The sequence below is a fragment of the Ailuropoda melanoleuca genome, chromosome 8 (assembly GCF_002007445.2).
Source record: "Ailuropoda melanoleuca isolate Jingjing chromosome 8, ASM200744v2, whole genome shotgun sequence".
NCBI classification, from domain to species: Eukaryota; Metazoa; Chordata; class Mammalia; order Carnivora; family Ursidae; genus Ailuropoda; species Ailuropoda melanoleuca.
The window spans coordinates 11392908-11802365 of NC_048225.1; the positions used below are offsets into that span (position 1 = coordinate 11392908).

A 409458-nucleotide genomic window follows, 5' to 3' on the forward strand; every position below is an offset into this window, starting at 1 on the left:
ATCAAAGCACCAGGAAAAGTAGGTGTCTCCCTGCCTACCCAGGTGCGGACGCAGGCACAGAGCACCTGCCCTTCTCGAGCTCTGGCTTCAGAGTGGACATTACCACACCACCTGCAGGATCGTAAGTTCATTTATTCGTTTCTGAATTCGTTTTTGTCCTTTACTCAGCGCACAGATCTATCGGGTGCTTTCTACGGGCAGGGGACTCTTCTCAGAAAGGCATCTTCTGATCGAACGGGGGCTCTATCTCCTCTGCCCATCACCCAGAGGAAGAGACTCCGAAGAGCGAGGAGGACGGGGTGCCTACCCTGTAACCTGACCACCCTCAGCCACTGCACTCCAGAAGAGGTACCAGAGTGCGGAAAATTATGGAAGGTAAGACCATATATCATTTCCGCTCCGAGTCCAAAACCTGGTTAGAGTTGGAGAAGGTGGAACAGATGAAGTTTGAGCCTGATTGGGGATTTGAATTTTAAACTTGACTGGACTGTGTCTTTCAAATACCAAAGGTGACCATAAAATTAAAGACTTTGTCTAAGGTGCCAAAGGGCAGAAGAAGAACATAGTTGAAAGCAGACACTAGAAAATAAGAAACTTAAACCTAGTCCATAAACAGGGACAGGATTCTTTGTTGGTCCAATTTTTCCCAAGCCAATGCCCCCACTGTGGTTTCTCCTCTACCAGCTCTCGCCTGGCCCCATGCAAAGGCCTCCTGCCAAGCCCATCTCCACCTGCTCCTGCCCTGATCCCGGCCATTGTCATGGCCAGTCTTGGTTTTGAAAAACCTTGTGATCAAGTTCACCCCCTGCTTAACACCTTCTGTTGCCTTCCCATTGCTCCAAACAAAGGCAGACCACAACAGTGCAGTTTGTGGTTCAAAGGACATCCTTGGGAATCAGATGTGCTGGGTTTAATCCTGGCTTTAATCCTCGCTTTTGGCCAGTAAATGGGTGCTCCCATCTCTGTGCCTCCGTTTTCCTCCGTAAAATGGGGATAATGCTGGAATCATCACCTCACGGCACAGTTGGGAGGATCAAATGAGTAGGTAAGTGTTAAGCCCTTAGCACGGTGCCCGGCTCCCAGCAATCAGTGCACAGCGTCCCATGCCATGCCGTCGTTGTCCTGGGGAGCTGGGGAGCTGGAGCTCAGTTAACAAAGGGTGGAGTGGGCTGCCAGATAAGAGTGGTGCCCGCCTGCTTGCTACCTGGCACGGAGCCTGGCACGTAGGAAATGTTCGATAAATATTAGTTGGATGGATGGAGATAAAGTCCTTCTCCTAAACAAAGGCTTCTGGCCCGAGGCCTCGAGTACGGCTTGCCTAGGACCCTGAACCATCTGTGCATCTCCCCTTCCCCAGCTTGGAGGCCCGTGGAAGGGGCTGCCGTAGCTTAGCAACCAGACCTTCCATAGAGACGAGGCTGCAGACAATAATGAGGGGCCTGGTCCCACCCCACACTTGGAGGCAGAGCCTGTGCCCGCAGGAGCCCACACCCCTGCCGCTCTGGGCCCCATCTGGCCCTGACACCGAGGCCAGGGGCAGGCCTGGCCCAAATTTACCTCGGGCTTCCCAGAAGGAGTAGCTTTTTGAGGCAAGATGGCTCTTTCTGGAAAGGAGGACGTGCTCAGGGAGGTGAATGGACAGGAAGCCCTTTGGGGTGTCCTGCCAGTCCGGGGGACGGTGAGAGAATAGGAGGCCTTTGGTGCCCCATGCTCCACCGGGAATGGCAGGGGGATCATGGCGGCACAGGCCAGCCACCACGTGAGGTCTCGTGCTGGGGGTCAGAAGAGAGTCCCGGATCTTTCACAAGCCACAGTTACACAGAGACGATGATGACTTCAAATGCCACAGCAGGGGAGGCAGGCAGGGACAAGCACATGAAAGCCATGGACTGGAAGATGCAAAGTAGGCCACCGCCCACAGAGGGGATGTCCCTGGACTGGCAGCAAAGGGACCGAGTCCCTAGTGGTCTGCTGAGGATGTGTCACTGCTTGGCTGCAGGCCTCTAGCTTTTCATTATAAAATAAGGGGATGGACTAGATGAGCCCCAAGGTCCCTCCAGAGCTCTTGGCCATGAGTCCATGCCAATCCCCATCCCACCCCATCCTCTGAAAAAAAGGATTTACTCCTTTGTATTCTGTAAAAAAAAATTAAATAAAAATTCCAAGTTCTCTTTTCCAGCCCTACTGTCCTCTGATCAAGTCAATTTTGCAGGTAACTTATTTGGAAGATAGGAGCATCGGCATACCCTGCTCCCCCATCCTAAATGCCTGCTCCCCAAGTGGCAGGCCCCGAAGTTCCGCTCACCAGGGTGTGAAGTGTGTTCACAGTTGCCCAGGGTGAGAACATGAAGCAGGCAGAACGGGGAGGCGTGAAGCTGCCTGGAATCTACGGGACACCAGACAGGCCCTTTGCACCAAGCACCTGCAGCCATGGTGTGTGGGAGGTCAGGGATGGTCCGGTGGGAGGGGACCAGACCTGAGACTCTGGCAGGACCTTCGCCATTGTGACAGGGCAGGAACTGGGAGCTGGGCCGATGCTGAGTGGGAGGGGTCGTTCTGGTGTGACCCACGGGCCCCGCCAACCATGACTGCAAGCAGTGGAGGGGGGCCTTGGAGCAGGGCCGAGAGGTGGCAAGCCGAGGTGGGGCGAGGGGGTACTTGGGGCATGCAATTGCGCATGGCTGCAGCAGCAGGACCCAGCGGGCCTGCCTGTTCCCTTGCCGGCACTGAGAACCCGGTGCTGGGAAGGGACCTTTCCAAGGAAATGCCTGCCAAAAGGTGGTCACCTGTAATGAGGCAATAAACGGGTAATTACCAGGTAATCACTGGCCCTCCGAGTGTCTGGGAACCCGCGGGGGAGAGCTTGGCCAACTCGGACCCTCACGTCTCCCGTGAGCTGGAAGCTCAGCTGAAAATTAGTGTGGATGGGCAAGGGTGGGGCTGTTTTGTGGGCACACACTCCCATCTTTTCTTTCCTCTCTTGCCTTTTCCGCTAGGCTGGCCCAGGTTCAAGGCTGTCAGCAAGTGCGTGAGGCCCGGGCATATGCTGGGAAGCAGGCAGCTGCAGAGTCCCCTGGCCTCTTTGAAGTTGGGAGCGGACCATGCCCCACCTGCTTCGTCCCACCCCACCCACTCCCCGCCCAGAGTGAGCACCTGCTCCCCCCCACCCCCAAGCACACAACCGCCTACAGGAACTCAAGTTCTGGACCACCGCTGAGCAGAGGTTAATTCAACTGTGTGGCTGCAGACTAGTGACTTGGTGCAAAGTACAGCTTCTTTGCAAAAGTCTTCTCTTCCCTTCTCCTCTGAACCCTGGGTCCTAACCCCTTATACCTCCTTCTTTCAAGTCGGACAGGTTGGACTAGTGAACCTGCAAAGCACGGGCGTGATTAAACACGCAACATGCCTGGAGCTGTTGAAGCCAAGGGATAAAATGGGTTCATTTGTTCTGGCTGAGATCAGGATGGAGATGCGGGGCGGGTGAAAATGAACAAGATAATTTTTTTAGTGTCTTTTATAGACCGCACGTCACTTTGTTAGTTTAGGGGCATTAAAAATGTATAACATAGAGCTTGTTCTGCTTATAAAATGATCCTCTTTGGCATATTAAAATTTAACGTATAGTTTATTCAGGCAGTAATTACACTTTTACTAATTGAATTTACCTTTAAATATTTCAAAGTTTTGTAATAAATTGAGCTACAAGATATGGAGCCACAAGGTGTTTGTATTCAACGGTGTTTGAAAAATAGGCAAAACCCTGAGAACAGAAGAAATCACCAGCATTGGAATAAAATGCAAAAAGATTTTGGGCTTTTTTTTTTTTTAATAAGGACAAGAACCCAAATAATATGCGACATGGTCCTTCACTTTATAAGTCTCCTTGACACACATTACTTTGATTTTCACAACAAAAGCAGAAAAAGGTGTTTGCATTTAAAAATAAGGAAAATGTCACACAGGAATGGCAGAGCTCAGGCTCGTCTTCGGACCCCAAATCCCACGCTCACTCACGATCCGAGAGATTCCCTGACCAAATAATGCCCGTCAACGGAAAAATGGATCGACCAAATGTGATACGTACATACAATGGAGTATCACTCCGCCTCCAAAAGGAATCAAATTCTAATATGGGCTACAACGTGGATGCCACTTGAGAACAGTATATGCTAAGCAAAATAAGCCAGACACAAATAGTTAAATATTCCATGACCGCACTCACACTTCAGGTATACAGGTCAGGCAAATGCAGAGGAAAAAGAAAGGAGGTCGTCAGGGGCTGGGGAGTTTCAGTTGGGGATGCTGAGAGGTTACCACAACACTGTGAATTCATGCCCCTGAATCATATATTTAAAAATGGTTAAAATGGTAACCCACAAAAGAAAAGCTTCCTTGAATGTAATTTCTGCTCCTAAGGGAGCAAAATTTTTTATTTGTCCAGCTCCTCCTTTCAGCCCTTCCTGCGTCTTACACATCCTCCGTTTCTTATTCACACACTGAGAACCAAAGCTGGGCCCTGGTTACTGAGAGATTCTGTTACGAACCACCCTAAACCAATTTGATACCTTCTGGAGATAGTTGAGGGCCGTGCTCTCATTCCCAGGGGGGAATGTTACAATAAACACAACTTTCAGGCTGGACTCTCTCGTGCATACAAATATTTATTAGCAAGCTGGCCTCAAGCAAATGGTCTTTCCAATAAACAGTGAAGTCCCAGCCTCTGACCTTGGAGGCACTCAGCATATTGCATGGAGATGTGGCAATATTCTGGTGGTGGGTTAGGAGACAGGCTTTGAAATTCCGATTAGTGGCTATAAATAGAACTGGTTTAAAATCTTAAGAGTGCTATTCCAAAGAATACACGCTACCTTTGGACTTGGTAAATTTATGCCCATGCGGGGCAGGATGGGTTCCTGTAGGACATTCCGGCCAATATAGGATTTCACACCCTACTTGTTTCAAGGAAAACCATTTCGAACATCCATCATGCTAATTAGCGAAGCCTCTGGTGTGGATAAGAGAAAAACAGCTGAAAGTCTTGCTATCCCCGCCCAGAGAGTGTGGTTTCTGCTTGAGAGCTTTCAAATGTCAACTATTCCACCCCTGACGTATGTATTCCCTGTATTCCCCAATCGAGGTTCTTCCCATGGTCACTAATCGCCCCTAGAATTCTGATCAAAAGGATAACCCCCCGTTTGGGTTGGCAGATAAATCACAGAGTATTTGGGACATACTTCTACCAGGAAATATTTGGTATTTGTCTGAGAGTCACATTCAACTCTGTGCTCTGTATTTTCATTTGCTCAATTTGGCAACTCTGCTCACACCCTACACTGAAGTATTTTGAAATAAACTACAGAAAATATAACCTATACCTTTTGTTGGAAAAAGGGATTTTGAAGTTACTGTTTCCCTGCTTTGTGACTATCTCCCAGCCTGACCGCTACAGCAGCCAGGCGGGTCTGAGCAGGTGTACCGATAAGCTACCAGTTTTAAAAATCCACGGAAACGAAGAGGGGTTCCTGGTCTCTCTGCGGCCCTTCACTCACCATCCTTCAGCAGGGAGATCAGAATTCAGCAAGACTCAAAAGCAAAGAAGTCTGGAATCTCTTTTCTGTGTGGGTGTGAAATGGTATGGCCCCCGGATGCAGAAAAGGGTCTTATATTCTTACATGTGATGCCGCATGCCTCTTCTTGGTGGACAGGAATTACAACGGTCTGATATTCTCGGTGGTTTCACATTAAAATCTCCTCCTTGCATAGAGGGATTTAGAATTCACTGGTAGAGGGTGGGTAGGGAGAGGAATAATAAAGACAGGATAATAGCACCTTAGCTGAAAGATTTTAATCATTCTAAAATAAAAGGAATATAATTTTTGCCCCTAAAATGAGTTTTATTTTTCAGAATTTTTCTAATTTTCATTTTTTACTATTTGGGGGTGGGGGTGATACTCAGGGCAAAAATGAAACATTGTCCCCTACCTCGTGCTTTAAGGATTTGAGGAAAAGACAGGAGGGAGACCTCTCATTGCTAGTTGGGGATTAAAGGAGGCTTTCCAAATGCCCCAGAGAAGGTAAATGGTTCCAAAAAAAAAAAGGAAAAAAAAGAAAAAAAAAAAAAAAGGCAGTGCCCCCAGATCAGTGCCCCTGTACTCAAGAGATTCTGAGAAAGGTCACTGAGCAGGTCAGAGGCCCCCCTTACCCCCCGGCAGGGTGCTCGGGGAGGCCCAGCTCCCACCACCTCAGTCCCAGCAGCTGCAGCTTTAATAAAAGGTGTGATTGCCATGGCAACCTCAGTAACACTTTCAAATAGATGGCCAATTATTATTCACTCATTTACTGTTTATTGTAGCGATGGCAATCACAATGAACTCCAGGAGTGTATTAATGGAGATGTGATCTGAGCCTGGGGCCCCCAGGGGAAAGGCATTGTGATGCCTCATTCATTAGCATAGTGTGTTTGAGGTGGGTGGGCACGCGGCCACTCCCTCAGGCCCTCCTACGCATCCTATGTGCGGCCCCAGCGCGTGCTCTGGGGACACTCCCAGGTCCCCCAGAATGGACACATGCAAGAGGTCACTGCAGGACTCCCTCCCCTGCAGAAAGTCCCCAGCGCACACTTGCATCCTAAGACAGGCAGGGGGACAGGGTGCGGGCTCGGCCCCAGCAGGAATTCTATTATTCTCACCTTCTCTCTGGACTCTTTCCCCATTTCAAATTCTATAAACAAATACACGGAGTTGTTAAGCATTGACCAAGCCCTCGGGGTTGCGGGGGGCGGGGGTTGCACCGGACGGTTTCCCCATACAGAGGCCTTCAAAAGTGAGGTTTCGGGACCCTGGGAGGGGAGAATGTAGGCAGCACTCCCCCTCTTGTCCACCTCCTCCAGGGCCTGCTCGGAGGCAGAGGGTACAGGAAGACAACGTCCATCCTGGCTTTCTTGGAGGGATTACACCAGGCCTCCCCAGAGAAGGAAGAGGGAGGGCTCGTGGGAGACATGGGAAGTAGACGATTTCTAAGACTCGTCAGGGGAGAGGATCTCGGAGGAATGGCTTATTGTGTCCACAGAACCTCAGCAAGATAATCTCCTATCCTCTCATCTGTTACGAAAGCAGCACAACCAGCGCCCCCCCCGCCTCCCCCCAGGGTCACGTAGGTCTCATAATGATGAGGTTGATGGGGCCAGTGGGGACCGAAGACCAATGCCTGCTCTGTGTATGACCTTAGCCCAAGAGAAAGGATTGGGAAGGTCTCTGCCACCGTGGTGGGAGGGGATCCCGAGGTCAGATTTCATTTACTTTTAGGAGTAAATAGGGTAGTATGCCCTTGCTCGTACCCGAGAGTCCATGGTAAAACCCAGATTTACTACCCAGACTGGCAGCTTGTTACCAGGGAGACACCCGCCCGCCCGAGGGGGCCTGTTCTGCAGGGGCAGCTCGCGCTTGCCCTGCCCACTCGTTTCGGGGCGGGGTGGGGGGGGGTCCTGAGTTTCCGAGCCCCGCCCTGGTTCCCGCAGCACCTCCCACTCACTGTGCTAGTCAGAACCAGACAGAGGATGGTGGGAAGGCGTGAGATGACTCACTTGCTTTCGCTCGTCTCTGCCTCGGCCTGTGCTCAGGATGTGGGGGCAGAGCTAAAGAAAAAAACTAATCCTGACACTCGTTAGAACGAGGAGGAAGACTTTATTCACAACTATCAAGGTAGTGGAGAGACTCGAGTCTGAATCCAGCAAGGACAAGTGGGGATGTACAGCCAAGGAGCAGAGGAAGGGGCTCAGCAGCCGGTAGAAAATTGCCAAGAGAGACATCACGGTTGGAGGGATGGTTCTTGCTGAAGGGAGGCCTGGATGAGCAGATGGGGGGAGGGAGCTCTCTCTAAGCTGGCGTAGCAGGATCCTGGCTGCAACTGGACTCTGCAAGGACATGCTCAGAAGCCCAAGGTCACGGCCTAGCAGACAAGGACACGCAGAGGAGCCTGACCAAAGTTTGGCCCGGGGAGAGTCTTGGTCCACAGCCGCTAGAAAAGAGCCGGGGATGGGGGGTGGCGGTTGGAAGGGCAGGAGAAGTTGCACAGGGAGGGGCAAATCTTTGGGGACAAAATCAGGCAGCATTCGATGGACAGCCAGCTCAGAACAGTGTGCCTCTAAAGCAAAGCCCAGAAGGTTGGGTGAAACTAGCAGGGAGTACTTCCTTTCCCTCTGCTGGGTTAGGCTCCTGTAGGGGACCCTAGCACCCATCCTGAGGCATTCCACATTGTTCTGCCCTAGGCATTTCCTCAGAGAGGGATGGGAATCCTACCACCACTAGCTTGCTCTCTGGTGACCTCAGACTTGCCCCTTCAGGGAGGAGAGGGTGATAATGTGACCACCCTCGGGGCAGTGAGGGTTCCTCCTAACCGTGTTTACAAAGCCCAGGGAAAGCACTCAGTGAATGTGAGCTCACGGTTCTCACCCCAGCCCTGGAAGGCTCTTCTTCCCATCTGCAGAAAAACCCTGCAGCCCCCCCAGAGGGGGCACAGAGACCTGCTCTCTGGAGGATTCGTCCCTTGTGATTTGCTTCCTACCCTTGCGATGGGGCTTACTTCTCCATCTGCACCTGGCCGGCATTCATCCATCTGGACGGTTCCTACCCCATCCCGCCCCACAGGAATTCCTCAGGAGCCAGGGTACATTCACCAGCTGCTTGAGTGGCGGGGAGGCGCTCCGAGGGATGGGGAGTGGCAGAGCAACAGAGACCCCAAGAGGCCAGAGAGCCACCAAAATCACAGAGTAAGGCGACAGTGGGGCCGAGACCTGAGACAGGACTCCTGGCCCTCCATCAAATGCTCCTGAAAGAATGAGACCCAGAGAGGTGTCGAGAGGCATGCATGGGAATGGGTCTCACAAAGACCAATGCCCAGAAAGCAGAGCCGGGTGGGGAGTGTGTAGGGGGATAGCTCTGATAGCTTTGCTAACTCCACTCAAACCCGTCTAGAAACCCTACGTGCCATGCACTGACGGCAGGAGACCCTGGAAACACAGGAAGCCTCAGCCAGGAATGTAGAAGAAAGAATGACAATACCCCGTAGGACGGGTGATATGGTAGAGGCAGAGGCCCGTGCTGTGGGGACAGTGAGTGGAACTATGGATTCTGCCCCGAGGGGTCAGGAGAGGCCTCACAGAGGAAGGGGGTGTTCGTTTTGCTGTTCAGAAAAGGGACTCCGACTTGCATGTGCAAAGCACAGGGGCTGCTTGGAGAGCTGTGGCTCCAGCTGGGGATTGAGGCAAGCACCAGAAGGCAGGGTCTGAAAGGCATGCGAGAAAAGCATGAGTAGGGCAGGGCAGGGTGGGGATGCTACTGCACCAGTCCTAGCACCAGACAAGACCACTATGGGTGTGACGTCGGGCTCCCCGACTCACTAGCTGTGGAATGCCAGGCAGTCCCTTTAGCCTCACTGATCCCCAGGACCCCTGCTTGCAAAACAGGGATACTTGAGAATCCCTCCTCTGTAGTTGTGAGAACCAAGAGAATAGGAGGAGCCACCCAACAGAGGGGGCCTGGCTTATATAGTAGGCATTCAATAAATGGAGGGTCACCTTCAGGCAAAGTCACAGGAGGGATGTGTTTGAAGCAAAAGATGCAGAGGTGTCTAGTGCATAGTAGGCACTTAAATATCTGGAGAGAGAATAACAAATTGAATCTAGGAGAAGGGTGAGAAAGGAGTCAAAGATGATCTGAAGGTTCTAGAATGATCTTGTGAAGGTAGACAGGAGGGAGTTGATGTGGCTGGCTGCCTTGGGAGCCCTTCCTTCTGCTCCCCTGATGTCCACCACCAATTGTCCCAGTGGCCAAAACCCTGGGAGGGCGCTGCTCCTAGCTGTATTTAGTTCCCTACACATTTTGAAAAGGAAAGATAAGTGCATATAAACACAGGTATGATCCATCAGTTTTCCACAGGTGGGTGACTGTTCTGAGATCTGGTGAGAAATGTAGAAAGCAGAGTCATGTTCAGGAGGGAAGAGAACTCAAATTCATCACCTAGCTTCCAGGTGCCAGGCTCAGGGCCTTATCCTATTAATCCTCACAATAAACTTGTGTTTGGTACTATTATCAGCATCCACATTTCACTCAAGAGGAAAATAGGTCCCAGAGAAGCTAAGGGACCAGCCTAAGATCAAACAGCTAGTTAGTAGGGAAGGCAGACTCCAACTAGATTACCTAGCTTCGAAACCCTTGCTTTTTCCACCAGCCCCTTTTAGAGAGCCAGAGACTGAAAGAAAGAGGAAAAGGAGAGTGTCTCAGTCAGTTCCAGTTGCGCACACGCTCTCTCTCTCTCTCTCTCTCTCACACACACACACACACACGCACACACACACACAGATGGGATGGCTTATAAGCAACAGAAATGTCTTAGGATTCTGGAGGCTGGGAAGTCTAAGGTCAAGATGTCAACCCATTTGTTATCTGGGGATGGTCTACTTCCTGGCTCATAGAGTTCTACTGTTTCCTCACTTGGTGGAAAGGGCAGGTGAGCTTCCCAGAATTCTTCATAGAAGGGCACTAATCCCACCATGAGGGCTCCACCCTCATGACTTAATTACTGAAAGCTCTACTTTCTCACAGCACTGCCTAGAGGGTTGAGATTCAACATGTCTTGAGGGGACAGAAACATTCAGGCCACAGCAGATACTAACACGGATGCTAGAAGAGTAGCAGTCTTCCAAAAGACTGAAGAGGACATAGGGGGTTGTACGTTTAGGACGGGTCCCGTCCTCCAGCCTCGAAGGCGCCAGCATCTCCCCAGCCCACTCACCCTCTCCTTGAAGGGTAGCTGCTGGGCCGAGTCCTGCATTTTCTGCCTGTGTCACTCTGCCTCCCCTATTAAGTTGTCCCAGGGCCCACAGAAGCCTGGCCCTCTTCGGAGAGGCTCCTGCTGCTGTCCAAGTGCCCGTGGTCCTCGGGAGATTGGGCCCACATAGCAGGAACTAATTCCCAGAGGAAAATAGGCAGCACTGCTCAACCCAGACAACCCAATGCAGATCTCCAAACAGCTGAACGAGCTCTTGAGGCCGCTGAGACTCCGACCCAGAGAGACCCAGTTCCAGAGGCCTGAGAGCCTCCCCCTGACTGCATCGCCTGGAATAATTGTCGTTGTGGGCTTACTATGTCCTGGATAGTCTACAAAGCATGTTCTAGAGAGTTCCTAGTTTAATACCCTCAGCAACCCTGGGAGATAGTCTACTGACCCCTATCAGAGAGAGGGTGACGAGGCACAGAGAGGTTAAGCCACCTGCCCCAAAGCCCACAGCTAGTAAGATACAATGAAGGAGACAGATGAACTGCCAGATGAAGAAGTACAGGGGGCAGAGGGGTGTCAGGAAGGGTCCCAGGTGCAGGAGCTTCTGTCCCCGTGGAGTTGGGGTGTGCCACCCTTCCAGTAGGCGGATGTGCTCATCAACCTGGAGCTTTCTGAACTCCGCCCTTCAGGGCTTTGCATGATCCCTGATGAACTCCACAGCCCCTTTCCTCCCCCTGGAGGTGGGGGTGGGGCTGAAAGTTCTGACCCTCAAATCATGCCTTGGTCTTTCAGACACCAGTCGCCATCTTGGGGCACCTGGGTGGCCCAGCCGGTTGAGTGGCCAACTCTTGATTTTGGCTCTGGTCAAGATCTCAGGGTTGTGGGATCAAGCCCCACATCAGGCTTTGTGCTCAGTGGGGAGTTGGCTTGAGGATTCTCTCTCTCCCTCTGCCCCTTCTCCCCCACTCACACACCCTCTCGCTCTAAAATAATCGTCAAAAGAAAAAAAAAAACACAACCAGTTGCCATCCTGAAGCTCTCTGGGGGCTCCCTGACACAAGTACTCTCATTAGCACACAAAGACATTTTTAGGACCCAGGACATTCCAAAGGATTTAGAGTGCTGTCAAGAACCAGCATCAAAGAGCAAATACATTTAGAGCACAGAATTCCAAAACCATCATGAGTGATGAGCTTAATAGGGCAGGAGGACACAGGAGCAGCACCATTGCAAGGGGGGTGACTGGGTCCCTGGAAGGAGGACCGCCTGAATTAGGTCCCTAGAGGCTGCCCATCCCCAAGGTGTAATCCTGAACAAGGCACTTAACTCCCTGAGCCTTATTTTCTTCATTAGAAGAACGGAAATGATAACACTCTGCATAAGTCACAGGGTTTCATGGGGGACTTAATGGGATCACAGACATGAAACACTTTATAAACTGTAAAGTACCACACAAATAGGAGGCTTAACGATAGAGGAGCGCACACAGGCCCACACACGTCCATCCCCGGACACCCATGCGTTCGCACGCTCTCTTGCTCCAAGGAAAAATGAGCATAATGATGCAGCCCCCTGCGAAACCACATGCTGGGACCTCCCTGCACCCTCGATCCTCCCTCCACCATTACCCACTTAGGCTGAGTGGGTTCAGAAGATGGAGGAGGGGCTGACGAGCTTCGAGGAGCAGCAGATGGGGCTGGAGCCCAGACTGCTCAGCCCACACCTGCCCATTCTGCCTGGTGTTCGCTCTTGTTGACATTGCCTTAATACACAGCGCCTGGGAACCGTAGCGACCGCCCAGCCCCTTGGGAGAAAGTGCTTGGCAGAGCAGGGCCAGCCCCGGAGGGGGGTGCCTACTGTTCAGGCACCAGTCCTCCCACGCAACGAGCTTCAGTGATCACCTACTGCATCTGCACAGAACTGCCCTTGACGCCGGGGAGCCAAGGACTAGGCCGTCCTGCCTCGGAGACACTTACAAAGGCAGCTGCACAAGCAACAGCCGTGTGCAAGAGCAAGCACAAGCGGGTGGTGGGCGGCTTCGGGTGATGGACGGCAGACCGACCATGTGCTGCCAGGCAGCTTGGGCGGGGGAGGGGAGATGGCACAGGCGGGGACCCAATCTCTGGAGGCCCTGATGCCACGCTGCGGAGCTTGGACTGTATTCCGTGTGCCACAGGGAGGCACTCAGGGTATGAGAAATGGAGGGACACAGACTAAGCAAATCTTTTTTTTTTTGGATTCCCCACCCCCTCATTTACTGTATTCCTCCGCAAAACTGGAAAGTTATGTAAGTGTGCGAAGACCGGTGAAAGAATGTGAAGTTATAGAAAACCTTCCTAGTTTCTCCCACCCCATTTCTGTTACGCCTCTATACAGGTGGTTCTCAAAGAGGGTTCCCGGGAATAGCAGCATGAGCAACGTCTTGAGTGCTTATTAGAAATCCCATCTGACTTTGATTAATACTGCCGTGTAGATTTGAAAGTTGCTGAGAGAGGTCTCATCACAAGAAAAAAGTTGTAACTATACGTGGTAATGGATAAGATTTACATCTATCGTAAAATGTTCAGCACAGTATCAATTGTTATACACCCGAAACTCAGGTTAGAGGTCGATTGATCAATTTCTTTTTTTTAATGGGAAGAAAAAATGCAATCCGCTACAAACCCTTCAGGGATTCGGATGCTTCCTAAGACTAAGAAACACCTTCGCCATGCAGGAATTTTCTACACCGGTTTCCAAGTTCATCAAGCAACTATGAACACACACACCTCTAGGCCACTCTTGGTACTAATAGTTTTTTTCAAAAATACACCCTACGTTTGACAAAGCGAGCTGTTTCTCTCATGGTGCTACACTTCCTAGTCAATAGATACGCAACTTCCTCATTCTTTAAAATGTGTGTGCAGTTTCCCAGCGTGTGGCTATAGTTTATACAACCATTCACTATAGAATATTTAGGTTACTTACAATTAGGTGGACGCCTAAGATAATGCTACAATTCTTTCTCCTTGTAGCATCATCGGGGGGGGGGGCTATTTCCCCTGGCTAGCCAGAGTAGGAATGCAGAATCAAGGGCTATGGGGTTTACTATTTGGATATTGCTAGCTCACTTTTCCCTAGAACTGTAGGGATATACAGTCCTGTTGGTAACATAGAAGATGCCCGTTTCATCACAGCCTCACCAGCACTTAAGCTTCTTCGAGTCTATTTTTTATTTTTTCAAATCTACGTTTTAGAAAGCTCACTATGGCGATTCCATGGAAAATCAATTTGATCCGAAGGGGGTAGGGGCAGAATTGGGGGCCAAGAATCTAGTTGAATTTCTGGATTAGTCCAGGTAAGAGATCAAGGGCAGAGTTAGGAAAGTGGCCAAGGGGAGGGAGAGAAGGGGTCGGATTATGGTGGGCACTTTTCACGGACTCATTTAAGCTCTGTAACCACCTGCTTTCCAAATGAGGAACCTGGAGAGTTCGTTGAGACGTTGTGACTTGCCTACGTGTCCTGGGATCGCTGAGCACTTCGTAACCCATCGACATCCCATCCTACAACCCATCTTGCCCCCCAAACCCTCATCAGGTAAGTAGCACAAGACTCCACTTGTTAGAAGGTGGAAGAGGGTCAGGAAAGTGTCCTCCAGACTGAGGGGGTACTCTAAGACCAAAAAGCAAAGCAAGCCCCTCCGTACCGTGTACAGAGTTTTATTCAGAGTAACTTGCTGACGGAGGGGCAGATCAAGTGAACAGATGATCTGGGTGGTACTTGGCCATTCTCCGCCCCCATTCCCCACCCCATCTGGACCATAATTCTCAGCTTTTATGGAGTGAGGGCATAGTGGTGAGGTCATAGGGTAATCATCTAAAGTGGGGTCTTCTGTGAACCGGCCACCTCTACTATTTACCTAAAGTGGGGTGGGGCCTTCTGTGTGTCACTTTAGGGACGATGAGAACAAGCCTCTTACATTCAGGTCAGGGCATACATTAACTTCCACAGGGCTCAGAACACGTAGCCCTACGGGCGGTCACTGTGGGGCAAGAACAGAAGGGAAGCCCAAAGCTGGGGGCAGTGTTGTCAGCCCTCCTACACTCCACCCCCAACATCTTGATGGCCCCTACAATCTTTCCGCACCTTTCCTCTGTGATGAGCCTAGAGCCAGATAGTGGGAAGGGACTTGCACCAGGACAGCAGCAAAAGAAACAGCAGTAGACCCCTGGCTTTCCACTGCCCCTCATTCTTGAGGGATAGGGGTGACGACTGCTCTAGCTACTTCTGTGAGAAGGGGCGTAGAGGAGGATTGAGGAATGAAACTGCCTCGCATCCCCTTGCAGATCTGCCCTAATATGAAGTTGAGTTCCCATCCTTTATTTAGTGCCCATCCATTATTTTGGCACTTTCATATATAGTCCTAGCATCTTATTCCACATTTTGTGGGGTCTGGTACACAATGGTAGAGAAAAATCACAGCATCCGTTAAGACCTCACAATAAAGCATGGATAGGGCAGGGAATAGCTTTGAGTTTCCTATAATCTGTTGTCATTGGCCAGGTCCCATTAGATTTCTCCATTGGCCAAACCAGACTATTGAATGGGCTTTGAGGGGGCCCACTCACATCTTTTCTAATTCTCCCATGGTGGCAGAAATCATGCCCCACTCCCTGTGGCTTATATGGTTTTACATTTATTACTCTACGGGAACCAGCAGCTGGTGGACTCCCACTTTGGGTGACCCCCTGATGACGGGTTTCACTACTCCATCATGCAACCTGAATTCACCTTAGATCCAGAGCCTGTAAAACACCTACGCCCAAAATACTCGGGAATGGCGGAAATACGCGCTGGGAAACATGCGGAGGGAGCCTGCAGGCACGTAGGTAGAGACTGGTTTGTCTTGAGTTTCCACCCATAACCATCAACAGCCTTTTAGCCTCCCTGAAATTTCGAGGGCTCTCCGTAGATAAGCGTGCATTCTGTTCCAGTGTCTAGGAGCCAGGGCAGTCGGTTAGTGAGACCTATAAATGGTGAATTCCACACGGGGCTTCCGGTGGCACAAACCGAGGGGTCATATTAACCTAACCCCCCGTCTCTGGGGGTAGTGGTATCCACCCCTGGGATTCCTCCATTAGCAGAGGGGCATTTGGCAACAAACCTGGCTTTTTTGAGCCTTCTTTCAAGTGAGTCACCTACTTTCCCTTAAGCAACACCTTCCATAGGCTTAACGAGACTGAATTGGGTCGTCTAGATTTTCTCTCCGGGTCCCAGATGACAACTCTTTATGAGAGACCTCTATGGGCCCTTTCCCCCCCAGTTTATCATTGGCAGAATCCTTTGTTTTCCCTTTTTCTAACCCATCTCTTTCCCTTATGATGGATTCCTTCGATTCCACTTAAGTCAGCCACTACTGCAGCCACTGTAACAATGGGCCAATTAGCCACTGGGGCAGGACAGATACTCAAGTCCTGAACCAGGCCCCCAGGGCTGGCTCTGAGATTCCGTCTTTCCTACCAGAGGAAAGAACTTCGCCTGGGCCTCTAAGATGCTGGGCAAACATGGCACGTTTCATGCTCAGTTCACACACAATTTCGTGCAGCTCTTGCATAGAAGTCCCTCGTAACAGTGGAGGGGAGGGCACGCCCCCCTCGCTGGACCAGGTTATCTTAATGCTAGTGTTTATCCAATCAATCAAATTAGCTAAGCCCCACGCCTGAGGCACGGAACCTCGGTTGCAAGGCAGGTGGAGTGCACTGAGCCCAACATCGCAAACCCATCCAACACAATCCCATCTCCCCCAAGATCCCCCGGTTGAAACAACCCCCCACCTCCCTCTAAAGCGGCAGGGGAGCTGCCCCAGTTCAGTGGGAGAACGTCCCTCAAGGTCATCCTCTGACCAGTGGGAACATCCCCTCGGTCATCTCCAGGCTCACAAGAAGCCCGAGCCTTAGTTTTCATCAAAGGGTGTGCCTGAATCCTTTCCCCCTTCTGTGATAACGTTCTCCTCATCAGAGGAGTCATTGTCCCAGGGATCCTGTCCCTCAGGGTCCCAGCTCTCCCGAGATAGAGAAGTCCTCACTCTAGTGCATAGTAGCCTGCCCGAGCCTCTTCACCAGGACTTCCAAGTGTACCCCCCGCCATCGTACCCCCCTGGACACAGTGTCTGTACTACAGGAATGTGTGCCCCGCACATCCCTCCCCAAAGCCAACACTTCTCCAGAGTGTTCCAACGCTCTCCTTACTCGGAACTCCCTTTCCGTGGTGTCCGTAGAGCTCAGACCAAGGGCCGAGCTGCCACTGCAGGAGCTCGCTCGCTTCCCTTCCGCATTTCCTCCTCCCCCTGTTCCTGATAGGACTGCTAACAATCCCTGGGGCCTTCTCGGGGTGTCCCTGGAGTCACACACTGGTCCAAAACACTGCAGAGACCCGGCCTGGTCTCCCCACGTCGCAGTGGCGGGCCAGTGTGGGATTCTGCCCCACGACACCCTGTCCCCGTGCTTGCTTCAGTCTCCTGCCTGGCCAGCCCACTGTCAGAGGTGCGGGACAGTCAGTAAAGCATCTCCAGCCTGACGGGGCACTTTAGGAGCGAAAAACAAAGCAAACCACTCCACACTGCGCACGCATTCTAACGCAGGGTCACTTACCGACAGTGAGAGGTCTGGCGGACGACGACCCAGCTGGTACTCGGCCACTTTCCGCAGCCCTCCTTCACCCTGTCCGACCCCAGCCCCCAGCTTTTATGGAACGAGGGGCATGGTGGGGCGGTCACGAGGTAGTTACCTAAAGTGGGGCCTTCTGTGCACCAGCCGCCTCTCCTAGTTACCTAAAGTGGGGCCTTCTGTGTGCCACTTTAGGGAGCATTGCGGTCAGGGTACCCAGTAACCTCCACGGGGCCTGGGACACGAAGCCCCCAGGTGGGGGTCACTGCAGGGCAAGAACTAGATGGAGCTCCAAAGATGGGGTCAGCGTGGTCAGCCCTCCTCCACCACTCTTGCACCTGCAGATAACGGGGTGGGTCTGCGACCTACGAGACACTGATCCATAGGGTGGCTAGTGACCTAAGGCCTGGGTCTTAAAAAGGATCGGATTGTTCCTGGGGTTTGAGCAAAGGCATTCAGAGGAAAGCTGCCGCTGGTGGTAGCGGGTAGGACAGCAGAAAGTTTGTGTAGAGACAAGGCCAGGAGGCAGGGGTGCAACCAGTTGAAATGACAGGTGGGTAGAAAAACGGTGAGTAAGCAGCACGAGCTGACTGGAGAAAAAACAGAGCAGATGCACAGAGAAAAGCCAAAATGCTGAGAGAGAAAAACCCGGCTGCCCGAGAGAGACAGAGACGCAGTTCCCAGGGGCTGCTGTGACCCCAGACTCACCTTCACCTTCACTCCCCACGAAGCCTCCCGCTCTGAGACCCCTCCCCTCCTCTCCACACACGCTTGGGGGTCCTTCTAGGGAATCTCTGCTCTGCACAAACACAGCTCGGGCAAGAACAAGGCCAGAGAGTTCATATTAGAGTTTAGATTTTCCAAATCTGAAGTTCCTTGACTTCAAATGACAGCTATGCCAACCAACAAACCATAAACAGCGTTAGCATGTCATTTCCAAAGTGTTTCTATCTACATCATCTGTTTTGATTTTGTCCCAATGAGGAAATAGCTCAGTGAAAGTGAATAGCCTCTCCAAGTTCACCCCATTAATAGAGGGGGCGGGGGGGGGAATCTTGGAGTCCCAGTCATCTGGTAGCAAAGCTCACCTGTGTCCCATCCACCCTGCTGAGGTGGCACCCAGGCCCCCTGGGACCTGTTGTCCCTTCAAGCTTCACTCCCAGACCGGCGTCCCCTTGGTCACCTGGCTGCGGTTACAACCCCTTGCTCCACGCTTCAGCTGAGGGGTGGGAGCTCCAGTTCAAATGAGGATTGTGGCAAACAGATGCAAATGTCCAACTCGTGATCCACGTCTGGATCCTGTGATGTGCCCTGAGGGGTGAGTTGGAAGATTCCACCACTCAGGATGGTTCTCCCCACGGAGGCGTGACTTGGGGGCTAAAGTCTCCATGCTTCCCTGCTAAGCCCTTTCCTCAATTAGATCTCTGTAAAGACACTTCTATTTTAACAAAGGAGCATGAATAGGTTTAAAAACTAAAAATAACTAACATTTATTGAATGTTTATTATGCTGCAGGCATTGTGCTAAATTCTTTACACAAATTCATTTAAAACTCCCAATAACCGTATGAAGAGAGTATTATTATCCTCATTTGTCAGATAAGGAAACTGAAGCTAAGAGAGGTTAATTAACTTGCCCGGGGAGACAGGGCTAATACGTGCTGGAACCCGGATTTGAACCCAGGCAGTCTGCCTTCGCTAAGCCTGTCGGATTAGCTGGGTCCTCTCCTGCAGTGCAGGCCCTGAGGACACGGATCGTGAGGCAGGGAGGTCTGCCGGGGGGGGGGGGGACAGTCCCTGCTGAGGGACACCCACAGTATCTGGTGCTCCTCGACAGGACAGCCCTGGCACAGCGCCTTAGGGGGTCTTAGCATCTTGGGACAGGCCAAGGGCACTGGCTGACAAGCTTGGAGAGTAGGTATATGATTCCAAGAGAAGGGAGGGAAGAAAGTGGTTTCCCGAGAAGACAGAACCACCCTGCTGCAGACGTTGTTAGCGGGAAGCTGCTCACCGCCCCTCCCAGATTCCCGTCATCCTGTGGCTGCCTCAGGCCTGGTCTAGGGGACAAACAGTACTATGTCCCCGGACAAAGCCCAGGAGCAGAATGACCCATCTGGCCCCCACCAACCATCCCAGCTGCTTGCCAGGCAAGTCCCACTGTAGAATTCCTGGGCTTCACTGAGACGTTGCAGCCATGTCCTCCCAGCACCTGGGCAGGGGTCAGGAGAGCCAGGCCGGGCCCTGAGCCCCCACCCGCGGCTGTGGAGCCCTGGCTAAGACCGCTCTCCTCTCGGGCCTTGAGAGTCCCCTTCCGAGAGAAAAACGAAGGCATTCAGATACTGCCAGTTCCAAGTCTCCCGAAGAGAAAGATCGTCAGCTCTGGATCCAGAAAGAGCCAGGTTCAAGTCCAGCCCTGTCACTTCCAAGTCGTGTTACTCCGGGGGAGTCACAGCCACCCCCGCACCTCATTTCCTTCGCTGTGCAAATGGCAAAGCCTTCTCTGTATGTAGCAGGCTCGCTTGGAGTAAGATCACGCCGATGAAAATGCCTTGAACTTGGTAAAGCCCTTCATTCGTACAAGTGCCAAGTATCAAAATCTGTGATTCGTTCCTTCCTCAATCTCTCCTGGAGCCAATCCGCCAGCTCCACGGGGGACAGGATCCAGAAGGACGGCCTGGAGCCAGCGTCACCCTCTCCCTGGACCAAGCCCCCTCCAGCCCCTCCTCCGGGGTGGGCGGACTCCCAGTGCCAGAGGTGGCTCTCCTTTGCCAAGATTCCCCCGCAGATCTCCTCCACCCTACCCCCTCCCAATGTCACCTCGGGAAGTCAGGTCTGCTCCCCGGACTGTAGTCACCTCCAAGTTGAACTTGGGGCCACGAGGGTGTGTGACAGGAGGCGCCTAGCCCCGTCTGCTCTGGAAAGCAGAAAGAGCTCACCGTACAACCATCTCGCGGTCCATTTGTCAAACTTTGACGTCAATTTGCGGCCTTAGATTGGTTTTTGTTTCTCCGTACTTTGTTTTCTTTTTCGTGATGAATGGTTATTGTCAAGCTGGCTTAGAAGAAACGATAGGCAGGAGGTGGGGGCCGGGCCGGAGATAGCACAGTGGTGGGTTTCTTGCCTGGGTTGTTGTTTACATTTCTTTTTTAGGGGAGAAAATGGAGTGGGAGGTGCCTGAGGTCACAGCTAGGTCGTCAGAGATGCAACCCAGGGTCCTGTGGTAGCGGCCTGCTTCCTTCACCCAGGCCGGGAGACACGGAGACCCCCTGCTTCTCTCTTTTCCCCCAAGTACATGCCTGGTCTGGGGGACAGGCGGCGTGTCACGGCTGCGGCGGCTGATGCTGTCAGCTGCAGATAAATACAACCAAAACAGACCCAGAAAATTATTTCCTCTTAATGGAAAAATTATCAGGCCCTCAGCAGCCTGATCTGAGGGCTTTTAGGAGCTCACGGAGAAATATTCTTGAGTCTACTCTCAGGCTCCTCTCTTTCCCCACCATTCCTCTGGGGAGGGCTCTGCAAAAAAATCCGTCTTCTCCCAGATTCTCTGCTGGGGCTTTGCCTGGTGCGTGCAGAGAGTGTAGGATCACAGGGTTAGGCCTCTTAGAGTCTCCAGTCGTATGACCTTAAAAGGACAGAGACATCACCCTGCCCACCTCTCTCATCCTAGATAATTACACTGATGCCCAGAGACAAGTGACTTGCCAAGTGTTCATGGTCACTTAGCAGCTGGACAAGACACTAAGGTTCTTGACTCCAGTTTCCGCTCCCGTTACCCAAAACAGCCTGGCCAATCCCTCCAGCTCTCAGAAGCCCCTACATCTCTCACTGAAACCAACAGCCCTATTGGCCCAGGGACATCGGATTCTAGGCAGATGGTGCTTGTGGTACGTTACACGGTGGGTCCACGGTCTTTCCCTCTATACTCTGCCATGGCTCGCAGTCTACAGAGGAAACGTCTCCACCGATCGGCTCCGTGCTTGCATCGTGCCTTGATTAATGAAATGTTCGTGGATGTACCATGAGCAGCAGCTTCAGTGCTTATGTGGTCTGGCTTGGCGGTTTGTGCTTCTGCACTCTGCCACGAGGCGGCTGATCCCAGAATTAGAGCCACGTAGGGCGGATTGGAACACAGTCTGCGCCCAAAGTAGAGCTGCCACCGTCGTCAGCAAACATGCCCGTGAGTGACAAACACAATCTCTTGTTGTAAACCTGCAGGTTTGCAGCGGTGCCACGGCAGGAATCTGACCACTAAGGATTGCACCTCTCCCCGTCAAGGCTGGGCCTGCCCCAGGTGCTGCTTCTCCCGGTCGTTGGGGGCCTCCTCAGGGTTACAGAGGAGCAGGGAAGAAGGTCCAAGAGACACGGGTAAGGCTGAGAGGCGGCCTTATCCAGACGGAGCAATCTTCAGGGGCCTTCTTTGGAGGGGCTGAATATGGTTCAACTCTACACGCTTCTTTTTCTTCTAGCTATCCCTAGTCAGGAGAGGCTAACTGCTATCTCGAATGGTCCCTAAGTCTCAGGGGCTTGGATCGTGCATGCTTCTTTCCCAATCACGTCACAATCCAAAATGGCGGCAGAGTTGAGAGGAGATGCTGACTCAGGGACCATTCATTGAATGTCTGTCATTCTCTAAAGCCTTCGAGTTCTGCCCTGGATCTACTTCATCCAGCCCAGTGTTGAACAAAAATGATAGTGTAGGAGACCCCTGAGGAGACCCCTGAGCTGGTCCCTCCTCTCTGGCCATGACAGCTGATTACCCCATGTCCCCTGCGGCTAATCTCTCATGGCCTCATGGAATTTCTCCAGGTTTCACTTGCAATGGGAACTCTGCCTCTCTTCTAGTCTCCTCAGGTCCCGTTGCTTCAGGTCTGAACTCCCCAGCAATGCCCAGACTCTTTGGACTGACTTGTTGTATGGCCTGCCTCACTGTGGTTCGTTTCTCCCCAGAACACTTCTTGGGCCCACCCCCACCTCTTTTCCTCCTCCAGACGCTACAGCCACTCCTAAGTCTGACCAGTCTTCAGAGACACCATATTCTGGCCATGCCAAGAGCAAGAGCTTACCTTTCATCAGAGAAGCGGAAGCTACTTTGAGTTATTAACCAGGGAAGTCACATCCCAATGGAAGTCAGGTTCTAAGAAGAGTTATTAGCTCAATGAATCAGGGTGGGCGGAAAGGGATTGAGGCTGGGGAGAGGGAGAACAGTTAGGATTGTCATAATCCAGGAGAAGGATGGCAAGGGTCTGCACTAGAGCTGAAGCTGTGGGGCGAAGAGACAGGGAGGCACCCAAGAGATGATTGGGAAGGTGGATCGATGTTTGGAGGCCCATTGAGCCTGGGGGATGGTAGGAGGGAGGAGGCAGGGCCACGTCCCAGTTTTCCAGCCTCCACGGTGTCCGGGATTGCCTGAACCTACCTGCTGGCCTCCCTTAACCCAGCCCCACTAAGTTGCAAGGCTGCTCGGCCCTTCCAATCTACTTGGAAGGAATGTGGAGTTACATTTAATTAAAAGTATCTACACAGAAACGAGATTAATTAAGTCTCTTTTACCCAGGAGCCCTCTCTTTGTGTTCACTTAAATGAGGTTTTAAATGTTGTCTCAATGTTATATCTGGGCAAGATTTCTCCAGACAACACTTCGCGTGGTTCCGAGGCTCCTGCGTAGCTGGCTGGAAATTACTTAGTGATGAGAACAATCCAAGGGCAGTCTTCTCCCCGCTCCATCAGCTGAGCTTTAGGCAGGTGGGGACCTTGGGCCACAGAAAGTCGAGTTTTATAATGAAATGGAGGGAAGTTCTCCCAGGCAAGAGCTAACTCCCAAGGCCACCTCTTGATGCAGAACAGGTGGTCCAGAATGGTCTTCTGAGTAATGTTTATGGAGGACTCACCTGATCCAAGTCGTTTGGAATACAAACATGGCCTCCTGTAGCCAAATGGCTGGGGCAGCGCCACCTACAGGCAAGATGTCTCTGCCAACCAGCGTTTGTTAACACAGCTGCTCGTGGAAGCCTGGAGTCCGGCAGGGCCGATGGGAAGGCACCCCACCCACCTTCGCTATCCATCCACAGGCTGCTGACCTCAACCCTGGTATTTTTTCTAAAAAACAATGTTCCTGAAAAGTCCATCAAGTTGGGTCATTTTCGGGAGATAGGAAACAGGAGGTGCGGAGTGCACTCTGGGCATTTACCATCACGTAGATAGAGCCAAGCATCCGAATCCACCACAAAGCCAGAGGTGGGACAGGATGGAGACAGGGCAGGTGCAGCACCATCACTACCTCAGCCTCTCGACAGGTGTCCACTAATGAGCAGCTCTGAGGCTGAGAGAGGCATAGATGGGACCCAGAACCTTGAACTGGTCCTCGAACTTTCATAGCCTGATTAGGAAAGAGGTCTATATGCAGATTGATCATTCCTGCCTCTGGGTTCTGTCACTGACATGCAAACAGGGTTTCCCCCTGTTGGATCAGATGGTGCCTTTTGTAGGGAAAAATTTTGTAGGGCTATTCAGTTTTATCTGTGTTGCCCAGACTTGGATCATTATTCATTTCATTTGGTAAGCATGTACTGAGCACGAAACGGTGGGTGAGGCATTGTGTCGGATGCTAAAGCTAGAAGACCCAGGGAGATAAAACCTCCTTCTTGGTCTCTCACAGTCTCTGGAAAGGACGATGAGCATCCAGCATTAGGGACAAGCAGGACCGGCGCTAGGAAACCCCCCCCATGTCCGCACACCGTGGGAACAGAGAGGGGGACATCACATCTGGCCCACGGGTGGGGGATCTTCGAGAACTTCCCAGGAGAAGTTCTGGTAAGGCGATGAGTGGCGATGATCCAGACAGAGGAGGACATGTTCCAAAGGTCGAAGCCTACTCTGCTCAGCCAAGGCGCCTTGGAGCAGTGCGGCCCACGCAAGAACTCCAATGTGCAGCGCCGCGCGCAACTCGGCTTCAAACGCAGTTCTGACACTTGCAGCTTCCTCATCTGTAAAATGAAGGAAATAATTCAGTAAGGGTTTCAAAGGGTTTTGTAGGCTCAAATGAAGGCTCGCCTATGCCAGGCTCTCCAGAAATCTGAATGTCCCTCCTCACCTCTTGTTCTGCCCCATAAAATGTATTGTTGTAGTCAGAGGTGTTATTTCCAAGCAACAGAACGGATTCTGGCAGATTTAAGCAGAAAATGAATTTATTTAAAAGATGTCCAGTGGCTTCCAGTTATCGGGAAGTTTATCGCAAAACAAGGCTTGGAAAATGGGCAAAGGGAGGATAGACTTTGAGGCCAGGAGTGCCCGCAAAATCAGGTCACAGAAGAGAACTCCGGTCCCTTGGGTGGCACCACCCCCACAGTCTCCCTTAGCGGCCTTCCCTGGACTCATCTGTCCCCACCACCACCACCTGCCTCTTGTGTGCGTCAGCTGAGGGAGGGAGAGCCAGACTGGCCCAGCCTGGGGCATACGCCAGCCCTGCTTGGAAAGCAAGGAGCTGGAATTTTCCATTCCTTCGGAGGAAAGCACACTCTACCTCCCACCAAGACTCAAATGACGGGGAAATCCCCACACTGTTAGCAAAGCGGCTTGGGTGCTGCAGAGCTCCACAAAGGAAAGAAACAACAGAAGTCCACCAGTCCTCCACCTCCCATGTCCTCTTGCCTACGGTCGCCTCCCCGTAGATGGACCGCCAACAGCGGCCCTCGCAGTAGGGACACTCCCCAGGGGGTGGCCGGAGCAGCGACCCCTGGAGGAGCGGGTCTCCAGCTCAGAGATTCTGCAGCCACACCTGCCGCTGTCACTGTCCCCCCTTCTGCAGCTCACTCCAGAGCCCCAGCCCCCATTGATATGGTGAGCAGGAGCCTCCCTTAGCCAAAGATTAATTGGTGGGGGGTTGGGAGATTTCTCTTCCATAACAATGGGCTTTTCTGCTCCTATTAAGACGCCAATTAGGATATTTACATTTCCGGTTCAACCTGAAGTTATGCCCATTTTCTAGGAGATAGACCATAGGGGTGGACTCTCGTAACTGGCTGTCAAGTGAGTGGACACCAGGGTGGCCCTCGCCGGGTGACACTGAGCCCCTCCCTGGGACGCTGGGAGGAAGGCTGTTAGAGGAAAATTCAAATGAAGCCGAGTCCCCCATCCCGTTCTTTCTGTTAGGTTCCAACTCCTTGGAGTGGCTTCAGACAGTGTCTTATTACATATGCCAAATGCTGTTTCAGAAAAGAAAAGGACAGAGAAAAACTCTATTAGACACAAGAAATCAATTCTGTTTTCTTTTCACTCTTCTCTTTTTGCCCCCATCTCCTCCTTCAGACCACACCTAACATCACCCTTCCCATCCCCACCCCTGGATAAAGCTGAGGACAGGGATGCAGGACACCTGACACGTGGTCACTGGTCCTGCCTGGACATGGCCACTTTTGTTCTCACTGCAGGAAACAAGCGCCTGCATTATACAGTGCTTTCACACCAATAGTCTGCTTAACACAAAGGGCTGCAGCGTCCCTGGGGGACCACAGGATTTGCGGGGTGTTCCGTGCTCAGCCTGGACTATCCACAGGGAAGCCAGAGCACTCTCCAGCCTGTGCGAGAAGCTTGACAAACCCAGGAATTAAGAATTAAGGTGCATATTTCACAGGCAGGCACTTCATCAAGCGCCGTCCCGTTCCATTTGCTAATTGCTTCATGCCTGTCGCCCTGCTTCCCCAGCCAGCCGCGCACAGCTTGAGGGCGTGGACCACAGCTTCCAATTCTCCTCTAAGCCCACTGTTCCAGGCATCATACTGAGGGCCCAGTCCATATCCACTGGTTGGCAGAACTCAGCATCATCCCTACCAACCTGGCCCTTCTTCTGAGGGAGGAGCCCTTCCCCAGGATGATGGAGGGTGTGGCGCAGTTTGGGGGGGTCCTGAGTTGGACTCCCCACGGACACAGGCTGGCTTCCCTGACACAGGCTGGCTTCCCTGCCCGTGCTTCACGACCTGGGCCAGTGTGCTGTGGCTGTAACAGATACTGCCAGCTGGGGGGCTTAAATCAAGGGAAAGGTATCCTCTGGCCATTCTGGAGGTCTCAAGTTTGAAATCAACATCATGAGCCTGAAATGGAGTCTGCCTTCCAGCGGGGAAGTCTGCGCCTTGCCTCTTCCAGCCGCCAGGGGCTGCTGGGACTCCTTGGCTTGTAGCCACAGAACTCCAGTCTTCAAGGCCAGCATGCTCCAGTCTCTGCCTGCTCTGCCTTCACATTGCCCTGTGCGTGTGTGTATGTGCACGCGTGCAAGTGTGTGCAATCTCCTGTGATTCTCTCTTATAAGGACACTTCTGATTGCATTTAGGGTCCACCGGAGAAAATCCAGGATAACCTCCCCATCTCAAAATCTTTCCCTTAAGCACATCTGCAAAGACCCTTTTTCCAAATAAGAAAACACTCACAGGCTTCCAAGCGTACGACCTGACCTCCTTGCGGGGACGTATTCGGCTACTGCCCCCCAGCCCTCTGCTAACTCTTCTGCTCTGGAACGAGCCTCCAAGGGTCCTAGAGTGGCTTCTCGGAGCCTCGGTGATCCCTTCTGGGGTAGAGGAATGATTTTTTCCCCATCTGCTGACTTCATAGAGTGGTGGTGAGGACCGAGAGGTAATACAGAGATTGAAAGCATTTTCTGAGCCGTAAAGCCCCACACAAATGCGAGACAATATTATTGCGCTGGGAGAGAGGCAAGTTCAGCACTTGAGAAAACTATCAGATTTTAAAACATGTGAGGGAATAGGAAACCAATGTTATTCAAGAACCTCATTTACAACCCCCACCAAAGCCTCCTGCCCTCCCTACCTCCACTCTCCCCCCGTGCCTGTAGGGGTGTGACAGAGGCTTGTCTTGGGGGTGGCTTTGTGGCCTGAAAACAAATCATTCTTCACAGCTTGCTCCCAAGTCCAATAAGCCAGAAGGAATTGGTAGAGAGATTTAACGATATGTATTTCAAGAAAAAGATGAAAATGTGTCTACTTTTAGGAGATGCAGTAAAAATGCATCAGCCCCACAATAAACTTGGCAGGGAAGATGCATAGAGGGGAAACATATAACACAGTCAGGGCAGTAATGTCTCATTTATAGGGAAATCCTCTGCGAGATCTATTAGAATTTGCCCCCCACCCACGCCCGATCGCACAGCCTCTGCAAACGGAGGGTCTCGCCCCTCCACCTCCCTCCAGCCTCTGCAGGAAGCCCATCGGCTCCAAGCCTGACCCTTGGTCTCCCCCTCTGAAGTCCCTAGAAGACATGCCAGCTGAAATAGTTTGAGAAGCAATGACCCCCGGCGTGGGGGACTGTAGCCCACAGACCAAATCCAGCTGGCCTCTTGTTCTTATCAATAAAGCTTTATTGGCTCACAGCCATGCTCGTTCCACCCACGGCTGCTCTGGAGCCACGGCGGGAGAATTCCAAGGTTGTGACTGAGACTCTGGTTTGCTGACGCCTGAATCACACCCTTAGTTCATCGGTTGTCATAGGCAAAACTAACAACAACATAATAGCTAATGCGTGGGAGCCTGACTCTGTGCCAGGCACATGCCCAGATGGACATCACCCTATTTCCCCCTCCCAAGCAGCTCGAGGTGTACTAGGACTAGTTGTGCAGAGGAGAAAACTGAGGCTCAGGGAAGCTCAGCAACTTTTCTCAAGGTCTCAACAGCTCAAAACCATCAGAACTGGGATTCACGCCCCGTGTCCATGTGACCCTGAGCCCTCGCTCTGGCAGCCGCATCCCTACAGCATCGGGTTTCCAGGGCAATTTCAAAACCATCTTTCAGTCTTCTGCGCCTGCCAGTTGTCTGGGATCTGAGTTTCTCCATCGAATTTCAGCACCGCCTGCAACCCGCGCGAAGGAAGGGAGCATGGAAGCTCTCCTGAGCAAGCGTCCTCCTCCTTTCCTCCCCCCCGGGCCCCACCCAACCCTGCTCCCTGGCCAGGTGCACGCTCAGCTGATTTCCATCCACAGTTCTGCACGACCCCATGTCCCAGCCAGCCTCCCTGCCTGCCCCCCTCCTGGCTGAGTTTCTGCCTCTGTTCTCAAGGCTCCAGTCCGCTCCAAGGGGGCACCAGGAGAGCGGATGGGAAGCAGGGCATTTGCATTCCACTTCCTGGGGCTGTTCAGATCTTACCTGCAATTCTTCTGACAAATCCTTATCAGCGATGCCCATGGCGAAGTCTGTGGTGACTTTGTTCATTCTTATTAGCTCTGCACAGATTAGCTCTTCACAGCGCTTGGCTGGTTCGTACTGATTCCTGATAAATGTTTTGACTGATTTTCCTGACTTGGGAACGGTTGGGGACTGGGGTGGGGTGGAGGTGGAGGACCGTGAGGAGAGGGGTGCTGGCGAGCTGGAAGGAGAGAAAATCGTGGACAGGATTACATCTGGGCTATGAAATATTCATCACATGCCTGCAAGAGCAGGGTCGCATGCTTCCCCGGGACCAGCTTCTCCACCCGGGGGGCGCTTTGAAATGCACCAGCTCCAGCGGGCTGGGAGCACCCCACCACCGGCCCTCGCCCCACCCCCCGCTGCCCCAGAGGCTTCTGAGAGAAGAGGGCAGAGAAAGTTAAAAGTAAGAAGAACAAACCGCTCACTTGGGCTTTGCTGCCTTTCTTGGTCTCTCCTTTCTCACAGGCTCTTCAAGAACAGCTTTTGATGGCAGAATACTGATGTTCCAGGTAGGTCTAGCTGGGTCTCTCTTCTTGCCACTCCCGGAAGCCTGCTGAGAACCACAGCCCACATTTCCTCTCCTTTTTGGGGGCTCCTCCAGCTCCCCTCTTTGGGAGGATTTCAGACAAGTGCTGGTAACAATGTTTCATCACTGCTTTCTGTATTTGTCCAACTAGACTGGATTCTGCTTAGGGACATACACCCACCACCCCCTTCCAAGTTCCCAGTGCCGGACGGGGGCCATGGTGGTTGTGGGGAACCTCTCCACGGAGCTCACCCTGCTCCATTCCCGCGGCGGGGTTGGCCAGCAGATACCATTACCCAACGTAGACATGGCTAAACGACATCTACACTTGCTCTTCCTGAACCTAGAGGAGGCTTTCTGATTTTCCTGACTACGAGCCACCAAGCTACCACTTCCAACCCAATGGAGCTGACTAGGAGATGGACACCTATTTGCAATCCTGGTTCTCTGGTCTCCCTTTATAAATTCCTTTCGAGCAAATACCATCTTTGTATTCTAAGAGCCCCTCTGGCCCCTGTATACAGTAGGTGCTCGATATGTATTTGGAGATGAAATAGATGTCCATTCTCCTAGACATGAGCGTGCATCCCAAATTGCCCCAGGACCCACAGGGGAAAGCTATTCCATAACTTTCCATAGGTGTCTGGTCACTGCTGACTCTCTAACAATTCCTTCACAGGTCTAACCCAAATCCCTCCTGCTGTAGGAGCCCACTCCTGGGCCCTTCCCTCATGGGAGATACCGTATGCTTCGAGAAGTGGAGACCTCCTTCTTCACTGCCCTTTGCCGCTGCCCACAAGGTTAAACTCTGGTGCTTGGCCGCCTCAGTCTGAGTGAACCCAACCCATGCCAAGCAGATGGCCCTCACTCCGGGCCCCACTGGAGGACCCGCTGCCCACCACGAGAAGGCCTGGAAACTCTTGAAGGCCCTCTCTTGCTGAAGCTACAGATTACTCATTAGCCTTTTGCCAGATTTATCTTCTCCCCGGTAGCCCGCAGCGTTCTGATTTGTCCTGCTGTCACCAGGACTAATGTTGATGGCAGCACCCCCTGGGGGCCTCGGGCTCTCCAGCCTCCTGCCAGAGGCCTCAAGGAAAATGGATGAGCAACTGACCTGCAAAATAAATACCAGGCTTCCAGGTTCTGATAAAGATTAAATATTGGAGGAGTCATTTCAAATGAATATATAAAAGCAAATGGAAGAAGCCTTTTAGACACCGACAGAGTGAAGTCAAGCAAACAAAGATGTCTTTGGGGAAGTTCCGTGGCGGGGACGTTGGAGGCTCAAAATGCAATCTGCCCACAAATACCCCAGCTTCAGGAAAAATTCCAGAACAGTCCTCCCTGCCTCCCTCCCCCTGCTTTCCCCCAGACAGTGAAGAAGAGAATGTCCTAAGCTCCAAAGCCACAAGCCAGCGTGATGCTGAGGTCAGCTCTGCTGACGCTGGCCCATCCAACCGAGGGAGAAGGCCCATTACTCAGCACCATCTGCCTTTGGCACGGGACAGCCAAGAGCCAGGATTATTGGCAGGGATGGGGCTCTGAGGCCCTGAAGGAGAGAGGTACTGGGGAAGAGCAAGGTCAGGCATTGCCGAGACGGAACGGGGAGCCAGGAGAGAAGCCAAATGTCAGCAGCTGGAGCCAGTGGTCCTTGAGCCGGGGGTAGAACAGGCTTTCTGATCAGAAACATGTGCTGATTGATTGCACATCTGGAAACCCCAAGCAGCCGGATCTCATGTCTAGACCCAAAGGATGCTCGAGCTGGCAGGGACAGGAGGGGAGACGGTGCTATACTAGGCACTGTCCCTCCGTGCCTCCCTGACCCCCCCTGACAGCCCCATGAGAGGGGTGTTTCCACCCTTGCTTTCTGGGTGAGGCTGAGGCTGTGGGAATGAATGGCCAAGAGGTGGGAGGCAGAGAGAACAGGGGAAGGGTATAGACCCCTCTCACTGTGGCCTGGGCACCGTGCAGATTCTCGATCTAGTTCACAGAGTCCTCACGAGCCTGGCTGTGGGTGCCATTGACCCCGTTTTCTCGGAGTCTGCGTCTGGGGCTCAGTGAGGTTGAGAGTGTGCAGTGTGGATACAGTGGGCCCAGCCGTGTCTGGCTCCAAATCCCATTCTCTCTCTAGCAGGGATGATTAGTAGACAGCCTTAAGGCAATGGGGAGATAGATGAGGTGTCACTGAGTTTTAGGCAGAGCCTCCAATGTGGTTTGAGCCATAGAAAGTGAGCCTTAAGTGGGTTTGTATGGGAAGGCAAATTGGGGGTGTCACTTCCCTTCATCCTCCTCTTCCAACCATGGTGACAGCCCGGGCAGCCTGCTCTGACCTGAGTAGTCTCCAGGGAGGACTGTCCTCACCCTAGTTTCCGTGTCTCTCCTGCTCCACCAGAACCTGGGCTGTAAGCGCATCCAGGCTGCACAACTCCAGGGGGCGCTGTTCACATAGAGCATAATCTGCTATGACCACCGGGGCTGCCAGACACGGCCCAGCCCCCCAACCCCATCTTTCTGGAGGGCACGGCTCTTTGGACAGATACAGTATGGGGGAGAAGGGGCGCCCAGGATGAGGGGTCAAGAGTAATTTTAAGCACATTTCCATCTTTGGGGTTCAGGGTGAGACTGACATGGGCTGGCTGGGAGGGGGCCTGAGGGTAGCCATAATCATCTTCACCCTAATAACTAATTTAGTTCAGACCAACAGATGTCGACTGAGTACCCGCTCAGTGCCCCATCCTGTGCTGGCCGCGGGGCTTTCAGAGACGAACAGGACCATCCTTGCCCTCAAGAAGTCCACTCACTGCCTGGTGGGGGGGACAGACAAAAATGTTCTGCATGGTCGGTGATAAAAATAACCTTGTTGCCTCTGTAAATGGATTTTCGATCCCCAAAGCACCGGCTCACCCATTTTTCATTCTATTCCCACAAAGTAGGTGCTGCTATTCCCCTTTCGGGCCAAGAAATCCAGAGCCCAGCAAGGCTGTGGGGTCTGCCCCAGGCTTTCCGGCAGCCAGTGGCAAGTCTGGGGGCAGCAGCGGGGACAGGTCTCCCTGACCCTCCTCAGTTCCACCCCTGGCACCGGCCATGCCTCTCCCTAAGGCATTCGGCTGCCCGGTGCCTTCGGAGAGCCAAGGGCTCGCTCCTGGGTGTCTGTCGGCCCGGGAGGACTCCCGACAGGCCAGGCCACTGGCCTGACAATCACAGCAGAAGGAGTCTATAGAGTCAGGGAAGAATGAAGTGTCCAGAACGATTCCCATCTCCTGGCCTTTGCTTCTCTCCACATTACTGTGCAGCTGTTTCCCCGGGCACCAGGGCAATTTAGCAAGTGTATTTTGCATCACTCGAGCAATTTCTGACATTAAGTCTCCTTGGGCTTTCTCGGGTCACCTCTCCTGCTCTGATACCCTCTCTCCTGGCTGCAGGAGACAGTGGCAGGCGCCCCCGGGGGCCAGGCAGGCTCGCCTGGGAGAGTGACCCCCTGCAAGCCAAACTCTCAGAGCGAAGTTTCATGGCTCCCACAGCTGGCTGGGACCTTTGATAACACACCAGCATTGCCCTGATGCACTTGTACAGCCGCTATGATCCGGCCCATTTCACAAAAGCAGGGACTGAGTCACGCAAACATTACTTGACCTGCCAAGTAGGGATGCTGCTTACTGATTTCCACATCCCATTTTATTTCCCATTCTTCTTTCCATCTCCCCCAAGAGAAAGAGCAAAGCTACCCCCACTTTTCTCCACGCTTTGGTCCAAGGTGCTATTCACCATACTTAACGTCCTCTAATGCAAGGGTACCTAAGAAGCGGAACAATGCCTAAGAGCCCAGCGTGGCCCTGAAAGCCCCCTGTTCTGCCAGGTGCAAACCCTTTAGTGGGCACCCTTCTGAGGTGGGGGGGGTGGGGTGGGGGCTCTGGGGATGGGCTGGAGCCAGGGGAGGCAGCGGGTCTATCCGTATTTCAATATCTGATCCCCTTGCCCGGTTCTCTGCTGCCCTATCAGCCCAATTTGGCACTCAATTTCCAGCGCTCTCTCCAACCCTCCTCCTCTCTCCCTCCCTCCACTTTTCTCTTTCACCCTTTCTCTGTCTCTCCTTTTCATAGAAAGATGAAAGAAAGGGGCGGTTCCTTCCAATAATTTGAGATCCCTTGCACAGGATGAGGACATGCAGGATTTGCAGGCGAACAAAAGGGAAAGTTCGAAGAGGCTGAAAATTATTGCGTGCCTATTAAAAATCAGCCAGGCTGAAGCCATCCTGACTAGCAGACAGGGCCTGCAGCTCCGGGGAAGTGGTACTTAAGGGAATTTGCAATTAAGAGAAGCTTGGAGCCTTGCCACAGATTGCTTCCCTCCTCTTTTTTTTTTTTTTTTTTTTTAAAGAATCACTAAGCGGGGACCAAAATGGAAAAGGACAATAATGTAAGGTGACAGATGCAGGTTGGGCAGAAAGCACCAGGAAGACCGAGTTCCTTACCTGCAGCATCTCTGCAGCCACCACGTGCTCCACACTCCCCCTCAGTCTGCAAGGCAGAGTCTTGGTGGCTGTCCAGGGACAGCTGTCCAAATTCCTGAGAACCGGGCTTAGCATCCAGGTCCCTCCAGCCCACCCCGGGTAAACATGGGCATCTGCAGGCAGGAGCCCCGGCCCCGGCGGGCAGGCCTGCTCCAGGAACTCCAGCTGTCCTGCGGGGGTGGGAGCCCCCACCACCCACGCCAGCCTTTCCAGGGACTTGGCAGGCCTGTCTGCCAGGAGCCACAGAGATCTTTGAAGATGGCTTGTTTCTGTTTTCAGAAGCAATTGACACAGGGGCCTGGGAGGGATGGTTTGTAGCTCAGGGCTGGGACACTCAGGAGGAAGAGGGGCGGCTCCGGATGGCCGGCTTTGAGAGTGAGCGATCCCTCCGTGAGCAATTCCCAACCTGGTGATTAGAAGAGTAGAGTGCTTGGGGAGATTTATAAAAATCTAGTTTCCTAGGACCCACCTTCAGATGCCACGATTCAGAAGAGCCCATGGATCTGTGCGCTCTTTTCAAAACTCCCCAAATGATTTTGATGTGCAGGCGGGATTGAGAACCAAGAGTCCATCTGGAAGGTTTGGAGGCCTTCTCTCTCCAGGAGCTCCCCAACGACAGCTTCTGCTGGCTAGTGCCTCCCTCGCTGCGGGTAGGAGAGACACAAGGACACCTTAACCAGCCTTCTAGATCCTTTCCACCCTACCATCTAGCTGGAGCTGGTACTGCGGGGGAAGGCAGGTGCACACACGTGTGTTCACGCACGCACAAGTGCTCCGCGGTAGGGGAAGGGGATCGGCCACAAGGGACAGCGCGGGACCTGTTGGCAAGCTTGTCCTCCATCCCTGGGGGGCTCCCTGGCCTCCCTGATGTACTTCATCGTCACTCTATCAGCCACAGCCTGGTCACTATCCATGACACTCTCCCTCTAGAATATTCCCCGTCAGCTCCCCGGGATCGATTTTCACACCGAGTCCTCGCCACAGCACCATCTAGCATTTCATGGTTTACAAAGTTGCGTTCTCACATATCATCTTTGCGGCATCTGCTGTGGCCTGAATGTCTGTGCCCCCACCCCCTACGTGCAATCTGTGTGTTGAAATCCTGACCCCCAAAGTGATGGTATCTGAGGTGGGGCCTTTGGGCAGTGATTAGTTTACGAGGGTGGGGCCCTCGTGAGTGGGATTTGTGCCCTAATAAAAGAGGCCCCATAGAGCTCCCACGTCCCTTCGCCACCGAAGAATACGCCACAAAGACGCATCTATGAACCAGGAAGCAGGCCCTCAACGCACTGCACCTGCCAGCACCTTGATCTTGGACTTGCAGCCTCCAGGACTGTCAGATATAAGTGTCTATTGTTTATAAGCCACTCGGTCAACGGTATTTTGCTACAGTGGCCCAAAGGGACCAAGGCAGCATCTGTGCGGACACTTGCATGCCTCCATTTCACTGGTGAGGAAACAGGTTCAGAAAGGAAAGTAAGTGACCTCCCCCCCGCTGGGCAGCATGTAAGGACGAGGCAGACGGGGATTTAGACTTGATTCCTGACACTAATGCTGAGTCTTTTCCAGAGATGTGTGTAGGTGTTCAGTGAACAGGGCTCAGGGCACCAGTGGTCTGCGGACAAGGGGCCTCGGTTTAGCAGGGTCAGTGGGGGCATCACCCCCAGTAATCAGAGTAAGATCCTACGTCCCCTCCCAAGAGGACAAATGCATCATAGGGGCATTCAGCGCTTGCCTCGCTCAGAGGAGTGGCCTCCTGTTGGGCCCTGTCACTCTTAACAAGGTTCCCGGCTCAGCTGTGCGGGGCCTGGAATGATGGGAGGCATAGGACTGACCTTGGCGGAGTGACGCCTCTCAGCCCGGAGAGGGGACAGGCTCAGGGTGAGGGAGGTGGCTGCCCTGTCCCCTTACCATGGCCGCTTCCTTCAGGAGCCAGGGCCCAACGAGAGGGTCAGAGCACACACACATGTGCAAGCGTGCACGTGCACACACACACTCACACACACAGAGTCAGGCCTCTGGGTCTCCGGCACGAGGGCTCTCCCTTCACCATAGAAGAGCCTCTGCAAAGGCAAAGACTCAGCTCCCCTTGCAGACAGAAGGATGTGCAAGGAGACGCGGGTAGCCGCACTCCGCATCCTAGGAATGGGCTCCCTGTCCCGGATGGGCATCGGAGACCCGCCACAGAGTGAAGCAGCTGGCTCCCCTGGGAGCCGGGGGCCCTGGACTCTAACCCACCTGGGTGTTCTGTGAGCTCTGGGACCTGGCAGTCGCTGCCCAACCTCTTTTGGCTTTAGCTTTCTCCACTAAAACCTGGTTACACTAACCGTTCTTGCAGGGCCGACACAGTGAGTCCACGATCGCGCGGGACGCTCGCTCCTACACGTAACAGCTCGTACTGACTGAGCCAGCTCCACCCGCCAAGTGCCAAGTGTGCTTCATCTCATCTAACGCTCAGAACGAGAAGGAGCTTTTACTAACCCTCCTTAGCACAAAGAAGTTCAGAGAGGTTAAGTCACTCGCGCAACATCGAACAGCGGTCGGGTGGCACAGTGCGGACTCCGGAGGTGCTGGGTCTTCCCTAACCACTGCGCTCTCCTTTTTTTTAGCTGCTTAAGAAAAGTATTTCTTTCTCTTAGAAACAATAGTCCGCTTCACGGAAGTAAAATTAGCTTAGGTGAGCAGCAGGGAACTTGCAACATAATAGATCCAAAGCGACTGTTCAAGGCATAGGTATCGCAGAAATGCACAACCAGGACGAGGTCCCCCAGGGTAACTCGCTATGCTTTCTTCCACAAACTGCCTCTCTGTGTCGATAGCCGATGTCTTTTGCTTCTACTAACCAGCAGCTGCTTGGCCTTCTTGGGGCGGGGGGGGGGGGGGGGAAGAACTCCAGTTTCTCTCTGGGGAATCTCTCGCATCCCTGCTTTGGATGTCCTGACTCCAGGGAGTAGGGGGGAGGGTACGTGTCCTCTAACCTGGGAATGATCGCTCCATCATTGCCCTGGCTGCAGGCATGGTTTGGGAGATGTTCCTGTGACCCAGACAAATCCAATGAGACACAAGACATTTAAAAAAAGTGGTCTAAATGAGTCTGCTGAGAACTCTTTTCTCTGTGACACCGGATTTGGCTCCAGCAGGGTGTGGGCTCTGAGCTGGGAGCTGTCACCTTGCCACTGCTTAAGCTCTTCCTTAAGGAGGTGACATAAAAGAGAACAGGGCTGATACCTAAAAATATCATGCCCCTCCCACCCGAATCCAGCCATTCCCCAAAATCTAGGTCTACCCTCAGAATTGTCGGTTACAGATGCAAACACAACTCTCGCTGGATTTTAAACCTATTTGAGTCCTGTGTTCTGTCGCTTGCAACCACGAGAGTCCTAACTGACGTAAGAGCATTAAAGGAGTCAAGAAGCCCACCTCCCTGGCTTCAGCCCCCATCCTCGTGGAAGGTGAGCCACTTCCAAGGTGAAATCTCCTTTCTAGGAAAGGCTACCACCCTCCTGGCATTTCTGGGGACCCCTGGACCTCTGGATTCAGGGGCTGTCCGGGGTTTCTCTGACCATAGAGGTCAACCTCTGAGACCACTGGAACAACCTGGCTGGACACAAAAGCCTGAGAGCTGGTGGTGAGAAGTCTCCACGTCAGTGTTGCCCTGGGGAAGGCCCGTGCATTTGTAGGAGAGCTGACCTCTCCCACCGAGCCACTGCTCAGAGAGGCCATAGACCAGGGGACTCCGCAGACACGAAGTTTAAATAAACTCATAAATCAATGTAAATTCGCACACAGCATGCCCTCAGTTGTGCCTCCCCTACTCATATATTGAAGTTCTAACCCCCAGTGCCTCAGAATGTGACTGTACTGGAGAGAGGGCCTTGGAAACGAAGTCACACGGGTGAGTCCGCGTCCCGTCTGTGTGCAGAGACAAGGACAGAGGCACGCACAGAGGGAAGACCACGTGAGGACACAGGGAGAAGACAGCCATCCAAAAACTGAGGACAGAGGCCTCAGAAGAAACCAACCCTGGTCGGTCAAAGCATTGATCTCAGTTCAGCTTCTAGAATGGTGAGAAAGTCAACTTCTGTCCTTCAAGCCACCCAGTCTGTGGTCCTTTGTTAAGGCAGCCCTAGCAGCAAACAAATACAGTACGTAAGTGAAATTTTATAAATAGCGTTGGAAGAATATATACTCTTAAATATGTGTGTATGCATCTGTGTGTGTATATACACGTCTGTACGTCTGTATCTCCGTCTCTTTGACTCCATCTGTCTGTGTGCACGCTCTTGCTAGCAACCCCCACTGGCCCTCCAATGTCACAGAACAAGACCCACTTTCCTCCTGGGTCCCCAGCACTCCTGCACTCTGTCCGGATATGGCCTGGGCTTTGCTGTCACCCAGCGCTCACCAGGTCCCAAACAGGCAACCCTTCTCTCAGCGTGTGCACCGAATGAACGGCTGCTCGCCCTGCAAGGCTACAAGCCTCCATCGGCTCAGGAGATGGAGAGGCACTCCTCGCCCTGTGCACACCTCTGCTGAGACATGTATCCCCAGCGCTAATCGTCCATGTGTGGGTTGTCTCCCTCTCCAGCCCGGCAGCTCCTTGTGGTCCTTGCAGTGCGACAGAGTCCGGGTTGGATGAAGAAGGTGCAGAACGGTGGGGGGGGGGGCTCCTTGGCAGCCTGCTTGTTCCTAAGGGCGTGGGTGGTGGGGGTCTCTTGCCCCCCCCCCCCCCCCCNCAGACCAAGGGCACGGGTCCGGTGCGCTCCACCGCAAAGGGAGCCCAGCTGATTGTGCAAACAGAAGCCTCAAGTTCCATGAGGGTAGAGAGAGAATTGCAGGGGCTCTCGACAGCAAATCAGGCATTTAAAGCCAAGCACAGTGGCTTTCCGAGATTAAATGCATTATAGATTCGCTAAACACCAGGCGAGCCAAGGAAAAGGTAGACAGCTCCTGCTCCCCTTCGGACAGCCGGGAGGGCGGTGACGCGGGGCAGGGTGCAATCACGCCGCCTGCACGCCAGGCACACGGGCCTCATTTTTCATTTGCAATCAAGCCCACGTCCCCTCTTCTTCCAGTCCCAGAAACACAGCCCTTCGTTGAGCTCCTTTCACAGGCCCTATTGCCGAGAGAAGGGAAAATTATCTGGAGATAATGGTGCTGATTATGGGACACAGCAGGCGCCTTGCGGATGAGAGTGGGGACGCCTGGCTGGTCTGTCCCTTGGCGCCTTGGCGGGTCCCCATGCTCCTCCCTCACCCTGACTGCCCCCAGGGGTCTCATGTCTCTTCCCTGAATGGGGGCACATTCAGGCTCCTTGGAAAGTCCATTTTTTCCCTCCATTTTATCCTCACTTTTTTACCCCTCCTTAATCCAGGAAAGTAAGCAAGAAAGTTCTAGCATGCAGAGCATTCAGAGAAGGGGGGGGGGTGGCGGTGAGATTCCGGGAGGTGGGACAATGGGAGTTAGATTCAGGGAATCCGAGGATGTGGGAGCTTGTGCCTGCACCTGCCGCTCTGCTTTGCGAGTCTGGGGGAAGGCACGTGCCTCTGGGGACCCCTTCATTGTCTGCACCTCGGGAGTAGAAGTCCAGCCGAGCGACGGCTGCCATTCCATCCTCACAGTCAGGAGGGGCGACGGCTTTAGGCTCCTGAACAAACGTCAGGTGATGGGCGATCCTCAATCTCTTCTGAAAAGGAGACAAAAGAGAATGAACTTGAGTTGCAGCATAAGGGACTCTAGTTAGACCTAAAAAACCAGAAAGAGCACCGAGGGCAGGTGTTGAACTGGGGAACTGGATGCGACAGGAAGTTACAAAATGTCCTTGTCTCTAAACCTTGGAAGACTCAACGGCAATGCACCTGTCCAGGATAGACGACGCAGGTGTCTCCTCCGAGGCGGGGCTGCACGGACCTCACGGGCCTCTGAGCTGCCTGAGCCAACTTCGTTCTATCTCCTAGTTATCAAGTTGCTCCCCAGGCCGGACACACAGCCAGGCATCTGGCAGACAGGGTTTCATTTATTCCCTGCTCAGACAAGCACATGGAAGTTCCATGAGTTTGCCCAAGTCACCCCTGGCTGTACGTGGGCTTGAATCTGAACCCAAGTCTGCTTTCCAAAGCCACACTTTTTCCGAGGCACGCATCCTCTCTTGCTAGGAAGGGGCAGTGGGGAAGGTGGGTGGTGTGGGCTCTCAGAGCATCTCCACACAAACTCAGAAGGGAACCCACGGCTCACCACTCTGCAGAAGGGACCACACTCCTGGTGAAGGAGGGGGGACATCTGAGAGGCCAGTCCTGCATACTCCCTCTGAAGAGGTAGCCGCCGAGTCCTGGGCCAGGGCTGGCGATGGGCAGGAGGGGCCCCCCAGGACACCCAGGACTTCAGAGACTGCAAGCTGACAGCAGCCACCTGTGATCAAATATTCCTTTTGCTCCTTTTTCGGGCTAGAAGAATCGCTGCCACGGGGCCACATGCTTCCTGCCAGCGTGAGGAGCAGGCCGTGGTGTTCTGCGAGAGAGGAGGGACTGCCAGCCCTGGAATGATTGGAAGCATGGCTGGGCCCGCAAGGAGCCCCAGAGCCCCACCTGCAGCCCCGGGAGCTGTGAAAGCCTCAGGGGCTGCAAGGACCGGAGCCCGTGCCCTGCCACGGCCTCTGACACAGGAGAAGCACTCCTAGATACCATGGCTTCCAGAGCAAAGAGCCCAGCCGGCCCTGCTTCCCCGAACCCACTAGTTCCCATGAGAACACAAGGTTCGAATGCCCCTGGATGCTGAATGAGAACCCTAGGCCAAGGGCCCAGAGTCAGGGCTGCAGGTGAGCAGAGAGAGAGGGTGACCAGAGACGCAGGGCCAGTCTCCACCCCCACCCAGGCTGGGGTTTTGCGCCATTGGCACATGGGACCTCTTTTATCCTGTTTCTCCATCAGTAACCAGCGAGGCTGAGGACACCTACGTCGAAGAGCAGTGGGGGGGCTAAGTGAGTGAGTGCAGCAACAGGGTCTGGAAGTGTGCCTGCCGCGGAGTGAGCACCGTGAGAGTGCCAGCTGTCGTGCTTGTCACCACGGTCCCCACGGCTCCTGCTGCAGGAAAACCACCAGGAAGCCGCACAAACGCGGAAGCAGGAGAAGCCAAGACGAGGTCTGGTGTTCCCTCTAATATGATTCCTTCCTCCCCGCTCCCCCCACCCCAAGACCCAGGAGCCTGGCCCCAGGCTCCTCCCCAGATGTCAGACGCAGCCTCACTTGGACAAAAGCCTGGCTCTAAAGCACAGGTTGCAGGGAGACAGACTGGGTGGCCAAGGGCCACCAACTGGCTCAGGTCTTAGCACTGAAAATGTCCTCTGTCCCAGGAACCTCCTTATTCCCAGGCAAACCCGCGTCATCCTTCATCAACTATCCTCTCTGAGAAGACAGCAGTGGGACCACATGTTCAATCATATATGCAGTTGCTTAGTACCCAGCGCACTGGGGGCTGAACACCCCTCCTCCCCTCCCTCCCTTCCTTCCTCCTTCCTTCTCCCCTTTCCTTCATCCTTCCTCCCTTCTTTCCTTCCTTCCTCCCTTCCTTCTTCCCTCCCTTATTTATTTAGCCTGGATTCTCCTCTTCCCTCTCCCCTTACGTGCTCCCAAGGCAGGTGCGGACACACCTGTGAAAAGGCAGAATCCGAGACCAGATAGTAAAGGACGAAGGAAGCCTGTCAATTCCGGGGGTCTGGGGGCTGGGAGGGGGCTCTGCTCAACCTCATTGCTTATTAATACCAAGGTTCTTGTTGGGGAGAGAGGGGAGGCAACATTTGTCTCACCAAGTCCAAATCCCCTCTGGGTGGCCCTGGAGACACAGGTGACCAGAGATCCTGAAGCGGCTGAGAGGTCGGAGAAGGGCCAGGAGCTGGACCCCCACCCCTATGGCCCAGTGTTCCCTTCGCCCCCATGGGCTTACACCACTATTAATTTCACGAAGTTTCTCGCAGCAGGAGGGCCGGGCCGCTTGTTGCTGTCCAGGTGTCTGTGCATGTGCGTTTAGCACCGAGGCAGGAGGCAGCGGGAGAGCAGCAGGGCTCAGAGCTCGGGCAGGAGCGGGCAGGAGCCGACGGGCAGGCCTGATGGACAAGATCTGTGAACAGACCTGGCCCTCGGTTCTGAGGGTCAATGAAGCCAGAGTGGCAGGGCGAACAGGGGCGGGAGGCTGGGGAGGTGTGGGAGAGGGGTCCAAGGGATGGGTCCCAGGGCTGGACCTGTTACCCTCCCCTGCCACCCCTGGGTCAGGGATTGGGGGAGGGGCCTCGCCTCGGAGACCACAAGGCCTCGGAGCCTCGGTCTGGCACAGTGCTGACTGAGGAGGCCGAGCTGCGGTCAGCGGAGCCGCGGGGTGGGGTGGGGGGGAGCACCCCTTCTGGCACACAGTAGGTGCTGACTGAAGTCCCGGGCCCTGATGGAGGAAACTTGGCTGTCCTTTGTGCCCCCCTGCTCAGCCACCCCCCCCCCCCCCCCCNTTGATGCATCGGAAGGCACCGGGGGAGCACAGTGGAGCGTCTCCCCTGCAGACCCACTCTCCATTGCAGACTGGAATCCGGAAAGGGGTTCTGAAAGGGTGTTTCCAAGACTGCAAGCGCTGTCTCTCCGGGGTGTTCTCTGACCTTGACCTCGGCCCTTCGCACCTTTCCGCGGCTGCCCTGGTGAATGGGGGGCAGGGGGCTGTGCACCTCACCTCCGTCAGCCAGGTTCAGAGCTCCGGGCAGGAGGGAGCCCCGTGCGCTGGCTCTCTGCCCCCTGCAGCCCTCTCTCTGGAGCGGAAGCTGGGCACAGCTGCCTCCCACTAGTGCCTAACGGCGGCCCCCAGCAGAATGCAGACCATGCCTCCAGGAGCGCACCTGTGGGGGGTGGCGCTGACCCAGCGCCGGGCCAAGCCCAGGGCCCTTTCCTGGGTCCCCAGGCTGGAAAGTCAGTTGGGTCACTGTGGGATCTGTAGGAAGGGCAAGCCCTTCACCAGTCCTCTGGATGCAGAGAACCTGTCTTTGTCCTAGCCCCTAACAGACTGAATGGTTTTCTTTCTCCATGAAAATGTAAGCGTCATGAGAGAGCATTTATTTTTACTGCTCCCTGCGCCTAGGCAAGTGCTGGGCTCAGTTAAAATAGTCGAACGAAGACATGAATGAGGTGGCATTATCTCACCCCACCCCCACTTCACAGATTATGAAATGCGGTAGAGCTCATTAATCACTCCGAAGGATCCCCCCAGCCTTAGGCTTTTAGGGAAGGCATATTGTCAACAACCAGCACTCCCTGGAACTGGGGGTTCTTCTCCTAGTCTGACTTGCTTCCCTCCTAATACAAGGGCAGCGAAGATCAGCTGAAAACACGTCCCCACGGAGGGGGGAGCCCTCGTCAGGTGAAGGAAACAGTTCCGGGTGAGGCTGCCGTCTTAGAAAGTCTTCAACTCCCACATCCAAGTGGTTGGTGGCATCAAGGGCCGCCTTCACTATGCGCCTGTCTTTTACTGCATAGACGGGGAGGGGGCTTCAAATCGCTTTAGCTATAGATCTCACCATTATTCTCCGTCACTCTAATTTGGATGTTAATGTATTAGCTACAGCTTTGCCTTCTAGGCTAGAAATTGTTTTCCCCCCGCCCTGAAATTATACATCCAGATAGAGCAGTGTTCATTAAAGTAAGATTAGAAGAGGATGCTATGTGAGAGGTATGTAATCTTTTGCAAATGGTTAGTAAATTGGAACTACCCCAATTACCATCTTGTTCATCACACAGGGCTGAATTACTCTGCCTGGGACGGAAGTCGCAGGCACAGCTCTGCTCAGCGCTCATTTCATAAATATTGTATACACATGATACTCTCAACCATCTGCTTCGCTGCTCGCCGAGCACATTTCTGACTTTCTGGTTGACCGCAGAGACAGTGGCAGGAGCAGGGAGGCCATCCTGCCTGCCGGCCTCGAAGCCCAGCTGGGCGGGCCCGCCCTGCCTCCCCAAGGGCTCTGCTGACACCACCTGCCTCAGGCACGAGCTCGTGCAGCCCACTCAGGACCCCGCCTGGCCTGCTGGTGTCCTCCTCCCAGGGAAGACGCCCCCACCGGTGTCTCTGTGTGGCTCCAAGTTCTCACCGAGCAGGCCCCCGTGTGCCGTGGGGCTGTCCTGGCAGAGCTCGTCTCTAGAGGGGGCATGCAGAAGCTGACAGGCCGGCTTAGAGAACGTGCTGTATCCCTGACCCAGGATGGGGTGGGGGCCGGGACGGTGTCCTGGGTCAGCTGTGGGGCTCTGCCTCTGCCTGGTGGGGACCTCCGGTCTGTAACTTGGGGTGCAGCATCCATGGTGCTCAACAGACAGTGCACTCAGCGTCAGAGCTGGGTCTGGCTCTTCTAGCCATCCCTTTGGTGGGGCCAGAGCTGCTCCCGCGGACCCCTTGTTTCCCTAAAATCCCGTTTCTGTCCGAGAGGCAGGAAGGGCCGTGATTTAGAGTGCGGGTCCAGGCATCAGAGCGTCGGGATTTAAAGCCTGCCCTGCTATTGCCCAGTGGTGTGGTCCTGAGCAACAGTTTAACCAGTTGGGTCTGTTTCCCCACCTGTAAAATGGGTATAATTATAATACTAACACCTACCCCTTAAGGTTTTGGTGAGTTAATTCTTAGAACAGTACCTGGCATACAGCAAGTGCTCAATACATGCTATTGATTATTTCACTGCAAGGGTATTTTTGGTCTCTTCCTGACTTTCATATTCCCCACGAGTAGCGTGTCTATCCAAATGCCTGGGCTAGATGTAAACTCTAAAGAAGGCTCCGGAGAGAAGAGGCCAGATCCTTTCAAGGTGCCGTGTTTTACAGCAGTTGTTTCATTTCTTTCTGACGGGTCCTTAACACATATATAATTTTATGTCCGTTGTACAGATGAGGAAGGTGAGGCTCAGAGCATTTTAAGGAGCCGATTTCCTGTTACTGCCTATTTAAAACCTTCAGTGTACTATTTGTCTTATAATAAAATCCCAAATCCCTAACTTGGCCCATGAAATCCTCCCTGATCTGGTTCTAGTGCACGGCCTTGCTCACCCGCTGCTGTTCCAGGCACTCCTGCCTCGTCGGCCTGTTCTTTGTCCACCCCACGCGCCATCCCGCTTGAGGGGGATATGCTTGTTTCTTCTGCCTGGGCTTGACCTCCCCGCCCCTTTTTGCTGAAATCCTTCCTGGGCCTCCCTCCGGTCTCAACTTTCACTTCTCCAGGACCCCCGGAACAACACGTCCCTTTCATGGCATCGCTCACCATCGTAGCTGAACACTCCCCCAAGTGCATGTTGCTTGCCTTACTGGGGGCGAGACTCACGGAGGCAGTCTGTATCAGCAGGAGATGCGGGGCTATGCCACGGAGACATAAGTCCCAAAGGTCATGTTCCTCTCCATGCCGCGTGTCCCGTGGTCACTCGGGCATTGGGAACAGGGAGGCACCGGCACCCTGTGGCTGTGCCCTCAGGAACGCCCGCCCTTCTCAGCAGTTGCGGCAGGGGGAGGAGAGAGACTGGAGACTCACGTGTGGGCACATCCCCTCTGCTCCCTGCCACATACCCTGTCCAGTGGCGAGGAGGTTGGAACCCGGGGGGGGGGAGCGAAAGTGGGGTATCTGATCTGCCACGGAGACCTTATCCAACTTGTTCCCTTGTGTGTTTGAGAGGCCTTGCACACTGCCTGGCACATAGTAGGACTCCCCAAATAGCTGTGGAATGGATGAGGGGGTGAACACAGGTCCGGCAGGGTCCCCTGTGAGCGGTGGAGCTGGGCCTCCGACCGCAATGCCCCTAACTTCAAAACCTTCGGCCTTTGCGCTCTGCCTGGTTGTCTCCCCACTTTTCCGGGATGCTTTTCTCCTCAGTGCACAGAGGACCGCGTAGCATGCGTTTAGACACTTAATAGATTTGTTTTTCCTGATGAAGGTGATGAAAGCTGCATGTCCTCCAATCAGCCCCACAATCAGCCGTGCAGCCACTCACCCGAGACAAGTGGCAATTCAAATTCAGCGAGCGTTTCTTAAGTGCCTACTGTGTGCGGGGCGTGTCATCTCGGCACGTGTGCACCAAAGCCTGGTGAGCTGAGCAGTGTGCTTCCTGCTTTCCAGGTGGAGGTACTGATGCTCAGTGGTGTAGCTGGAGTCAAAGGCTGGCTCGCTCAAAGCCCGGCACCCTCTCCCCGGCAGCTGCCGGGGGCTCCCGAACGAGGGGGCATGCGTCAGAATCAGCTAGAGGACACCTGAACCTGCCGGCCACTAGACCCCCTGCTAGAGCCTCTGATTTAAAGGATAGGGGCGGGGCCTGTGAATCTGCAGTGCTAGTGGGCTCCAGGTGGTGCCCCGGGGGCCCCTGGTTGGAGACGCACCTGCCCTTCAATGTGCTGCCTGGGGGTGAGGGGCAAGGCCACTTCCATCCTAAACATGGCTCAGGGTCCTGGCTGGGGAGGAGCGGATCAGGAACATAACACCCCGGTGGCGGGTATTTGGCACTTCCCTGTGAGGCTGCCTGCAACCAAAGTATATAAAAGGAGAGGGTTGGACTGCAGGAGCTCGGAGGTACTCGGCAGATCTGACATTCTATATTCAATGATTGCATGAACTAAACCAAAGCTACAGAATCCATTTAAGACTCTTCCTAGGTGGGAAGTGCTGCAGACTAAAAACTGTGTAACAGTAAATGCCTGGGGGAGTCGAGGAGGAGTTCTCCGAGCAGCCACGGTGAGCTCACCGTTCCTCGGGGCCCTGGGGAACCCAGGACACGTGTAAGATGCGACCCCGCTGTGCCAGGATCCAACAGCCTGGTGTGGAGAGAAAACACACGCTTGAGACGAGAGGAAAATGTGTCGGGATAGAACCAAGTGCTAATTGGGCGAGTCTGTTTGGGGGCTCCCGGCCCGGTCTGGGAAGCCCCAAGGAGGACGTACGACTCCCAGAGCCTAGAAGTTTGACAAGAACCTACAACCAACATTTGTGAAGCCCCCTAGCATTGTTATCTACCTGGTCCCCACAACCTGGGGTGAGGTGGGTATTTTAAGGATGAAGAAACAGACTCGGAGACTTGCCCAATGTCAACTTTTTATTGTGAAGGAGTTGGGATTTGAACCTAGGTCTGCCGATAACAAACTCGTGCCCTTCAGGAGATTGGGCAGCAGGGACAGGAGGGGTGGCGCACCGTGCCCAGTCCTGAGGGAGATGCAGTGGCAGAAGAGGTTGGCTGGGGTGTGTGCTAACTCAACAGACCCGAGAAGACTCCCCGGGGCCCCTGAGTACGATGGGGAAACTAAAGATCAGGGCTGGCTGCAGGAAGTGTTTCACATGGCTGCCACGGTCATCTGCGGACGATGCGGGGAGCAGCCAGGGCCCAGACAGGGCCGTGCACCAGAGCAGAGCGACTCCGGGGGCTGCGGGGCGCTGGGTTTCTACCGCCTCTCTCCAGGCTACCGATGGGCCACGCGACACGTGCGTGTGAATTGGAGAAGAGGCGCGCTTTCCGAGAAGGTGCAGTTGGGCACCTGCTCACCACGCTTGGCTAGCAGAGGGTGGGCTGGATCCCCGTCCTTGATCTGACACCCTCGTCAAGTGAACAGCCTGTGCAACTGTACAGACTGGTAGACTTGTCTCCCTCACACACACACACACACACACACACACACACTCACACCTGGACCAACATCTTCTCCTTGCCCAGGGCATTCACTTCCTTGGGGGAACTGGAAACCTCGGTAACTTCGGTCCACTCCATCCTTCCTTCCCAAAATGTTTTCCCACCACATTCCTACTAAGAGAAGCTGCTGGCTGGGCTGGAAGCAGCTTTGAGAATAAAATCCACAAGGTCAGGGAGAAGCAGAGCCAGAAGCAGTGATTCTTCACCTGACTTTAAGGATAGAGTAACAAAGGAGAGAGTGCCGAGAGGCACCGTCAAGGACGGACAAGGCTTTTGAGGCACCCCCTCCCCTCATCAAACTGTTAAAATGGAATACAAAGCTCAAGTCTTTATTACAAAAAAAAAAAAAAAAAGTAGCAGCCGCTGAAGAGGGGGAGCCAGTGAGGGGGGAGAGAGGAGCGAGCCACGCTAAAATCAATACCGGCCGGGACAAGCATTATCCCATGTGGAACACCTCAAGCCTCTGCCTAGAAAATTTGATTGGATCTTCAGAAAAACCTATTAGTGTGTTGTCAGGACCTTCTGGTGATAACTGACCAGCGCTCGCCAATCGATGGGCTTCACTTGTGCAGCTCCTGATTTTTTAACAGCATAATTGTTTTTTTAATAACGGGCTGGCTCGCCCACTCCAGCAAGCAGGGAGTCAAAGCCAGACTCCCGACTTAAAATATAGAGACACACGCAGCTCCGGCCACTTCTTCCTAATTGCACAATTACTTTACGGAGCACCGGGGACGGGAGGGCCGTAGTGGGGGTAAGGCTTTTTTGCAGCGAAGCCAAGTTAAGAAAAGTCACAGAGGTAATTACACAAGTCAAAATTATTTACTAAATGAAATCTGTTCTTCACAAAGGAACCTTTATTTATTTTTAAAGAAAAAAAGGGCAAAAATTGCATGATCTCAGCATGGCAAGGATAGCATAAAGCAACAGTGGAATTAGTGGTCAATTATTACAGCTTCTTAATTTTCAACCCGAGAGCTTGCAACGCATTTTATTTGGGTTTTTAAACGCACTGTAACAACAGCAGTATTTCTGCTCTTTACCATGCCTTGGATCTGAGATGTCAAAGTACTTTACAAACAAATAACTCGAAACAATTTGGGATTGAGGCTCTTTATAGATGGAGAGCAGGGCCCGGGGAGGAAGCAATTTGCCCAAGGTCACGGGCTGAATCAGAGGCACAGCTGGAAACACTACTCATGAATGCCGGCTCCTGGAGCCAGAGCTCATCACCACCAGCCTGCCTCCCTCCCACACACGCACCGAAACAAAACCCAAAAGCTGGAAGACAGCAACGGGGCAGAGAAGTCACCTGCCCTCCAAAGCCCAGGGTGTCCACACTGACAATTTGCTGTACAGATCGGAAGCTGGGCGTGCGGGTCAGCTATCTCTGCAGACTGCCATTGCTGAAACCAAGAGAATCGGTCGCTAATGAAAGTTTGCAGTGTTCTCTGCATATTGGGGCCGGCTCAGCTTCCCATCTCAAGCCCCTGGTGTATTTGTCAGATTCTTGCAAAGCATCAGCCTCCCAGGAAGGTCTGGTACTCTGCCCGCCTGGAGGGTCTCGGCTCAGCGTTAGGGTGCAAGATTCAGAAGAGGAGAGGAGAGAGAGCATGACAGGGTGGGATAGAGGGGGCTAGAAGAGAAAGACAGGTGGGCCTGGTTTCCAACCTTTGCAGGCCCTAGGACCTCTTCTTACAGAGCCTCTATCCCGCACTACAGGAAATCCATTACAATCCCTCGAATACAATTTATAGGTGATTATTTACCAGTTCAGTTTGGTTGTAGTTTACTGGTTGACAACATTACAGTTTTGTAGATATTTAATTAAGCATGTAATAATTTTTGATTTTACAGTTTTCTTTTCTGTATTTGGAGCTCTTTCTTTTTTTTCCTTTCCAGGTGTCAAATACTTTCACAGGGTCTGGAAATGTTTATAGGACATAGGCACTACCCATATTGACCTAAATGGGTAAAACAGCCCAGAGGGAGAGAAAAAGGGACAGATGAGACAAAACAAAGTTGACAGGACAGTGAGGAAACAGAATCGAAACTAAATCAAAATAAAACAAAAATTCAGCAAAGCAGACAGAGGGAGTTCCAAAAACTCTGGAATTGCTGGTTAGAAAGAAGAGAGAGAGAAAGCAGGCCTTACCAGGATATTTCCAGGAAAAGAGACAGACAGATGAAAGACCAATCCAAGCAGAGATGAAAAAAAAAAAAAATCTCCCTCTTATTATCCAGTAATTTATGGAGCACACGGCCAGCTCCCGTGCGTGGCTTCAGAGATACAGCGGGGTCAGATACCCACTCTGCACCCGAGGAGTTTGCTGTTTTATTGAGGGAGACAGAAGGTAAGCAAACAGTTCAGATATGTGATAAGGACTCAGATGGAGGGAAGCGAGGGAAGCGGGGAGGCTGGGCAGGTTCAGAGGGGGAACCCAGGGAAGGACGCTCGAAATGTTCAAAGGCACAGAAGTGTGGACAGCAAGGCGCAGGAGCCTGAGGAAGGTCCGGGTAGGGGTGGAGGCGGGGGTGCGGGCGCAGGAAGGCCACCGGGGGAGGCTGAAAAGCCAAACTAAGGTGATTTAGACTGGGAGCATCTGGATGGATTCTGTAGCCAAAGGTCAACCAGGAGTGGTTTCCAAGGCGGGGTGGGGGTGGGGAACAGGTTTACTTCCCTTTGGGACAATGAGAGGCCGGCCCAGGTGTGGAGGGTGGGGGGGGACCAGAGAAGACGTTGTCACCTTCTTATGGTGGGAGGGAAAGGGCCTGTAGGAGGGAGGGGACAGGATGAGGTTGGGTCAAGCCCGAGAAGCAGTTAGGGGGCAGTGGGCAGGAGCTGGGAACGGGTTGGAAGTGGGAGATGAGGAAGTGGGGGGAATCAGGGATGGCCCCCAGGAGCCCAGTTTGAGTGGCTGCTGACGCTGTTATCAGGCAGAGGGAGTGTAAGGAAAGGGGCAGGCGTGGAGGAAAGTTTTCATTTCCCCAGAGCCCAATGATCCTAAGGCAGGTGCTATGCTAGAGGGGATCATGTCCCAGTGAGGCCTCTGAAAAGCAGCTGGAAAACCCCAGAAAAACCCTTTAAGGGGTGAGGACAGCCCCAGTAGACTGGTCACTGGTGGACTGGTAGTGTTTTAGGGGGTACTCTTGGCCAAACCAGAAACAACCCAGAGACCAAACACCAGAAATCTGTTCATTTGTGCTCGGAAGAGAGGGGCTTGATGTCAAGAGGGCCCTACAGGGAACAGGAAAGAAGCCCGGAGACTGTGTTGAATGCAGGACTGGGGCCCCCTTTGTGATTCATGGTTGAAGGGAGTTGACTGGAAGCTAGCAAATGAAAGCTCCCAGCTATACCCCAAAGTCCCTGCGCTCCCTGGCCCCCTGTATAACCTGCGTAACAGCTAGTGCCATGGCGGGGGTTAGAGCGAGACAAAGATCTCCATTGATCATGGCAAATTCATTGGGTTAAATTCCCATCACCCAGAGGTGACCCTTTCCTACCAGAGGAAGTAATGAGCTAGAAATAAGTGCCATCTGACGCTGAGTCTAAGTAAATCTGTGATCATGGACATTTCAAGCCATGGCTTCGGCTTGGGCTTTCAAACAGATGGATGCTCTAACAGGAAATTGCCAAGATGAAGAAGACAGTGCGCGTGGCTGGGGAAACGGCCGGGGCCACGCACGGAACTGGATCCCCAAATCCTGGCCCGGGACTCGCTCAGCATTCACGGGAAGTAAACAGCCCCAGAGCAGAGCACGTTTCTTTCTTGGTCTTTGATGTTGGCAAAGGGAAGACAAACGAGGGCTCTCTGGTTTGGGGACGGCATGAATGAACCACACATGTCCATAAATAAACCAGGAGCCCTCCAAACACGCTGCTCGTTTGTTCACACAAAAGCCAGGCTGGCAGCCCTCTTGCCAGGCCATGTTCACAGTTGGATCCTTACTGCATTGTGAGCGTTCAATCAAACTTTCAGTGGTGAAACTCTGGAAGCAAAAAGCCAGCTAAGCCCAAATGGTCCCTTTGCTTTTCCATCTTTTGTGGCTGCCTGGCTGTGCTCTTATGGGTTTTGTTGTCAACAAACTCCTGGCTTGCCTTTGAGCACTCCAAATTATTGAAAATGACTACAGCTTAAGACTGGCAGGATGATTGTTAAAAACAGCCCTGGCATTAATCATAGCTTAAGAGCTTTTGGAAAATGATTCTAATTCAGAAGGGGTGGCTTACAAAGAGGCTTGTCGAAAGCGAAGCAGACATCAACTTCTGAAAGGCGAAAAGCCTCCTTGGTACCCACACCTGGCTTCTTCTGAAATCCAGCTGGCAGACGTGTGCGGGGGGCACAGCGTACCCCACCAGCTCAGCCCATCGGAGACCACCTTGGGTTTTCCACGGGTCTCACAGCACCCGTCCCCCTCATCTGCCCCCCACCCCAAGATGGGAAAGACTCCTGGGAGTGCCCATGGTTCTACGTCTGACAGTCCTTGGAAGAAGGGCGAGGTGGCTGGGCGCCTCGTATTCTGTTGCCAGTTGGAATGCCTTAGACCGGTACCAAAATAAGCTATGTGCATAGAGGCAGCTGCGTGGGCAAACACACGGTCAGCATTTGCAAGGAGCCAGGCAGGGCAATGAGCGAATACTTCTGCCTTTTGCCTGCCTGGCACAACAAAGGAGAATGATTTTTGCCATCAGCATTCTCCCTATCACGGAATCATTGCACAATTTAGTATGATTAATGGTTTCCATTTAGGAGAAAGCTGAGAATGAAAACAGTGGGGGAGTGGCAGTAACCGGCCGGGGGTGTTTGCGGCCGCCACTCGAGCGGAGGGGCCAAGGGGAGAGGCGGCTGGTGCCTGCTGGCCGTGCCCGCTACCTTTCCTTCTTGGCATGGCTGGGGAGGCACTCTGGGGCAAAGACACACATGGCTTGGACATGCATTTGCAGACACAGTCTGAGAGCTGCAACCTCGCGATGCACTTTCTGCTGTTTCGTCCTCGTGGCCTTCCGGACATCGGTGAGTGAGGAGCTGCTCCCTCTGGGCCTGCCAAAGGGAGCTTCGTTCCCAGAAGTTCCTACCTAAGGGCTGCATGGCTGGAGCTAGCAAACTCACTACACCACTCCTTGGCATTCCCGAGGACCACATGGGGTTGCCGCACAGGGAAGGCCCCCCACCCTGTGCTGGGACGGCGGCAGCGGCCTTCACCAGAGCCACCTCTGTCTCTGGAGCCCCCAGGCCGGACGACCTAGTCTCAGCTCCCAACGGCTGGCTCTCTGGGGAGTCCTTGTCGACTGTGCAGCATTTCGGTCTTTCTACTTCTGAAGGCACTGCTTCTGGTCAGATCTCCCGGCTGCTGGAGGTGGGTGGTGAGACAGTGGCCGCCATAGCCAGAGACTTGTGGGTGCTGATAGAAACCAACCGGGAAAACACAGAAGATTCAAGAAGGCCTGCATCTTTTTTTTTTTTTTTTTTTTTTTTAAACAAANTAAGCTTTTGTAACAGAAGCCAGAAAGGGAGAAAATTGGTGATCTTGGCTGGGTCTAACATGACTCAAGACCCTTCTCGATGCATTGGTGTCTCTGCAAGGAAATCTATTATTTTCCATAAACTGTCTTAAGCATCTCCCGGGCTACATTTCTGGCTGTGTTAAGAATCAAGCCATCAAGAACAGCTGTGAATGTTATAAACTTTCAGCAGCAGCAATGGGCTTTGGCAGGGAAGTAGGAGCAAAAAACCCAAGTAGGACATTTCAGTTGACAGTAATGGCATTTTCCCTTCCTTGTCCAAACGATAAAAGATTCATGCTCCTAATTGCAACACTATAGCTGCCCCCATCACTTTATTCTGGGAGAGGAGGTTAGAGAAAACAGGCCTAGAGAGAGGGAGAGAAAGAGAAAGAGAGAGAGATGGATGGTAATTTCGTCACTAGCTAACAGAGACTGATTAGTGCAGAAGACTTCCTTCCACAGCAATACGTTTTAATCAGGTCTGCTGTGTCTGGGCAAACAGCTTTTGTGGATTAGCTAGACTGGAGCCTGCCAGCATCCGTTGCAAGTTTAAACGATGAAATACACAACTACAGAGAAAACAAACCAAAAAGAGTAATAAAGTCACACATTTCAATATTCAGCAACCATTAAGGGATTTAAATATTTGCTTGCTATTAAAGGCTTGCATTAGGCTCTTCCAACACCAGCTCTGGAAGACTGAAATATCAATTACCGATCAATTTTCCCCCTAAGTCAACACTAATGCAGGATAAACAGTATTAGAAGATGCAATGGTAACATTGCTGACTTCAGGATGGACTTCCTGCTGGTAACAGCAAGTTTGAGCCTGGTGATTAATTAACCTGAGAAGATAGCACTTAAGGAAGATTTAAGGCGGTCATGTGTCTGAAATATGACTGTGAGCCAGGGCATGTTTGGAAGGCAGCCTGAGTCCTGGGCCCGGAGCAAGCGTGGATTTGACCCTCTCTAGGATTCCTCACTTTTCCCAGAATCACCACCCCCACAACTCAACACCTTCGAGGATTAGGAGGGAATGGAATGGGACAGACTGTGGGTGTGCGTTGGAGAGAGAAAGCATAGAATTTAAGTCAGGTTCCTTGTTGGGATGCATCAGGGAGTTGAATACGCAGGGCCTGAGGTGCAATTCCCAGAACTGACCAGCAGGGGCGGTAGACTTCGGAATGAAAACCACCTAAACCAATTTCCTGTATACCGGGAGAGCGGGGGAAACGGAGGTCCAGAAGACTTGCAAAAAAGATTCCTGCTTTCAAGTCTCAGTTTTGGGGTATTCGCATTAATCTTGTGCCTCACGCCCTCTTTGGGATGTGTCATGATGGGGGCGGGAGAACTTGGGGGCATCGAATACTGTGCCTCGTTTCGGAGGCACGTTGGACAAATTTGAGATGAGCACGAATAAGGCAAGGGACGTGGTTTGAATTTTTCCAACATACCCTACCTCATTCTGAAGGCCCCTCACAATACACGGTAGCAAGAGTGAGGCTCTGCTCAGCCATTCCCAAATCCGCCCTTCCCCGTGGGAGAGAACAGATCCTCTGTCCCAGCAGGTCCGTGAGGATGACGGGACCGTTAGCACTGCACTCAGGCTGGCTGGAGTGGGACCAGGACCAGAGGCAAAGCTGCCTGCACTGAAGAAGCCCTTGCAAACGTCAAGGTTTGAGACACAGAATCGGTGACCTTCACACTAAGTCAAAAGTGCGACTCAGCAGCCAGGTGCTCTGCCAGTCTCCCTGGAGTGCCCTACTCTTTGCTGAGTGCCTACTGTGTGCTCACCCCTGTGTGACCCCTGGCCCACGAGGTCTTTGGATGACGGCCAAGAGTCCTCTGTTCCTTCTCCTGGACAGTGGGTTAGGACACCCAACTGCTTCATTTTGGAAATCTTTCCAAAGCATACATGTGCGGCTGCGGACAGACATTCCCCTCCAAAGGCGCGGGGCTGCCAGTTCTTTACGACTAAGGGCCGCGTCCTTGGTAGCCTGACAAAAAAGGTCTGAGGCAACTTTATAGCGAAACAAAATGCTTCCACTCCAGCGGGGTCCTCCTACCTGTATCGTGGTGCCTGCCTGGTTGCTTTAAGGCTCTGGATGACGGACTGAAAAAACATCTCTCCATGGAGTAAGTCCACGCAGAGCAAGAATTCCATTTCAAGTAGACAGAGGACAGTGAAAGATTGCACCAATTAACACCCGCGTGTCACCTCGGGGTTCCAGGTGATGTATTTGGAAAGAGCAAGCAGGCCCAAACATTTGTGAGAACCCTCCGGAGGACACGGGGACCACTTTCACTCCCGTGCCAAGTGAAGGACCGGGCGTCTTATTGAGCTCCTGCTCCCGTGGGCTCTCCTGGCGCCTCATTTCAGGACTCTGAGGGCCCGTGCGCCGCATGTCACCACCCCACGTCTGCCTCACTTCAGTGAACTTCTTGGGTCCCTTCACTGTAGGTCACGGCTGAATCTGGAGCGTCATGCTACAGACCAGGGGACAGGGCTGCTTACACCTTCCAAGGCAAGTTGCACGAGGGCATGAGGTGTCCACGTACAAGAGGGGCCCGAAGAGCTCCCTCCGCGTGAGCGGTACCCACCTCTTGGTAGCCGTGGGGAAACTTCTATCCTTATGCTCCGTCTCCCTCCGTCCTGTGCGGCTGCCTTTGTGTCTGGCACCTTATTTGCTAAGCACTTCCTGCTTCTCTCATGTGTTTTTTCCTGACGACACTTAGGGTGAGCCTTACCTTCCCGAGCAGGAGGCCAAGGCCAGGTAGGGTGGGTCCCTTGCCTGAGGTCTCACAGCTAGGGCTCGCTGGAGCAGGGACTGGAGCCCATCCTCCTAACCTCTGCCCTCCATCGCCCTCTGCGAAAAGCTATGAGGAGTTAGTGCTCCCCAGAGCACACAGGCCTGGACTGGCCCTTGAAATCGTGACTCGTGTGCCTGGGCTTTGAGGACAGCCACAAGACTGACCCCACCGTCCATGTCTCATCTGGCTTGCTTTATTCTCCCCACAGGCGCAGGCTGGCGGGGCTCCCGCTCCCCCAGTGCTAACCCATGCTCTCGGGCCTGGGGGGGGGGCCCAGCTCCCCCGGGAAGCTATCTTGATTCTCCAGCCCGTTTCCCTTCTCCAATAAATTCCCCCAGAACTCTCAGGGGCTCCTTAATCACCTTCAGCACGGCCCCCATGTCGGAGGCCCACATGTTTTCACATGGGCGGGACTGATGCCCAGGCTGGTCTCCAGCCACTATCTTACACCTCTCGGTGTTTATCACAACGCAGAACGCGCAGAGGTGCTGGTAACTGCGTATCTGATCGGCCGATTTGTACAAAGACAGGCAAGAGATCAGGCCAGGATGGCAGGAGGCTGGAACGAGAGACACAGCCTTTGGCTGTTCTGGAGCTTACCTTTTCTTCCACTGCTGAGCTCTCCCCATTACCTGCCCCAGAGAGAAGAGGAAGCTCCACCCCAGCCGGGCGAATGGTGGGGAAAGGGAGCTTGGGGCTGCTCACACCTTATCCAGGCATTTGTGAGATCAGCCACCGGGACGAGTGGTCACGGCTCACTCGGGCCTGCAAGGCAAGGGGGGCAACAACACACCCGTCCTGCTGTGCACGTGCCCTCAGGTCGCCGCAGCCTAAACAGGGAGAGAGAAGCGTCTCCCCCGCAGGCAGCCCAGCCAGTCCTCCGCAGATCACACCGGCCTTTTGTTAAAGGAGAGAGGGCTTGAAATGAAGAAGGCAGAATGAACTGTTAAGACACGAAATCCCGAGGTAAGAGACAGGTGGAGCAGCCAACACGGGGAAGTTGGTGGGGGTGGTGGGTGAAGGGGGTGGGGTGGGAGGGCTGGAGGCGAATCTGCGGGAGGGGCCGTCCCAGCCGGCGGCCCTCCGCTGCATGGCTCGCACCTGCACAAACCGCTGAGTCCGCGCTGCCGGAGCACCTGGCCCACCTGTCCACTGAGGGGGAGAAGAGAGCAAGGGCAGGGAGGGTGAGCGCAGGAGAGAGAAGCAATTCAGAGCCCCAGCCGGCAGCCTCTCCCAGCACCTCCTGCCCGCGCTGGCGGGCGCCGCGTGCGACCCTGGGGAGGAAGCTGGACCAGGGGCCCCCATCTCTTCTCTCGCGCCCCGGCATCCGTAAGAAGTCCATAAAGAGAGTAAAGGATCACTTGGTAACATTAATTTTTTTTATTAAGAAGACAGATATTTTATAGTACTTCTTTTTTTTTCTTTTTTTTTTGTAAAAATGGTATACATGAACCAATACAAAATGCGAATGGGAACATATGGATATGGAATTTCTTACACCATAACACTGTTCATGTACACCTTAAAAACAGAACTGGCCTAAAGGGAAAAATAAGACGTCGGTGTGACTAAAGAACAAGCTTATTTGGCATCAATTATACATCCTTCATTATTTTATATTCCTTTAAAAAACACAAAAAACAAGTTTGTTCTTTCTTCACTCTAAAAAAAGTGATCGACCTGTACAAAGTAATACTCGACAATACATTTCAAACAGCGCACTGTATACTTAAGAAAAAATACATAAACCAATATACAACTAAAACCCATAATTTCCTGTTTTTGCTTTGTTTTATTTACTTTTTTTTTTTTTCTTTTCCAATGTGTGGGGCCTACACTTTGCAATCTACCTGAGACGGAAAACACCAATCGAAACACATGAACCTGAGACATGTCAACATTGTAAGCCATAAAGTTACATCAGGAACACTGCACTACTGTACACTTTTCAAAACAAAGATGGGAGATCCCAAAAATGAGATGCCAATTTTGTGAGCAATGGTAGGCTTTTTTTTTTCCCCCTAAAAAGAACAACTGAAAAGACCTTTCAACAACATGCTAAATGGTTCTCACCCTTTGATGTGGTTATACTATGGTCAGAATGGGTGCTAAGGGCTCGGAACAGAGCTGCACATTATAAAATTCATTGAAAAAGGGATGTTCGTTGTGGCTTTTTGTCTTGGGTAAGTGCCTAGAGATAGGAGGGGGGGAAACAAAATGCTGCTCAATATGGATTTTCTTTTACGTATCAGTCCGTTCCCAAAAGGCCCCCATATTGCAATGGTTCTATCAAAGGTTAAAACAAAGACAAGAAAAATAAACACACTTTCAAATAACAAAGAGTTGATACTTTTTTCCCCTTAAATAAATCAGCGTAAGTTTTCCACATAATGTAACAATAGTAAAAATGCACCTTGCAAAATCCAAAATTACTCACTGAAAATGTTATATAATATATATTTATATATATATATAGATCTCTTTTTTGATGCCATCTTTCCATAGGGACTGTACTCTGGAGTCTGGAGCCTTACCAAAACATACGGTAAGAGTTTAGTTTTCGTCCTTCGGGACTACTTCTAGATTTCCTAGACGTTTCAGTGAAAATCCCCACATTGCTTTAAAAAAATGTAAATGGTAACTTGACTCCTCTACCTTTTCCCAAGGCTCCCCATCTAAGACATGTTCCAGGTAACTTATTTTAGTAGCAATGCACTATGGCTGCCATCATGCGAGGATCAGTCATTTTTTGGCAGATGGTTCTTAAGGCTGAGGAAAGAGGCCAAGGCTAGTGTATGAAAGGTAAAAAGATAAAAACACTCACATTTGAGTTTTGATTAAGTAACTGAAAATCCCTACATGCTGTTTTTCCACCTCTGCTCTGACCTTTCGAGAACTGAGATCGACAGCAGACCAGTGTGAGAACAATACCGGCCCTCCTTTTGTACCTCCTGCCTTTGTCAAGCCAAATCTGAAGGAATGAAAGTTTCACACGGATTCGAGTTGGAAATCCCAGCATGACAAATATCTGTAATATACAGTACACGCAGGCCACATCCTATTGCCTTCCTAACTAAGCACAAAGGAAAAAAAAAACAAAACCAAAAAACCAACCCTGTCCCATCCAGTCATTCACACGCCACGCGGACTTGCTTTTTCCTACAAATTACTGAGAAGTATGGCCGATTGGGAAAGGCGGATGGAATCCTTTGGAACAGAAATAACCAGAGCAGAACTAGCTTCCCCCCCCTCCCTACTTCCCCTCCTGTGGCAACTCAAATTTGTCCACTTATATAAAAGGAACAGACCTCACCTGTCAGGTCTGTTTAGGGCACTGAAAAAGGAGGAGCTCTTTCCGCCCCAAACCTTTCTGGACAGTGTGGGGTATCTATGCTGAGCCGTCTACAGATACAGAATTAAAGACAGATTCAATCTCATTGTGACACACCTCACTTGCAGATAACCCTGTACAGTAATGTAGTTCCACAGCAAACAGAACATTTTCGGAATCACAGTCTAAGTTTCTAGTCTTCACTGCTCTAAGTATTTGCAACATGGGTAGCAGCAAAGAGTCCTCATTGTTTGTTCACCCAAATCTTTACGACAACAGAGAAGAATGCATTATGGACACACTAAATTCTGAACTATGAACTCTAAGCTGTGCTGGTTCTCCTTTTATGAAACTGAATTTTGAACAGAAAGCAGTAACTTCAAAAATAAACAACAACAAAAAAGCAAAAACAACAACAAAATCAGGGGAGAAAAGATTCTAAGGAATCCCAGCAGGCAAATTCCAAAATGGGAGATTTTGGGAAAAAAAAAATCCAAAAATTTTTGGGAAAAACAAATGCACACAAAAGAAAAAAGAAAAAAAAAACAGTAAAAAAAAAAGGAACGCAACGAACAAACAAAAAAACAAGGCACAGAATTTTCTGCAATCTACTCAAACTAAATCCAAGCGTCCAAGTTTGACTTGGTAGGAAGAAATAAAACTTTAAAAAGAAAAAAACCAACCAACAAACAAAAAAAGAGGTGTCAAACAGCAGAGTGTACTTTCAAAGAACATTTTTTTTTTTTACACAGCAAATCCCAAGCCTTCCCAGTCTCGCACCTTTCCACCCATTCATAAAAAAACACACGAATTTCTCTCGCAAGTTCCAACATCACTGTCTCTTTATCATCTAAATAGGGCCAGCTGGACACCTCATTGAAACAAAAAGGCTGATCTAGATGAAGTACTCTTTCTTTTCTTCGGAGTTGTTCTGTCCTCCTTCTGCATTGATTATAGCTGTGTCTGCGTCTGCTGCGTCATCGGCTCCTTTGGCTTCATGAGTGAAGTATGTACCTGAAAGATGAAGGGGTAAAGCACCGTGACTGTCTGATGGCCTCTGTGTAAAGTGGTACAGAGATGGCAACTTGCTTTATGGCCATCATCAGCCGAAGTGGTGTGCAGGCAGCAGAGGGGAAAAAAACAATTGGAAGGAGAGAGCGAGGTGGGTGAGACAAATGGGGATCCGGGGGTTCCAAAGGCACCACTCCAACTGAACCGCTGCGATATAATTCAGCAAATGAGACATTAGAGCAGTGATTATGACCAGAGGGTGTCGGCAGAAGAAGACGTGAGTGGGAGCTAAAAATGCAGAAAGCTGGAGAGCTGCTGACTGACGTGTGAACAGTAAACGCCAGGACCAATGACCAGAGATGTGCGCGCACATGGTTAGAGACCAAAGCAAGGAAGAGCAATTAGCCAATTAATGAATTAGGGCCCTGATGATGTTCTACTGTGGCCTCAACTCGTGTATTTGAAGCCCTCGGCTCCTGTCTTCAGGAGTCATCACTGCCTGTGCGTCCTCGGGGGCTCGCACAGGCATGTCTGACCGTCTTCTGCCTCCCGCTTCAGCGTGGGGTTCCCGATCCAGAAACAACTTGATATAGTAACGGTTGTGATCAGGGCTTGGGGTCTGTCTTAAGGGATGAGCGATTCTCGCTCAAGGTGTGACTCTAGCCTGGACCCGGATTCATGGATTCGCTAATTGGCACAACCACTTGAGAATGACGACACACAGAACGCTCCAAAGTTGGAGACACTCTTATCGGCAGGTCCCAACCATTTATGGGACAGTTTATGGAGAGACACAAGGACTGCACCTCAGTGGGACTTCTAGGTAGCACTTACACTGCCTACCATAACCAAATAGCCCTCCTCCCATTATATACTGTATTCTCGAAGATTCTTTAGGAAAAAAAAAAGGCCGATACACTGGTTGTGTTTTCAGGTTTTCGTACGTGACAAATCTGAGCAGGCAGATGGTCAGATGTCCCCCGCCTAGTCCCTTCTTTCCTCTGGCCCCTCTCCTCCACAGCTGCTGAGCAGACTCAGCCCTGCTCTCTGGCCTCACCTCCCTGGCTCTATCAAGCTCAGCACCAAGAGGCTGAGTGTTGTCGGCCCAACGGGCTGCCTCCTGGGCATGGGCAGAAGGTCCCCCAAATGGTTTATGTGGGAGATGGGCACTGTGGGTCCTAAAGGTGGTTTCAAGTACCTTGGACCTCCATTGCTATGCTCAAGGGACCTTCCCCAAACCCAAATCCTACGATCCAGTGGTATGCAGGCGCCTGAGGTTAATGCTACAGGAAAACCCCACAAGCTCACTGCACCGAGCTTGAGAAAAACAGCGGAGAGAGACAAGGGCCGACAAAGAAAGGGAGAATAAATTACCAAGGGCGGCGGGGTGGGGGGGGGGGCGCGGAGGATCAGAGCAGCATGGGGCACAGAGGAGGAGCGTTGGAAAAGATGATTGCCCATCCAGGCTGCACAGTTGATAAGTGTGATGATTAATGGCAATTTAAATCAATTGCACTGATAATTTTTAAAAAAATACATATTTATGTGGCTTTTAAAGCACATCAAACCAAGGAAGTATTCTAGCCGCTGTGACCAGCTTCCCCGGAGCTAGGGGCCAGACAGCACTGCCTGTCCACCTGCTTCCCTGAAAGCAGCAGGGAATGCGGCATGTTCTTTCCACGGGGATGGCTTTGGGGTTCAGGCCCCACCTCTCACATCCCAGCCCCTATTTTTACAATTACGGATTGCAGAATCACACATCTAGAAAGCTTTTAGAGAAAATCCAAATCAAGAAGCACTCCTCATCACCCCTCGGAGTCCTCATCAGCAGCTGCTAAGATTTCTGTTTTTTTCTCTCCCAGTTTTGGGAAACATCGATAGGCTATGTGGCCACATAATCCAAACTGCCTATCAAGGAAAACCTTGTCAAGTCCCCAGGTGCAGGGGCTGTGGTGACGGGAGGCCGGCCGCCTGCCGGAGCACCTTGCTTACCTTTATGTCTGGCAAAGTAGCGCCCCAGAATGATGAGCAAACATAGCATGGCGAACACGACCACGGCCACGACACCGCCGATCACGGCGTGATCCACCGCCCGGATGGCGCCCTCCTCGCCCGCTCGAGAATCTGTCGGAATCAGAAAAGGAACAGGGCTGTAGAGCTCATTACAAGACACCAGCAGCCCTGGCCACACTGCCTCCAGGTCAGAGGTCACCTTCTTTTATAACGGAGGAGTCAGAGAGACAAGCCAGATGCATCAGGTTACAGCAAGGGAACAGACTGACCTGTCCAGGGCCGGCTTGATCTGTTCTCCCCACAAGGTCAGTTCATGACACGCGGCAGAGGAAGGCTAACGCATGGGGAGCAAGCTTAGGGACCAGGGAGAGAAGAAACGGTCTGTCCGGTCCTGGCCGGTCCTAGCACTCACTCCGTCTGTGTCCAGCTGCAGACCCTAACGAGGAGGCCGACCTAGCTACCTGAGGGTGCTGGGGCGGCACCTTCGGGCTGTGGACGGGGGGCGACGTGGGCCCTCTGTAGCTGCCCAGCGGCTTCTTCGCTGCCAGGCACGTGCACGGGAAAAGGAGCTCACAAGCCACAGCTGCCCCGAGATAAAACAAGGCTTATGAGACTCAAGACAGGTGACATGCTCGCTACACTGAGGATGGATGAGGGAGTAAGCCTCCATCTAAAACCTAAAAACCTATTTCAAAAAAAGACAGCAAGGAATAATTGTCCATTGCCACAGACGGGCTTTATTTTATTTATTTAACACTTCACGAGGCAATTAATTTTCCTTTATAAGCATCACTCCCTCAGGATGTCTTCTTCTGACGGAGGAACGACACGTTTGGCTGGGGAACAACTCCAAAATGAACCCAGAATGAGCTATGGCAATGCAGAATGGATGCGTGGCAGTGTAAACAATTCTAATTTAGGAATGTGGCTACATCACCCCTCGCTGAAGTCCTAATGGCACCCGAGATTTATAATGTAGTAAAAAACAATTATTCTCCCGTTGATTAATACATTAACATTTTGGAGTGGAAGCTAAACCATTGTCTTTTTTTTTATTGAGTCAAGTACGACACCTCCATTAAAATGATTTACTAGCTGTACCTTACAATTTAAGCACAGCAGCAACAGAAACGGTAAAAATCTTTTAACTTTACATGATTTGTGAAGTCATATGTGAAGGATTTACCATTTAAATCTTTCAGTACAAGAAGCACATGGCCTATAAATCTGTCCCCCTTGCAGTTGCTGGACGCCTGAGAGAAACGCCTGAGAGAAATGCATTTCACCAGGAAGAAGGAGAGTGCAAATTCAAGTCAATTTTTAAGAAAGATTTATCTCTGTCTCTCTCCAAAGAACAGAGCAAATCTCTGAAGCCTCCACCTCTAATAATATTTGAAGTTTATCGATCAAGTGTACAGACCCGTGACAGCTAAAGGTAATGGTGCTCTTTTGAGCCGAAACCTGATACAACGCTTTCAGCAGGAGGGCATGATTTACACTTTCTATCGATATTTCCAATTCTGCTCCGAGATTAAGTACTGAAGGAGGTGGGGAAAGAACGCGTGACTGAGGGTTCCACGAAAAGTGCTTTAATTAAAAGAGTTTAAATTAAAAAAAAATGAAGTATTTAAAGTGTTTCATTAAGTTACCTTTCAGAGGACAACAAAAAGCCCAAAAATCCCAACCCAAACAGAAATGCCAAATCGGAGGCAGCCGCAGGTCGCCCAGGACAACAGGATGATGGGAGTTTAATTGGAGAAGGGAGACGGGTTGGAGGCAGAGTGCACTGCAGCCAATTAGCCCACTCCGTGATGTGCGAGCCCCTCCAGCAACCTGTCTAATAAGCTCGACTTGAAACGTGGTGGAGACGAATCGCCCTCCTCGGCCAAGTGTTGCCTACTGTGGAGGAAACAGCCTCCGTGTCTTGAAAGTCATCTCAACAAGGCAGAACTCTGCCGTGGAAACTTTTTCTTTTCTTTTAGAGACAACGGAGCTTGTGGGAGGGTAGTGCTCCCCCTGGGGGGCCCCTCGACACAGGGTATCTGCCCGAGGAGAGCGCTTCACACCCCGGAGACTCTCGCCCAACTGCACAGAGTCAGAATCGCTGATGGGAAGACAAGAGTAACAGAGAAGCCAGGAAGTTGTGTTTTCCTTAGGGAGCTGTCAAAATGGGGGATCTTGTGGGAATGAAAATTAATCTCCAATTGCCATGAGCTTCAGACCTATTGAAAAATAGGAGTCTTTCAACTAACTCCCTGGGTCTTAGGCTTGGGTGGGGAAAACACAGCGATACTAGCCATGAAGGAGAGAAAAGCAAGGGGCAAGAGCTGAAGACAGGCCCCAGCCCCGGGGAGACTAAGAGCAGAGAGAAACTTCGAGAGGCCATCCCACTCCCAGGCATAGACCTAAATAACCGATTCAGGGGAAGGCACTTCCATAGCCACTGTTCAAGGACTGCCTCTTCCATGCCTAGGCACAGGAACATTCTAGAAGCCTAAGAAAGCTGGAGAGATAGAGCAGCTCTGTAATCCACGAAAATACCTCATGGGCTATGTATCTGCGGGATTAATTTCCTTAGCAAAACTGTTCGTTGGGTCTTTGCTCCCCCAGGAACTTGGGCTCAATGTGCTCAGGGCTGCCTCGTTGCCCCTGCACTTCGCCCACATGCACTACCTGGGTTCTAGTCATCTTCCCCGCCCTCAGGGACATACATATTTTACAGATACTTATTTATAAGGGTAATCTCTCCCACTATCTCGTGATACTCAGTTGATAAAAAAAGTTTACTACCACCACTTAATCACCAAGACATTTTTCTTGCCTTCAATTACTGCAGACGGACACAGAAGGTGACTGATATTTAATTTACAGGGAACACTGTGGTTTGTGAGCCCCTCACGGCCTCTTCACACCCCACCCCACCCCGGGTTCACTGTCCTCTGTGAAGAGCAGTGCCCTTTCCTACCTCAGCTCACTCCCCACCTTCTGTTTCCATGTGTGGGGTGGGTGGGAGCGTTTTCGTGTGCTCTCGATTGGCCCCAGGTGGTGGGGGAACAGGGTGAAAGCTGGTTACGGACGACGAGGGCAGAACGGCCTGCACCTGAAGGTTCTCGTTCAGGGCGAGAAGCAGTAGCACGAGACGTTCCACCAGGAGGCAGCGGGCGAGTGGCTGGAGCCGGCAGGAAGGATTGGCCACCAGGAGGAGCATGGCCCAGACAAGTCCAGCAGCGGCCCGCCCTTTCCTGTTTTGCTCACTGAGGGAGAGCTCCGGCCAGTGCTCGAGAAAGTACCTTTCCCCATCATCCAAAGCCCCCGCTCCTCTTGGGATGCAGACCTTTTCACTCTGGTTCCGCCAACTTTCCTGGGGGCATCCAGAAGGCAACCAAAGAGCTGGACTCCACAGCTGCCCCCAGCTTCTACACTGAGAAGTTCTTATAAACACGCCCGGTCCTCAGGCGAGTCAACAGCTCTTGGGTTCAGAAGGTCAAATTTTCTTGTTCGTTTAAGAAATGAAGTAACAGGTGTTCCTACTTCTGGGACTAAGCTCGGCCCCACCACCCTGCAGAGGGAAAGCCATGTTCCTGCTTGGTGTATGCTGCTGGCATCAAGGTTAGTCCAGCCCTGAACCAACCAAGCACGTTTGGTGGAGTGACAAATGTCACCCCAACCCCATCACGTGGGGCATCGAGTACCTTAGGCCTCGTCGTCCCATCGTTCTGGGTTTCAGGGGCTCTCTGGGAGCGCTGGGAGAAGGCCGGGCAGGCTCATGGCTGTGGCACAGTCCTGTCTGCCTGGGCTGTCCCCTCTTGCAACCCTGTCTGTGGCTCTAAGTGTGACATGAGTCTCTTTAAGGACAGATCAATCATGCACTGTTTAGTATTCGTGAGCTGGCTTTTCTTTTGGCAAAAAGCTGGAACAACCTGGCTCCAGGTGAGAAGTGTACAAGCTGCTTGCAGAATGTTAAGTTGGCCACTACGGCTCCGTCAGAGCTTCAGCTACCCTGGGCTCACATTAGCATCTTAGAAACCGCAAGGACAAAAACACTTCAAAGGGACTCCCAAGAGGGATGCCCCCATCCGCTCGGTTCTCTTTACCTTGCCGGGTGACCCGGCTCCCTCCATTCCTCACGGGCAGCATAAAGGGGGAAGTTCTAAAGGCAGTGGTTCCCGAGGGCCTGCCAAGAAAAGTGACTCCTTTCTCTCCACTTGCTTTCCCTCCTCAAACGACTTGCCAGAACCGTCCTCCACGCGGAGCTTGGAGCTCAGCAAGCACACCACCGGTGCTAAAACGGGGCGCTCCAACCCAGCGCCGTTCGCCTGGCTACCACTTCGCCACCTGGCATGGACGCCTCACAGAAACTGCCATGCGAATGCCTTCATCCTGGATCTGTGAGAAGCCTAGAAGGCTTGGCTGCCAAAGGCAGGGATTCATGGCTAGCCGGGGAATGGCCAGTATATCCCAGACAAGCTCCTGGATGATAGGGACTCTGCCCACCGTGCAGCCTGGGCTGGGCTTTTTGCCAAAAGGACACCAAGTTTCCGGCCTCTGAGGAGCTGAAGCATAAGCCAGTTAAAACACACACACAGTTAAAACACACGGCAGAGGGCATGACAACCACCCTGGGCTGGCTTACCTTCCCATTTCAGAACATCCCTGGCTCAGGCTAGCTGGCACATTGAGAACCTTGGAGAGGGGGATACTCCTCTTAAATACATCTGTTTTTTCTTCCCCGAGGTTACGGATGACCTCAGATCTCACCTCAGAAATCATTTAAAACATGGCGGAGGTTCTAATGATCCTGGTCTACTTCTCTGTCTTGGACAATTCCTATGTTCCACCTCCTGCCATTTCCGTACCTAATGAATGACTGGGAAAAAGTTGAGATCCTTGACTTTTTGCAACAGTTCTGTCACTTGGTTTGGTTTGAGCCATTTTCCTGGGCTGAGGGCTTGCTGGACAAGTCAGTTTAATTGAAAACTCTCAGAATCCGTGTTTCTAATGGAAATGCTGCCTCCAGCTTCCTAGGACCGTAGGGATTAGTCTATCTTAGAGACCGTTTAATGACTGTGATGTCATTTGCTACTTGTTGCGAGGAAGAAAGAAAAAGCCTGCTGGTGCGTTTTCCAAATCTGAGGCAAAAACAAAATCTGACCTCAAAGACAAAACAAAACCAACCAACCAACCAAACAAAACGGGGCGCCATCTGAAAACTGTAGCTGCTCACTCCCATCCCCTGCAGTAGCTCCCTTCGTGGTAACACAAATAAGTGTGCATTTTAAAGAGCACAACTTTATTACCGAAGGGGAACACACTGAATGACATGCACTGACAAAATGCCACATTATTTGCTAATCCTAATATGTTATTCTTCCTTAAGATTTGCTTTTCTCAGCACCAATTCAATTACAGATGCTACAAATCCTTCTGACATTTAATTCTCTCTTGTCGGAGAGTAGTAAATGTATACAGTACACGCACAGCTTTCCCATTAAGATGTTAATATATATTGGAGCACACTAGCCTCTATGTAACATAACCTTTCTGTTCTGTCTTCTTAGAAAGGGGAAGGGAAGGAATAAATGCAAGACAAGAACCTCACGAAGATCCCACACAGCGTCCCAGGCAGCTAGTACTACCCTTCAGCTGCGTTTAATTCTAGCCACGTAACAGCAGCTACACGGCCATCTCAAAGGAACTATGTCAAGCTCACTTAAAGGAAAACTGCAGTCAGCACCCTCCTCCTGCCGCCCAGAGCTCGGTGTGCATCCATTTAAATGAGATGTTCTGCACGCAGGCTTTGGGCCGTACATTGTCGCTCTCAGTGATCAGGACTCAGGCCCTCACAGGTTGTCATTGCCTACAGTCTGTCCTCCGGAAACAGGCCCAAACGGGAGACTCAGAAGAGTTAGGACCTCCTCTCCTGCACGGTTCCCTGGAGAGTGGTCGGATCCGGGGTAAAAGCGGGGCTTCGTGACTCCGCTCTGTGACAGGAGGCAGGTGATCAGCCACTCTGTGCCGCTGAGCACAGCCATCTGCCTCACAGGGTCGTTTCTGCGAGGCCAGCGTGTTGAAGGGGAAAGTGCTTCCCTGGGCCAGGGCTTGGCATCTCACAGGTACTCAGTAAGTGTCTGTCACATTGAAGTCTGCCATATTAAAGCCCAAGGAGGGCTTTTTCCTAGTTCTTTAATCTGACGGACTCCAGGCAAATACGTATCAGCTCTCTGGAGGTGAGGGCTGTATGTACACTCAGCACTGCTCTCAGACGCTGAGATAGTCCATAAACACTTGCTGAGTTGAAGTCACCAGGCCCTTTCCATTTCTGCAGAATGGCACCCAGGGTGACTGATGGCCCAGCTGCCCTTTGGGGTCAAGGCTGAAGGCCACCTGGGCCAGGTCTGATTCAGGTGTACCATCTGAGAATGAGGATTGTTAAGTATTTTGTATGTTGACTTTTCTCCCATCTCAAGTAACTTGATTTTGTTATTTTACCCAACAGCAGAAATGCCTTAATGAGCAGGATGGGATACTCCCAAAAGTGTAGTGTCCCCAGAGGCCAGGAGGCACACTCATGAGCCCACTCCACTCATCTCATAGTAAGGACTTCAAAGTGTGAGTGCCTCTTCCATTGCAAGCAACAGGAAGGCAAGGAGGACGGAACCAGAGTTTTCCTTAAAAGAATATACAGCTGATAAAGAGGACAGAGATGTAAAGTACTTCTGAACGTACATTTCCCAGTAGAGTCTCTCTCTGGGGAAAGATGCTTCTGTGGACCTCAGGCATTTGGGGGTGTGAGGAGGATGGATTAATGGATATGGTGAAGTCACCCCAAAGCAGTGTCCAACCTGTAGAACTGGAATTCACATTTTGTGTTATAGCCTTGGCAACTGTCTAGTTTGGAGGAAACGTTCCTATCTGATGGCCTCCTTCCACCCCATGAGGGAAACAGCAGCATGTTGGATTATGGGAAGATCAGCAATACAATGACCTTTAAACTCCCATCATGGGAGTGCCATGGCCAAGAGACGATTTTCTCGGTCTACTGCCTTTCAACACAATTTTGAAATCAGGAACTCTACGTGTTTTAGCCTTTGTGACCCCAAACTTTCCCACGGCCTATAGGACCACCTCAGTGGGAAACTGATCCCATAATTTTGGACAATGGGACAATGGCATCAAAATCATCTGAGGTGAAAGGTTTTCTTTGAAGGAGAAAGAGCTTGATTTAATGCAAGAGATCTTTCCCGGTCAGTCAGCACATGGTTCTAACCGTGATGGGCTCCAGAGAGCCTGACTTTCCCCTCCTCATTCCCTGGACACACAGACTGAATTGAAAGGGGTCCAAGAGGAAAAGGATTCCCAAGAAGACCCCAGAGCAGAGGAATTGTGGAGGTCACAGCAGAAGGATAACTACTCTCAAACATAAGTCTGTTTCCTGCAGAGGCCTGAAGACCCGTATGTTCAAATTCTGACTCTGCCTCTTGAGTAAATCACTCAACCTGGGGAGCCCCAGCTTCCTCACTTGCAAAACGAGACTGCTCAGGAAAAACCTCTCAGGGCTGGTTCACTCTCCCTGTCCCAATGGCTTTTCTGTGGTGAGCTTTTGATCTAAACTGGCCTCCGCCTCTTTCTAGCCCAAGTCACTCCTGTTCACTTTACCCACTTTAATTTTTTCCCACAGCATTTGCCAGCGTCCACCATTATCTCGTGTTGTGAGCCTGGCTGCCCCACAGAAAGGAGCTTTGAGAACAGGGGCCTGCAGCGGGAACTCCACAGCGGCTCCTGGTCGGTCTTGTTCACCGCTGCATGCCTGGTGCCCCGCCCAGAGCCTACCACGTACAGGAGCTCGGACAGTGGTGCTCAATGAAGAGCAAATGAGACCATCTGTGAGTTTCCTAAGCCGAGAAGAACCGCACAAGTACAAGCTAAATAGTACTACACTTGAGATCTATGAGCTAGACCTGGAAATGGCCTACACAGCCCAGCTGGTTTTCCTTTATCGTCACTATTGCTGGTCTACCACAGAAGTAAAGTAGCCTGTTTGCCAAATCTGGGACATGCTTTCGGTGGGGGCGAGGAAGATTCTCTCCCACCCGCAACGTTCTACTGAGTTTCTCCACACACATTTCAAGCAAGTTTAGCTGACTTTGAGGACATTCAAAATGACCAGATGGTCATACGGCCCCTCCCAGAACTGATAATCTGGATCCAAAGGCCTTTGTGTGCTTTCATTGTCTACACTTAGGCTGTACTGTGACCCTGTGTTTCCTTCAGAATTCATTTAGGGGACTCTAGTTGGCTCACCTAGAGTCTTCCATCATGCCTGGCATGGATTATCAGAGCCATTTAGAGTTTGCCCTCCACCCACACTTTTCTTTCAGATTGTGAGGGAGACGTGGGATTTTTCTAGATCACGTACTCATTTGTAGGGCAAGAGTGGAAAACATGTCTTGGGGAAGGATGACAGTTCTGGAATCTCTTGTTGGCGCCTCTGCTTCAAAAGCAGAAGACCGGTGGCTTGCGTTGACAGCGCCGGAGGGCCATTCTTCGGCACACTGGGTATTTACCAATGCACTCTGCTGAACAGTCCCCAAAGGCCCTTCCTTTGCTGAAAGGAGGGAGGCAGTGCAGACATTTTTTAAAAGTTTTAAAATAAAATAGAAGGATAAGTATGCTTAAAGCTATTCTATTCCACAAGGGTGGCAATAACCACCAGCTGTCACCAGGAAACAGCAGATGTAATTGATAAAACAATTCAAAACTCTTCGGGGTCTGTCGTCAATAAAGTTAACACCCAAAAAGTAAATGAAAGGGTTCAAAGTAGGACTGGAGAAGCTCCCCAGGTCTGCCAGTAATGAAGTCACTCAACTACACAAAAGCATAATTTTTTAATGCAGATTAAAGAGGAGGATCAGCCGAGCAACTTGCTTTGCTGGGGAGGACGGAGCACCGTATGTGGCTTATGAAATTGTCATTAGCTGAGGTAGCAGTGGTGAATGGGGGAGGGGGGCGCAAGACAGACCATCCTTATTTCTAAGGAAATGCAGGATCTAGCATCTATCCATAATAAGGAAAGGATGAAATTTCTACCCAGATGGAACAGGGAATGGGTGGTAATATTATTCATTACCACAGTTTAGCATTAAATGTGCAACACCTACTCTAATTTATTGATGGACTGTTTAAGACGGGTGTTAACCTGTTTGTCTTGTATTATAATTGAATTCAGTCTCCAGGCTACAGAAATTTGAGAAGTTCATCCTTTCTCAATCAATATGCTCCCCTTCAGTGACCCATTTCGAGACAGCTTCATAAAAAATAATGTATTTTGTTTTAATAAATTTAAACACTATGACAGCTGCTCAATTTTTATTGGTTGCTTTTTTTTTTTCCCCTTCAGATGTCTCTTTGCTGCTGAGGGAAGCCAAGCTCACAATCAATAGTAATTGATTAATCAGCATCCCCTTTGAACAAAGGTGCTAATCAGTTTTTGATTAGTTCATCAAACCAGATGCAAAGGCAGCCCACGCCCGGCCTGATAGATCATCAGTGTTCTACATGACTTATGGCTCCTGAGCAACACAGGACTGCAGTGCTCCTGGAGGGGGTGGGGGGGGAACAACATGATTATTCATTTAACCGAATTATTAGGAGCACAAACAGTTGTTGGTTTATTGCTCCTGACTCGGGGGTGATGGATAGAACTGCAGCAAGACCACATCTGACTTGGTGCAGAGCTGAGACTGGAGTGCTTCCTTAATTGATGACACTTGGGAAGGGGTGGATGGCTGATGTAGTCCCGTTTTCCTAAAAAGCAGAAAAATTACCTACACTATCTCAGTGATCCTTATCTGACTACTATGCCAAGAGGGCTCAGTGAGGACTCAGTCCTTTCTTAGGGTCCTTGAAAAGTTCCACTTGCCACGGCGTCAAAGCTGTTTCATTTAGGGTCAGAACACGAACTGAGAGCAGACTGCTTACAACCAGCATTACATTCTATGCAAGCAGAAGGACTTCTCTCTTCTTTTAAAAGAAAATCGGGCTAATGTTTTTGCAATTTCTCTAAACACACCACCAGTAAGTGGCAAAAATGAAACACTCCCCTGACGGATGGCTGTCTTTCTAATCTTCTGGTTATTTATCTGAATTCACAGGGATTTGGAACTTATTCATCCAACTAGTATCAATCGAGTGCCTACCACACCACAGGCATACAGCAGTGAACAAATCCAATATGGCCTCTTGGAGCTTCCACTCGGTGGAAAAATCAGAGAGCTAAGCTCAAGCTGGGCCACACTATGTTGAAAAATAAAGGCATCCTCCCTATTTTTTAAGTTTGACAGAAGCACCTAGGTGGCAAAAAATCTGCACCTTTAAAGCCTAGGTGGCTCTCATTTTCTCACTGGGTGAGATCTGGAGTCAAGGACCACCACCTCACAACCAACTCTTCAAGGGTGCTGAAGTGAAATCTCTCCAAGACAGGGCAATATGGAACCCTTGCTTCCAAACGCTGGCGTAAGGCTCCACAGCCCTACGCCTTAGTGCCTCCAACACAGTGATGAAGAAGGGGGCTTTCTCATTGATTTATTACGAATTAACTGATCCAAACGTTTAAGGAGCTGTAGCTGGTTGGCAGTGAAGTCCCACAACATCATGGCAGCTCATATGATTGTTTAGCTCTGACCATTTTGAGTCTCCTCTACCCCCCTCCTTTTTAGGATATGCTTCTTATTCTGGATTAGTAACACCTAAATCCTGGCATCAAGCATGAAACCTACTTTTGCAAGAGCTCAGTGTGCTGTGAAAAAGGTCTGAGGTGGGTAATTAGTTTACATCATGGTGTGTGACAAAACAATTGCTCCCCCTTCCTCCCTGCCCCTCCTCCCCCCGTGCTTCTAAGATAACTATGACGTAGGTCTTCTAGTCTATTTTACAGAAGTAGAGGGTCAATAGTTTTTTGTTTTTTTTTAAATAAGGATCTTCTCATAATCCAACATCCTTAAACTGCTTTGTAATGCAAAAAATTTCTCTTGAACCGTTATACACCCAGAGCATAAAAATTATTTTACGCCACTGAAAACAGTGGCCTTCGTACAACCAAAGATGACCTGACCTCCCTCGCATTGACACCCTCAGTCCCAATCCGAAATATACACGCCACTAGAGCAGGGAAAAGAAGGGGGTGAGGAGGAAGAAAGTGTTAATAAAAATTTTGTTTTCCCTTAATCTCAAAATCCACAATTGCTAATTAATTGCTCAGGAAACCAAATGGCCATTTTGTGGAAGTGGACAGAGCACCCACAGGTTGGACACGGCAGTGCCTTACCTAATGACTAGCCCTTACCTGAGAGGTCCTCACTGTCCAGTTCTTCTGCGGAATTGGGCAACTGAGTAAGGCCTTACAAGTAAAAACAAATCGTTTTTCTTTTCATTCCTCAAGGGACATAAACAAAACACTTAAGAACTGAGGATGAATTTCTTAAAAAAAAAAAAAAACATGAGCCAAATCTCTTGCTATCTCGCTCTTTTTTGGATAGCTTGAATGCATTAATCCATAAGTACATTTCTCCAATCATTTCATTTTGTTATTGATACACAATCAAGGCAGACAGATTCCTCAGTCTCCGCTTTCAAAGCACATGAAACATGAAGGTGAATGTTTAAAATCACTCATTCATAACAGCATGCAAAAAGAAAAAAAAATAAAGCCTGATTGTTAGCTGTCGATGCTCTGACATAGCTCTTAAATACAAATACAGTTAGATGTTACATACTGATGTATGTAAGTTTTATTTCACATTTTACCATAAATTGAAATCCTTTGCCAATACTGACAAATACATTTCATTATCAATTTATGACGATCTTGGATCACTTATTTCAAAATGGTACTGCATCTGCTACCTACAGATTGCAGGTTATGTCTTCATCAGGAAATCTGATTCGCAAAATGACTTTTTAAAAAGGAGAATTAAAAAAAAAATCAGTGGTATTCCTGAAAAATGAAACCCTCAAAGCTGAGAAAGCAGTTAGGTCAGGAGCTAATCTGGTGGAGGCCTGCAGGACCTACACTGAGCCACCAGGCACGCTGGCCAGCTGGGCCAGCTCTCGCTAGCTCTGAGATGCGTTAAAGGAGGGGCAGAGAGTGGGAGATAAACAACGGGACTGGCTTGGCTAGGGGACGGATTCCATTTCCTCATGCTTTACTTGCCGGTTGCTCCTTTCATGAAGATCATTAACCACGACGAAATGGAGACAGTCAAGGAGGCCTCCACTAGTTGTTCCTTGACGTTCTGCTCAAAGTCCTGTCTGATGGCTCTGGGTCCTCTAATCTGCACAATTTGCTAACGCGTCTCTAATGGGATTTGTTATTTTGGAAGAATACTTGTGGGCCTATGAAACCGCAAGGACTTCGGGGAGAGGGGAGGGTCTTTAGTTTTCCTCCCTCCCTTCTCTTATAGCCAAGCACAGAGTATACTCTCTGCAAGCATTTGCTGAATGAATGGTGTGGGAGTAATGCTCAGTGAACTACCAGCCAGAGCAGGAAACAAACGCTCTGGAAACAAGCAATGTCAAAGTGATCGCACTATTTAAAAAAAACCCAAAGTAACAGAAACAATCATGTAGAAATGGTCAGTAAAAGCTTGGATTATAAGTTGTTTTATAAAGAAGCCGAGTGAATATTGATAGCTAGGCTGGTGCCATGAAAGGAAGCCATCGTATCAGCTCTTGAAGAAGAGTTTCCATTACGAACCTTGGGTGCCAACATTCAAGGGAAGGTGCCAATTAGAAATGGGAGGGTTCGAGTCCACGGATGTTCCCAAACTATGCATTTAGGCAACAAAAGGGAAAGCAGTGAGTAATGCAATCAATTATAGAGGCAACTGAGTAGGGATGCTATCCGTTTGTTCTGAAATCTGATTGGCTGAAAGTGTTCCTATTTCTAATTGGCTTTATCCATTGTATAAAGACTGATGAATACAATTATTTGAATAATTGTTATAAATGGGCAACATAAAGTACTTGTCTGTAGTTAATTATGAATTTGCAGTTCTCAGAAGGCTAATCCCTCACTTCTATGTGGCCCAATGAATATCAAAGCATTCTACATACGTGCTTGGCACCCACTGAACCATATTAAACAAGGATGTTTCAAGTAGGCAGCTTTACTGCTGAATGCCTGCTTCCTTGGGGTGGGCATTAGAAAGCTAATTTTAAAAAATAAAGACAAATATGTTCATGAAATACCATTGATATGCAAAGTTTCCCATTAAAAAGCAACAGACAGTTGATACACACCTCACTGAAGATGAAACTGTCATTTCTAATGGCATAAATTTTAAAATATACCAAATCAGCTGGAATCTACCGTTCAGATTACATCTGAAAGTGGGAAGCCATTTAGATTAGTGGCGTTAAATTTGTTTTTGCACTACTCTTGTATTTCATGAATCTACGGTGCTCGGCCATAGGTGGGTAATTTTTGAATAAATATATAATTGGAAGAGTATACTGAAGCACTGGGTGCACAAGTGAGGACAAGCAAAATTTACCTCCTAGAATTGCTCTGACTTAGGTAGTCCTCTTTCATGTTAAAAATTCTACACCTCTTGTTTTCTCAAAAAAACAAAGATGTACTTTATGAGGCAGACAATGTTTTTCAAAAGGAAACTTCACAATTTAACAGGACGTGGGAAATCCCTTCTTGGTTTTATTCTTTAAACTTCCATATCATCTGTTAAAGACCTTTCTTGTTACTTCTAATGAAAATGTATCCAATAAATTTCTTTAAACTTTGTTAAACAGGTGAAAAGTTTAACTATTGGTCTAGGTGGGATTTTTTTTTTTTTTTTAGCAATTAATTCTGAGCATGAAAATTTCATGTATGCACGATAACGGTCTCTTCTACGGAGACGTGTGTTTGCTTGTTCGTGGTCCAGGATGGGCTGCACATACCCCGGGCCTCTCAGTGCCTCTGCTGTTGTTAATCCTCCTTTCCAACAGACATCACCAGCTTCTAAAAGTGGTGGGAGGTGGCAATCTTAAATCAGGTTAAGGAAAACCTCAAAAATTAAAAACAGCAAGAAATCCTAGAGATAGTTAAATAAAGTGAAGGTCAAGGTCAAGCAAAATTTCAATGTTTGTGGGTTCGGTGCATTAGGGTTTCATTTTTTTCAGAAAACGTCCTAAAAGAATGATCAAAGAAAACCTCAAGGAAACAAAAACGTAGCCCCCCTGGCTCCAGTACCATTCCCAGTAGGAAAAAGTAGGCGATGGTCTCTTTCTTACCTAAGCGGCATACATCTGATCACTTGGCCATATTATGGAAACTGTTACTTCCATCACCAGCCATAAGAGTTCAGACGCCCCCGGTAGTTTTAATCTAAAAGCTCAGTCATCCTGTTCTTCCTGCTTTGTCAGCTTTTGTTGAGAGTTTGTCCCTTCTTCCCATTAGCAGAAATTTGGTTCACGCCGTTAAACAGTAGCACATTGTTTCCAAAGGGCATATCAAGGCTGAAACACAATCTTCAGGTCCTGCAGCCATTCGTAACCCTCTTTAGCTTTGCTCTTGAGTAGAACATACAATGTCTGCAGAGTCCCTTGACTGAATGACAGCCTTTGAATGCCACTGTTGTGTACTCATACAGAGAGATGTGCAGAGAGGAACAGACACAGATGGCGGACATAGAGGTTGTAATAATGCGCACTGCTGGCTATTTGTCTTTCGGGTGGGCTTCAGAAGTACCCCGCAATTGAACAGAAAGTTTAGATAAGAATTGCATGTGCTTTTAGGATTCTAGCAAGGCTTGCACTACTTATAAAATTTTCTAAGTCGGGGAAAGGGAGCTTCAGGGGGGTGGTGGCCTAAGGGCAGCAGATTAGGCTGTGTGTATCTAGCACAGGCCAAAGATTTTTGCAACCAAAACTGAAAGTGAAAAATTATTTCAGGGAGGTTCCCAGTTTGAGTCTTACCATAATTGCATAGCGAATTAAAAACTATTGAAAAACTCATTTGGGATATGTAAATTCATGAAATCATCAGCCTCTGATAGATCAAGAGGTGGAAAGCAAAAGGAGAGGTAGACTAGAAAATCATAAAACGGGAGAGGGAGGAGGAGGGAGGAGGAGGAGGAGGAGCGAGGAGGGGGAGGGGCGGGGGGGAGGGGAGAGAGAACCTTCAGCCCAGAGGAAGCCAGCTGACTGCAGTGCAGCAAAAGCACAAGCGCTATTCCAGACCACGGGCATGCGGTCCCCCAAAACCTCACACGGGGAGGTGGGGGGGGGGAGGGAGAGGATACACACAGGGCCGAGAAAGAACAAGGCACGAGACACAGAGATGCGCCCACATTTGAACAAAAACCATCACGCGCACCCACACATCAATGATCATAGTAACGACTACACCATCCGTGCTTTAAGTCACTCATGCATTTCTGCCATCAATTTCAGACCACGTGGTACCAGGATTTGGCAGAGTGTTTTTTGCATTGCTCAACATGCACACATAACACAGGATTCTTCCTGACCAGGCCTTAAGGATGAGCTCCAAAAACACAAGTGCTCAAGATCCTTGTTCAAAGACAATCCCTTTGGTCACCCTAGTCTAAAAATCCCATTCTTACACTCGCTTTTACGTTTACCATCAATTCGATCCTTAAAAACACATTGTGACTGATTGTCGTTTGGTTTCTTTTTGGAGAAAATCCATTTGATCTTGAATCATGCCCATGCACTTCTAACCTTCCAATACATGCTTGTTCCAATCAGATATTGGTAAGAACAAATGATCAACATACATTAACAACTGGTATACTTCATACGTACTCCAGCAACACAAGCTTGAATAAAGTATTTTAATGAGTCTTCAAAGGGAAAGCTTTTTATAAATTATTTTTTTTTGTTTTTAGAAAAGAGAACTACAGAGGAACTCCAGTATGAAAGCTTTTAAGACCAATCAAGTGGCCACGACAGGCTGACCTAATACGTCTTGTCATTTGAGTTGCCAAGTTCTCAGACCACGCCATTCTTCTAGGCCCAGATCTCTCTCGTGAGCATCTTAAGGTTATTCTCAGGTGAATCCAAGTCAAAAGGTTGCTGCACTGATGTAGCTGGGTTTTAGCCGTAATTCACTCAAAGACAAGCGGTTCCAGATCTTCATCTCTCTGGAAATCGGGTCCCCTGCTTTCTAGTTTCCACCATATTCTATCACCTTTCCTGCCCTGACGACTAACCTGAAGACCGTTTCCCCTCCGTCAAGGAAGATTCTAGATACTACTTTAGCTTTCATTAAAGCTTTTTGCTGTGGGCTGGAGAGTATGCTGTTTAAGACATCAGTAGGACCTCTTTGTGAGATGCTATGAGGATACCAGAAGGGTTAGGAGAACGTGTTTATACGTGTATTACATGCAGGGACCGACCTGGGTTATCACTTCTCTCCTCCTGCTGGTAAGGAATAGTGTGTGTGTGAAGGGGGAGGGGAGGATTCTTTTTTTTTGTCCCCAACATCTCTCAGCTCTGGGCCATTTCTCATGTGCTGCCAGCCAGTGGACAACATCTTAGTGGTATATCGCTGGCTAGAAAGCTGTCCTTGAACTAATAAGGCAGTGGTTGCTTCTCTGTTTCCTGCCACAGGAACACTAGAAAGTCTTATTCCAAGTGTCTCTTTGTTACACCACAAAAGAGAGATCACTGTCACTTTCCCTCTTTCCAGGGAGAAAGACCTGATCAAAAACCGTGTCCTAGACCACGACTGGCCCCTAAGTTAACTTCTCATCTTTCAGGTCAGGGAATATATTTCCTACTTGGAATCCCTCACCCGACTCCAAGACCTACATCCATTAGAGTCACATAAGTACATGGATTTTATCGAAGGGACCTAGCAAATAGAACTCTGGAGTCTTAGGAGATAAATGATCAATATTTCTTCAAAGATCTCACAGAATTCAGGAATCTTATGGTTACATTTGACCCTGGAGTCAATTATAGGAAGCTCAGAACTTAAAGCATCTTAAAAAGAATAGAACAAAATCTCTTGAACGACATTAAAATAGCCTTAAAGCTCTGAGACTAATCGATAAAAGTCAGGAAGTGCTCAATTAATGATGAAACCTACAAATAACTAAGCTTAATGGAGTGCAGTGTCTGAGCTGTAGCAAGCACTATGGGGCATTACCTTAGAAACTGGAGATTTTATACCTAATTGACTTCTCATGATTGCCAGTGTATCTGGCCCTTTACCTTTTCTCTCTGTGCCAGTGACAGGAAAGGGCCAGGTGAGGCGGGGGGGGGGGGAAAAAAAAAAAAAAAAAAAAAAAAAAAAAGGGAGGGATATACAACTTCACACCTAAGTTCATTTTGCTTTCTCAGAATTCCTCATCAGAAAGTCCAAATAGGGGGGTGATGTGCCAAGCATCAAGGCCTGACCTTCAGGGACAGCTCACACAGGAAGGGTCTTGCTTCAAGATTCCCAACTGCCAAGTCCTCAAATGTAGGTCTGTTTTAAGGAAGTCAGTCTGCACTAGGAAGAGATGTTTTGCTAAAAGGTGCATGACCTGTAAAGGGTTGGCTGATCACCCCTGGTCACTTAAATGATGGATTCCAACACTGTACAATGTGCAACGTGATTTCAATAGGCCCTTTACCAAAAAATTTCCTCGAACTTAATTATTAAAATTCAGCCCAATTTTTAACTAACATATCTTTCTCTAAGCACAATATCACCAGGGTTAGAGTTAGGGAATAAAGTCATATACAGATGAAACATGATTCTAATTTTCTGATTGGAGAGACATAGAAAAGTTAATAGAGTTATTCCAACCTCATAAGTCGGAGATGAAATTGAGAAAAGATATCCCGATGGCCGTTTTGTTTTTATTTTTTTAATTACCTTTTAGTTACAACCTTAACAAACTTTTTAGTATTTTGCCTACAAGATACCCGCACACAAATGGTTTTTTCAGTCCCACTTAATGCTGTTAAAATTTACGTCTGGTGTCATTCCTGGTTTGGAGGGGTTTCCTGCCCAGTGTGAGCTAGCATAAGCCTGCATGCACACATGGAGATTAAGAGTGAGTGGCCCAGGTCTGAGATGTAGCTACGATCGGGAACATAGTTAAGAGAAGAGTGATAACCTCCCTGACCACCACCTCGTGAATTTCAGCAGGACTACCCTTCTGCCCTTACCTGTCCAGTAGCAGAGGAACTACTAAGTTCCTCTGAGGGGAAGGACCCCTCTTCCAAATGTACCTGGGACTCTAGCCTATAAGTAAAGAAAGCAACTGGGCCTTTAATCCAGAGGCCATGATTTTTAGGCCAATATTCGTTTTTGAAGTCCCTGGTGTTTCGGCGTCCGGTGGTGTTCTATCCGTGAGGGTCACGTACAGCCCATCCCCTGCCTTCAAGCCCAGGAGGCGCTGGCCTCGCCCCGGACAGCAACCACTGGCTCCCGAACTCAGAACAGAAATGACAAGACTCGACATCCTTTCAAGCCTTAAAAATTACAGTATATGTATGAGATCAGTCTACTTGAAACACGATTTCCCTTGAAGACTGCATTTCTCTTTTTCCCAGGCTTGCCTTGCCTCTCAGCAGCGCTGAGAAAGTAGATAAACAGTAATGTGATACCAACCGTGAACTGCTGGCTCTGTCGTCGCTGCCGTGTCTACAGACGGGAACAGAGGATTGGAGGAAGGGAGGAAACAGGAGGAACGGCATGCAAAAAAAGGGAGAATGGAAAAAAATGGAACAGATAATATATGAGCAAGCTTTCAAAGAACATCGCGTGACAAGCAATAATAAATGAAAAGCAAAAAGCATTTGAAGTGAGTTGCACTGTTTTAAGACATGCCTTCAGCTCAAAGCTGCGAGCCAGTGAGGAAAACAGTCAATTCTTTGGTTCTGGGGGTCTTGCCAGGACACATCTACTTGCTAGTCAATAGTCAGGGGAACATGCAAAGTGAGGAGAAACACCAGGGCAGACTCGGTGGCTCTGAACGCATCAAGGCTCAGGACTGGGGCAGAAAAGCTCAGTCGGCAGGCTGGCGAAACAAGGGATTCATACATTCAAACATTGCCTTTGTTTGAAGCCAGCCCACGCGGGAACTCAGGCTTCGTGACTGCCAATTAGGCATCACTGAATCATACTGGATCCTTTTACGGCTTCCGCTCAGATGCCTGTAGACGAACATGTGAGCTCAAGTTTTCCATCCCGTGTTATTATTTTGGCAGTGTTCAGCTGGAAAGTTCCAGGGACTGGGAGGCCATGAGAATGAACCTATTAAAGGTTTCCCCAGAAGTTTCTGTATGCATAACCCCAGCCCCTCCCCATCTCCGGCCACCAGGAATCCATTCTTTGCTTTGCAGTGGTCACTGGGTTACAATCTAAGAGCAGAAGACCCCCATGGACACACCCAAGTCCACATAATTTGCTAAACGCCACTTGCAATCACGTGACATTCCACAAATTACAGTAGCCAGCCAACCCTTTGCTCCCAGGGCAGCCCCATGCTCGCTGTGGTGAGCTGCTGGGAGCCCGGCCTTCACGGCAGCAGCGGGAGACGGCAAGGCCACCTTCGCATTGCCAGATGCCCTTGCTGTGGAAGAAACTGTGGTCTGTCCCTTTCTTCTTCCATTTCCGATGCTGTTCAAGTTTCCTCCTCCTTCTGCCGGGCTTCAAACCAGGCCTGCTGTCCTGGCTCTCATCACAGGAAATTGCTCAAGGGGCTCAAGGAATTTTCTTTTTCTTTTTGGCTAGAGGGAAAGTGGGATAAATATCTAACAAAATGCACGACGACATTCTTTTTCCAGTTGGTTTTTCTTTTTCTTTTTTTTTTTTTACACCACTCCTGTGGCCAACTTCATTCCAAAGTCAACCCATCTGGCCATGCTTTAGTGTTCAGCTCTACACCTCTCCAGTATGTTTCCTTCCACTATCCCCTTCTAGCCAGAAAGGGAGGGTGACACGAGCTCGTCATCTCTAGCTGGGGTGGGGTTCTTAGTTAAAACTGCAAATAGTTCCCTGTCCCCGCCCCTGCCACCCCAAACCCTTAACACAGCTATTTAAGCTGGTAATTATTTTCATGAGTTCTAGAGACTCCAAAAGACTTTTCTGGACTCGACACAGGCAATGTTTAAATGCAATGGAATGCCAATTTTTTTTTTTAGGTCAAATGAGCCTGGTGCTTCTGATTTGCAAATTAAGACACATGAACTCACACTGGTGTTCCCCTTCAGTTGGCATGCTTTCCTCGGGACCCTATAACCATCAAAACAATTGCAGCCCTTCTAAGGAGCCAGAATTAACCAGCAGTCGGAGAAGCCACTGCAGCTTTAATGTAACTTATAGCTGAGTTTCTGAAGAATAGATGAAGGAAAGATAAAACATAAAATACACCGCATAAGAACACAATACTTACTTACAAGTCAAGTCTGTATGCATAAAATAGCAGTAAAAAACAATACCAAAAATTGTACAGTTGAAACATCGCTACACCAGATCGTCATGACATAGTTGACACATGTCCTTACTTGAAACATCCAAGTCAAGTGTTAGTTTGAGGTGCTTTCAACTTAAGGGGTAAGATCAAATGCACATTTGTACAGAAACATTATACGCACGCTAATACATTTTATGGATAGGCAGTGGCTCCTTTCCAAAATTAAAAAAAAAAAAGCAATGAACACTTTGGCTGGTTATCTTAATAGTAGCACTTCTCATAGGCTTTAATTTTAGCAGGTAAATAAGCTGCATAAAATGAAAGAAAGGAGGTGGAGTAAATCCTAGAGGTTAGAGCCCTCAAAAATTGTATCTTAGCATGAACCGATGACTGCTCAATTTACTGTCTTTCTATATCACCACACTGTCCACTTTATCACGAAACTAAACTAAGTGACCCTCGGCGTCAGCTCCTGTGTGGGCACTAGAAAATGAATGAGCCAAGTCCACAGTGCAGCTTGCTTCCCCATTCTGGGGACGGGAAATCCATCAATTGCACCCAAAAGGGGAGGAGAAAGGGATGTGGCGGGGGGACATCTTCTAAACAGTTAAAAGCAAACACATGTTCAAGTCAAACCACACAAGTCACTGCGGCTGGAAATGGCAAAGCCATGATCAGCAATGGAGAGGAGGACGCCGCAGACACACACGTTGGCCACAGAGTTCGACGGGGTTTGGAGGGTGTGTCAGGGAGGTGCTGATTCTATTTCTCTAAGAGCATCTGGTGTGCTATCTGAACACAGGCTATTTCAAGTAAAGAATTAAAAAAAAAAATTCTTTAGAAGTGACTTTGTGCTCCCCGCAGGAGAGCACTGTGACAGAATCTAATTCTCCTTCATAATTGCATTATGACTTCATGCAGAAACCATAGACAGCCTGGCTCTGAAGGGAGTGCCGCTCTGTGAAGTAGGATTTATTAGGGGTGTCTTAATCAGAAGACTGGCGAGATGTGCCAGCCCACCCCTGTGAATCAACTTGTGGGGTCACTCCATTGTTTGATAACATTCGAAGAGTATGGGCAAAATGCAAAGACTAAATTTCCAATATAAGTTAGAAACGCTGTCATTAGCTTGAAAAATGAGAGCGTGTAATTGTCCTAACAAAGACTTGTTTTCAACTGCATTTAAGCTGCTGCCTTTAGAAACTCATCGGAGCTAGGCCTCCGAGAAAAAGAGGTCACAGAGTTGAGTTGGGCTGAAGGCAGCTGTAGGGTTATGGAATTAAAAAGGCCTTGCTGAGCTATTGTCTCTATTTTAATTACAATAAGGGCGAATTTACTGTACACTTACTTTATATGGTCAACAACAACAAAAAACAATCCCACGTTCCTGCAAGCCCAGTAAGTGTGTGCGGCCTTAATAGTCACTCTTGAGCTGTTTTACGAGTATAATCAAACAAGGTATCCACAGGCAGGCCCTGCACTATTTGAAAGATGCACATTTCACTAAATATTGACTTCTCAGTCTCCCAGCCATACAAACAGTTTATGGCATTCTATCTTGAATAAATTAAACATCACCTATATTTCATGTGGCAGTGTAGATGGAAAGGCTCTGACAATGTGTGAGATTAGAGACAGTAGCCATTTAACCAAGTAGCAAAAAAAAAAAAAAAAAAATTGCTGCATGAGAGGCAGCTGGGCAATATTTAGTGGAAACAGTCATGTGTAAGCTCCACTGTGGCACATTCTAATCCTTTCATATGGATTCTCTCCAACTTAGAATTGTTCATTGAGTGTGACAGACTGGGGGTTTAAAAGTAATCCATAAATTAGTCCGTGGTCTCAAACACAACGGGTGCCATAAATGAAAATGAAAATCCTAGAACAAAATTAAATTCACAACCTTAAATACTTTTTCTTCTCCAATTGCTCTGTGGTGTGCCTGCTTTAGAACGCACAGATTCACTGCAAGACTGCATTTTGGGGTGGGTGTGAGTAGGGTGTACATTAAAAAATGCACAGTGTAATAACCCAGAGGAACCCAATCTGCTCAAAGCAGAGCTTAATTGTAAAGAATTTAAATTCTCCCATTTTGATTGTCATAAGCTTAAATGGAGGCGTACTAAGCAGTCCAGACATATTTTAATACACTTTCCCTGAGTTTATTTTCTTAACTAAAGTCAATAAGGAGCCAATGGGTTTTCTTAATTGAATTCCCCTTCAGTTTGTGTTACGGAGCTGCCTTAAATCTAGACACTAGGGCAGGCGAGGAATTCCCCTGACAATTTTATTTTCATAGTTGTGTTCTGCGGCCAATATATATTAAATATAGTTTTTTTTATTCGTTTCTTTATTTCTGACTTATTTGAAATCTATTGAAGGCAAAATACGTGCTGGAAAATTAAACTTTGAAATTTATTTTCTACTGGATTCCCAGTTCATTTTCTTTCCAACTATGTTATGCTTTACTTAAACTCCCATTTCTCAGGGACTGGAGAAAGGAGACAAGAACAGAATAGAAGCTAAAAGGCCCAAACAGGAGAGTCTTGATAAAGCTCTCTTACTCCTTAAAGTCACCCTCCCCTCCCCCGGGGGAAGGGGCAGGGCACCAGGGAACAGCAGGATGGGGGGAGTGGATTGGATTTTTGTTAAGCAATTTCAGGTTTTGTTAAAAGATTCTTCAGACTTGTTCACTAGTGCTGCTGTGTCCCTGAGATCTTTTCATTTGCAAACCAGATGTGCTGAAAATAATAGGAAACCATACAGGGGTTTCATCTCATAAGGCAAATGACTCCTCTATGTCCTCTACCCTGGGGGGGGGTGAAGCCTGGGTGAAAAGAGGGGCAGAGAGGGGAAGGCACAGGTGAGGGGAGGAATGGAAGAGGAGGGTGCAGGTGGAGAGGGATGGGGTTCTAGAAATAGTAGCTTCTAGTCATCTCCAGCTAGGTGCCAGAGGGCTGGGTCCTTCCAAGTCCTACCCTTTCCACCATCAAAACAGCCCCAATGATCACTTTCTAAGCCTGAGAAACCCGTATGTACGATGCTAGTATTTTGCACTGTGGATGAATCTTTAGTTTGTAAACCTGTCAAGTCTTTATTTCTTGGATTCTTTTTAAACAAGGAACATAAAAGTATGGGAATTATGATGGAAGCAATAGAAACAAAAAAAAAATCTGCTTCCATCTCTCATTTCTTTTTTTAAGAAGTCAGAATCAGGTGACCTTCATCACTATAAGGTTCTCACTGCTTCCGTTCCCTCATAAATCAAAATGGGTCAAGATGCTGGTTGGCTATGATGCTATTTGTAATCAGCAAAATAAAAACAGACACACTGGAGATAGTATGAAAAAGGCCATGCAATTTGGGGGCAAAAACTTGAAAAGGGGGCTCACGTGTACTTACTAGCGCCTTAATAATATTCTTGTGACCAGGCCCACTGGCCCGTCAGTAACACTCATAAGTATTCAGTGAAGGATGAGTGACACACAGTCTTAGTGGGGTAGAAGTCAACTCTAGAAAAAGGGAATTTAGTAAACACTCTAGAATGAAAGCTGTGTATGTCCTAGCAACAGCGGCTTAATACATGCCCGGAACATAAATACCCACACACTGAGGACAGATGCTTGCAGTAACGTTGGGCCATCATGCTTAATTTCTAGAATGCCATCCTTTCTTATGCACATCCTATGCGTTCCTTGTTGGCACCAAACTACTTCCCCTGTGATGCTCTCCCCAGTCCTGCTCTGGCCACTAGGTCAGCCCTCACTGCAGAGTGCTTCCTGCTCCTGGGTTCCAGTGTGGAACACCTAGTCCCTCTACCACATTTTAAGGGGCTTCAGGAATTTTCTGTTTCCACAGGCACTAGCATATTGCTGTACGTATTATGGGGGCTTGGTATTTGTTGAATGAATGACTAAAAAGCTGCTAAGCATACAGCCCTTGGCACCACGCAAATACCAACAGCACAGAGGAGGCAACATGCAGCTAAGACCTGGAGAAGAGCGGCTTGAGGTGAAGCCAGGCTCTCTGCTGTTGTGTCGATGGTGCGGTTACAGGCTGCCAGAGCACAAGTGTCCTTCTTTCCTCTGTATTTAAGAAACTGAAAACACGCGCCATGGTGTGGGACTTCCCTCACTTGGCATACTCTGTGAATATCTTTGAAGGAGAAGGGCTGCACTCACGTTCACAGGATTGGATACTTACACACACAATGGCTTAGGATATCAGACTATGAAAGTCAAAATAGCAATGTGGGTCTGGGGGTGGGACTCCCTTTCTCCAAGGTACACCGGGTTTGGAGTGCTTACATACCATGCAGAAGAACAGTGCTGTTTTCTTTTCCAAGAAACACAAAATTCTTAATTGGATACGTACTTTAAAAAAGAGGAAAAACTCATTCAGAAATGACCTATTTCATTCCTGTGGAAGGATTTTTAAATGTGTTCCAGGATTTGGCCCTATAGCTATTCATTTCTTATTCTAAAGTGATTTTAATGTTTTAATTTATGACAGTCACATGGACAGTGACACACAGGTTGAACCCTCCCCTGCCGAATTTCCTACTAAAGCTGCTGAGGGTGTTTATAACCCAGTGCTGTGTTGCTTTCTAAGGTAGACTCCTCGTCACACATCTAACACAGGACACTACCGAGCAGAAACAATACAAAGTCCACATTATCTAGGAAAGGAAACACTGACTATTTTCCTGGGAAGATAGGAAGACGTTGAATCCAACTGTCAGGCAGGGGCTAAGGCTACTGGCTCAGAAACAGGTAATTTTATCTCATCTCATACCTGAAGTCAACCAACTTCAAAGAAAATTCCAAACACAAAACAAAACAAAACAAAACAAAAGAAACCCCCTAGTAGGGCAGTAGGCTTCCCTTTGGTTCTAACTTCGGAGCCAAATCTGCATAAAGGACTCTGAGCCCAGGGGATGGTTTGGCTGGCTCTATATTTTAACAGAGGGCTCCAGTGACAATTTGGATGATGCAATTTGCTCTTCAATCTCACAGCATCTATCTTTGTGAATGAAACCACATGGCCAACTTGATGTGATTTAAAAAAAAGGGGGGGGGCTTGCCAATTGCTCTAACTGTAGAAGTACCTGATCAGAACACCAGCGTGCACGAGAAGGAAGAGGCGCCCAAGAAGCTCATGGCGAATCACAGTGAGGCTCTGGATGGCTCCCATTTCAATTCCGTCCCTCCAATGACTTTTTTTTTTTTTTTTTTAATTTAGAAAGAGATTCTAATGAATTAATGGTCTAATGGTTGCAAAGCTGCAATAAGGTTGATGGGGCAAGTTGACATCAAATACTCCTTTCAGTACTCCAGAGCCTTCCAAAATTCCTCCCCTAGATCACGCTACCATCAGACATGCGTGTGCCCTGACACGAAGGTCAGGAGACCTGTTCCACGCACATGGGACGGGAGACATGGTGGTGGCCTGGCTCCTCCCACCCATCTGGTCTAGGATTCTCAATGGCAACATCACGTCAGACCGGGCTTACAATTTCTCCCCTCCCAGGGTCTCTGGGACGAAGCTTTAACCTGCTTTTGAGGGAGTCAGGTGACTGGGGACTCAATGACGGTCTGCCTCCCTAACAAGGGGAACAATTCAATTACCCTGGTTACGGAAGATAAAAGATAACGCTGGAGCACTTCCTTTCAGAGAAATCAGAAATCAACTATGACCTTTCGAGTCTAAAAAAATATTTCTATTGCATTTGTACATTTCCTTGTAATGAAACTCTGACCTGGAGAATGGGCTTCAGTCACTGCCTCTGAGTGGGAGAAAGAAATGGAGGACGACTACGGGCTGCTTCTTTTTCTTTTCTTTTTTTTCTTTCTTCTTCTTCTTCTTTTTTTTTTTTTTTTTAAAGCTCAGGCTTTATGTTACTGTCACTGGATTTAGCTGTTGCAGCTTTTAAGGCTAATGGTGGCTGTAATCTTGCAAACAGTGCAAGAGAGAAGAGTGGAAATTAATTTAGCTATCCATTTGTCAAGATTCAGTCTGGAAGATTTTTTAGGAACCAATCTAAATCCAGGGATAGCCTGGACCTTTAAAATGGGACACAGGATCATTGAGCTCCAGAACCTTTAATCTGTTTGAAGTAAGGAGCAAATGTTAAAATCCACGTGTACTTTCTAGGCAAGATAAATACATGGAAGACTGCTTGTTAAGACACAGCAAGCCTAGAAGATGATGTCCGTTAAGGCAACGGATCCTACGATGTTGTTTTAGGGGCAATTTTACTTTAACTACTCTTGTGTGCACCAGTGAGAATCTGGGTGCTCATGGCCACAGAGGCCTTCTGTGTGTGGACAGGGTTCAAGAGCTGGCGCTGAAAGGCGACCGTGCACCTGTGAGCTCGTCATGCATCACCTGGAGCCTCGAGGCTGGGAGCAGAGAGACAGAAGCCAAGACAAGCCCCTATTAAAAGGCATCTTCAATATGGACAGAAATACAGCATTGTTTGTTTTGAAAATTTCCTCTTAAACAGAGTCTCTCTGGCTGAAACGGTGATAACAGTAAGTTGTAGCTGTCTGAGGACACAAGAGCAGCTTTTGGTGGGGGGTGAAGGCGGAAAGCTGCGTCGCAGAGACTGAGGGGGGAGGAGTTCAGGTCTTCAAAACAAAACAAAATAAAACAAAACAAAACAAAACAAAACAAAGACCAGCCTGAGCGAGTGAGAGGCCAGCCACAAATGAAAAGTGTTGTTCCATGTTTTGGAGAAATGGGGTGTTTCTACAGTGTGAAAAAGGCCTCCATTACCTTAAAATATAGACCTGGCTAGCCACAGCCACCTAGATGGAAACCTCTAGATAGAATGAGAGGCAGTTAAGGGCTGGCTCATCTCTGGGCCCCTTCTGCAAAGATGAACCGACTACCTGCAAAGGGTAGTGGGGGACAGAGGTGTAATTCACGTGGGCGTCCAAAGGGCCATTCACAGGAAATTTCATGAAAACCTACTATGGAGAGCTCAAGCCTAAATCAGTTTACAACCGGGATAGGCGGCAAGAAATCATGGAAGGTAAAAACCTCGCTCCCAGTGTGGAAAGTAGAGAGCATGGCTGACGTGGAATCAGTTAGGAAGGAGCAGCTTCGCGGTGCTTAGGAATGCGGCGGAAAATAGGAGGGGTCTGCGCACTAGGCTGACAAGCTTTTACTTAAGCAGCAGAAGGACCTGGCAGGACTGACACAAATACCCACAGACGAGGATTTAGGAAGCAGCCTGGATGGGGCGGAGTTTAGAGTGAGACAGAATCACCAATTGATGGATTTTCAGAAGATTTTAAGTGCAGGCACTGATGTTCTCATAAAGAACGGTCAGAAAAATCCTCACTAGTGGCTTTTCTACGGTTCTCTTTGTCCCGGTGTGATGGGTTAGAAAGGTAAAGAAAACAGAGACTAGGGGATCTGCTGTCCTATTTCATAAACCTCCTCTTGCACGGAACACTCTGGACTTTCGTCATGCCTGTGTCACCGACTCCGTGAAAACCAAGAACATCTCCAGGAAGTCAGTGTAAAGGACAGGTGCCCCATCTAGGGTGGTAAAGAGGGTCTATGCATGAAGAATGATGAATTATATATTCAGTGTTTTAAAAGAAGTCCTGTATCCTGCGTGTGGGGCTCAGAGAGATCTTACAATCTCCTGGGATAACAGAATGAAGCGGGAAAGTTATCTTTTAAAGAATTGTTTTTTTCCTCATAGAATGATTACTTTTCCACGTTCTGGGGTCAGAACCTGTGCATAGTGGTGGGGGAAGGCCTTGGCGACCACGGTGCGACCACGGCCTTTCCCACCGTAGCAGGCTGAGGAAGCTCCAAGGCTCCCAAGCAAGCAACATCAAGCAGTATGAGAGCCACTGGGTACCACCAAGGGGATGGGTGGCATGCCTCCTCCCTCAGTGATAGAAATCAGAGACAGTGAAACTCATTTTGAAGAAGAGTTTCAGACAGTCCAAAAAAGATAAAGCCACAGAGGCTGTGGCTGCCTCTTCCACACCTCCAATATTCAACTGAGGGGAGCGGGGCGGTACATGAGTGCCCAGCACGGAGCAGACAGTGACTCTCTCTGATCTCTTGACCCCGGCAACACACACAGGTAGTAACACTGTCAGCGGGTACTCTCCAGGGCAGGAAGAATGGCGATGCATTTACAAACATGGCCCACATGGGCCTGTTAAAGGGTGTGTATTTTCCTTCATATGAATTAAGATGGAATTAAGACAAGAAGATCCAAAGCCACAATACTTACCATTTCATGAACCGTGGCTAAGCCTAAGCTACCGGCATGTTCTCTAATAGCCAGGTGGCCATTTTCCTTAGCATTCTAGTTTGAACAGTGATGCTTGAAAAGAATTCTCTTAAGCGTAAGCTGCAACATATCTGATCTTCTGTTAAGTGCCTGGATGCTAAAAGATTTTCTGAGGTTCTTAAGATTCAACTTAAGAACAAAGTATCTAATGGCTTTGAAGTTCCAAAATAACGGAACAATTAAATTCCAAGGATTTCAAGGGAACTTTTAGGCTTCTTTGCATACATACCAGAAAGACAATATACATTCAGGACATTTTCAGTGGTAATGAAGGTACCATACCTGTGATGATGGTAAGGATGGTGGTGGTGGTGGTGGTGGTGGTGGTGGTGGTGGTTGTTGTGGGAGGAGGGATAGTTGTGGGGGGATCTGGATAAAAAAAAAAAGGAAAATCAAACCCACAATGCTGAACACAACAATGATCAGTAATGACAAAACAAAGGCATGAGGACATTGAGATGTTTGTTTGATGACGTCCCCCTCCAAAACCAAAGCTTCCCCGCCCGCCCACCGAAGATCTGTGTCTTGTAATTGTAACCCAAAACCTTAGTTGGAAAAGCTAAGAAAAGAAGAAAAGAGATTTGTATTAATGAAGCGAAGTAGGGATGAGGAGATGTGAAGGAGAGAAGGGAGGGAAAAATCAAAATAGGACACCCCCACCCCAATCTGATTTCAAAGGTGAGGGTAAAACCAGCTCTATGCCCGAGAGTCATTTCATTTTATGCTTTTGCGGATGGGAGAAAGGAGGAGGAGAGGACGCTGCTCCAGCGAAAGGGCTCCTATCGGCCAAGGATGATGTGCTCTTGCTCCCCTGCTCTCCATGACGGGTAACTTCATTATTCCCCATCAATACATCCCAGCGGGAAGTAAAACTATTTCTATGCTCGTAATAAATACAAAGAAGAGAGAATGTCACCACTAAATATCAAGTTCCAGGCATGTGAGATTTTACTGAGATTTTATTTTTTTTAAAAGTCAATAAATTTTACAACTTATAAATATTAATACGTTAGTTGCCTTTGCTCGCGTTAAAAGCTTGACCTAAGCGGATGGCGGTGATAAGACCAAAAGCCCGCCTTCCATCTTGTAAACAAGAGGATGAAATATAAACGGAGCTTGACCCTCCAAGCCAGGAATCCCAGAGGGAACCCTCCGTCAGATGTTTGATATACTGTATATTCTTCTATCATCTCAGAAATTATTTGGGGGACAAGGGAAGGGCAAATATGAAAGAGAAAAAAGAAAATCTTGAGCCCAAATGATCAAACTGAATGTGTTAAATTGTCAGCAAGACTTTGAACTAAGCAATCATTTTGCTATAATAGAGCATAAGACGATTTGAAGGCTTTTGATTTTAAATTTTATCTAAAGCACGTCAACTTTTTCTCCCTGACACATCTGGTGTCCTTTTATCTCCAAGTGAGCTCTCAGATTGTCTAATTAATACATCAAAACTTTAATTATATACTGCACCTTTATTGGCTTTGGTACAACTTCCTGAAAGTTTATGAAAACACTATTTTGGCTCCTGGTTTTAAGGTCTGCTTGAAATGATTCCTACTATCGATCAATAATCTGAGGTTTTAATTTTCTTAGCCAGCTTCTCTCACACACACACAGTGTATGAATGTGTTGCGGAAGAATCAGCAGCAAGTTGTTCTGTCTTACAGGAGACTGTGCTCGTTGAAGTTGTGGACACAAGCGGTTTAAAGCAGCCTCACACAGTTCAAAAAGGAATTCATCAAAAAACAAAAAAAACCCCAAAAAGCAAACAACCCCCCCCCCAAAACCACACACACACACAAATCTCATTGAACGCCAAGAAGCAGAAATGACTAAATAAGTAATTTCAAACCACCTTTTTAGATGAACAGGCAGTGTGTTTGCTGGCTACTTTCTCATGGAGGCCCCAGGTGAGGAAGCATTCTGGGACCTGGCGGATCAGGTGCTGGCACCCACACCTTGCTGCAGGCACCGGGACAGACACAGAGGAGCGAAGGGCACTGGTCCCCGAGCCGAGCTCTGAAGGCATCCCGTGCCCTCTGCTACCCAACCCAACTGGACCCAGAGACGTGCCTGCTGCCCAGCATGTGGGCGGCTAATGCAGTTTCTCTGTTCTGGTTCAATTACAATATTTATCACTGGAAAGGAACATCTGTGGCCTGGGAGACTTCCCCTGATACACTCTAATGCTATTTCTGGACCTACCTTTCAAAGTATTGGCACAAAATGTGTGATGTTCACAATACAATCAAAGGGGAACTGAAGGTCCATTTTTGAAATATGATTTGAAAATACAATTACGAACAAGGGGTGGACCAGACTAACAAGGGCAGAGACTTCAGAAAAAAGGTCACTGGTCCCTTCCGTTTTGTGAAAATCACACACTTTCAATTATTTTCATCACTACCGGGGTAACTGTTGTCCTTCACATCTGGCTCAAGTGACCTGAATGAATTTGATTCTGTTAATAGGTATAACCTCGTTGCTCAGATCATTTCTAGCAAGAAGAGCAACGTGAGGCCACCATTTAAGAAAATACAGAGTTGGAGCTAATGAGCGGTGCTTGACACATAGAGGCTCAAAGAACAAAACCAACTGGGGCTCAGGCACTAACCAGCTAGATTCTCCAAGTATAGGAGTTATTTTCAGAGAATTAAACATTTTAAAGGCACGTTAACGCTTAGTTCATAAAGTACTTTGAATGTTACTGTAGTAGTACAATAAATCACCTTTGAAAAGAAAATCTACTCGCCATCTTCTCAAATTGCTAGAATATTTTATTAATGGACTAACAACACCTCAGGCTGGCCTTCTAGCCGCCATTCCAGGCAGTGACACTGGCACAGCTTAAGGGAGGCAGGTTAGAATCCTGTGGATCTAACAGATCTCTGGACGAGGGTAAGTGTACCATCCTGGCTCGGAGGGTGTGTGTGTGTGTGTGTGTGTGTGTGTGTGTGTGTGCGTGTCGGAACAGGTAGGTCGCTATCAATAATGCACACTGGCCCAGCAAGTAAAATCCAGAACAGTCGTGTGTTGGAGGGAACTGTTCTACTGGGAGAATTAGAGGCACTACAAAGTAAGACACAAATGTCCCTGTAGACTTGGCAGTCAGAAGCGTCATGGCTTGGAAACAAGCTTGTGAACTTGGGCAAGTTAGGTGACCTTTCTAAACTTCAACTGTCATCTGTAACACGGGATGAGGATAATGCGTACATCCTGGGGTGACTGTGGAGATCTGAGGTGGTCATGCACGTGCAACAGTGGGACACAGTGAGCACCCAACAAACGCCAGCCATAAGCTGGTGTCCCAAATTATTGAAAGGCATCTGTGTCCATCAAATCCACAAAATGTTTGTCTTAAGAGGTGGCAACAGGAGGGACAATAAATCAGAGTTGTTTTTCCAGATAACTTAGTCTTCTGAACCAAGGAAGAATACAATAGACTGGTGGGAATTTGCCGCTCCTATTACCCACCGCAAACCTGGGGGGCAGCAAAGGAAGGGGTTCGCGTGAGGCTCAAACCCTCATGTACAGAAAGGGATTTACCTTCCTGCCCCTGGCATCAGCTGACCGTGAACAGTCTCAGGCACGGGGTGGCTGTGTAATGTCAACTGAAAAGGGGTCCCGGGGCACCCCCTGGCACCTACACAGGACCACCGTTCCCTTCGCTGGGATCTCCTCAACCACTGGGGAGAATTAATGCTCTTAACACGTGTACAGCACAGACAACAAGGGTAGTGTATGCAGAAAACACATCTCGGAAGTTTACAAATCAGGTGAGTAGATATGATCCCGTAATTCTGCATTATGTTAAAAGGGGGGAAAAAACCCAAACCTCAGGATTAGATCGTAAGGATTATATTTGAATATCCATGTAGATATGGTATAAAGCATGCTTCTATGTCCTCACAAAGAAAGACACTGACTCCTCTTTTTTTCAAAAGGAAAGTGGCCATGTTCTGAGACATAACATGGTGTCAATATTCCATAGGTATGGTTATGCGTGTGCAGGTGTACATTCATATATGAGTGTACTTGGACAATTTACAGTGCTAACAGGAAGAAAGAAATGTGCACACGTATCCATATATTTATAAGACACTGAAATTTTTAGGCTTGTGGTTACTCATTCCGTGTCATGTCAGTTCATGACTATGCTTCCTGGTATAAAACCAACCTAGAGACTTCGACTGGACAGAAGAGACTCAATCTGTCATCCTAAGGCTAGAGAGGCAGTGCACTCCTAAACAGAGAATATTCACCAGACGCAAAACTGACATTAAGATATAAACGGGAAAAAGTCTAGGATGACTGACACGTAGTAGATGCTCAATAAATACTTGCTGGTTAGAGAATGCAATTCACGATAATATATGCTTTAATAAGCCTGTGAAAAGATATTAAGAAAACAGACAAATTTAAAAATAAATGCATTCGTGTCTAAAGGAGTAGCTAGTGGTGGTTTACGTAGCTACCAAGGACCCTATATTTTCTCTCTAAGAATTTACCAGCTCGCAACATCTTCGGGAATGTAACAGCTTCATGCTGAAAACAGGATACGTCTGTTCATCAAAGCAGGAGAGAGGCTAGCTGAGGTATCACAGGAAAATACCACTGGGAATAAACTTTCAGAGCTAAATAGCCATTAATTGGTAAGGCTGAATTTTGCAGTCATTATTTCTAACATAATCTCGATTGCTCGTGCCTGAGGACACAGCTTTCCTGCTCAGCATGACCAGGGACTGTGATCTAGTGGGAAATTCCCACGATCAGACGGAGAGAAGAAAAGTCACTGCCCTCCCAGGTGGAGACACTGGGGTCCACCTCAGGATAGGCTTCTTGAAGTTCTTGAAGAAAACAAACTGGCTTTCGGTTTTCAACTTGACCAAAAGCTCTGGGAGGGAATCACAAGCAGCAGTTACACGTAAATGAGTCTAGTAGAAGACCGTTTTAGCTTGCCACGTACCGTAAACATACAGCATATAATCCGAGTGAGCTTTCCCCACTATGTTAGAGGCCTCACAGCGGTATGTTCCATTATCTGTTTTGTTTAGGTTACTGATGAACAGGTTGGGCCCGGACAGGACGGCGTGCTGAGGCATTTCGTCATCCACTCTAACCCAGGTCACCATCACCGGCCTGCAGAGGAAAGAGGAAAAACAGGCTGCTTCATTGTCTCCCACCAAGACGTCTGCATTGGCTTCCCACCTACCCATTAGAGGAGCTACATGCAGGGTGACATGATGAAAGACATGTTTTAAGTTCACAGAATTACAGCCGTGAAGTCCCCCTAAGCCCGTTTGGGATAAACTTTAAAAAAAAAAAACATTGTCAAGTGTTGAAAAACTTTCAACAGACCATAAGCAGGAGTCTCATTATTTCCAATTCAACTTTAACAAATCAGCAAATAAACCAACGTGCCCCATTTTTATGCCCTGCTGTGTGGTTTCACACAAATTCAGACAGGACAGAGCTCACCCACCGTTAATCATCTCATTAATTAGGGGGAAAACAGCAAATTCTCGGCTAGTGAAACATGCACTACTCTGATGGTTACTAAAACACCAAGGCTCTTACTCCGAAGCCACTTATGATATTTCAATGATTTCAAGTTTTGCAAAAAGAAACAGACTTTTACATCTGAATGCTGCTTTCTTTTGACCTCTGCTATTGGAAAAACCACCTCTATTCATTCGGGAAAGATGTAATCACTTCTTTCCCCCTTAAACCCTACCCATAACCTGCCTCTCCCGACCCAGTTGACCTTATCTATGTGTTCCTCGGCAAAATGCCGTAATTTGCTGGCTCTCCGAGTCCCACACGCTGTCACCCTCTCCTTCTCCACGGGCACCTGCAGGCCCTGCGGCTCAAGGGCGGCACTCCCGGGGCAGTCACTGAGGGGAGCATCTTCCCTTGCTCAGAAGCACGTTTGTTTTCAGGATTTAAAGTACCACATTTGTGTCCATCAGGGAAAAGCAAATTTCACGAGATGCTCCAGGGCCAAAACCGCACAGGCACCAAGTCTCTTTCAAACTCATTGAATCTAAAACGCGTATTCTTCAAGGCAGCTCCCTCAACCTCCTGTGACATCGGGGCCACGTGGATGACTGTGCCTGAAACTCCCATGTTAAAGGAAGGGCCGCAGAGACATGGGCACAGAAGTAACTTCCTGTTGGTCCCCACGGCTACCTCCAGGAGTGGCGACAGGACCAAAGACCCACTGTTTAATGATGAGCGAACACCCAAGTTAGCCCTGTCGAGTAGCATTCCAATTTTCAAATGGGATGTGAAGTTACAATTTTTCTTTAATTACACATGGGTTTGTCATCACAACCCAGTAAATTATTTAAAAATTAGTCCTGCATATGGGCTCCTTGCAGGCAATGGCAAATGGGTCTGCCTGGCAATCAGATCTAATATCCTGCTGTTTGACAGCTGAAACAATCAGTGGGGGTAAGTGCTGAGAATATTCACAACATTTAATGGCAAGTTAAATTACCATTTTTATTGTATGCAATTTCTTGAGAAAATAAATAGGTAATATGCTAGAAGGGATGGCAGCAGAGTAACGGTGCTTGCTCACACGACCACACACCCATTCTGATCAGAGAAGAACAAACAAATACCCTCTCTGGCATAAATGTCCTGAAGGAAACATGTAATTTACTGTCCCCGTGGCATATTCAATTGAACACAGTACCTTCTTCAGGGGGAAAAAACCCACAGAAACAAAATATAGGTTAGCAAAGCCATATACTGTAAATGTGGTTAATATGGCTGAATATAGGTATTACAAGTGGCGAGAGGCCTGGGAGAATTTATTTTTCTCCACTGGATTTTTTCTTTTTTTTTAGGCAACTTAAACCAGTAACCAAGGCATAACCCAGTTTATAGAAAGAAAGACCTGCATCTTTTGCCATGTCCGAGGGAGAAAAAGATCACTCCGCCAAAGCTCGAAGTGTAGCAAACCAAGTAACTTGGAAACACCAGAGGAAAAGCCAGACACAGCCAAGACCACCTCCTACTTCCTACAGGTCATCTGTAAAGCTGCATTCGGGGAGGACGGACAGAGGCAGGTTCCAGTCCGTGGAGAGGCAAGCCCGACGCAGGGAGCGCTGATGCGGGAGCGTGCAGACGGCAGCCCCACTCCGTCTGGCTCCCCGGTCTCTTGTCAGAGATCACGCGGTAGCTGTAACGGGGACAGTGCTTTCCAGAGATTTCGGGAAAGCTTCCTGAAGATGTTCAGAGCATGAAAACTCTAATAGTGAAGCTGGTTAATAAAACTCTGAGGGGAAAAAAAAATCATGCTACAGGGACAGCAGAGGGAGCTCAATGCTGTTTTGTTTGTTTTTGCTGGGGACCACCCAAAGTTTGAGGGCTTACAATCTCGACATTGACTTGTTCCATCTTAGGAGTCCGTGGATTGTTTTTTCCATAAGAAACAGTTAAAAATAATCTTCACTCTCCTAGAAAGAGGAGATTCTCTCCTCTCCCCAAACAAAACTGGATGGACATCTAAAGCGGCCCCACTAGGTGGCTTTTTTGTCCTATTAGTGATGATATATGGCAGTTTCCCTAATTCACTTTCATTCTTTCAGCAGGGAAGCAGCTGCCTTGGACTTTTCCATATAATAAGAGCATCAGTAGGGTCTTTCTCTTCCGCAACGGCATGCACACATTCCTTGAGAAAAGCTCTGGGACTATTCCTTACTAACAAAAATACTTCTAGGAGTCACTTTTCTTTGAGGGAAGGAGCAGCAAAATTAAAGGTAGGGCAAATTCATTTTCCAACGGCTGGCCCTAATCACAGCGGCTTAATTTAAGTCTGAAAACCATCTTTCCAGCAGCTCAGACATTAACACAGAAGGTAGCAGATTTATCATTAGATTGTGGGCATACTAAAAATTTATTAGGATTATTTTTTGTGAGAGAAGATAGTTCTGACAATCATGTTGATGATAATAAAATAGAATTAGCTGAGATTTCAATCTTAGCTGGCATTTCATTTTCCTCCCAATCCTGACCATTAAGAGCCAACCACAGGTATTTATTTCCCTTTTCACTGAATATTCCTTATTTCTTGAAAAATCTTCCATCCTTTACAGCAGGAGACAGGTGACAGGCTGGTGACTTGTGAACGCACATCTCCGTGTTGTGACATTTACTGCTCATGACCCTCTTCCAACCTTGGCCTTCAGAACTTACTGGGGCTTCCCGATGGCTTCACATGTCAACTCGAGCGCATCCCCTTCCCGGGTTAGGCCTTGTAGAGGGTAAGTCATCTGAATATGCACTTGAGGCTTATCTGTGTGACAACAACACAAAGCATAATGTTTAGCAAATGGTATCGGGCAAAAATCAGACTTGCATGCTGCCACAAACCCCATATCACCAGCACTCGCTCTCTCCCCATCCTCATGCCTTCGCTAACATCCTTCTAATTAGTTAGTAATCCTGGCATTTGCTCAAATTAAATTGACTAATAACTCCAAGGAGTGAACCGCGAACAGATAAGAGATTCATAAGCCAACGGCGCCACATCAAACATTTCCTGTGAAAGACATTTTGTTACATTGAAGTTTATCTCCAAACTCACTCAAGCTAAAGGAAACTCATTTGCCTTCATGCTGAGGTGAAGCCACAGATATTTGTGGTGCTCAGAATTGATACATTTTATCGTATATCATATATTACTATGCGACAATATGCTGAGACAATGCATGTTAATAAGGTTGCCTCTTCCATGCTCTTGATTTCAAATGGGAAAGGCAAACCTTCTGAATTCCATTCAAATGGCTTTAAGAATAAAGAAATGGGAGGTTCTGGTGGTCCCAACGAAACTCTTTGATGTCTCAATGTATACACAGGAGAAGGAAGGAAGCAAATAGGTACTGAGGGTCTGCTAAGGTAGGCAATGTCATTGGTGGTAGGATAAGCCCAGTTTGAGGGATCAGAACACTGGTACCCAGAGAATGAAGTAGCCAGTCTAAGGTCATGGAGATAACGACAGGCAGCCCTGTGAATGTTGGGCTTTCTAGTTCAAAACTACATTTCCCAGTGGCAATCCATTATTAAAACCAATTATAGCTTCTGAAGGCAGTCAAGTACTTAGCTAAGTGACACAGGTGTTCTCATATCTACTGGCTACTTAAAACCCATGTTGGAGTTTGTGGGGGTTTGGGTCCAAGGGATGAATGACAGGAGGTGTGGGGCTTAGGGAGGGAACCAGAAGGGATTGGGGTTAATTTAGAAACACATACAGATACATTTACAAATAAAAACTGAATGAAATGGGGACACTTCTTTTTTTTCTATGCTGAACTAACAAGCTATTAATCCCTAAATCAGTTTTCTCATTTAATGCTGTGGCTCTGTAAATGTGTATTTTTGGAAACGTACCCAAGAGTAATAAATGTGAGAGGGCAAGACATCACTTGGCTGAAAGGTCAAAACAATTTCCATAACTTTACTTTCTCAGACAATCACACCACCTAAACAACAGCCCCTTGGCCTTTTACAAGCAGTGCTTAGCTCATTAACATTCATCCTATGGACTGAGAGGGAAATCAGAAATATGGCAGGGCTCAACCAATCTCAACACGTACTCGGCTAAAATAAGCGGCACGAGGGAATTCTCTCTGGGGTTGGCTGCTTTCCAGACACGTTGGTACAGTCTCATTCCCATCACAGATCTTTCTGTCTCTGAAAACCACGTGGCATTCAAAACTTTTTAAGAGTGCCTTCTTGTACACCAGTGTGCACTGCACACTGTGAATGGGTAACCCTTTCTAAGAAGCTGAGACACTTGCCAGAGGACAAAAGTTAACAGGCCCGAAAGCCCCAGAGGACCCTTGCAAAGTAACATGGTTCTATTCCTGGACTTGCTGGCAAAGGGAACGTTCGAGAGCAAAATGGCGTGGAGGTATCCAGGTATTGGTAACTGGGTTGGGAACCTGGTCACTAAAGAGAGGCAGAAACAGACAGGATAAACATGATGACCTTGAATGGGGACTGGTTTGCTGGTAGAAGAGCTCTTGGACACCCTCCTTGGAGAGCTCCAGGCTACGGCTTACACTAAATACAACCCCTGGGTGACATAGGTGAGTTTACTCTGCTTGGTGGTGTAACACATAACACAGAGCTGGCTGCTGAAGTTCATTACAAACACAAGATAGAAATAAATACATAAATAAGATAAAATCAAAAAAAAAATAAATTAGTAAGCAAGCAAGCAATGGGAGGTTATGTTACTGAAAACACTGACAGCCAAAGACCCGCTCCCTTGTATTTCACATTCAGAAGCAGCAGCACGTAACGGGGTTCCTGGTCAGGAAACCTCTGTCATTTTTACCTAGGAAGCATTCCGGGCGAGGCTAAATTTAAAGCCGAAAATCTGGGCTGAAATGTAACATTTGCTTATAGGTTAATCTCTGATCCACGGAAGGACTACATTTTCCATGCTCTGCTGACTTCCGCCCATTAATTAAGGAGAAGCAGGATGCCTGCTGGCCTATGTGGAAGGTTTTTTTGTTTTGTTTTGTTTTTTTTTCCCCTTGTGTAATTTACTAGCAAACAGAGAGGGTATATTTTTCAGCACCGTGCACTAAGGGTTTTACATGCTCAACTTCCATTAATAATAAAAAGAGTGTTGAAAATCTAATCCACTCTTGCCTTCAGTATCACAGACTTCTAGTTAAACACTTTTCTATGTTACTAATGGCTGTTTCCCAGATGCCAATTATTCACAGAAATTAGAAGAGCAAGCTAAGGATCTACTGTACCTGGAACTTATATTTAAAAAAAAAAAATCCTACAAAGCCATAGTAAATGCACCTTCAATTTTGATAACGGATTTTCCCAATTTACTCCTCAGGTTCCTGGAGAAACATCTACCATCTCCTTATGGGCACAGCTGCCACAGTTACCTTAATAGCTGGCAGAAAAGGTAAACATTAATCTTGTTTGTATTATACAGAAAAATGTCCTAGTGTGTTGACACAGGCAGCATTTATCCGTGTATGATCTGGCTCTGGGGTGCCCGAACCATCTTCACGCTCAGCCTACGACCCACACAGGCAGCCTGTGTGCCAAGATCCATCCCCTTCCTTTGCCCTGAAAGAGTAACTCAGGTATGCTCAACAGGTGGACCAGACACCCTGGGATTCCACTGGCGCCTCTAGAACTCAGGGAGGTTAAATTTTCCCAGGAAGATCCTGACTACAATGTGAGTTTGTCAAAATCCTGCACAATCCAGATGGCTGACTGAATAGCCCAAAGCTCATCATTTATATTTTAATTATGTTCATAAATCAAACATTATAACCCACCAAAGCTTTTCTGAGACAGACCCAGACTCCAAGATTTATTTTTAAGTAATGAGGTAAGGCCCAGTACATTTTCTGGGTGATCATTTTATGCCTCGGTTGGTGGTGTAAGGCACAAGGCTACAAGCCAGATGACACTTTCTACTCAAGTGCAATAACTACCCAGAAATGTATCGCTCAGAATGGCTTAATGTCATTATAAAATGGAACTGCTATATAAAAATAAGAAAAATAGTTAGGTCTGTGCACTTATGGAACATTACAGTTATAGAGATGGCATCACCAACAGCCAATCAATTAGGTCGAGGGATCTGAGGTTTTCATAATACACTGTCATTTTTTAAAAACCCTATAAAAGACATTTAGCAAGACTCTTACAGCAGACAAAATTCGTTCATTAGTCAAAGTCATGCAGAGGGTTAAATGCCAGGAGGCTTTGGGTCACCCTGCAGGAGCAACCAATTAAAAAAATAATATTAGAAAGACATTCCAATTTGATGAGACTTTCTTTAAATGTACTTTGCTCTCTCTATAAAGGGAAAAAAATATATATATAAAAGGAAACTCTTAAAGAGGTTAGAACAGCTTGCTGGCAGATTACAATTGATTTCATGCCAGTCTGACCTTGCACCACGTTCTATGATCTTTCCGGAAGATGAAGCTCGAGACTCTGTAACCTGTATTCACTTTCCTATGTAAATGAAAAGTCATCGCTTCCTTCTCTCTAGATCACAACACTAACGTAGCAGGTTTTTAAAATTATTAAAAAAAATAAACAAAAGGGTACTTTGCAGTTTCTTTTTGCCTGGGATGTCATCCTTCCCATGTACCCGACAGGAGTAGAGCTGAGGCACGAGGAGGATGCCTGATATCCCAGCACTAGACTTATTACCCCAGGGTCTCCTGAAACCGCCCCCCCGCCAAGAACTTCTAAAATCAGGGAATGTGGGCATCCAATGTCCTTTGATGCACTAACTGCAACCAGGCCCAAGGGCTTGGGTGCAAATTTGCTCCTGCAACTGCATTAGGGACACCGGCTCTTCATGGCCGTTATTTAGATTTCTTCCAATTTCCGAATATCCGTTACAGCAGGACTGGAATCCTGTGGAGCAAAGGCTAATGGTCTCAGGGCCTCTACCAGCGAGAACTCAAGGGCAGCAAGTGCCCAGACGTATCGGAATGGCTGGGAGAAGTATGGGTCAGCGCCTGCGCATTCAGGTGGGGAAGCATCAACTGAAAAGTCTTTGTCAATCACGGAGGATTACCCCAGTTTGGAGGAGCACGACAATGCAAAGATTAACCTAAGATCTGGTGAGTATTAGGGGTTTTTTGGAGCTCGAGGCAAGAATCGGCTCCTACGATACGGCTGCCTGGATTGGCGGGAGAGGCCAGCTTTGCACTGAAGGAAGATAGTGTCCGCTACCAGGAGGTGATTGGGTCTGGCTTGAGAACAGTCACACCGAGCCTTCACAGGAGTTTCATATCTTGCAAAAGGTTTGCTTTCCAATGTCATAAAACATTCATGAATAATTCTCACTGCCATTTATTTTGTTTGTTTGCCAGGTGAAGGACCTCCTGCTGTTACATCTGTTGTATGAATCTGAGCACTGCAATGAGGAGGACGGCGCTATTAGGAGTGGGAGGAGTCAAACATGGTGGGAGATGTGGGACCAACAAGCATGTGCCACATCACTGTGGCAGAATGCAGTTCCTGCCTGTTGCAACTTCCAAATAGTTTTGTGGATACTGAAATTACTGTTTACCCAACAGAATCAAAATTTTATTCTGTGATGTGGCGGCAAAAAGTTGTTTCCAGTGCTTTTGAAACGGGTGGCACACTCATATAGCACTCCTCCCTATCTTTGAGAAATCTTTAAAATTTGAGAATGAATGCTGGACAGGAAAAGCCTTACAGCATGATTTTCTCCATAGGAAAATCAGCTCTGTAAAAAGAAAAGTTTTGGGTCTTTTGTATCCTGGTTCCTAGCACAGGGCCGGCACCCGGCAAATGCAGTAGGCACTCAATACTTGTTTACCGAGTGAATGAATGCATGAGAAACTGGAGAGATACCAGGGCATGGACCCCTACTCCAAGCTCTGCTACTGACAAAAAAAAAAAAAAAAGTCAGATCATGAATATGTCTTAAACTTGTTTTAAGATAAACTGGGCACATTAACATTTTCGAGAGTTTATCTGAGCATCCACTGATTCAAACAGGGCAACACCATACTGAAAATGCTCCAGCCACGGGAGCTAGGGGAAAGGTTTTTACGAGAAGACAGGGAAGCACAGCAAGGGCCATTATTTGATTGGCTGTGGCTGAAGCAGTTGCCTTATTTGGGGAAAGCCTAGTTGGCTGTTCCTGATTGGTGGTGGCTTCAGTTTCATTTTCTCGGGAGCCTGGGGACTTGGGCTAAGGTTTTCGTTTGCTCCCGTAGGCTACCCAAGGCATAAGTTACCTCAGTCTCAGGGCCTCCCTGTTGAATCACTTCAATAGCCCTTAGCACAAAATATAATGGTATTATTCTTCTGGAAGGTCAATCCAGCTCCCAAAATTTGAGGTTCAGCCCAGGTGTTCTGATTTACATGCTTCCCTTTCACTACACATTTATTTAGCATTTCTGGTGTATCTCTAAGGTGGGATCTTAGGGGAAATCATAAAGGATGTTATCTGACCACTCGTTTTCGATTTTCAGATTTTAACTTCACAACCATTTAACCTTCCACAGAACTGAAATGTGACCTTGAGTTAAAAACCATTAGAAGACTAGTTTCACAGTGGAAATGCTCAATGTCCACAGCCACAGAAACACAGCTTCCGCAAATACAATAGGTCAGACAGCGAGAGGTGGACGGAGCATCCTTAGTCAGAGGCCTCCGTCTACAGAGGGTGCCTTCAGAAGGCAGAGGTGGTGGCTTTCTCTTCCTTGACCGGTCACGTCATTCCAGTCTTGCTCACAACAGACTTGGCCCGACACTTACTCTTTGTTTTTTGAATACTGGTCCCTCTATCTCCTGTCCCCTTGGGTGTTACAGAACAGTCCAGAACAAGCCCCCGAGTTAATGATATCGGGACGGTGGGCCCGCCCCTGCTCTGTGATCACACAACAAATGACAGCTTCGACATTCGTTGGAATCAGGGGGTCTCCACGAGGAATAACAAATAACAAAATAACTTCGCCGAAACTCAATTCATTGCTTTAAAAAAATTAAAGGAAGGGAGAGTGGGAAGAAGAATGGATTCTGTTCAAAGACGAGACAGGAGATCAGAGAGAAAGAGGCCAAATCGGGGAACACCAGCTATTGTGCTTTGAGGAATACAATCTGGGAACAGAGATGACGGGGGAAGGATGGATACAGGAGCCGCTCTGGGAAACCATGTGTTATCCTCCACTCCACACAGGGACAGACTTTCCTATTTCCAGGTTTTTATCCCTCCTTCACTGCAGGGCACTGTCGATACCAGAGAAACATTTATTTTGGCACAGAAAGAGAATAGGTTTGATCATCCCCTCAATGCCCAATTTTCCCCCAACTGAGGGAATGAAAGGAGAAATCCAGTCTTCTCCGGACCCTGGATGAACAGGAAAATGGATTTACAAAATATCTGCCTATACGGAGTCAATAAAACTCATTTTGCAAATGATGCCTACGTACACAATTAACCATCAGATGATAATCGGAGGAGGGAAGGTATTCAAACATCCATTTCTAGAGTCTTTGTTTTCATTCTCCCTTTCAAAACTCATCTCAATTTCTCTTTCTCTCTCTCTTTTTAAACAAATAGGCACACACACAAAACCCTCGCAGGATGAGGATTTTTGTAAGCCATTTCAAAGAGCAGGGCTGTGACTGGGGAAAGCGAAAGACACACGGCAGCCATTCAAGAGCTTGGGATTCACCTCAGTCCAGAGTGAGGCTTTTCCCACTTTGCACAGCGATCTGAATTTCACACTGAGGGTCACAGCTCTTCTTTGAATTCCCAGCTTACGTCGCTATGTGTTGCCACCTTGATGCTATTTAAACAGTTTTCTTTTAACGCTCAGACAGTGAACTGTTCTCCTTTAAACAGGCTTTTATTTGACAAGAGTACACTCCTTCAGATCTGAACCTCCACTAACCATGCTACAATTGGACCACGCTCCGTTATCATCAACCGTGTTGTAAATTTGAGCAACGGCCACATACACAGACATGCAGAAGAAAAAAAAATGCACAGAAGGAATTTAGTGTTATATAGCTCAGAACATTAAAAGGCAAAACTGTTCTCTGCCTAACATCTAAGGCAGGAGATCTTTGAATTCCAGCTTTTGCGCATAATTATTTTCTGTTTTAAACATTGAGCTGTGTGCTGCTGCCGCCGTAGCCTTGCGGAGTCTCACAATGAAAGCCAGAAAACTAAGAGCCCTACTGTATGTTCTTCATTCCCAGCAACGTTCCTATGAGAAAACCTTATTAATGAGCTTGCAAACGAGCACCCAACAGGGAAATGTCACAAACAAGAGCGGCTAATGCCCCAGAAAATCAAATAACTGAACACTTGGCTGATTGTGGTGCCTTTCATATTTATAATAAAAAGGGGGGGGCTTTAATTCACTAATTCTGAGGGGTCAACACCTTGCTGAACAAAACAACTCATTTATTTATGTTCAGAAATCTCCAGATGATAAATTACATTGATGTTAATCACTTCCATGCATACTACACAATTAATATCTGTACTCACCACGAACTTAAAGATTATTAAAAGTATGACAGCATACACATCTGGCTGATTTTTCACATAATTGGGCACAACAATTTCTCCTGGTACCACAAATAAGGGTCCTAACAAACAAACACTGCAAAATTCTGTGTTCAATTAATTAGGACTTAAATCCACAAGACAAAAGCAATTCCAAGTGGTAGCTCAAGCCTTGTCTTCCACACGAAATGGTAGCTCTCCGTTCTACCACTCCTCTTTTGCCCGTCATTTTTAAGCTAAGCTGTTTAACGATATACAATGTAGGTCTTTGTTATTTCCTTTTTAAAAGGTATCTTCTTAAAAGAACATAGTTTATACAGAACTCAAATCCATTATCTGTCAGGTAACCCTGTTCATATGCTGGTTAATAGCCATAGATATTAGATGAGGTAGAAAATGGTTTCCAGAAGGCTTCATGTAGCAAAATGGGCCAGGATTGAACCAAGTGAGTATAATGAATACCAATTCCAACAGGTCAGAGTTCCCCCAAGGTAGTCTTATCTACCCAGAGAAGAACTGTTCTTAATCCGAGGTCCATGGGCCAGTTTAGTATTTCTTGGTGATATGACCTAATGCTTATAAATGATACTAAAAAATCTTTTCAGGTAGCAAAGGACATTAAAAATAAAAGTTATGTATTTATTTTGATGTTTATTAAACATAACACGCATAGCAAAATAAAATTCCTAATTTGATATTTTTTCACAGGTCTTTGTTAGGGAAAAGCAATAAAGTGACTTAAAGACAAATTCTAAATGAGGTAAGAGTATAGACCACCTGTGGATACAGGAAAACTGGTCCTCAAATAAATGAAGCTAGGATAACTCTGTAGGACAAACAGACTCCTTAAATTGGAAGCAAAGTGTAGTGGATACGTGATTTTGTTCATCTTCTCCAGGTCTATGGGATTTTTAAAGGAGTTTTTAAGAAGGTTAAGAACTGCTGATGCTAAGGGTTTGGGCCAATTATAAAATGAGGGTCCAGTAGTCCTCACAGAGTATCCAAAATGATTCCACATCCATGCAGACCGGCTGCTGAATCTCATGGATTTAAGTATCTCTTCTCATTGCCATCAAGACGCCGTGCTGCTTGTCTGCAGAGAGAGAGAGGGCCATGAGAGGGATGGAGCTGAACCACTGACAATGGCCAAGGACCAACAAAGCCTTAGCGCCCAGAGACTGAGCGCCTCAGGCATTGGAGGCAGGGGGCTTCTTTGTTATTGCACAGCTGCTGGTGTTCAGGAGAGTAAAGCTGGCAGGAAATGAGGTAGAAGGTTCCAGTCCTGTCTGGGGGAGCTACTGAAGGAATTCCTAGCCCACTCCGCCAAGTCGTTCCTAGTGCTCCAGGAATGGAGGGTAGTGAATCATCATTTTTTTTTTTAACATTTTATTTATTTATTTGAGAGAGAGAGAGATTGAGAGAACGAGTGGGAGGAGTGGGAGGAGGGGCAGAAGGGAGAAGCAAACTTCCTGCTAAGCAGGGAGCCCAATGTGGGACTTGATCCCAGGACCCCAGGATCGTGACCTGAGCCGAGGGCAGACGCTTAACCAACTGCGCCACCCAGGCACTCTGTCAGGGGAACTTTCTTGAGCACTGAGTCTTATTTAAGATACCAAAGACGACTCTCAATTCCCATTCAGATTAAAATAATGGTTGGTGACTCTTAACCTTCTTTTATGTAAAAAGACTTTCTCTTTACATACATTCTGAAAAATGAGGTATTGAGAAGAAAATGCCTGTGTGGCTCACTTTGGATAAAAAACAAAACCAAAAAACAATAACCTCCCATAAAAAGGTGCTGAGTAAGGGACCGGTGAGGGGTAGGCAGGGAGTGACAGGAAGGGGGCTCTGTAACCAGGCTCACAGAAACCCCAGATGTGGAGAAATATCAGACAAGATATTAACCAGAAAGAAGGAAATATAACAAATCTACCTTGTTTGTTCTAAATATAGATGAGATATTTTCCTAATATTTACAAATCCACCTTGTTTGTCCTAAATGTTATAGATGAGATATTTACCAAGTTCCCCCATTAGAGACCCCCCTTCTCACTCTAGAGAGCTTTCCTTTCTGTTCTCATCTTCCCTTAAGAAACTTTCACTTCCTTCACCCTATTGCCCACGAGATTCATTCTTCAACTCTGTGAGACAAAAACCCAGCAACAATGCCATGTTAGAGTAAAAATGATCAATAGGTGTGTCTATGTTTTTGGAAGGCACTGGTTATTTCCCTGTGGTTGACGGCTAGCAGTGCTCTAAGACTGAAGCATCAAATGGATCCAGATATGGAGCTTTATTCCTTGTTCTTAGAAGGACAAATCTCTCTTGAATCTACAGAATATGGAAGACAAGGCTTATAAAGATCATTATCAAGTCTTCCAAGAGGTAGGAGGCGTAGTGCTTTAAATATTTTGCATTTGGGAGTGTGTGTAATTTCATAGGTGGGTGGGGCTATGTTCTATTTGGAATATACTCTGGGGATACTGAAAGAGTTCAGGGGTGGGGACTGGGTGAATGTCTACTCAGGTTTCACAAAGGAGTTAGTGTATTATTAAAGCTAATGGGCCCCTACAAGGAAAGTTAATGGATATTAAGTTTGCTTAAATGAATTACATATTAACAAAGTCACAAGAAATCTACTATCTGCCAATTTAGATAATATCTGATCATTTCTGTTTTCCCATTATAGGGACATTACACCACAATAGTTTTAGTGATATGAAAATTATAAGCATGATGCCCATAATGAAGCTACAGAATGATGGAGATGAAATGAATTAACAAGAAAAACCTGCATCATGTAATGTTAAATTGAGCCAAACTCACAGAGTAAGAAAAGGCTGGAATGGGATTAGTGCCTTAGAAGCAAGTTTTTACCACAAGGTGGAGAAGTGATTAGAAGCCACTTTTTACACCTTTCCCTGGCCCCTGTTTTGCTCAGTCAATGTATACATGTGACAGAGATTGTAGTGGGCTGAACAGTGGCCCTCAAAAGACACGCTCACTTCTTAGCCCCGGAACCTGCGAATATGGCCTTCTTCAGAAAAAGAAGTCTTTGCAGATGTAATCACGTTCAGGATCTTGAGAGGAGACCATTCTGGATTACCTGGGTGGGCACTAACTCCAACAACAAGTGTCCTTATAAGAGACACACAGAGAAGAGGAGAAGGCCGTGTTAAGACAAAGCAAGAGACTAGAAAGACACGGCCACAAACCAAGGAATATCTGGGGTCCCCAGAAGCCAGGAAAGGCAAGGAAAGCTCTTCTCCTAGAGCCTTTTGAGTGAGTGTGGCTCTGCTAACACCTCAATTTTAGTCTTCTGTCCTCCAGAACTATGAGTGAATAAATCTGTTGTGTTAAGACCCGAAGTCTGTGGTAATTCGTTATGGCAACCCCAGGAAATTAACAGAAGAATTAACGGATGGTAATGCTTTGCCTTTATCAGACCCCCGGTGGTTGCCTTTCCAACCAAACTCTTACACCATTCCCACTATGCACACTCAAATATCACCTGCAATCTTTCAGAGGCTTGGTTACAGAAGCTCCGGTAAAAAAGTGACTACTTGGCCACAACTCTGCTACTAGGATGGTTTTGTGCACAAAACATTTTGGCAAGCAGAGGAGTCCATAGAGAAAATAAGGAGAGTGTCTTTAGTTCATTGGGCACAGTGAGGAGACAACCTCACTCCCCACCATCTAGCTGTTACTGATGAAACCATTGAGATTGTGGCACCAATCCCAAAGAGTTCCACTTTTAAACTCATTGCTATACTTTCAGCTAAAAATGGAAGAGAACATGCAATTTAAAACAAAATGCTGATGGAGAATGGGAATAAAAGCCCCTCTATAAAAAATATTCAGCACTTCTGCTGGGGCTAAGAAAGTGGAAGGAACTACCCTTGGTTGTGAAGCTAACATAGAAATGATTATAGTCAACATTCATAAAATGCAATTAATTAAGTCATGTGATAGAACAGATTGGAATCATTTTAAAGTTTTACATTTGGGTTAAATGTAGTATTTTGAAAATCCTCATTGGCACTCTGTAGTATGGCAGTGTTTCAGTAAAATAATCCTTTGATTATTTTACTACTAAGACAACAAGATATAAACTCTATCATATGTATTCAACAAATGGCTTCTGAAGTGTTTTTAAGCAACTGCGACGCCATGCCCTCAGGATAACACGCTCAGGTACTCCTATGATTTGAACGAACGTTTGTGTTCCTTGCTCCCCCAATTCCCATGTTGAAATCCCTATGCCCCCTGGGATGCTATGAGAAGGCGGGGCCTTTGGGAGGTGCTCAGGTTGTGAGGGTGGAGCCCTCAGGAATGGGATTAGTGCCCTTGTGAGAGCAGCTCTGGAGATCTCCAGCTCCTTCCGCCCTGACAGGATACAGTGAGAACGCAGTGGCTACGAACCAGGAAGAGGGAGGGCTTTCTCTAGAACATAACCATGCTGGTGCGCCTTGATCTTGGACTTCCTAGCCTCCAGAATGGCGAGGACTAAATGACTGTTGCTTATGAGCTACTCACTCAGTGCTACTGTGTCAGAGCAGCCCGAACGGACCAACACAGGTACTCACACTGTACTTCAAGGTACCGCTGGGTCTGCAAGTTTCCGGTGACAGCTGGGTGCTCCACCTGACAGATCACTGGCACCCCGTCATCCTCCTTGTGCACCTTCAGCATCAGCTGGCTGGTCACGGTGTACATGTCTGACCACTCCTCCACCTCTGATTTGCCTGGGGGACATGGAATATACCAAGAAATCAGAGTTGTGTGAATTCCTATCACTGTTTCCATAGGCTCCTCTCCCCGCCTCAACATTGCTACTTTAATCAAGATGATGGAAGTAACTCAGGATAAGGGTAAGCTGTGGGTAGATAACGGTTAAAATGATAGTTTTCTACTTTCCAACATAGTTTTCTACTTTCCAACCTTGCAGGAGAGTATGTAAGATGTATTTCTACCCCACATAATAGATACTATTTTGATTTAAATATATTACATATGTTGTCTTCTATCTTAAAACCTCCCACAAAAAGGCAGCTGAAAGTTGAACCACTTTGCCATCTGACTGCTTATGGCGTTCTGGAGGAGGAAAAGAGAAGTGCTTTTCACCCCTACCACCATCTGAACTTGAAACATCTAGTAGGCTGTCATGTGGTTTAAGAATTCCAGGACATCATCCAAATCCCCAAAGTAATTCAATCAGGAAAAGAGATATAAACAACCCCCTCTGCCCACCTCCATCGGCAATAATTAAGAGGGAAAGTAACTAAATGGATTTACGTAATTGAAATTGTAATTGAAATGTTTAAACTCTGAGACTTTTGGAAGAAACCAAAAAAAAAAAAAAAAAAAAAAAGCAGCGGCAGTGAGTAGAGCAAAGTAAGATAGAGGCTTTGGGCCAGATGGGAGACACGTCCAAGAACACCCAGAAAAGAAGGGAGGAGGCTTCCGGATGGGATGAATAGGCCAAGGCGGCCCCTTTCCTGAACTCAGCTCTCCCCGGGCCACGGCGCACCATTAACTTTCTTTTAATGTTTTGTACTTATCGGTACGCATTTGATGGCTCAATTCACTTAGAAAAGCAGAGGGGAAATGAGAAACTCCTTCCTTCCAAAACCATACCTAGGAAATAGGAGATTAAAACAGAGCAAGCTTTTTGAAACTTAAGCTGTTATATATAGATTTATCTGTTTCTAGATATAGATTTTTATATCCCTTTTCTAAAAGGCCTTATTCTTTTCTTCCTGGCACTCTTGATTTATTCAACAAGCACACACCGGGCACTTACCTTGGCCCAGATAGCAGCTGCTTGCTTTACAAACATTCACTCATTTCGTCTGCCTAAGACTTCCATACAATCTGTAATATTAACATCCCCATTTTAGCAGAAATGGCTAAACGCAGCTGGCGTTTCTGGCAAATGACCAGAGCTGTTTGAACCCTGGGTACTACTTGCAAGGCAGCCCTGGGAAGGAAGGGGTAGGAAGGCCGACACACAAGTTTTAACTCAGGATGACTGACATAGGAGGGTCAACCAGGGGATAGGCTGTGGCTGAGGCGCTGGCTAAGGGGGCAGAAATCTGAGAGTACAGGAATCAAACCTGGGGCGGCCTAGGCCGAGGGAGAGAGGATGGGGAACAGCATTAAAGGAGCGGCCTGCACCGCCATCACTAACTGCAAACTTTGCAAAAGAGCAGGCTAGTGACACGTGCACGTGAGTTACAGATTCTAAGAGAAAGGGGGGGGGTGCCCGCAAATCCACAATTAGGATACACTCCTTCCCGCACTTAACACACCTGCCCCTACAGGAATGCACAGAGTCAGCCAGCTGAAAGTGCAGTAATCCGTGTTAGAATGACTCGGAATTCACCATCAAGACTGGTAACTTTTTTTTGTTTTTTTTTAAATGTCTAACATGAGAATTTGGGGTGCTGACCCACTCTAGGTCACAAGGTAAATGAGAACTGAGGGACAACATAGACACCCGGAGTTCAGGGGACACCTCCAACAGTGGTTCTACCTGGTCTAAAGAGTTCTAGCTCTTTCCGGGCACCGGAGTAAAATCTAGCAACACCTATCACCACAAACCCTCAAACCACGGGAGGATATGCCTTAGATTCAATAAAATGCCTTTACGCTCCGGCTTCAGGAGCATTTAGTGATGGATCAGGAGCCCTATCTAAGTGGATATTTTTGTTTTAGGGGCATGTTTGGCATTCATCTTTAATTTCCCCCAAGCTGTGCCCCTGCTGGAGTCAGGGGCCTGCCCACTAATGCCGGACAGGGCAGCCTGCACCTCACCTTTTAGCTCCTTGTTCCCTTTGAACCACCTGATGGTCGTGGCTGGTTTGCTGGCCATGGCGGTGCAGTTGACTTCAATCTCCTCGCCTTCCACAGTGGTGTCTTTCTGGATATCGATCATCAAATTGCGTGGTGGGACTACAAATTAAACACAGAATCCATTTCCGCACGTAGCCTTCTTTTCATTAGAAACTCTCAAGACTGCTACCAAAAGGAGGAGACAACTAATGGACACTCCTGATGGGATTTTAAAACGAACTGCCACAGGAGGGAAAAAGAAGTACAAAGTCATCATCGAAGAGTGTGAATTATGTGGAAATTGTTAATTCAGAATTTCTCTCCTAAAGTTATCTTACAAAATGCCCAGCCTCCCACTCCTAAGTCATCAGTGAACAAGTTATAACAATAGTGGTATTAGTTACCCATCGGTTATTAGAAAACCGACCAGAACACAGATCTACAAGTGAGACGAGTACACACTAATGAATTTATCTTCCTTATTGGGAAGAATCTGGAAGGGCTACCTGTCCTTAAACTTAACCCTTGGATTTCAATCTTCATATGAAAGATTCCAAAGACAACCAGCAAAGATCAAAAACTTCAAGTCTCTCAAAAGAATCGCTCACCATAAACACACACGGAACACATGGACAACTTGTGCTTCAGAACCAGTTCCATTCAGTTAAAATTATCCATAGAGAACCAGGATACAATCAAGATCTCCAATTGATGGCACAGTAATAAAATCTACTGGATGGAAAGATGCAGTAAGATAGGATATGCCAGTTAATTTGCAGCAATTTTCCCATGTCCTGAAATCTAATGCTCCAGATTTTAGAAAGCAAAGATGAAAATGATTATTAAGTGCCTGCAAGACCATTTTATATGTCAGAATTAAAACCACTCTCCTTTAAGCATATTAAGCATATGTAATAAGATGGAATAAAATATTTGGGGGCTAAAGTGAGGAATATCAAATCCAGAGTAGGTAGGGTGTTGGGGATGGTGAGAAAACATGTTATCTTTTAGGACACTCAGTTGACACATCAGGTGCCAGCTTACTGCAAGATGGAGCTTCCTGAAACAAAAATCAGTAAGAATACGGGATTCAGCAGCGTGAATCTCAGACTCTGGGCCCTGACCACCATGAATAAGCAAAGACAGTTCTGAGACTTATGATTAATAAGTTTCTCAACTCAGAAGAGAAACAAGAAATTAAATATGCATAAACATGCCATCCCGATGATCAAGTTGAATAATAAATCTCTGATACTGCTTCAATAAATTACGGGATTAAACCACGTATTTGGGGTTTCCAACTGTTTGAGTCCAGTGTAAAATTCTGTGTACAGGAAGACTTTTACATGGACTTGAAGCACTTGAAAATTCCTACAGAGAGCGATGGAAAAGGAAAAGGAAAAATGGTGGGTTGCATATGTTTCTCAGCAAGACAGCGTGTGCGGTGTGTGTGTGCAGGAGTGACTATTAGAGCAAAAGTGGGCCTCTTCTTTGTTCCCTGTGTAAAAGGAAAAGAACACATTTGTTCAACTGGATGTGTTGTCAAAGTGATATGGCCCAAATGAGTAGTTAAACATGGCAGAGAACTACCCTCGCTTACATTAAAAAAAATAATAATAAGCATAAAGAGAGATAGTCTAACATCCAATTTGGAGTTGCACATCTGCCAGTGTTTTAAGAGACACAGAAAGGCAGTGACAAAAGTAAATGGGACGACTTCAGCTAGCTATTTCCTGAACGTAGATATTCTTGCAAGATGACAATCAGGATGGTTACAGATTTTCATCACACACACCTAGAGAGCTGATAGGGAATACACACAAAGACTAGATGTTTTGGACCAACAAATACTACCAAATTCTGAGTGCAGTAGCATAGGGATATTGAAACAGGATGCTATTGTTAGAGCAAATGTCAGAGGAAAAGATTGCCCAGGCCTGAAGAAAATAAGATCTCGGTGAGCTAGGAGGAACAAAGTAAGAGGCAGGAAGACGAAGCCACCAAAGAGTAAAAGACATAGGAATGCCCTCCCCCTGCCCCCCACACGGAGGAATGGCAGTCAGACAATAGTAATTCCTGTCAAGGTTCAGGCAAAAATAAAAGTAGAATGATGGAGATCATTCCTGATGTTGGCGTACGCCATGATGCCCAACGGGAAATGGGATTGAGTACGGGAACTGAAGAGATTGTACTCAATTTAAGGAAATTCAAACTGAGTAGGGATGACTCAGGAAGAGCAATCCTCTTTGGATAGGACAAAGAGGGCAATGGAGTCCATTGGATTCCAGCCAGCTTGTGTAACTTTGGAGAGAAACCTTGGTGGTGACCTGAGAATCGTGATGGGGAGAGATCCCAGAGTTGTAAAAAGGTTCAGGCAAGCGTCACTGTCAAGTCTCAATGGCACCCAGCCTCCGACACAGACTCTGTCAGGCATCTGTGTCCTGTGTGTTCCTGGGGCTCTTTCCCTCACGCTCGCCCTTCTTGTGCTGGGCCTGAAGACAGCTAAGCTCTCTTCATCACAGGCTTTCCCTAACCGCCCCTAGCTGCTTCCCTTCAGTGGTATTTCTCCCTGTGAGATGGAGGTGGTCACGGAGACGAAAGCATGCTCTTTCCGCATTACCAACCACGTCTGCTGGTTCAAAGGAAGGAGATGGAAAAGCGCATGTATAAATGAGGCTAGAGGAACACCTACCAATGCCTCTTAGATTTTGTTTGGAGGCTCAGAGCCTGACCAACAGCAAAGACACGCTCTCTGTTATGGATCACCTATTGCTTGGCGTTGTACATGCTGCTTCTTCCTCTCCTGCAACAGATACGCCATCAAGTCCCCTAACCCTTTAGGGGGATGCCCGTACCCGTGCTAGGTCCTCGGGTCATCTTCCCGAAGAGCTGACATCATCTACCTTCATGGCTAAAGTAAACGTGCAGACAACTTGCCACATCTTGGAAAACGGGACCAGCGCAGAAAAATAAAGGACTTGTTTATCATTGAGAAGAGCATCCTGAGAAAGAACTGAGTGATTTTATTTCAAGTCCACAGTGTTCTCAAGATTGCGGCCAGGATTTCTGACTTTGCTAAGATGAGAAGAAGAAACAGTCAAGGGTACTGGGAGCTGTGTAGTTTGCAAACCTAAAATCAAATCTGATCATGTGAATCACAATGGCTTATTGACATTAGCTATAAAGTTGACGACTCTGATTTTTTTTTTTTTTAAGAGCAAGAAAGCTTTGGAAAATATAAACAAGGTGATTTAAGTCTTTCTGGAAAAAATGGGGCCGGACAAGAAAAACTTAAAGTTTACTTTGGTCTATTAGTTGTACCCTGTTTTCCCTTCAACTCAACAAAGTTTACTTTAATACAAAAGTGATTAGTAAAGTATAAAAATCCATTTGTGGGAAAAATGAATTAAAACTGCTACTAACCAGAGAATATACTTAAACGTGCTCTACTAAACAGACACATTTAGTAAAAACTGCCTGTGGCCATTAATGGAAATAACCAAAGATGTATGTAAGGAGGTGCATACAGATGAAAACCTGAATGAAAATCACAGGGGGAAGTACTAGAAAATAGCAAAGAAATGTCAAGGTTCTTCTTAGCTAACCTCAAATCTATAAGAGTGCTCATTATAAACATTACGCCTACAACATTAAAAAAAATCAGCAATATCAAGATGAGTCACACGTTAATTACAACAAGAGAGGAGTCTTAAAGCTGATCAGTATGTGAAATCTCGCTCCAAAACCCTTTGAAATAATTAGCTTCTCCTGTTCCTGGAATCTTAAGAGTGAACACTAATCTGAGAAGGACAGGACTGTAATAATATTAGCTGCTATTATCAGTAACTATATTTATCTTAAAGCGGTGTACTCTCTCTCTCTCGTTCCACTGTTTCCACGAATACTGGTATAAAGAAAGTTCTACATTACGATCTGGGGAAAGGAACAAACTCACACAAGTGGAAGGAGTGAATGGATATCCTCAAAGGCACCCAAATGCTGGCAAAATATCATCGGCGAGTTTTCAGTTTTTACACGGATCAGATAATACACGTAATAGTAACTAACAAATAAACCATCTCTCTGTCTTATAATCATGCTGAAATTTTTGTTAAATGCTTCAAACAACTAATAGACACAGGCACGAAAAAGAGCATCTTCAACCCATCAAGAAGTTTGACAGCTGTGTAAGTATATATGGAGTCCTTTTCAGAGAAACACAGATAGAAACGAAGATGCTAATAGATCACTCTTCATTCATTAGAATATCTGAACATTCTAAACCTTAGGATAAAGGTTTGAATATATGAGTATCAGTGGAAATTGTCAGATTTTGGAATGTGAAAGACTCAAACACTGATGACAACAATTTCACTCCGTCAAAGAATCCTAGAGTCAATTCAATGGAAAGAGTATTAAATGAATACATAATATCTGCAGAAAGAGCATCTACTGGTATTACTTTCAAGTATGTTTAAGTTAATGCTTCTATACAATACAAGCAGGAACCTATTACTTCTAGAATAATCAGACCTCCAACAGAATTACAGGCATAAATGCCTCTCAAAAGTCTAGTGCTGTCATGCTGACTCCCAAGCACTGGGTATATTCAGTCAAACTGGCCCAATCCAGTGGGTCTATGAACAAATGTACCAGATTTTGGAAACTGATGGGCATTCATTGCTTGTCTACGGCCAGACATACTCCTGAAAACAAAAGATGTGCACCTTCATGGAAAAGTCTCGAAACAGCAGCATTTAGGACTTCACTGAAAACCACCCACGCTAAAGGACACGAAGGTTGTGAGACAGAACAGTAGGGTCTGTTTTAAAGGCTACGACTCTAGATTTGCACCATGTGCTTTGTAACCCAGGCAAGAGGGCTCATCTCTCTTCTTATCATTTCTTCCTGTGAAAGATAGTCATACTTAAAAGGTATTGTAGAAAAATTCTCTGAAAACTATAATATTCCATTCCATTGCTGATACTCTTGTGGAAAGACCATAACCAATGGCAGGTCAGTGGGCGGATGGTCAGCTTGAAGTCTGCTTATTGGAGTAAGTCACTGGCTGCACGAACCGCGTTTTCAAATACTTCTGAACAACTACAGGGACAGAAAACCTCAAGGCACACATGCAAAATGCCAAAATAAGTCATCCCAATAAACCCTTCCACGCTTTATTATTTCTGCAGGTCTAATAGGGATTGATGCTAAAATTAAAGCAGACACGTACATCTGAAAGTCTTCTATCGTTCAACACAGACCACGTTAGAAATTGCATGGCCTGACGTGAAACAGGACTTCCTAAAATCAGTATTCCTCTTATCAAGAACATGTATGTAAGCACTAGGGACATGTTTTAGTTTAATGAATGAAGAAATATTTTCCCTTTTACAGCTGTGTTTAAACAGAGTAATGAGGCAGCAGCCCTATATGTACATCCATAAATACATATATGTTCACACAACCAAGCAGAAACGTCCTTCATATTTATCTTTCCTCCTTAATCTTCATATCATTACATCGAAAAGCTGCACTCTGCTGCCTCAAATAGACTTTGATTCATCGTCTTTCTGAGGGTGTAAATCAGAGATCTTGCCTCATGCTATAGTGTATGTCCTTGAAAACTCAGTTTCAAAAATCCAAATCAGCTGCTGTTATGTACTGGTGTACACATTTATCTAAAGGTGACTAATTCGGACCACCTTCAACACAGGAATATCTGCTGACTCTATCAAAATCTAAATATAAAAACTTAGCACCTGGGATTTTCCTGAAAATCACAACCTGGTGATCGTAACTGAAGACATTCAACTCACTACAAGTGTCATTAGCAGCCTGTCAGCAGTCCTTGCTTATTATCAGCCTTCTCTCCCTAGAAGCTCTTAATTCTTTTACGTCCAAAGGTTGCAATTTGTGCAAAGTGTGTGTTCATGGGGTATGATTTTTACAGCATCATCTAGAGTATAAGCAATACACAAGGCAGTAAGTAAAGCCAAAGATAAGAAGATCGACAACATTAAATGAGATGTAACTCAGAAGGAAAAATCATTAGGTAGATTTTATAAGCGAGCTCTGCCACGGGGTATAGAGGTGGTAGCCCACCTCCTCCTCTCCTGCACAGAAGGGGAAAAAAAATCCTGGTCGTTTAAAAGCAATGACATTTCATGTGGTGAGTGATTCATCTGAGGGCTCTAAATTCTCTTGATCTTTGCTTCTGAAGCTTGAGAGTTGAAACCTAAGAGCAGGTGGGATCTATAAAGACTGCTGATTGCCATTCCTTAGAGTGTTTGGTAAAATAGGCTATTTTTAAAATTCAGCAAGATGGGCGGTGATTCTTCCTCAAACAGGTTGGAACAGCAAAATTTACCATTAACCTCTTCCTTGCTGCTGGAAGCCATCTGGTAGTAAGGGCCACCCCACTCCGTTTCCCAGAACACAACCCCACACGTTTCGTACCCAGCACTGTGATTGTGGTATAACTTTCCTGTGGGGGGTCAGTGTAGAGCTGGCAAAAGTATCTTCCTTCATCCGAAATTGAGACATTTGTCAGCGACACTTTGAGTTCACTGCTGGAAAAATTCAGCAACTGAAACCTGCTGTCCTTCAGAGCTGTGAACAAAACACAGAGGTGGTGATCAGGAGGAAGACAACAGACAGTCCGTTGTCCTTCCCTAGGGGAGGAGAAAGTTCGGGGACTCGGAGGGCCACTACCGAGAAGAAAAATCGAGTAAGTCTTTGTGCACCTGTTGAGTACTTCTTCATACTTCTTGAATTACTATTTTGGGCTTCTGCAATAACTACGAGTAGACAAATTACCTTGTCCAGAAGGAAACTGACACACACGGAGGCCTATGGGTGTAAGCGTGCATGCAAACACACACACACACACACACACACACACGCATGCACTCCTTGCTGTCAGTTTCCAGCCCTTATTCATAAACTATTTCAGATTTTCTATCAGAGTTCAGTAAAATGAAAACAGAAGGAAAGCGCAGGCTATGGGTCCCCACTGCGGGCACTGAAGGTTCAGGGAGTAGGAACTACAGGTTTTTGAGTCGTCTCTAAAAATCTGAGGCCTTAATAAAAAAGAAGTTGCAAATTATAAAGACAAAAAAAATCACTATTAGTAATTTAAAAAACAAAATGGAAGTCATTAGAAAACAATCTTCATAGCAAAACAATCCAATTTAACTTGGATGCTCCTCTGTACCTGGTACAGTTGCAGGCGGAGCTGCCCAAAGTCCACGACCTAAGGCCTTCCGAAGCCTCAGACCTGGCCCGCAGTTTTCCAACTGCATTCAACTTCACAACAAGAACCGGATGAGGATAAAGTAGGAAATCAGAGTCACCGCAAAAGTCATGTATGTGGGCTTTTTATTAATTTCAAATATTCACTTTTAAAGTCCTTATGTCAATTCTGGCAAAGGCTAGACTCATTTATAATGATAAAAATTCACTCTAAGAATGGCTGGCTCCTCTTCTTTTACCTTCCTTCATCTTCTTAGACGTTCCTTAGTCTTATCAACTCTTTCCCTAGTTCACGAATGTTCTGGGGTGTTGGGGAGAACAGGGGCAAGCGGACGCGAAGGGACATTCCTCGACATCTGCTTTGATTAGGCACCCATGCTCCCAAAGAGCAATTTTTTGAAAGACCCGATTCTTGCCCCGGTTAAAGCTCCGACGTCCATTTGAACCACTTCTGGGAAATACAATTAAGTTTCGATAATTACTTTTTGGGATATTACATTTGGTAAGATTTCAGCACATGGTAACTTCTATCTACCAGAGGCTATGGTGATAGGAGATTTTGGTTTTGTCTTTATAGGCACGCATTGCCTTGGAAACTTCTATCTTCAAACCAAACAGATTACCCTTCAGAATGTTATATTTTCCTTGCTTACCTTATTTGAGTTGTTTGTGTCAGCTAAGTATTTGGGACTCAATTGCAATTCACCTTGAATTACTACAATCAATTCCTATTGCAAAGTAAGTCTGCTTTACTTTTAAAAGGGACCATTCAAGGTTTCTATTAAGTAGAAAGATTATGATTGCATGTCTCTTCTTCCCTCTGAAGAATTGACTAAACTTGAAGCATCTAACATTAAATTCAGAAAAGGAGGCCTTGGCAATCTCTTTACCAAGACAACATGTAGGAAAAAAAAAGTTGCCACCTAACGTTACAGAGATGGAAACTTACGCCTGAAGTCCCTGAAATAAATGGTCTGCCTGTTGGGATTCAGCAGCTGAATCACAGAGTCGTCACTCTTATTGACTTGGCAGCTGATGGTTGCGACTTCTCCCTCGATCACTGTCACGTCTTTCGTAAACAAATTCTGTCCATCGCCTTAAAAAAAAAAGGAGAAAATAATTTCCATCAGTTAAAATTTGGTTAATGGCTCAGTTAGAACGAGAGACAAGACGCGTATTAAAAAATGGGCACCAAGGGCAACACCGGTGTGGCTCCCATCTTCCTCTGCAGTCCACAAAATGAGTCCGTTAAAACCAGAGAGACCCAGGGGCAAAATGCAACTAAGCCTGGGATCACCATGCTCTCAAAAGTCGTGATGCCAACGTCCCAGCCTCCAGTATATTGCACCAGTTGAGCAGTGCGTTGGAAAAGGTAAGGAAAGGTCAGAGACCTGACTTTTCTAAGAAGCTGCAGCTCTCACAAGCGGAGTAGGGGAGAAGCATATACTCAACCTCGGCTCACATGCCCTTGAGCTAAGCTATTCGGTCGCCTCACAGAAAACTCAAGGGGCTACTTAACAGAAGTAGGGAGGAGGGCTCAGTAAATAATCTCATCTCATTAGTGGATGTCGTCATTCCCAAGGTATAGGCAGTTCAGCTGTTTACTGTGTGGCAGTGAGGACCTACCCAACTAGAACTCTCTGGAATCCCAACAAAATCCTAGGGAGGCTTATAGTTTGGTTTGTTACTCTGCCCTCAGAAACTTATGCCTTCTCGACTCACCCACAGCCCCAGGCAGTCCCAAACCATGCCCCTACTGTGGACCACCCCCACCTAGCCATTTAGACATTCTCTTCCAGAACTCGTCAAAAAGTCAAGGCTTTCAGATTCACTGATTGATAGAAGGCTTATCTCCAGATGCGCTTGTTTGCTGCTTCTGTGATTAGTGACAGCAGCCAGGGCCCCTCACAAATGTCCCATATGATCTATAGCACAGGTAGGAGAAGAGGAGAATTCAATTCAAAAGCTAAAGATGAAGTAATTGTTGAATGTCCTACTTGCACCCAGCACAGGAGGGGATATAGAAATACAGGGCACTGTCCTGGAGTTTCAAAAGCTCCCATGTGGGTGAAAACTGATACCTAATCTTCCCTTATGGAATAGAAAGTGTAGAATGGGCAATGGGTATAATGGTCGATCAGGAAGGGGAAGAGGAAGATTGCTTTTTGGCTGTGTGATCTCAAGTAAGGTATTTAAAGTCCCTGAGCCAGTTCCTCATTTGCAAAATGGGGACAGTAATTCAAAGCCCTCTCAGAGAGCTGTCAGAAAGACTGAGGAAGGTAATAAATAAAAAGCATTTAGCACAGTGTCTAGCTTCCTATAAAACTGAATAAATGGTGGTTGCCATCATCATCACCATCCTCTCTCTAGTTGTCAAATCCCAACATTTATTAGGCAACTCCACGTGTTGAGTAGTGTGGATACAAGAAGGAAGGCTCCCAGTCCCACTTCCCAAGCTTTCTAGGTTAATTATAGATCAGGGTGGTTCATTCACTGCCCCCACCAAAACAAACAAACGAAAACAAAAGAGAAGCCCCAAACCCAGCTCTGTCACATTTAGAAACAAAGGTCAAAGATAAATACTATCGCGTGCGTGCGTGCGCGTGAGAGAGAGCGGGCACGAGTGTGTGCATAAATAGAGACACAATTAGAGTAAATGGAGGATTTCCACCTGCTATCCTATTTCTGCTGAAGGATCCTTTTCGGTAGGACGCAATGAGGAAGTGTGACAAGGGTGTCTGAGATGGCTTTAAGCCAAATCCACATAGGAACAGACCAGCCTCTGATAGAGTATTAGAAAGGAGGGAACTAGGGGATAAGGACAAAATTATCGGAGCCACAGACAAACAAAAATTCTTGGTGCTTGAGAAGCCAACTAGAGTGAAACCCAACCTTGAGATCTCTGACACAGGGAATTAACCTAGGTGTGAGAACACAGGCACACAGCGCTTGTAGTGAGTGAAAGGGTAAATTTTCCCTAACTTGATCCAGCAGTGAAGGCTTAGTGGGCTGAACAACGTTGTGGAATATCAACAAAGAGAAAAAGCAATCAAAACAACAACAACAACAACAACAACAACAACAACAAAAACCCCCACAACATACCCATGAAGGAATGCTTATTTTTCCTTCCGTAGATTTCTGTGACAAACACAGAATTCAGAAGCCAGCTGGAGGGAGCAGTGTATTCCCAGATTTGAGAAAAGAACAAGGAAAGGGGAATTCCTGCCAATCAAGCAAGCTTTTCAAGGTGGTTTTGCTGGTCCTGGCAAAAGTATGTACAGAAAGGACAATACCCTTATTTCCTCAGGGTAACCCAATCTAGTAAGAAAAATAAGGAAAAATTAAACCGCACAATTCCATGTTGTATCGGTCTGAAGTCACGGGACTTGCCATGAGGCGATTAGAATACCAAATGGGGTCTACTGGGTTGTAGGCAGAGATTAACTCTATCTAAAGAAGTCTGTTACCAACATAAATAAGAATCTTCCATTTCTGGGGGCGCCTGGGTGGCACAGTGGTTAAGCGTCTGCCTTCGGCTCAGGGAGTGATCCCGGCGTTAAGGGATCGAGCCCCACATCAGGCTCCTCCGCTGAGCCTGCTTCTTCCTCTCCCACTCCCCCTGCTTGTGTTCCCTCTCTCGCTGGCTGTCTCTATCTCTGCCAAATAAATAAATAAAATCTTTAAAAAAAAAAAAAAAGAATCTTCCATTTCTAAAAGGAACCCATGGAAAGGCTACCCAGGGATAGGCCTCAATCCCTTCAACATCAACCATGCCTTACAGATCATGACCACCATCTTGGGGGTACTGGAACTAAATGTCAGTTGCAATTCAACTGGACCCTAATATAAGATACTTTCTGCGGAACTAATGATACCCTTTAGTGTCAGTCCTTCCTTGGAATGCTGGTACATTCTTCCTGAATAGCATCCATATCCACATTAAGGCTATCAAACATTTGCACAGGAGATGGGAACAAAGAGGAGGTGACCGTGATTCTGTGTATTAAAAAATCTACACATTCTTAATTATTACTTATAATGAGGTAACATAAGATCGATCACTTTAGTGTGTTATTATGAAGTCATTCAGGTAAAATTTTTGCCATCTGCACGTTTTTGCCCCCATGTGCTCTGGCACAGAATGTGCTCTGCAAATCCACGGTGGTATCATCATCATTACCATATTATTTTTTGCAATTGCGAAAGCCAATCTCAAATCCGATGTCCCAGGAAATGACGGTTCCCAGCTATGTTAACATGGTTATAATACTAATGCTAAAAAATCACAAGCGATAACGAAGTATTTTGCTGAAAGAGATCAAAGTGCCTTGGCTGATGGTGGTGGCCCAAGAATGTCACTGTAAAAATCACCAATAAATTACACGGGTCAGCTGGACAGCAGTTATATTAAACAGAGCTCCATGCTTCGAGGCGCCATAGGACGGCCGCAATGCAATAATAATGACCTATTTATCTGAGGCGCAGAATGTGAATGACAGTGATGAAAATACGATTTGTATGTCAGTACTCTTAACTGCCTGAAGCCTTTATGTAAAAATAATTTCTGTTCACATCCTCAAATATTTCTTCCAAACAGAAGGGTGCACTGTGACTTGATAAATTTCCCCCTGAAATAGATATCATGACAATTAGGTTGTTACAGAACACAACTTGATGTGTGGCAGAAGGGTACAAACAAGCAACGTGGGTACTTTTCTTAAATAATCCGTTTAAAAAACCTTCCTGATTTTCTAAAACTCAATTAGCAGATATACTGTCAAGGCAGAAATAGCACATGTTCTGGGCAAAAGAAATCAAGTAGGTACAATATACAGCAGCCATTAAATAAGGCTGTTAACAGCAAGGTAATTTATTTTAAGGGCCGAACAATGTCTGACATGTATAGACATTTTTGACTGCTAATTGGTGTATATGGGTGAGGTTTAAGAGACAGAATCAAGCTGGATTTTTATTTATATCAGCAACTGTATTCCCTGGAACTTTCCAATTTGCCCCCTAATTTCTAAAAATACAACTCTGGCGCTGGAGAGGCGAGCAAGTCTCCCGCAGTAAGCTAGAAGTTGCTAGGACATTTATTACAAGAGAGAGAAAGCATATTGTCTAAGAAAAGGAAAAAAAAAATTCTATGATGAGTAAAGACCATTTCAGCTGAGTTGGTTAGGGCTGGAGTGGGGGTGGGGGTGCCACTGGCTCATCAATCCCCTATTTATTCAGTCTTCAACTGGCTTAACTCATGGGTTCTTTCCTGAAACCTCACTTGGTCACAAACTATTTCAGTGGCACTCCACACAACACTAGCGTCTGCTGGCATCTACTACATCCACAATATGGCCGCCCGAAGACGGTGGCGGGGCGGCTTTCGGAGCTAGAAGCTGGAATGAGAAGCAGGGAAGGGAGCAAAGGTTTCTCCAGCGCCAGGCACTGTGCTGGTTGCTTTGTACACGTTTCCCTCTCAAACTCCTGGAGTTTTCAACACCCCCACTTTAAAAGTTAAGAACTGGAGACCCAGAAAAGTTCAAGTAAATTGCCTAATGTAATTCAGCTAAGTGCTGGGGCCGGTGTTTGAACCCAGTTCTGTCAGCTTTCTCTGGCCCATACAGTTTGTACTTTTTAACCAGCCAACCTCAGGATCTGCTGCCAAGGTTCTGTTGGCTCTGCCTTGGAAAACTTACTTGTTTTTAAAGAGGGTTATTTCCCTATGAGCAACTTCTGATTTTTTTTTTCATTTCCATAATTTATCCAGAACACAATTACACACTTCAAGATGAGAGAGAAACTGTCCTGACTGTAAAACACCTTGTTTACTACCGCTTCTTTCTCTCGGCACTCAGCACACTTTGCCCCTAGAGAATGCCTTCATTACCAGTGTATGGCAGCCATTTGCCAGCACAGGGAGCTCGCCCCCGCTGCCTGGCTGTTAATAAAGAAAGCACTTCATTTACACCGGGGGAGTCTCTCCAGTCAAGTCTAGATAAAAGGGCAAGTCATAGTTAGAACAGAATTTGGTTTATACTATGGCAACTATGTAAACTCTTACTGACACCGAGGAACACAGATGACTCTTAACTGGGAAGACAGTTTGCCCAGAGAAAGAGCAAATAGAGTCCCCTCACCTACTCCTTCAGTAGCAAAATCATATAAAGGAAACCTTTTTTTCCCCCCTCCCCTCCCCTCTGCTGTATGGAAGACTGGACCTAACATGAAATCAGCACAGTCAGGTTGTCTAAACAGGCAAAAGTCAAACCAAAAATACAGACTGCAAAAACAAAAGAAAACAAAAACAAAAACAACAAACCCCCCCAAGAATGAACAAACCCTGCCAATAATCAACGTAGCCATTAGCGCCAAAGAGCCACCATAGTTCTTGAAATTTTGCACCAATTAAAGGTTCAGGATTATTAATTCTTCCCCTCCAAGAGATATCTAAGTTTAGACTTTCCAAAGAGTCAAAAACACTTGTTTTTGAAAATCTTATTTCTTTTGGTCTGTGAGCCCTCTGTGTCTTAGAATTTCAAATGGCTTTGCCCCCCTTCTTTCTATGGGATCCCCGTTTTTATAACCACATTAGGTATGTGCCCAACTTGAAAGAACCCCCCCCTTAACCCCCGAGCCGATTAAAACCACCACCAAGAGAGGCCCCACAACTCCTGCTAAGATCTGAGAGCTAGCACTAGAAATGAATATGGTTCAGGAAAAGAAAAAAAAAATTAAGATTCTGTTGAAACCCAGAGGGAAAAATCTTTCTAGCTGCGTATGTTCCCCCAACGTAAACACAGTGTTCACTACAAATCATTAACAAAGCCATTAAGATTTGATTTCTATCTAAGCAATTATTGTCAGCATATTTTGTACATTTCCTTTAAAAGACTCAATCCTATCTTTCAATTCATTAAACTGTTCCTTGCATTTATAGCATTTTATATCAAATCAGAAACCTATTTGAATTAATAAGAATTACAGTAAAAGTAATTTGAAAATAAATTATTTGAAGTTCAAGCCACGAAGGCTTTTGATGAAAGAGTTTAGTCCCACTTAAATATTACAGTAACATTTTCAGTCATCCAAAGTGCAAATGAGAGACAGTGAGAACCAGAGTCCAAAAAGATGAACCCATCAATGTGCATTAAGGTTACGGGCAAGACCACTTCGACATAAATATAATTCCTTATTTCAAAGAGAGGCGATTCTTCAACCTTTTGTGAATACTTGAGTATTTATTTAAGATCAAAAGCATTCAATCTGTCTGCTGTTTACAAAGCTTCCCCTAACCTTTTTGATCCCCATCCATGTTTTGCTATCCCAAACAGTTAAATTGAATGTTCCAAGGACTGTCTACTCAGTGCGAACCCTGTAGCTCATGAAATTTGGAGTTAAAATAAACTAAACAGACTCCACAAATAACTAGGTGGGCAAGATTATGTGACATCAACCAAAACACTTCATTTGTGTCACCTTCTTTTTCACAGAACCCTTATGAAATCAAAGGTCAACAGAACTGAAAGGAATCTCAGGAGCAATGCTCTCATTTCACAAAGATACTAGAGCCCAGGGAGGAGAAACACCCGAAGTCACAGGGCGAGCATAAGGCCCAGCTGAAAGTAGAGGCCACATTTCCCAATAGGCCACCAAGGTATTTCTATTCTTGGCTATTTCTGAATAACACTTATTGATTTGTTTCTAATTACAAAAGCAATATATGCTCAAGGGTTTTTTTGTTTTTGTTTTTTTTAAAGCTTTGCTTTACACGTAGTATTTAGAACACTGTATCCTATGGTATGGAGATGGTCAGGATCTTATTAAGAATCCCCTGTAATATAATTACTGTTGTGTCACTTGAGCTTATGGAAGGAAAAAAAATACTGAATTTAATCTAATCTCCTTTTATAATCAGTAAAAGGTGAGGCAAATTTTTGAACGGCAAGTTAAAGAGTAATCTTCCTCAGTGCTGGTTTCTTCTTCAATTAAAATTGTTGATTTCCCCTGAATACAAAACAAAAAATATCATCTGACACAACATTAAGCTATTCATGAATATTCTGTATACACATTCTTGTTTAGCTGACTAATGGCAAATTAACGTTCTCTATTTTAGCTTAAACACATAGTATAGGTATGTTTGATTAGCATTGAATTCCAAAAGCTGATTACTATGCATGCTTTGATTATGTAATTACATAATAGAGTATAATGGCTCCTTTGGAGTCATTATGATCTATATGGCAAATATGTTTCAGTTTTGCTATAGTTTAAATACACGTTGAGATGACAGCTCATAACAAGGCTCCAGTTTTCAGTCTTATCAGCTAAATGGGCATTTCCCCATTCATCCTAACATCTCCTTGACACCAATTAAGGCCTATTGTGTCAGGCTGCACACGCTCTGAGAAATTCCCTTTGTTTTCTTGGCATTCAAAAAAGGACATTAATTTTAAAAGCTGTATTAAGCAAAAGGCCTGGTTTAAAAAAAAAAAGGCTGACATTCCATCCTTCATCCACCCTTTGAAAGGTCTTCAGGGAATCACATCTAGTTCATCAATCACTGTGCAGACAACCACAAGGGGGTTAAAGATGGAATTTCACCTTTAACTCCAAAATGTACATGAAGGGGGACCAGCCAAGAATACTGATGCTTATGGCGGTGGTTGGCCACAACGCGTTCAGCTCAGGGTCTAACTGAACATCAACCACACCAAGTTATACAAAGGTCCATTCTGCAAATCTCAGATCTTGCAAATCCTTTATATTGTGAAGCTCCTTTTGGAAGGGGTAGTATAGAACAGCACTGCCAGATTTTACCTTCCACAGCTCCGAGCCTAGTTTTTGATGGATCTAAGGCCAACAAAATTTACCTAGTGAATAGATTTTTGATAATTCTGCCATCAACTTGGAAACTGGAAAGCAGTCAGGTTTTAAAACAGGACAAACGTTATTGTAAAGAATTATGTAAAGTTTCTCTCGTCCCCATGAAATCCTTTAATCTTGCACCTTCATTTGCAAGAAGAGCTGTTTCCGCTTTTCTCTTCTAAGAGAATGATCCTTTATACCATGCCAAACCAAAGGTGACCGGAGTCTTAACTTGAAATACTAATAACCGTCAAGTTGTTTTTACCTTTGTGTCTACTGGTTTTCAACATCAGGGCTGAAGAACCGAGGTCAAGCACAGTCCAACTGGTATTTACATATAGGATGAGAATCTCTTTTGTGAAAGGAAACATTGATTAGAAGTCTGAAAAGTCTTTGCAAGGAAGACGGGGACAAAAGAAAGTAGTTACAGTGCCTGTGCTATTTCAATTGTAGCCGTCACACGAGCTGCTTTGCTTTTAGAGGTCTGAGCTCAACAGGACTTTTTAATCAGAGCCCTCGGCACTAAAGAGGCCAAGCCATTAGGATGCTTAAGGTCCAAGCTGCCAGATCCCATAAAATGTAGAGGTACAGTCCCCTTCATGAGAATGTTTATTGGGAGTGATACCCATCCATTAAAGACGAACAGGCTTTTCCACTGAATATCACTTAACAAGAAAGAAAAGGGCAGTAAAAGAAACGAATATGCAAATAAACTATACGAGATCATAATAATCACTGAATCATTCGGCTCTTCACACGGAAAGGTGAAAATCCTAGATTTTTTCCTCCATTAACTCCTTTCCATAGCTGGACAGGTTTTGTGGCTTTCTCTTGATCAAAAAGAGGGTGTCTTTTTTTGGAGGGAGGAGAGTCTAACCCTGAAGAAAAACTCCCTCAGGTGGACAGGTTTTGTGAGAATTAAAAAAGGAGCCCCCAAAGTAGAAAAGTCACCTTTATTTGCTGGTAGGATGGCATTCAAATCACCTTGCCGAAGAGTCCTACTAAGCCTACTAAATCTGCTTAGAGGCTCTTGGGAGAAAGGGGGGCTCTTAAAAATATATTCATTAAAAAACAAAACAAAACCCACCGCCGGCCAATTTGGACTTTGGAGAAGAACAATCTGAAGACAGAGGCTCCTTAGAAAACTAATTGTGTTAGCAAAGCAAGTAGAATCTTCTCAATGGATCTGATTCTGTGATGTTCGTTTAAGCAAAAGAAGAATAAAAGAACAGTTTTAGACTGAGCTGCTCCAGCAGCACTTCAAGGCCGGTGGTGTTCCAGCATTTCAAAATAGATTGTTTCTCTTACACAAAATGTGCCGAAGGCCAACTGTTGACATTGTGCATCAACCGCTTTGCTAATGAACTGATAATATGAGATTATATTCCCGGGGATATATCAAATGATGCCTTTGTACAGTGAGAACCAGCCGTGGAAAATTTCCCTATCTGTGCACGTGGGGTACTGGGGAAGGAAGTCTCATTCTAAGAGGGAGGAATCCCACAGACAGAAGCTGGAAGCTGACAAACCGCGGGCTCGCTCACCCTTCAACAAACACAGCGCTCCTGGGTCCCCAAGTCAGCTCAGGCCTGGGGTAACGGGATCGACAATTATAATCACAAGTAGAGCTACCCACTCCCCCCAAAGCACATGCTATTCATAACTCAAGGTTTACATGGTTACAACTCAAAATGCACATTGATGTATTTGGAAACCGCAAAGGAAGATACAAGTATTAGGTTCTATTATTCCTAAAAAGACTTAAGGCAACTTGGACTTCTCTCTCACCCCAGAAGACCTATCAGCAGCCAAACCATTTATAATATTATACATCGCACGGGCCTCTGGTGAGCTATCACCCTGTAAGAAAATATAATGTTGCCTTTTCTTCCTAACCAAATGAAAAATCTAGGATTTCAAGGCTATGGGGATGTGGCTGCTTTTCTGTAAGTGACACTTGTCAATGCCCCTAAGTCGTAAGCTGATTAGAGATGCAGACTATTTACAATAGTTGCTGTTACTAACTGCTCCTCTATAAAGTTCTTTAAATTGACTTTCCTCAGAACCCCAATCTCAAGTCTCAATGGGAAGGGCCTGTGTGTTCCCTTATTTGTCATACTTGGATTTTAAGCACCTAATTTAATATCATTTTCCCTTTGATAAGAGGTACCATGATTAAACGGGGGTCACTTTTCGCTTGAACTCACTAAAAGCTGATTCTTCTCCTCTTTTTCTTCACATTTGCCTCCAGGATGTCAAAAGACTAACAATAAGTGTAAGATATTTAAAATCACAAGGCTATAACGTGTAACAATAATCGCTACACACAGGGAAGAGGAGGAAGGGACTGCTTTTCTCCCAGTCCCGAGGCAAGAGAAACAAATTATTTCTTCTCCAAAGTGTTCATTATTATTTAAAAAAAAATTTTTTTTTTAATATCCAGAAAACTCCCACTATTGCTGGAGGGGGTATTATTTTAATCATCAGCATGATAACAACAGCTAATATATTTTAAAAATGTTTTCTATGTGCCAGGCGCTAGCTTTTTTACATTATCTCACTTAACCCTCAACAATCCTAGGGAGGGTTCATCATTTTAGTATCACCCCCATTATACAGATTTAGGGAAGCTAATTAAGTGGCTGGAACCAATACCTGAACCTATGCCTATTTAACTCTAGATAACGGCACTATTAACAATTACATGATATTAATGAGGCTTTATGATGCCAAAGCACAGAGGGGAAGTGCTGGAAGAATCTACCGTATCTCACTGATATGATTTAGGAATAAAACTAAAGTCATCCTCTTAGTACATAAGGGAACGTGAAGCCTACCAGCAATCCGTGTGTTCCAATGTCGTGATCTTGGACAAATGGGCTCCATAACCAGAGTCTAAACACTGGCCCTTCAGTATTTAGAGGGAAGATGTCTATCCTGCTGAATGATCCGAACTCAAAGACTGCCCCACTGCAAGTTCAGGCATTTACAGTATCTGCTGCAAGAGCGTTCATTAGTATTGACAACCTACGTGACTGAAATTTGGCTGTAATAGCAAGTCTCTTTCTACATCTCATTGTTCATTTTTCCTGCCAACAAGAGCCATTGAAAACCTTCCAAATTTAAAGCTTAGAGCCGACAGGACAAGCAAGTGAGGATATCAGTTGGAACACATCAGATATGGACTCAGAGAGAATGTCAGCTTCAACTGACATTACTGCAGAAACAGAAAACGAGGGAACGGGAGGGATCGAGGTTTCAGACTCTCATTCTAGAGAGAACTCCGAGTGTGTGTAATATGGTTTGTGCAAGAAACAGCTGTAAATCCATGATAATCATCATGCCGAATAATGCTGCAACATACAACTTACATCTCCTACCAGGAAGCCAAGTAGCTTTGGACTATCATATGAAATGACAATTTCTTAGCTGGAAAATCAGGGTCCGTGACTAAGGCCCTTATTGGTGAGTTATTCCCTCTATCATTTGTCAGTCATAAAGCAAGTGGTGGGGCTTTCGTTTTGTTTTGTTTTGTTTGACCTCTGGGCTCTTGAGCTGCTGGTCCCAGCTGAGTCTGAAAGAGGCATATGAGTAAGAAAGCTCCTTACTGGTCAGAGTTTAACAAAGGGATTGCATATGGAGAGCGGCCAAAAGAATTCCAGATTCTATTTTTCATGACTCTCGAGTCCCCCATTCTAAGCCTGTGTGAGTCAGATATGCACTCTATCTAAATTGGCGCCATTATAAAAAAAAATAACTTGATTAGTATCATCTGAGTGTGGGCTGCTGATTAATGATTGAAATTAGAGGCAAGTGATAAGGACATGTGCCTTGTCCTTCCCTCTTAAGGGGAAATCTGAGGAGAAATGAGACCACTGGACTTGGAGAGCAGGAGTTCTGAGCTTACTGGTGGTGTAATTGGGCAAACTCTGAGTCTATTTTTATATTTTAAAAAGGGTAAACAGTAGCTTTCTCTGGGGTTATTACGAGAATCAAGTGAAGAAATGCGTATTCACAGTGTTTTTTTTTTAAGCTCCGAAAATGTTAAACAAACAATATAATCTCCTCCTCCGCCAATTTCTTCATTAGCATCATGGCTATCTCCATGTAGCCTCTGTCTAGACAACCAGGATCTTCTGATCGCCCATAATCTGCTGGAATTTTTTCCATTTCAGAGCTTTAGCTACTATTCTTTTCATTTTAAGGCTAACTTTTAGGGGCACCTGGGTGGCTCAGTCGTTAAGTGTCTGCCTTCGGGCTCAGGGCATGATCCCAGAGTCCTGGGATCAAGCCCCATATCGGGCTCCTCTGCTGGGAGCCTGCTTCTTCTTCTCCCACTCCCCCTGCTTGTGTTCCCTCTCTCGCTGGCTGTCTCTATCTCTGTCAAATAAATAAATAAAATTTAAAAAAAAAAGGCTAACTTTTTAAAAAGCACAGAGTGAATTCAAACATCTTCATCATGTATGTTAAACTGCAAACAAAAACCATCACAAGTAAGAATAGCAGAAAGTGAACTGCAGGGGTAAGAGGCAGAGGACTGGACATCTGAAATCAGGTTCAGTTTACAGAGTAAAAAATGTGCCTTGTATTCGGGTTTTCCCCATTTAACTAGACCGCCATACCTAGTTCCGAGAACAATCTCTGCATCCACAGGATGGGAAGGGTCACCGGTGACACACCATCCTCAGTGGAAAACCTCAACGGTCAATACCTCAGATCCCTGGCTAGCATCCCGAGGGAATGGAACATTCCACAAAAGTGAGCTTTCCATGTAACTGGATCTCTACATGCCAAAACTAAAACGAAATGAAAGAAAAGCAGCCTCCACAGGGCTTGTTGACTTCCCTGTTTCCTTTGCCCTGTGCGTCTATACGGAGAAGGTCACGTGAATTCACGGGATACATACGAATATCAGGCATTTCTCTTAAAAAATCTGGGCCGGTGAGGCTTGTGTGCATGGCCTCTGTTGCTTCCCTTCAATGCTGGCTGTCACTTCTTGCAGATAATTCTTTCCTTTATTATTAAGTGCAAGAGCTTTGCGAAAGCTACTGGTGTTGAGACCTTTCCTGCTTATTAATGAGTTCCCGGGTGTGTCCAGGATGTTTGAGGGTCTCTGGAAACCTAACCTTCAACTAAGTGGTGTGCTACTGTGCACTAGGGGGTGGGATTTTCTCCCCCTTCATGTGACACCAGAGGAAAGAAAAGTGCATAGACAAAATAATATTTGGTTTAGTTCAACAATTACACTTTGACACTAATAGACGTTCTTAGGTAAAAACAGACCTTTGAATGTGGGAAATGAATCAATAAAAAACTCGGTGACTGACACTAGTTATTGACATTAATTTCTTATATTGTTATTATTTGATCAAAACTACCCATTACTAATCTATTTATAAAAGTAGGGAAACTGCCCATGGAGGAATCCTTACTTGTCCCATAGGATCCAGCTCCAGTCATTAGCTTTCTCTGTAAAACCCTGATGCCTCCATGCCCAGCCTTCAAGGCTTCTGGCTCATGGTGCCCTGCCTGGTCTCGGCACCTGTTACACAGATAGTTCTATGATCGTTTGTTTATAGGGTGGTTTCCTACCTTTGACTGCGATCTGGGTTCAAGTGCTAGCACTGCTTATTAGCTGGACCCTGGAAAAGTTCCTTTAGCTCTCTAAATCTTAGGTTTCCCACATGTAAAATGGGCATAAAAATGCCTCTCTCACTAGGCTGAGAACCAGATGGGACAATTGGAATATTCATGCTGCGTGAGACTTGGCACACTGGTTGTGTGGCCCCCAACCCGTGCTCCTTCTTCACTGTTGTATCCCCAAAGCATAACCCAGTGTCCACTTACAGAGCAAGGGTCCAGTGAAAGCTCTTAAACAAAGGGACCAAGGAAGGGCTGTTTTAAGACCTACATAGGCCCTCAGCACTATCATCAAAATATATTAAGTTGTACTCATGTCCCACATTAAATATAATTTTGTATTAAACATTTCAAGTGTTTTCTATATTTTTGTTTTTGAAATGATAATTCCAACTGTACCTTTCATTCTGAAACCAACAATTCTCTTTTCTGTGGTTCAGGCATTTTCACAAGATTCTTGGAAAGAAACAGGCCCTAGTATTGTATCTACAGTGCTCAATGGAGAAAAGAGCCCAGTTTCCAGAAGTTCCTGATGTTGGGGGAAGACAGACACATGTACACAGAGTGACCACACAATGTGGCAAGGCACAAGAATTCTAACGTGCTGTGGGAACCTGGAGGAGGGAGGAACTACTCCTTCCGGATGGGGGTAGGGGTCCTAGAGCAGGGAAGAGGAGCAATTTAAAGAAGGATCATGGCACATGTTTAGAACAAAGGGAAGGGTACAGTGTGCTCTGAAAAGTGAGAGGAAGGGATGCTTTCTGGAAAGGTCATTGGGTCCAGATATTGAAGGACATGGTATGCCAGGCTAGAGAATTTGCACTTTATCTTGTAATTAATAGGGAGCTATTAAGTGATTTTAATCCAGGAGGTGATATGATCACATCTGTGTTCTGAAAGATAACGTCTATGTGGAGAGGGAGGTTGGAGTGGAGGCAGGGCAAGGGCTGGAGCCAAGATCAGTTAAGAGACTTCTGCCAGAGTACTCACGGCTGATAAGAGCCAGGAAGGGAGTATAGAGAGGACAGCAGGGCCCAGGCTGGAGGAATGAGTGAGAATGAGTGAGGAGTCAAGAGTATTCGAGGTTAGGCACATGGGCTTTGGCATCAGTAGGTTTTCAATTCTGCAAGGGTGGCTGAGTGTTCCTTTGTCGCCTCAACTAAACTCCAGTTAACATTCACTGGTCTAAGGAAAGACCAGCACAGAGCAACCTTTATAAAGGAGTTAGAAGACAAAGTGTACACACATCCTCCTTATCACTTCTGCTGTTCACCACTGAGATGGGTTTCCGTAGCACTCACTGGCGCCAAAAGATATGAGGAAACCTGCGCATCCCCCACTACCAACCCCACTAGCGCCTTGCTATTCAGCTTGGAACACCGGCAGTTTTGAAAATCCCTGGGATGCTATTAAAAATGTAGAATTCTCAAAGTCCTACCAGACTTACTGAGTGAGAATTTGCATTTTAACAAGAGACTCCCATCATTCATTGGTACAGTCTGAGGAGCTCTGGCCTGGAGTCCAGCAATTCTAATTGCTCCCTCATATCACGTACACCAACACGAGACTGTTGGGTTTACCCAAGAAGATCTTACAACAGGGTGTGCTCCTAGACAACTTGTTTCAAGGAAACCGCTGCATCCCTGAGTCATGGGATAAAGAAGGTCATGAATCACACCAAGTGAGGTCAGTCTCCAGGGAGACACATGGCTTCACCAATTTCTCATTTAAAAATGGATTTTAAAAAATTCAAGTCTGCATGAAGATAAAGTGACGTAGCTCATTCTCCAAGTCAACAAGAACTAGAATGTAGCATTCCTCCTCAAGTTTCATAGAGCAGCTAGTAGGCAAATGAAAAATCCTCTCCCACAGCAGCTAGCTGACTGCAACCACAGCCAATAGATTACTCTGCATTCCACTGCAAAAACTACTCTAGCCGGCATGTGCCCACCTAGCGGGTTTGTCAGTTCCCACGCAGGACCTGCTGAGTTTTTGCTTCTCTGGTTTTACTGGTTACCATAATGTTCTGTGAGCCGGTGGAGACAAAAACAACAAATAGGGAAATAAAGCAAGTGGTCCAAAATGAAAACTCCAAAGAGGCTGCAGAGGTTTGCCACGTTAAGTGATGAAATTCAACTACAGGATGTGAAGGGAGGAAAAAATAAATAAAAGCTCTACTCCCCATTACGGCAGGCGTTTTCACTCTGCGCCCAGTAGATACAATTTGCTGCAAAATACAGGTAAATGACACAGGCAGAAGTTTAAGAGACATAATAAGAGCCTGAAGCTAGAGGTAGAAAGAAGCAGGCAGAAGAAAGAGCCTTGCACAGAGTGCTCAGGGGGAGGGGAGGTAAACAACAGTTTCATTCCTCTGTGGGCTCTTCATGGTCCATGCATCAGCCGGGACCAGGGACCCATGTGAATGTGCCCTGCCACCCGGACCGGGCTAACCGCATCTTTAGCAGCTGCTCCCAGGAGCACAGCAGGACAGGGTCCACCTAAGAGTAAGAACCTCAGCTTGGGGGAGCTGTTTCCCATCACTCTGAAACTTTACACGCGCAGAATTTCACCAGTGTGTCAGTTTCCTAGCAAATCTTTATATATAAATATAAATATTGATTGATTGGTTGGGAGGGGGGAGGGTGGCGTGGCGCAACAGTCCCTGCCATGTCCTAGCTTCTATTCTTCCGATTCCTTACCATATGGCAATTGCAATTGGTTTGTACTTCATTCCTCTAACAAATTTGTTCTTGTATGAAAGCTTTCAGCATTTTCCCCACTGGCGCGCCCAGATGCCTTTACTGCAACGGAAGCAGATCTCTGAACGGTTCTGCTGGGTTACTAAAGTGCAGTTTCAGAGAGAATAATGTTCTGAATTTTGGGCTCTTAAAAAAGTCGTTAGGTTTATGGGCAGTCATGCTTGTCACATTTAGAGTGTGAATTACGTACTTCATGGAAACACAGTTAAACCCCCACAGTTGTGCACAGCCATAATTTCTGCAGAGAAAAGACCAACAATCGGGCAACTTTATTACGACTACTTTTCATGTATAAGATGCCAAAATCAACCCTCTCCATGTTATAAGGTAGTTTTTCTTTTTTAAAAAGTTTTTTTAAATAAAGAGAAAAAAAAAGAAAACCCCTAATGGGCTACTTGCTGTTCTATTCACTTTTTAGATTTGTCAATTTTTGAGTGACTGCCAGCACCAGGGACTCTTTGTAGCACCTTGTACTTGGGATATAATAAAAACATGAAATGATTAAAAATACTGTGAGTGTAACTGCAGAAGGGACTATATATTCTGGGCCCCAAGGAAGGCCGTTTCTTTGCAGAATCAGACAGACTCCATTTATGTTATTAAATTGTAGCGCTATTCACTGTCCAAGCTGGAAGCTTCCCGACATGTCAAAAGCACTAATATGTCCAAAGTACACATTAGAATGTTAACCTTTAGAATGCCGGTACCCTCTAGACTTAGAAATCATGAGTGCAGGAATTACATACCCGGTTCTAGGACATCGCTTACAGGTCACAAATGCTTATCTGTCAAAAAGAGGTTTCTTTTGACCACTAACTTACCTATAAATAATAATAATAATAATAATAATAAACTGTGACGGTTGTAGAGTTTATAAACAAAATTTTTAGTAGACATGGTAGGACTAAATACTACTAATACAAACACCAGTGAAATGCTGCTTCTCTAAACCTTAGCTCTGTGCCGGGCACAGTGGTGGCTGTTTTGCACACATCTGCTCAACTTTTTTTGGCACGCATCCGTATCACCCAGAGGGCTTACTTGCTGGGTCCCACTCCAGGGTTTCTAATTTGGGAGGTCTGGGGTGGGGCCTGAGAACTTGTGTTTCTTGTAAGTTCCCCCCGGCACCGCTGATGCTGCTACTCCAGGGAACACACTTTGAGAACCGGCACACATAATCTTACTGAATCCTTCATGCAGGTCTATTTTACAGATATGGAAACTGAGGCTCAGGGAGAGGCACTACTGCTTACTAGCTCTATAAGTGTGGGTAAGATACTGAACTTCTCTGGCTCTCTGGGAGGATGACCAATCCCATTTGAACTTTCCTCGTGGCCAAATCTCGTCCTTTCTATCGACATGTCCCCCCCGGCTTTACCCAAATGTTAATCCGTGTCCCTTTCTACTGCCCATTAGTAGTAGCATATCAGCTCCGATTTGTGATCTGCCAGCAGGGCTGTGATTACACGTCATCCCTGTCTTTCTATTACTCCGATATTGATAGATACAATTCTGTGGTGATGCATTGCCTGCCCTTTCAAAGGTTACTGCCAGCAGATGCTAGGAATCAATACAGTTCTTATCTGTCACAAACCACAAGAAAAGCATGGTAAACAAGCCTCAATGAAAGGCCTGCGAACAGGTCAAAGAGAGAACTCTGAGCTGCACCGTGTCACCAGCTTTGTTCCTTTGCTACTCCCCACCCAGGCTGTGGATCTCAACTATCTGTTTAGGATGTGGGCCCTATACCATGGGGGTGCTCAGCACTCGGCCCTGGGTCTAAGACCAGCCCCGGTGAGCCTTGCTCATCATGGACACTGGGACAGGAGGCCGAGAGGCCACCACTTGACTTTTGTTGTAACATGCTACCAAGATCAGGAAGCTATTGGAGTTCTTTGGAGGCAAGGGCTCGGTGAATCCGAGGAGGTACGTATGGTAGGTTCCCTTACACTTTCTGCGTCCTCCATTCATCTTTTAATAGGAAAAGTCCTAGTTCAGGGGAAGATGAAGATAAAAGGCACCTCTTTTTTCTTTTTTAGATGTTTGTAGCTCAACACATTAGGAAAATCAAATGATCGTTACAGATGCCCTAGAAAGCTGGTTTTGTTTTTATTATTATCTTTTTTAAACAACAGGCAAGTCAATTTTCTGATTTCCTTTTCCTCCCAAGGGCGGAGCTGCTTTATCTGATAGAAGAATGCAGACCTAGGGCCCCCACTCACCTGTTAGAAGGGTGCCCCTTTAAGCCTGAGTGCAGCCCAAGCAGAAGGAAAGGAATGGTTCCTTGAACGACTCCAAGTAGAAATGCTGCCATGCAAAGGGCCCCGCGCTCCTCTGCATTGTTAGCTCCCTCTCCCACTCCCGGCTCAATGCCTTTCCTCCTCATTTCACCTTGGTTCCGGACTCCCATTTGCTCAGTCCTACCTCAAGCTCTGGTGCCTTAGTCAATTAACCCGCTTCTCCATCAGCCTGACCCATCTTCACGATGACAGCTCGTCGTCTTCACCCTCTTGTTTGAATATGCTCGGGTGGACTTCTCTGGCGTGGTCTCAGCACAGCCTCTCACGACCTACGCGCACAGAGTAAACCGGGGCGGGGAGGACTCCGTGCTCTAACGACTTTTCCCTTTCCCGGTTTGTAATCCGAGCATGCCGTATCAGGAAGCTGCCAGTGTGGCCAGCAGGCCCCTATCTTTGTGCCTGATGGCCTGGGTCAGACCTAACTTTTCAGAGTAACGATGCTCATGGTCGTTGACAGGTCAGACAGCCACACGACAATGACAGACACCGGCAGATGGGCTATGCTTATTTACCACCTTGTGACCAATTTGAAGAGAAAGATTTCCAAATGCTCTTATTGAGATGATTGGTCTCTTTGAGGAAGAGGCAACATAGAATTCATCCACTTGCTACACAGGCCAAGTACTTTCCAGCACTCAGAGACGCCCGAGCTGCGGGAGAGTACCCACGAGGTGGACCAAGGGGTTGAGGACATACTCATTGTGGACCCATGGTTTTTCCTTCATAAAACCCATGGAAGACGTTATTTGAAAGTGTATTGAGAAATGGGGCATAAAAATGAAGCTAATACGCAGTGATTATTTATGCTACACAAGCATCCTTCAACTAGCTTTCCTGAGTTCCAGAAGGATTCTCATTTTACTGAAAGCATTTGTTATTAACCACTGCATTTGGAGTCCTGGGACCTCCATACCAGTGCCTTTAAGAATTAATACTCTTCTCAAAATTTAACTTTGATGCTAATTATTAAATCATAGTCACGGAAGAAAGAGTAAAACAAAAATGGCTAAGTAAGAAATCCCACAACTCTGAGATAATTATGACTAATATTTTAGTGTAGTCCTTTTCCTTTCCATATATGGAGTGTGTATGTGTCTAAAATTCTTAATTACTGTATTACAGTACATTATAGATGTATCCCAGAAAAGCCATTTAAACATCTCACTTTTTATATATTTAGATGGTTTCTAAGTTTTATGATTTTAAAAATGCTTCAGTGAAAATCCTTTTGCATAAATATTTGTTCTGATTTTAGCATATTTTGAGTACATCTTTGTAACATCAAAAATTTTATACACTCCTATATTTTTACTACCCAATTTAAAAAAAACCATAACACCCATCTATATACTTCATGCTATGTATTTTTTGTTGTTAAATATAACTCAAAATAATGATTCCAACCTAAAAGAATTTGAAAATCCTCTCACCCCCCCTACAAACTCCACAGCATCCCTTAGGATCTGAGGCACACAAAACAAGTTACGACACTGTTTTTACTTTTAGTAGCCATTCAGAATCTAAAAGAACAAAGTCAACTTCAAAATTTAAGTCATAGGTATGTGATTCCTACAAAAAACTCTGAACACACTTGAAGGATTAAACAACGGGTTTCCTCCTATTATGAAGGGCAATCAGGGATATGGTCTCTCACCCTGGGTTAAGTGCCACCCCTATGTGCTTCCAGAGCACACCCCACCTGGCTTATTTTCACACCCGTTTAAACTGCCACATACCCCGCTCAGCTGTGACCGTCACAGAAGCAGGCGATCAGCAGATACTTCCTCTGCACCAGGCACCACACCCGACTCTGCAGAGGGAGAGCACCCAGATTCTTTCACACCACTACATCGTCGGCATTCCCCACGGCATCTGGCAACAAGTATTTGGTGAATGAATGAATGAACAAATGAATATGTGAGTGCATAAGATGATCAATCCTACAATTTCTTTACCTTAGGCTCTCCTATGCTCTTGAGTGGTCTTTTTTCTCTCCCAGAGATTTTTAAATGCTTTAAGACTTCTAGATAAGTGGCAAAAATAGTAGCGAGTTCTCGTAAACCTCCCCTAAGAATGGCACAGTGACCAGAACGAAGAAATTGACATTGTACAACACCACTGCATCTCCTGGACAGTCTGAGGAGACTGGTCAGCAATTTTGTAGACCGTCCCTCCAATCAGGTTTGATGTTTTCACATGAGGGACTGAGATCACGGTTTCAGGGAAGAATACCACAGAGATGATGCGCCCTTCTGCTAACGTCATACCAGGGGATAACGTGGTATCGGGGTCTTTTACTGATGATGTGAACCCTGGGCAGCTAGGGCTGGGTTTCTCCACTGCAAAGTTCTTACTCTCCCCCTTCTGTTTGTGAGAACCAGAGTCACTCAAGTGCAGCCCACACTCATGGGCAAGAGGTGAGGTCAGCTGCACCTCCGGGAAGGTGAAACCTCAAAGAATTTGTGAACATACATACATTACATACATACATGTTAAAACTACCAGATTAATTAATCAATATTTGGGGGGACACACTCGGAAGCTGCGTAACTATTCTATTTTCTCCATAAACCTCTGCTCCTTCATTTCAGCACTCATTGGTGGGTCCTGCCTGCAGCGATCACTATTACGGTATTCAAGTGGCAATTGTTTGTCTCTCTCGCTCTGGACTGAAGTTCTTCTATGTAGAAGAGCTTCCCCTTTCCCCCATTTACTTGGTCATTTATTTAGAGTAGTGCGGACTCGGATGGATGTTTATTTTATTGTTTGGTTTATAATCCAATACTAGTGTTACTAGTATTATTGTGCAAATTGTCCCACCTTTGGCCATTGGGAGCTCTTTTTGTTACACCAAGCATGACAGACAATTAGGAGGGGGAACTTAAAACGAACTTATCAGGAACCAAGGGAAACAGGCAAACAATGAAAAGGATAGAACAGAAAATGAGCCACTGAACATCTTAGAACCAGATTTCAGAGAAAGCTAGCAGGAGAAAGTCCATTGTTTCAAAGTAGGAACAATACTAGCAGAAAATCTGGGAATCTGCTACAGTGCGGTATCTATACATATCTTTTCCAATCCTTGTATGACAGTTTACACTCTGCTAAGGCAGCCGGGTGGTGAGGGCACAGCACCAAGAAGAGGAAAATGAGATACCAAGGCAAATTCTAACAGACTTAGATGCTCCCTGCAGACTGCTGCTCCCACCCCGTATGTTTAAATACTACTCAATGAGGATCAACATTCATTTTTTATTAATGCTCTTCTGAGACAATGGCTCTTTTATCAGTGTTTTATCTTCCAGCTACATTAAGACCAAGGACACTCTCACTGAAGATCTAAAGGAGGAGACCCTGATGAATTGGGAGTTTAAAATACAAATGGAACTTCCTTTGTCAGTCTTGACTTGTTTTATTAACATCTGAAGGTTGATTTATAGCAGATTAGCAAGCGGGAGAGGACTGTTTGTCCAATCACTTTACTTAACACACAATTAGAAAAAACAAACATTCAAAAATGGCTCCCTTCTACGAGCTAATAGATGGCGCCTTCAGTTCTAAAACAGTCCCTTCCCTCTGTCGTGCACTGCAGTGACCGAGGGCAGGTGCACCCCATCTCAAGACCACGGAAAACATTCTATGCAAAATGCAGGCAAGAGACCTCGTTTTTCCAGGAACACAACGAAAGCTCCTGTACAAGTGTATCTGTGGTAATGATGCTGGAGTCAGAAGGATCAGAGCTCAAATCCTGTTTTCACTTGGGTAAGTTCTGCGACCTTGAGTAACCTAGGTCTCTACTTGGTCATCTAGAGGAGGCACGTGCCTAGGGCTGCACGTTATGAACACTGGTTATTATTGGAAAATGACGGTGATGTTCTTACCGTCCTCATTTCCACACCTAAGAATGAGGATAAGCAGGAAGTGGGGTGACCTCAGTTACCAAGCGAAACACTGGGGAGGTAGGTGAATGGTCCTCTTTCTTCACCTCTTCGGAAGGAAACGCATACATGCAAATCATTATGTTAGTAATGAAAAGTCAGTCGGCACTAAGGAAAATTTAAGGCATTCATTCCACTGTGTTTGCACTTGAAACAAAGCATACTGGGCTGCCTGCCACCTTCCACAGTATGCTTATAACAATGTTCTCCAATTTTTAAAACCAAGGAATCCAAACATTCTCCTGTTTTTAAGAATTCAACACCAATACTGAAATTTACCGTTTCCTCATAAGAAAAAGGAGTTTCAGCTCGATGAGGAAAGGAACCTGTGTGTTTTGTTCATGGTTTCTCCTCCAGTGCCTAGCACAGTGCCTGGCTCTTAATCTTCCTGGGCCTCTGGTACCTTATGCATAAAATGGGCCATGCCAAATCTGGGCACCTCGGCTGGAACATTCCTGCTGCTGTATTTTTTTTAAACTCCTGCGTGTTCATCACTTCTCACAGTTGCCACTGAGCCCTGTTTCTATCCATAAAGAAAATGCTTTTCTGTGTGTATCTCAGATATTTTTTAAAAGATTTACTTATTTGAGAGAGAGAGAGAGAGCGAGCCAGTGAGTGAGCGAGCATGCAGAGGGGAGGGGCAGGGAGAATCTTAAGCAGATGCCCCTCTGAGCACGGAACCCGATGCAGGGCTCGACCTCACGACGTTGAAATCATGACCTGAGCCAAAACCAAGAGTGAGACACTTAACTGACTGTGCCACCCAGGAGCCCTCGTATTTCAGATATTCTTACATGTCCCAGCACTCAACCCTCAAAATTGTGGGAAAGATGTCCTCATCTCCACTGTGAACATCAGTACACCATCCCTCCTACGGTGCAGGCTGTCTTTTCAGATGTATTTGGGAAGAGCAGTTCATCGGTCAATCAAAAACACGACTTACAGTGGGAACCATCAAAAAAAGTACATGAACTCAAATACATAGAGGCTAAAGAGCATCCTACTAAAGAATGAACTGGTCAACCAGGAAATTAAAGAAGAATTAAAAAAAATTCATGCTGTAAACATTTTAATTTAAAACATATAGCTATACATTCATTGACTAATCTCTTGGTATAAAGTCCAAGCATTTTCTCTGAGGTGGTCTGAGAACCAATGAAGTTGATTCTTGGGAAGCACAGAACTTGACTAGTAAGGCAGTGGTCCTCAAATCATGGTCCCTCACCCCAGCCTCCTATCATGAGGAAAACTTGTTAGAAAGGCAAATTCTCAGGTCCTCTCCAGACTGAATGAATTAGGAACTGGAGGAACGGGGCCCAGCAATCAGCTTCCACAGACTGACAGGTGATCCTGATGTCTCAGAGTCTGCCATGAGATATGCGGGTGTGGACGGGCAGCCTCTCCCAGCCGAAGTTCAGTGTGCTGTGAGCACTGGAGGTAGGATTTGCAGAGGGCCGTTGTGCACCAGTGGTTCCAGCGAATCGGTCACTGTACTTTAGACAAACGTAACATTTAGTAAGCTAGGCCGTGGTAGAGGCACCCATTCTTCAGATGGCTTTGACAGATGCTGCTCGGAGCAGCAAAATGACACATTTTTGCATTGTAACTAACATGTACAACTCTCAATTTTTCTAGTAATCAGCTGGGATCTCTGCACAGGGCTCACCACGCTACTCTACTCTGCCTACGGCCTCCTGTTGATGATGTCTAGGAGAGGAGGGAAACAGCCAGCCACCGTGACTCCAATGTCTGCACTCCACAGCCAGAGAAATCACAGTGCAGGTGGCGGGCTCACACCCCATCGGCCACACAGGGTGGTGGGGTCACACCCCATCAGCCACGCAGGATGGGGACACAGAGAGGCCTGATTTCTCCCCACGGAGCAAAGGGAGGCATGCGCTCACTCTGTGCTACCTTCTCTATTTACCGACTTCATGTTTGCTCTGTGAGAGCCAAAGAAGAGCCCTCTTTCTTTCATTACTAGCTAATTTATAGCCACATGAGTATAAACATTTCCTGGGTTCTTTTATCATTCACAACTTTGTTCTGTCAGTAATACTATCTGTCATTCTTTGTAGTTTGGTAAGCTCTTTCAAACCCAAGATATCTATATTTCTAAATGGAATGTGAGATGAATTTTGATAAACATGCATTCTGTATCTTAATAAAAAAGGGATTTTCCCCCTTAACTACCTGAATATATAAATGTTTAAAAAGTTTCTGAAACCTGCCTTTGCATTAGGTGAAAATTCAATGTCAAAATAATATTAAAAATACACAAAACTGTAGGAAATTGTTTTAACCATGATGTGATAAATAATAAATCAGAATGCAAGTTACTCTGCGATTATGGGTTTTCTCCATTCTTTAAGCTTCTTGCCTGTTCCACATCACTGGATCGACAGCCCTTTAGTTTAACAATTATGCACACAGGCAATCTTGTTAGGACTGATAGAATGCTGTCACCGTCTTTGTCCCTGCCATGCGAAGATGCTACAGTCAAAGCTATAATATACCCAGCTGCTGTGCACCGAGGCAGTGTGCCTGAGCAAGAAAGTTCCACACGAAGTTCCAATGGACTGAATAGGCGTTTTCATGCCGGAGGGCGAATGCAGGGGATACAACCCAAATACCACTCTGTTTGTAGGTGATTCTCCCTAATTATAGCTCAGACCAACTTTCAGCTTGTTTGGCTGGCTGGGACACCGTGCACTCCCCCCTCCCCCGGGGGGAAGCTAATGCAGTTCAGGTGCTGCACCTTCTCCAAGAGCCATGAGCTTCATTTTTAGCAGTGCAGTCTCAGACGAGGCCAGCCAGTCTGCTATCTCCTTGAGGGATATTTACTTACATATTCAGTTCAAATTTACAGTGCCTGGCTTGCGAATGAAATGCCACTTAAGAAGAGAATGCCATACCATTGCGGGAGATAAATCAAACAAGCACTTCTTATTTTAGCACATGCTGGAAATCACACATTTCTAAAGCAGTATGTAGGTTATCTGCACAACAGAAACACGTTCGTTCCACCCCTTTCGGTACATTTCCCTGGCTACTACACAAACTAACCTAAAATTGCTTTCTTCGGCAAAAGTCTTCTTCCTGAAGAAACCAATTAACCCCTCTGATTCCTTTAAAGAATATGATGATTATAAGGCAACAGAGCTATGGGGGAAAGTTTAACCTCTGAGAAGGACACTTTCGAAAGGAGTAAGATCCGAGAACAGCCCCCCGGGAGGTCAGAATCATATTCATGACATGGTCAGTGGGTTGAATTCACACCTCACGGGAACAAAAAGGGAGTAAATAAGGTTGGTCTTGTTAGCAAAAGGATTATTTACTTCTGAGAATGTATCGTTAACACATACCAAGCTCAGAGAAGTGGTGGTTTCACACAGCTGCTCCCTACTGCTGATTTCACTGAATCATAGGCACTGAGTCTTTACCAAGAATTGTTTTTCCAGTAGTGTTGATGGGTTTGCATTGAATCATTCCCACCACTGGCCTTGCAGCCGACAGCCTACACATTCGGGAGGCAGCTGGCTTGGGGGAAGAGGCTGGTGCCTGAGTTATTAGCTGTAGATGGCTGTTAACAATTTGGAGGCATTCCGTGTCCTTAGAAGACATTCTTGATTTTTACACTTGAGCTTCTCTGGTCTGGCCACTACTTGCAGACTTGGGGATATGTTACTTCAGCTCAGGAGGTACCAAAGTTGCTGGAGGCTGATTCTCAGACCACCCTCTTCATGCAAAGAAAAAAAAAGTCCTTACCACCAGAACACAACACGTTGGTTTCTGGGAGGGTTCTTGAGCGCTCTCTCTGGTGAGTCCTATAGTTACCTAGAAGTGCTGGGAAAGGGGCCACGAAGGACTTGAGCCTCCACGCTTGGTAAAAATAAATAAATAAAGCCACAAGTCTGCACAGAGGGAAGGACCCCCAGCCCCCCCCCCGCCCCCGCTCAGCGCTCTGGAAGCACTATTGAGGGTAACTGGAGCAGGGCCCAGCACTGCCTTCTTTTATTGTCTGCAGATTTTCTTCTTTGCTTTCTTGATGAAACTGTCAATCTTCATAATGGTGTTAGCAATCACAGGGATGTGCTACGAAGCGGCTTTAAAGGCATCTGATAAAAAGAAAACCTGTGCCCTCCCGGTCCTGAGCCCCTCTTTAGAGTCAGTTACCAGTGATAAGGTTGGCCATTCTGACTTGTACAGAGTACAAGAAATTTGACTTGGGAAGTCAAACTGCCAGCACCTCGACAGAGCAAGGGAGACCGCAGAGCCGGACTCTTTCTGGTCCTTCACACCGGAGGACTTGACATCATCACAGTGCCTCGTTCCAGTGACTCGTTCTGGTTGGCTGCACTGAGCAGCAGGAGGTGAGAATGCCTGGGCGTCAGAGAGGGACCGGTATTTTTGGACTCCCCACTTCAAATGATCTCTCTGGTCTAATACGGCTTCCAGACCGGAGTCTCCCTACGTGAACGTAAACTTGGTACAACTGTAGCACATCGGCTGCGTGCCTCGGACACACGCCGGCACCCCAGCAGATCCAAACCCACAGCAGCCCACACTCTGCTCCTGTGCAGTGTGATATGGCAGGATAGGAACCCCCCAAGGGGTCAATGAGAGCTCCCCGATTCTCTCGATTCCCCCCCAAACCACTGTCAGAAGCAATGCCCAGACCTAAGAGCTCCTGCCGTTGCTTCTCAGGGTAATTCCACACCAGCAGCTCCCCCAAGCCAAGTGGGCAAATTATCAAACTTCAGCATGCTTCAATGCCTTCTTTGTAGGCCCTCCATTTCTGTTATTCAGGTCTCCTAAATTGCAAACCATTCAAGGGCAAAGTGAGGTTTATGCTCCCAATTAGTTGTTCTTGAAGACTAGGAGCTGTACTACACATTAAAAAAGGAAAATTACTTAGTACATACTCTGTGGGGCCTCCGAACGGCAGGTGGTTCCACACACCATATGTGATCCAGCATCTAAAGGCACCGAGGGGAAGAGAGGGCAGAGCTGGGCCTCAACTCTGACTCCAAACCACAGAAGCCAAGAAATTCACACTCAGAATTGCAAAGTGGTATGAGATTCTGTAAATGGTACTACCTATCAAGTCACGTGACAAAGGATCTGTCACCAGCCCAGTGTGCTTCCCCTCTGCAAAGTGGACATGCCTTTGGCTCTGCCCATTGGGACACACTTGGATAGGAGCCCCAAGAAGGAAATTTAGGTCCCCCTGGATTTTATGAGGCCTTTAAGGAACAACTTCTCTGCTCTTAGCATCTTAGAAAGTTGACTGCACCAAAATGGGTCATTTGTCAAGCAGTTATGTGCTGTATTTTTCCTGCTGGAAATTATGCCTTCTGCGAGGCAGGTTTAGGGAATGAAGAGGATTTGTGTGAAAGTGTGAAGCAGTCTACTCCCACTATTTCCTTCTCCTCAAATACGCCCCAAAAGGGACATGCATTTACGCAGCACAGCGGGCTGGCATGACCAAAATGACAGCGCTCTTTCCAATTTATAGTTCTCAAAGAGAGTAAGCAGACACACAATAACAAAAGCCTTTAGTCTAGATTTCATATCAGACACTTTGATGAATAGTAGCCTAAAGGGCAACATATTTATAAGTTTTAAGTCTCTCCTGCAACACAAACTGTCCTGATTTATCCCTATGATAAAGGCAGTTCTGAGAGCTACTTTCCCATATTTATTATTTTACAGAGGGGGAAAAATTTTGATTCAGCCCTCAATCTGCCACTGTTGGAGTTATAAACGTTGGTAAGAGACCAATGCTGATGTCTATAAATATTAATCTATTAGCCATAAGTTCTGAGCCTCCCTTCCCTTTCCTTCCAGAACATTTCCCCCTTATTCTTGCTACATCTTGCTATATCAACAGGATTTGCTTTATTGGTTTCAAGCTCAAGATGACTGGAAAAGGGTAGTTTCTTTGAAGCCCATTACTGACGGGGTAGCTGATGGCCAGCAAAGCTCCAATTCAGTATTTAAAATAAAGGTTTATGGACAAATGTCCATACCCTCTTTTACCAACTGAGAAAAACGGGCACTCTTATCTGCTTATATGTACTCCCTGCTCTTAGCCCTTCCTACTCCCAGTAAAAAACAAAAACAAAAACAACAAAAAAAAACCCAAAACAAACAAAAAACAACAAAAAAACTTCAATATGGAGTACCAGCTAATATTATTTAATTCACGATTTCAAACATAATCCTCCCTACTCTGACCCCTGAATTTAAAAACAAAACAAGACAAAACAAAACACTCCCACTTTCTCTAAAATCCTACTTGCATGGTTTAAGTCATGGTTAATAAATCATTTTGGAGATACACCTCAAGTCACTGCTTACTTCAGCTATCTGTGAACCACTGGGAGTTTATTCATTAGCAAGTACACAACCACCAGACTGCGTTGGTCTACAGTGGCAAAGTGAACTGCTCATTAGCATTTGTGAGAAACGATCAAGTCACCAAAGGGTATTAAGCCAACCTGGATGAGGGATAGAGGCTTAGGGACTGATGTGTTAATTCACTCTCCTGGATTAAACACCAGAGACAGGTCCTTAGTACAGCTTCATCTCTACTGGGCTAAGCATCAGATTGGAAATGGACGCCCTCCCAGGAAGGAAAGGGCCAAATACATTAGTACAGCCGCCGCCAAATAATTAAACTGAAGTTCTCCTGCGTGGAAGATTTTGGGCTAAATACAGTCAACTCCTTACTCTAGGCTGCTGCATATTTGTATCCATTATAGGTGAACACAGGGAATGATCTTTCCTATTCTAAGGAAGCACTTGGAGATGGAGACTCTTAAGAGAGACTCTACCATACAAAGAGATGAAGGATTTTCAAGGCAGTTTTCAGAAGTTGCACTAATACCATTCTTGGCTAAATTTGAAAAATGCTTGGTATAAACACTATATGTGCTGGCTGAATTGGCTGCCAAAGATCCAGTGAGATGTGGGATTCCATGTGGATATGCATCTTTAATTAGTCTCAATAGATTCTGTATGTATTCAACATTAATCCATACCACCTGTCCCAGACTCAAAGCATGAAAATAGTTCTTCCCAACCACTCTTCCACAGAAAATGACTCTGTTCCTTCTTCCAATAAATTCTGAAGCCTCTGTGGAAGGTCTTAAATGTTGCTTTAACATCAGTTCCTCTATTATAGATTTTTTTTTTTTAAGAAACTTGCAAAGACTACTGCTCTGTGATTTTGTTAAAGGCAAAAGAAAGCAGTTCAAAGATACGTTATTAAAAATCCTGACCTGAGACACAAGCGTGAGCCTCACACTTGCATTTTAATTGTAGACAGTGCATTTCTCATTTCTATTAAGCCTCCTAGCCAAAGGATTATATTCAGCTGCAACATTTCTCCAACTGCTGTATCCGCTCAGAAATCAATTAGTTTTTTTAAGCTCACTCACTATAAACCAATTCCTTTATTCTTATCAAAGAGTTTACTTGGGTTTCAGATTTGTCCAGGCGCATATAAACAAATGGTGCTCATATTGTAATATGCAAGACAAACACGACACAAATGAACTTAAAAATCACTTAGAATTAAACAAAACTTATACAACCACTAGATCATTAGGAATTGAGACTTAAAAAAACAAAATACATCTTTTAACTCTCCAGCATTCCATGAAGCTTTATCACTGGGAGGACAGATGTCATGAAGCTGTTCACAAATAACTCAATAATCACTTTCCGGAAGTATAGGGCCTCAAAAGCAAGAACATTCTGCTTGATAGGAATTCCTGACGAAAGACAGCAACATCACAAAGTGTATACAATGGAAATGCAGACAGAACGATTTTAACTTCTGCTCATTGGTAAGCAGGTCAGAGGCCCTCATGTCAGGGCGGAAGGGTCAATATGGGGCCGGAAAGATAAACCATTTCCCCGGCAGGCCTGTTTCCTAGAAAGCTGCTCAGTTGTCTACTCATGAACACAGCGAGATACTAAAAGCTATATTTCAGACATGAGGACTAAAGAATGAAACTGTTTTGCTCTGTTAAGTCACCTCCTTTATGACCACGAGCACCCTGAGAGGTCTAAATGGCTAGTTCTTTGCTAGATGTCAGAATACAAAAAAATATATAGAATTAAAGCAAAACAAAACCCACCCAAATAAAACTTTGCTTGACCACAACCAACAAGCTCAAAGCATCACTGCTGTCCAAATAAAGTATGTCTATACCACTGTGGTTTATCATTTTGCTATCACATTAAATTTAGAAATGTCTCTTAAATGTTCCTCATTAACTGAACACATTATTCAACTCTGTGCTAAATTTCAAAATAGCTCTTTTAACTAGAAACAAGAAACAAGAAGTCATACCAGATATCAGCTTGATAATTAAATGAGTTCACCAACGTTTCAAAGACAGAGGGAAACATGAAACCCACTGATCTTCGTTACTAGAAGCATCATGATTTTTATCACACATTTAACCAAAGAACTAGGTACCTTAAATGCCAGATACAAAAATAAATTGTGTTTGGTTTTTAATTAAGTCTTTATCTTTGTGTAAAAAAAATAAACTTAGGCCTGGGGGTTTAGATTGTCATTTTACACAAAAGTAAATGGTAAATGCCTTTCTACATGCAAAGCCATTAGATATAATTATGCAATGGGTAAAGCGTGTATCACACTATAAATGTCATTTGGTTTTACAGTTATAAACTCATCAACATTTATCAAAACATCGCCTGGAGAAAGAATGAGATGACTATAGCTAGTGACAAATTCAATGCCATCTTAGGAAATATGACAAAGAAGTGTCATGGTAAAACACAGACGTCCTGAAGTGGCCATCTCCATCCATGTCCAGGTCATAGAAATTCTGTTCTCTCCAGAAAAGTCTCCCTACCACAGTGCATTTCAGTAGGGTTTCCAGGTCTATCTTCCTCTGTGAAAAATCACACCCCCGACACCCTGTGCTTCTAAACGTTGACATAAGGTGTAATTCCAGCCAACTTCTGCAGGTAGGAACGTGTGAATTCGTCTAGATGAGCTTTAGGGTCTGATTTCAATTGCTTATCCAACCACAAACCTCGTGCTTCTTAGTTAGTAATCTCTTAATGGAGTTCTGCTCAAATGGAAACCCAGGGACTATTGCTGCGAGGTCCCCTTTAGACAACAGGGGCTTGTTTCATATTTCTCGCTCTGAATCGCGAAATGGCACAGGTGCTTAAGCACGAACACCAGGCTCTGCTAGCACACTGTGTTAACAGTTCTCCTTTCCGAGTGCCATTTCACTCTCCCCATCAATCCGGTACTTATCGCCCAGGGAGATTTGTCCCTTGAAAAACAAAATGGCCGGGCTTTAAAAAGTCTACTTCTTCCCCTGTCCCCATTTCGGTTCCACACCACTTGTTAATATAAAATCTTGACAACGGTCCAGGGTAATAATGCCACTGGCAGTGCTCCTGTTGGAGCCCCTCCTGTCCTTTGTAGCTCGGTGCCTGAAAACTGGGGGGAGTGGACAATGACAAGAGCAACAGAAGCTGGGAGGAATAACAGCTGGCTCTTGAATGTGTAATAAAGAAGGGAGACCCGTAGGAAGGGATTCTGATTTATATAGTCCTGGAGATGTTATTACACCTCTCCTTCCAGGCTAGATGCGTCAGACATCTATGCAGAGCAGTATTTCTTGTGTGGGTAGCTTCCCTGGGACCCAGCAAGTACCTTGGGAGTGCACAGCTTGTGTGTCTCCTTCCCTATCGTGACTCTTCCCACATGTCCTGTTCCTTGGCCACCCCCTTCCTGTGAACTGAACTCAGGGCACTGTCCCTCCCCCACCACCCCTACCCCAAGACCCTCTGGTCCTTTTCAGAGGAGCAAACGGAGGTATTTTTTCCCTTCAGTCAAGATCACATTTCAATAATTCTAAATGGCCACCACCCACCATTCTGTAAACCAGCTCCAGAGGATCGAGAATGATAAGGAAAACACTTGGGAAAACCGGGGTCTTGTCTTTTCATTCCACGATGCCCCTTTCCCACACCACCTCATCGCCCAGAACCAGGCCCACCCACTGCACCATGCTGCCCCTTCAGTTTCACTGTGGTTGCGAGGATACAACCTCCTCTCTCCCCCACACTTCCTTCTCAGCCTTTGCTGCCTGGTTAATTCCAACTCATTTTTCAGATCTCTGCTCAGATACCATATCCTTCATGAGGCCTGACCTGACTCCATCCTTCCCAGGGAAGCCCAGGACCCCTTTTGGATCTCACAACACCCCATGCTTCCCCATCCTGGGACTTATAAGCTCTTGAACTGCTTTACAACATGACTTTAGGAAACAGAGGCTTTAGTGTTTCCCATCCAGAAGAGAGAGAAAAATCTCTGTCAATTAAATTTCTATGGTATATAGGATTGAAGATAAAAGGTACACGTAGTTCTTTGATAGCAAAGAGACATATGGATTCAAGATATCGTAAATGTTTGCTCCTTGATCCTTCTCTTGTATTCTGCAAGTTACTTATTTAATAACAAGTGAAGCATAACTGAAAATAAAGGTATTTTTAAAGAGATTTTGGAGGGGGCTGGAGGGGGAGCAGTAGAAACATATTTTAGTTAAAGGTTCGTTTTAACTTTCTAAGAGGACTCGGGGCGGCTTAATAAGAAGACAAGACTGCGTTCGAAGATAATGGTGCATTTGTTACTTAGGTTCCACATTGCTTGTTTTCTACAAACAGAGATGTATTTTTTCTTTAAATTCAAGCTGAGCCCATTATCACCAATTTTCAATTTACTAGTCCTTTCAAATAGCTACAGAACATCCAGAAAACACAGGAGAGTATCCAATTCCATGATTCAGGTTCGCAGAAGCTTAGTTAGGACCATTACTTGTATTTAATTTCAAGCCTGCCAACTCATAGCTTCAGAAGGAGGGAAGGAGAAAACAGGTTATTTAAAATTGATGTGTTTTATCATTACCCATCATTAAAAAATGATGCTGTTGTACCATTTCAGAAGTAGCAGGCAGTGAATATTTAATGCTTATGCTAGTATTTATTAATTTCGCATTTCTGCAGTTCTTTATAGAATGCCTATTTTAAATGGCTAGGATTTATATTTTTAACAGACTCTCTGGCATTTAATTTCTACTTGCAAAGCATTTGTATTTGTGCTTAAAAAACTACTCAGTAGCACCTATAAATCGCAGAACTGTTTAAAACAATAGGCACCATCAGGATTAGGAGGGAAGAAAGTCACATGTGTGGGCATTTGTTAGAGACGGCTTATGAGGGAAGGAGAAGCAGCTACAGCAGCCACTCACAGATATCTCTGTGGGATACACTCAGACCAGGGAAACAGAGCCAAGCCAACAAAGCTAGGTAGAGACCGACAGAAAGAGACACGAAGATATGCACATACATCTGCACAGTGAAAAATAAAATATTATATACAAAGTCACACGTATCCATGATGATTTGGAGGGCACCAACATACACATTGGTTCTGTGTTCTCGTTCCATCCTCGACATCTGGAGGGCAAGAACTGTCTTTTACATGTAAATTTCTTTATTGTTCACGCCTCTACAAACTTACTCCATTTTTATTGACAACTGTATTTCTTTGATAATTAGTCGTTGATTGGAAGGCTGCAAAAAGCCCCGTGGGCGCAAATGAGCTCTTTCCACCCTGTATGCTCAAATCATCCCTATCCTCAGCCAGCATTCTGGTTCTCCCATTCTCCTGTCCTCAGACTGTCATCTGTCCCCTGCTCCTTTGCCGCACTAAGCATCCTACTAGCTTTGCAGCAGCGGACAAAGAAAAGTCGATCTGTGCCGAACACTAATAAAGACCACATTTTCTCAAGATTGCATCCAGTAAATTGCGAGCCTGAGGGCAAAGTACAGAATGGGGGAGGCTTGTCAGCAAGGGAGAATCTCACAGTGGTAGCCAAGAGCCAGCCTGAGTAGACAAGAACATATTGCTGACCGGCAACACCATGCCCACCACAAAGCCGGCCACAGAAATATCTTCTGCCCTGACAAGTTTTTGTTTTACCTCTTAGTATTGTGATCCAGCCCTGACACCCTGAAAGCTCCGGATCAGCCACCGAGCTCTAATGTTGTTACAGGGACTTGACGAAAGCGTGGCCTGACAAAATCCACAGGGCTCACAAGCTCCCTGAGATGCATGCTAAAGACTAAGGTATGCTTTTGTCTTTAATTTAGTAACAAAGAACGTGCAGAACGCCATCATTAGCATGACAACAACAACAGTCCTATAGTCCACTGAGATCATGGTGACCATTCCACTGAATGTAAAGATCGAAGCAGAACTTAACTAGTCGGGAGGCTAGTTATAATTACCCCATCGCATCTCTTCTGATGACAGACATTAATTAAAGCAATACAATTACACGGGGTCACATTGGTAAAGAAGGGAGACTCAGAGGCCCTTCTTTATACTCCATAAAGTCTCCGCTCCAAATAGGTTTTACACACTATCCCCATGCCTACGTCACAGAGAGAAGGCTTCTATTGATGGAATTTAATTTTTTGCTCCATAGTCAAATGACACTGATTGTACATTTACTATGGACAAAATGTTGAAACTACAGAAAAGAATAACCTATATTTACCTTCCTCAAAGACCTCAGGTTTGACTGTAGAGATAGGATAGATAGATGAATAAAAGGGAACAGAAGAGAACAAAGCCTGTGAGTGAGGGGTGGGGGCACTAAGGTCCATGGGCCCCTTTTCCTCTCACTGGCCAACAGGCAGTATTCCTTCCCTTCATCAGTTTCTCTCCTCTATGATATCACGCTTACAGTGCTCACGTTCCTCTCTCTACCTAGCCTGTAATTCCCGCCCCGTCCCCAATCATGTGCTCAGCTCGTCTCATGGTCATCGGTCAGCACAATAACCCCCACCCCGCCACCGCCCGCCCGCTCTACCGTGCGGATCACCATGACGCCTCGCCTGATTATGTTGTGCAGAGGTGATCTTTTCTGCCTCTTTGAGTTCCAGGTGCACTGTTACAAATGAAAATAACACCTGCTTCATGAGCTAAAATGAGGAAAAATATGTAGAGCACTTAGAACAGTAACAAGCACATAGTAAATGCTCAGTAAATGTTAGCTGTGTTTATGACTGATCACAATATACGTGTGAGATGTAACCAAGTTAAAGAAAAAGAACTTGTCCTTCAGCAATTCAGGATTTAGTAAGATAGATAAGACAAGTCTTCATATAACTAGGATAAAGGATAGGATGTGATAAAGAGCCTATGCATATTTCAGAAAGGAGTAGGGGTTAAGGTGGGAGAAGGAGGGCCTTACTTGGAGATTACTATGGAGGGCTCTGAAAGTCAGGGTAAGAAATACAGACTTTAGCCTACAGATGCTGAAAAGAATGAAGATGGGTAATGGTCTATGAGTGTGGAGGGAATGGAGTAAAAAGAGGTATCACGCACCACACTATAATCCCAGAAGAGGAATTCTACAGAGGTTTTTAAGATGGATTGAAGGGTGTGTGTGTGTGTGTGTGTGTGTGTGTGTGTGTGTGGTGAGGGTGGGAGGTAAGGGGACCACACGAGTGAAGGGACCAGCTAAGGGCTTACTGAAGCCCTGCCAAGCAAGCGATGGTGGCCTGAACCTGGAGAACAGCACTCACAAGTAGGAAAGATCAGATCCTAGAATATAAAGGAGGACCGCTTTGTACCACTTGGTCCATCTCTGGATGATGGTGGGGAGGAAGGGCGGAAGGAACGAAGGGCAATGCCAAGAGCGAACCTGGAGTGCTAGGATTCATCCATGAAGGTGAGAAGGCTGGAGGACGTAGGCAGGGAAAAGCAGGTGAGGCACTCCAGCAGCTGAGTGGTGGGGAGCTCTACATGTTCAGCATGGCTCAAGGGTAAAGAAAGATGCAGATATGGAATCATGTGAATCAAGTTCACAGCTGAATCAGACCCTCCGACATCACTAGAAAGTAGGCAAATTCCCAGGATCGGGCCAGACAGTCTCTAAGAATGTCACTCCTTCCAAACCCACCTCCTACTAGGTCCTTTGTGGACAGACTCTTAACAACCCACAAATCAGCAAATGTGATGCAGTAGCACTTGTTTCTAATTACAATATCTTTAAATAGATGTTCCAAGGTTGCAAAAAATGGAGTTTGGGTATACTCAATGCCTACCAATGGGTTATCAAGTGAAATCAGACAAATTTAACATTTTTAATCCCTCAAGTCAAGTATTTCACAGAGACCACCTAACAGAAAAGTGTCAGGCTAAAAAAGGAAAAATCCTGTGCTTGGCCTTGACTTTCTTCCCTGAATATTCGAGATCTACTTTATGCTAAAATTGCTTTTCCTTTCTAAATGAAAAACAGTTAAGAGCCCAGGGATTTGTACCAGGGATTCTGTATTAGATAATGCAGGAAGAATTTTGCTCTTTTGTTTTCCAACTTATAGGAGAAGACTGAACTCTTCCCTATTCTTCAAAGAAGAGAAATATTTAAGGACCAGGGTAAACGTTATGACCCTCCAGATTTTATAGTTCTGTCTAGTATCAGTAATGAAATAATTCCGCTATGGTAAACAATATCCCAGACAAAAGCCCCTTTAGCAAGAATGGGTGGGGGAAACAATTTATGAAAATACATGTAATTTTTCACACATATCCCAATATAGCAAGCGCGTATTTTGCCATGGGCACCAAATTCAGTTTAATTAGAACAATATTCCTTCCTACATCTGAAATATTTAGCTTCTACCCAGCTTATCATGCTGCAATGTTCCCCTGTCTCCAAATGAAATTATAGCAAGTCAGTACCCTAGGACAAGTATGTGACTTGCATCACGGCAAGCGATACAAAATTAAGCCCCTTCTCATAAAAGGACAACAGGCTTGGTTGCCCTGCATGCTAACATCAAGCCACCGATTTCATCCAGTTAAATATAAACCTCAATTAGTAAGACATTTGCTCTCTAGTTAAGGATGTGAATCTGCAATTACTAACCACCCCACCCCCCACCCCAGACTATCTCAGTTGTGTGTTTTATTTTTTTATTTATTTTTTTTATAAGATTTTTTATTTATTCGACAGAGACAAAGACAGCCACCGAGAGAGGGAACACAAGCAGGAGGAGTGGGAGAGGAAGAAGCAGGCTCATAGCGGAGGAGCCTGACGTGGGGCTCGATCCCATAATGCCAGATCACGAACTGAGCCGAAGGCAGACGCTTAACCACTGTGCCACCCAGGTGCCCCTAGTTGTGTGTTTTAAAAGTTATAAAGAGGGAAAGAGCACAGACAGGATGGAGTATGCAGGGACGGCATGAGTAGTGGGGATCTCTCAAACCAAAACACCACTTTTCCTGGGTGCTGTCAAAAGACCAGAGACTTGGGGCACCTGGGTGGCTCAGTGGGTGAAGCAGCTGCCTTCGGCTCAGGTCATGATCCCAGGGTTCTGAGATTGAGTCCCGCATCAGGCTCCTTGCTCAGCGGGGAACCTGCTTCTCCCCCCTCTGCCTGTGCTCTGTGTCTCTCTCTCTCTGACAAGTAAATAAATAAAATCTTAAAAAAAAAAAAAAAAAAAGACGACGACGACGATGATGACGACCAGAGACTTCTCAGTTCAGCTGTAGCTGGCTGTTTGTTCTTCCAGCACTTGGTATGGGCAGTAGATGTAAATGTAGCCTTATAATGGAATGGCTTTTTTCACTAAAATGGAATCTGTGCAGTTTCCTTTCTAGAGGGGTTATAAAAATAAGCTTTTTATTGCTTGCATCTCCAAATTGCTTTATTTGGCATAGTGATGAAAAATGCTGAAATTTATATATAACGTGGCCACCAGATAAGAAAGCAGGAAAAGAAGAAGAACAGGGGATTAATTATCAGTCCTACAGAATGAACTTTACTCCGATAAGGTAATATAGTCCCTGTAGGCACAGAAGATGAAAAAATTATAGCATGTCTAATACACAGACAGTTATTCATATTGTATACAAATCAAAGCAGGCCTCATGCAGCAGCTATGGCTCAGATCTTTACAGACCCACGGCGCACCGCCATCATCACAATGAAGTAAGGCAGCTCGCTCCGGGCGTGCGGCAACACTGTTGGCCAGGCCGGCACGCGAGAGGACGTCAAGAAGGTACATTTCCTATCAAGATGTGCCTTTATCAACAAGTTTACTGATTTACCTAGGAATGTGGTCTCTCAGTGATTAATGATGAGGAATTCTACCATGACAAGTAACTTATCCTTAATGGGTCCTGCTCAAAAACGGGCAGCAAAGAGCCGCACATCTCCCTAGACAGTTTGTCAATTTCAGCTTCTCCATGGAATAGAAATAAGAGCTCGCTAATGACAACTGTGAAGGCCGTGGCCTCTCTGGCCTTGACCTAATGTTAGCTATAAATGGATTGGACTCCCAGGAGATTGGGAAACCCACCCAAGTACAAGGCAGGATCTATTTCTCTTGGTAGGGACAAGAGCTAAGAAAGAACCAGGTTGTGTCTTTTTGCCTGAGCCTTCCTAAAGCCATGGGTCACAGAAGACCCTTGACCAGTTAGGCCAAGCCATTCTGAAGAGAGGGCACAGGAGCCAGGCTCTTTTGAAGTACAGGGAAGGTCTAAGAACTCCCAGCAAAAATAAATAATAAATAATGGGAGTATTAATTTAGCTGACATCAAGAGTTTGGCTCTAAGGAATTATTCCCTTCAAGAGTTGAGCTGAAGAGAATACCAAGATAAATGCTATTTTTACCTCTCAGAGGGAAACAGTTTTTTTTAAAGGGGGGACAAAGATATTTTCAAAACAATTCTCAATTTTTTTTCCAATTTTGTTATAAATTATGCATAAACTTACTCCAAAGTTGGTGAGCTTTTGAAAATCACTGTTATCCAGAGCTTAAGATACTGAATGGCCACTGCCAGTTTCATCTGCCAAATAATGAAAGATGTTCTTCAAGAAAGTTATTTAGTTCTATGAGAGTTTAAAATGAGTCTGCTAAAAAAAGATGGATCTTTAGATCCAGGGCAAATATGCAGTACAACTTATACCTGAGGTGGAAATACAGGAGCTGCCTATAACTACAGCAGTTTTCAATGAAAAAAAAAGCTTACTTCCTAATACAAAGAAGAATTTGCTTTTCAGCTCAACAACGGATGTGCAAAAGGTAAATTAAAAGTCATAATACCATATTTAATAGCTAACTGAAGAGAAAAAAAACACCATGTCATTGACATTTAATCATGGAGTTAAATAAGTGGTTCATTTTTCAGGTGTACTTCTATTTCCCACACATTTGGAACAGGCTTTACAAAATATAACGTGTATCAAAGACACACAAATCATCCACCTGGGAGTTTTATTGAAACCGCTTAGTTTATCTGGATTCAGTAAGTTCCTTCTAGTTCTTCTCCTTAATTATTATTTTTTGGTAAGCTCTTATTAAAAATAAGACTTGATGAAGAACTATTGCTGATTACTGTGTGTCAAACACTATGGATATTTTATTAGCTCGTGCTACCCTCACAGTATTCCTATGGGAAAGGTTCAGTGATTAACCTCATTTTACCCAGGAGGACACCGAGAGGTTAGGTAACCTGCCGAAGGAGCCCCGCCGGCTGGTGCTTAAGCCAGGGTTCCAACCCAGGGTCATGTACCGGATGACATGAACCCTTAACTTCCAGGATCTAATTTCATACATACTTTTCTTGAGTGTGATGACCTAGATATGGGATCAGGAAAAAACGTGTAAGGTCAGACCCGACACTTAACTTCAGTGTTCAAATACAAATCACAATGCAAGAGGAGTCTTAAGTCTTCCTGAAGGCGCTATAGTTAGCAATCTGGGTTAACAATCACCACTGAGTTCCTATTGTAACACTGGAAAAAACATAGCCTAGAATGCCCATGGGCTCTGTTCTCTCATACATTCTAGGAAAATGTTGATTATCTGCCCTCTAGGGAGTTGTGAGGGGAAGACCAAGGGTTCTCCTGGGGATTGTTAACAGCTCACAAATGACCAAGGTGATGCTCCATGGAGGCTGCAATTTGGGTTTCTAGCCGACGCATCTTCGTACACAAATCTCAACAGGTAAAGGTAGCAGAGACCAGAGGGCTATGGATGAGGGGACAGTCAGGGGCTTGGCAATGATTTACAGGGGAAAGAAGGGCATATACACGAGGAGACACTGATAGTAAAATGGCAAGTAAAAAAACTAAGTGGGGGTAAGAAAAAACCCAGGGCCTATAGTAAAATAAGGTCTTCCACGGAGCTCAGAAATTACTGGCCTTTAACGTACACCAAGGCAAATGGCCCCATGAATCCATCTTTTGCTGCTCTGTGGGCTGAATTATACTCCGCACGATATACTAAAGACAGCCATGAACAGCTTTTATAGCCTTGATAAATGGCTTTTTAGTTTAGGTTGCATTATGAGAACAAAACAAGTGGCTGTGAATCATAACATTTTATGGGTCTGCTGCTTCATATAGTTTTCTAAAATTAAGCCTCTAAATTATACTCCGCCCTCATTAGGAAAAGCGTCCCAGAAAGAGGACACCATTTCAGGGATGAAGGTAAACCTGTGCCTGGAGAGCCCGAGGTAGGATTAAATGGATGGGGCACTGAGGAACCATGGGTGTGGTGGCGGAAAGACCAGCTGCTACCCGGGAACCAAGCACCGGAGACAGTGACTATGATCAGCTGGAGTTCACTACCCATCAGCGAACAAGGCACAGAGGCCAACCACTGTCAAATCACAGAAGGCAGGGGCAGGAATGCAGAGGAGGGAAACCACTCCTATGCAAAGCCAAAAGAAGAGGAAGGAAGAGAAGTGGTTCTAAGCAAATCTGCAAGTGTTTCCTGAGTCTTTTCCATCAACTGAGTGTTGAGTTAAGACCCTACAGAGTTTTAAAAGGCAGCATAAAAAAGAAAATAAAGGCCATTTCCCTCAAGATAGTTACCACCCAGCTCGGGAGATAAAAGGCAAGAAGAATTCAAAGCAGCATAAATAAATGCCAACTTCCCCAGAAGCTACTACAGCTACTCTAGATATTGTGGTCAAGGTGGGATCCGTGAGGACAAGTGGGCGAGATCTGGGTCAGGGGCCCCATCTGAGCTCCCAGGGCATCAGGTACCCCCGTCTTAGCACCTACTGTGCTGCTGAAAAGGCCTGACCTTGTCTGCATCCCCTGCTGCATAAGATCTTTGAGAACAGAGGCCACGCCCGCCTTGACCTGGGTGGGATCTCTAGTAGCGCCCACTACATACAATGCAATCTGGGGAGAAATGGTGAGGAAAAGCTCATATTGCGGTCGGGTCTTGGACTAGCTCCTCAAGATGATCAAATTATTGAGGCTGAAAGAGCCATTTCAGGCACAGGGCCCTACAGGAACCAGGGTGGAGGCTTATGAGTACAGACCACGTGTGTGCAGTGCGGATGAAGAGAAGGTAAAGCAGACCATGGCTGGACAGATGAACACTTGTAGCTTGAAGACCTGCTGCCCCTAGAAATGGGTCAATTATTTCAAGGCCTAGAGACGATTTATTATTGTACTGTTACAGAAAGAGAGACATGAAGTGTTTTAATCCTACTACTGCCAATGATGCCCATTGCCAGAAGAAATCATTCCCATTTCCAGCACAACAGAGGGGGACAATGGCTGGCCAGTCCTTTGCTAGAATAATGCTCCCTCCTACCATTTCTCTTCATTAGATTTTAATGTCAGTTTCACTGCTCCAGTTTACCAATTATTTAAAGGTTATAGTCAGTCAGACAAGGTTTGTTTAAAAAAAAAAAAAGGAAGATAGTCTTCAAAAAGAATAAAGCACATTCATGCAACTTTAGAATCTGTCACCAATCACAATTCCAAATGCTCAGTTTTCTCCTGTCACTACACCCCAACCACCAAAACAGATGGTCATTCTGATAAACTAGGAAAAAAAAGAAAAGAAAAAAGAAAAAAAAAAGTCTAATGCTTTTTTAAAGGTAGGTTTAGGCTATATATTAAAGTCAAGATTATGTATTATTTCCTGCCTTAGTATTTTCCTTTTTTAAAGGCATTAGATCAATAACTCCTGCTGTTCTCCTGTTTCCAATGTTTAAGTGGTTAACACAGGATTTTTCTAAGTTTGCTCCTATTAAATGAACTGACCAAAGTCTTTACTTCCTAGTTAAATGGACTTTTTCCAAGAATGCCATGGAAGACAAAGAATCCAACTGGTTCAGTGGCTCAATCCAGTGAAGCATTCACCCTCAGCCTCTGACAGCTCAATCTCAATGCTTCCTGACAGTATGAAGGATTGCTAATTTCTTACGCTCTCACTGGTGGTTCTTAAATGCTCACCAATGAACCAAATGTTGATCAGTCAATGCCAAGGAATCAGAAACCAAATTGCCAACTCCCTGATTTATACAGTCCAAAGGTTTAAAATCAGATCAAACACCTTAGAACTTACTAAAATGTTTTAAAAGATGCATTCACAATGAAAACATTTGGAATGCATTTGTAATTTAAAGGACGAAGACTATTATGGTTCGTGCTACCTAACACTTCTTGAGCATTTACTATGGTAGTAAGATGCATTAACTCATAAATCCTCAGCAAACCCAACGAAATAATACTCATCCCCATTTTACAAATGGGGAAACCAAGGCACAGAAGTTTACTAACTTGATCAAGGTCATCCAACTAGTGTCAAAGCCTGGCACCTTTGGTGGAGGTTTGCAGGTGTAGTGTCTGTGATACAAAGCAGTGTAATAAAGGGAATCGGTGGACTTGGACTGGACACATGAAGAAAAATTAACATTCACGCAAGGAGTGTTGTGTTTCTACATATTTCACTTCATCCTGAAACAAATACAAAGTGGGTATTGGAAGCCTCATTTTTGATAGATGAGGAAGCAGAGAAACCAGGTAATCTGTCCAAGAGCCCACGGGAGGCCATGGCTGAGCTGCACGCACACGCCCTGCAGGTGTGCGTACCACCCCCCCCCCCCCCCACCCCCCCCCCCCNTCGCCTCTCCTGCCTTCCTGTGGGGCAGAGCTTGGCTCACGAGGACCATGAATCCCCAGAGCCTAGCCAGGAGCCTGAAACCTCGACACTCAATATTTGCTTATACGTAGTGTTTTTGTCTATAAAATTATCAAAGACATGGTTGTTGCGAGGAGAAAATGAAATAATTCCTCCCCCCAGTTTTACTGAGGTAGGACTGACAAATACATAGTTTATGTATTTAGGTTATATGATGGGATTTTGTAAAAACGTGTACAACGCCATGATTTCATATTCGTATACACTGTGAAATGATTACCACAGTCAAGTTAATGAACACATCCATCACCTTCCACAGGTACTGAGACGATTCCTAAGAAAGCATCGTGAACACTCTACAGCCACAGACACGTGTAAATTGTAACACTACAGACAATAATAGGCACAACTGGCTCTCAGTTCTTACAAAGGCAGTGGTATTTTAGATGCGTGGAACTAATTTTTTTTTTTTTAAATTAGCAAACTGAAAATTGTTACTAGCCCTATGCCCACTGAAGTTTATTTTGCATGTAGGACAACACATATCACCCACTGTAATCAATATTCAACAAGGGGTAATATAATGCTACATTATAATTCTCTTTCTCTCTCTCTTTCTCTCTCTCTCTCTCTCTCTCTCTCACACACACACACACACACACACACACACACACACGGAAACAAAGGGAGTTTCATTTTCTTTAGGCTACTAAATACCTATTAACCATTTTGTGAAAGCCCAGGGCATTCAGCTTGTATACAAAACTCATAACTGTATGCATTATAAAAGGAATTTAAATGCACTGACCTGACAATGGACACAATGAAACAAAATTCTCATTACCATGCTCTAAATAATAATACAAAAAAAAATTAAACCTCAGGAATATTTTAATGTTAAGATAAACGCCGGCTTCAAACCCAGTCTGGGGCTGCTTAGGATTTCCATTTTGATACAAAACCTACCCGGGGTAAAACATACATTCTGGTAGTTCAATTTGTTATGTTCTGGACAGCGTCTGTCTTTATAGAACTACCTTTCTCCCCAATTAAGGAACAATTTTGCCAATCAGTTTTCCTGGCGACTTAGCCTCACAAAAGAGAGAGGAAGGGGAAGAAGCAGGGGTGTCAGGAAGGCTGCCGTACCTCCTGTCACATCACTACTGATTAAAGGGGCTTGGAAAGAACAGAAGGCAAGTGCATTTCAAGAACAACAGAACCTTTCAGCGAAAGTACACTCGCCTAATTGAAAAGCAACTCGAAGCTGTTATTTTTATGCCCCAAAATGCTGAATCATTCCTCAATTTCGCAAAGTCAATAAAAGAGAAGTAGCTGTCTCTCGACCCCCTCTCCTAACCAGTGCCTGGTGGAGACAATGCCTTTCCTTTTCTCTTCTGTTTAGATTGAGGGCCAAAGAGCCAAAGAGAAGCAGGAACACACTGCGTTCTCTCAATTAGGAATGGCATGCGGGGCCTCGTATACATCGCAGCAAAGTTCTTCTCCTGGAGTTTCTACATGGATAACCTCCGGCGCAGATAACCAGGTTCTTGGAGATGAGACTCTAACACAGGCCTCCACAGGGACTGGTTGATGATTAGTTGCTATTATTCCCCTGGAAGGTATGATGGAAGGGAGGGAGGGAGGGGCAATGAGGCAAGCCCAGATGCCTGGTTTAAAATCAGAAAAACAGGGTGGTCCTCTGAGATTCGGCGATCTGGCCACCCAGACGTGCTGCGCCCACGTTGCCAGCTCTCTGGTCACCTGCCAGGGAGAAATGTTCCAATACGTCGGATTATACTTGAACAATGCCACACCACAGTCGACCTGAGCATCTGAGGGACGGCAAAAGATAGTTTTGTGGAGTAGTGACAGTGGGCGTGGCCACCGAGAAACGCTGAACTACCTAAATTGCTACCAAACACAAATGTCAACTATCTTCCTAGGACGGACAAAGAAACAATCAGAAGAATGGTTAATCCAATCCTTCCTTTTGGGATCTACAACATATACACCAAGGCATCTTAGTCACTCAATATCTATTTATTGAAAACCACTACGTGCCAGCTACTCTTGGAGGCGCTGGGCACAGCAGTGAACAATCCGGATCCCTGTCTTCATGGAGCTTACGTGCTAGAGATGGGGGTCAGACTACAAACACACAATGACCCACGTCAGGTGATGAGCAGCACTTTGGGGAACACAGACGAGGTTGGGGGGTGGAGTGGAAAGTACCGTGTGTGGGAGAGCACTCAGCAAAGCCTGTGTGACAAAGGGACTCTTGAGCAGAATGTGGAGCATGTGGGGGACAGGGCGAAATGGGGATCTGGGAAGATGCATGTTTCAGTTCCCAGCAAATGGAGCAATAAAGCAGGGGCTCTCCAGGGAGAATGGGCTTGGAGTGTTCCAGAAACAGCGAGGAAGTCAGCACAGTGAGGAGTAAGAGATGACAAGAGAGAGAACACAGCTGGGCTTCTAGAAATCCACACTTAGAACCAAATAAAACAATACTTCGCTTCCAGAATACCAGGAGAAAAATTACATTTTACAGCAAATATTTCAAATGAACTGCCTGCCGGTTTTGCTACTTGAAGAATTGTAGGTTTATTCTGTATAATTGGCAATCATAAACCCATTTCTACATAATCTAGAGCTTTAAACTAGTTGATGCTAAGAGAGTGCATCAAAGACAAAACAAACAAGAGCTACATTTGGGTGCGAATTGTGGCCCCTCCCTGTACCCCACTGTTCAGGACCCACATGTCTCTTATGTTCCCACAGACGCTCATGGGGTCCTGTATCATGGCACTCATCACTCCCTGTCACCGTCTGACATCTGTCTCCTTCCTCTCAAGTTAAAAAGGCCTTTACTGACTTCACTGCAGTGGCCTCTCCAGGCCCAAGAAGTTGTGGCATGAATGAATGAAAGCTGGATAGGCACTCAGCTTTCCCATCTTGACCTTGCACTTGTAACTTCACCCCAGAGGTCCACAATTCAGACGGTGTCAACTCCCCTTGCCTTCCTCCCTCCCTGGCTGGGACAGGTTTATGTCACACTACCCCCAGCTGAGGATGAGCAGTATGCCAACTGTGCTTAAAAATGGCTTTTCAGGAGGCGCCTGGGTGGTTGTGGCGGTTAAGCGTCCGACTCTTGGTTTCGGCTCAGGTCATGAGCCCAGAGTTGTGGGATCGAGCCCCACGTCGGGTTCTGTGCTCAGCGAGGAGTCTGCTTGAGGATTCTTTTCCTCCCTCTCCCTCGGCCCCTCTCTCGCCTTGCACTTGCTTGCACACTCTCTCAAATAAATAAATAAATCTTTAAAAGCAACAAAACAAAACGGCTTTTCGGGCTGGCTGTTCTCAGGAAGAACTGAGAAACCCCAAGAAGCTGAAACATTTCTGGAGATGAAAGCTAAGTGTTATTTATTTACACGGTCGCCTCTTTTAATAACTGTTGGCCTTCAAGAATGGGAGACGGTTCTAAGCAGCACTGTAGCACAGAACTCTGTGACAGTGGGGATGTCCTATCTGTACTGTCCGACAGGGTGGACACGGGACATATGACACCACGGAGCATGGGCTGTGTGGCTAGAGGGACTGAGGGGCCGAATTTCTAGCTGTAGTTTATTTTGCTTGGCTTACATTCAAATGGCCATCTGGGGCCAAGGGGCTCCGTGGTGTGCAGCTCAGGACGAGAGCCTCGACTCGTGTGCCCTCTCCTGCAGACGGGTCGCAAGTGATTTGAATCCAAGTTCCCTAAGGGCCAGAGCCTTGGTGGTCATGCTCAGAGCCCTGGCAGCGCCTGAGACGTGGTTTGCAGAATCACACATGTGCACACCAAAGGGGGGGAGCGGGGGAGGTAAAGTCAGTTTGCAGGGGCCCGGATGTAGCCACTGTGAACCCGCTGGCATGGTCTGTACTTGGCAGCTCTAAAGCTTGAGACCCTTCCGATGGGCATGCTTTTCTACATGGACGTTACAACGCACTCCTGTGCTTGTTTTTTTTTGTTTTTTTTTTACCCCCAAGAGAATACTTTTAAATTAGAGAGGAATTTGTTACGTGAACGCTGGCTGACTCTGCGAGCTAGTGGTTCTCACTAGAGACGGCCGCGGGAAGTCTGATGTGCTGGAAGTCACTCGGCTAATGCCTCTGCTTTCCCTAAAACATTTCCAAAGGCAGGCACATTGTGCAGGAGGGATGCATCTTTTTTTACCTCATTTGTGATTTTGAGTAGGAAATTAAAACCTGTACACAGGAAAAGAAAGAAGGCCTGATGTATTTGATCAGGGGTGCTTTATGAAGAATTTATTATCAGGTAGGAATATCAAATGAGAAACAGAAACAGCAGAGAAGCCCAATAAAACACCAGCATTTGACAAAATAAAACAGACGCTGATGGGCTGGAGCTATTGATGGCTGAGGGGATAAGGAAAATAAAAAGAGGAAATTAGAACAAATAAGATGGATGATGTAATTAAGAACTGAAAACAAGCACGGAGGAAGAGAAATTTGAGCTTGCTGGCTCTGCAGAGTGAGCTATTTCAACCTTTTTTTTTTTTTTTTTTAAATACCAAGGGAGGTATGTTTAGAGCCAACACAGTCCATAAGAAAATTCTATATTTAAATATCCAAACCTCAAATTGGGTCCATGGTAGGTTGAAGGTTTGCACTGACCGGCATCCTGTCTTCAGCAGACCAAACCGGCTCGGATCACCTTCAGCGGCCTGACATTAACTCTACATTGCTCCCCACTCCTTGTTCTCCTCTGATTGCCTTCCAGATAGCGGGGGCCCAACAGGAAAGGGATCGCTATAGCAACCGGGAAGCTCTTTTTATTCGAGTGGAAGAGGCTCTGCAGAGCCGGGCAGGCAGATCCAGAGGGGAGAGCCACAAGGAGGGCCCACTCTCAAGCCCGCCTAGAAAGTCTTCACTGGAGCATGTGCGTTCCAGAAAATGATTAATGCTTTGAGAAAAAAAATGTTCTAATTGAACGTACAGTAATTTCGAATTTTCTTTTTGTGTGACAGATAAGATATAATTGTTGAATTCCTTTCTCCAGAGGCTTTGTAGGAAAAAACCCTTTGTGGAAGCAATATCTTTGGTGTCTGAAAGATAGTCTTTTTATATGAAACAAATTCTGCACTGGGTTTACTAAAAGCATCCACCTGCTTATCAATCTAAAAGCTGCATCTTTAAAGGTCACAAGTGAAGGAAAATCAGATAGACTCATTCTAATTCCTAGCAAACGGGAGCTCATTTCTCACCAATCCACCCTGCAGCGCTCAGTAGCATGACCTTTCACTTACAAAGAGAACAGCAGATTTCTGTCTCTCATGTGCTATCCTTCCTTCCTCTTCAGGAATTAAATGCAGTTTTGATATTATCATTACACACTTCCATAATATTCCACTGAAAGGACCTATACATTAGCACCCCTGAGCCAAACTGTCCAGCCCAATCTCTCTCATGATCACTTGGGTCTGAGAAGGGATATTAATTAATAATAGTAAAAAAAAAATTGGAAAAAAATAATAAAAAGCAGTTGAGTATACAGCACTCCATGGTCTGAGAGCTCTTAAAAACCTGTGGTCTGCAGCAGGGAGTGAATAAAAAAAAAAATCAAAAATGAATCTTTAATTGCATGCTCCTCTTTAACTCTGGCCTACAAATTTTGCTGGGAAAATCATTCTACAGGGCTACAGAGCAGCCTTTCTTTGGCATCTCTGAGAATACCAGAAAGTAAGTGGTCTACCCAAAACCTCTAGAAGGCGAACCAGGAGAAGAATGCCACATCTAAGAGTGACGATGGCTAGGGGCTCGTCTCCATTCTTACCACCCACTGAAACAACAGCTGGAGGGGTCAGTGACCTGGTGTGAGGCAAAAAACACTCATTTCTCAACAGTCACTGACAACCCTGGTGCAGTCTGAAGTCCAAAGATTCCAAATACACACCTGCACACCACGGTGAGGGCACCGGACGGAGCGCAGACTGTCCTGTGTGCCCCCAAATGGCAGGCCACTCTAGGGCCGTATCATTTCATTTTCAGAAGAAATTCTTTTTGTCGCTTCATGCAGTAATTTCAGACAATCTAAATTTAATTACAATAAGCATATGAGCTTCATTAATAACATGCAAGGGATAAATGATTGAAATGGAACCCGAAAAGCAGGCAATTTTACTTCTACATGCCTCAATTTCCCTAACATGAAAGACTGGAACTACCTGACATCCCTATCCAGAGCCCATTTAAATTCTGTGTGGAAGCCAGAACAAATCAGATGCTTAATACATTTTATATTAGCAATAATTAATAATTCAGAGAAGACAAAGTTTCTTCTGAAATAATAATAGTCTACACTTGTATAGCACATTATGGTGTACGGAGTACATTATCACATCTGATCCTCCCAGGAGCCTCTGCGTTAAGCAGGACAGACATGACAATGTCCATTGGGTAGAAGTGGAAAACGAAAGCAGGACAGCGGCTTAGCAAATGTCACACAGAACACAGCTCGGTGGGGCAGCTAGAACTCAAAGCCTGGTCAGATCTTGACAGCCAGCGTTCCTTCCACTCTCCTGAAACAGGATTAACATTTGGTCAGGAATATTGTTTGCTTTTTTGCCCATGTTGAATCAATATTGATATTCTAATTTAGGAGACAAGGACACCCCTTGCTATTTGCATATTGTAATAGCCTTCAGGATAATTACTGATGGATCTTTTGAAAAAAGCAGCCCCGTGTTTACCCTACTTCACTGCTTTTAGGACAGTAGGATACATGACATTTACCAAATGCTGCAGAACAATTAGGTGTCATTTAAACTACTGTGAAGAAATAACATTTAAAAAAGAAAATAAGCAGAAACCCTAAATTTTCAGTGACTTCTTGAGAGCTACAGGATGAACTCTAACCATGGTGTCCGAAAGACACCCCTACACAGTCCTTTAAAGATCTTGGGTGTTCTTGTCCCTTTGTCCACAACACACAAGACAACAAAAACTAACTTGTGTCTAAAGTTTCCACCCGACGGTCTCATCGACTCCAAAACCGTTCATTTGAAGCAAACGAATGAATGTTATCGTGTCTGCTCGGAAGGCAATGCTTCCGAATGACACACCCACCTCAGCTCTGGTCTCACTGTTGCTTAATAATATTATTGGCTATGATTAATTCTGTTATCATGCTGCTTAAGCTAAGAAGCAGCCCAGGATTTTGCAGATTTTGATTAGTAATAAACGTATTGTAATTTAAGTCCTAATTTCAGACATAGGAACAGAACAGAGAGCAAACCTCCTTTCTTCTAGACCATTAGACCAGTTATTCTTCATAAATAATCTTTCAGATGAGACTCTATGGTTAAGAGAGGTAAGTCAGAAAGGCAAGACAGTACATCTTAAGTGACCTCACAAGCACAAATGAGAGATGCAAGTACTAAGAAGTGACCATGGCTTCCCAAGGTCCGCCATGGTTTATTTAGAGGACCAGGTGGAGAGAAGGGTCCTGGCGGAACGGGTAATACATTGGCCGCTGGCAACGAGCATGATCAGAGCCAGCCTGCCTCTTCCCATGAAGCTGCTAGGCGGCCCTACCACACCCTACGGGGGGCTCCTCATCGGGAATCTGAAATGCCCTTTCAAGTCCCACACTTGCAAGAAGAGGGGGCCTCGGCCATTTCCCCCCTGGAGAAAGCCGGCCATCTCTCCAGTAGCATTCTCTATGCTCACTGCTCCCACTATCTCACCAAATACTCCTTCCCTTCAGCTCTACTGCTTTTTTGGCCACCCAACCACAGAAGCTGCTCTCTTGAACCAGCTCCCTCTCAGACATGCCATCCAACAGCCTGTCATCATCTACCTCCATTTCCTCCAGTAGCTGACAACGTGCTGACCCCTCCCACCCCAAAACTCTACCCTTCAACTTGGGGAGCCCCCAACATACTGGTCAACTTTTGTGGCTGTTGGACCCAACCCTCAATTCTTCTTCTTCCTGCCCATTACATGTGTTGATTCCTCTGAGGGTCCTTATAAGTAATAAAGTGGAGAGAGGGGTCTCAGGCAGCTGTAGAACTTTCAAAAATTACTTGTGATAAAGCTCTGAAGTCTTGCATAGAATTTTATCAGCTCAATGTGTGAGTGAGACCCAGTGCTTACTAAACTTAGTGAATGTAATTTGCTTAGACGCATTTTCTTACAAATTTGCTATGAATTCAACTGTTAATTGTATATAGAAACTCCTAACGTCGCTCTCCAATACTCAAATGCACTTCATCCACCTGATGTCCATACTGATAACAGAGTGCTGAACATTTGTACCTGGATCAATAAGAGTTCAGTAGATCCACAACAAAATCCATCACGCCGATCCATGCAGCTGCCCCTCCTCTTGGCCCTCCATCACTGTTAAGGGCATCTTCTGTAGTCATTTTAACTCCTCTCATTTGCCATCAATTGCCCTGACTTTGTACATTCTCGATCCTGGAGGCCTTCCTATCTATTCCCCACTGTGTCTGCCCTGGTTAAAGCTTCAGTGCCCCTTGGCTGTATTGTGAGCTCCCGTCTTCAGTCTCTCCTTTCCTCAATCCATACGTACTTCCGCTATTTCCCCTTCTTAAAGATCTTCAGTGACCTGCCTGCTCTCTACTGAAGATAACGCAAAGTTCCTAACATGAGACGGAAAAAACCTCCAAAGGATGGACTACAATCCGTCCGTCCAGCATTACGTATCACAATTACTCTCCCAGGTTTCAAATTAGCGTACGACACACCATTCTCTCAACATGACTTGGGGTTCTCTGCTTCCATGCTTTGTCTCGTGCCAGCCCCTCTATTTAGAATACCTTCAACTATTATATTCTTACAAAATCACAGATCTTTTCCATTTGTCAATGCCCAATTTAAGGGCATCCTCCTTTCACAAAGCCGGTTTTGATCAGCCCAACCAGAAGTGAGTTCTTCCTCCTACTGGCATACCATACTACTTTCTGAGTGTTTTCTTATTGAGATCCATCTAGGCTTTCCTTGTAATTAATCTATACATAGCTCATCTCTTTTTAGAGGACGAACAGTATATCTCACTACTGAATCACACAAGCAGTCCGACACATAATGGGTTTGACTTAATAAGTATTTGACAAATGAATTAATGAATAAATCAGTGAATTAAATTCCCGACTTCCTACTGCCAATTCCTTCCCCCTCTTCCTGCAACACATCAGTGTTTAGCAGGCTCCAGCATCTAGGTAGAACACGCTCCTTTTGTGCCCAATAGACAGAATGCTTCAAGTATTCCTAAAGCACCCTCCCCTCTTGCTATTCAGTATTTGGCTTTGAAGAATAAATTAGCACAAGGGCTTCACTGGATATGCAATAGAAAATTAACTTCTCATAAAATGGTTTCGTCCAAGTTTATTAGAAAGCTCTCAGTTTTACTGGTTTGCTTTGCAGAAAATTTTGTGTTAACTGTGATCAGAAGAGGTAGAAAGCAGAGCTGCATTGACAGAACTGTCTGGGATCAGAGAGACCTGGATGATGCAATTAAAAGGTGGACAGACAGGTAGACAGATGTTCAACTGCATGATCAGGAACAAGATTGTATAAAAAGGCTTCTTTGATCATTAGAGATACTGCTATAATGAAACCCTGGATACCTACTCGGTGTTTCTGCTGGCTCTCATCTCCAGCAGGTGTCTTCTAGAAAAAATAAGGCAAATACAAACATCCACTGCCAGCGAGTCAGAGCTGCTTGGCATTTTTTCCTGTTGATTAAGCCACAAATAAAATCATACATGTTGTGCTTCGAACACAGGCAGCGTATGCAGTTCGTGCTTCTTTACAGAATACATCTTCCTGAAATATTTCAGTATCCATTACTCTGCTGAGATCAAGAAACTAATATATATTCAATAGACTATCCTATGTGATCCAAAACATCCCCAAGGGCCAGAACATGACACAAACTGTAAGCACCAAAATGGATTTAAAAGTCAAACCAACCATAGGATGGTAAATTTGGAAAAGGAAGGTAAATTGTGAACAAGCAGGCAGGACACTGGGGCTTAAGGATAACTAGGTCTTGGTGGGTTAGAAGAGCAGAGAGCTGCACTAATGTGCGACGGCCAAAGTGGCAGAGCTAAATGTCAGTCATATTTGCCTCTGGAATGCACCGCATGGTACCTTAGAAGTAACGCTGGCTTCTCATTTCATTTCTGCATAGTTTAAAATGAGTAGATTCCCTGATCACACACCAGCTGACAGGGATGTAGGTGGTAATTAGGGATTCTTTGGGGAATACTAGTTGCTGTGAATAATCCACACAGTAAAGACCCGAGCACAGGTCTCAGCATTGTTACTGACACCCTGCTATGTTAGGCAACCCTGTCCTGGGTTCCTCCTGACAGCTGTAACACTTAGTGGTTTGTCTGGGAGGGATTTTTAGGAGTCTAAGATGCCAGTGTATTGCATTTCTCTCTTTAGAAGAAGCTATGGGGCTCGTGATAGCATCATTTCTTATGCGTCTGTTGACTGATTCTAGCTCTCGGGTTAGGGTGAAGAGGAGAAAAGGGAACAAGGCAGAGAGCATGCGTGCATGAGGAAAGGATCCAGTCATCAGGCCTATTTTTATGGCTTGGAGCAGAGGTGGATGCCCCAGTAAATCATATTTCAAAGACAGATGGGTCCTCTGTAACCATGCTTTCCCCTCTAGGGTCCCTGCTCCCCCCTGTAAAAGACTTGAGCTCCATACGCCCACCCACGAGTCATTGATCCTGCTCCAGCTGTAATCGCAAGATGATGAAAGATTGGATTGCACTACACCAGCAGGGTGGGTCTTTGATGAGAAAACAGAAAGACAGCACTTTAAGTCACAGGTTGAAAATCGGCGAAGACCCTGGTGTCTTCCCATTCCCATCTCTACATTTCACTGCTACAGAGCCCATTTGAAACACACTTTAATTGGCTACCCGCCATCATGTGATGTTGGCAAAACACAGAAGTAGGTCCAGGGCACCAGCCCAAGGAGGCGCGTGGCTGCACTCCTTCCCGGTGACACAGGCTCTCCTGGCACTAGATTTCCAAGAGCAGCCCTTTGCACCACCACCTGAAATCCCAATATTAGAGTCCAATCTGTGATGTTACCTGAACAGTGTCAGGTCAGACTCTCTCAGAATACTAATATTAAGAAGATCACCATGACATCTGCCTACTGTAGGTAACAATGACCAACCATAAAGGTAATCTTAAATTGGGTTCTCTTTCAAGATATCACTAACTCAAATTGCTTTTGTCATAGTTCTTTTCAAAAAAATATTTTCAATTTAGAACTGGAAGGAAACATGAAAGAGTAGGCTTGACTGCCCGTGAAGTTCACTGCTATTGCAGTGCTAAATGGGCACAGGCTGGGAAGACAAATGAAATAAGACAAATGCACTCTCCCTTATGCTCAAGTACGGTATTTAATACAGTTGAACACTGCATTTATTTTTATCTTTGACAGGTCCAGAAATGGCCACTTACTTTATCTGCAGATAGGATATTCTCAAAAATATTTCTTCCTGCCCCACAGAACCATCCCGCCCCCACCGCCAGGATTCGTTAGCAACAAGAATTGGTGAACACTGCATATGTACTCCCCCTCCTGCCTTCAACCATCAGGAAAGATTAAACATCAGTAAGTCTTAATAAATTCTAGAAACAATGGCTGTAAATGAGGGAGAACGGCAAGCCCAGACACCAGTGTGCATCATCACGTAAAAGTGTTCAAAAGGTATTTCCTCTAAGTTAGGAGATATTTATACAGTATATAGAATCTCAAAGTTGGACTGCTTTATTATTTTGAAATTCATTCTTACATTCTTGCAGAGTTTTGCAGTTTGACCTATTTGTCTTAAGGTTGGACTGCATTATACATTCTTAAGAAGCAGAAGCAAGACAGAGATGGCCCTGAAAATCACCATCAACATTGTAATCAGTCTCTTTGATAGAGGTGATACAGAGCACTGACACTGTAGCCGCCATTTTCCCTTAAAATGGTATTCTCGTTCATTTGAAGACAGAAACAGAGGCCCCTGCCTCGAATTTGCAATGTTTAAAAATGGGAGAAATACACTGTTTGATTCAATGTTCAAACATTAACAAAGTACACTCGAGGAATCTAAATCAGAAAAAAGTAAAGAAAACTTTGTTTGTAGTAATCTTTCCATAAAGGCATCCAATATTCCTTTCTGATTAAAAACTGTGATTTTAGATTAGCTACTCTAAATGTATTATAAAAGGCAAATGCAACAGATTTTTCAGTTGATCCAGCCTAAATAAGGCTACAAATATGGAAGAAAAAATATTAAAATTATTTTAAGAGAACCTACCTAAATAGATACATACAACTCATGGTACTATTAGCTGCTCAATGATGGTCATCGATAACATTCCTAGAAACAAGTTATTGCAAGATAAGAATTTGGGGGGGCTCCCTCAGCTAAGTCATGACAATAATTCCTACCCTCTTCATCAAGAAGGGAGTTACTGATAGATGAAATTCTTTTTCTGGCTTTTAGGCTTTAAGACTCCCATCCTCACTTTGAAAATAGACCCTGTCGTCTGTCCTCAGATAGGAATGCTATCTCTAATGGGGGTGTGGGGGGGTCTATGATGCTGCTTTGAGAAGGATCAAATTAAGGGATCAAAGAACCCAAGCTAGGATTTCATGTTAATATCTGGCTTCCTTCTTCTTTTTTTCATACCAATACAAGGGGGATTCTTAAGCACATATAGCACCCAAAGGAACTGCTACCCAAATTCTGTCCTGAAAAAGAACTCTTGAAACAAAATTTTCAGGAATAATATTCTTGAGCTTGTATAAAGGGAACGCTCCTAACTCTCACAATTTATCCTAGCAGCCCAGATCGATCAGGATTACATGGGAAGCAAAACTATGAGAAGGAAAGAGAATGAGAGAGGGAGAACCTCATGGTGTCTCCATGGTCATCATGGATCATGGCCATCCGAAGACGTGAATACAGGATTTAAAACCGTTCAACATACATGCAGGCTCTGGTCACGAAGTCACATTTATCTGCATCAAGCTCAGCTGGAGGTGGCACGCTCCAGACTGCACACATTTTGAGAGCAGAGCTTTCCTAACCATCTCTGAAGCCCTCGCTTTTCCCTGAACAAAGCATTTTGCCCTTTCCCCCCACTCTGCACAGAACTTCAGCACTTCCTTTATTGCTCAGAGTTTCCTTTGCACGTAAGGGACTTGCACTGAATGATGGCAGCAGAATCCCTAGTCTAAAGCAAAATTCTGTATTGATATTTAGGATGATTTCAGGATCAGCACATTAGAGTGAAAGCATGGATGAAAGATTCTGGTTATTATTCCTGAAGCTGACTCACCCTCACAGAAGAGCCCACAGCTACCAAAAACGGTTTTAGTTTTGAAAAGAGAGATAGGATAGCGTGAGCTGACCGTGCCTAATGGAAGAGTCCAGCTTCGCTTTCTGCGTGTAGCTGGATAACACAGCCTGGAGGGGTGGGGGGACAATCACGACAGTCATGAGACGTGGGTGTTGGGAAGTTTAGTCCAGAAAGTATTCACGGTTTCTAGCTGAACCAAGCTGTTCAACTCCATCATCTTACCAGGCTTTACTGGAGTCAAAACAAAACGAAACACACAAACGAAGGAAAACTCTCCTTCTACTGAGCTCTTCTGAGAGTGCGTCACATATCTGTGATCCTTTCTGAGATGCAACGTCACATTCTATCATTTAAAACTCACATGTAGACCTTTGTGCTTTGCTGAGAATATAGCCCGGAGCCACTTTTTGTGAGTGGTGATACAGAATAGTGCATAAAAACCTCAAGTTCTGGAACGAGTCCACTCCTAGCTTCATTGCTAATTAGGTGTACTACGTTGACCTTGACCAAGTTACTGAGTTTCTGAGTTTCACTTTCCTCATCAGAAAGTAAAAAAAAAAAAAAATTAGTACATAGCCAATAACATTGAAGGATTAAGTCACAAATGCATTCAAAATGTTTATCACACTTGAGGGTTTTTTCGGGGGGCAGTGATGGAACTCTTTTAGATCTTGATTACATATGCTCATTTGTTAACTAACATTCACAGAACTGTGCACAAAAAGAAAAAGGGAAATTTTATTGTATGATAATTTTTAAATAAAATTAAAAATATATATGTATATATGTATTTCATTTACACTGGGTCAATGATTCAATCAACACAAGAACAATACAGAGCTTACCACAGTGCCTAGCACATAATACGCACTTAAAAATGCTCATAACGGAGGTGGACTTTTGTGGCTGTGGTTATTAGCAAGCCAGGTAGAAGACGTGTAACTGGGGTGGCAAGAGTGAAGGGGCCACCGGTAAACCCAAGTGGGGTCCACCTGTGAAGGGGGGGTGGATGGACCAACAGGAAGCAAAGGGTGGTGCTGTGCCAGTCTGTCACTGGGTTCCAGCTGGGAGCCAGGCTGGGTGAGTAGAGGGGCATGGGGAATGCTGCTCTCAGGTTAGCAAGAAGACACATTACCAGTTGCAATTACAAGATGCCAGAAGAAAAAAAGAAAAAAGAAAAAAAAAAAGGAGCAGCTATTTCTGCTGCTAGACATGAAAACAAACCAACTGAGAAAAGTGCTTTGATGAGTGGAATATATGCTGCTGGGTGTGTGGGCTGGATTCCACCTCATCCTCCGGGGGGAGGGGGTGAATAATCCCGCAGGTTCAGCCTCAAACGGGTATGGTACAGAAAAGCCAGCCAAGTATACATTCTATTCTTAATAACCTTAAATTCTGTTCTCCTTTTTTAGTATAAGGGTTCAGCGTACAAAGTTGGAAAGAGAATTTTTTTTTTTAAGGAGGCAAAGGATGTGGGAAAAATTCAATATCAGATACCAGTATGCATGTAATCACTGAGATCTTCTATGCTTGCATCTTAAAAAATGATGTTTTTGCTCAAGAGCCAGTAAGCCACTGGATGCCACAGACCATGTAATGTGTAGACACTCCCTGATGGGCACACGAAAGGAAAGCACTTATATGGCTGTAAAAATATGTTCCCTCTCAATATGAAAGTCTATTTTTCTTCCTGCAATAAACTACATTTGTTTGATGCGGTATCTGATAGTTTTATAGTGTTTGTTCACATACTCACTAATTTGCAAGATTGGGTAATTTGCAATGGGTCTCATAGGTCATTAATGCAAATTAACAACATTCTGTAAAAGATAAAAGCAAGAAAAACTGATACTTTGTCATAGTGCACAGTTGAGCAACATATATCAATTTAGGAATCTGATACCTCATGTGCATTCTTCCGTAGTAGAAAAAGTGGATTTCACCACCACCATCCCTTGGCAGAGTAAGGGGGAAGCATTCATGAAAGAGATTTTAACCCACCTCTTTAATCTCCAGGTTCTGGTATATTTTGAAAATATACAACTGTATTAACATCCCTTCCTGGCACCCATCCACCCTAAACAGTTTATATTTGAACCTATTTATATTTGAACCTGAAAAGAAGGCACAAAGGCCTCTTTCCTACACAATCCCCTAGGCCTTCTTTTTGGCATGGGAAGCACACACATTTTTGCAAAAATTACTCAATGTGTACGGCTGAATTTTACAGTTTTCATTAAGAATTCAAGAGACGAAAACTGCTGGCTTCCATAGGAAGGTGACCAAATCTACAGGGATATTATGTACAAGTAGTCTGGTTAGAATAATAAACGCTGCGTGTGCTTTATAATGTTAGACATGTGCAACATGGATTCATTTGTGATCTGACTCTCAGATTTTTAAAAACGGATCCTCGCTTGCCTTGAGATAAACTTAAGTAAATAATGTTTGCCATCAACTCTAAATGAAGAATGACAGTTAAATTTTATAATCATCTTCACAGCTTTAGGACTTACTTTATATTTTCTCAGGCTCCTGACCCACAGGTTGCCATAGCAACTAGGAAATCCTACCTTATCAAGCGCTTCCATTTACATTCCTTGCAGCAGCTTCCCTTTATGAATTAAATCCATCATGGTTTTCTATTCTCAAAATAAAAAGTTCTTAGGATTATCTTGCAGAAACAAGGATCAAATGCTTTGATAGAAATACACTATGCAAAAGTTAATTCAATGGTGGTTTTCTTTAGGAAGAGCTAGAACTATGGCATAATAAACAGCTTATGTCCAAACTTCTAGGCTTCAAAGAACACTTAAATGGAGACATTGTGCTAAAGATGACACATCCGCCACCTGTGCATTTCATCTCCGAATTATCAAAGAAAGAATCTGATTGGATATCCTACTTCAAACAGGTATTCAGACATACAAAGAACTAAAATGCCTAAGATAAAACCCTGTTACATGCACACATAAATATTAATAAAATGGATAACAAACAAATATACTTAAATTCACAACCTGAAAAAGGAAAACAAAACAAGTGACAAGCTTCACTTTATTAAGTCCTGATTTTCACAGGCAGCTTTTTCCTTGTTTTGGGAGAAGTCAAGTTACCTGGTAGTAGGAGAGGACTGCCTTTGTATTTACAGCTGTGCACGGTAATTACGTCAACAGCAGAGAAACCGACCAACCCACCATCTCTCCGCTGAGATGTAAAGGAATAACCACCTGTTACTTGGTGCTGCGATCCAAGACTGCAGAGACGGTCTCACCGCACAAGGAACAGAAACGTACAGAGAGGAGACACCGAAGCTCACATTGGTGAAATGAGAACTCATTCAACTACCTGAGAAACTGACTTCTGAGAAATGCACGGGGATCCAAATCACTCACAACCCTCAAGTCACTGCCTGACAAGTGCTTAATGGAGATGATGTCAAGACAGAAAAAAAATAGATCCTGGCCTCACCTGCCATCCAACCCCAAGAAGGGCCAGAAGACTATTTCGACTCCCCCTTCTGGGCTCCCTCCAGCTCAGACAAGTCTCTGATTATGGATACAGACCTCAACTCAGTGTGCATTATCAGAACGGACTTCTGCTGATTTCAACATGTGTCCGTCCGATTCTCTTTGAAATTCCGCTCATTCTCTGAGTTTGCAGTCTTCCGCTTCCTCCAGTCGGCTTTTGCTTTTTTGTCCTTTTGGTCTCTGCTTCTTATCCACACTTTGATTCTCAATCTTTTCTCTCCTCCTAGCTTGGAGAGTCATTGCACAATGAAGTAAAGGATAAACAGAACATTGGCTGGCCACAATGGAAGAGGGATTCTGTGAAGCTCTATTAAAACTTAGTTCCTTCCACCACCACTAGCTCCCACCCTTTTGTATTTTCTGCAGCTAATAGGGACCTGGCATCTTGACTGCAGATTTTTTTTTTGGGGGGGGGGGATGTGGGCAACAGCTCAATTCTGAAGCTTCCAAAGAGGTGACGCACCATGGATGCCCTCAATGGTTTATTAGTGACTCATGTTAGAGCTGGAAACAGACTGGTCATTCATATCAAGGTATTTAGTTCTGATCAAGTTCTGTTACATGTGAAATAAAAGTCTATGCAATATAACCTTTCAGGCAATGTAACATCTGATTTCAACTATATATTATTCTGAAGCATTTTTCTATGCATCAAACCACTTTTAGCAATAAGCATTATTTAACCTCACAACTTTAAGGTTTATCTGTGGGAGAAATACAAGATACACACATACACACAATAGTTATTTGCTCTAGTGGTACACCACTTTAAAAGATTCCCATAGTCACTGATATAGAACAGAAACTGAGAAAACATTTGTGTACTGAACACAGTTTGGGGGAGAAAAAGAAAGGGCCTATTTTATGTTTTTTTTAGATTTCTCAGTCATTGAGAATTAGGATTATCTTACATGCAAATATTATTGAGCAAGAAAAACTGCCACAGGTTTATCTCCCCTAACCAATTTAGTAGTACACCAAAGCTTTTAAACAAGAGAAATTTCTGAGGAAGCTATTTGATGAGCGCAGCTCCACTACAACCGTAATGAAATTCACAAAGAGGCACCAACAGCCAATATATAGACAAGCAAGGGTTTTAATTTGGTTAATGCACTTTTTATTCATTACTGGGCCTCAGTAAAAACCTGGCATCCAACTTAGGGATGCATCACTTAATTACTCATGCTTCACTTTTTCAAAATGAGAAGTATTTAAATTGTCCATCAGGACCTTCATGCAGAATAGCAACTGAGATCCCCTGAGTGAGTGATAGAGAGTCAATGTGAGAGCTGGAGTCATGCTGTTGCAATAAAACAGTTAAAGTCATCAGGCCAAACACTCATTACAAGATTATTTATAACATGTATTTTAAATGCTTTCATTTCTCTTAATCTGGATTTTCATACTTGAGGACAAATTTAATTTCCCACATTGCAGACATATTTGTTATAGACATGCCTCCAACCCACTTAAGGTATTTGCTGGTCATGCCTGCTTGGTAAAAACGTCAAGCAGAAGGAAGCATCTATGATAACTAGAGCCTAAATAATTTTTTGACAACGTCATTTTCTTTGCAAAAAGCAACTTGAAAAGGGAAAATGTCCCAGGTGGCCAGATTCTGCAAATCAGAAAATATGTTCCTCATGCGGCCCTACCTTCCATCAGTAGGAAGGCCAAGGCAGCAGATACTCTGTTTCCAATGAGGCAAGATGACAAAAAAACATAAACACAAAAGAATAAGGTCTGAAAAACATTTTTAAATGGATTTTCAACTATTTACGCTAAAAAACAAACAAACAAAAAAAACCACACACACACACACACACACACACACACACACTGAGGCACAGTCAGTAGCATCGCCTAATGCCAAGGCAGATGTTGACCTTCATGTTCTTCAGCAACTGAAGACCCACGAGGCACTAAGCACCCAGCTTCTTCCTGTTCTAGAGCTTTACTCAAGTCTTTAAGTCTATGTAAGGTGAGCCTTTTAATCAATGAGGTGAACACTTTCAAGAAAAATCACTGGAATTTATAGATTTAAAATTTTAAATGTACATCATCCTCTAAAATAGCCATCTTGAAAGGCCACATAGTTGTCCAAGTAATGCTGCTGTTACTCCCACATCGGCTGAACTACCCCTTTGACCCTTCCTTTCCATGACAGCCACGGGGTCACACTCCCGGCTCCTAGGGTTCTAGAGTGACACCTAGGTTTTCTTTTTCTTTGTTCTTTTTTTCTTCAGAAGCCACAACTGCGATGTCCACCTTAATAATGTGATTCCAAACGACTTTGGGCTGATTTCAAGTAAATCAAATTATCCCAAAGGATGAAGACCAGCTACCGCTGGGAAGATTCAAATAATCCAAATAAAATTCATAAAGAGAAACAGAAAAAAGGTTTTGCTCAGTAGCAACCTCAATGAAATAAGTCCGTGTGACCTTCTACAATGATTACTGTGAAAACACAAAGGGTGTGCATGTGTTTTTAAACCCACAAGACGACTTATTCTTAACAGGTGAAAGTTTTAAACATCACAGCAGAAGGTTTCAATTCTCTGGAGCGACACATTGCATTATCAGCTGAAGAAATCTAACTGTTTTCTAGAAGTAACCTTTGGGAGATCCATGGCTGAAATCCAGGCATTTAGAAGGGTTAAGTCGTAAACAACAGTAGATGCACTCCCATACACAGAAAGTGAAACCACAACTCATTAAAATCTGTGTTTTCACTTACTAAATACATTACAAAGCATTTAAATGAAGACCATGAAAGATAATCTGCATTCAATACAAAGCTGACCTTTGGGGCCCTTATGGAAAATATTAGATTCTTAGGGTGAGTTCATTAACCTGACCTATTCCACTCTTCATGGGTAGATTTTCTTGTAGCAAGATGCTGGTGTCCGTGACACCAAAAGCTTTTTTATAGTTTGCACTGTTCCTTTTATCACTAACTTTTATAAAATATACCCACTCCACATGATATAAATGCTAACACATCAACGTCTTCCTTTTTGAATGAGTTTCATCCATTCTTCTATTTATTCAATCAACAGATATTGAGGCACTGTGCCAGATGTAAATATGGTTTAAGTTCTCTATATAGACAATGAGCATTCAATTAAGCTACATGTCATACAGAAGGTAGAGATTTGCTTCCCCAACCTGGCAAGAAACATTTAAGCAAGGCGTAAACTGTATTCACAGTTCAGAATTAAATCAGAAATACTCTGCTGAAACCAATAATTTTGGGTTTCAATTTTCTTTTATCTTCTTTAGTCTTACGCCAGCTATAAATCATATCACTACCCATTCATTCTTCTAAGACATGGGAACATTTAAGTGAAGGTTCTGTTTATTCTTTCTCCAAACCAGTGACTAAATTTAAATAAAATGTTCTTGGGGTTAAAGAAACGTGCCATTTCTTTTAAAGTTGTCAACCCTCTAAAAAGTTAAAAAAGGAAAACCAAAAGAAGGATTGTCAATGCATCATTTTAAACACACAGATTAGCTTTAACCCATAGGCTTTTCAGTATACAACCTAAGAATTCTGTCAAACTAAAAAAATAAAAGAGTAGGTGAATGGGGGCGGGAGGGGGGGGAATCATGAAATCTCAGTGCTTTTTAAAACAGTTCATTTTCTTTAAGCTAGACAGTTACGCCAATTCAATCAACCAGAGAACTTTAATAAAAGATTTCAATCAATCCTTTTTTTTCTTTTTACTTTTTGTCAATTAAGAAACTGGAATCCAATGCTCATACATTATACAGATGTGGAATGGGGGATCCAGGAAGACCAAGTGAGCCTCACAGCTACCAGAGAGCTGGCACCACGGCCCAGGGGCCAATGCTAGCACTGGCTCTCCCCTCCGCTGGTGTGACTGGAGGCAAGCCACTCATTCTCTCTGAACTTCCATATTCTCATCTGTAAATGGGGATTAAAACAGTATCTATCTCCAACTATTGCTCTGAGGTTTACTGAGCACTTTCTATGTGCGCAGTATGGTGCGCAATTCTAGTGATACTCCGGAGAACAATCCCGAGCCTTAAGTTTATAAACACAGTTAAGGAAGGGAAATAAATGCTGACACAGTTGCTTTCTGTGGCTGTGGTTACTGCTGAGTACTTGGGGTGAGAGCATTAATGGAGGGTAGGATGCTTAAAACAAAACAAAAAACCCCCAAACTTCAACACTCCAGACACCTTAAGTTTCTTTACTATCTAAACGTTTGTTTTAAATTCCTTTAAGGTGAAAGATAAGAGGAGAATCACATATGCACAACGGGGAAAGGCAAAAGAGGAAACATTCAAAATGAAAAAGCCAAGATTTATGCCTCAGGAACTCCATGGCTTGCTGAAAATGTCGAAGAAAAGCAGGAACTCCAGTATCTGGACCCATGATAAAGCATTCCATATAATCACAGTTTCTTTCTTAAATTCTATTGATGAGAATGTTTGAGAAGTTTTATACAACCTGTCCTCCTAAACAGAGGAACATGAAAAGAATTTCACCTGTGTTGCGGATTTAGGTAACACTGGCATCCTCCTCAGTGACGTCAATGAACTTTTCATGCTCCTTGAGGCTACTTGATTCTGTACCTCTGATCCTACTCCCCCAAACACATACACCCTGTACCTGTCAAACCCCAAGTTTTCTGGCTCCAATGTGTGTGTGTGGTGGGGTGGGGGAGTTGGAGAAAAGAAAGTTAAGAAAAAAAAAAATCTGTACAAGTTCTATAGAATTATAAAATTGAGAAATACTTCGGTTTTGCTAAAACCCTGGAGGCTTTTTGAGTCATTTGCCTAAATTTTGAAGCAAATACATGGACCCATTTTATGGCAGCTCAAGAGGCCTTTGTCCTAGCCTTCTGATATGTTCTAGATAGCTGAGGTCATCTGATACATGGCCTCCAGATCAGTGAGGTGGCACTGCAGTGGCCACATCTCACCAGCTCCTAGAAAAACCAGAAAATACTCCCTTCGATAAACGGGGGCTGGGGGGATATTCCTGGAACACATTTCCGTTTCTGACCTAAAAATCCACTCTTCACAATGAAAGAAAAAAAGTACAAATAAAATGAAAAAAGAAAAGGGATATTGTAGGTAACACAAAAGTCTGTGGTATCTTATCACTCCGCTGTGCTTTGAGCAAGCTTTCAGAATCATCTGATAGCAGGGGATTCTATTAGTTACATGCATTATATGCTGGAAAAACAAACAAGTGCCACTTTACATAGTTGAACCAATTCATGATATGACACCTCTATAAAGCACAGAGAAAGATGATCTTATTATATCCTGTTTTCCATGACTGTAGAACTCCACCCAACTTTCCCTAAGCCCTAGTCACAGTGATGGAGGATGCCGCCCAACGCCTTCTGTGGAGCCAGATTTATTTAAAAGTATGATGGGGTAAAACAATGACAAATAGGTAATAGAAATTTTAAATATTTAATCAAGAAAGACCTCTGAGGGAAAGAACAAACCAAAATAATCATCATTATCTTCAGGGCTAACCTTCATTGGGAGCTTACTCTGTATGAGTCAATGGGCTAAAAAAGCCTCTTGTTCAGTCCTCACAGGGCGCTGGTGAGGGAAATCCCATCACCATTTCAGTTTCCCAGATGAGTAAACAGGCTCAGGGTGGGCAATGAGGTGGCTGGTGAGTTCAGACCCATCTCACGGGGGAAAATCCCCCTTTTCCTCATGAAAAGCTTTTGTTTTCCCAATGAGGTAAATAAAACAACAACGTCATCGTTTTAGACCCATGTCCCTAGTGCGTATTTTCTCTTGATTTTTAGGATTAAGTAACCTGATGGGCAGAGAAAGGCCAACGAAAAGATGCCCTATATACAGAACACATAAATAACAGCTTTTCCAAACCTTGAGGGGGTATCTTCAGATTAGTTTCCACCTACTAGCACAGGGACAGTATTTCCCTACTTTGAGATAGGTTTTTCATTCATTCATCAACAATTTATGGAGACGTGCCATGCGAACTTGAATAGAACATGTTCCCTACCTGCCAGCAGCTCACAGTCTAGAATGGAAGACAGAAATGGAAACACTGAGTTATAGAAGGATGCAACAACACAGTGACAGCCACACGAGATGCTGTAAGAAGTGAGTAGGGCAAGGTGGCAACTGGTTAACTATCAAGGGGAAAAAAAAATGTTTCTTGCTCCATTGCTACTTCATTTAAATTTTAAGACTCTGGGTTTTGGTCACTCCAATTTAAAATGCCCTAGACATTAAGTGCATTCACAAGACATTGAAAACAGATTAATATCACAATGAGATAGGTGCATTTTCTCCCCGCCATCTTTAGCAAGCAATTCTATACTCCAGCATCTCATGTTGTGATCACTGGAGGGTAGGATGCTATATAACACACTACTGAAATGTACTAATTTATTAACAGTAGCCTCAATATAGTTGAAATCACAGGACTGGGAGATGATAGTGAATCACATTCAGAAAACACTTCAAAAAATATCTACTGTTTTAGCCAGTATCAATACTACAGCAACAAGATCAGAGAACAGCATATTTAAAAATCAAACTACCTTCTACGTAAAATAAAGAGCATATTTTGACCGTGGCTTAGACTATGCCTAACTTATTTCTTGCCCCTCCCTCACCAAAAGTCAAACCAAAGGTGGTTTGTGTCTGCACAAAACCAAAGTTGTCTGCTGTGCTAATACAGAGTGAGATGACTACCACCTAAATCTTATCTTAACAGTAACACTAACTGTGCCGCCAGAACTCTAAGAACCTCTTGCTTGTGGTGAAGGACAGGGGGACCAAAGTCAACCTCAACACCTCGGAGGTCTCAAAGACCCAGCTCATCCTAAAGCATCAGGAGATGTTGGGAGTATAATTTCTCTAAACAGTGTGAGCAGAAAATCCGACATCGCCTCTAAAATTGAATCAAGGTAGGGGAGAATATGCTGTAGGCCCTTGGAGGAAATATACTAGAAAACCCAAAAGCAGTACTATTGGCAGCAATTTCTCATGTCAACTCAAGAACGATTTCTGGACACAGATCCTGAATGGAAACCCAATTTTACATTAGGCAGTGACCATCTGTATATGCTATACAATAATATTTGCCGACAATAGTGATTATGCTTTCTGTGTTTTCCTAAATAATGATTAGCATGTCAGCAGTATGTACAATTATCTTCCCAAATGAACAAAACGGAATTATAAACTTACCAAAATGTCCCTATCCTACCATGCTTCCTAGGAAAAAAAAAAAAAAAAAAAAAAGGAAATGAAGTAAGCATTCAAATGTTGGAAAAAGGCAAGTAATTGTCAGAAAGACTTACATGATGATTTTGCCGTGTAAAAATGTGTGTGCGCAAAGTACTGAGCTCTTGATATTAACCGAAGGAGGTGAGCCAGTTGTTATAATCATCTTTATAAATAGCTTGGACCCTAAGAAACTAAAGGAGGAAATGAACATTGTAGATAGTATTAGCTATCGTCTAAAGTCTAAGATTAACTGGGGGACTTTGCCAAACAAGACTGACAGGCAGCTGACCGGTTAGGAAAAGCCTCAGTTCCAAGAGACTGCGAACTTCTTCCGCACAGCCTGGCACCAGGCTGGCCTGCCACTCTGCATTTCCCAGCCTCCCCTACAGCTAGATGACCAGGTGGCTAAGTTCTTTCCAGTGTGAGCAGAAGTGGCACGTGCCAATTCTAGCCTGGTGCCCCTCCTCTGCTTTCTCTTTCCCTCTTCCAAGAGGCTGAAATGGTAGGACCACCAGGACTCGAGGAGCTACACACAGAAGGCAGCAGAGCCACCATCAGCCTACGTCACTGGATGTTTCGGTGGAACCAGGCTATCCACAGACCTGAAAAACCCACCCTAAACTATTAAATAAATTTCTAAATGCTCAACTCACTGCAAATTTTAAGCTTTCTATCCTCACTAAAACAGTCTCAGAATTACTAACAAAGACGCAAGAGTACTGGTAACAACATCGCGGATCACGTTCTCAACTGCCTCATCATGGACTGAGCAGTTACTCTATATGGTCAACCAAGGGTGTCCACTGGACCCGGGATACCCCAGTATAAACGCCACTGCTACCTCGGTTGGCTCTGGACTGGGAAGCACGGGGAAGGGCGGGAGTAGAAGCCATTCTCCTCCGGACTCCCTCATCAAAAGCCACTGGTAAATACTGCAGAAAGGTAAGTGGCTGAACACTGGGGAGAAAAGAATTGTCAGGAACCACTAAGTAATTAAGTTAATGAGCCCAGGTCCCTATTATGCATCAACATAGTTCACTTTTCTTTCTCATCCCCAGTAAATTATTTCTTCTATGAATGTAAAAAGTTCACACACACAAAATAATTGCCCCTGCCCTTCAACTTCAAAGGACATGCCTCACTATAATTGATACAAGTGAGCCTTACTAATTTCCAAGAAACATGAGCAGGGTAGACAAGTGAGTAGTCAGAGTCAAGAGTCTAAGACTACAGTATGATCATGCGGCAAGTGTTCGTTCCCCAGTCATTTATGGAAGACTTATTTTCAGTGCCTCCCAGGTACACTGCTCGATGCCCACAGATATGGTAGTAAACACAGGGCACATAATTCCTCGACTGGGGAACTATTAACAGTGGCATTCCCAGAGCCCGCTTGTACGACAGACACAACACCAGGGGGTGGAACAGTAACGACAACACCCACCAAGCAGCCATCCACAAACCCAGCCAGAAGTACCGAAACCCAGACTGTAGAGAGGATTTTGTTTCGTAGGCAAAGTGACCATACAGAAACAAATAACGCTCAGGCTAAATCAATTTTGACCGTGACATATTGGCATCGAGAACAAATGGTCACTTTGAGTGAGAACTTGTTCCGTAAATTAGGGGAGGAAGTTCACAAAACGTTAAAAATTCCAACCAAGCAACTGGGATGTAAATTGTGACCAGGTTCTGAGCTGACACGTGAAACAGTTTAATTTCGGTTCAGCTCTCAGCAGTGCTGGGCATCTGCAAGAGAAACAGATGCCCTGAATCATTTCAAAGTACGTTCCTGTCAGAAATGTCCTCTGTGACACTCAAATCAATTTCCTCTGCCTTTACTAACTGTTCCACCAAAAGATAAAGGGGGGAGGAGATGGGGGGAGGAAAAGATTCTTTTAATCGAATGTCTTCCCACTGAGGCAAAATTAAACCCAAACCTATTAAACAGTCCAAATTTATGTTCAATTTTTATAATTAGTGTTGCTTTGATAGAAACGATGGCGATAGGACGGGATGGGACACAATCCATTTTCATTGTGGAGAATTCTCAAGTTTTTGACTTGTCCTGGGGAAAGGAGGGAAACCCGCACGAGCTGTTATGTTTAAAAAAAAAAAAAAAAAAGGTGAGACTTCAACTCTCATCCAAACTAGCCCAGAGAAGTCCATGGAAATGGATTCTCTTTTACTTGGGAATTTCAACTACTTACCCAAACTCAGAAATGGTCTTCACCCCCCTCTCCTTGCAGATTGTCAAATTCACATGACCACCTCTCCTTAGAATCTGCAGTGCATTTTTGAATACACTTTATGAGACGAGGGCCTGCAGAGTTGCTTGGAAATTCAATTAAACTCAAGTCTCCTATGTTTAGCCAAAAGAATAAATAATCAATCAAAACGCAACCAAACAAAAATGGCACACACACGGAATGTCTAAATACTGTAGTGTGTCACCTCTCCCCCTACCTTGAGCCACACCAATTAAAGACAATTGCTTTTTTCTTTCCTATTGTACTTACTGTGGTCTGTGATCTATCATAAAAAGCCTACACGCCAGCTAAAAACAGAATAAGTAATAATACATGCCATGAAATTTTCATCAGGTTGGGGGGATATTTTCTAGCATATGTCTCTTTACCTGCTTCCCAGTGTTGATTTAATCCAAAGTCATTACCAGGTCTTCCTGCACTTAGGCATTCCATGAAGAGAAAGCCTGGAAAGTCACATCCCACCAGAACCCAAATAATTTTGCCTACTATGGCCATGCCCGAGAATAACCTCAATCTTCCAAAGGGAAGCTATCATTTTCGGGACTGAGATAGACAGACATATAGATGTTCAATATGTGAGGTTTTCCAAGTGATTTGGCCTTTAGGGACTCACCTCTACCATTTGGGACCAGCAAGATAACTTGTATCCTTGAATGTCTGATCACAATTAAGTTGGCTACAACAGTCTCCACAGTGACTTATCTCTGGGTAATGAGAAAGGGAGCTCATCTTGGGAGAGTCAATGACTCTGTAGACAAAGGAGGCACTTCAACAGCAGAACAAGGCTCTTGTTGACACCTGAGCTTGTTGATGTTTTTCATTCTCTTTGACAGCCAAGGAAGGGAGAAGGAAGAGGCAGAGGTTTGGACCACCGTGTCCTCGTTCTGAGACAGAATGCCCATCCCTTCCACCGGGCACCTCCTCTTGCTAAAGCCAAGAGGAGACACAGGCATCAAGGGGAGCATAAATGCCGGGGATCTTACCTAGACGCACAGAACAACAAACTCGCCCTGAAAGCAGATAGTGCTGCCACGAACGGCCATTTTGAGCTACAACCCTGAAAACTGTTACATCCCTTTAGTGAGGATACCAGGTTGACCCTGATATAACGACACAAACTCCAATATCTATCCTTAGGGCCCTCAAGAGAAGATTTAGCATACTGGAGATGGAGGGAATACTTGGAAGTGTTCTACTAACGTCCTTTACAACACAACTGACGATACGGCAAGATAAAGTGAGAGAAAATGCCACATGCTACACTAACTTCCCAGACAGCAAAGTTAATGAGTTGCAGGTCACGAGCACCTCCATGTAAAACCACAGCATGTGCATGTTATGAAATTGCTCTACAAAAGATTGCTTAAGCAAATTTACAATGAAAAACAACATCAAAACACCGAGGAAGTGGAATGAATATAAATATGAAGCCCACTTAAACACCTAGGATGTCTTATTTTAAGAAGGGGGGGAAAGAGATGCTCAACCTTCAACAATGACTTTTTCAAACTACAAAGCAAGATCAAATAAGCATCCAGGTCGTCGTCATAACAATATATATTTTACAGAAGCAAATAAGCCCGACCACAGAAAACTGATCTTCAATTGCCCCTGCAGCCAAGAAAACAGCACGCAAAAATCCATCCGTGGGCCGTCTTCGAAGGGTCCAAGTGAATACACAACACCTGGAGATGAACAAGAAAAATTTAAATGGGGCCTGTGGGTCTCCCAAGAGCAGTTTTTAACTGGCCCATAAGCTAATAAGAGTGGATATAAACTGTGAACAACCAATGCCCTATCAGGAGGAACATTTATCACACTAACACGCCCGTAAAGTGGAGAGGGCTCATCCACGTGCTCTCTGCAGTTTCTATTAGGATGTTAATTGTTCAAACTGAAGAAAAGGAGACATAAGGAATGGCTTTCACCATCATGTGTTAAGTTTATTTTTGTTCTTTTAACCAGTTCCCAAGGGGCAGGAGGCTAATGACTATTCTTCATCATCAACTGCAAAGGATATTTACATCCATCCTGTAACCATGACAGCTGTGTCACTAATTCCCTAACCACCTCCACAACACGAACCAATCATCTGGCATGAAGCTGCAAGATGGAGTGCCCTGCAGTCATTATTCACCAAGCACTTTCATTAACAAACTGCCCTTAATTACAGCGGTAATTGCAAAATTATTTCATAGCAGCAATTATTTTTCTCAGCCAATCCAGGCTATTTAAGTAGGACATTGCCTATGAAAATGGCAAAAGGCCAAGTAATCTATGACCAAAGATATGTTTTAATTGTACTATAAACTTGGTTTCAAAATATTGCATCAGAGGGCTTTGAAATTATATTACACATCCCATTATGCACTCTATACACACACTCCCACAAATAAAGCTAGGCTTCTCTACCTCTTTAATGTGAAAGCAAAATGCATTTGTAACATTCACATTAAGTACCTAACTAATGCTATTGTCCAGCAGAATAAAAATAATGAGTTTCTAGATCTACACCTGTACTTTGAGAATGGGCGAACACACTAACCCATCCCTTAGAGAGACATCACCTCCAGCCAGCATCCCACACCCATTCCTTTCACTGAAGAGCCCTCTGTTCTTTCACATTTATACACTTAGATACCCGGCTATGATAAGGAGTGCTGGTATACCTATCTATCTGTTGGCTCCATAAATCAAGCCACACGGAAGTTTCCAGAAATCACACCTTGATATTTAAGATTACAGAGTAAAATACCTCTATGCTTATTAGTTTCCTCATGTTTCAACTTGAGAATTCAACATTTATCCTGAAGATGAAACTATAGTCACAGGGTCCTACTTGGGGTTTTCAATGAAGTCAGAGAACAAGAAATGTGTGGAGAGGAGGAAGATGTGATTGAATCAAGATAAAGCTGTGAATACCACAGACCACAGGGACATTTGAATACTATTCTAAGGAGTTTGGATGTGATCTGGTAGATTGCAAAGATCTACTGAAGGCAAGGGATCAAGACAGCTTGAATTCAAAGGGTGGCAATGGACATGGAGCAACAAGGTTGAGAAATCTATGGTTTTCAGGTAGAATTCCACTTGGTAATTTTTGGGTACAGACAATAAAGACCTATTCCGAGATTGCTCTGAGGTTTCTGGCCTGAAAGAACAGGCAGATGGTGAGCTAGGGGATGCAATAAAGATCTGTAACGCACTTGAACATTTTAAGCTTTAGGTATCTATAGGATATCGACCTACAGATATTCAAGGAAGGAGCTAGAAAGCATAATTAACATTTATTACTTATTATATGCTAGGCACAGTGCTAAATGCATTAGATATATAAGCTCACTTGATACTCAAAACAGTAAGATCTATGGATTAGATCCTATTTTCACAACCATTTTTAAAGACAGGGAAGCTGAGGCTCAACGGTATTAAATTGCCCAAGAATATTATGGCAGAAAATGCTAGTTGCTTAGCAAATATTCACTCTTCCCTTTGCCCTTGGTAACAGAACCCCTCTTTTTTAGCTCTCCATGGTTAGGATAACATTTCCTACCTCTCTCACATCTAGGACATGTGCTGTAAGTCAAAGTGTTGTGTGGGATGAGGGGAAAAACAAACAAACAACTGGTTCTGCTGGGAGGAGCTCTTCTTTCCTGGTGTCCATGAGGCAGCTGCACCACCGAAAGCTCCAGCAATCATCTTGGGCTCTGACCTCCGGGATACAAGTCACAAACTGGGGACGGCGACACAGAAGGAAAGATGGAGGCTGAGTTCCTGAAGATCCGGATGGAGGCTCTGAATTGTGTGCCCATCTCTAGGACTTCTTGTAGGTGACAAAATAAACTAATGTTTAAACCACTATTGGGGGGGGGGTCTCTTTGAGAGTCAAAAGGAAATTCCTAAATGATACAGTCACACAGGTAATAAGTAGTAGCGGGGATGTGAAGGCAAATCACCCTGATTCTAATTTCTATGCTCGTAACAAAAAGCCTAGACGGATCAGGAGAGATCAAGGGTGCAAGTGCAGATTGTCAGTTATTGGTATATGCAGATCTTGACAGATTCCATTACTTCCTCTAACACAAAAAATGCAAAATACTCAGCATTGTTGTAAAAGGAAAGTTTTAGCATCAGATACACAATCCGGTGACAGGGAATTAACACATTATCAAATTTAGAAAACTACGATCAATAATTCCAACATCCCTAAAATCATCAGGCACAAGTTTATCTGCCCACTGAGGTCGCATTTGGGGGTCCCATAGAATATTTTTATTAAACAGAGCTACAAAAGAATTGGCAAGTTATCTACATACTGAATAAATGGGAAATAATCTAGTTCCTTCTTTTCTACATTTTAATTAGATGAATGTCAAGATCTGTAAAGAAACAAAACACCAATGATTTTGCAATAAAAGTAGGTTTCCATATAAAAATAATCTGCAATTTCTCCTGTCAAAGTCATTAATAATTTATAGGCTACAATCAGTTATTATGTTAGATTTCCTATGCAGGTAAATGTTTATAGATATTTCCCTATATTACACACTGGTGAATATTAACTGAAAGTTTAATAATCTGTTATTCCTACCGGAAGAAAAGCAAAATTAGCGTTTGTACCTTACCCAGGCAGAACATCTGAAAGTATGACGGAGTTAGCAGTTTTGTGATAACACCACCCTTAAAAACCAAAGGAAACCGTTTCTTTATATAATTTAGAAAAAAATTTGACATAAACTATGGGCCTTCCCAAAGAGAAATTCTATTCTCTTGTTAAAATATTATTTTTGAGGTTGGTTTGACTAGAACTCCAAATCTAGTCTTTGTAGCAAGGAGATGAGACAAATGGATTCTTCTATCTAAAGCAGTATTTTAAAATATCCACATAGTTCACACTTTTAACAACATTATGGCCAGTAAGTGAATGTACTTCATTTTGATGATTTCATATATTGCATTAATGAGAAAAATCGAGGCATATTATCTTAGGATCTAAAATATTGTGTAATTACAAGTTTTATGCCAGCTTTCAAGTAATTCAGTTTTTCAAAGATAGCAAAGGGAAAAGAATCTGGGCTAGACAGATAGTCTCTCCCTTAACAATGAGAGAAAGCAATTCAATGTAACAATTTTGGTTTTCTCCCTGAAGAGCTGTGTGATGATCAGTGAGAAACACTGGATTAATTCTGTATTCTCTCTGCTTATATATGTTTTTAACATCCTCTGGAGTCAATATGCTAGCAGTAAGCACATAGTACTTGGGGAAAAATGCCTACTGTAGGACACTCTCTAGGCTCACCGTAGTGACTAAAAGCAAACATAATAAAACAATCTGCCATAAATTCCGTGCTTCTCCATTTACCTATTCTTCTCTGAGCACTTTAAAACATGCAAATCATATTCCAATGCCTGCTTAATGTTTGACCCAGATTACACAAAAGAATATCAGCGCAATAAAAGTCTTCATGTGCTCTACTTGCAAATGTTGGAGAGCTAAGATGGGCAGTAAACTACTACAACTACAATGTCATGGATTCTTCTTCCTAATAACCTAGTTCCAATAGCTGCTAACTACTAGAACTTCCTGTGGCATTCAGGCCCTATTGTAAATTGTCCTCCCAGACTTCCTGACTACATTAACACCACGTGGTTGTCTTCCTAGTAATTTTGCAACAATGGTGTGACACTCCAGGCAAAGCATTCCATAGGGTTAGAGCACTGCTTGAGGAAACCAGAGGAATGCAATCATCACCCACAAATGCACCATCTGCTGTGGCTTACTGCTTAATTAAACTAAAACTGGTAGGTTCTTAATTCTCACAGCTCATAAAAATAAAGGTCACAACAGAGTATTAGCATCATGCATCATCCACATAACATACAGTTGCTAAAGTATATTTTGCCAACCTGTCACTCAAAAAAGAAATACACCATCTAGCTGACGCCAAAGCATGGCAAGATTCTATTGCTCTGATATCGGATCAGTGACAGTACAGCTGAACTGTCAGCCTGAGTGAACAGAAGGTTCAGTTTGCAGTCTTTGTTCTTTACCTCTCTCCTCTAGCACTTGCCAAAAAAATTCTGCCATACATTCTAAGAAGACCACTCCTGAGTTTGTTTGATGGGTCACGCACTCATTTCTTCAACCATTTATCAAGGGCTTCCAAACACAATGCATAGTGTTTACTACTCTGGAAGATGTGAAGACGAATCAGACACAAATTCTAAGAATGTGCAGCTCCTGAGGATCCCACTGTGTGTGTGTGTGTGTAGTGCACATATGTAATAGTTTTATTGAGATAATTCACATATCATGCAATTCATCCATTTTAAAGCGTGCAAATCAACTGTTTTTTAGTATATTTGTGGAGTCATACAACTATTGGCACTAATTTCAGAACACTGTTTTCATTCCAAAAGTAATTTCATACCCATTCATAGTCACTGCTGTTCTCCTCCCCCAGCCCCTAGCAGACCACTCATCTACTTTGCCTATTCAGGACATTTCATATAAATGGAATCATCTAATATGTGGTGCTTGGGCTGCTTCCATGTAGCATGTTTTCAATACTGATCTATGTTACAGCATGTATCAGAACCTCACTATTTTTTGGTGATGAACAGTATTTTACTGTATGGCTATACCACGTAATTTATCAGTTGATGGACATCGGAGTTGCTTCCATTTTCTGGTTACTATGAATAATGCTGCTATAAACGTTCGTGTACATGTTTGTGTGTGGATTTCATTCTCTTGGGTATCTAGCCACGAGTGGAACTGCTGGATTTTATCTAACTATGTTTAACTTTTGGAGAAAGTATCAAGCTGCACTGTGTTACATTACTGGTTGGACGGTTTTATATTACCACAAGCAATGGACAAAGGTTCCAACTTCTCCACATCTTTGTCGACACTTATTAATATCTGTTCTTTACTTTAATCATCCCAGCGGATGTGAAGTAGCGCCTCACTGTGGTTTTGATTTGAATTTCTCTAGTCATTAATGAAGTTGAGCATCTTTCCATGTGGAGAGATGCGCTTATGTTCTGAGCAACTTTTAATCAACCATTTGGTAGAAATAGACGAAGTGCTATACTGGCAATCTTCCAGCACCTATGTGTGACATTTCCCAACCACTAATATATTTTCTCTTTCTAAAGTCTCTTTGATGTTTATATCAAAACACAAGCACAAATGTCCAAAAACAGACAAGTCTTGAGAATCTATCACATAATTTTCTTGGGGAGTGGGACGGGTTGGTGAGTGAGGAGGTAAAAATTCCCTTAACTAGTCTGTTCTTTCTAGTCCATTTCCCAGATCGACTGGAAGTCAACTAATAAGAACTTCTGAAGAAGGTAAGTGACTTGGGAGTGGCCGAGTTACAGGAAATTCAGGAAGACAAAATTATGGCAAGAAGAACAAAGCACAGATTCCACTTCAAAACAGGGAGATTCAAGCAACGTTCTAGAGGAAAAGCAATGGCACTTGACAGATGTGGGCTCTGGTAGTGCAGAGATTTTGAAGATAGCAGTTATTTGCTAGGAAAGGGGATGAATTACGATGTTATTAGCCCAGAATAAGATTGGGGGTGTACGACAAAACACAGACCCACTGAAGGAGAGGACTAGCTATGTGGAGTGGGTTTTGTTGCTTTTTGAAGGGAAGAGAATCAATCCATGGGGCCACCATGGATTTTGGGCTGGGATATGGGAGTTGGCATTCCAGGACAGGGAGTGGGGAGCCATGCAAAGAACCCAGCAGAACACACAAACATGGAGCTCAGAAGGTCGGGATTAGAGATGTCACAAGAAGGAAAAAAAAAAAAGCTGCAGTCAGTTCATTCGGCAAAGAGAAAAGCTCCACATTGTTCTTAACACCTTTGAAGCCGACTCATTCTAGTTCGAAACAATGAAGAACTTAATTCAATGATATAGTTATGAGCTGATGAATGAAAATAACCAATCCTCCTTAACGCACCTGTACAAGTCATCACGTGTCTCCCCTCAGGCTTCTCTGAACCGAATCACCCACCCTACACTCTCTCTGCTCTGTGTGGGTTTTTAAACTTCCTAACATTTCTCTCCAAATAAGGCAAATAAAAACAAAACAAATGAACAATGTCGACAATAGGCATGGTGATTTGGAGGCCACATGGGTTCTCTACAAGAAACAAAAGAAGGCAAGACACTGAAGGATCAGAAGTACCTTTACAGACTCAGGGCCCTCAATGCGTAACTCTGTTCTCGGGTTGGTGTGTCCGTGGAGAAAAGGGACACGACAGCAGAAATACCCAGAGACCTTAAAAAGCAGTGAAGGGTGAGGATTTCCTGCCAAACAGCTAGTACAGATGTAACCTTTCTCCCCACAGAGCTTAGCTTCATTTCGTGGCCAAGAGGAGGGCTGATAAATAATATAAGATGGCCAAGTGATGGAATTTATAGAAAGTAAAGCCGAGGGATGACGGACAGGAGAACCCAGGTGCTACGGAGAGGCTGTATTGGCTTCTGTGCTTCCTGCTTCCTGTAGGTGGCGCCAAACTCCTTGAAGAGGAAACAGCGGTGTTAAAAGGCCGGTGTGTGACTAGATTGAAGCTAAAGAATTTGCTTGTGAGTTGGCAATTTCTCTTTCGAGGCAGCTTTTCGTCACTGGTATTGGCAAGCTTTAAATTTCAGAGGTGATTCACCTGCACCACGTTATTTATGAGCATCTTTTCTTCCCCTCTAAGTGCCCAGCCTCACATTAACAGTATGGCCAGCTTCACTGCACCGCTCAACTGTGTCCATCACTTAAATGGAAGGTTCGTTACAGCATCTATTAAAAGGATTTTCAAAGGTAAAATAGCATTTTAAGCCATTAAGATCCCTTAAGTTAAGATCTACAGGAAAAACCGCTACAAAACTGCTATCTACAACCATCCACTAGAAAGAACAAGGTCCCTGGGGCCCACGACAGCCACAGGTAACCAACTGGGATTGCCTTCTGAGGTCTCTCACACCCGCCCCCCGCCCCCCATGGTCTGAATCTCTCAGGCCTTGGGGCGAAATAGGGTCGCTTCCAGGAACAAATCTCAGATGTGCATCTCCTGGTGGCCCTGCTCTGAGAGGCAGCCTCGGAGGATCAGATCAGAGTTCTCCTTAAGGGTCCCGGGCCCAAAAGGCGGGGGTCCGCATGGGGTGGAGGGGGCTGGAGACAGGTAAGTTGGTCAAAGTGGAATAAAAGGAGGTTGAACGGGAGGGTGTGTCTCTGAAGGAAGACACAAGCAGGCGAGAATTAGATATTTTGTCCCAGGTTTTCATGAACATTCTCTAGACCCAATTTTTATAGCAAACAAACATTTCCTGCCAACCTCCTAAAATTTTTAAACAACGGCAGCCAAGACTGACTTCCATTCGGCACAATTACATAAGACCAAGCAGTGCATTGCTCTCATTTTTGGAGCTTTGTTTTAAGCTCCCTCATTAATCTTTCAGTCTTTTCCCATCTCTGCTTGACTATAACCGCCCTGAATTTATCCAAGCCTGCAGTATGCCAGGCTCACTGGTGTCTAAATCACCAAGAGCTGAATACACATTCTACTCATGGGATTCCACACTTCCATCAGAAAGAACCAATCACAGCTTAGGAGAGGTAAACCTCTTTTTAATTGTATTCTATGATACTAACAGGCATTCATTACACATGGACCTTAAAACAAGATTTGCTCTTGGCTGCTCATAATTGTATTTCTACAGCAGTTTAAACCGTTGGCACCTGCAATTGCTAGCAGGCCTAAGCTAAGAATTTCTATTATCCCAGTTTTAAGGGTTACATTTAAAATAAAACTCAGAGGGGCAAACATTACATACACACATATTTACACAAATTAAATACTACGCACAAGTCGATACCTTCTGCACACAAACTACATCAAACTCACTTAGCCCTAAGCAAGGCTACAGGAAGCAGGTTTTCTGTGAACCAACAGAGCTGTTTTGTAAAATAAAGAATATAAAAGCGGCTAGATTACAGAGTTCTGCAAAACTGTCAATAAATGCTTTTAAAAGGTCATTGTTGATACTTATTTCTAAATTAATTAATGTAAATGAAATTAACCTAAAACAATCCAACCCAAGGAATTTATACACAAATAACCTATGACTTCTGCCTTCTAATAAAGGAGCGCTTTTTCAGCATGTGTATGTTGTCTGGGGCTTTTCCAGAAGGATATTCCTGACTACAAGCCACAGAGCAGTCACCAAAGTAAAGTACAATGTCCTTCTTGTTATGGTTTCCTACTTGATTATGACCAAAATTAAATTATACAAATATTTCACTAAATATCTTCTCAAACCTTATAAATATTAATATGAACTCAATCTCCTATGTGCTCAGCATTTAAAAATCCATTTAAAAATCTTGGAAACTAATTTAAGATTTCCATCTAGAATACAAATTAGCAAGTCCTCTTCCTAGCTCTGTTTTGCTCAGCACCCATATCTGCACGTTTAGTGCTGAATGTCAGTTGGTAGCACTTAAAGATGATGAATATTAAAAGCACGCTTCTGCCTGCTAACGTATTAGAACTTGGCAACCACTGCATTTGTCATAAGCTGTGTTTTCAGTGAACAAACTACTGCCTTTAAAACACCAGAGCATTCTGTAAATTCCCAAATTGTGAAAAGGGGACATGGAGGGTGAAATTTCATTATTAAATGCATCAGCTGAGAGGAATGCATAAAATTAAAATCTTTTTTAAAAACTTACCACCCTACAGTATCACTTGGCTATACTTCCTAAAATATTTACTTGAGGACTGCATCTGAACAATGAATAATAATGCCAGCAAGTATTAATTGAACAGGCATTCTGTGTGGGCACCAAGCTAAGCATTTTACATATATACACCGAGCTGTTTTTATATACACGCTATCCTATCCACGCGCCATCTTTATATGCATACAATGTCATTTGCATACACACACGCTATCCTTACATGCGCATAGCATCAAATCTTCTACCCCATGAGGTAAGCTGTTGCTATCCCCAGGGAGGCTAGAGGACTGACTGGCTTATTTTAAAAAAGTATTGCTAAATTTGCCAAGCCACAGAACGCTAACATAAAAGACTGCTCATAATTGTTTACTTCATTACTTTCACTAAAAATTAAGGTTCTTAAAGGTTAAAAATTCTAATATATGGAATTAAAGCAATAAGAAATAAGGAAAACAACTCCAAATGCAAGGAAAGTAGGATGTAGATTTTTAGTGGGGGGGGGGAAGGAATGAGAAATGAGAATGCATTTTTGTTGGGGCAGGGGCGGGGGGGATAATTTTGTCCTGAAGAGAGGCAAATTATTTCAAAATGGGAAAGAGAAAAAAAACGGGACAAAATCTGAATGTAAAAAATAAAGTTGTATGTTTGTGGAAAAGGAATCTTTGGAAAGGAATTTTAATGTGTAGTCAAGCTAGCTAAGATTAGAATAAATCTAAGTTAAATGAATTTTAATATCAAAAATAAGCTGGTGTAAAATTAGAATGTGGTTTTCTGTTAAAATTAAGGACAAAATTTTCTTGAACCATTGGTCTGCTCTTGATAAGAGATCATAAAAGGTTTTTCTTTACCTTTTAAAGTAACCTGCCTATAAATAACAAAGAATTTGTTTTGTCAAAATGATTCCGTCTTTATCAGGTCTTTGATTATTTAAGAAAAAAACCCAAGTCCCTTTTATTAAAAGTGAGAAGTTTGTTTATTCTGTTTTTTTAAACAACTATTTACCCTTATTTGCCTGCAGTCTCTGTCACTGTGGTTGAAGAGATAACCAAGTATTGTTTCACAGTGACCTATGATCCTATTTGACCAAATATTTTAAAACCTCTTTGATGGTTTTGACTAAGTTCCCAAAACCAAATTCTAAATAGTCTTTTTGACCTTAAACTAACTTTGGGGTATTCCAGAGGGTCACTGGAACATTTCAAAAGACGTGTTTTCTCTCCTTAAAAAAAGATGTTAAACTAATTAGGCTTATTTGAGGAGTTCAATTACATGGGAAATATCGTCAGATGAAAGGTAATACTAAGCCTTCTTCATGTTGTGTTGAGGTATATGTTTTAAGTGTTCTATAAATTGTATGCAATTCCTAGAAATATAATATGTCCTGGTATAATGCTATCAGTCACAATTCTAGTTATCTCAAAATGTTATATGTCGCAGAAATAAACAAATTTCCTTGTCAACTGCATTGTAACAAACTCTCATCAGATCTTTAATCATGGCCATTTTTAAGATTTTTGTCATTCATAAATGGTTATTATTCTCCTCTGATGCTTCCATAAGAGTGTTTGCAAAAATGCTTCATCTTCCACGAGACTCATGGAAAATGCTATATAGAATACAGGTTCCTGATAATTTTAAATTCAAAAACAAACAAAAAACCCCCCACTGAACTGGGTAAGAATTTTCTGAACTAATGGAAAAACCAAGCAAAACAAATATTAATTACACGGAACTGAATAAACGGAGGATGATTATATTTTTTTATGATTTTTTAAAACATCAACTTTTTAAAGTATTGTTTCAGATTAAGGAAGCCTTTTTTCCTTTTCTCTTAAGCTACCTATGACTTAGAGCAATTTGATAAAATATGCCTTTGTGAACAAAGGCAAAGCCTTTATCTTTCTCTCTCTACGTGATCCCTCTAGAATTCAGAAACTCGTAGTGAGTATTCTAATTTTATGGCAATATAGGTATTTACATAAGTTAACTAAGAATCTGTTCTCCTTGTAACAGGATACAATTGGAAACACTGCTTACATTACCAAGGCTTTGACTGGAATGTCATACTGTAGAGATGTACAAAGACTCAGATATGACCAGACAGCTTTAAGGAACTAAGGTTGACTTAATGGAGCCAAAAAAGCCCCTTGGAGAAACAGGCCTGGTACCTTACATACAGGGTTCCCAGCAGCATTACCAGGTGAGGAACGATGGTCACTTCCTGGCAGGCACAAGAAACTCAGGATATAAAGGAGACTTTGAGAAAAAGAATTAACTCAAATATGTAAGTATTGCAGGTGAAATGTGATGGCTAGAACTCGACTTGGCTCCCAGGCTTAAGAGGCTTTTAAGGCCCAATCAGAGATTCCTTATAAAAACTTTCAACAAAGCAGACTGAAAGATTCTACACGGTCAATCATTACTCTTGCTGTTCATTGAGACTGGACTTATTTTGTCTTCCTCTGATTACCTCTGGTGAAAAACGGGGGTAACCGTATGAAGCAAAAATCTGTAACATACCTTTGTGGATATTAGATTTTAGTCCTGTGCGCTGTCTTACAGGTGGTGTTTTCTACCTGGAAGTTGAACTAGAACCTGAATTCTTCTAGTTCCGTCCAATATCAGGTGACAACTCTCCACACAAACATTTCCAATTTTTTCCCACCCTTCTGACTTGGAGTCACTGAAAACTAAATCTGCCTTTCCACCCCCCCCCAAAGCCATGCACGGTGAAGCTGAACTTAATATAAACTTCATGAAAATCACCACAACAGCTCATATATAGACAGTTTTCATGCTTATTGTGTATATGCCACTCAGGAAGATCACCAGAGACATTCAAACTACAAACCAGGAAAATCTGTCAGATTGCCAGCACCTGCCCTCACTCTATCTGAAGATGCTTTGAGTCTGACATCTACAAATCTTCTCCACTGGACACTCTTAGAACTTAAACTCGTTTAGTGCACCTGTGTGGCTCAGGTGGTTAGGTGTCTGCCTTTGGCTCAGATCATAGTCCTGGCATCCTGGGATCGAGTCCCACATCAGGATCCCTGCTCAGTGGGGAGTCTGCTTCTCTCTCTGCACTGTTCTCTCTCGCAAAAATAAATAAAATCTTAAATAAAAAGAACTTAAACTGGTTTATAGTTTGCTCCAATCATTACCCACTGTTTTTCTTTTGTTTCTCTAGAAATGCCTCTTATTAAGCGCCTGGGTGTTTATGTAATATAGGCCTAACTTTGGGAGCCTACCTGGATCACTGCCTCCTGAAATGAGTCACCGCTGTTCTCAGGACTACGCGAGCAGCTCAATGACATGCGAAGCACTCTACAGCTGCTAACCTGGCTCTGCTCTCTACAGCCATCAGCTCAGCTTTTAATATACGGAACTTCCAGGAAGTTTCAGAGGAAGTGATGGGGTTCAGGGCAGGCTGCCCCAAAATATGCCACTCTGGCATACTGATTACTTTGTATTAAAGTTACTTAAACAGCCAGTGCACGAAGGACACTCTGACCCTCCTCTGTCCCCCTGAAAGCAGATAATGAATCTCGTGTGCGAAAGGTACCCTCCCTGTACAGGAAGGGAAAAGACATCCTTATCACCAGACATAGTAAATTCAGGGCTGGGAAAGCTATAGAAATAAACCTTGTTACTTCAATAATTTACTACCCCAGGCCCGAACCTCTTGTCAATTTTTTACGAGTTCATTGTTGGTTCATTTAAAAGGTATAAAAGAGCTGCCTGCCTTGGTCACTTCTTTGAGAGTCCTATTTCCGAGTTCCCAGACATGCAAAACTAAAATTGGGGTTTTTTTTCCCCCCTCCTATTAATTGTCTTAGGTCATTTTCATTATTAGGCCAAAGAACACAGAAAGGAAGAAAGGAAAAGTTTTCCTCCCCAGTGCAGTCTAAGCAAATGAAAGGTAAAACAGGAACTCCAACTCAGGTCTATCCCACCAATCCCCTATACACTACTCTGCAGCCAATTTTTTGGCTTATAAAGCCTCCTGAAGGGCTGACATTTGCTGGACACTGCTTACTCCCTTGGGGTCAGAGGTTCAAAACCTACTTATTTTACACAGGTATTAAGAAAGCCTTCTCATACACAAATCTTGTTTCCGCAGAAGACTGAACAAAACTGCACCTTTGACTGGAGTACAGAAGAGATTATTAATTTAATGGAAAACGGCTTGTTGGGATCACTTGATCTAGCATATGGAAAACTAGCGAGTTTACTCTGTCGAATCCCTGCACAACATACCTGTTCTCAGCCAACCGCCCAGCTTGGAAGGGAGACACGGATTGGTGATCAGCGCTGGGCTCTGCAGCCAGGGCTGACAGAGCTACCCGCTCAGCAGCCACAGGACCCAGCCTTAATACCCTCCTTCATAAAACGAAGACGTTAGAACCTAGTTCGTAGATTACGGAGGAGATTAAATGAAATGATGCATCTAGAGCGCTGGACGTAGAGTACTCAATAAATGGTAGTTGTTGTCTTTCTTTGGGGTGTCAGATTTTATCAAAATATCTTTACTCCTTTCCTTGGATGCTCCATGGTTGTTTCATTTGTCTATTAAGAACTATCTTGCACCCAATAAGTATTTTTTTCTACTCAATTTTATGCCATCAGCTCCACAGCTCTCCAAATCATTCTAAATTATCCTTCTGTTTTCCCCGGGCTTAGAGAAATTCAAATTCTTTTTCAAAATTATATACTAAGATCTTCTTTGTGAGCTGATTTTTCTAGCTGCTTAATCACTTCTGTTGACCTCTGATTTTCTACCAGATTGGCCAAATCTCTCTGATAGGATGACATCTAGAACAATCTGAATTAACCTTTTGAGAACCCAAAAATTAGGACTTATTTCAATTCTGCTTTCTGCCTTCCCCAGCACTTATCAACATGTTCGTTACTGCATGCTAATCTCAACATTTCCTCCATGTCTTCCTTCATGACAGATGTTTGGTCCAGATTTCACAGTACATTTTTGTTATCTCCCTCTCTTATTACAAGGGAGAAACGGTGCAATTACTTCTAAAGTTGTTGTCTGTAGATGAAATTACATTTTCCAAGTATACACTTAATGTTTATAGGTCTACATTCACCCCTTCAAGAAATATTTCTTTGTGCCTTATTAGGTGGGTCATACACTTCTGCAATGACAAAATGATATTAATTTAGGGGCTAGATTCTGTTTGCCTAGGTCATGCAAGTTGTTTGAAAGGAATATTTAAGATCTTAAAAGTCAAATTAATTACATATTATTTGGAAATACATAGATACTGCCATTTCCAAATTTAATGTCTCTGGAAAATGAGATAAATGTGAGTCTGCAGACAAAGGAAAGAAATATGGAACTACTGCTTTATCTATAGCTAGATGGGATTTTTTATTCTGTTTTCCGTACTGATTTTTATAGGCATCCTGTTTCTTGTACTAAATCTAAAAGTGCTATGTATCTACTCTCAACGCAACCTCAAAAGATTAGTCTCCCTTTAATGAAAAATTAATAATTTAGCACTTTTACTTCCTTTATTCTACCTACCAGTTTTCCACTTTGTTAAATAACAAAAATTCAACCAAGTGAATTTTAAAGATCTCAATGGCTTTTATTAATCAATTCATGAAACAGGCAGCATCCTGTCTAGCAAGTAGAGGGGAGCTCCAATAGGGCTATAGAAAGGTAAAGGTTTTTAAAGGCAGAGACTGAGTGGGGGGAAAAAAGGAAATTATTAGCAAAGAATCCATGGTTTTAGGCAACTGAACTGAAGGGGTCTATCAGTAAATTTCCTAGTGCTGGCCAGGAAATTCTCATATGGACTGATAAAGGTGGCATTTCAGGGAAGCTGGAACTATGGTTAGGTTAAGGCCCCAAGTAAGTAAACCAAGACTTACTATGTAACCTAAGTGACGCCATTTGGGGCTGTGGTTTTCTTTTTAACAAGTTAAAGAAGAAAAACAACTCAGAATATTTTTTGTGTTGATTTGTAATAAGAAACTCTGCCTGGAATGTCATATGGCATATCAATACCTAAGATCAGGACTCTTAGATCTGAAAAATATCCCTCTCAGTAATTATCACATTTGGTCCATTTGTTTTGCTCGGTCTTCCTCAATAATCTCATGGCTAGGCTGGATCTGTGTCTTTCTAGGCTTCTCTGTTACGTTTTGGGCATTTCCCTGAAATTTATTCTCTATCACTGGCTGGGTTTTCTAAGTAAAGTCTGCTTTTTATTATTTACAATGACAATTTATTTTACTTATTATGGTTTTCATTTCATTATACCCGTTCTAAAATTCTCATTTACTAGATGCACCCTCTTTATGTATCTCATTGAGTTTACAAAGCAGAGCTTTGCTTACAGTTTGTTTCATAAAGCAAATCTGTTTATGATTTTGCTGTAGATTCCTACAACTTCTTGGCTTCGAAGCGGTTGATTTTCGTTTTTATTATGCATCTATAATAGGTGGTATGGTTCCTTTCTCACATCTTCGAGCTTGGTTTGTTGACCTTGGTCTTCAATGCTTACCACACTTGAGGTCTGCTTTAAAGCCCTTACCAGTAATTGAGTCTCATTAATGACTTGACAAATCTCTTCCATGCTTACAGTATGCTAGCGAATGCATAAAATGCTGGAGATTCAATGAAAAGGAATACACCACCACCCCAACTCTTCCTTCTCTGCCCTTGTGGAGCTTTCTATTAGGGGGAGACAAACAACGCCTATACTAAAGACAAGAAAGGGGGGTCAAAGGATGATTGACAGCAGGCACAAATCCTGGCGCTGGACTTCTAAGCACCCAAGGTCACAGACTAAGCCAGAACCTGAGTGGGAGCCAAGAGTCTGTTCAATAAGAACGGTCTCCATCCACTACCCTGCACCCCACAAAAAAAAGAGTGTATCAGCGAAGGAGCAGGTATTTGCCAAACCAACAAAAGAAATTAGCAGCGTTGGAGAGGAACCAAAAAGGGAAAAGAGGCCAGTATAAGGAGAGTAGGATTCCATCCATGACTAGAGGTAGAGGATGGCTGGGGAGGGGTGGAGAGGGTAAGGATCACATCACACTGGGAGGGGGCTGCTGAAGAAGGGGCAACTCTTTTTTAAGATTATTTATTTTCGAAAGAGAGCACGAGCAGGGGGAGATAATCTCCAGCAGACTCCAGGTGAGCGCAGAGTCCCACGTGGGGCTCGATCTCAGGACACTATCAGGGCCCTGAGATCGTGACCGGAGCTGAAACCAAGAGTCGGATGCTTAACCAACTGCGCCATCCAGGCTCCCAGAAAGGGCAGCTCTTTATCTGGTCTCAACCACAGGGAAGAATAAAAACTCCTTGCAAAAACGACAATGGGCTCAACGCCTGATGCTCATTGTAGTTCCTTCTGGGGATTTGTTTCCTTTTCAGACAATTTCATGCGTATTTTAAAGGAAATAAAGAAGACACTGTTCACAGCACTTCCAGTCACTTTGCTACATTCTTGGGAGTCAGTGGTTCAATCTCAAATGAAACTTCTCACTAACATTATGTTCAGTTATTTACACCCTCTAAACAATGAGTGTTTTTAGGCAAAGATTTCCTAGCCCATCCAGCTAAACAAAAGAGCCTCCCCTGCAACACAGAGGCTCACATTTCCATCCCGAAAGGCCTGCAGGCGTATCGGTGAAGCTTACCATCATAAGACTCATTTAATTTAGAATTAAATTAAGGGCCCAAAAGGTAAGTGCATTGTTTAGGTTATTTCAACTAATGTCCTAAACTTATGATTTCAATAGTTCTCCATCCAATTGATGACTCCTACTACAATAAAGAATTCATGAACCATGGAACCACCTGACAAAAATAAAATAAATAAGTATCACTCACAGCTTAGAAGAAAAAGCATCTGCAGAGTCCAATTCCTAACTTGCAAAAGGGTAAATAAATATCTGGGGGAAATTCTCAGCAAGATTTTCAGCACATCTATAACCTGTAAGGAAAAACCTGGGGCGCAAAGGCTGGTTTTCCCATAAAAGCACACCAAGTGAGGAAGATCCCAGATTTCTGAGCTATCTTGTTGACACACTTAACAAATATTCACGTAGGCAAAGCTAGTGGAGATGATATGATGAAACGGAAATGAAATACTGATCTGTTTTTCTTCAGCATAGTTCTAAGCTTCCCCGTGGGGGAGGGGGGAGGAGGAGTATTATTTCGTAGGTTCCTTTATTCAACATACATTTATTGATCCAATTGCCCCAGTTTTTGTGAGGTTTTCTAACAATGCCCTGCTGCCTGAAAACGGGCAGGGGGGAGGGGGGAAAACCCATGATAGGGAAAGAACCTGGTTGGAAATTACCGAAGAACGCAGTGAGGAAATCTACAGGAAATCCACATTACTGAGCCATCTTATTATTTCTGAGCGGGGCACCCAAGCAGGATATCTGAAGGGAGTACCAGCCTCCTCTCTCCCTGTCTCCCCCCACCAGGAAACAAGAACAGAACAAGGGATGGCACCAAAGAGGAGAGAAAAGAGCAGGCTCAAGAGAAAAAGCAGGAGGTGGGCAGGGAGAAGTTGGGACTTCAAAGAGGAGACTAATAGAGTTTGAAATATTGAAAGTGGAGCAGATCTATTAGGTGTGGCATGTGTGTGCACGGCTGAAGTGGAATGAAGATGAAGGTCATCTTAGTTGAGGGAGGAGAACTGTGAGATCTGGGTATTAGCAAAGGAATGCTATACTCCGGGAGGATGCTGTGTAAAACTGCCAAGGAAAACGTGAGACTCTCTTGAAGCAAACGTGGCTCCTCAGTGGGTACTGTGGAGGTGAGCTGGGGCCAGGACAGCCAGGAGGGACTTCAGGTTTGGTTGGCATTTACACATGCTTGGTAAAGTATCAATTCCCATTTCTAAGAAGGGGGCAGATTATAGAGATCCTTGGTGTGGCTTGAAGGCAAATTACAGTGGTGCCTGATTTGTGTAAATTTCATGAATTTGAGGTCATCCCGAAATAATGGGAGTAATCTGAGTGTGAAGAAAGTCAAGAAATAGATTTGATCCCTACTTCTCCATTCAGGAAAAGAGAATTTTTTAATAAGCGATGTTCCTTGGCCACCCTCGGATTTCCCTGGGTTCCCTAAGACCATCACTCCAGCTAGCCGAACACTGGCTGGTATCTCCGCACTGTTCTACACGAGGACTTGTAGGGAAGGCACACTTCTCCCTTCTGGGTTCTTTTGGCTGGCCTAATAATTAAGTTGACATAAAACAGACTTACGGGGGAAAAATTTAATTTCATACCTAAGGGAACCCCAAAGACCTGGGGCTTCTTCCCAGGCAACTGAGGCTTATATGCCAACCTGAGCTAAGGACAAGGGGGAAGGGAGATGGGGTTGGGCCTCAAGGGGGAGGAAGGCAATTCATAGGAAGATAGAGCAATTGTTCGGTAAACAAAAGCTCCTCACTGAGGCAAAGACACTGGGACAGGAGAGGACTTTGCACAAACAGGCCTGCAGTACCCCAGCTCCCCACATCTGGCCTGGAGTCTTTGTAGTTATCTCTCTCTGCTCACGGCTCTCTTCCTGCACCAGGCCGTCTATGAAATTCTGAGAGGCAATTAAAAGTGAGGCAAGGAGCTCCTTCTGGGTCCCCTAGGTCCCCAACTGTCCAATATCCACATGTCAAAGTGGCACACTCCAGGGTAGCCTGCCCAGAACCCCATCGCCTCTTCACTTCTCATCCTACACACACTTCAGATTGCTTACTGGTCTTTCCCTCTGGATGATGTCCCACTAGTGCTTCAAAAACCACATGGCTAAAACTAAGTTTATAATGTCCCTGCTTCCATTCACTTAGTCAACCAAGCGAGAAAGTCATCTTCAAAAATTTTCTTTTTTCTCCCTTAACCCCCTCCCCCCTCCCTCCAACACCAGCTGGTAAACAAATCCAAAGATTTTCAACTCTTGAAAACCCACTGGCTCTCTCCCAATGCGACTGCCACAGACTCAGACCATCTTTTCTCACCGGACCTTCCAAATGGAACTCCTAACTAGCTTCCCCCTCCTCTGAAATGTCCCCTATGCTATCACCAGGGCAGTCTCTGTGAGTAACAATCTAATGGGATCACTTCCTGAGTCAAAATCTTCAATGGCTCCCTGTGTCTACAGGATGAAACTTAAAACCACTTCAGCGACCAGTCATGCTCTTCTTTACAAAAAAGGGAGGGGGTGAGGGAGGGCAGGAGAGAGAGAGAGAGAGAATCCCTGCCAAGTCTCCCTCAGGACTATGGGGAGGATCAAATAAAGTGTCCGTAGAAGCACTCTGAAGACGACAAAGCAGCATCCAGCTCTTCTTAGCCTTTATGGGGTCACGGTCCCTTTGGAGAGTCTGATAAAAGCTCTAGAGTCTTCTCCGAAACACCAACACACACATCTACCTACATGTAAAATGCGGCAACCAGTTTCAGAGCGCCCGTGGATGCTCTTGACAACGCCGATAAAGAATTTAGTTAGGTGTTGATTATTTTCAAGTTGATGCACAGATCTAGAGTCAGCACCACGCAGCCAGCATTTGCAGCCTCACAAACAAGCACGTGGCTCTCCTGTGGGCAGTCTGATTATTCATGCAGATGTCTAAAATATTCACCAGCAGGGTCACTGGGCACATCGTGAATCTAGGCAGAAAATTAGTACAGTAGTTAGAGTGGAGGGCTCAGTCATTTCATCTGAGCGCAGCTGTCCCTCCACACACAACTGTTTGAAAAGAACAGGTTATTTTGAAAACAATCAGCTGAATTGAGTAAAAAAAAAAAAAAAACAGAAAAAAAAAAAACAAAAAAAAACCTGGCCAGTGGGCCTTCCTCTAACTGAATGAAAATGAAGCGAGGTTCCTTCCTTTTCACATAGTTCATCGATGCAAAAACGGACCCACTGAAGCTATTCCATAGCATAAATGTCTATTATTCATGAGTTGTTTTTTTTTTTTTTTTTTTTTTTTTTTTTTGCAGCTGCATCTTCCAGCACTGGGCTCAGGCTCTATTTGTCTCTACGTCCTTCTACATGTTTGGGCGTATTTACATGGTGGATTTGAGTTCTCAGGGAACGAGAAGGTAAGGAACGCTGCTTATTCTGCATGCTTGCACAGAACACATCACACCAGATCTTGCCAGGATGTAGTGTCTGAGGGCAGCGAATCCAAAGTCATCACAAGAGTGTGGGCCTAAAATCCCTCACCAAAAAAACCCCAAACAAACCCAGAAAACAAAACCCCAAAATGATCACATTGCCCTTCAGAAGACTATGATAACCAGAGTCTGTATTCCTGACCAATAATTGAACCCTAATTACAGATGATAAGGATATGCCACCAAAGTATGCAATACTGCCATAAACTTTGATCAGCATTGCAGAGAGTAAACACCTCTTTTACAGCCTATCACATCACATCCCAGGGGGCTTTGTCTACTAGGAAACACACATATTGAAACCAAAAACTAAATGTGTTCGATGAGAACATAAGCCTAAAACCAACGCTGCCTTTAAAAATAACCACTTTGTCGGCCATTCTTTGCTTTTCTCCTGACAGTTAGTGTTCCAGGCACACATATCTTAAGACATATCCCTTGGAAATATGAACTTAGGTCTTTTCTTTTGATCAATTTCCAAAAAGCAGTCATTCTAAATCACGGCAAGGGCCTTACAGCTGAGCTCTTCAAAAATACCTGCATTTCCCTATTTTTGTCACGAGATGGCAATATCATGCATTGGTAAACCATAAAAAAATGTTAGGTCTTAATTTAGCACTTTAGAAGTGAAGGTCTCAAACTTCATGGTGTCAGGACCCTTTAAAAACTCTTAGACATTATTGAGGATCCCAAAGAGCTTCTGTTTATATGGGTTACATCTGTTAATGTTCACATCAGAAATTAAAATTGAAAATCTTGAATTTTTTTATTAATCCACTTAAAATAATAATAAATCCATTACACTTTAACCTACATAGCATACTTTTGTGAAAAACTACATTTTCCAAAGCAAAAGGATTCCTGAGAGATTTCTGCAAATCTCTTTAATGTCTGGCTTAACAAAAGACACCTGGAATCTTCTCCTTCTTCAAGTGTGTTGTGATGTATTCTGCCTGAAGCCTATGAAGAAAATCCAGCCTCTTGCAGATACGTAGTTGGAAAGGGAGAAGTATTTTAATGTTTTTTTTTTCAGATAATTATGGGTATTCTTCTTTGATACTATACCAAAACTCAACAAGATGTGGTTTCTTCATGCTAGGTTAGAATGTGGCAGTGGAAGCCATATCAAAAAACTTTCATACTCTGCTATGTGAAAATCCACCAGTCTGTCTTGCACTTTGAATGGATCTTGATGCCTTTATTTATTTATCTGACATCATGTATTGGTCATTTGGAAAACAGTTCACTGGGATCTGGAGACCTTCCAAATGTGGACACTTCTCATTACAAAAACAAATAAGTTACATTCATTAGTATCACTACCAACCTTATCGGAAAAGTCTTTAAGTATTAAGGAAGCTGTTAAGTTCACAGTGGAGGATACACGTTTTCTAAAATTCTTATTTTCATTCAAAAGAAGTTTATCATTGACAACAAGCACTGTCCCTTGTTTCTCTTAAAATGACAGGCTCACTTTATTTTCAAAAAAAAACCAAAAAACAAAAACAAACAAACAAAAAACTGCTTACTATCCCAGTCTGAATAACCTTAGTTTGTTAATCATTCTGTGAAGTAAAAATGGCGTTCCATGAAGCGTTCAAACAGTTCAGCTTGTAACTCAATGTCACAAGGACTCATCTTTGAGACCATCGTACTTTGGTTGGCAGAGAAGTACCTTGTGTGTACTTCCCCTTTCGTCACACAGACTATTCAAGTGATGTGTACGCAGGTCAAGACTGAATAAATTTAACAGTTTCTACTGCTTCATCAAGGGCCTTATTCCAAGTACGTGGAATACAATTTCTAGGACAGTTTGGTGCCAACTGACTTAATTCAGGCTAAGGTGCCAGCAATTTTATCCAATGCTTTTGCACCAGTGGAAATACACTGCAAAAGGCAAAGGACATCTTAGTACTATGAGAAGAGTTTTGATTACATGCACGCCCTGAAAGAATCCTGGAGATCCCCAGGCATCTGTCGACCACACTTTGAGAATCATACTTCAGAGTTCATAAAAGATTTTCAAATAGAGGATTTTATTCAGTCCTAAATACTTGGGAAATACATAGAGTAAGCATCCTGACTTGCCACATCTTATAGAAAGTGAGACTCAAGAATATAAAATTATTTACTCAAGATCACACAAGTTTGCAAACGGCAGAGAGGAAATTCATCTTGGGGTTTTGTTCGGTCTGTGTTCTTTCCACTATATTATATTGCATGTAAAATTGAAATGGATTTATGTCAGCATTTAAAAATAAAACTAAGTGGCAGATTTGGAGGAAAAGGAGATGCAGGGTTCCGGGGGCAGGAAAACCTTTATTACTAAAGCACTTGGTTAAGGCCCTATTCGGTTTTCTTACTGACCTATTCTTTTGGCTTCTCTTCTTAAAATTTTAAAATACAGTAATTGGGACCAAAACACGAACACAGTAGATACCAAATTTAAGTACTTTCCTGATGTGTATGCTCATGATTTAGTCCTTTTATGTAAGGATTGCTAGAGATCTCAAAATCTTCATTAGAAGCGCTATCATTTTACAGTAGTGAGGTGACAACTAAGTGTACGAGTGTTCTTCCAGCCTTCTCTTAAGAAGTAGAGCACTAAATAGTTAACATTTTACATGGCATCTCAATATGGGGGAAAAAATTAAAATTCCTCTATCTGGTTGAAACACTGCTAATACTATCATCACTAAATATTCATTACATGTTTGAATTTTTTAAAAGTTTTTATTATTATTTTTCTTTAGCAATTTCTACTTTCAACGTGGGGCTCGAACTCACGACCCCAAGATCAAGAGTCATACGCTCTTCTGACTGAGCCAGTCAGGCGCCCCACAAGTTTGAATTTCTAAGACTTTTACATATATTATCCATCTCAATCCTCAAAATTTCAAAGGTGCCACCTTCATATTATCACCATTTTACAGATGAGGCCATTGAGGCTGAGAGAGTTCATTAACTTGTGCACTAATACAATCAGTAAGTAGCTAAGTTTAAAACCAAGTCTGTCTAAACTTGACTGACTTGATGCACAAGCTCTTGGTTCCTGTCCTTTTCCAGGGGTTTCCAGGGCCAGCAGCTTTGATATGCTCTATGCAACCAGAGCCTTGATGATGTTCTCCAGTTAGTTAGCCCCCTATTGAGACTGAGTTGGTAGAATCAATGCTTAAGACATAAAGTTAATTTGATGTGCTGGAGACATTCAACCTCACAGTTAACAAATTTCATTCTTTCCATATAATTGTTTTCTCTTTCTAGCTTACCAACTTGCTATTCCATTATTTCTCAACACCAACTGGCTTTTGAGGACCTGCTGCCTTTTGTACTTCTATGAACTCTTCCCTCAGTACTGGAGATGGGCATTCTGTCTCCTTATCCTCACCTCCCCTGGCTCTTTACTAATGTTCTTTCTTAATGCTACTTAGCCTTCTGTGGGCATTTGTTACATCCTCCCAACTCAACTGTAATTTCTTCTTGCCTTCTTCCCCACAACTTCTAACACAATACTATATATAAACAAAACGCCCACAAATGTTGTTCATAACACTCCATGGAGTTGTGATAATGATTTATTAAAAATCTTCTTAAGGAACTTGTAACAGATAAACAGGTTCTAAGAGGGTCATCCTGGTGCTTCTAGTAATAAATCGGCTCAGGGATAACCCAGGAAAAATAATTACCATTGCTGAACTGAGGGTGAACTTGGAAGTCCTGCTTCAAGAGATTGGCTGGGAATAACCCAAGCACAAAGCTGGCGGATACCCACTGGCCATGAGTGGACTGTAATATACTGGGTTATAAAACACAGGCCTGGGAGAATGGTTCTTCTGAAGGAGTGAATGACTAAATCGAGAGAAAGCTCACACTTGTACAAATGCTGGAGGAAGGAGGACAAAGAAGAAGGACAACATGACACCACCATTGTTGCTGGTAACGGATGTACAGCCACTATTCTAAGCACTTGACTTACATTAACTCACTTTGCGCTCACAAAAACCCTAAACGGCAGGAGCCATTGTTAACTGCATTTTATAGATGAGAAAATTAAGTCACAGAAAAATTTAAGTAATTGCCTAAAGGATACACAGCTAGTAAGTAGTAGGGCTAGGGTGCAATCAATTCATTCAAACTGTTTAAATATTTGCCTGACACTCAATTACCTAATGTTTATGTCTCAAATTTTAGAGAAATTACCATTTGGAGAAAGATTTAAAGAACCACTAATATCTAGGCACACACTAGTGCACTCTCTCTGTTTAACCTTGAATTTATTGTCCTTTTAGCGAATACTTTAAATCCTTGAACCCAACATGCTTTCAACTACCATAATCACTTAAGCCCTTTGAAGGTTCCTAGTGACCAATGGCAGCTGGTCCCGAGCAGGAGCCACGCTGTGCAGGAACCACGGTCCCGCCTGCTGCCATAATTGGTCACAGCATCCCTCCTCTGGTCTGTGCCACCGCGCAACTCTCCTTAAATACCACACAATTACATCTCACTCTGCTTCTCTCCGAATATCCAGACTCCTCAGTCTTTCCTTGGCATAAAACTGATACAGAGCAGGGAGGAGACTGCAAGTGATGTCCTCTTTATAAAATCCAGTACCTTCTGTTTTTAAGAGGTTTTGGTCCATCTTTGTGACCATGTAAGGAAGGTTGTGATTGAAAGAGCAAACAAATCTAATCCCAGCTTCAGGGAGCGTCTGTCACACCTGCTTCACAGAGGCTGAGCTTACCTTTCACCTCTTCCCTAATTTTACTGTAGAATTCACTTTTCATTTTTAACATCTTCCAACTAGTCAGTGAAGTATGGCCATCAAGCAGCTAGCTCATATCAGAATATAAGGAAGTGAAGGAAAGAGCATTAGACCCAAAGTCAGTAACAAGTTGAGCAACACTCATTTGTTGTCTCTTAACCATTAACTGAGAGAAAGCCTTCCTTTCAATCTACCACACACAGTAAGGGCATCACAGCTTTTACTAGTGCGCTCAGGCACTGATCCCGCTTCAGTCTGCTACCTCTCCAATCCAACTAAGAGTTATAATAGTTTAATTAAAAAGAGGTACAGAAAAAAAAAATCAATCCCTCTAAGTACTCTAAGTTTTATCAGTATTTCCAACAAGATCACCGAACTACCTGAGATCAAATTTAAAATCAGTCTGTCAGGTCCGCTCTACCATCCCAAACCAGGGCATCCAAATGATAAAAATGGGATTCCAAGCTACTCAGCAGCCATAAAAGCAGTGCTCCAGGGTGTCTGCTGAACGCTGGCGGACTTCACACACGGTTCTTCCTGAGTCCACTCAGATGGGGTCTTTCTCCCTCCTCAATGGCCGAAAAATTCTTCTGAGCATAGTGACTACTTAAGATTTATATCTGACATACCTGAAATGTTTATTAAGTAAAAACAAAGATAAAATAATATATAGGTTTATGGTTGCATTTTTGCTTTTATGGCATTTGGGTCACATCTAGGATTATCTTACTACATCTTTGGTCACAAATGCAGGCTCCACTGTTCCTGTGAGGAGGTACAAAACCCTTTATGACAATCCCTTTTATAATGTATCTTTCTAGGAACTCTCCAACAGCTAGAACTGGCTGTACTAAAGAGTTTTTAATGACGAGGCTAATGTAGTCACTGAAACGTAACAGGACTTTAGGGTGGAGTTGTAGAAAGGAAAAAAAAAACCCAACAATCATAATACATACGGTATCATGGGATCTATTGAAAATCAAATTTCCCATAGTCTGAGAGTCACAGAACAAAATGAATTTTCAATCCATGCAAACAGAAGAAAACAGTGGCATAAAGTGTAAAATATAATTTCAAAAATAACATTGAGTCCCCATGCCTACTTAAGAACTGATAACATATCAGTACTTCTCCCCCCCCCAAAAAAAGAAAGAAAGAAAGAAAAGAAAAATCATACTAGCTCAAACAGAAAATGTCCAAAGTTACCAGCTCCCAGACTGATGAAGAGATCTGCATGTTTCAAACTACTGTTTAAGATGCATACCCTCCTGCCAGGTCAGAGACAATCATCTACTCATTCGACCAACATTTCTTGAGGATTTTTCTGTGGCTGGGCACCAGGTATATTTTAGTGAACAGGACAGGCATGTATTCTGGTCAATTAAGAGGGCTCCTGCTGGGCTCTAACAAAGGAAAAATAAATAAAAGCTAGTAAATGATCAGTAATGACAACTAACTAGCTTTAATTAATAAGATTTGAAAGCCTTAAAGAGGATACTTATTCCACCTGCAGAAAATTTAGAGTAAAGTAGAATATAAAATAAACCACAAGATAACCTCTATATAAACAAAGCTCTCCTCTGAGGAATGTAAGAACGAGAAAATTCTTTGTTTTGCAATTTTCGGTTTGAGTAAGATAACAAAGTTTACAAAGAAACACTGTGCTTTTGCTCGGGAGATAAAACATTAATCTAACTGTTGACCTAGAAATAACATGAAATTATAAATTTGTCACATGAAAGCTTTAAGGAGACAAGCAACCTAAGTAGCTCACCGCATTGGTTAATGGTGGATTCAGTTCCATGTGTACTTACCAGTGTGAGGCAGAGAATTATAGGAGGATCCTGCTCTTCCACTATTTTTGGCTGTTTTTGACCAGAAACGAAGTAGCAGAACCCCTTTACCTTCTGAAGTTCAAGTCTAACACATGCTGAAATGACCGTCAACTCTTACGTATATAACCTGAATCTCAGAGCAATGCAAAATTACCGGCACGAACGTAGTCAAGTGGGTTGCATGTTATTATACAAACTGGATCAGAATACGATTTACTTCTTGCTTGTCAACATATATGCTTTAACATCTAATCCAGTGTTCTAGACTGAAATTTTATGAATTCATAAAAAAATGCATAGCCAATATAGAAATCTCCAGTTATACCCATCTACAAAGCAAAAATAAATTATGCCAGCCACTTGTCATAACTGTCACTGAAAAATAAGTAACAGCTAAAAAAGCTTTAACTTAAGAATTGTGCCTACATTAAAATGTCTATACTTGCAAAGCCTTGCCATCATACTGTAACAAGAGATTAACACTTCTTCAGAGAAGTCAGATTAAAGTAATCATATAGAACATAGCAACTGAGTTCCAGTTTGATGCACTAAGGAGTTGCATGTGTATTCTGGCCTGAATCAGTCTTAAGTAATACAGGATGTAGTATCAGGTTTCTAAGAGAATCTAGGAAATCCAAAGGAAATTGTCTGTCTCCTGAAGGAGACTAAAGGAAGATGAAGAGAATCTCGGTGGAGAGAAGTGAGTAAAGAGAAAATAAGCTCCTTACTACTCTCTTTAGTCTTCAAAGCCAATGGCTAGTCCACGTGCTTAAACCCTATGGCCCCAAAGACAGAAACAATCACATGGCCAGCCTCGCTATGTCAAGAATAACCTTCCCTATCCCCACCTATCAAAATACTATACATCTGGGGTGCCTGGGTGGCTCAGTCGTTAAGCGTCTGCCTTCAGCTCAGGGTGTGATCCCAGCGTTCTGGGATCGAGCCCCGTATCAGGCTCCTCCGCTGGAAGCCTGCTTCTTCCTCTCCCACTCCCCCTGCTTGTGTTCCCTCTCACTGGTGCGCGCGCGCTCTCTCTCACTGTGTCAAATAAATAAATAAATAAATCTTTAAAAAACAAAACAAAATACTATGCATCCTCAATATCCACTTCTGTCATCTCTTTCGTGAAGCCTTTGATTTCCCTTAGCCAAAATTAACCTCTCCAACTGCCGCTTCCCTAGGACTCTGCTCCTCTTCAAAGACACGCATCACGTCGTATACTTTATCATGGTTACCTTTTATCTCTTGGTTCTCACACCAGATTATGAGCTCATGACTGGTAAAGGAATATCCATCCTTGTATAACCTACTATGCCTAGATTGGCAAATTGCACCTACAATGAGCTCAATGAAAGTGTCATTTTTTTATGTAAAGAAAACTTTATTAAAGACATTCTAGAAAGCTAAGAGGAGGCACAGTAATTCCACTTCTAAGAATTTACCCTAAGGAAACATTCACAAAGACATACAAAGGGTTATGTGTATGAATGTTCATTACAGCATTATTCATAACTATAATGATTATGATGGTAATAATAAAAACAATTAGCATGTATTGTGTCCGTATTTTAAGTCAGGCACTATGAAAGCACTTTGTCTTACCTTACTTACTTCTCACAGCTGCCCTGGAAGGTAGATATTAACATCTAAGCTCAGAGAGGGTAGGCTAATTCCAAAGTCGAACAACTAGTAAGAGATGGGGCTGGACTATGAACCAAAAGGTTTGACTCCAAGGTGTGTGCTCTTCCTAGATAGAATTTGCCAGGCACCAAATCCTGTTCTAAATACTTCCCCTTCCCATCCCTATGGAACCCTCATAGGAACCCTCTGGGGTAAGCACCATTATCATTCCCAATTTGGAGATAAGAAAACTGGGGCATGGAGTTTAGGAACATGATCAAAAATCCCGTAAGAAATGGTAAACCTTGGATTTAAACCTAAGCAGTCCAGCTACCTTTAACTGCCTTTTCCTACTTAAAAGAGCAAACAACTAGAAATGACCTAAATATTCAAGACGGTTTAAATATATTTATGAACATATGAACGAAACAGCAAAATATAAAGGGCAAAAAGCTGGGAAGTGTCGGTATCTTCATCTCTCCAAATTATTTCATCAGATTATCCACATCATTTATCCTTTATTTTTACACATAAAGTTCCCATCTGTATCCTATATATTCTAGAAAAGCCAACATAGAGCAACAAAGAAAGCACTTAGGAAAAAAATCACAAGATTGGAGTCTCCGACCCAACTGTACCACCTACCCTCCCTGTGATGTTGGGCAAAACCTTAACCTGGTTTTGGCTAACCCTGAGTCCTTGTTCTTTCCTTCTGAATTCAGACTGAATTTCTTCTAGCATCATTATTCTGTATCATCTCAAGATAGCAAAGAAGAGACCTTTTGCTCACACCAACCCTGAAACCTATCCAATAATAAACAGTGTAGAGTCTAGATAAGACTTTAAAACAAACAAAAAGCTTTAATGGAGTTTGGATAAAATTTTAATTAAATGTTGTTCAGATAGAGCGCCCTAAATACTCACCTGCTTCCAACTGCTTATGCCAGATTCACTTCTTGGTCTTCTTCTGGCAACATGACTCATGATGTAAACACGTCCACATTCAGAGTTCAGCACCAACATGGATATATCAACTCAAGCTGACCTCTACTAATTCACCCCAGTCTTCCGCTTCTCACCCCGAACCAAACTGCAAGAGCAACATCAACTATCACATCCATGCAAATCATCTCTAGTCCAAAGCTCTGGCACGGATCCCAGTCCCATGCTTCAACATCGTGGCTCCGTTTGCTGGATATTTCTCCTTCACTCGTCACTTTTCTAAGTCAGCTCAGCCACACATAAGTATCGGTCACCACGTACTCATCTGACACCCTGATTCTCCACCTTCGGAGTGTCACTAATTCCTAATACGTGTCCGATCACATTGTAGATGATGACTCCTGGGGCAACATTCCCACGGAAGAGATGCCGCCATCCTCTACCTTTCGTGCATGAGAGACATCACGAGTGGCCACAGAACGCTTCCCATGGAGCCCAGACACAACTTCACAATCCTCAACCCAGCACTCCAGGGGGCCCCAACAACCAGAGTTGGGATGTCCGATGAATCCCAACTCCCAACTTTGGTGTCCCATTGTGTTAACCATGACTTCTCTCCCTACTCCCATACAAACCGTGTCTCATACCATGACTAGACTAGCAAAAGAGCCCTGTAACTAGACTCTGGTGCAAATCTCTCTAGTCCATCCTTCACATGGTTTCTTTCTCTCCAGCTCACTCATCCTCAAGGGTTCCCCGTCACCTGTCTACAGGTAAAATAAAGATAGATTCCCCTTTGTTAGGCGTTCAAGAGCCTCCACAACTTGGCCCAAATCACAATTCTCCAACATAGAAGCTTTTCAGAGATTTCTCAGTTTTAACAACCTCTCACCTAACAAAATCTTAGACAAAAATCCCAATAAATTAAACTGACACAAACAGCACCGCGTGGGTTGAAACAGGCTTAGGCGGTTTGGCAGCGGTGCGCTCTGCTCTGGGGCCCCTTGGCTCCTCAGGAGGGGCTGAGAGGCTCTCCGGCAGAAGTGCCAGGAAGGACCACCCGCCACCAGGCAGACCAGAGAACACAGGAATCTAAATGCGACTCCTAAGCAGCACTGGGTTATAAGCTCTTCTGAGACTACAAAACAAACCAAGGGAAGAACTAATCAAAAGAGCCCAAACACTTAAAACCAGAGTCCAGAGATACACACAGACATCCCCCTCCTCATACATAAATTTACCACGATTTTCCTCTGCTCTGAAAATGTCAGTGCTCAGCAAGGGACAGGACAAGGTTAAGAGAATCTGACAGAGAGGACTGGACGGAGTTGAAAGCTGAAGTCCTGCAAGTTTATCTACACAAGCAGCACAAGGCCTCCTGGCATATTCCCAGCTCAGCCCATTGCCCTCAGCTGCATAACAGCAGTAAGTTTTTTTAAACACCCTCATTCTGTCCTACCACATTTCATAACGCGTAAGGCCCAGCTGGATGGTGTGTAGGATTTTGTCAAGCTGTCTTTAATCTTTCGCTTTACCTCTATTCCTAACAACCGAACTGGCAAGTACTTAACATTGCTGATGTTTACATCCTGCGTGTCTTATTGTTCGTTTCCAGGAAGCACTTTTGTTGATGGAGGCGAGGGGCAGGGGTGCCATTTGTCAGAGCTTAACCGTGGTGCTCCTTACCCAACCAGGAACCCTCTTGCTTCACCTCCCAGATGTTCAAGAATTTCGTTACTCAGGGGCGCCTGGGTGGCACAGCGGTTAAGCGTCTGCCTTCGGCTCAGGGCGTGATCCCAGCGTTATGGGATCGAGCCCCACATCAGGCTCCTCTGCTGGGAGCCTGCTTCTTCCTCTCCCGCTCCCCCTGCTTGTGTTCCCTCTCTCGCTGGCTGTCTCTATCTCTGTCAAATAAATAAATAAAATCTTTAAAAAAAAAAAAAAAAAAAGAATTTCGTTACTCAATTATTTTAGTTTGCATTTCAATTTTTTTAAATTCTAAGTTACATAGGGAAATGTACCCGCAGCTAACAGTTTCTCTGAAAACACAAGCTGAAATCATCTTTTTCACTAGGTTCTCCAGATGTCCTTTTCTGTACCACGTCCGCCTAACCATTCAGTGACGTTTTCTGTTGATCATTACCACTAAAACCAGACAACCTCTGATGGGCCCTTCTTGTCATGTGACTCCTCCTATTTTTAAAAGTTCCACTTCCCAGAGATCCTCCGCTTACAAGCTGTCCAGGGCACGGCAGATGTTGTCGTCGGCAAATACCCACACGTGGTTCAGCATCATCCCTGACAGTCTTTTCACCCCATGTCCCCATACCTTGCCACCTGCTACATGGCTTGACTCGTATTCCGAAGTTATGTGCTTAAGTGAAGGAATGTCAACATGAGAATAAGCAAACCAGAATTAGATGAACTCACACGGGTAAAACTTACATTACAAAACCAACTCTAAACAATTTTAGGAACCCACTGTTGAGAGATATTTCATAAAGCTGCTTTTCCATTAGGGTGAATAAGAGAGAGCTGACCAGCATTTTTTTTTGGAGCTCCACTTTTCCTTGGCTTCTTTGGGATAAATAAATGTCAGGGAGAGGCCTAGACTGGGCCAAACAGAGATGGACTGCCCCCAGAATACCTCATATGCTGTAAGGGCTTGCCCCACAATCCAGTTATTAGCTTTTTTTCGTTTGTTGTTAAATTGTTCCAGTCGAGGACAGTGACCATGACTAGCAACACCTGCTAGCAAATTGCCTCAATTAATCCCTTCTACCCAATCAGATTAAGTATGGGTAGAAAAATACCATACATTGGCAAGAAAGAAATGTCTGTTGATTTATTGAAAAAGACAAAGACAGAATGAAATGGAGGGCATTTCAACAAAATGAGCATGCAAACATACATTTTCAATGCAACACACCAATGAACTAAGACGGGGGTGCAGGTGAATAAAATAGTCCTCACTGACAATACAACTGCCCAGGATAGACTGCTATTAATGATCTAAACTTCTTTTGCATTGTCCAGTCGAAGGTCAAAGATGAACCTCAGACTTCTTACACAAAGGATGTCCAGCTTACTCTCCATGTGGCAGGGCCCTGGCCCACACCTGGCCTTTTCTTGGTGACTCATTCCAGTCTCTCACCATGAGGCTCACCCATTCAATAACGGGATGGGACTACATAAAGCGGAGAGCAGGTGTGTGCAGTGTTGTTCTCATCTCCCCACTTGGAATTATTAGCACTGCCCATCACTCAATCTGCCAGGTCCGTTTTAATATTAGCATCACATGCATGCTGCATCCTTGAGAAAGGAGGCCATTTCAGACTTTTTGGTGAACTATTACTTAGATAATAGAACATTTATTTCATGTCATTATAAAATTAAACTTTACCTCTGGGTCTTTACAAGGCTAATAGTTCAACTTCCCTTTCTGACACACAAGAAGATAAGACTCTCCTGACACAAAAATACGAAAGGGCATTTTTAACCATGATGACAATTTTACGAGGCTGCAGAGTACGGGAGATTTTTTTTCAAATATATAAAAACACTTACAAATAAAATGTTTTTAGAAGCCACACCACGTTACTCATGTAAAGAAAATATAATGCCCTCACTCTTCCTGCCATGCTACAATAGTTTTACATCTCAGTTATGTACATCCAAAGTGGGTTTCAGAATCACTCACGCTGTCAATCATATATTACAGCTCAGCTCTCACCAAGAGTATTGTCCGTTATGCACAACTATAACCTGTTTGAAGAGAAAGGAAAACATTTGACAAAGGGATGCATGAAAACTAAGGTTAATATAATGCTCTGCTTCCTTTTATACAATTATATGTATTTTGAGGAAATGCTTCAGGAATGTATTCAGAAGAATGGAGGTTTCATTTTTGGAAGTTAATTACATATTATTAAGTTCCGGGTATCATGGGAAATCAGTTTCGGCACTTAGGCTGTGCTTGAGGACTGGAAAGACAAACCACACAAAGATTTATTTGTTAAGGGTAAGGTAGGTAATTCTAAAGCCCCACACACTGTCATTTCCAGGTAAACTTTACCAGAATAAAGTTGATTTGTGTGAAAAGATCACCATTAGAAGTTTTCTAAGTTTGCTAATAAAGATGGCAAATTACAGGGCTGAAATCTGTCATTCGTTAATCAAATTTAATAGTAATTTCTTCCTGCAGACACATGCAGAAGACAAATTATCAATTTCTGTAAATCATAATTAGTTCAGAGGCAGATTCCAATTCTCCTAAAGATTAGCTCAGTGTAGTTTAAATTAAAGGCACTCAGTTACCATACAAATTGCAGAAAACCTTGGCCTCCGTGGAGATGCTTGAAATCTCAGGTTATGACCACTTGAAGATCTGTGGTAATAATTCCAAATGCTTTTACTTTGTTATATTCACCGATGCCAATTTTCACTGAGTGCACGGGCAAGGGAGTATGGAGAGTAGCAGTAAATGCAGTGCTTTCCTGCTTGGTTTTTTCCCCTTGTAGATGGCTCTGCTGCCACAGAGACTCGGGGCCCTTCCAATCTTTAATTTTCTTCAAGAGTGGATAAGTGCCGTGAGCAAAACTGCTCACCACTGCTCTTGAGGTGCTTATTTAAAAAGAAATAAAACACGATTAATTTCAAGTGCTTTACAATTAAAAATATATGACAGGAGGGTCATCTGGGCAATTTAACTACACTGGGAAGGGTCATAGGCTTCTGAAGTTTGAGACACCCTGAGCTAGACTCGATGCATGTATTTATTGTCACTGGTAGCATATTAGATTATTAAAAGGGACATGCTAATGTGACATTTTACTATTACAAAGGAAACTCAGTACTAAAATTAGAGCATAAATCAGGCAGATATGCTTCTAGACATGCAATCAACTCTGTCTTCCACTCATCTTCCTTTACGCATCAAGGGGTTATATTAAATTTCATTTTGTATTTATTTGTTAAATACATATGTGTCACTCCTTCCTAAGTTCAATGTGAGCAACAAAAATTTAGCTGCATCCTAGTAAAACAGGTTAAGTTTAATGCAGATAAAGTAAGACGATTAGGGTGTCAGAAAAATATACTTTAAAAATTAAGACTAGGGGCGCCTGGGTGGCACAGCGGTTAAGCGTCTGCCTTCGGCTCAGGGCGTGATCCCGGCGTTATGGGATCGAGCCCCACGTCAGGCTCTTCCACTATGAGCCTGCTTCTTCCTCTCCCACTCCCCCTGCTTGTGTTCCTTCTCTCACTGGCTGTCTCTATCTCTGTCGAATAAATAAATAAAATCTTTAAAAAAAAATAAATAAAAATCAAGACTAAAATATAAATCTATTAGTTTTGAATATTTATCCAGATTACATTTCATATGCAAGACTCTCTTCAATAAAGCTCCACTTCTTTATTGCAGGAAAGTACCTCTACCCATAAAATAGTCTTTGAAAACGAACATGACGGCCCAACCAATTTGGTTCCCCAAACAATGGCTAGTTTGGGGGTGTAAATGGCAGACAACACAAAGTAAATCGCTGTCATGAAATAATAATTAACACTGTAAAAATAACCCCCACTGTCTCAGCTGACTAATGCACAGCTCCTGTTCGAGCCCAGATTTCAAGTCTGAAAGTCACCAAATGAAATTAGCACTTTCATTCCAAAGGCAGATTCTGTTGGTATTTTTGCCTGGAAGGAAAGGGAAACCATTTCATACTGTCTCACTAATCCAAAATAGCAAAAACTTGTCATCTCTGTTGCTTAAAGAGAAAGCTGATCGAGGACTTGGCAGAGAAGATCATAGTTCAATTCAACAGTATTCTTTCCTCTCTCCCAGTGCCCCGTTGTTCTAAGACCCCCATCAGCAAAGGGATTAATGACGCATACTTTATCCAGACTGTGCATGCCTGCAGAACTGTGTGCCTGGGCAGTTCAGGGCCTAAGATTCCTTGATAATAAGGCCAAAGACATGGGCCTGACACCCACGTGGACCAATTAGTTCTAATCTGTTTCATTGCCTCAGCAGCTCCAAGGCTAGCTACCCCATCACGAATGTATGCTGTTTGGTCAGAGGGTGATATAAGAAGTGCATGAAAATGGTTCAGTGGATATCCAGCATGGAAATGAGGGAGGGAAGAAGGGGAGGAGGGAGGGAGAGAACCAGGGTGAGAAGGGCCCTGTAAAAATCCTAGAAGCGTGCTATCTTCATGTCTGAGCCTATGACCACCATCTTTTATGGAAAGGACAACATATCTGGGTAATATATATTTGAACAGCAAAAAAGGAATACATGGTGATTAAGAAAAGTGGCGAGCCAGCTAATTTATTCTGAATCTGTCCCATACTAACTTTCAAAAAATTAACTAAATCTATATAAAATTAAACAATGCTTATGAATTAAACACTATATTTCATGCCTTAAAAGAACTCAGCACATTACCAATTAGCATTTTCTTTGTTTTGAATTCATTGAATTTATATCATCCTTCAACACTGTTTAGCTAAGCAAACAAAAACAAGAAAATCACATTATTCTTTCTAAGCCATATAAAAGTGATCTGGAAAGTCACGTTTAAAATCGCTATCATGGATTAGCTTAAGGCAATTACTTCACTAGCCGCATTCTTTCGCGAGAAGTTAAAAAAAAAAAAAAAGAAAGAAAGAAAAGAATATCAAGCTTCTTGCCTAACAAGAAAAATGAAATCCCATTAGTTGTGTCTCCAGTGTATATTAACATTCCTTTTGTTTAGAAAGGTTAATATCCCCCAAATAAAGGAGCATACAGTGCCTGTTAAAATAATTACATCATGACATTTTAGAAAGGTTGGCAGATAGACGTGGTTGCAAGCAAAGAAACAAACAAAAGTAAAAGTGAGTATTTTTTAAATTATCCATGACTTAAAAAAAAAAAAAAAATGGAAGGCGCTGGAAATTCCACCATGTTTGCAATTTCCTGCCAGCTTGTCTGGTCTCCGGTATCTGGCTTTTCTCCCTCTTCCTCAATATCTTTCTGTCATAGAAACTTAGGAAGATGTACCTTCATGCTCGAAATCAGACGTTCTATTATCTGAAAAGGAAACTACAAATCTGACAACAGAAGCATTTCACAACAGATAGGTAGTTGATAGAACGTGGTACCAACATCAAACCCAAGTATTTCATGGCCCTTTGGAGTCCCACAGTGGGACACAGACAGGATTTGGTGTCACTAAAGGATGGTTTTTCTATCCTGGGCGGCCCAATATTCATAAGATCGCAACCAGGGAACAATTAAACGTTCTGAATTCACTCCCCTAAGACCTAAAAGAAACCACTTCAAACTCCATGCACACAAAATATGGCACCGTGACCCTGATGCTGGAGGCGGAAAGCAGCAATTCTCCACAAAAGGAAAACAAATCCTTCAGCTCTCAAACCTCTAGATAGAGCAACTTTTTAAAATCAAAAATAGGCACAATAGTAATATAAAACCACATCAGCTCTCTCAGTCTCTAAGGCACTGAACGCGCCTTTGGAGCTCCAGGCTAGGGTGTCCTATTCTTCGCGCTCCCAGGGAAACAGCCAGAGAAACAGGCAGGACAAAGAGGAGGAAAGCCAAAGGCTTCCCCACCACCACTTAAACCCTAGAAAAGGTCCTCAGTTAACGATGGCTCAGCCTCGGGATAGCAGGTCAGGGAATCTAACTGAACAAGTACTTTTAGAGGCTTTATTAATGTTCCCAATAGTCATAAAAGGGTTTACATCGGTAAATACCCCCAAACACCAAACTGTACATATGCAGTGCCGAAAAGGACGCGCTGCCTTAAGAGTCTAAGAAAGAATCTAATGAGAACAAATGCAAGGCCCCCAAGCTACCATAACAAAACATCCCTAATAGGATAAATCTTCTAAAGGGAATTCAGTGCCACGTCCCAGCTGACGGTCTCCCAACAAACCTGTGAAGGAAAGCCTGTCCCGGCTTTCTACAAATAGCAGCCATCCCTATGGCACAGGGCTTTTCAGCAAGGAAGGAGGCTCCCTAGTGCCATCGCAGGCAGATACAGGCCCTGCTCTTCAGAAGCCACCCCCGCGCACCTGTGGAACGAGCGAATGAACACTGTATGAACTAGTCTTCCCAAATAGCTTCTATCTACCACATCTAACAGACATTTTTATTCACCTGTCACAGGCTATGTGGAGTGCTGGCTAAAGCAGACAAAACATTTTTTCCCCCAGAAGCCAGCTAAGAGCTCATCTCCAGGAAAAAAACAAAAAGTTATATAGAATATATTTATTAGAGACTGAGAAAAGTAATCCCTTTTTCCTCCATTATCAGGGAACCTGTATTTCCCACTAAGAAAACAGAAGAGCAGGAGGAGGGCAAACACGGCATTTGGTTAGTGCTGGGCATTGTTCTAAGTATCTCACATGATTTAACTAGTTTAATCCGCACAACGCCGTATGAAATAGGTAGTATTATCCTCATCTTGCAGTTAAGACAGAGGTAAGTTCATTCAATCAGTGCCCGGCACGGCCAGATTCCAAGCCCGAGTCATCCAGCTTGAGAACCTGTGCTTTTAGCTTATACTCTACTACACAGAATAGCGCTGCTCGCTAGAACGTTCTATGATGATGGGAATGGCTATAACCACACTATTCAAGACAGAAACCACTAGCCACCTGTAGCTACTGAGCATTTGGAATGTGACTGTGATTGTAAAACTGAAGTTTTAATTTACTAATTAGGTTTAAATGTAAACAACCACGTGCTGCTATTTATACGTTAAATTCCATCTTATAACCGTTTGTTCAGCTAACGGAATGCAAGATCTGTTACCTATCCTCATTGGGAAATCAACTTTTAGTAATTTTCTATCCGTTCACAAGTCAAGTTCAGTAAGTACTCGACATGCCATATGAGTGATAGAAGTGTTCCGATACACACGGTGTTTTACAACTTGTAAACCTCATCTTGTCCATACTTCCCTGTGGGGACATGTATGCCAGGTGGGGGGTGGTGAGGGAGGATGGGGCAACAGCAGGTATGCTCACGTTCTCATCCCAAGTCCTTGCTCTCAAATCATCTTCAGAGAACATTTCACATAATTCATTTAACAAATATGACTACAACAAACTGACATCCGCTAAAGGCAATGGTGAGAATATGCAGCTAGAGTACCACAAAAACACATTCGCACACTATACACGAAGTCTGTATCTGTAGTACGTATGCAATAAATGTTGGATACATGGATGACTGGATGGACTGACCAAGGGACAAATGCTGAGGCGTTATTCTCAAGAAACATGGAATTCAGGAAAGACATAATAAAATGTTGATCATTTTCCCTCACAAACCTGTTCCCTTTCCTTTATCAGCAGGATCCACTCGAACAAGTCAAAAATTTAAAGTTATCTTCAAATGATGTCACTTTTGTCTGCTTCTCACACCTTTCTCTGTACACTCTTGGTCTTTACGATCTGCTCCAGTTCAGCCCCATTCCTTTTGGATCTTTGTAGCAGTCTCAGTCCTGGTCTCCGGTCTTCTAATAGCGCCTCATTTAAATCCACCTGCCACAAAACCCAGGGTGACATTCCTAAAATGCAGGTGTGAAGCCGGGCACACTTCTGGTGAAAATCCTTTGGTGAGCTCTCACTCTTATTAGACAAAATGCAAGCTCCTTAATATGCACCAAGGCCATCGACATGGCCGATCTCTTGGCCAATGACAAGCTTTATAGCCTCATCACTCACTTGCACTTTTTGGGGGAAATAACAAACTGCTTATAGTGTTCTGTGTCTGTTTGGAGACCTAATTTTTTCAAGGACTGGATGCCAGGCCTCCTACTGCAGTTGTCCAGCACTGGGTCTAGTACTTCACAAGCAATAGGCACTGACTAGATGCTTACTGAAATAACTAAACTGTGAGAGAGAAAAAGATAATTAAAGACAGAAGTTTGGAAGTTATATTTACCATAATACGAATGGATTATGTATCAATAATAAAAATGAACACAAACAACTCTTTTGGGCAGACAGGGAAAGAGTGAATTTGGAAGATATTCTGAGGGGCACAATAAATTTTAAGAGACTCCAACAAACATTATCCATCGCCAGCTCAGGTGATGTAACAGGAATAGGGAGAATGGAACTTTTACCCCATTTTCTCCATGCCATCCAACTTTGCCCCCTGCCTTCACAGATACCACCCAACTCATCTCCAAGAAAGGCTTCTCTTTAACCTATCACAAGAGCACAGAGTTGATGCGGGTTACAAGTGGGCAGGATCCCTCAGCACTAGGGGTTCCGCACCTGTTCTTAGCACTCCTCAAACTTTCTGTTTCTTGGTTTCGGTCTTTAGTGTGATTCACCAAAAAGCACTAAGGTCCCCTGATTAAGATTTAGAATAGACAGAAGAACTGAAGGCATCATTTGGGTTCAAGCCTAAACCCATGATCCGATCCAGTTTCTATGCCCTGGAGTCTCGAATGCAGACTCCTATTCTGCTCTTTCCTGTATTGAGAAGAGGGGGTGGTAAGTGAGAGAGGTGACTGGCAGGATAGGGTGTGAGCCTTCCTGGGTCCTTGAAGATCTCATCCTAATTCTTAATAACAGAGGAAGAACAGAGTATCCAATTTGTAAGGCTTGTAAAGGAAGTGAAGGGAAATTAGAGAGGCAGCTTGAAAACCAGGTGATGGTGACAGGCCACCAACCGAAGTCAATTTTATTCTGTAGATCCAAAGCAGTGATGAGTTCTTGGTTATTTTGTTTTAAACCACAGACACAACAGAAAAATCCTAGTGTCTAGCACAGTAAATAATTAATCTGCATTAATTAATCTGTAATAATCAGTTTTTAATCTGGCAGTGATATCTAAGCTAACCTGGAAGCAAAAGAATGGAAATCAGGGAAAATGGTTAAGAAGCTATTACCATAATCTGGTGTGAAGAAAAACTTCAAAAAATCTTGAAGATGGTTTACTGGTAAAAAGATCAAGGAAATTTATCATTCACTGAGGACCCACTATGTGCCATCATTATGCTAATCATTATTGGAATTAGGCTTCTCGAGTCCATAAATTAAGCATGATCATTCTTTGATTTCAAGTTAAACAAGGCACAGAGAATGTGTAAATTACCCAAGATCACACAGCTGGTAAGAGATATGCAAGCTCAGATCTGTCTGTGGTCAAGGACCAAACAAGCAAGCTCTTTCCACCCACACAACCCTGATTGCCAAATCCTAGAGATCAACAGGATGAAGCAGGGAAGCACCAAAAAATAGAGGAGGGGGCGCCTGGGTGGCTCAGCTGGTTAAATGTCTGACTCTTGATTTCAGCTCAGGTCACGATCTCATGGGTTGTGGGATCAAGCCCCTCTCCTCACTCACACATATGCCCTTTCTCTCTTTTTCTCTTTCTCTCAAGTAAGTAAATAAATCTTAAAAAAATAAAACAAATACAAGGAGGTTTCTGAGCCTTGGTGATGGGCCCTTCTACTAAGTGAGTCAACAATTTCTACAGCCAACCATGTAGCGGGGGCCAATCAAAGTACTGGAGACACAAATTTCAATGTGACATCATTTTTTCCCTTACAGGATTTGAAAGTGGCCAGAAAAAATCACAATATTTAATACATTAAGTCCTAAACAACAATGGGAAGTCATGAGAGAAAGCAAGTTTATGTGCATATGAAATTTCCCTGGAAACTGTGGGACTACAATGACTAGAAGTTCTCAAGTAATACTGAAATTAAGGATCACCACCTCAGTCTCCAGAGTGTTCGCTGATATCATTATAAAGAAGGACTCTCCACAAATTAATGATCATTAGCTTAATTATAAGATATTATGCATTCCTTTTCTGCACCACCAATACACTGTAGAGAAGATTTCCCTAAACATCTCTAATGTATCCACCAATGCCAGTTAAGAGAAATCCTATCCGTGCCCATTTCCCTAGTACTTGAACAAAAACACTCCTATACATCTGGGAGAAATTTAATTTGCTAGAATGACAGTAATGCAAATGATCCAACTCCAAAAACAAAACTTTCCACATTTTCAATCCAAAACACAAAGATAAGGAAATAATTTAAAGTCATCTTAAGAGAAATCAAGTTATAGGGAAACTACCTAGAAATCAAGAACTAAATAGATTAAGTTCAACTTCAAATCTCGTGCGCACACACACACGCACGCACACTCCTGCACACTCAGAAAGTGGGTTGCTCACCAAATTATTCTATTTTATGGATTTTTGTAATTGTTTTCCTGAAGTACATTATCTGTTCTATAACTCATATAAGAGAAGCAGTTACTATGCCCATTTTATGAAATAAGAAACAAGGGCAAAGGGTCAAGCAACTTGACCCTTTAGTTTATTGATTTTGGCAGAGCTGACAAATATAAAAGTATTAACAATCCTGGTACTTCTGCTATCTCCAAAAGCAAAACCACAGGCAGAGAGGACAACTTCCCTCCACCAACGCAGAAAGCATTTATTAAGGTCCCCCATTTACCATCAACACCTAACACAGACGCTGGCCCGTAACGTGGGCTTGCTCAATTGTTTTTAATGAATAAGAAAACAAGTTAGAGAATGTCAATGAATGATGAGTCTGATGAAATGAATCGTATTTCCCACTCCCCTACAAGAGATTTTTGGGGGGCTTTTTTTTTTAAATGGAGCTGTAAGGCATTCCAAGCTTTTTTATTGGTGGTGGTAGTGATGGTGGTGGTGGTGTTTTAAATAGCACTTACAGGTAAAATAGTAGCCTACATAAATTCGAATGTGGCCTCTACCTAGTAGTATATGAGAAATAACACCACCAATTGGGAACTAGTCCTACTAAAGCCAAACCCAGAAAATTTGGCAGTTTAAGTTTAATGCACTATAATTAAAACACACACACACACACAAATGGAGATAAATGTGATGTTACAATGGTTCTTAAAAAAAAAAAAAAACACCTCAATTACCTTAAAGTAGACATTTTCAGAAATGCAACCATGGCATTCTAACCAAGCAGGGGGGAGGGTATTCCAACCATATTGTAAAAGTATAATGCCAACATTTTTATAATCCCTTTTTGGAATTTTAATGTTGGTATACAAAAATCAACTTGCTTTTAGAGGAACCTAATAATACAACTGTGAAGAAAATGTAAATTAATGCTCCTTTCCTCCCCTCCTGGCACAAAACCTCACATGTGACAATGAAGAAGTGTTCCTTGGGCCCCGGCGACATTCGCTGGCAGAAACCCATGCTTCCCCCAAAGGGGTTTTCTTCTGCTTGCCTATCCCACATTGCATTTGTGTCTTAGACAAACAGAACCGCGTGTAATATGACAACTTTGCTCTATTAATACTGCAAAAATAAACAAAAGGAAGAGGATTTTCCTGTAAGAAGACCTTTCAGCACTGAGTTCATTCGCTCATTTATAAATGTTTACCGAGCTCCTATTGTGTTGAAGGTGAGGTGCTAGGAACTGAGTCTTCTATTCTTGCAAATTTCCCCGTCACGGCTTCATAAAAATCCACATAAACCGCAAAGAAATGCCAGAGGGTCCAAGTGCAGAGGTTATCACAGACTTTAAATCAAGGCAGGCTTGACTTTAGCTTTCTCTCCACTCATTAGCCAGTGGTCTAGGGCACGTTAGTTAACTGTTCTACGCTTTACTTCCTTTTCTATAAAGTAGGGTAATATGATAGTCTCTTTCAAAAAAATATGTTGTGAAGATTAATAAAATAATATATTTTTAGATCGCGCCAGTCGCAGGGCAAATGGTAAGTGATAGCTTTCTGTGGCTGACGTGACATAGATGTGTCTACTCACTCATTCATTATACCTAAGTGAGGACTTATGTAGAGACCTCTCACAGGTTAGGCCCAGAAACAGGAAAGAAATAGAAAGAGCCTGTCTTCTTGGAGCCTGCAGTCTGGCATAACAGATTCTAAACAATTACTTGCTCATAACGGGGTGTTACAAAAATTTATGTTTTTTCTAACAGATTTATTCGGGTATAATCAACACACAACTGTATATAAATTGCACAGCTTACTAGGATCTGACATAAGAACAATGCTGTGAAACCATCACCGCAATGAAGATAACGAACATATCCACCATCCACCAAATTCCCTTGTACCTATCTGTGATCCCTCCCCTGGGTCACGGTCACCCATCCACCTTGTCTCACTATAGTTTATTGTGCTTTTCTAGAATTCTATACAAAAGGAATCATACAGCATGTGCTCTTTTTATCTGGCCTATTTCACTCAGTGGAAATATTTTGAGATTCATCGCTGTTACATTGATAATTTTAAAACACAGTGGACAACAGCATCATTTCATCTGGTCCAACACATGAACCTATACCATTTGCTTCAATGATCATCCCTCCCACTAAACTCACCCCTACAAACTGTGAGTACAAATAAATCTAGAATTAACCATGTTTCTAAGAGTCTGCTTTCCAAACCCAGCAAGCTAAATACTATATCCCTATTAGTCAATGCTTCACATGCCCTTTGAGTATTTCACACTGACCACTGTTATTGTCAGTACAGAAAGATAAACGTTTTGCGCCTCTCACATCAAGCAAACAAAACCAAGATGAGTAATCTTGAATCAATCATCAAAGCAGACTCTCAGGGTCGCTTTGTACACATATACACATTACCATTAAAAAAAAATACTACAAAATGAGAGGCACATCTGTGCGGCTTGTGATAAGATGGTGGGAATTTCTGAGAAACCGTTCTACAGATGTTCTAGCATCTAAAATAGTGTTCCTATGAAGACTGGCAATTTTCCAGCTGAGCAGTCAAGGACACTGCTCCAAGGCACAAGCTTCTGGTAGAGAACCAGTACAAATGGCAAGCAAGCAATTCCCTTTACCAGACTATTAGGTAACTTCAGGAGACATACAAATTGGATTAAAAATTCTTTCATTCCAATATCAAATGTTTTCTATTTCGAGCTAGTACAGGATCTTAAGAGGAGACGACAGATAGCAAGCACCAAGTCCAATGGTTGGCACACAGTAGGTATCCCAACAAAGCACAGCCATTAGAGTAACATCCTGGTAAAAGACCAGCCCAAGACAAATACGTGATGTTGTCACATTAGAAACTTCCTTAGAGAAATGGGTCTCTTCCTTAACTACAGTGAATCTCACATTTTCAGTCATTCATCAAAATTGCCCATCTCCTGTGTATTCAGCCCCGAGCTAGTTAGCAAATGTTTACTGGGTGTTTACTGTGTCCAGCACTGAACATGGCTATTTTAAGGATAAGATGGACCTGACTGTGTCTTTGTTGAATATTTTAAGTTGTTTTAGTTTAAACGTAAGGGAATGGCACATGCGAACATGCACACACACACAGGCTTTGTACTGTTTCAAATTCATCTCTTAGTAGGGCTAAGTTTGAGACCCTTGAAAATGAGGTGTACTCTAAAATGTGACATTACACAAGCTTCACCCAACATCCCTCAATTATCCTCACGAGAGCCTTATATTTCAATTCCTAGGTGCCCTTCACTCAAACATATTTTGAGGACCTTGAAAAACCACCACGATAATGGCTACCATGCATCCGTTGTGTACCTACTGTATGCCATGCTCTGCTATGTCAAATTCTACAGGCGACTGGCTGAGTGTACTAATTACTCAGAGGAGGGCATACGATACCTGCTATCCTGACTTCTGTGCAAGTCAGTATTTAACAGCTGACACTGACACTGTATTTGTTATTGAAGACCCCCAAAGCAGGCAGATCGGAGAAGTACAACCACAAACAAGCCAGCCACTTGGAAACAACTTGTACTTTTTGCTGACCTCGCAGCTGCATCCTAACCCAAAACATACAGTGAAATTAAATTATATTGCCAATAAGAGTTTTATGTTCTTGAGCGTAGATGAAATGGAGCATCTGCCAAAACCTGCTAACACTGCTTACGTGATTATTAATGGTAACGGGGACCGTACATGAACAGCATCAAACGGGTAGCTTGAGAGAAAGCCATACGCACGCACATTCCAGATGAAATTCTGACACCCAAAAGGCATGCCGGTTAAGCAACGGCAACAGATGAAAATATTTCAAAGCCAGATACGTTTCCTGTTGAAAATTCCTTACATTCCATGACTAAATCCTAAAGGCCACAAGCAGCACTGTCTCCAATTCTAATTGTGCTGATGCACAGAAAGGGGCGTGCTGTCAGCTGAAGCCCCAAACGAACGCGGTTGCAGTCCTCGGGCAAAACAGAAGTGTCTGGGAGGCAATTCACACGTTCTCAAAGAAAGCAGACGACTGTGACCTTGAGCCCCTCCGAAAGGTACACTCTTACTTGAAAGTCTTCCCTGGTCTCCTATAGCCTACTCATGAGATCCAACAAGAATTTATTTTTTTTAAGATTGTAATTCTGCAGCAAGATGAAGCTGCCTTGATACATCTGTGGTCCTCATGGCGATCACTGATATTTACGGAGTACAAATGCACTTGGCTTTCAAAGTGCTCAAACCACACTGTAACCTGTAATTTACATTTTGACTAAGAATCCCTAGAACATCTATACTGTCTATATGCAATTGAGAATGCCCTACTTCTTGGCTCTTAAATTCCCTAAAAAGCCGGGACGGGGGTGGGGGGGGGGAAGCGCGTAAGAATTTGCCCCAAAACGGAAAAAAAAGCCACCTGAGCAAGAAAAACATTCGTACAGCACACAACACTGAATCACCACCAATACCTACTGCCTGCCTCTGCGATCTCATTAACAAATAATCCTTTTTAAACTAGAGCGACAGCCAGCTTTTCGGACACGCAGTGCTGGGTATCTTGGTTATTCTCCGGCCAGAGAGAGGTCAGTAGGATTATAATGAAGAAGTAGCATGGCAGTGAATCCGCAGCTCATGAAGGAAACCAAAATGTGGAACTCAGCTTCTACCCAGGGCTACTCAGCTCTCACTTGAAACATTTTAAGAAGCCCAGAGTAGATTCAAGCACTAGAGCCTCTGAATGTATTGAGTGACCTGTGTGTTGTTGAAGTTGACCCGAACGAGGGATACAGCCGTTACTGATGATCGCTTATGCTTCTTCACCATATTTTGCATCTGAATTGCGAAGGAAACAATTCAAAGAACAAAACTGACATCAAGGAAAATTCATACCGTACCTTCAGACTGTACCTGTGTGTGGGCAGACACGCGCCTGTACCCACGCGCACTCACATGCAAGCAAGCGGTGCTGCCCCCAATCACACATCCAAACCTTCTCCTTCCATATTCTGGACAATTCTCAACTCTGTTGATTCAGTTTAGACACAGGTAGTTTGTCTCATTTAAATAACGGAATAATAGTATTCCAAAACAAGTTCCAACAATGGCTTGTAACAAAGCCTTCACTGAGGTTAACGATGCCCACACCTATGGAATACTGATGAGGCACAAGTGCCGAAGAAGCATTTGGTATAAAATAAAATAAAACCAAGGGTCAAACCACGGTCAGTCCCCCTTGCCCTATCTTGTACCACCAAGAATTAACTAGATTAGCCATTTGGAATGTTGATTCTCAAAAGAATATATACCTTGATATCAGAAAACTGACAGTTTTGTACTTTACCTTTTAAACCTGACAAGGTTTCCTGTTTCCTATCTTATCTTCAGGAGAAAAAACAGCTATGTACAATTCCCACAAGTCTCAAGAGCATTCAGACCTAGTCAACAAAAATAGTTTTAATTAACAGTTAAATGTGTAGTTTAGTTGGTAGGAAATTTACTTAAAACTGTTTTAGGGACATGCCCGGAGAGTAATCGTATAAACAGATTATTAGAATTTTTTTTTAAGTATCTCTATAATACAGTCTTCCATATCTAGGCAGATCTTGGCAGAGATAGATGGCCTAAGCCTCTATTTAACAATGAATGATTAAAAGCAAAGTAAAAGAGGCAGGACACTATTTAATACTTCACGAATAGACATCAATAAAGCTGTGTGGTCATGGAGTATTTCTATGCTTATAACCCCCAAGGAAGTATTCCTCCCTGGTTAGATGTGTACCTGTAACATCATCACTCCTGCAAATCCAATGCCGACACTAATTTTATTAGATGTCCACACAGCGGTTTTTACCCAGAAAATGTAGTCCAGCTGATCTTTCATTCCACAATCAAGCACCTACTAGGTGTTAGGGGACACACGGGAGTAAAGCTGTCATTAGGTGTTAAAGGATTTGAATTTCATGTTTATCTCATTCACTGATTTCTTCAAGTCCCTACCAGGAGAAAATGCAGACAGACACACCACGTACAGATAAATCTTCCGTTAAGGATCCATCGTCCAAGCCTAGAGCTCAGGCTCTTTTGCCTGCCTCTTGTCACTGCACTCAAAGTTCCCTTGGCCCCACAGAGTTAACCTGGCACCAGTTCCACGACCAGCAGGATGTGGCCTAGCTAGTGCCAAAATACCACATGCATTCAAGCACCAGTGACCTTAAATGGAGGTCATTATCACCATCTCCCACCGTTCTTTGACAGTTGGCTGCTGTTCTCTGAATGTCAGATAGAACCCACTACATTCTACTGAATCATTCAACTTGCAGACCAAGGTTGATTAGGGGTGCGGCAGGTAAGGACTTCTCAACGTTTTAAAAAAAAAAAAATACCATTCCTTCTCTTCTTAAAAGAAATGTGCTAAGAAAGATTCAGAAACCCTGGACAGTGATAGATTTGTTTATTTGCCAAGTCTGTTTTAAGGCAATTTTCCCCTTTAAGCAGCAATCTGGATGACTAAGTTAAGAATAAGATGAATGCATGCAAAAGCACAATAGAGGAGGTTTAAGATAAACAGAAATTTGTTTCCTTAGATTCAAGGTCCACTGATCATCGCATCAGTTCAACTAGGAAAGGCTGAAGAATGTACTTGGTTCCCTAATGGGAAAGGCTAAGATCCTGGACTATTCTGTCCTCGTGCTTTCTCCGGGGCCTGAACTGAATGATCTTGGGATAGTTTATAATTTTGAATATATCCATGATCCTTCTTGGTGGAATTTCAGGTATGTTCATTCTTATTCTGGTAGTGAGTGTGTCTCGGCCTCAAAACCTACAGCTCCTGAAATATCTGCTTCTATCAACTCTTTTCTAAGGTCAGTTTTCCTTTCAAAAGTGTTCCTAACATTTACATGACATCCATCCTTAAGTCTCCTTTATACTTGAAATTCTCCCAATTAGCATTCTCTTGTAAAATATAAAGCAGTAAGAAAAACAAAAACAACTTTTTACTCAATTTGTCTGGTAGGGGCCAGATCCACTCTGGCAACATCCTACTCCTGACTTAGTGCACAGGTATCTAGGATGCTCCTAGAACTGCCAGTACGATACTTAAGTCATGGACAATTTCACGTCTCTAACTCTGTTTCACATTTGGCAGCGTGTCCCTCTCTACTCTTGAAAATTTTACAGATCACCACAAACCAATCCATTAATAAACTACACACATAATACATGTCCAAAGTAGTAAAATAACCACCGCAGACTTTGAAATATCAACATTGACACGTAGCTCACTTAGTAAGTTTCATTAGGATTTACTTAAATGTATCTGGCTTCTAATTTGGAAAAGAGAAAGGAAAACAATGGCAAAAATTAAATTCTTCATCAATTTTCAGCTATAGCAATTTGTAGCCGTTTACAGAAAAACTTGACAGACGTGACCTCCATTCCTCTGTATAACACGTTAACAGGCTCAGGGTATCCTCAACAGTCCTCCATGCGGACTTCTCTATACACTCATGCAGGACTAGTCCCCCCGCTGAGCTGCACGCCTACGGTAAGTTCCTTGGGTTTGTTCCCAAGCCTGTTTATTCCAGTTTTGTTAGTGCAATTTCAAAATGTAACTAAACAGTATGTAAACAGAGGACATCATGGAAATCAGTGAAATAGGAGTATAAAAAAGTGATTTGTCGGGTTTTAGATTTTTTAGAGAGAAAGCGTGCATGCGTGCACGAGTGTGGGGGTAGGGGCATAAGGAGGGAGGGAGAGAGGGACAGAAAATCCCAAGCAGACTCCCTGCTGAGCCCAGAGGATGCAGGGCTTGATCCCATGACCCTGAGATCATGACCTGAGCCAAAATCAAGAGTTGGACGCTTAACCGACTGAGCCACCCAGGAGCCCCTGATTGGTCATTTCTATTGAAATCAAGCAGAATGTTTGAAAGGACTTCATAAAGATGAGTCATTTAAAAATTATCACTGAATTGGTTGTAGGTTAAAGAACTGAAGAGTTGGGGGGGGGGTTAGTAAAAGCCTAGAAGGACTGTGCAAGGAGATGGTTGCAAAAGGTCTTTAAATACTCCAAGCAGACATGGGTTGGAAATCATACAGATTGCATGGTGGGCACAGTTAATGCAAGAAAGATGACAACTGACAACTAGAAAAGAAAATGCCTTGACCTAACATCAAATATCAACAAAGAAAAAAAAATAGAGGATGGATATAAACATAAACATTAAAATAAGAAGTTGAAAGTGTGTATTATAATTTGTTGGAACTTTGATTAGTCAACCACCAGTGTCAAATTGGACAAAAAGACTTCTGTAACTTTTTCATCACCTCCTATAAGCTCAGGTGTCCTGAAACACAGCAAAACTTTTGTCGTGGGGACCCAGATTTACGAATATTTTCAAACTATCCAACTGGAAATGCCAACATGCCCATATTGCTAATCTGACTTAAACTGCAAAGCAATGGCCAGGACCAGAGTATTTGAAATTCAGACTCAGGAAGACGGGAGGATTTCACCCAAGTGGCCCACCACAGCCACAGTTAGCCATCTACTCGTCTGGCATTTGTGAGGACATGGCAGGTTTAGACAGGAGGGCTGCTACCAGCCAAATAGCGGGATTAATCCACACACTGTGTGGTTCTACTTTCATCCAAATGAAGGACTCCTTTTTGCCAGGGCACATTTCTTTGTCACTAGAGTCACCCGTTATCATCTAGCCCTCCACAGATAGCACCCACGCGCGGCATTTCCTCTACTCAGCTCTGATCATATAATGCATGCGCATTTGGAATCATCAGAAGCAAACACCACATTTCTCTGCAGCACAAAAAAAGAGGCGAACAAAAAGACTTGCTAAGCAAATTGCCTGTCTTGGTGCCTCCTTGATAGGAAAAGTCAGGAACCTACTTAAATATTTATTTTTAATTCCTCTGGCTAAGATTCCGACATGCAAAAATACAAAATGCATAGCTTTTTAGTGTCAAGTGATGTCCAAAATAACAGCCAGTACATTTTACACGCGGGGCTTCTGTACCATGTTTTGTAAGGCAGTAAAGAGGGTTAGTATTTTGGAGCCTGGAAGGTCACATCCCCTGGGTATCTTGGGAAAAGTCCCTTTCTAAACGCAGCAAGTTTCTAATCTTTTTCTTTCTTCCACTCATGACAACATGCAAAGAAATAAGCCTTTTTGTCACCAAGTCCGTGTGATTTAACAAGTGGCACTGGAGGAGAAAAAGAGAAACAGCATCCCAAGAACAGATTTGTGGTCCCTTTTCTTAGAACGTGTGTTTCTCCCGAGGAGGTCAAAATAAGTTACAAAAAAAAAAAGAAAAAGGAAAAAAGGAAAAACCTCCTTAAGGTATCAAATAAGTAATACAGAGGAAATTAGAAATATCTAATTTGACTTACTCAAGGTCATAGTAAGACAATGACACACAAAAGTAGACCTAAGTTACCTTCAGTCCAAAGTAATCTTTCTACATTATTTCACCAGGAATTAATGTGAAATGGTCTGAAAAGAGCTGAGCACTTTTTTCAAAAAAGATTTATTTATTTGACAGAGAGAGAGTGTGTGCGCACACACGAGCTGGGGGAGGGATAGAGGAAAAGAATCTCAAGCAGACTCCCTGCTGAGCACGGAGCCTGACGTGGGGCTCAATCTCACAATGCTGAGATCCTGACCTGAGCTGAAATCAAGAGCCACACACTTAACCCGCTTAACCGACTGAGCCACCCAGGTGCCCCAAGAGCTGAGCACTTTTAAACTATTTCACATGCAGTCAATCCTTCCTCAGAGTATCCTGGCATCCTGGCGGTTGAGATTTGGGATATTTCAAACCTTGGGTGGGCCATGCAATGTTCCTCTATTTGCTGCAGAAAACAAAAGTCAATAACATAACTTTCAGAATCGCCAAAACGTATTCTAATAGCAGGACATTCTGAATATTGCTAAAAATGAAAGCAGACAAACAAGAGGTGCTGGTTAGACAATACATTTTCCCTTAGAAAAGCATCCGGCGCCCACACGGAACCCGTCTTTGTGCACAGAAGCTCCTTTCTTCATTTACTGACTGAGTTAACATACAAGTATGGACCTATAAATCAAGAGTTCTCTTCAATATGTTCTGGTTAAGTGATAATTTAAGTTTTCTTTTTCTTCTAATTATAAAACTAATACATATTCATCATAGAAAACAAAGCAGAAAAGAATAAAGGAGCAAGGAGATCACAGGGATCCCACTGCCCAGAGTCAATCACTTTTAACATTTTCCTTCATTCCATGTTATTTTTCTGTGCAGTTTTAGCACATTAACATATGCATACATTTTATATTTTTTAACATTATTTTTAAGGAGATTATTCAGCAGTCTTTGAATTTTATTTTCATCACTTCAATACATTTAAGTTTATCCTCCTCTGTGAACACTACTATGAGTATCTTGGGAGAAAAACAAAAAACGAAGACCATCCCTAGAAGTAAACATTTCCTATGTCCAAATTTAAGTGATTCCTGAATAATGGAAAACCTCCCATTTTGCACGAGATGATCCATTCAAAAAAATAAGGTTTTGCTGGGGGTTTTTGTTTTGCCTGTTTTTTTTTTTAAGGTTTTATTTATTTATTTGATAGAGAGAGAGAGCTCGTGCACAAGTAGGGGTAGTGGCAGAGGGAGAAGCAGACTCCCAGCTGAGCAAGAAGTCCAATGCGGGACTTGATCCCAGGACCCTGGGATCATGATCTGAGCCAAAGGCAGTCGCTTAACCAACTGAGCCACTCAGGCACCCCAGGGTTTGCTTTGTTTTTGTTTTTTAACACAACTGGACTCTCTTCCGGACCGACATGGAGATGGCTAAGCATCTAGGTGTATTTCCTTCAATTAGTTATATGTACATGTTTAAAAGCACATGGACTACTACAAAGCATGTTTAATTTAGGAAAGTGCTGTTTTCTCTCCTATTTCATTAAGCACTCCCCAGGCACCCAAGTGTCTTCATTATTGCTAGAGCCAGTTTTGTAGGGATACCTGAGCAAATCATGTTCCCTTAGAGTTTATTTCAGACCCAGCACTTCTTAACATTCACGCAGGACACAGCTACCATGAACACCAATTCACTAAAGAGGAGGACAGTTTTCATACGTCTTATAGGCACATAATTGTGATCCCCATAATAAAGACACTTGTGATACTGATTTATCTGTTCTTTAAAAGGCTTATTTGCAATAATATCCAGCACTTGTCATTGTGAGGTCATACCTAAATCACTACATTTCTGAGATTTTTTTTTTCCCTGACGCTGCCAAGTGACTTTTTTAAGCATCATAAGCAAGCATTCATGAAGGCCATTCTGATGTTCACAGTAGCTGAGATTGATCTGTATGAAATAGGAGGGACTTTGTAATAATATGAATACATTGGATGACTTCTTTATTTGAAAGATAATGGGGGGGAAATCCTAATATTAGGGGCACATATAGTGACAAGAACACATCAATATCTCACAGTCATTTTCCTTAGAGCATGTTTTGGTTTGTGCTTTCGCTTTCCTGTCTGTCCCTTGGTTCCCGTGGCACTAAGCCTGCAAACACTACAGAAACCACATTTGGGTGTAAATCAATCTGTATAATGACCTCTAGTGTAACGCTTTCCAACAGAACTCTCTGCAATGATGGAAATGCTCTTGTCTGCTCTGTGCAATACTGTGGCCAATAACCACATGTGGCTCTTGAGCACTTGTAATGTGGCTAATGCAACCGAGGAACTGCATTATTAGCTTCAGTTAACTCTAAACAGCCGCAGGTGGCGAGTGGCTACCCCATTTCATAACAGCACCAGAGGACTGTGCCAGGCCTTCTTACAGCTCCCCAGAACCTAGCAGAGTGAGCAAAACCTGGTGTTTACTTTGTTTTGGGGAAGCGTTTGTTAAACGAATCCTAAGAAGAGAGGCCTCTGTTCCTTAGTAAGGAAATCATGGAATCACTGTAAGGAGCAGACTGTCCTTTTTAAAGGAACTCCTAGGTCTCCAACAAACCAGTCTCCCTGCAAAGCTGCCGCTAAAAGACAATTTCCACCATTCAAGCATATATTTCCTACGGCACCTTTGCAACCCTTGGGCAAACCTGCAAAACATTAGGGAGGCTATGATTGTATTTTTAAATTGCTCTATGTTTCTATGGGAGTGATTCAACAGTTGTTCAGAGTAAGTAACATAACCTGGACACATAAGATTTTATAACGCTGCTTGCTACAAGAAAGCTGGCAGGAGATGCATTAGTTAAAACATAGTCACAATTTTATTTTTCAATTAATCTTTAAAATTGGGAAGAAAAAATCACTCTCCGATGTTCAGAGAAAAGACAGCTAACAAGTCATAGAGTAAATTAAAATACAACATCCCGTGATGCCACATAAAATTCTGAACAAATTTAACGGCATCCTGGCATCCTGGAATTGCTAACAACAAAAAAAAAAAGTACATTTGCATTTATACACCATTAACAACCGAAATAAAATTCAACCACCTCGCTCATGGAAGATTTTTTATTTCATTAATTTTCTTACAGATTTCACCTGTCTGCAAGCATTGATCAGCAAGAAAAAACAGCACTGTCTAATCAGGTTTTGGACTCCAATATGAACTGAAGGGAGAAGCACGAGCAAAAATCAAGCTCCCATACATTATTCCGAAACGCTGCCACAGGAAAAAAAAGCACAGCACTGATTCCATCCACTTGCATTTTCTTTGCAACAAATCTGTCATTTACGACTAAGATGTTAAGATAGGACTTAGCCTTGCTGAAGTCATCTCCCTAAAAATGCAGATCTTCCAGCAAGCTTCATAGCCCTGATCTCTTCCCACAAGTTGCTCCCGACTCAAGCAGATAATTTTGCTCTCTTTAATCCAGCGGAACTGAATAAGTTCTCGGCACTTCAAAAAGAATTATGGGAACAAAAATCCTCTCACCAGAAAAGTACAGGTAAGGTTCTAGCCTGTTGATGGGTAAAGTGTTCCTTACATTGCCACGGAGCCTCCTAGAGCAGTAAGGAAGACCTCCGAGCAGTTGTATGGTTCAGAAGTCTCAATCACAAACTGCGTAAGTAATGCGAAGATTTGGGTCCACAGAACGCTGCAATTAACTTATGGCTGTCGACGTGGACTGAATGTGTCTCCCACAAAATTCACATGTTCAAGTCCTAATGCCCCGGGATATGGTATTTAAAGATGGGGCCTTTAGAAGGTAACTAGGGTTAGTGAGGTCATAAGGGTGAGACTCTCACAATGGAATAAGTGCCCTTAGAAGAGATACCAGAGAGCCTGACCTCTCTCTGTGCACAAAGAGGTCATGTGAACACACAGCAAGAGGGGACTCACCTACAAGCCAAAAGAAAAGGTCTCAGAATGAAGCCTACATGGCTGTCACCTTAATCGTGGACTTCCCAGACTCCAGCACTATGAAAAATAAATTTCTGTTCTTTAAGTCACCCAGTGTGTGGTATTTGGTTACAATGGCCCAAGCTGACTAATACAGTTGCATCTCCAACTTGGGTTTTATAGTTGGTTACCCTGATCCCTGTGTACATGGTTTCACTCATTTGTGCAACATAAGGAATAGCAGACAGATCGGTAGAAGGAAGAGGAAAATGAAGGGGGGGAAACAGAGGGGGGGAAAAGAACCAAGAGAGACTATGGACTCTGGGAAACAAACTGACGGTTTTAGAGGGGAGGGTGGGTGGGAGGATGGGCTAGCTCGGTGATGGGTAGTAAGGAGGGCACGTACTGCATGGAGCCCTGGGTGTTATATGCAAACAATGAATCATGGAACACTACATCAAAAACTGATGATGTACTGTATGGTGAATAGCATATCATTAAAAAAAAAAAGAAAAAGAAACATTGGTTTTCACAAAAGCAACAAAGTACAGCCAATTCCTAAGGGACAGAACAGATGAGGGGAGCCCTCCTACTGCCCTGAACTGATTTTTTGGCCAGTTTCTAGGACATAGCTAAGGAGGGGGAAACAGGTGGAGCCCAGAGAGAAAAAAGCACCTAGAGTTTTCAGGATGAAGAACCAAGGAGGAGAAAGCTATACAGAGGGGAACCCCAGAGATCTGCAGAGGGCCCCTCTCAAGCATTCAACAGAGCACTAATTTGTGCATGCGTGTAAACAACTACACAGGGCTAGGGGGATAAAAGCCATCTCAAATGTTAAAGGAGACAATGAGCACCACATATGAGTCTCGAAGTAGTGTCTATTCCTACCAGACAGAATGAAAACCTCATCATTTTCATAGATCAGATTACTCAGAAAGGTACTGACTCAGTAATGGAAATAATTAGCCCTAGATGAAACACCGCTATATCCGCTCAATAAATCTTGAAAGCAGAACCAGAAGTAACAAACTATTTCCAAGTAATAACATGACTTCATATCAGAACAAAACTCAAAAGAGTACATAAAAAAATGCCAGCACCAAACAAGGAAAATTTCATGTCTAGCATCCAATCAAAGATTAGTAGGCATGCAAAGAAGCAGAAAAAAAGATCCATATTAAGAAAAAAATCAAAACTGACCCAGACTGACACAAATGATAGAATTAACAGACAAAGAGATGAAAAGAATATAACTGTATTCTATATATTCAAAATAGAGACATGGAAAGTATATTTTAAAGGACCGAACGGAACTTCTGGAGGTAGACTTCCATGTGTGAAATGAAAAATACACTGGATAAGATTTAAGAGCTGACTGGGTATTCCAAAAGATTTGCTTTGAGGACAAAATAAAAACAGCCCCAAATGAAACCGTGACAAGAAAGTAAATAAAAACAAAACAAAATTGTTAAGCTGTGGGAAGACCATAGACGTGAGAAGCTCAATTATTCCAACCATAAAAACAAAGAAAACTATACCCAATCACATCATTATAAAACTGCTCAAAACTAGGTGAAGAGAAACACTCAGACGGGGCCAGAGAAAAATGACATATTCTAGAGAGAGAAAAAGACAAGGATAACATTGGATTTCCCATTAGAGATGCTTCAAGTAAAAAGGCAATGGAAAAACGTCTTTAAAGCTTGTAAATAAGATATCTGTCAAACCAGAATTACTAGTGAAATTCACTTCCAAAAACAAAAGCAAAAAAAAAAAAAAAATTAAATGCTTAAAAAAAATTGTTTAGACCTACAAAAGCTGAAAGAATTCTTTATCAATAAATCTGCATTATAAGAAATGTTTAAAAAGTTGCCAGGTAAATGGAAAAGGATATTTGATGGAAATATGGGTCTAAAGAAAGAAAGTACCCCAAAAATGGTAACTACATAGGTAAATGTATAAGAATAATCTATTATTGGGGCGCCTGGGTGGCTCAGTCGTTAAGTGTCTGCCTTTGGCTCAGTGTGTGATCCCAGCATTCTGGGATCGAGCCCCACATCGGGCTTCTCCGCTGGTAGCCTGCTTCTTCCTCTCCCACTCCCCCTGCTTGTGTTCCCTCTCTTGCTGGCTGTCTCTGTCAAATAAATAAATAAAATCTTAAAAAAAAAAGAATATTCTATTATTTAAAAGATATCTTTAAATACTTAAATTGTTTTTTAAAAGCTAATGAGTCAACCAAACAAAAACAAAAGCGTTGTGGAGTTTATAATGTATGTAAAAATAAAACGTATGACAAAAGTAGCAAATAGACTAGGAGAGAAAAATAGAAGCATAGGACGTGAGATCCTTACACTACACATGAAGTGGTATAGTATCACTAGCAGATTGACAAGTTAAATATATATACTATAAACCCTAAAACAATCTTGAAAATGCTTTTAAAAAGAATTGTAACTAATAAGCCAACAGAAGAGATAAACAGGAAGTTTAAGAAATACTTAACTCACATAAAAGATAGAGAAAGAAAAACAGATGTGACAAACAGCAAGATGAATTAGCCTAAGTATGTCTGTCCATGACCATATTAAGAGTAAATGGTGTAAATACCCCAATTAAAAGGCAGAGATTGTCAGATTGCATGCTTTTTTGAAAAAGCAAGCCCCAATTTTAAACTTACACAAAAAAATCACTTTAAATATGAAGACACAAGTAAAAGAAGAATACATACCACACTGACACTAAAACGTAGCTTAAATACTTCCCATTAGCATTTTTCTTCTAATGTCTGATATACATTAAATGTAAAACTCTGCCAATGAATTCAGATGATATTAGTTAAGAAAAGCATGAAAACTGTTCATTTGAAGTTTATTTTTATATCTTTTACCAAATCATCACTGAACATATAATTCATTGTTACAAGTATCTCTTAGTAGGATCATATGATATATTCTTCACAGAAATCAGTGCTGGGAAAATGTCTGCATTCAATGTGAATTCATGTGCTTTCTTTAATCAGTTAAGTATTATATAAGCCGAAGTTTTTCCTTTACATCTTGGCTAATAATCAGAAAGCTCGGGGCGCCTGGGTGGCACAGCGGTTAAGCGTCTGCCTTTGGCTCAGGGCGTGATCCCGGTGTTATGGGATCGAGCCCCACATCAGGCTCCTCCGCTATGAGCCTGCTTCTTCCTCTCCCACTCCCCCTGCTTGTGTTCCCTCTCTCGCTGACTGTCTCTGTCTCTGTCGAATAAATAAATAAAATCTTTAAAAAAAAAAAAATCAGAAAGCTCAATGCTCAACTTAGTGCCAAAGTCTAAAAATAAATCTATCCCAGGAACTTAGCAGGATCCTCATTCTTGTCTTCTAATTGGTTTTAGACCTCTCCTAAAATTATCTCACTTGCATTATAATATTGGAAGCTACTTTGATTTCTTTTTTAAGAGTTGTATTTTAGGGGCACCTGGGTGGCTCAGTCGGTTAAGTGTCCAACTCTTGATTTCGGCTCAGGTCACGATCTCAGGGTTGAGATTGAGCCCGGCATCGGGCTTCGTGCTCACCATGCAATCTGCTTGGGATTCTCTCTCTTTCCCTCTGCCCCTTTTCCTGCTAAATAAATAAATAAATAAATAAATAAATAAATAAATAAATAAATAAATTTCTTTTAAAAAAGAGTTATATTTTATAACAAAGAATATCATGAATCATACATGAGTATTTGTCCCCCCCCACATATAAGATGTGTGAATTAAATCAGAGAGGTTGAGTGACTGCTCTGAAGTTCTGCTTTATATCATAAAGTGAAAACAACAGTGGTCACTTTGCCTCCCTCTCGACAACATTTAAAAAATGTGAAAGTCTTTTAAATGTGAAATTTAAAAAACATAAAACAAGGCTAATATTAAATGAAGTTAAAGGACTATCAAAATTGATGGATAATTTTTTAAACCAAAATTTGATCATTTTCAGGTTAACAAAAATCAATTAAAAGTTAGATGGACCTACATAGAACCTTCAGTCTACTCTAAGATAGCAATAAGGTGACCAGGCAGATTTCAGAACTCTGAATACGGAAACAAGAACAAGGAGAACACTGGCACTCGATGAGCACGGATGAAAAAAGGCATAACCCAAACCAGGCCTAGGTTTGCCAAAGTATTAAAGATGGGCCCCCAAAGCCTTGTGAATTCAGGTATGCATGTTACACCTTTTTTTTTTTTAAAGATTTTATTTATTTATTTGACAGAGATAGAGACAGCCAGCGAGAGAGGGAACACAAGCAGGGAGAGTGGGAGAGGAAGAAGCAGGCTCATAGCGGAGGAGCCTGATGTGGGGCTCGATCCCATAACGCCAGGATCACGCCCTGAGCCGAAGGCAGACGCTTAATGACTGTGCCACCCAGGCGCCCCTGCATGTTACTCCTTTGACTGTCAATTAATATTTCTGCATAAGACAAATGAAAAAGAACATGGGTACAAGAACAGAAATTGCTCTGATATTTTATCAAATGCAGAACTGCCCATAAGCAAATCTACTCCAGTCCCAGGCATTCTGCTCAAAGCAGTGAGGATTCTCCCTCCGGCCTCAGGCAGAGCCGTAGTTGTGAGGTTCGCCTGTATTTTAGCATTCCAAGTGTTCAAAGACAACCACAGACTAGCTCTCACAGGGTCAAAGAACTAGACAGTCTCTTCTATTACATGTAGAGGACAGTGAGTTACACAATGAATAGAAAAAATTCAGATGTTACATAGCTGGCTCCTCAAGAATACGGTCAATCAAATCAGAAAAGGGGAGGCACAGCTGCGTATCTGAAACAAAATAGTTCCTAAAACAGAGGGGTGGTTATGCACTTCTGGTGAACTCCTGAATCACCTACGTAAAATAAACGCAGAGCTTTACCTACCAGAGGCTGTCCCAGGGCATGTCTGACGTAATCCCACTTTGAAAACCCCCAATGTTAGTGTCATTAGGAAACAGAATTTTTGGCATAAAAACAAATGAGAATACAACTGCATGACTTAAGTAAATGTCTGATTTTAAGTAAAAATTATATAGACTGAATTGGAATTGGAAGAGACAAGATGAAGTCATTATGCATTTTATCTTTAAGACAAGAGCAAAATTGTATTTCTGAGCTCTGTACATTAAAAAGATCTAAAAACAATGATCTACCCAAAAGCAATAAGCATCCTCTAGTGGCCAGATTATGGTTTCTAAATAACATTTCCCATTAAAAGGAACAAGCTCCTAAGAGAAATAGCCTATTCCAGGTCTGAGAAAGAAAAACAAACGTTATAAAATGAACCTGGAATATCTTACACCAGGAAAGAAGGATGTTAACAGAGATTCTAGAATCCTGGTAGAGGGCCTCAGGAACCAAGATGAAGAAGCTCCTGTGGCAAAAACAGGATCATATGAGCATCAATAGAATAATAATTGTAATGGATTGAAGCGTAACTATATTCAAAGCTATGATTTCAAAAGACTAAACAAAAATAAGACTTCCATGACCCCCTTTTTTTTTTTTTTAAAGATTTTATTTATTTATTCGACAGAGATAGAGAGAGCCAGCGAGAGAGGGAACACAAGCAGGGGAGCGGGAGAGGAAGAAGCAGGCTCCTAGTGTAGGAGCCTGACGTGGGGCTCGATCCCATAACGCCGGGATCACGCCCTGACCCGAAGGCAGACGCTTAACTGCGGTGCCACCCAGGCGCCCCCCATGACCACCTTTTAAGGGTGCCAGAGAATCAACTATTTTCAAAGCTGGTAAATAAAGGTCAAGAATGAATTCTACTATCTTGCCCTGCCTGCATCTACCGCACCTTGAGGTAAATGATGAGGGGAAGTTTCTCTTCATGAAGAAATGGCAGAATAGGATTACCACCAATTTGCAGCCTCTAATAAAAGACCGAATATAAGTAATGATCTTCACATAGTTACTCACCTCACACAGACGAAAGGTACAGACATGATGTGCCAACCTATGAAGTATTCTTGCTTTTCATACACCCATCCCATCCACAAGAAAGCCAACCCCGTATCAGACAAGACTTCTAGTTTGATTTACAGGAGATGAAGAAATAAAGAAACATGTGAGCCAACATCTTAAGGCTAGAATAAGTCAAATCAGGTTTCAGGAAACTCTATGGAACATATAGTCCAGTTTCTCCAACAAACTTTAAGGGACAAACAAGAAGGATGGAAGGAGCAGTTGTAGATTAAAAGAGACTTGATCTTTTTATCATCCAGGTGTATTTCATGGACTTTAACTGGATTTTGATTCAAACAAACAAAAAATTTTATAAAAATAAGACAATTACAGAATTTGAATACTGGCTGGGTATTGTTGATCCTAAGGAATTAGAGTTTATTTAGTATGAAAATAGTTTTGTTTTTGTTGTTGTTGTTGTTTAGAAAGGCAGACTGCCATATGCAATGCCTCATTTGAATGTGTCTGGAGTCCTGGAAGCTTGGCTACCCTGTATTCTCCTACAAATGGACCTTGAGAGCTTATCTGGAGGTCCTAGCAGGCAAGTGCAGCTACTCTATACCCTTGTTCGAAGAACCGTCCTCTTCTATTGGGGAAGGTCGTCGGTCGTCCGTCGTCCTCCTCGACTGAACATGCAACTTTGGGAGGGGCACACACGGAGCAGGGAGGGAGGAAAGGAACACCGCCTAGCCAGCCAGATCAGCCAACTCAACCCTGCTGATCAATGGGGTGGCAGATGTCAGAGCCAGATCGCCCTCACATCCGAAAACAGTATCCTAAAAAAAAAAAAAAAAAAAGTCCTGCCTTTTAGAGAAATACACTGAACTCTTCATGGATGAGATGACATAATGTCAACAATTTACTTTAAAATGATCCACTGAGGGTGAGGGTGAAAAATGGGTGAGGTGACAGATGAAGTAACATTGGTCACGAGTTAGTTATTGAAATTGAGTGATGGGAACGTGAGGGTCCAATACACTACTCCCCCTGCTTCTGTGTGTTTGACAGTTTCCACAGTAAGTGAAAATGTCACAAGCAAAAACAAAAGGTACAAAACTATAGCACTGAAGTTCAAATCTAGGTTGTCTCTGAGGAGAGCAGAGTAGTAGTTTTGATAGGACACGAGGGAGACTTCTGGGTATTAGCACAATTCTCTCTCTTGACCTGAGTAAGTTACTCAGGTGTCTGTTTTGTGATAATTACTGAATTTTACATTTATATCTCGTGCAACTTTCTGGTGTTCTACTTCGACCAAAAAAATAGTTACGATTAGTCTGCAGAAATCTAGACTATATAAACACAGGAAATGTGCTGGACAGGATGGAAGTATTTAATACCTTGTAATGCATAATACGTACATAGTGTTGTAGAAATTTATGGACTGATCAAAAGGAAGATGACAATGTGTTGTGAATGTTGTGTTGTGGCCTTTAATCTTATGGGAACTAATCGTAAGACAGACTCAGAACCAGGACATACATATTAAATGCAAAGAATATGCTAATAGCAAATATTTACAATGTATTATGTTAGTTGAGTTACAAGAAATTTATAAATTCTTCTAACTCTTCTTTCAGATAAGATATACTTTCAACTTTTACTCACAATGTTAATTATATTCATTTTTACTGATCTACTAGCCAGTATGTTTATTGGCATATTGTACAGTACAAAGATGAAATTACTATATTGTACATACGTGAAAGGTAATTTATTTTGAAAAAGCCAAAGTGAGTTGAGAGGCCATGTTGCTAAATGGTTGCAAGCAGCATGTTTGGTACCAGTCACTGAGAAATCCTTGCTCACCCACAAGTTGTAGGACAGTAAGTACTTTCTCTGTTTGTGCCTTAGTTTCCACATTTGCAAAGAGTATTACCACTTCTGGTTACTCTTGAGAATTAAGTGAGATAGAATTCTTAGCACAGTGCCTGGCATACACTGCCTGTTCATTAAAAATTACTGTGTATTTACTACTGTTGTAAAGGATCCCTCTCCTAAGAGGATAAAAGAATTGATCTCCTTCAGTACTTTCAGAATGCCCCTCCTTAGAAGAAATAGGACAAAAAAAATTGCAAAATATAGGATGCTGCTAAAACACAGGTTCTGGCGGGGGGGAGCATGTTTTATTTCAAATAAAACAAAACAATAAAGATGGCTATGACACAGCACAACTGACGGCTAAGAATTCAAAAGCAAGATAACAGAAAAGTTAAAAATCAAAACCTAATTGTTGTAATGGTTTCAAGATGAAAAGTTAAAACCGCTCTTACACTTGAAAGTTGACAAGGCAAGGCGGATTTAGAAGAAATTATTCAACAGTCATAAACCACTGGTTGAGAGAATAAGGTCAGGCGTTACAAAAACCCAGGGGAAACCCACCTGAACTGGACAGCCATGAAAAGTCCATTAGCTCTCGTCTGAAGCAGGTACCACTTACCTGAGAAAGAAGAAATCCTGCCAGTCACCGGGAGTCCCGTTGGATAATTCCAGATGATACCGGTGGCCCTGGTCTCTCCCTGAAGCTCCAGAGCCTCTCAGAGCCCATAGGACTTTTGAGGTACTTAAATATGTGGTATATTTTGACAACAGCATGTTTTATAAGTCATTTGTCATCAGCAAACTTTAGACAAGGTTAATGAAAGTTCTGTCACTTTAATGTCTAGCTGGCTTTAAATTACAAATGTCATGCGCCATGACTAAAGAAAGGGCACTGCAATAATACCATAAACCATCATCTCCAGGGACATACAGGTAATTGCATAGCTCATTAAAAAACTGTTTTAATTATTAATTGACCGTGTCAGAGTTGTCCTTTGAAGTCAATTTTAATTTTTTTTTCCTTGCAAGCATTCTGATTTCAAGCTGACCTACAGAACTTTGTGTACCACCTTAAAAAACTGCCAGCAGAGGTTGCTAAGAAAGCTCTCTGATACTCAGAACTACTTTCCAAGTCCTTTGCAAATGATGGGCTTACTGAACATTTTTGGAGAGGTCTGGTGTATTCCGTTCACTTTACAGAGACCACGGAACAACCAAGAGATGAACAGAAGTGCAGTGGAAAAGCAAGCTCTTGTCCTTTTAAAGTTTTCCTCCAGGAAGGTGCCAAACAGTGACTGATCACTTTTGCAGGAGACCACAGGGCAAACTGATCAGGGCTGAGCTGAACTCACGAAGGGCACAGCTCGTTAAGTTTCTCATTTAATAAGTAATTTGATAAATAAGCTGTTTGCAACCTTCAGAGCTGAACGGACCTCAATCACAATGGGCAATAATAATTCATATACCTCAATCTATCCTTCAAGTTCCCTGTTCAAAAGAGAAACTAACAGTCTCACTTTTCTTTTTCTGAATGAATCCAGAAGGCATCTTCCAGAAAGAGTATGTCCACTCCTGCAAGAGATACCAATGGCATCTAGAATTAAATGACTAATTCTATATTTATAAAGAGAAAAGCATCCGTAATGTCAAATGACAGAGTCCTCACCGATTTATTAGCAGATTGAACTTTTACTGTAAGAGAAAAGAATTTCTCAAGATCTAGATCTTATAAATTAATCCAGTCCTCCTTGCAAACCATTTTAAGAAGACAATGCCAACCTTAAGTTTTGAATGATTCATGGTCTTATAAAAATCTGGGGTGAAGAGGTCTTATAGCAAGTTCCTGGAACAAGAATCCACTTATAACACAAGCTAAAAATCGGAGACCGATATTAGATGGTTAGGGTACAGTCATGAAACCAACCGAGCTCAGTCTCATTCCATCGATACAAACACTGACAGCAAGTCTGCCCACCAGTCTGCAGGGCCAACAAGTTAAAACTCAAACCGAGGATCAATTTATGGACTCGGCAGTTGCTAATGACCACGCGCAGAAAGTAACACCAGGAAACTGACAGCACCCTCAGAACAGATCATCTCCCAGAATGTGAAAATGAGGCAAGTCATTTGTGCTGCACTGTCTGCACTTCGAGAATTAAACAGCAACTACCAACTGATAACAGAAATTCTTCTCATTGGAGGCTGAACACCTGATTCTCCTCTGTCACATCAAGCAGAGACTAGCAAACAGAAGGACAGTTAGAAGCCATTCTACCCACAGTTGCTGCATGATGGAAAACTGAACAAAGACACAGAGCAAACCCCCTAAGTAAGTAAATATACAAATATGTAACTAAAATAAGAAAACACTGGAGGGGCGCCTGGGTGGCTCAGTTGTTAAGCGTCTGCCTTCGGCTCAGGTCATGATCCCAGGGTCCTGGGATTGAGCCCCAACTTCGGGCTCCCTGCTCAGCGGGAGGCCTGCTTCTCCCTCTCCCACTCCCCCTGCTTGTGTTCCCTCTCTCGCTGTGTCTCTGTCAAATAAATAAAATCTTTAAAAATAAATAAATAAAATAAAATAAAATAAAATAAAAAAACACGGGAAATGGGACACGATGGCACAGGGGTCAGCAAACTAAGGCTCATGAATAAAAGACAGCTATTCTGTCTTCTTTCTGTGGACCCTTAGCTAAGAATCACTCCTCCCCCAACCGCTTTTATTAAGTAAGCTCTATGCCCAACATGAGGCTTGAACTCATGACCCTGAGATCAAGAGTCACAAGCTCTACTAAGCCAGCCGGGCACCCCTCATTTCCACATTTTTAAGTAGTTGGGGAAAAACATTCTTTTTCAAGACTAATATATCACAACTCATGAAAGTTATAGGAAATTCAAATTTCAGTGTCCATAAATAAAGTTTTATTGGCACACAGCCATGCTTGTTCGTTTACATAGTGTGTGTGGCAACTTTGGCGCTGCAACGGCAGAGTTGAGGGGTTGTGAAAGGCGCCGTATGGCCCGCGAAGACTAACATATTTACTAACTTGCCCTCTGCAGAAAAACTTTGCCCACCTCCATGAGAATGAAAGGGAACCTAAAATCCTAACCTTTGATGGCCTATCCAAGTGAGCTCGCCCCAGCTCCATTCCTTCATGTAATCCTGATAGTTAATAATTTACAGATTTCCCCNACAGCTCGTTAAGTTTCTCATTTAATAAGTAATTTGATAAATAAGCTGTTTGCAACCTTCAGAGCTGAACGGACCTCAATCACAATGGGCAATAATAATTCATATACCTCAATCTATCCTTCAAGTTCCCTGTTCAAAAGAGAAACTAACAGTCTCACTTTTCTTTTTCTGAATGAATCCAGAAGGCATCTTCCAGAAAGAGTATGTCCACTCCTGCAAGAGATACCAATGGCATCTAGAATTAAATGAAATTCTATATTTATAAAGAGAAAAGCATCCGTAATGTCAAATGACAGAGTCCTCACCGATTTATTAGCAGATTGAACTTTTACTGTAAGAGAAAAGAATTTCTCAAGATCTAGATCTTATAAATTAATCCAGTCCTCCTTGCAAACCATTTTAAGAAGACAATGCCAACCTTAAGTTTTGAATGATTCATGGTCTTATAAAAATCTGGGGTGAAGAGGTCTTATAGCAAGTTCCTGGAACAAGAATCCACTTATAACACAAGCTAAAAATCGGAGACCGATATTAGATGGTTAGGGTACAGTCATGAAACCAACCGAGCTCAGTCTCATTCCATCGATACAAACACTGACAGCAAGTCTGCCCACCAGTCTGCAGGGCCAACAAGTTAAAACTCAAACCGAGGATCAATTTATGGACTCGGCAGTTGCTAATGACCACGCGCAGAAAGTAACACCAGGAAACTGACAGCACCCTCAGAACAGATCATCTCCCAGAATGTGAAAATGAGGCAAGTCATTTGTGCTGCACTGTCTGCACTTCGAGAATTAAACAGCAACTACCAACTGATAACAGAAATTCTTCTCATTGGAGGCTGAACACCTGATTCTCCTCTGTCACATCAAGCAGAGACTAGCAAACAGAAGGACAGTTAGAAGCCATTCTACCCACAGTTGCTGCATGATGGAAAACTGAACAAAGACACAGAGCAAACCCCCTAAGTAAGTAAATATACAAATATGTAACTAAAATAAGAAAACACTGGAGGGGCGCCTGGGTGGCTCAGTTGTTAAGCGTCTGCCTTCGGCTCAGGTCATGATCCCAGGGTCCTGGGATTGAGCCCCAACTTCGGGCTCCCTGCTCAGCGGGAGGCCTGCTTCTCCCTCTCCCACTCCCCCTGCTTGTGTTCCCTCTCTCGCTGTGTCTCTGTCAAATAAATAAAATCTTTAAAAATAAATAAATAAAATAAAATAAAATAAAATAAAAAAACACGGGAAATGGGACACGATGGCACAGGGGTCAGCAAACTAAGGCTCATGAATAAAAGACAGCTATTCTGTCTTCTTTCTGTGGACCCTTAGCTAAGAATCACTCCTCCCCCAACCGCTTTTATTAAGTAAGCTCTATGCCCAACATGAGGCTTGAACTCATGACCCTGAGATCAAGAGTCACAAGCTCTACTAAGCCAGCCGGGCACCCCTCATTTCCACATTTTTAAGTAGTTGGGGAAAAACATTCTTTTTCAAGACTAATATATCACAACTCATGAAAGTTATAGGAAATTCAAATTTCAGTGTCCATAAATAAAGTTTTATTGGCACACAGCCATGCTTGTTCGTTTACATAGTGTGTGTGGCAACTTTGGCGCTGCAACGGCAGAGTTGAGGGGTTGTGAAAGGCGCCGTATGGCCCGCGAAGACTAACATATTTACTAACTTGCCCTCTGCAGAAAAACTTTGCCCACCTCCATGAGAATGAAAGGGAACCTAAAATCCTAACCTTTGATGGCCTATCCAAGTGAGCTCGCCCCAGCTCCATTCCTTCATGTAATCCTGATAGTTAATAATTTACAGATTTCCCCCACAAAGAGGAGATTTCACAATGAATGATAAATCTCTCTAGCTAGAGGGTACAGCAGGAGTGTCTCCAAGTTGATTATAAAGTTCTGTCTCTGGTATACACATATAAGTGCAATACAATGTACAATATTCTAATTAAATTGAAGAACGGCTGCACAAGCCATGTTTCTATTAGCCAGGTCTTATTTGATTTAGCAGCAGTAATGAATGCTGAATCAGGTTAGGGTCGTTGGACTTATCTGGCTTCGCCAATCTACTGAAATTAGGGTAATAAAACTGAAGATATGTAATATTGAAGACATTTAAAAAGAAAACTCGTTTATCTTCAATTAAAATATCCACGATACTGACAATAAACGTATTATTCCTCCCTGCAGAAAGGTTAGGTTGACGAAAACAGCACATTATGGAAGGATTCAGTCCGGCATGGGGCCGGTGGAGTTACATTTCAGAAGACCAAAAATAGCCTGTGTTTCTTGTGATACCAACATTTCACACATTTGTGCAAAAAAACAGCAGGCAAACACAGAAGCTTAAAATACTCTTTGACAAACTGCTGCACTAGATTTCTATCTCCACTATGAAGCTAAAACTGTGTGTGTGGAGTGGGGAAAGAGTGGTGACTCAGTTTCCTGCAATGAGCAAAACTCACTGTTGGGTGCGTTCCGTTATTTGCTGGTTTGAGTCACAGGGAAACTATGGGGTTACCACTCCGATTAACTTTGCCTTATGAGGCTAAAACTAAAAATTACGACTCATTTCACTTTCTCAATTTTATGAGTTTATTGACATAAACACACAGAAATCAACTCCATACTGAAACTATCCATCATCTGGGTTATGTTATAAAATATGGTATCTTTAATAATATTTGCTTAGGCCCCAATTAATTTTATGAGACAGTAATAAAACAGTATCCTCTTCCTCTCCCTTCAGTATAGACTATCTATGAAATCAACAGATAGAGGCCAAATCAATGGGGTGAAAACAGGCGATCTGAAGTCAGCTATGAAGATACACTAGTTCCAACACTGATCCCCGCGTCTCAGCAGCCCCATCCCATTCAATTTTAGTATATGTGCTGCCGAAGCGAGCACAGCCCCATCCCATTCAAAACCAGAACAGCCAGACTGCACTCAGAAAGGGAAACCTCCAGTTCCTTTATTTCTCCATTTCCTTTAATTTAGAATATGCAATGTAAATATGGTAAATAAGTCAGACAGGAAACCAAGAGGGTACAAGCTAGAAAAAGAAAAAAGTATAAAATGCTCAGTTGGCAACTAAAGAGAAGTTTCACAAAACTACACTAGCTCTGATGTCCATCTCGAGCAAGTTACATCCCTCACGTGCCAGTCCTGATTTTTCTCTTAAAAGTGCCACTGTGTGCTAGATTCAAAATATTAAACCATCCATCAATGTAAGTGATCCCATTAAACGATCTCTGGGTATGCATCCAGCTGAAAGAAAAGAAAACCCTAATGATTTTCTGAAAGTGCAACCAAATGATTTAAGGGAAAATATAAAATGTTTTCTGAGTTTATCAAAAGGCAAGTAGTAATTTTAAAGCTTTGTTTTTCTCTTTTGCACCACCAAAAAAGTAAGCAAGCATTAGACTATGTTACAACCTTTAAGTACAAGGAAACCAGTCTTGGAAGAGTGTGGTTACCTAAGCCCTTTCAGTTTTATAACAGTTACTGGAGTAGACAGTGAGACTGCATAATTGGCAGTAATCAAGCAAAGCCTAGGTGATCACATATGTTTATCGACAAAGGGATTCAAGCATTCATCTTGGGTAAGGATGGGGAACTGGGTCAGAATGTCTCCAAGCTTCATCTCCAGAGAGTAACAGTGATTCAGGGCACAAGAAATGAAGGATTACACACAGAAAGACTAGTTTGAATTTAAGTGAGGAACTTAATACCTGCTTTATACTTTTAACTAATGATACTATTAACGAATCAAAAATGAGCATATGCCTCTCAGAAGTGTGGAGAGGCTCCCTTTCACACAAGCCCTTTTAGAAGGAAGGTAGTAACTTTCAAAGCCACGCAAACTACAATTCCAGAGGAAAATCACGAACTATAAATACCACTCAGAAAACCCTTTCAACGCACAGAGGAGTAACAATGGGAAAGCAAAGGACACACGAGGTCCATTCATTAATTACTAGGAGTCAGCAACATGTAGCAAAAACAGACTGATGGGCCTGGTTCCTATCTCAGTTCTGATGTTCACTAAGCCATTTGCCCTTGGGAGTGTCACTGAGCCTGCCCTCTCATCTGCAAAATGGGGACATCTTACTTGGTGGGTTGTTAAAAAGATCAAATGGGAAAACCTATATAAACTATTGCAAAAAGTACTTGACACACTAAATACGTCATAACCCTGTTTCCTCCCCTACACAATTTAATATTCACTGCATTTGAGAATGTGCGAGGCAATGCTAAGACACTGGCTCTCAAGTGTGATACATGAAACGATTTTAAGTGCTACATAAAACATTTTCTGTTTTAATATTTGAGATTTTAACTTAAACATATTAAAAGAAAATAAAGTCCAACAAACCTGTAATTTCATGGCAAATACTGATCTGGATGAGATTGGATTAAAAAAAAAAAGTCAACGTAGAGGGAAATATCATGTAAATAATAATATTGGCAATATGAAGATATGGCCAAAAGTCATACAAAAAAGAAACACTGCTTTAGAAAGATACACACAGAAGAAAGAGTTTCTGTCCTCAACAAGTTTACGGTGTAAGGGCTGGGTGGGTCACAAGTGAGCAAATTAAGTGCCCATGTATTTCAAGTTCAGAGCCATTCAAGAAGAATGGTGTTAAAAGTCCCTCTCTTCTGGGCTCTTTTAACATGTATCACATATAAAACCTCTTTAAAAATAAATGAGTTGAACAACTGTCATGCTGGGTTGCAACATAAGCTGATTTGGAAGTCCCCATGTAGTAGCATGGTAGGGATTTGTATGTTAAATCTTTGAAATATCCTGGAAATCATTCTCTTACCTCTATTTTCCTCATACAACCCTAAGGAAACAATGGCTTCTGCTGGTTCAACAGCCAAATCACTCAAGACACTTGGAACAAAGCAGGGAACAATCCACTTAAAACTCTAAGATGCAAGAACACTAAATGGTTTTAGATTTCAGCGAGCACCATCCTTAGAGACCATCCACAGGACAGGAATAAGCTAAATTTGCATTTGAAAATCCAGTGAAATACACTAAGTGTCCTCTTCAAGGCAAAAAGGTAGCAAAATAAGAAAAAGATAAAGGATGTGATGAGTGCTCCCAAGGAAAACCAGACTACTGAAAAGCGTGCACAACAGGCAGGACTTTGAAATTCTTACTTATCTTAAAACCAAACAAAACAGAACAAAACAAAGTGTCCTAGCATCCTCTCCTAATTCATGTAATAGATTAACTTTTGCTTCTTAATCTCTATTGAAGTTGTCTTCCTGCACGAATTCCTCTTACATTTTAATAGTAAACCTCCATGTCACATAGTATTAGTTTTTAAAAAAAGCGGGAGGGGGCACTTTAATAAAAACATAAAAAGCTATAGGCAACCGTAGCCACGTTGAAAGAGATCTAATGCCCAGGGAGCATAGAGTTCTGTGGCGGAAATGTACAAAAGGGCAATATTCACTGAAGAGGAAATATGTAAAGCAGAAGAGAATTAGTAAAAAGACCGCTACACTGACCCTCTCTGAGACATCAGTTCTGCTTCTATAGTCCAGGCCATACGAGGCGAGGGGATGTTAATGACTGATTAGGCTCCTATACTGACTAACAGGCAAGAAGAATAAGGCGTCACCATATCACAAAATCACTCTGTCATATTGACATTCATTCCAACTGTCGCTAGTGCATCGATTTTCTTAGAAGCTTTATGATCCAGCTGCCTTTGAACCACAGAGCAGTGCCCACCTGCATCATGGCTAAATAGGGCTGCAGAGAAGAATGGGGAGAGGTGGCGAAATTAATAAATTATCTTTCCTTCACAACTTGCTTAGGAAATATGCACAGTGTAAAAAAAAATCCGTAAAAATAGGTTTGGGATTGAAGAGAATCCTTAGATAAGAAGTTTTGAAATATATTTTTAAAAAACTGTTTTCTTTAACAGCCGTATTTTAGTTCAAACAGCTCATCTTTATTCTGGTTCTTCTGTTTTCTGCTATTTCAGTCAACCATTCTTGATTACCTTTCATACTAAGAACCAACAGCAAAGAACTGAAAAGTCAGGAGCTCAGTAGACTCCAAGGATTCCACAGAGACCTGGGGGGTCTCTATGGGGTTTCCTGGGGGGGAGGAATGCCACTGATCTTCATCTGTGTAGAGAAACACCAATCCCAGGGTCATTGCCACTAAATCGGCATACTGGTGTGATGAGTGCCGTCGTCAATATGGCTATTCTACCTTGACTTTTGAATGTCAAAAATAATATGGACAGAATTGACTAAGCAGTCTCCGAGGTACTGCCTTTAAAATTTTTAACTTTATGGCCATTAAATATTGAACAGATAATTGGATTTATCCCCTTCAGTGCTTTATGGATGTACAAAGTACCTACCTTCTCCTGTTTTATTCAAATTAATGGTGCTCTTTTAAAGAGTCTGCCGTGAGCGCACACTACAGCACACTACCGCCAACTCATTAAAAAGATGCTTCAGCTTCTGCTTACCGACTCTCTTCTCCATTTGCAGTGAGAGGGCAAAAACCACACTAAAACCCACATCGACAGTTAAGGACAAATCTTTCGAGAGTCACCCTGAAACCCAGAATTTTCACTCCCTAAACTCAAGTACATGGTGTGATTTGGCAGTCGTCTAGCTGTTATCATGGAAAACCACAACACAGAATCCATTCCTTCTCTTTTTAATTAAAACATTTACAAATGCTCCTTTGCAACTGGGTAGCTTACTGTTACATTTTAAAATCAAGTCTGGAGAACACAGGGATGCCAGCATCTCTCTAGAGGATTAGCCAAATGAAACCTCAGATTGTGTATTGGGCAGGGAAAAAAAAATACACCTATGGACAGGCTGTGCAATTCGCACTAGTGATAAGGTATTCCTATCAAATATGACTAACACCTACAAACGTACAATCTGGAAATAACTCTGGTGGAGGTGTTAGTGGAAAGGGGTTAATGGAAATAATGTTTTCATTTTAAACAATATAAATCCACAACTGGCATTCCATTGGCCCGTGACCTCCCCTTACCCAATCCTTGTTCAAGTCATTTGCTAGTGTAATTGAAACCTTCTTTGAGAGTCTTTAGATTTCATTTCAGGTTTGGGGGGCAATGCAGCTAAAAGACATTTACCATCCATCTTTCTTAACATTCCTAATCTAAATAGAAGACCAAATCCAAGACTGTGCCTTTGATGGATCGCTTGCCTTCCTATACAGTAGAGCTTAAAGAGATCCCATTATTGCTTTCAGAACCCTTACAGAAAACATACATTCATACTCATTTTAGTTTTTACCACCTAGCCGAACAGCACAGATCTACTTTCGAAAGTGTATTTTTAAAGAAACAGGTATGTTTTCAATTAAAAAATTCAAAATCAACAAGATAAAAACAATAGACACAGTAAATGAAGCTTGGGGGGGGGAGGGCTCCACAAGACAAGTTAAAAAATATTAAATGTGGAAATAAGATTTGCTGCTCCTGAGTGACATGATAAAGGTACCACAAAGCTTTCCCTGAGAACCTGGAACGCAGGTCCGCATTTTTTAATTTCTCTGATGGGAATCAGGCTGTAGAACAATGCATCCATCTAGCTATGCAGTGTCATCGGAAGGACTCTACTAGGGGACATACTTCCGACGATCATCTCAACTATTCTGTGCGCATTCAAAATAATGGTTTTGAAGTTTGTCTTGGAACATATAAGAGGTCTCACTAATGCGAAGCCAAATTTTTTACTGCTTCCAGAAACTAGGAAAATTTGAAGAATCAAAGAAAAAAAAAAAACCCACAGATCTCAGCTCGGTACCTATCAGACTAGTGGCTAACTTAATCAAGATTTCACATCTGTTCCTCAGAAAATTCTTCCCCAACACAAGTAGATAGAAGCCTTACCGTCACCATTCAGATGGGCTTCTCAGAGCGGCTACAGATGCTGCACAAAGGCGCCCTCCTTTCAAACCCATTTCCACACTCTGACTTAGAAGAGTCACAACACTCCAGTATCAAGAACACAAAGAAAGCTTGCCGACAGCGCCCCAGATGCTAAGTCTAAAGTGCCTCTGGAATCCAAGCCGCTGTATTTCCATGCACTGGGACCTTCCCTACGTAAGAACAGGAGACAGAAGTAGATTACACAGTTACCTCAAACAGAATTATCTGCGGGAACGGAAAGAGCAATTGCAAAGTCTGTTGTGCCCCTAATTCTACAAATTCTACAAATCAAGGTCTGTCCTGGAACTCCATCTCCCCTGAAGCTGTCTGGCAGTTTGTTAAGTCATGAGGGATTAACTGTTGGGAGTCCATCATGCCACAAAACCTAGCTGTAATTCTGAACAAGAAGATAAGAGAATGTCTCACAGGCAAAGGCCACAAATTCCAAAGATTTGAAGAAATCCTGGAAGTTTCATCACCCAACATGGAAGGAACACACTTCTGTCCCACGTGGAGCTGGAACAGTACGTCAATCTTGTATATTAAATACAGATTTAAGCCTTCTTGTTTTAAAGAAAACTCATTTAATCGAAATGCACACACTTGATATGCCCACCGCTCACACATGTTTTTAGAGGTCAACCAGAAGACAAGAAACTAGTGAAAAAGACCATGGTAAGCTTACAAAGCAGTCCAAGAAAGAAAGAAGCCAAGCAGGTGGCAATGGTGCCTGAGTCAGAGAACTTAGTCCCCAGGACACACAAACAAGAAAGACAAGGTCAGGAAGTACCTGGTACTTGCCCCTTCTGTGAACCAAATCTTTCTCATTTTCTGCTCTACAAAACACTCAGGCTGCCTGCAAGCCTCAAGCGTGGCTTTTCTTCCTCTGAGTTCTTGAAAAGTAGGAGTAATTAAAAAAGAAGAAGAAGAAGAAAGGCGATTGTTTTAAACTTTCAGAGAATGAACCACATTTCCTTTAATTAAAGGACCAACTTCCTGTATGGATGCCCACCTCAGGACACCTTCCTATGGAGTTTGGAATTTGGGAAGCATGTTTGTACTTTCTGTATTCAAAAATTAATATTAAACAAACAAAGGTGGAGAAAAAAATGAAGACCTAAGATTGAAAGCGAATGGAAACAAATGAAGGCAAACATACTTCAAATTCACAACACGACCACTGTGCAGGGAGAGGAGAAAAATAATAATACTTGTATGAGCTCAGTATTTTACCATATACTCTATGCTCAGAAGGCAGAAAGGGAAAACAGCAAACACATCCAGAACCTTTTTTAGGTTTGTTTTCTGTAGTCATGCGGGTGAAACAATTCTGAACCTATTTTTGGATGTGCTATAGGACTGAGTAAATGAGTAAATGTGTTAGGAGCCAGGGTTTTCACTGTGGAAGGAGAATTAAATATAGAATGGAGATAAGCACCCTATGGGAATGGTTTGGACTTGGAAGTACTAGCGGGAATCCAGGATTTGTAAAATACGGCATGCATGCACACATGTGTGCAAGGTTCTTCCTAACTAATTCCTACAGTGGCGCACAAGGGATCTATGCCATTAGCGAATAACACACCTGGCACCCCAATACTGGTTTCTAAAACCATTCTCTAGAAGGAGCCAGAAATCGTCAGAGAAATGGCTGATCACAGGGCTACAGCAGAGAAGGTACAAGATGAGCTTAGAACATTGTATCAGAAAAAAAGTTGGTGCTCACAAAAATGATGGGAGCAACTCCAAGGAACACAGAAGACAATCTCAAAGGGTTCCCACTGATTAAATCTAGGAGAATTTGAGCATAAAAATACTTAAGAGAAGTAGCAAATAATAAAACATTAAAAAGCAGTCTACGAGTCAATACCAATAATAAAAGATGATAGACAATGGATGGATGGACAGGTGGATGGAAGGAACTACCGACTGGTAAATGTTGACTCCAACAGTCGCAAAATCAACACAGAAAAGCCTGGTTCGTGCAAGAATCAGCGACAGAAGTTAAATACAAGGAGAAATTTTTGAAAAGATCATTTGTATGATCTTAAAGTGTGTCTGTCCCCACAGTTTGCTGATTAGTTTTGAGGGAAAATATAGTAACTATACAGTAGGGGGAAAAAAAAAAATCAGACAACACCTTGACCAGATAACCAAATATCATCAACAAAGGGCAGGGTGCCAGGTGCCTCTGCATGTAATTGCTTAAGAAGAACAGGTCATTGAAGTATTATTATTTGAGCTGAGAATACACAGCCCTGATCTCACTAGGAGGAAACATCACACAAGCCCAAAGGAGGACTTTTTATTAAAAAAAAAAAAAAAAAAAAAAAAGAAGGGGGCTATTTTTTTTTTTTCCTAAAGGTCAACGTCCTGTAAGACAAACACAGCCTGAAAAACTGTCCCTCCATTAAAGACGACACAAAACTAAATGCAGTAGGTGCTCCTGGAATGGATGCTCTATTGGAGGGGTAGGGAGGCTCTGAAGGATACTCTCGGATCAACTCACCAAACACAAATATGAATAGAAAAAGTCTTATGTCCACGCTAAGTTTTCTGAAGTTGGTTACTGTATCGCAGTTACGTAAGAAAATGTTCTTGGGACGCCTGGTGGCTCAGTGGGTTCAGCATCTGCCTACGGCTCAGCTCACGATCCCAGAGTGTTGGATCAATTCTCGTATTGGGCTCCCTGCTCAGTGGGGAGTCTGTTTCTCCCTCTGCCTGCCACTCCCCCTGCTTGTGCACGTGCACTCTCCCTCTGACAAATAAAATCTTAAAAAAAAAAATGTTCTTGTTCTTTGGAAATAATCCTCCTAAGTCTGTGGAAACTAAAGGGACACTATGTATGCAATGTATTCACAGATGGCTGGAGAAAAACAGGCATAGAGAAAGAGGGAGAACAAGAGGCAAGAAGTGTTCATAAACACAAATGACAAAAAAGGGGCAAAAGGTCACTAAGAGATGAATCTGTATAAAAGGAATATGGGTTTCTTTGTATTATTCCTGCAACTTTTCAGTAAATCTGAAAATTTCTCAAAAAAGTTATAAAAATAAAAGGCCCGCTCTCCCACACAACCCAATAAGATGAAAATGACACACAGTGTCCCTAACCTACAAACCTTACTTCTGTCAACATCACCTGCATGTGGACAAGATGTTATTCAAAGACGTGGGTCACAGCACTGTTGATAAAAGCAAAGAATTCTAGGGGTGCAGTCAGTTGAGTGGCTGACTCTTGGTTACGGCTCATGATCTCCGGGCCGTGGAATTGAACGTGTGGGGCTCCACGCTCAGTGGGGAGTCTGCTTCTCCTCCCTCCCTCACCCTCTCCCTTTGCCCCTCTCCTGGCTTGTGTTTGCATATGTTCACTCTCCTCTCTCTGAAATAAATAAATCTTTAAATAAAAAGGAAAAAAATTTAAAGCACATGTATTAAAAAAAAAAGATGATGGTTAATTAAATTATGCTATGAAAATTCGAAAGAACCCTGTGCAGCCTTTAAATGTGTGCATAAAAGTTCACTTAAAACATGTATTAAGTGAAAACAACATGATTACAGATATACACAGTATGATCACATGTAGGTAAAAGAGGCAGATGAAAAGGAAAAACAAATCACAGTAAAAAGGCTAGAAAGAAATCCAAGAAAATGCCAATACTGCTTGTCTGTCCCCCAGAGATAGCTTCTGGATGATTTTTTTCCCTTCCGCTTTCTGTATATTCCAAATATATAATACTTATATAATAATGTTACAATAAAAAATAAGCTTTATTCTTAGAACAACAATTTAATAGAAGTGCATAGAAATAAGTTTAATTGACTTAAGATCTTCAGGGACACCTGCTGTAGAAAGTAAATGATACTTACTGCGGATGCTCAGCTATCCAAAAATAATTTGAGCTACTTCTGGTCCCAAAGATGGGAAATGAAATAGAGAGAGGGAAGTCATGTTAAGAGACTGTGTTTGGTAGGACTTATTTAAAGTTGTAAATCCACACATTCATGAGCCAAAGGTGGCTCCTTCCTTGTTATTCCGAGCCATCGGAAGATGGTGAATCACTTAATGCCATCCCACCACACCCTGCCTCACCCCACCCGATAGGAGGGGAAAGAAAAGCAAGGCACCGACACGGACGGACTGCAATGGTGTCTTCATCTCACAGCACTGTATTTTGTTGGGTTCAAGAGTCGCGTGGCTTACCACTTGTGCGCGGATGATGGGGAGCAGACATTCAGGCTGAAATCTTTCAGTTCAGCCCCAGTGACTAGTATTCTACAAGTGGAACTGGACCAGCCCAATCACTCTGTCTAGAGAAACCGTCTCTGCATAGATGGTTCACGGCAGCATTCACAGAGAGAGGGGGAGGGGGAGGGATATGGAAAGAAGAGGGGCGGCGGACGACAAACTTTCTAAAAGTAGGTGACGATGATGAGATATAAACATTCGTGTAACTGAAAGGCTGAAAGAAGATGAATGGGGGTGCTGTTTCAGTTTTCCTAACAGCATGTGAGTCTCCCACGGTCACTGCCAAAAGGTCAGGCTATTTTTTTAAATAAGAGGTTATTAAGAGAACTGTGTATGGCAAAAAAGAGGAAGTCTCTTGATTAAACAATTATAGCTCGCTTCCTGTTTAAGATTTACCCATTTGTAAGCATCTAATTGTATTTATTTCTTACTACAACCAGAAGTTTGAGTAATCTTAAACCATCAACTGAATCTCTTAACTCAGCCAATAATTAAAATTCTTTGCCAACTTGATTTGGATGAAAAAGTCAAACACTTCATTTAAAATTTATGTGAGGCACATTCATAAGAATACACTAATTTCTCATTCAGATTTCAAACTGAATCAATTAAATGACTGCCAATAGGAAAGCAATAGGAATGCAAAGAAGAAAAATAGTCCTACAATGGACAATTACCCAAAGCTCCTGTCATGTTTTATGAATCAACAATTGTCTCCAAACTTGTGAAAGAAATCAATGTTCATTAGTTTCTAGAATCTTAATCCTATCTGCACTAAACTATAAAAAATGAGTACAATTAGACATACAATTTAAAGAACCCATCAATTTGAATGAACCCAAAGAAAGAACTTCTGTATGATCCCATGTTCCTTTTCAAGGCAGCACAACTCCGAAGGCTGTCTGGTTTACCACTGTTTCTTCTTTGCGTTCAAGTTCTTTATCAGCAAAACAGTTACAATGGCCTTTCAGACTGGCGTGATGACGGACAAAACAACATAGTCCCATTCGAAAATATGAATGGCCTTGGAACACAGCTCCAAAAAGCAACTGTAGAGGTTACGACAGAGCAGAAACAACACCCAGCAACACTACCAAATTCTAAAATCACGAACCGGGGGGGGGTGTAGAAGTAGTGGAGGCAAAAAAGGGGATGATGGGGGGAGGGGCAACTCCAACATCGAAAGAAACAACTTCAACATATAAATAATGAAAAGGGAAAACTGACTCCTACGATTTTTCTTCCTGCCTTGCTCTTAGAACACTGAACACCGGGGCTTCGCGTGGAGCCAATTACATTATTTCTACCAAGTGGTGAGCAAATATTATTCCAGTTTTCCTTCTTGCCTCTTCTACCCTCAACTCACGTTTACAGAACTTCTTCTCGGTTGTGGCCCTCTGACTCAGGGGATGAAGTCAGCACCTGCTGCTGCAGCTGGTGGGGCCCGACTTCAAGCAGAAGGACTGATGCCTTCAGGCAGGAAGGCTCACCTCCAAAACCCTCCCGCAATGTGAATGAAGAGTTCCTGACCAAGGCCATTGCTGTTGGCTCTCCTAAGAAGGATAGAACCTGCACAGCACAGAATTCAACCTGATTCATTAAAAAGAAAACAGGCCTAGTGACAAGATCACAGCTAAGAACAAGTATTCTACAAAAGCAAAAACAATAAACCCAGTCCTCGCTCCAATGCCCTATTCTCATTATGCCCCATTCTAACCATCCCATTTAAAACTGATGGCTCCTAGCACCCCCACCCCTCTCACCCAGCTTGGTTTTCTCTGTAGTTATTCTTGCCCTCGAAACACTACAGGAGTTTTTGCTTAAAATGAAGTTCTACAGAGGGTGGCACGTTCGTCTATTCAGTTCACTAATATACCCCAGTGCCTGGCACATAATACACAGAAAACATTCAGTAAATGTCAGTTAAATGAGTCTTTCATTAAGCTAAATGATTTCTTAAAGCTCTTCTTATCAAGTAGAAAAGGCAAAAATTAGGCAGGGAATCTTTAAATAGAGTTACAATAGGACAGATAAAGGGTTATTATGTTTACTATAAAAAGTCTATTGACATTGATCAAGGAGCACACACACATTCCCAAGCACTGACTCAGCAACTGCTAGAAAGAGCAGTAAAGGGTTAATAAACATTTGGAGAAAAACTCACCAACACCAAACAAACGCTAAAACAAAACAATATGTTCTCCTCCAAGTAAATATAGCAAAGATTTCTAAAACTAAGATTCCCCTTACTGCAAGGACAGCACAGTAAGATGCTCATTTCCCAGACAGCAGCGGTGAGTGCAAAACCACGTTCTACATGGTCATTTGAAAATAGGACCGTAAACTAAAAATTGTCCCCATCTCTGACCCAGGAATGCTCATTGTGAAACCTCATTCCAAATAAATACTCAAATACAGACAAAGATCAAAGATGTTCACCAAAGCATTATTTACAATAGCAAAATTCTTGAAACAATCTAGAGGATTAACAATGGAGAAACAGTTCAGTTAACTATGGTACATCCACTAAATCAACTACTATACACTCTTTAAAATGTGTGCCTGAAGAATTTTTACAAAGACCAAACAGTGAACTATACAATGTCAAGTAAATAAAAGCAAGGTAAATCTGTTCTGAACCATGCAGGGCAATGTAAAAGGCAGGCAGAAGATATTATCAAAAGTATTTATCTCTGAGCGGTAGGATTATAGGTGAATTTTGTTCTCTAAACTATACTTCTATGGATTTTCTTATTAAAATAAACACGTTCGGGGCGCCTGGGTGGCACAGCGGTTAAGCGTCTGCCTTCGGCTCAGGGCGTGATCCCGGTGTTATGAGATCGAGCCCCACATCAGGCTCCTCCGTTATGAGACTGCTTCTTCATCTCCCACTCCCACTGCTTGTGTTCCCTCTCTCGCTGGCTGTCTCTATCTCTGTGAAATAAATAAATAAAATCTTAAAAAAAAATAAATAAACATGTTCTATCTTTATAGCAGAGAAAAAGTTTAATGAAAGAAAGATACCATGGAAGGCTTGGGATAAAATATGCTTTTAAGAGCTGTCATTATTAGCAATAAGAATAAAGTCTTAGGGGGGAAAAAAGGAGCAAACTTAGCAGTATTTGAAAAAACACAGAAGTAGCATTTTTAAGAAATAGAACACCCTTAATCCCTTTTAAATAAAAAACAGAAATAGCAAACCACAGCTCTGAATAACCTCTACAAGGTCCTTTCATCCCCAAATTATATTCTTAGGATTTTTCTTTTAAAATTCAAACTGAAATTTGACAGGGAACCTTACAAGTTTTATTTCCTAACTCAAATAGCTACAGAAAAGGAACAAACCTGAAAAGAGAAAAACAAGACATTTATGGCATTAGCACCGTCCTTTGCCATGAATATAAACTAAAATTATTGATAATAAACGGACTTTTCAATAAATCAGCCAAATATAGAGTACCTGATCGCAGTGATAAATCATCCGCTAGGAAAAGACTAAATTTACAAAAACACTTCTATCTTTACAGATGGTCAGAAGAAAAGAACTACCCACGCTTCTTACAGAAGCCCTTTTTCTTAATCTCTACAGACGAAGTAATCATTTGGACTATTCTAAAGCAAATTCAAACGTTTAAAACAGAGATGAGGGCTGAGCTCTTGTGCTCACAGATAGGGATCTACAGACCTGACCTCCTCACTCGCTCTTTGGAAATCTACAAGACTGTGTCAACAGAAGTAAGAACACCCTTTGCAGTCATCTGACAGCACTGCTTCATGAAATTCCATCAGATCTCCATCTAAACCAAGTTTTAGGGCTCTCCATAGGTGCAGCCAAAATGTGAAGGAAAGGTAAGAAAATTCAAGCAAACTGATCACTTTTCTTTTAAGCTCTAATATACTTCTCAAGGCTAACCATCAGAAGCAAGATGCTTGGATACCAACGCTTTCCTTTATAGCCTTTGCTTTGTATCTAGATCCAGAGGGGAAATCATGTTTACAAGAACCACGAGACACGTGAAAAAGCAATAACTGAGATAAATGAAAAAATGCCAGGTTAAGTGTTAGTCAGAACTTGATTGCAAACATACTTTGTTTTATGAGATGAAGAAATCTACTTTCTCTTCTCCTCCAGCGTTACGTATTGAAAAATGAAAACATGATTCAACTATTCTTTTAATGTCCTCTCATCGTTTAGAAAGAGCAAAAGGAAAACAATCTGATGCAGGCTGAGCACCACAGTGCATGGTGTGGAACCCAATGTCAGAAACGGAAGTTCAGTTCCCAGTGCTCATCAAGGATCTAGGGTGGGAATTCTGTTCTTTTCCCTCCTAGCTGTGTGAATTTTTGTTTGTTTCATAGTCTTAATTCAGTACCTTCTAAAATTGAGTTTTTTTTTTTTTTTAAGACAACGGTAACATGTCAAAGAAAACCCAAGAGGGAGGTAGTGCTCACCCACTGTTCTCCCTCCAGAAGAAAGGGGGGTAAAACAAAACAAAACAAAACAAAAAACAATGGGTCAGAACTTTGGGATTCTTTTAATGGTATGTGTTTGCGAAAGAGTAAGTAAGAAAGTACCAGGGAGACTGGGCAGAAAGTAGGGAGCGACAGAGCAGGTCCAGAAAAGTCAAGTACATCTGTGCTGTTCAGACTGGTCCTTGCTATTTCCATTATCAGCCGTTACTACATAGAAAGCAGTGGGCTGCCAAACCTGCCTATGTCTATATTAGAATCATCTGGAGATCTTCAACAAATTCCAGAGACCAGGCCACACCCCAAACAATCAGCAAATGAAACTGGGAACCAGAGTTTTTGAAGCTCCACAGGTTTGGGAACCACTGACATAAAGTACAGAAATCAAACAGATCTTTCTATCCTCCCCTTTGAGATTTACCCTGGACATCATTCCAGGGAGTTAACAAAAGGAAGAAAGGAAGGAAGAAAGGGAGGAAGAAATAAAGGAACAAACACTAAAGCAATGCATTATTTTTTTTTTGTTTTTTTAAAGAAAATCATTTGCACATATACTCCCTGTTGTTCCTGACGCTGGCTCTACAAAGCATTGAAAAAATCATTATCAGGTACATGGCACATTATGCTGACATGAGTTTATACTGCACAGCCTCATCCCTGCAAGAAGGATGGGGAACTGGGTGACAGCAGAAGGGAGAGAGTCTTATTACAAACTCAAAGCGAGCCTATGCAGATTCCAAGGTGACTACCACGGCTTCCTAGTGACAAATTGGCAGCAATTAGAAAGAGATGCTTGAAGAATGTGAACTTACTTGGCCTGGCCTACCTTAGTTTTTTTCTAATAAGGGACATTAAAACCCTCTATTAATTCAAAGAAGGAGAGGGAGGGAAAGAAGAAAATCCTAAACCTGGTATGATCCCAATAATTAAAAAAAAGACCCATGGCAGTGAATTTTCTGATTGTACATATTAAACATAGTCTAAAAGACTGTACTCCTTACATAACATTTTCTTCCCCTCTAGCTCCTTCTATCCCCTATACCTTAAAAAAAAAAAAATAGTTGAAGGTACATGTGTTCTGTTTGTACTACTGGCTCATGACATTCAAAGAGTTCATCGTGTACAGAGCACCACCTGTGTACTCAGCTTAAATCTGCGGAAATCTTCATCCCCGGGAAAGAGTATAGATTATTTTTATGCCATCCAAATGGGAGAATGTCCCAGATACCAGATGATGAAGGGGCCCCGGAGGGACCATAATGTTAACATGCTTACGAGCACTACAGAATTTGGCTTCAAAGACGCCTCTCCGTTTGGCAGCCTTTCCACCTATCTCCGTGAATAGTAGAGACATAGCTGTAACCGCGTTGGAAGCAAAGGGCAGAAGGCAAAAAGCATGTCCTTGCGCATGCGATCACACTAGATTGAAGAGACAATAAAGTCTCTTAGGAGAAACCCGAGGAAATGAGTGTATCAACTGGCATACTACTAACGTGGCTGTGCTTCGCTTCTGTAGCGTAAGATTAAGAACACAAACCTTGACCACTCTTCAAAGACCTAAAGGTCCAGCTGCATAACATTTTTTCCCCCGAGAGCTGGCTTTTTGGGCATTTTGGTGATTTCTGCGACATTTATGAAGGGCCAACCTTCGACAAAGTATGGCTTAACTTTTTTTTTCCCCTTAAATAGCACATAAAGGTGAAGAGAATACTTCTTTGCAGAACAGATATGCTAGAGATTAACTTGAGTTGTTCTCTTTCATCCTAAATTTTCTTCTGCCTCCATCCTCCAGTGAAGTCACGATACATCTGTGACAGAGTAACTCCCATGGCAACAGACTGACATCATAAACACCAGATTAAGACTTGGCTGCAAAGCCAAAGGACATGATGAGCTGGGAAGGAAGAAGCTATAATTCAAACAAATCTCTTCCATAACAGCTATGGGAATACTACATATTACTGGCCAAGCAAATTGCTTTTTGCAGAAGTGTTCCCTTTTTTGAAGTTTGCCCCAGTGTGAAAGTCCCTCTGTAAGTCAGAACCTTAGCATTATTTTAATGTACTGTTCTGGATTTAATAATCTCATGCTTCAGACAGTAGTCTGTTACCATGGGAATGACAGCAGCACAAATGCAGGATTATGGCTATCAAGGAGGAGAAAAGAAATTATGAATAAGCCTCGTTATGTTCAATAATTAGCAGCAACATGGAAAAAAACAAAACCATGAATTTAGGTTGATGCATTTATCTCAGTGTTTGAATACAACTGAGTGTGTTATTGCTTTAAAATGAGATTCTAACAAACTGCCAAAAAATTCTTGACTAGCAGTTGCTACTCAGTGCCGTAATTTTAAAAACCCATCCTGTCCATCCCTTTCTACTATTTTCATTCTTTCCCTGCAGAAAACTGGGAGCGAATGGGTAATACACAACATCCCAAGATGGATTCTGGTACCTTGAGCTAACATTTCCGGGGAAAAGCACAGCCATAGGGAGCATCACTGGCTCCTCTTAGTTCACTGCAGGAGAAACCACTCCTGGGAAGAGGATGCAGCCCTCTCCCACCATGGAAAGCCCACGTGTCCAGAGTAGGATGGTCCCTGAATGGTCCTGCTCAGCACAAAGCATGAAGTCTTTCTTCTAACATGACAGTAAAGGCCACCATGTAGCATAATGACTAAAGAAGTGTTCCAGGCTGTTAGAACTTTTCTTAACAAGGCCCGTGACTTTAAAAACTGTAGAAAAGATGAGCAAAATGGTGAATACACAGTGTGAGGTGTCAAAGACTGCTAAAGCGGTCCTTCTCTAAACCAAAGACAACACTCAAATGTAAGAGCAGGTACCAGAGCAAAGCCAGAGCATCGAGTCTTCCCTCATTATTTGGGGAAAACGAGGGCCTCTGGCATCCTGTAGAATCACCAGCTGACTCCCTGAGAGCAGCAATGTGAACATGACCCCATCTAAAGCCAAGTGGCAAGAACAAAATGTGACTCCACTCTTAAACTGGTGAACATGTGACAGCTCCTCAGAACTTTCAGCCTTCTCCACTCCCCTCTTCCATGAAGCTTCTGCATTCTAAGGCAATGGCACAACACATCATTGGAGGAAAGTAATTTTAGAACGTGCCATCCAAATTAACTGGTCGTGAATAGGCTCTGATTAAAATATAAAGAGCTTTTAAAATAATTTAAAATGATTCACTGGAACTAATTTAGAGATATTTTAATCTCTGAATGTGCAATGAACTGTAGTCTCCCTTGGCCCCAGCCTCTCCTCAGAGACGGACATTTCTAGTTAGGCCTTTGCCACTGGGTAAGAGGTACCTGAGCCATGAAAACCACACTGCCCATGCCTGCATTTCCCTCTGCCTTTCTGATTGATGTTTCTCCAACTCTGGCCCCGTTCTCTTCCACTTTCCAAAACAGATTGTGTATACTTCCCCTTCTCAGTGAATATCGCTCATCTGTTTATGAGGCCAGATAGTTAGATAACTTTGGACACAACAATGTGACAAGTATTTAAAGAATCACATGAGATCAAAAGACCTCAGCTTACACTCTTTAGTCATTTGTTTGAATTCCATTTTAGATTAAACTAAGGAACATTTTCCCAACATAATATACTAACATATTCATGGAAATTCTACTAGAGCCACTTGTGAACCAATACCCAAGCTGCACTTAACTAGGCTTTTCCAACACGACTATGAAGTTCAAGGGGATGTCTGCGGCTTTGGAAAAGTGCCTTCTCAGACCCACTACAGATTCCTTCATGAAATCCTTTGGTGCCTGGTCTCCCAGATTTCCTGAATCTCAGCCAAAGACTCTTCAGATAAGAGAAGAAGAGCTGGTCCCCATTGCCCTGCTTTCTAGACCTTGCTGTTTCTTTCTAGATGAAGAGTTTGAGTTGAAAAGATGAAATGAGGGGAAAATCCATATATTGGAACAGTCTGATAAGCACAGAATTCCCAGACTTCATCCTCCCAGCAATCTGATATGGTAGGTATTATCAGACTCACTTAAGAAATAAAGAAATAGAGGAAGAAAAAGATACCCAACTATTAGTAATGGAAGAGTGGAATTCAAACCCAATACAACTGTGAAACCCAAGTTCTTTCTGTTACACTGAAATCCAGTCTTCCTGAAAGCAGGAACCGTGTCTTTCTGTTCTGTGTAATCTCAGAGATGACCCATATAGAGAGTCCTTGACAAAACACGTGTGACAAGTAAAAGGCAAGGGATTTACAGGAAACAATCTAGCCTCTTTTGTCGGAAGACAATCCCCTTGGCCACTCCAAACCAGAGAACACGTGTTAGCCATAACTTACTACCACAGCATCAGAGATGAGGGATGGAGCCTTAAACATCCATCCATTCTGAAGTTGATGTATCCAAGCATAAGATGGTCACTTACCTAGAAGAAAGAGGAGAGAAAACACTGTAAATGCAGACAATGACCTCTTAGAAACTTTGCCTCTGGAAATATTAAAATATACTTTCATTATACAATCACTATATTCTGAGCACAATAGTATGACAAGAGCAAGTTTTTCAATCTCTCTGAATTTTTCAAGGCCACCTCATATTTTTTGTTATGGAGTATTTAAATTCCAGTCTTTTCCCCCACCTTACCCTAGAATACGTTTTGATTTTTGAGATGCTAGAACATCTTTAAAAGGCTAATGAGTCCTCTTCTCCAGAAAATTAAATGTAGACACTTCTCTCACACAGCTTCAGTGGGTTCAAGGTCCTCTTGCAGTTTTCCCACTGACTCTATAAGACAAACATCTGGGAGGACACAAGACTGTAGGACAGCCCTTATTCTAATTAAACATGCTTCAGACTGCTTCAGAATCCCACATACACCTTAAATTCCTAAAAAGATGTGTATGATATATGTATAAAACTGCACCCAGCAAACACAAAGGGTATATTCTTTAACATTATGTGACACGTAAAAAATTGGTCAAGACTAGGTACCAAAGAAAGTCTCTGGAAATAGCAAAGAAAGTCTCTGGAAATAGCAAAGAAGTGACAACTATCTGGATGCCAACTAGATCAGTTATAAAATTCAAACTTTAAATAAGTTAAACAAACCAAACAAAGAATTACCAGGAAAACCTATAATATAAAAGTTATGTGTCTGTCTGTGTCTATCCATCCGTGTGTCTGTCCCTGTCTGTGTATGTTATATGTCAGGTTGGGGAGCGCTATTAGATAACAACATACCAGAAAACTTTAAAAAAAAAAAAAAGAAGAAGAAGAAGAAGGAGGAGGAGGAGGAAGAAGGAAGAAGGAAGGAGGAAGGAGGAATTAGAAAGAAAAGAAACCTCCCATAAAAATAGTATGGTTTCATTCCATAAATAAATAGACCAATGGAACAAAATGAAAAGCTCAGAAACTACAGAAACTGACCCAAGTATACACGGAAAGTTAGCATATGATAACATCTCCAATCAGTGGAGAAAAAGATGAACTTTTAAAGAAATGGCTGGGCAACTGGATGACACTGAAAAGAAATTAAATTGCATCCACATCCCACATTATATGCACTCCAAATGGATCCTTGATTTAAACTGAAAAATAAAATCACAATTACTGGAAAAAAGAATTTGAGTGAATCCCATTGTAACTAGAGAGGAAAGGCAGGTCCAAAAAGAAGAAATAAACTTGTTGACATAAAAATTTATTTAAAAGTAAAAATATATTTTGTGTAAGTGCCATCAGCCAAAAGACAAATGACCTACTTGAAAAAGATTTTTCAACTTATTACAAAGAAATAATACCCCTTAGATACATAGAGCTCCTAAAAAAATCTACCAAAAAAAAAAAAAATCCCCAAAGAAAAATAAGCAGAGGAGCAGAGAATCTACAGAGAATAAGTGAAAATAGCCCCAAACATGTGAAAAGATGCTCAACATTACTCATAGTAAGAGACGTGCATTCATTTTTCACTGATCAGATTGGCAAAAATTCAGAAGTCTGACAACATCCTCTGTTTGTGAGGCCAAGGGGGCAAGAGCACCTCTGTATCCTGCTAGTGGGAAGGCAAAACGGTACAAACCCCTTCAGAAGCAGATTTGGCAGATTCTAGTAGAGATGCAGATTTATAAGTCATTATAGGGTAAAAGGATAAAAATCAGCGAAGAAAAAAAAATGCACTCATCAATAAATGGTGCTGACAGAATTCCAGAAAATAAACGTAGGAAGAGTTTCAGAAAATAAATGTAGGAAGAGCGATGGAAACAGAAAAATCACTCAGCAAACACCACAAGCAAAAAAAGGATGCTAGAATTGCAAAGAGAAACAGTAATTTTAATGTGGAGAACCGTGGCAGATACCACCTTAGCCTATGGTGCTAGATGCTAACACTTGGGGAAACCAGAAGAAAGGTGGAGGGGAATTTGTTTCTTTTTGCAACTGTTCTGTAATTCTGAAATTTTTCAAGTTTAAATTGTTTTTAAAAATTAAACAAAAAGCAGGGGCGCCTGGCTGGCTCAATCAGTAGAGCATGAAACTCTTGATCTCTCTGGGTCGTGAGTTCAAGCCCCACAACGAGCATAGAGCTTACTATAGAAGAAATCCAATAAAAAGCATTTCTTTAAAAAAAAAAAAAAAAAAAGAAGGCATTGAAACGATCAGATACCTACCTGGAAAAAACTAAAATTAGATCTTTACTTCACGCTATACACAAAAATTTGTTAACTAGAAGTAAAAACAAAAACAAAAAAACCCTGAAAGTTTGGGCGGGGTGGGGGGGGGTACATTTTTATGACCTTGAGTCTGCCTACATTAAAATTAACAACTTTTGTACAAAAGATAGCACAAAGTAAAAAAAAAAAAGAAAAAAAAGCAAGCCATACACTTGAAATGCACGTATCTGACAAAAGATTAGTATTCAGAATATAAAGAGTTTCTGCATATCAAAAAGAAAGACAAAACAATCCAATAGAAAAACAGACAAAAGATCTGCTCAGGCAACTGACAGAAGAAAACCCAAATGGCCAATAAATATAAAATGATACTCAACCACAGGAGTGAGGAAAATACAAATTAAACCGAGAAGGTACCTTTCACTACCATTAAATTGGCAAAATTTTCTTCTCTGGCAACATCCGTGTAGGAGATGGAAAGCTACAGGAGCTGACACACTGTGCCTATGAGAGCATCCGTGGGCGCAGTCACGATTGTTGGAGGGGGAGAGATTTACCTAAGCAAGCTGAGATGTCCAAAGTACCTCCACTTCTGGGTATTACCCTAGAGAAATTCCTACGGACGTTCAAGAGTAGAAGACAGACGCGGAAGAGAAGTACCAGAATGCGCACTGTGGCACTGGGGAGCAGAAGCCAACACTGAAAATGAGCTTCTAGCTCATTTCGTACAAAATGAATAAATAGTGGTAGAGCCACAAAAAGGAATAATACACAGTAGTGAGAATAAGTAAACTAAAGCTACTTGCATCGCAATGATTAAATAGTACAAATACAGGGGGAAGGTGAAAAGCAAATTTCAGAATATGGCAACATGGTAGTATGCATTTCATTAGGTTTAATAATTTATTAAAACCATGCAAAACTGCTACATAGGGACACAAGTTTGTGGGAAAAGGACTACAACAGATATAGAGATAATAAACACTAAATCCAGAATTATAGTTTAACCCTCAGAAGGATGATGGGAAATGAGAGGTGGGAGAGGCAAACTTAACAGAGTTTGCACACATAGTAAAGTTCTAAAACATGATAACAAAGTGTGGCAAAGCTAGGCGTGGTTATTTTCTATGGTACTTTTTTAAAAAGATGTATTTATTTTGGAGAGAGAGTGCGTGCGTGTGCAGCACAGGGCCACGAGAGAGAGAGAGAGAGAGAGAATCCCAAGCAGACTTTCCGCTGAGCGCAGAGCCTGATGTGCGGCTCCATCTCAGACCCTGAGATCAGGACCTGAGCCGAAATGAAGAGTTAGACGCTCAACTGACTGAGCCACCCAGGTGCCTCCTATGGTACATTCTGTAAGCTTTTCCACAAATGCAAAATGCAACATTTCAAAAAGAATATATGTAATATAGGCCTTTGCTGTTACAGGATTCTTCCACTGGATTTTGCTTAACTCTGATGGGTTTTTGCAGGTTTTTCATTAAATTATTTCTTTTTTCTGGATTTTTATCTTGGTATAAAAACACACAGGGTATCTTTAGATCCCACATTCTAAGAATAAGGCTGCCTTTTGTTTCCTTAAAAATACCCAGAGGCACCTGGGTGGCAGAGCGGTTAAGCGTCTGCCTTCGGCTCAGGGCGTGATCCTGGCATTCTGGAATCGAGCCCCACATCAGGCTCTTCCGCTATGAGCCTGCTTCTTCCTCTCCCACTCCCCCTTGCTTGTGTTCCCTCTCTCGCTGGCTGTCTCTATCTCTGTCAAATAAATAAATAAAATCTTTAAAAAAAAAAAACAACCCAAATACTTCCTCCCTCATTATTCACATATTCACAGTTGTTTCCTTAAGGGTTTCTATTTGGAAAAATTTTAACCAAATCCCTCTGGAATATGCTACACCCTAGAATATATTTAAGATGTTAAGATGTTTAAAAGAGCTTTGATTAAAAAAAAAAATCAGATCATTTATGATGCCTTTAATGAAGATTAAACAACCAAATAAAATTGCATTTTCTATAATAAATGTCAGGTTATACACTACTATGCAGTTTGTATTTGAAAAGTGATCTATAATTGTGAAATACCCCTATGGTTGAGGAAGCATGATAAAAATTTAATAATCTCGTGTCGGTTTATATATATAAGAAAGGCATTTTCCCCATATCACACTCAGTATAATGTGCTATTGCTTCTGAATTCCCCCACAAGCTACTGTTAAGGAGTCCCCACCTGGAAGGTCAACACACTCTCTCCTTAGAAGTGCTAGAGGTTTGGGTGAAGGCTAGAGAGACCCCATTCACCTGTTTGCTTTCCCTTTTCCAAGATGATGAGCTCCGTTGGCTAATAATGTTAACAATGAGGCCAGGGACCTAACCCCATTTCTCCCTCACAGTAATTTCACAAAGGAAAAAGATTCAGTTCTATGGATCCTCGTCTTTCCAGTTGAACCCTGTCACTGCTATAAGGAAAAAGAACCAGAGCGCAGGTACCAGGCATGGGCCAGCCATACCTCTGTGTAGAAAGGCTGGAGCATCTGTTCTCAAACACCGCCTAAGAGCCTACATGTGCCCCCCAAAAATCTGACGGTCGACATTAGGATTGTGACTGCTTCAAAACCCTGTGCCAAGATGGAGACTTTTATTTCAAGATTAACTCTGAAATGACAGGCTGTTGTCTAAAGCCAGAGTTTTCGTTTTTGTATATTAAATAAGGATAAGCACCTTTAAATAGCAAATAAGCCTCTTAACTACCAAGTTTCTAGAAGTGTTCTCCTCGCTCTTGGGACCTGGAGAGGGAGGGGTGGAGAAGACGTGTCTGTGGGATCAGAAGCTGAATGAGAAGTGTCAGCCTGAAGTCCATTTTCCAACAGAGCCCTTGAAACAAACTTGGAAGAAGGTGGTAAATGCTGGAATTAACAGCACCTTCAAACAAAAGCCACACTGTTCATTGGGCCTAAGAAAGAAACAATGACGTCCCCTTAAAAAAATAACAACTGGGGTGCCTGGGTGGCTCAGTGGGTTAAGCGTCTGCCTTTGGCTCAGGTCATGGGCCCGGGGTCCTGGGATCGAGCCCTGTGTCAGGTTCCCTGCTTAGCAGGGAGTCTGCTTCTCCCTCTCCCTCTTCCTCTGTCTCCTACCCCCAGCTCAGGCTCTCTTTCTCTCTCTCTCTCCTCTCTCTCTCGTGCTCTCTCACACACGCTCTCCCTCTCGCAAATAAATAAAATCTTAAAAGCAAAAACAAAAACAGTCCGATCATGTATTCACTTTCCTCTGCCTACAGAAAATGTGTCAATTTTAGTTCCTCAAACAACAGATTTCTCCCCAGCACAACAGCCCATTTCTTTCTACTACAGCTAGTTGGCTGTCCCTGATCAGCTAAAACCCCCACACAGCTCACGCTCTGGGACCGAAACCAAAAGGAATAAATCAATGAAGGCCTGGATCCCGCTCCCACTCTGCAGGCCAGCACTCTTCTAAGATGAGCAGCAGCCAAAAGCTGTGGGGAAGTTCACAACTGCTCCGGCCAGTGATCTGAAATTACAGGACAGAGGAAGGCCATGCCCCCATCTAATCCTGGGAAACCTCATTTAATCCCTTCACTGCCATACTGAGTCACTAAAGTGCCACACAGCTCTTCCTTCCCAGCAGGCATTCAGCATCAACTCGACTCCAAGAAAATTAGTGAAGACATCACTGTCACGTGGAAGGGCTCCTAATAATCAAAACCCTGACACACAAGAAGTCAATGTTATCTCATCACCCAGAGGCTGGGGGAGGGCAGGGGGAGAGGTCGGCCAGGAAATACTTCTTCCAACCAAAGAGTTACATTCTGATGCCGTTCCAGAAAGAGAACATTGGCAGGAACCTCAAGATCGTGTGCTTTCTGCTGCCACTAAAATGAAATAGATTTTAGTTCTAATCCAGTAACAGGAAACAAACCGGAAGCAGACAGCCTGGCAAATAGGAACTCAAGGCTGCACAGTGTCACACACCATCAGCTCAAGGGGTCAGAAAAGCAGCCCAGGAAGTTGTCAGGTGTATGAAGAGATGAACAACAAACATTTCTTTTCAAAAATCCTGATCTAGGGAGAAGGCAAAAAGGAGCCCACCTGAGCAGAAGGCTTCAAAGGCTAGATAAGAAAGGACAAAGAAAGAGGCTTACGTGGAAAACTTATCAACAAGCCAAGAATATAATAAAGCAAAACTAAACTTCAATTTCTGCGAGCATGCTGGCATTTCGGCAAAGACAGCGCGGCAACCCCCCTCTTTGTGTACAAAGGAAACGTGAAATCCTGAAATCTGGAAATCCGTGCAGCCTAGTCACTGTAAGCAGCTAGCAGGTAGGGCTAATCCCCAAACAAGATTTCTAAGAAATCGCATTCTCCATTTTATCCCTTTTTTTTGTTTTTTGGGTTTTCCTCTACTTTGGTCTTTCTCTTCTTTCCTTGGTAAGTATTAGCATACCAAAGAAACGAATCTTGAAAAACCACCTTCATTCACTCACTGAATCAAGTCCTCTTGAACCCCAGGGGCCCACCAAGATAAAGGGCGGTGGAATTATGGGTTTTTAATGAAGCAACCGCCCAATTAAGTAACTGGGGGAGAGTAAGCCAAAGGTGCCGAAAACTAAACTGGTGGCAACATAAATCCACAGAAAATGCATGCGGTATTAGGGAACCCAAGCCTCCTTAACCCCCAACACGATCTTCCTCAGGGAATGCTTCCATATGCTTTAAAAAAAAAAAAATCCACTTTGCCTGCTCCCAGATCTATAGTATTAGGGCAGGGATAAATTTCAAGCTGGCAAAAGTCCAAATCCAACAGTTGCAGCTGTAGTAGCTGCCTTGTTTACAAAGCAATTCAGGAAGCTTTTAGAGGGCAGAGTGCACCAGACAGAAGGGGGTCTGTAAGCAAAACATGGATGGATCCCAATGCATTCAGAGCAGACAACACATCTGTTCCCAGGTCCCCCTTGGAAACAAGCCGAACGTGGGATCCAAGTCAACTTTTAATGCTCATGTGTTTTTTTTTTTTTTCTTTTTTTCAGGAAAGCATATATACTTAAGCACTCGAGTCAAAATTACATGCAAGTAGTTATTGAGCCCTTGGGCCATCCCCAACATTCTAACCAAAACACTGGAAACAACACGCCATGCAAGGTTTTGAACGCACTCCAATCAACTGTGACCTGGGCTACTTTGCTCGTTAAGGACGCCATGCATGAGCATGCCTTCTGCTGCCATTTGAAGCCTCTTGGAAACCGTGCTCCTTTGCTTCTCTCTGCTGGGGTCTGTGTCCAGCACAATTATCTGAGGAAAGGGTATGTCCCAGCATCAACCTCGGTTACCCTAGTTGCTCCCTCAGATCCCGATTTCAGGTCTCTCACTTGTGTCCACCAGCCCCCTTCAGTCCTTCAGGATGCTCTGCTCTTGGCATTTTTCTGTTCTGGTATTGTTTAATTCACAATTACTCTCTACGAAAGAGAAACGGTCAAGAAGTAGTGGGGGGCCAGGAGGGACACGAAAAAATGCCCATCAGGAACCATAGACCACATCACGCCCGTTTATAGAGTTTCACAAAAGATGCACAAGGATGAGGACTCGGGTGAGAAACTGATGGGCACAGTCCGGAGCAGGTAAAGCAGAGAGGTGCTCCTAGATGCCTGAAGTGAGTTCACTTAGCGAGGAGGGAAAGTCACCAAACATAAAAGAGGGGAAAGAAAAAAGGTATTTAAAAGAGGAGTTTGGGGGCACCTGGCTGGCTCAGTCAGAAGAGCCCACGACTCTTGATCTCAGTGTTCTAAGTTCAAGCCCCACATTGGGTGTAGAGATTACTTAAAAATAAAGCCTTTAAGATAAATAAATAAAAGAGGAGTTTAACGTGAAGCTTAAAGTATGTGACTAATTTAAATTAAAATTAAGAATATGTATCAAATGTGTGCGTTCCCAAGTGTGGCTGGCAGAGCATCGGATTCACACGCTCAGGACGGCGACACCGTGCCAAACCTTTCTTCTGTGAGCTCTCCAACTGATACAGCCCCAGTAAAAGACAACCCAGGTGCTCCCATGACCATAAAAATGCTTCTCCTGTACTCAAAGGAAAAAAGCATATACCCTGATGACAAACCACTCAGATTTACAGTGGGAGTAAATGTTAAGCATAAAATCCTAACTATGTCTTTGTGCATGCGGCACCTATACAATAAATCAGCATAGAGCCCAGCTCTGGCGCACTTCTCACTGTGTAATTACACATTAATTACACGTTTAATCGTACATATTAATAACACCTAGTCTATAATTACAATGCAGTCATGTAAACCCAATCAAGGAAAACTAGAATGTTTGCATAAGACTGGAAATGAAAAATACGAGGACTACACTAACGAGATGGGGATTAGGAATCCATATCTGTGACAAACTGTGTCAAGAAGAATAGAAAGTGATTCTCCTTCCTGAACATTATTTCAGGCCCATTTAACACAATCTGTACCACTCAATGAATGTGCAGTGTCCTACACACATCAAATCAGATTTGGATAATGTTCCTGACTTCAGATAAAATTTCATTACTATATTTAGTTATGGAATGATAGGAAATGCTTACCTTTTAAACCTAATAAAAACTGGAATATGCCAAGAATTAGGAGGGCCTAACTCCACTCTCCCACATGAGATTTAAACAGCAAAACAAGCCAGCCTACCCATGGTGACCCCATCCAGTCTGATTTAATTTCGCCCTTAAAATAAACAATTAAGAAAAACTGCAACTCCCTGTGGTCAAAGGAAGTAAAGACAATGGAAATTCTAGTTTAGAACTAGAGCTTTACAGAAGGAAAGTTAACCATCAGTCACTTGTCGCCTGTAATTTTATATATAACCTCACTGGCAAACTAGCACTTTTTAGGTTGCTGAAGCTTTATTTCTCCAAATAGAACCGGAATCTGATTAGAAAACATAAACAAAACAAAAACACAACAAATACAAAGTCAATTAAAACACAGCAAATGCCTTGAACTAAAATAACGTAAGACTGTAATTAAATCTCTTCATTCTAACCGCTGTCTTGATTTTTATGAGGCCACTTCCTTACCAAACTGAAAACACAAATTTTTGCAAAACCCTCAATGACAGACTTCAAGTCTTTTTTTTTTTTAATGTAAAGCTTGGAAATATTCTGGTTTCACTTTTTTAAACAGAATGCTTTTTGTGCTTTCATACACAGCTTTATGAAGCAAACTTCACTGTTTTAAAAAAAATCCTACTGAAGCCGCTTTTCAAAAGTGACTCACAAGTGCATGTCTGCACAAGGGAGAACAACATGGTCTTCCAAGTGATTCTAAAGTAAGGGACCAGTGAGGTAGGCAGCGTGCCAGTGACACAGCCCTCCTGTGAGTCATTATCGCTCAGGAAAAGAGAAGTAAAATCTAGTTGCTGAAATCTGTCTTGCATTAGGGCTGTCATGTAGGCAACCGGATTGCCAGGGAGAGAGGTCCCTCCTTCCACGACAGCATCTACCATTAACATATTCAGAGCCAATTCAAAACCAGAGATGTTTTACAAGCAGCAAGAGCCCTGATCTGTGAGAAATAGCTCATAAATAGCCATGCACCATAATGGAAGAATGTAATATTTTCCACAAGAAATGATATCATTTATCTTTTCCAAAATTTTATTCACACCTCAATTACTGTTCATCTGTCACCATCACTCCTAAAACCCGAAGCAAGTAATCAGCTGAAAGATAAATTCTCACTGAACTTCCACTGTGTTTACACCTAAGAAATTAAAAACCACAATTTCACTTAGCTATTTACTTATTGTCGCTTGGAGGCTTCTAGGTACAAGCCTAAAGAAATGCCTGCTTTACTGACCTACAGGGGAAGGCGATGGGAGTTGAGAATAGACATGACAGGGAAGACAGGATGCACACAGGCGACACAGAAGAATTACGAGCTCTTGGAGATCATTCAACAGTAAACTTTGCTTCTGGCAAATATTTAGATTATTACTTTGTGGACAACAAAGGATAGACCTCACATTCTCAGTGCAACTTAAACCGGTTTTCATCAGATTTCCTCCTTTGCAAAAACTCTGTAATATTAATCATCTCAATGATCAAATCACAACTGCTCACATTTATTGAGTGCTTACTATATACCAGGTACTGTTCTAGACACTTTGCAATTATTAACTCAACTGATTCTCAAAACAGGTCTATGAAGAAGATGCTATAATTACATTATCTGCATTATCCAGATAGGGAATGTGTGGCACAGCGAGATTGCATAACCAGAACATGATCACACAGCTAGCAAATGGCAGAGGCGTAACAGGACCCCAGGAAGTCTGGCTCCAGAATTCAGTTCTTACCCACGAGGCCGAAATTAAGCTCAAACTGATATCCACCATCAGTATGCTAGCACACTCAGAAGGATCCTTTATGTAAATACTACACACACACAAGTGCGCGTACACACACACACACACACACAACTGTTTCTCCATTCAGTAATGCTGCATTGAAATGAAGTCCTCTTCTAGAACCATTTGCTTATTTTTTTGTGACCTCTGGATTATATTTAACCTGATGGGACTTTTATTTGCATGATAGTATGTCATTAGGGAACAGAAAAAGAAAATACTCAACACCTCCATGCGAAGGACATCTTCATGATATTTAGCAGTGTGATACTTTTATTAGATCAGGGAGTTCTGGTTATCTTAATACCCATCATTCGGGCCCCCGTAGTTAGTAAGAAGGCAAAAGTCATCATAACAACAATAACAAAAATCACATCAACCTCTTATAAAAATCCATCTCTACCCACTAGTCTATCTCTAGCCACAGAATTCTAGGTCTCTGGAAGATTCTACACTGTGTATACAAAAACAGACTGCAACGTGAAATGGCAACTCTGACCAAAGACGCAGAATTTTAAGAAGTCAGTGAAAGTGATAAAGACTGCTTGAATCACAAGCAAAATCACTAACCAATGAGTATCTGGTACAGTCGGACCAAATAACAACTAGGAGGGAAAAGGCAAGGACAAGACAGACCAAGCACTGAAGTGAAGGGAAGGATACTGCAGCATTCTCCATCCAACTTTAACAGAAAAATCATACTAAAAAAAAAAAAAAAAACAAAAAAAAACCACAAAAACACAAAACCACACAAACTATCAACGTTTGATTCTTTGTTCATTCTCAGAATTTCAGAGCTGCAAATTATAGCTTAAATGTTGTGAATATAAAATATTCCTAATTTTGGTTTCACTTATCCCGATAAAGTTCTATCAAAGCTCTTTATTTACTATGAAATTCGGACACCTGTTTTAAGTGAATTCACTTCAGTGAGTGGCCTTTCCAGGCATCGATTAGCCCCTAATAAGGAGGATTGTCTGTACACGATCTGCATTTTAGAAGGAACTCCACTTCGAACTAGCATATCTTCCAGCAGAATGGTCTTATGAGGGAAGACTTCGAGTCTAAAAAACTGGTTTCAAATCCGGGTTCAATCTGCACAACAGCTGCAGTGAGTCTGGGAGAAATCCCTTAACCTGTCTCAGACAGTTTCACACCTGGAGAGTGAAATATTCCCTACCTCACAGTGTGGTGAGGAGAAAAGGAGAGAAAACATGTGAGGGCAATTTTTTTTTTTTTTAAAGGGGGAGAAAGAGCATGCATGTAAAGGGAGAGGGGAGGGGCAGAGAGAGAATCTTAAGCAGGCTGCACACCCGGCACAGAGCCTGATGTGGGGCTCAATCTCAGGACCCTGAGATCAGGACCCTAAGCCAAAACTCAAGAGTTGGATGCTTAACGAACCGGGATGTGAGGGCGGTGTTAAATCCGTAAATGACTAGCCGAATGCTGGCCACTCTTCTACTCATCTGTCCCTTCCATGAGTTGACAGTCGGTTTCACCAAGCAGTCATCATAGGTTACACAGTCATTGCCTCTTCTTTTTTCTTTTTTCTGTTTTGATTGCCTTTTGACAGCACCTGTTAGATGCTATGGGAAGTAGCAAAAAGCTCAAAACAAGGTAACTGTTTTAAAAAATCTGCTTGAGTTATGAATTTTCAAAGATCGTTAGGAGAAGACCTATGGGGGGGGCAATCAGCACACAAGGCAAATAAGTAACGACAGAGTTATAAAAATAAGAAACAACAGGAAAATCCTAAGAATTTGATTCCAACTAGCATAATCAGGGTAGGCTTCCTGGAAGAAGCTGCAAGAAAGAAAGATAAGGCTGGGTGATTGTAGGTTTAAAAGATCTTACATCCACCTCACTATATTTGCTTCATCCTACTCCTTTTGCGTCCCTGGGAAAGGAACCGCCCCCAACACACCTGCTGGGGGCAAAGCAATATGGGGCTTGTGAAGACCTTCAGTTCATGATTAGCTCTTGCGCTACTTGCCAGGTCTAGCATGCAGTTCAAAACAGTGTAGTGCATCGCTCTTCTGCTGATAATGCCAGCTCACACCATTAATACACAACTCCACTGAAGACACTGACAGAAAATTTTAGCTCCAGGTCATGCGTTTATGAAGAGATAATCAAAGACACATTTTTGTGAAAAGCAGGAATCCTATTCAAAACTGTGAATCTTTAGCCAATTGTCTGCTGCTTCCCTGTATTAAATCTCCAGAGTGAAAAAATAAGAAACAATATATTTCTATTTTTGCCCATCAGAATCACTAAACCCTGATATGAAGAGAACTGCTCAGATTGTAAACATGGAAGGAATAAATCTGCTGGGTAACAGTAAACTCAAGTAGCACCAATCACATCTAGTATTCGTGTAGGTGCTCCTTATCAGTATTTAAGCAGCAGAGACAGTTAGAACCAACAACCACAGATAAAGCACACCACACTATTTAAATTCGTCTGGTGTTCTGGTATCCTAGTATTCTGTCCTATACAAATCTAGATGCTTCTTTTCCAATTTGACATACAGCCACAGTACTCACTTGTTGGGTCTACTGTCGGAGACCGTAGCCACTGACCCCCTTCATGCTCGTTAATTACAAGGATTACAGACACAGAGAGAACACAACTGGTAGGTTTTGTACTCCCAGTCTAAAAACTCCAGCAAGCAACATGATGTGACCGGCTAATACTAAAGAAATCTTGAAACATTCTATAAAATATTCTGACTTTTTCCAAACTATTCAAATAATTACTCTTAGACTGAATCTTATCAAACACAGGACATTCAGCTGAACATGATAACAGGAGAAAGGGGGAAAGTTTCTAACACAACAGAGCAAAAGCATTTTCAGTGAATTGAGAGGCTTCTGAGATGGATATTAAATATAAACAGACTTTACGTTAATCCAATACGTAAGCATAGGTATATTTATAGAAACACGGGGGAGAAGGAAATGTTTAGAGGGAAATGTGGTCCAATACATGTCTTTCTTTAGCCATCCCGGGAAAACAGATTTCAACTCACTTGAAAACTGTCTGGCTGGAGACTACCTAATTTCCCCCAGTAACTCATTAAACTGTTACATCACCTTGACAGTCAATTCCTACGAAGTTAAATGCAAATCAAAACATTTTTAATTGAATCATGCAATCCATGACTAAGGGAGCTCACTGTTTATGAGGAACGCATGGTGAAGTAATTCATTACTGGGCTAGGGAACTTCCTCATCCCAGGGAGACCTAACTCCGATTTCAATATAGCAAGTCCTCAAGCAGAAGGTACCTGTAATGAAAATATGCTGCATTAATACTTACCTACCTCAAATTACAGTATGGATCGGACTCTTTCACACCTAATTCAGAAGTGGGTAAGAAGCAATACTGAGGAGAGGTACAGGGATTCAACTTGATGTGAAGAAAAATGTGCTCCCTCCTCTGCTACCCATCACGTGTTTACAAAAAAAAAAAAAAAGTGCGTCTTCAAAAAAGTAAGATTTCATGAAGAATCTAAGAGAAAAACATTCACATTACCCATCCTGGAATGCAAAGGTCACTTGTGGCCCAATGGTTACGCTCTGTGTATTTTGATAATGCACAGAAGAAAATGAAACTTCTTTAATAATATAGCTAGAGGGTAAAAGGAGAAGTGGAACACTCAAGTGGTTTATATTATTAGCCTTAACAAGAAGGGACAGTCCACTAGCCCACTGCTTCATGGGATCTATTTACAGTTAAGATGGCTATATTTAGAAAAACTCTCCAATCCATGAGAAACGGGAGATGAATATCAAACTAGTCCCCTTCCAGGCCTCCAAAAAATTCTATTAGCCTCAGGAAAGCATGAGGCACTGGGGGTTTGCTTCGGCTAAGACCCACAGCAGAATCTGAACCAGAAATATTATTCCATATTATGCACTTTAAAAAAAATCCCGCTGCAAACTGCATTCAGGGCAACACTTTAAATTGCTCCATATTTGAGATCAGAGTTGATACATATTAATGTCAAAGAGCCTATAGCCCAAACCCCAATGTTTATCACTACCTGCAAAATTAAATTAAACATACCACATTAAGCAACAACCAAATTGTATCTCCATTAAACCCAAGCCAAGAGTGAGGCCTTGACAATGGGACTGAAGAGATTAGGGCTTAATTTAAACAGAGTGACTGCAATAAAACAAGGCCAATGCGAGACTTTACAGGAGCAAGTACTTAAAGCGCCTCAAGACAAATATTTACATAAACTATACAACATCATAATCTACGAAAGATAAAAGATTCAGGAGCCCATTAAATCACAATTTAGAATACAAATACTACAGAAAGGAAGAAAAGGAGACAGCACTGTTACCAGGTCCTATAAATGAATGCACAATGAGGATTCTTCTGAAGGCCAAGATCAATAAGGGGTGAAAATGTAAATGTATTAACAAAAAACAAAATGGGTCTCTAATTTTGTTATGGTCTGTTACTGACAGCCCATTCTGCTCTCCAGACAGATGCCTTTGAAGTTTTCATACTTAGAATTCCCTTCCCCTTTCATTTCATCCTTAGAATGTCACACTCACACACCTTTTGCTTTTCTCCAGTTTCCTAAATAACTCCCAGCCATTCGCCTCTTCCCTTGTAGACCTTCCTCGTTTCAATCTCCTGCTCTCCTTTCTCACAAGTGCCCAATGCCTCAAAAAGACTGAGGCACTCAAGTAATTTTATACAGCATTTCTACCCTTTCCCCAATCCCAGTATAAGGCAAAAATGTTTGCTGGGGACTCACTCTGATGCTCACTCTCCCCACCCCTGTGCCTTTAAGAAACACACCAGAAACAGACCTATTCCTTTTGAATTTTCAAAACTCAGACTATTAGTAATAATTAGTACAAATTACAATCATCAGAGATTCCAGTTTCCAAAAATCTCCCAGTTAATGAAAGCTATGTTTTCAGGTTCATAAAGCCAATACCCCATCTGGTCTTTTAAAGTAGGAAATTAACTGAATCCTCGAGAGAATTAAGAAATCTTTGACCAAGAACCTGAAAATGAGCCCCTGAGATTCAATAATCTGATTAGTTAAACTGGGTGAACACGGTGACAGAATGGACCTTAAGTGGGAAGATCCAGAGCTGAGAACAGACGCTAGAATCAGGAAGTGGCTTCTATCCAAACCCAAAGTCAGTCACTTGGCTCTTCTATAGAGATTAGTCAGGGGGACACAGCTTTGTCCTTAGCCACTTTCATCTCGAATGTGCCCAGGCCCCTAATGATGCTTATCTGCATAATGAGCTGTTTTCTTGACCAACGAATTCAGTTTGAGACCTCCTATGACTTGGTCCAGAAACTCTCCCAGTCTCCAGTATTACCTTGGGACACTGTTGAGATATTTCTCAACCAGATGTGTAGATCTGAATCACCAGAACTTAATTAATAATACACACACACACACACACACACACACACACGCCGAAGGCCCCATACAACTACTGACTCGGATTCTCAGGGAGAAGTCCCAAAGCAGTTATACTTTATAAGCTCCTTAGCTCTTTAAGCTCCTCAAAAATCTACCTACCATTGGCATCTACCATTAGTTAAGCACCACTGACTTAGAATTTAGATAGTGGGTATAACAAGGAAAGACACAGCCACACAAGATCACCACATAAACAAGGAGACAAGCCAGAGCAGAGAACTTGGAGGGTTGAGACCATCCTCTGCTCCTCTGCTGGTGGACGGCTGTCAGCCAGGCTCTGGCCGCATGGGCAAAGGAAGCATCCAACAGACCTGGCACTCCTTTGGAATATTCAACAGGTTGCTCCAGGGGGTACGGACTTCGAAAGTTGCCATTATACTACTAGAGCTGGCATCCTGGGGTGTCACAGGTGTATTGATAATTGACTCAGTCTGTTTTGTTTACAATTTCCTGCCCAATGAATTGCATGTTTCTGCAGATGTCTGACAAATTCAGGACATTTAATTCCTCAGCTGCCACCGTCCTGCTGTTTCCACCCTCCTCATCTACTGGTTATGATGGTGTCCAAAGACACATTCACCAACATTAGGAAAGGTCATTAAAAAGCTCTTACAACCATCTGTACCCAGATGGACGGGTCTCCAAGCCAAAACGGGAGAGGTTCCCCCTCAAAGGGGGCCCAGAGGACCGGACTTCAAACAGTGCCACAGTTGGTTTTTTAATTATTGTTTGTGGGTCCTGAATTATTTACATTTGAGCTGTAAATCTTAATGACCCATGCCGTGTTCTTCTTGGCTTACCGATGATGGGCAAAGCCAAAGCAGTTTCATTTACCTGATTCAATGTTGCCGTAGGATGGGGGCCAAAGAAAAGTGCATCTTCCTAAATTGTCCTACACAGGTTCTTGGAACAAATCATTCTTGCTTTGGATCCTTGTCTAGGTCACTTGCCATACACTTAGCAGTTAATTCCCTACTGCTTTCACACTCTTTACCATCCATGGCATATTTTCTATGCAAAGGACTCATTTGTGCAGAAATTTTTTAAAAGATTCCTCGTTCCCTGAACTTTGCACTGCACGCACAAAAATCGGAGTTCGTTAAGTCACACTGCAGTGGTTTTTTCTTTTCTTTCTTTTACAGTGTGCCTGTAACATGTTACAAATACTTAACACGGTAGCACCAGCTTCCAGGGCAAAGGGTTCAAAGGCCTTAACTCACCATGGCAAAATTTTGGCAAGATCTTTGCAGCTAAAACCAAAAACCTTGAAAAAGTCAAATGGCTTTACTAAACCAATCCTGCCTGGAGAAATCCAATCAATCCACTGTCTTGGCTAACCTTAACCAAAGGAGGAGGAGGGAAGAAAGGATTCTTTTGCTCACAACTACTTGAGAAAACTGAAGATCTCTGTCCTCAGCTCGGACCTTCAAAGCACTAGGAAAAAGCCAAGTGGCAATTCACACCCTCCAACCTCAAAGAGGAGCATCTCAGCCACACCTTTTCCCAGTGACTGCAGATTTTCACTACACTGTGTCTGCCTGCCCTTCACAACTCGAAGCAGACGTGCTCACCAGCGGTGCCAAACTGTTAGACTCATCAAGTTTATGAACACTGCATACAAAATGCAAACATTTTCTTTCATTTGGGCAAACATTGGCACAGGAAACTTTCTTTCCAATGTTAACAGCAGGGAGCTTAAATAAAAGTTCAGTTTCTAGAAGGGTGGGGGAGAGAAAAAGCTAATTCTAAAAATATGTCATCAGCAGCATGCCATTGCCAGAGAAAATTGTACATGTTTCCCTCAAGCATGGTTCACTCAAATGAACTTGACAGCTTCAGAGATCACTTAAAAGAAAGAAAATTTGTTGCACAGGGCCTGCCAGATACAAAGGGATCATGTCTCAACAGATAAGACTTGATAGATCCCCATCTTAAATATTTCTGTGCAATGATTATGGGAACTCAAAATTAGCGCACTGTCACACATCCACACACGGGTATGCTCTGCCCTGAGGGTATTCTTCCGGCCCATTCCTGGGAATCCTTACTGGAATCTGGCAGTTCACTTTAAAATCGTGCTGCTGTTATTAGTTCCCTGGAAAATAAACTAAAGGACATGTGGGCATACAAGTAAGATTACACAGCTCGACTTAAACAGCTTTTCCCCTTGTCTGCAAGTGTGTCCAGGCAAGGTAAACAATTTTAACTGGTTACAAATTGTAGGTGCCAGTGCCATCTCTCAAATCCGCCAAATACTAGAAAATGCTGCTCTCGGGTGGACTATTTCCTTAAAGGGGACCATTCAGGATACTTTTCCATTCAAACGTAACACTCAAGTTACTGAAAATACTGCAAAACTCAGGTATGAATATGCTTGCTTGACCCGAAGCTGCAGCTCTCAAACATCTGATTAAAAGGAAAAGCAGGCAAGCATTACAACTCCCCAGAAAGCCACAAAAATAAAAGGTTCCATCTTCAAGAAGATGATCTCCAATTACAATACTATACTGGTTTGAAGAAATGCCCAGTGCGGCAGTGAGCTGCAACATACCAATCAAAAGGCTTTCCCACCTCAACGGGGACAACATGGCAGTTAAGCTATCAAGTCAGGTGTAGGAGCTGAACACATCTATTGGTTTTCTCACCCTCTTAGCCATAACCCAGATTTCAGGAGCCTCGTTTAAATTGAATAGGCCCTTTTACAAGTGCAGCTCCTTAGAAGAGCACTGATCGTTCTCTTTGCCCTTCCAAGAGACGAGAGCAAAACTATAAGCTGATCTTTAATATTAAATATTTAATGTATTTTTAACACAGCCTTTAGATTTGATTCTAGACTTAATGCACCTGTCAGGAAACTGACGGCCACGGTTTACTGCAGCTATACATTTTTCTGACATTCAGGAACAGATTTTCCAAAGATTGTGTAACCCCAGAAAATTCCAGGCAAAGTTCAGTTTAACCGTTTTTCAGACACATGCTTGGCAAAACATTTTCTTCTACAGCAAAAAAATGAAAACGGGTTTCTAAACACACTAAAACATGAACCTAGGAAAGGCTACAAGCATATATTTTTTTTCCCGTATTTGTGCACTTCTAAAACAACGACAAAAGCAAAGCCCAGTGACAACTGGGCAAACTTAAGCTTCTTGATTTATGTAGCCATCTACCTCCAGCATTCAGGGGAGCCCCAAAGGAGGACAACTGGAACATTAATTTGATGCTGCAAATCCTACATTTCCATTAAATAAGATTACAGAAATGTATAAATGATAGGACCATATTTAGAAACTTTAGCATCCCCTTCCCCCCACACCCAAGGAAGAAAATCCTCAATTGTGTGTTTTTACACTCATCTTTACGGGACTGTACTTGCACCTGGATACATTTAGAATACCCATCACTTAAGAAGGAATAGAAAAGCACTAACAAAACTCAGAACTTTATTTTCCTGTTGCTATGCAACAAAGAAAGGGGGTAGGGGAGGGAGGACATGTAATTTAGATTAATACGTTATGAGCATTTCCAAGAGGGACAATGATTTTTAAAATACCCAGCAATCCATCCTTTTTTTTTTTTAATTAGAAAGAGACTCTTTATCTTTGCATCACAGTTCTTATTCCATCAAGAGTGTGACGGCAAGCTCACTTTGAACATTATTAACTAACATTGATTTAAGTGAAGGAGAACTCTTGAAATTTTTACTCATCTGAAATGCAGAACACATACATATTTTACCAAAAGGTTTACTATGCATATTAATCTTTTATGCATTTTATTCCTCCAAGCGTGAAAAGAAACAAGTTGAAGTAATAGAGGTTGCCAGGTGTTGGTGGCACCCATTCCACTGCAATGACAGCCATGACTTAAGGTTTTTGTCTCGCTCCACTCTTCATATGAATTGCAAAACCTTCAGGTTGCCACAGCAACTCTATATACTGACAGGTAAGCTTCAGGAAGCATCCTGGTCATCGTTCCCATCTTGTTTGCTTTGCATCTGAACGCTCCAAACTCTGTGGCGAGGGAGCACGGAGGGATGGCTCCCCTTACAGAGTTATTCTAGCGCACTGTCCGGTTGCAGCGATTAATCATTCCTGCTTCTTGAGCTGACATATCGAGGTGGGGAAACGACATCCTAAATGAGCAGAGCTGATTACCTGGGAAAGCAATTCTTCAAGATAGCACAGCTAACTAATAGCTCCATCTGCTACACATAAACACATTCCAAAGCCCCAGAAGTAATGTCAGAGTACAACTAACAGGGTTGGGTCCTGTATGCCAGATTTCTGTATGTCATCGCGGGTGTTTGATGAGCGCCAGAAGTACTTGAACTTTTCCTCATCTCTGGGATAACTGGTGCTGTTTCACATTAGGATCACAGGCCACCCAGAAGGGGATATTTCAGCAGGTATTCTCAGTTTTTTTTTTTTTAATGTATGTGAAATAAAACTTAACTATGAAGCCACCTGAAGTATACACAAAGAGGTGGTAGGGCAGGCCAGCAGTAAAACCCACTTTTTAAAAAGATTTTATTTATCTATTTAAGAGAGAATGAACAAGCAATCAAGTACAAGTGGAGCGGAAGGGCAGAGGAAGAAGAAGCAGACTCCCTGCTGAGGGGCTTGATCCCAGGACCCTGAGATCTTGACCTGAGCTGAAGGCAGACGCTTAACTGACTGAGCCACCCAGGTGCCCCAAAGCCCACTTTTCTAAAACACAGACAACAACAAAACACTAAAGAGGCTTTTCTATTAGCAAATTATTTATCAGTACGTAGTACAAAAGATCTGCAGCTTGTTTTAAAGTGATTAAATAAAAATAGAACCTTTAAGAATCGTGACAGTGCATCACACTCCTGTAAATTAAACGTAAGGCTGTGGTTAGGACTCATGGATAAGCTTAGCAGACAGTTAAATACAATTTGGCTACAAGAAGCAGAGCTGTACCAAGCTACTACAGACAAAGCTATAAATGGCTCTCTGGATTTTTTTTTTTCAGAAATCTAAATAACCAGCTGCTTAATTCACCCAACAGATTGTTTGCTCTTTTATTATTAATAAATCTTTGATAATATAAATCAACTTCCAACATCTCAATGTGGGGGGTTTAAGGACACTGCAGATTCTATTTTCGTGACCAAAGTATTGGCATTTTACCGTAGCTGCATTTAACACTGTTTCTGTATCAAATGGGAACAGGCTCCAGTTCTTTCCACATTAGCTGTGATTTTAATAACATGCCAAGCAAAACAGGCTAGTGTAATAAGTTTCATTGCACCCACTTCAACAACAGATAAGCACCTCATTTTCATACAGTTTCCACTTGTTGCTAGGTAACCACACCATAACGAGACATCTCTCAGCATTATGCAGAATGCATCCTCTTCACCCAAATTTGACGTGCTCTGGGCATTAAATACTGTTATTTTAACCACACCTATCAAACAGTTTAAGCTGTGGTTTAAATTGCAGCATAGGTTTGGAGGATTGTTGCTTCTAAAGGGATTTTGACGTGCAGAGATTCTAAAAGATAGACTACAATAATCTGTTCCTCTCTTTTGCAAAGCAAACCCACTGCCCTGCCCAATGAATGGATAGTCTGACACTTCACAGATCAAGTAAACCCTCTCGAAAGATGTCCACACGATGCCCTCTTAACAGTAGACAATGTCAATTAAAAACTTCCTTACTGCTTTACGTGACCATGAAGGGAACTTTGAAAGCAGGGGTCTGCGTGGACCTGGGCTTCACCTGCGGATTTCAAACAGAAACCTTTAACTAGGCGCATCTAGGCCAAAGCGGGAACCCCATCTGTCAGCCAAACAAACCAGCTTTCTGCTGGAGAAAGGGGAAACTCTGCGGGAACAGATGCAGCCCGACCTAAGATACTGAAGGACTCAGGCAACAAGGAGGCAGGAGGGCCACCTGCAGGAAAGGCAACAGACACTGACATTTTAAAAAGAAAATAAATCTTAGTCAGCAGCACACGCCATCTTCCAACCATGAATTTTCCTTGGAGCTTCCGGAGTATTTTATCCTACACAATTAGTGGATGCTAGAAAAATGTTATATCACCTCAACTTGTCAAGGGGCCCAAATGGTCCCGCTCATGTCGGATGTAAAATTGAGGGAAGTTACAGGCTTTCTGCTTTTCTTCACTTTATTGTGTTCAGATTGTGTGGCGTGTGTGTGTGTAAGTCGTTTTAACAAATTGAACCCTGTGTTGAGCAAGTCTATCGACACCCTTTTTCCAACAGCATTTGCTCACTTGATGTCCATCACATTTTGGTGATTCTCACAATACTTCAAATTTTTCCTTGTTACTAGTATTTGTTACGGTGATCTGTGACCAGTGATTAGGACTTGCTGAAAGCTCAGACGATGGTTACCATTTCTCAGCACCGAAGAATTAAGTATGTACATTTCTCAGCCCATGCTGTTGCACACTTACAAGCCTAAAGTATGGTGCAGCCAGAACAATTCATGCGACTCGCTTTATTGCTGTGGTCTGGAACCTCTGGAACGTCTGTGATGTGCCTGTCATCACAGTGAGGAGTAGCACCAGACACAAGCCCCCATTCTGACCTTCAGCCGCTTCTTGAACCAGACCCTTGTTTCCTACAGTTTCCATGTCAGCCAAAGGATGGCTGCCCACTCTCTTCAGAGGCAGCGGGAGGTGGGACTCCGGGCAGCTTCACTCTCCACCATGAGTCTTGGCTTGCTAGCAATCCTTTCCCTTCTTATTTTTACCCTGTGCTCTGAGAAGCAGGAGTTTGAGGAGTTTTGCCTCCAGGTCCTCCCTAGGCATACCTGGCAAGGGCGCATCTGGCAGGAGACTCGCCCCTTTACATTGGTGAGGACAAGGTCTTGGCGGGTTCCACTGCACCAGGCTTAGTTTCATCCAGGATATGCCTTCTCTCACCTTCCCTGTTTTCCTTTTGCTCCCTCTGGATCTCTCCACAGTTCGCATGGCTTGGCCTATTTTAGTTCTTTTTAAAATCTGGATAATTTTAGTTGGAATGGCAGGACTAGGTCACCTCTGTTCACAGAGACAGACTAAGATGAAACAGGAAGAGAAATCTGATGCCTATGCCAAGAGCCAGGAAAATACTGCTATGTCTCCCAAGACCTGTATTTCAACAAACTTCACTTAGTCTCTTCTAGAACTCAATGAAAGCTGTGGATAAAGGGGGCATATGGGAACCTAGGAGGGGATAAATCTTTATTTCAGTTCCACATGAAAACATCACTTGGTCCACTCCATTCGCTTAAAAAAAAAAAAAGTCACGGGACGCCTGGTTGGTTAAGCGTCTGCCTTCAGCTCAGGTCATGGTCTCAGGGTCCTGGGATCAAGCCCCACATCGGACTCCTTGCTCAGCAGGGAGCTTGCTTCTCCATCTGCCTGCCGCCCCCACCCCTCCCCGTGTGTGCTCTCTTCCCCCCACCCACCAAATAAATAAATAAAATCTTTAAAAAAAAAAATCACTTAGTGACTGGAAGTTTAAAATGACCAGCAGCCAGACGTAAGAGATAGCAATTAAAACATAAAGCATGCCTACTCAATGGTCCAGCAATGCCATTTCTTGGTGTATACCCTAAAGGAACTCAAGCGAATGTGCAGATGGAGACATGTAGAAAAATCTCCATGGAAGCACGATTTACAGCTAAAATAAATAAATAAATAAATAGATCTGTAAATAGCCCCAATGTGTCTCAAGAGGGGAATGGCCACACAGAGATATATGTGGGCTATGGAGTACAAGGTAGCACGTAAATGGCACACGCCAAAGGTGCACATAACACAACCCGGCCAAGCTTCTAGGACACTGCTCATCCAAGAAAGCAAGCAGCAAAATGACGCATACAGTAGGTGCTAATGTGCTAACGCGCTGAGTCTCTACGGGTTTTATGTTTACACCTACAACTAGATAGGTAGGTAGATTAAAAAGTACACAAGAAAACAAAAGTTAGCTAAGTTGGAGGGGAGCAATTGGTGATGATTTCAGTCTCATCCAAAACATTTTTTTTTAAAGGGACATGCATTTTCGTGTGTTACTTGACTAATTCGAAATTAAACAAAAGAGTATATTTACAACAAACTGGAAGGCAATGAAAGGGAATAATGTGAAGAACTAAAGGAAATACATCTGTGTTGTCCAAGTTCTAGCAACGGCCTAGCAGTACTTGATCTACCTCCTCGGAAGGAGTTAATTTTGAAATGCACTCCAAGACAAGGGTACAACAAATACGTGGGGGGGGGGAGTTCTCAGTGGATGGTGACTTTACATAAATTTAAGAAATCTAGATATTTAAAATCTGTAATTTCAGATAAATATCTAGATATTTATAGGTCCCTTTAGAAAACTGTCAACTTTACCAATATAACTACCCTACTGCCACATGGCAATACATCCATTAAATGGAAGAAATAATTCTTATAACGCCTTTAGGATAATTGGCCATGGGAGAAAATATATAAATGGGACTCATTTATATAACAGTGAATCCATTAAGAATGGCAAGACTCCTTGCATCTGGTGAATTTTTTTTTTAATAGTTTGGAATTGTGCCTAGAAGTCATCAGATTTGTTGCTAGTGAACCCCCATCTGTCATAGCTTGAATCTGAACTATATATAGCTCTTATTCCCCAAATCAATATGTTGTGTGTTCATGTAATCTAGTATCCAGTCTAGAAGCTTTGCAATTGTCTATAAGCTCCTAAATTCTTATTTTCACTATTTCTTTCTTCATTATAATTCTTTTTTTTTTTTTNGAAAGCAGACGCTTAACCGCTGTGCCACCCAGGCGCCCCTCTTCGTTATAATTCTTAATATAAAACTGACAGAAGGTAGAGACGTCATTGTAAAGACTCCACTCACCAGAGCTTAGCTGCAGAAGAAAAACGAACAGCTAGCTCTGCATGGGAGAGCTCGAGTGGAAACCCAGAAAGGATAAGATGATGAAACATTATCCTACACCATGATTAAGAGGTTACTGCCTCAAAGAACTTCACAGAAACAGGTCTTAGACAAGATAGTTTGAACAATAGCTCCTCCGTGAGGCCAGGTATCCAGCAAAACCAACTCCCCAGAGTGTCCAAGAACCCCTAGGGGAGCATCTAAGTCACTGAAATGTCACAGGCCCACTTAAGTCCCACTTAAGGATGACATTTAACTATTAAATGGAGGACAATGGGCCATCACCGTTTACTCTACTAACATACTTTTCATACATTTCTAATCTTAGTTATCTTGTTTTCCAGCCTACAACAGAATCAAAACAGATTTTTTAAAAAGGAAAAAAAATGGTGAGAGCACAAGGAGACAAGAAAAACTATTTTTAAAAAATTGAGAACTCAGAAAGCACAGCAATCTCTTCGAAGACAGAACAAACCAAACCACCAACCCGTATGAACGGTCTCCGAGCAAAATATATTAGTATTCTCAAAGATCCCGAGTCATTTATTTACACAAAACGGAAATTCAATATACTAAAAGGCAGAGACTCGCGTATTATGTTTTGGAACAATTATCATCAAACCGAAGGCACTAAGTTTGCTCAGCTCTACTGAGCTAACGGTGCCATGAGGTTACAAAAATAAGTGATTTTTGATGGTACGAACAGTGTCCGAAACAAGGACGTCCATGAGGGCAAGGATTTGGTATGGCTTGTTGCCTGCTCAATCCCCAAAGCCCACCAGTGCCTGGCACTCCGTTATTTCCTGAGGGGATGAATGTGTGAATGAGGTGAGGGAGAGGCTGGAGAAATTTATGAATCAGCAGATTGGGGGGAAAAAATGGACTCATAATTTCTCTAAACTCTTATAAGACTTTAGTTTAAAATCAAATCAAATCAAAACAAAAACAAAACAAAACCCACTCATATCTATCAGGGTCACCTTTATAACTTATAAGGAGCACTATTAGTGAAATGTCATTTCGAAGAAGGTAACATAAAACAAATTTAGAAGGAGTCTTTAATTGCACAACTTACTCATACGCCTCCAAGCTCCCACATCTTCTCTCTTCACGGCACCATTCCCCTCCCGCTGATGGGTGGAGATACAGGGCACGTGCAGCACACCGATCCTATAGAGATCTCCAAAGTTGGTGTTTAGAGACCCTGACAGGCTTTGTTTACTTAAGATTCACCTCAAAACGTCATCTACTTTGAAAGGCTTTCTTCCTATAACGTGTTTCAAAAATAAATTCCATCAACATTAAATCACATCTTCTAGAATTATAAACCTATCCAGGCAAGGGAATTAGTCTTAAGCTGCCAACATCAAAGCAAAGGAGTCCTGCCTTCAGCTGGGAACCGCCTACCTGATTTATAGCTCTGTCCCTTGTTTTCAGAGTCATGCTAAATAGAAAACAAAGGGGTTATCAAATTTCAGTAATTAATATGAGTAAACATGAGTTGAGCTAACAAAAGCAATTACTTGGAATTTTAGTACTATTATCTCAACATTTCATGTTTTGCCTATTTCAATGGAAAGCAGAGATTAAAATGAATGCCTCTGGACCGGAGATTTGGTCATTTCATTCAAAAGTTACCATCCACCTGTGCAGCAGAGTTGACAGCTAATTTAATACTCTCTTCTAGATAAAATAAATTACTCCGACTTCAGTTTATGAAGAATAAAAGACTCTCTAGTATTTTAACTCATTTTTGATATGAAAAAAATCATTTAAATTTTCTGAATTAAAACTGGTTGGGAAGGCAGGAGGCAGCACATGTTTGCTCCTGATGGTATCTACAATTTGCTGACATTGCTGGAAATAGTTGGCTTTGATATTATCTTCTGGCTTGCACTTCCTTTTGGAGTCATAACTGAGTATTTCTGCCACCTTCATTATATGAAAAGGAAAAGGAGGGGTAAGAACTCCAATTTCCTTTCTCAAAGATACAAAAAAGTACCCAAAAATTGGGAAAATGGACTGACAACTACTATATGAAATACACAACTTTAATCCTGAAGTAAAATAAGGATTTATTTCATATTTTTTAAGATATATTTATTTTAGAGAGCACACAAGCATGCAAGAGTCAGGGGAGGGAGAAGGGGCAGAAGGAGAGAAACCCCAAGCAGACCCCCCAGCTGAGTGCAGAGCCCAACAGGGGGCACCATCCCACAACCCATGAGTGGAAACTAAGCGTCGGACACCCAACCGACTGAGCCACCAAGGCACCCCCGTATTACTTAATCACTACATGGCCTGTACTTTATAATCCTTGGACCGTTCTTCTCCCTCCTCACAGCTTACATCCAATCCATCATCAAGCCTAGAGATGTAACCTCCTGAATACTCAACCCTATCCACTTCCCTCCTTGCCCCTTCACTACCCTAATACAAGCCACCACCACCTCTTGTCCAGACAACAGCCTCGTACACTATCTGTACCCATTTGTAACCACTCACACGCTTCTGTACTATAGCCACAGTGGTCTTTTCCAGAAAATTAGGACATTACCCCTCACTACCTGTTTAAAACCCCTCAAAGGCTTCCCACACCTCTTTGAGGAAAACCAGAATCCTTCCCACAGCCTGCAGTGCCCTAAACAGTCCAGTGGCTACCCACCTCTCCACTCTGCCCCAGCTCAGACTCCAGCCATAAAGGCTTTCTTTCAGTTCCTTCAAGGTACTGCTCCCCTCTGGAAAGCACTTCCTACCCTTTTTAGCCTGGTTAACTTAACACTGACCCTTCAGATCGAAGTTCAATCATCATTTCCTTGGTGAGGACTTCTCCGGCCACCCACAGGAGAATGGATTCTCTTAGTATAGGATTTCACTGCACCATACGTTTCTCCTCGACACTCATACCACATTATAACTGTATATTTGTGCGGTTGCTTGGTTAATAAATAATTATATTAGGGGCACCTGGGTGGCACAGCGGTTAGGCGTCTGCCTTCGGCTCAGGGCGTGATCCCGGCATTACGGGATCGAGCCCCACATCAGGCTCCTCCTCAATGAGCCTGCTTCTTCCTCTCCCACTCCCCCTGCTTGTGTTCCCTCTCTCGCTGGCTGTCTCTATCTCTGTCGAATAAATAAAATAAAATCTTTAAAAAAATAATAAATAAATAAATAATTATATTAAATATATTTAATAATTGCTCCTTGCCAGGCACCTGGGTGGCTCAGTCAGTTAAGTGTCTGCCTTTGACTCAGGTCATGATCCCAGGGTCTGGGGATCGAGTCCTGCTTCGGGTTTCCTGCTCAGTGGGGAGCCTGCTTCTCCCTCTGCCTCTGCTGCTCCCCCTGCCTGTGCTCTCTCTCTGGCATATAATAAAAACTTTAAAAATAAATAAATAAATAAATAAATAAATGTTCCTTGCCTATAAGGAGCATGAGGGCAGAGGCCAAGTCCACTTTTGCTCACTGTTGTCCCCTCCCCCTCCCACACTGGCACCTGGCACATACTAATTAAATTTTTAAAGAATCTTGAATTAATGGAGGCATGCATTGTAATTATCCATTTGGGATCTGCCTTTCTTAGTGGACTGTGAGGTCAGAGATGCTGCCTTTCTCTCTCTTGGCATCCTCAGCAACTAGCCTAGAGCCTGGCACATGGTAGGCTGTCGATCAATAATTGTTTAATGAATGCCTGAGAATAGCAAACAGATGTTTTTAAAATATGAAAGCAGTAGCTCTGCCCACCTCTTGGAATGATCAAGAATTCCAATATTCGTATTGCTCAGGAGAATCAATTACCCAAACTTCCTGAAATGTTGTTACTGGAGAAGGGATTTTGTCGAAACGAGTAAGGTGGCTCTGATAGCCTAAGGGTGTTACACATCCACCTACTTGAAACCGCTCCCTTTAGACACACGCAATATGCCCAGCTTACCCATCACCAGTGATAATCTGTCCACACAAATTCTGATTTCAACAGAAGTCTATCCACTCAGGAGGAGAAAGAAATTAACTCCTCTTCACTTCTGAGAGTCTCACCTCCTATCTTAGAGTCGCACAGCACAGTTCCTCAAATGGTCAAGGCCCAGCTTCCTGGTCAAAACCAGGTGAACAGAAAAGAATAAGTAAGTAACATTCCACATCATGGTTACCAGCCTCCAAGTGTCAAGTTCAAGGTCCCTTTAAAGTGTTTTCTAAGTCCAACAGGGGTATTCAAATAATGCAGCCATCCATCTGTCCGGGTGTTTGGGGGAGACAGAAGCACAGACCCCAAACCATGACAACACCATGAGACTTATCTGTTGACTGCTGTACAGAGGCTTTTCTTCTTTTGCAAAGCCATGTAGATAATATTTCAACAATAACCACACATTTCTCCCTGTGGTATAGACACATACAAAATGCATTAGGAAAAATGCCAATAACTGAAATGCTTTTCTCAGTAGCTCTATTCAAGTGAGTGTCTCACAGGTGCCACAGAAGTGCACAGCTTTCTGAATCTGGTTCCAAAGGGAGCTCAAAGTCAATAAGCCTCCTTAGCTATCATCCAGCACGACTAAATCACTCCAAGGGCAAACCTTTCTGAGTTATGTGACCATTTCTTTCGTGGAGTTTTACCGAAAACGGCATGCCATAAACCAATTTAATTCAAGGTAACCCAAGCTGCTGGATGAAAAGGAGCCCAAGAAATGAACAAAGGAAGAAAACGCATGCGTTTCAAGTTACAGCATCTTCAATCACGCAGAGAAATAAGCACAAATTAACAAACCAAGAAGGTTTCCCAGGACCTCTAAGGTATCGTTCCAAATATAATCTCCAATTCCCATTATTAGAAAAGACCTGTCATTATGTTGGAGTTTTGCCTTTGAAAGGGGTCTAGCCAAGGAAATTCTTAGCCGACGAGAGTTACACTACACAAACACATCGGTTGGTTCAATGATGTTCAGAGGACATTCTAAGATGCCTTTTATGTTGTTCTCTTGCGAGCCGTGGACAGGAGGACAAGGGAATTCTCCACTCAGAAAATACTCAATTATTTTAATAGGATTACATTTTAGATTGACAATGTTTAAAATAGCCCCCTGAATTTATTAGCCTGCCAGCACTTCAAATGAGTAATTTTAATGCTAGGATCTTTTAAGTTTAAGTAAATGACTGGCAGTGAGTCAAAAAATTTTCTCCAGCTTTCTAAAACACAACACTCCAGCTATCAAATGGGAGTTCATGAACTCAGTAGTAAGGACCTTCACACTGGGTTCTTCAGGCCTATGATTTGCCACATTTTTAAATACATGAGTTTCTCTGAACTTTTATTTTTTATGACTCCTCTTTGGTTTCCAAAAATCATATTTTGGCTTGACAAGATATCAGTTGATTGCAAGGTTCAATGAACCTCTGACAAAAGTATCCTATTCCTTAGTCCCTAATGCCTTATTATGACTTCCCTCATCACCCCACCCATCCCCTTTGCTACAGACAAATCATTCACTGTGTGGAGGACCTACCACATTCAAGGGACCCATTGAAGTGCTCTAAATCAGCCGAGTGATTTGCATTTCCCTACTCTGCCCAGCAAGGCTCGGAAAGCCTGGCTTGGAATCCAAACTCCACTATTTACTGCTAGCTTCCACAAGTTCCTGACCTCTCCAAGCCTGGTTTTCTCATATGTGAAATGGGAGATGGTAGTTCTCCACTCATAGAAATCCAAGGTGGATTAGGTAAGATCTGTACACAGCCCTGAACAGTGTTGGCACACAGCACGGACTCGCTCACAATGCCCCGTACTGGTAAGTGCTGCTTTTCACCTGTTTCCCATTTCAAGCCACCAAATCCCTCCCTACCCCAGCCCTAGCTGAAATGGACTGAACTATAATTTTTTTTAAAGATTTTATTTATTCGACAGAGATAGAGATAGCCAGCGAGAGAGGGAACCAAGCAGGGGGAGTGGGAGAGAAAGAAGCAGGCTCATAGCGGAGGAGCCTGATGTGGGGCTCGATCCCATAACACCGGGATCACGCCCTGAGCCGAAGGCAGACGCTTAACCGCTGTGCCACCCAGGCGCCCCTGAACTATACTCTTTACAAAGTGATTTTCCAATAGGTTGAGCTCTGATTGGGTTATCAGTTCTGAGGATTATGATGAATGTTTCACGTTTTCATAGTTGCTACCAAATTCTATCATAATATGGTAAAGTGTCCAGTTAACTAGTAACATGGGTTGGGAGGCCGACACAGTCAAGGGCCTGGAGCTGGGGTTGGCACGCTCGGGCCTGGGGGCCAAGTCGAGCCAGAGAGCTAAGAACTGTTTTCCATTTTTAAATGGTTGACAATCAAAAGAGTAATATTTCATGACATATGAAAAGTGTATGAAATTCAGATTTTCAGTTTCCACAGTCAAGGTTTCCTGGAATGCAGCCACGCTCTCCACCTTGTGTATTTCCCATAGCTGTTTTCACGTTACAGCAGCAGAGCAGAGTCGTCGTGGCAGAAATCATACACACTTTAGGCCTGTGGGCCATACCATCTGACCCCTGTACAGGAAAAGTCTGGAAAAGGTTTCCTAGTCTGCAAAAAGCTCAGCATATGATGAACATTTACGAAACCTACAAAACCCTCTGGCAAATCACCGGGTACTACTACTACTAGTACTAGTATTACTAGTACTAGTACTACTACTACTACTACTAGTACTACTACTGGAGGATCTCTACAGAGATGCTCTAAGTCAGGGCTTAGTTGAACTTGACAAAGGTAATGCTCTACTGGTCATCTGACTCACCAACTTAACCCAACAAGTTAGAAAAAGGTTATATGTATACACATACTCCTACAGAAATGCTCACTTTGGGTGCATCATAGGATACAAAGACGGCAAGACAGTCCTACATTTCCCCCCCCCCAATTCCAAAATCCTTTACAGCTCTTACCTGGGATAGATTTTGTTGCAGCTTTTTCCAAAGTGTTCCCGGAAGCATCATTCATCTTCTTGAGCTTTGCTGCTTTGCTCTCAGGTAATAATTGCACTTTTCATACTCAACTACCCATTTGTTGAATTTTGTTTTGGGGTAGAGACCCACCTCGCTTTCTCATCTTAACTCTCTGGCTCTATGAATTGAGTTCCTTTGTCAAGTACTTGGGACTCTTTGGGACTGGGGTAGTAACAATGACAATGGATGTAATTGGTTAGCTCTGTCCAATGCGTCCAAGTCTTGAACTTAATTCTCAGTGGGCCATTTACCTTCTCAGTCCCATAATTTGGCAGTTTACGCTCTTAGTTATCAGAAGAGCCAGCTAAGGAGAGGTGGATAAATGTATCCGGATCCATCCTCCTCTGCACCCCAGTGGGAGGGAAGCCAGGGCTTCTCTGCAGGAGGACTTAATTGTTAAGGTTCTGGAATGGAGGGACTAATTTACTAATCACACAATCCCCTTCTGGCGCTAAGGAAGAGCAGGGAGTGCAGGGGCAACGTACTGCATTTTTGTGGGCAGGGGGCTTCTTCCAGTGGTCAATAAATTAAAGGGCTATTATAGAAGGTGTCTGAGTTTGATTTGACCTTTGTTCTCTTCACTTTACTATCAGCTTCAATGCTCTGAATAGCACTGGCATGGAAGATATGAAAGAACAATGGAATCCAACTCATTCTTCTTACAAGGGAGAAAAATTTCTGTTGGTGAAATCTGAGCAGCACCAAGAATTGTATGTATTAATATACAACAAAGTCCGACAGAGTGAGAAGTTCTAAAAGAAGACACATCCTTGGATGGAATGTTTCTTCCCAGTTGGTTATTTCTACGCCACAAGATAGCATAATGGTAAGAAACCCAATCCCCACCCCAGAGATGGAATGGAAACCTCTAGCACATTATCGAACACATAACTCTGAACTGGTTCAATCGTTTCATGACTTGAGAAGGAAACTGGAGGAAGGGGAACTGGAGGAAGAAAGCTAGGCCCAGACAGGAAGGCAGGAGGACGAGGCCAAATTCTCTCTGGACTTAAGAAGCTAACAGCATTTTAAATTACACCATCAAGCCGCATCTGCCAAAATCAGCCAGTTTTTGTCTTCTGACTTACTCTGACTTACTTTGAATATTTCCACAACAACAAATCTTGACTATGGAATGCTGTGTAAATCCAAAAGCTGATGGATAACCAGCAGTTTGGCAGAAGAGTGAAGAATAAATAGAAATACACCAATATTGCAACAATCAAGTCCACATCCCTGAAATCCCCTTTCGGCAGAAAATGTTTAACTCCCAAATCTTAATCAGACCAAAATGAAAACTTCAAAAGGTGGAACACAAAGGAGCTTAAAAAATAAACGAAACACTTCTTGCCAGCTTGCTTTCCTTCAAAACCATTTTTCTACCACAAATTTTATCTCTTACCGTAAAGACAATACCTGTAACCAGACATTAAGAGTAGATATGACTCCCAACTCACCATCAAGGCGGAGGAAAGGAGAGCATTTGAGGAAATTTTTCTACTCTCAATCAGAAGAAATGTGTAACAGAAAGGAAAACCAAACCAGGAGAATCTCCACTAAACACACGGCTCCGAGGCTCCACATGAAAGGAAACGGGACTGCAGAAGACTGGTGGACGCCTGGCTGCCGAGCAAATGCGTTTTAGCATATTAGTTGTCATAGCAAGTCAGAGGGATTGCAGAGCACATTTCTGTTTTGACATCTGGCCCATAACAAAATTACTATTGATCTGTTGTGAGCTTCCAGCAAAACAGTATAACCTAGTCTGAGAACAAAGAATCATCCGCTAAGTAACAGGCAATAATCATCCTTTATTTGTGCCTTTGGTCCAAAATCACCTCTTTGCTGGTGTTCTGCTTGGTTCATTTTGGGATGAGGGTCCTATTCCTGAAAAAAAGGGTCCAGACTTCTTTTTTTTTTTTTTTTCGTAAGTGAATTTTACCAGTACAGGATTAATTCTGTCTCTCAGGAGGCTGGTGGCAGCAGCAGTAGGATGCTGACATCTACCTTGAGTACACACTTCGGTTTGCTGCGGATTCTAGAAACTGACAGGACAAGCATTATTTTCCAACATCTGTTCTACAGGCAGTAGGGAAAAAAAAAGATAAAACAAATCAGACAGTAGAACTATTCACGGAGGTTTGGGAAGGGTGGGGTTAATTCAGGGTTCTTCAGGGTTCTTCAGGGTTATTCAGTGGGCTGTTGTTCAATGATGCTAATAAACTAGTAGAGAACTTTAACATGACATAGTTTGTTCCCAAGAACCAAGCCCCTTTTCTAGCATGGCTTAGCTGGATGACTATTTGTTGTCCAGACTGGTAAACACCCTCATTTCAAGCCTGGGCCACAGGCACCCCCAAACACATCACTGCCTTCTTTTTAGAACAAAGCTGTATTAACCAAGAAGCTATCTGATGGCTTCTTTTGCCTGCATCAGTCAAAAGAAGACAAACAATATAGATCAAGTGCATCTGTGCTCTAGACTGCATTGATTTGTTGCATGTGTGGTTAAATCCTGTCAAGCAGTATTAAAGGTGAAGCATTATCACCAGAGCACCCACTCCGAGAAGCCTGCAGTGAGTCAGCGGGTCTCCTACCTGCCATGCAAAACAGCTACGAAAAAGACTTCTGAAACCTATAATCGATGAGCCCCCAGCCCTACTTCCAGCAAGGGACTCAGTAAAAAATGACTTTATAATGAAAGGCTAACCAGGTGTTCATTACCACTAAACAGAAAACTGGCCAAGAGGTAAAGGAATGAGGTGGGAAAAAAGGGGGGGGGGAGTGCAGAAGACCACATTCCTAAATTTTTCAGCTGTCCATCTGGGATGTTTTAGGTATGGTCTTGGATGCAGGAAAGAGGTGGAGCAAATATAGCTCCTCTCTCTGGAAACTGCTCATTACTGCAAACATCTTTGCCTTCTCCATCCTCCCCTTGCTGGCTTGAGGATCACTGATTTGTGTAGACTAATACGTTGAAGCACGCACATCTCTATTCATGGTCTCAAGAGGATGTGGTCTGATGACAGACTGCAGTTTAAAAGGACCGATTCTTTAACTAAAGTTTTGCAGAGATGTCCACTGCTGACCTCAGCAATATTAAAAGGCATACGATTATTATGCAAAGTCATGAATGTACACTCATTTCAGAGTTATCTATGGGAAATTGTCAGATCAACTTTAGTGACAAAGCACAGCCAAGTAGTGTTTTGAGAGGGGGAATCCATAACACTCCAGTAGCACAGAAGGTCTTTTAATAATATCTGCACTGAGAACATGAACAACTGCTCATTTTTTCTGGTTTATTTTTTCCCATCAAACCACAGGAGGAGGGTTCTGAATTTCTAAAGCAAATCAGACTTTTAATAAATTCTGTTATGCTTTTATTACAGGCTAGTAATTTTTTTAAAAAATCTGTTTCCTACATTAACAGCTCCACAAATTCAGCTGCACAAATGGCAAAAACTAGAAAACGCAGGGAACATTTATCATGAATTTACCAATGCAGGTCCCATTTCAAATCCACTACCCCTTTGTATTCAGAAATCACTGAAATGCCCCCAGAAATTCACCTATTTTACTGTCCAAACTCTATTTTTTAGATTTCCATCCATACTTGATCTTGGCAAAATAAATTTGGCATGATCTTTTTTCTTTTCCCCATCTTTTGTGCTCTCATTTGGGTTCTGAATACGTAATCACTGTACCAATACGCTAAACAGCAACCATTCCATCTCCCGACAGGGGCTCTCCCTACACTACCATGCATAATAAACTCTCCTTGTTGAAGTGCCTGTATTCTCACTGGACTCTAAGCTCTTGAGCGCAGGGATCCTACCTGTCTTGTGAACCACTGTTTCCCAAAGGTGCCTTGCACACGACAGGTGCTCAATAAATACTTGTGAAAATCTTGAATGAAAAATAAATCAAATATAAAGAAATCATCCTCTCCCCCCAGGAAGATCTCAAAGGAATCAATACAATGGGGTCCTCTACTAATGCAGACACATGAACTGCTCCTCCGCACATGTCCACGTCCATGTACTTGACTCCAGGCAGAAAGCAAAGGCGAATCTGAAGGAACACCACCTACTCCCGAGTGAGGTGGGATCAGGAGGTCACAATTTGTACAATGATCCCAATGACTCTAGTTCTACAAGTTTCCCTTCAGAGCTTCTGAGAAAACTGTGGACACTAAGTGGCCCTTTTACTTTCATTCTTCAAGTATAATAACCAAAGTCAGGTTTAGTTCAAGATTTTGCTCTTAAAAATATGGAATAGGAGTAGGTCTCTCTTCTGGGGCGGGAAGAAGACTAGGCCTCAAGTGAGTTTAGCTCCTGCTTTCTCAGTGCTGTTCCTGTAGGCACAGAAATCACACACATACACGTTGGCTGAGGGTTTCTCCCACTGCATGCAGAGGGTAGGATGTATTGTACCTCCCAGGAAGGCTGGGGCATGCCAATGAAACTAAGGACTTGTGCCCCAGTGCCTGGAACATTTGACCATTCAAATATAAAATGGATAAAGCTTAGAGATATTGAATATGCCATTAGACAAAAACAAGGTTAAAAAAACTAAAAAGCTGTCCCATTTCTACGAAGACATTTAATAATTATGACTCCTACACGGAACTGCAAAAACACTGGAGAAACAATTAAGCTCACTGCTTGGGGGACAGTGGGTGAATTTTTATCAGAACATTAAAGATCAGGTGAAGGATTTTGAGTGAGAAAAAGTGCTTGTTTTGCTATTAAATTTGTGGACATGACCAAATTTTATAGAAAGTGAGCAAGATACTGATGCTCACTCATACCAACCACATGGATGCCACAGGCTAAGATTTCCAGAAAGAAATGTGGGCTCTGAAATCAATGACAGGTTGCTCCGGGTCACTGTGAGCATCCCTCTCGTCATTTTATCTTCCTCAAATTATGTAAAACTACCTCTGGGAACTCTGACAATCCTGAGAGTTTCCACTGATCTTAAGTTCAATGAGCAACCTGTCGTCAAGCACCCTAAAAGCTACACCCATAGGAACCAACAAGAGAAATGGTCGTTAGCTCTACCCTAAGTTGATAGTAACAGGTTACTGAATGTATATTATTCCAAAGGGTTGGGCATTGTACTAGGAACCCAAAATTCTATAATAATCCATTAAGATCTGAACCCTACCTTCACAGAATTCAGCTGAGCATGGAGCCAGGTGAACAAATAGGAAACTATAATAACATAAGAAAGTGAATGCACAGTACAGGCAGGAGAGAGGCATGTGCCAAGTGGAGAAGGGAAGGGGAGGGGCACATAACATGAAGAGTTCCTGGAACCCTACCTGGGGATTAAAGGGTTGGGGAGATAATATCAGGAACAGTTGGACAGAGGAACTGACTTCTGAACTGAATGATTCAATGATTAGGATGTCAAGGAAGGGTCAGGGCACAGCACAGGACAAAGGCATAGAGATGTTAAAGCTTTGATACATAAGAGAACTTAAAACAAGACTGCACAGGGGGCCTGGGTGGCTTGGTGGGTTAAGAGTCTGAGTCTTGATTTCAGTTCAGGTCATGATCTCAGGGTTGTGAGGTCACGCCACATGTCAGGCTCCATGCTCAGCAGGGAGTCTGCTTGAGATTCATTCTCTCTCTCCCTCCCTCTCTCCGCCTCCCCCTGCTCACTCTCTTTAAAATAAATAAATCTTAAAAAAAAAAACAAAACCAACAACCAAGACTGCACAGTCACAGATGCCACACTAAATGGACAGTGACAAACAAGGATCACACTCTGGGGTACAAGGCAAGGGACCAATGAGTGGACAATACAGAGGATATAATATATGAAAAATCTTTCTGTTACTGCTACCCAAAAGCGAAAAGGCCTACTTCAAAGCTTTATGTTAAATACAGTCTGTGGTCTTCTAACTCTGCAATTCTGTGACTCACCAATTCCAAATCCCAACAACCCCCCCAGAAAAAGCCACAAGAAAAGTTCAGTTATACACAAGAGAATAGACAGACAGAATATCACCACCTCTCCATCAGTGCAGGTACATTAGCCAAATCCAAGAGTTCCTCCTCCCATGCGAAGAGCTAATGTAGCCTTCAAAACAGATACCTACCACAAGCAATGATTTATGACAGATCAGCAATCACGTACATGTGTTTCATTGAATTTACTCCTCCTGTAACTAGTAGGGAAAAGAAAGTAGGAAAAACATTTCCAACGCACTCCCTGCTTTGCTGTCTGCCAATCTAGACTAAGATGTTCATATTCCCAATAAGCAGCTTGTCTAAAAGTAACCTCATATTATAGCAATGAAATATAATGACGAAAGGCCATTTGCCGCTTCTGAAGCAGGAGGCTACAGGCATTAGCAAGGCTAAGTGCAGCTGTTTCGTCCAGCACCCCTGAGGACAAGATACAGGATCTAACACCTTTGACTTAACAAGGTTCCAAGCCAAAAGAGCCCTTTCATCAGCATGTTGAGAAGCTTACTTGCATATTCTAATGCTAACAGTACCAGATGACAGTTTTATAAGCAGATACAAGAGGGTATCATTTCCCCTCCAAGCATATGCTAAGGCATACATCTGAAAAAGATGCCGCCTGGTTGTTCCTATACACTCCAGGACCTCTTTTATGGAGAACTAAGTTGAACTATTCTGATAAACAGATAAAACAAGGTCTGGCTCCAAGCCAAAGTCTCCTAGCATTTACTAATTAGGTGAATGCAGGGGAAAAAATTGAACACCAAGAGGGAAAAAAAAAAATCCTACTGTAGAGATGCAACTAAATACGCCTCATTCACTAACCGGCTTCTCCAAAAATAAAAGAAACTGGCCTTCACCACTGCTGCCACTTCCTATATCAATTATGCAGCGAAAATAAATCACTGACATTTTTGATAATACAAATAATGGCGGATTGTGCAATTGGAGCACAAAACCCCAGAGCAGTGGAACTTGGAATCTTCTCCAGACTTCTCTTGGTTTGGAAGCCAGAAGGCAATGGTTCTGGTCCCACCCATGCCTCTCTGTGGAGTTCTTAGTATCTGGCAAATCATCAGCAACCTTCGATCTCAATTTCTCTCACCTGTAAAATTCAAAGACTACATGCCACATGCAAAAATTTTCTAGATGGAATAAAAATGATTAAACACAGGGTCATAAAGAGTTTTAGTGTCCTCAGAAGATAGTGGATCTCAATATTGAAGAATTATGAATATCACCCAAAAGGGGGGGGGCATTTAATCAGTCTTTCCAAAAAATATTCTTTTACAAATCTAGTATGTACCAAGCATTCTTTTTTTTTTAAAGATTTTATTTATTTATTTATTTATTTATTTATTTATTTATTTTATTTATTTGACAGAGAGAGAGACAGAGCGAGAGAAGGAACACAAGCAGGGGGAGTGGGAGAGGAAGAAGCAGGCTCCCAGCGTAGGAGCCTGATGTGGGGCTCGATCCCAGAACACTGGGATCACGCCCTGAGCCAAAGGCAGGCGCTTAACCAACTGAGCCACCCAGGCGCCCCTAAGATTTTATTTATTCATTTGGGAGAGACAGAGCACAAGCAGGGAGAGTGGCAGGCAGAGGGAGAGGCAGGCTCTGTGCTGAGCAAGGAGCCTGATGCAGGACTCGATCCCAGGACCCTGGGATCATGACCTGAGCCAAAGGCAGACGCTTAACCGACTGAGCCACCCAGGCACCCCTGGTACCAAGCATTCTGCTAAGTTTGTGGAAGCAAAGATAAAATAGCCAAATCGTAAGATGCCCATGGTCCCCAAATTCCAGATAACTGGGGAACATGGTCATGAGATTAATTAAGTTATATTAAGGGCTACAATAAAAGAATGCACAGAATGTGATAGGAGCAGAAAAGGGAGTACCCAATTTTTCTCTATCACGTCAAGGTAGGAGACAAGCGGTAGTTAGTTGGGTTTTATATATGAATTCTATTTCTTACAAGTCACATTCCACAATCCAAATGAACACAGTCTGTAGCCAACATTAGGACCATTAACATAACTCCATTTGGAATTAAAGAAACATCGCTCCATGCAATTCTAGTAATCGAAAAACATAAAAGGTGAAAATGGGTATAGCTGCCAGCCAAAATCAAAGGTAAATCTCAACCAACGCTGAGTGATAAAAACAAAATTCATTTGAAAAAAAAACACATTCCAGAAGGAATCAGTAAAGAGTTAATAAAGGCATCTACAAACTTAAAAGTATCTCTATAAAAACATACATGTAATAAGGCTACAGATCATTGGTTAGCTGGCAGAAAAATGATGGAATATGGTATAGTTTACTTATTTCTTTTTAATGGCTCCAACATTCCACCTGAAAAATTGGTCCCGGAGCTGTATAATTGGGGATAAAAATTAAATGACAGTTTCCATTTGTCATGATGAAACCTGATCACTTGTGTTTTTTCATTTATCCACGCTGACTAAAGTGGTTCCTAAAGTCTACCAAAGGGAGTCTACCAAAGGGAGAAATGGAATAAGTTGTTGGCATCTGAACACATACCTCATTCAGGTTCCCTACTTCTTGGGTCTCTACCACCAAACAGTCTCAAGGTGGGAGCCAGATGGACAAGTTCTAGGCTCCCATTAATATCATCTGAGAATAAGCCATCAGACCCATTTTTTTTAATTTATCAATATTGTGAAATTACTACTATCTCACATTGTCAATGGAAAATCAGTTCCTCATCATCTTCCTCCTATGTAAATGGCGGCTTACATGGCAAAGATGAGGTCAGTAAACAGAGTAGGGCTCTGGGGGGGAAACAGAACCCTAGATCCTGTGTAGGGAAGGTGGGAACTAAAGGTGGTCACCGGGGTTCTGTTTCTGAGGACAGGGATACGGAGGGAGAGGTGAGGCTAACTCTAAAGCATGGAAGAGGGCTGATAATGAGTACAAGAGATCATGGTGTCAGACACTTTTAATCTTAAAAACATAGAAATTCCAAGTGTTTGGCTTTTGCTCATTCTGACCTCGGAGATTATTTGGAAAGGAGAAGGCAGTCTCCCAAAAATGTATTTAAAGGATTCAAAATAGATTTAAAAATAGATTTCTGTCAAGCTGCCTTGCACTATACACCTTCCCTTTCATTCTCAAAGGGGCTGGTTTGAGTTTAAGTGAATTTTCGTCAGTGACCTCTGATGAAGGGATTCAAAACGAGTGGAGCCAAGTAATACAATGTAGGAGTGAAAAGCCCTGGCTCCTCCTCTCACCAGCTGCGTGACGTGGGGCAAGTAATTCAGCACGTCAGTGCCTCAGTTTCTTGTCCAGACAATGGAGATTATAAAAGGATAATGGGTAGTCAAGGAATCTGCATGTGTAAATAATGGAATAATGACGAGCACACAGCGAATCCTTAATAATGTTACTGTTACTATTATGCCATGTAATAGTGGTTAAAGAATCACGTAGTCAGACGTAATATTACTAACAGGAAACCTAATTATAAAGGTACTGCTTGAAGATGGAAGAATACGTACAATCAAGCTCATACAATTCTAGGGTGATTATTCATATCAAAGTATTTACTTTATCAAGACTCCACTTGGAAAAGACTCTTAGTGGTTGTAAGCATTTCAGTTCAAAATGGTGGGATTACGGGATGCCTGTCATATCAAAAGCTACAAGCAATTCAAGAATGACCAAGACAGGGCCCCTGCCCTCAAGGAACTTACAATTTGCTGTCATTTGTACAGTGCGTACGCTGTGCCAGGGACCATACAAAATGCTTTACGTGTATTATTTCTCTTACTCATACATGAACGCCGTGGGCCAGACATCCTCATTCCCATTACACTAAGTAAAAAGCTACGACACAGAGGACACGTTGCCGGTTACGTTGTTATGAAACAGCTAAGATGTGGTGTTAAGAAGTTAACCCTTGTGGGTCTGCCTTCAAAGCCATATTTCCACTAGTCTATCACACGGTCCTCCGTTTATCTGGAATTCGTCAACTACTTGCCAGGGACAGGATCAGGCAACTGAAAGTTCACAGGTCTGGAACTGCTGCCAAAAGATGTTAAACTAGAAATGGTCACTGAGTGTTTCTGAGCCGAGAGGGGCTTTAGAAAGGTCATTCCTCCTTTATAGATTAAGGGATGGATGAAAGCACTAAGCCCCAGAGAGGCTAAGGAACTCACCCAAAGTCAAAAGACAGTTTTATAACTCAGATTTTTGTAAAAGAGGTGTCCTTTTCATACTGATTTACACTATAATTTTTAAACCTCCTAACCGAAATGAGGTAAACATAGGAAGCCTAATAGGACCACAGAGGCTCTGAAAAGAGGGGGGCTGGAAATGCAGACTCAACCAGGAAAAAACCAAGAACAGGGTGCCCTGGAAAGAAAATCTGGGTGGGGAGGGGGAGGTAACACCGAAACCAAAAGCAAAGGGGCATCATCACCTTCTGCCCTGCCCTCCAGAGAGCCATCCAACGGCCAAACAGGTGTGAAGCCAGAACTCTGATAAAGAGCATATCTAAGACAAAGGGAAAAAGAGGCATCGGGACTCCACTAAAATTGGTACAATCTATTCCTTTCAGTCTCAAAAGTCAGATCATCTGTAAAAGCCGAACAGGCAGCTGTCTATGTAGCTCCCCTGAGCCGTAGGACCAGTGGGAAGTGTACTATAGGACAAACGACACGGTGGTCTCAGTTACAATGTCTGGACAAGGGCACTTGGTGAAGTGTCAGTGTCCAGGCTGGACTGTCAATGTATTTCAAAGAGGCCCATGGAGAGCACAGGGGCCTTAAAACTACAAATCTGAGTTTGAAATGTGGCTCCATCATTTATTAGCTATTGGGCCCTAAAATAAGTCATTTAATCTCTGAGCTTCAGTCACTTTCTTCACCTGTAAGAAGAGAAACAATACCCAGTTCTTATTTCTCTAGGATTGAATAAGAGGCCTAGATTCCCTTGCTGGTTACTGGCCTATTGCTGCTCAACCTCAAATTCACCCTTTATGCCTGCTCTGTGAAAATGGATCTGGACCCTTCGAATATTTTTCCATCAACACCCCCAACACAATGTTAAACTTTGTCAGTAGAGGGAGCTAGAGGGACACAGCAGAAGGAACCGCGTTTCCCCCCGCCCCCGCATCCCCCCCCCAAAAAAAAACGTGCTCCCGAAGTGCACAGATTAACCAGGTCCCAGGTCCTACAGAGCAGGGCGACCAGGAGCATACACAGCCTTGCAGCATCCCCAACACCCTCCTCAGGGGCTTTTGTACCAGAACGCCTCAAGGAGACACCTTCTCATGAACCGTTTTCACCAGCATCCCAGAGGGCAGACTTCCAGCAAGCTTCTCTGCAGCTGTGAGCTATGGCTGTGTCCCCCACAACAGTCTGGATCTGGGCCTGGGGTAGGAGGAAGGGGGCCGTTCTTTAGATGCCCTAGCTCAGCCCCACTGTCCAGGCTGCGGCTTGTTGTAACAGCTATTCCTAGATGCTTGAGAGCTCTTTGCTTCTTACTAGCAAATCCCCTATTATCCCAAACCCCTGTTATAGCAAGTAAGTGAAATTTCCCTGTTCAAATTACTGTGTGGTTTCTCTCTTGGTTGGACCCAGATTAATACAGTTTCCTCCACTGGTGTCTGATATATAGTGTTCAATAAACAGCATGTATCATAATAACTATCAATGCTGGTTCTTCCCATCCCCATTCTTTAAAGGCAATCCTTTCCCTTTCTCATTCTGCTTTGACCAGAACACCAGTACTTACTGTACTACAAAAATCCCTATATGGTGTAAGCGGAGTGATGAATAAGAAAAGAATGTCCCAACACATTCTGCCAGATCTCTGATTAGAGAGAAATGAGGGCTGCCATACAATTAAGTGTCCCCTTGTTCAGCCTGCAGCTTAGAAATTTCTTTCTGCAACTTCCTTCATTGACCGAAAAACAACTCGACAAGGTGTGAAAATGCCTTCTTTTACTTCCCAAGGATATTCCCCAAAATGATCTAAAAAACCAAATTCATTAGCATATGAAACGTTCAACAATTTCAGTAACCATTTCATTTCCTCCTTTCTCAAGTAAATAAACCACAGTATTTGGGGGGGGGGGAATCCTAGAAAACATGGACCATTACCACTGATCTTCGAATAACCAAGGAATGTGTTAGGGGATGAGGTGACAGTGCCACTCCCAGGGACAGAAACAGAATGGGCCGAGTAGCAATATTACAAAGCCGACATTTCCTCATCTTGTAAATGCATCGGCTTAATTCTTGGGTAAGGAATATAAAAATACGTTACTCAAGATGTCATGTATTGTTGGCACATATCGTGAAATGAAATTACAACAAAAATATAGAAGATCTCAAACATATTAAGTTTCTGTCTTCAAATTCTTTATTTCCAATCCTCCGAATTATTCTTCCCCTGAAAGGAAAGCTGACAGAATCCCATGTCATCTGTATTTCTACTGCTGTTTAAAAGTCTCACCTAATTATCAATTTAACAAGCAGCAGAGACCAAGGAAGGGGAAGGGAGGAAAAAGGAAAAAAAAAAAAAGCAGCTCATCTTTTAGGCAGGCACCTTGTCCAATTTCAAGAGCTAACCCCCATCTTAAAACACCCCAAAATAGATACCACGAGCCACCGCAGGACCCCAACATAAAGCAAGGTTCCTCATTAAAAGTTGGAACGGACCCTGCCAGGGAAGCCTGCAGGGAGGTTCGACAATAGCACTTGTACCCCATGCCTTTCCTGACCTAGATTAAATTACTGACAAAACGGACAGACTACCCAAAACTGTGAGCAATACATGCTGCCAATGAAAATAATGATTGTGCTTGGTACAGCACACATGCTTTCTGCTCAGCTTGTCCGCATTTTCAGCTAAGGGGCTCAGTGGTCTTACCAGCCAACCCTTTCCCTGCCAAAACCAATAAGTTACCTTCATTTCTTAAGCCCCCTCAGGGCTTTGAATTACTATCCGTTTTGCACTTAAGGTCAGTCTTGTAAAACTGTTTTATCCCTCTGGAAAAGCCATAATCAGAAACAGCCCCTACTTAAAACTCGGGTGGAGAAAATTCAAGAATAGGTGAGCTTCCTGTAATTCCCCCACTATCAGTCCTTTCTATTTGCATTCTTAAAAGTTCCATCTACTGCTTGAGATGGCAAGGTGCATTTCCTGGCAATGTCATCACTTAATGCTCTCGGTGTTTTATATGAAAACATGCATTTCCCTAAGCCATTGTCTAACAAGAGCAATATTTCAAAACGGCTTAACTTTGTAGTTCCAAACATTCTAGCGAGTTCAACAATCCCATATATTATAGTGAAACCCACACATACACACAACCCCTTAAGCATGCATTTTGTCGGATTTTTCGTTTTATACCAAGAAAAACAAGATTCTGCCAGATCTCTCTACAGCAAACAAAACCTGTCCAGAAAACAAACAAACCTTGGCACTTACGTGGTTTTCATTCCTCCATTCACTCAGTCATTTAACTCATTTGTTTATGTAATAACTTCCCACTCGGAAAAGCTGTTAAGAACTTTGGGTAGAAAGGAAACTCTTTTTTTTTTTGTTTGTTTAATACACCCCCACTACGTGTTTCCAAACGGCAGGGCAACCCAGCATCATCCCTCTTTGTGACCTAGGAAATTCAACCACTAAATATATGGTCCTCTGCCCTAAGGAAGGGCCTGACAAATGCCAGTTTCAGGAGGTAACTTTCAGGCCTTAATGGATGACACTGACAAGAGCATCATTCTCATAAAATGCTGGTCCCCCAAGGCCCATCCTTCTGTCAGTTTCTTTCCATCTGCATCCAAGTCTGGCTTCCCAGGCACACTCAGTCCCACGTCTCCTCCAGCCCCCGGGCCGCCCACAATGCTTACTTTCCTCCATGGTTTTTATTCCTGGTTCTAGACTGTCCTTCCACTCTAGTCATTCAGTAGGAGGAGACCTGCTAAATGCATCCTTGATGCTGATGTGATCTTTCCAGTTATTGAATGTCTCATTGAATTTTACACTATACAACTTCAAATGCAGAAAGCAGCCGATTCATTTTGCTAACTGTTGTTCAGTATAGATAGCCAGCTCCATAACTATACACTTTGATTTGGTACATGAGAAAACGAATTTTTCATTACATCCCTTATCCTCCTAATGACATTTCCAAACAGGATTTTAAGAACTGTGAAGCAGAAATAAAATTATTCTCAAGTTCCAAATTGATCTCATGGAATGGAAAATGGCCATCATTGCCAGTGAGTATTAACGGGACTCAAGCTAGCAAGTTTCCAGTTCAGAAAAATTTCTCGAATAACGATCATCTTTCAAATGCCCCTTACATTACCCATCACAACAGAAATTCTTTGAAAGAACTGAAGAGCCTGATGAGTTCCTTCCCCCACCCCTAATTCCTTTCCGCCATACACGGCCTCCACCATCAGCCGTGGTGTGCTTCCTTCCTTTTCAATAATGAATCAGGGCTAACATTTCAGTTATCTGGATTTACACAAAAACCTAACGGAGCCATGAAATTGCTTCTGTAAAGCACGTTCTGTGGTGACTTTTAAATAGCTTTAAGAATAATTTGGAAATAAAAATACTGCTGTAGCAAGTTTTATGTCTTCTCCACACATATGCTAGAGCAATTTCCTTCTCCCAGAGACAGAAGGGAGGGCGACGTCTAAACTTCGTAACACACAGCCAATTACGGCCCACTGTCATCTTCGTTGTATTAATTATCTGCCTTCCCCAAGTTATCAAGACCTGAGAGGACCCTAACAGCCACTCATTCCATATTATGGCTGTTCCACGATGGGAGGGGTGCTCATCTATCTCTGGGCCTTCCTGCATTTACACAGGTATGCAAAAATTCAGCACGATCCCAGCTTTTTCCACTAGGAGCCATTTGGAGATGTCTGTTACTCACAGCCACACAGCTCCTGTTCCCCTGTCTGCAACCCTGCCTTTGCTGAGGCTTCACAGGGCGTGCACGGAGTGTGTTAGGATTTCAATGGGGATCTGCAGACAAGCCCTCAACTTTGGTGAGTTATAGGAGACGAAAACATTACAGGATTGTTCATAGAGCAGCAGCAACTATTATTTATTCAAATGCCCCCCACAGACCACTTACGGTTATAGACTATTCATTGGATTCAGCCTAAGACACGAGCAAGCCCAACAGAGAAGCTATTCTTGAAGTGGTAAGCCCCTGACCGTGAAAGGGCAGGAAGCACAGGTCCTTGCTGATACAGGCAAAAGACGGGGGTTCCCACCTGGACTGGGCTTCTTTCCTAACTACAGGGAAAGAGTGAGAGGAGTACATGTGTATGAAAGATTGATCTGTACATGACGGTTACGCTCTGGAGAACATTAAAAGCCAATCCCCTCATCAAGAGGGTCCTGGGAAGAGAGGACAGGAGTGCATCCAGTGCTAGAAGGGAACAAAAAGGGGTTCAAAATAACCTCAAGACAGGAGGGAAGGGCCAGAAGCTAGCTGTGAAGGATAAGAAAGGGAGGGAGAATAATCCAGTCGTGATCAGTGTTAACTTTCTTAACCATGTTAATTGCTTATTTAACTTTCTTAGTTCAAAGGTTTTCTGGGGGAAATCATCCCTAAAGACAAGCTGACTTACACAGGGAATAAAGCAAAAATCTCCGGTTTTGATGCTCTCTTGTCCAGGTGACCGAAGGTTTCCTCTGATTATGTGAAGTCGATTTCCCTTCTAATCCCCTTGGCCAGAAGCTATGAAATCCAGCTGAATTACAGCTCACCAACCATACTTTAACCTGGAAACTAGAGGTGAAAGTCAAGTGCTTTATCTGCTCAGACAAGCAGCTTCGCTCCAGATCAGGAGTATTTTAATGAAATGAGACTTAAGTGAATTGTTGACATAAGCATTAAATGTTGTCATTTAATATCAACAGTATGTTTGATTTGTACACAGTTATGAAATGTCATTCGGACCAGAGAGTTATATTGAGGTTTACCACATTATAGGAATGGATTTCCAGAGGGAAGTGAACTGATCTGTCTCAAAATAAAATGTGTTTACATTAACACTTGGGGGAAACAGGCAGCGCTGCAAACATAGATGGAGAGATAAAAAGAAGACCAGCTCAAAACTCAGCTTGGAAAATAGAATAAAACACAATTTCTGGGCTCCGTGCATATGCAATATTTCACTAGATTTTGCAAAAGATCAAGAAAAATGTAAAGAACAAAGTTTATACAGGAAAGAAACAGCACTACTGGGAAATGTTATACTTCAGTCTCCAAAATAATTTTTAAGGGGCAGGGAGATGGGAGTGATGATGGAAGAAATGATTCAGGAGATAGCCTCACTTTCGTAAAGGGGGGGAGAAAAGCAAAAAAACAACCTATAAGCATCTAACATTTGCATGATAAAAATCACGCTCATTAGTTGGATTAATTTTATCTAATTAACTCAGTAATTAGAGAAAGAGGCTCATCATGGGGCACAGGCCTTGAATGGTTTCTTCCCAGACATGGTTAGGAGTTACAGCAAAAACTCTTTCTTCTCACAGATTCAAGTCAGAGAGGCAAGCCCTCGTGACCATTAAAATAAGTATCCACCTCCAGCAAACTACAGCCTGAAAGATGAAGTTTAAACGCTATAATTCCTCACCCCCAAAATTAACTGATTGAGCTAAACAAAGACTGGTGCATTCCAAAATGCATCAACTTATAGAGCCTCCTAGATCTAGAAGGCACTCCACCCACATTTCTTTAAAAGACTGCATATGGCTTAGCATTTTGATATGAAATAAAAATGGAAGAGAAGTAGTCCTTTATTGCTCAATTCTTCTAGAATGTTCTTTGAGGGGAAAAAAAAGGCCTTGCGTCTCCAAGAATGTGGAAGCCAAACTGACACAGGTCTCTCTCCTAGGGAGTCTAAGTCTTCCAGTTCTAAGCAATTAAAGTTGACTCAAAGGAAAACCTGAAGGAAGATCTCACAGCAAACACACACACACACACACACACACACACACACACACACACACACAAACAATGCTGTGATGAGCTTTTGTTTACAACAGATCTTAATTCTTTATCCTTCACTTGAGGAAGCTGTAAGGTCTTTGGCACCTGGCTAAAAATAGCAGAAATAAAGCAGGTGACAAAGATGAATGGCTCCCAGAGACACAATTCAAAGAGGAGGAATTTAAGAAAAACTTCAGCAGTGTCTGCAAGAGATACTTTCCTGCCAGGTAAATCAAGGTGGAAGCAAACTGCTTCTTTTGGAGCAGAATCACAATTTGCCAGGCTGACATTTCTCTTTCAGTGTTTCATGTTCACTTCTGTGCTATATTTTTAAAAATATTTTCAAACCCTAAGAAGCTAGTTTTGCACAGGGTCAAGGAAAAGAGTACCAGTGTAACCTCATAAAATGGAAAGACACTACATCATAGCACCTTTCAAATTCCTTGAAAGCTCCTGGCAAAATGACAAACCAAAAAGCACATTAAATTCCAGTAGGAGATGGGACATAAGGTGCATGCCTGCCATTCCTGATCGAAGGGTCAGGATCTCCTTGCCCACTTGCCAAGGCCACACCTCCTCTTTGTGAAATTGAGCAGACTGGGTTCTTTCTAGAGTTCATTTTAGGTTAGGCACCACAAGAGAGGGTCAGGGATATTCCTTTAAGCAAATCTCAGCCTAAAAGATATGCCTCTTAATGGTGCTTATACTGTAGGTCTGTCCACCTGTCTTAAGGGATAAGTCTTGCACCCTATCTTCTGATATTTCTGGAAGAAACTATTTCCCTGCCCCTCCGGGCTTTCTTGCCGGCTCAATTTAAGAAGGCACATAATATAGAAACTCTCAGCTTCTTGGAATTGAACTGGAAAGAAAGTTTCAGACCTTCCTTTCTTCCCATGGGGGGTGGAGTAACTTCTCTAACCAGTGAGACCGGAAAAGGATTCAAGAGAGGGGAAGTCAGCTCTTCCTGGGTTCTGTTTTTCAGACCCTTAAGATCCCACTTGCACCTCATCAGCTACCAACTTGAGGTCCTCCTGGTTTTTTTTTTCACAATTGCAAAAGTCAAAGTACAAATTTAGAAAGTCTCATTCATACACAAAGATCCAGAAATCATGAGCAACCACCAATGAAAAGTTCAATCATTTCTTTTCCAAATCTTCCATGCATTTTGAAAATAAAGGTGGGAGAAGGTGTGTGGGGGGAGGGAGAAGAAGTTTCTCTTAGAAGTACTTCAAAGAAATAAATGGGGGGGGGAGAACATATCAAGACCGTGACCAATAGGAAACTCTGGGATGTATTCGAACATCTCAAAATGTGAACAAAGGCCCTGGAATGTCCAAGGACTCAACTATAGAAAAGGTTCCAGCAGAGTCAAAACCCTTAGAAAAAGCATTCAGTATTCCAGGAAAGCCACACAAGTTCTGAGACCGGCAGCCAACACTCACACCTGAGCAAACTCTTGCCTAACTGAAAGGAACGCCCTTAAATTTTCTCTGCAAAACCAAAAGAAAACAGTCCTGAATGCTCTTCCTCGCAAGAGGAAAGAACCTGTTAATGTGTCCTGTGCCCAACATAATGAAGATTTCACAGATCGCTAGCACAGGAGCATTTCTATTCATTCACAGTAACTCTGGCTCCAAGGATCAAGCTGACAGGGCATGCGTGCTCTGCGTTCTTATTTGGAAATGCCAACAACTGGCAGGGTCCAAAAGCAACATCAGGGTTCAAGTTAAGCATTCTCTAAGAAGTGGAGCCATGCTTCTACCTTTTGTGTTGAACATCCTGCAATTGGAACAGGGGCACTGTTCCTGGAGAACAAAGAGAATACAAGTGGTGGTGGGGGTGGGGGGTGGTTTCTTGTTCATGCATTTGCTTTTCAAAAATCAATGATGGCAAAGAACTACAATCCTAACAGTTTCAGCAAAAATCTCACATGTTTGAATCAAGTCTAGTGAAACAAATGTGGGCCCTTGGAGAGAATACTTCCCGCCAAAGATGTACTGTTGTCACTAATGGAGAAGAACAGTCAGAACTAGGTAGCAGATCTGCGTAACCAGGAATTTGTCCGGTTTGTAAGACATTAGATAACATTGAGACAAAAAGGAACCGTCACTTAGAGTAAAATTAAGAGGTGAAAATTTGACTCTACAATAAGGAAGGCAGGAGGGAGGATACAACTACACCTTTTTTTTTAATTACAAGGTCACAAGTGATGTATATATGTTGGCTAAAATAGAACCTCAATTTGATTTGTATAATTTTATCTTAAAATCAGAGGAGTTTGAGTGAAAATGTTTAAGCAAAAAGAAAATTCTTAAAGTCTCATTAAACTATCATTAAAGGCTTAGCACTTGTGTATATAGAGAAGACATACAATCCACTGAATGTTACAGTGGAAAGAGCACAGGACACGAAATGCAAACAACTGAGCTTTGATCTCGGTTCTCCTACTACCTGTGATTTTGGGTAAATCACTCAAATCATTTATGAAAATAGGGATGGTAATCCCCACCAGCCTCAGAGGGTTTTTGCAAGGATCAAATGAAATAATGTATGTCATGTGTAGTTTAAACCTCAGAAACATCATTATCAGTTTATTATGTCCAATCACAGTAATGTTAAGATGAGACACGCTGGAACGTTAGCCAAATAATCAAAGAACTTTCATGGCTCCAAACCTATCTCTCTGCTCATGTTGTTCCCTCTGCTTAAAATGCATTGGCACTGCCAGACAGTAAGGACAGGAACCTCGGTCTTATCCACCTTGGAACTCCTCAGAGTTGGCACAGTGCCTGCCACAGACTTCATTAGTTCCTACGTACTGAGTGTCTACTAAATGCAAGCTACTAAAATGGCTTTTGCATGCATTTCCCTAATCTCCTCCTCAACCCTACAAGGTGGGCTACAGAAGAGGAAACGTACTCAGAGTGGTTAAGTAACTCGACAAAGTCACAGGCAGAGCCACATGGATGCCAGGGTCAGGATCCAAACCCAGGTATTTCAAGTTCCCAAACTGTTCTTTCCACTCTGCTACTCTCCTTTTCACACTGTAGGTGCACAACAAATTGAATTTGATAAAGGTCTTCATTTTAACCATAATGTTACATTAAAAAGACATAACCTGAAGTAAGCACTTGGGTATAAACTAAAACTTCAAACTGGACTTCTAAAATCCATGGGCTTCGCCTACGTAAAAGCTCCCCCAAAATGTGCCTGGGATTTGCAGATAGATCAAAATACCACTGAGAAATTCATTCTTAGTTGGCCAGCACAAAACGAGACCAAAAATTCTGAGTAGAGGGGTAGGAGGAAAAATCCGGAACCTTTTGTCTTGCCAGAAAAATCCTTGAATAATTCAGCTCCCGTTTATTTAAATAATTAAGCAATTGCAACTTTATTTAAAGAGCACTTACATGAATCTAAACGTCTAGGCTGCCAAGAAAAGTGGAACAGACTTTAAAACCTCCCCCCAGATCTCCTCTCTGAGACAAAAACCAGCCTAAGGAGTTTCAGCCTGATAGGTAATTGTTTTGTAAAATTAAAAGCCACAGAATATTGGAGTTTAGAATGGAAAATGTCATCTCAACCGTAACACTAATAAAAACAGCTAATGAATAAGCGCATTCTGGCAAGAATATATAAAAATTGCAAAGCCAAGTGTGGACAGTGCAGAATACAGAAGGAATCCATGTGAGGAAACATCAAATGAAGGATTATCCTTATTTGTGAAGAATTCATTCCAGCAAGAAATTGAACTAGAGACCTTCTGCATCCAAGAGCAGTAGGACTACCTGTGACACTTGGAGAAAATAGTTCTGGGTGTGCTCTCCTCTCTCCCCTGGTCAGTCTTGGCTGGAAAAGCAACAAGCTGGTGTTCCGGGGGTCCCAGGCCCCCTCCGAGGCGCCACAAATTCTCTAAACCACATCAAGCTCCCATCTTCCAAAGTATAAATGCTTATATGTAGTGGGGAACAATAGGACTGAAATTAAAGGCATGAGAACAATGTGCTAGGCTTTCCCGAGATGTTCCACAGCAAAAAGCATAAACCAAGCAAGGCCTTCACAGTGAGAGGCTACTGGGATCAAGGCCCAACTTTGTTAGCCGTGTGATTTTTAGACACAAAAATGAAGTAATCCACCCAACACTCACTTTCCTCATCAGTAAAGTGGGGGTAACTGTAGACACTAGACAGGTTGAAGTCTGTGAGATAATGTGTGTAAAAGGCTGGGCAGACAGTGTGTGTTCACAGATGTTAGTTGTAACGGTGACAGGATGATACACCTGCCCTTGCACTTCTTGCAAGTCAGAAAAACAGTCTCCAGCCTTCCCCTACAAGTCCTCCATAAGGTCCCTTTCCTCCCCCAGCCACACTTAGCACTGCTCTCATTTACAGGGGCTCAGTAACCACACACCTCTTTAGGAAAACCTCTTCTGAACCTCCCAATCTCACGCACACACTACCAACATCCCACCAGACGTCATTGCCTTTAACAGATCCTCTGGAATAAGATAAAAGACTAGCCCAGATATCAAACTCTACTGCTATTTCCATTTACATATTTCTAAGTGAAGGCATACATACTCAAAGATCTAATAGATTTTTTTTTAATTAATCAAAGCCCTTCAAAGTTAGGGCAGAGCAGATTACCCCCCCCTTCATCTTTGAGGATGACGCATAGCAAGACTCCACAATTCAGTTAATCACTCATCATGTAAACAAAGAAACCTCTCGAGAGCCAAAGAGCAACATGTGCATGGATTCAGGATGCAGAAGGGTTTTTTTTAAACAGGAACAATGCAATCTATTCAGTAGAGCAGAGGACACCGTGCCAATTAGATATGTTGGGTCCCATAATTATAACTGCAATAATGAATGGAAGGGAGTGTTGTTGCTGCACAATGTACGTCTGTATTCCACTCAGCGATTTGTCTCTGGTCTGATTCCTTTAGATTCTTCCTCTGATTAGATCTCACTACAGATTACGCTCTACTACGAATGTCCTTATTGCCTGTACTCCCCCCATCCCCGTCCCTTATCCCCCATCCCCCATAAGGCCTAGCTTTAGCAGAGAACTTGAACATCTCCACCCCTCCAAGAAAGTATTATTCTCTGGTCATAGTTAGAGGTTTTATAAACATAACATTTGTAACTACGATGTCACAATTAACATCTTCCCCGGGTAAAACCAAAAGCTAGGGATAAAATTTTCAGACCTGCCGCAGAGCTCCTCCTCTACCCACCCTCCCNCCAGTCTAACCGGGGCATTGACCAGCTGTCTTCCCACCACTAGTGAACCTGAAGAGACTAAATTGGAAAGACTTTCACACACAAAGTTAATTCAGAATGGCTTAGTCACTGGTTGCAACCATTTCAGAAATCTGAAGAATTTCATTCTGGACCATATGTGCATATGGTTTCTCTTATCCTCACGCTTATGCTTCAGTGGGTTCAATAAATTTTAGAAATAAATTACCTCCTAGTACTTCACCATAACATTCAGACTTCCTGGCCTTTCCATACTCAGGCCAGACTTTCTGTGTGTATGTGTATAATTTGTTTAACCTTCTATTAAACCCTCTACTGATTTCCCACAAATAGGATTTAAATTTTGGAACCATACACGTACTTAGGTGCTTTTGTACCTGCAAAGCACCACCTGAACCGCTAGCACCTTTTTCTCCCTCCAGTTGGCAGGTAGGCTCACAAAGAAGATTCTGTTTCTAGAGAAACCTCCCAACCAAAGCTTAGGCTTTTTAAGCAGCTCAATCTTACCTCCTGGCAGCAAACGCTAGGGCTCAGCCAGCCTACACAGGGTTAAGGAAGCCACACACCTGCTCCCATTCTTTTCATTAAGGTTGACTCCCAGTGCAAACCTTTTCCCTTTGGCCACAGGTATTGGTTTGCCACAACTGTAAACAGCTCTTAAGATCAATCCCAAAGGCCAGGCTTTCTGGTGCTTCAGAGTGTGTCACACAATACAACATTTACAAATAGCCCGAAACAATACAACTCCACTACACGCGGCTTTCCTGGGAAGTTTGACGAAATCCTCTCCCACAAGTAACCAAGGGCTGTAGAAACAAGTCTCAGGGTCTAAAAGCCATGCATTAACTTTGCACTCCTGGGCTTTCAGAATTCCCTCTAAAGATCTTCAAATGCACCATACACACAGTAGCTCTTCGAAGGGGACAATAAATGGTGAAAACAGAATGGTAACAGCAGTAATGAAGTTGAGTAATTAACATGGTCAGACATTGTACTTTCTTCCCTGATGTATCCTATCCCCACCTCTCCTCTCCGCTCTCGGGTTACTGGAGGAAAAAGCCACCTCCCCACATGCCAGAGAGAAAAAGAGCACATCACTTATATCGGCATCTGGTTACTGGCCGTTCCCCATTTTTCTTTAACTGAAACCCTCATACAACCACAGCCTGGTTGCTTTCAAATATATGGATTAACTTATTTCAGGTTCTGAGCCAATGAATCCATGCTAATTTGCATGGCTAAGTAGAAAGGCTCCAAAAACAATTAGATAAGAGATCTTTAGTAGGTACAGACCTTTAGTAACTTTGGGTTAGACTGTTAACCTCAAGTAGAATTTCAGTGTGGCAGTTCATTAATTCCTTCAAAAAATATTTATTGGACCCCTAACCTGTAAATGGCACTGTGCTAGGTGACATACAAAATTACTATATATACATATATATAATAAAGCTCCTATTCTGTCAGTATTTGTAGTTTCGTAAGTTAAATGGAAACAAATAGCTATTTAAATGGAATATTATAAATCTCAAGAATAAGGAGTTCAGATAAAGCCAAGGTGATCAAGGAAGGCTTCATCTTCACATAAAAACATAAAGGGGGAATAATACCTCAATGTAAGGATATGGGAGAATATAAATGTCAGAGTCTTAGGGTGTAAGCGGCTGCAAATGTGGATGGCCAACTGGGACAAAGACTGGCATCGGGGAGCAGTTGGGGAGCCCAGCAGGTCAAAATAATTGGCTTTCAGGACACTGAGGATCTGGAGCCGGGAAGTGATCAGAACAGCATTAAGGAAGATAAATGGGTCTGCAGAGCATGGGATGGACGGGGTCTGTATGGACAAAAGCACAAGGGAATAAAGAGCTGACCCTGAGCCATGGCAATAGGAAGTCGGATGTAAGGAATGTTCTATCAGAAAGGTCAAGAGAACCTGGGGACAACTGGCCCCTGCAGCACAGCAGGAAGATGAAGAGGTCTGCAGAGACTCCTGCGTGCCCAGGAGGGGGACCCCGAGCTAGGAAAGGAAAGAGTACGCAAACAAGGACAGACAGTTTTGGATGACCGCACTTTCTGTGGGTGGTTGCAGAGGCAGCCTCTCTCGTTAGGGGTTCTGTCTTTTTGGTGTATTTGTATTACTGGTTTGGGAATGGCTGGAGAGTAGTTCTGTTTCAAACAAGAGGAGTTTGGGGGGGGGCCATGAGACAATGCCAAAACAGCAGGCAGCTGACAATGCAGTTCAGGTTTGTCTGGTTGGGGGTTTTTTTTTGGTTTTTTTTTTTTGTTTTTTTTCCTTTAAACAAGAACGAAAAAATGGAGCCATGGGAGTGAATGAGGTCTGGAACACCAAAGGTGGCCTACGGAAATGAGACAAGAAAACGTCTGAGGACAAAACATTGGGAAAATCTGTAGCTGGTAGACTGAAAAAGGGCCTCTACACAAGGCTCTTTTAGCACCACCCAAAAAAGGTGGAAGCAGTGCCGCAGAAGAAAGGAGTTTCTAAGAGGACACAGGCGTTACGGGCACCACGCGCTAGGAGGCAGGCAAGGAAGCTCGTGCTCTCATTGAACCAGGGGCCACGGGTGCCTAGTGACCTGGGGCTGTATATCCAGGGGGCGCAGGGGCAGAGGTTACACTGGGGGGCCACTCTCCGAGGAGGGAGAGCTTTGGCTGGACTAGGCAATGGCTCAAGAGCAGAAGGCAGGCAGGAGTCGAGGCAGATGTTATGCAGCCTTGCACGCCACCTGCACAGCATCCGGCAGCAGAATGTGCGCACCTCGGTTATCCGCCAGCCCTCCCACACCGCAGCATGGTGCTCCCTCTGCGGAGCCACCCCATTTAGCTTTGCAGGCCACCGGGACCTGGGCTCAGCAAGGCGGACCGGCATCATGGGAGGCCTCTGCTGACAAGCACTGCATTGCATCTGCTACAGAATTAAAACAGAGAACACGGGAGCGCAGACCCAGGAGTTTATTCAATATTCTACAAGTAATTTCTTTATGGTGTGCAGGAGGAGGAGGGAGGAGAGAGAGGAAGTTAAAAAACCATCATTATGTTGGGAGATGGCTGTGTATCAACAGGGTAAGGGGTATAATCAAACAAGACTTAACTGTTCTGTGCCCGCACAGCCCGGGAGTCTACTTCCTCGGCTTTAAAAGGCAGGGAGGGCATCAGGAAAGCCCTTCAAGTTTGGGTGTTGGTCAGCAGGACTCACACCTATATCATCCCTTTCTTCAAGCGGTCACACATAAGAGATGGAGAGGGTAAATGGGGCAGAAATGAGGCAGGGGACCTCACTCTGCTCTAGGGAAGGGCAGGTGACAGGGTGACTTGGGGCGGGGAGGGGGGCTAGTAAGGGAATGACCTGACCTAGAAAACCTCACAATAACCTGTAAAATAGGCATTTAAGACAGCTGGAGGAGATTTTGGAGTGCCAACCCTTTAAGACTTATTAAAACACGAATCCTTCCAGAAAAATGCACACAGAACATGGCATGCAATTTAGGAGACTCACAGATCTGCCTGAAGGCCATCCACAGATCTCCCGGGACAGATCACTGACTCCAGGCAGTAACCCCTCTGCTTTATCTCACCAACTTCTTCGGACCACAACTATTGAAATAAGTCTATCCCTGCCTCGGTTCACGATCACCCCTCCTACATAATAGCAGAGACTAACTCCCAATAGCAATATTAGCCACAATATTTGTATTTCCTGGTCTCGAGTCATCTCTTAAACAGTCCTTAGGTGACCCCAATTAAAAAAAAAAAATTCCAAAGCAAAAACGATGTCACTGTCAGAATTACTTTTCACCTACACACAGCAGCCAACCAAACTCTAAAAACAAAAATGAAGTATATATGTACATTCATGTTTCAGAATCCTGTAACAGGAAACTTAATACAGATCTGTTTCCGTTCCTTTGTAAAATTCCAGGCACCTGACATTTCACTGCCATTGGGTACTCTCGGAAAGGTTATGTTTTTATAATGGAAAAATTCTCACTGACCCACTGGGGTTTCTACTTCCTCACTCATCAATTAAAATCATCAGCAAATTTCAGCTTGCTTTAGTGAAGTACAGGTAAGTGTCTTAAGGCTCCCCACCTACAAAAGGAGAGAACATTGATGAAATGCCACAGCCACCTGGTCATTTACCAATCTACACCTGAAACTTGAAAACAAAAAGCTTTGAAGGGGGGGCGGGGAGCCAAATTTTCTACAGAAATAAATACTTGGTTTTCAGCTCCCAGGTGCACGTGAATTCTTCCCCCACTTGGGCCCATCACCCCTTGTAAGAAATGCTGCATTATCCTCCAAGATGAATCATCCTCAATTCAGCCTTGCTGCAGTTGCAGTCTTGTTTGCTCGAGTCAGCTGACGGAGGCTGGAGGCACTCCACATCTACCCCTTTTCCTTTACATCGAATCAATTAGCAATGTTAAATATTTAACACATTAATCTTATTTCGCTGAACAAAACAATTCGCAAGCAGCCTGGGTAGTGGCAGTGCAAGATAGGGAATGGACCAGATGTGGAGAAAATTGAACGAAGGGACCAGTATGTTTTAGGTGAATGTGTATTTTAAAATATATAAAAATCTATTCACAATTCACTGAAGATGGATTGCTTGTTTCTTTCCTTTTCCTGACAGGTCCTGAATCTTTATAGAGAACATTAAATTAAAGCGCATAATGGGTTTATGTAGCGTAGTGCACACTGGAGACATTAGTCACGTCCCTTAAGCATTTTTCTCATTTTCTAAGCCTGACTTAAGCCCCATTTCCCCATTGATGAGGGAAGTCCGTATGAACCCACAGACCACATCTGCAGTCTGGTGTGTGATGTTTTTGTTTTTGTGTTTTGGGGGGGTTTTTTCTGTTCATTTTTTTCACATTTGGTGTTGTCAACAGAGGCTGTTGTCCCGCACTCAAAATCATCCCAGATTATTACATTTCCAGAACAGTTTACAGGAAACAGTGAAAAGCTAATAGGGTCATTCTAGGGAGAAATTGCTTTGTTCTTCCCCCTCCCCTCTTTAAAACGCCGTGGCCTTAAGTGGGAGGAAAAAACCCAACTCCGAGCCATCCTGCAGAACCCTGAATGGATGAGTTAGACAATTTCTACTCAAGCACAAAGGCCAAATCCACGTGCAATACAGCTAGACACTTAGAAGCAACCCCAGGTCACTTAGGGCTGTTGTTTGTGTGGCCCGGTACACTCTACGCCCGTATCAGCATACTTGATCAAACTCCTAATCTGGTGTGATGCCTTAAAGTGATTACCAGGAGGCACTCCTGTCTATCTAGCATGGAGCTCACAATGTTATAGTGTCAGGCTGACCCACGGAAGTGCTCCGTAAGAGACACCCAAACCCTACAACTGCTTAGCAGGGCAAATCTGATGCTAATGAGGAAACGGAAAGGAACCGGTTGTTTGCCATGTAGCTAGATTTCATTAGCCTTATACAAACTCCTGCATCATATTATTTCTACTGTGAAATGATCAGAGCCCTTGATCTCTGCCTGGGAGCACTACTACCCCAGGGCACTGTGTCAGGGCTTGAAGGAAAAAGGCATTTTGATGGGATTCAAAGAGAAAAATAAGATTAGTATAGCAAGCTTCCACAATAACCTACTGTAGGAATCTGGGGATAGCCTCATCATATCCTTATCAAGTACTTTTTAGTGGTTCTAGACAGCTATGTTCTGAGTGACAGGAGAGGCTTTTATAAAACTTAAAATCAGCAGAAAGAGGAGGTCTGGTTAATGGCTTGGCATATGAAACCCACAGCCTTCCCATAGGAATCTCAAGGAGGAAATAAATTTACTTTGGTTACAATAGCTAACATTGACAGAGCCCTTATCAAGTGCCTTATACTGCAATAAGCATTTTACAGATCTAAACAGACAAGACGTAGATATATAGATGTTCTCACACCCTCACAAGGGAGATACTATTCTACAGATAAACAAACCAGGGCTTGGACAGGTTAAGTTACCAGGCACAAAGTCACACAGCTGGTACAGGAAAAGCTAAATTCTAATTCTGAAGAGCCTTATTCCAGAATCTGCCTTCTTCACTGTGCTATTTACTTCCTGTATTTGGAAATCCTTAGTTTTTTTCCCCCCCAAGTGGTCAATTTTGATCAAACCGCCTCTATCACGTTTTACAGGCATGAAAAGTAGAACTGATGATGTTAAGTTTTAAGGAGGGAATTTAAAAGGCATTTGACTGGAATTTCCTTGGTGTTCTGATGAGACCATTAGCATTAATTCTAGAATAGATTTCTGCTGCGATGGGTACCAAGTAATTTACTGCCTTCCAGTTCAGAGTGGGCAGCAAATATGATTTCCATGTATCCAATCCATAATGCATTATGGGACTCCAGAAATACAACCAGGATTTTCAGAGATGTTCACTTAACATATAAACTATTAATTACCTGTACAGTTATTGACTTGCTGATAAAGACGTTAAGGGCCACAAACGCTATGAAGAAGCCTCCATCATTTCCCCCACCCTGGAACACCCTAACACTAGACCCAGAAGGACTCAACACCCTACGTCTACAAAGGTTCTTGGACCACCAGAGTGAATGAAGGCAGAACTAGTTTGACATTTCCTGCTGACTGTGATTAGAGCATCTTTTAATGAAGCTCACTTCAAATCATTTTAAATCCATTTGCTCATGTCAACATCAATGTACTCAGCATTATCTACCAATTAGTAAACCGGAAAATATTCTTTAGATAATCTGAAATCTCAGTAAAATATTCAGCATGCCATTCATTTACTATAAACTGCCCTGTAAAAACAAATTAGCAAAACCAGCTGTCACAGGACAACATAAACATCCATTAATACAGCCCAACTACTTCAGTCTCCGGGGAGATTTTTAAGGAAGGCTAAAAGGCGGTAAAAATATAAGTCAACGAGAATTTCAAATGCTTGGCATGCCCTTGTGCCAACATGCTGCCCCAATATGAACGTGTACGTTCACCTTCCCTACGTGTGAGATCAAACTTGGACTGGAAAGAAAGGGGTTAAATGAAACATTCTTGACAATTCTTTCCACGAGGAGCCCAAGTCTTGGTGCTGTGGTAAGTCTAGAGGGCCAACAGAGGTCTAACGTATGTCATGCTTCATAAAGATCAGAAATGTCAAAGAACATGAGAGCTGACCAGATAGGAATGTGATTATAAATAAGCAAATGAGTGATCAATTCAATGGCAAGACCTAGATTTTGCAGGACTCATTTATACAACACCGCAGAAAGCACCTTCCAAACTTACAGGAAGCCAGTAAGTACATCACTTACCAGCCAACATTGACTTGTCCTTTCCACAATCAGCCTGACAAAATTCTATAATTTAAATATGGCAATATTTCAATAGCCACCTTCCACTTAGGAGTCTTTCGGTATTTTTCATTTTAATGCATTGGTTATAAATAAACTGCGGCAGCACCTGTTAAGAAGGATTAAAAACGCTTTTATATTAGGAGAGACCGGGTGAGAGCTTGTTCTCTGATGAACACATTCGTGATATGCGGAAGACGTCTGCAGTGGAAGAGCAGTCTTCTCCAACAATGACTTCGATTTAAGAATCTAAATTCGGCCTTCAGTCACTGATGACTACTTCGACCTTCTAAACGATATGGAACACTTCAGAGTGGGTACCTAACACAAAGGCTGCCGATCACGGAATGGAATATGCTGAAACACGCAAACCCAACCGACCGAAGGTAGAAAAGCTGGAGGACGCAAGCCTGCACTTTCCTTCCAAGAGCCATGATCCCAAAGTGATGGATGGAGACCAGAACCAGTAGAGAAGATGCCCAGTTTTTCACAAAGTGTTTCCTCAGTGTTCACCAGGCCACCCAACCTTCTAGGACATTACCATTTTGAGTTTTACTAAGCAGACCAAGGCATTAAGGAAGACACTCTAAAATGGGGGACTTGTCACCAAGCCCCCCCTCAAAGGCTGTGAAGCATGGAAAAAAGAGGAGCCATAATAGGGCCACTTGGACCAATACCATTGTAATCTTAAACATTTTTCAAAAGAAGGAAAGAAATCTAAAATATTCTCATTTGTTCAAGAGTGAATGTGTTTACAGAAACGGTAGGGTTTACTCCTAACTCTACAGCAAGCCAAGCTAAAACATAAGGACCTTCAAACAAAAGGGGAAAAAAACATTTTCTTTCAATCACAAACCAAGTCACATCTATGTATCCTCTGGAGAGAAATCATAAACTTGTCTTAAGTTTACACTTCTCTTGACATTAATTATTAAGAAAAGCTTTTCATCTTGATTATAGCCATTAATAAATTAAAAGTGAATATATTTCTAGAAGTATTTAATTTCATAACCAGGTGCTATACTCAGCCTGTGGGTTTCATATACAAAGAGACTCATTAAAATGCATTCTGCATATGGTATCCATAAGAAAGTAGAAACTAAGAATTTGCAATCTGCAAATCTCCCTACTTCCAACATTTACCCGAATTTAACATTTTTTCCATGTTGTGTAAAACGGATACATGTTTACTGAAAAAAAAAATCAATCTACATATAAAATTACAAATAAGACTGTAAAGCACATTATGTGAGATGGGACAGAACTGGGAAGCAGCACCAGGGCAGCCGGATTTGGGGCTTTCACTACAATAATGTGGGCCCTCCCAGAGCACGTGATCTGCCAGATCCAGACGAACAGATAAAACTTCGTGAATAGGGTATTTGTTACACTTGTGAGTAGACTAAAATTTCTAAAGAAAGCAATTAATAACTTAGTTGTCCTGGAAATGGCTAATGTACCTTACATCTCAGGGGGGTGTGGCTCTTTCAGAAAGGCAAAAGAATCTGCCAGTAATGGGGGGGGGGGGAAGGCACCCTATTAGAGTTCTCTTGTGGGTTTTGGGTTTTGAATTTTTAAAGACAGAAATCAGATGTGCCAAATTTTCATTCATCCCAGGATCAGTAAATGAACAGAAGTCTACAGGAAAATCCAGACAGGAGCAGGATACCTACCTGAAATGCAAAATATATATTCTACCCTATTGGAGGCTGGCTTAAGAATTAAACAGTTCTGTCAAAACACATGTTTATGTAAGCTTGGATTTCCACTTCTATAATTAGAATTATGTCTGAGTACAATCACTTACCTTTCCTAGAAGGCACTTCAACCCCTCCACTATAATAATAATAGCTAACACTTACCCCGTGCTTACTATGTCCTAGGGATGGTTCTAATGATTTTATACATATTAACCTAATTCAACAATTCTAATGGTAGACACTACTATCCTATTTTATAAACAAGGATATGGAGGCCCAGAGAGGCTAAATGACTTGCCCAAGGTCACAAAGAAAGGCAGTAGCAGAGCCAGGATTGGAACCCCAGGTGGGCTGACTCCCACGTGTGGGAGACATGACTTCCAGATGGCACAAAACTAAGTTGTCTCTTAACCCATGAGGAAAGTTGGAACAGTTTAATTATAACCAGAGCTTTTGTCCAAAGTTACAGGATTGGAAGGTAAAACAAGTCATGAATCTGACCATCAGTTTTCTGATCAGCAAAATTTAATAATGCCTACTTCATATAACGTTGGGAGATACCACGCAAAGCACGTTGAAGTACTTTGTAAACTACACCATTTGTCTGGTTTGTGAGTTGCCATCATAATGATTAAACTTTCATAATGTCATCTTCTCGCCTCCATGTTAAGACCACTGGACAGGTCCACTAATTAGATGTGTTAAGAATAAAAACTAAATAAAGAACCAAGTGCCAGAGTAGCTTGAAATTGTCTTCAAGTAGTACCGATTAAACTAGCCATTGACAATGAAACAACATTCTTGGTAGGGCATTGTGTCAAAAAGCCCATTTAGTTAGCCTAATTTATTTCACCGGGAAAAAAAACCATAAAAACCTTACAGATACTATTAGAAAGTAAGCTATCATCCATTAAAACTAAAGTTGAATGGGAACATTTTAAGAAATGCATACATTTGTCAAAGAGTCAAGTAATATTTCTTGCCATTCATTAACAATTATAAAGCACTAAAACTTCAAAGCCCTGTACAAATTAGGATGCCCGCACAGAACAGACCATGAAATATTATATATCACTCAATACATTTACTAAGTGCCTACTATGTAGAGACTAGAACCGCTTCGATGCAAGGATATTTTAAAAAAACAACAATAACAGCAGCAACAAACAGTCCCGCGCTAGTGGAGTTAATAATAAATGGTACCATTTATAGAGCCCCTATAGGACAGGGATTGTACAAGTACATTATCTACCAAGTCTTAATCCCTGCAATCCAACAATCATATGAAATAGGCAATATGATCCTAATTTTTTTTAAAAGACTTATTTTTAGCAAGTGAACAGGGAGGGGGAGCGAGGGGGGCAGGAGGGGAGGGATGGAGAGTTGGCAGAGGGTGAAAGAGAATCCTCAGACTCCCCTGCTGAGCGCAGAGTCTGATGCAAGACTCAATCCCAGGATCCTGAGATCATGAGTGGAGCTGAGCCACTAGGTGCCCCAATCCTACCTTTTCAAATGAGGAAAACAAAGGCCAAACATGTGCATCCGTCACTGTCAGGAATGTAAAGGACCCAGAATTCAAAACTGGCCTGTCTGCAGTGCAGCCTCCCTTTCCTCACAGCATCCAAAGGGTCTCAAACTTCAGCCAGATCACCTCTAACACCAGCAGACAGGGAATTAATGAATACACTGGGGGCCTTAAGACCTAGCTGGAGTACAGAACACCACCAACCTTAAAATGTTATGCCCATTTTACGTTCTATTCTACACGGTAATATATTTATGGTTTTTAAGTTTTTTTCTCAAATCTTCTAACGAAACTGACATACCAAAAATGTGTACCAAGTGTATCCTATGCTAGTTTAAGGGAATACAGGACACCATTCTACCTGCTGAAAAGACAGAACATACATATGACAAGTGAACCAAAGCCCTTACAGAGCAGCAATGTCCAAAAGGCAAAATGAGGACAGTATACACTGAACCCCTGCTACTCAGAGAGTAACCTGAGCCCTTCTCATGAGAATTTGAGCCTGCTACTTTAGGTGAGGAATTAGACAGAAATGGCTACAAAAGAGAAAGAGGAATTCAAATTAAAAAAAAAAATTACAGATACTAAGAAATTGAGTGAGCTAAGAAATAAGGCCAACCAGCACTGGGGAAGAAGTCTGTAGACCTGGCTATACAGACAGCAGCAATTACCAAGCAAGAAAGCACCTGAAGGACTTGTTAAATGCACATTGCTGCCCTTGCCCCCACCCCACCAAAAGTTTCCAGGTCCACAGGTCTGGAATGGGGCTGAGAATTCCACTGTGGAGCGTTTTCAGGCGATGCTGCTGCCGCTGGCCTGGCCACCACGCTGGCTGTTTCAGGGGGATCAGAGGCCGGAGAGAGCACGCCCACCGGCACGCCCACCTGCCAGAGGGTCGCAAGGAGGAGATGGCAACGGAGTTATGCCCTTATGAATCCGCAGAGATCCTGGCTGAGGAGGAGAGAATTCTGGATGTAATGAGTACATGAACACAGGTCATAAAACAAGATTTGGTTTGGTGGGGGTGGTTTGTTCTACCATTGGTTCAGGTCATGATCGCAGGGGATCAGGTCCCATGTCGGACTCCCTACTCAGTGGGGAGCCTGCTTCTCCCTCTCCTTATGCCGCTCCCTTAGCTTGTTCCCCCTCTCTCTCTCGAATAAATAAACAAAATCTTTATTTAAAAAAAAAAAGATTTGGTTTGGCATGCCTGGGGTTCATGTATAGGAGCAGGAAGATACTGAGCTAAGTGGATGGTTGTAAATCAGGGGAGGAGGAAGAGGACGAGAAGCCATGGAGGCAGGCTAAGGAGTGAGAGGAGCTGAGACCAAACCAACTATATAGAAACAATCAGCAGAAATTGGCTACGGACTTGCCAGGGAAAGAGGTCAAAAATGATTGTGAGGCTCCAAAGAACAAGTCTATCTTCTAGAAGATAGAGGGGAAATTGAGAATGGTTGCTTATTTGTAAGGGTGAGGAGACATAGTTTGGGGTCTAAGTTTCTGGTATCAAAAGGCCATCCTGGTAGTTGTATCCCATGGTTAAGCAGACAGAGCCCACAGAGGGGAGAAAGTACGCTTAACAATAAAATGTAGATAGGGGTTTCAGAGTCCTGGGTCTCTGAAAGAAAGTGAATAAATGGCTTCTTAGAAGGAAAAGCATATATAAGAACAGAGCGCCATTGTAAAAGTCATCACAAGATGTTGTGTAACCTTGTACGGTGACAGCTAGACTCCCATGATTTCACAATGCATACAAATATCCAATCATGGGACGCCTGGGTGGCACAGCGGTTAAGCGTCTGCCTTCGGTTCAGGGTGTGATCCCGGCGTTATGGGATCGAGCCCCACATCAGGCTCTTCCGCTGTGAGCCTGCTTCTTCCTCTCCCAATCCCCCTGCTTGTGTTCCCTCTCTCGCTGCCTGTCTCTATCTCTGTCAAATAAATAAAATCTTTAAAAAATAAATAAAAATAAATAAAAAAAAATAAAAAAAAAAACAAATATCCAATCATTATCCAGTACATCTGAATGGAAGGTTCTAGGGCAATTTTACCTCAGTGAAAAGAGGAACAGACAGAGTGCCTAGGCTACAGTCATCAGAGAGGACTCTCAAAACATACATTTAGAAGTTTCTACCACTATATATAGGTACATGTGGGCCTAGTTATTAGCCTATCCAAGTACAAGCTTAGTTTTTAAAAATCAGGAGTAAAATATGGCATTCTTCAAAATCCCCCAGTTTGCCAATATTGAAATGTTAATTTATTATTCACTGCCACATTAGCGTCACTCTCTCACCTCTCACCAAGTTCCCCACATAAGCCATCTGGATGCAAGTCTCTCTTAGCCCATCTGTGTTCTCACATTCACAAATCCTAAACATTCTTTTCTTACCATATAAGGAACACACTTCTATTGCTATTGCTCTCTTTAAAATAAAAGGAAAATGACAAGACAGCACCCTGGATTGAGAAGAGAATGCTATACCTTGTTAGAGATACTGGTGACACTGTCTGGTAATTAATAGCCTGGATGCAAGGGGGAAAGAACCAAAAACTGATTTCACATTTCAGAGAACTCTGGGAGATCCACTTGTCACATCTCTTCCAAAGCCATTTCCACGAAACCAAAAATTTCCAGCAGGAGCAAACTACCAGGAGGACAGGTGCAAAGGTAACTTCGCAGCACAGCGTGAGTTCCGGAGTCAGAGGGCCGTGGTCGGAGGGCTGGGTCAATCCTGTGCCTGCCGAATTACCTCAGGCAGGCTACTTACTTTGACTACGACTCAGTCCGTTTCCTCGTCAGTACTCCGAGGTTTAGAAGTATCTACGTCAGCTGGCAAAAAAGACACATCAATGAAAGAGAAAGAAGTCCCAAAATAAAACCACGCACCTAGGGCCAATTGCTTTCTTCTCGAAAGGTACTAGGGTCATTCCAGAAAGAGAAGGCAGTCCTTTCAACTAAGGGTTCTAAAACAACAGAACATTCATATGCAACAAAGATAAACTTTATACCTACTACCTTATAAAAAGCTAACTCAGAACGAATCACAGACCTCAACGCCAAATGCAAATCTTAATACTTTTAGAAGAAAACCGGCCAGAATCGTCATCACCTCGAGTCAGGCAGGAATTCCTGTTACTCCGTCAAAGGCACACTCCGTAAGAGACCGAATTCATCAACTGGACTTTATAAAAATTAAAGACTCCGGGAAAGACACTCGGAGGAGAGTGACAAGGTGAGCTAGGGAGCTAGGACAGAGAGAAGCAAGGCAAACCACGTGTCTGACCAGGGCCTTCCCCTCCCCCACCCCGGAGTACTCAACAGAGAAAATACCCAATTTTGTTTTAAAAGGGACAAAACAGGGGCGCCTGGGTGGCGCAGTCGTTAAGCCTCTGCCTTCCGCTTAGGGCGTGATCCTGGCATTCTCGGAACGAGCCCCACATCAGGCTCCTCCGCTGGGAGCCTGCTTCTTCCTCTCCCACTCCCCCTGCTTGGGTTCCTTCTCTTGCTGGCTGTCTCTCTCTGTCAAATAAATAAATAAAATCTTAAAAAAAAAAAAAGGGACAAAACATCGGAAAACACTTTACCAGATAAGACATGGCAAATAACGTCAAGAGATGCTCAGGAACAGCGGCCATTAGGGACGCACAGAATAAAGCCACCGTGAGAGGGAGCAGGACATTCAGCGAAGCCCCTCCTCCGGCGGAGAAGACCGTCGGGGACGGGAGAGCAAGGCCAGCCGCTCCAGACCGCGCTCGGGGCCTCAGCCGGGGTCACTTACTGCAGCGGGACGGGCGGACGGCAGAGCCGGGCGGCTTCTCCGGTCCCGCGTGAACCTTAGCCCCAAGCTTTTCTGGAGCGAAGCGCGTGGTGGCGAGGTCCCGGGCTAGTTACCTCAAGCGGATCCTTCTGTGCACCACTCTAGAGAGGATCCGAACAAGCCCTCCTGCATCCCGGCCACGGCGCGCGGTAACCTGCAAGGCGCCTGGAACACGTGGCCCCGAGGAAGGTCACGTGGGGCAGGAACAAGATGGAGGGCCAAGCTGGGGTCGGTGTTGTCAGCCCTTCTAACAGTCCTAATGAGATGACACTCTAAATCCCTTAGACATATAGGTATAGACTATATAGAGGACGAAAATGAAGCACACACACTGACAATATTAAGTGCTGGCAAGGCTGCAGAGCAAATGGGGTTCTCCTGCATTGCAGCAGGGATGAAAAATGGTCCAGCCACTCCAGAAATGAGTGTGGTACTTTCTCTAAGAGTTGAACAAGTACGTCCTGCACGACATGCCAATCCTACCTCCTGGCGTTATATTCAAGAGAAATGAAAACTTATGTCCACAGAAACAGCCGTACATAAATATCTGCCCAACACTACCAAACAGCCTAAATGTCCTGGGATAGAGGAATGGACTGGCACTTCCACAACGGAATACCGCTTAGCAATATAAAGGAGTACGTCATGCAACAACACTCATGAATTCCAGCTGCAATATATTAAAAGAAGCCAGATTCAAAAGGTTGCAGCCAGTACAATTCCATCTAGGACACACTAGAAAAGACACAAAAGCTCAGGAATGGAGAACAGACTGGTGGCTACTTGTTTCAGAGCCTCAGGAGTTAAAAGTTAGGTGGACTAAGTTCATGGCGAATAAACGTAACACTAAAGGAAGCAGGCGTTCTACTCTCTTTAGAGGAGATGCAGATGTACGTCATGATAAATCACAGAACTCAAAGCACCCATTCAAGATGTCAAAGCACATTTTTAATTTTTTTTCTTCACTCTAGCCTTGGCAAATTTACTAAACCCTGTGCATAAAAAACAAAATAAAAGCAAGGCATATGATTTTTTTAACAGGCAAGCCTTCTGGATGTAAAGTGTTAATTTTTCCTCTCTCTCTCTTTTTAAATAATCCCTGCACCCAACATGGGGCTCAAACTCACAACCCGGAGATCAAGAGTTTGCATGTTCTACCGACGGAGCCAGCCAGGTGCCCCTGTAAAATGTGAATTTTTAATAACATATTCTTTATATTTTCACTTTGTGTCACTGCAAAATTTCAGGCTCACATTCAAAATGAAAGGTTTATGTTACAAATTATTTAGTTAAATTCCATACATCTCCCATAAAATCAAATTAAACCATATATTTTTTAAGATGTATTTACTCAGAGAGTGCATGAGGACACACACGTGCAGGGGGAGGGGCAGAGGGAGAGAATCCCAAGCAGACTCCCCACTGAGCACAAAGCCCTCGTGGGGCCCATGGGGCCGGATCCCACCACTCATGAGAACGTGACCTCAGCTGAAACTGAGTTGGTCGCTTAACCGACTGAGCCCCTGAGTCCCCTAAACCATAAAAATATTTTTAAGAGGAGAGGAAAGGTTTGGCTACAAAAGGTTAGCATGAGAGGGTTTGGGCAAGTGAGGCAACAGCACACTGACCAAGGCAGTCATAGGCCATGTGGTAGTTACACACTCGGTGCATTTGTCAAAAGTTACAGAACTATACCCACAAAAAAGTAAATTTTAGTTTATGTAAATTTAACAACAAATTCCTAAAAGCATCAATTAAACAAATTTTCACTAGAAACAGTACCTACTTCACAGAATAGTTGCGAGAACTCAATGAGATGATGGATTTAATGTGCTCAGAGTAAGCGCTTGGTACATTTTTAAATTATTATGGTATTACCACGGTCTCAGCATCTCATATGCAATTCACATTCAAATCAAATCAATTCATTTATCAAGGATCAATCTTGCCTTGGCACAGAGCTGGCTTCTACAGTAAATGAAGACATATTTATGTCTGCTCTCTCTCAAGTCTCAAGAAGGTAACTTATGCTCTGGTCATATAATATAAAAACAAAGGTTAAAATTCAGTTAAAATTACTCAGGAACAAAGTCAATGCTAAATTATTAATAATAAAAGATGACCAAGGCCAGATAATCCAAGATCAGTTCCACGTGTGTTTTTTTTTTTTTAAAGATTTTATTTATTTATTTGACAGAGACAGAGACAGCCAGCGAGAGAGGGAACACAAGCAGGGGGGAGTGGGAGAGGAAGAAGCAGGCTCATAGCGGAGGAGCCCGATGTGGGGCTCGATCCCATAACGCGGATCACGCCCTGAGCCGAAGGCAGACGCTTAACTGCTGTGCCACCCAGGCGCCCCCCACGTGTGTTTTAAGTATACTGGGTGACCGGTGATTTGTTTGCCTTTCTCTGCAGCAAAACTACCACACCTTCCAGGCTTAGACCCAGAGCCTGAGGCCAACATTACAACGGGTTTGCATTCTTCAGGCACATGGCAATAGATGGCAGCCGTGGGGGGGCCGGGAGCTGGCTGGGTGATAGGAAACAGCGCCCCCGGGGAATTAAACACTTGGTATGCATGATCCACACAGAGAAAATGCAGACTTGATTAGCACCGTTGAATAGTCAGACGACTCAACATTTACACGACAAAAGAGTCAGGATGATAAAGATTTCCTGGTTCAAAACTCCCCTGGAAAAAAGAGGGCTTAGAAATCAACAATTATATATTTCATAATTAGGTAGCTTAATTTGGGCATGTTGCTATGCTGGTGAGCCACAGAATAGACACTGTAACTGAAAGTTAACACACTCACTTCTACAGAAAATGATAGACAACACTCCAAAAATAAATATAACATTCAAGCTCTTTGGCAATCTTTACTGACTACAATCTGCCATCATTTCTATCAGTGATTTTCAAATGGTGGGTCTTAACATAAATATAATAGGTCCCGCCCAGCATTTGTGTAAATGAAACAGACTAGGAATGGAAGGACAGAACAGAGCAGGGTACAGTAGTGTGGGATTGGATACAAAAATGAATGGACAGATTAAGATGGACAGGATACAGTGGATGGGTTTGGACTGAAAGAAAAGGAAAAGGAAAGAAACATGAAAGCATACAGAAAAAAATAATAAGGACACACTGAACATACTAACTGTGCATATGGTTGCATGAGTCATGGTCAAAACAATTTTTGAAAAACACTTATTTAAATCTTAACCCATACAACCTTTTATCTAAAGCCACTTTAAAAGCCTGTTTTCATGACGTTCCCAAGGACAAGGATCCAATGGTTATTTCCAAGAAAAGGAATTCCCTATTCAGCTTTGTGTAACCAAGGCAGGAGAGAAAATTAAAAACGTAAGCCTGTTGTCTGAATTTGTATTAAGTAACCAGATGCATGCAGAATATCCACAACATCAGTCCTATGACCTAAGATCTATCCCACTTCATAGCTTTACTCTGACAGATAGCATCTCTGTATTGAAACAGTCAGCCTCACAGCAAGGGTCTGAAATAGTGACTCTTTTCTGCTCCACTCTGTGGGCTAACAAACTACGCTGTACACTGAGAACCGCCATCAAGAGCTGGCCTGTGTGCACGGTCTTCCTAATCCTATTTGCATTGATGACTCCTCTCCAAAAAGACAAACTGACTGTATCTCTGGGAAGCGTCTTCTCCAGATCACTTGCAAGTGCAGTTAGCTGCAGGAGAGGAGGACGCTGCCCCACTCCGCCACATGCACACACCTCCCCCCACACTTTCAGCACAACAGACTCAGGATCTAGCAAATCACAACCAGATGAAATCCTCAAGACCACAGATTCCATTCCTAACCTCCCAGGTATGTAGAGTTTATATAATGTTTAAAATAAAACAAACCCAGTATTTGGGCCATCGAAATCTAACAAAAAGCAAAAAATCCATCAAAGCATAATTGGTAGCAACTAAGTAACGTAAATGAACAGATTACCTTGCGAAGTGTTAACCAAAAAAAAAAAAAAAGTATGCTGGAAAACAATTAAAAGGTGGGAGAACAAATCCCCTGGTAGGTATTTAGGAAAGAGTTAAACACCTGTCACCATAAAGGGTATCAGAGACATGAACACTTCTTCAACGTCCAAGGTATCCAGATAGAAACAAACAGCAAGTAAAGTTTCTACAAAGGCCAATGTATATGCATGCAACATCCATTTCTTTCTTTCTCTTTTTTACAATATTATTTTTAAGGGGTGCCTTGGGGACTCAGTCCTGTTAGGCATCTGCCTCCAGCTGGGGTCATAATCCCATGCTCAGCTCGGAACCTGCTTCCCCCCCTGCCTGCTGCTTCCCTGCTTGTGTGCACACACGCACGCTCTCTCTCGCTCTGTCAAATGAATGAATAAAATCTTAAAAAAAAAAAAAAAGGTTTTATTTTTAAGTAATATCTACACCCAAATGAGGGGCTCAAACTCACAAACCCGAGATCAAGAGTCGCATGCTCTACGAACTGAGCAGCTGGGTGCCCCAATCTTTCTTTCTTTCTTTTTTTTAATGTACCATCCATTGCAACCAATTTTTGTAAACCTTTTCAATGGTAGGCTTTGTATCTTTTCTTTTTCTCTTAATTAGAAAAGTACCTATACTCATTATAGAAATTTCAAACAATATACAAATATGACTTAGAAAGTAAAAGTCCTTCATAATCCCGCTCTCCAGGGATAACCATTGTTAATAGCTTTGTTTATTCTTCAAATTTGGAATGAATATACTAATTAGATTGTATGCATTACAGATTTCTTATACATAAAATAAAAGGTTTTTAAGAAAAATAGGATCATTCTACATACACAGTACTCTGCAAGTTACGTTTCTTCAACCTCCTGATATTTATCTTGAAAATCTTCTCCTGTCAGTAGGTCTAGATTTACATCGGTCTTTTTAATGGCTACGAAGTATTCTATTATATGGACAGACCGTAATTCATGTCACCAGTCTCTTAAAGATAGACATTTGGGTTGCTTCCAATTTTTTGCTATTAAAACAATGCAGCAGTTACATCCTTTTGTAAATATATTTGAAGTATTTCTGTAAGCTGAATTCCGTGAAACAGGTTTTTGTTCAGGGTCATAGAATATGCTAAACTTTTTTTTTTCAATTACCCACTTAACTTTAATTCATACTACCGAAAATCTTCAAGGTAGCAATTGCTGTAATTGCTTAATTATTTTGATTTTCATCTTTAATACTTTTTTGAAAATAATTTATTCTACTCAAAATTAATTGCATAGGTATTAAATCAAAAGGTATGTTTTAACACATTCCTGATTGCTTATTAGAAAATAATGCACTGTCCACACGCTATATAAAAATATTCCAGTTTTAAGAAATTTCATGTATCCCAAAAATCACTGAAAAACTCTTAAATCCCACATTAGAACCTGGAAGTTCTTCTTTGACTCAAATAGATTCACTGTAATCACAGTTTTCTGTTTGTCTTCCACAAGAGGGGAAAATAATGCAAGGATCCCCATCACACACGCAGCTTCAAAATCCAACCCCAAAAACCTACCAAATTGTCACTCCTAAATGAGTACATAAGAAACTCAAATACAAAAAGTCCATGACATTCAGAGTCTGATTTCCAGTAAATCACCCAGGACACATTTCATGGCAAACAAAGTACTTGCTGAGAAATAGAGTTACCGGGGCAACAATAACTGACCTTTTATGTTTTATTTATCAATAGTATTGTTGAATTATTCTCATTCTTGGAAACAAAAGAGAAAAACGTATTATAAACAATGATAATTAATTAAGGGTCCCCTGTTCCACAGCAAATCACTCCTGCCAAATCTGTGTTTATCCAACAGACGTGCTGTTATCTGCTTCTTAGTTCTTGTCTAGGCTAAGGATGGAGATGGCCGAGCCCAAGAAGGCATTCACAAGCCAGCGATAGCAAACCTGATATTCTACAGGGAAAGAACAGGAGTCAGTTCTCAACAGGCACTGGGACACATATGGGAATTCTGTGCTACTGCCTCACAACACCCGACACTTAGTAGGTACTTGCTTGCGAAATATGGAATAAATCAACCTTAAAATGAATAGATACATGAATGAATAAATCTACCTATCTTTCACATTAGTTTATAAGACTAGAAATTCCAAACATTTCACCATTTAAGATCTACCTTTTTATGAGTCCCAAATATAGATCTCCATTTAGAAAAACCTACTTTTGTTTTAGCATCCTAGCATATGGTCATACCTGCTTGAACCTGACAGAGAGAAGGGGGAAAAGAGCTGGGAGAGAAAGAAAATCATAGAATTCCAGTGTCCAAAATAGGACATTAAGAACATTTATAATGAATTGGATTTATTCATAATCCTTATCAAGGAGGCAGCAGGGCACAGAAAAGAGAGCCCTGTGCTGCAAGTCAGAGGCCTGGAGCTTGGTCCTGGCCTGGGATTTAATGAGTAAGTCCCTTCAATTTTCTGAGTCTCAGTGCCCTCATTTACAAGATAAGGATGTTAGTCTGTGTGACCTCCCAAGTCCCTCTAGCTCTAAATGTCCATGACACACTGACCTGCCTTCCCTCTAAAAGGGAAAAAGATATCAAGGACACCTCGGTAGGGAAGCATCTATCTGGGAAAGAGGAGCACTCAGTCCGCTGCCCAAGCGAGGCCAACGGGCAGCCAAGGGGACTGTGGTCACTACAGCTCCTCAGCCGATGTCTTTCGACTCCCCCACATCTCCATCCACCCTCAGCAGTCACAACCTGAGCCCCAGTTTTCGCAAGGAGATGCTCCCACGTACAGTCTAACTTACACCCACCCTTGTTCTCAAGGCCCTCTGTGTTTCCTCCATCGCAGGAGAAAACATGGTCTCTTCTCCCTCCTCCTGGCTTCATCATGGTGCTTGCTTCCTCAAGCAAATCAACTCTCATTTCTTTATTTTCTATCTCCCTCGGCAGTACCTCCTGTTTTTTGGGGTTTTTCTTAAAGATTTTATTTACTTACTTTAGAGAAAGAGAGCAGACTGAGAGAGAGCACAAGGGCGGGTAGAGGGAGAGGGAGAAGGAGGCCCCCCACTGAGCAGGGAGCCCGACTTGGGGCTCAATCCCAGGACCCTGAGATCATGACCTGAGCCAAACGCAGACACTCAACCGACTGAGCCACCCAGGCACCCCATTATCTCCTATTTTTTGATACATGTACATATTTTCAAGTCTATTTTAAAGACATATTTTTTAATCCCCCTCAATCCTGCATCTCCTATTTCCACTTCCTTCTCCCTTGCCCTACCTTCACCAGCTAAGTCTCTTAAAACACTTGTCTAGACTCCCGCCTCCCACTCTGCACTCCCCGTTCATGCCACCCACCGCCATCTGGTTTCCACTCACCACTGCACAGAGCTCCCCTGTAAACGCCTAAATGCTAGGTCCGAGAATGGCCTCCTTTATCTAATCTTACCTCCCTCTAGCATTTGACAGTGCTTCGCCACCGCTCCTTCTTAGAACTCTATTCTCTCTTGGATGTTAAGATAAAGCCTTCCTGGTTTTCCTCAAAAGCTGACAGTTCCTTCTTGGTTCCTTTCACTGGTGCATCTTCTGCCCTTCCTTTAAGGGTTGACTTTCCCTGAAGTTCTGTCCTCAGCCCCTCCCCTCCCCGTACCAGTGTGTTTATGTTCCTCTTAGGAGAGCCTGGCCATGGCCATGGCTCCAGGTGACTGCTGTAGAATGCAGGAGACATCTCCACTGGGTACGCCACAGACCTTGCCGACGCTGAGGGCACTGGCCTTAATCCCACCACTGCCTGGGATTTTAAACTCCCTGTCTTGGTTAGTGGACTTATCACCACTTAGATGACCCAGCCAAACGTGATCATTAACCTAGGCACCTCCTTCTCTTCTCAGTCCCACATTCAGTCATGAAATTCTATCCACAAAATATATCTTGAAACCAACTTTCTCCCAAACTGCTTAGCAAATCCCTGAGTTGAGGCCCCCATAACCTCAGCTTCTTCCATGGCTTCTCCTTAACCTTCGCCTATCTCTAACCCCGCCAGTACACTGCACACCGATATCATCCTCGCCACTCCACCCCCAGCACCCACTCTAGGCAACTCCACCCTGGGATAAAGCCCAAACTCCTCATTACCTCCTCCCTCACTGACTGCCTCATGCCTTCTCCACCTTCACTTTTTGCTGCTACCTCAAAGGCTTTTTTCCCCAGCCATGCCAAACTATTTGCAGTTCCCAGAATCCCTATGCTTTTTATGCTTCTGTACCTGTTCATATATTATCTCTTTACCTGGAAAAAGTCCTAATACCATCTACATGGCTATCTCATACCTACTTTCCAAGACTCATCTCAAGGACCCCCTGAAAGCCTTTCCCAACTCCAAGTCTGCATATTGGGTCAGGTACTCCTCTTCTTTGCTTCTGCAGCACTCCCAAACTATGTCTGTTATTGTTCTTAGCATACAGCATCGTTATTTTTACTGTATTTTTACTATTTTTACTGAACACATAGTAGGTGATACACACACATGTACGCACAGATAGGCATGTAGCATTTACTCAGAAAGCATTTAAAAACTGAGGACAAAACTTACAGTCATATTAATTTTAATCTCGGACAAATACACCATGAAGCTTCTCTATATTCACTATGGCACTCAGCGTTGAGTTGAGTCACAGAGCAACTCCATTTGACACTGGAAGTAAAGGTAGAAGGACTTACGACCTTGGTTTCTCTTATAAAATGGTCATTTCGTAAGAAACATTTGCTGGGCATTAGCCATCACAGACACTCCTAAAGAGTTAGCCCCTCCAAGTTGCTTACAGTCCCACAGAACCTATAGAATCTAGTTCCAGAAAAAGTTTGTAGTGAGGCTTTGGTATAGGGGCATTTCTGTGCATCAATATTCTTTAAAATGTAGTGAAACAAATAGGAACACACATGAAAATTTTGCTTTCAAATGTAATGGTCATTCCTTAGGTTAAGTTTTGAAAGTTAACTCAACTGTCCTTCTGCTACCCTCTCCGTTTTGTTAGTTTATTAAGCTTCAAATCACTGTCATTGGGCAAGCAGTGAACATGCAAAAATTATTTTATATTTTTCTTTCTCCTTCTCTATCATCTTTAAATCCACAATATCTCAATCCAACTGACATCAGTAAATCCAGTCTGTCCCAACTTTTCTCTAAAACTCCTAAAACTATTTGAATGAGGTGTTGAGCAGCTGTCAGTTGTGGATTTGAAAATAAAAAAGACCCTGGAAATTGTACGTTCAGTATAAAAAGATTAGGTGAAGCAATTCAGAATGTTTAAGGACTTTAAATCAAGTTAAAAGCAGTAACTATGGCCAGACCTCATGAAACTCCGCTTAAGAGTCGCATTAACCTGGCAGTCAAAACTATTTAAAATGAATAATGTTTTTTTCACATTTCACTCACTTTCAGTATCCACAAAAAAAAAAAAAAAGATAACAGTGTGAATTGGCATACAGCAATATGGTCACGTAAGAGTAACCTTCAAGATTTAGCATCCTAAGGACAAAGCAAGAGTTATTAATTTATGGTCTTGAAGAGCTCTATCCCTCTGAGGCCAAAAGGGGTAATTCCTCAAATAAAGAAAGGACAATCGGATATTCCAGAAGCTTTCCAACATGAAAACCAAGAGAAAAGTCAAGAAAAATGTGCAATTTGGGTGCCCACACTAGCTGAGTCCAAGATCCAAGAAGAATCTACTGAATGTGGGGTGAATGTCAATGTCTTAACCCAAGGCCTCCTCCAACCCCCTCTCTCACCAGTTAATGCTATGGAATGAGCATGAGAATTTGGCTTCTGAATTTTAAGTGTAGAGCTCTGCTTTCCAAGATGGTAGCCCCTAGCCGTATGAGGCTATTTAAGTTTAAATTCATTAAAATGAAATAGGATTGAGAAGTCAGTTCTTCAGTGGGCAGGATAGATCGAGACTATTTCCATCACCACAGAAAGTTCTATCGAAAAGCGCTGGAGATGCATGGCTAGAGAAAAGATGCTTGAGATGCTAGACTCCCCAGCCCAGCTCTAGTTTCAGAGCTCCCTGGCTAACCTGAGCTATGTTCTGATCATTCTACCTGCAGGAGAAGAGCCGTCATCTCCTCAAGGTGACACGCAAAACTTCCACCAGGATGTATCTTTCACCTGGGAGAGTTCAGGCAACGCAGACCACAACTCAGCAGGTTGCCATATTAGGCCTGAGCCACACTCTCACCACTCAACTGCCAATCAGAATGCTCCCACACATCAATTTAATTTGTGACCCCCTGCCAGCTAATATGTGCTAAGGAACCATGCACGGTCTTTCTGGACTTCACACAGCATGTTGAAAACGAGGGTGGCAAACATTAATCTACCAAAAGAAAAGGCGCTGCCGTGAAGCTGACCTAGATTCTTCCTGCCGTCCTGGAAGTGCTCCCTGTGCTCCACTAGGATTTGTTTTTGTTGTCTGGTGCTAGTTGTTAAAGAGGCGCACTTCCAGAAAAACAGCAGCCATCTATCTTCCCTCGGTGCTTACGCCTGCCAAAGCTGTCACTCATTACATGAAATGCAAGGACAGTTGTGAAGTTCATTAATTTGCTCTTTATTCAACACCACAACCTCAAGAATCTTAATTAAACATTTTAAGTAATACGGACAGGCTGAACAGGCTCTCAACAACTCCCTATACCATGGTTAAAGGCACAGTTTGCTGTACTGGGGTACGACACTGAGAACTGATCTCATTGTCCAACATTCTAGTCCAAAAGATGGAAACTCTATTCAGTGTGGCCACATCCTAGCTCTGTGACTGGGCTAAGTTATTACCTGCCTAATTTCATTCTTCTAGACCCTCCTCCCCAGAGTTCATTCACTTCCAAGATGACCCTCCCCTTCTCCCCTTCATGACTCTTCAACCATTTAGATAACAGACTCCCATCCCACATCAACCCCGCCTATCTCACACCTACAACATTATACTCCTGTCCTCTGACTCATCCTTCCTGGGGTTCATCCACTGCCTTATCCTGTCCCCGAAAAACACACATTCCTTAAGGTTCTACCTGGAGGATCTCCCATGTGCTCATCTCTAGCGCCTAACTCACTGCTGGGCACACATTCACTCACCCATCACCTAGGTAAATGAATCACTGCATAATGTAGAACTTCAGCTATCAACTCTTTACAGATGGCTTTCAAATCTGCATCCCTATCTCTGCTCCCCACTTCTCTTCTAAACCCTAGGACCACATTTAAAACCACCTTTAAAGTAGTTTCACCATGTTCTAATAGTAAGTCAAGTTTAACATATCCCAAAACCAAGCTCATTGACTTTCCTTATTAAACCCATTGCTTGATAGCTTTATTTCTGTTCATTGGAATAGCTGTTCTCTTAAGCTACTCAAGTTCAAACACCAAAGCACACCTTCACTTCTAGTCTTTATTGGCTCTCAAACCCAATTTCTGGTCAGCCATCAAATCCAGTCAATTCTACACCCATTCTTCCTCCATTGCCCTAGTTCAAGTTTTCATGAAGTCGTATTGAACTATTATACCACCAACCCATCTCTCATTTCTAATCTATGCACAAACCATTGCCAGATTCACATTCCTAAAGCACCAATATGGTGTCACCTCACTGCTCAAAATCCCTTCGGTAGTTCCCAATGACCTCCTGAATTAAATCTAAATTTGGCATTCAAAGGTTTTCCGCAATCTGGCACCAGCTATCTTTCCGTAAATCCCATCTCACACTCCGTCTTAGCTTTCCTACCTGTAAACCTTGATTCATGTGGTTCTCCCTCAACCTGCAATATCCTTTCTTCTCACCTCTTTCTTCCCCCCATTTTCAAGACTTGGTTTAAATGCAGAGCCTTCTGCACTCCAACTCCCTGCCTGCTCCCTCTCCTATGTGCCCCAATGGAAAGACAGAGAGGACAGTGATCTGAAATCTCAACTCCTTCTCCAGTTCTTTGCTGTGGCCACCTTCACCCCTTCAGGAGCCCCACAGAGAATATAAAGAGAGGAAAGACAAGACAAAGGAGTATTCCTTGTGACTGCCCATGGCTTTGGCTTTGGCCTCACTCCTGATGTGCTCTCAGTAAACTGGGTGTCATTCTCTCCAGCCTTGTTTTGAACCTGAGGGACTCATTCTGTTTACGCCAGTGGTTTTCACGTCTTTTTCAAAAACCACTTATTTCAAAGAGAATCCTTCAGTGATCCAATATATAAATGTGGAGAATCTCTTGCTGAAATGGTAGAGTGCTTGGGAACTAACACCAGGTAAATGTTATAAAATGAATGAACTCTGATCAGTTATTCTTTTATAAGTAGATTATATATTCACTTTTTTTAAAAAAGTCTACCCTTTTCTTGCTCCTTTAGTTCATGAAAAGTTCAGGTCATAATCTTCAAGGTGATGACCTCATTTTAAAAAATCCTAAAACCTTGAAAAATATTCTATTAAAGCATAACTCTGTACATACTCACCTTGTGAAACAAGGATAAAAAGATGTAATCATAGGGGCGCCTGGGTGGCACAGCGGTTAAGCGTCTGCCTTCGGCTCAAGGGCGTGATCCCGGCGTTATGGGATCGAGCCCCACATCAGGCTCCTCTGCTATGAGCCTGCTTCTTCCTCTCCCACTCCCCCTGCTTGTGTTCCCTCTCTCTCTGGCTGTCTCTCTCTCTCTCAAATAAATAAATAAAAATCTTAAAAAAAAAAAAAAAAGAAGAAGCAGCAGCCAGAATTTCATTTAAAAAAAAAAAAGATGTAATCATAGAAAACTAATATGAAAATGGAAGATCAGTTTTGGTTAAAAAAAAAAAAAGGTGAAAGGAAGTTCTGCTACTACTTTAGCCTGAAAGAGTAACTTTCTAGACCTGATTCATGCTACAGCATGAATGGAATATAACACTTGAGGAATAACATTTCAAGAGGAAAAGAAAACTGAACGGGGTGGTTATTTAAAGAATCATCAACTTGTTTTCATGCAAATGACCAGAATAATGAAATAAGCAATCCTGCCAACAGGACCTAGAAGCAATTGCTTTTAAATAGGATGCTTGAAGCATTAACCACCTAATTCTAGAAGAAATTGATTAACTAATCTCTTCTTTTCCATGAGTAATACCAATCATATACTATACGTTAACGCACTGACAAAATTTGTATTTCAAAGATATAATTTTTCTTGAATATTGCTATCAAATCATTTACTTGACAGTAGGTCATCCTGATAAAGATATATTTACCACGATTTACGATGGAAAGGAAGGGTTTAATGACCACAACTTGAGGGATTCCTGAGAAGGCAGTCCCTGAAGAAACGTCTACCCAGAAAGGGGGGGGGAAATGGCACACAACAGAAATCAAGGCAGATACGTGATTCCACTCAAAAGCCCAACTAATTGCAATAATCCACCCACAATGCCTCAGAAATGTGAGCTGTGTAACCTAAGACAATACAGAGCTATATAGCTACAAGGGAAGCATCGATAAAATGTTGTGATTCTCCATAATTCAAAGCATTTAAAGCACCAAACACAGACTAGGCTGGATGCACGCCTTAGGCAGGGAGAAGAGAAGTCTAAATGGATGGATGTGAATACGAAGGAACACTTTAGAAACAGACCATAAAAAACAAGTTATGATAGGTCCTCCTCCCCCTCCCAATACTGTCAGGAAGTGAGAGTTATTGAACACGCATCGCTTATGACAGTGAGAAAAAAGGCTGGCCATCCCCTCCCCCTAAAAACGCCTTTACAAGGTCACAGATATATCAGTGTCATAAATGCATTTAAAAAATATTACAGCAATAAACTCCGGTTAGAGTGGGTTCCACCTTTATGTTCACAGGAAAGAACAAACTCCAAACTTCTCCTAAATTAAAAGGTGATGTTAGCAAACTCTCTTCTCCCTCAGCCTACATATGAGATCTCTCCCATCTTCCCCATCAGGCCTACAGGAAACTGGTTTAAAACTAGATCCGCCATAGGCAAATAAGCTTAATTTTGCCACACTTTAGCACCAACCACAGACTCTCACAAACAGTGGGAGCATCTTCAAAAGACAGACTGCCTTACCCATCTCTTTTTTTTTAAGCGCGGCAACAAGTCATTTCTCATCTTTGATCTGACTACCGAGATCTATTTTTTGATCCTGTAGCCACTGACTCCACATATTTCTTTATTACGTACAAGAAAAACTGTTACCCTGAGGTTTAAATTTCCCTAAGTTCACCATGCCTCTCCTGAGGACATAGATCCATTTTAAGACAAGACTCTCAGGAAAACGGAGGTAAGGAGGGGCAGATGGCCTCAGAGAGAAGTTTCTTGGTTTGTTGCCTCAACTATACAGTGCCAACACAACATGACAATGACTCAAAGTCCAGCCATCCCCGGACTGTGAAGTGATTAAATAAATGGAAAGAGATTCTCTTCTCTGAGCTAAATCTCTCCAACAATTGCCCAATAACCAAGTATGAACAAACACACTAGACGTCAGTCCTTCGGGCTGTGAAAAAGTCAAGCACATTGATAGCTCTCCACCCCTTATGAGAGAACAAACAACTTCTGCTAAGAATTCTCATTCTGAAAGCTGATAATAAGATAACCCGTAAGCGAAATTCATAAACACAAAGGTCTCGTGCAAATCATATACCCCAACCACCAGTATTCATAACAAAGGCGAAAAGACAGGCTGTGTACATATTGGAAATCAGATAGTATAAGAAGAGTGAGTGAACAAAAAACTTTTGGTCAGAGAGTGCAACGTTTCTGTTGGTGGAAACAACCAGACAAATATAAAATGCACAGGTGTATAGAAAGAACTAGGGCCAATTCCGAGAAGCACGTTTAACAGGATGGAAGAAACTAAGTCAGATAAAGCCCTTTAGGGAAGTCCAGAAGAAAGGCACAAAGAAAAGGTACTAACCGGGGTGCCTGGGGGGCACAGTCGCTTAAGCGTTAGACTCTTGATTTCCACTCAGGGCATGATCTCAGGGTCCTGGGATTGAGCCCCACATCGGGCTCCATGTGGAGTCTGCTTGAGATTCTCTCCCTCTGCCTCTGCCCCTCCCACTTGTGCTTTCTCTCTCTCTCTCTCTCAAATAAATAAATAAAATCTTTAAAAAAAATTTATTTAAAAAAGCACCTAACCAACCTGAGAGGCCATAGCAATTTTCCCTGAGGAATCAGTGCTTGAAGTAGATTCCAAAAGTCCTGTTAGAATCGGCCATATCAGACCTATCAGGAGGAAGGGGGAACATATAAAAAAACAGAAAGGCCTGAGAGCATGGCATATCCAAGACACGTTTACTTTGGTAAAGCAAAGAACATGGCGGGTAACACCTACACCCAGTCCTAAGAAAAAGAACATGGTGTGTGTGACTGGCATGAAATGAACTGGAGAAGAAGACAGAATGTGATGAAGGGCACTGTAGGCCACATTGAAAGAGTCTCAGCTTTGTCCTCAAGGTGCCAAGAAGACATTTGAAGACTATAAGCATGAAAGTGACAATTGAATGTGTGTTTTACAAAGACCAGTGTTAGGGATGCATTACAAGGGCCAAGACTAGAAGTAAATGGACAAATTAAGGGGCACTCTATGAGTGTGCGACTACTTTCCTCATCTGTAAAACAAGGATAAGGGTAAACTAAGGCAGGGTTAGTGAGAAGAGTGAATGCAAGAGATAAGCAAGACTTAGTAACTAACAGAGAGGCATAGGATGAGGAAGTACTTGAAGATGTCTCCCTGATTGATTAAACGCTTGGGGTAGATGGTGGTACACTTCCTCAGGATAGGAAACAAGGACAGAGGGAGGTTTCGGACACCTTGAATTTTAGAAAAATATAATGAAGTGTTTAGAAGTACAGATATTGAAGACAGACCTGATTCTGCCACTTATTACTTATGCCTCTTGGACAAGGGGCCTATCATCCTCTCCGCTCCCTCATCTGTAAAATACAGTAAGAGAGGTCACACTCGCAGGGTGATACTCGGGATTAAATGAGGTCACGAATGAAAACACTAAAGGAATGATAGTTGCTGCTTGTCATTAATATTTTTTGAGCTAACTGTGGAACCCCTAGACCGAGATATCTGGTAGGCAGTTTTAGAACATGGTCTGATGTTTAGATGCAAAAGGCTGTGTACTTTACAGTAAGTAAGTACACCAAACTGGGAGGGGGAAGTGGGAAGAATGGGGGCATTGAGGCTTGAGATACAGATTTGCCAATTTGCTGGATGAAAAGAAGAGTCAAGAAAGACTGATGAGGAACAGGGCAAGCCATGGTTATTAAACATCACAGACACACACTGCATTATATGGAAAGGGGCAGTCCCTATTTTGCTTCAAGTAACTTGGTGAATTAAATGAAAAAACAGATACAGAATTCTTCCAGCGACCCAAAGAGAATTATTACCCTGAAAGAAAGAAATGAAAGACACGTAAAGATAGTTAAAAAAAAAAAAAAAGGCTTCTAAGTAAAATAAAGCCAAATGGGGGTAAATCATCAAAATAAATATGAGACCCAAGGATTTTCCAAATAAGGAGAAGGAGTATAGGCAGATGTTAACATAGCTTGTGGGAAAGTATTTTTAAAAAAAAAAACCAAAAAACAAAAAACTACCATTATTTTTTCAAAAGGAAAACCAGGAAGGCTCTATAAGAAAGGAGTGAACGCGGCTCCTAATGGAAGGTAGGTGGGAATGTGCCAGAGAGCACAGACAAGGGAATAAGACTCTTTTATGTAGTTTTGATTTTTTAAGCCATATTAATGATTTATATGTTCAAAAGATATAATTAAATCGAGGCAAAGAAAAAAACTAAAATTGAATATAAACTGAAACAAATGATCTTTAACTATGTATTTATAAATATAATTGATCATACACACAGAAAAGGAACTAACTTGTGAACTTGTAAACATAGCACTCCATCTATCCTCCGTGGGATCTATTTTAAAGGCAAAAAGATGGCAAAAAGTCTTGAACTTTATTTGATAGGTTTGCTGTCTACAGTGGTCTTGGTAGAGTAATTTCAAAAATGTTTTCTATTAATTATAAGACATTAGCATGGCTGAGAACCAAGGTTCTCACCACAGTAAAAGAAAGATACAAACAAGGAACAGGAGGAGGAAAAGAACACTGGAGTATTAGACTGGAATTGATAAATACAGAAAGAGAGGGACAAAGATAGACAATTTACATATATGTAATTTATATGTATAAAGTTATATATAAACATGTACAAAAATATTATTTAATAATTAAATGTTTATGTTAAAATTATAATATATAAATACATAAATAAATATATAAATTTATCATACATATATGTCCTAGTTCTGTCTGCTGAAACAAGAAGTCAATAGCAATGAGCACACCTCCTTGGTATCTAAACACCACTCCTCCACTGAAAGGAGTCAGGACTTCTTGGAGAAATAGCTGATTCCAGGTCTGGGGCAGGGAAAATACAAGGTGAAGCTTAGACATCTTCTTACAATAGAAAATAAGAAAGTACTTAGGGGCGCCTGGGTGGCACAGCGGTTAAGCGTCTGCCTTCGGCTCAGGGCGTGATCCCGGCGTTATGGGATCGAGCCCCACGTCAGGCTCCTCTGCTGTGAGCCTGCTTCTTCCTCTCCCACTCCTCCTGCTTGTGTTCCCTCTCTCGCTGGCTGTCTCTATCTCTGTCAAATAAATAAATAAAATCTTTAAAAAAAAAAAAAAAAGAAAATAAGAAAGTACTTAAAAATTAGAGATGTATCAAAAGGAAATGAGAGCCAGACCAAGGGGTTCCCACTGGCCAAATGTGACGTAATGAAATACAGCGCGCTGAATTTTTTTTTTTTTTAATCTATGAGTCTATTGTGATTTTCAAAAAGGAGGAGAGAAGGGAGAAGGGTAAGTCCTTCTTTATACAAGAATGCTTCTGCCCAGTGTAGAGAAATGACAGAATTAGAAAAATCACCATTTTGTAACCACCAGTATAATACTTGATTCAGACAAGGTTTATCAATGCTGCCAAACCACTAAGTGAAGTATTTTTAGGGAACAGCATGTTCAATCTCAAAATATCCCACAAATTACTGATTAATTACAAAGGAACAAAAATGGAGAATTCTGTAAATCCACCTAAACTAAGTAACTAAACTTTTATCGTCAAACAAGGAATCAAATGTAGTTACTGCTAATGGGCCAGACTGAGGTAAGACTACCAGAAAGTGACAACAGCTATGCAGTGCTCTTGACTATGACTGTAATCTGAATCAAACAATAGGGAAATGACCAATCTGTAGAACTGTGGGACATTCTCCAAAATATCGCTCTAGACTGAACAAAATGTCAACACCATCAGAGACACCCCCCACTCCTTAAAAAAAAAAAAAAAAGGGGGAGGGCAAAGGAATGCTTCTAGATTAAAAAAAAAAAAAAGGGGGNAAAGAGGGATGTGAAAACCAAATCCAGTGTACGATCTTCTCTCCGATGGATTCTGGATCAGGGAGGACAAAGAAACACATATGAAGAGTATTAATGGAACAACCAGGGAGATTTGAATATGGACTAGATATTAGATACTATTACTGAATCAGCATTAAACTTCTTGAACGTGATAATGGCACTGAGGTTATGCAGGAAAATGTCCTTATTCTCAGGAGTAGGAGCAAGGTGCCGAAGGACTCAAGGGCAAAGTGCCACTATGCCCGCAACCTGCTTTCACGTGGTTCAGCAAAAAAAAAGAAAAAAGATATGTGAGTATACATGACTTAGAGAGCTAAATAAAGCAAATGGACAAAACGCTAACACTTGCTGAATCCAGGTAAGGGGTTAACAAGCATTCATGATACTTTTAACTTTCCTGTGGTTTTAAATTTTTTCCAAAATAAAAGTTAAGCAAAAATAGACTACAACCTTCTGGACGACAGAGCCCAACCTACCCAACTATGAATGTGCCTAATTCAATGTCTGGTATAAAGGCAGATAACTCATTTTAAAAATAATTTTTAAATTCTCCTTTTTCTACCAAATGCCTTATGGGTTAGTACAGAAAATACCAAGTTCTTGATTTAAATAGAGTATATAACCTATAAGAGGTTGAGTAAAATAATAAAGTCCTGTCTGTGTTTTAAAGCCCCCAAATTTGAGGTTATAATCACGGCCAGTTTCTCCAAGGAGACGGGATGATTTCATCTACTTCCAAAGAACGTTCGATTCCAGGTGGGATTTTACTGCCAACCACTTTGTTCTCCAGTCTCACCTTAAAGAGAGCTGAGTACATCCTGAATTAATCCTTTCAGCATAGTATTTCTCAGTATTCCCAAACATGATCACAGTAGCAGTCGTAGCCAGAGCCATAGCCCCTATCTGTAAGGAGTGGCTGTTTTCCTGAGAGCCTACATGTAAAATACTTTGTTCTCGAGTACGTTCATACATATGATCTTATTTTATTTTTTAATACCCTGTAAGGTAGGTTGTTTTTGCTGTTTTTAACTTATGACTAAAGCACTAGGTTTTACTACTCTGTAACCTAAACTGGGTATTCCGCTTGCCAACCTGGCCCAGAGATGGAAGAGATTTGCTTCAGAAAGAGGAACCGAATGGGGCACCTGGGTGGCGCAGTCGTTAAGCCTCTGCCTTCCGCTCAGGGCGTGATCCCAGCGTTCTGGGATCGAGCCCCACATCAGGCTTCTCCGCTGGGAGCCTGCTTCTTCCTCTCCCACTCCCCTGCTTGTGTTCCCTCTCTTGCTGGCTGTCTCTCTCTGTCAAATAAATAAATAAAATCTTAAAAAAANAAAATAAATAAAATCTTAAAAAAAAAAAAAAGAGGAACCAAACAGCAACTAACATTCATGTGATTACTAACAAAACTAAAAGAAAAGAGACAGAGGTCTCTTCACGAGGATGTGTGCTCACAAGATACGCACAAGGAAAAGTGAAGTTCAGTGTCATTTAAGCTAATCTGTACTTGAACCTTTTAAGAGATAAAACCATTTGAGCAGTAATTTAGTACTAAATTAACTTGGGTTTTTTTTTCTCCCGATCTATGAGGTTTTCATTGTTTAAGTAAGGGTTTCTTCAAGAGGAATGAAGCGATGCTCCTCTCCTATTCAGAAGACAGAATCAAGCTGGTGACTAGTAGTAACGTCTGGGTGGTGTGGCTTATCACAGGTATATCCATCCAGCAAAGAGCCACTACGTACCACATTTGGACATCCACCCTTTTCCCCAAGACTGCCCCCAAATACTCCATAATAATCAAGTGTTTTCATATCACCGAATTATCATGCTATATAATCTTCTACTAGCAAGCTCTGAACTCAGCAAGGGAAGGATGCCAGACCAAAAAAATAAATAAATAAATAAGGGAAAAATGGTGGCAGATAATATTACCAGATAAAGGCTTTGAAAAGATCCTTAAGATAACAAGATTAGCAGTTAGACTGAGAAACAAAGGGCTTCATGCTTTTCTTAAGCCAGTGACAAAGCACCCTCTATGTGGGCAACAAAAATGCGACCCCTCCTGACTGCGCTTAGTTAGGCAGCACGGCCCCCAAGTGAAAGCTCTTCAAAAAGCGGGCTAGGGTTTTAGCACACTGTCCTTCCGGCTCCCCAGGTAGGTACTTCTTGGTCACGAGACATTCTGAACATGAGCACCAAACACTCTTCTATGGTGGTCTGTCTTTCGGATCATCTGCAGAGGGCTACGTCTCATTGATGCCAAGTCTCCCAGAATTCTGAAGTCTTCCTACTCTGAAGACTCGACTTGTTGTCTGAAAGCCTTACGGTGCCGGCGTGTAATGTGTTAAGTCAATCACACCATTTTCATGCTGTAGTAAGTGCCCATATACGAACCCATCCTACCAAATACAGTCGGCACTCCAATGCTGAAAATTTTCATTAAAATAAATGGTCACGATACCTGCACACTGAAGCTTATTGTAAAGAAACATACCCATGTATATACCTGTAAAGCAGAAAAAGAAAGGTCTGTGTCAGGGTAGAGTTTAGATTAGATAAGCCCATGTTAGTGAAACTGAAGATAGAAAGGGAAGATGCTTATTCGCAAGGTAGGCAGAAGAATCAGCAGGACTCCACCTAGAAACCAAAACAGTCAAGTGAAAAACAGGTAAGAAAGCAGTTTCATGCAAAGACAACCAACTGAAGGCTGACAGCAGAACCCCTTTCTTCCTCCGTTCAACGGAAAATCATCTATCTTCCAGTCCCACCAGGACCGGGCTGGAAAAGCAGCAAGAAACGGGGGCAACTAGAGAGGAAGGAACAACCTAAAGACAGAACAGGGTGGACTGCGAATCGGATGCAAGAAGCAAGAATCTGAGATTAGGTTTTCTGGAAGGGCAGTGTCAGGATCGCGTCCAGAAAAGAATCACAACACAGGTAGCTGGACTTACATCCTGACTAGCTGAGGCTGGGGTCAGGGGAATTGGCCGGGAAGCTTCTGCTAGTAAGACATGGTTTAGAGAGGACATTGAAGCTTCCAGAGAATGTCGTGGAGAAAAAAATCAGCCCCATTTTATTTCCGTCCAAGAATGAAAGCTAAAGAGGGAAAAAAAAGACTCCAAATTTCAGGGCCTTGGAGACCAGGGCAATGGTGGTGTCATTTGCAATAATGGAGACTTTGAGAAAAGTTGATACCTGTGGCAGAAAAGATGAAAGGTTCAGTTTCTGACATGTTAACTTTTACGTTAATCAGAGCCAAGCATCTAGTACAGACAATGGGAGAGATGGGGCTGGTGAACCCTTTGTTTGTAGGCAGGTTCCTCCCTGCTCCCCCCGGGACCTGGTAACTTAATTCCAATTTGACACTGCAGCGCAGTGCTGGATAGCTCAAGGGCGCCTACCTTGCCCAGGAAGGCTGCCAAGAGCAAGACACTTCTTCCAAGCATTTTAAAAGTCCATGTCACTGGAATATCATCTTCAAACACTGAGTAGCATTTAAATATATATCACAGTGCTTTCATTTCAAGCCTATTTAACATTTCTGAAATATCTAGATCAAAATGTTGGGTCAAATGACTCTATTCCAGTAAAATATCTACTAAAAGAAAAAATTTTCCCCACCCACCCCACATCCCTCTTAAGATAATCACCCCATTCAAGACACCTGTCAATCATAGCAGATTTTCTCAGTGCTGCTTTCCCTCAACCTTGCTGCCAAGTTGCTCTTTTGAGTAATAATAAAGGCCACATGTCACTTTTGCGGTGCATGTATATAAATACCTCCAGCTCCCTTTCTTGTAACCCTAGTTCAAGGCCAACTGCACCCAGGCTTTTGAGAACCAGCACTGGAAGATCTTCAAAGAGAAACTGCCCATTAACCACAACAGCAGCTGCTGGCTAGAGCCTGCAATTTAAATCTCTGAAAAAGAAACTGTGGCTTCTGAAATTTAAACAAGGAGGTGCCACTTGTAATTACAAACATTCCAGTGGGTCCCTTCCCTCATTGATGGTTTCCAAACAAAGGCTTTTTATTCAATTTTGGTGGCGCTCCCCAATGGAGGCATTCCTTCATGCTTTGCTGGTGCCGTGGCCAGCTCAGAAGAGGGGCGCAGGAGGCAGGTTATTACCTGGCCAGGAATGCCCAGACCCCTCAAAAGCATCTCATGTGTAATTACTTGTTTGGCTGGAAACCAAAAAACCAAATGCTTCAGATTTATAGTCCACATTAAATACATTTGCGAAAGAACCTCTTAACACACACACACACACACACACACACACACACACACACACACACCCCTTCACGTTTCACAAACCTTGGAAAATGGAACCAACCTATTTTCCCATACACGAAAGTTCAGAAATTAACCCTGAAGCATTTCAGCATTTCTAGCTGAAATTAAAAATTCCTATTTTAAATCAACAGGGCAAATATGGAGAAGTAAAAATAGTAACCTTTTTTCCCTGCCTACCACCCCGTACCCCCGTCCTACAAAAATAAGGCCTAAATACTTACAGCTTGTTGTTTGGGTTTCCCACACCAAAGGAGGCATTTTGTGATCACTTCGGTTACAGAATACAGGCTGAAATTAGCATTTAGCCAGTTTGAGACAAGAAAATGCATTTTTCTTTTAAGCCATAGATTCACAAAACGCAAAGGCATTTATACCACGGAGGCATTCAAAGATAAATACACGAACGAGGTATCTCACAGCCATCATACTAAAATAGCCTTGCCTACAGAAGTCCTCAGATGGAGAGCATTCATTATGAGAACAACTGGAAATGGCCCATCTCGCCATGGGTGCTTTCCATAGTGCGCCACAGTTGAGGGATTAGCTACAATTACGGCATATTTACACAACCATATTTACACAACAATAAAACTCATCTTATCCGATCCAAACAAAACCTTGCTCAAAATAAACCAAACCACACGAAAAGGTCTCGGGTGCAGGCAGTAATCGGCACTCTGGATTCTCTAGTTTCTGCCTCGGCTTTACGCCACTGTAATAAGCCTTCGCCCTACCTCAGTCAAGCACGGGTCCAGCCAACATTCTGTATTACCAGTCGAGAAAATGTACATTCAGTTCAGGATACTGTGATTATGGGGGGTGGGGGGCCGGATGTTAGAGAGAATCTTTCTAAAGTAAATTATGGAACAAATGACATGATGTCCAAGATTTGTTGAAACTCATCTGGGAAGCGGAGAAAGCATACAGAGGACAGACTGACCACGGTTGGATAATTTACCGAACTGGGTGATTGGACACAGGGTTAATGATGGCATTCTTACTTTGGCATATATTTGGAAATCTCCATAATAAAATGTAAAAATAAAGAAAATAACGATTGATGCAAAAAAAAAAAGTCATCTTGCAAAAATAATCTTTTTTGCTTTAAAAAATATCCTTCTCAGCTTTTTCTCTGCTTAAATGAAAAGGGACGAATACCTGGTAAGAAGAATCAAGATCTGTTCTTGTTCTTAACTTAAGGATTCTTCCTTTTTTTCCTTAGTTACATGGAACCAGTTCTACTGTTAATATTAATCCTTGAATAGACAAATCAAGAGCTGAAAAATCTAAAGCTGAGGCTCCTGGAGTCGAGTTTTCGCACATCTGACTTATTACAGTGACACAAATCCAAGAGCTCTCCCCTATGAAGGTGCTTTGGATGACATTCATGTTGTGACTGCCAAGTAAAGTCCAGAGGTTTCAGAATCATTTGTCAACACCAAAGACAACCTTACCAAGAACCAGTCCTTTTATCTCAGAGGTCACTCCTCTGATCCATGGGTTTATTACCTAGAACAACAATTAATCTTGCTGTCTTCACAATATAAACTAGGCCTAGCCAAGATATGGTGTGCCCATGATCCACATCCCTCACTGGGGCTTCCCCGCTGGGAGGTGGAACAGGTTTGCTAACTCTCCATCAAGGGACCTGGTCCCCATCCGGGCTGTGTAGCTGACTTAGCCTCAGTTCGATGGTCAGCAGGGTCCTTCCCTCTCCCGGCTTAGGCTGCCTCACTACAAAATAATGAGATTTCACCAGACATCTTTAACATCCTTCCCCTTACAATAATTCCACGATTATAAGAATCTCTAGTTCCTCAACAGGTAATAAGAAAAAGGAGCTTTGGTGTTAAAATGTGACATTTTCTATTACGTAGGTTTCAGTGTGAATATGAATAGTGTATTGGGTGAGTTTCATGTATATGTGCATATATATGTATATACGTGTGTATATATACATATTCGTATAAGTGCACATACATACTGACTGATACCATTAGGTACTTATATGGGACTAATTGCTTCCAACTCAAAGCAGCAAATTTTCAATTCTGCAACAGATGTCGCTGTGTGATTTCTCCTTTCTATGCTAGATTTTCAGTTAAAAATGCCCAGCATAATGGTCAGTACTACTCTTCCCAAGAAAGAGATACAGCATTTGACTCCTTAGGATTTATTTCTTATAAATTTTCTTCATATGCTGGTAAATTTCCATTCAAATCATAGCATAGATTAGTTTGGCCCAATTTAAGAGATCTCCCACATAAAAATAGGTCTTTTGTTAAGCACACACGCGCACGTGCACACACACACACCCATTTTTAAAATGTAAATTCTAAGGCCGATTAAGCATTAAAATGTCACATGCAAAAACCCAGAGAATGAGACAGTTTCTATTCACAGCAATATTATCAATTTTTTNGCGTGCACACACACACACACCCATTTTTAAAATGTAAATTCTAAGGCCGATTAGGCATTAAAATGTCACATGCAAAAACCCAGAGAATGAGACAGTTTCTATTCACAGCAATATTATCAATTTTTTAAAGCCTGAAAATCATTCAGCAATGCAGGCCAAGGAATTATAAAAATTCACTTATGTATGAAGCCAAAATGTATCAGGTGTGGGCAAAAGTCACAAAAAACTCCAAGAGCACCATTAACGATAATGAAAATTCTGGATTTCAGTTGTTACAGCATTTCTTTAAAAATAAATAGTAAGACTAATATTATAGTTTGCAAGATATCTTACCGATCTGACATTCTCTATCAACCACTTCTTGACATATGTCAAAAAAAAGTGACATCTCTTTCCCTTCAACCAGTATGTCCTCCAATGACCATCAGTCTCAACAGGTAGCTAGCACAGTCTTCTGTTGAAATTCAGAGCTAGGAGAAAGCATTTCAAAATCTCTCTTTTAGACCCAGGAACCTGTTACCTTCTGGGCTTTTAGAAGGAGTGGAGCGAGATGAGCAGTCAGGGAGTCCAGGACCGACTCTGTAAGACTATGAAGTCAGGAAGTGGGAGAGGAAGCGAAAGTGCCCTGCTTGTTGGCTTCTTCCCTGTCCCACTCCCCTTTACCAGGAGGGCCATTGGGGAAAACTGGATAAAGCATGTAACATCCATATGAATAAAGCTCTTTGTTCCAGAGAACTGCCTGCTCTTTTATTCCCCCCTTTTTCCGTATTTGTTCATTTCAAAAGATTGCTCAATGGGGCTCTTGTTCCTCCAAAATGTCCCAGGCAAATAATGCAAGCTTGTCTCGTCACACAAGTCACTAAATGAAGCCTTGTGCGTCTCCAGTGACACACTGTAAATATAAAGTGGCATTAATGAGGGATATTTTATCAAAGCTATCACAGACAAGTGCAAGTCCCTCCTGCGGCTATTCAATTTCATGCAGGGAAAGGCAACAATAGCAGGACGGCACTTTTTGTAAAGTCCGGGTCCCCAGTATACAAGCCCCAACAGGCCGAGACAAGCCGAACTCAGCCCCTGGGCTTCCCAGCACCCTCACAAATCCCACTCACCAGCCAACCTCTCTAATGCTAAAAAAAGGTAAGAGCGGAGCAATCAACCACCGGTTCACTGCGCGCACCATGCATGCACCTAAAATGTAACAGGCGTGATTTACACCCAGGAGGGAGTTTCCACAACCCCATTTCAGCTGCGTTTCATTAACATCCATTTAATCCACACACCACAGGAGGGATGGGAGATTTTCTCCAGGGGATAGATGGATTCAGTGGCAGAGGAAGACAGAACCAGGACCTACGGCTCGATGGCCCCAGATGGCTATCCCCGTCAGCATGTAAACGAAACACGCCTAATGAAGTTAGAAGGCAACACCAACAGGTTTCTCTAACCTGACAGTGGCACCTGGAGGCCTCTGGAGAAAGCTTAAGGGGAGAGGACTAAGGAAGCAAAGTCCCCCAGTGCCCTCCTGGAAGTCTCCTCTGGGTGCCCAGGACCCAGGGACTAGGCCAAGACCCCTTCCCAAAGCCATCACTAAAAATTGCGTAAGAGAAAAACAAGATTTAAAGAAAGTCATCTCACCCCCTCACTACAAATCAAACCCAATTACTTTCTAATTTGAACACAATCTGATAACCAGCGTACAAACAGGGATGTACACAAGAGCAAGAAGCTGCTTCCATGGTAACTGGCAACAGAATTTTCTTGTAGCTTTGACATGCACGGTTGAGTTCCAGACCGCTCCTTCCTGAGTCCGCATACATCCCTCGCTGGGAAGGCAACTTCTCACCGCGAGATAGTTACAAATATAGTACCGCTGCTACTACCCGGTGCCGTCAATGAACGGGCTTGACAGAGGAGGTATACTCTAACCCTGCTCTGCAGCCGAGCGGCATCGCACGACTCCCATTTTTAGTCAAAAGGCAATATCCCCGCCAGCGCTGTCACCCCCTTTTTTTGCAGCCAATACAAGTCTATTGTTGCCTCTATTATGCGCCAGTTACCGAGCCTTTACTCACGCTCACGTTTAACTGACACTGGCGCTTTTTTACAATGCAGCAGCATGAGGGATCTCTTTCAGGAACATTTTATTGAACCCATCCAGTCAGAGACATCACCCGAAATGAAGTTGTAACCATACCGGCATAGGCTGAACCCAATTATCTCGTAACTCATAAATTAAGAATTCACAGAGGAAAAACACATAAACAACATCCGGAGACAAGCAGTGGCATGGAAGAAAAAATCCTCAGCTCTGGAACTGAGCTGCTGCCAGATTCCCACCCCTGTACATCCCGATACGTTCCCCAAGCCAAGCTCCCTGGCAAGCCTGTTTGCGGGGGGAGGGGGGCGGGGGGGGCAGAAACCAACCCGGCATCCCCCAAATCCAAAGCTAGCACCCCCGACATCCCCGTTTCCTACAGCGTGTCTCCTGCGGTGTTTACGTAACTGTGTGTCCTCTAGCGTGTAAACAAAAGGCACAGCCCAAGCGGAGAGGCGCCCGGTGGAGGCACGGTGGCCCGAGTGCTGCGCCCGCCGCGGCCGGGGGCTCCGCAGGTGGGGGCTGAGCTCTCGGTGTCCTCCGCCACTTGTTGCTCGCGGGTCCTGCAGCTCCCAAGCTGCAAGGAGGGGCTTTGCAGGCGCCGAGCCCTGCCGCATCCCTTCCTGCACCTCCCGCCCCCCCCCCACGCGGGCCCCGTGCCTCCCGGTCCCGCTACCCGCCCGGAGCCCGCAGCGGGCGGCCGGGGGTGCGGGGATCGCCGCGCGGCCCTGGAGCGCGGCGGTGGCGGGAAGGGGAGGCAGGGTGCAGTACGGCCAGCCTCTCCGCTGGGGAAGAGCTCCGGCTCCCTTTTGTTAGCAAAAGCAAACACTGCCCTCTTCTTTCCCGACCGCGCCAACGCGCCCGGCACACGGGCAGCCACACATCGCGCTCCTGCCGAGTGCTCGGCGTCTTCGGGGAAGGCGCCGGGCGTGCAAAGCCGCCCCTGGGCAAATTCCCAAGACAGCTCCGCACACAGGGGGCGCCCGGAGGCCCGCAGGGTGCCCGCCTGGCCGCAGAGGCCGCGAACCTCCCTCCACCACCCTCGGGCTGAGGAAAAGGACGGGCAGCCTTTTAATCCGGCGTCCCCACTCGCGGCGGAGGACGCCGTGGGGCAAGAGGGCTGCGGGATCCCGGCTCCTTCCCGCAGAGGCGGCGACAGCAACCTCCCCCCACGCGGGGCCGGGCCTGAGGAACTTTCCCTGCCTGGAGTCGAGCCCGGGAGCCCCGCAGCCGAGAGGCGTGGGGGGGAGGTGCGGAGGGCAGCGATCGGGCTGGAGGGAGACACGAGGGGCGCGCGGTTCGGAGGACGGGGGGAGCAAGGCAGAGCGCGGGGAGAGCAGGAGCTACCAGACAAGTCTGGGGATGTCCTGTGGATCAGTGAGCAATCACGCTGGAGGCGGCTGCTAGTCAGCCATGGGAGGCTTGGGGGATAGAGATTTAGGGGGCCCGCTGGAGAGGTGGGGGCAAATGGGTAGCCCTGGGACGGGAGGACCTGCAAGTTAAGGGGACAACAGCGAGTTTGGGAGGGTCCGGAAGGTTGGGGGTGCCTTCCACCCATCCCCTTTTCCCATATTCTCGAACACCCGGGCCCCCCATTCTCACTCCTCTCCGCACCCCGCGCCAAACCGGGGAGAAAAGGTGTGGGTGCAGCCATCCCTAAGGGCTCCAATTCCCACCCAGATGGGCAAGGGGGAAGGGGCTCACCGATCCCTTCTGCCCCTTCCATCTCAGCCCTGAGTTTCCTCTCCACACTCCCTCCGATTCGGATTTAGGAAGTGGGGGAAGGTTGTCATGGAAACGTTTCCCCCTTCCACTGCTATGGCTACTGGGGTGCCTTAGGAGATTTTGAGGGCCAACCGGCCAGTGCCCACACCTACCTGTGGGGATCAGTGCCGCGGCGGAGAGGAGCAACAGCAGAAGCCGGAGTCGGAGCCCGGGAGGCGCCGCCGCCGCCGCCACCGCCGCCACCGCCGCCGCACACTGGGATCCGCTCGGCAGCACAGCACTCGCCATGTCGGGCACCTGCCTCAGACTGGCGGCGGTGGCTTCCTCCGGAGCCCGAGCGGACAACTAATGAGATGCTAATGACATGCACTGGGGGCGGAGTCCGGACCGACCAATCACAGTACCGCTAGCCCAACCCGGCTCTCGGAGGACTCGCCCCCTCCCCCACCCCGCCCCCTGGCGCTGGCGTTCTGCGGCGCGCCCGCGCCACCTAGGGGCGGGGCCAAGGGGAGGGGCGTATGCAAATGTGTTTATGTTAAAATTCGTTTTTGCTTCCCCGGGATCAAGGAAAAAGTGTTCTCATGGGCGCCTGGCTTGTGGGGGCTCGGGCTCCAGGGGGCGGGTCTCGCTTCCCGTACACCTATATTAGGAATGTATGTAGCAATCGTTATAGGCGACCGACGACTGGAGAATCTCCCTAGGAGGAGGCTCCCCTGCCCCGTACATTGAGTGCATCTGGCCTGGAAACCACACGTTGCAAATTTCCGTCACTCACCTTGCACCGAAGGAATAGATCTTTGGGAAACAGAAGCTGTTCGGGAGCGGAGAGTGAGAATGCAGGTCCCCGGATTGACAAAACAATCTGGGAGAAGTGCATGCGTGCTTTGCACGTCCGGCAGAGCGGGAGAGCCCGCTCAACAACCTAGCGGTAGACTTGGGCATAGTTGGGAGAAAGGAGCCCGAGTCGGGCTCTGGGATTTTCGAGTCAGTATCTTTGCGGTAGATTTTCCGGAAAGGTAGATCGGGGAGGGTAGGCTCGGCTCCCCAGCTTGCCGAAGGTTTCCTTCCTGCCTTTTATATATATGCGTATTTAATACATTAGACATGTGTAGTAATATATATTTACAATTACACACATCCAACAAAAAATCTTTTCTGTCAAGGCTTCGGGGTGGTGGGCGGAGGCGGGGGGGGTGTGAAGATGGGGTCTGCCATCTTCCTCCTTTGAGGCTCAAACCCATTCCCCAGTTCTCTACGCTCCAGTCCCTCCTAAGGCGGCTGGGGACCAACAGGTGCTCTGAGCTTCCCATGTCTCTGGGAGAGGCTCTCCCGGCTGAAACGATTTGCTTCTCCGGACTCGCTCTCTCTCTCCGAAATTGCCTCTGCTTTCTTTTCAGCCAGGCAGCCGGCTCTCTTGTTTGTCTGCTTTTTAATTACTTATTTTCTTCCCCTCTAGAAGATCGTATGCGCTCTGACCCTCTGTTGCTCAAGCATCAAATTGAAGGACGAGCCATATTAAGTGTAAAGGTTTATAATGATTTAAGTATTCATAGAATGCAGAACAATAAGATGTAGGAAATACAATTTGCATAATAAATATCAATATCACAACAGCTAAAACAAACCATGACAAATTATCTGTGGCTAAATGACCAAGAGATTACTGAATGTAAATTGCTAAATCTAAGCTGTAGTCTAGAGGGGCCGCACCAAATGACTTGCCTGGCCCTCTGTCCTCATCTAGCTAAAATAATAATAATAAATAAATAAATAAATATTACATATCAAAAACGAAGTCAAGATCTGCCAACCCACCAAATGAGTTACACTTAAAAACAGCCTCTTATTATCCATTATGCATAAACTAATTTCAAGACTGCCCTGTCTTCACAGCCATAGATATCCTGCTCTGTAATTACAGGCCCTGATGCATGAACTACAGGCAGTCCTCCAGAAGTCAGGAAAGCTCCAGCAGACACATAGTACTACATGAGACAGGAAACCATCACCACATGGTCACCAGGATAATGGCCAGTCTGCAAAGTCCTACCTAGTCTTATCACCTCTGGAAGTACAGCTACCTGGACAGACAAAAGGCAGAGCAGAGAGTCCCACGAAAATCAAGGTAAAAAATTTGAAGCTATGTGTATGTTGAAAGTGATGTGTAAACTGTAAAGTAAGATCCTATATGCCAGGAACTCTAGCACCCTAGCTCAGTGCAATATTTATATTTGCTATTATTATTATTACTAGTCTTGCAGTTATTGAGTTTTTATTAAGTATTTTGCATACATAATCTCATTTAATGCTTGGAACAATCCCCATGGCACATACTATTATCTCCCATTTTATATTTTTTAAACATAGCCAGAAAGATTAAGCACTTGCCCTGAGGTCAAAGTTTCTAAGGTGAACAGGGCTTGTGCAATTAACCACTATGCTATACTGTGCCTCAACAAATATTTGTTAAGTGAATGAATAAACATCACATTACAATGCATGAATAATAAGCATAGGATAGCTACATTTCTAACATAAGGCAAAATTATGCCAGCAACTGAGAAACATTTTTTTAAATAACAGGATTGCATTACACTCCTAAGGAAAAGCATTCCTTATGAGGCTGAATCTCCAAGAGAATCTAGTTAGGCCCCAAGCCTCCCACACTAGGAACACAGTATGGGGACATTGGAAGATGTGGAGTGTTTTCATCTCCCTTCATTCTCTTGGCACATCAAATGAACACCTACTCAAATTTCCAATTGGCAAAGAACAATATGGGACATTTCTGTAGGAAATGCTAATGCTGTGTGACTTACCTCACCAGAGGAATGCAAATAGCTTTAGAAATTCCACCCAAAAACTGCCACCTGTGTCATAAGCTACAGGAACCCGCACATCCAACTTCCCCGGTCATGGGACATCTTTAGCACTGGTCTGCATGGAAAGACCCAGAGCCGAAAATTTAGGATCAAGCTGTTGCTACCCCATACACTAGCCACGCTCCTCTCCCCCCCTCAGCTCTTTCACACTGAAGATCTCGCCAAGCGATTTAACATATGGAACATGTGAAGAACGTATCAAATTCCCGCAGCCGCTAAGTACAAGTTATGACTACTCTGGCTTTCTCATAGTAAAGCTCGTCATTTTCTGCTTCGTGGACCAGAACTCCTCGCCAACTACAAGTTCCAACATTTTCTCCCCTTGCTTCACGGATTTAACCAATTTTGAAAGCCAGATGGTGTTTTTGCCATTTATAACTGATAATCAATTGTTTTGTGAATTTAATTTTTCAAGAAAGAACTGAAATACTTATCAGAATTACAATCTGGGGACTTCTTGTGTTAGAATAAAATTGCCAGAGCCTCGTCCTTTTTTTTTTCCCCCCTGGGAAAACTTTAAAGAGTGAGAGGGAGAGAGACCCTATATTGTTTGCCTTCACTCAAACAGTTGAGAAACATGGAAAAACATATAGGAAAAATAAACATTAAGGAGAGATTCATGTTTTGCCAACTACATTAGGAGATAATCAATGAGAACTAGTAACATTCTGCTTTTTAATATATTAATTATTTGAGTATCCATGTATAAAAAGCAATAAAGGCAAATTATTAAGGAAAATAAAACAATGTTTGGAGTCAGCATTTGCCCTGCTACTGGATTCTTTGAGTACCCATAGGAAAGTGGTTTAATCAGTTTATGGACTGAATGTTTTTTGTGTCCCTCCCACCCCCAACAGACCCCCCAAATTGATATGTTGAAGCTCTAACTCTTCATGCGATAATATTTGGAGGTGGGGACTTTGGGAGGTAATTAGGCCTAGATGAGGTTTAGGATAGATGGATAGTATCCTGATGTCCTCAGAATCGATACCAGAGCTCTCTCTACACATGCAGGCACTGAAGAAAGGCCATGTGAGCACAGAACAAGAATGCAGCTACCTGCACGCCGGGAAGGGGGCTCTCTCCAGAACCTAACAATCCTGGCACGTTGACCTCAGACTTCCAGCCTCCAGAACCATGAGAAACTAAATGTCCGTTATTCAAGCCGTGCAGTCTCTGGTATTTTGTTATAGCAGCCGGAGCAGGCTAAAATAATCCCTAAGCCTCAGCTTCCATTGTCAAAGGGTATATTAAAATTATAATAAATGTCAGCTTTTAATAGAAAGTCTTCCATAAATTAAAGTAAGCTAGCAGTATGTTAGAATATTGGACTGCATAGACTCCTGGTCTATCTAGCAGGTAGCTCATCTGTACTTAGATTAAGACTAAGCAGCTCATCTTTGGGGGCATTAGTCTATGAATCTTTATGAAATATAAAGCCAGCTAAATCCATACTCCTAAATGAGTAATTAACCACTTTACCCACAGGTTTATTCTTCTAGAATCATAGAGTTGACAGTAAACTTTTGCATATCGAGACTAGAATACCAGTTCAAAGGAAAGGGAAATAGGAAAGTACTGACATATAAACTACACAGAAACTGGGTCAAGGAGCAGCCCCCATGCAGATGGAAAGGAAATTTGCCTCGGAGACCAAGTCACAGATTGTCGCGATCAGCTATCTAAGAATATATCTGGGTATGTGTGGCTGATCCAAATACATATCTTTTTTTTTTTAAGATTTTACTTTTATTTTTAAGTAATGTCTACCCTCAACATGGGGCTTGAAACTATAACCCCAAGATCTAGAGTCCACACTCCCCCAACTGAGCCAGCTACTCACCCCCAAAATGTATAGAGCACCCCAACGGGACAGTCACTGTTAAGTCTTGGGAATACAAAGATGAATGAGGAACTACCTACTGGGAGCAGGTGTCTCAGCCCATTAAGCATATGACTCTTGATTTCAGCTCAGGTCATGATCTCAGGATCCTGGGATTGAGCCCTGCACCAGCCGCCTCGATGTTCAGTGCAGAGTCTAATTGGGATTCTCACTCTCTCTCTCTCCCCCTCTCCCTCTCCCCCTGCTCGTACACATTTTCTCTCTCTCTCTAATAAAACACCCCCAGAAATTAACTACTGGCAAGGAACTCAGAGTATAGTAGGGAAGACAGACGTACACCACAATTATGACACGTGATAAATGCTTTTATAATATGCGCGTACAGCCCCGTGTGAATGAGAAGAGAGGCACCTAACTATCCCCAAGGGGCAGGTGTGACTATCTGTATATCAGGGAAAAATTCACACAGAAGAATGTTCATGAACTGAGTCTTGGAAGTTGAGCAAGACTCTTCAGCACACAGGGAAGCTATTGAGGGTGAGGGAAGGTATGATTAGGGAAAAGTCACTTGCAAGGCCCAGAAACTTAGGAGAGCATGGTGGGTATTTGGGAAATGAAAACAGAATGGCTGTATCACAGGCTACCAAATGTCAAGTGGGAAGAGAAGAAGCTGGGAAAAAAATCTACAGGTCCCAGGGAATGCCTTGATTGACATGCTAAGAAGTTTTAATTGTTAATTATAGGTAATGGGAACAACTCAACTAGTAAAAACTTACAGTCAGGTTGACATACTAGAAAGATTATTCTAATGGTATCATGGTAGAAAAATCTTAAAATAAATCCTAGATTTGCACTTCTGGCATTTGAGCAGATGCTGGTACCGTTCACCCCAGACAGGTTTTGGGTACGGAACAGGTCCATCTGATTGTTTACTGTTGTTTTGGGGTTGGGTAATGGAAGAAGATGATGACTTCACTTTGGAACAAGTTGGTTTTGTGGTGCCTGTGAAGTATTCAACCAGGGGTCAAGGGCATGGAGGGGGAGGTTGAAGCCGAGGACCTGGGGGGAAGGGGAGGGGGAGGTGGGCACCTAAAGAGAATATATGGAAGGACTTTTTAAAAATGAGCCTGGAAAAATACCAGGCACTTCCCCTAACTCCTGACCCCTAACCCTAAACCTAGCCTAAACCCTAGATCTGAGAAAGTAGCTTCCTGAACACAGGATAAGAAACACTGAGAAGCAGCCTAGTTATTTTGGAGAAGACCCCAAACATTTAAGAACTAGTAGTATTTCTGAAAATGGGTGTGAAGGAGGAGATACAAAGATAAAATAAAAATAAGCTAGGAGGACGACTCTGATGAGCACGAATTACTTAGGAAATTGGTGGAGCTTGGAAAGGAGCGACATGCGGATAGGGAAAGAAGAAAAAGAGAGCTCAACAAGGAAGGGGTAGTGATTCACCATGTCACTTGCTACAAAGAGGTCAAATAAATACATTTCATAAAAGCGATGAAGAGTTGCCATTGGAGATAAAATGCTGACGACTGGTATGTGCCTGGCCTCTCGCTGAGCATAAACAGTTTGATTCAAGTTTGACAAAACAAGGAAAAAGACATGTGCTAATTTTGCTTATCTTGCCGGTAGGGCAGGAAGATGTGATTTGCTAGTGATTTTCTAATATGGAAGAAACAGCTTTCGAGTTTTTCAATTTGACATTCAATTTCATTGACACTGACAGACAGCCTTGGGTTGGATAGAGGGTTTGTTGCAACTGAGGCAACTCAACTAATTATCACATATAGACTTTAGTTTTTATTTTTGAACTAGAATATGGTTGGTCATGATGCTGCAAAAGTTTTTCCCACACTTTAGAAGTCATATTTTTCTGATATGATATCATAATTGTCAGATCTAGCTTTCTGATAATTCCATAGCAGTATAGCACAACCTCCCAGGCAGTGGGATTGCAGCAAGATCCATTAAAAACAGATATTGATATCTATAGATTTTCATAAGGCTGCAAATATAAAATAGCCGTATTATGAATATGAGATCATATCACTTGTGTTGCTAAAAGATAACAATGGTAATATAACTTCTTGTAATATGGGTTGTAAACAGGACAAGCTCTGAATAGAAATTGTCTTGAAAAAGCTATCTTGCAGTCCCAAACAGAGTACATTTTTAGGAGAACAGTCTCCAAAGCCAGCCTTGGGGTCTTACGATGGTCCTGACCAAGGTTTCATGCTTGTCCATAGGGTTTTAAGTGACCCACAAATTCCTCTTCTGGGTTTTGAATTGGGTATTCTTTTGTTTCTTTCCCTTTTTTGGTTATCCGGCCTGACTAGTGGGCTACTTAGAGATACTGTATTTTTGCACCAAGCAGCTCAGGTGTATTCATTCTTCGAACTCTCTACTTAAGTCAACCCATCCTCTGACTTAACAGCAAACACCAAACCCTAAATTTCCAAAGAACTGCATGTCATTCGGCAATGCAACTCCCATTAAAGTCGACGCCTGCCTAAATCCCATGTAAACTCTTTGAAAATGTAGGGGTTTGTCAAAAGGGTTCCAGAAAAGGAATACTCAACTTACTCTTTTGCAGATTTACGTAGATTTTTCCCCCTCTTTTAAATGTGGTTTCAGCTTTCCAAGGATATCCTTCTCTCAGCTAGCGGGAACCCCACATAGTGCTTTGAATATCTTCCTCTACCTGTCCCCAGACTGTGAACGACTGAAGTTCAGTTTGTTTAAAGATCGTGTTTTGAAGCAAAGCAAGGCTTAATTTCAGTCTTTCGTGCTCGTTGACAGCATTGTCACTTGCTAAGCTATTTCTCTAAGACTTTCGTTACAGTACTAATATCTCTCTATATATTTTATTTATGTGGCTTGGTCTGTGATGAATAACACATTTATGCAAAATCTCAATATATCCACAAGATGTCAATACACAGAACGGACATACCCTCCTACATTGCAGTTCATAAAATGCAGTAAATAGGGTATCGTTTCAGAGGCAATTAGTATAGTTCATGACTTCAATTATAAAAAAAAAAAAGCCCTTATGATTTCTAATAATTGTTATTTATCTTTCATCTAAAGTGTTCCTCTTGTCTGTGTCAGTTTTGGCCCAGAAATAACATTGTCAGTGGGGAAAGTATACAGCCGCAGCTTACCACAATAGGATGAGGGAGAGAAATTGAAGGTCAGGACCCTAGAGCCTACTACTTTTCTTGGAGAGCCACTCCATGGGACTGTGGATGGATCTTATTCTGCTGTGCCATCCACTCATGTCCTCCCACCAAAGTCAATTACCTGGCTCCTCGGTTCATAGAGCCAACCTGAGGAGTACATTTTCCTTGCTAATGCAGAGGAGGAGGAAATCTCACGAAGTCAATTCGAATTTAGGAAAGGTTACCAGTTCCAAGTCGGTAAGGCCTCTGGCATAGTAGTCTCCTAAAGAGGTACTGTGCGTAACAAGATCATCTGAATATCAGATGCCCCCAGCTCACTTCACCTGAATCCGTTCTTGTTTGGGCACGAAGGAAGCCCAGAGGAGGGAAGGTCCGCAGGCATTTGTCTGGCCCTCTGTCTCCAGGCCATGCCAATGGGTCCACGTTCTGCTCCTGAAGGATCCCTCAAGGATGCTAACATTCCAGAGGACCTGGAAACATCATACTTGGTATTGACACTACTCTGTTCCCTCTTCTCAAACTTACAAGGCATCCGTCGCATTTGCGTTCAGGGTAACCACGTTATGCTGCTACGTTACATATGTTCGACATCTACGCAAATAGAATTTCTGATTTACAATTTACAAAATTATCTCTTCCACCCTCTGGGTTTGTACTGTGGCTCTTCCAGGGGCTTTTACTTGATCTGTGTTTTGTTAGGAAGATGAAAAAGAAAAAAGAAAAAGCCTTCCTCTTTCTTTTCCCCCCTCCTTCATCAAATGCACTAATAAAACAGTCTTTTGATTTAGAAGGACTCCTATCGAGGCTTGAAAGGCGTGTCATCATGGCACTATCACTTCTTCATTATCTGATTCTTTTCCCAATTGGCAGCACTTTACAGAGAACCATATTCTCTCAAAACCAATGATACAGGGGTATTTGGAACAAACAGAAGAGCTCCTAGTCAGTGAATATCTTGGATTGCTATGGATTGTGACTTTTAAAGCCGGTTCCTAGGAACTCAGCCTTTTTATCTTCAAATGTTCAAAATTAATTTGCCGAGCCATACAGATGGGCTCTCTACCCTCACTAAAACTGTCTTTAAAATCACTGAAGTTTAGACTGTGCTTCCCATATGGAAACAGAGGGGAGGTGATTTCTAGTGCTTCCTGCTTCTTGTTTTTTAACTATATCATTGATTTATTTATTTTGAATAATTGAGAAAAGAGATCTGTTTTGCAGAGGGCAAGAGGGCCGTAGCTAATGCACGAACATCGAGCACACAACAGTAGCTCAACTCAATTATCTGGGGCCTGGGGAGACTCCAACCTACCCATTTCTGTTTCTCAGAGGCAGGCTAAAAAATCACCCAAATGGAACTGGTTTGCTGAATCAGGTTACAATGGCCAATTCCATATTCTCATTATTTTCAAAAGATTGCTCCTCTGCTCTGAAAGGCATTGCAAATAAACACAAAAAAGAAAAAGAAAACTCACCTTCTCCCTGGAAAGACTCAACCTTAAGGATAGCTTAGCACTCTTGTTCCCTGACATTTCTGCAAAGCCCCAAAGCTCAGTATCCCTGAAAGGACTCGGGGACAGCAACCTAGAAGCCACATGACGAAGACTATCACCATAGCTCCCAACTCACTACCAAATAGTCTTTCTATTTGAGGTAATTCACAGATTTTTTTTTTTTTAGGACTCTAACATTCCCATAAAATACGTCATTTAGGGACACTGTGTTTTAGTTGAACCCTCTGCTCTTGAAGGAATGATAATTTTTCTGAAGGTGAGTTGCCCATTCTGTTGACTATGAAGTGTGTTCACAAAGGTGAAAAGGCCAGAGGGGAAACAGGAGGCACTAACTATGTGCCAGGAGACGTGCTGGTTTGCCTTCCATGCAAAATGTCTTCTCTTTTTAAAAGCTCTCCTTTTTTTCCTCCACCGATAAGCATATCATACAAAGGCCTTTGTGGCAGAAAAAATTTGAACTAGACTTATTTTGATCCTAAAAAAGGTTAAGGGGACATTATTTAAATTTTTTGCTGAGGGGATCCAGACTGTCAAACTGCTTCACCGGTAAAAGGAATAATACAGATAAAATCTGCATTCAAATGCTTTATTACTATTTTTCTTTGGTACATTCACAATGCATTTTGGAAACCATCAGTAAAACGAAAAGGCAACCTACTGAATGGGAGAAGACATTTGCAAATCATACACCAATAAGGGGTGAATATACAAAATATATAAATAACTTATATAACTTGACAAACAAACAAACCCAACCAACCCGATTAAAAAAATGGGCAAAAGACTTGGGTAGACATTTTTCCAGAGAAGACATCCAGATGGCCAACAGACACATGAAAAGATCTCAACATCACTCATCACCAGGGAAATGCAAATCAAAACTACGATGAGATACCACCTCACACCTGTCACAGTGGCTATCATCAAAAAGACAAAAAATAACAAGTGTTGGCAAGGATGTGGAGAAAAGGGAGCCCTCGAACTCTGTGGGTGGGAATGTCAATTAGTGCAGCCACTCTGGACAGCAGTATGGACGTTCTTCAAAAAGGTAAAACCAGAGCCACCATATCACCCAGGAATTGCACTTCTGGGTATTTATCCAAAGAAAATGAAAACACCAATTCAAAGAGATACGTGCACCCCTATGTTCTTAGCAGCATTATTTGCAATAGTCAAGATATGGAAGCAACCTAAGTATCCATTGATACGTGAATGGATAAAGAAGATGTGATATATATAGATATCTATTTTTTGCTGAAATATTACTCAGTCATAAAAAAGAATGAAATAATGCCATGTGAGACAACATGGGTGCACCGAGAGGGTATTACGCTAAGTTAAATAAGTCAGACAGACGAAGACAAATACCGTAGGATTTCACTTTTGTGTGGAATCTAAAAAACAGAAAGGAACACAAAAAACAAAATAGAACGGACTCAGATACAGGAAATACATTGTTGATTACCAGAAGGAGGAAGGATGGGAGTGGGTGGGTGAAATGGGTAAAGGGGATTAAGTGATACAAACTTCTAGTTATAAAATAAATCAATCATGGGGAGGCAATCTAAGCATAGGGAATAGTCAATAAAATGATAATAACTTTGTATGCTGGCAGATGGTAACTAGACTTACCATGAGGATCATTTTGTAATGTAAAAATATCGAATCACTATGATGTACACCCGAAACTAATAGAATATGGTATGTCAATTATACTTCTGTAAAAAAATGCATTTTGATAAAGGTATACACGTTTAATCAGAGCTGAGAAACATGGAATAAGAGAGAAGCATCAATATTTCCCTCAAGGTTTAAGATAATTTTTCCTAATATCTCTCTCCATGAAGCTCAAATGTTGAAGGGACCTGCCTTCATTCTCTTTTACAATTGCTTTCCTGGGTATTTTAAAAATTAATCAGTCAAGCAAATATTTATTGACCAATATACTACATTCGGCACTAAGAAAGATACAAAGCTGTACAAGACATGATCTCTTGTCTCCAAGAATTTATAATTGAGTTTAAAAAGGCAGCATCTGTGAAAAGTTAACTAATAGCTCGACGCAGTATATGGGAAGCATCTTATATGGACAGGGGGAAAAGCCAGGCAAATACATTAAAATCTGTTACATCATCCCTTATTGTGCAGATAGAGTTACTTCGAGAACCCGTTTTATGTCCCCCTTGTGTGATTAAAACTAAAAGATTTTATATAATGTAATTGACAGCAAATACAACCAAATTTCAGAAAGCATTGCTACACTTATACATCTACGTGATACACCTGCTGAGACCGGTGCCGTTCCTCTGACTCGCCAAACTGAGGGGAGAAAACATCAGAACTGGAGGCTGAATTTGCATATAATTTGAGTTCATATGAAAAGGTCCCCTGTCCCTTCCTGCTCTTTTCTCACTTCTTTGCTGCCATTCAAGAGCCCAAAGGACATTGTGGTAGGCAGGTTAATGGCCCCCCCTCCCAGGTATCCAGAACTTGTGAAAGTTCCCCAGAACTTGTGAAAGTTCCTTCACCTTGTATGGAAAAGAAGTCTTGGCAGATGTGATTAAGGTAAGGGTCTTGAGATGGGAGATTATGCAAGTGGGCCTTAAATGCCGTCACAGTTACTTCACAAGACCGATCTGGGGGAGGATTTGACACACACACAGAGGAAGTGATGTGAAGATGGAGCCGAGGGAGGTTTAAAGATGCCAGCCTTGAAGATGGGAGCCATGCTATCGTCAACCAAGGACTAGCAGCAGCAACACGAGAAGCTGGAAGAGGCAGAAAGCGGATTCTCCCTGGAGCTTCTGCAAGGCTCTGCAGCCTTGCCAACACCTTGGTTTGGCCAAGTGATCCTGATTTTGGACTTCTGGCCTCCAATACTGGGAGAGAATACATTTCTCTTATTCGAAGCTGCCAAGTTGGTGGTGATTTGATACAGCAGCCTCGAGAAACTAATACAGACACTAACGTTTATTGAATGCTACCATGGGCCAGTTCCTCTACATAAGACATCTCATCTAATTCCTGGGAAGACTGAGTATCATTATTATTATATGGATGAGAAAATTGCAGCTCAGAAAGGTTAAGTAACGCTCACAGAGCTATCCAAATGAAGCTTATACACTTCCACGATGCCATATTTTCTCAGGGCTTTTCTGGTCCCTTGATTGGCAGTCATTCCTGTGTCGGGCTAGGCTAACCCAGCCTGATAGGAAATGTAACCAGCTCCAAGGCGCACCCATGTAGATTTCTTTCCTTTTGTCTGTTTCACAGGTTCCGCTTTATTTTATTTTTTTAAGATTTTAGTTATTTGAGAAAAAGAGAGAGAGCACGAGTGGAGTTGGGGCAGGGGGAGGGAGAGAGAAGCAGCCTCCCCACTGAGCAGGGAGCCCGATGCGGGGCTCAGATCCCAGGGCCCTGGGATCATGACCTGAGCCGAAGGCAGATGCTTAACCCACTGAGCCACCCAGGAGCCCCTCACAGGTTCCATTTTAATCCAAAGCACACATTCACATCCTGACTTAGTTTAAAACACAACACAAAACAACACAACACAACACGGGTGGCCTTCTTGCTGTGGAGGCTGACAGTGATTTGGGTCTGAGAGTCACCCTATGGAACAGGCCCATCGGGCTTAGCCCCCACCTGGCTGGGGGAGGCATATCTCGGCCCCAGACTGAAAAGCTGCCCCTGGCTACTGTTGCAAACACACATATCTAATGGTGACAGTATGTGCCGGTAGTTAACATTTTGGCAAAAGAGGCTTTCTAATAGGGAAGAGGGACTGATGTGGGGAGAGGGGGAGTGAATTTTGTCTCTGTTTCCTCTTCCTTCCTTTGATGGCTGCCCTGGCCTTTGAAGTTGGGTAAATACACAGCCTGGTGGGAGGGGATGCCAGCTGCCCAGACACCACTGGCAGAAGACTGAGGAGCTGCTGCCTTCCCTCCCCAGCCTGGGAGGTGTGCCCTATGGCAACACTTCCTCCCTGGGGGACTGGGCCTGGGGAGCTGTCAGATCACAAGCCCTAACCGCTATGCTGGTCATGAGGCCTGAAGCAGGATCAGTCCTAGAAGAGGGTTTCTGACTCCAGCATTCCGCCCCCCCCCGCCATGATACTCCCTGCTTTGGGCCATCTTCTGTGATGTTGGAAAAAATAGTGAGAAAAGCTCTCTGTCTCTTTCCAAATCCTTTTGCAGTTTCAGGGGCCGACTTCTGTCTTCTTGCCTTTCTTTTAAAATGCAAACTTCTATATGGTCTATTCAAACCAGAAACATTCATTAAGCACTTACAGCGTGCAATGCCACATGCTAGGGTCTGTGCTATGACTTAGCTGGGTGCCAAAGAAGTGAGCCAGACAAATGGTACAGAGCAGGCAAAGAACAAGTAGCAAAGGGCAGTGAGTGGAATCCACCTCGCTTTCCGTACCAGGAAAAAAGAACCCCACGCCTTTCAGAGGATAGCTTCCTGCTGAAGCAGACACACCTAGACACCAAGGAAAGCAGCCCCCACACTGCAACAAAGCCAACAAAACACCAAAACCAGGATGTAGTTCAAGCCTACTGACCAATGATGGGAAACAACCAGAGCTGGAGATCAGAGAAGAGAGGCGAAACATAATCCAATGCAAGGAGGAACCTTTTGAAAAGGAGAAAGATGGAGACATGAGCAGGTCAAATGAAGCCTGGGAACTGGAGGAGATAATGCTAAGCGAAATAAGTCAAGCAGAGAAAGACAATTATCATATGGTTTCACTCATCTATGGAACATAAGAACTAGGAAGATCGGTAGGAGAAGAAAGGGAAGAAGAAAGGAGGGGGGTAAACAGAAGGGGGAATGAACCATGAGAGGCTATGGACTCTGGGAAACAAACTGAGAGCTTCAGAGGGGAGGGGGGAATGGGATAGGCCGGTGATGGGTAGTAAGGAGGGCTCGTATTGCATGGTGCACTGGGTGTTATACGCAAGTAATGAATCATGGAAATTTACATCAAAAACTAGGGATGTACTGTATGGTGACTAACATAATATAATAAAAAAATATTATTAAAAAAAAAAAAGTGAAGCCTGGGAGAAGGACTGGGAAGGAGGGACCGTGCCTAGCAATCCACAGATGAGGAGAAAAAGAAATAATTTAGAAGCATGTCCTCTCACAAAGAAGACAATAATCAACCATGAACAAGCTCAGGTAGAAACTTCTGGGGTCTGTTACGGGATTTTATTAGCTACCACTCTTCTCTCCTTGTGGACTCAACTAAAATCTCATCTTTTCTAAGAACTGTCCTAGTTTAGGGAAGCAATATTATTATTGCTACTATGTCCATTAAAAATGATAATAATTCAAATTTATTGAACACTGAGCAGATACGCACCAGGGTTTATGCTAAGTGCTGTATGGACTCTGATGCTCTCTGTCATAGGGAAATACTACTCTTATCCGGATTTCCTTATCCACAGATAAGAAAATTGTGGGTTGGAAATATTAAGTAGTTTACCCAAGGCAACCATTAGTAAGTGGCGGAATCATTTAGAAAGCAGTTAGGAACTTGGACCTAAGTTTGTCTAATCCCGAAGTCCACGTTATATTGCCAAATATACGGCAAATAATATGGATAGACACACACGTGCACACACACATACATGTCAGCACCATTGCTATGGAGATGTTTCTCTGCAACAGCTCTTTGGTTATCTCCAAATCCCTGACGTCATGACACGACCTTCGACCAATGTCTTTCTGCTACTCTTTCTAGAAGCGTTGGTCAATTATCCCAGGATACAGTGATGCTTATCATGGCCTCCATGATATAGCTATAAAAAAAACATCTACCCACCTGCAATTCTTTGTTTTCTGGACTGTTTCTCTTAACATACCTCTACCCTCCATGAAGGTTTTACTTTACCCCTCAGTATAATACTCCTTCTCTCTTTCCCCAATTCACAATGTTTTCTTAGTCATTAAAACCAGAATACAAAATAAATGCAAGAAGCCTAGCTGTAGCGTTCTCCATAGAGCAGCGAAGAGCGCGGTGAACGAGGGGAGTGTAGTCTCAGGCCTTCACAGTCATTGCCTGACAGTGTACCTCCCGGATGTTTGCTGAACAGCACTCAATGGTTCTCAGTTTTAAACAGGCATCAGAATCAACTGAAGGCCTTGTTAAAACACTGATTCCTGGACCCCACCCTGGAGCCCGAGGTGGGGCTCTAGAACCTACATTTCCAACAAGTTCCCAGGTGCTGCTGATGCTGAACCGGGTGCCACAGTTTGCAAACTGGGGTCCAGAAAGGATTAATATACCTATTTTATTTTATTTAATAAAGACTAATAAATAAAGACTTTATTTATTGATTTGCCAGAGAGAAAGAGAGAGAGAGCAGGAGAGAGAGCACAAGCAGGGAGAGTTACAGGCAGAGGGAGAAGCAGGCTCCCTGCTGAGCGGGGAGCCTGACACAGGACTCGATCCCAGGACCCTGGGACCATGACCTGAGCCGAAGCAGATGCTTCACCGACTGAGCCACCCAGGCGCCCCTAATATACCTATTTTAGAACAAAATAACATCATAGTCAGTTTGGATCGCTGGGACGGTGTTAACATGGATACGTACATAAATAACCTCACGGTATACACGAACACGCATAGCAACTGTCAAAGCATGTTCATTCAGATCATTTCTTCTTATCCTCGTGACTTCCGCATGAGGCAGCATAACCTAGGGTGTCTAAGACAGTGGACTCTAAGGCCGGATAGGCCTTAGTTCAAATACCCCACCTTCCAACGGCGGGCTGCGCTACCTTGGGCGACCCGCAGTGAGCTAAGACTAATTTCTACAATCGAAGAATACGAGTGTGGACTCCGCGGTGTCGTTGTGAGGATTGAGTGAGATAATGCAGGGAAAGCATTTCACGCACTGTCTGACACTTGACAAATAGCCCACGAACACAGGTGCCACGGTCCTACAGCCCAGGCTGTAAAAGAAGGGAGTTGCTCAGGGACCCCGACCTGCTGGGGGCAGAGCTGAGCCTCTTGATTGGCCGGTGCAGATCCTGGTTGCGGTGATTTCAGCCCCTTGCAGAGTCTCCAGGCAGCTCTGGGGACGGCAGCACCTCGGTTAATGAAGCCTCGGGGAATGGAGTCCTTTTATTCCACATTTTAAAAGCAAACTAAAAACCCTTCATAAATCATTTGAAGAAAAGCTGCATGTATTCACAGCTGCCCATGACAAAAATACCTCTGAGCACAGCTTCTATGTGTCCCTACCCAGTTGCATGTAAATAGGGCTCTTCCTGGGCAAATCTGTAAAGAAGAAGATTCCTTTATCCCACCTCAGTGACAAATGTCAGGTATTCTCTCTCCTCCGTCTCCTTCTCAAAATAGGGAAGGGCCTGCTATCCATCATTTCATCATATTGGTAGGTTGACTTTAGTGTGAATGAGTTGTAATACACAATCACATTTATACGTCAGGTCTTTCATATTTAATTATGGGAATCAAAACTTTCCTTCATTAACATAAATTTCAGGCCTTAGCTGGCAGACAGAAATGAGGGACGTTAAGAGAGCGCTGGGATATCTTCTGTGTCTCTGTGACACTAAAGAGAAGGGTGTACTGGGAACTGTCAAACTCTCTCCCGCAGTGGCTCGCTGGCAGTGAGATAGGAGGGGTGGAGTGGAAGGCTCCAGAATCTCCATCCCCCATGCCCCACCAAGTTCCCCAAGTAAACATGTAGGCAACATCAGTGTGCCGAATGGCAAACAGAATTTCAGGACGAGTCTTCAAACCCCGCTCAACCAGATATTGCCATCCCTATATTTCTTCTTTGTAAAAATTCTGGAATGGTCGCAGTTCCAGACTCTCTCTCTGCCCTCCGCCCTCCTTTTCATACCTAACTACAGGTTAGGCTCCTTCCTCCAGTCTGGTAAAGGAACTTGGACAAATTACTTAGCTTTCCTGAGTCTTAGGTACCCCACATTTTAAATAGAAATCACGATCCCCTCCCCGGGAGCAGTCTGAGCCACTGGGGATACTATAGATAAGACTCCTAGGACAGACCCCGCAGCTGGTGGACCCTTTAAGTGCCTGTTCATTCATTCTGTTTGCCAGGCTATCATTTGCTCGCCATTAAGATACACATATGTGCGTCTACCACGAGCCAGGCATGAGGCTGGCCGCTAGAGACACAGTGAAGAGCAAGACAGTGTTGTCCTCATGGGACATCTGATGTGGTGAGGGGGTTCTCGATCCTGGATATGCATCACAACCGCTGGTGGAAGGAGCTGCCCCTGGACCCCACCGCTGATCTCCTCACTTGGAGTCTCTGGGAAGGAAAATGTTTTTGAAGCTCCTTTGAGGTTGCTGGTACACAGCCAATGTGGAGAACCGCTCAGCAGGTTAAATCTCTTCCCCTCCCCCAGTCCTCCCACAACATCAGATCTGGTTCTTCCCCTTCCTTCCCTTTGCCCCAGGGAGACAGCGCAGTGTAGGTTTTCTGATACATTCTTTGGTGTTTTAGTTCCTATTTTATATTTTAGTTAGTATTTGATATTGTTTTGGTTGTGATCTCTGTTTCTAGTATCCTGGCACACATCCGTCAATTACCTAGATATTTCGATGTTGGGTAATAAGGTTTATGACAGAGAAGCCTGTCATTGAGATGTGTCTTCTTTGTTAATAATGGTGATGCCAGTGGACTTAACCATGTTGTCTGGGTGAGAGTTACTATTTTTTCTAGAGCTCCAGCCTCTTGGTGCCTTGCTGCCCACGTTCAGGCCCTATCACAACGACTGGCTTCCTTCAGTTCTTATTAATTAATGTAACAAATCATGGTAGTTAGGAGTTCAGATTTCCCATCTACATCAGGATAGTTACTGGTTGGCAAAATGATATCTTCGGATGCCAGAGCCTTCTGATGACTAAGTTCATACCAAGTGCTGTAATTACTATGATGATTTATCACTCAAAAAACCCTCAATACTACAACCAAGTCCTTCAAAGATCCATCCAATTTAGCTCAGAATCAATATCAAATGTTATCCAAAAGTCAAGTTCTGTTGTAAGACACTAGACCCATGACTGATCGATAGACAGATAGACAGATATGCAGGCTATGGGTTGGTCAGTTATAATTCTAAGCTGCCAGTTTGGGGGGGGTGGAAAGGAAAAGAAAGGAAGAAAAAGGTTAAAATCCCTAGATTGGATGGAATGAGCTGAAGTGTTTTCAAATGGATTTGAGAAACGGAACTGTTCCCAGGCGGGAAGATAAAATGCGAAGCCGCAGTCTGGCTTTCTGGCTCGCCTAACCTTTTTACTGCCGGATAATGAGGAATCAGCTATAATTTAGACACAGTATTCTTTTCACAGATTATATTGAGGTTTGGAGGGTGGGGGAGAGGAAGGGGAAGGGAGAGAGACTCACTTTATGGCCCTGCATCATCATCCTTCCTGGGCAAAAGAGACAAGCTAGCCCTCCCCCAGAGGCACATCAGGGGAGCGCTGCCCTCTGTGTGTTGTTGTGACGAATTTCAAGTCAAGAGGGTGCTTGAATTGGATTTATTACAACAGGAAGAAAAGAAATTGTAATCTTTATGAGCCAACGACATGGAGCCTTATAATAAGGGAATGAGGGTTCATTTCAAATTTAAAGCAAATTAGATTACTGGGGTCAAATCCTTTAGCAGAAACATCATGCCTTCGGAGTGTTGCTCGCATATTTGATATCCTCCCCCCGCCCCAGGTTCTGCACTAACGTTTAAGTGTTTTTTAAAAACGTATTTAATACTCTTCTGCAATAGAAGTACCTTAAAAAGCCAAATAATGAATGGATGGGAGAAGGGGCATCTATTAGAAGAATTTGCTGATGTATGTGCTAAACCAGGGCTCGCTGTCATCAACTTCTAGACCTGTAAGGAACCTCACCAAGTCTCTAGGGCGGAGCACCCACAAACCCTTCAGGAAAGGGTACCAACTTTCGAATTTCGCATGGAAGGGGATTTCCTAGCTCTTTCAATTGCTTCTTCTGGTATTCAATCTCTGAGAAAGACCAATAAATTCTCCTTTTGTCTTCCCGAGCACTTGTCTTACAGTTTAAGACCTTGTCCCTCTAACCTGTCCTATTTGCTTACCCCTAGTCCTTCAAAAACACCCACTACCCACATTGCTCTGCTCTGGGGCATTGCCCATAATTAAGTTGCACTGCCAACTAAAGATCTTTCCCATGATATCATTTTGGAAATTATGCAGAGGCGTCCATCTGTAATACGTACAAACTGTATCCATCTTGCTGTTCGTTCTGTTGCTCCCCCAAAACAGGAGCCAGCATGGCTCCCCTTCTCTACACCCAAGTCTAGTTCAGCATCCCTGCTGCCCTTCTCTGCCACAATTCCAAGCTTCTTGGGGTCTCTCTACTTCTTTTCCACTTTCCATTCCTTATGTCTCTCAAGAAATTGGCAAAGTAATAAAAAGCCTCTAGCTGTAATCCAGCCCTGGCCTGAGTCATTGAAAACTAAAATAAAGAACTTGAACCCAATTCTGGTCAGGGAATTAATAGGGTTTGGGAGCACAAAGATGAAAATAAATAGATGACATTTTCCATTCTCCCGCAGTTTTGGTGCTAGAACAATGGGTGGCTGGAAGTTCAAAGCTTTTTCTCTTCTAGCTCTGTCAACTCTGTGAATATAAACAATGATATCTGCCTTCTATCCAATGGTCTCTACACACCTTGTGAACACATCTGAATAATTACCCCCATTGTGGCGGCAGAAGAGTGCGAGACAATAATTAGGAATTGGGCCAACTTGTTCTCAGCAGTGGTGGCTGGAATTAGAGTCCCGACTGTCTACCCCCCACACTATTTACTTTTCAGCCAATTCATCCCAGAGGGACCCTCCTTGCCCCTTCCACCAGCATCTCCTTTGAAACAGTAATGGGCCAAGAAGACCCCACAGTCAGCTCTGGAATAATAATTTCTCTGCTCCTAAGGAAGGTCTCTCTGGAGACCCCTTGTGCCAAGTGGAGGTTTAGATGGTCCAAACATTTAAGTGCGTATTGATTGCAGTCAGATACTGTACCCTGACCCGCATCACAAGCTCTGGACTGTATTTCTCTGGAATACTAGCTTTTTATGTATTAACCTTCCACCAGCTCCCCGTGGAACGGAGCACAGGCCAAAATCAAAGGCCTGGACAGGGGTCAAAGTTTTACCTATTAAGCTGTGTGGGAGCTTGACATTGAATACTGAGTTTTGCATTAACTTAGTCTTGCTACAGATTCTTTAAAGAATTTAAATAATTGGGGAGCCATTCTGCTTAATTCACTCTTGTTTTGTCACTCTTCTTTTTAAAAACAAGACTTGGGGGTAGGGGGAAGGCCAGCAAAAGTGCAGATCCCTGTCTTTTTCCACGTTGTGAGGTTAGGATTTGCTCACATCCTCTCATTGTGGGTAGGGTCTCCAAGGAAGGCAGACTCTACCGACATAAGGAAGAAGAGCTTTCAGGACGGAGGGAAGCAAGAGAGGGTGTTAAGGTGTCATAGGACCATAAATCCTTGAGCTGTAAGAGACATTAAAAAATCATCTGGTTCAGCCACTTGCATTTAGACAAAGGAAAACATTGGAATTTCCTTTTATCTGGGGGGAACTGGGATCCAGGTTAGGTAACTGGTTAGGTAATTTACCCAAGGTCGCACAGCTAGTGAGGTCCGAAGTGGCCCCACGCCGTGGTGCCCCACCTCCAAGTACAGCACTGGCAAGAGAGAGCTCGCCTCATCCCCAGAACGGCTGTAGACGTCTGTTCCTTCATCAGAAACCGACCATCTTCAGGCCAGATGGCTAGAGTTGTCAAATTAATATTATTTTTCCCCAAAAGCTCTTTTTAAAATGGAGACTGGAGTGTTGCAATGAAAACTCTGTCCAAGAAACATGAGATGCACACCGGATATGATGCTGTCAAGGACAGGCTGGCAGGAGGCCCTCAGGAAGCTTCATGGACTTCAAAACAAATTATTATAGTGATTGCAATCAGCAGATGGGATTCCGCAAACAATAACATTTACAAGGTCATCTCCATTCTAAGCGCACAATTGCCATTCCCCGAGAGCCAGTTGGCGGGAAAGGTTTTAGCCATCCCAGGGAAGGTGCACCTGCTTCTGAATACTTCCCTACCTTCAATTAGCTTTTGCTTCAACGTATGCATAAAACACATACTTGTGCTTACCTACACGCACACGCACACAGGTACGCACGTGTGAGCACACAGGGCTCCTCAACGGCCACGGTTAGCTCACCCCTAGGATCTTCGTATGCGTCCGTTTCAGACTTGCTCCACCTCTTTAGTAAAGAGCGAACCAGTGCAGGGCCACGGTGTTCCCGTATCAAAGAACTAAGTTGAAACTCCCATACAATTATGTTTGATCACAGTAGAAGGTGAAATCATTAGATATTAGCGAGGTGCAGTGGAATAAAAATGATGTGTTAGCGGGGGTTCATTACACTGTATTTTCAGAGCCAGGAAGATCAATGCGTTCATGCATCATGAATTAGGCTCCGGCTCTAGCCTTCCCTGCTCTCCGGAAACCCAACATGATCTATCACCAGCCATACATCACTGTTTCAGGACTGCACATTAACGAGAAAGCTGCAGTTTCCGCCTGTCACGCTGACCAGCTGCCTCTTTCTCTGCAGAGGGGGAATATTTCTGGTTCAGGATTCTACTTTTAAAACAAAAAGGGGCATAAAAGGTCAGTGTCGGCTGGACAGTCACATGGTCTGGTCTTTGCGTCGTCCCAATGCTCGGATTGATGGTCCCACTCGTGGCCTCTGACTGATCTGGATCCCGGCCCACGGGGGCTCGCCATTATCACTTTAAAAATTAGATAAGGACACAGCCATGTGACACACCTAGGTCCCCTGGGACATGCTCCTGGCCCCCCCAGGGCCTGCCGGACATGACTGGGGCATTTAGAAGTTTTAAAGGGAGACCTGTATGTCCAACGCCCACCACCCTTGTATCCTCCCCAACGCCTCCCCGACCTCTTCCCTTAATAGAGACCCTTCCGCCACCCAGCAGTTTGCCACTCACACTTTCCCTTCGTTTATTCTCAGTCCACCTCACTTCCCCCCTGCCTGACCCCACACCTGCTAGCACGGCCCCTCTTCCCTGCTGGTGTGCAGATACTCGCAGACAGTTCTGATCGCTGCTTTTAATCGGCGTTTAGCTGGTCTGTCCGTATTTAGTTCTTTTAATCTCTCCTCATCATTCAATCCCTCCAGCCTCTTCATCATTTTTTTTTTTTTTTTGGTGTGTTGCTCTTTCCTGAGTTTTATCTAATCTGTCTACATCACCCTTCTGGCTGTGACATGCCCACCGGCCCTGAACTCCATCACCGCAGGAGGTGTGGCTGGTAGGGCCTCCTCCACCCTCCTCTGCTCCTCTGACACGTACTCAGGTCTCTTCTTCACCAACAGAAGAAGGAGAAGTTTGGGGGGAAATTTTGGCTGGGCGAGACCTGCCCTTTCCCTGTCTAGCTCGTAATGACAATGGAAGAAGTGGTGTAGGAATGAAAGACACGGGATGAAGTCAAGTCCATGGTAGAATGATCAGTCCTTGGGGAGCTGAAGAGACTGTGGCCTCGTCTGCCTGGACTCCGGGAGAAGGAGGCTGTCTTAGGAGGCCCCCCGTCCTCCTATTTCTAGCCAATAGGGCTTGCGGTGGGTTTCGAGGTTGAGGGCTTGGTGGCTGTGATGACCTTTGGGATGTCGGCCCCTCCCCCCATAACGTAGGACCTATGATGAAACTGAGCCCAAGGGAAGGGGTCTCTGGCTTCATCTGTGTACATGAGTAAGAGCTGTCTTGATATTTTGGAGGGCCTCAGTCTGGGGGATTACAAGTTTATAAGGAACCTTGAACCCAGCGGCAGGAGTTATGGAACATAGACTTGGTTTACAGGAAGACATTTACGAAGGCATGGAACAAGGTCCCAGCTCTAGGTGACTTATACCCCGGAACCACCGGAGGGCCATTTCTAGGGAAGACAGTTGCATTGGCTGGTTGGAGGACAGCAGATTTTTTTCAGTTGAATGCGTAAGGGAAGAACCCATATGTTGGTGAGAGGTTTCCTATTCATTAGGAATTTAAAGTGTATTCTTTTATTTCATTCAGGCTTCTCCTCAAATGTCATTTCCTAGAGAGAACTTCCTTGAGAACGCATGTCAAGTACTACCCTACTTAGTTTTCTGCCCACTTTCCTGAAAATACACCATGTTCCGTTTGTTTAGCACTATATTGTCTGATTCCCCACCAGAGCAAAAGAAATCCCAGAGAACAGGGATTTCTGCAAAGCAGCAATGGCAGTGCAGGACGCTGGCCCCATGTTTGACTGTGGACCAACTAACTGCTGCCTTGATGTTGTCTTTCTTCCCCCAGACACACGAAGGACACAGATCCCAGCACGGACTCAGAGGATCTGGCACACACATGGGGTGGTGAGGTTTGAGGCAGCCTGATTCTCCCGGGATCTCCAATCAAAGCCCTGCTGAGTTCAGGGGAAAGAGGGTGAGTTGAGAAAACCTGCCCCCTCCATATTGTTTCCTTCTTAACAGCTTGAAGTGAGAGAAAAAGAAAAAGTCAATTGTAGAAAGAGGGAACTAGAAGGCTCAATCCCCCTGCCTCCCACAGGCTGCCGTCAAGCCTGTTTATCCTGTGCTGCTCCTTAAAAGCCCTGTACCAAGGGGATCTCTGTCACTGGCTCTTTCCCCCATGAAAACAGAGCTCCTGTGTCTTCCAACTACCACCCTGGTTTTATGAACCGTTTAAAGCTCAGTAAGAGATGGGGGAGAGCTTCTGGCTCTCTCAAGGGTGCTTCCCTACTTTAGGCCTAACTCCAGAGACTAGGGGGATCCCGGCTGATCTCCTCTCCCAAGTCCAGTCATCTACTCATATGCTCTGAAAACCTAAAACCAGAGTTCCTGACACTTGTGCACATATCCTAAACATTCACTTCACATATTTTATATTTGTTCCATGTCTCTCTCTCTCTCTATATATATAACTATACAATTATATTTCTTCGTTTTCTTTCTTATTCCCCAGCAACCATTGGAAATTCCATGAGAATAGGACACTTTACCGATTAGTTCCCTGCTTCTTAGGCTCTATGGCGGGCATGTAATAGGTGCTCAATAAATACCTGTTGACTGAAGGAATAAATATATTCCCATAGTATCTGGTCTCCTTAGATCTGTAGCTCTTAACCCTGGATATGCATTAAGATCCATTTGAGTCATTCTTTAAATATTCCCCTATCTGGACCCCATCCCAGATCATTTAAGTCAGAATCCATGGAGATACGCTCTAGGAATCAGTATAGATAGGCTCATGTGATCTTGGAGGATGGCCAAGTCCCAAGTCCGCAGTGTGGGCCAGGAGGATGAAGCCCCTGGGGAGCACATGGGGCAGATGAAGTCTGAAGGCAGTCCACTGGAGAATTCCTCAGAATGTGTACCATTTTTAAAGCTCCAGGGGAGTCCAGTGTGAGCAAGGATCAAGGGCTACCACTCTAGCTGCACCTGTGTGTGTTTGCAGATGGTGTTCTGGCTTAGCTGGGATCTAATTGGTAGATATAATCGTCCTATCCTGAGACTCTGTGGCCTTGGGCTCATTCGTCAGAGTGGGTGAAGGAGATGCGACGGGACCAGGACCTACTCCTTTAGGACATGTGACGGGGGAGTGGGCCCATTGGCAAGAGTGACTGAATAATGGTCTTTTTAGTTGCAGTGCGGACATCATGTCAACCACAGGCGTCTATGGAAAAGTTACAAGGCAACCCACCAGGAAAAGAAGATGGTAAAAGGGAATTGGGACAGGTGTGTTTAGAAGCTCAGACAGATTGGCAGTGGGCATCACTGAGGTCTCTCTGTAGAGTATCAGGGCCCCAGACAGCGGGAGGGAGTTTAAGTCAGAATCACTGACCCTGGGTGGTCAGAGAGGGACTTAGGAGTGCAAAGCAGAGCCTTCTAGGACAACGGGAGATTGGTGAAGCTGGTGGGATAGGGACTCAGAGATGAAAGCTGAGGCTTCCATAATAGAATCAGGTGCTGCCGGGGACCTGAACCTCCAAAAGAAAGCTGGAGCCCTACAGCTCTGTGGTTGGCAGGAGGGAGGGGACTTGAGTAGGAACAGAAAGGGACGCTCAGCACCAAAGCCATCGGATGGCTGGAAGCTACTTAAATAATTCCTACCATGTCCATTCTGTCCGTTAATGCCTAGCAGAATACCTGGCAAAAAAGAGGTTCTCAGTGAATGAGGAAGGAAGAAGCTAGAACGGGCTTCAATCTGCCTGCAGGTTAGGGTCATTAGTAGACCTTGTCGTTGTCTGTTTTTTCCTTTAAACAGCTCTGTTGAGACAGAACTCACCATACCATACAGTTCATCCACTTAAAGTATACAATTCGATGGGTTTTGATATAGTACATTATTAATTTTTAAAATTGTGGTAAAATATAGATAACATAAAACGTGTCATTTTAACCATTTATGGGTACAATTCAGTGACATTAATTACATTCACGAGATACAGGCCGTTGCCACCGTCCATTCCCACGATGTTTTCAGCGCCCTGAACAGAAACTCTATAACCACTAGGTAATCACCACCAGCCCCTGATAACCTCTAATCTACTTTCTGTCTCTATGAATTTGCTTATTCTACGTATTTTATGTAAATGGAATCACATAATATTTGGCTTATCTCACTTAGGAAACCTAGTTTTAGGAGTGGGAAGGGTGGAGGTATGGCAGGGCAAAGGGGATGAAATTTGAAAGTCCCTTTTTTTGAGCTGGCGGTGGTCATGATCTTGCTATTTCTGCTGCTAAGATCTTGTTTTGTTTGCTTTGCTAATGCTCTGAGAGCTACCATCAGCGCCTTCCAACCTTGCCTCCCCACCACCCTGATCACCTTGGACACAACTGGATTTTCTTTTCAGAGCTGTTTTTCTAGCTGGTAATACAGCAAATATTAAGAAGCTGTTGCTGCTTCCCAATTAAATGCACATTTCCATAATAATTAGCAGAAGGGATGCTTTGAAGTCCTGGGATAGAGTGTTGAAGTCAATTCGCCTTCTGAGGAAGGGCCAGGGCTTCCTCTGCATTATCAACCCAGAGGGAGGGTTACTCTCCGCTCAGAGTCAGCTCCTTTCGGGTGGCTCCTTCTAGAAGGTTCTATTGCAAAGACCCCTTCCCTCAACTCTGTGCCTCTGGGACTTCTCCCTGCTGTTTTCTCCTGCCCCTTCAGCTCTTTCTCTTTGGAAAGCAGCCAAATTCCCTCAGTGCCACTGGGGGCCCAGCTGAGCTGCCGGTATACACGAGGGGCCCTTTGATGCAGACGCGTTCTCCTGGCAGTTGCTGGGGCCTTAATAGAGGGGAGGGGACATCATGGTTGGGTGTCATTTACGTAGAAGGTCAGGGTCCTTCATGGCAGAAGGGTGCTCCTGTTCAGTCTGGGCAGGTAGGCGGAGATACCGGTGTTCATTTTTTCTCGATGCTCTAAACCAGGAGAGCCATGGACTTGTGCTAGAGAAGAAGATGGGGAGAAAAGAGGAGTCTGAGAGAGGCAGTTGGTTGGGGAAAGAAAGAACGAGGGGGGTGGGGTGGGAATGAGGCTTGAGAGATGGCTTTGCCTGAGTGACGCCCGCTAATCTCACTGCCCAAACCACATTTGTGGCTCAAGCACAAAACTGGAATTCCACGAAACTCGATTGCGAGTTTTAGTCAGGGTCTCTTGGTTCAGGTATCCATCTTGAACAGTATCTGGTGGCTTTCCCTGTAGACACACCTCAGACGGTCCGTCATCCTTCGTGTGGTTCTCACTCCAGCTTTCTTCTCACTAGGGAATTTAAAGACTCTTTAGCCAAGCAAGTTCTGTTCCTGTTTGAATTCTGTTTTCATCTTCTTGGTTCTGTGTCTTTGACTCTATCCCCTGCTAGTATAGACAGTTCACCTGTCTGTGGTAATTTTGAATGGTTTCTTTCTTTTATACTAATTGTAAAAAAAATTCTCACTTTCTCTGGCAGTGATGTCTTAAAGCTTTCTCTCTAAGTACAGGATCTCCATTAACTGTGTTTCTGTGGGCCTAGCTACTGCTGTTTATAATAGCTACTGGATAGGTCTGTGCAATAGTGAACCGTTTGTGTATTCATTCTCTGAATTTTCCTGAAACTACCTATAACCCCAAGAACATTATCTTTTTATAGACCATAGCTTTACCCCGGCTCTCTCCTTTCTGTGCTGAGTTAATGTCAGGCACTGGGAGGAGTCTTCTACTCCCTGACTTTTTTGGGAGGGGACGATGGGGTAGTAAGGGAATGACTCCTCATTTTAGTAATAAGCAGAGAAATTTCCCCACCGTATAGAACTCATTGACTGTACGTTATGTTTTGTGTTACTTCATGTCGGGCTGCTCTTTACTGAACAACTGCGTATCCACAGCCATGGGAGCTCGTCAACATTAATGTGCAACAGGAACGTAGCATTAAATGACTGAGTCAGTTGCTCATTTCAATTAGAGATTTTATTTTATTGATTTTATTGTTTTTTAAAGATTTTATGTGTTTATTTGAGAGAGAGAGAGACAGAGACAGCACGAGCTGGGGGCGGGGTGGGGGGCAGAGGGAGAGGGAGAAGCAGACTCCCTCCTGAGCACAGAGCCGGAGCCGGACCCAGGCACGGGGCTCAATCCCAGGACCTTGAGATCATGACCTGAGCTGAAGTCAGATGCTTAAGCGACTGAGCCACCCAGGCGCCCCAATTAGAGATTTTATTTTTAATTCCATAAACTAGGCATGAGAACAAGCAATCCAAAATGTTCCAGAAGAGGTATTAAGACTGTTAAGTAGGAGGCCTGCATTCTACCAATAGGAGAACTTTGTTCACAGAGAGAGATGGACATTTTCTGCATTGTGGTCCCTTTCGTCATCCAAAACGAGACTCAGTCTGGCAGGGCCAAGCCTCTTCCTGGAGTCCTGTGCAATGAGTCTGGTGATGGGGGCACTAAGTAAGCGATGTATTAGTTTGCATAAATAAGGCTTGCTGCTATAATAAGTAAACCCCCAAATCTAAGGGCAACAAACAGAAGTTTATGACTCACTCACATTATACTTCAGTGAGGCTTTTCCTAGCTCAGTGGCTTTCTCTGTGACCATCTGGGGACTAAGCTTCTTTCCATCTTGTGGTCAACCCCTCTTTAGATCTTCAGACTCTTCTCTACTCAACTGGAAGAAGGGAAAGGAGATCAGGGCTGATGGGGGAAAGATCTCTGTGCCAGACCTGCAAGTGCAGAACATCTCTTCTGCCTGCATTTCAGTGTTTAGAAGTCAGTCCTATGGGGACACCGCACTCGAAGGGAGTCTGAGTAATGTGCCTAGGAGGAAAAGAAAATGAGATTTGGTAAGTAGAGTTAGCAATCTCTGTGATGGGCTGGGACAGCCCTTTGGCTTTCACCCGCACGCATACCCCCCCCCCGCCTCCAGTCCCTCTGAAGCAAGGACAGGACAGCAGTGGACATGTCCTCTCTGCCACTGACATCTTACCACACTCCTCAGAGTATCTCTTATGTGCCAGACACTGTGCCAGGAGATGTGGACGTGGGAAACGTGTCCCTGAACACGAGGCTTTAGAAACAACTTGGTGGAAATGGAAAACACCTCCTCCTAAAACATTATCAGGGAGGTTTTCTAAGAAGAACCAGTAGTGAAAGAGAGATTATTCCAGAACACACCCCCCTTCTTAAAATGACGTTTTCCACCTTCTCACCTTCCCATTCCACCACTGACAAAATGAGAAATCTATTTCCGAAGCTGACCTATGGGGTCCTTCCCGATCTGGCCTCTGCTTGCTCACGTTCCTCCCCTCTCACCTGAACACTCCAGCCAGCCTGGATCCCCGTCCCTCCCCTCATGCACCTGCTTCCTCGGCATTTAGGCCCACAAGCACACGCCTCCGTTCCTTCCCCTGGGATCTCTCCTCCCTGCTCTCCGTGCCCACTGGATCCTTTTCTTATTTAGGTCTCAACCTGGAGGTCATATCTTCTGGGAAGCCTGCCCTGACCTTCCTCCACTCCACAAGTTTGATAGAGGTGCTCCTTCTAAGAACCTGTGTTTTCCCTGTGATCGTTCTTAGTGTTTGCCTTCGTACTGTCTGCGTCTCCAAGCGCCGGGCCCACCCTGGCCCTTAGTGAGTGTGCAGCATTGGGGCCGTGCCTGGCACACAGCAGGCTCTCAGTGTGTAGGGGACGCACAGCTAGGGCCCTGCTCTCCTGGTGGTACCCCCATCGCCCGCTCTTGCTCCCGCCCCACCTGTAACTGACACCCACAGGGAGATCCGTGAGTTTCCATCACTAACCTGGGCTTTCTGTTTTGTCATTATTGTTGTTTTCTGCTTTTATTTTTGCTTTCTTGAAACATTTCAGTTAAAGTGGTCCCTGCCCCGCTCCGCACAGAGTCGCCTGGCAGGATGAGCGTCCGTGGGTCCCTCACTCAAGACTCCGCACGCAGGCACAAGGTGCACATTGACTGGCCACAGGGACGCAGGAAAAGGAGGTCCTTCCCAGTTGGTGAGGGCTTTTCTCCCCAGCGCCTCCAGATCCTCACGAACTTCCTGGCCAGCCCCAGCTGAAACCTGACCGGAAGGAGGCAGTCTGCAGACATATGGACGTGGAGCCAGAGACGGATTTGGGCTTTGCCGCCCTCACTTAATAGAAGTAGGGAGGGGTCCTTTGCAGAGCCCCACACTCCGGATCCGTCCAGCTGACTGAGGTCCAGGCACTCCAGGAGACATGGAACAAGGCTTTCTTTCATGAATCCTGAGAAGCAGTCTGCACTATGACAGCAGAACCATGGGTCACTTCGCTGATTCCTTCACTCATTCATTCATTCATTCATTCAATAAGTATTGGTTGGGCCTAACTGTTACAGACACTTGGGTTACAGAGGACAGCAAGACAGGAAACACCCTTGCCATCTTCTAATGAGGAAGAGAGAAGCTAAACAAATACACAGGAAAGAAAAATAAGAAGCCATGTATAAACTCTTTCAGATGGTGAGAAGTGCTTTCTCAGTCTTCACTGGGAAGCCATACTCTGGCCACAGATGAGGGACACACATCCCTCTTCTGAGTCCCAATCACACCTCTCCTCTCCATGGATAAGGCCCCTTTGGCCTCTAAGGGCCTCGAGATGCTCTGACGACTCCACATTCCCAGGCTTCTCCATCTCCGACTCCTGGCGGGAAGCGGCTGCTCTCCCAGGCCTGGGTCAGCCCATTTCTCATCTTTCCTGACCCGGGAGCAAGAAGGCAGGCTCTCAGAAACCGTCCTGTCTGTCAGGCCTTACCTGTGCCCAGACTCCACACCGTCTCCTCCCTAAGCCGAATGAACTTGGCTCCCAGATCTGCGGGTCAGCTCTTGCCCAGGCCCCAAGATCATTCTGACTTCAGGCTGGAGGAATCCAGGCTGCTGTCATCCAAGTGTTGATTTGCTCTTGTCGCCCTGGCTACTCGCTTGTTGTCCCTGATCTTGTGACTGATTCTGACAAGTGGCTAGTCTGACATATACCTCTGTCCCTAAGTCCCTGGCCTTGG

General features: G+C 43.8%; 1 protein-coding gene across 5 annotated transcripts; it reads right to left on the reverse strand.

Moving 5' to 3' along the window:
- Positions 1-56995: 56995 nt before the first annotated feature.
- CADM1 (cell adhesion molecule 1) lies at positions 56996-378728 on the reverse strand. Of its 5 annotated transcripts, XM_034665803.1 has the most exons (12): positions 378562-378728; positions 121850-121996; positions 120106-120258; positions 113629-113766; positions 111399-111557; positions 98949-99048; positions 95710-95882; positions 91023-91109; positions 80611-80643; positions 73327-73380; positions 61965-62096; positions 56996-59975 (listed from the first exon to the last, which is right to left on the reverse strand). In XM_034665803.1, the coding sequence occupies exons 1-12, from the start codon at positions 378695-378697 to the stop codon at positions 59857-59859; spliced, it is 1431 nt and encodes a 476-aa protein (XP_034521694.1). In that variant the 5' UTR covers positions 378698-378728; the 3' UTR covers positions 56996-59856. The 5 variants fall into 5 exon arrangements, with proteins under 5 accessions (XP_034521694.1, XP_034521697.1, XP_034521695.1 ...); XM_034665806.1 differs by lacking the exon at positions 91023-91109; XM_034665804.1 differs by lacking the exon at positions 73327-73380.
- Between the last annotated feature and the right edge of the window lie 30730 nt (positions 378729-409458).

Bases quoted from the DNA above. Each gene is read 5' to 3' on its own strand.
- CADM1 (XM_034665803.1), bottom strand. From the start codon at position 378,697: ATGGCGAGTGCTGTGCTGCCGAGCGGATCCCAGTGTGCGGCGGCGGTG. The intron at 121,997-378,561 runs GTAGGTGTGGGC...TTTTTTTTTAAG, and splicing joins CGCGGCACTGATCCCCACAG to GCGATGGACAGAATTTGTTT. The intron at 59,976-61,964 runs GTAAGCAAGGTG...TTCATCTTTCAG, and splicing joins CTACTTTGCCAGACATAAAG to GTACATACTTCACTCATGAA.